Consider the following 576716-nt stretch of genomic DNA (forward strand, 5'->3'; position numbering starts at 1 on the left):
ATAAGTGAAAAATATTGTAACCCATGTCCCTTTAAATATTTTTCTATTTATGTATTTCACCCTCCAATATGTAAATGCCCCACAATACACTAAATGTAAGCAAAACCTTCCATTTGAGCCACTTAATTGTTGTTCAAAATATTTACTATTTTTATATTTGTTGTTTACTAGTCTGGAACAATTAACGTATTCTTTTCGGATCCGTAAAATGGCTCACATGGAAGTGGGAGGGAATTTTGCTTGGTGAGCAGTAGGAATGAGAGAGTGAAAGATAAATTTCTTCAAAAATGTAATTGATGGTATATGTTCAATTCTCTGTCACGTCCCAGCCATGCTTCTTTGTCACGGCGTGATGTGAGCCGGGTCTGACAAAGCACTGGATGCTGTAGTCACACAATCTACCCAAGTACTTGTGGACAACTTCCCATGCATAGTAATGCTGAGTGATGTCCGCTTACTATAATGCTACCAACCTGCCAATGGGAGGACTGGATGCATGTCATGGGGTACATCAGGGGGGTCGGCAAGGAACTGCTGGTATGGATAGCTCGCTCTTGTCTGCTAGCTCCGCTACCCTCCAGATGTTTCTTCCAGCTCCTGATGTCTCTCACTTTTGCTGTGTCAGCCTCCAGTTGCTGTAGAAGTGATCGCAAGATTTTTGGCCTGAAGTAGGTGATGGGAAATAAACCTCCCTGGTTCTTAATTTATGTGTTTATGTTCAAGTAGAAACTTGAGGATCCATCCTGGATGACCAAATACCACTCCCAAATCCATCCTGATTCCACACATACACAGGAATGGTAAGTGCACCCCGGAACTGTAAAATGAATGGTGATGATGCAACCCAGTTATCTGTCTCCACACATAAAAATGTTGCATTTAGGTTGAAAGTCTGCTGCCTGTTAGTGTTTCATGTGTGTTGTTAAACAAGAAAAATAATCACGTGCTTACGATGATATTTCCCGTAACACTCTCCAAAACTGTTACAAAGGCCCACAATACTACATAGACACTGTGATACTGCCCCAAATACTGTCGGCACATGTAACTCTACCTTCTATCAATGAAATTCACAAGTATGTGTTTCTGAGTTGTCATTGCAGTGACCTTGCAGAACAGCAGAAGACTTGGTGAAGTTGTAACTTCAGAATGTACATTGGTGTAGAAAACACATTATAAAGACAGCAGATGGATTTTATTTTTAAGTTTTGCATTTATTTCATTGTTTCAGTTTACCAAGAATAGCCACTGTTTTTACAGAGTGTATACGCCCCAGGACAACCGGGAAAAACCCGATAATTTTTTCATACGAGAGAAAACCGGGGAAAACATGGGAATTTTTTAGAATTCCGGTAATTTTTCAGTTTTAAGTTAAATTTTTGGAAGTCTGACTGCACAGAACTGATAGTCTAAGAAAGAATATTACTATATGCCACTACTGCAGAATTATACTGCGGCAATAAAACACAAATGACAGGAAAAAAAATAGAGCAAAACTTAGGTTGCAAAGGAAATGCGCCATATACAATAAAATACACAACACACGCAAGCGCCTGCCAACAGCAAAATGTGTTAAAGGCACTAGGATGAAAGACTACGCAATACTTCAACAACAAACTGCTTGCGATCATCGTGACGTCACATTTCTTTACTTGCAAATATGTTCTCTTGACCTGTCCAATATCATATGTACAACCGTACAATTCTATGATTTGTATTAACTGTTTTGTTTGAGATAGATAATTTCCTTGCTACAAAATAATGTAAAAATCAATTGTAAATAGCTTTCTTGACCTGTCCAATATCATATGTACAGCTGTACAATACTATGATTGCCTGGATCAATAAAAATACAATACATTAGCTTCGTTAGATCAGCTGCCAGCGGGCTCATTTGTTTGTGCAGTTAAGTCTCATATGAACAGTACATTCTTGCACTTCTGGCCACTTGAAATGTGGCTGTTGGCTGTAGCAAGCAGCCAGATGCTACCCGAAGAAAATTTACCAGGCATGCAGTGTTTACGTTTGGTGAATTTGCTCCTTCCTCCTTATTTACAGCTGTCACGTCAAATGAAAACAAAACGGATTTCTATGGCAGAGAGCCTTCAATTGAATTAAAATACGTTATTAGTTTCAGCTTTTTGTTTTATTTACAGATTTTTGACAGTAAAGCATTAATAGCCTGCACAACGATTAAGTTATTTGACTGTTATTAATCTATCCGACTGAGGCAGTCAATCTATTTTAAATGAAGTGTCTCATTCCAGAGTATTGGCAAGTTTCAACTGTTTGCTGGATTTCAAGCGCACGTTTTCATCTTCTGAGATAATGCAATACTGGTACTCCAGGAAAATCTAAATCCCGAAAACCACACTGAAAAACTTAATATCAGGTTGGGGCCTATTTCATTGTGAATCTGGACATACGAATGTGCACTTTAAGCTGAACTATGTATTTTAGTAGGGTTTACGAAATTCTGATGCTCTTGTATTATCATCTGATTTTCTGTTAATTCAATGACGTAATGTAAGATCTCTTAATGCATTAAACGCAAGGTTTGCAGGAGAGCTTCTGTAAAGTTTGGAAGGTAGGAGACGAGATACTGGCAGAAGTAAAGCTGTGAGGACCAGGCGTGAGTTGTGCTTCGGTAGCTCAGATGGTAGAGCACTTGCCCGCGAAAGGCAAAGGTCCCGAGCTCGAGTCTCGGTCGGGCACACAGTTTTAATCTGCCAGGAAGTTTCAGGTCATATAGGTTTCCTATTGGTCACCGTAGCTGCGCACGCTTGGTAACGACTGTTTTCTGGTGATCAAAGCAACTGCTGAAACGAACCCGTTACTAATAGTTAGCGGGAAAATGGTGGTTTGAAAAGAATCACTTTCAATGTAAATTTCCTTTTACGCAAGATGAATTATGTTACGTTTGAGAATGTGCGATGAATTTCTTAAATCACAGTGTGTTTGACTCTCATTTAAAACTTAAGACTTTGAGGACCATCCGCTCAGAAGAATTTCTAGACCAGGCATTTATGTGATCATTTAAAATTTTACTGGCACATGTGTTTGCTGTATCTTTAAGAGTAACACACGTAAAAAAAAAGACCAATTTAGACGTGAAAGCTTAGCTTTTCTGGTGGCTTAATGATCTTCGAGACCAGTACTTTTCCTACTTGTTTGTTCGTGCCACCTAACAATGATGTTGCTGCTTAGTGCGCTTAGCTTTTCTTGTGGCTTAATGATCTTCGAGACCAGTACTTTTCCTGCTTGTTTGTTCGTGCCACTTAACAATGATGTTGCTGCTTAGTGCTTACTGACTACATCACGAGTTCTGTGCTCTGAATATCTGCTTTCATTGGCTGGCGAGATTTATGAAAAAATGAATGAGCTGTTACGTTTTAAACTTTATGTTAAAAAAAAAAAAAATTTTGTAGTTAATTATCTCAATTTTTACGATAGTTTTTAATAGATTTGGAAAATTCTAGAGTTTCATACACCTGTAAGTATGGTTTGTATGCTGTGCAAAATTCATCAAAGAATCTCTCTTACTTTTGAAGAAAAATGTACCTATAGCAACAAATGCAGCCAACACTAAGTGAAAAAATGATGAAATTTCATATCTAAAAAAAATTTATTTTGTTATGTTTTAGCACTTCCACAGCTATGAGTGTGAATCCTGAATCGTTCCTGGTCATGCTGACAAAGTTTTATGAGTTTATTTGTAAAAGTATAGACAGTAGAAAATAAAATGTCCTGTGGTGCCTCTCCTGCTCCAAGTCGGCCCGTTTGACGTCCTACCCCCCTTAAAGAGTTATACACTACTGGTCATTAAAATTGCTACACCACAAAGATGACGTGCTACAGACGCAAAATTTAACCTACAGGAAGAAGATGCTGTGATATGCAAATGATTAGCTTTTCAGATCATTCACACGAGGTTGGCGCTGGTGGCGACACCTACAACATGCTGACATGAGGAAAGTTTCTAACCGATTTCTCATAGATAAACAGCAGTTGACCGGCATTGCCTGGTGAAATGTTGTTGTGATGCCTCATGTAAGGAGGAGAAATGTGTACCATCACGTTTCTGACTTTGATTGTAGCCTACCGCGATTGCGGTTTATCGAATCGCGACATTGCTGCTCGCGTTGGTCAAGATGCAATGACTGTCAAAGAATATGGAATCAGTGGGTTCAGGAGGGTAATACGGAACGCCGTGCTGGATCCCAATAGCCTCATATCACTAGCAGTCAAGATGACAGGCACCTTATCCGCATGGCTGTAACGGATTGTTCAGCCACGTCTCGATCCCTGAGTCAACAGATGGGGACGTTTACAAGACAACAACCATCTGCACGAACAGTTCGATGACATTTGCAGCAGCATGGACTATCAGCTCGGAGACCATGGCTGCGCTTACCCTTGACGCTGGATCACAGACAGGAGTGCCTGCGATGGTGTACTCAACAATGAACCTGGGTGCATGAATGACAAAAAGTCATTTTTTTGGATGAATCCAGGTTCTGTTTACAGCATCATGATGGTCGCATCCATGTTTGGCGACATCACAGTGAACGCACATTGGAAGCGTGTATTCATCATCGCCATACTGGCGTATCACCCGGCTTGATGGTATGGGGTGCCATTGGTTACACGTCTCGGTCACCTCTTGTTCGCACTGATGACACTTTGAACAGTGGACATTACATTTCAGATGTGTTACGACCCGTGGCTCTACCCTTCATTTTGATCCCTGCAAAACCCTACATTTCAGCAGGATAATGCACAACCGCATGTTGCAGGTCCTGTACGGGCCTTTCTGGATACAAAAAATGTTTGACTGCTGCCCTGGCCAGCACATTCTCCAGATCTCTCACCAACTGAAAAGGTCTGGTCAATGGTGGCCGAGCAACTGGCTCATCACAATACGCCAGTCACTACTCTTGATGAACTGTGGTATTTTGTTGAAGCTGAATGGGCAGCTGTACCTGTACATGCCATCCAAGCTGTGTTTGACTCAATGCCCAGGCATATCAAGGCTGTTATTACGGCCAGAGGTGGTTGTTCTGGGTACTGATTTCTCAGGATCTATGCACCCAAACTGAGTGAAAATGTAATCACATGTCAGTTCTAGTATAATATATTTGTCCAATGAATACCCGTTTATCATCTGCATTTCTTCTTGGAGTAGCAATTTTAATGGCCAGTAGTGTAGTAATGAGATAGTAATGAGTCTGAAACCATATAGCTTCATTTGATTATAATAATGATTGAAAACTTCAAGAAAGGGGAAAAGCGGTACTGGTATCCATTGTGTTGGCTGTATAACACGTTGTAACAATACGAGTCCAACTCAAGAGGGCTGTTGCCACATGCTGCCACTTGCTGTAATATGTTGGCTCAACACTGTGTATGGGCAACTGCTTAGGTGCTGCAGTTCTCCTGTCGTTCAGAGACCAAATGGTTACTGAAACCAAGGACACTTCAGCAAGTGGGACTTGTGACGTTTCAAGCAGCCACACCACAACAAACCCACTTTGGAGCATACAAATACTGGCTGTCCATTGTGGTTGGTCACTGAACTGGCGAGTCATCGAGTTAGCCTATGCCCCAGTGTGGAAAACTTTGGAAATTTGTGTTAAGGTCATCAGTCCCTAAGCTTATGCTCTACTTAATCTAACTTGAACTATCTTACGATAAGGACAACACAAACACCCATGCCCGAGGGAGGACTCGAACCTCCGATGAGGGCATCCACCCCCAGTGTATATATTTCATCTGTGAAGCAATTACCACTCCATCATCATGCTGACAGGGCCATCTCCTAGGGGGTCCAGTTGATGGGCCAAGGGTCAAACTGAGGTCCTTCCCACCATCGAGCCACTGGGCACTTGCCAGTGCCAGATACTAGTGGAGGTTTACACGTTGAATGCCTCCACTTCCATCACTTCTTATGGTTGGGCAGATCCTGGCCACCTCACTAACAGTATAACTGTTCGACACTATCATGCCAGCACCTGGCACAGTTTCACAAAGATATGTCGATAATACAAGGCCACTACACTACTCAGCCGCAATGGTCTTAGCAGCTACTGGGTCTTTGCGACACCATTTGCCAATCCAGTGCTCATCTGATGTGGGCAAGAGACTCCTCTAAACACCATTGTGACAAATAAAGGGTACTACTGACAACAAACTACTTATAATTAACTCTGATCCACCAACCTTCACCAGACAACACCCTTGACACCCTTTACATTTGGTGTCAGAAATGGGATTGATGGAGGTGCTGCTGTGAAACAGCTGAGAGTAAGTAGCAGCATATTTATTCTGCAAAGCCCCCTTTAAACCAAAGTGAACACAATTGAACACAAGCAAAGGCGCATTAGAAAATCAACGCACAGGGGATTTATTTGTGTGCACCATCATATGCTAGAGCGAATGGAAGAGAGAGCATAAAATGTGCATATATTCTGAACAGCAAGATGGAGCAAACAAATATACAACTTGCTTTATTTTGTATGGCAAGTACATTGTTGGTCATGAAAGTAAAATGGCACAGACAGAGAAAAATGTGGGTGTCTGAATTTCTGCACAGTTGTTAAAGAAGCGATGGTTTGGTTCTGATTACTGATTTGCAGCTGCAACCATCGATTGCTTTATTCCAAAACTTCACCTACGTGTCAATGGACACCTTTTAGCTGCAACCAAAACGTGAACCGAAGATTTCAAAGCAAGACACAAATTTTTAATGATCCATATCAGCAGAAGAATCACTGTGATTCTTGGCAACAGGTGACTGATTCTAGCAACAAATATTTATTTCTTATATCAACCACGTCTGTTTCCCAAATAATTCCTCAAGTACGTGGTGTCATGCATTTTATAAAGGTAAATGGGAAGTCAAATACAGTCATTAAAGTGGGTAATGTAATTTAAAAATACAAAATACCAGCCACATCTTTAAGTTTCATAAAATAGTAGCTAAACTGTTACGTTCAGACAGATACCCTGAATATAAGTTATAGTAATGGTCAGGTCTTTCACTTATTTTTATTTTACGTTAATGTACATCATCTGTTTATTTTGAGGAATTTATTTCTCTTACAGCAGCTACATGAAACAACTTAGCTTCCGCTGTTGGCACTGCCAGCATTTCTGGATATTTAGGATCCCACAAGCACCTGTAGGATCTGTACTCTTCTATCAACAGAAGTACACTTTCATCCAACCATTCCATCACCAGAAAAACACTTACAATAAACAACACCAATGCCAGTTCATGTGCAAAAAAAGCATACTGCAGCAAAGCGGGCACGCTGTATTCATCACTGAGGCTAGTGCAGAAGTGGAGAGGAGGTGAACTTCATCACAAGCAAACACTTGCGAATGCGACCCATGCACAACAGAACACCATATGTTTATGCCAGAGAAAATTCTCATTCTCTGTTGTGTGTTCACTTGTATTTCCTTCACTATAAAGGAGGCTTAGTAGCTCATGGGTTTCTCGTGTCTGTTGTTCCCGTCTTTGTGTCTATCCTCTGCCCAATGTCCTATTGATATGTCTGGATTATGTAAGGAATAATTTTGGCTGTATGCGGAAAGGATCTAAGGGACAAATCAATGAAACTAATTATCTGCATGCAGTGTAATCTACCAGGTCATGTAGCTACATGTACCAAGTTATTTGAGGTGACGTGTTGGACATGTCAGTAGAGAGGGCATTATTTCAGGCAATGTAAAGAGAGTGTGGATACGGAAAGGAGATGCTTTTACTGACTGAGCAGTCCCAGCACAACTCACCCCTCTAACATTGTGAGAGAGTTGCAGGCAAAGTGAAGAGCTACAAGGGTGAGCCATGAGCTGTGTTTGGGTTGTGTTTGGGTAGCTGTTAGTAACATCACTGCCAGCAAAAGGAAGGGTTTTGTGTTGAAGTCTCACTCTAGCACACAGTTGTAATTTGTCAGGAAGTTTCATCAGTCAACCTGATGTCAGTGCAATGTTAGGGTTGTGAAAAATGAAAAAGGCACACACAGCAATCAAAAGATAGAGAGACAATATAGTGACAGCTTCAAAGATCAAGAACTCGTGGGGAAAAATCAGGAACTGGCAGGAAATAATGAAATTTGATTGTAAACATCACATCACATGCTGATGCCAAATGTCTGGTATGAATGTAATAACTGTAAGTATGAAGAAAAAGTATAATGAAAATTTTTTGTGTTTAAAACATTCAAAATTTTCATATAACAATAACTGTATTATATACTATATTACAAAAATAACCAAAGGCATCAGTGTAGAAATGGGACAACACCTAACAACTTTCTTGTGATCTTCCTTTCCTGTGCTGCAGTCTTATTCTCTGACTATATCTTTTCTCAGACTCTGTCTGTAGGACAGACTGCTTGTTGACAACTTGGCTTTTCCACAGGACACTGATTATGCCTTTTTCACTGTAAGTTATTCTACAATACTTATTTTGGTTAAATCGTCTTTTATCCCTACATCCAGTGCTGACCTCACATTTTCAAAAAAAGTGTGGGGAAGGTCACATGATAATTAGAATGGTAGCCAACCTACTGAGGGCTCATCAGATACCTGCTTGATGGCAACCTCCTGGCTATGGAGAGGTCACAGTATTTATTGATGCCTGAGCTATTACCCCTACAGATGCCGAGGAGTTGTTGCCCATCTGTTTCAGGACACTAGGACTCCAAGTAAATGACATCACATCAGGTGGCTACTACTCTGACTGGGTAGTACCACGAGGAGAGTCTTCAACTGGAGTAGACAGCGTCATGGCAGATAGATCGTACAGTGAATAGACTCAAGTTATTAAGTAATGCCCATGAGGCTGTGACAAACTCTCCGGACATATCCGAATGTTTCAATGCAGATGACCCAAAGAACTTATCCTCCATGGCCACCATGTGGTAGCAAAGCAAAACCCAGGAAACTGCAGAAACTTACCATCCTCAGTTCCTGGTTTACACCCTGACTAACAGAGCGGTCCTTTCTGACTGTTAATCCTGTTGTTTGTAATCAATATCAAACATGTACCTGGAGAAATCTCTACCATCAGTAAACTAAAAAGTGGTCCTGTCTTAATTAAAACAGTCACTCCCACAATGTCCCAAGCACTGCTTTCTTGCAAGAAACTTTGTGACATAGTTATCCTATAACATACCATAAGAGCTTGTATGTGGCACAGAGTTTAATTTTTCAGTGAGGATAAACACTGCAGATGGATGAGAGATTGTGTGGAAAACTGAGGTGAGGGGCCCACTTTGTACGTGGTGTATTGTTGAGACATGCCAGACAAAAAGTTTGACACCAGAGCATTCATCCTCTCTTTTTGAGGGGAATTTGTTTCATGAGAAAATTAAACTCATGTTCTACCATTGTGATGTGAATACCGAAGGAACATTTTAAATGCCTATGCTTTGACCATAAGTCTTCCTGTTGTATGAACAACTGTGGTCGTCTGATTCGGGGAGATTCTTGGTGTGAGCAATGACAATTGTATGTCAGTTGCAGAGAGAATCCTACTTCCCCCTTCTCCTTTCCACCCCTGATCCCTGAAGTGTGCTACTTTGATTGAGGAACATAAAACCTAGGAACCTAAGGTCTCTGATCACCTCTCACATTTTGAAACTTAGGAAAAGTATGATCACTTATATGTTGTCCCAGTAGTATCAAATTTTACCATTACCACAGCAGGTCATCAGCAGTACCTCGAGTACTTATTCCTTCCATTTCCTTGACATTGACCTCTCATAGTCACGCAAGTAATTAGCCCATGGGAGAGTGAGCCCCACTTGTGCCTTGTCTCCCCCCCCCCTCCCTCCCTCCTGCTTGTGGTTACTGCAGCACCATCTTTTGAGACTTCTTCCTGCACCCAGCCAGAGAAGCAGCATCCTCTTGCACCACCTAGCAGTGACAGGGCTCTCTACAGGAAGCCATCTCTCCGGAAATCTATAGACGAGTGACTTGACACCAACCAGTGTCTTCAGGAGCCACAGACTGCGCATCTCAGAGCAGCCCTCTCCTCTCCAGTTCCTACCTGCAGTCAATAAGCCATCACAGGTGTCCTGATCCTTCAAAACAGGTAAAGAGAAAAAGAAGATACCTTGGCAGCTGTCTACTCTCCTGATCCTGGAGGTGCCAGGTCCTCCATGCCATGAGAATCATAACCTATGTTTGTCAATGTTGTTCCAACTCCACCAGTGACAGACAGTGATCTGAAATTACCTAACATCTTTGTTTCTTCACAGCTCACCAGGAAGCCCTTAATGTGCAAATTCAATGGTGCTTCAATGGATATTACTGTCACCTGCCAACCCTGCATCAACTTATGTCCTCTTGTTATACAGACTGTGCTGCTCCCTTAGAAAAGCATGCCACTGATGACATTCTCCAACCCTTCAAGGTTACCACGCATTCCATCAGAACCATACTGGCCCCAGGATAGCATCTGAAAGGGTCTGTATGTTGGTTCGACCAATTGTAGTCAGTGAGTGGATTTCCCTTGTACCACTTAGGAAGCAATAGCCATGCAAGAGTGAATTGTAAAGCTCCTCTCTAACATATGTAGTTTATTAATTGTGTGGCTTTTGGGCTCAAATATGGGAGATTTACAGAGAGAACATGCTTTATTACTAAATAAACTTGACCATGTGCCTGATACGAATGTGTCTCTTATACTTGCAGAGATTCTCAGCTACAAATGGAAAGAATGCCATGTAGAAATAATAACAGTGCAAATCAATATCACTTCATTTTATTATCTGTTTGACATGTAATACAAACCCTAAGCTTATTGCACATGCATGCTGAAATAGCAACTGCTGCATCACATTTCCACATTAATTTAACAGTTTATCACTGTTCACAGAAGCCATTTTGTATCTGTTTCAATAGCAACATTTCCAGTAATGCAGCTATTAATCAACAACCACAATGCTGTTTTAACCACAATTTTTGTTGATAATTCCACATGCCTTTCTACAAATAAACTGAATCACTACACTACCTTTATGATCCAATGAAATACTTTCACCTTATATTCATATTTTCCAGCAAATTCTTCAGATCATTTATGCACAACATGGCTGCTCCATAGGTAACTCCAATGACAGCTCTTCTGTTCACAAGCTTGCACATTATTGACATTAATAGCAAAACAACGTTCTCACCAATGAAAATGCGTGCTCAGCTTTGAAAATTCCAGAAGCCAGGGAGGAATAAGGTGTAAGATATTACTAAATTGTAACACCAAAGATAGCAACATTTCTTACATCCCTGCCACCCTTCCCCAGTAGAATTTTTTTCAAGAAACACTGGTGAAAAAATTTTTGGAAACTCAAAAAGAAAATGCAAGAGGAAAATTTTGGTCCAACAATAAAAGCCCCAGAGACACAGATAGCCAAACCTACAGACAAAAAAACCCATAATGGCTTCCTTCTCCTGAGTTGTCGAACTGGTTATATAACAGAAATATCGGGCACACTTGACACTTTCTCAGCTCTACACCAGAAATTACAATCTGGTTACATTTTGTTCATACATTGGTAAGTAGAAAAAGAATATACATGGAAATGAAATTGGTCATATGATTAGTTTAAACTAGGATGACCAGATGCCCCTTTTTAATGGGACTGTCCTTTTTTTCTGAGTCTCGTTGTCCAGCATAATATTCAACAAGACACCAAATGTTGCATTTTTTTGTGACCAGCAATAACCTTATCCTTTCTTGCTCCTTTTGTGTTTTTATTCATTTTTATGTCAATTTAGTGTGACAGACATTTTCTTGACTCTTGACTTGCGTTGTCTTGAATGTAAATATGGAATAAACAAGCATTATTTTGGTCACGGGATGAGGAGAGGTGTGAACAGAAGATTTTTCCATCCACATGCTCAGTGCCAGTGAACTATGGCGCTTTGCGATTCATATCAATCATTTGATACTGTAGAAATGATGGCTGGGTGTAACAAATTTTCATTAAAGAATGTTATACAGGGTTATCAATGTTCAATTGCATTTGTAAGTACGAATTAGCTGTTCACTGTTAGATGACATAAATTTGTAGTAAATATAACCAACAAGATGTCTTTGGACTGTTACAGACAACAATGAGAAGTAGGCAGCAGTTTCAACACGGGGTTCAGCAGGCTTGAGTTAGTGCGCTTCACTGTCTGTTGTTTGCTGTGTGTGAAACTAATTCATACCCATTAATAAGGTGAAAAGAAAGTGTTCTTTCTCTAAAATCATGAAAGAAGAATTCCCTTTTGTTGAAGGAAACCACATATATGAAGGTAGAATGTACGTTGTATCATTCAGTTTTTTCCACTGAATATGGAAGACATGCCAATAAAATGCCTCACATACAGAAAAAGAAGCACCCGCTGGCAGTTTGTGCATGAACTTTTAGCAGCATAACTTCCTACTGTGAACAGAAGAAGAAAAATGCATCAATGCAGAAGGAGGGCTGTTTGTGTTCCATACTGTAAAATGAAATCATTCTTTCCTTTCAATGGACTGCATGGCTCTTCTCATCAGAGACCTATTTGAGAAGAAATTCACTAGGACAAAGTCAATGTTAGAGAACGTTTTGACGCCGTACACAATGCATCAAGTTCAGTCAGAACTTAATGATACTAAGTATGTGCCAGTGATGGTTGATGCACCAAATCACAAAAGCTTAAAACTATCATTGATTGTAGCTAGGTATTTTGTTCCTAGTTTCTTGAGTTTCTGCATGTCAATTTGATATCTAATAGCTGCAGTTCTTGTATTTTCATTTGTGTCATAAAGTAAACCAATTTTCCAACATATTGCAAGTTTCTAGTCAGGGGCAAATTATTTAGTTTCACCTGAGTGCTTTGGTAGTTAGGTTTTGGAATCTATGCATATTAATCTAATTTATTAGACACAGTTCCTGCATTTTCATCAGAGTCTACAGTAGAGGTCCACAGCACGTGCCAATAGTACTTTTATCTGGATAGTTTAGTTTTCCACAGTCTTTAGTATGGACAGAGACTGTAGTTGTGTTATTTATTTAAATAAATAAAATCTTGCTACTGCAGAATGATACTTCAACACTGAAACGTAAACGAGAGAAAAAAAATGAAAATAACTTAAATTGCAAAGGAAATGCGCCATACACAACAACACACAGTGCTTATGCAAGCGTCTGCCAACAGCAAAATGTGTCAAAGGCTTTAGGAAGACTATGCAATGCTTCATAACAACAAATTGCCTCCGATGAGTGGCAATATCCTTTGTTAGAGTAATGGTTCTTACCAGTCAAAATTACAAAAATTTAACTGAAAACTAAAACAAGGAAACATTCCCGGAATTCTAAAAAAATCCTGGGCTTTTCCCAGTTTTCTCCCGGATGAAAAAATTCCAAGAGTTTTCCCGGTTGTCCTGGGTCGTATGCACCCTGATAAACATTGTTCAGGCTATGCAAAAAGAATCTGTACTCTGTTGACAATTATACACTATGTGATCAAAAGTATCCGGACACGCCAAAAACATGTGTTTTTCATATTAGGTGCATTGTGCTGCCACCTACTGCCAGGTACTCCACATCAGTGACCTCAGTAGTCATTAGACATTGTGAGAGAGTGGAATGGGGTGCTCCGCAGAACTCACTGACTTCGAACGTGGTCAGGTAATTGGGCGTCACTTGTGTCATGCGTCTGTATGTGAGGTTTCCACACTCCTAAACATCCCTAGGTCCACTGTTTCTGATGTGATAGTGAAGTGGAAACATGAAAGGACACGTACAGCACAAGAGTGTACAGGCCGGTCTCGTCTGTTGACTGACAGAGAGCACTGACAGTTGAAGAGAGTCATAATGTGTAATAGGCACACTTCTATTCAGACCATCACACAGGAATTCCAGACTGCATCAGGATCCACTGCAAGTACTATGACAGTTAAGTGGCAGGTGAGAAAACTTGGATTTCATGGTTGAGCAGCTGTCCATAAGCCACACATCATGCTGGTAAATGCCAAACGAAGCTTCGCTTGGTATAAGGAACATAAACATTGGACGATTGAACAGTGGAAAAACATTGTGTCGAGTGACAGACCACGGTACACAATATGGCGATCCGATGGCAGGATGTGGGTAGGGCGAATGCTCACTGAATGTCATCTGCCAGCCTGTGTAGTGCCAACAGGAAAATTCAGAGGCAATGGTGTTATGGTGTGTTCTTGTTTTTCATGGAGAGGACTTGCACCCCTTGTTGTTTTGGGCGGCACTATCACAGCACAGGCCTACATTGATGTTTTAAGCACCTTCTTGCTTCCCACTGTTGAAGAGCAATTCAAGGATGGCGATTGTATCTTTCAACATGATCGAGCACCTCTTCACAATGCACGGCCTGTGGCAGAGGGGTTACATGACAATAAACATACCTGCAATGGACTGGACTACACAGAGTCCTGACCCAGTCCTATATAACACCTTTGGGATGTTTTGAATGCTGACTTTGTGCCAGGCCTCACCGACCAACATCGATACCTCTCCTCAGTGCAGCAGTCTGTGAAGACTGGGCTGCCATTACCCAAGAAACCTTCCAGCCCCTGATTGAAGGTATGCCTGTGAGAGTGGAAGCTGTCATCAAACTAAGGGTGGGCCAACACCATACTGAATTCCAACATTACCAATGGATGGCACCACGAACTTGTAAGTCATTTTCAGCCAGGTGTCCAGATACTTTTGATCACATAGTGTACATATAACTGTAGCTTAGTACATAGAATATGACTGTACATAAAATATAGCCACTATTCAAATGGAAATTGAATGAATTGAATGAATTTACTCAGATTAAGTCATTTGGATAAACTAGAAAAGCAAAGCACAGTAATAATTACTATATACTTCGGCACTTTTAAACACAGGGAAAAAAGTTTTACTGCACATTGCCACAGCTACAGGCACAGAAGCAAAACTGAAAATATTTACACCTCAAGCGGAAACAACATAAGCACATATGGCATAAATACACTAAGGTGACAAAAGTAATGCGACAGCGGTATGCATGTATGCAGATGGCAGTAGTATCGCATACACATGGCATGAAAGGGCAGTGAATTTGCAGAGCTGTCATTTGTACTCAGGTGACTCATGTGAAAAGGTTTCTGACATGATTATGGCCACACAATGTAAATTAACAGACTTTGAATGTGGAATGGTAGTTTGAGCTAGATCTTGGGACATTCCATTTCATAATTCATTAGAAAATTCAATATTCCAAGATTTTCAGTGTCAAGAGTGTGCCAAGAATACAAAATTTCAGGCATAACCTCTCACCACAGAGAATGCAGTGACCAATGGCCTTCACCTAACAACCGGGAGCAGCTGTGTTTGCTCATGTTGTGTGCTAACAGGCAAGCAAAACTGTGTGAAATAACCACAGAAATCAGTGTGTGACATAAAATGAAGATATCTGTTAGGAAAGTGCAGTGAAATTTGGTGTTAATGGACTGTGGCAGCAGATTACTGACGCGAGTGCCTTTGTTCACAGCTTGAATTTCCTGCAGTACTTCTCCTGTGTTCCTGACCATATCCATTAGCCCCTAGATGACTGGAAAACCATGGCTAAGTCAGATGAGTCCCCATTTCAGTTGGTAGGGGCTGGTTATAGTGTTCAAGCGTGGCACAGATCCGACAAAGACATGGCCACAAGCTGTCAACAAGATACTGTTCAAGCTGGTGGTGGCTCCAAAACGGTGTGGGCTGTGTTTACATGGAGTGGACTGGGTTCTCTGGTCCAAATGAACCTATTATTTACTAGAAACAGTTATGTTCAGTTACTTGGAGCCCATTTTCAGCCAAACAGCTATGGAGTTTTTATGGATGACAACGTGCCATCACCAGGCCAGAATTGTTTGCAGTTGGTTTGAAAAACATACTGGACAATTTGAGCGGGTATTTGGCCACCCAGATCACTCAGTATGAATCCCATCAAACATTTATGGGACTTCATTGAGAAGATAGTCCGCGCAAAAAATCAAGCACTGGCAACAATGTCGCAGTTGTGGATGGCTATAGATAGAGCACGGCTCTGTATTTCTGCAGCAGCTTCCAACGACTTGTTGAGTCCATGCCATAGTGAGTTCCTGCACTATGTCAGGCAAAATGACATCTGAGACGATGTTTGGAGGTATCCAATGACTTTTGTCACCTCAGTGTAATAATTCAAACATATTAATTATCATAAAAAAGAAACAGATAAAAGTTTATTTTTTTATGTAAGTAATGTAGGACAGGCAGAAAATGTGGTCTTTGTAATAACATCTCAACATAAAGAAATACAACTTGAGGTAAGTCTGTTGAAACAGAACACTCACAAACATGCACATAATTGATGTTTTACTTTGTCACTTAACACTTAGTGAACATTCACACTCACTGATGAATGTTTGTAGCAACTGATTTTGGCATTTTTTTTCTACTGAAGAGAATTCCGTGGCTATCATGTTGGGGCACTGATTATTACAAGTAGGCTATGTGTGCTGCCAGTGGCTGGCTTCACAGGTAAAGGTTGGCAACCTTCCCACTGCTCAGAAGAGACAAAGAGTAACAGGGCATATTGCTGACCTCAGTCACTCAGTGTACTGTCATTCCACCTCTTTCTGCATTGCTTTTCATAATTAGGTGAGCCATAATTGTCTCATGCATAGTCATAGTGGTAATCGTGTCTTCTCTCATTTCCTTCACTTGCATTTCCTCTTGACCCCTGTTGCTCCTCCTTTCTTTTACTTTTTGCTAATATTAATGGCACTTGCTCCACAGTTTCAGTTATTGTGCTAGTCAAATATCTATGAACTTCACATGGTAGGCATTGCACTTCCCTGCATACAATGTGGGTTTCTTCACACCATATTTCAAAATACTGATTTCTGTCTAGTTCTGTTTCCAAAAATTCGGAGTACAATTCATCATACGTCTGGGTGTACAGACGGTTACAAATCAATTTTTCAACTCTCATTTTTCATGCTTTTGTACCAACAGTTTGCCAGGAACATTGTCTCGGACTCTACTTATGACAAGATTTCTTTTCTTTGTTTCAAAGAAAACATATCTTTGAGTTTCTCCTCATGCTCTACACAACTCTAAATCTTGTTTTCATTTTGTGGTAGCCTACTTCAGCTTCTTTGTTACAATCATATTTGCATCCTCTGCTTGAATCTTTTGCTTCGAAGTATGTTCTTTGTAGAGTGACAATACATCTCAATCTGTTCCAAGAATGCAATTCAGTACTATCACCATCTTTTCATATACTATTCATTCTGTCATCTGAGGTTGCCAAGTGGGCTACACAAAGGATGCATTGAATCTTCATCTTGAGAATACTGTTCAATTTGGAATAAACATTGTTTGTTCCTGCCCTCTTATACCCATGAAAGTTGGTATTACAGTTACATGCACAAAATGCGACAATCTTGTCAATTATTTTGCTTTTTTAAAGTATCCAGAATATGAGGATTTATTTTCTTTCTGATGTGTGCAAAATTAATGTCAAAGCATTTCTTTAATAAATTTTACATCTCAGGATAGTTATTTTTCATTTGTTGTAATTAAAAGTCCTTAGTTGTGATTTTTAAGGTACAGTCTAAAACGAGTTTTACCAGCCATAAAAAACTGTAAATATAATGTAAATGGTACTGTTTGAAGAAGCCAAAACGTTTTTTTGTACGTGTTTGCAGTAGATCATAATACACTGCCTGATCAAAAATATGAAACACACAGAATTGGAGGAGGAAATTAAACAAAAAATCATGGATATGATGTTACTGTGTATATGATGTTACTTCAGAGAGTATAAAATCAGGCCAAATTTATAAAGATCTTGGCAGTACGACCCTGCATATCAGTATGATGCTTCATCCCTTGTTGCCTGAATTTTGTACTTCGGTTGAGTTGGGAAGGATGTCATCATGTCATTGTATCCTCTTGTGAGACAAGCTGGCCCACAACTGTCCTAGCTTGACCTTGATGTCCTGATTACTCACACTGAGAACGAGTTGATATTTGAGCTGGTCCAAAACAGGTTCTATTGGGGATGGATCCAGAGGTCTTTCTGGCCACAGGAGTTCTTCAGCAGCACACAGACACTTCATGGAGACCCATGCCATGTGTGGAAAATCACTGTTCTGTTGCAGGATGGCTACTCAAACTTAAATGGGGGGAAAACCCAACTCCCTGAGAATTCTAGGTTTATCCAGGTAATGAACTTAACAGGGTGTTACAAAAAGGTACGGCCAAATTTTCAGGAAACATTCCTCACACACAAGGAAAGAAAATATGTTATGTGGACATGTGTCCGGAAACGCTTACTTTCCATGTTAGAGCTCATTTTATTACATCTCTTCAAATCACATTAGTCATGGAATGGAAACACACAGCAACAGAACGTACCAGCATGACTTCAAACACTTTGTTACAGGAAATGTTCAAAATGTCCTCCGTTAGCGAGGATACATGCATCCACCCTCCGTCGCATGGAATCACTGATGCAGCCCTGGAGAATGATGTATTATATCACAGCCGTCCACAATACGAGCACGAAGAGTCTCTACATTTGGTACCGGGGTTGCGTAGACAAGAGCTTTCAAATGCCCCCATAAATGAAAGTCAAGAGGGTTGAGGTCAGGAGAGCGTGGAGGCCATGGAATTGGTCCGCCTCTACCAATCCATCGGTCACCGAATCTGTTGTTGAGAAGCGTACGAACACTTCGACTGAAATGTGCAGGAGCTCCATCATGCATGAACCACATGTTGTGTCATACTTGTAAAGGCACATGTTCTAGCAGCACAGGTAGAGTATCCCGTATGAAATCATGGCAGTGAATCGAGGAAGTACAGTACATACTGACGAAACTAAAATGAGCTCTAACATGGAAATTAAGCGTTTCTGGACATGTGTCCACATAACATCTTTTCTCTATTAGTGTGTGAGGAATGTTTCCTGAAAGCTTGGCCACACCTTTTTGTAACACCCTGTATTCATTTATATCTCATATGTCATAAATAAAGAAAGTTGTAGCAACCCCTTCTGGTCCTTGCCTACAAGAGGATGGAACTTTATAACATAGTTTTGGAAAAAACGGTACTAACGTAAGAGGTTTATAATAGAGTGGTCAAAAATAGCTGATAAAGGTCACTCAAAACAAAACCAAGATTATAAAATTGATAGAAATTTGAAATTAACCAGGTCTATAAACCATATTACAATTTTCTGCCAAAAAGTCACACACTTCTTTACTATTTTCAATTACAAGTAATGTGTACATGTACAATACTTGTATTAATGACTGTTTCATTTAAGTATCTCCCAATGATTTCTTGAAAAAATATGAGTCTCAACTGACACAACACAAAATGTCTAATCAGAAATTTGGCAAAGACACAAACTTTCGAGGTTTTCAGATAATTTCACTGCTTATGAAACAGAACATTGACACAATGTAGTTAACTGTTTTTTTTTTTTTTTTTTTTTTTTTTTTTTTAAAAAAACCTTTATTTGTTCTTCAAATGCCAACACTTCTCTGTGACACTTTCTAAAATTTTCAAATGCTTTGCTTCCCATTCTTTCACTCCCATGTCTTTTCCCATTTTTTAAAATAAGCTGGTCCTCTGCATACTGTTCTTCATTGATTTGATTACAATATTCTATATACTGTGAGTGTGCATTCCTTACGCTGTGAATCAGGTACTGTGGAATATCCAAACTGTCAGTGCCTCCAATATCAGATACACTATGTAACTTGTAACAACAGATTCCTCATATTTTCAAAAAGGTATTCAGGTATTAAACGAAAACCCCCTTTCAATGTCAGCATTCCCATGGGAAAGACTGTAAACTTCATCACTAAGCACACTCCATCTGAAATGATTAACTCTCTCTCTCTCTCTCTCTCTCTCTCTCTCTCTCTCTCTCTCCCTCCCTCCTTTCTTCCAACTGACTGTATTCTTTACAAGAATTGATAACTTATGGTAGAGAAGTCAGGTCCTTGAATTCACATATTACATCATTTGCCACAGTTTCACTTACGAGATTACGTTCTGTGAGAATACAAAGCGTCTTATTAAGATGTGAGTTTGTCAAACTGATGTTTTACAAAACTGAACCTCGGTCAAAACATGTAATGACGAGTGCCGGCGGGTAGGTTAAGGGTGACCTGTTTTTAAACTTGATGACAAATATTTAAAGACTCATCCTACATTCTTGTCAAAATTTAATAATATTGGTAGTTTTTACATCTGAACTGGTTTTATGTATTTCATTAAGAGTATCAAAACCCACAATTATGTTTTTTGCAGTCAGCAGATTTTTGCTTCCTTGGTATTGATGTGCTTTTCTCTAATATCTATTGCTTCATAAAATGTTCTAATACTGTCTTTACCATAGATACCAGAGCTGTTTGAAGAAAAGGGGTTAATGGAGCATTTGTCTGGAACACAATTTGGGAGGCTCCGATATTGCAGACTGACGATTTGAAAAAAAGCATGTTTCAGACACAGCAACGGATCACTATAAACTTACTCACCAATACAAAACTTTCACTATTCAGTTCATTCTTATCTTTCTTCGCACCCTCAACGAATTTCTTCATGCTTGGTGTTATATCGATTGCTCTTTGAGCAACTGAGAAATTCTGTAGCTACCTGACACAACAAATTTCTTTTGGAAATGTGGTGGAGCCTGAATACTGAGTATCATTACTGAACTGTCCAGATAACAGTACATTTCCATTTTTATTACAGATACATATATTTATATTTGATTTTATTTTATTTTTACTGGGATTGTTATTTACCATGTAATTTGGGACAAATGTCCATGTTCGGTTTGTCTAACCGGAATGTTGCTCATAAGAGCATTTTATATGACTTCGTAATGAAACTGTGTACGTAAATCAGTACACATTCAGATTTTGCTTCACTAGTGGTGAAAGCAGTTTTTTTTAAAACTTTATTTTATTTTTATTTCTCTCTCCATTTTTTTTTTCCAGTCACACAGCTCACACACAACCAACACCTGCTACGTGCGTGGGACTGCATGACTCAATCTTATGAAAATATTTTTGTTATATCCATTCTTACACATGAACAAATATATTATTTAAGCATTTTAATCATTTGTACGCTACATATAGAAAGGTAAAATTCCTCACATTTAATGCAATAACACTCAAGTGAACTTTTGTCAAGTTATTGATCCCTTTTAGAGTAAAATACATTTATTATGGAGATTCTCTACTCCTTATTCAAATAATTCACAAATATTACAGTGTAATACTTGACATAAAAGCTTATAAACTAATACATACATAATTTTATCACATTATTACTGCTGATTGTTTTACCATAAACATTATATTTACAGTTATGGTATAGTGAACTTGCACTTCTGATTGGTCTTTTGTATATTCACTTCGTTTTTCTTAGTCCAGGGGACCGAGTAAGATGCTCTGCAATAGGTCTTGTGCGGATATACTTTCATATTATGTTGGTAATCTTTTATGATTCCAGGGCGTTCAATGAATACTTCGAGGTATCCGGATAATAATTCTGTTAATTGTCTAGTCTCTGAAGCATTAATGCAAGTTGCCTCCTGTACTTTCTCTTCTATTGTTGTGACGATGTCACTCACGTTGCTGGGTGCATCATTATTTTGATTTTTGTGACACATCTATGGGTGCTTATGATCCAACACTAACAACTTCTGTTTGCTGACAGAAAGATTCATTTTTCTCTTCAGTGGAAGGTTGGCACCGAACTCCCGATTCAGCATTAATGTTATTGGTCGCTGTTGGTACTTAAGTGCACATGTCCCACGGGCAAGATCAATTACAATTCCCTTTCCCGAAGGAACTCAAGACACAGAAGCACCGGTACTGACAAGTTATCCATTAGTAGGAAGGTGCATAATAAGCCATCATTTCCCATGGACACTTCCACCTGTGTCTGGTATTTTATACTCTGTGCCTTTTTTCCCAATGCCCCTATAACCTTACAATTTGCAACAGGCAAAATCGGCAATCTTCTTATCTCTGATACCTTCTTGAAAAACTGCGTGTTCATAACTGATACATTCGCACCTGTGTCAAGCAGAAAAGTAGTTGTTACACCATTTACAGCTCCAGTGACACTTGCTTGGATATTTTCCCTTTGTGGCTTATCAGAGACAGCAGGTTCCTGATATAGCTCATCTTCGAGCCAGTTGCCATCCTGATACCGCATCATGTTTATTTTTTGTTTCGTTCACCTATTGCCTTCATTGTTGTCCTAGGTCACCTGGCGAAGGCCTACAGGGACTGAAATTAGTTTGTTGGCTTCTGAGTGTTTTGTTTTGCTTCTGAAGGTACCTCCACTATTCTAACATTTTGTGAGTTTTCAGTCGGACGTGGCCTGCTTGGATCCCACCACGGTGGATGTTGATTGCTTGGTATAGGTATAGCCTGTACATAATTTATTGGCTGACCTGAATTGATAAAATTTTGCTGCGGCTGCCTATGACTTGGCCCTGGCTGTCGCCAATATTCACTGTCACCCCGCATATTTTTAGGCTTGTCTTTATATGGATTGTCTGACCTGTTGTCATTTCGTCTCTTTCGGTTGTATTGTTATTGTTTGGATTTTCATTGTGGTACTACCTCTGATTACCATTCGGTTGTTCGTGTTCTTCAGCCTTTTGATAATTACTGTTATTATTATTAGGATAATCAAAATTTTGGTTGTATGGATTCTTACTACTATTATTATTATTGTATTTTCCGTTACTATATGCTTTACTTTTATTTTTCTTTGGACTACCTTCACCCCTATTTCCATTATTTCCATCCCATGAATTTTTTCTATTAGGACTATCGGTATTGCCGATCACGTCAGAATTTTTTCTGGCGTCTTCTTGCACTAGATCCAGAGAATCAATTACAGACAGAAATTCTTTCAGATCAGTGTCTGTAACATTAAATATTTTTTCTCTAATATGTATGGGTAATCTAGCTTTTAACACTCGCAATAAGTCTCTGGTGGTTACTGGCTCATCCCAGTACCGGGTCATGTTAATATATTTTTCAAAGTACTTCCTTAAGGAACCTGACTTCGGATTGTACATTTCAGCATTGTAAACAATTTTACGGAGTCACTCTTGAGTAGACGCTGACCAGAATTGATCAAGGAACGCCTTCTCAAAGCCGTGGAAAGTTTTGTAAGTTTCTGCTGCATTTAATGCCCAGAGCGATGCATCACCAGAAATATGTGAAACCACAAATTGTATTTTCTGTTCTTCCAACCATGATTTTGGAAGAACACTTTTGAAGTTTCGAATGAAAACTACTGGATGTATGTTTTTCTTGCTTTCTTCGTTGAATATTTGAAACTGTCTATGCTTAATCAGGCTTTCTTCATGCATCAAAGTAGTTAAAGTGCATGGAATTGCTATCATTCGCAGGTGGTGTGGTTACTTTATTACAAGTACATTCTATTTCACTATTATTGTTCCTTGGTGTCACATATTGCTGTGGTAATATCGATTGATTACCAAAAATTGGTCTTCCTTGTGGTGCATTAAAATTCGCCATTAGATTATTTGTGATCTTTTGCCTGTCAGTACCAGTGTTGTCATTACTACATACTGTCAGATTTTCAAAGTTTTGATTTTCAGAGCTCAGCACCCTGGCTACTTCTGTTCAGACTTGCTTTAGGATTTCCGAGGGAATGTCCTCCTGCATTGATTCCACAGCGGTAGCCACAGCTATGAATTGGTTCTCTGTCTATCTACTTCAGTTTGAAGGCTATTGACCTGAACTGGAATGTTTGTTAATGGTTCAACAGTGGTTTTTACTGCATCGATCTCCTGCTTAAAATGGGTAGTAATAGCATTATCACGATCGACCAACACTTGATTTATCCTATGGAAAATTTCTTCATCTCTTTCCAGAAAAATATTGTTTATATTTTCCATAAATTTCTTTTTCTTTTCTTGGTCCCTGAGCTCCTGTTGCTGTTCTTCTACAAGCTTTTCCTGTCTATGTTTTTGCTTTTCCTGGTGACGTTGTCTTTCACGCTCCTGCTCTTTAATAGTAAACTTTTCAAATAATGCTGTTAGCATATCCTGTATCGACATGGCTTGAGCATTGCTAACTTCTGCCCCTTGCCCAAAAGAAATATTGTCATTAATTCCTGACTGGTTGAATGCAGGAGTGTCAGTTTGTTTTGGCAACTCCTCAGTTTTACTATCAATCGGGACATCAGTTACTAAATTATCATTCATAATTAAATTTTCTAATAATTCGACAGAAATATGGGTAGATTGTTCTACCTGAGACTCTGAAGTCATTTCTGCATCAGTATGCTCATTTGGTTTAATCTGTTTCTTTTGCTTAACCATTGTATCACCAATATAGCACAACAAATATATAAATCACTGACAAGCACCAATTGACACAAAATAATCTTATAACTAACACATATACACAAATAACACTTAAAAATATTATTCTCACAGCCAGAATATTCAATTATTACTACTTATGGCTCCAGGTACTGATTTCAGATTTAAATGTCACACATAGCAGTTGTTGATCGTGTGCTGCTGTTTAATTACTGAACATGATCATCTGTTTCTACCAGTGTTGATCGAGAGTGGTGGACTGCACTGCTTATATGAAGTTACTCGTGTCTCTTGCACCAGCACAGATACAGATTCGTACAGTAGTTTGGTAGGAAGATGTCAATGCTCTTGAAACAAGTAAATATACAATGATTAATAGTTTGTTTTGGTACCCCGTACCTGTAATAGATCACAATTTCAATTATTAAAATGAATAAATGTGCATTGATGGCCCCATTTTGGGCGCTAGTGTGGCGTTCGCTGTGTTATTCAGTGGTTTGGTATTTAACTAATTTGTAAATGAAAATGATAATCTTATTCCATTACATTGAGTAATTACTAAATAATTTTTTCTCCCGGCTAAAGATTTGGTCAAGTTGCTAAAGAAATCCAAGTTAACATTGTGTTAAAGTGTTATCTGTAGTCTGTGTAAGTGTCACTAAATCACAGTTCATACAACAGATTCTACACAACTATTGATTATGATGGAAGCAGTTATCTTCAACAAAATGATCATTAAAACCACTGAATATCAGCCGCGTACAACACTGACATTTGTTAGCTGAAACAATATTCTTCGTAACTCGTGCATAATTAATTTTGGCTCCATACATCAGCAAGAAAAAGTTTGTTATATGGACCGTGCTATGAGCACCGTTTTTAAAGAATCGATCTGATTCGAACTATTTTCATTAAAATGAGTTCGAGACCACCGGTGCACATTTATTTTTACACATTTTTATTACCTTCGGCATTTATGTCTGCAGAGTTGCGTAATTTGAATTTGCCGCTGAGATAATTGTTAAGATGGCGGCAGACAACTGATAGAGGCTTTCTATTGTTAGAGCAAATAGGATAAGTATTTGAAATGCTTATTAAACTTTACTTTCATATTGTGCACTGTTTAGACTAATTTTCATCAAGCAAACCTATGATTTTTTCCTAAGAAAAACAGATAAAAACGCGATACAAATCGCTATCATCAATGGCTGCGCTCCTTGCAGCAGAAAGAAATAATTAACAAAGATAATGCTTATTGAGAGAGGAATTAAAGTTACAAATAATTATTTACTCATATTTATAATAATAATGAACTCTATTCTCAAGTAATAAGTAACAAATAATTAGTATTTCTTAACAGACCTCAGTTTGATATGTGTCTTGCGTCCGCAACCTACAAAAGCCAACCAACAAAAACGTAAAAACAAAGGAAGACAAACGCAGATCATAAAAGGAATTTACAATTATCATTGTCTTTGTATGATACACATTGATATGTCCAATTACATCATAAAATATTATATAAATAATTAATATTTATCATCGTCTTCAATGTTTTTTCATATGTCGGATAGATAATGTTTATAACTGTCAGAGGCACTGCGCTGTAGCTAAAATTTATCTTGTGGATGTTACAGTGGCCAAGAAAGGAGGAAGTAAGGTATATTGTCGTAACACATTTGTGTGTGTCCCACAGCTTTATTCCATGATTCATCAAAACCAAGAAAAATATAACTGGCTTTCATAAGCAACCCAAGCAACCGTTGATTAAAATAAGATACAACTCAAAGTTGCATCTTGTTAGCTACAGCACTATCTTTGTACATTCGTGAGATCACGGCAACATACTTTTCAGTCTCCCAAAGTGAACTGCATGTTAATACTGTTTAAACACACCAGAAAACTTCTCATATCATTATCTCTTCTTTTAATACAAATTCTTCAACTCTGAAAGGAAACTCATTGTTCAGGGAACTAAAGATATCTTCCATTCTGAAGCAGATGATATTGCAGTGTGTGGCTCAGGTGACAGGACAGCAGCTGACTTATTTGGCTGAAAAAAATACTTCAAGTTGAGATGAAATTCTCTTATTTGTTTAAAGCACGCTGCATATAATGTTCCTGCTTCATGTAGCAAAAACTGCCAGACATCCCATATTACTCAAAAATATTTGGGCAGTGCAGTAAGCTAAAGCAGGTTCACCAGGAACAGTTTCAATCCAGTCTTTTAAATTTTGGTGACTCTTTCAAATATCTTGAAAAAACTTATCAAAATTGGACATTGCAGCACTATTAATCTGTAATTGAGGAACAAAATACTTACATCACATTAACTCTCTCTCTCTCTCTCTCTCTCTCTCCCCCTCTCTCTCTCTCTCTCTCATGTGAGTGCCAGCTGAAATACAGTGCTTCTATTCATTACTGTGTTTACAACTCATGACCTTGAACCCCACCATTAACACAGAACAATAATGATCTTTTAACATCAACAATTTAAGCAAACTTTTCCAAAAACATAAATATTTAATTTGAAGCAGACAACACACTAGGGGATAAGGAACTCCAGGTTGACAAACAAAAAAAAAAAAAAAAATGTAAAATAAGTCCAAATAAGAGACTCAACTGCGCATGTCATGAATGCGGATACAGCTAGTTTCACGTTTGTATACAGTACCCTGCTTCATCAGTTTCACATTACATGAAATGCGTTATGTATTTTCATACTGATTTCAGATCTGATGTTGAAAACACGTTTGCAAAAGTTGTCTGTGAGAATGCCTTGTAAACACGTAGTAAATGCCACATTAAAAATGCTATATATTTTAACTCACCTTTGTTATAACAATCCAAATGTGAAAACATTTCATCACTTGAGCATATTAACTCTAAGAAACCCCAATATTTACTTGTTACACTTTAAACAATATTGCAGTGCAAGTCTCCATTAAACATAGTATCAATCGACACCAGTCAAGAACTTACTTTTTCTCAGAAGGTGGGCACTTACGTGAAAGGGTTTGATACGCTTGATGCACAATATGTTGATCTCCCCGTGTGGTGGTCAGGTGTGGTTGATTGAAACCTTGATGACAAGTATGCCTGCGCTCACGTTCCTATGTAGTCCAGCATTTGATTGCTGTTATATCTGAATGTACCGCAAAACTGGTTACCGCACAATTCGACCAGCCAGCCAGCCACACAGAGACCCACAATGAGGCCCCTTTCAAACTGTCAGGTGCTAGTAACACTGTCTGACATGAGCGTGTGGTATGTCGGTGTCCTTCACAGTGATCACCCAACATCTGACACTGTCACGCCCCTTATATACACTACCAGGACTGGTAACAACACTAAACATAACTTTATTTTACTTTTGGTTGCTGTTTTTATTTTAATATTTTTCTGTAGAAGTCCTCTCACTGCACTTCTAATGCTACTGCTAAATTTAGTTTTATTCTTTCTCACTGATTATTTTCCCTCAGTATCAGATGTGTATGGCTTGAATACTTAGGTACTTAGGCATAGCCTAATGCTTGTAAGAAAATGATGTGAAAATGTAGGATGTGACAGGATTGCTCTCTTTAAACAGCTTCCCAATGCTGCAGTTGTCCAGAAAATAGTCATGTCCAATCATCAGGCTGGAAAAGATATGGAATGCACTCATGCTATGATTACTGATTTTGTTCATAATTTACATTTTGTTTTATAAGAAAATTTGGTTTCAAAATATTGACCTCTCCCTCTCCCCTAGCTATGTTGCAATCCCTGAGTAGCTGAATTGGTGGTAACATAGGGCTAGAAACATGTTTCAGCATGTTTTTTTGATCTAAAAGAAGGAATTTGTCTGGAAGCTAAACAATTTATTATACTTTTTATACGCCTGTTTGCTATTCAGTGCTTCTTCTATTCGGTGAGAAGTTGACCTATCTTCGTACACACATTATGAAACAGAAGGCTACTGGAAGACAGTAACAGGTGGCACTACTTTCTTATTAAATATTCTTTAGGCAGAAACTAAAATCATTTAACCATGATAATGGAAAGTTCAGAAAATAAAGCTATGTGGTTTTTAAACCCTCAGTATGAAGTCTTAATTTCTCTTGTTATCTTATTTTGACAAACTTAAAATCCTGAGTATACTCAGGCAATTTAGAACAAGTCTTTAAAAAAATAAAAACCTCACTTACATCTGTTTCAGCACTGATAGTTAAGAGATCAGCCATTAGAGAGCTTTCAGTACAACATTTGGAGGCTGGCTATTGTGTTTTGTTTGAAGTGGTTACCACTAGATACGGCCTTTACTTTGTGCAACTTTGGATACTAGACAACAAAATATGTGCTTTCAGCCTCTGTCCTATATTGTTGTTTAAGGGAGTGCTTCTGAAAATGGATAGCTATAGTGAAACGGAGTTTGAAACTGAATTTAGCAGCTCAGAAAGTGAAGAAGAATGTGATGTTACTTCACTGGAGACTGAAAGTGAGGACAGCTTGTCAGATTCAAAAATTCCTGCCATTAGGACACATAAATATGACTACTGTGCTCCAGTCAGCTCCTCCACCATTCCTGTTCACAGGAAACCATTGTGAAATACATAGTTTACTTCATATTTACAGAGAGACTAAAAAATTACTAAGTTTCAGGATACTTTAATGTTTACTTCACAAGTATCCTTGGGATTTTATTAATGGTGATCTTCAACAATTTGAAAAAAAATAAATAAATAATAAATTTTATAATAAAATGTATATATTTTCAAATTCTTAGGGCACATCATAAGAGACCAGATCACCTGTTATCTCACATTTTAAACTGTCTCTCAAAATTAATGGGTATACTATTTTTTATAAGAGATAATATTCATAATGGTATTATACAATGACAAATCTCCACACATTTTCTAGACAAGAGACAACGACTACCGTTACAAGTACTAGTGATGACAAGCAGTCTCATGTAAATGGTAGGATATACATTTTAAATTAGACATGAAGATACACCTACTCACAAGAGTGAGTGTTATATCTAAAAAAAATCCAACAGTGTTGCTGTAGTCATTGCAAATATTATACATCACAACCTTCAGACAAAAACAATAATTTTAACAGGAAAAGTTATTATGCAATAATATTCATGACATAAATTAAGATTGCATTTAAAAATATAATTACAGAGAGTTGATATGGTTGTCTTCTATCATCTACATACAGATTATCCCAGTTTCCTCATGTTATATGTACAAGTATATGTTTTTGGAGGAGCAAGTTCTTTTTAACATCTATGAATTAATAAAAATGAGGCAGTAAATCAGGTGCAACCATACCACAGCAAGCAGTTATTATGAAAATAAAAGTTACATATTGAATACGACATCTTTCATTATGTCTCATTCAAATCTAAAATTACTCTGGAAGACATTTACATAAATTATGAACAATAATGAACACTAGTAATAATTTAACCAAACATTTTGAATTGGTACTACTTAAAACTGATGTTGAAATTTATACATCTGCCTAGTTTCAATCTGATATTTTGTATGGCCTGCAGAAAATAATATGACCATATCATGAATGTCTGGCCCGAAAGGATTTCATTTTACTGTTGTACTGGCTCTGTTTATAAATATTAGCAGTTTGTTATTACCACATTCAGTTATGAATACATGTGGATTTATTATTTGTCTGGAAACACGAAATGGATAACTGACAACAAGTGGCTTTGTAGTGATACATGCACTCTTTAACCATTCGAGTATGTTGAACATTTAATACCTGATCCTTTACTTATGTTTCTTTAATGCTAACTGCCTTTAAGTATTCTACAGCCCAATAAAGAGTAGCAAGTTTGTACTTATGCTCAGTTTCATTATATAAGACAGTTAAATATGTACATATCATCTCAAATAATCATTTGTCATTTGAGAAAATTTTAAATGACTAGAACAACATTAGAGAGCAACATGTTGACTTTGTTTTAACCTCTATGCACCTGAATTCAATGTATATACAAAAAACGGTTTATTTACATAAAAAATGACCTCTAAAATACTACTGTTAATCCTAAGAACCACTAAAGAGAAAAACACAATATAATGATAGATAACAATAGTAACTGTAATTTGTATCTCAAAACTGATAAAACATTCTGTGACTAGGATAAATATTCTGAAAGACTTGAAACTCTTTCTTAATACACTTGTGCAAAAACTTCACATGAACATGTGAAACTGAACATGTAGGTAGGGCTTCTGACACTATGTAGTACAAATGATGACCTATAACACTAACACATTTCATTGAACTCAGGTTCAGTTAAATACTGTATTTCTGGTATGTTTTTAAGACACACATCAAGACTTTAAGCTGAATTCAGGGAATACACAAATTATGACTTAGTACATTCCTGTTTAATATGAAAGACAAAAGTTTTCCTAGAAAGAAGGGAAAGAAATTTACACATGTTGCCACAAGCCCACTCCAATAGATATACTTTTCCTCTACCTAGCTTTCTTTTGTAATACATACCACTTACAGTAAGCATGTAACATAATATTCAGAATAAAACAATATCTGGAATTTATTAACAATTAATACACTTTCATAAACTGCAAAAAGCTAAAGAATTGATATTTGTTGTAGACATGTAATGTTTGCAATTCAAGAGAAGTTTAATCTTTCTATTTAAGATTACAATAATGAGTGTTTTCTTTCCCAGCCATCAAACTGAAGATTATTGGAAATGAATTCCAAAAATGCTGTCACACACTTTAACATTATTTTAAAAGCTGCCTCCTGGCACCTGTACCTGTATGTTGAATTTCACTTGCGTGACTGGAGATGAAAAATGCCAAAGAATCAAGGATTTTTCATGAATCAGTTCACTGAAAAGAAGTGCTACCCAGCTGACTCATGGTTTTGGCTGCATTACATTGAACGCAAAACTTTCTACAATATGCAACATGATAACAAGGGAAATGAATCACTGAGATTACAGCCTGACTATAACTCCAATGACTAGTGTGGATGCTCCATCCAGGTAGAGCTAACACAGTTTCTTTGTAGGTAAACATCATACACGTATGATAACTTACATGTTATGACAGTGGTCATCATGCGCAACCAAGAAACAAGTTCCTATATCAAAAGTTAACAAGTTTTTATACATGCTGTGATTACACACAAAATTATTTATAAAGGCTTCTGAAATTTTGAGAGTCCTCTCCTCTTCAAAAATTATTTGAACCCAGGTCTCTTTTTCAAGAAATTAGATAACTTTCCCAAATCAGTAGAGAATAGACATGCTCTATACTTCTTCATTTTGCTACCAGTGAACACTTATATGCACTATTTTCCAATCTCCTTCTGCTTGTAGACAAAAAATTTGTCAGTCACTATCCATATTTGGATTTAGCCTTCTCTCCTACCACAAATCAGTGCCACCTTATTCACAGTATCCACACCACACACTCAAAGCTCTCAGAGTAATTCTAAAGTTATCTGCATATCCACAAGTAGGCAACATTAAAATGTTTCATTGTCACAATTGACTATGAAACTCTATAAGTCAAGGATTACATTGTCTTTACAAATCTTAAATGTTTAATTTTCAGTGATGCATTTATAAAAAGGACATGGACCAATAAGCGTACTTTTTATCACAATAAAATAGATTTTCTTCAATGCTTATGATTGTATAAACCACAGAGTCCGATCAACATTGTAGACTGGCTGCCAACCTGATTGTTTCAGACTTCAGTTGCCTTTCTGTCTTGTAAATATCCCATTACACAATGGGGACATGCAAGAGGTGGTGTTGTGCTCTCATAAAGTTCCTGTAAAACACGTGATGTAGCTGGACATTCTGGAACATGTGTTACTGTTTGAGGACATTGATGCCCACAGGTGAAAGCAAGCAACTGTTCTCCGTTCACTACCGACTGAAAAAGAAAACTGTTTATTAGACTGTAATTGATTTTCTGTTCAGTATGAACTAGAATGACACATACTGTGAAGAGGGATAGAGATAGAGATAGAGATAGAGAGAGAGAGATAGAGAGAGAGAGAGAGAGAGAGAGAGAGAGAGAGAGGGGGGGGGGGGGGGGATTTTCTCATACAAGACTACAATACATGAGAGAGGGGGTGGAAGGGAGGGGGGGGGGGGATTTTCTCATACAAGACTACAACACATGAGAAAGTGTTAAAGATGAGTGCCCTATCAATGGGGAAAACATTATCATGAAGTTTAGTGGTTGTGCAATAACGCAGAAAATAGCTACTTGAGATCTTATTCAAAAAATCATTTCAGTGTTCACTCATGGCTACTGTAAGGTAGGCTTGTGGCTAGTTTCACATACAAAACTAATTAACATCACAAAAGGAGTTAAACTGCAAGGTGATCGTAGGCTTCGTAGCACAACTTGAGCTCCCGTTTCACCTGCTGGGTAACTTCAACAAACACACAACATGCTACGGACTTAATTGTTGAACTGCCCCAGGAGTACAATTTTTGATAGTCTAATGATGTCTCAACTGTTATAACTTCGCAACAGTGGTGAGAACATCCATTCCAGCAGTGCTTCAGGGTCTCCCTCGTCCCTAGATCTCTTACTCTGCTCTCCGGCCCTCACAGATTCTGCTCACTGAAAATTGCTGATGATTTTCATTCTAGTGACCACTTTCCAGTCTGGGTTAATTCACCAGACATTGCAGGACATATCACAAGCATAATTCACAAGCCACTGACTAATTCACCCCATAACCCTTAGGGAGCGCATCCCATGGTAAAGCCAATTCAAGTGCGCAGCAGTGTATTGGTTAAAATGTCAAACAGCTATAGAGAACCTCATGGACTTTGTTGGTCATGAGGCCACAGTTTGACAAATGAATAAAGCAAGCAACAAGTGATAAGTCTTGGACTCAACTGACTATTTCACTAACTCTACACAAATTTGGGAGACTACGAGGATTTCTAAAAAATACAGTACGCAGAGCATTTCCACTAAAACAGTAGCTACTGCCTTCTTGGATTCAGTGCTCCACTACTACCTTAAAACCAAGAGGAGGGTAGTTTGGACTTAAGATACAACACTGAATTACACACCTGCAGCTAGGAAAGTCACTCTATCCTTTTACATACTAGCAAATTTCTCCTTCAGTCTATTAGCTGATATCACACAGATCTACTTCCATAGTTTGGTAGTAATTACGTTTCATCATATTTGAAGTGAACACTTCAACTAAACAGCATTATTCACAAACTGATCTAACAAGGGGACCACCAGACCTGTCAATCATGAATTTTGATGAGTCTTAGGAATGTTGTAGTGGGACTTCTCCTGAGTACATAGTAAGTGCTTTTTCATGCGATGGCCCCTAATTTCCGAGAAAATCAGTGTTGAAGTTTCATGTGTACCTGCTAAGTTTTGAGCACACAAATGCAGTGCAGGGGCTACTATTTAATAACAATCTGTATGATGGAAGAAAAATCACATGTGAACAGTAGATGTGGAGAGTTTGAACCTGCATGTTAGTGTGATAGCTGTGAACCTTGGCCCCTGTACTATGTTCTCTCGGCTGAAACATTTTATTTAATGTTACAGATATAGGAGGTATGGATAAAACTTCAAGATCAATTTTCTCAGAAACTAGGGGCTGTTTCACGAAAAGCCACTAGTCATGTAATCACGAAAGGAACCTCTACAACATAGCTAGAACTGATCAGAATATGTGATTAATAGGTCTGATGGTCCCCTTGTAAGTATTAGGAGACTCTGGCTGCCCAAGGTTTTCCCTGAAGACTTCATAAACTACAGTCTGCCAAATGAATTTCAGGTATTTGATGCAAACTTTGTTGATTTTTGTTGTGTGGGAAAAAGGCTGTGGTTCAGAGACTTTAAAGAAATGGCTGCTCTGGACAACAAGTTAATAAAGCTACACAGTCTCTTCAGTAATAAGTTGTGTCATGATATCAGGAACAAGACTGATAGTTTAACTACCGAACTATGGAAGTAGATCTGTGATATCAGCTAACAGACAGAAAGAGAAATTTGCTAGTATTTAAAAGAAGAGAGTGACTTTCCTATCTGAAGATGTGTGTAACACTGTCATTAAAAGGTCTGACGGAGTTCTATCAATGAATGAAACAGCTATGCTTGCCAAAGGAGAAAATTATGTGACTGCTCTACTAAGAACAGAATATATTGTTGCTAATAACAAAACAAATCCATTTTTTATCTAAAACAGCTGAAGATGAAATACTCATGACATCAGCCAGGATACTGCTTAGGAGCACACCACCTAACAGTAATTCAATGAAAGGTGAGATGAGAGCTCTCTGAGATTTAAAAGCCGATAAAGACATTATTCTTCTTCCAGCAAATGACAATGCTGCAGTGGCAATGAGGAAAGCAGACTACCATAGTAAAATTCAGGTCTTCTTATAACCAGGAGAACTCAACAGATATCCCACACATTTTGTTATTAGCAAGTTATTAAAGCCTCTTCAGTTTCATTAGTTGTGTTTCATCAAATCAAAAGTGTTGCCATCAAAACTGTATGCTTTACAAAAGACCCACAAATATGGCATTCCAGTAACTTTATTGTTTGCTCTATTGAGTTGAGGGAACGGACAAACCCTTGGCAACCTTCCTACTGGATAAAACTGACACTTAAATTGTATATTCTGGTCATAGTGCCAATTAGTCCACTCTACAATGTGCTGGTGCAGCTCTGTGGTCTTAGGAAGCAGTCTGATGATGTCACGAGCTGACTGTTGTTTGGATACAGATTGTTGTGCTGAACTTGTTCAACTTTGGAACTACTGAGTCGTTAAAGGTTCAGATGATGTCTCCAACATCAGGCGAAGAAACATTAGGCATGGAAACATGCATTGGATCACAGCCTGATGCCCATATAACAAAAATAAGCAAGGATGCAAATGCTAGCCCTGAGCCTACATTTTATGTTTTGATGTGGAGTTACACATGATCTTGCGGGCACTGGAGCTGGGGTAATGTGCTTGTGCTGAGAAATGCCTCATCTACTCCATCTCCTCAAGTACTTTTTCAATCTATATGTACCCTCAGATAAAATAATCAAGAGAAATTACACACGAAAAAAGTGACAAATCATACAAGAGGAAGGAAGAGATAAACAAAGGTAGAACTTTAATGGGAAAAAGGACAAAAAACTTAGCAAGAGCAGGTATTTTTCACTGATAAAAACACATACAATATTTTGCAATCGAGTAACTCTGATAAGGACTATGTAAAAGACAGAACTTCCAAAAATCAATATCGAATGGTCATTTTGGGAAAAGAAAGACAACAAACAGAGTTCATTGAGTGTGCTCTTCTTAATAACAGTAGCAGCAGAAAACTATCTAGCATATTTCAAGAGATAGAGCAAGACACATCACTGGCTAACGTGGTGAAACCTAGAGTGTAACAACATGTTTCAGAAGCTAACATTCAAACAATAATAATGCAAGAAAGTTACTTTATCATTTGTAAAATGGGCTTAAAAAGTTGCAAAAAATGAAATACCACAGCACTACTGAATTTTCTTGAAGTTAATAAATCAAGAAATACTCTCGTATTGTTACACTCCATCCTGGATTTTCCATTGTTTGATTACTACAATATGTTCTAAACAGAATCAATAGCAAAATGGTGGCCAAGTTGAAAGTGTATAACGTGCCTTCACGAAAAAACGTAAATTTCGGTAGTAAAAGGAAAACGTGTGCAAGTTGTAAGAATGAAATACTGAAGCTGAACAAATGGATATCCAGTCTACAGTTTACAATCAACACTCAAAAGGTGGAAATAAGTAAACTACAATCTGAAAAACGTGAGACGCTAATGAAGAAAGAAGACTTGGTCTCGGGAAAATGGAAGAGAATAACTGAAGGAAGTTGTACTCAAAAGGTAAAATATCTGAAACACAGTGAAAATTTAGTGCAAAAAAACTCTTTTGAAGTGATTTCTGCCGTGGATTCAGTGAACATGTCGGAAAGGGTTGAAAAGTTGGAAAACAAAGTAGGCAAACCGTTGCTCATTGTAAGTAGGTCAAACAGTGAAAATACTGCATCAGGAGATATTCTAAAAACTCCGGAAATAAGTGCGCACACCTACACTACCATAGACTTCAATGCAACATCGGAAACCAAGTTAAAAAACGTATCTCCAGTGAAACTGCAAACTGAAGAACATTTAGAATGCATGCGGCAAAAAAAACAACACTAGTCAGGTGACAAGCAAAAGTTTCACCACTGCTAAAAAAAATTCTTCTGAAAAAATATCAAACTACCGACCCGTATCACAGTAAAGTTCCTTCTCAAAAATTCTAGAAAAACTCTTCTATGACAGGCTTTTAAGTTTCATAAATAAATATGCACCTCTTACAGTACAACAACATGGTTTTAGAAAGTCTAAATCTACACAGACAGCAATATTCGAATTCTTAGACTGCATTTTAAAATCCCCTGATCAACATAAATTAGCTGCAGGTATTTTTCTAGAGCTATCAAAAGCCTTCGACGTCCTGGACCATAACATTCTGCTCGAAAAATTAGAAAGACGAGGAGTAAGAGGTGTAGCACATAGCTGGTTGTGTTCATACCTAAAAAACTGCAGGCAGAAAGTATCACTTCAGTATGAATTCAACAAAATGAATAAAACAAGAAACAACTCCTTTCTTTCTAGGGAATTACCAATAAAATATGATGTACCACAGGGATCAATCTTAGGTCCACTACACTTCTTGATTTATGTGGATGACTTAGTTGAATATATGAGTCCCACAAAAACTAGCCTGTTTGGCGATGACACCAGCATATTGCTCACTGGATCCAGTCTAGAAACTTTGCGATCCACAGCAGAAAGTTCTATGAAAAGACTTTCTGAGTGGCACACAAAAAACAAACTCATTATAAATACTGAAAAAACTGTGAGTGTCGATTTTTATTTAATTCCTCCAACTAATCAAATGTCTATTCAAGCCCAATTAAAAAATGATCCCCTAGAAAATGTAAGTGTCACAAAATTCTTGGGTCTTTGGTTTCAGCAAGACTTAAAGTAGGACACACATATAAATAACTTGTGTAGAAAACTATCATCTGTGTGCTATGGCCTAAGAATTTTAAAGGCTGCAACAAGCAAAACAACAGTATTGCAGGCATACTATGCACAGTTCCACTCACTAATCCGATTTGGGATCATTTTCTGGGGATACTCAACTCACAGTGTAAAGGTTTTTAGAATGCAAAAAAGATCTTTAAGAATAATGTGTGGCCTTAAAAAGACTGAGTCCTGTAAATCCCATTTTTATGAGCTTCGTGTTCTAAATGTTCTAAGTTTATCCATTTATGAAACTATCTTGTTCACTAGGGACTACCTCCTGAAAACGGGCAAACTGTGACAGAACAAAAATGTACACAACTATAGTACCAGAGGGGAATCAAATATACATCAAAAATGTCACAGAACAACCACCTATCAGAGGAGTATAATTAACATTGGTGTAATACTACACAATAAGATAACAGAGGAAATAAAAAATACTACTCATCCAATATGTAAAGCTAAACTAAAGGCATTTCTAATAAAGCACTATTTCTATTCTGTCAGAGAATTAATTGTAATAGGTACCTAATTTTAATTTGCCTACTATTTTGCAAATACTATGTATTATTGTAACTTATCTTTGACCTGCCCAATATCAATTGTACAATTTGTGCTATATGATAAAACTGGACCAATAAAAAATCAGATCAAATCAAATCAAGTTGATACTGTGGCCCATAGGCACAACATAATTTATAGTTCATGCATAAATGAAGAACTTTGAAAAACAAATATTCAAGTAAATGAACTGTGCTTGTAATATTAAAACAGTGCTGTACTGGACATAAGTAATTCACACTGTAACTACACACTAAACACATCATGGATTTAAACTATGAAGGAAAATAATTACAGAAAGACCTGAATATGCAACAAATGGTTTGAATACTGCACTGATAAAATCACACAAGAAATCAGAGTAAATCTCCTTTGGTCACTTTGATGAATATAAGATATGGGCTATAGTGAGGAAAGTAAAATGAACAAGAACACTACTGGTGATCTGAATTTCATCTAAATATACATGAAGCTGTAAATATGACACACAACTACCAAGATGTGAATGAATCTGATCTAAAAATTTATGACCATAATGTAAAGTCCCTGCATAGTAAGATCAATGTAATTAACATCCATCAAACAGATCTCAGTAATATGCATTTATGAGCACTGTCTTAGCCCAGAATTAATTAAATACACAAAAATAACTGAATCCATTTTGTATTTCTGTGATTATGGAATAATCAGGGTTGGGTAGCAATTTACATAAAAGAAAATGTAGATTTTACTATCCTATCTGGTTTAACTTGAATGAATGTTGAAAAGGACTGTGAGGATGCAGCTATAAAAATTACTAGGTTCAGTTTCATAATTGCTGCAGTTTACTGTTCACAATCTGGTATTTTTGCGATTTTCTTACATAAATTGGATTATTACTAAAGGAAGTATGAAATAGGAGATAATTTTTGGAGACTTCTAATTGATTTTCTTACAAAAAGTAGAAACACAGAGGTCTTTTTGAACCATGCTACATACTACAATGTAGAGGCTGAAGTAATTGCCGCTACCCAAATAACAAACACTTGCAAAACAGCTTTAGATTAGTTTCTGGTCAAGATGAGTTTACACTGAACCTCACCAAAAAAATTTTATTGCTTGTTTTGGTGACTAACTAGTTCAAATAGTGATCTTGAAAGGAAAAGGCATTATTGGGAACAACATGCCTTTATGAAACACATATACATAGACGCTGTAGTCAGGATAGCCTGAATTACTTCAACAGGTTACTAATGAAAGAAAACTGACTATATATTTATGGAATCAATGACATAAATGAAAAATTAAACACCTTCAATGATATATTAAAAAATTACCTTCAAATTGCAGTTCCAAGAGAACTGTAACCTTAAGACACAATTCTAGAATAAACAGTTGCATCACAAGTGAAATAGGGTTGTCACTGATGAGAATACTAGATAAAATTTGTATTCCAAAATATTAAGAAAAGTATGAAGGGTGCCAAAAATAATGCATAATAATAAATAATTCATTTATGGTTCAACAAAGTGAAGGCCATGTGGAGCGTTATAAAAAAAGAAACTGGTGAAAACAAAGCATCATGTGAAAATATAACACTAAAAGGTGACAAGCCCCCTAGAAGTAGCCATCACATTTAACTACTTTTTTATAGATGTTGCACAGAATATGATAAAATAAAATGTGAATAAGGACACTCTATCTAATAAATATAAAATAAACACATGTAGTAATGTGTCAGTGCACATCAGCACCATCACACAAGGTGAAGAGCAAAGGCAATGAAAGATCTAAAACAAGAATGCTATAGGCATTGCTGGTGTCCCTGCAACAATCTTAAAAAAGAGTAATCTAAACATAGTTGAACTATGTACACATTCATGTGACCGCTCACATCAAGCAGGCAGTGTCCTCAATGTACTGACAATATCTAAATAAAATCAATACATAAAAAAGGTGGGAGGGATTATGAAAATAACTACAGGCCCATCACAATTTCCTCCTGCACTTCAAAAATCTTAGAAAAAGTTGTGTGTGACAATGATATGGAATCTCAATAATAACTGCTACTTATGCATTCATTAATTGCATACTAATCTAGACAGACAAGAAAAAGATTGAACATGAGCATTTACTGATTTATTGAAAGGTTTTGACATGATGGATCACAATATTCTCTTATCAAAGCTTGAAACATATAATATTCAAGGTCTACCCAACTGTTGCATCAGTACCTTCTTGAGCAGATATAAGCAAGAAGTATAAGGCACACTAATTTGAAGCTTAAAACAGTTTCTAAACACTTGTCAGGTTATAATCTAATTAAATTTGGTGTATCCCAAGGATCAGCAATGGGCCGACTTCTGTTTCTTTGTACGCTGATGATCTATGCTTAAATGTGGATGCTCATAAGCAATTTGCAGATGACGCCACAATTATATTATGAGGGGAAAATAAGGAAGATTTACAACAATCAATAAACACTATCACAAAACTAACAAAACTATTTATCAACTGAGCACAGAATAACCACTTTTTAATAAATGGTAAAAAAACTATAACACTGAATTTTCACAATGCTCTGAATTAAGGTAGGTGTGTGTGTGTGTGTGTGTGTGTGTGTGTGTGTGTGTGTGTGTAATAAGCATATAGAATACATGAACATGAAATTGAACAAGATGTGCTACCTTCTTTGCTCACTACATTCTTGTTCCCGAATCCCTGTTCTGTACCAAAGTAAGCAATTTTAGATTTCATTTCTAGTACTTATTTCACGAACAAAAAAGTTGGTTTGAAAGAGAGATATAGTTCTAATAAAAAATTTCATTAAGGCATAAATACTTTGGGAAGCAGTGGTTAGCATCCCTGGTGCCATAAACAGACCTCTGCAGAATGGTCCTGAGTTCATACCCCAAATGATTTTTATCAAACACTTTTGGAATCAGAAAACTTAAGCTTGATTTGATGAGTTATACCAAAACAGTAATTCCATATGATCTTATGTAATGAAAGTAAGCATTAATGTTGACTAATAGGTGTCCAGATACTTTTGGCCTGATTGTGTATACAACAATCAGAATAAGTTTATTTAGCAGATAACACTAGTATTGTAATCAGTTCAAACATACATACAGCAACAAAAGAAATGGTAAATAATGTCCTAAATATATTAATGTGAGGTTTTCTGGAAATATTCTCAATTTCAAAAAGACACAACATTTTCAGTTCTGCACATACAGATGTCCTGCACTGATGATAAATGCAGCACATGGTAAGGAAATAATAACTAGGATGGAAACATCAAAATTTTTAGGAATGCACATTGATGAGAAACTGAAAAAAGACGACCTTTTTGAACTCTTGAAACAACTTATCTCAGCCACGTTTGCTTTCTGAATCATTGCATATCTTGGGGAGAGACAAATCAGTTAGCTAACATATTTTGCATGTTTTCATTCAATAATGACATACTGAATAATGTTCTCAGGAAAAATCTTTAAAAATGGAAGTTTTTATGGCTGAAAAATGTGGGGTAAGAATAATGTGATGCTCACCCACAATCACCTTGTAGATCTCTGTTTAAGGAGCTAAGCATTTACACTACTGATTCACAGCATATTTATTCCCTAATGAAGTTTGTTGTAAATAGCACACAACATTTCAAAAGGAACAATGATGCACACAATTACAATACCAAAAGAAATAAAGAATGACACCCATTATTCCACATTATGGGTGTCTTTACCGCAAACAGGGGTCCACAATGCTGGCACAAAAAAGTTTTGATCACCTACCCAACAATACTAAATGCCTAACACAAAGTGAAGTTAAATTTGAAAACAAACTGAAATAGTTTCTCCTTAACAACACTTTCTACTTCATAGAAGAATTTCAGAATTTCTACTAACCTTATTTCTAAAAGGTGCTGAGTAATAACTGATAATTCATTTCTGTATTTTGTTTTTAAGGAATGCCACTTGTAAAACATCAGCAGATAGCAATACTTACATAAGAATGTAAAATATTACGTCTACATCATTACAATTAACTGTACAATTGATCCATGGACCATAAAACTGACTAACCAACTAACTACAGTAATTAATGATATCAATATAATGGAAGGAAACATTCCACGTGGGAAAAATTATATATAAAAACAAAGATGAGGTGACTTACCGAACAAAAGCGCTGGCAGGTCGATAGACACACAAACAAACACAAACATACACACAAAATTCAAGCTTTCGCAACAAACTGTTGCCTCATCAGGAAAGAGGGAAGGAGAGGGGAAGACGAAAGGAAGTGGGTATTAAGGGAGAGGGTAAGGAGTCATTCCAATCCCGGGAGCGGAAAGACTTACCTTAGGGGGAAAAAAGGACAGGTATACACTCGCACACACGCACATATCCATCCACACATACAGACACAAGCAGACATATTTAAATATGTCTGCTTGTGTCTGTATGTGTGGATGGATATGTGCGTGTGTGCGAGTGTATACCTGTCCTTTTTCCCCCCTAAGGTAAGTCTTTCCGCTCCCGGGATTGGAATGACTCCTTACCCTCTCCCTTAATACCCACTTCCTTTCGTCTTCCCCTCTCCTTCCCTCTTTCCTGATGAGGCAACAGTTTGTTGCGAAAGCTTGAATTTTGTGTGTATGTTTGTGTTTATTTGTGTGTCTATCGACCTGCCAGCGCTTTTGTTCGGTAAGTCACCTCATCTTTGTTTTTATATATAACTACAGTAATTAATTAACTAAGTAACAAAGAGACAGTTACTCAGCCATGAGGACCCTCCTACCTGTCCCTGATGACACAAAATCCATCTCTTTTATTTACAGACAGGATACAGCCTGACTACGAAGAACTTCCTGTTTAGGTGTGGGGACTTTCCAATGTACTGTGCTGTGCTTGTGGTGTACAGATTAATGTACACCATATTATGGTATATTAATAATTTTTACTTATGGACCATCTGACAGCAATTGAATAAAACACAATTTTAGTGCTATACGCGTTTCGCCTTTATTTTCTGCAAGGCATCATCAGTGGCAGGTTGCGTGGACAATTTCCAACATATTACGCTCCTGTTGCAATTTTGGTGTTGTTGTTCTTCTTATGAACGCCAATTTGCGGTTTTTTTCCTCATTCCACAACACAATGGACTGAACGCTTATTTTAAAGCAATGTTTTTTCATTGCTTTAAAACAAGCGTTCAGTGCATAGTGTTGTGGAATGAGGAAAAAAACTGCAAATTGGCGTTCATAAGATGAAGAACAACACCAAAAATGCAACAGGAGTGTAATATGTTGGAAATTGTCCACGCAACCTGCCACTGATGATGCCTTGCAGAAAATAAAGGCAAAACGCGTATACCACTAAAATTGTGTTTTATTCAGTTGCTGTCAGACGGTCCATAAGTAAAAATTATTAATATACCGTAATATTACAAGCAACTGAGGAAGACAGGACTATAAAAGTTGAAGATGTTATGTACACCATATTTGAATGGGCCATGTTTTAAATAAGATAAGATGACAAATGGTCTGACCTCTAATTTAACAGAGAGGTAGGAGGAGGAGACTGCAATATGACTTAAGATTTAGTGGACTGTCCTGTTACTTCCTTACATTAATAGTGAGTTGATTTTCATGTGCTAATAGGATGGTTGTCTCACCTAAACATTTTCTACATATGAAGCAGCCACAGCTTCTTGAACCATTATTTTAGCCTTCACTTTATTACCACTCTATTCAGATTTTCAGCAGGTTTTAGACAGGATGCTGTTTACAGTTTGGTTCAAAAATGGTTCAAATGGCTCTGAGCACTATGGGACTTAACTTCTGAGATCATCAGTCCCCTAGAACTTAGAACTACTTAAACCTAACTAACCTAAGGTCATCACACACATCCATGCCCGAGGCAGGAATCGAACCTGCGACCATAGCGGTCACGTGGTTCCAGACTGTAGCGCCTAGAACCGCTCGGCCACCCCGGCCGGTACAGTTTGCTGTTGGAGTGTGATTCTGTGGATTAAAGTGAGCAGAAACGGTAGAGAGAGTGTAGTTTTAAATGAGTTTGTATGTTATGCCATTTTCAGTTTCATATAAAGTGTACCTCATAAAGAACGCAACTTTTGAAATGTCCACCTTTTCTGTTCTAGTAAGTCAGCAACACTGAATGCTGCACGATTTTCATCTGTTTTCTTTGTGGAGCACCTGATGATGGAATGTAGTATTGTGACAGGGGAAACTTATTACAAATATTTTGAATATTGTGGAGAGACTGTTTGTAAACACTGTCGAATGTTTCATCAACAAAATGCATCCAATAAGTTGACTGTGATGAGACAGATCACTAAATTAAAAAAAACCTCTGGACATCCTTGTGATAGTTGTTCTGTAGTAAACATCACAAATTGGATATTCCCAGATCCAGTATGCAACAGATTCTGCAAGGAAATCTGACCCTTTGGTCCTATAAAATCTGACTGTCACAAGAACTGAAGAAAAAGAAACATGAAGCGTGCCGAGCATTTGCCTGTTTGGTGCTTGTAAAACAAAGAGCAGCCAATAATTTCATGAAGAAAATAATGTTAACTGATGAGGTGCACTTCCTGTTGAATGTATTTGTTAACAAGTATAATTGTAGGATCTGTAGCACAGAAAGCCATTGAGTGATTATAGAGAATCCACTACATTCATTATGAGTGACTGTGTGGTGTGGCATTTGAGCTGAGGGCTTATTTGGGTTGTACTTCTTTGAAAATGGCACCAGAAATGCATTAAGAGTGGACAGCAGATGATACCACAATATATTAAGTGAGTTTTTGTGGTCTGAATTGGATTGTGTGAATGCTGAACCAATTTGGTTTCAATAAGATGGCACAAACTGTCACACATCATTTGTGGGAATGGACTTGTTACGAGAGGGGTTCCCTGGTTGGGTGGTTTCTTGCAATGATGATATGAACTAGATACTGTGAACTTGCAATTTGACACTATGAGATTTTTTTCTGTGGGCGTGTTTGAAGCTGCATGTGTATGTCAACAAACTACTATCACTTCCAAGCTCAAGGCCATGATTCAGCTAATAGTTTCAGAGTAGTGCTGCAAGTATGCCAAAAAGTTATTATGCTCCTAAAAGTTGTGTTCTTAGTGGGACTCTCTTCATTTGAGCCACCCTTGAAAAGTTTTAGCAAGGACTCCCTTAAACCTCGACAGCGGCCGCCCTAATATCAACAACCCCCCCCCCCCCCCCTCATGATATGAAACTATGAAACTACTAAGAAAAACTGGTAATTTTGTACTTTTCTTCCACTGAATACTACTAGCACATATTTTGAAATATAACACATATTTCCCAATTCATAAATGGATCTCCCAAGAGAAAAGATAGGAAAAGTGCTACAGCCCAGTGTCAGCAGACACACAAATGAAAAAGGGAAGAAAAAAGTTGGCTGTGGGAAGGGTGAAGGAAGGAAACACATTCAGTAGTCCATGTCAAGAACAGATGGCAGGGGGGTACGAGATGGTGAGCAACAATGAAATGCTAACAGCAGATGATATTTGAAAACCTGAGAACATAGAAGTGCAACAGAAGCAGTCAGTATGATTGTGATAAGGAGACTGGGTGAAGAAGAAATGAGGCATTTGACAGTGTGAATCACAGTATTCTCCCAGATAAATAAGTTTTATGGGATTGATGGTATAGCCGACCAATGGATGTCATATCTAACCACAAGAATGAAGAAAGTTGCATGTTATTATGCACCTGAAAGTAATTCAATGAATGGAGTCCGGTGACATTACTCTGACTGGGGAGAAATCACATATGGGGTTCCCCAAAGCTCAATCTTAGGTCCACTACTGTTCCTCATACCGCACCGTGGCAAGAACAGTGATGCAGCTCAAAACTGCAATACTTGAGAAAACTTGACTTAAAGAATTAATTCTATAAAACGTATACTGAAATAGTATGATGAGCTTCATTTGAATTTCAAGTAAGTATTGTTGGCAGTGAATTCCATTATATTTTTCATACATGTTGGGACGCTCCACTTGTATGTATTTTTCCAGTGACATAAACTAAATATGCCATTTTTTGACCTGTGTCACTTTTCTTGCTGGGGTGCGCTACATGTAAACAATCTTCTGTCTAATATACAACAAGCAGAATTAGTTCTTTCTGCAGATGACACTCCTGCTGTAATCAACCTAAGCATACATACAGAAACTGAAGAAATGGCACAGAAGAAGTGGCAAATTATGTTCTTAAAAGTGTCACTGATTGATTTTCTGCAAATAGTATCATTCTCAATTTTAAAAAGACACAACATATTCGATTCTGCACATCTAGGGGCACTTCACCAATGATAAGTGTAACACATAGTTGGGAAACAATAAAGAGGGTGGAAACTTCAAAATTTTTAGGTGTCACATCAATGAGAACGGAAACTGGAAAAAGCACATTTTGGAACTCCTAAAACAACTTCGTTCTGCTACCTTTGCACTTAGAGTCACTGCAAATCTTGGGGTGAAACAAATCAGTATGTTGACATATTTTGCATATTTTTATTCAATAATGTCATATGGAATAGTGTTCTGGGATAATTCATCTATAAGAAATAAAGTCGTCGCGACTCAGGAATGTACTGTAAGATTACTATGTGGTTCACACTCACAATCATTTCGTACACATCTGTTTCAAGAGTTGGGCATTCTGACTACTGCTTCACAGTATGTTAACTCCTTCATACAGTGCATTGTAATGAATCAATTGCAGTTCAAAAACAACAATGATGAACATAATTGCAGTGCCAGAAGAAAAAATGACATTCATTACTCCATGTTAAGGTTGTCTTTAGCACAAAAATGAGTGCACAATGCTGCAACAAAAATTCCTGATAGCTTACCCAGTGATATAAAATGTATGACAGAGAGCGAAGTAAAATTTGAAAACAAACTGAAAAAAAGTTCCTTGATAACTCCTATTCTAAACAAGCATTTCTATTACTGTAATGTATAAAAGGTGGTGGGTAGGAAGTACTAATTCCCATCTGTATATTTAATAATAATAAACAACAAAAAACTTATAATGGTCAGCATATAGCAATATTTACAAATTAATTTGTAATTTGAATGTAAAATGACTCATTCCACATCATTACCATCAATTATGCAAGAGAGCCATATAACACGAAACCAACTAAATACCTAACAGTTCCTGTGTGTTCAATAACATCATCTTGTGCAGACTAATACTACTTTTATGAATGCATCTACACCTATACACCTTAAGGTGTGGATTTTGGTATCACTATCTTCCTGCCCTTCCCTGTTACATTTACGAATGGTGCACTGCCAGTAAACTTCTGATATCAGCTCTGATTTTTCTGATTTTCTTGTCATGGTCATATTTTGAGAACATGTGAAGAAGCAGTACGTTGAAGACTCTTCTCAGAACATAAGTACTCAGAATTTCGGCAATAAACCTCTCTGTAATGCACAACATCTATATTGTGGCATCTGCCATTGGAGTTGGTTGAACATCTCTGTAGCACTCCTACAGCAACTAAATAGTCCCATGACAAAATGTGCAGCTCTTTGTTGGATCTTCTCTGTCTCTTAATTAATCCAACTTCATAAGGATGCCAAACTGATGGGCAGTACGCAAGAATTGGTCAAGAAGTATTTTCTGAGCCACTTCTTTTGTGGATGAATTACATTACCTTACTGTTCCCCCAATCACCATTAACTTGCCGTTTGCCTTTCCTACAAATTGTTGTATGTGGTCATTCCACATTGTTCACTAAACAACAGTGTGGAACTATATGGAATATCTTCTGGAAGTCAAGAAATCTGGCATTAGCCTGGGCAGTGTTGTCTATAGTGCTTTTGATTCCGTAGACAAACAACACAAGATGAGTTTCACAAGACCTCTACAAGTAGAATTCATACTGATCTACGTGGAGGACGTTTTTGTTCTTCCAAATGTATATACACAAAACATGTCCCACAATTCTACAATAGATTTACATTGGCAATGTGGAGGTATGATTATGTGCATCCATCGGACTTCAGTTCTTGAAATAGGAATGACCTGCAGTTTTTCCAGTTGTTAGATGTACCCTTTGTTGCTCGACCAACCTATGATAAACTACATCTGTCAGGGAAGGAGGTTCTTTTGATAATATCTGTAGTTCCTCACAGGCATATCTACAATGTGGAGCAGTTTCAGTTGATTCACTGTTCTGGGATCACTTATCTCAATATCTGCCATTTCAGTGTTTCAACTGAAAGAAAGAATGACATTACAATCTTCTGCAGTGAAACATTTTCAGAAGGCTGAGTTAAGTAATTTTGTCCTTTGTCTGTCATCTTCTGTTTCAGTGGCCATACAGTCATTGAAGGACTGAATACAAATTTCAGTGCAAACCCTGTCTTTATGTTAGACTAATCCTTCTTAGGAGACTACAAGTGGGTATTATAGACCATGAGCAGGGAAGAAGCAACAGAGAAGGTGAACAAACGGGTACATGAATATTTTCTCTCCATTTAGCATAACGTGTTCAGCTTGAGGGTATCCCGATTTTTATACCCAATAAGTTAATTACATTTTAAATGACAGGCATTGAATTTCATTGTATACTTTGAATGTCACAATCATTTAATAAACTAGGTTTATTTTTTTATTTTCACAGCTAGACTGCAAGTACAACACTAAAAAAATTTCAGTAACTGTTTCTTACCTCCGTGGAAGGATTAACACTGAGGCTTAACAGGCTTGAATCTGTAATACTGGACAGTACTGTTTCCATTAACTGATCCGTACCAACACATTTACTATCCTTATCACTTACAGTTCCTTGAGATGGTGCCACAACTTCAGCAAGAACTTCAGCAAATTCATGTGGAATTCTCTTGGCTGGAAAGAAAAATAGTAGCAATGATTATTAAATAGCTTATCAGCTGAAAAAAGTGAATAAGAAATTAGATACTACAATTTTTTGAAACAAAATTTGTCAACCAACAAGTAGAATATGTATCTCAGATGCAAACAGTAAGAACTATGACTGTAAAAACAATGAAAAGGAGGAGAATGGAACAAAAATATAATAAGTCAACATAAAAAGCAAAGAATGAGAACATCAAATAATATAAAATCCACAATGCTAATTCTATCTTGTCACCCAAAATCAAAACATATGTCTGTAGATTAGATTAGATTAGATTAGATTAATACTAGTTCCATGGATCATGAATACGATATTTCGTAATGATGTGGAACGAGTCGAATTTTCCAATACATGACATAATTAGGTTAATTTAACAACATACTTAAGTTAATATAACAACTTTATTTTTTTGTGTTTTTTTTGTTTTTCTTTATTTTTTTTTAATATTTTTTTTCCCTTTTTTTCTTAATTTATATCTAAAAATTCCTCTATGGAGTAGAAGGAGTTGTCATTCAGAAATTCTTTTAATTTCTTCTTAAATACTTGTTGGTTATCTGTCAGACTTTTGATACTATTTGGTAAGTGACCAAAGACTTTAGTGCCAGTATAATTCACCCCTTTCTGTGCCAAAGTTAGATTTAATCTTGAATAGTGAAGATCGTCCTTTCTCCTAGTATTGTAGTTATGCACACTGCTATTACTTTTGAATTGGGTTTGGTTGTTAATAACAAATTTCATAAGAGAGTATATATACTGAGAAGCTACTGTGAATATCCCTAGATCCTTAAATAAATGTCTGCAGGATGATCTTGGGTGGACTCCAGCTATTATTCTGATTACACGCTTTTGTGCAATAAATACTTTATTCCTCAGTGATGAATTACCCCAAAATATGATGCCATATGCAAGCAATGAGTGAAAATTGGCGTAATAAGCTAATTTACTAAGATGTTTATCACCAAAATTTGCAATGACCCTTATTGCATAAGTAGCTGAACTCAAACGTTTCAGCAGATCATCAATGTGTTTCTTCCAATTTAATCTCTCATCTATGGACATACCTAAAAATTTGGAATATTCTACCTTAGCTATATGCTTCTGATTAAGGTCTATATTTATTAATGGCGTCATACCATTCACTGTACGGAACTGTATGTACTGTGTCTTATCAAAATTCAGTGAGAGTCCGTTTACAAGGAACCACTTAGTAATTTTCTGAAAGACAGTATTGACAATTTCACCAGTTAATTCTTGTTTCTCAGGTGTGATTACTATACTTGTATCATCAGCGAAGAGAACTAACTTTGCCTCTTCATGAATATAGAATGGCAAGTCATTAATATATAATAAGAACAACAAAGGACCCAAGACTGACCCTTGTGGAACCCCATTCTTGATAGTTCCCCAGTTTGAGGAATGTGCTGATCTTTGCATGTTACGAGAACTACTTATTTCAACTTTCTGCACTCTTCCGGTTAGGTACGAATTAAACCATTTGTGCACTGTCCCACTCATGCCACAATACTTGAGCTTCTCTAGCAGAATTTCATGATTTACGCAATCAAAAGCCTTTGAGAGATCACAAAAACTCCCAATGGGTGGTGTTCGGTTATTCAGATCATTCAAAATTTGACTGGTGAAAGCATATATGGCATTTTCTGTTGAAAAACCTTTCTGGAAACCAAACTGACATTTTGTTAGTACTTCATTTTTACAGATATGTGAAGCTACTCTTGAATACATTACTTTCTCAAAAATTTTGGATAAAGCTGTTAGAAGGGAGATTGGACGGTAATTGTTGACATCAGATCTATCTCCCTTTTTATGCAAAGGTATAACAATAGCATATTTCAGTCTATCAGGGAAAATGCCCTGTTCCAGAGAGCTATTACACAGGTGGCTGAGAATCTTACTTATCTGTTGAGAACAAGCTTTTAGTATTTTGCTGGAAATGCCATCAATTCCATGTGAGTTTTTGCTTTTAAGCAAGTTTATTATTTTCCTAATTTCAGAGGAAGAAGTGGGTGAGATTTCAATTGTATCAAATTGCATAGGTATGGCCTCTTCCATTAACAGCCTAGCATCTTCTAATGAACACCTGGATCCTACTATATCCACAACATTTAGAAAATGATTATTAAAAATATTTTCAACTTGTGACTTTTTGTTCGTTAAGTTTTCATTCAATTTGATGGTAATACTGTCTTCCTCTGCTCTTGGTTGACCTGTTTCTCTTTTAATAATATTCCAAATTGTTTTAATTTTATTATCAGAGTTGCTGATTTCAGACATAATACACATACTCCTGGATTTTTTAATAACTTTTCTTAATATAACACAGTAGTTTTTATAATTTTTGATAGTTTCTGGGTCACTACTCTTTCTTGCTGTCAGATACATTTCCCTTTTCCGGTTACAAGATATTTTTATACCCTTAGTAAGCCATGGTTTGTTACAAGGTTTCTTACGAGTATATTTAACTATTTTCTTGGGGAAGCAGTTTTCAAATGCATTTACAAAAATGTCATGAAATAAATTATATTTTAAATTGGCATCAGGTTCACGGTACACCTCATCCCAGTCTAACTGCTGTAGGCTTTCCCTGAAATTTGCAATTGTTAAATTGTTGACTGAACGTACTACTTTGGAGGACTGTTTAGTATTGCGGAATGGAGCTATGTCATATATTGTAACTAGCTGTGCACCATGATCAGAAAGACCATTCTCAACAGGCTGAGCATTTATCTGGTTAAACTTATCTTGGTCTATAAAGAAGTTATCTTTACCACCCAAGTAGGAAAATCAATAACGGGTGTCAAATTGAAAGAACCGAGTAATACTTCAAGGTCATTTTTCCTATTACCCTCTTTCAGAGAATCTACATTGAAGTCCCCACAAATAATAATTTGCTTCCCCCTGTCTGACAGATAGCACAACAAGGAGTCCAAATTTTTCAGAAATAGATGAAAATTTCCTGATGGGGACCTATATACAGTTACAATTATAAATGTGCCTTTATTTAATTTAAGCTCACAGGCACATGCTTCTATATGTTTCTCTACACAAAACTTTTTTGTTTCTATACTTTTTGCACAATGACAACTTTTGACATATATGGCAACTCCTCCTTTCTCCATATTTTCTCTCATTACATGTGCAGAGAGCTTATAACCACTTACATTTACCTTATCCATATCAGTAACAATGTGATGCTCAGACAGGCATAGTATATCTATTTCATTCTCAGCTTCTAAATCTTCCAAACAAACCAGAAGCTCATCTACTTTATTCTTTAAACTCCCAATATTTTGATGAAATATACTTACATTATTTTTAATTATACTTTTATGAGAACCTTTCCTTATTCTAACATTTGCAGTACTCTCCTGTCTGAGTTTCTCATTGTGCTTAGGCCTAGTTCCTATACCAGTGGTCACATGGTGTTCAGAGAGGCAGATTATGTCAATTGGGTTGGGTGACTTTAGTTCATCAATGCAATTACCTAGGACTGAGATACAACTTGGTGGAGATAAAATTTCTGGTGATTGGTGAAAATTTATAATTGATAGCTGTGATTGGTGATCCAATGTGCTAGAATTGTGCTGTTGAATTTCTTTCCTAAACTGAAGATTTGTTTCAATCCTGACCTCTCGTAGAACTTGACATCTTTCTGTCTTACCTATCCTAAAAAAGGTGCTGCTCCAACACCTGTAACCACTGGCATTTTACCATTCATGGCAGTGCCTCCCCCCCTTAAATTTCCTGCTATTACCCCAGCCAGTTTCCCCTTCCCTTTCCTGTCAACCAACAAGTAGAATATGCATCTCAGATGCAAACAGTAAAAACTATGACTGTAAAAACAATGAAAAGGAGGAGAATGGAACAAAAATATAATAAGCCAAGCACTAAGCTCCTTAGTTGAGATACAAAGAAACCAACATTTGCAGAATATGAAGATAAAGGACAACCTGAATGTGGAATACTAAGAATACAAGTGGAGTATTATACATAAGAAATGATCAAAAGGCAATTCAAAACTATAGCACTTGACTTTTAATGTACAATTTCGGCACAATGATGACAGTGTACCTTGACAAACTCAGATTTAATGTCAAGTCCATTCTACATTATTAAAATGTAATGTTAATATACCTACATTTGCATGTAAAAAGCATAAAATACAGAGATATCTAAAAAAAAAAAACATACAATCCAACAAACAGCACCCCAGAAAAACAAGTTTTGCAGGAAAACTGGATTTTGCAAACTACAGACACCACAGAAGTGAGAGAGATGAATACATTCTCATAAAAATACCAAATTAAAAGTTGCTATCATTTATTACTGAAATTGCTCTGAATTTGATAATGAAAACATGACATATCTAAAACTGATAAATAATTATCAAACAACAGCGTTTTAAAGAAATGAACACACTTAATGCTGAAACCATGAAAATTGAGAAAATTAAAAATTATTTTTGCATTTTGAATTACAAGTGCCAAACAGGAAAGAACTTTGCATTCAGTGGTGAAGTTAGTTGAATAATGTGTTAAAGCATGCAGACTTATAAACCAGACTAAAAAGGATACAGAGATTTATTATTTAAATATAAATATTTCAGAGAGACTTGTCCATCTTGCTGTAAGTCTGGTAATTTGTTTGCAGAGGAGTGATTGGGTGTAGTGGGAGAACCACCTGCACAGCAGATGCACAATACGGCCAAAGGTACAGCAGGAAAAACATGTTACAAACACAACACTTTTCACCAGCTATTTTTGAAACATTTATTAGGGCTAATAACACATGGTTTGTTTAACATTGTGAGACCTGAAGTTTCTCCTGGGGATGCAGTGAGGTGACACTGTCGACAACCGCCAATAGGTGTACACGCTGTAATTTTCAAGGCAGTTTTGCATTGAAAAATACAAGGCGTGCATCTGTCGAAATATCAGCGATTGTCAATTATGTCAACCCAGATGTATTCATTTTTACGTGTACAGATTTGACGGTCCAACAGTATGTTTAAGGTATATCCATTTGGTAGTCCATGCTTTCACTTAAAACACACAACCTCTGCTTATGGGTTTTTAAGTATACTGTCAATGCCCTACCTCTCGCATCACAGGGATGCTATCTAAACCTTATCACAAACTTCCTCCCAGTTTGTCTGATATAAATTTCATCATAGTCATTATAGTTTAGTTTGTACACTCCTGAGCCATTGTATTTGTTCCATTTCTCCTGTTATCTACTTCTTAAGTTAGCTCTGATTTGAAAACCTCTACTGATGTTGACTTTCCTGAAGATATAAACAATTCAGAGTTCTAACCATTAAATATTACTGCTGCATATTTCCCATTGTCCTTATGTACTATATGATAAAAAGTATCTGGATGCCCTATGTAATGCAGAATTGACCACTAGATATCAAGCGAGGTGGATACCCCAGTACAAAAAGAGGTGGGGTGTATTGTATTGTCACTACAGAAGCAGTAACAGCAGAATGGATCTGTCAGAAGACCTCAGTGACTTTGAACATGGACTGGTCATTGGATATCACCTGAGTAACAAATCCATCATGGAATTCTAAAGCTGCCCAGGTTGTTTGTTAGTGATGGATTATGAAGTGGAACTGAGAAGGAACAATCACAGCTAAAGCAAGACCAGGCAGACCTCATGTACTGATGGACAGGGGATGTCAAACACTGCAGAGGGTGGTCGGAAAAACACACACACACACACACACACACACACACACACACACACACGAAATCAATAGAAGGAATCACTCGTAAGTTCCAAAGTGCTCCCAGCAGTTCCACTAGGACCATGACTGTATGATGGGAGTTAAAAAGAAAGGTATACAATGGTGAAGCAGCTCCTCATGAGCCACACATTCCTGTAATCAGTGCTACTTGATACTTGAGATGGTGTAAAGAATGATGCCACTGGACAGTGAATAACTGAAAATAAGTGTTTTGGAGTGATGAAATGCTATATCTTGTGGCAAACCAATGGAAGGGTTTGGGTTTGGCAAATGCCTGGAGAAAATTGTATGGCATCGGGTGCAGTGCCAATGGTGAAGTATGGAGGAGGTGAAGTTATAATACAGGGGTGTTCTTCATGGTTAGGGTCTGATCCTCTGATTATGCCAAAGAAAACATTAAATGTCGAAGGTTATGAACACATTTTACAGCATTCGGTTCTGCGTAGAGTAGAGGACTAGTCTGGAATTGTTGATTGTTTCTATCAGAACAACAATTCACTCTGTTATAAAGCAACATCTATGAAGTAATGGTTTGTGGATGATGACATTCCCAAAATGGACTAGCCTGCACAACATCCATCATCACTACTTTCTCTGGTTTTGATGCTTAAGGGGCTCCGGAACGCCCTATACTTGCAATGTTAAAATAACGCTCATAAATTACATCTTTCCTCACAAAGTATTTGAGGTAGGAAGTTGAACTTTTTACAGATTATTTATTGGAATATGGGCTACAACTTAACACAGGGATTTTACAAAATTTTAGTTCACTTATTAAAGATGATTTTTTTTCAATTGTAATGAAAATTCACATTTTTTTGCAATTTTTTATTTATATATTCAAAAATATACAGTTTTTTGGAAAAAGGCTGTGTTAAATTATGCAGAAGGTACTGTGTAACATTTACTGAAAGTTTGAAACAAATATGTTTGGAAGATCCTTAGAAAACATGTAATTAGTATGAGAAAATAAAAGTTTTGGGAATCGATCGACAAAGATTGGATTAACTTTTTAGTGCATTCCAGGTCCATAGGATGGATTATCTTCATCCTCTGCAAACTCCTCCTCCAGCTTCCTCTTGTTCCTCCTCCTGTTTACTCTTGCTTGTATTTCTAGACTCTTTACAGCCCTGTCTGCAGCCCGAAGGCGTTCCTTGTCTAAAGCAAGCATCGCTCGTACCATGTTAGAACCTATCTTCATTCCCATATTTCTAAATACCTTGCACCTTACAATGTTGCCATCATTGAAAGTCGCAACAGCATCATACACACCAAAGTGAAGTGTTTCTATTCCAACAAATACAGTCTTGGGGATTCTCGACCATATAACACTATTTACACTTTCATTGGGGTTTTGAGTTTTTCCGTGAATACACTTTTTCAACAGTTCAGGTGCTGCTAAGTCTCTGAAAATAGGTTTTATCACGTCCATTATTGCATGAGGCAGACTATGCTTATGAGTGTACACTTCACCAGTTAGCAATCCTTTGTTATATTTACACCAGCTGTCTTCTTCTTTGGGACACAAGCTATGTTGGGGATTTTCATCGGTTGAAGAAGTATGAAAAAAAAGAGCCCAAACAACCTTCTTCATTTCGTCGACACTTTGTGACTTTGTGTATTTTGCCTAATACCCATTCCATAATAGTTCTGTATTTTGTCAATTACACTGTCAGTTAACCTTCCCTTCCCATCCAACCCTTTACCATCACTGAGTTTTTGTTTTTTGTACGAAGCTTTCAGTTGCCGAAGTCTTGTTACCATTCGCTTCTGTACGTGTCCAATACACTCAAATTTCTGCACAACAACATCATCACCATAGGGCTTCAGTCCTTGAACATGTTTGAAACTTTTAGAATCACCGTCACCAAGGTAATTAACATATCGCACTTTATCACACGCCTCAGAACGCTGGAATATACTGGCAACACCAGCCACTTCCATTCCTCCACTACTGCCACTATAGTTAGCTTTGCAATTATTTTCATGTGTACCTTTATATTTTTGTGGACATCTACAATACTTTGATATTACTGCTACATCTAAAACTTCCCCTGTATACATACTGGTGGCAGATACTACACCATGAAGAGATGTGTGTCCCCGTTTATGCCAGGTACCATCGAACGCTGCAGTCAAATCTCTGTTACCATTATTTTCCATTACTGCCTCTTCCACAGCGTTCTTCATAGATTCTATACAGACATCTTCTACTTTAGACTCTATTAATTTATTATAGGTTGTAAACTTGGTTGGGGGATTTGGAAGATTCATGATGTCACAGAAAATTGCACCTGCAGTAGCACCCTTACCAACTGAACGCAAGGAATAAACAAATCTAATGTTGTGTTCGTAGATTTTGCTACCAGTTTCTTCAGTTGCAGTTACTACAACACTGTTCCAAAAGGTGGTCATGTATGAACACTTCTCACATTTCAGTTGTATTTCACTAGCAAGTCCTACGTGCTTTATTATGGAGAGTTCCAGACCAACTTCACTACAATGAATACATCTTACACAGTTTGAAAAAATTCCTTTGAGAACCGACATATCCAATATTTCATTCACATCCGATTCGCCCATAAAACATTCATAGTTTTCACTCATTGAACCAAGCTTCTTCTGTGAAGTATTTTCTTTCCCACTTTGACTGCTATGGGCAGGTGTACTTGAGAGGTTAGGTTCACTCTCTTGGTTATCGTCTTTATTGTTTACAGTAATAACACATACCTTTGGCTTTCCAACATTTCTCCTTTTCTTAAAAGCCTTCAGAGGATTTCTAATAACTTTACTTTTACTCATTATTATACTTCAACAAAACAGAGACTCAAGAAACAGAATTAATTACGAATATTTTCGAGATAACGACAGAGTAAATAAACATGAAACAATCGACAATCACACCATCGATACATATTGAACCATCACAGGTTAGCCACAACACATACTTTATCTCACATCACTAAAATGTACCTGATGAACACGGACGTTAATAATAACACCATTTGACAGCAGTTTAACAGCGCCACAGTGGGCCACGTCCATGTAGAACACATTTCAAAAAAAATTTAAAAATAGTTGTAGTCTTCGGAATTGAATAAATTATATATCTATTAAAAGGTAATAGTCTGCAGATTCAGAAAACGCAAAAAAGTAAAAATTGAACTTTTCATGATTTTGAGCCTTTCCGGAGCCCCTTAAAGAAGAATTGGCTTCCATTGCTCCAAATATTCAGATAGCTCAGAGAAAGTGTCCCAGCAGAGTTCAAACTGTCATAAAGGTGAAGGGTGGACATAATACATTATTAATGTCCACTAACAGGTGTCCGGATATTTTCAATCAGATAGTGTACACCAGTGGTCAAGTACCTTTTCTAAACTAAATTTCCTGATACATATTATCGATTTCACTACTTCCGTATCCATCTGCAGTCATTATCTGCATAATTATCTGAATTTCTTTCTGAATCCCATCCTCACCCAACAGTAATTCCCAGATTTTGTTTAGTGTGAATCTGAAGAAGGTGTACCTACATCTTCTGGGATGACATGAGTTTGCATTTATGATCACATCAGTGTAAACTGTTTTTGTGTGTACATTTACTTTATGCTTCCCATTATTACTGGTAATTACAATGATCAAAAGGTTTATTCTTTCTCTTTTTCAAGCTCTACCTTAAAGTTAATTTAGGGAACATGGACTCATATATTTAGCCACTTTCCATGTTTCACTGTCATTACCTCCGTTAACAACATAATAATGTTCACATATGTTCCATAATAAACAACTTTCTTTTCTATGTCATAGTTTGCTTCCTTTTTTTCAGTTTCCTATACCAGTATGTCTTTTATTTATTATGATGGGTTCGCCTCTCTCAAATGCATTTTACAGCTACTGCCAGCTGTCTCCCCCCCCCTCCCCCCCCCCCCCCCCCCTCCCCACTAGGCATAGGCCTAGGGGCGGCACCTTAAAGGCGAGGGGGACAGCATTTTTTGCTCTGTACTCATTTTAACCTTTTACGTTTTAAAATAATTGCGCTTAAATGTGACAAAAATTTTTGATAATGTTAAACAACTTGCTAGTTTAAATAAGCCTTAATAACACAATTCGACAATACAAGCTTGGAAATATACATAGTTTACTTGGTGACTGCATGGCAATTTAACATTGGGTTTCTATCTGGTATCATCTTCATGATTGTTCAAAATATTTTGAAGTAAGCTGTCAGGACGGAAATCTACAATACAATGTTTGAAACGTTATTATTCTGAGAATGTTGTCAGCTTCTACTTAACCCTACTATATTTTCCCCGGAAAATACTGGGCCCCCTGAAAATCTGTGAGATAAATTAACCAGCAGTTTCTTAAATACTGTAATGTGCGGCCTCAGTATGTAAAACCTGACTCTACTTAAATTTCTTGTAGAAATTACAGGGAAGTATCAAGTCAACGCTCCATTACTGTAATTAATGTGAAAGCTCTGTTGTCTTCAATATCTGAGCTTTGATTTAATGACACCTATTTAACAAAACATGTTGATACTGGGAATGTTGTACATTTTTAAACACATGTTTATATGAAAAAAAAACATAAGCAGAATATCTAATAATGTGTGGAATACACTTCACAACAGTTTAAAAATTTAATTTAATTTATTTACTTAGTTACTTTTTTGGCAAAAAAGAAGAAGAAACCAACTTTTGTTTGTCTCATTTATTGTGCTGCAGCCTGCACAATATCAAAGTTCCCGCTCTGTGCAATCAAATAGTACATGGCATTGCAAATTTTATATTAAACTTCCTAACTAAGTTTTTTTTTTTTTTTTTTTTTTTTTTTTCTTTTTTTTTTTCAAGGAAAGGTTTTTTTACTTTATGTTGGAAAAAAAGGTGCATTTGCGTGTAGACATAGCAGCAGTGTTCACACAAATGACAACACACCACATCAACTGCCAACAAGACTACTTAAATTTTGTAGTCTGTCTTCTCTGCCCACAGAAATGGCTAAAATGTTATAAGAATAAGTGGGATAAAAGTCAATCCAGCACACCTCACTGCAAGAAATTGCAAAAATTATTTGCTTTTTAAATTAGAAAGACAGTGTCAAGGATATTCAGAACATATTTGCGTCCCAGCTTAAAGTTCGGTGACGCAGGAAACAAAAGCCAAAAACAGGACTGTGCAGTTTTCTTTACGAGATGAATTCCAGCTGACAGGTGTGCTTCTACTGTTCACTGACAACAGAGAAATAGGTGACAATAAAATTAAATTATTCTGCATTGTCGTTCTTTCATAGCATAGTTATGTCGAGTAATTCGAGTTGGTCAGTTCATCGTTCCATGTTTACAGGAAAAATCTTTGTGCTCATGAACCATGTTTAAAGTAAAAAGCTTTGTGCCCTTGTGCGGTGTAATACGACGAACTGGATACAGTCTTTCTTTCTTTCTTTCCTTTTACAATTTTTTTTCTTTTGTTTTGACTGTTGATGGACAATTTTGTAAGTTCCATAACATGAATAACAGTGAAAAAAGCAAACGTGAAAAATTAAGGGGGGGCGGCATTTTGGAAATCATTGAAGGAAAGGCAAGAACGAGACGCCAATGTTCTAAAAATGCTTGGAACAGTACATAAATTTTTCGCAAAAAATTTGCTGGTTCGACTTCAAGTTCAAGTAGTAATGGTATGGATGATATTTCTGGCACTGCAGCTTTTGTAAAAGAAGTAAATGCAGATGAAACAAAAGTTAAAAATGAAGAAAAGCAAATTGTTCCTGATTTAGAGTTTTACGAAAAACTAAATGTCGAGTCAGATGTTACAAAAAGAAATAACCTCGCTAGTGATGATCCTGCAGAATGGTGTGTCAATGAATCGACAATCAACATTCTCTTACAACGTGGCATTAATCAAAAATGTAATAGTGATTTTTTTAATCCAAGAATATCAATAGGCAATAAAACCAGATATTTGAACAAAAATGTATTTTACCGTAAACTTTTAAATGATGAATCAACTTCGCATGATTTTCTAGTATACTTCTGTAGCACCAGTGCTGTTTTTTGTGCACCATGTAAATTGTTTGGAGATAAGGCCACGATTGCTACTAATGGTCTTGCAGATTGGAAAAATATTTCTAATGTTTTATCTCATCATGAGAACTCACTTGAACACAAAAATTCTGAGTTATCACTCTTAACAAGAAAAAAGTCACTTGGAACAATAGATAACCATTTTGAGTCATATGTTGTGACAGAAAAAAATGTACTGGTGCAGTGTGTTGAAAAGAACAAGTCATGGACTTCCCCTACATGGACACGTTGAAAGATTCCGTTCATTACATAATGGTCCATTTATGATGTCTCTTGAACTTATAGCTGAGTTTGATCCTTTTCTCGCAAAGTACACTGTATGATATGGAAATCCAGGCCAAGAACACACAAGTTATCTTTCTTCAACAATCTGTGATAAAATAATAGAGCTTCTTTCTGAACGAATAAAAAGAATTATCATAGGTGAAATAAAACAAGCCAAATATTTCCCTGAGATAGTAGATTCTACTGTGGACATTTCACATATTGATCAATTATCTTTCATATTAAGATATGTGAATGAGAATGGTGAACATTTTGAACGTTTCCTTCTGTTTTTACCAAGCCCAGGAAACAAGTCCAAAAACTTAGCTGAGGTCGTACTAAAAGTCCTGTCTACAAATTCCATTGATATTACTGACTGTAGAGGCCAGTCATATGACAATGTAAGCAATATGTCAGGAACCTACACTGGTTTGCAGGCACACATTAATGAACGAAATCCGAAAGCGCATCATGTGCCTTGTGCAGCACACTCTTTGAATCTAGTTGGCACTAGTGCGGTCTGAGGTGTCTGCTTCAACACAGCATTGGGATAAACTACTTTCTTTCATGAAACCAGGAAGCAAAACGGCAAAAAGTTTATCAAAAACACTTTGGTCAGAAAGAGAGGAAGTGTGGGTACATCTATATGAAAACTGGGAGGGTGTTATCAATGCCCTCACACATATTGCCAATAATATGTTTGAAAAACCACTTGCATGAAATGAGGCTTTAGCTTTATTGAGTCAACTCAGCAGACTAGAAACAGTATTCATGATGACAGTTTGCAAGGACATACTCCACAGATTTAATAGTGTAAATCAGAAATTGCAAAGTATAAATATTGATACTAAAATAGTGCATGAATTATATGAATCACTTGTAGGATTTATTGCATCTATTCGTGGCATATTCGACTATTATGAAAATAAATCCATGGAGATTGTGACTGATATAGATTATGAATGCACCTATAAAAGATTACAAAAATGCAAACTTCATGATGACAAAGAAGCAGGCTCTGAAGAAGTTTTTCTGACTAGAAGGGAAAAATTTAGAGTTGAAACATTTCTCCCAGTACTCAACAAGTTGTATGCCGAATTAGTGAGGAGGAAGGAAAGCTATAGAACACTGTTTGACTCCTTCACGGTTTTCAGTAACCTTAAGAACAGTTCACCAGACAATACTGCTGAATATGCAGCAAAACTCCAAGCGTCATATGACACAGATTTAGATCCTCTTTTCCCTAGTGAATGTGAACATTTTGCGGAACTTTTGAAATCTTCTGAATTAGTGATATACCAGTGGAAATGAGTAAATTTTTACGAAAAGAGAGGTTAAAGTCTGTGTTTCCAAATGTTGAAATTGCTCTTAGAATATTTCTATGTATGACACTTACAAATTGTTCAGCAGATCACACGTTAAAGGCTCTTAAAAGAGTGAAATCATACCTACGTTCTACGTTGTTTCAGGAGAGATTGAACGCCTTGTCCATTCTTCACACCGAAGCCGACCTCCTACCCGATAACCATCTGAACTACGAAGATATGATCAATGAGTTTTCTGCCGTCAAACCAGATGCTAATTTTGCTGACTGGTGAGTTTGTTTATTTATTCACATTAGTTTTAAAAATTTAAGATTATAATGTGATTTTTATTATAACTTAGAGCAGTTTCATTGGATTTACAAACTATGTACTACCTGTTTATTTTACAATTGCTGATGGCAGAACGCAGAATTAAACCTCGTTTACTTGCAGTCATGACCAAAGGTGCGCGACAATACTAAACAATACTCGAATGACCCAGGCCGCTCATTACTGAACAGTAACATCATACTGATACTGTAGTATATTTCAACTGATGCGTATTCTTGGCGTCTGCTGAAATGTATAGTTATCGCAGAAATATACATTATCCGAGAGCACGCTGAGATGAAAAAATGTTAATAAATAATGTAGTTCAGTTCTGTTGATAAATACTTAAAAGCTTTGATAATAACGTTAGAAAGAGCTATGCTGAGTGCAGTACCTGCAGTACAAAACTGTTCAGCCCTCACATGGATTAAAGGTATTGTGTACACTTATTATGCAGCATCTAGCTCCTCAGACCCTAATGCTTTACAAGTTAGATTATAAAACAAATTTGATTTTTCCACACTAGTCTGTAAAACTATGTAATAGCAAATTCAGTTCTATGTTTTTTCGTCTGTGTTTAGTTATTAGTTTGTGCACCAAAATCTCTATTTCATTTTCAGTTCTTATGCTTTCCTATAGATTCACACACTAATACCAAACGTGTTTTTTTTATCTGCTACACATTCAAGTTATTAGATCATAAAACGACAGTTTAATTTTAATTTTGGACGCATCTCTATAAAAGTACGTATTAATTTCTAATGTATGACATGTTTGCATCAATTTTTATATCATAACCCAACTATTTTATTTTCATTTTCAATGATTTCATGTAAAAGAACATATTAAAATTGAATGTAAACAAAAATACATTGTCTCCTACGTGCTCTGCTGAATTTTTAGGCCATAAAAGAAAAGATATTTTCCTTGTGTTCATTTCTGTTGTCTTTTGACAGAAGAATGTGTTAACACATTGCAGTTTTGAGTTTGTTTTATCCACCGCCATACACCAAGTACAGTTGGGGAACCATATTACATTTTGATTGAGTGTGACTAGACTGCTGACATGTCCTTCAGAACAACAAACAGCAGAGTAATTAATGAAGAATTTAAGAAAAGGAGTGTGAGTGGTTGTACCAGAATGACATACAAAAACTTTGACAGTCATGGAATAATTTAGACAAGGTATCTATATCTGCATCAACAGCCATACTCTGTAAACCACCGTGAAGTGCATGGCAGAGGGTACGTCCCACCGTGTAAGCTGTTAGGGCTCTTTCCCATTTCATTCACATGTGGAGCATGGGAGGAATGATTGTTTGAATGTCTGTGCGTGCTGTAATTATTCTGATCTTGTCCTCATGAGTCCTATGTGAGTGATACATAGGGAGTTGTAGGGTGTTCCTAGATTCATCATTTAAAGCTGGTTCTTGAAACTTTGTTAGAAGCCTTTCTCAGGATGCTTCAAGCCTGCCTTCAAGAGTCAGCCAGTTCAGTTTCTTCACCATCACTGTAACACACTCCCATGGATCAAACAAACCAGTGACCATTCATGCTGCTCTTTTCTGTATATGTTCAATATCTCCTGTTAGTCCTGTTTTGTACAGGTCGCACACACTTGAGCAGTATTCTAGAATGGGTTGCACAGTGATATGTAAGCAGTCTCCTCTCCTTTGTAGACTGACGGCACTTCACCAACATTCTACCAATAATACGAAGTCTACCACCTGCTTTACACACAACTGAGCCTATGTGATCATTCCATTTCGTATCCCTACAAAGTGTTACTCCCAGATATTTGTATGAGTTGGCTGATTCCAACTACGACTTACTGATATTATAGTCACAGGATACCATGGCTTTTGGTTTTGTAAAGGGCACAGTTTCACATTTCTGAACATTTAAAGCAGGTTGCCAATGTGTGCACCACTTTGAAACTTCATCAAGATTTGACTAAATAGTTATGCAGCTTCTTTCAGACAGTACTTCATTATAAATAACTGCATCATTTGTGAAAATATGAGGTTATTATTAATATTGTCCACAAGGTCATTAATATACAACATGAACAGCAAGGGTCCCAATACACTTCTCTGGGACGTACTCGAAGTTACTTCTGCATCCATGATGGCTCTCTCATCAAAGATACCATTCTTTGTACTCCCTCCCAAAAGTCCTCAATACAGAAACAAATTTTACTTGAAACCCCCTTATGATTGAACTTTAGACAATAAGCATATATTTGATACTGAGTCAAACGCTTTTCAAAAATTTAGAAGTACTGAGTAAGAGTCGAGGGGCATGAAAGGGAAGCAGTGGTTGGTAAGGGAGTGAGACAGGGTTGTAGCCTCTCCCCGATGTTATTCAATCTGTATATTGAGCAAGCAGTAAAGGAAACAAAAGAAAAATTTGGAGTAGGTATTAAAATCCATGGAGAAGAAATAAAAACTTTGAGGTTTGCCGATGACATTGTAATTCTGTCAGAGACAGCAAAGGACTTGGAAGAACAGTTGAACGGAATGGACAGTGTCTTGAAAAGAGGATATAAGATGAACATCAACAAAAGCAAAACAAGGATAATGGAATGTAGTCGAATTAAGTCGGGTGATGCTGAGGGAATTAGATTAGGAAATGAGACACTTAAAATAGTAAAGGATTTTTGCTATTTACGGAGCAAAATAACTGATGATGGTCGAAGTAGAGAGGATGTAAAATGTAGACTGGCAATGGCAAGGAAAGCGTTTCTGAAGAAGAGAAACATCGAGTATAGATTTAAGTGTCAGGAAGTCGTTTCTGAAAGTATTTATATGGAGTGTAGCCATGTATGGAAGTGAAACATGGACGATAAATAGTTTGGACAAGAAGAGAATAGAAGCTTTTGAAATGTGGTGCTACAGAAGAATGCTGAAGATTAGATGGGTAGATCACATAACTAATGATGAAGTATTGAATAGAATTGGGGAGAAGAGGAGTTTGTGGCACAACTTGACAAAAAGAAGGGACCGGTTAGTAGGACATGTTCTGAGGCATCAAGGGACCACAAATTTAACATTGGAGGGCAGCATGGAAGGTAAAAAACGTAGAGGGAGACCAAGAGATGAATACACTAAGCAGATTCAGAAGGATGTAGGTTGCAGTAAGTACTGGGAGATGAAGAAGCTTGCACAGGATAGGGTAGCATGGAGAGCTGCATCAAACCAGTCTCAGGACTGAAGACCACAACAACAACACTGCATTCAGCTGGCTACCCCAATCCAAAGCTTTCAGTATGTCGTACAAGATAAATGCGAGTTGAATTTCACACAGTTGGTGTTTTTGGAATACATTCTGTGCAAGATACTTATTATGTTTTACCTCAGAATATGTTACGAGACTCTGCAACAAGTTGATGTCAAAGATACTGGATGGTAGTTTTGTGTATCACTTCTACTACCCTTCGTGTAGACAAGTGTGACCTGTGCTTTCTTCCAATTACCGGGCATGGCTCTTTGTTTGAGGAATCTACAACAGATTACTGTTAGAAGAGGCACTAACTCTGTTATAAATTCAATATAGAACCGGATAGAGAGTCCATTGGGCTCTGGAGCTTTGTTCACTTTTCATGATTTCTGCAGTTTCTCAACACCACTGACACTAATACTGATTTCACTCATCTCTTCAGTGGTATGAGGATTAAATTGGGGGAATTCTCCTGGATTTTCCTCTGTAAAGGAACATTTGGAAACAGAGTTAAGTATTTCAACTTTTCCTTTGCTACCCTCAGTTTCAGTTTCCGCCTCATTCACTAGGGACTGAACACTAACATTGGTGCCAGTAACAGCCTTGGGATTTGTGAAATATCATTTGACAATATTCTGCTACGGTAGTCACTGAAGGCATCACGCATTGCTCTCTTGACAGTCAAACACGTTTCATCATCACCTCTATATCTGTAGTCTTATGCTTTGTTTTACACCTATTATGCATTAGCCGCTGTTCCTTTAGAAGTTTCTTTAGAGTGACTGTATACTATGGAAGTTCTGTCCCATTATGAACTGGGTGCATACCTATCTAGTACATGGTCAACTATTATTTTAAACTTGAGCCATAGTTCCTCTGCATACTCCTGACCCATGCTGAAAGTTCAAGCTCCTCACTGAGATATGACACAACTGATTTATTATCTAGTTTAGTGAACATATCTCTCTCTCCCTGCTTGTTTTAGTTGTCCTTTGTACTTTGGCAATCATTATTACCACAAACGCATCATGGTCACTGATATCAGTTTCGATGCAGACACCCTCAAAGACTATTTGTTGCCATTAGATGCAACATATTTTCATCATGAGTGGGATTATTAAATATCTGTTCTAGATAGTTTTCAGAGAAGGCATTTACTGAAGTTTCACTGTGACAAATACATCACCTCCCTTCCCATTAGCCTATTTTTTAATATACATTCAAATTGTCCCCAAATGTCTCCTCTATAAATTACAGGTTTCAACCAGCTTTCTGTAACTAGTAATTAGTTACACATCACTGATTAACATACTTTTACAGCATATATTGTGAGATCAAGTACCACATTTTGTTGTTGTTCGGTTTAACCATTCTGTATACATTAGCATTTAGTTGCCATTTCTAGGACTAGTCTTGCTTACACATGATTCAGTTTGTTGTGCATAAGAAACACATGTTGATTTTAAGACTCTGTTTCAATACTTCATGGAAATCATTAGTGTTCTCTACTGTGAAGAACAAACTTTTATACATGTACAATGATAAATGAGGGAATGTTTTTGAAAGTTAATGTCTAATGTGTAAAATAATGACCATACCAATCAATTATTTTATTCCACCAGGATTGCACTTCTACAAAAATGTTAGCAATTTCTGTAGTAATTATATTCTGTTCAAGCACTACATTGAGAATTCTCATGTATTGTAATTTTTCTGGGTGCACAATAACGTTGAACATGGGCAAAACTGAGATGTCGTGCAATGATATAGAACACATAAAAAACTTTTAAAGAATACTGCATTGCCTGGAAATATTGTGTCATCTATGGGCATTATTGACAATATCCTTGCCAGTCTCTAACATTCTGGTCTCTGGATACCTTTTTGTTCACTGTTCACTGTTGATTTTGTGTTCAAAATGAGTTCAAAACAAGATGAAAGATTATTCTTATTAGAGAGCATCAAAAGGTATAAATCTTTGCTGGCACTGTGGGATGCTACAGTAAATGGGTACAAAAAACAGAAATATTACCCTACAGCCACAAAGGATGATGTTTAACAAATTATTTTATGATGCAAAGTTATGAATAGAAGTAAATACAGTTATTCATTTGTGTACATATGAGGGTTGGACCTTAAATAGTGGCAACTATTTATTCACAACCAATACAAAAAGAGTTACACGTCTGCACATGTTTGCAACTGTTACAGTCCTTCAAAGCAGTCACCAGCGTTATGTAGAACTCGTTGCCAGCAAAGTGGAAAGTGTAGTATACCATTAGCGGAGCCTGTTCTGTTGCTGGTGTGAATGGAGTGGTCTAAATTTATGGTGATCCTCGTGTACGACTGTGATGGTGTTATCCTAATGCATTATGTTCCTCCACAGCAGACCGTCAATGCACAGTATTACTGTTCATTTTTGGAGCATCACCTGCAACCAGCTTTGTGAAAGAAGCGGTGACACTTTCTGAGCAACCCACCCATCATTTTGCACGACAATGCACAGGCGCATACAGCGCAAGCTGTGGCTGCTCTGTTCGGTCGATGGGACTGGGAAGTACTGTACCATCCACCATACTCTCTGGACTTAAGTCCTTGTGACTTCGATTTGATTCCGAAGATGAAGGAACAACTTCGTGGCATTCGCTTCACAACTGTTTCAGAGATTCGACAGGCAGTAGACTGCTCCATTTGTGCCATCAACAGAACAGGCTTTGCTAATGGTATACTATACTTTCCACATTGCTGGCAAGAGGTTCTACACAATCCTGGTGACTACTTTGAAGGACAGTAACAGGTGCAAACAAGTAACTCTTTTGGATGGGTTGTGAATAGATAATTGCACTATTTAACATTACTTACACCAACGTAATCCTTTACTGCACATATTATTGTATAGGTGACAGACTCCTCATCAATATTATGAAGAGGATAGATTCCTTATCACCATGGAGAGGAAATGTTGGGTTCCAGACAGGCACAACAAAGACTTCTACGCATTTAAGTTTTCCGCCAAAAGGCTATCTTTCTAAAGACACACACATTCATGCAAGCATAACTCACACACAAATGACCACTGTTTCTTGCCACTTATGCTGGTCTAAGTGGTCAGACACAATGGTCAAGTGTGTATGGGTTGTGAATATGTGTGTGTGTGTGTTTTTTTTATTGGCGCATTACTGGTGCGAAGAGTGCTCGCTGTGTATTTTGGTTTCATGAAATGATCTCTGCAACAACTGCTCAGCATAAATTTTGTATTGAATATGCTAAAGAGCCTCCAAGCAGGCTTACAATTTATTCTTGGCACAAGAACATTGTTGAGACTGGTAGTTCACTGTGACACAATAAATCACCAGGTTGCCCACATGTTGATGATTACATCAAACAGGTTAGGGAGAGCTTTGCCTGCAGTCCACCAAAATCAACACAACATGCACCTTGCGAGACTGGCATTCCACAAAAAATTGTTTCGCAAGTACTGTGAAGACATTTACACTTGAAACCCTACAGTTTCACAATGGAAAAGCACATTAGTGATGCAGATAAGGCTGCTCATGGGGATTCTGTGCAGAAATGTTGCATCAGATAGAGGGTGACGATAGATTCTTGAATGCCATAATCTTCTGCGATGAGTCAATATTTCATAACAGTAGCATGGTGAACACCACAACTGCAGAATATGGGACAGATAAAATCCACACACAACCCTGGAACATGTTTGCAACAGCCTCAAAGTTAACGTGTTTCATGACCTTAGCAAATTGAAAGTGTATGGCCCTTTCTTCTTTTTGGAGAAAACTGTCACTTGTATTGTGTATCTGGATATGCTTGAAAACTTTTAAATTCCACAGATCAATGAAGCTGAGATGGGGTAGTTTACTAGCAGCAAGACAATGCACCACCTCACTTCCTCATGGAAGTTTGAGGTTTCCTTGATAATCGCTTCCCAGCTTTGGTGGATTGATTGTGAAAGGCCTATCTCATGACCGCCTCACTCCCCAGACATGACGCCACTGGATTTCTTTCTGTGAAGTTTCATCTATGACCTTGTGTATGTTCCTCCCCTACCAAACAATTTAGCTGACCTGAAACATTGAATCTACATTGCCTTTGCACAAGTTACGTCCGATTTGCTTCAACGAGAGTGGGAAGAAATCAATTACTGGTGGCGTGTTTTCCCTATCAACGAAGGCAGTCACATCAAACCAAAATGACACTTGATACTTTTATGTGAAACTTGAGGTTGTCAGCTACAAAATTGGACATCTACTGATTCTAAAAATGATCTCAATAAATTTCTATATCATTCCAAATTTGTAAAGTCCTTTTTGACTCAAATGTTATATTTGTGGTAAAAAGTGGTGCAAATGAGAGTCATAACTCTAGTTCATGGTATGTACATAGTGATATTAACACTATATTGTTGTTGGGGTCTTCAGTCCGAATACCAGTTTGATGCAGTTCTCCAAGATAGGCAATACTGTGCAACACGCTTTATTTCCGCATACCTAGTGCAACTTACATCCTTTGTAATCTGTTTATTGTTATCCCTCTACAATTTTTACTCACCACACTTCCCCCCATGAACAAACTCTCTATTCCTTGATGCCTCAGGATGCATCCTATCAACTGAACCATACTTTAAGCAACTTTGGCATAAGTTTATTTTCTCCCCAATTTGGTTCAGTACATTTTCCTTAGTTATGTACCCATCTAATCATCAGTAGTCTTTGTAGCCATATATTTCAGCAGCTTCTATTCTCTTCTTGTCTATATTGTTTAGCATTCACATTTCACTTCTGTGCAAGGCTGCACTTCAGACAATTACTTTCAGAATGTATTTCCTAACCCTTACATCTACATCTACATGGATACTCTGCAAATCACACTTAGGTGCCTGGCAGAGGGTTCATCGAACCACCTTCACAATAATTCTCTATTATTCCAGTCTTGAAAAACGCCAGAAAAAACGAAAACCTATATCTTTTCGTGCGAGCTCTGATTTCCCTTATTTTATTATGATGATTGTTTCTCCCTATGTAGGTTGGCATCAACAGAATATTTTCACCTTCGGAGGAGAAAATTGGTAATTAAAATTTAGTGAGAAGATTCCTCTCCAATGAAAAATGCCTTTGTTTTAATGGTGTCCACCCCAAATCCTGTATTATGTCAATGACATTCTCTCCCCTACTTTGCGACAATACAAAAAGTGCTGCTCTTCTTTGAACTTTCTTGTTCTTTGAACAAATGTAGAACTCATGTGGATGACCTCACACTTTTCATTATTTAGAGTCAATTGCCAATTTTCACATCATACAGATATCTTTTCTAAACCATGTTAAATTTGTTTTGACCTTCTGATGACTTCAGTACATGATAAATGACAGCATCATCTGCAAACAAACTAAGATGGCTGCTCAGATTGTATCCTACATCATTTATGTAGATAAGGAACAGCAGAGGGCCTGTAACACTACCGCGAGGAATGCCAGAAATCACTTCCATTATACTCAATGACTTCCCATCAGTTACTACGAACTGTGACCTCTCTGATAGGAAATCATGAATCCAGTCATATAACTGAGACAATATTCCGTAAGCACTCAGTTTCAGTAAAAGCTGCTTGGATGTTACAGTGTCAAAAGTCTTATGGATATCTAGAAATACGGAATCAATTTGAAATCCCTTGTCAATGGCATGTGTTAGTAAAGAGCTAATTGTGTTTCACAAGAACAGTGCTTTCTAAATCGGTATTGATTGTGTGTCAATACACCAGTCTCTTTCCATAATTCATAGTGTTTCAACACAATAAACGATCCAAAATCTTGCTGCATATTGACGTTAATGATATGAGCCTGTAATTTAGTGGATTACTCTTCTCGTGCAACTTTCCAGTCTTTGGATATGGAATTAGTGTAGAGGGAGTTGTTGTACAAGATTGTTAAATATGGAACTATTGCATCAGCATACTCTGAAAAGAAGCTAATTGTTATACAGTCTGGCCTGGAAGACTTGCTTTTATTAACAGACTTAATTTGTTTCACTACTGTGAAGATATCTACTTCTAAGTTACTCATATTGACACCTTGAGGATTTATTGGTTATTTTTCTTTGAATGCTGTTAAACATGTGGATGAGGTAATCTGAAATACACATTATTAAATCAACCACGCTGTGCTACATATTTCTCCTCTAGGCTCAGTGAAGTTTGGCATAATGTTCACGCGCACATTCAAAGATGGTGTCGTTTTGGCCCTTATGGCTCTCATGGCCTCATTTGTATTCTACTCAAGTTACCTCATTGGTACATAGTACTAGTAGAATTTAATCATTTCTGCAAATGGCAGTTTGTGTTTGGAGTTGGTTGTCTACTGTGCATGAATCAGCTTTCCTGTGGAGTGTCAAGATGACCTCTGTTGAATCTGTATTAAGTGCTAACAGAAAAGGAAATTACCAGGAAAAGTTAGCCGCAAAGAAACTAGGGCATTCCAGACCAGATCCGTTGTCTGAGGAAGTGACAGAATCACTTAGAGTGACTACTAGCAAATATTTAACAAAGAAGCGTATATTGATCTTTGGATACGACTTAAGAATGCCTGTCCTCGCGAGGGCAAAATGCATATGACGATGGGCTGGTTCAGTTGGGTTGTTTTGTGAGAAGAGACCAAACAGCGAGGTCATCGGTCTCATCTGATTAGGGAAGAACGGGGAAGGAAGTCGGCCGTGCCCTTTCAAAGGAACCATCCCGGCATTTGCCTGGAGTGATTTAGGGATATCACGAAAAACCTAAATCAGGATGGCCGGACGCGGGATTGAACCGTCATCCTCCCGAATGCTAGTCCAGTGTGCTAACCACTGCACCACCTCGCTCGGTTTGATGGGCTGGTTCAGCCTTGGTACAGGAACACATACATGTTACCAGAATGGAACTCGACAAGAACGCCAAGACTTTGCTCACTCACCACCTGTACCTGGCTTTCACTCTCCCAGCACACACCTGGGAGTGGCTGGATGGCAACACGTACACCAGCAGTGAGCTCCACAAGAAGAAAGTCACCAACAAACAGTGCCAGAAGTCGGCAATATTAAGACCATCATCAACCTGACAGAGAGAGAACTGGATGAGTCAACAATATCCGTGCTGTCGAAAGGCCTGAATATTGCTGCGACTCCAAGAATGTTACCAAAACGTGACATCATCAGCAACGCTGAGCAAGCCATACATGGACTCCTGCTGAGAGCAGCTGAGGGATTGAGGAGGGAGACCAGCAGGGTACTCGAGAAAGCAAGAATGCCAAAGAACAACATTACGGCAGAAGAGTGCAAGGCACTGTTGAACCTTCGTGATGACAACGGTATAAGGTCTTAGCAGCAGACAAAGGGAATGCGACAGTCCTACTTAAGCCAGAAGATTACTGGCAGAAGATCGGCACCTTACTATAAGATCCAGCATACAAAAAAGTGGGGAAAGACGCAACTGCTTCTGTTATGCGCAAGACCAACGATCTTCTCAAAAGCTCAGGACTTGACAGAAACACCATCGGGAAGCTTTACCCTCAGGCAACGGCTCCATCGTGACTGTATGGCCTCCCAAAGATCCATAATGAGAATGTCCCACTACATCCTATATTGAACACCATATATTCTTCGACGTATGGTGTAGCCAAGCATCTAGCACAGCTGTTAAAACCACTCGTGGTTCACTGCCCTCACCATGTCAAGAACTCGACCAAATTTGTTAAGGTACTCCAAGGGTTACGCCTGGATGAGAAGGATCTACTAGGCAGCTTTGATGTCACTTCTCTTTTCACCCCAGTGCCGCTGGATGATTCCTTAGCTCTACTCAAAGATCACTTAGATGAGGACCACACTCAGGCTCTTTTGTCTTGTGTTAACCACAACGTACTTCAAATGTGGTGGGAAATTCTATGAACAAACAGATGGTGTTGTAATGGGTTTTCCCCCTGGCCCCAGGTCTTGTCAACTTGTACATGGAGCACTTTGAAGATATGGCACTGAACACCGCCTGCCTACAGATACATAGATGACACTTTTGTGGTGTGGCCCCTTGGCAAGGAAAAACTACAGGAGTTCCTACGCCATCTCAATGGCATACATGACAGCATCAAATTCACCATGGAGGTAGAAGAGAATGGTTGCCTTCCCCTCTTGAATATTTTGATCAAGAAAAATCCAGACAGTACGTGGGACACTCGGTCCACAGGAATAAGATGCACATGGACTTATATCTCAATGCTTGGAGCTGCCACCATCCAGCACAACGTAACTCAGTACTGCATCCCTTAGCACAAAGAGCCAGGTCAATCTGTGACAGTGAGAGTTTGCCACGTAAGTTAGCACATCTGCAGGAAACCTTCCGAAAGAACGGCTACACTGAGACACATATAAGACATGCCTTGCGTGCAGACAAGAGGCGGGAGGAAAAACCAGAAGATGATGAAGCAAAATGTGTGGTGTTTCTGCCATTTGCTGGACCGCCAACAGCCAAGATTGCAAGAATATTAAAGAAGCACGAAATAATGACCATCTTTCGAACACCGAAAAAAGTCAAAGATATACTTGGTTCAACCAAAGACCAGCTGGGGTTGCAGATGCTGGGCATTTACAGTATTGGGCAGACACAATGATGTATCTCCCAGCACTGTACTGAACACATCAGGAACGTACAACTAGGACAGACAAACAAGTCTGTGGTAGCAGAACATAGCATTATCGAGGGACACACCTTCGAATTCGAAAAAACGAAGAAGCTGTGCAGCACCAACAGTTTCTGGGACTTGATCTTCGAAGAGGCAGTGGAGATATGTCTGCACAACGATTTAGTAAACAGGGATAGCGGTTTTCGGCTCAGTGCAGCGTGGAATCCCACAATTGACAAAATACATCAGGACTGCTCCGATCTGAAGGCAGCGGTGTCCACAGACAGATTGGATAGGCAACGGGTCTCGACGCTGAGCTTTGTCTGTCCATAGGATGGTCCAAGGGCAGCCCTCGTCAACTTCAATCCTTGAGAGAAAGTGGAGAGTGAAGTCAACGTGTCATTGTGCATTCTGTGGTGCAAGCTGCTGTATGATATGTATCTTGTAGAGATACCATTTGAGAATGGTTTAAAGATGTCAACAAGTGTACTCCAACTGGTCAGATGTGTGAGGCTATGAATCACGATGACTGATCATGGCAACTGGTGGCCATAGTTGGAACCTGACAGTGGCGCTGTGATGCATGGAAACCATGCACCCCATACTTTGGACATAAATGCTACCACAAGTTTGGTACTCGTATGGTAATTAGTTCCTGTGTAGTAACATGTTAAATGGGGGAAGTTTAATTATAACCACCAGGGCAATGTCCTTCCTGTCCCCAGAACACTATGCACATCACTTTTTTACTCACTACAACAGTTTGTTTGAAAATTGTCTTAACTGGAGATACAATGCGACAGTAATGCTTGCTTTCTGGGGTAAATTGAGCAATCAACATTTCTCTGCCTATAACTATCCCATCAAGCAACTCATCATTGTCATCATTGACTGCTATAGAAATGTCAATGCTGCTTTTAAGAAATTCATTTTGTTTTTGTGTGTCAGGTTTCTCAGCACCTAAAGGCACATGCTCCAGTGAACACCAATGCTTAGTGGCTTTTTCATGGAACAAGGATTGAGGTATCTGTGGAAATTGGCTACTAATATCCATAATCATGAAGTTATAGTCCTCCGTCACCAGCACCACAACATTGCCACTGAAGAGGAATGGTTTCCCATGACACTCTTCAATATGAACACTGTGACAACTTTTGGAAAATTGGCTACAGAAGCAAAGCACCATCTGACTGTTCATGATCCTTGACTCATATATGTGACATAGCTGACAATGAATTTCAGTTGGCACTATGTATTATACTTTTTTTTAATGCATGACACGCAACTGTATTAATAATGTTTTATTACTATCAGTTCAATATTTTACTATGATCTAGGTGTGAAAAGATCAATTATTAATCAAATGTCACATTTCTTGTGATATTCATTTATTGTTGCCATTATTGAACACTGGTCCCCAAACGTACTACATTCTCATCCACAATTACTTTTCCTTTGAAGGCATCACATACAATCAAATCCACAGTACAACATTAGGCACTCACATGGCCCATCCCATGTCAACCTATTCATGGGCCATCTAGAGGAATCCTTCCTAACCACCCAGAATCCCAACTCCCTCACCTGGTTCAGACTCACTGGTGATAAATTGGTGATCTGGACCAAAGGTGAGACACCCTATCCACATTCCTCCAGAACCTCAACATCTTCTCCCCCATTCAGTTCAGCTGGTCCTCCTCAACCTAACAAGCCTTCCTCAATGTGGACCTCCACGTCAATGTTAGGTACATTGGTAACTATGTCCATATCAAATTTACCAACCACCGGCAATACCTCCACTTTGACAGCTGCCACCCATTCTGTATCAAGAAGATTCTTCCATATAGCCTAGCCACACATAGCCATTGCATCTGTAATGACAAGCAGTTCCTCTCCAATTTACCAAGGATATCACTGACACCATCAAAGACTAATATTATCCTCCCAACCTCGTACAGAAAAGATCTCCCATGCCTTGCCTCTTGTCACCTACTACCTCCCACATACCCACTTCCAGCCTCAAATGACCACTCCCCTCCCTTCATGATTCAGTACCACCCAGGACTGGAGCAACTGAATCATGTTCTCTGCCAGTGTTTCAACTGCCTCTTATTATGCCCTGAAATGAAGAATATCCTACCACTACCTTTCCCACCCACTATCTTTCCCACCACAACCACACTAGTATTCTGCTGCCCACTGAACCTACACAATATCATTGTCCATTCTTACTCCAACTGACCATAACCCCTCGCCTTATGACTCATTTCCCTGCAACAGATCTAGATGCAATAACTGTTCCATACATCTTCCAAACACCACCTATTCCAGTCTAGTCACAGACATCTCCTATCCCTTCAAAGGCAGGACTACCAGTGAAATCAGTCATATGATCCACAAACTAAACTGCAGCCTGCTTTCTATGTGGACATGACAACTAACAAATTGTCTGTCTATGGGAATGGCCACTGGTAACTTGTGACCAAGAGACAGTTGGACTGTCCAGTTGCTGAACATGCCGCCGAATGCCATGTACTACATTTCAATGACTGCTTCACCACCTGTACTGTCTGGATCCTTCCCATCAACAGCAGCTTTTCTGAACTGCACAGATGGGAACTCGCCTAGCAATGTATCTTATGTTCCCATATCCCTCCCCTTCTTTTCCACCAAAACATCCAGTAGTCTTTTTCCCCCTTCTCTATTTCTCTCATCCCCTCCACACCCCTCCCGTCCCCCCCTCATCCTCCTCCTCCTCAAACCTCCCAACTACACCTAGCAGCCCTACCCTATCCCCACCACGTCCGTGCAAGCTCCCATAAGCCGCTCTACTCCTTCCCCCTCCCATATCCTGCCATCCCCCCCCCCCCCCCCTTCCTCACTTCAGCCTCCTCCTTACCTCCACTATCCACAGATTGCTTCTCCCATTAGACACAGTTGTGATCTGCAGCCTAGACTCAGCAGCCAATGACATTGGTCATGTGTGCGAGCTATGCTTGTATGAATGTGTGTCTGTTTTCTGCTTCAGAAGGAGGCCTTTTGGCTGAAAACTTAAAAGCACAACAGTCTTTGCTTTGTTGCTGTCTGCAACTCAATGTCCCCTCTGTATGGTGAGTAGGAATTTATGCTTTTCACAATATTGTCTTCTGTTCTTGTTTCTCTGAGATGGCCTACACTGGGGGGATATATTCACTATGTATCTGTGGAAGAAAAGTACATCAAATCTAATGACATCATTTAACAATTGGAAATCTATATAATACATGTCTCATCTACACTTTCACACTTACACAGAAAGCCAAATTGTTTCCTAGCACAAAAGATGTGATGCACTAGAATTCACAATTACAAGTGATTGTTATGTAAGTATCACAAAAACAATATAAATAGCTATGAGCACATTGTGACCAATTAATACTCATGGGTCACAAGTGATTGTCACCTATCTACAATCTACATAATGATCAGTTATAACTTTTCTAATGGTTCACACTATCTTTTGTGGTAAGATACCTGTTGGCTTTCTGCACATGTGTAAGAGTGTAGAAAGGACACATATTATATGGATGTTCATATCATTAAATGATAAGACATGTGATCAATAATTGATTTTTTCATACCTGGATGATGGTATAATAGCAAACGGATAGCAATTAAAAAAAAAGAAGGGGGGGGGGGGGGGGGGGGGGGGGAACAGCTATTAATACAGTTGTGCATCATGATCATGCATTTCAAAAGATATGTTTTGCTGTTGGAAATCATATGCAAAAAATGTTATATTTTTTTGTACATTAAGAATCTTTATTACAGACTGAATGTTACAGGCTGTGGGAGAATGAACAAGAGCCATCATTTTCAGCCACTGCAGCAGAAGCTGATGACAGATGAGATTGCCTGGCTGTCATATAATTGTTATATCATAGCTCTGTCACAGATACACTGTATTCCTGACTAAATGATGGCACTTCTAGAAAAATTACTTACTCTGTTCAATATTGTTCAGCAGAGCAGCACTCAGCTGGAGGCAGAAGTCAGGAGACAAGTGACTGAGAGATACTGCAGCATCTTCCTTGCTGAAATAACAGTGCATTACTTTATACAAAATGACTTTAAAGGAATTCCTTACTGCTATGTCATAGTTACAAAGGCAATCAGTTAATAAACTATAGAATGCAAATCGCAACAGTAGGTGTTCACATGAAACTGGAAGTATGTGTCTAAAATGAATGTGTGGAAGCAGGCGAATGTAGCATCAGAACACTGTGTACTGAGTGACCACTGTCATGTGTAAAATGAAGTCAACTGCAGCTTCTAAATCTTCTTTTTGATTTTGTACACACTGAAAGCCTATAAAATGATGGATCTGTTTATGATGAAGTTGTTTCAGTCACTAGGAGAGCTGAATTCAACTTAGAAACACAGTGGTTCAAGTACCATTGACACTAAAGTGAAGAAGATAATGATTAACATGGTTAACAATATTCTAAAAACATACTGATGATTTGCCATGGCAACATGTTCACAATTTTGCATGGCTGCCTGCATGCAGGCTGCATCTCTTCAAGACTGATGTTAAGATTACTGATGTCTGGACAAAAATTGGCGTGCACAGATATTTGTCAGTGTTTCAGCCAAGGAGTTTGATGATCATCTCAAGCTCTTTCAACATTTGTGATGAAAGCAGGCTTCATAATGAAGACTCTCAAAGTCAAATGTGGAGGTATAGCTGAGAAATTATCTGGTTCACTAACACCAAGAAAGGCCAAGGCTAACGAGGGGCCTACACATGGAAGGCAAAGGTGATTTCTCACTCAGTGTGACATGGATATGTTTACCGATGTTAATTTATATTCTTTTTCCCTCTGTTTTTAACATGTATATCACCAGCTCGCTGCAAGGAGTACCCTAGAAAATGGAACTGTGTCATTAGTTCAGTGTGAAAATTAAAAATGTGTGTAAAGAATTAGGAGGATGGCTGAGCACTGACTATACAGATGATGGAATGAGGAATGAGCGGTGTAACACACACACACACACACACACACACACACACACACACACACACACGCGTGCGAAACTACAACTGCAACTCTGTCTAAAAGATATGATTTAATGAAAGAGAGTTCATTGGTATTGCCATCACAGTGTTCAAATTTATATATAATGGTATCATGTGATACACAATCAAATTCATTGCTCATATCAAAGAGCATAGCACAGCCAAAACAATGTCTTTCAAAACTTTTGAGAACATTCTAACAAGAGACTTTACAGCTGCAGTGATGGACAGCATTGGCCTAAATCAACTTAATCGACAAGAAATTATTAGTTTAAATCCTTTATTGTACTTTTGTCAAAGTTGCGTTTAATTATGCTGGTGACTAGTTTCGAACTATAAAGTTCCTTTCCAAACCAGGTCTATTAAAGCTGCAGTAACAGCACTTGGTTGCACAACAGTCAATTTATATATAAGTAATATACATATAATACAGTCACATGAAGTGTCAAAACAGTTTCATAGTGTAGATATGTTTACAAGATGCAGTTGAACTAGACTCTAGAGGGTTGGGGGGGTTGGGTTGTTTGGGGAAGGAGACCAGACAGCGAGGTCATCGGTCTCATTGGATTAGGGAAGGATGGGGAAGAAAGTCGGCCGTGCCCTTTGAAAGGAACCATCCCGGAATTTGCCTGGAGCGATTTAGGGAAATCACGGAATACCTGAATCAGGATGGCCGGACGCGGGATTGAACCGTCGTCCTCCCGAATGCGAGTCCAGTGTCTAACTGAACTAGACTCTAGAGCTGCCTATTTCTAAGCCCAACATATGGGAGTCTGTGTGGCAGTCAAATGATGGTATGTCTGTATGATCCTCCTGCAGACACAAAATTTAAAACTTCAGCTTTCCTTTTGCTCTCTTCTATTATAAACCCAGGCTGGTCAACGAGAGGCTGGATAGAAGCAATCGACCCACCTACTGATTTTACACAGCACCTGAATTATCTCGGATTCTCGGCAATATCTTACACACACGTATGATGGTGGAAGTTGTTGTAAACCATAAATCTAAATGATCTGATAACAGTGGGTTTATCACACGACAGTTTAGTTCATTTATATCTATTTAATTTCATCCATATTTTGCAGCTTCAAATGTGACTGTATTCAGTACAGTGGAAGTATGAATTAAAAAAAAGCCTTCAGTCACAACTTTTCATGTTGTATTAAGTACACAATGCATTTTGGAGCTGTAAGGCATATTCCTGTTGTGAAAAGGTTTGATGATAGATTATGAGTTTTGTGTCAAACTCGGAAAATATCTGCAAAATAGTGGGAAAGATGAACAGCGTAAAATTATCGTGTAACCAAAGCATTTATAACGTTTTAGCAACATCATATATTCTTTTCTCAATGCTGCTCGTACATATCACTTCACTTAAGAGGCACATTTGCATACACATGTTTGTAAACACTTCACAGATGGTTTTGTACGTGGTGTGATCAAAGATGAAGTTATTTGTAGATTCTGGTTTTTTGATTTTGTGGAGGTATCTTTTCAGATGTTCTAACAGATTTATGGTCTTACCATTGGCTTCATTATGTAGTACTGCCAAATTGTTTTGTAGACTGTTGATGACGTGTTTCATTTCCAAGATATATTGCACAATAACTGATTTTTCAAAGTGGTTGAGCCTGAAAGCATTTAAGTATTCTTGAAGTTTCTGCCTGTTTTCCCTACATACGTAGCAGTCAAGATAACTGGATCACGATACTTTGTACACTCCACTGTTATTGTATGTTTGTGTATTTGATTTTGTGTTTTGGATGAGTAAGTTACCCAACTTCTTATTACTTGAGAATGCAACTTTACATTTGTTTTTTTGAAAAGGTTAGCGAATTTTTGTGATATGGGCTCCGGGTATGGGATACTGGCAAATATTTTCTCTTCTTTCACAATGTGGCCATTTGTTGTCTTACTTTTTTGTATTTGTCTAAATTGTCAATTGTTTTTGCTGTGTAGCCATTGCTTATGGCAATGCCCTTTATTGCATCTATCTCTATCTTGAGGGTGTTTTCTTCTAAATCAAGAGAGTGTACTCTGTGTAGCATGGACCTACATGCAGCATGTTTCTGTGTGGTGGGATGGCATGATAAGTTGTCCAATGTTACGTCTGTGTATGTGTGCTTTCTGTGTATGCTGAACTTATGTTTTTGTAGGCGGTTTTTAGATCCAGGAAATTTATTCTTTTGTTTTTCTGATGTTGTAATATGAATTTTATGTTTTTGTGGAAAGAACTGAATACTGCTAGTAGTTCTTCAATCTCCTCATTTGTTCCATCAAATAGCAGCAAGGTATCATCAACATATCACCAGTAATACATAATTTTGCTTTTGAGTCTATTTTTTCCATCAAAGAACTTACTTTCCAGATGACTGAGAAATATATCTGCTGGAAAACTTGATAAGCTACTGCCCTGGGGATGACTCTCTTTCTGTTGGTAAACTTGCCCATTAAATGTAAAGTAGTTGGGGGACAACACTGGCTGCAACAAGTCCTTGACTTCTGATGTTTCTGTAACTGGCGATTTTTTATGTTTTACTAAGTTTTCAAAGATTATGTCTGCTCTCTCTTATATTTGCAAATACGTTAGTTACATCAAAAGAGACAAACGTGGCACCTACAGGAATATTTGTATCTATAATTTTAGTTGCTAATTCATTTATGTTCTTAACTGAGTATGATTTATCAAACGTATAGTACTGCTTCAGAATTTCATTCAGTAATTGGGAAACCTTGGACACAGGCGTATTTTCAGAATTAACAATAGGCCTCAACGGATCATGTGGTTTATGGGTCTTAGGTTGAGCTCTCTGTCTCAGGACTGTGGGAGTCATTAATGTGCATGTTTTTGCTTGTTTTTCTGTGAAAAGGACGTTGCATTTATTAACCATTTTTCTAATTTTGTTTTTGAATTTTACAGTTGGAACTTGTTTGAGCTCTGTTATGTTGTTTTCAGAAAAGAAAGTAAGTGTTTTAGTGATGTATTCATCTTTGTTCATAATTACTACAGTATTGCTTTTGTCAGCTTTCAGAATCTTGACATTTTATTATTGAGTTTCATGTTTATGCTGTTTACTAGCTTTCTCTGTTGATAAACTGCCGATATGGTTGCTCTATTGGTTGGAGGATGGAATTCACTTATTGTACAGCCATGGCGCCTTCCATGACCACTAGCGGCGTACATCGGCCCCACATAATGCCACCCCAAAACAGAAGGTAACCTCCACCTTGCTGCCCTCGCTGGACAGTGTGTCTAAGGCATTCAGCCTGACCGGGTTGCCTCCAAAACCGACTCCGACGATTGTCTGGTTGAAGGCATATGCGACACTCATCGGTGAAGAGAACGTGATGCCAATCCTGAGTGGTCCATTCAGCCTGGTTGTTGGGCCCATCTGTACTGCACTGTGTGGTGTTGTGGTTGCAAAGATCGACCTCACCATAGACGTCAGGAGTGAAGTTGCACATCATGCATTCTATTGCGCACAGTTTTTGTCATAAATCGATGTCCTGTGGCTGCACGAAAAGCACTATTCAACATGGTGGTGTTGCTGTCAGGGTTCCTCCAAGCCATAATCCGTAGGTAGTGGTCATCCACTGCAGTAGTAGCCCTTGGGTGGTCTGAGCAAGGCATGCCATCGAAAGTTCCTGTCTTTCTGTATTTCCTCTATGTCCGAACCACATCACTTTGGTTCACTCCAAGACGCCTAAACACTTCCCTTGTTGAGAGCCCTTCCTGGCACAAAGTAACAATGCGGACATGATCAAACCGCAGTATTGACCGTCTAGGCATGGTTGTACAACAGACAACACAAGCTGTGTACCTTCTTCTTGGTGGAATGACTGGACTTTAATGGCTGTTGGACCCCTCTGTCTAATAGGTGCTGCTCATGCATGGTTGTTTACATCTTTGGGCAGTTTTAGTAACATCTCTGAACAGTCAAAGGGACTGTGTCTGTGATACAATATCCACAGTCTATGTCTATCTTCAGGAGTTCTGGGACCGGGGTGACGCAAAAAAATTTTTTTGGATGTGTGTAGAACACGAGGACACCAAAAGCATTAATTTCCTGGATCTAAAAACCTCCAACAGAAACCTGAGTCCAGCATACACAGAAAGCACACATACATAGACATAACACTGGACAACTCATCATGTCATCCCACCACACAGGAACATGCTGATTTAGGTCCATGCTACACAGAGTACACTCTATTGATTAAGAAGAAAACACTATCAAGATAGAGATAGATACAATAAAGAGCACTGCCATAAGCAATGACTATACAATGAAAAAAATTGACAATTTAGACACACAAAGACACAAAAGTAAGACAACAAATGGCCACACTGTGAAAGAAGAGAATATACTTGCCAGTATCCCATACCTGGGGCCCATATCACAAAAATTTGCTAATCTTTTCAAAAAAACAAATATAAAGTTGCATTCTCCGCTAATAAGAAGTTAGGTAACTTACGCATCCATAACACAAAATCAAATACACAAACATACAACAAAAGTGGAGTGTACAAAGTATCATGCTCCAGTATGTAGGAAAAATAAGCAGAAACTTCAAGAATACTTATAATGCTTTCAGGCTCAACCACTCTGAAAAGTCAGTTATTGCAAACATATCTTGGAAATAAAACATGTCATCAACAGTCTACAAAACAATTTGGTAGTACAACATAATGAAGCCAGTAGGTAAGACCCTAAATCTGTTAGAACGTCTGGAAATATACCTCCACAAAATAAGAAAAACGAGAATCTATGTTAAATGAACAAACAGATTTCGCAAGCCACAGTTATTTCAGTTATTTTAAAGACCTATTCTTAAGTTATTCCCTATTGAAATATGCTCACTACTTTTATATACTTGAATTTAGCATATTTCGTGACAGTACCCACTTTTTCGTGGATGTTTATAAGATGATATTTGCCTTTTTGGTGTTGGCTTCAGTCGTTTAGTGAAAGTGATTTCATAATGCTGTTTTGTCGGCTGCGGAAATGTCCTGGTTCAATGCGTTTGCCTCATTTTTGGTGCTTCAAATACCATTTTGCCGAATGTGCTTCCTTCTTGATGTTTATATAAAAAAGTAGTAGAATAACTCATTTTTGCTGGTCACTTGGAAATTATTATAACGGGGACCTGTACATTGTTCCACCGTCACACACCGAGTGTTCACTGCTGACTGACTACGGTCAAAGACGACTCCAGTGTCAAAGACATTTCACACAACACACAAGCTTCCACTTGTAACCAGTCTCTTTGATATTATTCGTCACATCTACTAATATTAATCAATATGCTGTCACTCTTGAACATATAAGCAAATTAGCATAAAATAAGGCAAATTACAATTCACAAAAAATATTCTGACAAAAGTATAAGAAAACATTTACAACCTCCCTCACTAGATTTGGTATCGACAAATCCGGTAGAAAATAACACATCTCCCAGATCCATTACACTCTATATATCAATTGTTTAATAATTAGGTCTTTAGTACTACGAAGAAGTTCATCTTTGATCACACTATGTACAAAAACTTTTGTGAAGTGTTAACAAACATGTGTATGCAAATGTGCCTCTTGAGTGAAGTGATATATAAGAGCATCATGGAGAAAAGACTGTATGATGGTTCTAAAATGTTAAAAATGGTTTTCTTGGATTACTTGGTAAGTTTCCACTTTTCCATCTTTTCCACTAATTTGCAAATCTTTTCCGTGTTTGACTTATGAAATTCATAACCTAACATCAAATATTTTTATGACAGGAATATGCATTTCACCTCATTCAAGAGCAAAAATAAAGCATGTATTAAGAAAAATTACATCTGATGATGGACCTGCAGAGACAGAAATGCATTGTGCACTGAATAAAACATGAAAAATAGTGTGACTGAAGGTTTTTTTCCTTCTTTTTTTTTTTCATACTTCCACTACATTTATATCTAGGTTGGTTCAAATGGTTCAAATGGCTCTGAGCACTATGGGACTTAACTTCTGAGGTCATCAGTCCCCTAGAACTTAGAACTACTTAAACCTAACTAACCTAAGGACATCACACACATCCATGCCCGAGGCAGGATTCGAACCTGCGACCGTTGCGGTCACGCGGTTCCAGACTGTAGCGCCTAGAACCGCTCGGCCACTCCGGTCGGCATCTAGGTTGGTAATTGTATTGTTAAAGTACGTGTCTCATCTTGATGAAAGTTCATTAGTACAATACATTTTGATAGCTCTTAAAAAATTCAAAAAGCAGGTCAGGTCAAAGTTTGCATTTTACAGCCTATGTTAAGATTGGTCATGTTTCACTGTCAGATAATTAGTGAGATTCTTAACATGGTCAGATATCACAGTAACATCAGAATGTGAATTACTGTGGGCAGAGACAAGTATTGGCTTAGTGACAGAAAGTGGTACAGCTCTAATTTCAAGAACTTTGATTTAAGAAAACATATCAATATACACTGTGTCACAGTTAATGTTAACAGCTTTATTTACAAAAATAACACCTTCTTCAAAGCTAATTTTAATCCAACAAAAACTAGTTGCTAACACATATCCTTCTGGAATGTATAAGGCAGATTCAGTTTGTGTGAACCATTGTTCATTTCCACGAAAGATATTATCAGTAGCTTATGCTTAAGATGATATCAACTTCATTTAAGTAATTTAGAAGTGAGGGAAACAGCTCACCAAACAGTGGAAGCATTGAATCATTGAAAGGTGTACATAATGGAATAAAACTCCTCTAGCTTTTGGACAAATTTGTTCATGAGGATCAATTACATGCACCCACACACGTTTGCACGGGTTCACGCATATTGACGCGCATGCCTTAATGACTCAACGCTTCCATTATTAGGTGAGTTCTTTCCTTTACTCCTAAGTTATTGATGTTCTGCCAGGACTGTCTGTACCATGTCTGTTTCATTTAATTTGTTTCCAGCTGACTGAATATTTGCTATTGGAAGTGGGGTTTAGGTATACACTTCAATCCAATGTTCTGATTTTCTCAAAACAGTAGGGCTACCACTGACCTGATTATTTGTACTTAACTCTTGTATGTGTTCATCATTCTGAAGCCTATATGTTTCCACATGTTGAGACTACCTACTAGGTAACTGTGCTCTTTGTCCTCAATTATCGCTATCTTCCCCTGCAGTTTTCGTCCTCCACAGCTCCATTTAATAACATGGAAATTATTTCATGATGCCTTACCACCTATAATTCTGCCCTTCTTCTCACAGTTTTTCAAATGTTCCTTTCTTTGCCAGTTCTGTGGAAAACTGCCTCATTCTATATCTTAGCAGTCCACATCCTGCTACAGCACCACATCTCAAAGACTTTGATTCTCTTCTTTTCTAGTGTTTGCACCCACAAATGCTCTCTCTGCCTGTGTTCTTCTGCTTTTTGTGTCCTCTTTGCCTCATCTGTCATGTCTTATTATGGTTCCAAGATAGCAGAATTCCTTCACTTCATCTCCTTCGTAACCACTAACTTCAATGTTTATTGCTAACCTCATTTATGCTACTTAACATAAGTTTCATCTTTGTTTGGTTTACTCTCAATCCACACTCTGTACACAGCAAATCATTCAGTGCACTCAAAAGGTCCTGTGATTCTTCTTCAATTTAACAGGAAAGTAATGTCCTCAGTGAATCTTATCATTGATATCTTGTCATTCTGAATTTTAACACCACCAGTGAACCTCTCTTATCTCTGTTAATGCTTTTTCGAAGTCTAGATTGAACAGAAGGAGTGAAAGACTGCATACCTATCTTATACTCTTACCAATCTACGGACTTCATTTTTGGCCTTCCATCCTTATCGTTCCACCTTCGTGCTTGTAAGTACTGTACATTATACATCTTTCTCTATAGCTTACTCCTATTTTTCTCAGAATTTTGAACATCTTGCACCATTCTACAATGTCAATTTATTTTTATTTTTTATTTTTTTTATATATATAAATTAATATACCCACTGAATGTGTCCTGAGTTTTCTTAAATCTTGCTTCCATTATCAAACATATTATCAAGATTACCTGCCTGGGGCATTTACCTTTCCAAAAGCCAAACTGGTTGTCATTTAGCAGCTCCTCAATTTTACTTGCCATTCTTCTGGATATTATTCTTGACAGCAACTTCAAAGCATGAGCTGTTAAGCTGAATGTATGTAATTGTTACAATTAACTGCCCTGGAATGTGTGGATTACATTTTCCAGAAACTATGATGGTATGTTTCTAGTCCCATAGATCCTACACACCAACTTGAATAGTCATGTGGTTCCACTTTCTCCCAGTGATTTTAGAAATTCAGAAGGAATTTTGTCTGCCTTATTTATTGCAAATCTTTCATAGTACTGTTAAACTTGGACTTTAATACTGAATACCCTATGTCTTCCATCTCAGCTGCCATTCCTGCTTCTATCATGTCATCAGACATGTCCTCCCGTCAGAGAGCTTCAGTGTAATCTTTCCACCTATCCACTCTCACTGCACTTAACAGTGGAATTCCCGATGCACCACTGATGTTGTTGCCTTTGTTTTTGATTTCACGGAACGTTATTTCTTAACAACTTTGCTGCAAATATTTTGCCTTGGTGTCCCTGTATTTCTTATTTATTTCACACCAAGTGACATACACTGGTGCATGCTGTGTGTTTAGCTGTTCCAAAAAAAATAAACATCACGAAAGACATCATGTTTCAGACATCAATTTGAAAGCTTGATTTCTCTAGAGCCTCTTTATTTGTGATCTTGTTTGTTTAGTTTAATAAAATATAATTAAAACAAAAATAAATAATGAACTTACCAGAAAAGTTGAAGGCCAAGAGGAAAAAATAGTTTGGACATGTATTTCAGCAGCAGATCTTCTAAATGATTCACTGGTAGAGCATTCTGCAACCAAAATTCTATACCCTGCCAAAATTACAAGAAAGTTTCAGCAGTTTATTGCAAGCTAAGTTAAATTATTTGTACAATCACACAATATAAAAGGAATACTTGGAGGGGGAATAAAGATTAAACTCAATGCGCAATGAATCCACAATCTTCAGTGCAGATGGACAGTATCATTTGACCTCCAAGCAGGAATCTACAATTAGTGAGCATGGGGGACATGGACGGGGATTGTGGATAGGAGGCAACTGGTGGGAATGAGTCTTGGCCGGGGAGTGTGCCGAGGTAGTCTGTTCATTTGCGATAAACACTGTGTCCAGATGGTGCAGTGTCCAATGTAACTGCCGAGTCAGCAGGAGATCCTGGTTTGGGTCTCAGTCTGGCACACACCGATCCCAATGCAGCTGATATCATCAGTTTCTTCCCTTTCCTGCTCCCGCTCCCCACCCTTCTACTGCCAATCTGCGTCAGAGAGGGTGAACATGATGTGAAAGTCTTTGACATGTTGTCGTTAATGCTCCTTAATGTTTGTGTGCATTCCAAGTTCATACTTGCCTTGTGATTTCAGACAGTATTTGTGACTGTGAAGTAATTAATGTTAAATGGAGATAAAACATTATAATCTGGAAACAAGTTATTAAGCTTCTGTCATGTCATTTCAGCAACTCAGGACCTAATGAGTTGTATTAAGACTACACAGTTGTAGCTGCCTCTGAACACTATGCCATTTGCATGCTAAGCAAATAGTTAACAAAATGTGTGAAGATTCATCTCTTGAACTTTATCTACGAACATTGCATATGAAGTGGTTTACAATGAAAAGCAATGCCACAATGCCATTTAAAATTAATATTTGCAATGTTGAAAACTAACGAGGGATCTTTACACAATCCAGATTTTTTTTTAATACTTCGCAGTTTTAAGTGGATTTTTTTCCACTCTCAGAATGCAGAAACTATCTGTCCATCTGCTTTGCCTAAATAGGCTGTTGACTATATCATTTATTTTTAATATGAAGTGGAGTTCCTTGCAAAACTGGAATGTGATGTCTGCTCAATGATTCAACTGCCTTACAAAAAGTTTCTAACACTTCATGGCCTACATTATCTCCCATTCTAGACATTGCACTGCATCACCTATATATTTTGTTCTGCCTTACGACTTTCCACCAATTTTGTTTCATGAGTTTGTTGCTTGCAACTGCACTCTGGTTATACCATTAATCATCATTTAACAGAATACTTCCTTCAGTGAAATCTTTATCATCATTTTCTTAAAACAACAGGCATCCTCCTGACAAAATTTTTTTATCTCCTAAGGGGCTGCCTCATAAACCTTGTCCAAACAATCCTGCTCTTTAATACAGACAAGAGTGTGTATTTCACATACGCATCATCATCCCCACCCCTCCTCCTCCACATCACTCCAGATGTTTACAAGATGGAAGTTCCATTCTGAGCTGAAAGTATGCTGTTATGAAATTTTAAGTATTTGAGAACAAAACCTGCATTGTCTGATCTCATGATCTTCCTTCTTTACTTTAATGTGAAAGTTTTATCTATCTGAGAATGGACTGGAACTAGGCCAGTACTCTACAGATGTACTGTGCAAGTTTGATGCCCACAAGGTAATGGTGCACAACCTGTAGTAGTGGGACTTCTTGAGACAGCAGCTGGTTGACACACTCTTCCTCAACAATTCAGTGAAGAACTACTGGGGAGGCATCTTTCAGCCCATCAACTTGTACGCATATTAATATTAAGATTGTTAGCAAGGGTTTAGCAAAGTGAGATGCACATGCACACATGATGGATAAACAAATCATTATGTTTCTGCCATCTGAGGTACCTGGGCCATTGCACTGCATGCAGCTTGGACCTACATGCTGGAGATGGCTGCAGAGGCAATCATACCCTTTTGGGTTTAGAAAACTTGCAACAGCTTCTATCACATCTTATTCAAGGACTGCAGATGGTAGGGCATCTTTCCAATATTTATCCTTCAATTATAGTTCCCGATCAGGTAGGAATAATTCCCTCACCCAATAGTAAATGTTAATAGTTACTCTGGTGTTTGAGATTGTATTGGCCTTAGATAGGATGATGTGCATATGTGTGTTTCTAAACTATCAGATTTCTCTGTTCATAACCTACAATTTCATGATGGGGTGGTATCACACTGGAAAGTGTAAGAGTCTCAAAAATTTACAAGTAGATTAATTTTCTGAGTGCAAAATTGTTCAGCACTGCTCTCTGAGAAAATAATGAGGTTTAGAAATGCAGTTTTAAATAAGTAATTGTATACAACATTGTGCATATTCATTTGACTGTAAGCCATTTAATCACTGAAAGAACAATAAAAACACAAATGTTAAAAGAAGTATTCTACTAGTTGTTATATAATGTTCATATTATTCATGCTGGAAACATCTTCAATTAATCTGTGTCACTGTTTAACCTGACACTCATTTTCAAAACTTCTGAATTGACTTGAAGTTAGATTAACATTGTTTTATTATGAGAAACGATTCTCAAGCTTTTTCTGGATGGTACACGAGAGTCTAAATTTTGTTATAGACACAGCTACATGAAAAATGTACTAAGAAAGTAACTAATAACTATTATGCAAACATAAAGGGAAGTTACCTCCTGGAGAAGATGACTCATTGCTGTATGGCTGTCCTCTTCCATAACAGATATATAATATTCCATAATTACTGTCACTTGTTTTACAATGTCATTTCTAGTCAAAAGACCAGAACTACTTGAATCTGCTTCTGTAATTGTAGGAGCTTTTTCTGGAAGACTGTCAGGTTTACTACTTTCCTTTTCCTTTGTGATATTTTCTCGCAAAGCCTGTTCAACATGGCTTTCCTGGACAGTCAGTTGCTTGGAGGACAATAATTCTGTATTACCATTTACTCTTACTTCTGGCATTATTTTAGAATCTTCAGCTTGATTACAATGTGAAGAGTTTGCATTACTCTCATCAGGAATGCCTGCAAGAGCACTGTTAAACAGCACATCAGGTGCTACTGAAGGACACCTTTCATCACTACCAAGGGAGCTTGTTAGATCAGGAGTCTGCAACCCTGGGGGAAGTGATGATGGAGAATCTGGACTCATAAGGTACCGAGTCTCCTCAGACATCTGCTCCTTCCCTCCCTGAATAGCAAATGGGTGAATTTCCAAAGAGAGAAGATTCTCTGGTGTAGAACTCACACTAATATCCTGACTTGATTCGGCATCTGTTCTACAATGTTCAGAAACAGAATATTCACTGTCCCCTTCTGTAAATTCTGACGACTGTTGGAGTTGTGATGTCTCTTCTACATGGTTTTCACTAAATTCCATTCCTGATTTTTCTTTGTCTTTGTTAATAGAATGTTCACTGGTGCAGATGTCTTTATCAGCTACAGTTTCATGATGCTTGTTGGTAGAAGAGAAAACATTCATCTTTCCAGACGGTTGGCATTCTTCAAAACTCGAATGAGTGCTTGCTTCAGGAATAGTAATTTCCTCTGAGGAAATCTTACAGGTATCTGAAGCAACAGCTAGAGTCAAAGCCTTTAACTGGAAAGATAGTGCCTGGTGATACATCCTACCCAACAATGCAAGTTTTGCAGCTGCCTGGTAGTTCTCCAGCTCAACACACTGAAAACACAATTAAGAAATAAAGTATCACATTATGAATTTACTTTAGATTCAATTAAAGAAATCTAATAGAAGTTAAATATCTTTAATTAATATACAGACAATGGAAAAGACAAATGAACATGGGAAATTGTCATTTCTTTAGTTGATATGTACACACACACACACACACACACACACACACACACACAGACAGAGAGAGAGAGAGAGAGAGAGAGAGAGAGCACCAACATGATAACAACTTAAGTAACCCAGAAAATGGTCTGTCTCTTGCAAAATTTAGACCTCTAGCAGAGAGCATTCAGAGCAGTATTACTAAGCTAATTTATTTCTGCACTGATGATACAAATTCATAAGCAGATGTTGGGTAGCTGTTGGGATAAGAATGTGATGGGTGGATGTCTTATTAATGTTTGATCAACAGCCCTCAATTCTCTGAGATTGGTGGTGCCCCAGGTATCCTCAATGTGAGGCCAGGTCATCTAGGGAGCTACATAACGACTCTCATGTTCTTTGACCTTCCTTCAAACCATTCACAAAAGACGCTATCAGTCAAAAAAGTTTCAACACCAGATTAATAATAAATGAGAAAGTTAAGATGGTGGTTTTAATGCTTCAGATTTTCTACATAGACCCCCTCCCCCTTTCCCCCAAAACTGATTGCAATGCACAGAACATACATTCATACAAACAGGTGACATTGTCAGAAAAGTTCTCCTTTGGGATGTTGTTCACATTCACATCTTCTTCGGTCTTGGTGAACTGTCACATATTCATTCTGAACTTTGTCATTTTGTGGTAGGTTCGTATTAATAACACTCTGGAGAATATCTTGAACACTTGATTTAGAGATGTTCAATTCACTGCTCAGTTGTGAATGCTCAATGTTGACACACAACAGTTGCATGTTCACTGCTTGAAACTACCTGCCCACAGCTGACTGGTCAAATGCACATCTTACAGTTGTTAGTTCAAGCTGCCCTTATAGTTACTGCACTGATGTCACTTACAGGTGGGAATAAAATCAGAACATTTTGGATGGATGGTGTATGGGTATGGTAGATGTATCTTTTGTCTTGTTGAAGGGGTAGATCCAAGGCTTGAGGCTGTAGATGAACTACCAAATGCACATGATGGGTCAGTAAGTTTATGTATCATTTGTCAATGAAAGATAAATGTACAAGTGTCAAGGATGCCATTTCATTCCATGTAAATACACTTCCACTACTGTGCCCTGCAGGTAGGTGTGATGGATCACTTCACATGGTTCTCAACAGATTCGCCTCGTTCCTTCAATGTACACCAATGAATATGACCAACACATTAGGCCTGTCAATTTTTTCTCCACTTTTGGTCCTAACTGTGAGATTCTTGCATCCATGCTAACCTCACAGTCAAATAACATCTAGGGATCAGAGGCAAACATGTGGTGGTAGCTTCTGTACCTCATAGTGAAGTATACTTAGATTAAAATAATTTCTAAAAGCATAGGAATAAAAAGTCCTAGGTCAAGATTTTTAAAATTTATTTATTTGATAGCTAGTTTTAGCTCACTGATGAGCCATCTCCAGATCCTTAGCAGCTTTCTGCAATCTCCCTTAGCCTGATCTGGCATATTTACATTGTTTCGTCAAATGGGGAGATATGTGATCACTTGTGTTAAAATATGTGGGTAAAGAATCCTAGGTCAAGATTGTTAAAATTCCTGTATACAATAACTAGTTTCAGCTCACTGACAAGGCATCTTCACGTCTTTACTAGCTTTTTGTGATCTCCCTTAACCTGACTTGGCATTTTTACATAGTTATTTGACATTGTCAAATGTGAAGATACATGATATGTTGTGTTAAAATAGGTGGTTAAAAAATTCTAGTTTAAGATAACTAAAATTCCTTGATTTAATAAGTAGTTTCAGCTCACTGATGAACCATCTTCAGATCATGACCTACGATTTTTTATCCACGTATTTTAACGCAACAGACTGGGTATCATCCCATTTGACAATGTCACATAACAATGTAAATATGCCATGTTAGGCTAATGGAGACTGCATAAAACTGGTTAAGATATAGAGATGGCTTGTCGATGACCTGAAACTAATTGTCATGTAAAGGAATTTTAGTGATTCTGACCTAGGATTTTTATACACATATTATGACACAACAGACATTCCATTTGACAATGCCAAATAAATATGTGAAATAACTTTGTGATTGAGGTTTCAGAGTCAAGTGGTGGGGCTGGATGTAAGACAGTCAAAACTTTTTATTGGGCTCCATATGCTTGCTATGTTGCCTGTTTTGCAGGCACAAGCAGCAGTGCCCTTTCAGGTGCTGTTGGCTCCAAGGGTCAGGAGCGGTCCAGGGGAGATAGGCTGCATGGGGTACTTGTGTAAGAGTATGATGTATTGAGTAACAGCTGGCAACTCTGCTTGAAAAAGTCCTAGGTCAAGATTGTTAAAATTTCTGTAACAGCTGGCAACTCTGCTTGACAAAGTCCTAGGTCAAGATTGTTAAAATTTCTTTATTACTAAGTTATTTTAACTGAAATATAATGAGTCAGTAACGAATTTGTGATTGATTTACTGTACGGTGGTCTAGCTGCAATTACATCCTTGATAGTTGATGCCAACGTGTCAAAAACATGTTGTTACCCATGCTGATCGATTCTAACAACAGTGTTTTCTCCAAAATCTAGGTACTCATTGTACACTGTTGATATGGTGACATGTGGAAATCTCTGTCCTTCCATGAACTCTGGAGTGTCCCCATGCACCATGGACTCAGTTTCTTTGCAATCAAATATATTTATACTGAATGTCTTGGTCACCCCTATTCGATTTTCAGACAGCTGTTATCTGGTAAGGTGACATCCCAGTCATATTCCATGCTGAACTGTTTCATTCACGATAGCAACATAAGTTCTCTCTCTGAAGTATTGTGACTCTTTCCAATTTGACTGTTCATGTGCATGTTATTTCTGAATAATAAAGCTAAACACAGAGCACACAATGAGAGATGAATACAAGAGACTCAATATTTGCTTGTTTCAAACAAGATAAAATAAGAAACAAATGTAAAACAATGAATATCTAACCATTTGGCTACACAAGTATTATTTCTTGGGACACATATACAAATATTATTTCTTGGGACACACATTATTGTTTAGGGCAACGTAAGAGTAAATAGTAATAGTAAAAGCAGTAATAATAATAAAAATAACAGCAAAATGAAACAAAGATCCAAATATTTATTCTTAGAAGATAAACAAACCACACCTTGCTTAACAGTGCTGCAGAATCATAATGCCCATGGAAGTGTTGCAAAGCAAAATGCAGTGTCCTTGGACCATATGGTGGATCTTCAATATTCAGTGATGGACACGGCTGCCAAAAAACTGGTCCTTGAGGCTAAGAGAATGAAATACAAAAACACATTAGAATACAGGAACCAACAAACAAATATAGAAAAACACATCAGAATGCCATTAGGTAAAATGTAAGTGATGTTGCAAAAGGAGTCATAAAAGTTTATATGTAATTAATTTGACAATGGAAACTCTCCCTCTCCCTCACCAACTACACACAGAGTGGGAGGAGTGGGGGTGGGGACCAGCATAAAACATGAGGAAGTTATCGTCTTATTAATGCAATGCCTACTCCTATAGTTCTATTTCTATTCAAAATGAGCTACTAATCCAAATCTGATTCATCACACCCTAATTAGCAGTAGTATTATGCACACCAGAATTTTAAGAATATATTTAGATTAAAGTTCAGTCTTGATCACGTTATGTCTGTTTTAATGAGTAACCGGTTTCGGTTTTTTCTATAAAACCATCATCAGACCCATTGGCTCCCTTGGGTTGGTAGGTGGAGCTCTCCTTGCAGAAACCGGTTACTCATTAAAACAGACATAACGTGATCAAGACTGAACTTTAATCTAAATATAACAATTAATTGATCACTGTATTCCAAAAATGTTTACCAAAATTTTAAGAATACATTAGAGGCCTCACTGAGATCAGGCATACCGTAGTTAGTTGATGTGCCTCTGAAATATTGCACATTATATTTTCAAACAATGGAAACTCCAGGTATGAATATCAACAATCAGGAAAAGATAGACTGCTACTTACCATTAAGAAGACATGTTCTGTTGCAGACCGGCACAGTTAAAAGACACTTACATAAAGATTTTGGCCACAGCCTGAGCTCAGCGAAAGAGAAACACACACCATTCATACATACAAGCAAGCACACCCGAACACACGTTACGGCCAACTCCAGCAGCCCGGGCTGGAATGCATTCTGGCATGAGCTGCTGCAGCTGGCAGTCGTGTGTATGAGGTGTGCTTGCTTGTGTATACGAGGTTTGTCCGGAAAATACGTATAAAAGTTGAATAATGTCTTTATGTTACAAGTTGCAGTCACCGCCAGGTGGGACTACTGCTGTAATCAATCCCATCAATGCTCAGTTCGAGTCAGAGCAGTCTGTGTGAAGGTGGGAGTGTGAGGCAGCTTGTTGACAGTTACCCTTTTTCACCTGCTGTTGGCATGGAGCTCTCTCTGATTGAGGAACAGTGTGTCAACATCAAGTTTCCTGCAAAGCCAGACAAGAACGGTCGTGAGATTTTTGAGTGTTTGAAACAGGTTTACGGAGACAATTCTCTGAAGGAACCAACCATGAACAAGTGGTTAAAAAGCTTCCGGGATGGCCGAGAAGAAGTGAACGATGACCCTCGTCCAGGACACCCATCGACATCGAGTTCCGATGCAAATGTTGAACGAATTCGGGCTTGTGTTCTTAAAGACCGTAGATTGACAGTCAGAATGATTGCTGACGAGCTGTCAAGCCCCAAAACGATCGTTCACGAAATCCTGACACAAAAACTTGAAATGAAGAAACTGTGTGCAAAAAATCATACCGAACCTCTTGACGCCAGAATAGAAAGCAAAGAGGGTTGAGTGCTGTGAGGATTGGTTGGAAGCAGAGGAACGAGGGGACTTCCTCAACCGAGTCTTCACTGGAGATGAGTCCTGGTTTTACGAATTCGATGTGGAGCTCAAATCTCAAAGCAAGGAATGGAAACTAGCAGGAGAACCGAGAACAAAAAAAGTCGCGAAAATCAAGGTCCAATGTGAAGACAATGTTGATTGTTTTCTTTGATTCTAGGGGCATTGTTCACAAGGAATTTGTCCCTCCCGGCCAGAGAGTGAATGGAAATTTTTACGTTGAAGTTCTGACACGTCTCAGAGCTCATGTGACCCGAGTTCGACCGGAGTTGGCAAAAGGGGGCAGGTGGATCCTTCATCACGACAAAGCGCCCGCTCACACGTTGCTCGTTGTGCGCGAGTATTTGGCCCGAAGCTCAATCAACGTGATAGACCACCCACCTTATTCACCCGACTTAGCCCCGTGTGACTTCTTCATGTTCCCGAAATGTAAAATGGTGCTTCGGGGGCGGCACTTGGGAGATGTGGAAGCCATCAAGGTGGAAACGACACGGCAACTGAACAACATCACAACTGGAGACTTTCAGCAATGTTATCAACAGTGGAAACGGTGTTGGCAGAAGTGTATCGCATCTCAGGGCGAGTACTTTGAAGGAGACCATATTGTAATACCTGAATAATTGTAAAATAAAGTTATTATTCAACTTTTATATGTATTTTCCAGACAAACCTCGTATGACTGGTCTGTGTTTCACTTTTGCTGATGAAGGCTGTGGCTGAAAGCTTTATGTAAATGTCTTTTCACTGAGCCTGTCTGCATTTTAACATGTGTTCTTTATGGTAAGTAGCAATCTATCTGTTCCTACATTACATTTTCAGACAGATCTATTGCTGTGGACCTTGCCATTGGTGGGGAGGCTTGCATGCCTCAGCGATACAGATAGCCGTACCATAGGTGCAACTACAACGGAGGGGTATCTGTTGAGAGGCCAGACAAACGTGTGGTTCCTGAAGAGGGGCAGCAGCCTTTTCAGTAGTTGCAGGGGCTACAGTCTGGATGATTGGCTGGTCTGGCCTTGTAACAATAACCAAAACGGCCTTGCTGTACTGGTACTGCAAACGGTTGAAAGCAAGGGGAAACTACAGCCATCATTTTTGCTGAGGGCATGCAGCTTTACTGTATGGTTAAATGATGATGGCGTCCTCTTGGGTAAAATATTCCGGAGGTAAAATAATCCCCCATTTGGATCTCCGGGCGGGGACTACTCAAGTGGACGTCGTTATCAGGAGAAAGAAAACTGGCATTCTACGGATTGGAGTGTGGAATGTCAGATCCCTTAATCGGGCAGGTAGGTTAGAAAATTTAAAAAGGGAAATGGATAGGTTAAAGTTAGATATAGTGGGAATTAGCAAAGCTTGGTGGTAGGAAGAACAACTTTTGGTCAGGTGAATACAGGATTACAAATACAAAATCAAATAGGGGTAACGCAGGAGTAGGTTTAATAATGAATAAAAAAATAGGAGTGCGGGTAAGCTACTACAAACAGCATAGTGAATGCATTATTGTGGCCAAGACAGATACGAAGCCCACACTTACTACAGTAGTACAATTTTATATGCCAACTAGCTCTGCAGATGACGAAGAAATTGAAGAAATGTATGATGACATATAAGAAATTATTCAGATAGTGAAGGGAGACAAAAATTTAATAGTCATGGGTGACTGGAATTTGATAGTAGGAAAAGGAAGAGAAGGAAACGTAATAGGTGAATATGGATTGGGGGGAAGAAATGAAAGAGGAAGCCGCCTGATAGAATTTTGCACAGAGCATAGCTTAATCATAGCTAACACTTGGTTCAAGAATCATAAAAGAAGGTTACATACATGGAAGAAGCCTGGAGATACTGACAGGTTTCAGATAGATTATATAATGGTAAGACAGAGATTTAGGAAAAAGTTTTTAAATTGTAAAACATTTCCAGGGGCAGATGTGGACTCTGGCCACAATCTATTGGTTATGAACTGTAGATTAAAACAGAAGAAACTGCAAAAAGGTGGGGTTTTAAGGAGATGGGACCTGGATAAACTGACTAAACCAGAGGTTGTACAGAGTTTCAGGGAGAGCATAAGGGAACAATTGACAGGAATGAGGGAAAGAAATACAGTAGAAGAAGAATGAGTAGCTTTGAGGAATGAAATAGTGAAGGCAGCAGAGCATCAAGTAGGTAAAAAGACGAGGGCTAGTAGAAATCCTTGGGTAACAGAAGAGATACTGAATTTAATTGATGAAAGGAGAAAATACAAAAATGCAGTAAATGAAGCAGGCAAAAAGGAATACAAAAGTCTCAAAAATGAGATCGACAGAAAGTGCAAAATGGCTAAGCAGGGATGGCTAGAGGACAAATGTATGGATGTAGAGGCTTATCTCACGAGGGGTAAGATAGATACTGCCTACAGGAAAATTAAAGAGACCTTTGGAGATAAGAGAACGACTTGTATGAATATCAAGAGCTCAGATGGAAACCCAGTTCTAAGCAAAGAAGGGAAAGCAGAAAGGTGGAAGGAGTATATAGAGGGTCTATACAAGGGCGATGTTCTTGAGGAAAATATTATGGAAATGGAAGAGGATGTAGATGAAGATGAAATGGGAGATATGATACTGCATGAAGAGTTTGACAGAGCACTGAAAGACCTAAGTCGAAACAAGACTCCGGGAGTAGACAACATTGGATTAGAAATACTGACAGCCTTGGGAGAGCCAGTCCTTACAAAACTCTACCATCTGGTGAGCAAAATGTACGAGACAGGCGAAATACCCTCAGACTTAGAGAAGAATATAATAATTCCAATCCCAAAGAAAGCAGGTGTTGACAGATGTGAAAATTACTGAACTATCAGTTTAATAAGTCAGGACTGCAAAATACTAACGTGAATTCTTTACAGATGAATGGAAAAACTGGTAGAACCCGACCTCAGGGAAGATCAGTTTTAATTCTGTAGAAATGTTGGAACACGTGAGGCAATACTGACCATACGACTTATCTTAGAAGAAAGATTAAAGAAAGGCAAACCTACATTTCTAGCATTTGTAGACTTAGAGAAAGCTTTTGACAATGTTGACTGGAATACTCTCTTTCAAATTTTGAAGGTGGCGGGGGTAAAATACAGGGAGCGAAAGGCTATTTACAATTTGTACTGGAACCAGATGGCAGTTATAAGAGTCGAGGGGGATGAAAGGGAAGCAGTGGTTGGGAAGGGAGTGAGACAAGGTTGTAGCCTCTCCCCGATGTTATTCAATTTGTATATTGAGCAAGCAATAAAGGAAACTAAAGAAAAATTCGGAGTAGGTATTAAAATCCATGGAGAAGAAATAAAAACATTGAGGTGCGCTGATGACATTGTTATTCTGTCAGAGGCAGCAAAGGACTTGGAAGAGCAGTTGAACGGAATGGACAGTGTCTTGAATGGAGGATATAAGATGAACATCAACAAAAGCAAAACGAGGGTAATGGAATGTAGTCAAGTTAACTCGTGTGATGCTGAGGGAGTTAGATTAGGGAATGAGACACTTAAAGTAGTAAAGGAGTTTTGCTATTTGGGGAGCAAAACAACTGACTGGCAATGGCAAGGAAAGCGTTTCTGAAGAAGAGAAATTTGTTAACATCAAGTATAGATTTAAGTGTCAGGAAGTCATTTCTGAAAGTATTTGTATGAAGTGTAGCCATGTATGGAAGTGAAACATGGACGATAAATAGTTTGGACAAAAAGGGAATAGAAGCTTACAAAATGTGGTGCTACAGAAGAATGCTGAAGATTAGATGGGTAGATCACATAAATAATGATGAAGTATTGAATAGGATTGGGGAGAAGAGAAGTTTGTGGCACAACTTGATTAGAAGAAGGGTTCGGTTGGTAGGGCAGGTTCTGAGGCATCAAGGGATCACCAATTTAGTATTGGAAGGCAGCATAGAGTGTAAAAATCATAGAGGGAGACCAAGAGATGAATACACTAAGCAGATTCAGAAGGATGTAGGCTGCAGTATGTACTGGGAGATGAAGCAGCTTGCACAGGATAGAGTAGCATGGAGAGCTGCATCAAACCAGTCTCACGACTGAAGGCCACAACAACAACATATTGCTGTGAGATGTAGTGTGTAGTGTGGCATATGGGTTAGCGTTACTGGCTGGCATACCGCAGTTCTTTGTTATTTATCATTTCTGTAAGGCTCTTGGAATATCTTATGTTTGTATATTCCAGAACATTAAGAATTATTATGAATAGCAGCATCCTGGAATATTCGATGTTTGCATACATAACAAAACCTTTACATCGGCGTGTTCCAATTATGCAACATAAAAGCCATTGCCTACATGCACAGGAACTGGAATACAACAAGTACATTGTTCCCATGGTCTGTATATTTAGGAGACCTATGGATTCCAAGCCAGAATTAGTTAGCTGCAAATCAGGCATCCATAAGTAGTTTCTGGAGATGCTGGTCATGCCCCAAAGAAATGGCTGAAAGAATGTGACAGAGTCATAGAATACAACAGGTAGGATGACATGAAGTGTTTGCCAAATTTGTACTTTCACTTAGACACTTACTGCAATTGTGCTTCAAGAGCACTGAAAAGAAGCTCAATAGAAGGGACAAATTCCAGGCCAAAATGAAGAAAATATGTGGTACAATCAGTGGCAAGTCTGCTTAGTAAAAATGCAACTGACGAACAGGGTGCAATGTCAAGGGAAAATGACACATTCCTACATAAAGAATGTCTTGGTCCTATGCCATAATGTGAATGAAAATAAGACAGAAGGTGTCTAAATCTCACATTTCATTACAGGAATCAAACAACAGAAAATCTAGGATGGAATATGAAAATATTAGAGAAGGAATGTTGCTGCTCACCATATAGCAGAGATGCTGAGACGGAGATAGGCACAACAAAAAAAACTCTCACAATTATAGCTTTTGCCCATTAAGGCCTTTGTCAACAATAGACAGACATAGGTGCAACATGTGTGTACACACACACACACACACACACACACACACACACACACACACACACACAAACAACTGCAGTCTCAGGCAACTGAAACCACACTGTGAGCAGCAGCACCAGTGCATGATGGGCGTGGTGACTGGGTGGGGGTAAGGAGGAGGCTGGAGCATGGAGGGGGAGGGATAGTATGGTGGGGGTGGTGGTCATTGAAGTTCTGAGGATTAGACTGAGGGCAGGGGAGAAGTGTGGGGGGTGGGGGAGTGCAGAAAAGGAGAGAAATAAAAAGACTGGTTGTGGTGGTGGAATGATGGCTGTGTAGTACTGGAATGGGAACACAGAGGGGCTGGACAGGTGAGGACACTGACTAACCAAGGTTAAGGACAGAAGGGTTATGGGAACATAGGATGTAGTGCAGGGAAAGTTCCCACCTGTGCAATTCAGAATAGCTGGTGTTGGTGGGAAGGATCCATAGGGCTCAGACTGTGAAGCAGTCATTGAAATGGAGGATATCATTTTTGCTAGCATGTTCAGCAACAGGGTGGTCCACTTGTTTCTTGGCCACAGTTTGTCGGTGGCCATTCATGTGGACCCTTCTCATCTCAACCTTCGTTAGTCACTGTCCTCACCCATCCAGCCCCTCCCTGTTCCCATGCCAGCACTACACAGCCTCCACCATCACATCCAGTCTTCTTATTTCTCTCCTTTTGCGCACTCTGCCCACCCTCCTCCTCACCTCTCCCCTGCCCTCAGTCTAACCTCCAGCACTTCGCTGTCTACCACCCGCACAACTTTATCCCTCCTCTTCCTCGCTCCAGCCTCCTCCTTACCCCTACCCAGTTGCCGCCACTCACATCATGGACTGGTGCAGCTGCTCACAGTGTGGTTTCAGTTGCCCTTAGACTGCAGTCGTGTGTGTAAGTTGCGTGTGTGTGTGTGTGTGTGTGTGTGTGTGTGTGTGTGTGTGTGTGTGTGGGTGGGTGGGTGGGTGGGGGCACGAGCATATGTCTGTCTATGGAGGCCTTAATGGCCAAAAGCTATAACTGTGAGAGTCTTTTTGTTGTCCAATTATGATAAGCCACTTGGTCTGTCATGAGATGAATCTCATCTGCAATATAAAAACCAAACAGAGTTACAGTATTCACTTTGTTAACCACAAAGTAGGTAACGGAATGGGCATATGAACTGTGTCAGCCACGAATTGGTCGAGAACAGGAATCTGTTGTTTGTTATAGCTTGCCAAGTGATGTTTGATGCATGGCAATGGTGGGGGTCTTAATCTGGCACACATCTATGAGTTGACTAGGGACACGGGGAACACCATCATGTCAAATTGTAGGATTAATGGCTTATCCATTACTCACACTACAATAAAAAAAGTTTGTTCTGGCCTGCAGATCTCTGAGTTGACCACTGGGAACCCCACAAAATGTTGGCGAAGCTGTTTCTCATAAGCAACTCAGTCTTCCACAGATTCATCATTGGGGGAGGAGGGGTAAACAGCGAGTGGCTGAGCCTGGGTCAACATAGCCAACAAACATTCTATTGATGCTGTATGACATGCCATTATGACTGGAGTAAAGCCTCCATGGAAGGACCAAATGGCAGAAAAAAAACACAGAATCCAAAACACATCCAAATTTGACCCTTAACATAACCACTTGTGTTCTAGCTAGGAACCCAAGGAAACACATGCTTGCTGTAATGGCTGGTAGGTGTAGTAATCGGTGGGTTACCACTACCAGCTAGAGTGCTTATTATTGTCTCTGCCGTGTAAGTTTCTTTTGTGAGGCTGAGTAGCTTTTTGCAATTGATGAAAGCTTCACAGTTTAACTGAGCAAGTTGACTGATGAGTGGAACTTGTCTCTCTGATGATGACACAGTAATAATGTCTACACAGTAAACAGCTTACCAAAGCAATTTTTGTTATTAGTATTTGTTGGAATAGCTTTGTCACTCTGGAGCTCTGTTCTTTCAGTCTATGATGCCTGCAAAAAGTCTCATCCAAGAATAACATTATAACTACATTCTGTCAAAAATTAGAAGAACTGTGTGCAACATATGTTACTGTGGCTGGACTTCTTTCCCATTTGCGACTTTCAGCATAATTCCATTCATATCAAGGACCATCGTTTCTTTAACTGATCGTAATAAGCCCCTGAGACACCTAGCACCTGGACACGTTGGCCCTATGTGATTACATGAACAAGATTTCCTGGTATCTCGCTGACTGTTATCCATGGAAGATTTGCGTTTGTGACGGCTTGACCTCTGTAGATTGTCATCTCACTTATTTTTCTTGAAGTCAGCAGCTAAGTGACCAACTGGAACCTCTGAACAGTGATAGGGAATAACTGCAGCATGTTGGGTGCTACCTCGTCCAGGGTATGGGGATGGGCTTTGTTACACAGATCGACAGTTATCAACTGCAGCTGACTGGAATGATTAGAACTGTTAAGATGCTTGACATCTGGTGTCAGTAGCTTGCCTTCTTTCACTGGAGTAGCATATAATGTGTCACGGTTGACCACCGTGGAAACATACTGACATATTGTCTTCTGCTCTCCAAATGCTTGTGCTGAGTCGCAGATAGGCACAACACAAAGACTCACACAATTATAGCTTTCACCTGTTAAGAACTTTGTCAGCAATAGACAGATTGGCTGACATAGTTTATATGCCCATTCCATTACCTACTTTGTGGTTAACAATGTGAGTACTGAAAATGTGTTTCAAACGTTGTCCCTCATTGCATTAACTATCTTGATGATACCATCAAGATAGGTGCTAGCACAGAGCATCATCTAAGAAACCTCCATTCTTTGTTTACTGTTCTAAAGACCGTTGGCTTCAAATGTAATCTCACTTTTTCCAGCTCCCATTGTTTATTTGGGCCATGAAATTTCCTGGCAAGGCATGAGCCCCATGAAATAACATGTCACCACCATTATGGCTTTGCCCCATTTGTCTTACCTATGAGAACATCAGGTATTCCTTGGCAAACTGACATAGTATCAGAAGTTTATCCCCAGAGCAGCTGCTGTCTCCCACCCCTTGCATCTGTTACTTCAGAAAAGTGCTCCTTTTGTTTGGTCTACAGACTGTAAGCAAGGTTTTGTGCAGTTTAAGAACAGTGTTTGCCATGTCTTGCAACATCTCCATCCATCAAGCATCTGGTCCTGGCCACAGACATGTCTCATCATGGGAAGGGGTGGTCCTGGCCCCATCACCATTCAGGTGTCTGCAAACAGCCTGTTGCCTCTGTGTCAGAAACACTCAACTCAGCTCAGCAACATTATTCTCAGGTGAAAAAAGGAGCTCTTTTTATTGTCTAAGCCTTAAAAAAAATCATATGTTCTTGTATGGTGCAAAATTTCATTTAAGTACTGACCGCAAGCCCTTTCTTTCCCTATTAAGCCTGCAGGTGTTCATAGCAGAGAAAACTGCTCATTGTGTTCAGAAATAGACTTCATTCTTCTCCCAGTAAAATAATGAGATCTATTTTTGTTGCATACCACAACATGGAAAACGGCTGCTCTGTCCTGGTTCCCCATGGCCCTGACCCCTCGTTTGACCAGGAGGGACTGCTTTGTTTTCAATTGGATATGGAGGCGACACAGATGGTAGATGGTTTCTCCATCACCAGTTCAAGCACTGTCTCTGCTGTGGTATTGTAGTTCTAGAAGCTCTGCTTATTACATCTGGATCACTGGAGTATCTCTCACACAAAATAGTTTGCATGCTGCCATGTGTTTGGGCTAAGCATTGATTGGGAGGTGGAACATCTGATCGCTGCTTGCCATAAGTGTTCCAATCAAAAGACAGCAGCGCACACTGTTCTTTTGTCATGACCAGCCTTTGAAAGGAGTCCACACTGATTTTGCCAGTCCTTTTTAGACACTTCCACATTATCAGCGATTGCTGCTTTTTCTCGTTTTCCCTATGTCATTTTTTGTCCATGACAGAACATGCTATTGCTAAGGCCTGTTGAAGATATTCTCCATAGAAGGCTCACCTTGCACCCTGGTTTCGGACAATCGACCACAGTTCGTGGTGTACCCTTCCAAGAACTTAGGTGCACACAATGGCATTCGCCAATTCAAGGCACCTCCCATCAATCTGCAGTTGAACAGTGAAGCAGTACACCTTGTCCAAATGTTTAAGAGGAAGATGTGAAAGTACACAGAAAAATTTAAACAAGCAGGCTCTCACTTTTTTTTTTTTTTTTTTTTTTTTTTTTTTTTTTTTTTTTTTTTTTTTTTTTTTTGGCTGTTACAGAACGATGCCAACTGGAGCCAAGAGTCCTTCCGAGCTTCTGCTCAGCAATCAGCCATGGACACTGCTCAATCTCCTGCTGTGAAGCAGGTGTTCCGCAGCAGTGCCGGTTTTGTCAATGCTCATGCCTGTGTCTTCATGGTTCACACCAAAGAGTGACTCGAGACACTTCACTGGAACCAGTTGCGTCCTTGGATGGGCACAGGGGCCCCTCCATGAGCCATGGGCCTGTCACCTCATTCTGGCCACTCCGAGGGTGACCAGTCTGGTTGTACCCACCTACTCCAGCAGTTGTAGTGCGTGCCACTGCCACTAGAGGCAGCCTGGTCACCAACTGTTATCACCAGGTATGCCATGCATGAGCAGCTGTACACCAACACCATCTGAGAAGGATAATGTCTTTTTAAGGGCAGGTATGGGTCTCTGGGCCTGCAGTTGTTAAATGTGTTTGAGATGAGTAAACTACTTTCATTGCGTTCCTTTTGATGTCGCCCCATGAACCAGTAAATTGTATCCCATTAATGGCCATATGTTTCCTTGTGTTCCTATTTAGACAAGTGGCGAAGGGTAACTTCGGCTCACAGGTTGTCATGAGTAGCCACAACTCATTCAAACAGGCGTGCACAGCAACAGCCGAAACAGTTCAAAAAGAGCATATTAATGTCATTGATGCTACCACTACAATGAAGGAGAGAAAGCTAATATTGCACTGCCCCGGGATTTGGTCTGAATGTTGGTAACTGATAGCAGCTTTTCTGCATCAATTTCTTTATGTTTTCAGATCCAGAGAGGAGAAAACACAGACCAAATGACCTATGATAAAACACCATGTCAACCAACAATTAGCCAGAACTCATAAAGTGTATCACAGCTGAACAACAAATAATTCAGGAGAAAGTGAAGAGGATGCTATGAGGTAAGGTCACTGAACTTACAGACAGTTTTAGGTCCTTTCCTGTGGTGCTTGTGAAGCAGAAGAGTGGTCCCTGGCTTTTCTCTGTTGATTATCAACAACTGAACAAAATCTTACAGAATGATGTCTATGTAAATCCACACACTGATGACACACTAAGACTGTTTGAAAGCAACAAAGTATTTCTAAGCTATGGATGTATAGATAGCCCACTGGCAAATCGAGGCTGATAGGCTGACCCAGAAAAGATTGCCTTCATAAGCCCTGATGGCCCCTGTAAGCCTAATGTTATGCAATTTGCACTTTGTAACACTCCAACTATCTTTGACAATATGACAACTTGCCTCAACGACCTTAAATACACAACATGTCTTAGGTATCTGGATGATACTGTTGTTTTCTTAAAGGCTTTTGAAAAACATCGAGGCCACCACACAACTGACTTCAGACTGTAGGCCTTTATCTGAATCAGAAAAAGTGCCTTTTTACTGCCCAAGAAATAAAGATATTGGCACCTCAAGTGAAGTGTAGTCCATTCCAATCCAGAGAAAGGAAGAGCAGTCACAGATTTTCTGATTCTCACCACACTCACGATGTGAGAAGTTTTTCTCATACTGTGCTCATACTACTGGCAGTTCTAAAGGACTTTAAAGAACTTCTGTACCATGGCAAATCCATTGCAAGAACTTCCAGTCCAAGCACTGTATGACAAGAATGCTAAAACAGAACATCACACCAACACAAGCAACTGTGAGGTAGGTTCTAGTGTAATTGCAGAAAGATGCTAAAAAGATCATGTTCCAGGATACTGTCCAAATCCAAGATGAGCTACTCCACAACTGAGAAGAGAGCCTTGCAGTTGTTTGGGTCATCAATAAGTTCTGGCCACATTTATTTGGCAAACTGTTCACTGTTAAGACAGACCACCATTCTCTGTGCTGGCTGACTAGCATGAAGGGTTTGTTGGGTCATCTGCCAAGATGGACACTGGGGGGTTTGGAGTACATCATCACAGTGGTTTACATTACAAAAGAGGATGCAAACACATGGAGGTCAACTGAAGTTCAAGGAATCCTTTCACAGAGCACAGCAGCGTGGACGAAACCTCAGTCACTACTGCATTACATCCAGCTATCCTAAAGTTTTTCCATGATGCTCCAACATTTGGTCACCGGGGATTTGTGAAGACCATTGACAGAATCAGATGCAGGTATCAATTGCCAGGTCTCCACTGATCATTCAGACACTGTGTGAGCTACAGTAAGGTACACCAGCAACAGACACGTGTGTCGCAACCACCTTTGGGGCAACGGATACTAATGCTGTCTGCTGCAGTGCTAGTCCAATGAATCCGAATCAAGGTTCACGAAGTCAACAAATGGGAGTCAATGGATAATAAATTGTACTGACTATCTTGCCCACTATGCTGTCACTGTGTCGACTGCTAAAGCTCCAGAAATTGTGAGGTTTCTTGTAGATGACCATTTTGGAGCACGGAACACCATTTGTGTTAATCTCGGATAGTGAGAAAGTTCTCCAGTTGAGACTAGTATTAGAGGTAATTTCGCATTGCAACATCTGACAACTGTCTACCATCCACAGATGAATAACTTCACAGAATGCTTTATTAAGGTGTTGGATAATATGTTCTTGATGCACACATAAGTCAAACAGAGAGACAGTGACACAACACTGCCTATCATGACTTTCATGTACAACACAGTGAAGCACAGCACAACACTACATGCTTCACAGGGGAGGGGATACTGTTGTCTGGTGGCTGATTGTCGTCCACACGGAATACCACAGCCGCATTCCTCCATGTTGATGAAGTTTCTTCCTAATACGAAAGCTTCTTGAGGGTGTGTAACGTGTTCTGGGCAGTCACTGAGTCATGGCAATAGGTCAGTGAGAAAGCAGGTGTGTGGCAAAGGGTACTTCTGTCAGCACAATTTGTTGAACTGTTTCAGTCAGTGCCCTTAACTTGGTGCTCAGCTACCAGCACTGCTTGATTCATTACAGGTCTGTTTAAGATCTTCAGCCTTCCTCCTTTACTGCATATCCACATTATGAAATCCCTTATTTCTTTAAATAAATGTAATAGGTTAGGTTAGTGTTGTTTAATGTCCCGTCGACAACAAGGTCATTAGAGACAGAGCACAAGCTCGTGTTAGGAAAGGATGGGGAAGGAAATCGGCCGTGCCCTTTCAAAGGAACCATCCCGGCATTTGCCTGAAGCGATTTAGGGAAATCACGGAAAACCTAAATCAGAATGGCTGGAGACGGGATTGTAAATGTAATAGATAAGAACTGCAGATTGCAAATAAAAACTGTGATGTTCATAATCACTTAACCAGACGAAACAAAAACTTATATATGACACAAATAATCACAGCCCTGTGCTAAAACAGGGCTTGAACTTTGTAACAAACTTAACCAAGAACATAAAAGCAATTACTGACGACAAAACCTTTGGAAAATCTTTAAAGTCATACTTGCAGCATCACTACCTTTACTCCGCTGAAGAATATTTAAATGTATTAAGTGTGTTTTATATATAAATATTTATACATATGAAGTGTGTTATATGTAACTTTAAATGTGTGTGCATATGAATCCATTTGATATATACAGGATTAATAAAATTACAGTGCAATACTTTACAGATACATCATTTGTTGCATATTGAAAGAAACTGTAACTTGACACATCTGCTATTAAATGATAGTTGACCGTTCCTCTCAGTTCATACATTCTTCGTTGGAATGCCTCTTCATCCAACTGTGGTCAGCCAACTGAGAGGGAGGAAAAAACTTATTCACAGAAAAATAGAACCTCGCGATAGGTCTCACCCCTTAAATTGTCACTTTGATTTTTTAAGTTTTTCAAACAAACACATTACTATCACATTGTGACCATGCTTGAGTCCGAATCTGAAAGCAGTGTCATCAGGAAAAACACCAACGTTTTGCCAGCACTGAACTGATCTCCTGGATGGAGAGAGCTGACCCCCCCCCCCTTTCCCCCCCCCCCCTCTCCATCAAATGTTCCAGAGTACACAAACATAAGGTATTTTGATAACCTTCCAGAAATGATAAATACTAAGTAGCAATAATTATTAGTGGTTGTGTTTCAGCTTACAACCCACAGCATGCCACACCAGTGACACTAACCACTACACCACACTGCATGCACCACAACTTGTGGCATTGCTCTCTCTCCTGGAAACCATGTTATAGTTCTGGGTGGAGATTTTAATTTGCCGGATATAGACTGGGAGACTCAAACGTTCATAACGGGTGGCTGGGACAAAGAATCCAGTGATATTTTTTTAAGGGCTTTATATGAAAACTACCTTGAGCAGTTAAACAGAGAACTGACTCATGGCAATAACATATTAGACCTTCTGCTGACAAACAGACCCGAACTATTTGAAACAGTTAACGCAGAACAGGGAATCAGCGATCATAAAGCGGTTACTGCATCGATGATTTCAGCCATAAATAGAAATATTAAAAAAGGTAGGAAGATTTTTCTGTTTAGCAAAAGTGACAAAAAGCAGATTACAGAGTACCTGACGGCTCAACACAAAAGTTTTGTCTCAAGTACAGATAGTGTTGAGGATCAGTGGACAAAGTTCAAAACCATCGTACAATACCGTATTTACTCGAATCTAAGCCGCACTCGAATCTAAGCCGCACCTGAAAAATGAGACTCGAAATCAAGGAAAAAACAATTTCCCGAATCTAAGCTGCACCTGAAATTTGAGACTCGAAATTCAAGGGGAGAGAAAAGTTTTAGGCCACACCTCCAGATCGAAACAAAGTTGGTCCATTGTAATATGAGACACAATTTAGGTCGAATGAATGACGATACAACTACAGTAGTTTGGTTCGAGTCGTAAGCTTAGCAGTTAAGCTTTACCAGGTAGCCATTGCAATGCGTCAGGCGCTACGTCCGTATTTATATGGGTACCCTTCCTTTTTCACGTGCTTCGTTTGGTTTGAATTGATTGCTTATTTTTCTTTGATCTGATAAGTGCCGTTCTCTTTGTTATAGATCTTTACGTGTCACTCTAAGCTGAAAATGCATTACTGCACTGTGTCATGCATTGTTTGTCGCATTCTGATAATGAGTGTTTACGACCAGTCGCCGCTAGTGGCATGCCTTGCTTTTGTGCGCGCTACTGCTGCTTACAATAAAAAAAGAGAGGAATCATCTCATTAGTGAAACAATGGCAAGCGACTGCTATTTGTTGCTACTTACACTAATGCTTTCTTTGATAATGATCAACAAGAACCAAATAATAGACTGCGTATGATAGAAGATGTTCTGGAGGAGAGTTCAGCGAAAATTTTTCTCTGAAAATCTTTGTAGACGCCTCTGTAGTACATTACATTCTGCACAGAAATTAGAGTCATCTTAGATTTAAAAATCTAGTCAATTGCCGTGCTTCATTTCTGACTGTATCACTATTAGGCATAAGAATAATACGAATATAAACACGACATGATATGTATATTCTTCCGTGTTTGCTGTTGTCTCACTCTAGTTTCGTAGTTTATTAGGCAGCAAACACGAAAGAATACAAGGCAAAATGTTTATATTAGTATTATTCTTATGGTGAAGAGAATACTGCATGTGATTCACAATTCATAAAAATTCCTATTAGCAACCATCTCTTCTCACAGGTAGGAAAAATTCAGAAGGTAGAGTTGGCCAGATTCACAAACATCCCAAACAGTCTTGCCAGTCGGATTTTCGTAGTACATTGAAATGCTGCTACTTTTGAAGATGAATAATACGGAATTTGTATCTACTTCGTTGGGTAATGTATGAAATGTAGTGGTCGAAACTCGGGGCGGATAAAAAATCTCGTCTTCCACTTTTTTTTTTAAATTTATTTACTGGCGCAGAGGTTTTGGAGCCAGTATTTATCTTTGTGCCTGCAAAGCATGCCTGTGTAGCGCTACACATATTCGACAGTAGAAGTTAGTTGTGGCGGCACCTACAAACATTTTTCAGAACTTCCGCTTACTTTGCACTCGATTCTAAGCCGCAGGCGGTTTTTTGGATTACAAAAATCGGAAAAAAAGTGCGGCTTAGATTCGAGTAAATATGGTATGCGTTGGATGAGTATGTGCCAAGCAAGATCGTAAGAGATGGAAAAGAGCCACCATGGTACAACAACCGAGTTAGAAAAATGCTGCGGAAGCAAAGGGAACTTCACAGCAAACATAAACATAGCCAAAGCCTTGCAGACAAACAAAAACTATGCGAAGCGAAATGTAGTGTGAGGAGGGCTATGCGAGAGACATTCAATGAATTTGAAAGTAAAGTTCTATGTACTGACTTGGCAGAAAATCCTAAGAAATTTTGGTCTTATGTCAAAGCGGTAGGTGGATCAAAACAAAATGTCCAGACACTCTGTGACGAAAATGGTACTGAAACAGAGGATGACAGACTAAAGGCCGAAATACTAAATGTCTTTTTCCAAAGCTGTTTCACGGAGGAAGACTGCACTGTAGTTCCTTCTCTAGATTGTCGCACAGATGACAAAATGGTAGATATCGAAATAGACGACAGAGGGATAGAGAAACAATTAAAATCGCTCAAAAGAGGAAAGGCCGCGGAACCTGATGGGATACCAGTTCGATTTTATAAAGAGTACGCGACGGAACTTGCCCCCCTTCTTGCAGCGGTGTACCGTAGGTCTCTAGGAGAGCGTAGAGCTCCAAAGGATTGGAAAAGGGCACAGGTCATCCCCGTTTTCAAGAAGGGACGTCGAACAGATGTGCAGAACTATAGACCTATATCTCTAACGTCGATCAGTTGTAGAATTTTGGAACACGTATTATGTTCAAGTATAATGACTTTTCTGGAGACTAGAAATCTACTCTGTAGGAATCAGCATCAGTTTCGAAAAAGATGCTCGTGTGAAACCCAGCTCGCGCTATTCGTCCACAAGACTCAGAGGGCCGTAGACACGGGTTCACAGGTAGATGCCGTGTTTCTTGACTTCCGCAAGGCGTTCAATACAGTTCCCCACAGTCTTCTAATGAACAAAGTAAGAGCATATGGACTACCAGACCAATTGTGTGATTGGATTGAAGAGTTCCTAGATAACAGAACACAGCATGTCATTCTCAATGGAGAGAAGTCTTCCGAAGTAAGAGTGATTTCAGGTGTGCCACAGGGGAGTGTCATAGGACCGCTGCTATTCACAATATACATAAATGACCTTGCAGATGACATAGGAAGTTCACTGAGGCTTTTTGCAGATGATGCTGTGGAGTATTGAGAGGTTGTGACAATGGAAAATTGTACTGAAATGCAGGAGGATCTGCAGCGAATTGACGCATGGTGCAGGGAATGGCAATTCAATCTCAACGTAGACAAGTGTAATGTGCTGGGAATACATAGAAAGATAGATCCCTTATCATTTAGCTACAATATAGCAGGTCAGCAACTGGAAGCAGTTAATTCCATAAATTATCTGGGAGTACGCATTAGAGGTGATTTAAAATGAAATGATCATATACAGTTGATCGTTGGTAAAGCAGATGCCACACTGAGATTCATTGGAAGAATCCTAAGGAAATGCAATCCAAAACAAAGGAAGTAGATTACAGTATGCTTGTTCACCCACTGCTTGAATACTGCTCAGCAGTGTGGGATCCGTACCAGATAGGGTTGATAGAAGAGATAGAGAAGATCCAACGGAGAGCAGCGCGCTTCGTTACAGGCTCATTTAGTAATCGCAAAAGCGTTACGGAGATGATAGATAAACCCCGGTGGAAGACTCTGCAGGAGAGATGCTCAGTAGCTCGGTACGGGCTTTTGTTAAAGTTTTGAGAACATACCTTCACAGAAGAGTCAAGCAGTATATTGCTCCCTCCTACGTATATCTCGCGAAGAGACCATGAGGATAAAATCAGAGAGATTAGAGCCCACACAGAAGCATACCGACAATCCTTCTTTCCACAAACAATACGAGACTGGAATAGAAGGGAGAACCGATAGAGGTACTTAAGGTACCCTCCACCACACACCGTCAGGAGTTTTGCGGAGTATGGATGTAGATGTAGATGTAGACAGTGACCAGCTGTTTCAGAAGATCTCATTGCAGCCAACTATAGCACCCTGGATCTAGATCTTGTCAGCAGTCTTTTGTATTGTTGTAATGGCAGATCCACACTGATTATATTTTTCACATCCTCTTCACTGTGATGAGCATTGAAGATAGCCCCTCCTGTTGATGCAATGCTATTGTTGAGTGGGTCTTCAGTTTCCTCCAGCCTCCCATCATTGATCTGCTACATACAGAGGACATGGACAATGTCTCTGTGCTTTTGTCTTCTTGATGTAGTTTCTAATACCCAACTCTGTATTGGATGTCCAACAAGTGACAGAGGATACAGCTCAAAGTAGTATTCTGGTAAAATTTCTGATAGTCCCACTTTTGTTCAGGTGTAAAAATCTATAACAAATCTCCCAGGCTGTACCTTGCTGGTTGGTGCTTGGCATTGCTTTTGGTCTTTCTCCAGGACCTGTATGTGAGCCAGGTGCCTTGCTTCATCAGCCGTGGTGTTTTAGTTGTCATCGTATCATCCATTTGAAACAGTAGCAGTGTATCCACTGTTGTTTTGGTCTCATGACATGAACCAGAAAGTATGCTGTGAAGCCTGCAGTGGCACGCTTTCCTGTATTGTACATGAATGCAATGATGGGCAGTGCTGTGTCACAGTCTCTCTGTTCAGTTTCAGCGTACATCAAGAGCATATTTTCCGATGCCTTAATAAAGCATCCTGTGAGGCTATTCATCTGTGGGTGGTAGGCAGTTGTCAGATGTTGCAATGCAAAATTACCAACAAACCTCACAATTTCTGGGGCTTTGGCAGTCGACAGATTTAGTGGCAGGATAGTGAGTGAGGTAGCCAGCGCAATTTCTTAATCATTGATTCCCATTTGTTGACTTTGGGAAGCTCGATTCGGATTCAGTGTACTGGTACCGCAGCAGGCAGTGTTTGTACAAGTTGCCCTGAACGTGGTTGCGACACATGCCTCTGTTGCTGGTGTACCTTACTGTAGCTAACACAGTGTGTAAAGTTTAGTGGGGACCTGGCTATTGATATCTGCATCTGATTCTGTCAAGAGTCTCCACAAATCTCAGGTGACCATCATGAAAAAACTTCAGGATAGCTGGTTGTAAATGAGCTGGAATGAGATGGAGCTCTTTCCAACCCTTTAGATCATAGTCCCTCTTATACAGCGATCCACATATTAATTGGAATTATTTGTTGGTTGGTTCCTCCTCCTTAAGGCTCCTGTGGTTTCCAGCAATGCTACATCATCTTCTGTTCGGATGCACTGATTTGTAATGCTGCAGTGACTGTGATTTCATTCCCTCTGCTGTGCTCTGCCAAAGGTTTCCTGAACTGCAGTCGGCATCCATGTGTTTGTGTTTGCTTTTGTTGCCAAATGACCCAACAGACCCATCAGTCTAGTCAGTCAGCACAGAGAATGGTGGTCTGTCATAATAGCGAACGGTTTGCCAAATAAATGTGGCCAGAACTTATTGATGACCCAAACAACTGCAAGGCTCTCTTCTCAGTTGTGGAGTAGCTCATCTTGGATTTGGAGAGTACCCTGGAACATGGCCCACCATCTTTTCAGCATCTTCCTGAATTGCACTAGAACCTACCCCACAATTGCTAGTGTTGGTGTGAAGTTCTGTTTTAGCATTCTTGTCATACAATGTTAGGACTGGAGATAATGTTAGTCCTTGCAATGGATATGCCTTGATGCAGAAGTCCTTTAAAGTCCTTTAGATCTGCCAGTAGCATGAGCACCGTCGGAGGAAAACTTCTCACATCATGAATGTGCCAGGAATCAGAAAATCTGTGACTGCTCTTATTTTCTCTGAATTGGAATGGACTACGCTTCACTTGATGTGCCAATATCTTTATTTCTTGGGCAGTAAAAAGGCACTTTTTCTGATTCAGATAGAGGTCTACAGTCTGAAGTCAGTTGTCTGGTGGCCTGAATGTTTAGTTACTTAGTTACGTGTTCCACTGGTCAATCTCACGGTAACTGTTATGATGTTTCAAGTGCATAAGAAATGCACACATGAATGAAGTTTTTTTAAACCTTTAATTTTTTTTTAACTACCCCATTCCCTTAAATGGCACAAAATGCATATATTATAATTACAGATTTATTTATCCCTATTCAATAAATCATCTATGGTATGGAAGTAGTTGTCAAGGAGATATTATTTCAATTTATTTTTAAAACTGTTACTGCTGTCTGTCAAACATTTTAATTCACCTAGTACTTTATCAGAAAGTTTTTCAGCAGCATATTTTACCCCTTTCTGTGCCAAAGATAGGTTAAGTAGAGGATAGCGTAAGTATATCTTTCTTCTGCTGTTATAACAATGAATGTCACTGTTGTTTTTAAACTGGTCCATGTTGTTGAGAACAAATTTCATTACTGAGTAAACATATTGTGAGGCCATTGTTAGAATTCCTAACCTTTTAAACAGATGTCTACAAGATGTGCGACAATGAGCCGCACACATTATTCTAACCACTGTCTTTTGAGCAGTGAATACTTTTTGCCTAATTGTTGAGTTACCCCTAAATATTATTCCATATGACATCAGAGGATAATAGAATGTAGTCGAATTAAGTTGGGTGATGCTGAGGGAATTAGATTAGGAAATGAGACACTTAAAGTAGTAATGGAGTTTTGCTATTTGGGGAGCAAAATAACTGATGATGATCGAAATAGAGAGGATATAAAATGTAGACTGGCAATGGCAAGGAAAGCGTTTCTGAAGAAGAGAAATTTGTTAACACTGAGTATCGATTTAACTGTCAGGAAACACCTGTGAAACACCTAATGTAATTTCACCCCAGTTAGATGAATTGGAAAACTTCCTTAAATCAACTAAACCACATAAAGAAACTTTTTGTTCCTTTTCCATAGACATGACTTAAACCACTTATATGCTGTTTCCATTTGTACCATAGAATTGTAATTTCTGTAACATAATGTAATGGTTCACACAATGAAACACTATGGACAAGTCAGAGAAAATTCCTATTGGTGACATTTTACTATTTAAAGACTCTATTATGTGGCCAGTGAAATTGTGTATTGCTGTCTCAGTGGAACAGCATTTTTGAAATCCAAACTAATTTACTAAGTAACCCATTACTGCTGAGATGGCTAACCACTCTTGAGTGTCTGAGACATAAGGTAGCAGTTGGAGGCCCGAGGCCCTTTTGAAACAGAAGCAATGTATCCACTGTTGTTTTGGCCTCATGACATATCAGCTAGTCATCATCTGGACAGTTGAGCTATGTTGTGGTTTGAACCCCATGCCAGTCACTGCCTTGAAGAAAATGCTACAACAGAGTAGCAGCTGCCACTAATGCCACCATGCCTCGGACCTCCAACTGCTACCTCATGACTCAAGCACTTAGCAGCACTAACCTCGACTGCTACTGCTAGTCTGTAACACTAGAATCCAGTCATCTTCATATGTTGGGTGGCTCACACTGAGGAACCCGCATCCCTGAGCTGTTGGGCCTGACGCAGTTGCCCACCAATTGGTGTAACACATTGCTAAGCAGAACATGCTAGAAAATTTAGTTTCTCCTGCCCTATAAAATGTTGAAATTTACACAAGTGCACAACACACCATTTTTGAGGCACAAATGCAGGAGAGGGGGTTGTTCAAGAAAATTTAAAACATCCACATATCGGACATATGCAAAAAGGCAGCACACACTGTAAACAACTAATGCCACCACACATCCAAAGGAGGACCAATCTTAGAATTATCAATAGTGAATCTTAATTGCCATTGGTTAAGCAAGTAGCATTAATTGTTGAGTGAGCAAGCGGGGGAGGGGTGTTGTTGTGGCAGGTGCCAGGAGAGGGCGGTGGGGGGCTGGGGGGGGGGGGGGGGGGGGAGGAGAACTCCAAGTAGAATCCATCTCAATTTTTAAGGTCACTTGCTAATTGGCTGCTTTCTTAATAATAATATCCCAGTAGCTGGAAGTGCATGCCAGAATCTCTGTATTGTTATGATCTATAGGATGACCAATGTCAAAGCAATGATACGCAATAGCAGATTTCTTTTTGACTGAACTTAGCAAAAAACTGATTTTATAAATATAAAAGGCAAGCTAAATATACATAAAACAACAGTGGTCTGGACAGGAAGGTAAACACAGATAAAACTAGGTTAATAGGCCAGCAGTGCATGACAATAAGAAAGAGTATAGCTTTACTGAAAGATTTTATACTTTCAATATTCTTGGAGCCTGTAATTCCAGCATGTCCTTGTTTGATTCCTGACAAGTCCTAGGAGTTTTATCCAGTCCCTTACAAATACTTTCACCTCTAGAAATGATCAATATTTAAGGAAAACTGCAATGATATAGCATGCCTCACAGTCAGCTTTAAACTATAGGAACACATAACTGACTGAATATGTTAACTCATAGGTTGGAAAATGGAAAGGCTATACCCCCTGAAACAGTACCACACTTGCTAAAGCACTGTGGCATTCACACTAACATTTGAGCTGGTAACAGCTTTAATGTTAGAGAATCTAAACATTTTTGTAACTGAACAATTGAGTTGCAATGAAGAACTTCCACAATGAATAGGCTGATGGTGACATCTGAGCAGGAACGAAGAAGATTTTCATGTACATAAGGAAAAACCAAATTGTGAAACTTATAATCTTAAAGGTAGTGTGTTCTGAAAATGAAAAAAAAAGTGCATTTGCAAAGAATATAACTGCTGATTGACTGTCGAAAAATGTTATGTCAGTATGATACGTACCTGGGCCTGAAAAGAGATGCTGTTACTTGGAACTCCTGTCACTTCCTGTGGCATATCACAAGCATTATGAGCACCTTGTGGCAATTTAATGACACGTTTTGATGTCTTCAGCATGATGAGGCGACCCTCGAGTGCCTTGCCCTCTTCTAAAGGTGGCCTGCCCAGCTATTAACAATAAAGAATTGCTTTAAGACCTCTGTAGCCCCACACTAGAACTAAATTACTATTTGTAGTGTGCAGTTTTATGGCAAAAAAAAAAAAAGGATGGAAGATTAGGGTTTACATTCTGTAAATTATGTTGTCATTAGACATGGAGAACAAACTCGAACCGGGTAAGGATGGGAAAGAATAAGTCACATCCTTTTCAGAAAGATCTTACCAGGATATACTTTAAGAAATTTAGGAAAACCAAAGAAAAAGTATATCTGGACTGCCAGAGGGAGATCAGAACTTCCATCCTCACAAATGTGAGTTCAACGTCTTACCACTGTGCCAAGTCACTATATAGTTTTGTGATGGAGTAATGTTTGCTGTTTCCTCATTCTTTTTCATGTTTAATCTAAAATCGTAATAAATTCTCATATGACAGCTTTGTGATGGCATTGCAAGGAATATGAGACCACACAATGACACTTCATTAAATTAAGCAGATATCATACAATGCTTTAAGTTACATTTAAACACTGTGCAGTGCACACAGTTTATGATGAGGCAAAGAAGGGAGAAATATGCAAGCCAAGAAGTGTACAGTCATAATGAATCTTGGGGCAGGTCAGATATGCTTCATTTGTGCATACATCAGAGAAGATTTTAGACTCAAAAGATATGGAAACACATGAAGTGAGAGATGTATTTGGTTTCTCAGAGGAAAACCTAATTTAGTGTCTTGCGCACAGACCAAGATTTTCTTCCTTTTCTGACTTAACATGGGCACTTCCTGTTTTGCATACAGTAGCTAAATATAAATAAATCAATGAAACTAAAATAATGGATTCAGCAATTAACATCAAATTCATCATTTGAATATGAGATACTGATGACGTGCCAGAGAGTACAACTGAGTTGAGATTTGTATTCATGCCAACAAATTTTAACTTCTGAAATTGCAAGTGACTTGAAATTCATATGCTACTTTCTTGTCGAGATACTTTTCGTATGTAGATATTCTGAGATTACCAAAAGGCTGAACAATAGCATCACCAATGAATGTGTGGTGGTGGTGGTGGTGGTGATGGTTCTGTTAGAAACGATATGGTGATTAGCTATAAAAATCATTTTAATTTAAGCTTAACACAATAAATCCCAAATTCACAACCCCAACATAACATTTGAGCAAAAGTATGTGATGGAGTTCATGTGTTCAAATCATCTCATGGCTGGGGAGTGGTTCTCCATCAAAATATAATAGCCACTGTGTGTTAGTTACTTTGTTAGTCACCAGCAAGTATAACTTACTTCCTATACTGAAATGATAGTACTTTTTACGGATGTTGTTAGTTGCGGGAAAGCAGTGGAGATAATTGTATCACACAAGCGTGCATCTCTCTCAAAATGTTATACTACAAAATTTAAGTTTATAGTTTTCTTGGGAGTATTTTCCTTTCCTGACTATGAAGTTCTGAGGACCAGTTTAGGTTTATGTTGGATATACATACAATTGAATGAGGAAACAAAGGGAAACATTTTGTATAATGTTCTTCATAAAGTTTCAATAATTTTACAGTACCTGGCCATGAGCATTGCTGCCCCATGCCCACAGACGCCCACTTGCTGCTTCTAATGCTGTAGTGAATTCACAGCCACAGCTAACTTGCTGTAACTGACTGTCTTCAGGAATGCCTCCACAGATAATTGTTGATGCAGGGGACTGCTGAAGGAAGGTGAAATTATCCAAAATATCACTACGAAAATATGCCAATAATACGAAACGTCTAAAAATATACAGTGTGATTCCATGATTATGTTACAAACTTTCAGGGATGATGGAGAAGGATAAATGTATTAATTTGAGGTAAGGGACTGGTCTGGAAATGACCAAATCCAAATTTACAAGCGAAAATTCTTATAATACCTCTGACAGTGTACTAGTGTACAACTTGTACCGTGAGTTCTACGCTTTCCATAGTATGGATCAAGATAACAAAAAAAAATGTGTAAACATGGGGTCTAAAGTTCATATCTTGAGAGCAGCGAACACTTTTTCATCTTTCCTACTGTAAAATACTTATCTCTTCTGCTGAACAAGGGTTCATAGTTCTATATTCAAGGCATCTTGCAGCCTTCACACAGTTGATGGAAGACATTTTTGTTTGTAAATATAACAGTAAGACTGCTTGGTTTTTACATTTTTTAATTTACTGAAAAGCTGCTGAGCACATGCTCATCATCAGCAGTCCTTTATAAGTAAGTACTGAACCGTCAAACTCAAAGCACAAGTAATTATAAACACATTCCAACTCCCATAACACACATTCTATAGCATTTATTATATATTATTTTCATGTATCTTCCATAGGAGCACTGCCAATGAGCATGTGCACAATATCGGGTTAGTAAATTAAAACAGCTTTGCTCTTAAGATATGCAGTTTAGAGCCATGTTTACTAGACAATTTTTTCTTGTTTTGGCCCAGGCTACCTCCTCATAAAATATGGAAAGCAAAGAGCTAACCATAGAAGAAGTCCACTAGTCCACAGTCAGAGGTATCAGAACTATTTTTGCTAACAACTTTCGGCTTGGCCATTTCCAGACCAGGGTCCCTTACCTCAAATTGATACAGAATCCCCCTGTATGTAATGTGTTTATGCAGTGAGATTGACCACAAGCAAATACAATATGTGGGGAGGGAGCAGTGATGGAAGGGGATGTGATGGGGAAGAGGGGGGAGGAGAGGGAGGGAGAGGGAGATAACACAATATTATTTGAGGATTTTTACATCTGACATATATAGCACGTACAAATGTTGTGTGATTTAGTCTTAGCTCTTTAGACATAAAACAGTGGATAGTGGTAGTATAATGAACAGAATACCTATACCACATTCACATGGGATAGCCAAATATATTAACAGTTACTGGAAACTGTAAGTAATATGTAAATTCTGTGAATTCTGAAGCAAAAGTTTCAAAGTTAAGAAAGAATGTGTGTAGCAGAAGAGAAAGGCAGAAACCAAATGAGAGGCAACTTCAATGGAAGTTAAAGAGATAACAGGGGCTTAGCAATTTGTATACATGGTTTATAATTTAAAAAATTATAAAATGAATGAGAATTATGATTGTTACACATTTAATAAACACAACACTTACATTCTTCTATTATTTGTTGAAGTCTATCTCCATTAAAAGCTTCTTGAAGGTAGCTTACATATGATCCTTTAACACATTTCCCCCCCCCCCCCCCCCCCCCCCCCCCCGATTAAGGATAAGAAAACACCATCTAGGATTGCTGAAAAAAGTTCAGTTATATGGAATTTCCCTATCTGAAGCCTTTTTCAATTCTAAATGTATCACTATTCAGATGAATTCATGTACTATTTGTTAAGCCTCAAGTCTTACAATTTGTCCTTGCAGTTAATTTTAGTATATGTGATATTTAATGATGATTAACTGAGCTTCTGTGTGGCCAAACATGGACAAAGATTGTAAGCAAGATGTATGTCAATGTGTGGCCTGCCAACGGAGCAAAGTTAGCTGGCATGTCAGGGACCTGTTGGCATGTTTGTTTCACTGATACAAAGATTCGACCGTGTGTATCCGGACACTGTCAGGCCACTCCCACCACCGGAGAGGTACACCTACTGTCTTACAGCCACTGACCATACCACACACTGGCCAGAGATGTTCCCTATGGTTGATATTACTGCCGAAACAATCACGACCATGTTCTTCTGAGCATGCATCGTCCATTTCGGTGTACCACTGGGAGGTACAACAGACCAAGGAAGGCAATTCGAGTGAATGCATCGGCAATTGAAAGTGTACTGACCGAGGTGGCGCAGCAGTTAGCACACTGGACTGTGATTGGTGAGGACGATGGTTCAATCCTGTGTTGCGTCCGGCAATCCTGATTTAGGTTTTCCGTGATTTCCCTGAATCACTTCAGGCAAATATGGATGGTTCTTTTGAAAGGGCATGGCCGACTTCCTTCTCCATCCTTCCATAATCCAATGAGACCGATGACTTCACTGTTTGATTCCTTCCCCCAAATTAATTGAAAGTGTATCTATGTTGCACAAATCACAGCAGTCAAGCAGTCAACAGAGACATTGCTCATCATCCTCCTGGGTCTTTGCATGTTGGTGAAAGAAGACTGGAAAGTCGTGACCACAGACTTTGTACGCAGTCTACAAGCACAAATCTGGCAGCTACATCATGTTGCTCTGAGGGAACTGTAAATCCATTTGTTTTCAACGAGCAACAGAGATGCGATTAAGTTTTTGTACAGCATGACACAGTGTGCAAAGGCACAGCAACCAACTTACGATGAACATTTTCATGTTATCAGTAGAGCAGAAAAGATGTTCAATGTCAATGAGGGGTACATCATCCACCACTACCATCGACAGACTCAAACTTGTTTTGAACACTGCCTGTACTGGTATGGACTCATCCACAAATACAGGCACCACTGACACGACAAACACACCAGCCGATCTGCCACACGTCACAGATAAGCCGCGATGGACATCAGAGGCAACCTCTGACACAGAAGCAGCCTACACAAGACCTGTTGTGATCTGGGCTGGACATTACATCCAATTCAACAACAACTATCACTGACATTATAACAGGGAGTGGTGAAGTGCAGCAGTAACCAAAGTGCAGTGATTATCTCTGACACAATCTCTATTTGATTTATGTTTGCTCCCTGTGTTTTAATTATTCTGTTGTTTAGATTTCCCGTCTAGAGAACGTATGAATTATGGGAAAGTTTTAAGTGTCGCAATAAAGTGAATTTATCAAACCCGTAACAGACCAGTCCAGAAAGTAAGTGTGATAATCAACTAGACTAAATTACTGTATAACCAATGTACTGAATAGAAAATAGTTAAAATTAATAATAAAGTTACAAGACCAGTTGATGAGTTTTTTTGTTTAGGATAGTTGGAGTTGACACCTGAATGGATAGGTAAACAAATAAATAAAAAAGTAAAAATAATTTGGAGTGCTTCCAGTAATATTCGTTTACAATCAGTGTACGTATTATCAGCTCTGGCACATGGATTTTTGTTGAGAAATCCCTTCAAAAACTGAGTACTGATCAACAAGCAACAGAGAGACGTGTGTTAGGAATTATTGTTTAAAGACCCAGACAGATCATGGAAAGGACTGGAATAGAAGATGTAATCATAAAGCAATGAAAATGACATGGAAATAGAAGAACATGTAGACAGGAAAATGGATGGTTGCATACAAACAAAGATCATTATGCATGGAAAATTCTCCAGGATATTGGATGTCATACAGCTGATTGTGATGATGATGATGATGATGACACAGACAACAGGAACAGAGAAAAATAATGAGTGACATGGTGGCAAACTTTCTGACTGGAATGAAGCCCAAACAAGATTTAAACATCACATGGTAAGTGAAGAGATGTTAATACTTTTATAAAACGATTTCTCAATAATTTCCTCACTTCAAGTGAACTGCCAAGTCCTTATATTGTTCCACTGTTGTGTTGCTGTTGTTGTTGTTGTGGTCCTCAGTCCTGAGACTGGTTTGATGCAGCTCTCCAAGCTACTCTATCCTGTGCAAGCTTCATCATCTCCCAGTACCTACTGCAACCTACATCCTTCTGAATCTGCTTAGTGTATTCATATCTTGGTCTCCCTCTACGATTTTTACCCTCCACGCTGCCCTCCAATACTAAATTGGTGATCCCTTGATGCCTCAGAACATGTCCTACCAACTGATCCCTTCTTCTGGTCAAGTTGTGCCACAAACTTCTCTTCTCCCCAATCCTATTCAATACTTCCTCATTAGTTATGTGATCTAGCCATCTAATCTTCAGCATTCTTCTGTAGCACCACATTTCGAAAGCTTCTATTCTCTTCTTATCTAAACTATTTATCGTCCATGTTTCACTTCCATACATGGCTACACTCCATACAAATACTTTCAAAAACGACTTCCTGACCCTCTCTACTTCGACCATCATCAGTTATTTTGCTCCCCAAATAGCAAAACTCCTTTACTACTTTAAGTGTCTCATTTCCTAATCTAATTCCCTCAGCATCACCCGACTTAATTCGGCTACATTCCATTATCCTCGTTTTGCTTTTGTTGATGTTCATCTTATATACTCCTTTCAAGACACTGTCCATTCCATTCAACTGCTCTTCCAAGTCCTTTGCTGTCTCTGACAGAATTACAATGTCATCGGCAAACCTCAAAGTTTTTATTTCTTCTCCATGGATTTTAATACCTACTCCGAATTTTTCTTTTGTTTCCTTTACTGCTTGCTCAATATACAGATTGAATAACATCGGGGAGAGGCTACAACCCTGTCTTACTCCCTTCCCAACCACTGCTTCCCTTTCACGTCCCTCGACTCTTATAACTGCCATCTGGTTTCTGTACAAATTGTAAATAGCCTTTCGCTCCCTTTATTTTACCCCTGCCACCTTTAGAATTTGAAAGAGAGTATTCCAGTCAACATTGTCAAAAGCTTTCTCTAAGTCTATAAATGCTAGAAATGTAGGTTTGCCTTTCCTTAATCTTTCTTCTAAGACAAGTCGTACGGTCAGTATTGCCTCACGTGTTTCAGTATTTCTACGGAATCCAAACTGATCTTCCCCGAGGTCGGCTTCTACTAGTTTTTCCATTCGTCTATAAAGAATTCGTGTTACTATTTTGCAGCTGTGGCTTATTAAACTGACTGTTCGGTAATTTTCACATCTGTCAACAGCTGCTTTCTTTGGGATTGGAATTATTGTTGCACGATACATAAAATTATTAATGGGAACCATACAACATCAATTTTTTTCAGACTTCATCCATGGAAGCAAAGTTACAAGTGAAATGATAACTGTTGAAAGAATCAAATTACTGAATGATGTCCGAGCAGGTGATTCTTTGTCTCACAAAACAAAAACAGGACAGTCATAATAAAAGAAGTGCCAATTTGAACAAATTAGAGGTACAACACTATGAATGTGTGTTAATTTATGATTCAGTCAAACAGCTAAAAGAAAGAATGATGACAGCAGAATTTCACAAATTAGTTCAAATAAGGTACTGTACTGCCAACCAAGTTGTAGGAGAAAAGTGCAAGTACTGTATGACAGCATATATTGAAATTTGGCAGCATTTTCATGACTGTTCTTATGCACCTAAAAGGTGGGTATTTGATGTTGCAACACTCATAAAACAGAAGAGTTCACCTTCACATTCAATTCACATATATCATATCATGAAAATCAAAAGCAACTATCTTATAGACAAAAATAACATTTTTCTTTTGGTGAATTTTACCTTTTTCTGGGATGCAACAGGTGTTGGTATTAACACTTCTTTCCGTGAACCAGTGCCCAGCTGACCATCCAGATTTCTGCCCCAGACATACAGGGTACCATTAGATGTTAACAGTGCTGAATGATGGCAGCCACAGGACAACTGAAACAATTTTTTCCCTATCAATATCAAAGCTGAAAGGACAATATTGGTATTTTTTACTGCCTAGATCACGAAGCAAATGAAGCGTGAAACTTGTTGTCCTTAAACATAGATAAAAAAATCTACTCACCAAGCGGTGGCAGGAGAAACACATACAAAATGTTTTGCAGTTTGTTAGCTTTTGGAGCCAGTGGCTCCTCCTCCTGGCATAAGGGTTGAATGGGAAGAAAGAAGGATGAAGGAAAAGGACTGGTATGGTTTAGGAAAAGGGTTAGAATTCTGAAAAGTCACCCAGAATCCTGGGTCAGGGGTACTTACCAGAAGGGATGAGAAGGAAAGACTGATTGTTTGTCATTGATATTTTCAAAGATAAGTGATTTGCAATTCAAGTCCATACAAATATTCTCTATCCTCATTCCATTTTCTCTTACTATTTTTATTATCTTTTTTTCCCTCTACTATACTATTTCAATCTCTCAACAAAAACATTCACCTACCTTAACCATATGTACACTTCCTTTTATGTCACCATACAGTCTTTCATCTCTTCATTATCTGCACAGCAAGTAAATATATAAACTTGTTGTATTGTGGATGGTGGTGGCTTTGTCTCTCTCCTCAATATGACAATATTATGAAAAGGATAGTTGCTACTCGCCATATAGTGGAGATGCTAAGTTATAGACAGGCACAACAAAAAGGTTGTCAGAAAGTGAGCTTTTGGCCAACAAAGCCTTCCTTGAAAATAGACAAGACACACACACACACACAAACACACACACACACACACACACACACACACACACAGTGACAGTCCCTGGCTCTGTGTGTGTGTGGGGGGGGAGGGGGCCAAAGTTAATGTGTGTGCGCATGCACATGCGCATGTGTGTTGTCTAATTTGACAAAGGCCTTATTAGGCGAAAGCTCACTTTCTGACAGTCTTTCTGTTGTGCCTCTCTGCAACTCAGCATCTCCGCTACATGGTGAGTAGCAACTATCCTTTTCATAATATTCTCACTATGACAATGTTTCACTATATTGTTAATAGTAGCTTATCCACATTTCTATGTTCTTATTTTCAAAACTGGTCTTGTATCCCCCCCCCCTCCCCCCCAAATTTGATTTTGAATTTACAGCCCAACACTCACCTTCTCACCTGAACAGAAATCCTGTTCTTTCTGCCACCGTATTTCACTAGCTGCCACAATATCTAAATTTATACCCACCGACTTCCCTTTTAGAATTTCCTAATATACATATCCAATTAAGAGCTCTAACATTCCACAATCTGACCCGAAGAATGCTAGTTTTGTTTTTAAGAATGAAAAATATATATATATATATATATATATATATATATATATATATATATATATATATATATATATATATATATATTCTACAATAATTGTTATTTCATAAACTGATTTTTGGCTGTTATGCCACCATCAGGTACAAAGATAAATATATGTGGCTGCAAAATTTTTGCGGGGTTAAAGATTTGCACTAGTGCTCCTACAAAGTATCTCAGTTGGTTTCCACAGATGATAATTTTCACCAACGGATTTAAGACTAAAATGAGAGGAATTATTTCAGTAAAAATGCAATGTAAAACTATTTAACTTTGATAAAATATGCCCACATTACATATGACCCCCCATGAACCATGGACCTGGCCATTGGTGGGGAGGCTTGCGTGCCTCAGCGATACACATAGCGGTACCGTAGGTGCAACCACAACGGAGGGGTATCTGTTGAGAGGCCAGACAAACGTGTGGTTCCTGAAGAGGGTCAGCAGCCTTTTCAGTAGTTGCAAGGGCAACAGTCTGGATGATTGACTGATCTGGTCTTGTAACAATAACCAAAACGGCCTTGCTGTGCTGGTACTGCGAATGGCTGTAAGCAAGGGGAAAGTACAGCCGTAATTTTCACCGAGGGCATGCAGCTTTACTGTATGATTGAACGATGATGGCGTCCTCTTGGGTAAAATATTCTGGAGGTAAAATAGTCCCCCATTCGGATCTCCGGGCAGGGACTACTCAAGAGGATGTCGTTATCAGGAGAAAGAAAACTGGCGTTCTATGGATCGGAGCGTGGAATGTCAGATCCCTTAATCGGGCATGTAGGTTAGAAAATTTAAAAAGGGAAATGGATAGGTTAAAGTTGGATATAGTGGGAATTACTGAAGTCCGGTGGCAGGAGGAACAAGACTTTTGGTCAGGTGAATACAGGGTTATAAATACAAAATCAAATAGGGGTAATGCAGGAGTGGATTTAATAATGAATAAAACAATATGAATGCGGGTAAGCTACTACAAACAGCACAGCGAACGAATTGTTGTGGCCAAGATAGATATGAAGCCCTCGCCCATGACAGGCTATATGACAACTAGCTCTGCAGATGACGAAGAAATTGAAGAAATGTATGATGAAATAAAAGAAATTATTCAGATAGTGAAGGGAGATGAAAATTTAATAGTCATGGGTGACTGGAATTCGGTAGTAGGAAAAAGGAGAGAAGGAAACGTAGTAGGTGAATATGGATTGGGGCTAAGAAATGAAAGAGAAAGCCGCCTGGTAGAATTTTGCACAGATCACAACATAATCATAGCTAACACTTGGTTTAAGAATCATGAAAGAAGGTTGTATACATGGAAGAACCCTGGAGATACTAAAAGGTATCAGATAGATTATATAATGGTCAGACAGAGATTTAGGAACCAGGTTTTAAATTGTAAGACATTTCCAGGGGCAGATGTGGACTCTGACCACAATCTATTGGTTATGACCTGTAGATTAGAACTGAAGAAATTGCAAAAAGGTGGGAATTTAAGGAGATGGGACCTGGATAAACTGAAAGAACCAAAGGTTGTACAGAGTTTCAGGGAGAGCATAAGGGAACAATTGATAGGAATGGGGGAAAGAAATACAGTAGAAGAAGAATGGGTAGCTTTGAGGGATGAAGTAGTGAAGGCAGCAGAGGATCAAGTAGGTAAAAAGATAAGGGCTAGTAGAAATCCTTGGGTAAGAGAAGAAATATTGAATTTAATTGATGAAAGGAGAAAATATAAAAATGCAGCAGGCAAAAAGGAATACAAACGTCTCAAAAATGAGATCGACAGGAAGTGCAAAATGACTAAGCAGGGATGGCTAGAGGACAAACGTAAGGATGTGGAGGCTTATCTCACTAGGGGTAAGATAGATACCGCCTACAGGAAAATTAAAGAGACCTCTGGAGATAAGAGAACGACTGGTATGAATATCAAGAGCTCAGATGGAAACCCAGTTCTAAGCAAAGAAGGGAAAGCAGAAAGGTGGAAGGAGTATATAGAGGGTCTATACAAGGGCGATGTACTTGAGGACAATATTATGGAAATGGAAGAGGATGTGGATGAAGATGAAATAGGAGATACAATACTGCGTGAAGAGTTTGACAGAGCACTGAAAGACCTGAGTCGAAACAAGGCCCCCGGAGTAGACAACATTCCATTAGAACTACTGACGGCATTGGGAGAGCCAGTGCTGACAAAACTCTACCATCTGGTGAGCAAGATGTATGAAACAGGTGAAATACCCTCAGACTTCAAGAAGAATATAATAATTCCAATCCCAAAGAAAGCAAGTGTTGACAGATGTGAAAATTACCGAACAGTCAGTTTAATAAGTCACGGCTGCAAAATACTAACGCAAATTCTTTACAGATGGATGGAAAACTGGTAGAAGCCGGCCTCGGGGAAGATCAGTTTGGATTCCGTAGAAACACTAACACGTGAGGCAATACTGACCGTACGACTTATCTTAGAAGAAAGATTAAGGAAAGGCAAACCTACGCTTCTAGCATTTGTAGACTTAGAGAAAGCTTTTGACAATGTTGACTGGAATACTTTCTTTCAAATTCTAAAGGTGGCAGGGGTAAAATAAAGGGAGCGAAAGGCTATTTACAATTTGTACAGAAACCAGATGGCAGTTATTAGAGTCGAGGGACATGAAAGGGAAGCAGTGGTTGGGAAGGGAGTAAGACAGGGTTGTAGCCTCTCCCCGATGTTATTCAATCTGTATATTGAGCAAGCAGTAAAGGAAACAAAAGAAAAATTTGGAGTAGGTATTAAAATCCATGGGGAAGAAATAAAAACTTTGAGGTTTGCCGATGACATTGTAATTCTGTCAGAGACAGCAAAGGACTTGGAAGAGCAGTTGAATGGAATGGACAATGTCTTGAAAGGACGATATAAGATGAACATCAACAAAAGCAAAACAAGGATAATGGAATGTAGTCGAATTAAGTCGGTTGATGATGAGGGAATTAGATTAGGAAATGAGACACTTCAAGTAGTAAAGGAGTTTTGCTATTTGGGGAGCAAAATAACTGATGATGGTCGAAGTAGAGAGGATATAAAATGTAGATTGGCAATGGCAAGGAAAGCGTTTCTGAAAAAGAGAAATTTGTTAACATCGAGTATTGATTTAAGTGTCAGGAAGTCATTTCTGAAAGTATTTGTATGGAGTGTAGCCATGTATGGAAGTGAAACATGAACGATAAATAGTTTGGACAAGAAGAGAATAGAAGCTTTCGAAATGTGGTGCTACAGAAGAATGCTGAAGATTAGATGGGTAGATCACATAACTAATGAGGAAGTATTGAATAGGATTGGGGAGAAGAGAAGTTTGTGGCACAACTTGACCAGAAGAAGGGATCGGTTGGTAGGACATGTTCTGAGGCATCAAGGGATCACCAATTTAGTATTGGAGGGCAGCATGGAGGGTAAAAATCGTAGAGGGAGACCAAGAGATGAATACACTAAGCAGATTCAGAAGGATGTAGGTTGCAGTAGGTACTGGGAGATGAAGAGGCTTGCACACGATAGCGTAGCATGGAGAGCTGCATCAAACCAGTCTCAGGACTGAAGACCACAACAACAACAATTACATATGAACTACATGACAAATTACAGTAATTATTGTGTTGAGAAAAATAACTTTAAAAATGAGTAACAAACTTCGGTGGCATGTTCTAAGAGGTTGATTGAAAGATAATCTTGTACTTAACAGGCCCAATATCATATACAGGTAAAATATTAAAAGTGAGACTAAACCAGTTAAGTGAGACAACTGTAATTAAATGAAGTAAACATTTTTAACAGGGCAAGTGAAACTACAATAACTGAAATAAAGACAAAATGGGGTATGTGAATAGAAGGGGTATTTTACAAAGTGGCCTGGATGGGATTAAAAGGAGGATCTGCAGTTCCATGAACCTTCAGCTCAAGACATTAATAAATGGTGCATGGTTCCAAAGTTAGGAAGTCTCTCTGAATGTAGGCAAGAAACTTAAATCCAAAAATATATTTATATTATAATTGTTAACTTGCCATTTGCATTTAAGTATGATGGTCAGTATTACTGTAACTATGACTATGTGGGTGTCATGTGTCACACATTATCTTTACTGTTTCGACAAGTTACCCACTGTGACAATTCTGCATATATATTTCACATTTTACTTTTGACTTCAAGTACAACCTGCATGGTATGTTTGACTACAAATACTTTACTAATTTGAATAATGACATTAATTTCATATGCTGTTAACTAAAAGCAAATATTTGTGACCTGCTTCTTCCTTTTCATAGGCAAAGCTTTACTTGCCATTATTGATTGTAAAGACAGCAAGTATATGGGCATTTCATTGTACAAACAGTTACAATGCTTTACAGGCTTTTTGTTCAGTTGCTGCAACAGATAATGCGGTATGTTCAGTGCACTAGCCTTTCCTCTAAATAACTATTTCTGAATCTTATTTGTTTGCCAGTACATAATGTATTTGCCCTTGCGCTCATTTTGGGCTTTCCATAGCACATTTTACCTGAAGATTTAAAATAAGAAGGTTCTGGACAATGCAGTGGTTTTACACACTGTGAGTGCAATTACAATACTAAATGTAGTATATTAATTCCCTGTACTTTTTTTACTTGAACCAATAGCAGTTTTACATAACTTTGTTATTAAGGCAATTTTTCTTTTGGTTTGTCTGTTCTCAGATCTGATGATGGTAGTGAAGCTACCAAACTAGTCATTGCTTTGTATAAAAATTTTACTGCTAAATGTGATTGAGACAAAATATAGATAGTGTTTAAAAGTTTTATAGAAAGTTTAAATATATTTTTTGGTTTTACATTTGATTAAATCCAGGAACCTTAAATCAACAATACGAGAGATATAAAGTTGCTACTCAACATATAGCGGAGATGCAAAGCCCCACATTTACAGTCTCTTGAGACTGAAGATATGTGTACAAGTTATGCATCTCCACTATATGGTGAGTAGCAACTTTCCTTCTCTCGTATTGTTACATTCCATCCTGGATTTTCCATTGTTTGGAACTTTAAATCATCTTTTTATGTGCACAGCACAAACAGACCAATGGTAAAGATGGCAATTTAGTTATGGAAAGGAGTGGAATATATGAAGTCACGAATAACTGTGGCAAATTCTATGTAGTCTAGTCTGGCAAGTCAATATCCACCCACTTCAAGGAACACTGCAGAAGTTGAGAAATTAGATGTTGGGGACTTTTTCAGACCACCTGATTAAAGAAGGGCACAGTTACAACATGATGATGCTTTATTTGGTATGTGAAACATACCTTGTAAAAGACATATCATTTTTCATTTTTCTTTTAATGTCATTATGGCATAATTACTGTGTAAGAGAACTAAGTAATAGAAAAGGAATAGACTTCATGTATAAGAAACCTAATACTGGGGGTAACCCACAGATAATGTACTGGAGAAATATCAAGAATCATTTACAAATCTTTTCAATCTTATTTTTTGAAAACAAAAGTTTCAGAAAGAAGGACTTGCTCTTCTTATAATACACTTCAGTTGTTATGTGTCTTGGGTGCTCCATGTATTTCTAATTATTATTTAATAATAACTGTCACTTTTTTGTTAAGGGTCTTGCCCTTATTTGTAGAATACCTTAGGAAGAATACCATAATCTTGTTGTACGAGTCTCACATTACAGGTCAGTATACGACGACTGTGCATATATTGTCTGACAGAAAAATGACCAGTAGCTTATCGTATCATGTCATTTAAGTATTATGTATATATAAAGTTGAACCTTTGATTTTTTACTATGAAGTCTGTTTCTATACTTATTACCATTTTGTGTGTGGTAGTCAATATACTATTTTCCAAGGTCAATGCTTTCAAACAATGATGATGTACAGTAGACACTGGGGCCTGATACACCAAGAGGAAAAGAAATGAGCGAGTTGCATGTGTGCATATGTAAAACATTAAGAATGATGAAATATAATGGTATAGCTGGAAATTTTTGACATATGTTATAGCAATAACTAATCGTGCCATTGCATTTGTGACATGTCTTCCTGAGGTAAACTTTCCTTAATACATTTCATTCTTTTTACCATATTTAAATATTTCTTTCACTTTTCACTCTGCAGTAAGGAAGGATATGTTGCATATGCTAAGTAATGTAGACTTTAAATTCAATTAATCATGATGGATCTTGCCAAGGTGTGGTGGCGTGTGTGCCTCAACGATAAACGTAGTCATAGTATGAGTGAAACCACGATGGATGGGTATTTGTAATGTCTACTAAGTAATTGCAAGTGCAGCAGTCTAGGTTATTACTATGACCTTCATCTTCATCTACATACATACTCCGCAATCCACCATACGGTGCGTGGCAGAGGGCGTACCACAACTTCTCTCCCTGTTCCACTCTCAAACAGAACGAGGGAAAAACAACTGCCTATATGCCTCTGTACGAGACCTAATCTCTCTTATATTATCTTTGTGGTCTTTACGCGAAATGTAAGTTGGTGGCAGTAAAATTGTACTGCAGTCAGCCTCAAATGCTGGTTCTCTAAATTTCCTCACTAGTGATTCACGAAAAGAACGCCTCCTTTCCTCTAGAGACTCCCACCTGAGTTCCTGAAGCATTTCCGTAACACTCGCTTGATGATCAAACCTACCAGTAACAAATCTAGCAGCCCACCTCTGAATTGCTTCTATGTCCTCCCTCAATCTGACCTGATAGAGATGCCAAACACTCGAGCAGTACTCAAGAATAGGTCGTATTAGTGTTTTATAAGCGGTCTCCTTTACAGATGAACCACATCTTCCCAAAATTCTACCAATGAACCAAAGACGACTATCTGCCTTCCCCACAACTGCCATTACATGCTTGTCCCACTTCATATCGCTCTGCAATGTTATGCCCAAATATTTAATCAACTTGACTGTGTCAAGCGCTACACTACTAATGGAGTATTCAAACATTACAGGATTATTTTTCCTATTCATCTGCATTAATTTACATTTATCTATATTTAGAGTTAGCTGCCATTCTTTACACCAATCACAAATCCTGTCCAAGTCATCTTGTATCCTCCTACAGTCAGTAAGGGTACATGACCCCCACATACTCATAGTTACAGCAATACTGATCATTGTGTTTACAGGCAAATGACAGTTAATATTTAGATGTATTCCACATTAACAGTTAGATATATTCCTGGATTTAAATTTTCTGGTTGCATCCAGAGACTTTTCCTAAATATGGAACCATGCATCATTTATTAACGTCCTGAGATGGTGTATTCTTCTAACTGCAAATACTCCTTTTAATCCTATCCAGACCACTTTGTAAATTGCCCCTCTATTCACATGCCCCATTTTTCCTTTATTTCAGTTATTGTAGTTTGCTGAACTTGTCAAAATTATTTAATTGGATACACAAAAAATCTACTCACCAAGCGGCGGCAGAACACACACATAAAAGACTGTTGTCATTGGCAAGCTATCGGAACCAGCGGCTCCTTTTTCAGGCAGAAGGGTTGAAGGGGAAGGAAGAAGGGTGAAGGAAAAGGACTGGAGAGGTCTAGGAAAAGGGATAGATTTTGGGAAAGTCACCCAGAACCACAGTCAAGGGACTTGGCTCTGTTAAAAAAATATATAAAAAGAGTGTAGAAAAACAAAGTCTTGATAGTTGAAGTAAGAAATATATTAATCGAAATGCAAAGATTTCTTAATGAAAGAATGAGTGGTTTCCAGAACTCCTAAAGATAGATGTTGACTGTGGATATTGTATCACAGACATGTCCCTTTGACTGTTCAGAGATGTCACTAAACCCACCCAAAGATGTAAACAGCCATGCACGAGCAGCGCCTATTAGATGGATGGGGTCCAATGACCGATCAGTTCCAGTCATTCCACCAGAATGGAGGTACACAGCTCATGTTGTCTGTAGAGTTCAACCATGCCTAGACAGTCAATACCGCAGTTTGATCATGTCCACATTGTTACTTTGTGCCAGGAAGGGCTCTAAACAAGGGAAATGTCCAGGCATTCTCAGAGTGAACCAAAGTGATGTTGTTCGGACATGGAGGAGATACTGAGAGACAGGAACTGTCGATGACATGCCTCGCTCAGGCTGTTCAAGGGCTACTACTGCAGTGAATGACCGCTACCTATGGATTATGACTTGGAGGACCCCTGACAGCAACACCACCATGTTGAATAATGCTTTTTGTGCAGCCACAGGATGTTGTGTTATGACTCAAACTGTGTGCAATAGGCTGCATGATGCTCAGCTTCACTCCCGACATCCATGGCAAGGTCCATCTTTGCAACCATGACACCATGCAGTGCGGTACGGATGGGCCCAACAACATGCCAAATGGACCGCTCAGGATTGGCATCAGGTTCTCTTCACCGAAGAGTGTCGAATATGCCTTCAACCACACAATCGTCGGAGACATGTTTGGAGACAACCCGGTCAGGCTGCATGCCTTAGACACACTGTCCAGTGACTGCAGCAAGGTGGAGGTTCCCAGCTGTTTTGGGGTGGAATTACGTGGGGCCAATGTGTACTGCTGGTGGTCATGGGAGGCGCCGTAATGGCTGTACGATATGTGAATGCCATCCTCCAACAGATAGTGCAACCACATTGGCAGCATATTGGTGAGGCATTCGTTTTCATGGGCGACAATTCGCGCCCCCATTGTTCACATCTTGTGAATGACTTCCTTCAGGATAACGATATCGCTCAACTAGAGTGGCCAGCATGTTCTCCAAACATGCACCCTATCGAACATGCCTGGGATAGATTAAAAAGGGCTGTTTATGGATGATTTGACCCACCAATCACTCTGAAAGAACAACGCCAAATCGCCGTTGAGGAGTGGGACAATCTGGACCAACAGTGCCTTGATGACCTTGTGGACAGTATGCCATGATGAATACAGGCATGCATCAATGCAAGAGGACATGCTAGTGGGTATTAGAGGTAACGGTGTGTACAGCGATGTGGACCACCACCTCAAAAGGTCTTGCTGTATTGTGGTTCAACATGCAATGTGTGGTTTTCATGAGCAATAGAGAGAGAGAGCAGAAATGATGTTTATGTTGATCTGTATTCCAATTTTCTGTACAGGTTCCGGAACCGAGGTGATGCAAAACTTTTTTTGATGTATGTAATTTCCTTTACTACATTACCCCAATCCCCACACAGATAGTCCCAATGAGGTCCCAGCTAGATAAGGCAACCCTACTCTGGTCAGAATTATTGCATGACAAGGGAAATGCCTTTCATAACAAGAATAGACAGCAACAGAAATATCAGAGAAACCAAGTGAAGAAAGACAAACATATTTTTAAAAAAAATATTAGATTCAGGTACTTACAATAAAAGGTGCTTTTGATTATTTCTGGTAAGCAACTGAAGGGAAGACATGGAGCAAAAAGGTAATACAAAAATAAATTAGAATATATTTCTCCACAGATATGTTGCAGCTAACATCATGTTCTTCATGAATTTGGCTCTCTTTGCATTAATTTTATTATTATTCATGTCTCTTTATATTTCCCTAACACCTGGAATGTAAAAATAGAATAATATGAGGAAAGCTTCAAAAACACCTACTGCCAATCACTGGTTTTTGTGTCTGGTGATATGCTTGGTTCCCCCTGTTGTGTCACAGCTTCAATGGGGTGATGAACTGTTCCTCATCTATCAGAAGAATGACTTCATGGAAAGGGGAGCCATTGTCAGCCTGAAGTCTGAGCACTGTTGAGCAATAGGCATATTCAGAGTGCAACAGCACTCATTCAGAACACAGACAAAGTGAGATGCCAGCCTGCACTTCTGAAAGTCGAAGTTGTGAAATCTTACAGCTCAAACTAGGCTTCTGGAGGAGCTGACTAAACGAGAAAACTGAGGCAATTTAACTCATTGCTGTCCAATGGCAAATGCCTGGCTGCCCCAGCCCATTACAAGTTCTGGGGTGGGAGTGCAACTATTGGGGAAATACTAACCAGCCAGATAGTATACACAACTCTCCCTCCCTTTTTTTAAAAAAAAAAAAACCATGGTGTGTGTGCTCTGCTGAGTCACCTGCTGCTGTTGGCCACTTCCCTGGTGGGCCATGAGTTCACGCCTGAGCTAGCTTGCTGCCCAGCTACACTGTCACTGTCATCCAGCTTGTGCAGGCATACACTGTTGCAGACTGTCACCTGTGGTTGGTGCATGTTACCATCTCCAGTCATGCTGTGCATCACAATTTAAACACAAGTCTATCCTGGAGTGTTGTTGCTGCGACTACAAATTGGCTCAGCCACGAGGAGCTGCCTCTATTATCCACTGCCAACAGAATGACACTGGTGTCAGAACTCTACAGCCATGTTGGCACCAGCAGCTGTGGCTTCCCACATGTGTTGCCCTCCAAGTGGTCAAAACACTGATGCCAGCATGCCATGTGCCTGTGGCCAGATACGCCACTGAGGCCAACAACCTTCCCTCAAGTAGCAGTTCTACCCCTGTAATTGACATGTAAGGAGCACTATTATAGCCAGTGATATTTTCCTGATGGTTCACTATATGATCACAGTCACCACCACTTCCACAGTTCTCATCCAGGTGGGGAGACAGTGCTCCAGCCTGATGGGCTATCAACCAATCCACTCACTACTGGATGGGAAATGTCTAGATCCCTAAATTTTGCTGTCAGAAGTGTTTTGATGGCAATGGCTGCCATATGTTGAGAGGCCACTCAAACCGCAACATCATTTCCAGCTCCAGTTTGCTGCTATGATGGTACAAGTGTGGTGAGTGAAATTATTTTTGTGGCCTCTTCTGTTCCTGTGTAAGAACACAAAAGCGAGAACTGACTGCCATAGGAAAGTGCAAATGTCAGGGTCACACATGAAGTGATTAATTATTTTGTAAAACAGATATCTTAAGTGAATGTGGATAATGATGTTCACAAAAGCAAATAGATACTAACAGAATCTTCTGTCGGTTCTTGGTAGAACAACATTATAATAATAAATGAAAAGCACCAGTTTGCTTTTGTTCTACAATACTGTAGAACAAAAGCAAACTGGTGCTTTTCATTTATTATCAAATAGATACTTTGACAACAAATAACATCCATATGCAACATAAGTTAGAGGAAGAAAAGGAAACAAAACTTCAACCAGTGTGGTGGCGCCTGGTACACAGTGTAACGACACATCCCTCTGCCACAAAAAGGAAAAAAAACTATCAGTTCTTTGTGTAAACATGCAACAAGCATGTAATGAAAGATATCTTGTGCGTAAAGTGCAATTTCTGGCTGCACAAAAAGTGCGCAAAAGTAAGTCTAAAACTCATAAACGACGATTCTCCAGGCACGTGCCCAGTATGTTTACAAAGTGAAACAACCTACCTAGAAAATACGATCAAATCAAAGGACGAAATAATCAGACTGCTGCAAAGTGATATCAAATTGCTTATAAGTGAAACTGTGTCTCTTAAGGAAGTAAATGCGAAGTTACAAAGTGATTTGGCACCCTGTATTTGTGGGAATCCAGTACCAAACACGGAAAAAAACTGTGAAAATTCTAGTGTGCAATCTACGAATCCTGTGCCTAGTGTGGAAAGGAACAGTGAAAATTATCATGGGCAAAATACAATTGAAAAAGACGCAGGGTTTTTAAACTGTGGAAAATCTGTAAGTAAATACAGCTGGAAAACAGTGACATATAATAAAAGGGTGAAACGTGAAATTGCCTCACGAAAGCAGAGTAACGAAAAGGAGGTCTTTGTTATTGACGATTCTATATTAAAAAACGTAGTTTCACCAAACTGTGAAATAGATGCTCGCCCTGGTATCCGACCTCATCAGCTCAATAAACATTTTAAAAATCTCTTAAGTGCAAAACAGTCTACAACTAAAAATGGAAACGATCCAAAGACCAATTACGAAGGTGTTTTTATTCATTCTGGGACGAATTCAATGTGAAGCAGCAGTCAGGGAGAAACTGTAAGTGAGACGAGAAATATCATTCTTTCAGCCAAAGCATTGTAAACAAAATCAAGACCGGTTATAAGTGGAATTCTGCACAGAAGGTCAGTAAGTAGTTCTTATACAAGCAACATAAACAGTGCTATCAGGGAACAGTGCAATAAACTCGGGACAATATTCGTTGACCCCAACAAATTTTTAAGTGACAAATGCTTGGGAAAGGATGGCATGCATTTAAACAGACTAGGCTCAATGAATTTCAGTAAAATGGTTACAGACATCTGTGAAATCATCAAGAACAAGGGAAACTGATACTGTGTGTGTGTGTGTGTGTGTATGTGTGTGTGTGTGTGTGTGTGTGTGTGTGTGGGGGGGGGGGGGGGGGGGGTGAAAATTCAAAAGTGAAAATTGAAAATAAAAATATTTTCCAGCCAGAAATTCCAATATAAATATAAGTACTAAGGATAGTAAGTTTCAGAACTCGTGTTTAACTCCAAACCTGAAGGTATTTCATCAAAATGTACAATCCCTATCCAACAAAGTAAACGAATTTCAAATTTTGTTTGAAAGTGACATGAAAAACACCTCTGCATTATGTTTTACTGAACATTGGCTTGACAAAGAGAAACTTCATATGCTATGCATTCCAAATTTTGTATTGGGTAGTTATTTTTGTTGTAAATTGTATAAACATGGTGATAGTTGCATTTATGTTAAAAACAGCATAAATTTTAAATGTATGCCATATGTAGAAAAATTATCCATAGAGAAAGATATTGAGGTAAATGGAATTGAAATCACAGACGAAAAAATTGCTATAATTTGTCTATACAGGGTGCCAACTGGCAATATTAACATTATGTTAAAGAACCTTGAAAATATCTTACACAAGACTACACAAAAAAATAGAAAACTAATTATATGTGAGGATTTCAACATTGACTTTGCAAGTGAGTCTAATCAAAAAACTGCTTTACTGAACCTCTTCCCAACTTTCAATTTAAAGGCATTCCCTTAACTATCTGCGTAAAGAAACTTGGGAAGGCATCTATGAATGTGAAAGTACAAATGATAAGTTCAATAAATTCCTAAATAGTTTTACCTATTATTTTGAACTTTGCTTTCCACTCCATAAAAAAAACAGTCACAAAAAAGGATCCGAAAATAAAATGGGTCACAGCAGGGATACAAATATCCGTGAAGAAAAAGAGACTACTTCATGAAATATCTAGACAGCACACCACATCCCCAGAATTTGATTCCTATTTTAAGAATTACAAAAGATTTTAACTAAAGTCATAAAAGAAGCAAAAAAAAAAAAAAAAAAATGCCAAGTAGTTCCTTGATAGCAAATGCACAAGATAAAATGAAAGCCATATGGGAGATTGTAAGGCATGAAACAGGAGTAAAACGGAGAGAATACCATTATATCAAACTGAATGAAAACACTTCTGTAATATCTGATCCCCAGCAGATAGCAAATAATTTTAACTCATATTTCTCTGAGGCAGCTGAGATTCGGGTGAAGCAAACCTTTCAAAATGCTGTCACTGCAAATCAGATTAAAACTATCCCTAGTAACAAGTCTCTCTTCCTACACCCAACAGATGAGCAGGAAATGCTAAAAACAATAGGGGAGCTAAAATCAAAATTTTCCTGTGGTACTGACAACATACCAGACCATGTCATTAAAAAATGTGCACCCTTAGTAGTTCAGCCCATGGTAGACATATGCAATAGTTCACTTTCTCAGGGAATCTTCCCAGAAAGGCTAAAAATAGCTAAAGTGAAGCCATTGTTCAAAAAGGGCGAAAAACAGATATAACAAATTATAGGCCAGTCTCTCTACTATGTGTTTTTTCTAAAATAATTGAAAAAATCTTTTATAAAAGACTCGTAGATTTCATTGAAAAAAATAAACTTTTCTCAGCTACACAGCATGGTTTCCGAAAATGTAAATCCACTGAGACAGCTATTATCGATTTCTTAAATGAAGCTTTAAATGCATTAGATAAAAAAGAACACATAGCAGCAATATTCCTAGATCTTTCAAAAGCATTTGACATCATTAACCATGGTCTTTTGCTTAGAAAGCTAGAAAATGTTGGTGTCAGAGGCCCAAACTATGAATGGGTAAAGTCATATCTACAAAACAGACACCAAATAGTTGAAGTCTTGTACAAAGAAGGAAAAAATTTAACTTCCTATCAATCAGAAAAACAGTGTGTTAAATACGGTGTGCTGCAGGGTTCCGTACTGGGACCAATCCTGTTCTTGCTGTTTGTAAATGACCTGGAACCATCAAGTCCTAACTATAAGTACATTAAATATGCCGATGATACAAATATACTTATCAAAGGAAAGACCCCAGAAGCTCCAAAATGAAATAAAAAAGAGCACTACATATGTATCAAAATGGTTCGCAATGAACAACTTAATAATAAACACACATAAAACAAACACTATGCATCTACACACAGTGCAGAATAAACAGCTTTTAACTGCAACCATAGAACTGTTAGGCAAAAGACTTGAAATTGTAAATAGCACCAAATTTTTGGGAGTTTGGATCCAAGATGACCTAAGATGGCAGAAACATGCACAACACCTATGTAGTAAATTAAATACCATTTGTTATAGTATAAAAATTCTTGCTGGATGCACATCTATGCATGCCATAAAAAATGTGTACTATGCCCAAGCAGAATCACTACTAAGATATGGTTTAATTTGCTGGGGGAATTCACCACCCAGCAAAAACTGTTTTATTGCGCAAAAAAAGATTATAAGAGCCATGGAGGAAGGCTTAGCACCTCAATCTTCATGCAAACCGTCATTTAAAAAGCTTCATATTCTTCCATTACCATGCCTGTATATCCTAGAAACAATAATGTTTATAAGTAAAATCGTAGATGAAAATAACAAGGTTGCTCCAAAATAACAAAATATCCATTCATACAACACAAGAAATAATCAAGATTTACATATGCAGTTTTCACATACAACACTAAAACAAAAAGGACCCTTGCAAGCAGAAAAAAAACTCTATAACAAACTACCTAAAGAAATTAAGGCAATAACTGGCATGCATAAATTCAAAACTGCAGTGAGTGACTACTTGCTACAGAATTGTTACTATAGTGTTGATGAATTTTTATCTACAATGTAAATATGTGAGAGATTTAAATAGTTTATACAGTTAAGGCCAAAATAAGAAATGTGTACATGTCAATTTATCTGTGTATTATATGTGGTCTATTACATATATATGTGTGTCTGTATAATCAAGGCCAAAAGTATGAAATGTGTGCGTGTAAAATTTATTTGTGAAATGTTATTTCCATATGTTAGAGTTATATTGCTATATACTGAAAACCATACAACAGCTTTTTCTGTTAAACTTTATTGCAAATTATTTGACTTGTCCTATATCATTATGTACCCCTGTACAGTGTAGGATTCACAGGACCAATAAATATACAACACAATACAATACAATACATTTATTGGATTCAACTGTGGCTGGTTTGCAGCAACTTTTTGGCAAGATGACAGAGGATGTGTCAACATTCAAAGATACTTTGGTGTGTCATCATATGTGATGGACTGCTGTTCAAATTGATCGCCAATATTTTATAAAGTTTTAGACTTCCGATACTTATTTTAAAGATTATTTGTGTTAAATTTTGCTGTTAAAGTAACTTATTAGTGGATTTTCATATCAATCTTTCTTTTTGTGTTATTGACATGAGTTGACTGTTATTTGTGACTGTACTTACGTTGTTCATCGAGGTCACAGCAATGTGTTTTCATTTCGCGGGATGCTGTTGCAGCTGTGGTGGTTCTAAAGCTAAGTGCTAACAAAGTTGTTTTGTGCACTCCACTCGAATATTAAATTTAGTAGCTTTCAATCATTCATCCAAATATTAGTAGTATGTTTACATTTCACAGAGTGCAGTTGCAGCTATAGTTGTTCTTAAGTTCTGACAAAGTTGTTTGTATTCTGTTATTTGGTTATTAAATTTAGTAGTTTTCAACAGTTTCTTGTGCTGTTTCTGGCACCATAGCAGTTTAATAAACTTTTGCCCACTGTGTTTTATAAAAATTAGAAATTCTTCCAATCCATATCCACATGTGGCATACAGCAAACCAGTGCTTAACAGTATAGGTTAAAAACAGTCTTTGTTGCAATTTTAGTTTTTTTATTTTTCAACTACGCGTTTCGCCTTATTTAGGCATCTTCGGGTTATCTTAATATGGTATTTCTTAGAAGGATCCTTTGGACAGTGTAGCCAAAGGGCATCGTCGAATATATCAGGCCAACATCGCCTTCGTTAAACTCAGTAAAAACCTTTCTAGATGGACATGAGTGACTCCCAGACCTGCATAATGCGTTCCCTTTCACAGGAGCGAGCCATAGACAATATTTTTATTTATTCTTCACTCACTCCTGTGAACGGGCACGCGTTCTGCAGGTCTTGGAGTCACTCGCATCCATCTAGAAAAGTTTTTACTGAGTTTAATGAAAGCGATGTTGGCCTGATATATTTGATGATGACCTTTGGCTAAACTGTGGTTCAAATGGCTCTGAGCACTATGGGACTTAATATCTGAGGTCATCAGTCCCCTAGAACTTAGAACTCTTAAACCTAACTAACCTAAGGACATCACACACATCCATGCCCGAGGCAGGATTCGAACCTGCGACTGTAGCGGTCGCCCGGTTCCAGACCGTAGCGCCTAGAACCGCTCGGCTACTCCTGCCAGCCAGCTACACTGTCCAAAGGATCCTTCTAAGAAATATCAAATTAAGATAACCTGAAGATGCCTAAATAAGGTGAAACGCGTAGTTGAAAAACAAAAAAACTAAAATTGCAACCAAGACTGTTTTTAACCAATACTGTGTTTTATAAAGCTGTTTGTGTGTTGAAGTCATTTATTAAATTTAGTAGGCTAGTTTTCAGCTGATGTTTCTTACTGTTGGTAGTGTAATATTTCAGTAGAGCTTTCATTTACTGTGCTTAATTTTGTTGAGTGTTCTAGTGATAACTTGGAGTTTTGGTTTTAGATAAGAAATTGTGTGAAGTTTTTGTAGTATTGGTATTAGCTGGAATTTAGTAGTATCAATAAAAGTAGTTGCTTTCTTATAGTTCTACTATTGTAACTGAACTTAAGTAATGTAGACGTTTAGTTTTTTCAGTAACTGTTCACATTTTACCATGAGTGAGAAGTGTGGGCTTTGTCATAGGTTTTTGAGTAGTGGCTTACAGTGTGAGATTTGTTCAAAAGTGGGGAACCCAGTGGGCATTCTGGTGAGATCCTCTCCTGGAAATGCAGAATTTGTAGCATAAATAAGTTGATAGAGGAGCAGAGTGTAGGATCTGTGCTCTTCAGGTGTAGTTACAAAAAGCGGAGGAGGAACTAGATGGGCTGAGGAGAGTGAAGGGCACTGGGGAATGGGAACTGGCAGTTGGTAAGAAGGTAGCTAGGATGAGGAGATATTCCGACAATTGTACTTTGTGTATAGCCAATACATCTGACCAACTGTCACAGTTGAGTGGAGAGGAGCCTCTTGTAGGTGTAGGTGTAGGAAACATGCAGCTGTCCTCAACAGTTAGGGAGCCCAAGTCAGTTGCAAAATGTAACAGAAAGAAGAAGGTTCTGCAACTAGGTAGTTTGCATGGCAGAGGTGTGGGCCAGCAGTTGCAGGAAGTGTTGGAAAGTGAGTACCGTGTCATGAGCTTTGGGAAGCCTAGCGCAGGGTTGACTCAGGTGACTGACAATGTAGGAGAGCTATGTAGGAATTTTATGGAAGAGGATCAGGTAGTGATTGTGGGTGGAGCTGGGAATAGCTTGATAGGGACAGGGTGTACGATGTAGGTGGTGACCTGGTAAAGATAGCTACTCAAACTGGTGGCACTAATGTGCACTTCATGCAACTGTTTCAGCATCATGACCGGCCTCATCTTGACGTTGCTGTCAGGTGTGTTAACATGGAGCTGGAGAAGGTGCTGATGTCAGAGGGCATGGCTCAAATCGCAGTGGTGCCAGTTCAGTCTATTAATAGACCGTGTTTCACTAGGCATGGCCTGCACTTCAATAGGAATAGGAAGGGGAGGCTGGCAAAGCTTATAGGTGACAGTGTAGTGAGCAGTGGTTAGATCACTCATGGGAAAATTCCTGTAGTAGCTGGAGTTAGAGCTGCACCTTTTTTTTAGATTGAAATCAGCTGACAGGTATCCCTGCTTAAAGGAAATCCCTCTAACAAAGGAATCACCTTCAAAGGAGGTCAGGTACGAAAGTAGTGAAGGAATGAGCATATTTCATCAAAATATAAGAGGTGTTAGAGATAAAGTTAGTGAACTACTTATAAATGTTGACTCTGACATTATTCGTTTATCAGAGTATTACTCAAATAATTTGACAATTCAAAGGCTTCCTTTACCAGGATACAGATTAGCTGGCTGTTTTTCAAGGAGTTCTTTGTGGTCATGGGGGAGTGGCAATGCACATAAGAAACAGTATTCCATTTGAGTCTGTAGATGAATCTCGGCACTGAAGTACCAAAAATAAGTTATATGTGGTGACTTCAATATTAATTTTGTATGTGACTATGCAAGGAAAAAGATGTTGGGAGGTCTCCTAAATTCATATGATCTCATGCAAACTGTGTTTTTTCCAACCAGGGTGCAGGGTAACCGTAGCACAGTCATAGACAATATTTTTATTTATTCTTCAATACTAGATGGGCAGTCTGTCAGTAAAAGAGTAAATGGCCTTTCAGAACATGACGCACAAATTTTAACATTAACATGTTTTTGTGCTCAAACAAATATTATATATAATTACAAAATACGTGGGAAAACGAATCCAATGGCAATAGAGAGTTTTTTAAACCATGTTAAGGAATGAGAGTGGCAGTAGTCCCATTAAAATTAAATGCTACAAAGGTGTATGCAAACGTGGAGTGTTGCTTAGATAGCATAATAATGGGACATAATCTAAGTTTCTACTGGATAGAGGGCTTTATGTGTTGATGGCAAGTCTGAACCTACTGGATAAGAAGCAACTGAACTCTCCACATTAAAAGTTACATGGAGTAGGAAACAATGGTATCGCATCACTAGTTTCAACACTGCTCAGCTTCACTTTGGAGGAAGGCATCTTTGAGCAAATACGAAAGTGTTGCCCCATTTAGGTGTGAGTTACTGTGCAATCCTGGGGTTGGATTTCTTAAACAATAATAATAAAAAAATAAAATAAAATAAAGATCTTTTGCAGCACTGAACTCAGTGAGACATTGTTCCATCTGGGAGGTACCGCTGCAAATGATACACTCCTCTCCTGTCATGAGGTAGAACCGAATAAGCTGGATACACAATCATTAAGGTTCAGTTTGTACAATAAGTCTGTAGAAAGCCATAGGTGAACTATTACCAATTAATATTTTGTATGTAGTAGACCCATTGGAAGACAATGATGCATTGGATACTCCGCACTGTTTTGTATGTAGGAGTGTGTACAAGTGTACGAAATGAATGGAGAATATGTGGTTCTGCGAGGTGGTTTTGGCAGAAGAGTTATTAGTAGCCTATTTGGGCTTTCTGGGTGTGAATGATTTTGGCAGGTCAAATGTGTAACTCTGTCATAAGCAAACTATCAATACCTCTGCATTATACGAGAAAGTACAATATTTGAAGGGAGAAGAGTTATTAGTAGCCTATTTGGGCTTTCTGGATGTGAATGATTTTGGCAGGTCAAATGTGTAACTCTGTCATAAGCGAACTATCAATACCTCTGCATTATACGAGAAAGTACAATATTTGAAGGGAGAAGACACAGCAGATATGGAGACACTGTTGGTAAAGTTCGTAGATTTGTTCCATCCTTCTGAATCTTTACACAACACAGATTCTGAATGGAGAACAAATCTCCAGTTTATAGGAAATCATACAGAATATCTCACCATTTGCGACCACTAATGGAGGAGCTTACCAACCAACAACTGAAAGAAGGTGCATTAGGGAAAGTAACTGTCCCTATGGAATCACCTAAGAAATCATTGAACAGGATTAAGAAATACAGGTTCTGTTGTGACTATCATTATTTAAATGATAGACCAGTTACAGATGCGTAACATATACCAAATACAGCAGAAACATTAGATAATTTGGGACAATGCAAGTATTTTTCAAAACTGGATCTAAAAAGTCATTATCAGCAGTTGCAAGTAGTGCTGAAGGACTGACCAAAGACACCATTTACCATCCCCTGGTGGCATTAACAATATCAATTGATGCCTTTTGGGATTAAAAATGCACCAGCCACATTTCAGTGATTCTTAGATAGGATGTTTAGAAATCTGAAGCCACGTCGCTGATAACAACCACCTTCCATCCAGCAGTGGTTCTAGCCTTGTAATTGACATGAATAAAGGAGTATTATAACCAGGGACATTTTACTGATGGTTCACAATATGATTCGAGTCACCACCACCTCCACAGCCCATGTCTAAGTGGAGAGGCGCAGATCCATCCCGGTTCGCCATCAGCCAATCCACCCACCACTGTAGGGCTCATGTCCTGGCTCTTATACCCATTGTGCATTACAGTGGTTGTGCAGTTACAGATGATGTGTTTATGGAGATACGAATGTTTGAAGTAGTTGCAAGAGTTCAACATGACATCATCTGTTCCTTTCATGTCAGTTTCAAGGGAAAAATTGAAGATTGTCATGTAATGTTCTTGAGCTTTTACAAATCTTCTTCTTTCTGCATGTATTATGCATATGCCAGTGATGTCCTCTCAGATACTCTCTGCATGTATTATGCATTTGTCTGTGATGTCCTCTCGGTTACAAATATTCTTGAATGTTAACACAACAATAATGGAAATTCCTGAATATAACAATACATAAAGTAAGGGAAAGGCAACTACTCACCTATAATAGACTGATGTGTGGAACACAGAAACATGTAAGAGCAAATATTGTACCTTTTGAACTCTTGCTCTTTTTCTAGTAAAAGTATGCACATTCAACACTCAACCACACAAACAACCAAATGCACAATCCCATGGCCGTGGAAGACCAATTATGGATTCTTGATTATTGAAAGCATTTGCTTGCACTGAAGGAGGTGGAGAGTACAGCACTGCATCTGCATGGCAAAACTGCACAAGTAGTACTCGCAGCCCATCACCTGCTTCATGTAAGCATGTGGGTGCATGCACTAACTAATTTCCTCACTCGGTATCACGTTGTTCCACTCGGTATTGCATGGTGCTCACTCACTGAATGCAAGGCAACAGTGCATGGGCCTGTCATGTGGCTGGAAAACCATGGACTCTACTTGTTCATCACAATGTAGTGGCACTAATGGGCCTGGCAAGCATTGGAATGCATTTAGAAATATAATTCCTTTTTAGGTGTTGATTTCCCATCTTTCCTAAGGAGACAGTGAATGCTGTATACCTGAGATTCATCAATTATTACCACAGCACCTGAGTATGATTATGTATAATGAAACATATGATATCAATATAATGGAAGGAAACATTCCACGTGGGAAAAATTATATATAAAAACAAAGATGAGGTGACTTACCGAACAAAAGCGCTGGCAGGTCGATAGACACACAAACAAACACAAACATACACACAAAATTCAAGCTTTCGCAACAAACTGTTGCCTCATCAGGAAAGAGGGAAGGAGAGGGGAAGACGAAAGGAAGTGGGTTTTAAGGGAGAGTGTGGAGTCATTCCAATCCCGGGAGCGGAAAGACTTACCTTAGGGGGAAAAAAGGACAGGTATACACTCGCACACACGCACATATCCATCCACACATACAGACACAAGCAGACATATTTAAAGAGATGGGCATTATCTCTCCCTTAAAACCCACTTCCTTTCGTCTTCCCCTCTCCTTCCCTCTTTCCTGATGAGGCAACAGTTTGTTGCGAAAGCTTGAATTTTGTGTGTATGTTTGTGTTTGTTTGTGTGTCTATCGACCTGCCAGCGCTTTTGTTCGGTAAGTCACCTCATCTTTGTTTTTATATAATGAAACATAAAATGATAGTTGAATACTGAATGTTACCGAAGGTCATTGATTTAGTTGTGGAGCTCTATGAATTTGTGAGAGTGAAAGCTGATGAAATAATGCTGGAATTTAATCTCCAGCTAAAATCACACTGACATTCAGGCGTATTTTGGAAAGAACAAATGAAACACATTCAAGTTGATGAGCATGATAAGTGATTATAATTACCTAATTTACTTATTATTACCAGGAAAACTTAAGTCCAGCTACATTGTAGGTTCTCATGAGTAAATCGAACAAATGAACTAATAGGAATCATTACAGCTGATAACATTAAATGCAGTGACCACACAGAGGTGCGCAAAGTGCAGAGATGGGCATTATCTGAATAAATTTCCATCTGGATAATTATTCGAATAAGTACATAATCCAGACAAACATATTCACAAATAAATTATTTGTAACTTAAAGAATGAATAATGTAGAATGCCACTGTCTTTTCTTCATCTACTTCTTGTACCGAATTCTATGACTAGTGTTTATCCCTTGAACAGTTACAACTTGACAAAACAGTTTATTAATGGTTTGTATAGAAACATGCCTCTGCAGCTTCCAGGCTATGAAACTAAAGGTTTGGTGGTTGATCCCCCACTGGTCCTACAATTTTCCCTGTCTCTTACTGCTTCTTTCACCTCTCACAACAACAAAAATGTGTGGTCAAGTTGAGACATGTTTTGGAGTACTCTACTTGTTGAAATGTAGGTCTCCTACTAATTGTTTTTGTGAGTCAGTTCTGAGGTAGGAGGAAGTCAAGGGCACAACACCACTCCTAATAAAGCACTGCCATGTTTAAACAAACCTTTCAATTGAGTAGAGTTTTACTTGCTTTACAACATAACAAATGCAACATAAAAATATTTATAGGAAGATGGCCTTAGGGGTTACACTACCTATGCGGCTGCATTCAACTTTCTCTGCACCTGTCAGTACTTCCCCCTCCCCCTATTAATATCCACAAGTACTCTACGTAAGTAGTCAAAGATGAGAATGCAACTGACAAAAACTTTTAATCTTCAACACCTTTCCTAGATTGCTTACACTATCAGATGTGGCGTTTCTTCGATATAATTACGCAGTTTATACTTGTATTATGCTACAAAATGAGTCAACCAAGCAAGAATTCGGTGGCTGATGACAACTTACATCAACCAAATTTTAATCTAAGTTCCAATGTTTGAGGAATGCTGCTGAATGTCCAAAGTAATTCAAAAATGTTTTAAGTGACCCTGAGTAAGTTTCCCAGTAGAAGATGGAATAGTTCTTCAATGTAACATCCGTCTACAAAGTTACATAGGGATTTGAGAGTGAAGAATTCCAGACAAGGCACTGAGTTTATGTTATATAAATGTTCATGATGTAGTAGCTTGTCCATGACCAAGGGAGGCTTACAAAAAACTACAGACATATAACAGCCAAAGAAAGGACGAAGAAACTGGGTCACAAATTCAAATGATGTCATGTCATAAAAAGATGACTTTCTTTTGAACATGACTTTTATTTTGGTGGGGAGGGTGGGAGAGGGTGTGGGGATGAAAGGAAATATGGAACTGCAATGAAATACTTGCAAAAAAACTGACTGCAGCAGAAGAGATGATCTCTCATATTCTGCCGACAACGATTGTGATTCAGAAGTCATACATCGCTATCCTCAAATAATGACGATAGACAACGATTGTGATTCAGAAGTCGTACATCGCTATCCTCAAATAATGACGATTTTAGGAGATATAATACACCAACATCCCCCTTTACACTTGTAGAACCTAGTTTGTTTGGTGTGTCACAACGGCAAATCTTAAAAAGTCAAATACCTTTCTGATGAGACGTTTGAAAAAAGAGCTTTTCTCACAACTGATTTAAAAGCAACAAAAAATACACTTGTTTAATAAATGCCAAAGAAATGGGGCAATAAATATCATTGGATTTCAAGTTATCTATTATTTGTACAGTTTTTTATTCATGCATGACAAAAAAAACGATTTTATTAATTTAAATGAAAAATATGTCGATTGCATATTTTTATTTGTTATTCGCAAATAATGAATAGTAATTTTTTAAAACTATTCATCATTAATAAATGGGAAAGAAGGAGGGAAGTGAAGTGCAACGGGCAAGCACACGCTATGCAGCTCATGCGCGAATGAGTGTGAGCATGTGATATTCACATGGCTGTGAACAAGTATTTAGCATCCAAGTGGCCACTACCAAGCACTCACTCGTGTTATTGGGCAAAGACCCACTAGTCATCTTTGGTAATTTCTGCCAACATTCGCAATGTGCATTCATGCTCTCTCTAACACACAGCAGATGCATGGAGACCAAACATATAGGCCATGTGCTTGCTGTGCTTTAGTGAGGAAGACACAATGAAGGGGTAGCAGAAAAGAGGCAGGTCTTTCAACATACACTATGTGATCAAAACTATCCGGATGACTGTCTAAAAAATGACTCACAAGTTTGTGGTGCCCTCCATCAGCATTGCGGGAATTCAGTATCATGTTGGCCCACCCTTAGCCTTGATGACAGCTTCCACTCTCGCAGGCATATATTCAGTCAGATTCTGGAATGTTTCTTGAGGAATGGCAGCCCATTTTTCACAGAGTGCTGCACTGAGGAGAGGTGTCAATGTCAGTCGGTGAGGCCTGGCACGAAATCGACGTTATAAAACATCCCAAAAGTGTTCTGTAGGATTTGGGTCAGGACTCTGTGCAGGCTAGTCCATTACAGGGATGTTATTGTCGTGTAAACACCCCCCCCCCCCCCCCGCTCCCCACAGGCCATGTATTATGAACAGGTGCTCGATTGTGTTGAAAGATGCAATCGCCATCCCTGAATAACTCTTCGACAGTAGGAAGCAAGAAGGTGCTTCATACATCAATGTAGGCCTGTGATGTGATAGTGCCATGCAAAACAAGGAGTGCAAGTCCCCTCCAACAAAAACACGACCACACCATAACACCATCGCTTCCGAATTTTGCAGTTGGCACTACACACGCTGGCAGATGTCATTCACCGGGCGTTCGCCATACCCACACCCTGCCATCGGATCACCACATTGTGTACCATGATTCGTCACTCCACACAACATTTTTCCACTGATCAATCGTCCAATGTTTACGCGCCTTACACCAAGTGAAGCATTGTTTAGCATTTGCTGGCATGATGGGTGGCTTATAAGCAGCTGCTCGACCATGAAATCCAAGTTTTCTCACCTCCCACCAAACTGCCATAGTACTTTCAGTGGATTCTGTGATGTGTGATGGTCTGGACAGATGTCTGCCTATTACACATTATGACTCTCTTCAACTGTCGGCGGTCTCTGTCAGTCAACAGACAAGGTCGGCCTGTACGTTTTTGTGCTGTATGTGTTCCTTCAGCATATCACAAATAGTTGATCTGGGGATGTTTAGAAGTGTGGAAATCACATGTACAGATGTATGACACAAGTGACACCCTATCACCTGACCACGTTCAAAGTCCGTGAGTTTCACGGGGCACCCCATTCCGCTCTCTCATGATGTCTAATGACTAATGAGGTCGCTGACATGGAGTATCTGGCAGTAAGTGGCAGCACAATGTGCCTAATATGAAAAACGTATGGTTTTGGGGGTGTCTGGATACTTTTGATCACATAGGGTATGACTCAGCAACTGCACAACCAGACAAAAGGAGTACAGAGGGTTCAGCATAAAACAGATACAGAAAGAGGGAAAGGTTGGGGGAAAAGGAGACGAAGGTGAAGATAAAGACAGTGACAAGGAAAGGAGAGTGAGAAAGAGAGAATAGTGGAAAGGCGGGGAGGGGGGGAAAGAATGTTAATAAATGTTTTCGAATATTCTAGGATATTCTTGAATGCAACTTGGAAATGTCACACATTCCATTGACCTGCACTTCATGAAAATTGCCATAACTGATGAGTTACGCAACATGGTAAAGAGAGAAAACAACTCATAGAAAAAGGGTAGTCGCTTATAATGATAAACCACATAAACAAGAATGGCTGTGTGACTGAACAATTTTAGCAATAAAAAATTACGTAGTTCAACAAACAAATCAGTGAATACAGAATACAATACCAGGGGAAGAAAAAATATTTAGATCTATTTATATGACAATGAATCAAAACAGAAGTGTAAACTTCTCAACATAATTCCTAAATTCACATTATGTTCCTGATAAGTAGTCACAAAAAATCTTTTAACCACCACAGAAGCAGAAATGTTAACCAGAAAAGAAAATAACAAATAGGTGTTCATACCACAAATTCCACTTGTTACAGTTTATGTAACATTCAGTTTTCTAAGGCTCTAGTTTCTAGTGACTCTAGCATATGGTACGAATATCAGTAAAGCACAAGGGCAAATAGTCTAACAGTGTGGAGGGAATTTAAAAGAATAGTGTTTCTCATACCAGCAACTATACATAACATGTTGGCTTCTAGGATAACGACAAAACTTATTCATCTTTGCACCTGAAAGCAAATTACCAAATTTATTTTATGGGAATATACTTTGAATAAGTTAGATGCTACATAAATTAAATGATTACCTGCAATATCGAAACTGAACTCCCTTTAGTGGACTACAAAAATCAGATTAAAAACTAAACTTAATAAAGCTGTTATTGAGCCAATTACTGTCTTAGGTACAGAATGCTGGACAGTTATTGAGAAGAACCACAAGAAGATCAGAGCTACAAAAACTGACTTTCTAATACACGCATTAAGGCTCTCCTGTTTGGAACAAAGAACAAATGAGGTTGTACGCAACAAAGATACCCTAATGGATGAAATAGAATGCAGACAACTATTTCGGTTTGGGCTCTTAATGACAATGGGACAAGAAGGAATACTTGAAAGATATTTGAATACAGACCGACAAACAAACTGTACAGAGGAAGACCATGACTTAAATGGATTTGTTGTTGTTGTTGTTGTTGTGGTCTTCAGTCCTGAGACTGGTTTGATGCAGCTCTCCATGCTACTCTATCCTGTGCAAGCTTTTTCATCTCCCAGTACCTACTGCAACCTACATCCTTCTGAATCTGCTTAGTGTATTCATCTCTTGGTCTCCCTCTACGATTTTTACCCTCCACGCTGCCCTCCAATACTAAATTGGTGATCCCTTGATGCCTCAGAACATGTCCTACCAACCGATCCCTTCTTCTGGTCAAGTTGTGCCACAAACTTCTCTTCTCCCCAATCCTATTCAATACTTCCTCATTAGTTATGTGATCTACCCATCTAATCTTCAGCATTCTTCTGTAGCACCACATTTCGAAAGCTTCTATTCTCTTCTTGTCCAAACTATTTATCGTCCATGTTTCACTTCCATACATGGCTACACTCCATACGAATACTTTCAGAAATGACTTCCTGACACTTAAATCAATACTGGATGTTAACAAATTTCTCTTCTTCAGAAACGCTTTCCTTGCCATTGCCAGCCTACATTTTATATCCTCTCTACTTCGACCATCATCAGTTATTTTGCTCCCCAAATAGCAAAACTCCTTTACTACTTTAAGTGCCTCATTTCCTAATCTAATTCCCTCAGCATCACCCGACTTAATTAGACTACATTCCATTATCCTTGTTTTGCTTTTGTTGATGTTCATCTTATATCCTCCTTTCAAGACACTGTCCATTCCATTCAACTGCTCTTCCAAGTCCTTTGCTGTCTCTGACAGAATTACAATGTCATCGGCGAACCTCAAAGTTTTTATTTCTTCTCCATGAATTTTAATACCTACTCCTAATTTTTCTTTTGTTTCCTTTACTGCTTGCTCAATATACAGATTGAACAACATCGGGGAGAGGCTACAACACTGTCTTACTCCCTTCCCAACCACTGCTTCCCTTTCATGTCCCTCGACTCTTATAACTGCCATCTGGTTTCTGTACAAATTGTAAATAGCCTTTCGCTCCCTGTATTTTACCCCTGCCACCTTTAGAATTTGAAAGAGAGTATTCCAGTCAACATTGTCAAAACCTTTCTCTAAGTCTACAAATGCTAGAAACGTAGGTTTGCCTTTCCTTAATCTTTCTTCTAAGATAAGTCGTAAGGTCAGTATTGCCTCACGTGTTCCAGTGTTTCTATGGAATCCAAATTGATCTTCCCCGAGGTTGGCTTCTACTAGTTTTTCCATTCGTCTGTAAAGAATTTGTGTTAGTATTTTGCTGCTGTGACTTATTAAGCTGATAGTTCGGTAATTTTCACATCTGTCAACACCTGCTTTCTTTGGGATTGGAATTATTATATTCTTCTTGAAGTCTGAGGATATTTCGCCTGTTTCATACATCTTGCTCACCAGATGGTAGAGTTTTGTCAGGACTGGCTCTCCCACGGTCGTCAGTAGTTCCAATGGAATATTGTCTACTCCGGGGGCCTTGTTTCGACTCAGGTCTTTCAGTGCTCTGTCAAACTCTTCACGCAGTATCATATCTCCCATTTCATCTTCATCTACATCCTCTTCCATTTCCATAATATTGTCCTCAAGTACATCGCCCTTGTATAGACCCTCTATATACTCCTTCCACCTTTCTGCTTTCCCTTCTTTGCTTAGAACTGGGTTTCCATCTGAGCTCTTGATATTCATACAAGTGGTTCTCTTTTCTCCAAAGGTCTCTTTAATTTTCCTGTAGGCGGTATCTATCTTACCCCTAGTGAGATAGGCCTCTACATCCTTACATTTGTCCTCTAGCCATCCCTGCTTAGCCATTTTGCACTTCCTGTCGATCTCATTTTTGAGACGTTTGTATTCCTTTTTGCCTGTTTCACTTACTGCATTTTTATATTTTCTCCTTTCATCAATTAAATTCAATATTTCTTCTGTTACCCATGGATTTCTACTAGCCCTCGTCTTTTTACCTACTATATCCTCTGCTGCCTTCGCTACTTCATCCCTCAAAGCTACCCATTCTTCTTCTACTGTATTTCTTTCCCTCATTCCTGTCAATTGCTCCCTTATGCTCTCCCTGAATCTCTGTACAACCTCTGGTTTTTTTAGTTTATCCAGGTCCCATCTCCTTAAATTCCCACCTTTTTGCAGTTTCTTCAGTTTTAATCTACAGGTCATAACCAATAGATTGTGGTCAGAGTCCACATCTGCCCCTGGAAATGTCTTACAATTTAAAACCTGGTTCCTAAATCTCTGTCTGACCATTATATAATCTATCTGATACCTTTTAGTATCTCCAGGGTTCTTCCATGTATACAACCTTCTTTCATGATTCTTAAACCAAGTGTTAGTTATGATTATGTTGTGCTCTGTGCAAAATTCTACAAGGCGGCTTCCTCTTTCATTTCTGTCCCCCAATCCATATTCACCTACTATGTTTCCTTCTCTCCCTTTTCCTACACTCGAATTCCAGTCACCCATGACTATTAAATTTTCATCTCCCTTCACTATCTGAATAATTTCTTTTATTTCATCATACATTTCTTCAATTTCTTCGTCATCTGCAGAGCTAGTTGGCATATAAACTTGTACTACTGTAGTAGGTGTGGGCTTCGTATCTATCTTGGCCACAATAATGCGTTCACTATGCTGTTTGTAGCAGCTTACCCGCATTCCTATTTTCCTATTCATTATTAAACCTACTCCTGCATTACCCCTATTTGATTTTGTGTTTATAACCCTATAGTCACCTGACCAGAAGTCTTGTTCCTCCTGCCACCGAACTTCACTAATTCCCACTATATCTAACTTCAACCTATCCATTTCCCTTTTTAAATTTTCTAACCTACCTGCCCGATTAAGGGATCTGACATTCCACGCTCCGATCCGTAGAACACCAGTTTTCTTTCTCCTGATAATGACATCCTCTTGAGTAGTCCCCGCCCGGAGATCCGAATGGGGGACTATTTTACCTCCGGAATATTTTACCCAAGAGGACGCCATCATCATTTAATCATACAGTAAAGCTGCATGCCCTCGGGAAAAATTACGGCTGTACTTTCCCCTTGCTTTCAGCCGTTCGCAGTACCAGCACAGCAAGGCCGTTTTGGTTATTGTTACAAGGCCAGATCAGTCAATCATCCAGACTGTTGCCCTTGCAACTACTGAAAAGGCTGCTGCCCCTCTTCAGGAACCACACGTTTGTCTGGCCTCTCAACAGATACCCCTCCGTTGTGGTTGCACCTACGGTACGGCTATCTGTATCGCTGAGGCACGCAAGCCTCCCCACCAATGGCAAGGTCCATGGTTCATGGGGGGGGGGGTAAATGGATTTAAGGGATGAAAATGAAATGTCATGTGACGAGGGCCTCCCATCGGGTAGACCGTTCGCCTGGTGCAAGTCTTTCGATTTGATGCCACTTCGGCGACTTGCGCATAGATGGGGATGAAATGATGATGATTAGGACAACACAACATACAGTCCCTGAGCGGAGAAAATCTCTGACCCAACCGGGAATCGAACCCGGGCCCTTTGGATTGACAGTCTGTCGCACTGACCACTCAGCTACCGGGGGCGGACATTTAAGGGATAGAAACTAGTATGACCGGTTCAAATCTGACCACTGAAGGCATCCAATATAAGTTATTATGGAGGTTGAGATGTGGCAGGAGCTGTAGGACCCCAGTGTAAATAGAAATTTGTTTCCAGTTCAGAATACAAGTGAAGCAGGTCCTATTCTCTTAGTTACTTTATAAATTATGTAGAAAAAGAATTAAAAGGAAACATTATCCTTAAGAAGGATATGGCATTAAGAAAACGAAACTGTCAAATGATAACAGTATTCATGGGAGGGAGTGTCACAACAGTATGTTATATCTGTAGAAAATATGTTTCTTCTATACAGTACCATCACACAACAATATTAGTAAACATATCATTTAATTTTTCGTCTGTTGGCCCAGCTTCAGTGGCCTGTATAATGATACTGGAATCATCAGAAAAAGTGTTATTTTTACTTTATCAGTGTTAAATGGGATGTCATTTATTCAGAGAAAGAATACAAGTGGACAAAGTATCGAACCTTGTGACATGCTGGTTAGGATCTGCTCCCAGTTAGAACATTGAACATTGTTCTGCATACAAATTAAAAAGAATTGCCTAACACTGCTCACAATTAGTAAAATATGAACTAAATTAGTTAGCAACTGTACCTTCACTAATATAAAATTTGAGTTTATAGAGGATAATGTTTAGATTTACACACTTGAATGTCTCAGCAGACATCACAACAAATTATGATGGTTGTTATTTTGCATAAATTTTATTGTGTGGTTGGTAAACTGATCGATAGCATCTACAGTGGAGAGGCTCTTTGGAATCTTAATTTCACCCATTCAGAAACTTATTTTTGCAGATATGGTTCTAGAACACAATACAGTTATGTGACTATATAAGTGATTCTATTTGTGAATGTGGATACAATGTGTATGCAGGTGCTGAAGTAACAGTTAATTGTATTGAAAATTGGCTTAAGTAATTTAACACAAATATCATTTTCTCACAATCAGTTTTCTGTTTGTTTCCAAGTTCTGGGTGTATACGGGGACAAGGAAAAAAAATTTCCGGATACCCCGTTTAAAAAATACGCGTTTTCCCTGGCGAAAATACACTTTTTCCGTGCTAAGTGACAGTAGGTTTTCCGTAGATTTTCCCTCGGAACTGTAAAACTGATCAATCCTTTGAATGGTTAACGTTTTATACAATCGCGTAGAACTTCCCGGAAAAAAAAAGAAAAGACGGGGCAGAGAAGGTTTTTCGAGAGACTTAATGAAAAAAAAAGGAGAGAAGTTTTGGAAAGACCTTTGATTTGCAGCAACATATATATACGCTGCATATTTTCGTATTACGAAAGTATAAATTCGAATTGCACCAAGCACAGCGCGTTAGTTTCCGGAGCGTCGAAACCGAGGTTGCGATGTCCTTTTGTAAGCGAGTCATATCTCAAGCCATGAGATCTCGCCAGTCGATGACAGCAACTATTCAGAGCATAGGACATGTGTTATAGTGATGGGGAGCTCGTGAATGAGTCGTTCAAATGAACGCTTCACTCCAGTGAAGTGTGAACTAACCACTCAATTTCAAAGAACTGGTACTTCAAACTCTTCACAGATAGCACACTCCACACTTTTTTCTAGTTCACTCACTCTCTTCCCCTCTCCCTCCACCAGTACATCGGCGCTACGTCACTCATTCCCCCTTCACTTCAGTCCTCCCTCTACTGCCAGTCGACGAATCGCGCGGTGTTTGTGGAGAACGATAGGGTTAGTAGGGGTATTGCTGCTGAGGGGCGAGGGGAAGGTAGCGTCAGCTAGTGATGGGGAGCTCGCGAATGAGTCGTTCAAATGAACGCTTCACTCCAGTGAAGTGTGAACTAACCACTCAATTTCAATGAACTGGTACTTCAAACTCTTCACAGATAACACACTCCACACTTTTTTCTAGTTCACTCACTCTCTTCCCCTCTCCCTCATCCCATTACATCGGCGCTACGTCACTCATTCTCCCCTCTACTGCCTGTCGACGAATCGCGCGGCGTTTGTGGGAAACGATACATTTGCGATGGGTTGTGGATGTGAGGGGCGAGGGGAAGGCAGCGTCAGCTGCTTCCTGCAGTGCTGACATCATTACCCGTGACTATTTGTGCAGTTCAGTTATACTTTGCGTCTACCGGTAGCCTACCGTTGGCAGCGCTTGCTGACAAATGAATATTACAGATACAAATGAAGAGGCTGGCTGTGTGAGCATGCACAGCCAACATGAAAATAAAAGGTTTGTTAATAACACTCAAAGAGGGATTTTACCTGAAATCGTGCTAATGACTACTGGTGACAGTTTACGTTTTGAATCTGGAGGGTTATTATTCTCAACAAAAATAAAATCTACAGGAAAACTTCTGAATCATTACTTAACGTAGATAGATAGACTTTGTGACAGTGGTAAACATACTCATTCTATTTTGGATTAAATTTTAAAAGGAACATAAAATTGGACTGCATTTCGTTGGTAGCCCTAGTTTTCAGTCCATGAATACAACAAATAATGTTTCACTTGGCAGATAAAGATTTTTTTGGGCGCTTCATGAGAAAATGTCGAGCAAAATTAAATGTAATACCTTATTTATATGTGACAGGCTTCTCTGTTTATCTTTCCTTTGTCCCCTTCGACCACGCTCTATTTAAGTTAGCTCAGACTCTGTAAGAGTGTAAAACGTTGCGTGCACGTTACTGCATAGTTCGGCCATCTGTTGGTAAAATTATGAAGTATTACGAAGCTTTATTGTACGAGCGAGGCGAAGCGAGCGTAGCCGCGGCGAACTGGGCAACTTTGCCAGGCTTCCGTACTTCATGAATGAACTACTTCATTTGAACGCTTCACGGCAAAGACTGAAATGAATGAAGTAGTTCACGGGAATGAACGAGTTCGACCCATCTCTAGCGTCAGCTGCTTCCTGCAGTGCTGACATCATTACCAGCGACTATTTGTGCAGTTATACTTCGCGTCTACGGGTAAGCTACCGTTGGCAGCGCTTGCAGACAAATGAATATTAAAATACAAACGAAGAGGGTGGCTGTGTGAGCACGCACAGCCAACATGAAAATAAAATGCTTACCTTGTGAGTCTGGGACTGAAGCATGCGTGGAATCCACGCTTGAAAGATAATCGTTCATGTAGGAATGTTTATCTCGTACACATAATTGAAATAGTTACACTAAATGTGAATTTGAGGATTGTCCTAATTAAATTTTAAAAAATACACAAATATATTTATGAATAAACATCAACGGATTTGGTGAATCTTCAGAGATTTCCGTTTAAAAACATGATTTGTTCCACTTTTTTCCCTGTCAGGCTATTTCTTCTGTCAGTTATAAGGTGTCCTGCCTTCGAGAACACTCTTTCACACGGCGTGGACGTTGCGACAATACACAGTCGTATTTTTGCAAGTTCAAAGAGCGAGGGGTATACTGACAGCCGTTCAGACCACCACTGAAGTGGATTGTCTTGTCTCTGTAGCAGGGGCTCTTGTAAGTATTTGTCCACTTCCACTATTGCAGCAGCTCTCGGGTGTGGATTACTCTGCAGCCTGGAAAACACTTCATCAAATTCGAGCCAGAGACTGGAAGTTGATTCAGTGGTTGGAACTGAGATTGTTGCAGTAGCAGTGGATGTGTTCGTCACAAATTTCTCACAGTGCCTGATCAGATTTAATTTCACCTTCTCAGCTGAATTTTTATCAGAAAAACCATGTAATTTGAACCGAGGATCCAATGCAGTTGCTTCCGCGAAAATGGAATTTTCCTCTTATATTTCTAAATCGTCGTTTTAGGTCTTCAGCTAACTTTTCAGCCATCTGTTGCACGTCTACATGAATTTCAGTGTTATTAACAAACCTGCAACACCATTTTTTCAACGAGCGACTAAGGAGTATAACTTTAGAAGCAGTGACAACATTTTCACTTGACATTTCCTCAGTGCAGTCTTTGAAAACTTTCAACAGGTCAAAGGCTTGTGTTACACTTCCAATGTCCTCTGCAGTCAGATTTGGAAGATCCGGATAATTCAGAGTGATAACTGTCATTAGGGAATTCTTAACCTCGATTATTCTTCGCAGCATATCATAGGTTGAATTTCATCTTGTAACAGTGTCCTATTTTAGTGTCAGAACTGGCTCTTTTAACTGTTCCTGCATCTTTTTCAGTTTCGTGCGGCCTGCGAACTTCTTTTAAAAAACTCAACAATTTTTTTTACTTTATTCAGAATGGGTTGAATGTGCGGAAGCCCATTCTGAACAATTAAATTGAGTGTGTGCGCAAAGCAGGGGATGTGTTTCCTGGCTGTGAGTCTTATAGCTGCCACAATATTAGCAGCATTGTCGCTGACAACACACACGACTTTTTCTTGTATGCCCCATTCCCTTGTGACACGTAGCAGTTCTTCCGAGAGCTTTTCTGACGTGTGCCTTTCGTCGTATTTAAATCACTCTAGGAGGGAAGACGCCAGCTCCAGGTCTTTAACGTAGTGTTCTGTCACCGACAAATAACTCTCATTTGTAGTTGAGGTCCACCCATCCATTGTCAGCACAACCGCTTCCGCAGAATTAATTTTGGCTCTCACCATTTCTTTCATCATGGCGTACTGTTGTTGTAGCAGCGTATTGGAAATGGTCTTCCGAGATGGCATTCTGTAAGCACCTTTCAGTTTGCCTACAAAACTTTGGAAATGTTTGCTTTCCACTATGTTGAAGGGCAAATAATCCTTTACAACAGTCTGCAGAAGTGCGAAATCTATCTCCTGATTTCTTTTGTTAGAAAGAGGTTTCGGAAAATACATGGGTAATGTTCCGTGATATTGAGGTTTGCTTTCTGATACTGAAGTGATACTGTTATTTTCTGGCACCAACTGCTGTTCGCTTCTGGCATTTGCTGATGTTGGATCCGGATTGTCCGGGTTTTTTATCCAAGAAATTTTGGAAGATGCAGGAGCAGGGGGCGCTAAGCGCCTGACTGACAATGACACTGTTGGATGCAGCACTCGAACATGACGCGCTAGATTAAATGTATTTCCTCCTTTATACCAAATACACTTAGAACAATAATTGCACTTTGCTTCCCATCACCTAAATCGGCGAAGAAACCCCAAAGCTCACTACTTTTACGCGACCGCGAGTTGCTAGCCATTGTATAAGAGCGAACAGACACAAAAACTGCTTTCCAAAGAAAATAAAGAGGGATTTTACCTGAAATCGTACCAATGACTACAGGTGACAGTTTACGTTTTGAATTTGGAGGGTTATTATTCTCAACAAAAATAAAATCTACAGGAAAACGTCTGAATAATTACTTAATGTAGGTATATAGACTTTGTAACAGTGGTAAACATACTCACATTCTATTTTGGATTAAATTTTAAAAGGAACAATATTGGCCTGCATTTCGTTGGTAGCCCTAGTTTTCAGTCCATGGATACAACAAATAAGGTTTCACTTGGCAGATAAAGACTTTTTTGGGCGCATCATGAGAAAATGTCGAGCAAGATTAAATGTAATACCTTCTTTATATGTGACAGGTTTCTCTGTTTATCTTTCCTTTGTCCCCTTCGACCACGCTCTATTTAACTCTCAGACACTGTAAGAACGTAGAACGTTGCGATCACGTTACTGCATAGTTCGGCCATCTGTTGGTAAAATTATGAAGTATTACGAAGCTTTACTGTACGAGCGAGGCGAAGCGAGCGTAGCCGCGGCTGAGCGGCGAACTGGGCAACTTCGCCAGCCTTCCGTACTTCATGAATGAACTACTTCATTTGAACGCTTCACGGCAAAGAGTGAAATGAATGAAGTAGTTCACGGGAATGAACGAGCTCGACCCATCTCTAATGTGTTATAGTCAGCCAATAGCAAGATCACTGGTTATGTAGCGCGAACACACAGGAGGAAAATTAACGGTTTACATTAATGTACACAGTACCATATATCTACAAGAAAAGCTAAGCTTTCACATATAACATTGGTCTCTAAGATTAACACGCTACAACAGAAGCTAAGCTTTCACATGTAATATTGATCTTTTTTTGCGAAGAATTACAGTCTGCGCCCTACTGCCTTTGACATATTTTTGCTATTTGCAGACGCTTGTGTGTGCACGGTGTTTTGTTGTTGTTAACTGCGCATTTCCTTTGCCACTAAAGTTTTATTTTTTTCCCCTCTCGTTTATATTTTATTGCTGCAGTATTTCTCCAGTAGCAGAATACAATAACATCTTTTGCTAGAGAATCAATTCTGCAGTCAAAATTACAAAAATGTAACTGAAAGCTAAAACAACGAAAAATTCCCGGAATTCCGAAAAATTCCCAGGTTTTTCCCGGTTTTCTCCCGGATGAAAAAATTCCCGGGTTTTTCCCGGTTGTCCCGGGTCGTATACACCCTGCAAGTTACGGTAAACATGCAAGACAGCTGGCATCCAGCAGGCAAGTGGGCATGCACTTTGTTGGAGTACTATTTATTTATATGTCAGCTTTTGTTCCCCTTCCTCTCCTCTTTTTCTGGTTTGGAATACTTCACCCAAATCTTCCTTTGCTCAATAAGCTACTTCCCTAAAACTCTGTCCATATTAAACCCTGTAAGCACTAACAATTGGCAGTTTTCACACTTTCCACATAAAAAATCTTTATCCACGGATGCCACATGGGAATTATAGATACTTAAAAATACTGATAACATTGTCAAAGAAAGTACTCTGACCATATAGTCCATAGGAAGAAAGGCACATCATTTTGGCCTATTCCCAAGAAGACACTGATCAATACTCCCTTGGAGCCCAACACCACACATATTGTGAGAACTTTAATCCATACTTTGCTAGAGCTGCCACAACACCCTCTCTATGTCATATTGGGATTTTAAGCTCTGTTCCTGACCACGTAGAAAAATAATATTCAATTAAATAAAGTCCAGCTTTCAGTAAGTACACAGACCACTCTGAGTACTAAATATGAGCAAGTGCGATTTTTTTTTTAGAAAAATGAATGTTCAGAAGTTTGTTTATATTATGTTCATAAATGTGCCTCACTGCCATACAAATTTCACTGTCATTTCCATACAATGCAAGCTGCTGGTAGATATTTAGCAGATAAACTTTTCATTGTAGCAGTAGTATCAGGTGACACCCCCTTCCCTCAAATCTCCCTTCTGTAATAGAACTACAAGAAGCTGGCTCTTCCTTCTGCAATACAGCAGAAGACTTTGAAGGAATGTAGCCACTGCATATGATTGCTGGCAGCAGTGGTCATAAGAATGTACAGTTGCAAGAAGACCGGGCTCCAGATGGTCACGTGGCACTACCGAGAGGGAAGACCATCATGTTCGGTGTATTGCTCTGGTGCACCATACAGCATCTGCAGCAGCAATTTGAGCAACAGTTAGTACCACAGTGACACTAATAGCTGTTACAAATCAGTTTCTTCAAGAACAGCCCTGAGCCAGATGCCCACCGCATGCATTCCACTGACCCCAAACCACCACCATTTGCGACTTCAGTGGTGTCGAGAAAGAGTTCATTGGGGACAGAGTGGGGATCTGTTGTGTTTTCTGATGGAAGATGATTCTGCTTCAGTGTCAGTTAATGCAGTGTGTTGGTTAGGATGCCAGTTAAGGGCTTGCAACACTACACACTGGACCTGCACCTGGAGTTATCGTCTGGGCTGCGATTTCGTATGACAGCAGGAGCACTCTCATGGTTATCTCACACAGCATGACTACAAAATTGTATGTCAGTCTGGTGATGCAGCCTGTTGTGCTGCCATTAATGAACAGCATTCCAAAGGTGTTTTCCAACAGGATAACACGTGCCTACATACCACTATTGTAATCCAACATGCTCTACAGTGCGTTGACATATTGCCTGGGCCTGATCAATCACCAGATATATCTCCTCTTGAGCACATATGGGCCATCATCAGACAAAAATTCCAGCATCATCAAAAAATGACTTATCTCAAGCTTACATTAACCTGTGATCTTGCAATGATAATCACTTAAATATGTTTCTTAGACAAATGCATTCCTAAAATTTCATTACGCTACGGTAATTATTTTTTGGTGTTGCCGTTATTTCTGTCAATGTATATGGATAGTCTATGTTGGAAACCAATAGCTAATATTTATATTTAATCAATTTTCTGACAGATTGCTGACACCTTTTATTTCATAATTTTATGAGTAACTGTCATACTCTCATCTGTACTCACTGACATGCACAGTTATCGCTAGGGATTTCAAATCTAAAGTATTACAGTGTTAATGCATCTATTAGCTTATTAGTTGATGTAGAAATGATTGTATAATACAACAACATTACTTTTATTTGATTTATAGGAGTCTGGAGTAAGCAAAACAGTGGGTGGCTCCCAACTATCAGATCTACTACTCTCTTGTAAAGCAGTAGTTAACAGTATATTAAAGTGAGGCAAGAAACAAACTGATAGCAGTGCAAGTTTAAAGTGCGGGAAAACATGCTCTAGCCCCTTTATTTTTTGTCTTTATTTACATATTTTTCATTGTTATAGCTATTATCTTTTACTCATCTTCTTTCTCTTACTTCTGTATTTATCTTTGTAGGCAGTCTACATACTAAGGGCAAACAGGACTTGTGTGCAACTCTGTATTGTTCATTTGCAGTGTGGTAGGTGTGTGTCAGGTACAAAATGGAATCTCAATACAGTATAATAAAATCCCTCTTAAGACAAAAAACAAAATTTTCCAAATTTTGTTATTAAACAAAGGCGGGTCTTTCTCATCGCTGACCCACTTTCTTGGCATGTACAGGGTGTCCATAATTAAAATTCAAGCTTCAAAATGCTGTAGAAAGAGACCAACTGCTCCGAATGACGTCAAATTTGAACAGCATATTACTGATCCGGAGGAAAAGTCATGGCACAAAAACAAAATTTTTTCATAAAAATCTGACCAATAGATGGCGCAGGAGAAAGAAATGCCATAGTAGAAAGAGAAATGGACATACATGGCCTGGATATTCTAGGGGTTAGTGAGACTCACTGGAGAGGGCACGAGACCAAGAGGAAGAGCAGCAAGCAGATGGATAGATCAAATCAAGAAGATCTCTGGTCTACCTCTTCAGCATGCACTAAGAGAAGCTGGTAACCATCCGGGATGGAGACGCTTGGTTCATGGGGTCATAACGCTCAGCAATGAGCACAACGATTTATGAGATGAGATGGTGCAGTAAGCAGCAGAATATGCACACCAACAGATGTGCAGCACATGGCTGTTCCCTAGTTTGTGTCCGAGACACCTAACATGACAGTTTCCAAGAAGGACTGTGCGCTACTGGTAAAGCTCTTTTACAATAATGACGACTCTGCAGTAGCCCTGCAGGAGTTCCGGGCACTCAAGGGTATGGTTAAAGGTACTGATCTGATGTCTGCTTAGCATCTAAAGAAAATGATTAAAAAACTCAAAAGAACACATTCTTTTTAAGTGCACTGTGGCAGAGGGAGGAAAGCAGCTGATCCAATGTCTGCGAAGATGTGGCCACAGAACTGCAGCAGGGGTTGAGCAGTGGGTGCAAACACGTAGTGTACAGGGAATTGCCCAAACACTGGACCTGCCTGCAAGCATTGTGCATATAATCCTATGGAATATCCTGTATTGCTGTCCATACAAAATCACCCATTCTCAGAAGTTGCTTCCTGCTGACCTGCCAGTGAGACTAATCTTCAAAGGAAAGCAGAGTATGGATGGGGGACGGTAAAGTCCTGTTTGTGGGAGCATACAGGGATGAGGTGGAAAGAGGGTAGGGCAGCTGGTGCAGTCAGAAGGTTAAACCGGGTTTGGGGGGAAGGGGTGATAAAGAGACCGTAGGTGTACTTGTGGAGTAGAGGGCTGTGGAGTGAGAACAGGTTCCCACATGGGCAATTCAGAAAATCTGGTGTTGATAGGAAGGATCCATATGGCACTGGCTGTGAAGCAGTCAATAACATGAAGAATGTTGCGATGGGCAGTGTGCTCAGCAACTGGATGTTCCAGCTGTTTCTTGGCCACAGTTTGTTGGTGGTCATTCATATGAACAGACAACTTGTTGGTTGTCATGCCCATGTAGAATGCAGCACAGTAGTTGCAACTTAGCTTGTAGAACACATGACTGGTTTCACAGGTAGCCCTGCCTTTGATGACTTAGGTGATGATTGTGACTGGACTGGAGTAGGTGGTGGGAGGATGCACAGAACAGGTCTTGCATATAGGTCTATTGTAGGTATATGAGCTATGAGGCAAGGAGTTGGGAGCAGGAGTTTTGTAGGGATGGACAAGGATATTGTGGAGGTGCAGTGGATTTCTCATTTCAGGGCATGATGAGTGGAAGTCAAAACCATGGTGGAGAATGTGATTCAGTAGCTCCAGTCCTGGGTGGTACCGAGTAACGAGGGGTATACTCCTCTGTGGGCGGATGCTGTGACTTTGGGAGGTGGTGGGTGCCTGGAGAGATAAGACATGGGAGTACTGTTTCTGTACAAGATTAGGAGAGTAATTAAGGTATCTGAAGGCCTCAGTGAGACCCCCGGTATGTTTTGAGAGGGACTGCTCATCACTATAGATGCGACAGCCATGGGTGGATGGGCTGTATCGAAGGGACTTCTTGATGTGGAATGGATGACAGCTGTCAAAGTGGAGGTATTGCTGTTGCTTCATAGGTTTGATATGGATGGGGGTTCTGATGTAGCTATCTACAAGGTGGAGGTCAACATTGAGGAAGGTGGCTTGTTGAGATGAGGAGGACCAGGTGAAGTGAATGGGGGAGAAGGTGTTGAGGTGCTGGAGGAATGTGGACAGGGGGTTCTCAGACACAATACAGATCACAAAGGTGACATCAGTGAATCTGAACCATGTGTGGGGTTTGGGATTCTGGGTATTCAGGAAGGATTCCTCTAGACTGCCACAGGGTGGTGTTAAGGGTGCCCACTGCCATGCCTCAGATTTGTTTATAGATGGTGCCTTCAAAGGAGAAGTAATTGTGGGTGAGGACACAGTTCTTCATGGTGACCATGAAAAATGATGAGACATAACATATTGTGGCAGTAAAATGGTTGGTTGTCGATCAAACCTGGCTAACAGTATTTATAAGAGACTTTTGTGTAGACAGTCACACTGGGCAAATGTGATTGATGGAAAATTGAATGCAAGTGTTTATCAAAACACATTAAAAAATACCATGTTTCCCACAGTGTGGCAAGAGTTTAGAATCAAATATTTTTGTATTATAATGACATTATTCCAGTGGATCTCAGTGATTTCATCAGATGATGCCAATAAAAATTTATAAAATTTTGATGAAGCAAATCTTGGGATGGTGACAATTGTTAGTGGAAGATGCTAGTATAGGGGTTTATATTTGTAGCAAAATGTATGGCACATAGCAGATGAGCTTGAATCTTTATCATATCAACAATAATGGCTCAGATTGAAGGCTATCAAAATGGGCCACATTAATTAGGTTCCTAATTGAAAAAAAAAAGAAAAAACCCACTTCCCCTTTCAAAGTGCCTTTTTCCTATGTAGTTGAAACTATTTTAATGTGATCAGTGTCGAATTTCATGTTTTGCTGTAGTTATATCCAAATGTCTTGGTAAATTAAATTATCAGTTAAGATGTGTATAACATTTCTGATAACCTATTGCAGAAAGAAGAAATAGTAGCAATAATCTTGGTGTTTTTATGATACTCTCAGTGTTCTTTGCTCAGACAATTCTTTGCATGTACAGATTTTCCAGTTGTCAAAACTAAATTTCTGTTGATTGTTGCCTTTATAATTAATAAGAAAACACATTTACATGTCTGACATGTATACGATTTCCTTCTTTGATATAGAATGTCACCTGTAGTTTGTTTGAACCCTATTCTCATGATATGGCTTGAAAGTGGGTGTAGTGCAACAATTGAAATAATGAATACATTTTCTCTTAGCATGCGTGCAACTACATTGCCGTCACCCCCCCCCCCCCCCCCCCCCCACACACACACACAGAGAGAGAGAGAGAGAGAGAATGTTTTCATCAGAGGAAGAAGATAAGTTGGTAACAAGTAAAATATAATACTCCAGATTTACAAAATTAACCACAAAATGAGACTGAATACTCACCTGAACTATTGTTCCAGTAACTAATGATGTGTCCACTTCCTGGGGGAGCAGATGATGTTGCCCTTCTTTATCACTCAATACATCAGATGATGTTCGTTGAGGTGAACTTGACTGGAAGTTATGTGAAATTAATACCATACTACAATACATTGAAAATAGAGTATGTAGGCTAACAACCAAGAAATAAGAGAAGTAGAAGTATTTGAAAAAAATAAGTATTAAGCATAAGCATGTTATAAAAGCTCATTACATTCCCTTCTTACTCAAAATTAATTATGTATCAATTTCACATTCTAACACATCAACTACAGTAACTTTTACAACACTGGTTTTCTCTAGTCATTTGCAATCTTCAGACACATGTTCACACTTGGAAGGGTAACATATCAAAAACATCTCTGCTAATCTGCACCATCATAGCCAGAAGAATTGGAGATCCAACCCAGAGACTGGCTTAATGCAGCTCTCAACATAGGTATAGCCTGCGTGGGTCTCTTCATCTTAACATAACTGCTGCAACTAAATCCACTTGAACCTATTTACTGTAGTCAAACTTTGGTCTCCCTCTGTATTATTACCCCCCACCCTTCCCCTCCTTACTGAATTAACGATTCCTTCATGCTTCAGGATATGTGATCTCAACCATCCTGTTCTTTTAATCATGTTGCGCCATAAAGTCCCTAATCTTCAATCTTATTTGGCACCTTTTTATTAGCTGTATTCAATCTACCCATCTAATCTTTAGCATCTTTAAGCAACACCACATTTCAAAACCTTCTGTCCTCTTTTGCTTAACATTTATCATACGTTTTTAATTATTAGTTTCTCCATATTTAGAGAGTGCTAGTGTTTACTTGTTTCACCTTCATATAAAAGTACACTCAATATAAACACATTCAAAGACTTCCCAACACTCAAAAAAATTAGGTTTTTCTGTTTTTGGAAAAGCTTTTATTGCTACTGTCAGTTTGCATTATATAAACTCTTTACTTCTACCTTTGTCAGTTATTTTAGTACTTAAATAGCAAAAATCGTCAACTGCTTTTAGTACCATCATATGGGGTGAACTTGTGTAATTCTGGACTTTAAACTTCGGCATTTTTGAAACTAATAAAATTAATATATTGGTTTTTCTTTCAGAGCATGGGTACTGAGTGCTAGTAATAAAAGTTTTGGTTTTTGTTACCATTTGCTCTAATAGATAGGAAAATTAAAAAAGAACTGCATCATTCAAACTCACCCCACCTGGGGGTGCATTTGACTGATTATCTGTTACATGACAACTGTGGATTGTTAATGACTCTAGGGTGACCAACTGTTCTAGAATTTTATCAATGCTTGTAAATTAAATCTGGCATTGTAATTAAATTTTTATGCTAACATCAGAGTCACATACAAAAAAACGTGTACGGACAAAAAATGTGATCATAAAATTGGTTTTTGAAATCCCACAGAAACGCGCGCAAATTTGTGTCCACTGTTCACTGAGCCCTGACATGGCAACTTCAAAAGAAACATGCCCCTTCTTCCAATTGTTGGGTTTGAAAAATTTTCTGCAACATCTGAAACCTCAACCGGTCATTATCATCAATTAAAGGCTGCACAAACAAAATAACATCTAGCAGTTCTTGGCATTTTGTAAGAAGTTTACCTCCTTGATGTTCACTGTTTCCTTGGAGCAGTATTGAACTAACGCCATTTATCTGTCAAGGATTGCCTTTGCTATATGTATTGAACATCTAGGGCTGAAGGCAGAAAACCTCCCATTCTCGCAATCTATTGGACTGGTCAGGAGAGCCCCTTCTTCTTTACCACTAAAAATTGGCTGGTAACCTTGTGTTTTACCATAATTATAAATCCTGTTTATCAGTGGGCCTTTTGGAATTTTATACGCTTGGCTACCATTGCTAATGTTTAGTTTTCAATTTAAAATTTATCTGACAGACAGTCGTGAAACTATTGATTGGCGACTCCATGGAATGTTCTGTGCACCACAACCAGATAATGGATATAATTGGAAGGAGAAACAGCATTGGTCATATTTTTTTGTTTTATTATCCACAAAATCGATTTTCGGTCACTTAGTGACCATCCTCAGTGCTATAATATACAATTAAAATTGGTAGGCACTGGTAACAATTTTAATTGTATATTACAGCACTGAGGATGGTCACTACGCGAGCGAAAATCGATTTTGCGGATAATAAAACAAAAAAATACTACCAATGCTGTTTCTCCTTCCAATTATAGTCGTGAAACTTCTTGCTATATTTTTTCAAGTCACCCAATTTACATACGCAACCATACAGCATTTTCACACTAACAATTGTTATGGGCCTAATTGTATGTGAAACAAACAGAACTGTGGCCTACAAGACAAATACCTACCTCTGCATCTATACTCTGCAAACCATTGTGAGGTGCATGGCAGAGGGTACGTCACATTGTAGCAGTTATTAGGGTTTCTTCCTGTTCCATTCAAGTATGGAGTGCGGGAAGAATGATTGTTTGAATGCCTCTGTGTGTGCAGTAACTATTCTAATCTTACCCTCTCGAGCCTATGTGAGTGATACATAGGAGTTGTAGTATATCCCATGAGTAACCATTTAAAACCAGTTCAGAGACTTTGTTAAGAGACTTTCCTAGGACAGTTTTAAGTCTCCCAGTTCGGTTCCTTCAGTACGTCTATGACACTATCCGACAGATGAAATTGACCATTCACACTGCCCTTCTCTGTATACATTCAATATCAAATGTTAATTCTATTTGGTATGGGTCCCACATATTTGAGCAATATTGTAGAACCAGTCACACAAGTGATTTTTAAGTAATCTCCCTTGTAGACTGAATGCACTTCCCCAGTATTCTACCAATAAACCAAAGTCTACCACTGCTTTGCCCACGACTGAACCTATGTAATCATTCCATTTTTATCTCCACAGAGTGTTACATTCAGGTATTTGTATGGGTTGGCCAATTACAACAGAGACTCAATGATATTATAGTCATAGGGTACTATGTTATGTGAGTTGTTTTATGCGAGTCCATGAATAAAAGCTTTGGTTTATCTTTTGATCAGTAAATTGACCTTTTCGGTCGACTGCACCACAGCAGGCAGCTTAACTCCACTTGACAGTATCTCATTTCCTATCATCATCATACGATTTAATTCAGCTACACTCCATTACGATTATTTTACTTTTGCTGATTATCAGCTTATAGCTTACTTTCAATTCACTATCAGTTTTATTCAACTGATCTTCCACGTCCTTTGCTCTTTCTAGCAGAAATAAACATTGTCAGTAAACCTTAAAAGTTTTTATTTCTTCTCTGTGAACATTCATATTTTTTCCAAATTTCTCCTTAGTTTCTTTCACTACTTCTTCATGTACAGACTGAATAACATGGAAGCTAGGATACCACACCATCTCACTCTGCTCTTCACTACTGTGTACCTTTCATGTTCTTTAGAGTCTTATAATGGCACTCTGGTTACTGTACAAGGCATACTTCTAGGTAACGTTTTACATTCAGTACATTATCCCTGATAACTGCAGAATTTCAAAGAGAGTATTCCACAGGACGATGTCAAAAGCTTTTTCAGGAGAAAAAAAATGATACTATAAATGTATGCTGGTCTTTCTTCAACCTACCTTCTAAGGTAAGTCATATGGTCAGTATTGCTTTATGTGTTATTACAATTCTCTGGAACCAAAAATAATCTTCCCCTACATCAACTTCTACCAGTCAGTCCATCCTTTGGCAAATATTTTGTGTTAGTATTGCCAACTGTGACTTGCTAAACTGATGATTCAACAATGTAGGAAAAGAGATTGGTATTTACAATAATAAGGACATGTTAAGTTGCCGAGAAGTACAGGAAAAGACACCACTATAAAAAGTGTCTATTAATTGTGTCTGTCTGCAACTTAACATGTCTTTTTTATAGTACTAGCAATCTATCTTTTCCTACATTATTGATATTCCTACATGGTGTTTCCATTGTTTAAATGGATAATTCCATAATACTTACATCAACCAGCACCTACCTTCTTTGGAGTTGTGATCATTGAATTCTTCTTGAAGTCTGATGTATTTTTCCTGTCTCATACATCCTGAGCATACATAGTTATTCTGGAGAAATGCTACCTACTCCAGGTCCTTTGTTTAGACTTCGGTCTTTCAGTGTTCTGTCAGATATCTTTGCAGTACTCTACTCCCCATCTCACCCTCAGACATTTCTAATTGTATTTAGGTAACATTGGCTTCAAATTTATTTACTTTATGCTGTCCTTTTACTTATTCCTTCCACTTTTCAGAACTCATGTCCTCACCCCCTTCCCCTCTTTGCTTAATAATTACACTGCCAACAACCCATAACCTGGCTCATTATTAACGTACATGTATGGAAGCTGTTTAGACTGCCTCCAATTCATGGTTGTAACTGATCAAACCCACACTTCTACCACAGTCACCAAGCAGGATGAGTTGTGACTTCATCGTTCCACTCATCTGCCTCAACATACAGGGCAGTGCCAGGCTAGGTGGCCAGGACCACCACAAGCAAAATACCTTAAGTTACCTTGGGCTGCATATATGATATTCTCACATGGTTTAGCTCCCCTTATTTCTTTCTCTTTCCTTCACTGATTGACATAAGCAATCTCCTGTAGGTTACTAGCTGTATCAGTCAGGGTAACAAAATCTTAAGGCTTTTCGTAAAACACCACTCTCTGTCAGTCCTGAGGCTGCATTCTCTCAGAAATATGTACAACTTCTATTTGATTAAATTATACGCACAAGGCTCTCACATTCAGTTTAACTCTATCTACAAAGGAAAAGTCTTTGGCCCTACATTTTTTAGCCAAATTACGGGTGTAAATGCGAAGTCAACATATCCATTCCCAGTGTTAGACCTTTCTTGGTTCGTGCTGGGATTATTGGCCAGTAGCTCCGCCACATGACACTGCTGTCAGTTGTTAAAGATGGCACTTGTGCTTCACATGTCAATGGTGTTAGAGCAATGAAGTGTGATACATTTTCTATGGAGCAAGGGATGCACACCAATCGAGATCTACAGGGAAATGCAGCCCACACATGGGGAAAACTGTCTCGCTTTGAGAACTGTGAGGTGGTGGTGTTGTGAGTCTGACATAGTCCATGAAGTCTTGTATGACAGTGAGCGGTTGGGGAGGCCGCATTCATAACAGACTGACAACAACAATACCACGTATACGTAAAGGTCAAAGAGCAGATCCGGTGTGTGCACATCACAGCCATTTCCCAGGTGCTTGGCATGTCGAATGGAACATCGTTCATGCGTCCTTAGGGTACTGGAAGGTTCCATGTCAGTGGCTGCCTAAGTAACTGATGAAAGTCAAGCAAATGATGCCTTCGCTGAATCATGTGGAATGGTACTCCAAGGATGGTGGAGGTTTCCTGAACCGCATTGTCACTAGTGATGAAACATGGATACTTCATTTCATGCTGGAATCCAAGCACCAGTGCATGGTGTGGAAACATCCAGGTTCACCTGTGACAAAAAATTCCATTCAGCACCATCTGTTGGGAAAATGATGTTAACAGCCTTCTGGTATAGCTGTGGACAAATCCTGCTGGATTTCATGCCAGAGGTGCAACCATCAATGCCGACAGTTATTGTTCCACATTATTTGGTCTGAGGGCTCCTATCAGGTGAAGGAACCCAGGGATTCTTGATGTGGACAACGTGATTCTGCTCCACGACAATGCGAGACCATATGTGGCAATCAGAACTGCCAAAAAGCTCATCCACCATACAGTCCAGACCTCGCCCCAAGTGATTTCCACATTTTTGGACCACTGAAGAAGTTCCTGTCAGGTAAGTGATTCACAAGTAATGATGAAGACAAGACAGCAGTCCAACGGTGGTTCCATAGTCAGCTGAAAGAATTCTACTCCAAAAACATCTCAAACTAAGTGCTGCGATGGGACAAATGTCTGAACTGGTGTGGGGACGAAAAGGAAAAATAACGTAAGGTACATAGAATAGGATGTATATTTGTCATTACCTGCATATACTTTACTTTTGGCTGATAAAAAATGGGAGCAAAGACTACAAAATCTTCCTGTCTAATGTTTAAAGTTCCTGCTTGTGGAATGGAACTTACTGAAAACTCATCTGCTTCCTTTAAAAAAACGTGAAGTGGATTCGACAATTTACTGAGGTGACCAATCCCAGTACTCCCTACTATTTTATCTAGTGAAGCCACCTCTTCTCTAGGCTCCGATTTAAAACTAGCCAACTACAAGGACAATGTAAAACACCTCTCTTACAATTCCACCAAGAGTGATCTATTAGATGTAGTGCTGGTAAATAACAACAAATTCTTATCTCAGTTCCTGTAATGTTCCAGTTTAGCACCCAACTTACAAACTTGATCTGTACATAGAACATTATTAACCAAAAGATTCAGACAAATATCAAGTTCTTCCAATGCCTTATAAATGATAGAAAGTGCAGATTCTCTCTCCTGTTCCTCCTGGGGCTACACTACCAGTGGCTTTGATTTGATCTCCTCCACCTGCTCCAGCATCTCCATAACAGTTCCCTGATGTTTAGCCCTCTAGTTGTAATGTCATACATCAGCTCCTTCTTATCAAGATAACTAGGATCTTGAATCAATCTCAGTTCCACCTTGTAAATTTGACTAATTCAACAAACCACAAAATCCAAATCAGCTAGACAAATAACCCTACCAATTTCAATTATAACATCAGGGCACAACCCTGATAACCTAGTAACCACACTCTGCAGCTTAACATTTGAAACTCCTGCTCGGTCCCATGAACAATACTTGAGTGGAGGGCTGGAGTTTATCCCTTTCACAATACTTAAACGCCCTCTATTTACAAGATCCCAGTGAGGGAGCAGAACCAACAACCAACTAGGGCAATCCAAACCATAATTACTGCTCTATAAGGCTTAAGATTATATGTGTTTAACAACATACTTAGAAATGTGACACTGGTCACTTCAAATACATTGAAGTATAACTTCATATGGAGACCAACAACTAAATATAGCAAGTGACCTGTTTTAACCGACATAATATGTATTGGGCATTAGCTACAATACAATTAAGAATTGTCTTAATTTCCCTAAATATGAACTGCACATGACAACCAATGACAGTTAAAAAGAGAAAAACAAGCAAAACAGACTTTATCTTCAGCTGAACACTCCAGTGATTCCCCTACTTAGCAATTTCAAAAGTCAGTGACCACCAGATAAACCTAAACTGGAAACCCAATGAAACACAATCAATTATTCAAACTTAGTAATAAAACAATAAATATGAGCACAAACGCCTAGCAAAGTATTAGAAGAATTTGGTGAACAAAGCACACTGAATTCTGGATGCGCTGCCCCGTAAATATGTGCAATGTCACCCTAATACTATCTGCTACCATGAAAATTAAGGAAATATTTGTAACCCAAGGCAAGCCCCTTCAATAGATATATTTATACAAGAATGAAACCCCTCCTCATGAATATTACTAACACTGATGAACTTGTACGTGGTCAAATGAAAACAACATATCGGCAGCACACCAGACTTAATAGGTCCCAGGCTAATTGGTGCAGCACTTAAAATCATAAAAATATTTAATAAATATTTAAAGAACAATAGAGTAACACTAACCCTCACTCAACAAACGTTAAATGAATTCAACTCAAGGAAAAGTATGGAAGGCATAACAATGTATCACCAAGAGTGATAAATTCCTAGTCCCCGCTTATATTCCTTTAACAATAGCTAATACCAGTAGAAAAACACATCATCACTTAACTTCCAAACACTGACCACCTGAAGTTAACTGAGGTAATCAACGATCTCTAAATACAGAATTCTTCAAAGGACATCAATCCAAAATAAAACATCAAAAAACAAAACTACTCTCAGTAACTCAAAAAACAAAACTACTCTCAGTAACTCTGAAGGATAACCATGTGTCCATGGCCCACCACACAGACCGTGACAAAGACTCTGACTCACTGACTGCTTTGCCTGGCCACCATCAGCATTCCCCTAACTAACTCTAAAGGGCGTTGCCTGCTTACCCAGTATGCAACCATTTGAAGCAGTAGATCTTTTAAATTAACATTGTACCCCATCACAGCTGAAGGTGAAAGACAAACTTGGAGGAAGCACTTATGGCACATCCTGTCCCTGGCAATGTTTTGCATTTTGAACTATGCTTTCAGGATCTCTATCTTACCATTATAAAAACTATTTGAAATGTTCTGGTGTCTCCACATCTCTTCCACATACACAATCGTAGTAGCGCAACCCAATGTCACTACAGAAACCTAACAGCTGGTGCGACATTGTTGTTGAACATTATGACACCACTATTCACAATTCACTTCTTATCAGGAGTGCCCTCTGACAAGACTACACCAGAATCCAGAATATAAGCCAGCCCAGTGCCAGGCTGAGTCAGCTGTGATGTGACCTGTGGAGTGTGTGGCAAATGTGATATCGTATTTGCTCAGGTGTTTATATTGTGGACTCGATTTGCTATAGATGGGATTTTATTTTGGACTTAAGGTAGCTTACACTGTTTCCAAGGAGCATCCTGCATATATCTCTTGTTACAAATAAACAGGGGCAAGCTCCTCTTGTTTGTATATGTAAATTGCCTTTTACAAATATGGCAATAAGGATGGGATGGTGACACACATAAATCAGGCCTAGAACATTTTTTTAATTGGGCAAAAGTGTGGGTTTTCAATCATTGGGGCACTAATAACTAGGTGAAAGTGTGGTTTTTCAATCATTGGGGCACTAACATCATCTCCTAACACAAACTGTGAAACTGTGCTGGGTTTCAGGGGCTAAAGACAGCTATGTTACACACAGTGAAATTGTTAAGGAACGTAGCAGTTATATTTTTTGACTTGTCAAATTTCCTGCTTGTAAAGCCAAATGCCAATGTTCTGGTCAGTATATACCAAACTAGATCACTTGACTGAAATACTGACCTACATGAATTAAATAGGAATTGCAATTTCAAATGTTTGTGTAGGCAGAACACATGGGCTCTGTAGTCAGAGACATTACAGTCCAGTTTACACCTGACTTGGAAGGGAGAAACCACATACTGAGAAAATCAGATCTTTCTCTGATAGAAATAATGCTTATAGTTCAGGTCCCAAAAACTGCCTGTGCAGCTGAAAATTTGCTTACAATATAAAATGATGTGGTAGTCAGTTCTGTGGCAGTGGTTGTGTGGGGTGCCACGTAACCTCTTGTTGGGCGCTCACCGGCTCCGTAGTTCGAACTTCTTTGTAAAAAACTATGCCAGTGGTGATGGCTATATCAGCAGCCCAGCTATAAATATTGTTTCCTCTACCATGCGTGCAGCACATGCCACTATTGGCATGCAGCATACCATGGATGTGGCAAAAAGGGACAATTGCAAGAGGTATGTTTTAGCAAGTCTGCCACACATGTCACACAGCCCATAAAATGTACTTAGATATATTCACTGGTACATACCCTGTGAGGTTACTCTTCTACAGGGCACTGTTGCTTCTGCGTCCTTGCTAAAACAATCTACTTACTCAAGTTTAGGATCACCAGCTTTGCAGACAGTGAGAAGACTATTTGCGCCTATGTCATTATGTAACTTTGCTAGGAAAGTGTCCAGTTTTACTTAATTGCAACGATGTCACTCGTTCAGTGAATATTCTGGTGGCAGCTGACCCAAAAGTGGACAATGTTTTTGGGGTAGGCTCTTTCCATGCTTTTGGATTACACTTCATGAAACAGTGCATGCCATGCTATCCAAAGGGCACTATGCTTTCTTAAAAGCCCCTTTCATAATTCTATCAGTCCTTGCCATATTTCAACAATTTTAACCCAACTGTACCCACTGACTACAACTGTGTACATTAAATTTTATTGTGCCTTAGCTGCAATGGAAAATCTAGGATGGAATGAAACAATATTATGAGAAGGAAAGCTGCTACTCACCATATAGCGGATATGCTTACTCACAGATAGGCACAACAAAAAGACTTGTGCCTATCTGCGACTCAGCATCTCCAATACGGTGAGTAACTTTCCTTCTCATAATATTGTTAGCTGCTATAGAAATATTTTTCCATAATGGAAATCTCATTTACACACTTGTGAATGTTCAATCTGATCATTCACAAGCGCTGCCAAACGTTGGGCATCACTATAAAAAATATCAGCAAGGCAGTGTAGCATTGTGGAGCAACTAGTTACTGCCAGAATACCCAGACATGATTGGTTAGTTACAGTCCACTTTATAACTAAATATTATTATTGTTTGATAATTATTGAATGATCAATTTATTTATTACAATAGTTATTATTTCAAAATTAGTTATTTTGGCCCATAAAAAGAAACCAAGGGTAACATGTATGATTTTGAAAGTGGGTATGTATCTTTTTATAAATCTTGCATCTGAAATCATTAAAATAAATCACCTAAGAGCATCACAGCATAAATAAAAATTTTCGTTCATACAGGAAAAATTCAGGTCTGAAAGAGTTAAGGATCAACTACTACAAGATATTCTCAACTGTGCCACATGTCTTGACAATATTTTGGCCACAGATGCCAACTCCAGAGGACCACCTTCAAAACCTTGAGTTTTTGTTTTGAAGAGTGGCAGTCAAAGGAGTTAAATGCAGCCTGCACATATGTTGTCTCATGCAACCTTCCTTCACATACTTAGTGTTTTAACTCTTGGAAAATGGACAGGGACCAATAAGGAATTACCTTATGGTGATTGACAAAAATGCAGATTTCCCATGAATATATGTGACTTAAAAGAGTTTCCGGATAAATTCCATTGTTGTGATAAATTCACTGCAGACCTAGCAGAACTCTCTTGCCCACTGAACCAGCAAAGTCTTTAAGGACCACGTTTTAAGTTTCAAACTGTCATCTTGCTGTCAACAAGCTTTCCAAGGTGGGAGGATCCTATTCTTCTTCTCAAATAGAACAGGAGGCCCTTGCTATTATTTATGCAGTTCAGAAATTTAAATTATTCCTTTATGAACAGAAATTTCATCTTGTCATCGATCGTCACCTGTCAAATGGCTCTGAGCTCTATGGGACTTAACATCTATGGTCATCAGTCCCCTAGAACTTAGAACTACTCAAACCTAACTAACCTAAGGACAGCACACAACACCCAGCCGTCACGAGGCAGAGAAAATCCCTGACCCCGCCGGGAATCGAACCCGGGAACCCGGGCGTGGGAAGCGAGAACGCTATCGCACGACCACGAGATGCGGGCTATCGTCACCTGTCGCTCACCACTTTTAGCCCTACATGTCACTTACTAGACCAGACAGCCCACTGCCTGCAGCAGTGGGCACAATACTTATCTAATATTCATTATTCTATCCACTGTCAAATAGCAACATTATACACAAACATAAACACGATGTCCTGATTCTCCAGGGTCCTCGAAGCACATTTCTAAGAACGTTAATTGGTGTGTTTCACTATCTTGCTCACTTTTTAAAACAAGGATAGCTGGATATTCCTCTTGCAGCTGAATTTTGTCCCCAATTTTGTTCCCGCTGGCCATGGCGACATAAAATACAACTAAACCACTGCAAGTATCAGATTCCTCCCTCTCTTAGTCTGCAAGTGCTGCACCTTCCCTGTGGTTCTCTCCCTGGCCTGATGCTGCAGAGTTGTAGGAACATATTCACCTAGATTTTGCTGGCTCAGCTTGGGGCTCCATGTGGTTGGGCACAATTGATTCCTTTTCTCAGTTCCCTCTTGTTTTCCACATCTCAGTATTGATACTACTACGCGGCCTTGGATAATATCTTTACTCTTGAACGTAACCCCCCCCCCCCCCCCCCCTGCCCCACCAAATCACAAGGATTTCTCATAACGGGACAACATTTACCTCCTATGACTTCAAGCAGTTCTGCAACATTAACAGGATTCAACATCTTTGCACCAATTGTTTTCATCCAGCTTTCAACAGTCACACAGAGCACTTTATCCACTGTTTCAAAACTCAGCTCTGTAAGGAAAATATTCTAACACTGCATCTAACGCCCTGTTTAGTTTTCTAGCAACCTACAAGGTCACTCTGATCAAAGGGCTGCAGCCCAGGCACCCTCTTGGATATGCTGTGCCCATGCCGATGTAGTGGTGCTATCTGACGATGGGAACAAAATAGATATGCAACATTACTGTTGGACATGATGGCACCACTACCTACAGGACACTTGTCACCATGAGCACCCTTTGATGGGACCAGATCAGAATCCAGCTTATAAGCCAGCCCAGGGCCAGTCAGAGTCAATTATAATGATATATGTGGAGTGCATGGTGAGTGTGTTATCAGTTTTCCTGAGGTGTTTATATTGTGGACTCTACTTGTTATATGTGGAACTTAGATATGGACTGGACTGGACTTTGCTTTGCTTTGGATTTGGGGTTTAATATCCTGGACTTTACTTTGGAGTATGGTCTCAAAATAGCTTGCACTGTTGCTGAGGAGCACATTGCATATATCACTTCTTGTGAGTAAACTGGGGCAAGCCCCTATTGGTTGTGAGTATAGATTTCTTTTTACAAAAACAACCTTCTTACATTCTTCTTAAACCAAGTGATTAAACTATGCTCTGTAAAAAGCCCTATCAGGTAGCTACCCCTTTCAATCCTTTTCTCCCAATCCATACTCTCCCACTAGTTTCTATCCTGTTCCTTTTCCTATTACAGAATTCCAGTGCCCCATTACAATTAAATTATTCCAATCTAACATATTGAATTTCTTTCATTTCGTGATACCTTTTTCCCAATTTCTCAATTGTACTGCTGTGGTTCGTTCTGGATTTTCATTTACCTTGGCTACAATAATGTGTTAGATTTCTACTAATTGCTGAATATTAGTTCCACGGCCAAGTTACAGAGCACATAAATAATGTGAATAGATTTTTATAATCTAAATGTTTTATAAAAATATTTACAAAAGTTAAAAACTTTTATTTATGTTGCCTCAACAGATTTCTGTACAAGGTATTAAATAGTGTTAAAATTTGGACCAACCTAACCAATTTATGACGAGTTAATAGTACTACATCATCATCATCATCATCATCATCATCATCATCACCATCACCATCACCGGTAGGACGGCCCTTTGTGACCTTTACCTTCTCTAGAAGATTATTCCATTCTTCGCTGTTCTGGGCACAACTCCTCTGATTCTGAATTCCAGTTTTCCTAAGGTCTTCACTGACACTTTTCTCCTATCTTAGCTTTACACTTCCAAGTCTCCTGTTTCCTACAGACACTGCACTAAATATCTTCTGAATCCTTCTGTCATTTGCTGTCAGTACATGTGCTGCCCTTCCAGCTTCTTATTCTTAAAGAAGCAGACAATATGTTACTCACTATATCCACACATATTATACAGGTGGATGTATGTATGTTCCACGGCTCCCCCTAAACCACTGGACTGATTTCAATCAAACTTGGTACACATGTCATTCACCATCTGCAAACCATCACTGTCAAGGTAAGAACCACCTACCAATCAAAGGGGCAGGGATGAAAGTGAAAAAGCAGTGCACCTCAATACATACAAATAGACATACTATAGTGATCCACTATTTGAGAAATGAGAGCACTTAGTCACTTGGAAAAACTTCACACGCAATTACAAACCTTTATGAAAATTTTTTCTCACTGGCATCATCCACAAAATGATGAAAGGAAAAAGGTTTATTGTTCAGTATATTTTCTCCGTTTGTACAGTAAAACAGCCACATGAAGCATGACGTTTTGATTTGTTACCTCTTTACTACTGCTGACTGTATTTGCGACATATTTTACGAACACTATTCACATATACCACTGAATGGATCAGCAAAATTATATTACTATATGGCAAACAGTTCAGGAGATATGACATTATAAACACTGACATGCACTAAAAACTGCTGCATTATGCAAGGCATTTAAATTTATTATTTCGTTGCTGCTAATTCTATTCACAACACCTTTCACAGACAGTATCCACATATGCTGATGAATGTGCCAACAAAAATACATCATTTTACAACATTCAGTTCAGGGAGATAAGATGTCACACCAAACATGATGTTTTAATTTATTACACCTTTACTACTAACACTATTCACAACACATTTCGCAGACAGTAACCACATATACCACTTGATGTACCAGCAAAATCATATCATTGTGCAGCACATAGTTCAAGATATATGAAATCAGAAACATAAAGCTGCATGAAAATGAAACTCCAATGTGAAATCGCTAGAGATACAGTTGAAATACATGTACAAATACATATGAAATACACTCTAAGACAAAAAAGGAAAGACAACACACCATGAAGGAATTATCTGAATGGGACGAAAATCGGCAGATGTGATGTACATGTATAGACAAACGGAAGATTACAGTTTTATAAAAACTGGGTAATTTACTCAGGAGAAAGAACTTCACAAACTACGGAAGTCCATAATGCTTTGACCCACCTCTGGCCCACATGCAAGCAGTTATTTGGCTTGGCACTGAGTGAAAGAGTTGTCGGGTGTTGTCAGGAGGGATACTGCGCCAAATTGTGTCCAGTTTTCACAGTAGATTGTCAAAATCCTAAGCCAGTTGGTGGGTCCTGCCTGCGATGCTCCAAATGTTCTCAATTGCAGAGATACACGGTGATCTTGCAGGCCAAGGTACAATGCGCAAGCATGAAGAGAAATAGTGAAAACTTTCATCATGTTCAGGTGGGCATTATCTTGATTAAATGTAAGCCTAGGATGGCATACCATGGAGGGCAAAAAAATGGGATGTAGCACACTGTCAGCATACCATTGCGCTGTAAGGGTGCCATGGATGACAACCAAATGGGTACCACTACGAAAAGAAATGGCACCCCACACCATCACCCCTGGATGTCAATCAGTGTGGAAAGTGACTGTCAGGTTGGTATCCCACCGCTGTACAAATAGTTTCAGACAAATCTTTGGCTTGTAATCTAATTGACTGGAATAGAATTGTCTTCAGTGATGAATTCCTCATTGAATTGACCCCAATGACTGGTGAAGACATGTCAGGAGATGCCCCAGATAGTGGTGGGATACCAACATGACTGTTGCCCACCATAAGGCCTGACAACCAGGAGTGATGGTCTAGGATGCTATTTCTTTTCATAGCAGGACACTTTTGGTTGTCTTCCAAAGCACCATTATTACAAGAAAACAGTATGTCCCTAATGATATTCTGTACCTCATGGAAAGCCATCTCAGGCTTACATTTCAGCAAGATAATGGAGACACACACACACACACACACACACACAGAAAGAGTTTTTACTGTGTGTCTTCATGCTTTCCAAAACCTATCTCAGCCAGAAGAGTCAACAAATATCTCCCCAACTGTGACCATTTGGAGTATTATGGGCAGGGCTCTCCAATCAGCTTGGGATTTTGACAATCCAGTACATCAATCAGATAGAATTTGGCACAATATCCCTCAGAACATCCACCAACTCTATCAAACAATGCCTAGTCGAATAACTACTTGATAAGGGCCAGAGAAGGATCAATGCACTACTGACTTGTTTAGTTTATGAAGCTCTTTCTGATTCATAAATCATCTAACTCTTCAGAAACTGTTATCATTTGTTTGTCTGCTCACATCTACTGATTTCTGGGCCATTTGGATAATTCCTTTATGGTTTCTCTTTTCTTTTTAGTCAGAGAGAATAGTTGACATATGCATACATTGGCGACGCCATGCGAAAAAGGCTCATCCTAAACACCTGGAACAATTTTACTCAAATTTGGTGCACACATTAGTTAAGAACTGGATAAGAAATACTATTGCATAACACGGACAGAGACCGGGGGGAGAGGAGAAGGTGATGGACAGACAGTGTGGGGTGTGCGGCAGATGGACACAGACAAGAGGAGGAGGAGATGGGCAGAGAGACGGGAGGAGGAGATGGGCAGTGAGTGGGGAGGAGGAGATGGGCAGAGAGAGGGGAGGAGGAGATGGGCAGAGAGAGGGGAGGAGGAGATGGGCAGAGAGAGGGGAGGAGGAGATGGGCAGAGAGAGGGGAGGAGGAGATGGGCAGAGAGAGGGGAGGAGGAGATGGGCAGAGAGAGGGGAGGAGGAGATGGGCAGAGAGAGGGGAGGAGGAGATGGGCAGAGAGAGGGGAGGAGGAGATGGGCAGAGAGAGGGGAGGAGGAGATGGGCAGTGAGTGGGGAGGAGGAGATGGGCAGTGAGTGGGGAGGAGGAGATGGGCAGAGAGAGGGGAGGAGGAGATGGACAGTGAGTGGGGAGGGGTAATGGACACAGAGAAGGGAAGTAGGAAACAGACAGAGAAAAAGAAGAAGAGGAGATGGACAGATCAAGGAAGATGGAGGAGATGGACAGGGAAATGGACCGAGGGAGGATGGAGGAGGAGATGGACTAAGAGAAGATTGGATTAAGTACATACCTGGGCAATACTGAGAATTCAACAAATACATTACATAATTCACAGTTGAATCTCGTCCTCCCCACATCAATTTCTTCCACTGGCTCAACAATTTGTCTAAAGATCTTTTTGCAAATGTTTCTTTTTCATCATGTCCATGTTTCAGCACTGTATGTAAGCACCAGACTCACTGAAGCTTCATACATCATAACATTAGTTCACCTGAATAGGAGCTTAGGTTTCAAATGTTTTCGGAGGCCATGGTAGCACTTGCTGGTGGACAATATTCGTTTTTGCATTTCAGAGCTGACATTGTTCTTACACTTCACTTCCAATCCAAGGTAAGTGAAACTACACAACACGAAACTTATATGAACCAGTATCTGTGAAAGGGGGCTCATTTGGATAATCTTTCTTAGTTACTGGCATATACTTAGTTTTCCATTCATTTATCTTTTGTGCAGCTTTCTAGCAGTTCTTTCAAAGCTTGTAAAATCTTCTTTCATTGCTCTTGGCATTTTTGCAATTATATCAATATCATCTGCATATGCCAGTACCTGAACTGATTAGTACATCATACTCCCCCTTAAACTGATACCTGCACTTTCCAAGGCCCTATTAGTCAGAAGGCAGGATAATACATCCCTGCTTTACTCCATGCTTTGTGGTCACAGCACTTGATAACATTTTCTATGTTTTAACTGGACTCTGGCTGTTTCCCATAGTAGCTTTCACCAAGGTGATCAGTTTATTAGGAATCTCTAACTCTTCACTGCTGTATACAGTTCACTTCTGTCAGTACTGTCATAAGCTAATTTGAAGTCTATAAAGAGGTGATGTGTATCAATCCCAAATTCTTTACATTTTTCTAGTATTTGCCATATTGTAAAGTTCTGATCAACAATATCCTCCTTGACAAAATCTATGTTGACAATTACCAACAGCATTTTCAACATAGGGTGTACTCTAACTACAGGGAAATTTGCCTATTACCTACCACATATAAAATATTCTTCAATATCCTCTTTAATAGGCTTGTACCTTATGTTGAAAATGCTGTTGGTGACTGTTAATAGTACTACTGTGACATATGTTTAAGACAGTATATTAATTTAAAGAAATAAATATTCAGTCAAGGAACAATGTAGGATGATGTGACTTTCTTTGCTAGTGTCAGAGATTAAAAAAGAAATGTTCTGAAATTGGTAGTTCATGCCAATAGTTACCACTCAAAGCCAGAGACTCAAAAACATAATAAAATTAATTATCAACAGGGGAATGTTATTACAACATGACCTTCCCATAAAGAGAAGAACACAAATTCTGAAATACACAAAACTTTTTGCCCTGATTGCAACAAATAATACAGAAGTACTGCTGGATATGTTTTCTTCTTATTATTCATAGAACATATTGTTCCAAATAATAACACAGCCTTAACTTTCCATAAGCAGAAAGAAGGGTTTCATGTAGACAGAATGCAATAGATAAAGGGCAACAATTTGAGATTCTGGAATAATTGGGAAATTGTGCAATGAAGAGCAAAAACCTGATAAATTATTCACTTATCACACTGAATACTGCAGGGATGCTAATTTTAAAATTTATTATGAATGAAGCTGTCATCTGAAAACCTACAATCACAGCAAAGTGAGAGAGCTGTCTGGCACCACTTGCCCATGTTGCCTGCACAAATAATCTGACTGAATGAAACAAGTCACCAGCCCAGAAGAGAGGTGCTCTATGCTGGAGACGCAAAATTATTTACATTCTCCTTTCATCTGTTTCTCGTCTACTTTGTATCAAATTTCGATGAAAGTTTTTAAGTTGTGAATAGTTCAGGAATTAATTAAGAATCTGGTGCAATCTCTATGTGTCATGAAAATCTTGTATGTTGCAGTATATTTTATTTTAAGAGCCTGTGGTACGCGCTTAATTTTTGTTTTGTTTGCTTCAGTTCTGATGACGTTAAAAAGTGGCCAGTTGTAAACAAATGAAATTGTACCTGCAAGGCAATATTTGTTTTTTAAATGCATAGTAAACAGGTGTAGATTCACACCATATTAACCAAAATATTACTCCATACAACTGTAACAATCATCAACCATGTACAAGCATCAACTGCTCAGTGCAGGAAATTTAAGGTAATGCATATGCTTTGTGTGTGTGAGTGTGTGTGTGTGTGTGTGTGTGTGTGTGTGTGGGCAGTGGGGTGGGGGGGAAGAGTTTTGGTTTGCTTGTTGTCTTGCCACTATGCAGATGATCGCCATGAGGCTGCTTTCACACTAGTAATTCAGATGCAGTGATTCAGCTGCATAGTTTCATAACCACAATGTGTGACTTTCCCAACAGTTACCTGATGGAATTTCTGCTGTACATGCAACTGTACCATTTGACTGAGACTCTGTGGGAAGAGCTGCATTTTTATGTGAGCCAGTTACAAAATGGACACTTTTTAATCACAAAAATGTGAAAGAAGATTTCTGTGCAGTATTAATTGAGCTTTTTGCAATCTGTACAACTTTGTTCACAAAAGAGAGAGATTCAAACTGTATGAATCTTTAGAAGTTATTGGTTTAGAAGACATACAGAGCATCACGCCTATAAAAAGCTTCTAGGCGATGTGCCTATAGGACAAATTCACAATTAATTTACTCTGTTGGCACTGAAGGCACTGTTCCTTTGCAAATAAACACAATGTAAAATGTATTTTAATAAGTAATAAACAAAATAATATATACAACATTTGTTTTTTATACAGTTTCATTTACGAAGCAAGAAACAAACTTTTTCTTCTCCCAAGCATTATGCTTTTGATCTTATTGCTGTAATACTTATTTCCTGTATCCCAAATTACAGGATGGTATTCTGCTTCAATTGTGAAAGGCTCCACGCCAAAAGTAACTTTTGTGGCTCAAAAGAAGAATAGAAATCTTTAGAACGATACAAGAAACGCATGTTATTCAACAATCATGAAGCACTAACAAGCAACAAATGCAGCACAACCTGGCAGTTCGGCAATGGTTTACCCCTGCCATTTGCAGCCATGCTGCCAGATTACCACTTGTGAATGGATCAAACATGGCCGCATCACCACACCCGGTTGTGCAGACTGGCGGGTGCACAGCAGGTCACACAGGAAAATCGCCAAAGTGTAAGGCCTTTTGTGAACTGCAAGTTAAATGAAGAATGCAACTCAGTGATGTGGCCAAGTTGCATGACCCCAGATCACCTGTGTGTGAGCGGTCTTAAAGGAGTTGCTTTCCACCTCTTACTTATTGCCATGTTCTGTTCCCAAGCATTATCAATCCAATTCCTTCCAAAGTCACAGGACATACAAGTTTAATTGCTAAGAAATGTATAATTTGATAAAAGAAATGTAACTGAGGTGAGGTGAGGTGGAGGGGAAGAGGGGGGGGGGGGGGGGGGAAGAGAGAGAGAGAGAGAGAGAGAGAGAAGGGGCACCTCAATTGTAGCATCTGGTAGTTCATAGCAACTAAATTTCTATACTTTATGCAGTTATATATTACCAAAGTTCTTAAACAGAATCAATCATCTATAAAAGTTTTAATATAATACAGAAATAGATACTCAGATTACTGGAGAGCCCATGTTCTTGAAGGGATACTGCAGCTAGTCCAAGAGCAAATGCATAGTATTTATCTGTTAATGTTTCAAATAACATCGACCATGCCTCAATTTCTGCAGCTGCCTAGCATGACAGCAGCTCTGACAACTTTAAGTACCGGTACAGTTTTAAATGTTTTTGTTGTATTTTACACTCCTGGAAATGGAAAAAAGAACACATTGACACCGATGTGTCAGACCCACCACACTTGCTCCGGACACTGCGAGAGGGCTGTACAAGCAATGATCACACGCACGGCACAGCAGACACAACAGGAACCGCGGTGTTGGCCGTCGAATGGCAGCATTTGTGCACCGCCGCCGTCAGTGTCAGCCAGTTTGCCGTGGCATACAGAGCTCCATCGCAGTCTTTAACACTGGTAGCATGCCGCGACAGCGTGGACGTGAACCGTATGTGCAGTTGACGGACTTTGAGCGAGGGCGTATAGTGGGCATGCGGGAGGCCGGGTGGACGTACCGCCGAATTGCTCAACACGTGGGGCGTGAGGTCTCCACAGTACATCGATGTTGTCGCCAGTGGTCGGTGGAAGGTGCACGTGCCCGTCGACCTGGGACCGGACCGCAGCGACGCACGGATGCACGCCAAGACCGTAGGATCCTACGCAGTGCCATAGGGGACCGCACCGCCACTTCCCAGCAAATTAGGGACACTGTTGCTCCTGGGGTATCGGCGAGGACCATTCGCAACCGTCTCCATGAAGCTGGGCTACGGTCCCGCACACCGTTAGGCCGTCTTCCGCTCACGCCCCAACATCGTGCAGCCCGCCTCCAGTGGTGTCGCGACAGGCGTGAATGGAGGGACGAATGGAGACGTGTCGTCTTCAGCGATGAGAGTCGCTTCTGCCTTGGTGCCAATGATGGTCGTATGCGTGTTTGGCGCCGTGCAGGTGAGCGCCACAATCAGGACTGCATACGACCGAGGCACACAGAGCCAACACCCGGCATCATTGTGTGGGGAGCGATCTCCTACACTGGCCGTACACCACTGGTGATCGTCGAGGGGACACTGAATAGTGCACGGTACATCCAAACCGTCATCGAACCCATTCCTAGACCGGCAAGGGAACTTGCTGTTCCAACAGGACAATGCACGTCCGCATGTATCCTGTGCCACCCAACGTGCTCTAGAAGGTGTAAGTCAACTACCCTGGCCAGCAAGATCTCCGGATCTGTCCCCCATTGAGCATGTTTGGGACTGGATGAAGCGTCGTCTCACGCGGTCTGCACGTCCATCACGAACGCTGGTCCCACTGAGGTGCCAGGTGGAAATGGCATGGCAAGCCGTTCCACAGACTATATCCAGCATCTCTACGATCGTTTCCATGGGAGAGTAGCAGCCTGCATTGCTGCGAAAGGTGGATATACACTGTACTAGTGCCGACATTGTACATGCTCTGTTGCCTGTGTCTATGTGCCTGTGGTTCTGTCAGTGTGATCATGTGATGTATCTGACCCCAGGAATGTGTCAATAAAGTTTCCCCTTCCTGGGACAATGAATTCACGGTGTTCTTATTTCAATTTCCAGGAGTGTATTTACAAAAATATGACAGTGGAAAGTTCTGCTGCAATGCAAATAATTTAAGAATAAAAGTAAACACTCACCAAACAGCAGAGGCATTGCAGGCGCATAAACAAGTGTCCTCGAGTCTTTTGTAGTGGTATGCTTCAATAAAATCTTCTTAGTTTGCAAGCCATGTCACTTTGAGGCTTGACATGTTTGGAGCTGGGAGTAGCAGTTTCAAACATGATTCCAGCCCCTTGCCTGATGTCACTCAGTCTTGTGGTGGGACAGAGATGTCATGTGCTGCCCACTTGCCTTCCACACATGTATAATTTTAGCCCTCTCTGGAAGGTCACAGACACTGCTATTGCATCTATATAAGTAAAACACTGTGTCAGCCCCACCCTTCAGTGATTTTAACTCCTGATGACAATGGTGGAGACAGCTACTGTTTTGTTCAAAGTGACGCAGCTTGTAAACTGAGAAGATTTTATTAAGGCACACATTGCACAAAAATTTTGATAGCCTTCAGACAAATACTTTTTTGAGCTAGAGTACTCCAAGGATATGACTTTTATGACAGATCTAAATATAAATTATTTAATTAAAAAATAAATTGTGTTGTTGACTCACATGATCAGCTACTAATTCAGTTCCCATTGCTGCCAAGCCCTTGAATTCCATAGTTGGACTGACAACAACTGCCGCATGTGGTGATGCTGGTGGAGAAGGAGCTTTGTCAGCTGCTGGGGCAGTATGCTTTTGCATTAATCGTGCTTTTTTGTGAGCCTGGGCTTGAAGACGAAGTACTTGAGGACTAGAGCCCCAGCAGTATAGTTTGTTAGATGTACTTAAAGCCAACTGTCAGTAAACAAAACAATTAAATTTTAAAAATTTGTTCAAATCTCATCAGTATGATACTAGGAACACCAGAGTGAAACACAAGAAATGGAATTAGTTGCTCTCTACACGGTGGAAATATGGACAGGATACAGGTACATTAACAACAAATGGAAAGTGTTAGCTCAGCTTACAAAATTATACAAACACACAAACATAAACGTAATAACATCATCATCAAAATTTGCCCCCTACCCTTACACACACACACACACACACACACACACACACACACACACACACACCTCTTGGTCTGAAATTTCTAAAGTTACTCTTTTTTTCCCTTTAGTTTGCAATACTACTTCCTTATCTGTTTTGAAGTGGCAGGATCACTGACACACCAAAACTGAGAAACATTTCTAATTTAGTTCTTTTGAAATGCTGTTATTTATATTTGTTTAACATTTCCCTTTATGGATTGCAGCATATATTTGTGCAAATATGACATCTGAAGGGCTAACCAAAAAAGAACTGATCATGAACCTGAAAAAGACAATGTATGGATCTAGAAGTGGGTCATACATAGCTAGAAGTAGTACTGTCCATTAGATTCTTAGGTATTAGTGTGGATAAAGCAGGCGTCACAACTGCACAAACTGCTTTTGTGCACAGTATACCAGGGGAAATTCAAATATTCAAGAAAGAAAAAGATTATTCACATTAGAAATAAAAAGCAATACGGGTTATTTTATGGAGGACTTCTGAAACAGACAAAAATTGCTTCAGCAAACCTAGGCATATTACTTTTCACATCTTTATGCATATACAAAACAGAAATAAACATGATAAAAGATGGGATGGATTACAGACACTAGTGTACATGCCCACAACACACAAAGGAAGAATGATATATGAAGAAATGCCCCATCAACTGAAAATGCATCAAAAGGAACATCAGTAACTAGGCACCAAGCTGATAACAAGACTGCCTAGAAACTTGTATGGTAGTATACATGACACTAATTTGCCATAGCAGCTCAAAGACTATCTGGTGGAAAAGGAATTTTGCAGTGTCAAAGAGTATCAATTAAATTATATTTACACAATTATGTTGTTCTTTGTAATCAATGATGGGGAGTATAACCAAAATGACTGCACCTTAGGAAATAAGTGATAATGAATATTTTTTTTTTTGTACATGCCCAATATTGCACTAACATGTACTGTACACAACATAATTCACTGAAAGTCACAGTATTTCATCTTAGTCTACAAGGAAAAAATAAGTTAATTATTGCCTTGAACCAACTGCTTTACAACAAAAGAAAACAAGTGAATTGCACACACTCACATTATGAAAGTATCCTGTTGATACAAGAACACAGGTTTCTGGGAGAGATGACACTAGTACTGGTGTGGAACTCTTTATATTTCCTCCATTTCCTAATTGCCCAAAGACACTTGAACCACAAGTAAATACTTCGCCTGTTTCAGTGAGGAAAAGAGAATGGCCATGGCCACCACTAATCTGCTTCACAACCTAGTAGGAAACAGTTTAAATGCTGTTATAAAATACAGTTTAAGTATTCTTATCTACATTATTGTAATAATCTAGTGCAAACAAATTTAAAAATTACTATTTTTTTCATTACTTTTAAGAGAAAATAAGTGGAACATATAAACCAAAATTACTAACATTGTCTACAGAAAAGTTGCACATTACACATATTACTTTAGTAAAACACCCTGAACTTAATGCCACTGGTCAATTTTGATTACCTTCTCATTATTAAAGACCTATAAAAAGAACATACTAACATTAACAAATTTCTTGTCTATAGTCTAGAGAACTTAAAAGCATAATAGCGACAGAGTCTTTAAATTCAGCATAAGTTATCATCTATTACTTACACATAAATTAATGATGCACTATTTCACATGAGATGTGGCATACAAATCAAATTATCAATCTACAAGTGAAGCCCACATGAATAAAAGTATGCTCTGTACCAAATACAAATGAAAGAGCAGTAAAATATGCAACAGATCCTTATCCAGTATAATGTGAGGACAAAGATTCCATCTTTACACTACACCAAAATAAGTCATCATTTAGCAGCTATTTATGCAGTAGTGACCATACTGCTACTAATCTGATACACTGGAAGTTCTACATCAGCTCCACAAAGGCTGGCTAATGGTATTTACAAATAACTTGAAATTTATGTTGTCTTCAGTAAACTGACAGTGTGCGTTATTAATAAACACACTGCTTTAAAAAATAAAAACTGCTTAGAGAATTTCAAACTAATATTATCTTGAAGACTGAAACATAATTAACACTCATGAGTTATGTATTCGCCATGACAGATGTGTAGTACTTGCCCTCCTTTGCTCCTCTTTTTCCTGACTGGAATTATGAGTGTGAGTGATCTACTTTACCTTATTCAGATACTTCGCTTATATAGCAAGTAGAATGGAATATGAATAGAATTCTTGGCTTTTACATTACAAATCAGGGCCATAGCCTTACTCTACTGTTATTAACAGGTTTATCTTATTTTATGTCCATAACTGAAATATTTTTCAATGTAGTATTCATATCTTATTCCAAACTTTGTAGCCCTTAACACCACACTTATGTGTGTTTGCACATTTTACTTGTGATGTAATCACGCTTATTCCAATTTTCAAACAATAATATACACTCAACAAGGAAGTAGAAGTTGCCCTTTGTATCTGTTATAATGTCACTTGTTTCTGTTCAATTAATTTTCCTCAGTCAGCTGATTGCATTGTTATGTTTTACATCATAGATATATAAGTAATGATATTTACAGATGTATACACTACATGAGAGTGTAGACTATCGATGTAGAAAATGATGTTTTTACCTAAAATGAGATAGATGAAAAAGAAAGTAAACTGTTTATTATTTCAAAAGTAATTGCCATAACTGTTAACACATTTATCTCCCTATGCATAGAGGACGTGTAAGGGCTTGCCAGCGGGACCCACATGTTACACCGACTACATTGCACAACTTTTGCTGGAAGCTTTTGCACATCCTCCACACACAGTGTAATAAATGTATTAATAGTAGCACAATTACTTCTGAAATAATAAACAGTTTACTTACATTTTCCCCACCATTATGAATGAAAATACACACAATACTGATGTCAAACAAAGGAAAATCCAGGATGGAATGTAACAATATTATGAAAAGGGAAGATGCTACTCACTATATAGCAGAGATGCTGAGTCGCAGGTAGGCACAACAAAAAGACTCACACAATTAAAGCTTTTGGTCATTGGCCTCCATCAACAATAGATGACACACACACACACACACACACACACACACACACACACACACACACACTAACGCAAATCGCACACACAACTGCAGTCTCAAGCAACTGAGCAGCAGCACCAGTGCATGATGGGAGTGATGACTGGGTGGGGGTAAGGAGGAGGCTGGGGGGGGGGGAGATAGTATGGTGGGCTGGCAAACAGTGAAGTGCTGCAGGTTAGAAAGAGGGTGGGGGAGAGGTGGGGGGGGGGGGGGGGGAGAAATTAAAAGACCGGGTGTAATGGTGGAATGACGACTGTGTAGTGCTGGAATGGGAACAGGGAATGGGTTGGATGGGTGAGGACAGCGACTAATGAAGGTTGAGGCCATGAGAGTTGTGGGAACGTAGGATGTATTGCAAGGAAAGTTCCCACTTGCACAATTCAGAAAAACCATGTGGCACAGTCTGTGAAGTAGTCATTGAAGTGAAGGATATCCTGTTTGGCAGCATGTTCAGCAACAGGGTGGTCCACTTGTTTCTTTGTCAGTGGCCATTCATGTGGACAGGCAGATTGTTGGTTGTCATGTCTACATAGAATGCAGCACACAGATTGCAGCTTAGCTTGTAGATTACATGATTGGCTTCACAGTAGCCCTGCCTTTGATGGGATAAATCTACAAGCTAAGCTGCAGCCACTGTGCTGCATTCTATATAGGCATGACATCCAATAAGCTGTCTGTCTGCATGTATGGCTACGAATAAACTGTAGCCAAGAAACAAGTGGACCACCCTGTTGCTGAACATGCTGCCAAACAAGATATCCTTCATTTCAATGACTGCTTCACATATGGTGACATATGGATCCTTTCCACCAATACCAGCTTTTTTGCACTGCACAGGTGGGAACTTTCCCTGCAACACATCCTACATTCCCGTAACCCTCCTGGCCTCAACCTTCATTAGTCACTGTCCTCACCCATCGAGACCCTCCCCTGTTCCCATTCCAGCACTACACAACCGTCATTCCACTATCATACCCAGTATTTTTATTTTTCTCCTTTTCTGCTACTTGGCTACCCTCCCGCCCCACCTCTCCCCTGTCCTCTGTCTAAACTGCAGCACTTCACTTCACTGTTCGCCACCCCCACCATACTATCCCTCCACCTCCCCCCCCCCCCCCCCAGCTTCCTCCTTACCCCCATCCAGTCACCATTCCCATCATGCACTGGTGCTGCTGCTCACAGTATGGTTGCAGTTGCGTGAGACTGCAGTTGTGTGTGTGTGTGTGTGTGTGTGTGTGTGTGTGTGTGTGTGTGTGTGTGTGTGTGTGTCTGTCTGTCTGTCTGTCATCTATTGATGACTAAGGCCAACGGCCAAAAGCTTTCATTGTGAGAGTCTTTTTGTTGTGCCTATCTGCAACTCAGCGTCTTCACTATATGGTAAGTAGCAACATGCCTTTTCATAATATTGTTACAATACAGATGTAATATTCTACAACGTAGAAGAATATTACATTAATGTTGTTTGGGTTTTCAATTCATAATGTGTAAAATATTGTACCAAGAACCAATGGAATGGTCAATCATAGCAGATTTTCCAACTGTCTTGTTTTAATTTGGCTGCCCCTTGTGCAAAAATATTATTTGTCATTTGTGTCTGAAATTCTTTTTCCCACCTCTACCTATGACATTCTTTGTAACCTTTGGGACATAGATTATAATACTGTCAGTTGTAGGTTGCTCTGACAATTGCCCTTCATACATAAGAAACTGAGATATGGAAGTGATTGTCACAGACACAACTAACATTCAGTTTATTTGGACTATGGTGATAGTCTCTGCCCCATTGTTACGTGCACTACATCCTAGACAAACAAGCTTATAATATCCAATCCCTTCTTTTCCCACCTCATCCTTGGCTAAACTAATATTTATATTATTGATGTGCTGTGCCATTCATGGAACAGACCAGAAGTAAGACTGCTTAATAGAAAAGTTCATGGACCACAGTTACCTCACTATTTATAGATATTGTTCACACTCATGTTATTAGGTTTGTACCATTTTGACATTGTAACAAATGTTACTATCTAATGTATTTTAAAATGTAATTTTAATTTGCTTCCACTTACAGGAACATACATACACACTGAAGGACACTGTAAGAAAACCAAGCAAATGGAATCATTGATTACATTAATGTACAGTCTAACAATGAAGTGTTCCTTACTCGCAAAAACATTAGAGAGGCAGATGACCCAGCATGCCAGCTTATATACAGCTGTTTGCACACAGCGTAGCATTTGCTGCGCCATCTGTGATGAGTAAGGTGGTCTTTTTAGGCCTTGCCGTGTATGTGCACAGTTTTTAATTATGCACACTCACTGTATAGGGTTACAACACTCCTCATCCCTTCCTCGACAGGTTACAAGCACACTTACAGGTGGGTGAGCAGTGAAAAGTAACACCTTTACTTAACAGAGCATTGAAGAGGCTCAGCCACCATGACCACAACAGGAGGAAATTTGTGATAGTACACTATCTTACTGAGAAAGGCCTCCGACTCTTTGACACTGTCCAAGTTCTGAATGACTGTTGCCTTCGTTTTTGACAATGGTAGAACTTAACACAAACAGCAATAACATGAGTATGTTTGCAATGATACTTAGAAAGCAACTGGCATATTTCATCAAAAGAGAGACTAGCAGTTTCCTGCAGAGGAGCTAGCTGACACAAAAAATGAAAAGAAATGCTGCTGAAGGCATTTTTCATGTGTCCCAATCCTCCACAGTATCATCATATGGGGGAAACTTTGGAGGTTGTATCAACAGCTGTGAACGCTGGCACGTCAACAACGCTGTCAAATTGTTTAGTGCCATGGAGAGTGAATGTTGCTGGTTGGTGAGAGCTTGCTGCTGTTCAACAAGATATTGACGAATTTCCTCCACTGACATAATGGCCACAATGAACAAAGAAACAAAATATGCAGAGTGGTATAGCGCACTTGTCATGAAAAATATACGCTTCCACATACTGGAAAATACACACACATTGAAAGACACTGTAAGAAGAACAAGCACCCAGAATCATGGATTACAATTATGCACATTCTAACTGTGACATGTTCCACAGCCACAAAAACATAAGAGTGGCCGAAGGCCCAGCACACTGGCTTATATACAGCTGTTTGCACATGGCGCAGCACCTGCTGCACTATCTGTGGTGAATGAGGAGGCCTCTTTAGGCCAACCATGGAGATGCATGCTGTTTAATTATGCGATCCCACTATATAGGGTTACAACAGTAAGTTTTAACTATCACTTATCGGCATGCCAGCAACCTATGCGTGGGCATTCATTACCCATAGATTTGTATATTGTGTTTGAACGTATCTTTGGCAAAAGTTAGAGTGGCCAATTACAACTTCAATCTGTATGTAGTTGTTGCTAGTAGATTAGTTGTGGTTTGCACATGATACAATGACATTCTGTAGTGTAAAGATGGAATCTTAGATAACACATTATACTACATATGCATCTGTTTCATATTTTAGTGCTCTTACTTTGTATTTGATACAGACCATACTGTTATTCATGTATAGCTTCACATGTAAATTGATAATTTGAATTGTATGCCACATCTCGTGCAACATAGCACATATTTTTAATTTATATGTAAGTAACACACAATAACTTACGCCAAATTCAAGATTCTGTTATCATTACATTTTTGAGTTCTCTAGACTGCATATAAGAAAGGTATTACTCTTATATGTTTGTGCGCTCTTTTTTATAGGTGCTTGATAGTGAGGTGGTAGTCAAAAATGGCCAATAGCACAGCAGATAAATGATATAAAGATATAGCCCAAAAGAACAATGTTTTCTTTTATGAAAGTTTCTATGATCTTAGTTTACAAAGTCAACAGTGATCTGGTGGATGATGTAGATTCAATACAACATGCATATAGATGCTAATTAAATCAATTTTATGGTCAATGTCATGCACTGTCTCTGTTTGCCAAGTGAAGGCAAATGGCTTCATTGAAATTTGCATATTACAGTTTTAACATTTCTGTAAACAAAAAAAAACTAATTGCTTTTTACAGTACATGGAATTAAAGTACTTAATGATCACGAAATTAATGGATGAGAGCTCATAACTACTGTAAACTTGAGTTTCTCCCCAGCTGTGATGAGAGTTGATAACTATGGTAAACTTGAGTTCCTCCCCAGCTGTATTCCTGTACGTTGTTTGAATGTAACTACTGAATGATGGTACACTAGTAAGCGACTGCCTATACCATGAATGGGAGGAGGGTAACACAAAGAAATATGACACATATGAAATTGAAAGGGGGGAGGGGGCATGGGCGTGGACACGAACATGGAAATGACAGAATCAATTAATAAAGAAATTCACATTATGATATGTTTATAATCTTAAAGACCTCATTTCATTCTCAGATGCAACTACATTGTAGAATTGTACCTGGATTCCTCCTAACATTGCCATGGTTTTTCAGTTTCTTTTTTCACTCCTATGAGATAAGCATGGTCAACACAATGATTCACTGCAATAAAATCAGTGGCATAAAACTATAATGTCTTCGTCATTAAAACAAACTTACACACATTATCAGGAGGTATATATTCAAAAGGAAGTTATTTGCCTCAAAAAATTTAGGAAAACCAAAGAAAACATAAATCTGACTAGCCATGTAGGGATTTGAATGGTCTAATTAAATCTAATGAATTGGCTCCCCATCTTCCATTTTTTTCTCCCTGCACTTTCAGCACCTGTTACACAGAATTGATTGAGTTTATCATCATGTTTCCTTGTTACTGTCATCAGGGAGTTCAGTATTATCTGCTGTAATATAGCACACTTCTTCCGGGTGCAACATATGAGTAAGATCACATTTAATATTTAGTCTTGTGTATCGTTTTCATCATTTTTCTGATCAATTATTGTTATTAATAAGGCACTCACATGAGCATGAGCTCATTTTCAGTTGTCCTGAAATAATGAAAAGAGTGAGAGGCAGGTGTTATTGGTTTTCTCCTGGGTGTTGTGAAGATGGGTGGATACTAAGAGAGGTGTGCTCATGTTTTTGTAACACATTAGCTAAAATAAATGGTGAATTTTAAATTCGTTAGTAAGGACTGCCATAATAACTTTTTCTATTAACTCATTTTAAATTTCTGTTGAAGAATGAAACAGTGAACGGAGAACACTATTGGAAAGCACTCACAAGATTTCTTCAGCCAGCATCAGGCTCAGTCACAGCAGAGAAAAAGTTATATGAGACTACCTCACCGAGCCCAACTGTTTCATGGCCAATAATATTCGTAATTCCTTTGCTTTTGGAATTTTGAATTTTTTAATGGCACAGTGGAGCATTCTGCAATATTGTAAAATCTTGAATGGCATTAGTCCTTTGCATTAAATAAAGCTCTTTTCCCTGTACAAGATACGTTGATCCCTTCTCTTTGCTTCCACTGCAATTGTCCCAGATCTGTTGTAAAGGTCAAATAAACAGTTCTACTGCGTACAGGTGGAGTGGAATTTCTTGCAAAACTGTTTACTCTCATGTCTTTCTTAATAGTTTCCAACATCAAAACCAGTGGCTACTCATCGGAAACCTTTCAGTAATGGCTCCTTCATTCAACTTACACACAAATGAGACTTTCATAAAAGTATTACCCATTATTTTGATACTGTTTCCTGAGTTCTTTTGCGGAAGTTACAGTGGGTCGGCAAAGAACACTCTCTGTATTCACCCCTAGCCACTTGCTTCAGTTCCATGTGTGCAGCAAAGAACTGAAGCACTATCAATAGAAGGGTATGGACAAAAATATGGAAACACACCACAACCACAAAAAATTACTATGTCTCAAACAGCGTAGGAAAACTGTTGGCATTCAAAACAACTTCAGTTCATCTCAGAATGGATAAATATAGTTCCCTTGTGGTTTCCAACAGAATTCTATACCATTCTTCCTGAAAAATAGTGGCAAGTCCAGGTAATAATTATGGAGGCAGAGAGTAGCCACACTCCCTTCTCTCCAAAGTAAACCAAAAAGACTCAATAATACTGAGATCTGGTGACTGTAGTGGACAGGGGAGATGCTACAACACATCCTCATGCTTAAAGAGCCAGTCCTGGACAACACGAGCTGTGTGAAAAGGGCCTCTGCTGTCTTGGAACACAGCATCACCATTGAGGAACAAACACTGTACCATGGGTTTGGCACAATCAGCCAAAATGGTCATACAACCCTCGGCAGTAATTGCAGAGTAAGCATGGGGCCTATGGAATAGCATGATACGGCTGCCCGAATCATCACTGAACCCTGCCCTGTTTCACTCTTGGGACATAAACTTGGTCAAAGCTGCAAACAGTGTGAACAGCACTCATCCGACCAAATGACATTCTTACGTTGCATCATATTCCAGGTTTTTATAGCTTCAGCACCACATTTTCTTTCAATGGTCATTTGCATCACTAATGGGTGGTATTTTGGATTTCAGCTCATCCTGTAATTCCCTATTTATTGAGCTCTCCCAATGTTGTTTTGATGCTGATGGGATTTGTGAGTTCAACGTTCAGTTCTTCAGTGATGTTTGCAATTTTATCTCCTTTTTTTTTTCATCACCATCCTCTTTAGTGATCATCCATCACATATACTCACTTCATACTTTCCCATGTTGTGATTTAGCAGAAGATGTTTTTCCATTTTCCATGCAAGTGATAGGAATCTTGGATATGGTGCCTCTTAAACACCAAATACATCAACTACTCTGATTATGGAAGAGCCCAACACATGAGCATCCATACAGGCACCAATATGTTGCCCACATTTGAATTTACTTAGTTCCAACATAACACATTCACAACAACAAAGAACACTTTTCTGACCACTACTGTCATTTGCTACATATTGAGGACATTGTACAAGTGTTGTTTATGTTCATATACAATAGCACAACCAGCAGGCTTGGCTAGCATTTGCATTTATGTTCAAGCATGCACTACTCACAGTATTTCCACATTTTTGTTCAACCCATGTGTGTTGCCTTACTCATTAGAAGTGCTCAATAAAAAGACTGACAACTATAGCTTTAAACTAAATCTACACTAAACTCCGCCTGAACAGGCCACGAAGGCCCAATGGTACCAACTGGCCACCATGTCATCCTCAGACAACAGGAATCATTGTATGAGGATGGAGGGGCATGTGGTCAGCACATCACTCTCCAAGCCGTATGTCATAGCTTTAAACTGAGTTATTTATATTCTTATGAGAGGACTGGCCCGGAAAATTCATCACAAACATGCAATATTTTGACAGTGAGTATAGCTATTAACTTCATGTGGATTCTTAAGAATGATAGTTACTATAAGAGCACATGTGGGTTACGATTTACTCCTCTCAACTGTATATACCACTCAATGTTTTGACTTTAAGAGGCTAGAGGGAATCAGTAATACACAGAATCCACAAACCACTAACATCAGAGGGTCATTAATTTTACAGTATATTTGGGCCAATCTGCCATTCTAAATTATCAATGCACGAGGATGAGTACTGACATTTACTAGAATGAGGTAGAATAAACATAACCAAGTGATCAACTTATCATTCTCCAGTTGTGCTCAATTTAGTTCGATAAGGCAATGTAAAACTGTCAAAATGAATTGAAACTACTGCCACATGTCAACTCCTCTATGTGTTTGTAGCCCACTGGGCAGGTATAATAATAATATTCCATTTCATAGAAAATATTAACCATCATATTGTTTCACAACAGTAGGTCAACACCTGATGCAGAAGTTGCTCAATGTAGAGTAATCAAGTCTTGACATGTGCTGGATGTGCTGAATGTTTAATTGTTTAAGTGATTCATGCATGGTACATTTACTCACTGAATTTTATGCTCAAAATTGCTGGTCAGCCATAAAAGAGAGTTCTACATAATTATAACAGTAACAATGCAATGTATTAAGTATGTCATTGTACCTGTCCATTTAGACGCTTCACTGGTTTTGGATGGAGAGCATCTTCGATTGAACCAATACCAAGTTGTCCATGTACACCCCAACCCCAAGAATAAACCCTGAAATGAACAATTGAAAAAGTTACACATTTCAAAGAGCAAACAATTTGTATTCATTTAGAAACATAAGGTAATGATCTAGCAAACATTAAATAACTGGATATTAAATTCAGACATGAAGTAAACTATCAATTTTTTTTGTTTCTAAAATTCAGTTAAAGGGACTGAGGATGATTTCTCATTATAGGGACTGACAAATTTAAAAATGTATACTAACATGGTCTATAAAAGGAAGTTAACACAAACAACTTTTAGTATCCCTACCAGCAGAGATTGCAATGGAGTCACATAACCTGGCATGGTTTGTGCAGCGGAATAGTGAGGAAACCTGCCATGGAGGGCTCATGTGACATGCAGTATGGACAGAACTGATGATGAAGTGCTAACCTGTGGGCAGAAGTAAGCCAAGCAGGACATTGCTTACACTGAGTTCAATCGCAACGGACCTTGCCTTGCGCATCGTACAGAATGTTGTTGCCGAGTGTTCAGACATCAGACGCCTAAGCCAGCCGCATGAGTTTATTCCTGTGCCAATCTCTATTTGAACCTTTCTTGTTCCCATGGATTGATTCATATAGCAAGTTTTATTTCCCCTCATGGGATTCTGTTCCCTGGTTATTATCGAGCCACCATTGGCCTCTGAAGTACCTACACCAACAGTGTAGTGTAACGGCATTGTCACACTTGGGCAGATACTTAACTGCTCACGATGGACATTGTCCCACGTGTGATGCCCCATTTTTTTGTTTCCCTTTACCTATAGTTAATTTTGGGGCTGTTTTGAACTAGTGTTTCAGCAATGCTGGCATGAATAATTCTGCTTAGAGAAGGAACAGCAGCAGAGTGGGAGCCGATGAATCAAAATACATATTTGCTCACCCTTGCCCCGCCAATAGCTAGCCAGGCCCCAACTGAGCAGATCTTTTACTTGCCCATGTCGCCCCCAACACCATTTACTGATTTCAATGAGTCAACGGATAGGTGATAACCTGAGCCAGTTCTTACTGCATTGTCAGGTAATACGTATCATTGATCCAGTTGATAAGTCCATTTTCTTGTCGTCCAGCAGTGTGAATTTATACAAAGTTGTCCAAAATTTCAAGCCTTCCACTGAGTCTCAGAAGCTCCCCTTTGATGATCTTTGTCAGTTGCTATTGCAGTATTCCGGACTTCAAAACCACGTGGTGGTGGCACATGCAGTTTCACCAGCACCACAAGCACCCTAGGCAGGCATATGCGGCCTGGATCGCCAATCTGCAGGGCCTCTCACACAAGTGTCACTTTCAGTGCCCCAAACGTGCTTCCTCTTGTGAAGACTTGCTAATTTTGGACATGTCTGCCCAGTTAGCACCTGATCCTGTGGTTCAGGCTAAGTTGTTGGACTTGGCTGATCCTTCCTTAGCTAACATTGCCCAGATTGCAGAATAGCATGAGCTGACAGTGGCTGCAAGGGTCATCCTTTCTGATAAATACTGGGGCTCAATTAGGACTTCACGGCAAACAGCCGCCAGTGCTCTACGTGGTATCCCAGGCAGCCTCGCCTTCTGCTGAATCACCGCATGTTGATGCTGTTGACAATTCTGATGCAGAGGCATCACAGCATCGAGTTACATGGGTTTGCATTAGTCACAGTGTTATAATTTCTACCTGTGGTGGATTTTGGGTCCTCCATGTCATTTTCGTTCTGCTCATTGGGTGAACCAGCAGTCTTCCCCTAAATGTCATTTGTTGCATCTTTGACGAGACTGGCTGCAAGTGGAAACTGCATGTGGGGCACATCATCAGGTACGTCATTTGGCAACTGCTTGTGGCAAGTCAGTTGTCAGATATTCCTGCATTTTCGCTTGATTCTGGGGCACTCTCCAATTTTCTGTAGGTGTTGCCCCGACATGTTTTGAGATATTGGCAGTAGATGGACAACTGGTCAAATTTCAAGCAGACTTGGGAGTGACAGCCAGTCTCATTAAATTAGTTAAGAACAGGCTCTTGGTGTGACCAGTGTAGCAATGGCTGCTATGTCAGGTTGTGTCTGATAGTAAAGAATGTACTTCCTTGTGGGGGCAATTCTCCATCTCTTACACTTTATAAGAATGTGGAATGGCAACTTCCATTGTTACTCATCAATTCACCATAGATACAAAATATTTTTGGCCTTCTTGCTGTTTTTGGCTTTCAGATAGTTGAAGTGCATTTAGTGTCTCAGTCTACTCCTTTGCACAATTTGGACAACTTAACATGGTCCTACATCCCACTGTTTGAGAATGAGAATACCTTGGGCTGGGCAAAAAATTGAGGCACCTGCTTCTCTTAAGCCATCAGTGGTACCAAAATTTTGTCAACCGCCCCCCCCCCCCCCCGCCTCCCTTCTTGATGCACAAGGTAAAGGTTGAGTTCATTGGCAGGATAGAGGCATTGTTTCTCCAATTTCATCGAGTTAGTGGGTCACCCCTTTGGTGATGATTCAGAAGCCCAACAGTGCTGTGCACCTTTGCATTGGTTTTAAACACATGGTTAACATGCAACATGTCACAGATTCGGTTGTTGATGAATTAGTTGAGGGGGGAAAGGGGGGGGCATTGGCAGTATTTTTACCCCATCAACTTATGTGATGCCTACTACTTGCATTCGCAGTTGGACACAGTTACTCAGTCTTCCTTGATCCTCAACACCCTTTTTGGTCTTTACCACTTTAAAACTTGTCTGTTGTAATCACATATGGGCCAGGAATTTATTGACAGTATTTGGAGCAACTGACTGAAGACATTCCCTGTTGCATCAATACCCAGATGACATTTGGATAATGGGCCCTATACAGGATGAGCACCTATAAAACTTTCAGTAGGTTTTCCAATGCCTCCTGAAGAACGTCCGTTGCAAGCTACAAAAGTGTAGTTTTTTCTCCGCAGAGGTACGTTTTTTGGGACATGTGCTTAGCAAAGATGGTCTCTCAAAGTCATCATAAACCTGCTGATGCCCAAGAACCTAAGGGAACTCCAGCCTTTTTCTGTTATGATTTGCTCTTACGCTCACCTGATTCCCCAGGCCACACAAACCTGCCTACCTCTTTAACTAACTTTGGCAATAGAGCATTAAGTTTGCTTGGTCTGTGTATTTTCAGTTTCTCAGTTTGAGCTCTGCTCCCTGCCTGGCTTTTTTTATGCTGGGGAAGCCCTTAATCCTGGCTTGTGATGTGTCCCAGTATGGCACAGATGTGGTCCTATAACATCAGAACATGGGTGCCACTAAACAACCCACTGGTTACACACTGAAGACACTTTCTGCTGCTCAGTGTTATCATTCACAGGTGGAAAACAAGGTACTTGCTATCATTTTCAGAGTTAAAAAGTTTCAGGTTTTCCTGTATGGAACAGATTTCTCCTCATCACCGACCGCAAGCCGTTGGTTTCCTTATTTGCCCTTCATTCGAAATGGCTGTATAGGACTGTCTACTAGCTGCAGAGGTGGGGCCTCTTCCTCAGTAACTATTGCTACATTCGTTACCCCTCCATCACCCAGCATACCAATGGTGCTGCACTTTCTTGACTAGGGTCTGATATGGAGTTTGATCAGTAGAAACCTCTCATGTTCACATTTGATGATACCTTGCAGCAAACCCTGTTGTATTTGGACACAATTACTCTGTCTTTCTTCATCCTCAACACCCTTTTGGGTCTTTACCAGTTTAAAACTTGCCTGTTGTAATCTTATATGGGCCAGGAATTTATTGACAGTATTTGGAGCAACTGATTGAAGACACTATCTGTTGCAACAATAGGGGCTTGTGCAGTCCATTTTTGAGCAGCATGTGGTTGTTGGTGGTCAATGAATTGTCCAGTCTCCTGTACATAGCCAAGGTGTCGACTGCCACTGTTCACGTGTTGTCAGTTCTTTTTGCCATTAAGGGACCCCCAGGACTCCCTTGTCCCATAATGGTAGGCAGTTTGGTTTGAAGAAATTTAAAAACTTTTGTGTTTACAATGGTATACATAATTTGTACACTGCACCATTTCATCCAGCCTATGACCCTGAGATATAACACTTTGTGCATACATTCAGGGCCCAAATGAAGAAGTCCATGTCTGCCTCATCCCATGATGATCGTGTTGAATTTTCTGGCAATGTACCAGGCGATGCTAGTTAATGGGTGCAATCCAGCAGAACACCCACATGGGCACCAGCTATGGAATCTCCTGGATCTGTAGCACTCCAAGTTGCTTGCCATGGACCACCATTGCCTGCCGTTTTTTCTTGTCGGGGCAACCATTTGGATCAGGTTCTTTGGCTGGCCACAGGAGTAGCTGCCAGGTGTCACGGTGGGCCATAAAAGTTGGCACTTGTGTGTGGTGGATGTTGGTAGGAAGCAGCTGACCCGCCATGTAAATCAATAGAGCCTGTGCCCTGTTGGGGCACTGCTAATGCAGCTATCTGGTCAGCTGAGTGACAGGGTTGGTGATGACAGTGTTTCAGGGATGGGCTCCCACTTACAGCAGTGTGCCTCCCCACTGCCGCCTCCTCTGTGCCATAGTCTGGTCTCCTGCAGCCTCAGGCCTCAGTGAGGCTTCCATCTGCTGATGTGGAGCCCAGTATTCTGATTCACACTCCTCCCCCCTTAGCCAATTGATGTGGCATCGTACTCCTCTCCGTCCCTGTCCTTCAGCTCTACCAGCGGAGCCCGCAGCATCGATGTTGCCTCCTTTGGTGGTGTGGGTTCTCTGACACCCACTACAGTTCTGTGCCAGAGGTCAGATCCCACGTCTGACCATTTTCTGCCCTACATGGCCTTTTCAGATGCACAGATTTAGTATCCCTGCCAGCGGACATCACATTGGAGTCATATGAGTTGCAGTGGGTAGCACAGCAGAATAGTGCAGAAACCTGCCTGAAAGGCAAACATGATGTGTAGTATGGGTAGCCCCACTGAGAGAAGATTTTGCCTGCAGGCAGCAGAAAGCTGGGCAGGCCAGTGCTTACACTGAGTTCAACCACTGCAGACCTTGCCTTGCACTTCGTGCCAAGTGGTTTTTTGAGTGCTCAGTCATCAGTTGCTTGTACCAGCTGCGTACTGAGTTTATGGCTGCACACATTTCTATGTAGGTTCGTTCTTTCTGCTACCCATAGATTGAGTTTTGCTTCTTGGACATGAGAGCATTTTAATACAAATGGTTAAGGTTGGAGGAAAAGCAATGCAAAAGGATCCTGCTCACACATTTACAGAACATCATTAAAATAAAGAAAAAAAATCAAGGTAAATTTTCAAATATGTAAACTGAGAAAATGTACGCATACAATTGTAGCATATCTGAAAGAACTTCATGCTGCTGATAACACTGTAATGTTTCCATTAGTATTAGATTAACTTCTACAACAAATGGAAGAATATAACAGAGTAATACTGAAAATCGACCAAGAACTGTGTTACAATGAGACTAAAATAATGTATGATGGACATTTCACACAGGAAATATTGCAAAATAACGAAGAAGACACAGACTAATGTGACAAAGGAAAATCAGTGTAACATCCTGCTGATCAGGAAATTGGTCATACTCTTTCAAAGGAACATCTTGGCATTCACCTAAAGTGATATAGGGAAATCAAGGAAAGCCTAAATCTGAGTGGCTGGAAGAGAATTTGAAATGCTGTCCTGAGTATGGCTCTATTGTCTTACCACCTTGCTCATTATGGGTGGTAAGTTACTGTATTTAGGTCAATTGTATGCAATGTTTGGATGGTCATGAAAATAAATAAACAGAAGAGTAAAACTTATTGGAGTGCTAAATTAAAATGGTTTTCAAAACTAAGCCTCTATTTGTTTGAAAATGGGACATCACTAGCAATGCATGTTACTATGTTTGATTCATTGCAGTGACACATGAAAGAGAAGTAGAGAAGGGGAAAGGGCTACACAAATGCATCGGTGGGACTGAATGTGTGTGCAGTACTGGAGTGGGAGCTGGGAAGGAGATAGGTAGGTGAAGGACAAGGACTAGCAAAGGTGGCTAGGGGGGTTACAGGAACAGAGAATATGTTGCAGGGAGAGTTCCAACCTGTGCTTTCCAGAAAAGCTGGTGTTGTCGGGAAGAATTCAGATGGCACAGTCGTGAAGCAGTTGTTAATTGTCGTTCCCATGTAGAATTTAGCACAGTGGTTGCAGCTAAGTTCAAAGATCGCATGACTGCTTTTACCGGTGGCCCTTCCCTTTATGGTATAAGAGATGCCTATGATAAGACTGAAGTAGGTGTTGTTGGGGATGTTTGGGACAGGTCTTACATACAGGTCTATTGCAGGGATATGGATCATGAAGCAAGTGGTTGGGACCAGAGCTGTAGTAGGTATAGACATAGCTATTGCATATGTTTAGTGGGTGTTAAATACCACTGTGAGCGGGGCCAGAGGATGATAGTGGAAGAGGGGAGGGGAGAGGGGAGGGGGAGTATTGCACAGTTCAGAATATGACAAGAGGTAGTCAAAACCCTGGTGGAGAACATGATTCAGTTGTTCTAATCCTGGGGGATTCTGAGCCGCAAGAGGGGTTGCTCCTTCATGGCTAGACTGTGGGTATGTGTAGCATGATACACAAATGGGGAAACAAGGCACAGTTCCTGGACAGTGTTGGGATTTCATATGTGAAGGCCTCAGTGAGACTTTGTCTTGGTGTGGGATGGATGGCAGCTTTCAAAGAGGAGATCCTGTGGTTGGTTGGTTTGATGTGGACAAAGGTATTGATGTTGCCATCCTAAAGCACATTAACCCTACCACTCACGACACACAATTATGGTTGCTTACTGCAACCCTACAGAGAATATCTCTGCCCTTGTGGACCAACAGCCTCAGCTTGTTACCTGTAGCCTACCCTCCTACATAAAACACACCAACTACTTCCTCTACCAACTCTACACATTTCCTGAACCTTTACCACCCAATGCTCTGCTTACCACTGTTGATGCCACCTCCCTCTTCACTAAAATAGCCATTGCCTATGGCCTTGCTGCTGCTAAACATTAACTTTTCTGATGCCAGACTGGCTCCAAACCTAACTTCTAGTTACTATGACCTACTATATACCCACACACAGTTTCTTCTCCTCTGAAAGCATCCTCTACAAACAAATGTGTGGTACAGCAATGGGCACCCACATGGCACAATCCCATGCCAACCTATTCATGGGCCATCTAGAGGAAACATTCCAACAACCCACAATCCCAAATCCCTCACCTGGTTCAGTTTCATTGAGGGAATCTTCATGATCTGGACTGAGGGTGTGGACAGCCTATCCACACTGTTCCAGAACCTTGACACTTTCTCCTCCATTCGCTACCCTACCAGGCTGCCTTCCTTGATGTTGGCCTTCACTTCAAGGAAGGCCACATTAGTACCTCTGTGCACATCAAACCCACCAACCACCAACAACAGCTCCACTTCTACAGCTGCCACACATTCCACACCAAGAAGTCCCTTCTATACAGCTTAGCCATCTGTGATATTTGCATCTTTAGTAATGAGCAGCCTCCCTTCCAGCATTTAATGGTCTCCACGATGCCTTCATAGGCTGAAATTACACTCCCAACCTTGTCCAGAAACAGATCTCCCATGCCTTGTCTCCCAAGTCGTCTACTATCCCCCTTCATTCCAACTGGACAGCCATAAAGGAGCATGACTCTTACAACTCAAGACCACACAGGACTGGAGCTACCAAATCAAATTCTCTGCCAGGGTTCTGACTACCTCTCATCATGCTCCGGAAAGAGAAATATCCTCACTACTCTTCCCAAAGTGGTATTCCGTTGGTCAACCAACTTACGCAAAATCCATCTCTCTACCTACTCCATCCTCATTCCCAATCCCTTTCCTCATGAATAATATCCCTGCAATAGACCTAGATGCAAGACCTGTCCCACAAATCGTTCCACTGGCACCTACTCGAGTCTGGACACAGGCATGTCCAACCCCGTCAAAAGCAGGGCCACCTGTGAAAACAGCCATATGATCTACCAACTTAGCAGCAACCACTGTGCCGCGTTCTACGTGGACATGAGAACCAGCAAGCTGTAAGCATGAATGGTAACCACCTAACTGTGGCCAAGAAATGGCTCGATGGCCCAAAATGATGTGGTTCAATTTGACAACTGATTAACAGCCTGTGCCATCAGGTTTCTTCCCATTAACAACAGATTTTCTCATCTTCCTTCTATCACCAACACAGTCTCCTGATGTTGTACCTAGTAACCCTATCTCGTCCCCACCACATTCCTTAATGCTCCTGCAGGCAGTAGTAACAACATCCCTCACCCCTGCTATCCCCACCCTGGGCCTCTTCTGTAAGCACACTACACATCCCAGCAAAGATCGCCATTTATCTCAGACACCATATGCAATCATATTTGAGCCTTAGAACTCGGAGATGACAATTTTTGGGAGTTGTGCTGTGTGTGTGTGTGTGGGGGGGGGGGGGGGGGGGGCGATGGTTTTATCTTCTGATTAAGGAAATGGTCTGACAGTTGAATATATCCAGCATTCCTTTTCACTGTGCCTCTCAGCAAGTCAACACTTCCTCTATGTGGTGGCCCAATTGCTGTTATTTCAAGCTAGATTTTTCATTTCTTGATTATATCTACATATGTATTACGAAACAAAAGACACAAGAATTGTAAAATGTACAACTTCTTGTAGAGTTCCATGGGTCTAGAATTTATGTCAGCAAAACACACACACACACACACACACACACACACACACACACACACACACAGATATACACTCTCACTCACACTTCTGACACACATGTAATAGTCGAGTCTGCAGCTAGTGGAACTGTGGGAAAGATGAGGATAGGGAAGATGGCAGAAGTTGTAATACAGGGTGGGAATAGGATCAGATTCTTGAATCGATCATTCTGCACACAGGAAGGTGAAGGGGTGAATCAAATAGACAGCAACAAGTTCAAAGTTCAATAAATAGAGAGCAAGGAAAAAGTGATGGGTTATAAATGAAGGAATAGCAAGAAAGGACCGATGGAAGGTGGAGAAAGTAACTCCAGAAACATAATGTAAAATCAACAATGCTGACAATAATTCAAGCAAATAAGACTGTTCTGTGTACTATAGTTTTTGCCCCTTATTTCATCAATGGTAGTCTAAACGGCACAGTGTATGCCAACCTCCTCAGATGAATTCTTCCTCTTATTGTGGATGAAGTGCTGCTTATGTGGTATCAACATGATGGATGTCCAGCACATAATGCCTTCCGTGCACGTCATGTTCTGAACTGAAGGTATCCTGCCAGATGGATTGGTAGAGGAGGAACAGTTACTTGGCCTGCTAGGTCTCCTGATTTAAATCGTCTGGACTTTTTTCTTTGAGGATGCATTAAAGACATTGTATATCGCAATATTCCAGCAACTCCAGAGGACATGCAGGAATGTATTGTGCTTGCTTGTAATTCTCTTCAGCAGCCAACACTGGAAGCAGTAAATAATTCTTTCATCCAATGAGTGCACCAGTGTATCAGTGTCCAAGGTCACCACTTTGAGCCCCTTTGAATGTTCTACTCTTGGTCAATGGTACGGGAGAGTCAAAGTCAATTTTGTGTTATGTTTTTACTGGGTTTTCATTTGTTTTCTGACAACTCCAGCAAGTGGACGAGCCCGGGCTCAAAGTCAGTGTTGTGTTATGTAATTAATGACATTGTGTTTTCAGTGAATGGTACACTGTGATACATTTTTGAAGAGATCTTTAGAAGAGGAAATGAATTACTGAATAAAAAATACAGGGTGCCATTTAAAAAAGTCATACCACTGTCCATATCTTTGTAAAAAGCAAAGCTACAACAAAGGCAATCATGCTGATTGATGTCCCCTTAATGGCTAAAGAACATTTGCTTGAAACATTTTGTAATTTGCATCTGGAGAAACAGTTATTTAGGGTGGTCAAGACAAATGGGACACCCTGTCTATGACATATATTACTAACAAAAACTACACTGGATAATGGCCTTTGAATGACACTAGTTGTACAATTAAAAATAAATTATTCAGCCATTTCACATGGTACAATGTACCATTTCTGTGATAAAACACTGAGTTAGGACAATGATAATCAATAAAAATTTCATCAATGTAAGTAGCACGTGTTGGCCTAAAAGTTGGAAAAAATTGTGAATGGCATTTAATTCAGTGGCTGTAGTACGTGAAGGAATTTCATTCTTGAAATCAAATTGCTTGCTTATGGAATATTGTCTCAATTATGTGACTGGATTCATGATTTCCTGTCAGAGAGGTCACAGTTTGTACAAATTAATGGAAAGTCATCGAGTAAAACACAAGAGACGTTAACTCTCCACTGATGCTGATGTTCCAGCTGTCTAAGCTATCATGAATTGTCGCTGGACCAATACTGCATGTTCCTTTTATTTACCTGTCCTTTGTTTGAGTAGGAACATTCATCGGTAAATAGAACATTGGAGAAGTAGATCGGGTTGGTGAGGATTTGCTGCTGTGCCCACAGACAGAAATGTACACGATTCTGGAAATCATTCCCATGAAATCTTTGACATAGGTGTACACGGTACAGATGGAACCGGTGACATATAAGAATACAATGTACACTGGTTTTAGGAATGCCAATCCCATGTTCAAGCTGTCATGTGCTCACATGTAGATTCATAGCAACGGAAGCGAGAACAGTAACTTCGGCAGCTTCGTCTGTGCGAGTGCTATGACGATTGCATTGTAATGGGTTGAAACTTCCCGTTTCCTGAAGTGTCGCAACAAGACGAGAAAACATCTGTCAGGAAGTTGGGTTCTTGTCAGGATATTGCTCTCTGTACAGTTCCGCTGCCTTCGTAGCATTTCACCAACCTTCAACCACAACAATAAAAGAAATGTTACGTTGATGCAGTTCGTATGAAGGACAGCTTTTGCTGTGTGCCTACTGTACATAATAGTATTTAAAAGGACTACACTACTGTACTAAAAGTACTCATAGATAAGAAAACAGCACTGCAATTACTGTTCTGCTAATGTACATTCCCCATAGATGAGTAGCATTTCTACCTTCTTTTCGTTGGTGTACATTCTACTCACACAACTCTTCAACTGATGATGGTTGACGGAATGACAGGTATGCATTCTACTTATGTTTTTATTTGTCAGCACGTGGATGTGCTCCATTATCCTGAGTACCTGCACTAAGCGCTGGGAGTGTCAACATCAATGTTGTGTTATGTAATTAATAACGTTGTGTTTCAGTGAATGGTACACTGTGATACATTTTTGAATAGGGCTTTAGGAGAGGAAATGAATTACCGAATAAAAAGTGCAGGGTGCCATTTAAAAAAGTCATATCTTTGTAAAAAACAAAGCTGCAACGAAGCCAATATGCTGATTGATATCCCCCTCATAGCTAAAGAACATTTTCTTGAAACATTTTGTAATTTGCATCTGGACAAACAGTTATTTAGGGTGGCCAAGATAAATGGGACATCCTGTATACACCATAAAATAGTGGCCAAAATATAACATTTATGCAAAGGTATATGCATGGAATGTTTTGTTATCAGGTGAACTGCTGGAACCTTTGCACATACCATCTCTTTAAAAATATGGACTGCACTCCTCCTCTCCCAAGAGCATCATGCAGACCAATTGCCAGCATCTGGAAGTTATTTTACTAGCATTGGGGGCAGTGCATGTGCATCAACATCAACATCAACATCAACATCTACATCTACATACATACTACAGAAGCCACCAACGGTGCGTGGTGGAGGGCATCTTGTGCCACTAATTGTCGTTTCCTTTCCAGCTCCACTGGCAAATAGAGCGAGGGAAAAATCACTGTCTGTTGGCAGCAGTAGAATTGTTCTGCAGTCAGCTTCAAATGCCGCTTTTCTAAATTTCCTCAATAGTGTTTCTCAAAAAGAATGTTGTTTTTCCTCCAGGGATTCCAATTTGAGTTCTCACAGTATCTCCATAACACTTATGTGTTGTTTGAACCTACCAGTAAGAAATCTAGTCCCCTGCCTTGACTTGTTTCGATGTCTTCCTACAATGTCAATATATACTGTAGAACAAAAGCAAACTGGTGCTTTTCATTTATTATAATACTGTTCCACCAAGAACCATGGAAGATTCTGTTAACACAAACCGCTCTTTCCTAAAATTCTCCCAATAAACCAAAGTCCACCATTTGCTTTTCCTACCACGGTTTTCCCATGCTCGTTCCACCTCATATCACTTTGCAATGTTATGCCCAGATATTTAAGCAATTTGGCTGTGTCAAGCAGCAGACTTGTAATACTGTATCCAAACATTACAGGTTTGTTCTTCCTACTTATCTGCATTAACTTATATTTTTCCACATTTAGGGCTACCTGCCATTCATCACACCAACTGGAAATTTTGCCTAAGTCATCTTGTATCTTCCTACAGTCACTCAACTTCAACACCTTATCATACACCACGACAGCACCAGCAAACAACCGCAGATTGCTCACCACCCTGTCCAACATATTATTTGTGTATATAGAGAGCAACAGCAGTCCCGTAACACTTCCCTGGGGCACTCCTGATGATACCCTTGTCTGATGAACACTTGCTGTCAAGGACAACATACTGGGTTCTTCCAGAATGAGATTTTCACTCTGCAGCGGAGTGTGCGCTGATATGAAACTTCCTGGCAGATTAAAACTGTGTGCCCGACCGAGACTCGAACTCGGGACCTTTGCCTTTCGCGGGCAAGTGCTCTACCAACTGAGCTACCGAAGCACGACTCACGCCCGGCACTCACAGCTTTACTTCTGCCAGTACCTCGTCTCCTACCTTCCAAACTTTACAGAAGCTCTCCTGCGAAACTTGCAGAACTAGCACTCCTGAAAGAAAGGATATTGCGGGGACATGGCTTAGCCACAGCCTGGGCTTTTAATCTGCCAGGAAGTTTCATACTGGGTTCTATTATTCAAGGAGTCTTTGAGCCACTCAGATATCAGTAAACCTATTCCATATGCTTATACTTTTGTTAATAGCTTGCAATGTGTCAAATGCTTTCTGGAAATTTAGAGAGATGGAATCTGCCTGTTGCCCTTCATCCATAGTTCACAGTATATCATGTGAGAAAAGGGCAAGCTAAGTTTCACACAAGCAATGCTGTCTAACACCACTCATAAACTGTTGAGCCTCAAGAAAGTTTATTATATTTGAACTGAGAATGTGTTCAAGAAATCTCAGCAAACAGAAGTTAGGGATATTGGTCTGTAATATGTGGATCCGTTCTTTTACCTTTCTTATGTACTGGAGTCACCTGCGATTTTTTGCAGTCACTTTGGACTTTGTGCTGGATGAGAGATTCATGATAAATGCAAGCCAGGTAAGGGGCCAATCCCACAGAGTATTCTCTGTAAAACCGAACTGGGATTCCACCCGAACCTGGTAATTTATTTGCTTTCAAATTTTTCAGTTGCTTCTCTACACCAGGTATGCTTATTATTATGTTGTCCATACATGAATCTATAGAATGGTCAAATGACAGTACGTTTGTAGAATTTTCCTGTGTGAACAACTTCTTCAACATGAAATTTAAAACTTCAGCTTTTGTTACAGGTGTGTGTGGGGGGGGGGGGGGGGGGGGGGGGGGCATGTAGTACGGAGACTGGTCATGGTGCCTTGATGTTGCCAGTCCATACTGCCATTGCGTACACTGCTTCGGAGCTGGAGTGTTAATGCTAAATATGTGTTGACGTAGCATCTCATGTTGAACTCAGATGGAAACTGCTGTCCTGGTTGTCAACATTGATTCTTACCCTTGTTTCTACCACAACCCAGAAACCATTGGCATGATGCAGCACCTCTGTGTATCTAAGTCAAATAAGTGCCCTCCATTAAAACTATGTTTTGTCATTGCAGGTTTGCCTGTCTGGGCAAACCAACTGCTTGTTTTGTGGTGTATGGTAGAGCTGTGAAATACATCATTGCGTTTGGCAGGTGAAGTTTCAGCCATACTCACACTTGGCACACCTGGCATACTTGGCCCTAATGTATACTTGATGGAGTCCACTGTGACATTAAATTTGCAAGAAATTTGCAATGCTGATTTCATGTTGTGCCTGTTGATACTCTTACAGTTCTTTGGAGTGGATGGCTCTGTATATTGTAAGAACACCAAACAGACAATTTCTTCTTCTGGTTTGTTCCTGTTTATCTGGAAATCATGCTTTGTTTGCATCTCAAAAGAAGTTGTTCTACTAACAGACTTCGCTGAGGTGCTGTAGCATATCAGGTGGGCTCTTCTTATAGGAAGTCATTTCTGAAAGTATTTGTATGGAGTGTAGCAACGTATGAAAGTGAAACATGTACGATAAATAGTTTGGACAAGAAGAGAATAGAAGATTTCGAAATGTGGTACTACAGAAGAATGCTGAAGATTAGATGGGTAGATCACATAACTAATGAGGAGGTATTGAATAGAATTGGGGAGAAGAGGAGTTTGTGGCACAAAGTGACTAGAAGAAGGGATCGGTTGGTAGGACATGTTCTGAGGCATCAAGGGAGACCAAGAGATGAATACACTAAGCAGATTCAGAAGGATGTAGGCTGCAGTAGGTACTGGGAGATGAAGAAGCTTGCACAGGATAGAGTAGCATGGAGAGCTGCATCAAACCAGTCTCAGGACTGAAGACCACAACAACAACAACTTCTTATAGATGGCTTCTGTACACCAAGGTTATGAGTACAATACTACATTGCATCATGTGACGTGTGATGGCAACTCCTAGTATTTAGGTACAGATCCTTATATATTTTCTTCATATAAATGGAAAACCTCAATGAATCATCTTTATTCTGCTTTATCAGAATGTCCGGTAATTGTACACGTCAATTTTCTTCTACCTCCACAGTGAATTTCATATTCTCACGGATACCGTTGAGATGACATGTAGCTGACCCAAAAGTGCAGTGAAGTCAATAAAAGTTGACTTCACACAGGATCCCAGCACTTCACCTCATTGACATGTTGCTTCAACACATTTTTATTACTCAGCGGATAAACACAGATGAACCCACGAGTGAATTTTTTTTGTGAAGGCTTGTACCCATGTATGTGTACTTCACATTGCCTAACTTTTTGTTGGTCTTCGTACTTAGAATTAATGAGGGTTAATGGAAATTGCCACACAAGGTTTTGATAATGCTAGCTAATGACCCCACATATCAGCCGAAAACTGTAAATTTATAATGTGAATAAGAGCTCCTTAAAACTATTTTACTACAGGTTTCTTAAAATTACTGCAGCCAGTTGCCTTTTACTTTGTTCTTCAATTCTTTTACTATCCCATTACAGGTTTTGAACCACTCAGCAATTCATCATCAGATGGTACATGTTTATTGACTGTCTGTAGCAGTATGGGAATCGTGCAGCTGTGGCAAAATGTATAAACGAAACATGTAAGCACTGAGTGTGGTGAGAATTACTCTGCTACACTCATGTTTTATTTATACATCTTGCCACAGCTACATGACTCCAATACTGCTGCATACAATCAATAAATATGTACCATCTGAGGCTGAATAGCTAGGCAGTTCGAAACAGGTAATGGGATAGTGAAAGAATTGAAGAACAAAGCAAAAGGTGACTGGTTGCAGTAATTTCAGAAAACCTTTATTCATCACAGTCGCAGCTTTCCTCATCCATAATAGATAAAAGTTTTATTTTACAACAGTTTATGATTTTTAAGGACCTACTGTAACATACTAGTATGTGTATAATTCGATACAATTTCGTGAATCTATTATAGGTTAATGGCTGGAAGAATTCTAAATCCTGATGATCTTCTTAACACAATGCAAACTGTTAATAATAAGAACAGACAAAACTCACAAGAATTAATAACTTAATCTGCCAAGCATTTAGAAACAACAGTGAAAGTTACCTGCCATCAGCTGTAAGGGCAAGTGAATGGTATTGTCCTGCAGAGATGGAAGTAATTAATTCTGATGCAAGTCCACTGATGAGGATTGGAGTTGAAGACTGCCCTGTACTTCCAATGCCAAGCTGTCCAAACTGTGATGATCCCCATGCATAAACCTACAGGAGATTGTACACACATCTATTAGCTACAAATACTTTGATTTTAAACATAATTTTTTATCAAGCATATCATTTTTACAGTATATGCTACACTACAATACAATACAATAAAATAAAATGGTACTAGAAAGTATAATACAAACTCTAGGAGGATAAGCCACAATCTCTTATTGTGGAAGTATACACTGACTGATATGTGCATTGTAGCCTATGAGATGGGGGCCCGTCAGTTTGGCATGCCGGTACTGTCAATCCATTTTCACCAACATATTATTTTGAACGAAATGTTATTAGCAAGTAGACTCTTTTTCACACAAATTGATGGCATTAGTGCTTAAGACAATATATATGAGGGGACTTCAAAAAGTATGTTACACATTATTATGGCCGGCCAAGTAATTTTTATTGAATAGAGCACCGACTTCAAAGTCACACAGAAACACAATACTATTTTCTAACATAGTCACCAAGTCCTTTTACACAATAGTGTGAACTGTTCCAGTGTAATGACAAGTGCCGGCATGAAGATGATGAACATAACTGTAGGGATGGCTGAGAGATGACGTAAGCCAATAGTATGCTGACTAGGACCGCACCATGACAGGAGCAGCCTCTATCTGAACAGAATAGAAGTGCCATTCCTGCCAGCCTCGGCCACACAACAGAAGACGGACGCTAGTAGACCCGGACTAAAAGAGAGCACTAGAAGAGCTATTACTTGTGATCCATATTCATTATTTGCATGGACACTCTATATGGTGAAAGACATAGTTTATTTGCATGTCGCCAATAGCTTGCGACATGATATTGTAAACCAAAGTTAAGTATTTCCAATTTACTGTATTGTAATAAAAAACCATTAATGTGATTTGTTTGAATTGTTGTATAGTTACCCGGGAAAGCAGCATCCTTTCGACACCCTATAAGAGATAAGTGTGCAGGACTCCACATTGACAATGAGTTATAAGACAAACACAGTGCCTGGCGGCCATGGAATTTTCTGTTTTGAGTTGCTGGTGCCTTAATTCTCTCTTGTCTTTTCTTTGCAGGGGCGTTTACTTGCTTTAACAGCCTCTTTCGCTAATCAGTGTTTTCAGGTGGGTGTTACAGAATTTTTCTTTGCTTTTGTACTTATTTTGCTTGCTTGCCTTGTCTGTTTATTGCATTTATCTCTTCCAACATTCCCACCCCACCTTTCCCACCCCCTACTCAGACGCCACAGCTACAAGCATTAGATGCCACACAGCTAATGCAGATGTTTCAGTTCCAGACGCAGCATATATCTACGCTACTCAACACGGTGCAGCAGCTACTGCCCAATGCTGCATGCCATACAGAACAGGCATCATCTACAGCAACACCTACTGCTATACCAGCTTTTCACCCATTTTGTGAACAAGACAAGGTGTGGCTTGAGTGGCTACAACAGTATGAAGCACACATCCTCGCTAACAACATACCAGGTACTGAGAAACTTCCACATCTATTATCAATGACAGGAAGTGCAGTGTTCCATTTAACTCAGAAGTTATTTCCTAATGCCACTCCGAGTGAACTTACTTACGAACAGCTGGTACAGTCTCTAACTAATTATTATGAGAAACAAGTGAATGTGGTAGCAGCTCATTTTCAATTCTGCAACTGCAAAAAATGGTCAGAACAAACTTATTGTGCGTGGGTAACAGATTTGCAAGATACGACAAGGAAATGCAAATCCAAATGTGCTTGCGATGATTTATGTTCAGATGTTATGTTGTGTGATGCAATCATGTACAATGTACCTGATGTCAAACTCAGAGAACAGATTTTGACCCAAACTGATCCACATTTCAGCAGGTAGTGCAAATCTTAGATCAGTACTATTCCGGTGCCCTGTCGGCAGATAAAATTGAGCAGTCAGCTATTTGTTGGGTTCAGTCCCTTGTTTGCGATCGGCCCATTCAGCGGCAGCTTGCGCTAGTCACGCTGAGTAAACAACACTCCACGCCATATAAGCAGTTTGCTAAACAGGTGGCTACACAGGTAAACAGAATTAAGTCTTGCCCTTGGTGTTATTCATGGCACAAACGCCAAGACTGCCCCTCACAACAAGCTCAGTGTTACACTTGTGGTAGGACATGTACAATCCATATGTTTGCAATGGAACAATCATAGAATTCGGCCCACTCACAAAAATTTTGTCACAAGGCCCATGTCATTAATGCTGCGTATTCAAAGTCGGCAACAGGCATTCGCAAAACTGGCACACAAACAGTTTCTTCAGTGATACGCCAGACAAACAAACTTTTTGTTCAATTCCTTCTTTGTCGGAAACATGGGAAATTTCAGTTGGACACAGGTGCCTCTGTCAAATTGCTCAATCATCACACATATGAACTGTTAGGCTCCCCACATCTGTCTAAAACTAGGATGCAACAAGAACATTCTACCAATCATTCAATTCCTCAATGATGCAAGTCTGCTTCTTGGCTATGGAGCCATTCGAGAATCACTGTGTGAACATTATCAATGGAAAATCTCTTTCTTCCCATATATTCTTTCTTCCGGATCAGTGTCACCCACATCTGTTCAGCCTTGGTCAATTGATGACATGACTGCTTTGTACTTGTGCTTTTCTTTCCAACTGCTGTGATTGTCCGTTTTAGAGATGTCCATCCTTCTTAAACTGAACTGCCTACTGAGCTATTCCTTATTGCACTATCTATAGCCTTGGAGAACTTGAAGCTTATCTCTTCATTCCTTAGTACTTCCGTATCATACTTCTTTGTGCACTGATTCTTTCTGATTAGTCTCTTAAACTTCATTATCAATAGCAAATTGTGATCTGAGTCTATATCTGCTCCTGGTGAAATGTGACAGTCAGAACCTTTCCATCTCTTTAAAGTGTGTTACCAGCAGATTCTCACTCACATTACCGAGCGAGGTGGCACAGTGGTTAGCACACTGGACTCGCATTCGGGAGGACGACGGTTCAATCCCGTCTCCGGCCATCCTGATTTAGGTTTTCCGTGATTTCCCTAAATCGCTTCAGGCAAATGCCGGGATGGTTCCTTTGAAAGGGCACGGCCGATTTCCTTCCCCATCCTTCCCTCACCCGAGCTTGCGCTCCGTCTCTAATGACCTCATTGTCGACGGGACGTTAAACACTAATATCCTCCTCCTCCTCCTCCTCACTCACATTAAAGCTACTAACATGTTAACAACAATTCTAAGCACAGCAAGATATACTATACTCTGGGAATACTATACTTTGGGAACTGTTAAGATGAAATAAACCTGTAGAATGTATTCCTTATGCCTCAATTAGACACTGTAATTGATACAAATTTTTGAAACCATACTATTTTCTTATAATGACTGAAATATAGTTATACAACCATTGTCTGTGACACATATTTTAAATCCAATGTTATCTGAAAGTAAAGAACAGAATCAAACAAGACTGTGAGTTTACTATGTAAGTGCAAAGCATTATCCTGTCAGCCAGGCTCATTTTCGAAAGACTGTTATTACTGAAATGAAGTACATTTTTATTGAAGCTATGAAACATGTTGTGTAGAAATTATATTTGATATTTTAAAAATAATCCATTAAAATGTAGTACGTGTTGTTATATTTACACATCTATTTTCATTGTGAACGAGACTGAGCTGTAACAAGATTCATATAAAGCATACTGTCATTCTACTTTACGATCCATACAATGTTGTTAATTGTTCAGATACCTGTCAAAATTCATTGTATTTCATTAATTTTCTGTTTTTAACGATCATTTCATTGTAGCAAAATGTGTATAAGGCCCATTTGGAACCATGTCGTGCCCCAGTTCTGTTCACGGTTTCGAGGTGGCCTGAGTGCCAATCTGATTTGTAAGCATGTACCCGATTCTTAAAGGCACACACTGTGCCTACTTTGTACAGTGCTACCACGGCTGTTCTTATTGCTGGAATGCCCTCAACACAGAAATAAACTAGGCTGAAACTCAAAATCATATCTGGCATGAATTAAAGTGGGCATTACTACTCACTTGGTCAGTCTTTGTTATACCAGGATTTCAGTTATTCCTTTTCTACAGCAACAGCGACAGCAACAAATCAACTCTATGAAGCAAATAACTCAAGCTCAGCATTTGATCCCAGCCAAAAGAGGGACCATTTCACTGATTGCACTTTATAATCCAGTATCTTATTTTGGAGTCTCTGCCTGACCATGATGTAATCTAACTAAAACGTTCCCATAACTCACAGCCTTTTCCAAGCGTACCTCCTCTTCTTGTGATTCTTGAACACAAGTATTCACTAGTACTAGCTGAAATTTATTGCAGAACTCAATTAGTCTTTCTCCTCTCTCATTTCTATGACCAATCGCATCTTCTCCCATAACCCTTTCTTTCACTCCTACCCCTACAACTGCATTCCAGTTCCACAAGACTATTAGATTTTCATCTCCATTTATGTACTGAATTACCTCTTCAATATCCTCAAACACTTCTCTTCATCTTCACCTTCCGAAGTTGGTTTATATACCTGAACTATCACGTTAGTGCTGGTTCGCTGTTGATTTGGTTTAGAACAACCCTATCACTGAATTGATTACAGTAACTCAAGCTTGCCCTACCTTTCCGTTCATAACAAATCCTACTTCCATTGTAACATTTTCTGCTGCTGTTGATACTACACCATACTCATTTGAACAGAAATCCTTGTCTTCTTTCCGCTTCACTTCATTGTCCACTACTATACCTAGATTGAGCCTTAGTACTTCCCTTTTCAGATTTTCTAGCTTCCATACATGTTTAAACTCCTGACATTCCACACCCTAACCCATAGAACGTGGTCCATATACTACAGCAATTTCACAGCGAATATGTCCGCAGTTTATACATTTTACCCACAAGAATCATACTGTCCTATGTACTTCACTTCTGAAATATGTTTCCAGCCACCACGCCATTTCACTCGTGCCCCATGCTGCACTTGTTATCCTCACTGCAGCACAACAGTCCCTGCAGGAAATCTGGAACATGTAGTCTCTTCTGACAATGCACCACTCTTGTTGCAAAAAGTTCTTAGTGTAAGACACATGTACAAGCAAAAGTGCCATGTAGGATTATCTTCGATTTTTGTTTTATACTTTTTGAGTATGAAGCATACGATGGAACTGTCAGAAAATTATTGGGATTAGCGGATTCTTTTTGACTCAACACCATGACAACCACTGCCCAAGTTTTGATGATTAAATATTAATCTGTGGTTGTGAATACCATGTTCTGTGTTTGTAACTAAGAAAAGTGATCATGAAAACCACCAATGCCATTTCAGTATCAAAACAGTTGTTCTAATCTGGCAGAGACTCAAAGAACACACAAGCCAAGCAACATTATTGAATATCAAAGGCCATATTATAAAGGAGTTCATAACATAAATTTAAGCTATCATAATTTTTTTGATGAAATAATGCAACTGCCTCTCTGCAATAACACTAAGGCAAGGATAGTACTCTGGCAGCTAGCTGCATATTAAAAATTATCATCATTAAAACTCTGATTAGACTTCTTTGAAGTGAAAAATTGCCACTGAATATTGAATTCAGAGCTGGTGATAGTTTCAAAGAGAACACATTGCGTTCAGTATACCTCATCAGACCTACGGAAAATTCAAGTGACTAATATCATAAATCAATTAAGATTTCAGGGTTCTTTTGAAACATAATGTCTATCTGGCTATGATTCTAATAGTTCAGTCATATCAGATACCACTATTTTCAAATAATGCAGGGCGAAAACTGTTAATAGCTAGTGAGACATAGTGACATGTATTGCCACTACCACTTTATGTAGGTGGCAGTAAGTAAAGAAAACTATCTGATTCACAACATTCTACATCTACATCTACATCTACATCCATACTCAGCAGGACACCTGATGGTGTGTGGTGGAGGGTACCTTGAGTACCTCTATCGGTTCTCCCTTCTATTCCAGTCTCGTATTGTTCATGGAAAGAAGGATTGTCAGTATGCTTCTGTGTGGGCTCTAATCTCTCTGATTTTATCCTCATGGTCTCTTCGCGAAATATACAAAGGAGGGAGCAATATACTGCTTGACTCTTCTGTGAAGGTATGTTCTCAAAACTTTAACAAAAGCCTGTACCGAGCTACTGAGCGTCTCTCCTGCAGAGTCTTCCACTGGAGTTTATCTACCATCTCCGTAACGCTTTTGCGATTACTAAATGATCCTGTAACGAAGTGTGCTGCTCTCCATTGGATCTTCTCTATCTCTTCTATCAACCCTATCTGGTACGGATCCCACACTGCTGAGCAGTATTCAAGCAGTGGGCGAACAAGTGTACTGTAACCTACTTCCTTTGTTTTTGGATTGCATTTCCTTAGGATTCTTCCAATGAATCTCAGTCTGGCATCTGCTTTACCAACGATCAACTGTATATGATCATTCCATTTTAAATCACTCCTAATGCGTATTCCCAGATAATTTATGGAATTAACTGCTTCCATTTGCTGACCTGCTATTTTGTAGCTAAATGATAAGGGATCTATCTTTCTATGTATTCACAGCACATTACACTTGTCTACATTGAGATTCAATTGCCATTCCCTGCACCATGCGTCAATTCGCTGCAGATCCTCCTGCATTTCAGTACAATTTTCCATTGTTACAACCTCTCGATACACCACAGTATCATCTGCAAAAAGCCTCAGTGAACTTCCGATGTCATCCACAAGGTCATTTATGTACATTGTGAACAGCAACGGTCCTATGACACTCCCCTGCGGTACACCTGAAATCACTCTTACTTCGGAAGACTTCTCTCCATTGAGAATGACATGCTGTGTTCTGTTATCTAGGAACTCTTCAATCCAATCACACAATTGGTCTGATAGTCCATATGCTCTTACTTTGTTCATTAAACGACTGTGGGGAACTGTATCGAATGCCTTGCAGAAGTCAAGAAACACGGCATCTATCTGTGAACCCGTGTCTATGGCCCTCTGAGTCTCGTGGACGAATAGCACGAGCTGGGTTTCACACGACCGTCTTTTTCTAAACCCATGCTGATTCCTACAGAGTAGATTTCTAGTCTCCAGAAAAGTCATTATACTCTAACATAATACATGTTCCAAAATTCTACAACTGATCGACGTTAGAGATATAGGTCTATAGTTCTGCACATCTGTTCGACCTCCCTTCTTGAAAACAGGGATGACCTGTGCCCTTTTCCAATCCTTTGGAACGCTACGCTCTTCTAGAGACCTACGGTACACCGCTGCAAGAAGGGGGGCAAGTTCCTCCGCGTACTCTGTGTAAAATCGAACTGGTTTCCTATCAGGTCCAGTGGCCTTTCCTCTTTTGATCGATTTTAATTGTTTCTCTATCCCTCTGTCATCTATTTCGATATCTACCATTTTGTCATCTGTGCGACAATCTAGAGAAGGAAAAAGACATTTAGTATTTCGGCCTTTAGTCTGTCATCCTCTGTTTCAGTACCATTTTCATCACAGGGGTGTCAGGACATTTTGTTTTGATCCACCTACCGCTTTGACATAAGACCAAAATTTCTTAGGATTTTCTGCCCAGTCAGTACATAGAACTTTACTTTCGAATTCATTGAACGTGTCTCGCATAGCCCTCCTCACACCACATTTCGCTTTGCGTAATTTTTGTTTGTCTGCAAGGCTTTGGCTATGTTTATGTTTGCTGTGAAGTTCCCTTTGCTTCTGCAGCAGTTTTCTAACTCGGTTGTTGTACCACGGTGGCTCTTTTCCATCTCTTAAGATCTTGCTTGGCACATACTCATTTAACGCATATTGTACGATGGTTTTGAACTTTGTCCATTGATACTCAACACTATCTGTACTTGAGACAAAACTTTTGTGTTGAGCTGTCAGGTACTCTGTAATCTGCTTTTAGTCACTTTTGCTAAACAGAAAAATCTTCCTACCTTTTTTAATATTTCTATTTACGGCTGAAATCATCGATGCAGTAACCACTTTATGATTGCTGATTTCCTGTTCTGCGTTAACTGTTTCAAATAGTTCGGGTCTGTTTGTCACCAGAAGGTCTAATATGTTATTGCCACGAGTCGGTTCTCTGTTTAACTGCTCAAGGTAGTTTTCAGATAAAGCACTTAAAAAAATTTCACTGGATTCTTTGTCCCTGCCACCCGTTATGAACGTTTGAGTCTCCCAGTCTATATCCCGAATATTAAAATCTCCACCCAGAACTATAACATGGTGGGGAAATCTACTCGAAATATTTTCCAAATTATCCTTCAGGTGCTCAGCCACAACAGCTGCTGAGCCAGGGAGCCTATAGAGACATCCAATTACCATGTCTGAGCCTGCTTTAACCATGACCTTTACCCAAATTATTTCACATTTCGGATCTCCGTCAATTTCCTTCGATACTATTGCACTTCTTATTGCTATAAACACGCCTCCCCCTTCACTGTCCAGCCTGTCTCTGCAGTATACATTCCAATCTGAGTTTAGGGTTTCATTACTGTTTACATCTGGTTTCAGCCAACTTTCTGTCCCTAGTACTATATGGGCATTGTGACCGTTTATTAATGAGAGCAGTTCTGGGACCTTTCTATAGACGCTCCTGCAGTTTAGTATTAGCACATTAATATTGCTATTCCCTGTTGCATTTTGCCTACTCCTACCTTGCCGCGTCTCGGGAGGCGTCTTGCCGGGCCTAGGGAAGGAATTCTCTAACCTAAAAAACCCACACGTGCACTCCACACGTACTGCGCTACCCTTGTAGCCGCTTCCGGTGTGTAGTGCACGCCTGACCTATTCAGGGGGACCCTACATTTTTCCACCCGATAGCGGAGGTCGAGAAATTTGCACCCCAGATCTCCGCAGAATCGTCTGAGCCTCTGGTTTAAGCCTTCTACTCGGCTCCAAACCAGAGGACCACGATCGGTTCTGGGAACGATACTACAAATAGTTAGCTCAGATTCCACCCCGCGAGCGAGGCTTTCCGCCTTCACCAATTACGCCAACTGCCTGTACGAACTGAGGATGACCTCTGAACACAGACGGCAGGAGTCATTGGTGCCGACATGAGCAACAATTTGCAGTCGGGTGCACCCAGTGCTCTCTATCGCCGCTGGCAGGGCCTCCTCCACATCTCGGATGAGACCCCCCCCCCAGCAAGCAGACAGAGTGAACACTGGCCTTCTTCCCCAACCTTTCCGCTATTTCCCTAAGGGGCTCCATCACCCGCCTAACGTTGGAGCTCCCAATAACTAATAAACCCCTCCCCTCATGTGCCTGCTCGGACCTTGCTGAAGGAGCGGCCACATGTCCATTCACAGGCAGAGCGGGCGATGCCACACGGCCAGCCTCCACATTGACCCTCCGCCTTGTGCGCCGCAAAACGCTGCTGAACCTGCCACTCCCCTTGGGGAGAGGGTGGCCCAACCAACATTTAAGTGAAAAGTTTTGTTTTTGTTTATGGTAATCTTCTTTTTGGAAAAGCGGGTAATACAGAGCAAGTCAGGGGTCAAATAAATATTCCATGAATGATCAAGAGTATGTAACATTAAGTGAATAATATTATTATTGAGAGTAAAATTTCATTTCATTGTGATGTTCAAATCAAGCCACAAAACAAGGAGTGAGTGTGTGAATATGAGAGTGTACCTGCAACAGTCTACAAATCCCTTTCTATCAAAAAGTAAGTATTGTATGTTTCCTATGTGGTAAAGGGATGTTTGATGGTTGGTTGGACAGTTGACTCGGGGTAGGGGAACAAACAGCAAGGTCATCGGTCCCATAGGATTAGGGAAGAATGCAGAAAAAGTCAGCCATGCCCTTTCAAAGAAACCATCCCAGCATTTGCCTGAAGCGATTTAGGGAAATTATGGAAAACCTAAATCAGGATGGCCAGATGTGGGTTTAAACTGTCGTCCTAACAAAATTGAGTCCAGTGTGCTAACCACTGCACCACCTCACTCAGTGATGTTCGAAAAGTCCAGTAAATAACTCAGTAAATATTCACTGAACAGTGGTATACAGACAATGTCTGCCTTTAACAGAGCATTTCAAACGACCAAATGAAAATCAAAATGCAATAACTGATTCTGTTTACATTAATTATCTAAGTTCATTAGGTTTAAGGTTTCTGAGTGCCAGCCACATGGCTCTAAATTTGCTTCATGTGACCATATTATTTGCACAAATGGAGACACACATGAAAGGGTAATAATTTTCTATGATGTATGTGGCCAGCACCAACAGACATGTAATGATACTGGCTTCATTCTCAGGGTAATTCCATGATGTTGTTACAAACATTTAGAGATAATGGAGAAGAGTAAATGTATCAATCTGAGGTAAAGGACATTGGTCCAGAAATGTCAGAGCAGAAAGTTATAAAGGAAAATTGTTCTGATTCCTCTGACGATGTTATACATGCACTGATACTGTTGTTGCTAAGATTGTAGGGTAGGCAACTTTCAGAAGTGATAGTAAGGACCAACACAAGAAAAATGAGTATAGTGAACATGGACTGTAAATTGCATACCTTAAGAGCTAGGAGCACTTGTTCGGGGGTAGTATGAGCCACAACACGAAAAGAAGTCCAGCAAGTATGGGCTCAGAACAAAATCGTTCTCCATCATCTCTGAAAGTTTATACGATCATCATGGAATCATCCTGTATAGTTTTGGCAGACAATACAATACGCTGAATTTTGTGTGAATAACTTTGAGTAAAAAAATTATTCTGTATTGCAAAAGTTGTTTACTAACTTTTGTTAAAAAAGGAAAACTTCTACAATCAACATGGCAGCAGACACAAGCTCAATAGGAAAGTGACACAAACACAAGTTTTCAGAATGAGAGGTTCCATTAAATAAGTACAGAGAGTGAAAGCTGGAGGATACTAGATACTAGGTATGAATTTCAACCAGTATCCCAAGTCAAGAGAGACTAAACAAGACAAGTGAGAGTAAAATCAACAACAAAATTATGCCTGAAAAGTAGGTTTGGAAATCTGAGGACAGGTGCATGGGAACTGAAAGGAAGGATACGAACGCTGTATGTACACTATGCTAGACAAAAAGTGGACAAAAACAGAAAAGCAAAGGAACCGACTGCTGTAGAACAAGTAAGAATCACAGAATAAAAATACAAAAATAAAAAGTAATGGAAAACAATGACAGTGAAAGAAAGGACAGAGTGAGGATCTGATGCACAATGACTGGCAACACTGTCATTGTTGAGTTTTGCAGAACTTATTCATTGGTTGCATATTGCACCAACAAATTAGTACCCATCACAACTACGAAATAAAACTTGAACAGTCAGTGCATATCATCTGATACATTACACAAATTATCTATATATTACTGCACTGATCTTAAGAGCGATAAGTAGAAATAAGTAAGAGAGTATCTCGCAGAAGTCTCATAACAGAGACAGTCTTAAGGATACAAACCATATGGCTAGAGAATGGGCAAAAGGACATTGCAGATTTGGAAATGCAAACCTCCTGTCAACATCAAACGTGTCCTCAACTTATGTATTTCATCTGGCTCTATCCACAGGGGTAATTTCTGTTTCTACATAAAATATGCAACTGACTGCTCCTTGTGTTTTACAAGATAGTACCATTTGGTGTCAACTGTGGACTGTAACAGTATGCAAAAACTTCATGTCTACAACTTATCATATCTTCTTCTTCCTTACTTTTTACAATAACAACAATATGGAAAGGGTAAATTGCTACTCACCACATAGAGGAGGTGATGAGTCGCAGACAGGCACATGTTCACTTTGCCTGTCTGTGACTCAAAACCTCCTCTATGTGACGAGTGGCAGTCTAACCTTTCCAAATCATAGTTATTCAATCCTAGACTTTCCACCATTTGATTATACCTTTTACAGTGCTGTTCTTATCCATCTCCATCTCTAGTCCAACTCTCATCAGCATCACCAATGTCTTTCTACATCTATAACCACAGTCTACAAACTACTGTGAAATGCATGGCAGAGGGTATTTTGCACAGCACCCCAAGTATTACAGTTTCTTCTAATTCCATTTGTATATGGCGCACAGAAAGAATGAGTGCCTAAAGACCTCAGTGAACATCATAATGAGTTAAATATTGTATCTGTGGTCCCTATGAGAATGATATGCAGGGGCTCATAGTAAGTTCCAAGTTTCCTCACTTAATTGTGGTCCTTTGAATTTTGTTAAAAAGTTTTCACAAGTTGGCATCTATCACTCATGAAAAATCCAGTCACACCAATCTCTTAAAGATAAAATGTTTAACCCATCTAAGGCAACAAAAATTTGCTGCAGCCAATAACAACAAAGTGTCACAAACCTTTCTTTTAAAAAAGCTTCCCCCACTGAATCGCCATTGCCTATCAAAGATGTAATTTTTACTCAAAACTCAAATTCAATAAAAGTACTCTAGTTAATGACTTTTTCCCTACAGTCTGATAATAATCATTAACTGCACTATGAAAACCTATCATGGATGAAACCTGGTCTTGAAAATGGTCTAGAAAAGTTTTAACGAAGATGACCAATTTGTTCACTGGCAAGCCCTTAGGGCGACAACATTCACTAAATCCTTGCATGCAGCAAAGCTTCATCATCTTTCCCTTGTTGCCTCCAACATTGTACTGAACAACACATTGCTAAATCACATGCTCTATGTCCCCAAAAATCTGATCACAGTTGTTACCATCCATTCTGACATTGTGCTTACTATTGTGGTATCTGAATGACAGGGGCAGCCTATGAGAAGGAGGGTCTTTACCAGATCTGCCACAACATCTCTTACAAAACCTGTCAATATTCATTTCAGAGAGAGAGAGAGAGAGAGAGAGAGAGAGAGAGAGAGAGAGAGAGAGAGAAAGTTGTGTTTGTGTATTTTCTATTTTGTGAGAAGGTCTTTCAGCCAAAATCTTCAATGTATAGCAGCCTTTTTGTTGTGTCTGTCTGCAACTCAACATCTCCTCTATATGGTGAGTAACAATCTATCCTTTTCATAATACTGTTCTTATTCCATCCTTGACTTTCCACTTTTTGATTTCACATAACGGCTTTTCTTCTGTACCACAACCCAGTCCCCCTTTCCTTTATTACTATTTTCTAACTCATTATTTTACTCAGTGTCTGTCCTTTTCTTTCTCTTCTTTCCCTTGTTTTATCTGTCACCTTCCAAACCACAAACACTCTGACTAATGAGCTACACTGTATCAGTGGTCTTGACAACACACAGCACATTGCAATGTGGCAATGCAGACTGATGGTGCAACAACTCATGTCCCACATTCTTTCTGCCAAAATAATTATCCACAGACCTTCAAACTGATCACACTTCCTCTCTCACGCTCAAGTATTTTTTTCCATACCTTCTTGTGCCACACAAACATGTTGAATCTCGACCTCACCAACCCTTGCCTTCCTCTCCCTTTCTCTTCCCTTGTTCCAGCATGTTCACTTACTCCATTTACACCTGCTGTTCCTTCCCTTCACAAACATCCACCCAATGACCTGCATCTCACTATTATTGTCTTTTTATTCATTTTTCTCTTTGATCCCATTGTGCTTTCACTTCGATTTTAGTTCATTTTCCCCTTCACTATTGGCTCTACTCCCTTAAGTTTCACCTTTTCTCCCATACTTCACACATTCCGTCTTTCTTGTTAGTTTTTCTACATATTTTAACACATTTTTTATCCTCCTCTGTGAATCCCCACTCCTTCCATCTGCACCAATACGGAAATGTTTTCCTATCCCTAGCAAGAACCTAGTCCCACATACTGTTTTGGACTGTTGCCTAGCTAATGGAATACCCCCAAATGGCCTGAACATCAAATTACCCCTCTTTCTACAATGATGCCTATTTCTTCAAATTATGTCAGTCCATAGCCCTCAGATACCTGTTTCTGCAAAACCATGCAAATTAGGCCCAAAAATGCTTCCAATATCTCCTCTAAATTCTAAAAATTCTCCTGCTCTGCAATCCCAAATTCCTGCTGCAATCCAAAATTCTTACGCTGAAACTGTTGGCCTTCAGGAACTACAACAGCACAAACATCATCATCTCAAGCAATTCTCCAAACTGTTCACCTCCTACTCCTGTTTTGGCTTGAACTACCACTATCCAACACACCAACAAGAGCCTCCTAACCCCACCTCCCCCTCCATCCCTTCATAGCTGACAACCCCATCTTGCAGACCTACTACATTTGTCACATCCTCAGAAACTCACTCCCACCACCTTAAAGAATCCAGCTCCTAAATAGACCAAAAACATGCTCATGAACGTTTCCTCTAAAAGCCTTAGTCCCATAGAAGTATCAGTCCTTTCCAAAGGGCTTACCTCTTGCCCCACTCCCAAATTCAATTATGCTGGACTTGTTAAAGACCTCCTCTCCTTTTCCCAGCCCCTACAGTGGAAATATTTTTTTGCCATCAACCCTTCCAATCAGACTCAACTCAAAATCAATACTGAATCCTGCATGATTCAGTTCAATCATCCATCCAACTTTGATTCATGCCCATTGCCCTCAATCATCCCCTTTTGACATTCCAGAATTTCTTAACTTTAAACCTTGCCTCAACCTAATTCCCCTAATCCCTCAACATGGAAACCAATCTTTTATCTGCATAAAGAACCACAATCCACCATCTGAAAGCTGAGGCTGGCCTTATAATATTACCTGCTGACAAAGAGCCCACCACTGTGGTTTTGAACTGCAGGGATTACCTAGCAGAGGGACACTGCCAGCTGTCAGATTCATCCACCTACAACCTCTGGCACAGTGACCCAATTCAAAAAATCCAGCAGAATCTCCAGTTCCTCCTCAAATCCTTAGGACCATCCCAGAACCCCCCCTCCCCCCCCCCCCCACTCTCTCTCTCTCTCTCTCTCTCTCTCTCTCTCTCTCTCTCTCTCCCCCATCCCCCACCCCACCCCTACCACTCACCGACTTCTACCTTCTACATGCTTCCAACAGTCTGTAAACCCAACCACAGAGGATGCCCTATTTCAATGGTTACTGTGCCCTCATAGAGAGAATCTCTGTTCTCATGGACCAACACTTACAGCCTATCGACCACCATCTACAACCTTATATAGAAAACAAACCAACCCCTTCCTCCACCAACTCTTCACATTTCCTGTTCCATTTACCACATGGCACCCTGCTTGTCACTGTTGATGCCACCTACCTTTACACTAACATCCCCAATGTTCATGGCCTTGCCACTACCGAACACTACCTTTCCCAATGCCCAACTAACACCAAACCTTCAACCTCCCTACTGGCCACCATGACCAACTATATCCTTTCCCATAATTACTTCTCCTTTGAAGGTGTCATCTAGAAACAAATCCATTGCACAGCAATGGGCACACGCATGACACCAACCTATTAATGAGTCATATACAGGAATCCTTCCTAGCCACCCTGAATTCTAAACCCCTCATATGGCTCAAATTCACGAATGACATCTTCGTCATCTGGATTGAGGGTGAGGTAAGCCAATCACCTTCCGCCAGAACCTCAACACCTTCTCCCTCATTAGCTTCAGCTAGTGCTCCCCAACCCACCAAGCCGTCTTCCTTGTTGCTGACCTCCATCCATATTAAACCTACCAACTGCCACCAGTACCTCCACTTCAACAGCTGCCTACTATTCCATGACAAGTCCCTTCCATACAGCCTAGCCACACAAGATCACCCCATCTTTAGTGACAAGCAGTTCCTCTCCAAACATAACAAGGGTCTCACTGAAGCCTTCGCACATCAAAATTACCCTCCAAACCTGGTGCACAAACAGATCTTCTGTCCATTCTCTCTTCAATCACCTGCCATTTCCACATACCAAAACGCTCAGCCACAAAGGCAAAGGAGCACTCCCCTATTGACTCGGTACCCCCCCAGGACTGGAGTAATTTAATTACATTCTCCACCAGGGTTTCAACTACCACTCATCATATTCTGATACAAGGAATATCTTACCCCCCCCCCCCCCCCGTTCTTTCCACCCCTCCCACAACTGTATTCCACCACTCACTGAACCTATGCAATATTACTGTCCAATCCTAATCCACTCCTGCTCCAAACCTGCTGCCTCATGGCTCATATCCCTGCAATAGACTAGATGCAAGGACCTGTCCTGTACATTCTCCTGCCACCACCTACTCCAGTCCTGTCACAGGCATCTCCTACGCCATCAAAGACGGAGCTACCTGTGTAAGCAGGCATGTTATCTACAAATTAAGCTGCAACAATTGTGCTGCTTTCTACATTGTCATGACATCTAAAAGGCAATCTATCTGCATGAGTGGCTACAAATAAAATTTGGCCAACAAACAGCTGAACCACCCAGTTGCTGAACATGGTGCCCAGCAATAAGTGCTTCATTTCAATGACAGTTTCACAGCTTGTGCCATCTGGATCCTTTCTACCAACACCAGCTTTTCTGAATTGGCAGGTGAGAACTCTCCCTGCACTATATCTTATGGTCTCACAACACCCTAGCCAAAACCTTCACTAGTCCCTTGTCCTCCACCTACCTGTCCCTTCCCTGCTTCCAATCCAGCACTACACAGCCTTCTATTCCATCAATGTGCCCATTAGTCTTTTTTCCCCTTCTCTGCTATGAGGAGATATTGAATAGAATTGGAGAGAAGAGAAATTTGTGGCACAACTTGACTAGAAGAAGGGATCGGTTGGTAGGGCATATTCTGAGGCATCAAGGGATCACCAATTTAGTATTGGAAGGCAGCGTGGAGGGTAAAAATCGTAGGGGGAGACCAAGAGATGAATACACTAAGCATATTCAGAAGGATGTAGGTTGCAGTAGGTACTGGGAGATGAAGAAGCTTGCACAGGATAGAGTAGCATGTAGAGCTGCATCAAACCAGTCTCTGGACTGAAGACCACACACACACACACACACACACACACACACACACACACACACACACACACTTTCAAACAATGGAAAATCCAAGATGACTTTGTTGGCCAAAAGCTTATATTGTAACAGCCTTTTTGTTGTGCCTATTTGTGGCTCAGCATCTCTGCTATATGGATAGGCATACTTTGATATATGAGAGGATTATATTCGTAGTTTTTGAATTAACTGAGGAATCATTTCTCAAAGAATTATCTTGCTGAGTATCTTTCTGTGTTCCAATGGGATACATACATCACCCAAAGAAAGGTAAGGGTGAGAGAAGAGATAGGGGTGGGAGGGAGGGAGGGGGGGAGAGAGAGGGGGGGAGAGGGAGGAGGAGAGAGGGAGGGGGAGAGGGAGGGGGGAGAGGGAGAGGGGGAGGGGAGAGAGAGAGAGAGAGAGAGAGAGAGAGAGAGAGAGAGAGAGAGAGAGTTATCAATAGTGATCTCCCTGGTGAGGCTTCACAAAAACTGAAAAATAATTTAATAATTTATGGTTCCTGTCCCTTGCTTTGTCACTTAAATCTTCTGAATGAAATTGAAAACAGTTACTACAGCAAACTGTGATGCATAGTTAACAGTTAAAAATATATAAGGACGCAAGTAGGAATCGATCAAATCCCAAAAATTATGAATGATGGAATTGAACAGTTTATTTCTAATAAAATAAGAGTACCTTTAAATGAATTTCATACATATTTCTTAAAGACAGATTCTTCATAGTGGCATGAAAATGAAGATGTCGTCAATGTTCTACACCTAGTTACTAAACTACGGCTTGTAAATGATCCAGTTCAGACAGGCTTCACATTCATGGAACACTTTAATAGAAAAAACAAGGATCAGTAGCTATATTTGATTCTCAGCTTGTGTCTCAGCAGTTCATAAAGTTCCAAGATGAAACAGAGACTGTACTGATAAATGAGTACTTTTCAAAGAAAATTTGATTTTGTCACCATGTCTGCATGACACACTTAGTTAACTATAGGTTTATAGGTGAAGAGATTGAAGAAATATAGATGAGATAGAACAAATAATTCAGATAGCTAAAGGAGATGAGAATTTAATTGTGATGGGGGATTGATATTCGCCAGTAGCAAAAGGACGTTAAGGAAAAATAGTAGGTGGATATGGACTGAGGGAAATGAATGAAAGAGGAAGAAACTTAGAAGAATTTTGCATTGAATGTAATTTAGAAGAATTTTGCATTGAATGTAATTTAATCATAACCAACACTTAGTTTAAGAACCACTAAACAAGGCTGCATATGTGGTAGAGGCCTGGAGACACTGGAAGGTTTCAGATTGATTATGTGATGGCTAGACAGAGGTTGAGGTGGTTGTTGTTGTATTCCTTCCAAAGACTGGTTTGATGTGGCTCTCCATGCTACTCTATCCTGTGCAAGCTTCTTCATCTCTGAGTAACTACTCCAACCTAAATCCATCTGAATCTGCTTAGTGTATTCATCTGTTGATCTCCCTCTATGATTTTCACCCTCCACACTTCCCTCCAATGCTTAATTGGTGATCCCTTGATGCCTCAGAATGTGTCCTACCAACCAATCCCTTCTTCTAGTCAAGTTGTGCCACCAATTCCTCATCTCCCCAATTCTGTTCAGTACCTCCTCATTAGTCATGTGATCTACCCATTCTTCTGAAGCACCCCATTTCGAAAGCTTCTATTCTCTTCTTGTCTAAACTATTAATTGTCCATGTTTCACTTCCATACATGGCAACAGTCCATACAAATACTTTCAAAAGAGACTCATCTACTACTTTAATTGTCGTATTTCCTAATCCAATTCCCTCAGCATCCCCTGATTTAATTCGACTGCATTCCATTATCCTCATTCTGTTTTTGTTGATGTTCATCTTATATCCTCCTTTCAAGACACTGTCCATTCCGTTCAACTGATCTTCCAGGTCGTGTGCCATCTCTGACAGAATTACAATGTCATCGACAAACATCAAAGTTTTTATTTCTTCTCCATGGATTTTAATTCCTACTCCAAATTTTTCTTTTGTTTCTATCACTGCGTGCTCAGTATACAGATTGAATAACCCCGTCTCACTCGCTTCCCAACCACTGCCTCCCTTTCACGCCCCTTGACTCTTATAACTGCCATCTGGTTTCTGTACAAATTGCAAATAGCTTTTTCCCTCCCTATATTTGACTCGTCACCTTCAGAATTTGAAATAGAGTATTCCAGTTAACATTGTCAAAAGCTTTCTCCAAGTCTACAAATGCTAGAAAAGTACATCTGCCTTTCCGTAATCTATCTTCTAAGATAAGTCATAGGGTCAGTATTGCTTCCAGTGTTCCAACATTTCTACAGAATCCAAACTGATCCTCTCCAAAGTCGGCTTCTATCAGTTGTTCCATTTGTCTGTCCAGAATTTGTGCCAGTATTTTGCAGCTGTGACTTATTAAACTGATAGTTCAGTAATTTTCACTCCTGTCAACACCTGCTTTATTTGAGATTGGAATTATTTTATTTTTCTTGAAGTCTGAGGGTATTTTGCCTGTCTCATACATCTTGCTCACCAGATGGTAGAGTTTTGTCATGGCTGGCCCTCCCAAAGCTATCAGTAGTTCTGATGGAATGTTGTCTACTGCTGCGGACTTGTTTCGACTTAGATCTTTCAGTGCTCTGTCAAATTATTCATGCAATATCACATCTCCCATTTCATCTTCATCTGCGTCCTCTTCCATTTCCAAAATACTACCCTCAAAGTACATTGCCCTTGTATAGACCCTGTACATACTCCTTCTACCTTTCTGCTTTCCCTTCTTTACTTACAACTGGTTTTCCATCTGAGTTTTTGATATTCATACAGGTGGTTCTCTTTTCTCCAAAGGTCTCTTTAATTTTCCTATAGGCTGTATCTATGCTACCGCTAGTGATATATGCCTTTACATCCTTATATTTGTCCTCTAGCCATTCCTGCTTAGCCATTTTGCACTTACTATCGATCTCATTTTTGAGACATTTGTATTCCGGGTGTATACAGGGACAAGGAAAAAAAATTCCCGGATTTCCCGGTTGAAAACACACTTTCTCCCGGGTGAACATACACTTTTCCTGTGTTAAGTTATAGTATAGTTTCCCTCGGCACTGTGAAACTTATCAGTCCTTTGAATGTTGAATATTTATGGTTTTATATGCCGACATAGACTTTCCCGACACTTTAGAAAACGAAACTATGGGGAGGGGGGGAGGGGGGGAGGGGAGGGGGGGGGTAACACGTTTTGGAAAGATCTTTGACGTGCAGGAACATGTATGGTGTGTTATGAAGGTATAAATTCGACGCGCTTTTGTAAGCCAGTCATAGCTCATGTCACGTGATCTCGCCAGCCGAAGACAGCAGAGGACACTTGAGGTAGTCAGCCAATAGCAAGATCACTCTCAAGTAGCGCGAAAACACAAACAGGAAAAGTTAATGGTTTAAATTAATATACATAGTGTTGCTACAAGAAAAACAAAGCTTTCATATATTATCGTGGTCTCGAAGATTAATAAGCTGCAAGAGACGCTAAGCTTCCACATATAATGTTGATCTTTTTTGCGCGTGTTACACTTTCAGATATATCACACAAATGTGCCAATAAAATTTTTAATAACGACGTAAATTTCTGATCTTCTGGGGTCGAAACTCTTCTAGATGGTCGTCCTCAAAGAGTTGATTTTTAATTGAGAGTCAAATGCTCTGTGATTTAAGAAATTCATCATACATTCTCGCACATTGTTCATCTTGTGTAAAAGTAAATTTACTTTTCAAACCACCATCCGCAATGTTTTCCCGTGACCTGTTAGAAATTGATTTGTTACAGCAGTTACCAGAGAACGCCAGATAACAGGCGCCACTGCTCAAGCGCAGCTACGATGATGCAGGAAGCTCGTGTGTTCGTATGTGTAAAACGTTAAAAGATCTTGCACTATGTAACAAAAGAAACAAGACATCAGAGGATACTTCAAGAATATCGGAATTTCGTGAACCATACTAAAATGCATAATTTGGCTTAAAGTGCACATTCATATGTCCAGATTCGGATGTAAATTTTCTGGAGTACCAGTACTGTCAGTCACGTCACGCTCATCGGAGGCAATTTGTTGTTAGGAAGCATTGCATAGTCTTCCTAAAGCATTTGACACACTTTGCTGTTGGCAGACGCTTGTATGAGCACTATGTTTTGCTGTTGTTTATGGCGCATTTCCTTTGTGACTTAAGTTTTATTTTCGTTTTTTTCCCCTCTCGTTCATGTTTTGTTGCTACAGTATTATTCCGCAGAAGTGGGATACAGTAATATCCTTTGTTGGAGTACTGATTCTTATCACTCAAAATCAGAAAAAATTAACTGACAACTAATAGACTCCCGGAACTCTAAAAAATTCCTGGGTTTTTCCTGGTTTTCTCCCGGATGAAAAAATTCCCTGGTTTTTCCCGGATCTCCCGGTTGTCCCGGGTCGTAGACACCCTGCTATTCCTTTGTGCCTGCTTCATTTATTGCATTTTTATATTTTCTATTTTCATCAATTAAATTCAATATCTCTTCTGCTACCAAAGGATTTCTAATAGCCCTCGTCTTTTGCCTACTTGATCTGCTGCTGCCTTCACTATTTCAATCGTTCCATAATGATCTGTCTGAAACTCTCTACAACCTCTGGTTCCTTCAGTTTATCCACATCCCATCTATTTAAAATGCCACCTTTTTGCAGTTTCTTCAGTTTTAATCTACAGTTCATAACCAATACATTGTGGTCAGAGTCCACATCTGCCCCTGGATACGTATTACAATTTAAAACCTAGTTCCTAAATCTCTGTCTAACCATTATGTGTTCTATCTGAAATCTTCCAGTGTCTCCAGGCCTCTTCCATGTATATAACCGTCTGTCACGATTTTTAAATCAAGTGTTAGCTATGATTAAGTTATGCTCTGTGCAAAATTCTACCAGGCGGCTTTCTCTTTCATTCCTTACCCTCATTCCATATTCACCTACTACTTTTTCTTCTCTTCCTTTTCCTACTATCGAATTCCAGTCCCCCATGACTATTAAATTTTTGTCTCCCTTCACTATTTGAAAAATTTCTTTTATCACATCATAGATTTCTTCAATCTCTTCATCACCTTCAGAGCTAGTTGGCATATAAACTTGTACTACTGTGGTAGGCATGGGCTTCGTATCTAGCTTGGCTAAAATAATGCATTCACTATGCTGTTCATAGTAGCTTACCCGTGCTCCCATTTTTTTCTTTTTCTTTTTTTGTTCTGAAACCTACTCCTGCATAACCCCTAGTCAATTTTGTATTTATAACCCTGTATTCAACTGACCAGAAGTCTTGTTCCTCCTGCCACTGACCTGCATTAATTCCCACTATATCCAACTTTAACCTATCTATTTCCCTTTTAAAATTTTCTAACCCGCCTGCCCGATTAAGGGATCTGGCATTCCACACTCCGATCCCTATAATATGTTTTCTTTTTCCTGATGACGATGTTCTCCTGAGTAGTTCCCACCCAGAGATCTGAATGGGGGACTATTTTACCTCTGGTATATTTTACCCAAGAAGATGCCATCATCATTTAACCATACAGTAAAGCTGCATGCCCTCAGGAAAAATTACGGCTGTACTTTCCCCTTGCTTTCAGCTGTTCACAGTACCAGCACAGCAAGGTCATTTTGGCTGATGTTACAAGGCCAGATCAGTCAATCACCCAGACTGTTGCCCCTGCAGCTACTGAAAAGGCTGCTGCCCCTCTTCAGGAAGCAAATGTTTGTCTGGCCTCTCAACAGATACCCTTCCATTGTGGTTGCACCTATTGTATGGCTATCTGTTTCACTGAGGCAAGCAAGCCTCCCCGCCAATGGCAAGGTCCATGGTTCGTGTGTGTGTGTGTGTCTGTGTGTGTGTGTGGGGGGGGGGGGGGGGGGAGGGGGGGAGGTACTACATTTGAAATTGTAAGACATTTCCAGATGTGGAACCTGACCTCAATTTATTGGTATGAAGTGTAGATTAAAACTGAATAAATTGGACAAAAGGTTGGAAATTAAGGAGATGGGACCTGGATAAGTTGAAAGAACCAGAGGTTGTTGAGAGCTTCAGAGGGAGCATTAGGGAATGATTGACAAGAAGAGGGGAAAGGAATACAGTAGAAGATGAATGGGTAACTTAAAGAGATGAAATATTGAAGGCAGCAGAGGATTAAATAGGTAAAAAGACAAGGCCTAGTAGAAATCCTTGGAAAAAACAAGCAATATTAAATTTAATTGATGGAAGAAGAAAACTTTAAAAGTCGCAAATAAAGCATGTGAAATGGATAAGAAAAATTTTTAAATTACATTGCCAGGAGGAGGATATAAGATGAACATTAATAAATGCAAAACAAGGATAATGGAATGTAGTCAAATTAAATTAGGTGATGCTAAGGAAATCAGATTAGGAAATGAGACACTTAAATTAGCAAATGACTTTTGCTATCTGGGCAGCAAAATAACTAATGATGGCTAAAGTAGAGAGGATATAAAATGTAGACTGGCAATGGCACAAAAAGAATTTCTAAAGAAGACAAATTCGTTGACACTGAATATAGATTCACGTGATAGGAAGTTTTTTCTGAAGATATTTGTCTGGTGTGTAGCCACGTACCGAAATGAAACATGGGCGATAAACAGTTTACATAGAAACAGAATACAAGCTTTCAAAATGTGGTGCTACACAAGAATGTTGAAGATTAGCGAGGAAGTACTGAACAGAACTGGGGAAGCAAGAAATTTGTGGCACAACTTGACCAAAAAAGGGATCGGTAGATAGGACACATTCTGAGATATCAGGGGCTCATCAATTTACACACATCAAAAAAAGTTTAGCATCACACCGGTTCCCAGAACTCCTGAAGATAGACGTTGACTGTGGATATTGTATCACAGACACAGTCCCTTTGGCTGTTCAGAGATGTCACTAAACCCGCCCAAAGATGTAAACAACTATGCATGAGCAGCGCCTATTACACGAAGGGGGTCTGGCAGCCGGTCAGTTCCAGTCATTCCACCAGGAAGGAGGTACATGGCTCATGTTCTCTGTAGTTCAACCATGCCTAGACGGTCAATACCATGGTTTGATCATGTCCGCATTGTTACTTTGTGCCAGGAAGGGCTCTCAACAATGGAAGTGTCCAGGTGTCTCAGAATGAACCAAAGTGATGTTGTTCACACATGGAGGAGATACAGAGAGACAGGAACTGCCGATGACATACCTCGCTCACACTGCCCAAGGGCTACTAATGCAGTGGATGACCACTACCTACACATTATGGCTTGGAGGAAACCTGACAACAATGCCAGCATATTGAATAATGCTTTTCGTGCAACCACAGGAAGTTGTGTTACGACTCCCAACTGTGCACAATAGGCTGTCTGATGCACAACTTCACTCCCAACGTCCATGGCGAGGTCCATCTTTGCAACCACAACACATGCAGCGTGGTACAGGTGGGCCCAACAACATACCAAATGGACTGCTCAGGATTGGCGTCACGTTCTCTTCACCGATGAGTTTCGCATATGCCTTCAATCAGACAATCATCGAAGACGTGTTTGGAGGCAACTCCATCAGGCTGAACACCTTAGACACACTATCCAGTGAGTGCAGCAAGGTGGAGATTCCCTGCTGTTTTGGGGTGGTATTATGTGCGAGTGATGTATGCCGCTGGTGGTCATGGAAGGCGCCATGGCTGTACAATAAGTGAATTCCATCCTCCGACCGATAGAGCAACCATATCAGCAGCATATTTGGGAGGTATTCGTCTGCATGGATGACAATTTGCACCCCCATCAAGCACATCTTGTGAATGATTCCCTTCAGGATAACGACATTGCTCAACTAGAGTGGCTAGCATGTTCTCCGGACATGAACTGTATCGAACATGTCTGGGATAGATTGAAAATGACTGTTTATGGAGAACGTGACCCACCAACCACTATGAGGGATCTATGCCGAATCGCCATTGAGGAGTGGGACAATGTGGACCAACAGTGTCTTGATGACCTTGTGGACAGTATGCCATGACGAATGCAGGCATGCATCAATGCAAGACGACATGCTCCTGGGTACCAGAGGTACCAGTGTGTACAGCAATCTGGAGCAGCACCTCTGAAGATCTCACTGTATGGTGGTACAACATGCAATGTATGCTTTTCATGAGAAATAAAGAGGGCAGAAATGATATTTATGTTGATCTCTATTCCAATTTTCTGTACAGGTTCCGGAACTATCGGAACTGAGGTGATGCAAAACTTTTTTTGATGTGTGTAGTACTGGACGTAAGCACAGGAGGTAAAAATTGTAGAGGGAGACCAAGAGATGAATACAGCAAGCAGAGTCAGAAAGATGTAAGTTGCAGTAATTATTTGGAGATGAAGAGGCTCACGCAGGATAGAGTAGCATAAAGAGCTACATCAAAACAGTCTTGGGACTGAAGACCACAACAACAAAAGATTGTACAAAGTTTTTTGTTGAGAAGCTCCTTTTGCATAAATATTTTTGAGATAGAAAGTAGATGCAACTTTATACCATTCTATAATTTTTCAAATGCAGAGACACCCCTTCCCCTTTTCCTACAGAGCCAAAATCATGCACAGCTCATTCTTTTGTGCAAAGAAAGTGAATTAGGGAGTAGTGTGAAGAAAAAACCAAACCTGAAAAATAAGAGCCTCCCTAAGCATCAAGTTTAATTTTTCAAAGAAATAAGAAAACGGCAAGTTCTGTATAAAGTTTCTGACAGTATGATTTAAATAAATAAATAAATAAAAATGATTAAAAGTTATCTTGAAAACTAGTTGTTAAACCAAGTAAATAAAAAAAAACTTGCCATATGATAAGCATGCATTTTACATTTTATCAAAATAACAAAGAGATAATCATATTTCTCTTTTTGTTGTCCAAAAAATGTATGTATTACATACAACTTAGTTTTTATATATGTTATATAATTATAAAAAGGTTAAACTGGAATGGGGAATGAGTGACTACCCAAAAAGAATGAGGAACGAAGGAACTAGAATTAGAACAAGAAAGAAGCCTGGCCAAACTAGACCAAGGTGAAAATGAGACCAGCCAAAGTGAATGGTTAGTGACCATTCCAGGAAGAAGAGCGGCTGAAGTGAATGCTGAATGACCATTTAGGGAACAAAGCTGACCACAACCAAAGTAAATGGTGAACAACAGTTCTTCAGAAGTCATTCCTCAGTCCTTTTGTTCACTTCAGTGAACCATTACTTTGAACCCGTATATTTGTGCACGACCTACCTTTACTTCACATCATATCTTCTCCATTGCATCCCATGGAAGAGCATGAACAACCTGTTCCATCACACTCATAAATCAGTCATTGATGGTGTTGTTGGTGTCCTTACGAAATTTAGTTCCTGAACTGACAGACTATATACCACAAGTGGAGCTCACACGTATCAATATGACCAATTTTCCAGTGTATTTCATGTCAAAATGCTGCCATGATATCTTTTACTGCACTATATACCACCAGTGGAGCTCACACATATCAATATGACCAGTTTTCCAGTATATTTTATGTCAGAATTATGTGATATCTTTTACTGCACATATTATTGATTTACCTGATTGAGTTCCAAATAATGTGAAGATATTTCAGCTTGAGGCTATGAGTGTTTGCAATATAAATATGACAGAAAGGACAACAGAGAAGAAACAACTTATGGAAAGCTAAGACAAGAACAGAAAACAAGAAATTGAAATAAATGCATCTGGCTGTTACTTGTAACTGTACAATGGTGCAAACTGACAATAAGAGGAAAAACTTTCCGTCAATGATTTTTCTTTCTCTGGGACAATGCAGATGTAAACCTGTTTCAAAATATAAGTGTCTGAAAATATACATCACATGTCGTGGGCAATACTCACCCCATTGCTTGTAAGAGCAAGAGTGTGTTGGCGCCCACAAGCCACAGCGCTCACCTCCACCTTCAGATTTGGGAACAGTGAGAGGCCATGAGGAGTGCCAAAGCGAGACATTGTTGGACCAGTACCTGTAAATAAAAAGAGGAAAACTTTCAACACTACTTGAACATAAAAATAAATATTAATACAACAAAACTAGTTGTTCAGGGAGGCTAGCCTGTCATTCTCCACAGAAAAAATCTTCACAAATGTCTAAATGAATAAAAATGTTCTAAATTACCTTGTGTTTCATCCCAGTTTTAATAAAGGGATGAATAAAGGACTGTTGCCTTGACTGTCAGATGACTCCATGTAATACAAAATTCTGGTGGAAAAAAGGGGGCAAGGGAAGCAATGACTAGATAAAAACAGGACAAAGTATGAAAAAAAAACCATTAAAAGAATTAATTAAGTGCAAGAAAATGGAAACAATACATAAGAGAGGAGTAGCAGAGACAGAGATGTACTGTATGGTCACAAAGAATAGAAGAAATAGGGTAGGGAAAAGAAACATTCACTGTGTTCTCACCACCTTCCAACTTGTACATCTAGGTGAGTCACTTGCCTGTCATCATCAAACTTCGCTCACTTTTCTTTTCCTGAGTTCTCATGAAATACAAGTGAATCAACCGAAAGTCTCTGTCCATCATTTATTATTTCATGGTACATTTACAGGTTTCTAGCCAAATTTGCCATTAAATGAAGTCACTAACTCAGCTAGACACCTGAAATATTACATCAATCACACCAAGAAAACCCTTCAAATCACTCATCATTTTATCAACCGTACAAGACAGTCCCCAACAAAGACTTAACATTATACATACATGGTGCCACCCTGAGTTACATAATCCATGATTCAGGCCTTGAGGTGAAAAGCCATTAGCTACTCCCCTATTTGATACAACAAAAAATTGCTAACTGGTAAACATTAAACAACGGAAATGAAGGAATAGGAAGAGTATTTAGAGTTTGATTTAAATCCTCAGACATCTATCACCTTTGATGCAGAGCTTTCTTGAATGAAACTATACCTATCACAGTATCAATATAATTCTTTGCATTGTAGTGATGATACTTTACGACTTTACAACAAATATTAATACTAAACTCACCCAGGCATCCTTGACCTGCATTTCCCCAAGTATACACAGTAGAATTACGAACAACAGCGACATGAGCAAAACCAGCACTCAACATGTTTGCTGCCACATTCCCAGCATTTTTTTTTAATGGAACATCCTGAAAGTGTTAAAATTATGATACACAACTGGTAATCATGCAAATTTTTTTTTTAAAAAGACAATTTCATATATAACACATTAGACACATAATTTATCTATCTTCCTTGTTATATCAATGAGTCACAGTTGGAATCTGTGTAACACTTTGCAGGGATATGAAACAGAATGAGCACACAGGCTCAGTTATGGGTAAAGCAGGTGGTAGACTTCAGTTTAATACTAGAAAACCAGGGAAATACAGTCAGTCTACAAAGAAGATTGCTTACAAATCACTCCTGTGACCCATCCTATAATACTGATCAAGTGTATGAAACCCATATCAAATAGGACTAACAGGGGATACTGAATGTATACAGAGAAGGGCAGCACAAATGATCAGAGGTTTGTTTGATCCAAGGGAGAGCGGCACAAAGACACTGAGGAAACTGCCAGACTCTTGAAGATAGACATAAACTACCTCATGAACGCGTACTTACAAACTTTCAAGGACCATCTCTAAATGATGACTCTAGGAATATACTACAATCCCCTATATATCGTTCCAATATGGATCATGAGGGCAAGATTAGATGAATTACAACACGAACAGAGGTTTGTATACCAATGTTTGGTTTGTTTGTATATATCGACTAGAGACTAGTTTTGTTAAAACCTGACAATGGTGCCATCTAGCACCTGTTATTGTACATTATGTAGATCCTGCATTATTGCTTGTGTTTCTATACAACATTCATGCCCTCTAGTGACAGAATGGGTTACCAGGCAAATGGAGCAAGGTTGTGTTAGCAAGTTAGTAGCGTGTCAGTCCTACACGAGAGTACAGCATGTTTTGAGATTCTTTTTTTGGAACATAGTACAATTATGTGGTGCATTCCATATGGGAGCTTGCTGTGCTTGGTACACTTATGGTGAGGTTATTATATGCATTTATCTCATGAGAGTTTGCACCATGATAATGAGTAAATATACACGTATGTGCTTAATTTTCAGACTTGTGAATTTATATCAGCTATATGATCATTGTGTCTCAACAGGACACAATGCAAGAATCTATGGCAATTTTTACCCTGGTGTAGTTTTTATCTATCCTACAACAGGACATGGAATGAATGGTTGGGCAAGCATGGGCATAACTTGCAGTGACTTGGTTGTGCCACTATTGCCTCGGTTGCCTGGTCTAATTATTTTTCGTAATAATTGTTGTCAGATGTTTGGTCATGATTCCCATTATATATTCTCCAGCTGATGTTTTGCATATGAAAATGACAATGTAGTTCATTGAAACTGATAATAGAACCCTTTTTTTTTTAAAGAACAGTTTTAAGTACTGTGACTATGGCTACACTACTGTAGTGCCAAATAAACATTTAGTTCACTAGCAATTAAAATGCATGTTTGGAAAGTAAGGTTACCACCTGCAGTGGACATTTGTCAATGTAAAGTTGGTGTTCTTGTATTATGTGGAAATTCTACTGCAAAAAACAAGTGGTGGCAAAGATAATTCAATTGAATACTTGTTGGAGAATTGTGTGTATACACAAACCCAGCAAATCTCTCTTCCTCTCAGCGACTAGTGCATATCCTTATACGGTTTCAGAGAAATTGCATATATTGAATGCGATGTCATATCTTACAGTGGAAAAGTGGTGTAGGGAACTTAAAGTTAGCTGAAGAAAGAGTTATGATAAACAGAGGAGCTACTGAAAACCGACTGTGCTATTGGCACTACATGCACTTCAGAACTTGTAAGGGGTGTCCTGCGAGTATATGCCTAATAAATGATGACAAATAGAAGAAGTGGACAGTGTTAAATTCTTGGGATTATGGCATGATAGTAAATTCAGCTGAGAGGAGCACACCACAGAACTGCTGAAGTGTCGAAACAAATCTCTATTTGAAATGTGAATTCTTTCAAACATAGGGGATATAAAAATGAAAAAGCTGGCATACTATGCTTACTTTCACTCTACAATGTCATATGGGATTATTTTTTGGAGTAATTCACCAAGCCAAGCTAAAGTTTTCCGGGCACAAAAACGTGCAATAAGAGTTATATGTGGTGTGAACTCAAGAACACCCTGCAGAGGCCAGTTTAGGGAACTAGGGATACAAACTACTGCTTCCCAATATACTTATTCCTTAATGAAATTTATCACTAAAAATATATCACTTTTTCAAACCATGAGCGCAGTTCATGGAATCAATAACAGAAATAAAAATAATCTTCATAAGGATTTGAAGTCACCTACTCTTGTACAAAAAGGTGTGCCTTTTTCAGGAACAGACATTTTCAATAACTTGCCAGCAGAAATAAAAAGCTTAACAATAAATGAAATTCAATTTAAGAGAAGCCTAAAGGATTTATTGGTGGCCAACTCCTCCTACTCCACTGATGAATAAACTTCTTCACCATTTCAGTTCAGTAATGTGTTCATTGTAAATAAGTATTGTAGTAGTTCTATTATATGTTTATTACCTTATAAATATTTTTTTAAAATTTTAAATTCAGTGCATTAATGTGATCTTAGTAAATGAGTTTTGTAAAATGATCCTTTCATATAGTGTTCATTAAAAAAATGACGTTAGCTTAGTTGCTTTAGTTGTAAATATTTGTTATTTATTATTGTTTTTCTGAGATGTTCTACATCATGGATGACCTCCTCACTACGGATCAAGTAAATCTAATATAATATAATATAATATAATCATAGGTACTGTCATCTTTTTCAGTACTCATTTTGGTATGTTCAGTGAAAGCCCTCTGTCTTCCCCTCTCCCACCTCCCAAAACCTCACTACTTGTCCTGGAGACCTTACTCTGCCAATTGCCACAGTCTTTTCTGCTCCCCAATCACTCCTATCTGAATCAGTCATCTGTCTTACAGTCAAAAACACTGCCACAATGGTTGGCTGCTTTTTGGCATCTATGTGGGACAATCTGTACTTTGCCTATGTGGGGATGGATTGAGTGTCTCAACAGTACAGATAGCTGTACCACAGGTGCAACCACTATGGAGGGGTACCTGTGGAAAGGTCAGAAAAACGTGTGGTTTCTGAAAAGTGGCGGCAATCTTTTGAGTAGTTGCAGGGCCAGCAGTGTGGATGACTGATTATCTGGCCCTTTAACATTAGCCAACATGGCCTTGCTGTGCTCGTACTGCAAACAACTGACAGCAAGAGAACCTACAGCAATTATTTTTGCTAAGGACATATATGATTTAATAATGAAGGCATCCTCTTGAGTAAAATATTCCAGTGGTAAAATAGTCCCTACATTTGGAATTCCAGGTGACGCCTACTCAGGAGAATATCTACATCTACATCATGGAATGATAGATCCCTTAGTTGAGTAGAGGGGTCAGAGAACAGGAAAAGGAAACTAGATAGGTTGAAGTTGGATATATTGAGAATTAGTGAAGAGCAGGACTTCTGGTCAGACAGATACAGGGTTATTAATATGAAATTAATTACGGGCAACACATGAGTACGTCTAATAATGAATGCGAAAATAAGAGTGCAGATAAGCTACTATGAACAGCACAGTGAATGTAGTATTGTAACCAATATAGACACAAAGCCAACACCCACCACCATAATACATGTTTATACGCCAATTACCTCCACAGATCATGATATGGACAGAATGTATGATGAGATAAAAGAAATAACTCAGATATTTAGGGTGGAGGAAAATTTAATTGTGATGGGAGACTGGAATCCAATAGCAGGGAAAGGAAGAGAAAGAAAAATAATAGGAGAATACAGACCACTGGAAGGAATGAAGAAGGAATCTGACTGGTAGAATTTTCCACAGAGAATGATTTAATCACTGTCTGAGGATCATGTAAAAAGGCTGTATATGTGGTAGGGACCTGCAGACACTGGAATATTTCAGACTAATTATATAATGGTAAGACAGAGATTTTGAAATCAGATTTTAAAGTGCAAGACATTTTCATGAGCAACCCCACCAGGGTAGCCAAGAGTACTAATGCACTGGTTCCTGGACTTGGGTAGGTGTGCCAGACCCCGGATCAGTCTGCCCAGCAGATTAATGACGAGGGCCGGTAGGCCGGCCAGACTGGATGTGGTTTTTAGGCAGTTTTCCACATCCCACTAGGTGAATACCGGGCTGGTCCCTATGCACTGCCTCAGTTACACGATTCACAGACATTTGAAAACGTTTGCACTACTCCATGGCTTACACTAGATGCAGACAGCTGGGATGCACTAATTCCGGCCTGGGGGCTTTCAGGTGGTGGCAGAGAGGGCATCTAGACACATTCTCTACCTAACACTGCCACATCAATAGTAACAAGGCTGACGCCGCATTGCAGCGGGACTAAGGCCTCAAGTACGTGATGGTGTTGACTATGCTCACAATTCATTGGTTACTAGTGAACCCAGCAATGCTCCGCAATTGCTAAATATGCAAGGGAATTGGATATACGTCCTAATCGCATCCCCCCCCCCCCCCACCACCACCACCACAACTTTCTATCTTTCTCCTACTCCCATCCCTCTCTTTCTCCACCTTCTCCTTCTGACCCCTATCTCTGGCATCACCTTCCCTCCACACCTTGTACATCTCTTATCCCACACTCACTCTATCCATCTCCCCCTCCCCCCTTCTCTGCCCATCTCTTCCTCCCCCCTCTCTCCAACCTTATTTGTTTGTACAAACAGAACTTTGATTGGGAACAGAAGTCAAAATGAGAGGGTAAATTGGTTGGAATTATTAGTCCAAGGGGTATGAGAGAGACCTTTCCAGCTGCTAGATCCGTCAGGATAATCGCTTTAATGACAGTATTTCGCATGGTTTTAATCTATGAGCAGGTAGGATTATAAAAGTTAATCATAAACACAATGTTTCTATTTTCTGTTAAAAATGGCTATGAACAGGAAAACAAATCACCCATTTTCACACCAAAGCTTAGCATGTTCTTTTCATAGCTAGTTTAGCAGAAAATGTTTATTGTATAACATGTCTATTCCTCTAGTTGTTTAGGCTGTGCATTGCCTGTCAGTCAGTCTGTCAGTCTTCTTTGATTTGCCTTCAGACACTGTCTACACTCTATGGCAGCTTAATTGACTCCATGATCATGAAGTTTGCCTGTGCTGCACAGACGTCAGCCAATGTTTCGACATCTCACTGGTGGCATTTTTTCCAAAGAAATAAACCCAATCTCTCGTCCTCCATTTCCATTTAAAACAGTAAAAAAGTCACGACCCAGGCAAAGTTATGTTCCTACAATGCCACATGAGGAACCTGTTTGAACACCAAGGAAGACTGATATCTGGAGGACCCAAGATAACCAACCAGTATGTTTGCACTGTGGACGACTGGGACATGTGGTGTGCTATTGTTGAGAAAGACAGTGGATATTTGATGACGCCCACGCCAGAACACAGCAGACCAACGCCAACTCCACGACGACAAAGATGAACAAGAAGATGTGGGTGCAGGACGACGTAGGTCACCATCGCCGCAAGCTAGCCACTGGAGAGGATGCTTCCCAACATGTCAATCAAGGTCTCCATTGCTGTTTAGAAGCTCCAGACGATCACCTAATTGCCACAACCTGGAAAACTAAAGGGTGCGACCTTCCTTGGAGGTGAGGCTGCCGAAGAGAAAAGTCCTCCACCATTAATCACTACAAAAATTATAGGAAACTATGTCAATATCCTCACAGATGGCCGACCAGCCCAAGCTCTTGTGGGCTCTGGAGCATCAATTCAGTCATTTTGCAGAAGTACTGTCACTGTCACAAGTTGCAGAAAACCGTATTCGTCGACAGCAAAACATCTCTGCTGAAGGTGGCTAATGGGAAATATGTAAAAATGTACAGGAAGATGTGTCTTTCGTGTGGGTATAAGTGGCCATACACAGCCCTTAGAATTCATCGTTTTACAAGACTGTAGTCATGACGTCATTCTCGGATGGGATTTTTTGAAAGCTTCTCATGCAGTTACAGATTGTGGTCGCTCGAAGATTGTGCTAGATGAGATGAGATACTGTGGACAGGAAAATGGGCGTCCGCTTGTGTGGAGACTATGTGTGCTGGATGAAGTGATCATTCCTGCAGTCAGCGCTAGAAAGGTAGCTGTCTTGTGTCATGCCATGCATCAACCCATGGATCTTGTAGTGGAATGTAAGAGAAGCATACTACTGAAGAATAACTTGGTCACCCCAGCCTGTGTTGTCTCGTTTAAGAACGGATTCGGTGAATTGTGGATAGTTAACTGTCACCGGGAATTGCAGATCCTTCCACAATACATGTGCATAGCAAATGCTGAGCTGTTAATTGCAGAACAGCTGAGCGTTATAGAAAATTCCCATGCCGAGTCTGTGGGCGAAATTAGCACTACCACTATGAGACAAGATCTTCTAGCTCAACTATCACCAGATCTCACTAAGGAACAACAGAAGAAGCTACTTGGCATTCTTCAAGAGTTCTCTGAATGATTCAATCCACAGGTGAAGAGCAAATTACACAAATCAACAGTGAAGCACCGGATTAGCTCTGGAGACCAGCAACCAATAAGTCAGAGAGCATACCGTGTGTCAGCAATGGAACGTTGAATAATTCGCGATTAGAGAGAGAAAATGATGAAGAATGACATCATTCAGCCTTCGCAGAGCCCATGATCACCACCAGTGGTTTTCGTCAGGAAGAAGGATGGCAGTTGGTGCTCTTGTGCTGATTACAGGAAGCTTAATAAGGTAACTAAAAAGGACGTTTACCATCCTCCACGAATTGATGATACACTAGATTGTTTGAAGGGGGATAAGTTTTTCTCAACCATGTACATGTACTCGGGATACTGGCAAATCAAAGTAGATGAGGCTGATTGTGAGAAAACTGCATTCATCACCCCTGAGGGCCTGTACAAGTTTAAGGTAATGCCATTTGGTTTGTGTAATGCACCAGCAACTTTTGAACGAATGATGGATAATCAAGGCACCTGAAGTGGATGATGTATCTTTGTTATTTACATGACATTATAGTGTTCTCAGAGACATCTGATGAACACATAAAAAGACTGAGGGGGCTCCAACAAGCTGGACTGAAACTTAATCCAAGAAAGTGTCTCTTTGGAGCAAAAGAAATCAAAATACTTGGGGACCTTGTGTTAAACGAAGGCATGTGACCAGACCCAGAAAAGGTGAGATCTATAACGGAATTTCCTATTCCTGAAAGTATTAGAGATGTGAGAAGCTTCCTCGGATTATGTTCTTATTACCATCGTTTTATCAAAGACTTTTGTATCAAAGCCAGGCCACTCCAAGAGTTGTTAAAAGCTGATGCTAAATTTATCTGAGGTGGCGCTCAACAAGATTCTTTCGATGTGCTGCGAAAGCTCTGATGACTGACCCTGTACTTGGTCTGTATGATGAGAGAGCACCTACAGAACTATATACAGATGCCAGGGGATATGAGATCTGTTCTGGTGCAGATTTTGGATGGAAAAGAGAACGTTATGGCCTATGAGAAACTACTCAACTACAGAAAGAGAATGTCTTGCTGTGATCTGGGCTACGTGCAGATTACGACAGTATCTCTATGGATGGCCATTCACAGTTGCTACAGATCATCACTCACTTTGTTGGTTGACAGGTCTTATGGATCCAATACGACGACTCACCAGGTGGGCACTAAGTCTTCAAGAGTTTGACATTACCATAGTGTACAAAATTGGAAGAAAACACCAAGATGCTGATTGTCTCTCAAGAAACTCTGTTCAAGACCATCAAGACTTTGATGAAGATAGTGGCTGTCTCGCTGCACTCCAGGGTCTCTCTGCTGAGTGGAAGAAGGACGCCAAGATATCTCAAATTCTGCTTGCCTTAAATCGGTCAGAGGATGTGAAAGGACAATTTAAGGTAGTTTATGGATTACTTTGTACGAAAAACTCTGATCCATTTGGAAAGAGGTGGCTACCAGTGATTCCTAAACACATGCGCTTAGATGTTCTACAGAAATTCCATGACACACCTAAGGCCAGACATTTAGGATTTATTAAGACATACAATAGGATCTGCAAGAGATTTTTCTGGTCAGGTTTATTTAGGAGTGTCCGTCACTATGTGTCACACTGTCGAGATTGCCCGAGGAGAATGGCAGTTCCTCAGTAACCACCTGGCTGACTCATACCAATTCCACCAGCCGAAACGCCTTTCCAGCCCTTTGGGATTGACCTCCTCGGACAATTACTAATATCTGCTAGGGGCAAAAGATGGATTATTGTTTGCACTAATTATCTGACACACTATGCCATTACAAAAGCCGTGAAAACAGCCGAAGCATTTGAGGTAGCCAAATTCATCCTGGAAGACATTGTATTAAAACACGGCGCCCCAAGATTGTTAATTATGGATCGAGGGAAAGTTTTTCAATCTTGTGACAGAGATAAACTGTCGGTGCAACATTACTCATCACATGATGACTGCCTATCATCTGCAAACTAACGAGCTTACTGAACACCTTAATAAGACCTTGGCCGACATGCTATCAATGTTTGTCAATGTTGAGCAGAACAACTGGGATGAGGTGCTACCTTTCGTGATGTTTACCTACAACACTGCCAAACAAGACACCACAAGATTTACGCCATTTTTCCTGGTGCATGGGCATGAGGCAACGATGATGATGGACACTGTGTTTCTGTTACATCCTGATGATGTGGACGACGACTACATCGGGCAGGTGTTAACCAGAGCTGAGGAAGCTCGGCAGTTAGCTCAACTCCACACGCTGCAGCCTAAAGAAAACGACTGCCAAAGGTACGACGCGAGCCACCACCCTGTTGTCTACCAGCCTGGTGACCTCGTCTGGAACTTCACTCCTGTTCGGAAGGTTGGTTTCTCTGAGAAGCTCCTCAGGCGCTACTTTGGACCTTGTAAGGTTGTAAGACAGTTGTCTGATGTTACTTATGAAGTTGAAGATTTCGACCCCGACACAAGATGGGAGATACGGTCCATGTCCTTCGAATGAAGCCCTAGAAGAATCCTGCAGCCCAGGGTAAATTTGAAGTTCCAGCAACAGGCAACAAGTGGAAAGGCAACGAAGGATGTAGTGGCAAGGGAAGTTCTAAGGAGATCACTGCCAGGATGAACATCAGGCATCGGGAGTCGGAGTATGCAGGACTGGTGACTTGTTCCCGGACAAGGAGGATGTAACACTGAGACGCTGTACCCTTAAGGACAGAGCAATGTCACAGAAGAAGCTGAGTAGTGCAGTCGCCGAAGTCTAGTGGTTATGATACTAGATTGTTGCATGGAGGGTCTTGAATTCAAAACTCAACTGAACTGAAAAAAATTTTAATTTCTGTATTTGGTTCGAGTACATTCTAGAAGTATCCACAAATGGCAAGAAGCACTGTACTGGAATGTTCTGTAGCTGTATATATACCATATGTGTCCTGGCCAGAGGTAGTTTGCTCTGCACTCTTGTATGTGCAAGTGCTGAATAAACCTTTGTTAAGTGAAGTTAGTGTTCGTCATTCATCTACTTACACCTTCCTCTACGTGACATTATTATCACCACTAATAACACACAGAAATGTTGCTTTCCACTATATTCTTTTTCACAAAATATCAATACTCATTGTGGAATTTGTTATTATTTTGAAAACTTGTGATGACAGAACTGTTAAATTGACCATCACATTTCTTTCATTGAGATTTGCATAAAAAAACCATCCAGATTTTCAACTTTTCCGGTGGATTTCCCAAAAATTTTATTTCATACAAACCTTGCCCTAGTAATTAAAGGAAAAAAAACCAAATCGGTCAAGCTGTTCTCAATTGATGATCTTTCATACATGTGGCAACTGATTTTTATTTGTATAGACAGACTGTACATTAAAACCTAAGAAATGGTAAAACAGTAGCAAATTAAGGAGATGGAACTCGGTTAAGTTGAAAGAATCAGAAATTATTGTGAGTTACAGAGGGAGCACTTGGTAACATTTGACAGGTAGCTTTCTGAGATCAAATAGTGAAGGCAGCAGAGGATCAAATACGTAAAAAGGCATGGCCTAGTAGAAATCCTTGGATAACATAGAAGATATTTAATTTAATTTATTAAAGGAGAAAATATCTACATCTACATCTACATGATTACTCTGCAATTCACATTTAAGTGCTTGGCAGAGGGTTCATCGAACCACAATCATACTATCTCTCTACCATTCCACTCCCGAACAGCGCGTGGGAAAAACGAACACCTAAACCTTTCTGTTCGAGCTCTGATTTCTCTTATTTTATTTTGATGATCACTCCTACCTATGTAGGTTGGGCTCAACAAAATATTTTTGCATTCGGAAGAGAAAGTTGGTGACTGAAATTTCGTAAAACGATCTCGCTGCGACGAAAAACGTCTTTGCTTCAATGACTTCCATCCCAACTCGCGTATCATATCTGCCATACTCTCTCCCCTATTACGTGATAATAGAAAATGAGCTGCCCTTTTTTGCACCCTTTTGATGTCCTCCGTCAATCCCACCTGGTAAGGATCCCACACCGTGTAGTAATACTCTAACAGATGACGAACGAGTGTAGTGTAAACTGTCTCTTTAGTGGACTTGTTGCATCTTCTAAGTGTCCTGCCAATGAAACGTAACCTTTGGCTCGCCTTCCCCACAATATTATCTATGTGGTCCTTCCAACTGAAGTCGTTCGTAACTTTAACACCCAGGTACTTAGTTGAATTGACAGCCTTCAGAATTGTACTATTTATCGAGTAATCGAATTCCAATGGATTTCTTTTGGAACTCATGTGGATCACCTCACACTTTTTGTTATTTAGCGTCAACTGCCACCTGCCACACCATACAGCAATCTTTACTAAATAGCTTTGCTACTGATACTGGTCTTCGGATGACCTTACTAGACGGTAAATTACAGCATCATCTGCGAACAACCTAAGAGAACTGCTCAGATTGTCACCCAGGTCATTTATACAGATCAGGAACAGCAGAGGTCCTAGGACGCTTCCCTGGCGAACACCTGATATCACTTCAGTTTTACTCGATGATTTGCTGTCTATTACTACGAACTGCGACCTTTCTGACAGGAAATCATGAATCCAGTTGCACAACTGAGATGATACCCCATAGGCCCGCAGCTTGATTAGAAGTCGCTTGTGAGGAACGGTGTCAAAAGCTTTCTGGAAATCTAGAAATACGGAATCAACTTGAGATCCCCTGTCGATAGCGGCCATTAATTCGTGCGAATAAAGAGCTAGCTGCATTGCACAAGAACGATGTTTTATGAAACCATGCTGATTACATATCAATAGATCGTTCCCTTCAAGGTGATTCATAATGTTTGAATACAGTATATGCTCCAAAACCCTACTGCAAACTGATGTCAATGATATAGGTCTGTAGTTCAATGGATTACTCCTACTACCCTTCTTAGACACTGGTGCGACCTGCGCAATTTTCCAACCTGTAGGTACAGATCTATCGGTGAGCGAGCGGTTGTATATGATTGCTACGTAGGGAGCTATTGTATCAGCGCAATCTGAAAGGAACCTAATCGGTATACAATCTGGACCTGAAGACTTGCCCGTATCAAGCAATTTGAGTTGCTTCGCAATCCCTAAGGTATCTACTTCTAAGAAATTCATGCTAGCAGCTGTTCGTGTTTCAAATTCTGGAATATTCCATTTGTCTTCCCTGGTGAAGGAATTTCGGAAAACTGCGTTCAATAACTCCGCTTTAGCGGCACAGTCGTCGGTAACAGTACCATCGACACTGCGCAGTGAAGGTATTGACTGCGTCTTGCCGTTTGTGTACTTTACATACGACCAGAATTTCTTCAGATTTTCTACCAAATTTCGAGACAATGTTTCCTTGTGGAACCTCTTAAAGGCATCTTGCATTGAAGTCTGTGCCAAATTTCGAGCGTCTGTAAATTTGAGCCAATCTTCAGGATTTCGCATTCTTCTGAACTTCGCATGCTTTTTCCGTTGCCTCTGCAACAGCGTTCGGACCTGTTTTGTGTACCATGGGGGATCAGTTCCATCTCTTACCAATTTATGAGGTATGAATCTCTCAATTGCTGTTGCTACTATATCTTTGAATTTGAGCCACATCTCGTCTACATTTGCATAGTCAGTTTGGAAGGAATGGAGATTGTCTCTTAGGAAGGCTTCTAGTGACACTTTATTCGCTTTTTTAAATAAAATTATTTTGCGTTTGTTTCTGGTGGATTTGGAAGAAACGGTATTGAGCCTAGCTACAATGACCTTGTGATCACTAATCCCTGTATCAGTCATGATGCTCTCTATCAGCTCTGGATTGTTTGTGGCTAACAGGTCAAGTGTGTTTTCGCAACCATTTATAATTCGCATGGGTTCGTGGACTAACTGCTCGAAATAATTTTCGGAGAAAGCATTTAGGACAATATCGGAAGATGTTTTCTGCCTACCACAGGTTTTGAACAAGTATTTTTGCCAACACATCGAGGGAAGGTTGAAGTCCCCACCAACTATAACTGTATGAGTGGTGTATTTATTTGTTACGAGACTCAAATTTTCTCTGAACTGTTCAGCAACTATATCATCGGAGTCTGGGGGTCGGTAGAAGGAGCCAATTATTAACTTAGTTCGGCTGTTAAGTATAACCTCCACCCATACCAATTCGCACGGAGTATCTACTTCGACTTCACTACAAGATAAACCACTACTGACAGACACAAACACTCCACCACCAATTCTGCCTAATCTATCTTTCCTGAACACCGTCTGAAATTTCGTAAAAATTTCTGCAGAACTTATTTCAGGCTTTAGCCAGCTTTCTGTACCTATAACAATTTCAGCTTCTGTGCTTTCTATTAGCACTTGAAGCTCAGGGACTTTCCCAGCACAACTACAACAATTTACAACTACAATTCCGACTGTTCCTTGATCCAAGCCCATCCTATATTTGCCATGCACCCTTTGAGATTGCAGCCCATCCCATACTTTCCCGAGGCCTTCTAACCTAAAAAACTGCCCAGTCCACGCCACACAGCCTCCGCTACCCGTGTAGCCGCCAGCTGAGTGTAGCGAACTCCTGACCTATTCAGCGGAACCCGAAACCCCACCACCCTAAGGCGCAAGTCAAGGAATCTGCAGCCAACACGGTTGCAAAACTGTCTGAGCCTCTGATTCAGACCCTCCACTCGGCTCTGCACCAAAGGTCCGCAGTCGGTTCTGTCAACGATGCTGCAGATGGTGAGCTCTGCCTTCATCTCGTAAGCAAGACTGGCAGCCTTCACCAAATCAGACAGCCGCTGGAATCCAGAGAGAATTTCCTCAGATCCAAAGCGACACATGTTATTAGTGCCAACATGTGCCACCACCTGCAGCTGGCTGCACCCTGTGCTCTTCATGGCATCCGGAAGGACCCTTTCCACATCAGGAACGACTCCACCCAGAATGCACACGGAGTGCACGCTGGATTTCTTCCCCTCCTTGGCCGCCATATCCCTAAGGGGCCCCATTACGCGCCTAACATTGGAGCTCCCAACTACCAATAAGCCCACCCTCTGTGATTGCCCGGATCTTGAAGGCTGAGAATCATCCTCTGAAACAGGGCAGGCAGCTGCATCTGGCTCAGCCGGAGACAGTACCTGAAACTTGTTTGTCAGACACACCGGGAAGGCTTTCTGATCAGCCTCCGGGGACATCTTTCGCTGCCTGCCACGCCTTGGAACGACCTCCCAATCAACCACAGGTGAGGGCTCAGCCCCACTGCGGGCAACAACGGGGGCAACCACAGCGGCAGACCGATCTGGGGACAGACGGGACGAGGTTGACATCCCCGTGATACCCAAGTCCGGCTCCCCACAGTGGTGCCCATTGGCAACAACCTCAAGCTGCGCGACCGAAGTCAGCGCCGTTTGCAGCTGTGAGCAAAGGGATGCCAACTCAGCCCTCATCCGAACACAACAATCACAGTCTCTGTCCATTCTAGTCGATGTTGAACAACAGTTACTGAAACTCGAGTCCGTGCCTAGATAACGCAAGGGAAACATGCAAAGAATGTATGAACTAACCTGTACAAATGCCTAGCGACTGCACTACAATCTGCCTGAATTTACGATTACAGTAACTAAAACTCGAAATTACGCCTCCTATACGAAACTCACACACAATTTAAGTAAGAATCTACGAAGTAAACACAGAGAAGAAGCTATATACGTCACTTTCTGCACTGTCGATGTGCACCAACTGGGAGCTCAGGCCATATAAAATGCAGCAAACTAGGCAGGTGAAGGAAAATACAGAAGTCTAAAAAATGAGATTGGCAGGAAGTACAAAATTGTTAAGTAGGACTGTCTAAAGCACAACAGCAAGGCTGGAGAAGCATGTATAACTTGCCGAAAGATACAAAGAGACCTTTGGAGAAACAGAGATGCAATTTGGATAATATCAGGTGCTCAGATGGCTAATCAGTTCTAAATGAAGAAGCGAAGATGAAAGATGGTAGAAGTATATAAAGAGGTTTCGTAAATGAAAAGAGCTTGAAGGCAATAGTGTAACAGCACAATGAGAATGCAAGGACCTGTCAGTGGCATATTGCAGAGGACCATTGAGAAGATTAGATCCAGGATGCTGTCGATGGCTTCAAATGAGAATTTGTAAAATACCACGTCACTACTTCTCCAAGAGAAGGCGTAATGGCACAATCTGTGAATATGCAGTATGGTGTCAGTGGCATATCACAGAGGACCATTGAGAAGATTAGATCCAGGATGCTGTCGATGGCTTCAAATGAGAATTTGTAAAATACCACGTCACTACTTCTCCAAGAGAAGGCGTAATCCCACAATCTGTGAGTATGCAGTATGGTGTACAGATTAGCAGTGTTAGCTGGCGTGCTGCATGTTATCAGTTCAAGCCCAACCACCAACAATTATTTCTTATTTCATATTTATCATTTCTGGAATGTTCTTGACATATGTTATGTTTGTAATGTTTTGATATTCTGGAATATTCAGTGTTTGTATAAATAGCTCCACTCTCCATACAGGAGTTCAGTTCTTTTCTGTTGCAGCTGTATGTTGGTGTCAGTCACAAATGTGTCTTCAGTGTTCTTGCTGTACTTCACTGATGACACAGCCTTTGGTTTGTAGTTGACTGTGGTGTCAATGTGAACAATATTACAGAAAGGAAGAGGGAGCAGACGAAGATAAGAGAAAAGGTATGGTACTGTGAGAAGAATGTGACAGAGCACAGAAAAACCTAAGTCCCCTGGAGCAGACAGCATTCCCTCACAATTGTTGAGATCCTCGAAAGAGCCAGACAAGAAAAAATTATTCCACCTAGTGTGCAAAAAATATGAGACTTGTGAAATAGTCTCACACTTTACAAACAATTCCAATTCCAAAGAAAGCAGATGCTGACAAGTGCAAAAATTAGTGAACCACCAATTTAATAAGTAATGACTGCAAAATACTGCTACAAATTATTTACAGAAGAATGGAGAAACTGGTAGAAGCCAGCGACAGGGAAGATCAGTTTGGGTTCCAGAGAAATGTAGGAAATACTGGCCCTATGATTTATTTTAGAAGTTAGGTTACAGAGGTGCAAACCTACATTTATAAAATTTGTAGACTTAGAGATAGCTTTAGGCAATGTTGACTGAAATGCACTATTTGAAATTCTGAAGGAAGCAGCAGTAAAATACAGGGAACAAACGGATATAAACAATTTGCACAGAAGCTGTACAGCAGTTATAAGACTCAATGGGCATGAAAGGGAAGCAGTGGTTGAGAAGGAAGTGAAACAGAGCTGTAGCCTATCCCCAACATTGTTCAGCCTGTACGCTGAGTGAGCAGTAAACAGCCTGTACGCTGAGTAAGCAGTAAAGCAAACCAAACAAAAATTTGGAAGAGGAATTAAAATTCAGGGAGCAGAAATAAAATCTTTGAGGTTTGCCAATGAGATTGTAATTCTGTAAGACAGCAACGGACTTGGAAGAGTAGCTGAGTGGAAGGGATTGTGTCTTGAAAAGAGATTATAAGGTGAGCATCAACAAAATTAAAACAATGGTAATGGAATGGTGATGAATTAAATCTGGCATTTCTGTAGGGGTTAAATTAAGAAATGAGATAATAAAAGTAGTATGCCAGTTTTGCAATTTGCACAGAAAACTAACTCTACTTAGTAGAGACATTATAAAATGCAGTCTGGAAAGAATTACTGAAGACAAGGAATTTATTAACATCAAATGTAAATTTAAGTGTTAGGAAGTATTTTCTGAAGGTATATATCTGATGTGTGGCTTTGTACAGAAGTGACAGGTGTACAATAAGCATTTCACACAAGAAGAGAATAAAAGATCTTGAAATGCGGTACTAAAGAAGAATGTTGAAGATTAGAGGGACAGATCACAAACTAATGAGAAGATACTGAATTGAATTGTAGAGAAAAGAAATGTATGGATTGAACTGACCAAATAAAATTTCAGCTGATAGGACACATTCTGAGGTATCAAAGAACTGTCAATATGGTGTTGGTGGGAAGTGGGGAGGGGGGAAGGGGGGGGGGGAGATTCTAGGAGGAGACCAAGAATGAACACACTAATCATTTTCAAATGGACATAAGTTGCAGAAGATAGACTACCATGGAGAGCTGCATAAAACCAATCTTTGGACTTAGGACCATAACAACATGCACAATGTGTCAATCAACTACAGGTGAGTGGCTGCCTTACAGATTATTTGTTTATTATTTCAATTCTGGAATGCATGTTATGGTAATTTTTTATGATTTGTTTCCCTTCAGTCCCAATACCTCGTTTTGTTCTGCCGCTAATGCTGTATTTCTTTTCTAATGAAAAACATATTCTTCTAATCTATGTTCACTTTTATTTTCATACTTTCTCCTTTTCTAACATAATTATGTGCTTTCACCATATCTACCAGTAATCCAGTATTGCACAATTTGACACTGCACTCCAATAGCCAGTTATACCACCAGCTGCTATACTGTTGTCACGTCCTCACTTGATTATGATACATATTTCTTCTTTTTCTTCTTCTTCTTCTTAACAGTGCCTCCTCATTGGAGGATAGTATTACTGAAATACGAGCTCCATAATTTAAATCATTTATCACATTATAAGTACGATAACTGTAAATGCTCGCTGCAAATCATGTCACTGTTTTGATAGTTAGGCAATCACGTCACACTTTATTTTTTTTATCCACCTTCACACATATTTCACATAAAAAACATTAAAATAAAATTCTCGTACATCTTTATTACAATACATATACTACTATGCAGGTTGTAACAAAAATGCATGACACAAATTGCAGGACACATTCCTCAGATGTAGACGAAGAAATTATGTTATATGAACATGGGTCTGGAAATGCTTTATTTCCATGTTGGAAGTAATTTTCTGCAACTCATAAATAATGGGAAACACACACAAACAGAACACACCAGCTTACCACATGCAACTCTTCCTCACAGGAAATGTTCAATCTGCCCTCTGTGGGCACTGATACAAGCATCAACATGCCGTTATAGTGAATCTTGGATGCGCTGATGTATCCCTGGAATAATGCGTATGATTTCACAGGCTTCCATAATAAGAGCACAGAGACTCTGAACATCTTTTACTGGGGTTTCATACACAGGAGCTTTCAAGCTGTTTTGTCACTGCCTCATGTTTTCTACTTACAAAGTGACATGATTCACATCATTATCATTTCATTGTTCCTCATGTATATGCAGAAATATTTATTATTATTTCTTTATACTGATGCATGTGAATATTTGTCTTACGTCCTTTTTACCTTAACTATTACTACAAATATTACAGAGTTAAGGGGGTATGTAATGGATTTTGGTCCAAAAAACCGATTTTTCGAAAATGTTTTTTTCTTGATCTATATAGTTTAATATATGTTGTTTGTGAATTTTATCATGATAGCAGCTTTAGAAATGCCTTTACATTATTAAACTCATTAACGCTGCACAGGTGGCCACTCCCACCTTTTCCGACATTTGGAAAACTACTTGCTTCAGAGGAATTTTTGTCAGTGTGTTAGGCTATTTTCTTTTGATATCTTTGGCTGACATCTATATCTCTGGCTGACATCTATATCTCTGGCTGACGTCTATATCTCTGGCTGACATCTATATCTCTGGCTGACATCTACATCTTTGCCTGAAAACTTTCTTGCATGTGGTTTATTTACAGTTTGACAATACTAACACATATTAATGGGTGGAAGGTTGAATTCACAAACCTTTATGTGGAAGTCAAGAGTTATGCATAATGGGTGGTGGAAAAACTGTGTTTAGGAAATGGAAGTTTCATGGAAATTGGTTTACCAACATAAAAGAGGAAGCAGCTTGAAATGAAGAACATAAGCTCTCAACATCAGCATCGAAACTTGGGACAGGAGTATTGTACAGGTGCATGAATGATGTTAAGAGATGGAGTCTACTGGATTCAGACTTATTGATTTAGAGCTTCTCTGTCAGGCTTTAAAGTTTTCATGTTCATGTGTTAGCTCTAAAAATGCGGAATGCATTATTGTTGTTGAAGAAACAAGAGTGGGAATAGCTTGTGATTTTAAATTAATTTGTAATTCTACATCTACATCTACAAGGATACTCTGCAAATCACATTTAAGTGCCTGGCAGAGGGTTCATCGAACCACCTTCACAATTCTCTATTATTCCAATCTGGTATAGCACATGGAAAGAATGAACACCTATATCTTTCTGTGCGAGCTCTGATTTCCCTTATTTTACCGTGGTGATCATTCCTCCCTTTGCAGGTTGGTGTCAACAAAATATTTTAGCATTTGGAGGTGAAAGTTGGTGATTGGAATTTCGTGAGAAGATTCCATCGCAACAAAAAACGCCTTTCTTTTAACAATTTCCAGCCCAAATTCTGTATCATTTCTGTGACACTCTCTCTCATATTTCGCAATAATACAAAACATGGTGCCTTTCTTTGAACTTTTCCGATGTACTCCATCAGTCCTACCTGGTAAGGATCCCACACCGTGCAGCAGTATTCTAAAAGAGGACGAACAAGCGTAGTGTAGGCAGTCTCCTTAGCAGGTCTGTTACATTTTCTAAGTGTCCTGCCAATAAAACGCAGTCTTTGGTTAGCCTTCTCCACAACATTTTCTATGTGTTCCTTCCAATTTAAGTTGTCCGTAATTGTAATACCTAGGTATTTAGTTGAATTTACGGACTTATATTAGACTGATTTATCATGTAACCGAAGTTTAATGAGTTCTTTTTAGCATTCGTGTGGATGACCTCACACTTTTCGTTATTCAGGGTCAACTGCTACTTTTCGCACCGTTCAGATATTTTTTCTAAATCGTTTTGCAGTTTGTTTTGATCTTCTGATGACTTTATTAGTCAATAAACCACAGCGTCATCTGCAAACAACTGAAGACGGCTGTTCAGATTGGCTTCCAAATCGTTTTTATAGATAAGGACAGCAAAGGGCCTATAACAATACCTTGGGGAATGCCAGAAATCACTTCTGTTTTACTCAATGACTTTCCGTCAATTACTACGAACAATTCATGTGGCTATGAATTTCATTTTCCTCCTCCAAAAAAACTGACACTGGTACCTATGAAAGCAATCTTAGGTTAGCATATGCTCTGAGATGTCTTGGATAGGGCAGGGAAGGAAGTAATTTATTGTGTGGTTTTCTGAACATGTGTTTTGTGCAAGGTTTGAAAAAATACATGAAGAAATGTCTGATGCTGTATGCGATACTGCCAAAGTTTCTATGACGAAAGCAGTACAGGAGTTGGTGGAAATAAACCAAAAAGGAAATAGATCCTGGGGTACACGTTCATGACAGTGAATCTCCCACAAATGTTACTGAACTGTGCGAGTCTGAAGATGGGATCTGGATGAAAAGGGGTCACACATCTCTGAGTGGAGTTGCATCTGTTATTGGAATTGACTCAGTAAAGTTTTAGATCTAGAAATAATGTCTAAATACTGCCACCAGTGTGCAACAAAGAAAATGTCCAACAATGAAGATAGTGAGAAACTGTGGCAAGAAAGGATGCAGAAGCATGCTCTAAAAATTAAAGCAGCTCAAGTGGGGGCATGGAGGCTGCTGCAGTTGTGAGGATGTTCTACAGATCTGAGGACCAGTATGGTGTTTGATATACTAAATATCTTTGTGATGGGGACTCCTCCTCATTCAAAACTGCAACAGATAAAAATTCATACAATGCAACAATAGAAAAGTTGGAATGTGCTGGTCACATCCAAAAGAGGCTTGGTGGCAGGCTTCATCACTTCCTGAAAGAGAAGAAAGGTGAAGTACTTGAGGATGGAAAACCACTAGGAGGAAAAGACAGGCTTACTCTGAAAGAAAATGATTCTCTTCAGTTATTTTATGGGAGAGCTATCAGGAAAAACACGCATAATTTAGAGGCAATGAGGCGTGCTGTGTGGGCAATTTTTTCCCACAAACTATCCACTGACCAGCCCGGTCGATTAGCTGTGCAGTCTAATGCACAGCTTTCTGGGTGGGAAGGCATGGTGGTCCTTGGCATGAATCTGCCCAGCGGATTAGTACCGAGGTCCGCTGTGCCGGCCAGTCTGTGAATGGTTTTTAAGGCGGTTTTCCATCTGCCTCGGCGATTGTGAGCTGGTTCCCCTTATTCTGCTTCAGTTACACCATGTCGGCGATTGCTGCGCAAACACTATCTCCACGTATGCGTACACCGTAACTACTCTACCACGCAAACACTGGGTTTACACATCTGGTGTGAGATGTTCCCGGGGTGGAGGGGGGGTCCTCTGGGGGCCGAACCACACAACAACCTTGGGTTCGGTGTAGGGCTGCAGTTGGTTGAGTGGACTGCTGTAGCAAGTTGTGGGGTTGTGAACCACTGAGCACTGAGGGCTATGGCGGGGACGAAGCCTCTCCATCATTTCTAGGTCACCAGTTCCATACAATACAATACAATACAATACAATACAATCCACTGACCAAACACCAATGCCCAACCTGCGTCTGAAAGACGATTGGTGTAAGTTCATCAACATAAATGAGACGTATTCACATAGACTTCACAGAAAGATACAAAATGCAAATGAAAGCTTCAATAATTTAATTTGGATTACATGCTTAAGAAGGACATTCTGTGGACTTGAAGTACTCACAATACGTGTATATGATGCAGTTTTATGTTACAATAACATAAATAATGGCAGAATTGAAGTACTGAAGAGAGTTGATATAGATCCTGGTGTGTTTATAACAAAAGCATTTTACACCATCAATGAGAGTAGGATCAGGAAAGCTAACAGATCAGTGTCTTACCTGCAAATACAGGCCAGGCATATTTGAAGAGGAGAGAAGAGAAACCTGGAGGATGAGGAGTATCAGTATGGAAGATTTTAAAATTGAGGTACACTTATTAGATGTAGAAGTATGAGAAGAAAATCTTTGAACCTCATTTTTCCTGTTTTACATTTTTCACATTCTTAGAAGCTTTTTTTGCAAAAAGTACATGCACTAATTCAATGAATATTTCAGGAACTGTTTGCAATGTGTTGCTGTCTCCCTGTAACTAAAAACTACAGGATTGTGCAATTATATTCTGATTATTAGATGATTGTATGTAGAAAAAAAAAGTTAATTTTGGATGTGCAAAATTGAAAACTCTGTTAATGATACAATTTGTTCCATAAATTAATAACTGTAGTTCTATGGTGTTATAATCTTCTCAGGACACTACAATAATATTTTCAGATTAATTGCATAATTAGAATTTGAGTTATGCTTTTTACAAAAAAGACAATAAAAAATTAAGAATTCAAATTTATGCCAATATGTTAATCCTGCCTATTTTATTATATTTTTCCGTTAAAACACAGCTCTTTTGCTTTACACATGCAAAATTTTAGATTTGTGCATTAATAAATTTGGCTGTAATGATTTTTTAAATAAACGTTTACATTTTCTGTTACATCCCCCTTTAACACCATCACTTATATGGAAAGTTGTCTTAAAGCAAATCTGTAATTCATTTTTGTAGTGAATCTATGTGTGACAATACTGTCACCACAATAATTTCATACAATGACTTTTCACAATATTTGAACTCGCATAATGTAACAAAACAGTGCAAGAAAAGAATGTATTTCACGTAATTCCTTCAATGTTCATAGGTGATTTTTGTAGTGCATTATATAAATATGCACATGATCATATCTGTGAGGGGGGAGAGAACTGGCATTGCTCTGAGTAGTGAAATATTTTCTACTCTGACCTGTGAAATGAATGTTACCAAGTGATTAACAGCTCAATGTTTATGTGACCTACTGTGTGTATCATTTCTTATATCACCAAGTTCTCACTCTCTCATTATAATTATCCCTCTACATCTACGTGATTACTCTGCTATTCACAATAAAGTGCCTGGCAGAGGGTTCAATGAACCATCTTCAAGCTGTCTCTCTACCGTTCCACTCTCGAACAGCGCGCAGGAAAAACAAGCGCTTAAATTATTCTGTGCGAGCCCTGATTTCATTTATTTTATTGTGATGTTTTCGCAAAAGGAGGAGAAAACTGGTGATTGAAATTTCATGAGAAGATCTCATCACAACGAAAAACACCTTTGTTTTAACGATTGCCACTCCAATTCACGTATCACGTCTGTGACACTATCTCCCTTATTTCGCGATAATACAAAATGAGCTGCCCTTCTGTGTACTTTATTGATGTCATCCGTTAGTCCCACCTGATGCGGATCCCACACCACACAGCAATACTTCAGAATAGGGTGCACAAGCGTGGTGTAAGCAGTCTCTTTAGTAGACCTGTTGCACCTTCTAAGTGTTCTGCCGATGAATTGCAGTCTTCGGCTTGCTCTACCCACAATATTATATATGTGATCATTCCAATTTAGGTTATTTGTAATTGTAATTCCTAAGTATTTAGTTGAATTTACAGCCTTCAGATTTGTGTGACATATCGCGTAATCGAAATTTACCTGGTTTCTTTTAGTGCTCATGTGAGTAACTTCACACTTTTCCTTATACAAGGTCAACTGCCACTTTTTGCATGATACAGATATCTTATCTAAATCATTTTGCAAGTCATGTTAATCATCTGATGACTTTACAAGATGGTATATGACAGCATCATCTGCAAACAATCTCAGATGGCTACTTATAATTATTGTTACTGTATCATACTCGGTAATTAGTATTCATAAATACTTCACTGTTCCACTCTGCATTCATTCCCACACACATTCATACGTAACTACATTTCTTGTCAGTGAGGTCCTCCTGGTACCTACCATCACACTTATATTTATTTTCCTCTATTAATTGAGGTGTGGATTTGAATCATTCACTTAAACCCCTTATCTTTATATAAAACAACTACTAAGTTCTTAACTAACCATAGGTCAGCCAGCACAACAAGCATACTTCGAACATTTTTGAGCAGAGTAGCTTACAAAGTGTTCCTTCTCATACTCCTGAAATATCACAAGTGTCTCGCAGAGTCCCCACCAGTACTAAAACTCTACTTACTCCTTCGAAACTGATATTAGTGAGCTCTTGCGTTGGTCTTCATGTTGTAGGCTTATACTGTCCAACATGTCATATTCTTCATTACTATACTTACATTCTGATGATTTTATTCAGTAAATTAAATTGCTTCTACAGTATTACACATGCTGTATTCATAGTGGTCTTTATACTAGTCATGTTTTGGCGTGGTACTTCTTGTTGCTTATAAAGATTTTGTAACTATTTATACGTTATACAGATTTGGGCGTCTTGTAATCTAGCATAGTTCAGATTTCATGTAGAATAGTTCTCTTCTAAGCCATTATGATAAGAATTTAGTATACCTTGGGTTACTGTATAACAGTTCTTTTGTAAACAGTCACACTCTGCACTTAGTAAACGTAGTTAGTTAGTTATATCCTTATCATTTTTTCTGTTCCTATCTTTTTTATTCCTAATCTTAAAACCAATATTTACATCTGTACATTGTCTGTGTATTGCGTCCCTCATGTCTTCGTCTTTATTGTGACATAAAAAATACTTGTTTCAGTGTTGCATGACCACTGTCTCCTTCATTGATAGTCAAGGGAACAAATGCAGCTGATTGCTGTTTTCTGGTGGTGATGTTGGAATAGCAACATTAATTCTACCACGACAACTATACGCACTGCGTGCTCTCTGCTATATCAGTTTGGGTCCTAGTTATTATGTAAATTCTGCTCCCCTTGGCTAGTTTCTCTTCCTTGTATTGGACAAGCAGTTACTAGCCTGTACTCATTACAGTTACATTACTTGGTTCCTATGGTATGTAGGACCTGGCCAGTCATTATATCAGTCTCTTTTGTTTGAATTTTGTGGGTCCCATTGGCTTGGCTTGTACGAACAGTTATCTCTCGTTTGATCACCACTTTTCCGACTATTACCGAATATGTACGCCTGTTATCTGGTGATGACATGCACACTTGCAGCTGTCGTGGTTGTTGTTGTTATTACTAGGTTGGCTGTTCCCATTGCTCTGAATTTTCAGTGCCCACTCGAACTGTCTCCTTGACCTTGGTCACCTTCATTTGTGTAATCTATAGAGTCCAACACTGAGAGAAAATACTCTAGGTCTGTCTCAGATATAGCGACCAATTTCTCTCATAAATTCAAATGCAATCTAGTTTTCAAGATCTTTTAGCATTTATGAATGTGAGACAGGGGATACATGAAGAGTCTCTCATGCCAATACTAATGTAAGACAGGGTCCTGTCCTCTACGATTGTGGTACTGGTTTGTGTGGCAAGGTATCTCATTGTTTTGCCATTGGCATTGTGATTATACATGCTGAAATCTCTCTCAGCGGCATCATGAATTTGCAGAGGTGAAAAGGTATTTTGTCTTTCATTTGCTGAGCACTCTTGCACGTTTCCTGTGTTAACAGTAGCTGTTTTGTTCAAATGAACTCTGCCAGTGGCCAGTTCAGAATGAATTTATTGTACGGCAGCTCTGACATCTGCCTCTACATTGGTAACGATTTTACTTTCCTTTTTGAACATCCATTTTTTTATTTCATCTCTGCACATTCGATGCTGCAGTACAAATTTTTCCATGAGTATGGTGTCATTGTTAAATGCCCCACTTCTGCACTGTCATTCAACTTCTTTATGTCAATGTCATAACATTTTTGTTATAGTTTCATAAACCCAATGTCTTCTGACAGTTTTTCAATTCGTCGAGGAGTTCATTGCAAATTGAATGTCGCAACAAAACATCTGCCTGAATTGTAGATCTATCTGCGCTAACATGTCACATGCAGTTTGCTAATTGTTTTGCTTTTTTTTCAGCTCATTTAATCTACCAGTAGTTTTATTTTGTTCTTTGAGTAGCTGTGAAAATTATTGTTTGTTGACATTTGTCATGCCCTTTCACTGTAAACATTTTTTGTTCTCGCAACATCGAACTATTGAACAATTCAGTTAGCCACACAGCCTCTTTCCAAGCTATTAGGTGAAAAAGCACTCTGTGTGAACAACTGTGTCAGCATTTCATCTAATGCCTGCAATGAAATGTTTCCTAATAAAAATTTTCCATCTATAGTTTCTGTTACATTTAAATCATGGCTGTTGCACACATAGCTGCCATCTTGTTGCTTAGCTGTGTTAGTCATTTCAGTTTGTTCATTCATATTATTTCCCGTTTCTGGTTACTAAAAATATTTCTATTCATTTCATTGCTTTCTTCTGGTTCCATTTTGCTGAATACATATTTTTCACTTACATTAATTATTATTTATGCTATAACAATGAAAATAATCAGTTATTGAAAATATAGTGTAAATGTATAGATAAATAATCTACTCGCCAAGAGGCAGCAGGGGAACACACTCACAAAAGAATTTAACATTTACAAGACTTCCCTCTTATATTAAAGTTACCAACCATTTCCTAGATTGTCTCAAATTTGTTCCCGTTCCACTCCCACCACACACCTTGCTTGACACTATTGATGCCATATCCCTCTATACCAACATCCCCAATGTACACAGTCAGTCTGCTGCTGAACATTTCCTCAGTAACGCCCACCTGATTCCAAACCTATGACATCCTTCTTGCTCACATTAATCAACTTTATACTTACCAACAATTACTTCACCTTTGAGGGGCACACATACAAATAGATCAGGGGTATGGCCAAGGAAACCAGGATGGCTCCTTATATGCCAGTGAGCTTTCCTGGAATCCATAAATCTTCAGCCCCTGGTTTGGTTTAGATATATTGATGACATCTTTGCCGTATGGACTCATGGTGAGGCAGACCTGTTAAAATTCCTGGAATACCTTATCCCAATTAAATTTCAGATGGTCCTATTCTGAATCCTACGTCACTTTCCTTGATGTTAATCTCATCCTCAATGAAGGCCAGCTACACACTTTCATCCACATCGGACCCACTAACAAACAACAGTACTTACATTTTGACAGAAGTCATCCCCCCCCCACGTCAAACGTTCCCTCCCATACAGCCTTGTCATTCGAGGCAAATGTATTTGTTCAGATGCAGGTCCCTTACAGCAATACTCCACCAACAACCTAGTTCAAAAGCAGATTTTCTGGGCCATCACATCCACTCTAGAACCGCTGATACCTCCAAAAAAAATTTTGGAACATATCACTTGTCACCCAGTGTTACTCTGGTCTTGAATGTATCAATCAGCTACTTCGACAAGACGATGGCTTCCTAAAATCATGCCCTGAAATGAGATCCATTCTGTCTGAGACTTGGCCCATCACACCTGGAATACCTTTTCGTCACCCTCCCAATCTCCGCAATATCCTTGTCATACCCTAAACTCCTTCCGCACCCATCTCCCTACCCTATGGCTCCTACCCCTGTGACCGTCCCAACTGCAAGACTTACCCTATGCACCCTCCTACCACCACCCATTCCATCCCTGTAACTGGCAAAACATATACTATTAAAGGCAGAGCCATCTGCGAACAATACATCATACACCAGTTGTTAAGTAAACACTGTTCAGCCTTTTACATCAGCATGACTAAAGTCAGGATGAAGGGGTACAGGAAGAGTGTGTATAAAGGCAAAACATAATATTCTGTTGCAGAACATGCTGTACAACATGACAGTCATGACCGCGGTGCCTGTTTCACCACAGTGCCAACTGGATTTTCCCCCCAGACACCAGCTTCTCAGAACTCCGCAGATGGGAACTAGCACTACAACATTTCCTTGGTTCTAGCCACCCACCTGGCCTTAATTTACATTAATTCTTTCCATCTCAGCATTTATTCACAGTAACTACTCATTTGTTCACTCCACTTTCGTTTTCTACATCTTTCATTTTCTGACTTTATTTTTCGATGTCCAGCTCCCGCCTCTATTACATACAATGCACTTACCTTTTCACTCTTATTAACTCATGCACGATATTTTAGTAGTAGTCTCTGTCTATCATATTACTCTGTCTTCCACCTTTAAGCTCTCAGGTTTTCAAATCTCTTTCTGTGCAGTCCCCAACTATCAGTCTTTCTGAACTACACCCCTTTCCCTAAACCTCTTGAGTCCTTTTTCCTTCACCCCTCTTCCTTTCCCTTCAACTCTTCTACCAGAAGAAGGAGCCACTAGCTCTGAAGGCTTGTGAAAGTTAAATCCTTTTGTGTGCGTGTTCCCCTGCCACTGCTTGGTAAGATTATTTAAGCTATGCTTGCTATATTCATTTTCATCAAAATTAATTTTCTGTTGCTGTTTTGTATCACTGTTTTTCATTTTCTTTCGAGTTTCCTTCTGGGCTTTTGTTTTCCTTCTTTATTTTGTTATTGTCATTTTCTTGATGATCTTGCATCACACAACGAAGGTAATTTACATCATTATTAAGTGAACAATCAAATGTTTTACAATAGTTTAAGCAAATTGTATTTACAAAATTCAATAAGCAAATTCCATGTAAGGTTACCACTTCTAATGTTGAAGTTGCACTATTTACCAATTAAGTTAAGTATTGTGGCATCCCTTACAGAAACTGAAAGAAGTATGGAAAATATTCTACAAAGATTTTTATACAGTATTAATATTTGTATGTATTGTTCTTTCTGAGCAATATTAGGTGCTGATTTTTCTGGAAAAATTTAAGATTGTCATTTTAGTTCTTTACTGTGCAGTCTTCCAGTCTCTGCAAATTAATTGTGGTCTGGCAAAAACAAATCTTGCATTTTTCCTACACAGATTTAGTGATTGCCTTTTTCACCTCGTTGTGTTGCGAATTCTGTATACTATCAATCCTTTTCTCATTTTGGGTTGATAAAGAAATTATCCGAACAACTTTTGTGCTCATAAACTCTTATATTTTCATTTTAAAAGTGGAGTTTTTATTACAGAGCATTAACATGGTGGATTCATTCAACATGCTCCAGCAATAGCTTATACAGAAGAAAGTAATTTAAAAAATTGAATTAGCCCAATCTTCAACATTCATTTATGACCTAATAGGTATTATGATTTCCCAGTTCCTATTGCTATGTACAGTTTACCGTAAGTCGTTGCAAAATTATAAAGTTTATTATCAAAAAAGAAAAAAAAACATCTTTCCTTACTCCTCCATCCTAAATACATTACAGATTTGAGGGCCCTGTTGACAACTCTACAAACATTCTCAACTGTGGAGAGATCCAGTGGTCTTGCTAGCCAAGGTGGGATCTGGCAAGCATGAAGACATGCAGCACAAACTCTCACCATGTGCAGAAAGGCATTATCATGCTGAAGTGTAAGCCCATAATGACTTGCCTTGAATGGAACAAAACGAGGCATAGGATATTGCCAATACACTACTGTGCCCTAAGGGTGCTGCAAATGACAACTGAAGGGGCTTTGCTATGAATAGAAATGGCGCTCCTGATCGTCAGGCTCTAGAGCAGGCAACAGTCAGGTTGGTATCCCAGCCCTATCCAGGGTGTCTGCAGACACTTCTTCAGCCTGGAATCTCATTTACTGGAGTAGAATTGTCTTCGTGGTGAGTCCCCTTTCAAAATGAACCCTTATGACCAGCAAAGATGTGTCTGAAGATGCCCCGGACAGTGGTGCGATTCTAACCTGACCGCCGTCTGTCATACAGCACAACTACGAGTGATAGTCTGGGTTCCCATTTCATTTCATAGCATGACTCCTTTGGTTATCACCTGTGGCACCCTTCCAGCACAGTGGTATATCAATGATATCCTATTCTCATTTTCTTGTCCTTCACGGCAAGACATCAATGGCATACATTTCAGCAAGACAATGCCTGCTGGCAGACAGCGAGAGTTTCTACTGCATGTCTTCATGTTTGCCAAACCCTACCTTGGTCAGCAATGTTACCAGTTTGTCACCAATAGAGAGTGTTTTGAGCATTACAAGCATGGGCTTCCAACCTGCTTGTGATTTTGATAATCTAATGTGCCAACTGACTGAATTCGGCATGATATCGCTCAGGAAGACATCCAACAACCCAATCAATCAATGACAAACTGAATAACTGTTTGCATAATGGCCAGAGGTTGACCAACTCATTTTCACTTGCCCAATTTCTGAAGCTCTTCCCTTAAATATATCAACCAATTTTTCTGAAACTGTAATCACTTGTCTGTCTGTACATGTAATTTATATCTATTGATTTTTGTCCTCTTCGGATAATTCCTTCATGGTGTTTGTTTGTTTTTGTCTTAGGGTGTATTATGTCATATATAAACAGGAACACAATTTTGAGACGTAACTGTTCTGAAACACATTGTAGTTTATTGTCATTTTGGTCAGTCTGTAATTTGCATTTGAAGTTCTCAGATCATAACTGGTAGTCTAAGTTGTTTGCAAGCAGTTACTAATTTAGTTGTTTTGTACGAATATCTTTTGTTTTGGAAATACACCAGAGCAGTTCTTCTTTCAGCTTCAACCAGTAGAATTTGTACCTGGCACTTCATACAGCGGGTCATATGTAGTCATTCTCAGAGTCAGTCATCCATAGCTGTGCAGTAAAACACAAGCTTTTTTTTCATGAATTTTGATATCTGAAAACCTGAAGCTGTATTTACACAACACTATAATAAAACAGACTAAAATTAAATTGCTATGTAGTGAAACAATGAGAAGATATTATTATTATGGCTGTCTATTGTGAAAAAGTAGAAAATTTCAAGTTATTGTGAAAATATGAAATCCATGGTATGTGAGTCAAGAAGGAAAGAAATAGAATGAGGCATATGAGTCAACTAACAGTGTCCTTTTCAAATTATAAATCTTGGGCCATACTTCTCAGACACCATTATTTCTAAAAGCTTTCTTTCAACAAGCCATGATTACCATTGTGGGATTTGTCCAGGATTCTTTGAAAAAGAACTGAATACTAGTGTTGAGCTGTATGTTTCAGATGAAAGAGGAGAAATAGTATGCAGATGTAAAGAAAGACAGTATCAACACCATTTTGTGTGGAACAGAAAGACTCAGTGGATAGCAGTGCTCCCACGCTACATATCTACTTTCTTCTCATGTACTTTATGCTTTTCTATTCACCACCTCCCCCCCTCCTCCCCCCCCCCCCCCCCCCCCATTTCCAGGCTTTTTTTCATCCTGTAGTTCCCTTCTCTATCTGCACATCATCTGAGCACTTTCCCTCCCCATCACCTAACTTCCTCATCACTCTTGTTACCATCACCCCTTTCATTTATCTCAATCTCCATCCACACATGGACAAAGGATCAGATGCAAAACTTTCAACAATGACCACCTGCAATACAAGAAATTGCAAAGACAACCAATAGAAATACACAAAAATATGTATAATATTAATCTTCACTGACGGCCAAGGGAATAGTTCATACTTTGTAAAAGATGTTTACAAATCTCATACCTCTGTTTGCTGATCCTTATGCAGAGATATTCTCTCCATCAGCTCTGGCAAATACACATGATGTTTGTTTCGTTGCTTCGCAAGGTATAATAATATGATCAAAAATACAGTTATCATCTTCTGTATTGGTATGCTGTGATCTTCCTGTAATGAATCATGAAATAGTAGTATCTGTCCTTCACAATAAAACAAACAAACACACACACACACACACACACACACACACACACACAAACACACAAACACACACTACGAATCTTGCTGATGTATCTCATAATCAAGATGCGAGCCTATGAGCCTGGTACACAAACTTTAAATTGTATTACCATAACACAAAAAAATCAAATCAAATTATTATTTCATACTAAACATGATCAATCCTATTTGTTATTACGGTAGGCAAAATATATTATTACGTCTCATGTTAATAAGCTGGTTATGTATATATGAATGGATGGATGCTAGTTACTGAATACGTCTCATGCATAGGAAACATACTGTACAACAGTTATTAAAGGCTGTTAGGCTGATGGCTAATATGTATATCTCCAGTCCATAAAATAAATTAGGTGTCTGTTAGTGTCTGAAAATGTTACATTGAGTATTAACTTATAAATAAATAAAGGTAGGAGTTAAGGGTAACAGCACACCACGTAGTTGAGTTGCTGAGTGGTCTAGAGGCACACAAACTGAAGACACTGCTAAGATTTTGGACAATGTCCACGTTCAGAGCTAATTAGCCACTGGGATCATGAGGATAAGATTAGAATAATTACAGCACACACAGAGACATTCAAACAATCATTCTTCCCACACCCCATACATAAATGGAATAAGTAGAAACCTGCCCTAGTAACTCGTACAATGGGACATACCCTCTGTCACACACTTCACAGTGGTTTGCAGAGTATAGATGTAGATGTAGAAGAAGGTCAGCATTCAAAAGCCCAGCAATGTTTTCAGTCTTGTTTATGTGCCTATCAACCACTAAATACCTCAACTATACAGCAAGCTGTTACCTTTACTTCTTCCATTCTTTATATTCCACTAAAGAATTTCCAATAATATAGTACCATATACATCATCTGATCAAAAGTATCTGGACACATAATAGCCAACACTGATAATGGTGTGTCTCCATCCTTCACTTTTACAATAGCTTGAACTCTGCTGTGGGCAGAGGTGTCTGAATGTCTGGGCAAGATAGGCAGTCCATTTTTCTTCAAGAGCTGAAACTAGAGAAGGAAGTGATGTTGGACATTAGGGTCTGAGGTGAGGCTGGTGTTCTAACTCGTTCCAAAGGTGCTCCACTAGGTTCAGGTTACAATTCTGGGCAGACCAGGGCATTTCAGGAATGTTATTGTCTGCACACCATTGCCTCACAGTGTAATGCAACTGGTAAGTGCACCTCTTTTTTGACGACTTTTGGAGAATCCAGTACAAATGAGTCCACAATACAATACAATGAGACAAACTGTAGCTCTACATTTACCATACTCTTTATGCTGTAATCAGAATCATCTTAAATTTGATAAACAGAAATAAAGCATGAAGCTAAATCAGATTTATTTTTAGAAAATGATTATTTTTCATATTTCCAATTTAATTCAAAATTGTAGTCACATTTGAAATTACATTGTCGTTCTGTAATTTATTCTGAGTAATAACTTGACAATATTTGTAAAAGAACTTACTGTGTATTAACATCTCTTTATGTAAAACCAAAATTGTGTAAACTCAATACGCTGCTATTTCTCGCAACATCTTTCTTCTTGTTGAGCTGTGTAAGTGGTTGTTGGAGGAAGTTGGTGTGAGTTGAGGAACTGTCAAGTTGGGTATTGGTAATGGCCGAAATATTTTGTTAGCAATGAGCATATGTGGAAATAAAAAAGTACTGTACACGATGTGAAGAAAATAAAACATCAGACGAAACAAACAGAAACCAGTAGTGTTCAGATTTAACGTCTAAACCTGATCTTACAGCCTCGGCATAACAATGGATATTTCTACGTGCCATGACCTTCAATGAGCCACAAATTCAACAAGCAGCAACAAGGAGGAGGAATTGAGCGACTTTCCTTCTGACTTATTTATTAGATGCACCTACTTAACGATACAAGCTAGAAAAGTGTACTTGCTCTGAATTTTTGTTTCCGATTGTTTTATACAATAGTACAGGGGAGGGTTGGCTCTGCAGATGTTCCCTTAAAACAGAGTGCATTGTCGTGCTGTTACAAACAATCACTGTCTCCAAACTCTGCCTCTCTGCATGCAGTACACTATGCTGTAAAACGTGTTCATGCCCTCCTGCATTTAGCATTTTCTTAAGTGAAGTAAGGTGGGCACAGTGCAATAAGAGGTCACATCCTAACCATAAAAAGCACCCCCATACTGTAACTCAACTTCCTCTGTACTTCACTGTTGGCATTAAAGGTAATGACACAATGTTCTCAAGGCATTCACCGAATGCCACAATATATAGCGCAGATTGTAACTCTAAATCCATGATTTCCAGTCATCCACTGTCCAGTACCACTGCTCTTTATACCATCTCATCTCATGAGTCTATTAGCACCGACTATCATGGCTTATAAGGAGCCGCTCGACCATTGTACCCCCTTTTTTTCAACTGCCTACTTGCAGTCATTGCTACTAGGACTGCTTGTAGCACTTTGTAACTCATGAGTGATTCTTTTTGCTAAATTCATGTAATATCTTACAACCACCCTCTGCAAAGCTCAACACCTCCAGTCTGTCAATACATGAGGCCTCCGTGGCCTTGGTTTAGCTGTAGTTGTTCTTCCGCATTTCCACTTCACACAGTCACATCGCCAACAGTCAACTTCGGCAGCTCTATGAGGGTTCAAATCACCTTGATGGATTTGTTACTCAGGTGACTTCCAACGACTAGTCCACATTTAAAGTCACTGAGCTCTCCTGACCAATCCATTATGATGTTACTGCTTCTCTACGGACAACACACTCATTTCTTACTGGTGGGGCTACCTCTCATGACATTTAGTGGTTAATTTCACATTACACAGGGAAGCCCAGATACTTTTGATTAGGTAGTGTATTAGAAGATGTTTTGTATAAAACAGGAAACAGCATACTTTCCTACAAAACAAAAAATGTTTTCACTTATTTCATTCTACACTACATAGTCATTTCTGATGGCAAAATTAAGGTCCTTTGTGGGCAATCTTCATAGTGGTTTACTAAAAGTACACAAAAAAATAAAGTTCTTCACAGCATTACTATGTCAACATGATATTTTTTTATGTCACTGGTCTCATGCCAAAATATATGACTTGTCTCCTGAGCACCTAACACAAGTATAGTTTCAATAAACAGTATAATTAAATAAGTGCTACTGCATACAGCCTGTTCGTGTTCCAGTAGGGAAAAAAAAAAGTTTGCAAACACATTCATAGTACTACAAATTACGAAGTACTGTACACAAACAGTGTTGAATTGACGGGAAACATCAGGAATGTAATATAATGTCAACGGATTCTCCCATTACTTTAAAGGAAAAATGTTACACTCAATAAAGAAAACATTCTTGTATCTGCATTTTACTGCACTTTATTCATGAGGAATGCATACAAAATAATCTGTAGTACAGGGCTTGAACAGTGTGAAAAATAAAATTAAGCTTTTAATTCCAGATATAGAAACCTGACGAATGATCAATCACAGTACATACACAGTGCAGATACACTGAGGAAATACTGAGTAACATTTAGACCAACAGGTATTCACTATTAATTTTTACTTGATTGTAGAAATAAATAGGAGCTGTTACTCACATTACTGTCTGTGATGTCAAACGATTCCTGAGCTGAGTAGGAACTGCTGCAAGAATTTTTATGTTGTCTGGATAATAGTAGTCGAGTCACAGCAGGCCAAAGTACGGGTGATGACGGATCATATAATGCAGCCAATCTCTATAAAATAACAATACTCCATCACAATTTGTCATAGCATAATAAAAGAAACATTTGAGAGTTTATTTTCCATTCTCTGTCTTCCTCTATTACCTCCCCCTTTCCTAAACCCACTCACTCTCTCTCTCTCTCTCTCTCTCTCTCTCTCACGCACGCACACACATGCGCGGGTGTGTGGACACACACACACACACACACACACACACACACACACACACACACACACTTATTTTCATTTCAGCCCTCGATTATGTCCTATGTTTTCTTGCATTTGAATTTTATTCTGTTTATATCTTACTTAGAATTTCTGTTTAAAGCTCATGCACTTCATTAATGCCTCAATAAAGCCAAGACCACTCATTTGGAGCTTTAGAGGAATATTTAATTAATGTTAAATCTTAATTCTGTGCCTTCTCTTTGCATTAAATAATTCAAAAGCTTAAAATATTTTTGATATTCAAATATTGTGAAATATTTCTGACCTTCAAAAATGGCATACATGATAAAAGAGATAATATTTGCAGTATTTTTGTTCAATCTGAAAGATCAACACTATTTGGAAAGAGCTATAGTTTGCTGGTGCATAATGGCCAGTAGGATTTTCTTTTATTTTTACCTCCAACACTTCTTCTCCCAGGTATGGCAAATGTGTATTAACAAATTGCAGATGGTGGCCCGCTTGTATTGGTCGACATATAAGGGCTTGAAGTAGTGAAGGTTCACTCAAGCAGCGCCATAATGCAGCTGAAACAATGAAAGTAAACATTTTGCTGTAGCAGCCATTTCTCAATTTTCGTTGAGACTCTTAATTTTCTTTGGTTTTTGATTGACTTCCTCTTCAACAGTGAAACAAGCAGATGAGAGAGGGAAGTATACTTTTAAAATCATAATTTAATATCTAATTCACACCACTACATGGGTTTGTAGAGGAGAGCAGTAGACTGTTCCTGGGATACAAATGACATGAAATGGGTCATATCTCTCTGGAAGCCACAGGTGGAAAACATATCTCTCACATCCACTCAACACCATGCATCTAATCATGCATCCCAAAGTGGTATTCTGCCAAGCACCCTATCTACATAATATCCTGCTCAGGGTTCATTTCGCCATGAAAGCCACAAGTGTATTTACAACTGGTCTACCTAGCTGCACAGTATGCTTCTCAGCATTATGTAGTTGACTTTAGAGGCTAGTTCACAGGCAGTGTCACTCAAATTTTCTCCTCTAATGTAAGCTTTTCTTATTTTTATAAATGACAACTATCCCTCCAATAAACTCTTCATTACCACAACTCCCTTGCTGCAATCTCTGCTAGATTTTTCTTTACTTTGTGTGTCACTTTTCTCATTCTGATTCCTCTGCCTTCCCATTGTACTAGTATACTAACATTTCTCTTAGTGTGATGATGATTATGGTGGTGGTGATGAAGATGAAGTTCTGAGGGCCCATAACAGCAACATCTTTAGCCCCCACAATAAAATACAATGGGACAAGTGTGGAGGAATACCATAAACTGAATAAATCAAACAATGGAAACTCCAGATTGGAATATCAACAATGTAGGAACAGACAGATTGCTACTTACCATAAAGATGACATGTTAAGTTGCAGACAGGCACAATTATAAAGATACTTACACATAAGCTTTCAGCCACAGACCACAGTGTCTTTTAACTGTGCCTGGCTGCAACTTAACATGTCATCTTCATAATCTATCTTTTCCTACATTGTTGATAGAATGACTAAAATCAGGAGTGCAAATAAAAACATACAGGAAGTCTTGAAAAACTGGATACACTCACACACACAAAGCAACAAAAATCACAAGATAAAAAAGGGAAAATGCAGTGGAAAGTATTAAAAGAAGACAGTAGACACCTGCAGCTGGCTGACTGCTGGAAATAAGGGTGTAATCCGGCCACTTTGTAACACAGTAAAATCTCCAGTCTAAAAGCTTAGGCCAGAGTCCAGACACATCACAAAATTTTAAAAGTTTCACCCTACTCATCTCGTCACCAGATAAAATAGAGGGCAAGTCCCAACCTAAATTTGCTTCTACCTGCTCGTCACAAAACAAAATACATTATTCAATTAAGATATAGCGTACACTGATTTGCACACCACAGGCATCACAGACAGGGGGGGAGACACCCCTCTCGCTTCAATAAAAAGCCATGTGTGAGGGGACAGTTTTCTCAATGCAGAGGGAGGTCAAGGCCACCTCATCATGCTGGAATGACTGGCATGAGGCTCCCAATGGCCAAGAAGTTGACTTCGTAACCATAGCTTATTGTCTATCACTGCCCCTCCCATAACTGCATGGCTCTGTGATCCACCAGCAAAATGACAGCCTGTGAAGAAATGGCATATTCCGTAATGGTATGTTCCCAGAAGGCTTCCTTCATGGCTTTGTTGGCCTGTTCATTTCCCCAAATTCCCATGAGTCCTGGTACCCAGCAGAATGACACCTTCTTCTCCCGCAGCTGCAGGAAGTACAGTTAGTTATGTATGAGCTGCAACAGTTTCTCTGCTGGGTACATGTGGCGTAACAATTGTAGTACAACAAGGGAATTGGAGCAGATGAGAAACTGTCTGCCCTGGAGACACCTCATCTGCTCCAGTGCCTTCAGGATCGCATGGAGTTCTACAGAAAATACTATATGCCTATGGGGAAGGCAAGTCCTGAAGATATTCAGGGAAGGCAACGGAACAGCCAAGGGACTTGTCTTCTCAGGCGCCACAATTGTTAAACTGTGATGCCTATCTAAAATGTTAAAAAAAAACAGAGATTGAAACATGAAACTGGGAGTCCAGATGCAGATGTGCATAGTGTGGACAGCATTTTATATGCATATCACACAATGAGCAGCTATCATTTGATGTGAAGTGGCGGCTCAGCAGCCTCAGCACAGAGGCTCAACATGTGGCTCATTCGGAAAGCCACTATAGCTAGGCAAATCCCTTCATGTTGCACCATGTCCAATATCTTTAAATAAGTTGGTCTTGCAGACCCATACACTGTGCCCCTGGAATCAGGCCAAGATCACGCGAAAACCCTGTAAAATCTGAGCAAACAAGTCCTGCCTGCCCTCCATGAATTCTGGCTAACACATTTTAAAGTACTCAGTGCTACTAAGGTGTGGCAACCATGTAAATTTCAAGTCAAACGTGCAGCCCACAAACCTCACTGCATCTTTAAACTTAAGAACAGCATCCCTCCTCTTCAAATGAGGGAGGCTTAAAACAGAACGTGAACAGTTACAAGGAATGCACAAAGATGTCTTGGTTGAAAACTTAAAGCCCATCTTCTCTGCCCATTCCTCAAACTGTTGAAAGTTAGATGCAATTGGTGTGTTGTCATTGCAAGGCTGGAAAAGAAACAAAAGACACTTAGAAATCAAGGAATACTGGATAGGATATTTAACTACTGATGTAATACTATTAATAGCTATGGCAAAGACAGTCATGTTTAAAACACTACCATGAGGGACACCATTCTCCTGCCCAAAACAAACACTGTGGCAAGAGGAAGGGCCAAATAAAAATGGGAAGACATCCATGAAAACTCCATTTGTGGAGCTGTTTGAGGATAAGATGCCTCCAAGTATTATCACAAGCCTTCTTGATGTCAAAAAACATAGCCAGAAGGTGATGCCAGTGACAGGAAAGTTTGTTGTACAGCCACCTCCAGGAAGCCCAGGTTATCAAAGGTGGAGCAATACCTCCAGAACCCACAATGAAAGTGACTAAGGAGCTGCCTGTATTTTAAGATCCAGCCAAGGTGGCAGTTGACCATCCACCGCATCGTCTTCCCCACAAAGCTATCAAGGGCAACACTACGATAACTATTCGGGCATGTGTGGTCTTTCCCGGGTTGCCTCTTGCCAATCGCTAAAGTGACCTGACACCCAAATGACACTACAAAGCACAAAGAGAAATTCTGTGCTGCACTCTGTAAGGTGCTGTAACACACGATAATGGATTGTTATGATTTCCTTTTGCTCTCCCTAATAATTCGGCGACATTTTACCCTCACTACCCAAAAGGCTGCAAGGTTATCTTCAGTTGGCCATCACTTGAACTGACAGAGCTGCCCGCCTGGACCAGATTGCAATGTGGCATTGTTTGCTCCACCAAGGCACAACTTGCCTTTCCAGCTGGTCTAAAGACTGCAGAATGGAAGCTTCAGCAGAGTGGTGGATCATTTGGGTAATATGATCCATCCATTCTTGACACTGTCATATTCAAACACAACGAGTTGGCTGTAAAGTGTCCAGTCTGCTCTATGAAGCATTCACTGTGGGGGATATCTTTCAGGCACCACTCTTTCCAGCAGGTGAATCCACATGGGAAGAGGTCACTTGCATATAAGTCATCAACCGCTCCCCACTGAGCATTGTGTGCGAGGGCTAGAGAATACAGCAAGAGACTGACGGCACTGAATGACCCTGAAGCAGTTGTAATGTAATTAACTGTTGGATATAAAGTATATCTCACGCGAAAAGTACGATGCCCACAGTAAAGAGCTAACGTAACCTCATTATGTTGCCAAAAAGTGTGTTTAATTTATTTAATTATGAATATTTTCTTTTATGATAAATAATGGATTCGTTTGAGATGTTAAATGTTGTATATTTATATTTATTTATTTATATGTATCTTTGGAGTTTATTAAGGTCAGTAGACCAAAGAATCTGGAATGCAGGAATGTCTGCAACTTCCGGGCACATTTTGGCTTGCCTGCCAGTCGCCACTTCTTCGTCGGTATTAGAGGGAGATGGACGTGTTTATGTGACCAGTACAGTATAATGCATTTAGAGTATCAATGTTCATAGTGAAAATGTTGTAGTTACTAAACAAAAAGTACGAATAAATATAATTTTAGCTGAAAGTATTTCGGATCCGGTAGTGTTTATTTCAAACAAGAAGAAAACCCAGGCCATGCTTGTTGGAGTAATTATTTTTGCAGACAAAACTTCGAAAACCCCTAGACAAACATGATCTGCAGTGTGTAATCTTTCAGCAGCTACTAATAAATAAGTCTTGCTGAAATTGTATTGGAACTACTCGTACTATTCTCAATTACAAACACGTGGTGCGAATGTGGTCCTACCACAATATACTGCGTAAGATTCCACAATCATTCAGTTATCAAGAAACGAGATAGGTAACAACCAGTACAATATGGGGGCTCGTCCGGGATTATTGAAAATGTTACCGAAATAAACTACCACCGAGATTGCGAAGAAAACGACAGAATTCGTACATCCTGGATGAAAATGTTCAAGGAAGTCGTATGCTGATACCTTCAAGACAAAGGAAGTCGTATGCTGATACCTTCAAGACATCGGAATGCAGTTACTGGAGCAAGAATAACGGCACAATAAGTCAAGAAAGAAGAAAAAAGTGTAAAGTGTTGTGCAACAAAAAAAGCAATATTCATATAAGTGTAGTGTTTGAGTGTTGTGTATTCCATCATGCACCAATCAACAAAGAAGACGTTATAAGATAAGAAAATCAGTAACCTGTGAGTAAGATAGTTTAGTATCCTTTAGAAAAGATAAATTTGTTGTGTTTTGTTTATTCCTGTGTAAAAAGATGACTATTGTGAAAGAGGAAAGTATTGACGACGGTGTCGCCAACGCTAGTACAGATGTAAATTTATCATACAAAAGTGAATGCAACAGTAATAGTCCGAATCCTGTAGACAAAGTTGAAACTCGTACGGAAAGACAGAATGAAGTTAAAGACATGTTATCAAAAATAATGAATTATATGGAGGGAAAATTTAAGGCAATAGATGACACTAACAGACAAAAGGGACAGTGGTTAGGAAATATTAAAGACAGACTCGATGCTAATGAGATTCATTTGGATCAAATGGAGCAAAAAAACACTGCTCAGTTAGACCCGACTCTTAAGCTCATGAGTGATAAATTTGAAAAACAGTTCAAAGAATATGAAAAGAAAAATGACGATCACTTTCAAAAAGTAGAAGCAAAAATTTCCAGTTTGAGTCATAATATGGTTAAGATCACGGGTAAGGTCAATTACGTCGGGAGAAAAGTCAAAAATGTAGATGCAAAAGTAAAAAATCTGAAAACTGAAGTTAATACAGGTAGAGAGAAAATCCATAATGCGTTTAAAGTTGCGCATTCAGATATCAAACATGTAGAAGAAACAGTATCTGATCGTATTTCTCTTGTAGACGATAAAATTGTTAAAGTAGAAAGCAAATTTGAACAAGAGATAGGAATTATTACTGAAAAAATAGATGTAAATAATCAGATAAACAAAAATGAAGTCAAGAGTTTAGAAAGTAGTATTAATGACATCACTAAGAAACTTGAAAATGTTAGTAGCAATATGGTCACCAATAGTTTGCCGAACAATATTGGCACTTTGTGGTGCAACATTCCAGTAAAAAACTTTTCAGATGAGAGCAGTATGCATCCGGTAGATTTCCTGCAGCATTGCAAAGATAACTTTTTTCCAAATATGAATGATAATTAGAAAATTAAATTTGTGAAACGATTTCTAGAAGGTGAAGCATTGTCATGGACTAATCATTATTGTACGGAGGGAATGGCTTTTGCAGAGTTTGAGGAGAGGTTCTTAAGTAAATTCTGGTCAGAGACAGAACAAGCAAGAATAAAAAGCGAATTTTTGAATGGACCTGTTTATAAACATGAATATGGTAGCATGAAGCAATTTTGCAGAAATAAGTTAAGGAAACTCACTCACCTAAGCAAACCTTTTGATGAACTCACTCAAATTGATGCACTTAAAAGGAGGCTACCGTGTAAACTACAGTGGGAGTTAGCTTATGGTCCAGATGACACAATTGATCAGTTTTTGAAATATGTTGACAAACTAGATAGAATTATTGAGAAAATGGGTAAATCACCACACCATAGTCAAAACCATTTTCAAAAGACAGGGCATACAAATTGGGGCACTTACGGGTTAACAGTAGTGCCATTAAGGATGATGAAAATTTCAGAAAGGTAACACTTGATATATGTGATAAACAGGAACCCCGCAGTTTTGGAAGTAGTGATTCTCATCAGAGAAATCACCAGTACAACTTCAAGGGATCACAAGGACATAATTTCCCTTACAAGGGTCAATACGGAAATAGTCATAATCAATTTGGTAACAGGCACTTTGGAAATAACCCAAAGGAATGGAATAGTCATAATGGTATGGGGAGAACTGAACAGGAGTTAAAAAACTGAATAGGGCTCCATTGGCAGTCCGCAAGGTAGGAGCTACTTATACACAAATGGAAAGGGCCAACCCAAACTGTCAAACTAAACAGAAAGATACCAGTGACATAATGAGTATTTATTTTAAAGAGAAGTGTTATCCCATTAATGTAGTATCTGTTACAAATAATATATGTCATACAAATAAACCAGATTGCTTAGAAAACTGCGAAGAATTAAACTTAGATTCATTCTATGAGTGCGCTGAGAGGGGCACCTTGCTGGAAAATAGTTGTTCAAATGATCCAAGTGTATCAGGAATTAGAGAACTTATGGAAGAGTCTGGTGGGCTAGGAATGAAAAGAGCACCTAGTAAGGATGATTTAAATGTGCATCTGCATACTGAAGGTAAGGGCGCAGAGGATCAAGAGGATAATTTTTGTGATGTTGATTGGGAAGGAAAGGAGATTGAGGATAGTAGTGAAGAAAGATGTTTTATTGGTGTAAGTGAGGAGTTGGAAGCTTTAGGGATTACTAATATAAAAGAGGATAGTAATGAAGTTAGTGAGGTACACGTGAAAGCAGTTGACAATTTGAATGATAAGGATGCCAGAATTTTAGTCAATGAGTTATTTGATCTTGATACATGTAAGAAAAATGAGAAGGAACTGACAGCAGGTAATCTTAACAGCATCAGGGGAGCAGATGATGAAATGTCAGATAGTGAGCAATTTTTGTTTAACTTACGGGTTAACAGTAGTGCCATTAAGGATGATGAAAATTTCAGAAAGGTAACACTTGATATATGTGAAACTTTGTATCCAGAATGGTGGCATAGAATTATGTATCACATTGCACAAGTGTTAAGAGATAAATATAAAGGAGAGACACACAATAGCACAAATGAATGTAGTTGGATTGATGAAATATTCAGGAATAGTAATCAGGCCAAGGAAAATGCAATTAGGGTAATAACAGCATATAACTCTGGTGGTAATAATACAGGTAAGGACACTGGAAAGGGATATGGATTTAGTGAAATTGAAGATGACTTATTACATGAGAATACTAACAAAAAATTTGACTTTGATGTAAGCAGTCCATTTATTGATGTGCAGATAGGATCATGGAAAGGAAAGTGTTTAGTGGACACAGGAAGTCAAGTATCTGGGATATCAGAAACATTAAGTAAAAAACTGAAAACTAATAAGGATTATGTTGAGTTACCTGTAGTAGGAATTAAAATAAGAGGTGCTACCGGGAAGCAGAGTAAATCAATAAGGAGTCAGGCTTTTATTACTTTTGAAATTGAAGGAGTATCATGGTCACATGGGTGTCTCGTCATTCCTGATCTCACAGAGGATTTTATCCTAGGCATGTCTTGGATAACAAAAGTAAGTGCAGCATTTGATTGGGCAGGGCAGAAATTAATGATGACTCTACCAAGTGGTGAAGTCATCACTACGAAACTTCTTCAATCAAATGTGTTTTGTATGAATAAGACTGTGAACAGTATTGAAGTTACAAAAGAAGGTAAGTACATTGAAAGCCATGTCACAGATTTTGATACAGACGAGATAGAGTTTGAAAAGTTGGTAAATGAAAAAGTAGCCGAAGCTAGAGAACTAACTGAGAACCTAAAACAAGATTTGAAATTATTTTTGTAGGAATATAGTGATGTATTTAGCAATATACCAGGTAAAGTAATTGGATACCAATGTACTTTACAGTTGAAGCCACATGAACCATTCTTTACAAAACCGTACAGTATTCCAATCTCGAAAAGAGTAGCAGTGGAGAAAGAATTGCAAAAGATGGAAGTGTGTGAAATCATTGAGAGGAGTATAAGCCCTTATAATAAGCCCTTAGTCACTGTAAATAAACCTAATGGACAAGTCAGATTAGTACTAGATTCAAGACAGTTAAACAAATATTTATACAGAGAAACTGACCACCCAGAGAACATCGATGAGTTGTTATATAAATTTAAAAATATCCAAATTATGTCAAGCCTTGACCTAACTTCAGGTTTTCATCAAGTACCTCTTGCAATTAGTTCTAGAAAGTACACTGCTTTCTTATACAATGGGAGATGTTACCAGTATTGTGTAGTGCCTTTCGGATTAAACTCATCAGTCGCCGAATTTATAAGGGCACTAGACTATGTACTTGGCCAAGAAGTTTTGTCAGAATTAACAATTTATGTAGACAATATATTAGTTTCAAATCAAAGTTGGGAGGATCATTTGAAGTTATTGAAAAAGGTGTGTGAGAAACTCAGAAGAGGTGGTATGACATTAAAACTGGAAAAATGTAAATTTGGTGTGTCAGAACTCAAATTTTTAGGTCATGTCATTACTAAGGAAGGGATAAGTACAGATCCTGAGAAAATAAAATCTAGCGTAAACTTTCCATCTCCTAGAAACCGAAAACAATTAAAGTCTTTTTATGGACTCTGTGGATTCTATCGAAAATATGTAAATGGACAATGCCTTAATGTAACATGTTTAAGCAACTTACTTAGAAAAAATGCTACATGGAATTGGTCTGAAGAGTGCCAGAAAGCATTTGATAAAATGAAGAATGAACTTTGTCAGAACAGTCTTTTACACAGACCAGATTTTAGTTTGCCATTTTGTCTCCACACTGACAGTAGTGATTATGGACTAGGAGCAGAACTATTTCAGGAGAAAGTTGTGAATGGAAAAAATCTTCATTGTACCATTGCATTTGCCAGCAGAATGTTACTTAAACATGAGAGAAAGTACACTGTCACAGAAAAAGAATTACTCGCAGTACACTGGGCGTTTACAAAATTTAAAACATACCTGTTAGGACACAAGATAAAAGTCTATTCAGACCACAAAGCTTTAAGTTACTTGCAGGAGTGTAGACTATATCACAGTAGATTAACCAGGTGGGCCATGTTCATGCAACAGTTTGATTACGAAATTGTGTATATTAAGGAATCAGAAAATGTAGTAGCTGATGCTTTATCCAGGTTACCAGTAGGAGGAGATCAGGAAATGTTTGATCAAGAGGAAGAAAAGGAATTTAAAATAAGATACATGAAGGGAATCCAAGATGAAAAGCTCATAAGGACACTTTGCCATAACATCAGGAGGGAACAGAATAATGATCCTAATTGGAAATTGGTTAAGGACTGTTTAGGCAAAAGAGGGTATGATAAACTTGACAAGTACTATAAGGTCTTTAAGGGAACACTCTTTAGAAGAACAGATGTGGACTCTGACAGTTGGAAGCTATGTTGGCCAGAGTGTGAGGCAGAAAAGTTAATAAAGTACACGCATGAGAGTTATGGTCACTGTGGAATACAGAAATGTGTAAAGAAGTTGCAAGAAAATATCTACTTTTATAACATGGTAAAGAAGGTGAGGAACGAAATATCAACATGCGACAAATGTCAAAGAGTAAAAGTAAGCAACAGAACATGTCAGGGAGAAATGCAGAACATCATTCCAGATAAGCCACTAGATTTAGTAGCTGTAGACTTTTATGGACCTTTACCTAAAAGCAAAGGTGGCCATTGTTTTATATTCGTCATGGTTGATGTATTTTCCAAACTAATTAAACTTTAATCTGTTCGAAAAGCTACAAGTAAAGAGATCATTACAAAGATTGAGAGAGATTACTTCAAGAGTGTAGGGAAACCTAAAGCTATACTATCTGATAATGGTTCACAATTTGTTTCAAAAAACTGGAAAGCATTCATGGAAAAAACTAACACAAAACACATCTTGATACCCGTGTACAACCCATCTTCAAACCCAGCAGAAAGGTACATGAGAGAAATAGGGAGACTTTGTAGGACGCATTGTAGTCACAAACACCCTAGTTGGTCCGACCATGTAAACAACTTCGAGGATATCATGAACAGCTTGCAGCATAGCTCTACTGGGTTTTCACCATATGAAATTATGTTTCATCTCAGACCAGCAAATCTTATTTCTGAATTAATAGACTTTCCACAATGTACCTTAATATCAATGAAAGAACATGAAGAGATAGTAAAGAAAACCATGAAGAAACTAGGTGAAGCTAGGAAAAACGGACATGATAGGAAAATAAAGGCTACCACATTCAGAGTAGGTGACCATGTCTTAGTGAAATTCCACAAATGATCAAAGCTACTAACAGCAGAACTCAAGAAGTTCTTTGACATTTACATTGGGCCATTTGAGATTATTGAGAACCCCCACCAAAATGCGTACCGATTAGTATATCCCAAGTCTAGAAAGCTGTTTGGTCTTAGGAATGTTGTTTCTTTGAAGCCGTATATTGAGAAAAGAGCAAACTGAGCCTACAAACATGCCTTTATCTGGAAAGAATTTTACTGGAGGAAGGAAAAAAAAAATGCAGTCACCATACTATGCCATGGAACATAGCTCATGCAAAACGATGTTGTATCTAGACTGATTGTCACATAATTCTATTATAAGATTAGATTTCATGATTCCTATGTGCTTGTTTAAGTAATTGTACAGTATTTAATGAATTGCAAAATATGTAAACTTGATAAATAAAGGATTTTATTTTACTGATGATGCTAGGAGACAAGCCATGTCACTCACCCCCACAGTTTGAGAATAGCAAATCTCATAAATTTTGAAATCTTGTTCATTCACTTAAATAGACCATAATGCTTTAAAAAATTGTATAGTTAATAGACTGTATTTTCTTGTATATGCAAGTGTGCTTTTGTTTTACATCATGCTCACCATAACTGTTTTTATTCAGCTCTGTTTATAACACAACACAGATACTTTGTTGGCTTATTTTGCCTCTTAATTTTGATATCACATAATTTACAAGGCTCATGAGAGAATAGAGTTGTTGAATTGAAATACTTTTGCAACCTCACTGATGATATAGGAGTTAGTACTATGTTTGTTCTAATATGAGAAAATGTTTTAACTTTAGTATTATTTTATGGTAAATTTCTGGGCAACAAATCGACATATGTATTTATGTAATTTATGTTGTGAGACAAAGGAGGAAGTCAATGGTTGATGAAAGAATAAACAGTTTACTACAGTTGTGATAAAAAGTTGTATACAAGCCAAGACAATGATGCAATTTCTGTATCGGACTGACAAGTGGACCACGGTACACTTGTAAGTCCTGGTGGGCTATTGTAATGTAATTAACTGTCGGAGATAAAGTTTATCTCATGCGAAAAGTACGATGCCCACAGTAAAGAGCTAACGTAACCTCATTATGTTGCCAGAAAGTGTGTTTAATTTATTTAATTATGAATATTTTCTTTTATGATAAATAATGGATTCGTTTGAGATGTTAAATGTTGTATATTTATATGTATTTATTTATATGTATCTTTGGAGTTTATTAAGGTCAGTAGACCAAAGAATCTGGAATGCAGGAATGTCTGCAACTTCCGGGCACATTTTGTCTTGCCCGCCAGTCGCCACTTCTTTGTCGGTATTAGAGGGAGATGGACGTGTTTATGTGACCAGTACAGTATAATGCATTTAGAGGATCATGCTCATAGTGAAAATGTTGTAGTTACTAAACGAAAAGTACGAATAAATATAATTTTAGCTGAAAGTATTTCGGATCCGGTAGTGTTTATTTCAAACAAGAAGAAAACCCAGGCCATGTTTGTTGGAGTAATTATTTTTGCAGACAAAACTTCGAAAACCCCTAGACAAACGTGATCTGCAGTGTGTAATCTTTCAGCAGCTACTAATAAATAAGTCTTGCTGAAATTGTGCTGGAACTACTCGTACTATTCTCAATTACAAACACGTGGTGCGAATGTGGTCCTACCACAATATACTGCGTAAGATTCCACAATCACTCAGTTATCAAGAAACGAGATAGGTAACAACCAGTACACAGTGCTTAAGTGTATGTTTTGCCCCATGTTCAACAAGCATGCATTTGAGGACAAGAGAAGACTACCAAGTTCTCTACACCAAGGGCAGGAGATTGGAGAGCTCCGAAGCAATTTGTGTGCATTTAGATCATCACACAGGATGAAGGGTTGGGGGAGCTGAGTAAGGTGGTCACAGAGAGCCTCTTCGTAGACCACCTCATGCGAGAGAAGGTATAGTGAACATATTGTCAACTGATGATATTCATTTACTGATACTGCAACTGGTTGTAGGTTGGTTGTGAGGGGGAGAAGCGAGGAGTTGTATGCACTGTTGTCAAAAATAGCCACTCCTCTTTTAGCTCTCTCTACTGAGGTCATCTTTCTTGTGGATAATGTAGCAGCATAGCTGAGGGGCGAGGGAGAATTTAAAATATGTCTCTTGAGTACAGAGAGACATTGCTCTACCCTGAGTTAATAGGCACAGTTCCTCCACATGTGCCCAGGAATCATTCAAATTCCACTGCAGTATGGAAGCCATTTAAACAGTGGTGTTTTCCTCTATCTTTCCCCTTGTAGCTTTGCAATGATGGGGTGACTCGTGGTAGGGAGGGGGAGGGGGGGTCCATACCAGCGATGGCATGATCACCGTCCAATCCGTCAGACAGAACCAAGGTCGGATGGTCCAAAGATCACTTTGGCCAGTTGGCCTTCAACCCCAGCTTGGATTTAGGGGATGGTGGCAAGGCCAATATAACAGGAACACTCTGCTGTGTCACTTCTGATGTCTTCCATGGGGGTTTGCTATCTAAGCCAACATTATATTCAGCATCTTTCAGTGTTTCAGCGATAGGAAGGCTGGGCTGTGGGACCAGTGACCCAGACTGGCTGCTGCATTTACATGTGGTGGTAGATGTGCCTTGCTCAACCATCATAGTCTGAGTGCTGACACTGACCCTGTGGATAGGCTGCTTCAATACCAAGACAAAAAGTACCGGATGATCAAAAAGTCAGTATAAATTTGAAAGCTTAATAAACCACGGAATAACGTAGACAGAGACGTAGAAATTGACAGACATGCTTGGAATGACATGGCGTTTTATTAGAACCAAAAAAATACAAAAGTTCAAAAAATATCTGACAGATGGCGCTTCATCTGATCAGAATAGCAATAATTAGCATAACAAAGTAAGACAAAGCAAAGATGATGTTCTCAATATGTCCACCATCATTCCTCAACAATAGCTGTAGTCAAGGAATAATGTTGTGAACAGCACTGTAAAGCATGTCCGGAGTTATGGTGAGGCATTGGCATCGGATGTTGTCTTTCAGCATCCCTACAGATGTCGGTCGATCACGATACACTTGTGACTTCAGGTAACCCCAAAGCCAATAATCGCACGGACTGAGGTCTGAGGATCTGGGAGGCCTAGCATGACCAAAGTGGCGGCTGAGCACACGATCATCACCAAACGATGCGCGCAAGAGATCTTTCATGCGTATAGCAATATGGGATGGAGCGCCATCCTGCATAAACATCGTACGTTCCAGCAGGTGTTTATCAGCCAGGCTGGGGATGATGCGATTCTGTAACATATCGGCGTACCTCTCACCCGTCATGGTAGCAGTTACAAAACCAGAATCACGCACTTTCTCAGAGAAAAAAGACCCGATAACGGTAGATATGGTAAATCCAACCCATACCGTGACTTTCTTGTCATGCAATGGAGTTTCCACGACACTTCTAGGATTTTTGGTAGCCCAAATTCTGCAGTTGTGGGCGTTGACAGACCCTCAGAGTGTGAAATGAGTTTCGTCGGTCCACAACACATTACTCAACCAATCGTCATCTTCCGCCATCTTCTGAAACGCCCACACCGCAAATGCCCTCTGCTTCACTAAATCACCAGGTAACAGTTCATGATGCCGATGGATTTTGCACGGATAGCATCGGAGGGTACGCCTCAGTGCCAACCAAACAGTAGTGTATGCAATGCCGGTGCGACGTGTGACTGCACGAGCCCAGACTTCCCCGTGCATAGACAAACCCGCTACAGTCTCCATTTCTTCCTGAACTGTCTCAGCAGCATTACACCTTGTGCTCGGTCGGCCACTAGGGGGTCTATCGTCTAAACAACCCATTCAAGTCCCCTTCCTATGGTGATAGGATCATAACACTGAACTAGCACATTCCCCATTCTGATAATACAGCTTCACTAAAAGTGCCTTTTCAGGTAATGTCAACATGCTGCGACTGCTGGCGCATCTGATTCTCTCTCTCATTACAGCTCCTTTAATACACGATTATCATGCGCAGTCACTGATGTTTTGCTGTCCAGCGCCGTCTGTCACACTTCTTTTTTTTTACCTCTCTGTCTACATTATTCCGTGGTTTATTAAGTTTTCAAATTTATACTGACTTTTTGATCACCCGGTACATAAAACATGGTGGCTGAGTGGCCTTAAATTCCTTCTTCGCTCATAGTATGAGACATGTTTGGTGACTTATTTCCTGAGTCTTCTTTTCTTCAGCAAAGACACAACAGTCCCTGCTCCAAAGTGGATGAGCCTGGGAGCAATTAATATACATGGGCTGTGGTGCCACATCTTCCACACATAACCCAACCATTACAACTCATAGCGTTCTGAGGCATAAGGTCTAACCTTAAGGCTGAGAAAGCCTGCTGCCATATACTCAGACAACTTCGGCACACTGAATGTCAGGATAAAATATACTCACTTCTGAAGCTTACCGTCAACCCTTTTAAAACATAACATCTCAGACTTCAGTCATCTTTGCTCTTTCTCATTCCTGTTGCAGTTCTTTTGGATCCACATCCATAATGTCCCAGCATTTTACAACTCTTAAAACACTTGACCAAAGTAACTTGGCATTCAGCAGCTTCTGCACTTGGGGAGCCTACGTGGTATCGAGCATGAGAGTACTGTTTCACAGCCTCTTGGTGGATTTGAGTTACCCTACAAGCCCCTCCAGAGCTTTAAGGATACAGAAATGCAACTATTTTCCAAAAGAACTGTCTATCCTTTTAATCACAATAAAGACATTGTCTATCACAGAATGTGGTCTGTTACTGTGAATACAATCACTGAATTTCAGAGATGGTCCACATGGACTAGCATACAAAGTTTCTTAGGATTTTGGGTTTTTATACTATCAAACAGCTCACCCAAACCACTGGGAGTAGAAACATGAGTGTTACGTTTCACAATGTTCTCACTAGCAGCTAAGGAAGGAAGTCCAACCAGACAGAGCTATGCTTGTGCAAAACCTTATTCAACTGGGGTGCAACAGGCTCCCCAGAGATTACCCTCTAGTGACTGTTTCTCTTCAACAGCCATACATCTCATCAGTGCGCAACGCATGTTGAGATTGAGGTTATTTTTTTAAAGTGATTTTACCACCTTGCGATACAAGTGGTTAAGCCGAAATCCCCGTTCCCTGCGACACACGATGTTTCACCGCTGCACCACACAATGGTCGCTGAAGTGTTCCCAGAGCTTATGATAACAGAGGACTGGCAGCACTCACCATCCCCCAGCTCAGAAACCCCGGAGTTGCTTAGCCTGTACATAGCAAACGAATGCTGAGTCCCTGAGGCACTTCTCTTAGTGGCCCCATTTCCAGCTCCTCACCTTATCTGCATAGATGTCAGTTGTTTCCCCTGTCAACCTTGTATAATATTTCGTAACCAATTTCACTGCTGCTCTTCTATCTCCCAAACCCACATCATTTTTATGTCCTCACCACCCGCTCCCATCAAGATCATTACTTGTCGCAGATGGGTTACAGCATTGGGATGGTGGTGGTGGCTGTGTGTGTGTGTGTGTGTGTGTGTGTGTGTGTGTGTGTGTGTGTGGAGGCAGGGGGGAGCGGGAAAAAATGTACAACCATTTTATCTCTCCAAAGCCACACTATATCCAAAATTATCCGTTCCTCTCCTGTAGTGCAATAAACAAAACTCAAGACTGCAAATATACAGGGTGACAATTACTGAACTATATGAAAAAAGAGTAAATTTGTTACAAACTATGGTGTTCACAAACTTTATTCAACATCATTACACATATTGGATTTAGGTTATGACTAGTCAACCAAATGCGCCAATTTTGTTTATTGGCCATCCTATCCAAATGAAAATGGGCTTCGTTGCTAAACCAAACCCTACTGTGTATACTGATTCCAATCATGCCCTGCGGCCAACTGTGTAGTTTGAATGTTCTAATGCAAACCATTCAGAAGTTATGACAATTTTATTTCATATAGTTCAATAACTGTCACCCTGTATCTTATATCTTCATGTACTATGTCTTTTATCCCTTTCTCTCTTTAGATACAGGAAAATTTCTCTTCGAAGATTTTCTTTTCTCTTTAACACTTGCTTCTATGGCAAATACAAAAAGATCAACACTTGAAAGTGTAGCTAAAGTAACAAACCTTGGAAATTAGGGTAGACAGTGGTAAAAATCGTGTGGGGGTAAAAACCTAGGTGGGGTAAAAAATTTATTGTTCCAGTAACTCTGTTTTTTACTGCTTACCTGTAACTTTTATGATGTTTCACTAGAACATTGTATAATGTAGTGTTTGAAAAGAAGAATCAATGAATTACTTATTGGCATTATTGCTTTTAAGCGTCATTTTCACTTTGAAACAACAGTTCCAGTTACTACCCAAAATCAACACGGTGCACTTGTCAAAAAATGGCGAACTGGGGCAAACCACCAAAGGTGTTTTTAGGGTAAATTTCTGCAGCTCCAACAATGTGATGATGATTGTTCACCACCACCACCACCAACAACAACAACAACAACAACAACAACCACTCGCCACACAGGGTTTAGGATTCTGGGTTTTTAAGAAGGATTCCTCTAGATGGCCCACGAATAGGTTAGCATAGGATGGTGCCGTGTGGGTGCCCATAGCCGTACTGCAGATTTGTTTGTAGGTAATGCCTTCAAAGGAGAAGTAATTGTGGGTGAGGATATAGTTGGTCATGGCCATCCTCACCCACAATTACTTCTCCTTTGAAGGCATTACCTACAAACAAATCTGCAGTACGGCTATGGGCACCCGCACGGCACCATCCTATGCTAACCTATTCGTGGGCCATCTAGAGGAATCCTTCTTAAAAACCCAGAATCCTAAACCCCACACCTGGTTCAGAATCACTGATGACATCTTTGTTATCTGGACTGAAGGTGAGGACACCTTATTTACATTCCTCCAGAACCTCAACAACTTCTCCCCCATTTGCTTCACCTGGTCCTACTCAACCCAACAAGCCACCTTCCTAGATGTTGACCTCCACCTCAGAGATGTCTGCATCAGTACCTCGGTCCATATCAAACCTACTAACCACCAGCAATACCTCCACTTCGACAGCTGCCACCCATTCCATACCAAGAAGTCACTTCCGTACAGCCTAGCCACCCGTGGTCTTCGCATCTGCAGTGACAAGCAGTCCCTCTCAAAATATACCAAGGGTCTCACTGAAGCCTTCACTGACCGTAATTATCCTCCCATCCTTGTACAAAAACAAATCTCCCTTGCCTTATCTTTCCAATCTCCCACCACCTCCCAAAGTCCCACAGTCCAGCCACAGAAGAGCATTCCCCTCGTAACTCAGTACCATCTGGGACTGGAGCAACTGAATTAGATTCTCCACCAGGGTTTCGATTACCTTTCATTGTGCCCTGAAATGAGAAATGTCCTACCCACTATCCTTCCCACCCCTCCTACCGCAGTATTCCGCTGTCCACCGAATCTATACAATATACTCATCCATCCTTACACAACCCCTGCTCCCCATCCTTTACCTCATGGCTCATACTTCTGTAATAGACCTAGATGCAAGACCTGTCCCATACATCCTCCAATCACCACCTACTCCAGTCCGGTCACTAACATCACCTATCCCATCAAAGGCAGGGCTACCTGTGAAACCAGTCATGTGATTTACAAGCTAAGCTGCAACCACTGTGCTGCATTCTATGTAGGCATGACAGCCAACAAGCTGTCTGTCTGCATGAATGGGCACTGACACACTGTGGCCAAAAAACAAGTGGACCACCCTGTTGTTGAACACACTGTCGAACATGATATCCCTCATCTCAATGACTGCTTCGCAGCCTGGGGTTCTTCCACCAACACCAGCTTTTTGGGATTGTGAAGGTGGGAACTTTCCCTGCAATACATTCCTTGTTCCTGTAACTCTCCTTGCCTCAACCTTCATTTGTGAATGTCCTCACCCATCCAGCCCCATCCCTGTTCCCATTCCAGCACTACACAGCCATCATTTCACCGCCACACCCAGTCTTTTAATTTCTTTTTATTTATTTCTCTCCTTTCTGATACTTACCCCCTCCCCACCTTCTCTCCTGCCCTCCATCTAAACTGCAACACTTCACTGTCTGCCACTCCCACCGTACTATCCCTCCCCCCTCCCCGCCCCAGCCTCCTCCTTACCCCTACTCAGTCACCACTCCCATCATGCACTGGTGCCGATGCTCGCAGTGTGCTTTCAGTTCTCTGAGACTGCAGATGTGTGTGCAAGTTGCATTTCCGTGAGTGTGTGTGTGTGTGTGTGTGTGTGTGTGTGTGTGTGTGTGCATGTGTGTATGTGTGTCTACTGCTGACAAAGGCCTTAAGGGCCGAAAGCTATAATTGTGTGAATCTTTCTGTTGTGCCTATCGCGACTCAGGATCTCCGCTATATGGTGACAAGCAACTTTCCTTCTCTGGTATTGTTACATTCCATCCTGGATTTTCCGTTGTTTGATTTATGCCCATCGAATCACGTATTAGCATTTGGCAGTTTCATATACACTTGATACTGGCCTAATATAAAGGCCAAACCAGTCATGTGAACTAAATAAAATCCTAAAAAATGTTACGGAGATGTTTAATAAACTCAAGTGGCAGACTCTGCAAGAGAGGCGCTCTGCATCGCGGTGTAGCTTGCTCGCCAGGTTTCGAGTGGGTGCGTTTCTGGATGAGGTATCGAATATATTGCTTCCCCCTACTTATACCTCCCGAGGAGATCACGAATGTAAAATTAGAGAGATTAGAGCACGCACGGAGGCTTTCAGACAGTCGTTCTTCCCGCGAACCATACACAACTGGAACAGGAAAGGGAGGTAATGACAGTGGCACGTAAAGTGCCCTCCGCCACACACCGTTGGGTGGCTTGCGGAGTATAAATGTAGATGTAGATGTAGATGTAGATGTAGAACTAGAGCAGCTTTTCAGAATTGAAAAACAGTTACGGAATCAGCATTATCATCCACACATGGAGAAATAAAGAGTATAGTTCAAGTAGTTCAAGCATCGAGTACACACACACACACATACACACAGAGAGAGAGAGAGAGAGGGAGAGAGAGAGAGAGAGAGAGAGAGAAAGAATTCTGTTGTCCCAGCACTGAAGCTGGTAGCTGCAAGGAAAGACATAGTCCAAAATTTTAGGTATCTTGTTTATGTTCTTGTCTACTAAATGACACTTGAACTACAGGGAGAGTGGTTATCTTTACTCCTTCCCCTGTTGTTTGTGTTCACCTAGGACTTTCCAATATTGTGCAGTTCTCACACTGAGTACATACAAGGAGGCTCTAAGACATAATACCCCTCAAGTTTTGTGAATAGTTCAAAGTACTGAATCAGGTTTCAGCAAATGACAGTATGCCGAGTACTAAGTAATTTACTTGCATGGTATATATTCTTAACACTTATATCAACCAACATATTGAAGGAAGCATGTTTTTTTTTCTTTTAAATGGAACAGTATACTTTCTAACAATACTCTAAGTCCCTTGAATAGACATGCAGAGTGATATAACACACACTGTATCGGCACTGGAATATCTCACAAAAAGGATCTGAAAAATGTGCTGAAGTCAAGAATTGAGGCAGCTGGAACCCTCTTTTGCAGAGTAACTATCATTACCCTAGGCTCTCATACCAGGCTCTGTCATATGCAGCAAGAAGAAAAAGTGCTTACACCACAATATAGGACGTCAGAATCATTTCTTTGAGTGAGTCAGTTTCTCCATGTTTAACTTATAGCAAGTCTTATTTTCTCTACTTTGGTTAACTTCCTTCACAAATCACACATACAATTTCATGTTATTGTATTTTTTTCTTGATATGTGGGAACCAGTGTATTTGAAGTTTCATCTGTAAAACACATTACCGCTACAAGACACATTATGTATGACAGACACAACATTAAAAATCGATCAATGAAAACTGCAAAAAAGAAAAGAATGTTCTGAGTTCTGTCGACGCAATCGTATGTTTCTCTCTACGAAAAACAATAATTTTTACTTCCACATTATGGTTGATGCAAGCAACTCTACTATTAAGAAAGAAAACACATCAGGAAAATTGTAACTATAACAAAGTTAGTAGAAGTACCTGTAACATAAGTGTCATGAGAAATTTCCCATAGTGTTACGAGAAATTTCCCACAGTGTCACAGTGTGGTAATCTAGATTTTGGTACTAAATTTTTCACAATCTTGCAAGAAGATTTAATAATGTTTTTCAGATCAGTTAATATATTCATATTAATACTCACAGGTAAAAGGAGCCATTACAGTATTGTGTTGAGAAAATTCAGAAGATTGGACTGCCTTAGCCAGGACCTCTAACACCTCAAACTGAAGTCCCCTTTGACCACAAAGATAATGTAGAACATCCCATAAACCAGTTTGTCCAGCAACATTGACAGCAAGTACCTCATCATAATGAGGATTCTCACATAAGAACTTCCTGTCACAAACAAATGTATTTCACAGTCACTATAAAAGGAATACACAGGATCTGATTACCTATGAAAACATTTAAATAAAACAGAGAAACGAGATAAATTACAAAGGCTATCACAAACAATTGTTGTTGTACACCATTAGTCACACAATGCAATTATTCAACAAGAGAGGGAAATCACAAACAATAGAGATGTTCTCTGGAACAGCGACTTAACTGAAATCCAAAGCAGTTAGTAATCCAGGAAATGTATTCACAAACTGTGAACAAGGGCCACCACAGCTATACAATTTACTGGAGAAAAAAAAAAAAAAATTGTGCCGGACCGAGACTCAAACTCACCTTAAGCACTTCAGCTATCTGCGCATACTTCACTTTTCACTTAGAGATACAAACTTCCATTTGTCCCACTATCTGCTTCCCACAATGCTTGCACAAGGATATGATTCCCACATAGGAAGAGACTTCTTTAGTTTTCTGGTCAGGTTGCCAAGGTTTGGGCATGAAGTACAGTATGCAGTTTCTGTATTTTACAAGTTCTGTAAAGTTTGTTGCAATGTTCCAGCAAACATGCATGCTGCTGATTTATAATTATATTAAATCAGAAAATGTATTCACATACTGTGATTATGTGGCCACCACAACTATATAATTTACTGGAAACAAATGAAAATTTGTGCCGCACCATGATAATATATCTGTGGTGGTTCTAAATTCACAGTTTGCAAATACATCACTTGATTTAATATGGCTACAAATCATTAGCAGTGTCTGTTCCTTCGGACATGCATTCATGTATGTCCAAAGGAACATTGTATTGTACCTTATAGACACTGTCAAATACAGACACTGCACTATTGCATTTAATAATTATTACATATTACACTATCACAGCATATATTCTGAAAGGACAGTATTTTGTTCATATTTGACTGAAATTTAGTCCATGTACAAGAGTTTGGGGGGTAAAAAAAAACACCTGCTTAACATGTTTGATGCTCCGTATCTCGATCTCAGTACATTTCAGTTAAGTCGCAGTTTGAGAGAATATCTCAATTGCTGTTTTGCGACATTATTCATAAAATTATTCATAACCTTTAACTCACACTATTCCAACTCGAATCCCCATGCCAGGGGAAGTCAGGCATCCCTGGAGACAGGCAGGTGTGAGCAAACACATTACTCATGAGCAGTCAGGCAGCCAGACTAAATACCCCAAGTACACCACAGAACAGTTTGTGAATGCGTAGCTTTTACCAGCACCACTGCCCAGTGGTAACTGACAAATGAGCACTCTAAAGCAACTGTCCCACACGAATGAGGCTTTATTCGCTACATAGACAGTGTACTGTTCCTTACCATAATAAATGTTTAGTGTAAGACAGGTCAGGTGCCTGTGCTAGCCCTGGAAATTGTCCTACATTTTGGAGGGATTCTAGTGTAAGAAGTGTGTACCTGGGCACAGTCCTGCAGGAAATGCGCACTTGTCTGACATTGTAGGAACAGCAACGTAATGGGCTAGTTAACATTCTGGATGTGCCTTGCACTGTTCATTGTTTTTTTTAACAAACAACAAAGTTGTAAAATTGTAGGCTATGTCTTCCCACTCCATAATACCCAGAGCTGATTACATACATCATCATTTTCCAATAATTATTGCTCTCATAAGCAATGCCACAAGTGTGTCAGAAGAAACATAATATGTGGCATCCCTGCTCATAGAATTGCTTTCAGCAACTGGTTCGTGACAATAGTACCTGACACACTGGCTGCAGTGTAGGTCTCCCAGTATGTCTGTGGTGTGGTCACCAGACTGTTTGACAATGGCAGCCCAGTTGTGAATCAGTATTCAGCTGGTATTTGGAACAAGGATTGCAAGCATGTCTATCTTCCAGGGATCAATGCTTCATCCAATAACCTTACAATAAGAGCTCACTGTAGCTCAGTCAACTGCATGAATTGCAGTCATTAACTTCATCTCAGGACATCTCTCATGCTCAATGAAACTTTAAGACACTTGAATCAATAGAGTATTCCTGCAGTAAGTCAAATACAATTGTACTTTCATGTTCGTGTGACAGTTCTCACCCAGTCCTCCATATAAAACTTTCAATCATTAGCATTACTTCCTGCTATCAGTGTCTCATGGAAATATCTTTTTTCTGCACCATTACATTTACATATTTTCAGTTTTCACTTATCACTAGTGCATCAGCAAACTTTGGTGTAAACTATTTCACTGCCACTACTATGATAGTTTTGACAGATATGTCTCACTGGCACCCTTCTGCACATGGCACTTCCGTTCAACAAACTCCAGTTCCACTGTCGCTTGGGGCTGCAAGTCACTCTCAGGAATTAACAGGAAACTTTCAAAATGGCACAGCCAGTCTAAAGTTAGCTGTGTTACTGTTCTAGTGGCATTAGCATCTCTAGCTCATTCTGATTGACTGGTAATCAGCGAACTATGCTAAATTTTTGGACCACACTTTGGAATAATCTTGTGGACCTTCCTTGCTGCACTAGTGTGTATAAAATTGTCTAACATTGATCAGGTGACCTACTTCTCTTTTGTTGCAGTAACTGCAGAACAAAAGTGCCTAGGCCTTACTGTCTCTACTAATACTGAACAGCACTTTTGTCTTTTTAAATAAATTATTTTTTACAACTGAAATGACTGTTGTTGTTGTTGTTGTTGTTGTTGTTGTTGTTCTCCATGCTGCTGTATCCTCTGTAAGCTGCTTCATCTCCTAGCAACTACTGCAACGTACCTCTATGATTTTTACCCTCCACGCTGCCCTCCAATACTAATCTGTGGTCTAGGCACCACCCAGGGGAGTGTGAGAGAGGAAATCATGGGGCACATTTCAGTGAATAGAGATGGAGATCCTGACAGAGGGAAGTGAGATGCATTCCAACTGGCAATCCCATCCATGGGCAGAGATCAGGATGGAGATGTCCCTTGGTTGCAAAGAGGTCAGAGTACTCAAGATGGTCAGGGAATCTGTGAATGGTAAATGCATAAGAAACCAGGAGTTGGCCTCATCATATTTGTAGAGGGGGAATCCCCGCTTCTGTGAGGAGACTGTCAATGGGACTAGTGCGAAAGGCACCAATAGCCGGATGCACCCCACAAAGTGAACAGGATCAAGTATTTTCACAGTGTACGGAGCCACTGGCCCATTAACCTGACTTCCATAATCTAGTCTGGACAAGGCCAGAGCACTGTAAGATGGAGAAGTGTAGCATGGTCACCACCCCAAGATGTGTGGGCCAGGAGGTGGAGAGCATGAAGCTTCCGCATGCCTATAGCCTTCAGGCAGCAAATAGGGGGCAACCACATCAGCTTTCCATTTAAAAAAAGGCCCAAGAAACAGGATTGTGCTGCAACATCTAGGAGCTGGTCGTCTTATTTAGGTCAGGGTGTAATATGAATTGACGACAAAAATGCATAACCTGTGTTTTGGAGGGACAAGATTGGAATCCATGGGAGACAGCCCACACAGAGGTCCATCTGATGGCACCTTGGAGTTGGCACTCAGCAAATGCTACTGAGTGGCAGCTGCACCAGATGCAAAAATCGTCGACATACAATGCCAGGGTAAACTGAAGGACAAAAAGAGGTTACAAGCCCACTGACAGCTATGAGGAAGAGTTGACACTTAAAACAGAACCCTGCGGAATACCATTCTCCTGAATCTGAGCGGTCCTGAGTGAAGTGCCAACTGGAATCCAGAAGAGCTGGTTGGATAAAAACTCGTGAATAAAAATTGGAAGGAAACTGTGAAAGCTCCAGTCATGGAAGGTAACTAAAATGTGATGGCACCAAGCTGTGTCATATACCTTATGTAGGTCAAAGAAGACCATGACAAGGTGCCAACAGTTAGTAAAATCCTGTCGGACTACAGTTTCAAATATCTGAGTAAATGATCAGTTGGAGATCATCCTTCCCAGAAGCCATACTGATATGGGGACAAATGGCCCTGAGATTTGAGTACACAACATAATCAGAAGCTAACCATCCTCTCAAGCAGTTTACAAAGTACATATGTCACAGTAATTGTGTGGCAGCTGTCTAGAGACATTGGGTTCTTCCCAGGCTTAAGGACAGGGATAACTTACTATACTGTCTCACCATTGTGAGGTGAAGGCACCTGTGTGCCAAATGAGGTTGAAGACCCTGAGTAGATATTGTCTCTGTGTAATGTCAAAATGTTGGATCATCTGGTTGTAGAAGGAATCTGGGCCTGGTGCCATGTTATGTGAAGGGGTAAGAGCCTGAAAGAATTCCCATTCAGTGAAAGGTTCATTATGGGGTTCAGCTTAGTGAGGGTTGAAACAGAAGGGGGGTTTGTTCAGTTCTGTGTTTCTGTCGGAGAAAGGTGGCAGCATAGGAAGAGGACAGCAATGTTGTAGCAAAGTGTGTCCAGAGGTGTTCTGTAAGGACCAATGGATCAGTAGACGGGGCACCTTGGAGGATAAGCCCCTGGACAGTTGACTGTCACTGGCAGCCCAGAAGGCTGCGATGAAGAGCCATACATTCCCATGGAGGAAAAACAGCACTCCCAGCATTCATTTTTACTCCGCTTAATAAAGTAATGAGCCTTAGCATGGAGACACTTAAAAGCGAGGAGGTTGGCCTGTGTCATTTAAATTGCTGCAGTGCCCATCGGCAGTCCTGGACAGTGACTGCTACATCCATGGTCCACCACAATACTGGTCAATGATGAAAGAGACTTGTGGATAGGGGCACAGCAGTGCCACAAGCATGAAGAATAGTGGCAGAGATGCCCTGCACAAGCACATCAATGCAATACGAGAGAGAGAGGTGTCGAAGTGCACAGCAGACATATATAAAGGCCAACTGGCCCTGTGGAATGCCCAACAGGAGAATGGCAGAATCACCTGAAACTGGTCACTGTCAAAAAGATCATCACGGGGTGACCAATGTATGCAAGCCACAAGAGCAGGGGAGGAGATTGTGAGATTGATAGCAATAAAGGTAGCATGATTGGCACTGATGTGGGTAGGGGAACTGTCACTGAGGAAAGACAAATCAAAGACTGCAGTAAGTTGGGCAAGTAGAAGACCCCCTACCCGACACCCCCCACAGGGGGTGGTGTGCACTGAAGTCCCCATGGAGGAGATATGAGGGTGGGAGTTGCTGCATTAGGGTAGACAGTTCAACATAAGGAAGTGGCCTACCTGGAGGAAGGTAGACATTGCAAATGGTGATTGCCGGAGTTGTCTGCACACTAACCACTATTGCTTCCAGGTTGGTATGAAGGGGGATCCAGTCACTAATGACATCGGTGCAAACCAAAGTGCAGAACCCTCCAGACGCTATTCTGGGGCCAGCACAGTTCCGAAGGAACGCCAAATAACATGAAACGTTTAAAAAGGGGTCATCATGAAAGTGAGTTTCTTGAAGAGCAAGACAGAACGAAGAGTAAGAGGAAATAAGGTGTTATATATTAGGGAGGTGGCGATAATATCCATAGCAATTCCATTGGATTATCATGTGATGAGAGTACAGATGAGATATAAAGAAGCCAAGGGGAGGTCAGATCACTTGGTTGGTGGTCGTCTCCGACAAGGATGGGGTGACAGCCATAAAAACTGGGTCTGATTCGGAATGAGGTGGAGGGGGAGGGGTATTCTGAGACGCAGCCCCTTACCTAGCATGAGCCAGAGAAGAGGACGTTCTCCATTGAGGAGTAGAAGGAGGAGGAGAAGCAGCAGCAGTTCCTGGAGGGGAAGGGAAGAACCCATCGAGGGTGAGGAAAAGGACGGGGGGCAGGATGGGGATAAGGGGGACGGGTGAGGAGGTGAAGGCATAACTGAGGCAAAGGTAGAGGAGAGATTTACAGGGTGAAGTCTATCAAATTTCTTTCAGGCCTCAAAGTAGCTGAGACGGTCAAGGGTCTTTGTTTCTTGAATTCTTTTTTCCTTCATGTACACTGGACACTCCGGTGAATGGGGAGAATGGAGAGCACAGCAGTTTACACAGTTAGGTGGTGGGGTGCAAGGGATCTCCACATGAAGAGGACGGCCACAGTCACCACAGAGGGGTTGGCATCGCATCGCTAGGACATGTAGCCAAACTTGAGGCAATGGAAGAAACGTATGGGAGGTGGAATGTACGGTTTTAATTGCATCTGTACACTATTACCTTGACCTTCTCGGGCAGGTTATCCCCTCAAATGCCACGATGAAAGTGCCAGTGTCCACACCAGCCTTTCTGGACATGCCGTATGAAATGAACACCACGTTGTTCCAGATTATCCATAAGTTCATCATCAAATTTAAGGAGAAAGTCCTTATGGAAAATTACATCCTGTGTCACACTGAGTGACTTGTGAGGAGTGACAGCCATGGGGTTGTCTCCTAAATGGTTGCAGGCGCAGAAGGAGGCTGGCTGACTGGCAGAAGTTGTCTTTATAAGGAGAGAACCAGATCTCATCTTGCTTAATAATTCAACTTCACCAAACTTGTCCTCAGTATGTTTTGCAAAGAAAAGGGGTTTGGTGCCAGCAAACGTTTCCCTGTCAGTCCTGGTACAGACCAAGAACCATGGATATGGTTTTGTCCCAAGCTGGCACGTCTGCCACTCCTCCCAAGGTGTATCCAAGGAGGGTAAGTCTGGAAAGGCAGAAACAGGAACTGAGATAGGCCTAGATTAAAGAAGAGATGTGGCCGCAATAGAGTGACCAGAGAATTCCACACATTTCAGGTGCCAAACATCTGCCCAGGTACCACCCACTCTGAACAGGGGTTCACCTTGTGGGCACCACCCAGCCACAGCAATGGCCATCCGGTAAGACGGTTGTCGCTGGGAGTTCCGATATCCCAAAAAGATGGGCAACCACTTGTAGGCTTGCACAAGGCGTTCACAGCACAGGTATCAGCAGTGTGATCCCTGTGGTATCAGGGGGCTCAGCCAGATGGGTACATAACACCCCCACCACACAGACTGGCTACCAAACTGGTGACATAGCAAAAGGGCTTTGGCGGGGAGGGAGAGAAGGGGGAAAAGAGAGAGGAAGAGGAGAAGGAGGTGGAGAGGAACTCACGCCAAAGACGCTAGGGAGGGAGCTCTTCCACCATCTGGCTCATGCTCTACAGATTTAAAATTTGGAGATGGATGTCAAACCCCTGAGGGGCATCAAACAACAAAAATCAAAAAGGAGGAGGAAAAGCAACCAAACAAAACTGTAAGATGAAGCACAGTTATGAGGATAGCCAGGCCGACATAAAGATGAACACCAAGAGAAGGAAAGGGACAAAGGGAAAGGAAGGAGGACAGGGAAGGAGAAGGAACAGGAAGAAAAAGCAGCCCAGAAAAGAATAAAGGCTGTAATAGCTCAGGGACCTATGCGTGTCACACACGCACCCACAAAAGAGCTGTTTGCCCCCTGTGGGGACAAATTTTCAGATCTCAAGGGTAAGTAAAGACATAAGCTGACCAAAAAAAAAAAAAAGTAAGGGCGTCAGTATTTCTAAACATTTGAGCAAAAATCTTAAATACTAATATCAACATGTTTTGCAATAAACTATTTTTAGATGGAGAAATCAAGCCAAATGGTATATAATTTCATGAAGACCACTGATGTTATTTTATTTCAATAAAATGAAACACATTTGGTGACAAAAATATGTACTTCATTGGAGCCACAAGACAGATTTAAATTATCTTCACTGATTTCAGAAATAACCTCCTCAGAAAAAAGTAGGCCTCTTGAAAGAAGTGTATAAGGCAGGGATGAGTTGTGTAAACCAACACTATAGATGACTGCCAATAAAATCTTGGTTCTACTACGTTTGTTATTGTCAGTTATTGCTGTCTGTGCTACATCTATTATTTTACAGGTATTGTGTGGTTTTTCTTCCACAAAATACTTGAGTACATAGCATACAAACTTCCAGTGACTGCCACAATTTTCTTCCTCTTGTCATTCATACTTTCCAATATATACACTACTTTCAAAGAGCAAAAATGTACTAGAATACATAAAATGTCTATAAAATGCCGCATTGTGCAATGTTCTTGTGGTGAAACAGTTGCAAATCCTGAAAGCCATTTGATATGGCCTCTGGCCTGCTGAGGAGCACCGCAGTCCTGATTCCATGTATAAACAATGAAAATTTGCTGCATTACGCCACACACAAACAGACCTGGCCTGCAGGCAGATCAGTGAAACTAGATCCAACAGGCAGGGCCTGCGCAGTATGGGAGATGATGAGTTTCAGATTGGCAGGCCTAATCTGTTGTAGATACTTCCAGAAATGGCCTGCAGTTTTGGCCCATCATGGAAGTCCACTAGTGTGGCCACTTATTTACATATCACACACATCATGTTAATGAAATGAGGCCACATGATCAATCCACACAACAGATAACTTGTGTGAATACTCTGAAAATCAATACTAATGAGGATAGGTAGCAACTCACCATAAAGATGACCACTGAGCTGCAGCAGGCACATAGAAAAGACAATCACACTCTCACAACTAAATTTTTGGCCATAGCCTTCATCAGAAAACATGAGCACACACACATTCACACTATCATTAAGACACAACTCATATTAAGACACAACTCATGCATACATGACTGCTGTCTCCAGCCACTGCATCAACAGTCTCTGAGAATGAGATCCAAACAAACCACTCCTCACACCTACCTGCCTTTCATTGGCAGCTGCTAGGCTAGCAGCAATAAGTGGTGGCAGTACTGATTGCAAGCTAATGGGAATGGTAGAAAGAGAAGAAGCAGTTAGAAAGAGGGAATAGGGAAGTGGCTCATGGACTCAGCTGCACCCAGCCAGCGATGATGCATGACATCTCAGTAAACAGTTTCATCTACTCAGACAAAAACGAGACTTTTCCAGAATTTTCTTCAAATTTTCCTGATATTTCCCTGATTCATTTGAAATTCCCTGATTTCCAGAACTTGTGGCAAACCCAATGGTGCCCCATGTGGCTAGGCTGGACTAATGAACATTCTCACCTCTTGGATGTATGTTTTGGTAATCGAGAACATAGTTGTCAACAAACTGACCAGAAACAAATGCTGTACATGCTGGAATCACCTTGTTCAATATAAAGCATTTTTAGCTTAGTTGAAATGGGAGAGAATGCTCATAGCTGTCATATTCAACTATTCAACATTAGTTTTACACAATACATTAGAATCAAGAACTTCTCAGTTCTTGGTTCTTGGGTTACCCAACACTATTGTATGTGCAACTTATGTTGTAATGTACTTACTGATCATATCCATTAATGTTCTTCACATATTGTAAGCTTTATTGACCATTCATTTTGTTATTCGAAGCTGGAGACTAAATGCATCAAAAGAAGAAAAAAAAAGGTCACACACAACATTACATATTTAGGTGTTGTTGAAGGTCTCCCTGAAAGCTTGTGCACCAACAGCAGAATCAGGTATGCTTAAATAGTACGTTCTTCACTGAATATTTTCAAACAGTCTATGTATTATTCACGTAGATCATGTAGGTATTTCTGTTAATTCTCTTAGTTTGAAGAAGACAGTCAACATGTTGAACTAATTTTTGTTGTCAAATCTACAAAGTAAGTGTTTATCAGCATAGGTAAATGCACTAAAAATGAAATACGACCCATAAGCCCCCCCCCCTCCCCCATCCTCCTCCACCAAGTTGTTCCTCACACCGATACAGTTGATGGCAGGAAAAATTTACAGGAGCGCTGCTGCAGTGGCACCAGGGCAGCAGCAGTGCAGTTTCACTAAGTGGCCCCACACTACAGCTGAATGTGCTGTGGCAGCACTGGCACTTGAAGACTTGTGCATTCTGTAGGAAATTATCCATTGTAGTCTGTCATAATTTCATGTTACCTGACAAAGAGCAGACCTTTCTATTACACTGGTAAACAGCATTTTCATCACAAAGGATGTGAATTATGTTTCTCATCATAGTTGAAGGTCACACATTAGAAAAAGAAATTAGTTTCTGCTGGTCAGGGTCTGCTTCCTTGTGACATGTTATCCTCTTTGAAACCTGAGTTTCTCCTAGCATATACAATTTTAAAACAACTTACGGGAATTCAGCCAGGTAGTATTAACAGCGACTGCTGATATTTCAGCAGGAGCATATTCCGCCATTTTTAAGGCAAACTGCAATGGACAGGCGATGTACAGGAAAATTTAAAACCCTGGTTCTCGGACTATTGCAGGAAAGATAACACACTCACACAGGAGGCTGTTGGTCTTCCTCTCAACACTTTTTGTGGGGTCAGCATCAATTCTGCAATACGATGAGTCACATAATAAACGTTGCATCTTTTGTATATAATTAGCATGTGTTGACATCCACCTACTTTTTATTCAATGGCCAGTATTACGAACAGACAGATGGAGTTGCGATGGGTAGTCCATTGTCTCCTGTGATCACAAATTTGTTTATGGAAGGCTTTGAGGAACGTGCATTGGAATCAGCGCCTTTGAAACCCACCTGTTTCATCAGATATGTTGATGATACCTTTGTTGTCTGGCCTCATGGTAGGGAGAATTTGAATGCCTTTCTAGAACATCTGAACTCGATCCACCTGAACATTTGTTTTACAATGGAGGTGGAAGAGTATGGTTGCCTTCCCTTTCTTGGCGTTTTTGTTAAGAGGAAGGATGATGCATCATTTGGACATGCAGTTTTCAGGAAACATACTCACACTGACTTGTATTTACAGGCTAATATAGTTGTCACCATCCAGACCAGCGTGAAGGGGTACTTCGTGCCTTTGGTACTCAGGGTACATGTCATTTCCGACACTGAGACTTTGCCAGCTGAGCTGTCCCATTTGAAGCTACATTTCGTCAAAATGGTTATAGTGACAGACAGATTGAACATACGTTGCACTATCGACCAACTGTGGATCGGGTGACTGATGATAATCTGAGTCAACACCTATGTCTACTGCCTTTTTACCTTACGTAGGAAGCACTTCCAACAAGATCGGCCATATTTTATGGAAGTATGATGTGAAATGTGTTTTCCAACCTCCATCTAAAATAAGAGTGCTTTTGGGTTCCGTTAAGGATGATCTTGGTTTGCATAAGGCAGATGTGTATCACATTCTTTGTAGCTGTGGCATAACATATATTGGTCAAACTTATCAGGACTGTGGAGGACCGATGTACTGAGCATAAACGGCAGACACGAGTACAGCAGCCCAGTAGATCGGCCATTGCCGAACATTGCTTGGATACTGGTCACCCTATGTTATACAACAACACCGAGATATTGGCATGCATGTCCAGCTATTGTGACAGTGTTATTAAGGAGGCAGTTGAGATTAAATTAGGGAGCAACCTTGTAAACAAGAATGGAGGTCTTTGTTTAAACTTGTTTGGACTCCTGCTCTCTTCCTTGTCAAAAAACAGAGGGACAGAGTCAATGTTACCTTACCTGCTAGTTCATAGTCTCACTATTGATATTTCTGACTTTTGTCACCTTTGGTGGCACTAGTGTTCAGTGTGTGTGTTATCTTTCCTGCAATAATCCAAGAACCAAGGTTTTAAATTTGCCTGTACATCACCTGTCCGTTGCAGTTTGCCTTGAAAATGGTGGGGTGTGCTCCCGCCGAAATATCGCCAGTCACTGTTAATACTACCTGGCTGAATTCCCATAAGTTGTTTGAAAAATGTTATCCTCTATATACCAACATCCTGCAAAACACTATACTTCATTTATTGTGCTGGAACTTTAATTATTCAGTAGATGCTGCTGTTGAGAAACAGTAGCAGTCCTGAGAAGTCTCATACGTGATTGCAGGTCGAAAATCCTTCCCCCAAAAATGATGGAAGTTTAGGAGCATTACTGACAAGCCATGCTCAGATCTCTTGTACTTGTGTAAATAGCACAAATTCTATTTTATATCAGTCAGAGCAGACTCTTAAATGAGACTCTTCATTGAAAAACAATCATCTTCCTGAATATGCTATTTGACATTTTACTCTGATTCACTGGCTAAAATGATCATGTCACAACAGAAGGTGCAACATCCTAATTTCAGATCAACTTTAAAGGCCTGTGACAATGAGTGACTGCTGGTAACAGTTATGCCTGAAAACATGACGAAGAGTGAAGATAAATACAGCTATTAAGATTCTGAAGGCAAAGAGGGACATATGCATGATGACCAAACATTTCAATACCTTTGCTGACAGTAGAGACATGTAAGACCACAATTATGGAAAATGGTTTATATAAACTGTATGGGCACTAGAATTAAAAGAATTAACTATAATAAAATATGGCTAAACCAAGAGAATGAATTTATTTATACAGAAGATGTTTCGGCCTCAGACTAGAAATGGTACTGGCAAACTTAAAACATTATCAATTAATACTGAAGATTTTTTAGAGGAAGAAGTTGGTGGGTGCACCATAAAAATTTAGAAAGAAACCTGTGCCAAAAATGTTTGTTCACACCACAGGTTTACCTAGATTAGAAATGGCTTCATATTTTTTAAAGGTCGGTTTGCAATATTTTTAACGTAGAATCTCAGAAACTGCATTCAAAACAATCATGAATTATTATGAATCAACAATCTCCAAGAGCTCTTACAATCCTTAAATTTCTATTCCATTGCTTAGTCATGAGCTGAACTGATCCCATATAAATGGTCTCAATAAAAGGAACATATATTCCAAATTTTTAATATCACTAAGAGAAAAAGAAACCAATTTCTCTTTTCATATTAGATAACGCATGTATTTAACATTATAAAACACATATGTAGTTACCATTTCTTCAAACTGATGTTAATATATTACTATCAGGGACCAGTTACTACATGTTGTTTTGTAGCTAAAGCTTTTACACTGCGAGCAACAAGATGAAATATCTATAATATATATTTATAACTTTCCATGATACATGATGGACGCTCTCTGGAGCCTCGAGCACATTGCTGCTGTACTGTATTTAGTCTAGACTAGAAATACGTATGATTTTGCTTTCAGCTTCAAAATTAATTTTGATGTGTTTGCCACATTTCTCGCACAACAATGTAAGGTAGCTGCGACTACATTTTTCAATGTGAATTCCACAAATAAGTTCCTTAAATTCAAAACATCACAATAACTATATAATACTCCCAAGTGCCAACATGAAACTATAAGATATGAAATTATTAATTTTTTTAACTGACAGTTTCTTAAAATCACTTGAACTTGAGGAGTGTTAAGCTGCACATATGCTTCATGAAAACACATACTGTGCTGTGGCACAGCTGAAAAGATGGTCTGCAGCAATTAGGTGGCAGTACATCAGAGAAAGCTATATTGCTGTGGTACAGCATTGTGTGCACAAATGCACCATTGTTAGCATCTGTGTGAGGAACAAGTTGGAGAAAGGGGGGGGGGGGGGGGGGGGGGATAGTATGAGAGTATGAGATTTATTTCTCTTTTAGTGCATGTACCTATACCAATAACCACTTACTTTGAAGATGTGATATCAAAAATAAGTCTTACATGTTGACTGTCCTCTTCAAAGTTACAGAATTAATGGTAATATCCACATGAATAGTACGGACTATTAGGTGCATTGTGTGAAAAGATTCAGGTGTGATTCTAAATACTGTGTTGGTCACAGCACATTCTCTGCCATTTCAGAGACGGAATACTTCCTGACTCAGCGTTCCACCCCAAAAAGTAATGTTTACAACAAACATTATTTACATATTTGCACGAGTATGGTCAATTATTTCTCACTGCAACAAACTAACCTTTGCCCTATATATGAATTTACTTTGCCTTGTATTTATTTCAGCTATATACATATTGTAACACAATACTAATGAAAATGTCCAATATGTGATAGATCCTAATAAGTTTCTGTGCTGGAAATTAAAAGCACACATGATCTACAAAAGTTGTTATCATGCAGATGGGGCATTTCTTAGTGGCTATATTTCTTTTCAAAAAGTAAAATGAAAGAAACTTTTTGCATGACTCACAAATATTTTCTCAAAAGCGATGGTTTTCCTGCAGTAGCACGTAAGACTTGCTCTGAATGTGCCATTACAGCCAAGTTAGCGAGATGGATACGCTCTGGCGTGGTGAGATCAAGTCCAGTTGTCTCTAACAGTAGATTTATATAGCCAAGCAGTTCTGCAGAATGTCCTGCCACAGCAAACTTTAATACACTCTTCAGATGTCGACACTGAAAATCAGAATAAAGATGTTAGGAGCAAATCTGTGTAACTTAATGACCAATTTCTATATACTGATTAAGGAGCTGAAAATGTTTTTTCACATGACTGGCAGGGCACTAAACAAAATAGTATGAACCAGGTTACTTCTATTCAAATAACATTCTTAGAGAATAGCTGTAGCAGAAATGATGATACATTTCACCACCAACAAACAGGCATATTTCCTGACAAACTTAAACAAGCTGTAGTACGAGACAAATATAAGAAAAACAACCTCCAATTACAGGCACATGTCACTCCTTTTGATATTTCTGGAAGTGTTTGAGGAAGATGCCTATGACAGAAAACAGAATCATTGTCCTAGGCAGAGCCTGTTAACTGTCTCTCGATTTTGCTTTCACGAAGTCTCCTCACAGATAAATTCATACAGCACCTAACAAGAAAAATTATCTGTTTGTATATTCTGTGACGCAGTCAAAGCCTTTGATTATGTGGTACACAAAATTCCACTACGCAAACTAAAAAGTTACGGTATTAATGACATCTCTCTTGCACAGATGGAGCTTTAACTTCACATCAAATAAATGGGAGTCTCATCAACTGATTGTATCACAGGAATAGACACAAAGAAAGGCTGATATTGTTTCTAACAAAGGTAAAATTGTGCTAGTAGATGCTGACAAAATTTCAAGTATAGTATACACATTAACAAGAGTGGGGCAAGATTAGAAAATTTGCCAGCTAAAAATAGTTTGAGGCATAGAGGAGAGGGGGCGGATAGGGGACATTGCCTCAAATGAGAAGGAAAACATTTCTAATTGAAGGTACCTGGAGACACCACTTTGAAGTTAGATTCTTCATTAAGTCAGACAGTTTGAATATGCATTAAGTTGAATTAACTTTTTCATATTAAACTGAGAGGCAAATGTGAGTTAATGCACCAAAATAAAAAAAATATGAAGTGTGTGGTTATCTTGTGTGCTTAGATGAACATTGTACCACTCAAAAGCATACTTATTGTTTGGTAACTTTCCAGAATGAATTAAGTGGCATAGCTATTAGCCTATAAGAACATCTCTTCCATAATTTCAATGAACATGAAAGCCAAAAGCAAGTCTAAAGAAGTAAAGGACTTAAAATAATTTTCGAATAAGACATTACCTAGAGAATTAATATTTTATGATTTCCCCAAGTACCTTTTACATAATGTTACCTGTAATTTCGTCTACTTACTGTTGTTTCATTATTATTATTATTATTATTATTATTATTTCTTTCCTTTCTCAGATGTTATGTCTGGTTAAAAATGGAAAGTGATGCGGACTTTATATATATATATTTAAAAATAAAGATGATGTGACTTACCATATGAAAGCGCTGGCAGGTCGATAGAAACTCAAACTGACACATACATACACACAAAATTCAAGCTTTCGCAACAAACTGTTGCCTCATCAGGAAAGAGGGAAGGAGAGGGAAAGACGAAAGGAAGTGGGTTTTAAGGGAGAGGGTAAGGAGTCATTCCAATCCCGGGAGCAGAAAGACTTACCTTAGGGTGAAAAAAGCACAGGTATACACTCGCACACACACACACACACACACACACACACACACACACACACACACACACACACACACATATCCAGACACAATCAGACATATTTAAAGACCCTCTCCCTTAAAACCCACTTCCTTTCGTCTTTCCCTCTCCTTTCCTCTTTCCTGATGAGGCAACAGTTTGTTGCGAAAGCTTGAATTTTGTGTGTATGTATGTGTCTGTTTGTGTTTCTATCGACCTGCCAGCGCTTTCATATGGTAAGTCACATCATCTTTGTTTTTAAATACATTTTTCCCGCGTGGAATGTTTCCCTCTATTATACTGGACCACAAACGAACACAAACATACACACAAAATTCAAGCTTTCGCAACAAACTGTTGCCTCATCAGGAAAGAGGGAAGGAGGGGAAAGACGAAAGGATGTGGGTTTTAAGGGAGAGGGTAAGGAGTCATTCCAATCCCGGAAGCGGAAAGACTTACCTTAGGGGGAAAAAAGGACGGGTATACACTCGCACACACACATATATCCATCCACACATATACAGACACAAGCAGACATATTTAAGGACAAAGAGTTTGGGCAGAGATGTCAGTCGAGGCAGAAGTGCAGAGGCAAAGATGTTGTTGAATGACAGGTGAGGTATGAGTGGCGGCAACTTGAAATTAGCGGAGATTGAGGCCTGGTGGATCACGGGAAGAGAGGATATATTGGAGAGCAAGTTCTCATCTCCGGAGTTCGGATAGGTTGGTGTTAGTGGGAAGTATCCAGATAACCCGGACGGTGTAACACTGCGCCAAGATGTGCTGGCCGTGCACCAAGGCATGTTTAGCCACAGGGTGATCCTCATTACCAACAAACACTGTCTGCCTGTGTCCATTCATGCGAATGGACAGTTTGTTGCTGGTCATTCCCACATAGAATGCGTCACAGTGTAGGCAGGTCAGTTGGTAAATCAAGTGGGTGCTTTCACACGTGGCTCTGCCTTTGATCGTGTACACCTTCCGGGTTACAGGACTTGAGTAGGTGGTTGGTTCCATCAGATTCACCTGGTCCTACTCCAAATCCCATGCCACTTTCCTTGACGTTGACCTCCACCTGTCCAATGGCCAGCTTCACACGTCCGTCCACATCCAACCCACCAACAAGCAACAGTACCTCTATTATGACAGCTGCCACCCACGCCACATCAAACGGTCCCTTCCCTACAGCCTAGGTCTTCGTGGCAAACGAATCTGCTCCAGTCCGGAATCCCTGAACCATTACACCAACAACCTGACAGCTTTCGCGTCCCGCAACTACCCTCCCGACCTGGTACAGAAGCAAATAACCAGAGCCACTTCCTCATCCTCTCAAACCCAGAACCTCCCACAGAAGAACCACTAAAGTGCCCCACTTGTGACAGGATACTTTCCGGGACTGGATCAGACTCTGCATGTGGCTCTCCAGCAGGGATATGACTTCCTCAAATCTTGCCCTGAAATGAGATCCATCCTTCATGAAACCCTCCCCACTCCACCAAGAGTGTCTTTCCGCCGTCCACCTAACCTTCGTAACCTCTTAGTTCATCCCTATGAAATCCTCAAACCACCTTCCCTACCCTCTCGCTCCTACCCTTGTAACCGCCCCCGGTGTTAAACTTGTCCCATGCACCCTCCCACCACCACCTACTCCAGTCCTGTAACCCGGAAGGTTTACACGATCAAAGGCAGAGCCACGTGTGAAAGCACCCATATGATTTACCAACTGACCTGCCTACACTGTGACGCATTCTATGTGGGAATGACCAGCAACAAACTGTCCATTCGCATGAATGGACACAGGCAGACAGTGTTTGTTGGTAATGAGGATCACCCTGTGGCTAAACATGCCTTGGTGCACGGCCAGCACATCTTGGCGCAGTGTTACACCGTCCGGGTTATATGGATACTTTCCACTAACACCAACCTAACTGAACTCCGGAGATGGGAACTTGCTCTTCAATACATCCTCTCTTCCCGTTATCCACCAGGCCTCAGTCTCCACTAATTTCAAGTTGCCGCCACTCATACCTCACCTGTCATTCAACAACATCTTTGCCTCTGCACTTCCACCTCAACTGACACCTCTGCCCAAACTCTTTGCCTTTGAATATGTCTGCTTGTGTCTGTATATGTGTGGATGGATATGTGTGTGTGTGCGAGTGTATACCCGTCCTTTTTTCCCCCTAAGGTAAGTCTTTCCGCTCCCGGGATTGGAATGACTCCTTACCCTCTCCCTTAAAACCCACATCCTTTCGTCTTTCCCTACATCTACATCTACATCTACATCTACATCTACATGACTACTCTGCAATTTACATTTAAGTGCTTGGCAGAGGGTTCATCGAACCACAATCATACTATCTCTCTACCATTCCATTCCCGAAAAACGCGTGGGAAAAATGAACACCTAAACCTTTCTGTTCGAGCTCTGATTTCTCTTATTTTATTTTGATGATCATTCCTACCTATGTAGGTTGGGCTCAACAAAATATTTTCGCATTCGGAAGAGAAAGTTGGTGACTGAAATTTCGTAAATAGATCTCGCTGAGACAAAAAACGTCTTTGCATTAATGACTTCTATCCCAATTCGCGTATCATATCTGCCACACTCTCTCCCCTATTACGTGACAATACAAAACGAGCTGCCCTTTTTTGCACCCTTTCGATGTCCTCCGTCAATCCCACCTGGTAAGGATCCCACACTGCGTAGCAATATTCTAACAGAGGACGAAGGAGTGTAGTGTAAGCTGTCTCTTCAGTGGACTTGTTGCATCTTCTAAGTGTCCTGCCAATGAAATGCAACCTTTAGCTCACCTTCCCCACAATATTATCTATGTGGTCTTTCCAACTGAGGTTGTTCGTAATTTTTACACCCAGGTACTTAGTTGCATTGACAGCCTTGAGAATTGTACTATTTATCGAGTAATCGAATTCCAATGGATTTCTTTTGGAACTCATGTGGATCACCTCACACTTTTCGTTATTTAGCGTCAACTGCCACCTGCCACACCATACAGCAATCTTTTCTAAATCGCTTTGCAACTGATACTGATCTTCGGATGACCTTACTAGACGGTAAATTACAGCATCAACTGCGAACAACCTAAGAGAACTGCTGAGATTGTCACCCAGGTCATTTATATAGATCAGGAACAGCAGAGGTCCCAGGACACTTCCCTGGGGAACACCTGATATCACTTCAGTTTTACTCCATGATTTGCCATCTATTACTACGAACTGCGACCTTCCTGACAGGAAATCACGAATCCAGTCGCACAACTGAGACGATACCCCATAGGCCTGCAGCTTGATTAGAAGTCGCTTGTGAGGAACGGTGTCAAAAGCTTTCTGGAAATCTAGAAATACGGAATCAACTTGAGATCCCCTGCCAATAGCGGCCATTACTTCGTGCGAATAAAGAGCTAGCTGTGTTGCACAAGAACGATGTTTTCTGAAACCATGCTGATTACGTATCAATAGATTGTTCCCTTCGAGGTGATTCATAATGTTTGAATACAGTATATGCTCCAAAACCCTACTGCAAACCAACGTCAATGATATAGGTCTGTAGTTCGATGTATTACACCTACTACCCTTCTTAAACACTGGTGGGACCTGCGCAATTTTCCAATCTGTAGGTACAGATCTACCGGTGAGCGAGCGGTTGTATATGATTGCTACGTAGGAAGCTATTGTATCAGCGTAATCTGAAAGGAACCTAATCGGTATACAATCTGGACCTGAAGACTTGCCCGTATCAAGCGATTTGAGTTGCTTCGCAACCCCTAAGGTATCTACTTCTAAGAAACTCATGGAGGCAGCTGTTCGTGTTTCAAATTCTGGAATATTCCATTCGTCTTCCCTGGTGAAGGAATTTCGGAAAACTGCGTTCAATAACTCCGCTTTAGCGGCACAGTCGTCGGTAACAGTACCATCGACACTGCGCAGTGAAGGTATTGACTTCGTCTTGCCGCTTGTGTACTTTACATACGACCAGAATTTCTTCGGATTTTCTACCAAATTTCGAGACAATGTTTCGTTGTGGAACCTATTAAAGGCATCTCGCATTGAAGTCCGTGCCAAATTTCGCGCGTCTGTCAATTTTAGCCAATCTTTGGGATTTCGCGTTCTTCTGAACTTCGCATGCTTTCTCTGTTGCCTCTGCAACAGCGTTCAGACCTGTTTTGTGTACCACGGGGGATCAGTTCCATCTCTTACCAATTTATGAGGTATGAATCTCTCAATTGCTGTTGCTACTATATCTTTGAATTTGAGCCACATCTCGTCTACATTTGCATAGTCAGTTTGGAAGTAATGGAGATTGTCTCTTAGGAAGACTTCTAGTGACACTTTATCCGCTTTTTTAAATAAAATTATTTTGCGTTTGTTTCCGGTGGATTTGGAAGAAACGGTATTGAGCCTAGCTACAACGACCTTGTGATCACTAATCCCTGTATCAGTCATGATGCTCTCTATCAGCTCTGGATTGTTTGTGGCTAACAGGTCAAGTGTGTTTTCGCAACCATTTACGATTCGCGTGGGTTCGTGGACTAACTGCTCGAAATAATTTTTGGAGAAAGCATTTAGGACAATCTCTGAAGATGTTTGCTGCCTACCACCGGTTTTGAACAAGTATTTTTGCCAACATATCGAGGGAAGGTTGAAGTCCCCACCAACTATAACTGTATGAGTGGTGTATTTATTTGTTACGAGACTCAAATTTTCTCTGAACTGTTCAGCAACTATATCATCGGAGTCTGGGGGTCGGTAGAAGGAGCCAATTATTAACTTAGTTCGGCTGTTAAGTATAACCTCCACCCATACCAATTCGCACGGAGTATCTACTTCGACTTCACTACAAGATAAACCACTACTGACAGACACAAACACTCCACCACCAATTCTGCCTAATCTATCTTTCCTGAACACCGTCTGAAATTTCATAAAAATTTCTGCAGAACTTATTTCAGGCTTTAGCCAGCTTTCTGTACCTATAACGATTTCAGCTTCTGTGCTTTATATTAGCGCTTGAAGCTCAGGGACTTTCCCAGCACAACTACAACAATTTACAACTACAATTCCGACTGTTCCTTGATCCAAGCACGTCCTGTATTTGCCATGCACCCTTTGAGATTGCAGCCCACCCCATACTTTCCCGAGGCCTTCTAACCTAAAAAACCGCCCAGTCCACGCCACACAGCCTCCGCTACCCGTGTAGCCGCCAGCTGAGTGTAGTGAACTCCTGACCTATTCAGCGGAGCCCGAAACCCCACCACCCTATGGTGCAAGTCAAGGAATCTGCAGCCAACACGGTCGCAAAACTGTCTGAGCCTCTGATTCAGACCCTCCACCCGGCTCTGCACCAAAGGTCCGCAGTCGGTTCTGTCAACGATGCTGCAGATGGTGAGCTCTGCCTTCATCTCATAAGCAAGACCGGCAGCCTTCACCAAATCAGATAGCCACTGGAATCCAGAGAGAATTTCCTCAGATCCAAAGCGACACAAGTCATTAGTGCCGACATGTGCCACCACCTGCAGCTGGCTGCACCGTGTGCTCTTCATGGCATCCGGAAGGACCCTTTCCACATCAGGAATGACTCCACCCGGAATGCACACAGAGTGCACACTGGATTTCTTCCCCTCCTTAGCCGCCATATCCCTAAGGGCCCCCATTACGCACCTAACATTGGAGCTCCCAACTACCAATAAGCCCACCCTCTGTGATTGCCCGGACCTTGAAGGCTGAGAATCATCCTCTGAAACAGGGCAGGCAGCTGCATCTGGCTCAGCCAGAGACAGTGCCTGAAACCTGTTTGTCAGACGCACCGGGAAGGCTTTCTGATCAGCCTCCGGGGACGTCTTTCACTGCCTGCCACGCCTTGGAACGACCTCCCAATCAACCATAGGCGAGGGCTCAGCCCCACTGCGGGCAGCAACCGGGGCAACCACAGCGGCAGACCGATCTGGGGACAGACGGGAAGAGGTTGACATCCCCGTGATGCCCAAGTCCGGCTACCCACAGTGGTGCCCATTGGCATCCTTCCCTTTTTCCTGACGAAGCAACCGTTGGTTGCGAAAGCTAGAATTTTGTGTGTATGTTTGTGTGTCTATCGACGTGCCAGCGCTTTCGTTTGGTAAGTCACATCATCTTTGTTTTTTTTATATATAAAAAAATGACTGCCACACCAACTCGTATATCATATCCAGGGCATTCTCTCCCTTATTTCAAAATACAAAAAGAGCTGCCCTTCTTTGAACTTAGAGGTGGCACACAAGTGTAGTATAGGTGGTCTCTTCAGAGGACCTCCTGAAGGCTTCTAAGCGATCTGGCAATAAAACGTATGATTCAGTTCACCTTCCCCACAAAATTATTTATGTGATTATTCCAATTTAAGCTGTTTTTAACTGTAATCCCTAGGTATTTAGGTGAGCAGAAGGCCTTTAGATTTGTGTGATTTCTCATGCAACCAGTAACGAAAAAGACAGAGAGGGGTATTTATATCTTGATAATCAACACAACATTCAGTTACAAATTATGAGTATACTCAGCCTTTACATCTAAGAGTTTATCCTTTTTAATTTCAAATGAATATTTTTCAAACACACCAGTGCAACTACAATAACATAAACTTTTCATAACTACAACACAAACAGCATCTGCAACATCCAAGTGACTTGGTATTTTATCAAAAACATGTCCATACATAACAACTGAATTATTCAATTGCCTAGCTACTCAAACACCACATAAACTGTATGTAAAAATAAACTCAATTTTTGAAAATAAACTTAATTTTCTCTCAGTAAAAAATCTTAAACAATGAAACATAACATTGGTAGATAATACCACAAATATACAGCAGCACACATAACACTTGTCATTTTAAGAAAGAACAACGAACATCAATTCCACTACAAATTCTCCGATGATAGAAATGTGAGATTTCCAAATAATCCCAAGAGTCAACTGACTAAGTGCAGACTTGACTTTTATTCTGAGAGGTACAATTGGTGACTTATTTACTTCATTCTTAAACAATAGACATCTTTCAAACAATGGAAAATCAAGGATGCAATGTAACAATATTAAAAAAAAAAAAAAAAAAAAAAAAGTTGCAGAGATGCTGAGTCACAGATAGGCACAACAAAAAAAACTGTCAGAAAGTGAAATTTCGGCCAATAAGGCCTGTGTAGAAAACACACACACACACACACACACACACACACACACACACACACACACACACACACCACCACAGTCTCTGGCAATAAATTTTATTAGCTTGCAAATTATGAGTTTAGTGTAAATCATTTCCCTCCTCCTCTTATAACACATAAAGGACCTCTCAGCTTATACTGATGAAGTTAAAGCAGATCTATAGATGCAGATGAACACAGTTATCATCTTTACCAGAAACCCTCCACAGGAAGAGGAGGTAAACAAGAAATCCTGAAAATTATTTTCAAACAATGGAAAATCCATGATGGAATTTAATGGCCAAAAGCTTTATTTGAGACAGTCTCTTTGTTGCGCCTATCTGTGACTTAGCCATCTCCTCTACATATTGAAAATTATTTTCTTGAGATCTGAAACCAGGCTGTCATTTGAAAAAATTAATAATAGATGTATTGCCATATTTAGGTGTCCAGCAGGGACAGCAACCAACAATACTGCCATTAACTGGTGCAATTAGCAAATGATCACTTCAGGACTGGCAGCCATTAACCCTGTGGAGCACATGTCCACTGTAATGGACAGCTGTTAATGGCGCTATGGCATTTTACATCAGTCCTGAGATTGCAAATTCACACAGTCCACTCCAGTGGACACTCCCTGCTGATGCTGTGATTTCATGCACTTGCAGCCTCGGAACTGATTGAGAATGCCACAGAAGTGACCATTAACATCTGTCCACTGCAGTGTGATGCATACTGCTGAGTTCTTTGGCTACTGATTCACATCATCAATAGTAGCAGCATTAGCTTCATGACTAGAGGGCAGGCGAGGTCGCAAGGAGATGGTTTTAAGGAGGAATATGGTGCATGATAAGGAGAGGAGAGAGAAAAGGGAGTAGTGGATGAGTCAGTACACAACATGACATGCCTTAGTGGCGCCGCATGTGGACCCCCGGAGGGCACGTGTGAACCAGAGTTGAATGCAGCAGGGCCTGGCACAATGCTGTTCAGTGAGAACAGAAAAAGCTACTGCAGCTGGCATCCTGAAAGTCCAGCAGTGCAGAGTGGGAACTACTACTCCTAGATTTATGGTAACATCATCAAGGATCATTCCTGAAGAATATGTCGCTATTTTTTGATAAAACTAACATTGTCATATGCTGAATGGCTCAGATTGTGTGAAATCTTGCTTGGGTTTTGCTAAAAATGTGGCAGTCTCAGGGTAAGATCCTGAGCCTTCTCTTAGTGGGCAGAAGTAAAACATTGTGACTAAAATTAACAGGCATTCTACATATGGGCTAGTGCTGTTTTGTACTGATTAGCCATTTCCTATTACTTAAACTTATTGTGCGCTTAAAAACATCCAAAATGGCGGGTGGTTAAATGCTGTTAAAACTGTCTGTTGTGTGGCTGTTGTGGTGATAGTGGCTGTTATTTCTAAAATTTTTTGAGTTAAATGTTTGGGAGCAACATAGGCTGGTGAACTATTTTAGCAACGGAAATTTTGCATATGAGCTATTGGTAGATATGTGAGTGGCTAGAGCTGCCTAGTTGAAATATTCTATGTTATTATACTTACGGCCATCTTTAACATGTTCTGGAAGTACTACCATATGTGTTGTTTTAGAGTAATTTGTGGCATTAAAGTGGTTTATGTCTAGCCTTCAATCACACCTCTATGTTTAGATTGTTATCACTGAATACTTTTAAAACCTTCCACCTGTTATGTTTCAGGATTTGAGGGCTTATCCATTGACAAGACGTAACCTTATGTCTGATTAAGTGTCATTTAGCTAATGCCCATATCATTTTATGTCAGTGGCTGGACTTATGTGTAATGGGCTGTGTCATCAGCGCTGAAGGCTCCGATTAATGCAAGTGTTGTTTCCATGTGCTGTTTCGATCTATGTTTGAGGATCTCCTGTTAAAAGTTTAGCTTCACTAGTGATTTAAATTGAAAGACCCAAGCACCTGTCATTCCTCAGGAAAATTGTTAATGTGCTTAGTTTAGTGGTGGCTAGAGCCTTAAAGTTGTTTAAAAAAAAAATTTGGGTGTTATGTGTGGTGAAGGGCAAGATTAAAAATAATAAAAAATAAAAAATAAAAAAAAGGTGTATTCCTGAAGTTAAAACAGCTAGTGCCAATTCAAATTGGTAAAGTCACTGGAGAATTTGAAGACAGCTAAGTGCTGATTTAAACTTAAAATGTAATCTGTTTGTGTAAGCTGCTTGTGTAGTTTGAAAATTTAAATGGCTAGTGGAAATTCAAATTGATAAATTCACATTAGAATTTAAAGATGGCTGAGCACTGAGTCAGACTTAAAATTTAATCTGTTTCTGTAAGCTGCTTGTGCAGTTTGAAAATCTGAACAGCTAGTGCTGATTCAAATTGATTCAAAGGCGGCTAAGTGCCAAGTTAAACTTCATGTTTTGATTGTGCAATCTTCAGAACAATGGTAAATTCACCTTATATTATACTGTTTGTTGTTGAAAATTTAAGGGGCTACTACCACTTCAAGTAGGGAAGTCGAGTTAAGTTTTTTAAGGTAGCTACATACCAATTCAAATTTCATTATTTTGAGTGTTATGTATGGTTTATGTGGTTACTCTTATAGAGTAGCTAGTGCCAATTGGAAGTGAGAATTATAAATGATCCTTTTAGGTGACACAGCTGAGAACTGTGGGGAATATTAAAGTCATTGTCTTTTAATTATTTAGTAACAGAAGGCCATCTGAACCTGGATTACTTGTTAGCTTGTATTACTTGTTTAAGCTGGTTGAAACTGAAGAACTCTGATTGGTAAGGTCTTGCTGAATTAAATTGAAAACTGGAAAGTGTTATTATGTAATGTGGGTAATGCCAACTGTATGCAGTTTTTCTTAACAACTGTGCACATTGCTCAAGTGCCGAAGTACTATTTTGTCAATAAAGTAAATTTAATTTTTGGTGCTTAATACATTTCACTCCAGGACCCTTGTGTCCTAGCTACCCCTGCTCCAAAGGATATCCCCTTTCCTTGTTTCCATGGTAGGACCAGTGGGGAGATTCATAGTGGACACATGCGCCAAAGGGTTCATATCTCTTCATCCCACTCCTATAACTCATATCTGGAAACACACACTGCAGACACATCATCTGGTGCTCCATCTCCAACATAAGTTTGTTGTGGTTGCAGACAGTCTCCTTCTTCTTCCTCTTCTTCTTCTTAATCAAATAAAGTGCAAGTTCCCATGCCTTACTGAGATTGTAGCCTCTTCACAATTGATCACCTAGTCCCTTACTTTAATCTTGGTGGATCCTTTAACAACATGGTTCTAGTATTTTGACATCTATGTCAGAACTTTAGTGCAATCGTACATCATTTCTTGTAGTTCTGTTACAGAGTGTAATGTGACTGTTGCCTTTTTGGGTTACAGTACTCAGGTATGCCACTGGCTTTTGCTGCAGTTATCCACAATATGAATCACCAGCACTGTGTTTATCATGCCACATTGGCAGAATTATTTTTCAAGAGAATGGGCTTTCATTGTGTAAGACTGTCCTTGACAATATCAAGTAGAGCTCATGTATTACCTGGTGCATAGAAAATAGTCTTTACATAGTGTTTTCTGATAATTCCCCTACTTTCACGAAAATCCACTGCATGTGAAACCTCAAAATTCAAGCATATCTCTGAACATCTACCATTAGATGCTTCCTGCAAGGTAGTCATCATTCTCACAGACAGACCAAAGGGACATTATGATTTCATTTCTTATAAGACGACTCAATTTTACACCCTCTACTAAACCTGCACCTATTACAAACTTTTTTAATGCTGTACAACAGGTATTTATTTGACTTTCACCTAATTCAGATGAAGTATGAAGTCTGTTCAAAAAATTCTGGAAAATTTATAATTTTGTGCCAATGGTGTATTGGAACGAAATGCAGTTGGCACTCCTGCACATGCCTGTGTTTAATGTGTAACATCTGGAAATTTCACTGTAGTATGTCTGTTAGCTATTGTTCAGTGCTGTATTGAGTAGTGTTGTGTTGCACAGTTTGTGAATTTTGAGATTATAGAGTTAGAGGAGCAACACTTCTGCATTAAAGTTTGCAGGAAACTTTTGAAAAACTTTACAGAGACACACTGAATGATGCAGAAAGTCTACGGTGATGAGTGCTTAACCCATATTCATTGTTACAAATGGTTCACATGTATAAAAATGGCTGGATGGAAGTTAAAGATGATCTTTATTTAGGACACCCTTCAACGTCTACCAGACACCCTTCAATGTCTACCAGAGGTGCTCATGGCAGGAACATCAACAAAATTGTGCATGCCAATTGAAGACTGACTGTCCGAGAGATTGCAGAAGAATGTAACATTTCAGTTGGATCTGGATCATGTCATGAAATCCTGACACAGCATCTTGGAACGCATCATACTGCTGCCAAGTTTGTCCCACGACTCATGAGTGAAGACTAGAAAGGTCTTTGCCCTCCCAATCTGTTAAGAGATTTTGGGTCGCGCAAATGAGAATGAGATGTTCCTCAACAGAATCATAATTGGTGATGAGATGAGGATCTACGGTTATGATGCTGGGGCCAAGGTTCAGTATTCACAATGGGTCAGGAAAGGTTCTCCAAGACCAAAAAAGGCTTGTCAGGTCAGGTAAAATGTCACAGCCATGCTGAAAATTTTCTTTGACTTTGAAGGATTAGTTCATCATGAATTTGTGCCACAGGGACAAACTGTTAATCAATGGTACTATAGGACATATTGCGATGACTGAGAAAAGAACAGCCTGAAATGTGGTGAGACAATTTGTGGCTCTTGCATCATGAAGAAGCACTTACACATGCATCCCTGTCGGTGTGCGACTACTGCACAAAAAACAAAATCACTGTGCTCCCTCATCCTCTGTACTCTACAGACCTCGTCACTGCAGACATTTTTTTTTATTTCTGAAGTTGAAAACCCCTTTGAAAGGATGAAGATTTGTAACGATAGACAAGATGAAAGAAAATTCATAGATGACACGTTGTGCAATCCAGCAAGAGACGTACGAAGACTGCTTACGGAAGTGGAAAAGTCATTGAGAGCAATGTATCAGTTGTTGAGGAGAGTATTTCAAAGGAGACCATTGATAATAAGTAAAAGATAAGCATAGAAAAATTTTGTGGACAAAGTTCCAGAATTTTTTGAACAGACCTCTTACATCAAATAACATGATGTGCAGCTAATTCAGCTGCAGAAGTACATCAAGTACGATGACATGCTCTAACATGTATCTCTAAGAGGTAAAGGGCTGTCATCCTTGAGGACTAGACATAGTGCAATAACCTGCCAACAAAGGCAATGAAACCGTCTTACCCCACAAGAATTACATTGGGAAAATAGCAGTATCTGCTAGAAAACAGTGAGCATTGAAAGACTGACATGCATTGTACCAAGAAAGTGGAGAGGATAACCACGGTGCTTCCCAAAGATTCAGACTTACCAGATGAAGTGGTTAAGAAGCTAAAAACACGAACACCAATTCTGCAAAGACTTTAGCATCCTCATGTTCAAAATGCAGAGGTATCATTACATCACTGTTAGCAACATTGTAGCCCAAACATACTTCCTTGCTAAGTATCTGATGAACACACTTAGCCCAGGTTTGGAAATATCACATCATATTAGTAATTCTGGATTTTGTGCAATACTTCAAAATGTTAGGTTAAAGAGCTCCGACATTATTGCTAGCTTTGGTTTCATAACTTCCTCAGTAAGTTTCTTTACAACAAGCCTTGGAACATCTTTGGAACCTATTAAACAGAAATTCAACTTGGAGACCTCTAACATCTTTACAGACGGCTGAAAGCGACTTGTTCTTTCTGTTACTCTGACAACACATTCATAATATGGCCACATGGAAGAGAGAAGCTGAGTGAATTTCATAATCTGAACATCAACCTTATCGGGGAACTTAAAGTCAATGGTGTGAGCCCCTTTCTGGATGTCCTGGCAAAACAGGGAGCATATGGTACACTGAGTGACAAGCGGGTACCAGAAGAAGGTGCACAATGACTTGTACTTATACGGTCCTACTGCCACTATGCAGCACAGAGGAAAAGCATGTAATGACACAAAATTATTTTTATTGGATATTTGTAATATCCGGACAAATAAGTTTGCTCTCTCAAAAAAATCAATTATAACTGAGTGAGGTCTGCATAATGAAATGAAAATGAAAGCTATATTTCTTGTTTACTGTAACAAAAAATATTAGATACTGTTTTTGTTTCTCGATTATGTTCCAGAATTTAAGAGCAAGGAGATGCAGCAATGCAATGTGACAGTGTGTCTCACAAGTTTGTACAGCATGCAGCTGTTGCAGAGTTTCTAGCACTACGTCCAATACATATTTGAGATCCACATGCTTCACAACAATGATTACATTTATTAAAATTTGAGAAAGGATTACTCTGCACAAAAAAGATTGTTTTTTTTATATGATTTCTGCTCAGGACTTCAGTCTGATCAGACAAGTTAAAACTACCAATTAATGAATAAATGAGTCTAGTTTTCATGAAAGATATCAAGTAATTTGAAATACATCCAAATATTTTCTTCACAAAGACAAAAGAAATAGAAAATAAAAATAATTAACAATGGACAGAGGACCGTTGCAAGTAGTTTACACAACTTGATGAACATTTGGCAATCTTTGGTTTGGGAATAAGTGTGCTTTATGGAGAATTTTCTTGAGATTAGGCAAGAGAAAAGCCAGTTGGTTGAACTGAGACCAACTGAGCACTAATTGAAATAAGAATAAATAAATGATAATCTACGTTTTGATGATCTAGTGTCTGAGTGCACACTAAGAGGCAGACAGTTTCTTAATCAATGGCAGTTTGGCAATAAAGCTGGTGTGGTCAGATGTTTTTGTCCACAGCAGTTGACATAAAGTGAGTTGCAGCTGCACAGCCGAATGATGGGCTGTAATATTTTTCGTAAGTGTAAAATTTGGAACACACCTGAAAAACATGGATGGCCCTTGCTTAATCACTTGCAATCTAAATTTATTACTCATGGTAACTTCTGTATCAATGGCCTTACATACTGTTGGCCGAGAATGCTAAATCTCCTCCCTATACCATGGCACCTCTCTTTGTCACACAATGCTGTTGCACATGCAGCTGCACGATGACTGACGCCGTCTTTCCAGATTCGTTACACACATAGCCTTGTCGCAGCCTTCAGCCTTATCAACTTCCAGCTGCATTAAAATCACTAACAGTATCTGTTAATGTTGAAGGGAAGCCAGATATGGATATCACCCATCGTGGTCTTGTTATATTTGTCTCAAATGAGTTGGCAATTGGCGATGAAGCTCTACTGAGCAGGTTGCAAATTCTATGTGCTGATTTTCATATTCGTCATTGCCAGGTCGATGGTCTGATCAACGCTGAAGCCTTGTCTGAGGAGTGCTTGCCTGATACTTTGGCTACATAGGTTGAAGACTTGGACCAAATATGTCGTATGATCATGTGATATGGACCTCCATTAAGGAAGATAAGCAAAGGACGACTCGTTCATTGTTGTGTGAGGCATCTCATGGGACAAATACCTACGACAGTAACGCCAATGCATCGATTATTGATGGAGTTCCATCATAATGTTTGGCAACTTTTAAATATACATATGGGAACAATGAACATCAACTAATTAAAATACCAACAATTAATGCTACTGTCATAGTTGAAGCTGGACTTCTGCTAGTCATGAACAGGTCAACAAATATATCGAGGTGTGATACTGCTGTTATAGCAACAGAGTAGGTGGGTGAACTGTTTTGATGCAGTAATAAAACCACTAGAACTGACAACTGTAGAGCTGATGTGTGTGAAGTGTGTTGTGAGTAGAGGAATTTATTCACTGGGGTGATCATTTGTACTGTGAATGACAATGATGACAGTTACTACTGACAATAATATGATTACTACATGGGTACAATTAATTCAGCAAATTAAATGAAAGGGTCGAGGAAATGGAAAATGTAATGGATGAAAAATTGAACAAAAGGATGTCAGGCTGAGACATTTAGTGCACAAATACGTGGAAGGATGTTCCAGTTAGATAGTAGAGCAGACTAGAGGTATATGAATGTGCGCAAATTATCAGGGACACTGAGAAAAACGGGAAATGGCTCTGAGCACTATGGGACTTAACATCCATGGTCATCAGTCCCCTAGAAATTAGAACTACTTAAACCTAACTAACCTGAAGACATCACACAACACCTAGTCATCACGAGGCAGAGAAAATCCCTGACCCCGCCGGGAATCGAACCCGGGAACCCAGGCACGGGAAGCGAGAACGCTACCGCACGACCACGAGCTGCGGACAGGGACACTGAGAAAATGGTAGCAAATGGATTAGAAATGGTAGAGGACTTAGAGCCAAAGATAGCTCAAAAGAAATTTGGGATGGCTAGGCAACTAACAAGGTGAGTGATCAGGTAGATCACATTCAGCAGAAGACGAATGACATTGAGGGGAATGTTGCTAAGTGTATGAATGAGATTGTTAAACTGAAAGAATATTTTTTATATAAATTGTGGTCACTCAAGGGAATGATGGAGGAACTAGATGCCAATGAAGAAAGACTACATAAGAAGAATTAAAGAATTTAATAGTAGGTTAAACAGTAAAAGTCAGCCAGTCTGCACTTGGGACTAAACTGTCAGAAAAGGCGGAATCTTATAACAATTATTTACGGAGTATAAAATAGGACTTACAAAAAATTATTCCATATTAGAAGTTACCAATGCTAACTACCGTGGGGAACTGGGATACAGAGCACAAGAGCGTCAACATACTATTAAGTGTAGGGAGAACGTTATTTTGAGAATAGGAGAAATCTGTGCCATCGCTTTATGGTGTTCAAACATAAATGTGATGCATACCCAGTCGTATTTTTGAAAGCATTTAAGTGTTATTACCTGAAACATGGGTGGATAAACAACAAATAAGATTTGTGTCGAGTCGCTCGTAATGAGAAGCAGGCCATTGGGCAATGTAACACACGTGTGATTATTGGAACTTGATTTGACTTAACTTTTAAGAGTAAATACTGGTCAGATGGAGCTCAAAAGAAACTGACATTGGAATTGTTGAGCCCTACTTCTGATGGTACTTCTTGGAGAGGATAAAAGATTTTGTTGAGTAGTATTCTAATAAAGCAGTGTTTAGGTGAACTGATAGCATAAGACTATTTAGCAAAAATGTTAATTGCCGTATCATCCTCACAAACAGAAGAAAACTTAGTGTGGCACGATTGGACAAAAATTAATTGATTTTTCTGGAACAAATGGATGTTCTAGTGAGAATGGGAAGGAGTAGTGCACCAATCATAGGAGGCTGGACCCTCACAGAAATGAGAACAACTTAAGAAAACACTGTAGGGAACCATGAGGCGAATCAATGAAAGGAGGAATGTTAATGGCAGATGGAAGAGTAGGAACCAGTCAAGTGGACAGAGGTTGGAAAACCAGAACGGCAATAGGAGAGCAATGGAGAAAAACTAGCGTGCCTCAGGTCTGGGATCCAACTATCAGAGGACTCAGAACCAGGGCCCACAACATTTGATATGAGATAATATGACTTCAAAATTTTTAGCAAGAGAGGGCAGGCATATCTTCCATTGGAATAGAGGCAGAAAGAAAGATGGGATTCATAATAGTAAGATGATTGGAGAAATCGCCATTAATGCCCAAAATAAAGAGATGGAAAAAATCTGTGAAACTGGAATAGTATCTGGTGAATGGAAAAAAGCACTGATTCACCTTCAATTCAAAAAGGGTAATAGAGCTGACATTAAGAAATTTGTGGCATTTCCATCATACCTCAAGCATCTAAGGTACTCTCCAAACCACTGCGACTTATGCTGGATGAGCAAGTCCATCATCAACTTGGTGAATATGAAATGAATTCAGGAAAGAGAGATCGTGGTTGAGCAGATTTGGAGCCTGAAAAGAGTTTTGGAAAATTACATCTCTCAGAACCTGATAGTGGTCTTTATTAATTTATGTTTTGGTCAACTGGAAGATATCGTATAGTGATAAAATCTGGAGTGGATGCTAAAACAGCGGAAACTGTCAACCAAAAATAAAATTCATAAGAGAACTCACCAAAAAAGTTTTAGTTAAAACTGGAGTTCAACAGCATGATGGACTTTCCGAATTTATCTTCAATTGTGTGTTAGATAAGTTCATTCAAGATTGGGAAAAAATTTGCAAGGGAATAGCTACTAACAAAGTTCAAACTGGAAAATCAAAGCATGGTGTTGGAGTCAATTGCCTTGCATTTACCAGTGACCTTGTAATCCTGTCAAGAAAACACTGCAAACACAAGTGGAACAAATAAACATGTTAATAGAACAGGCAGAAAAAACTGGCCTCCAAATTACTTTCGATAAAACAAAGCGCATAATCAATATCAGAGCAGCACCCCATCACCTAACAAAGGAGTATGTTAAAACAGAAAAAATCGACGGTTTCAAATACCTTGGTAAGACAGTTAAAATAAAAACTACTCAAAAGGATGTCAACAGCAGTAGGCAAGAGAAGATGGGTCACTCCTTTTCATAGGATGCTTATCATACACAAGAAAAAGGCAATCTCATGAAAAGCTAAACTCAGGCATAATAACACAGTGATCAAATCCGAAAGTCTGCATACGAGAGAATGGCTCAGAATGATATGAAAGACAGAACTGAAAGAAGCTATGAAGTTTCGGTGCAAGACTCTTCACAAAATACAGTCCTACGATAACAGATGGGCAGTAAAGACTTCGAGAAAGAGCACAGTTATACAGGGATAATGAATGGCTGATGGAATCAATAAGGAAAGGACAGCTGAAGTTTACTAGTGGCTTACAAAGAGTATGGTGGAGTTTAAAAAATAAAGACAAAGATTTTAAAAGGGAATCTGTTAAGAGTGTTAAGGAAATAGAGCAACAAAGAATGTTGTTGTTGTTGTGGTCTTCAGTCCTGAGACTGGTTTGATGCATCTCTCCATGCTACTCTATCCTGTGCAAGCTGCTTCATCTCCCAGTACATACTGCAGCCTACATCCTTCTGAATCTGCTTAGTGTATTCATCTCTTGGTCTCCCTCTACGATTTTTACCCTCCACACTGCCCTCCAATACTAAATTGGTGATCCCTTGATGCCTCAGAACATGTCCTACCAACCGGTAATTTCTTTTTGTCAAGTTGTGCCACAAACTCCTCTTCTCCCCAATTCTATTCAATACCTCCTCATTAGTTATGTGATCTACCCATCTAATCTTCAGCATTCTTCTGTAGCACCACATTTTGTAAGCTTCTATTCCCTTTTTGTCTAAACTATTTATCATCCATGTTTCACTTCCATACATGGCTACACTCCATACAAATACTCTCAGAAACGACTTCCTGACACTTAAATCTATATCCGATGTTAACAAATTTCTCTTCTTCAGAAACGCTTTCCTTGCCATTGCCAGTCTACATTTTATATCCTCTCTACTTCGACCATCATCAGCTATTTTGCTCCCCAAATAGCAAAACTCCTTTACTGCTTTAAGTGTCTCATTCCCTAATCTAATTCCCTCAGCATCACCCAAATTAACTAGACTACATTCCATTACCTCGTTTTACTTTTGTTGATGTTCATCTTATATCCTCCCTTCAAGTCACTGTCCATTCCGTTCAACTGCTCTTCCAAGTCCTTTGCTGTCTCTGACAGAATTACAATGTTATCGGCGAACCTCAAAGTTTTTATTTCTTCTCCATGGATTTTAATACCTACTCTGAATTTTTCTTTTGTTTCCTTTACTGCTTGCTCAATACACAGTTGAATAGCATCGGGGAGGGGCTACAACCCTGTCTCACTCCCTTCCCAACCACTGCTTCCCTTTCATGTCCCTCGACTCTTATAACTGCCATCTGGTTTCTGTACAAATTGTAAATAGCCTTTCGCTCCCTATATTTTACCCCTGCCACCTTCAGAATTTGAAAGAGAGTATTCCAGTCAACATTGTCAAAAGCTTTCTCCAAGTCTACAAATGCTAGAAACGTAGGTTTGCCTTTTCTTAATCTAGCTTCTAAGATAAGTCATAGGGTCAGTATTGCCTCACAAGTTCCAATATTTCTACAGAATCCAAACAGATCTTCCCCGAGGTCGGCTTCTACCAGTTTTCCATTCGTCTGTAAAGAATTTGCGTTAGTATTTTGCAGCCGTGACTTATTAAACTGATAGTTCGGTAATTTTCACATCTGTCAACACTTGCTTTCTTTGGGATTGGAATTATTACATTCTTCTTGAAGTCTGAGGGTATTTCACCTGTTTCATACATCTTGCTCACCAGATGGTAGAGTTTTGTCAGGACTGGTTCTCCCAAGGCCGTCAGTAGTTCCAATGGAATGTTGTCTACTCCAGGGGCCTTGTTTCGACTCAGGTCTTTCAGTGCTCTGTCAAACTCTTCACACAGTATCGTATCTCCCATTTCATCTTCATCTACATCCTCTTCCATTTCCATAATATAGTCTTCAAGTACATCGTCCTTGTATAGACCTTCTATATACTCCTTCCACCTTTCTGCTTTCCCTTCTTTGCTTAGAACTGGGTTTCCATCTGAGCTCTTGATATTCATACAAGTGGCTCTCTTTTCTCCAAAGGTCTCTTTAATTTTCCTGTAGGCAGTATCTATCTTACCCCTAGTGAGATAAGCCTCTACATCCTTACATTTGTCCTGTAGTCATGCCTGCTTAGCCATTTTTCACTTCCTGTCGATCTCATTTTTGAGACGTTTGTATTTCTTTTTGCCTGCTTCATTTACTGCATTTTTATATTTTCTCCTTTCATCAATTAAATTCAATATATCTTCTGTCACCCAAGGATTTCTATTAGCCCTCGTCTTTTTACCTACTTGATCCTCTGCTGCCTTCACTACTTCATCCCTCAAAGCTACCCATTCTTCTTCTATTGTATTTCTTTCCCCCATTCTTGTCAATTGTTCCCTTATGCTCTCCCTGAAACTCTGTACAACCTCTGGTTCAGTCAGCTTATCCAGGTCCCATCTCCTTAAATTCCCACCTTTTTGCAGTTTCTTTCGTTTTAATCTACAGTTCATAACCAACAGATTGTTGTCAGAGTCTACATCTGCCCCTGGAAATGTCTTTCAATTTAAAACCTGGTTCCTAAATCTCTGTCTTACCATTATATAATCTATCTGAAACCTGTCAGTATCCCCAGGTTTCTTCCATGTATACAACCTTCTTTTATGATTCTTGAACCAAGTGTTAGCTATGATTAAGTTGTGCTATGTGCAAAATTCTACCAGGCGGCTTCTTTCATTTCTTACCCCCAATCCATATTCACCTACTATGTTTTCTTCTCTTCCTTTTCCTACTATTGAATTCCAGTCACCCATGACTATTAAATTTTCATCTCCCTTCAGTATCTGCATAATTTCTTTTATCTCATCATATATTTCTTCAATTCTTCGTCATCTGCAGAGCTAATTGCCATATAAACTAGTACTACTGTAGTAGGCATGGGCTTCGTGTCTATCTTGGTCACAGTAATGCGTTCGCTATGCTGTTTGTAGTAGCTTACCCACACTCCTATTTTTTTATTCATTATTAAACCTACTCCTGCATTACCCCTATTTGATTTTGTATTTATAACCCTGTATTCACCTGACCAAAAGTCTTGCTCCTCCTGCCACCGAACTTCGCTAATTCCCACTACATCTAACTTTAACCTATCCATTTGCCTTTTTAAATTTTCTAACGTACCTGCATGATTAAGGGATCTGACATTCCACGCTCCAATCCGTAGAATGCCAGTTTTCTTTCTTCTGATAACGACGTCCTCTTGAGTAGTCCCCACCCGGAGATCCGAATGGGGGACTATTTTACCTCCGGAATATTTTACCTCCGGAATATTTTACCCAAGAGGACGCCATCAGCATTTAACCATACAGTAAAGCTGCATGCCCTTGGAAAAAATTATGGCTGCAGTTTCCCCTTGCTTTCAGTCGTTCACAGTACCAGCACAGGAAGGCCGTTTTGGTTAGTGTTACAAGGCCAGATCAGTCAATCATCCAGACTGTTGCCCCTGCAACTACTGAAAAGGCTGCTGCCTCTCTTCAGGAACCATACATTTGTCTGGCCTCTCAACAGACACCCCTCTGTTTATGGTTCATGGGGGAAGTAACAAAGAAGAAGGTCAACTAAAACTTGGGGTGAATTCCACTACTAAAAATCAAATTGAACTTGTGCATGACAGAGAAATCCTGGATTGGAACATGAGAAGTGTCTGTGATAAATCGTAGCTAGATAGCATGGGAGCAGCTGAATATGAATTTGAAAGTGGACATGAAATTGTCTTGTATGACAGCTCTATCATTACAAGAACTCCCTTGACCAGTGCACTGAGTGTCTAATAACAACTCACACAGGTAGCACTACTCCCAAACCTAGTTTGCAAACAGATTTTCTGTGCCTTATGGTCACACTGAAATGGAAAAACAGAACCATATACTTTGCCAGAGCTTTAATTATCATCGTGTCTGGAAATGAGGGACGTCCTACCCAAAAACCTTTCCATACCCACCCAATTTACATAACAACCTAGTCCATCCCTATGCCACTCCCACTCGAAACCCCTTTCCATACAGATCATATGTTTGTGGATGACCGAGGTGTAAGAGCTGCCCAATCCACCTACCCAACATATCCTCTTGTCACAGGCTTATCCTGTCCAATCAGAGGCAGAGCCATCTGAGAAAGCAGCCATGTCATAAAGCAGCCCTGTTGCAATCACTGCACAGCTCTTTATGTCGGTATGACAACCAACCAGCTGTTCTTCAGAATGAATGGCCACTGCAACATACAGCTGAGCACAACATCCTCGAGTTCAATGGCTGCTACACAACTCGGGCCAACTGATACCATCCCTCCACCACCAGCTTTTTGAACTACACAGATGAGAGTTATCCCTGCAACACTTTCCTTTGCTCCCAAAATCCTCCTGGCCTCAACTCTTAACAGTTTCATCTTCCTCTGTCCTGTTACCCCACCCTAGTCCACGTCTCTGTTTCACTTTCATCATGCACTGCACCCTACCAGCTCCAGTACCCATGTATAACATGCCTAACCCTTGCAACTGCCACCTCTCCCTTCCCCCATTCCTAGCCAGCATCACTGCTGCCTCTCTCCAATCTTCTAGCCACCCACTTCGGACCCTCTAACTGCCTCCCACCTCACTTACCCTAAATAATCGACCAAACACGTCCCCTGACCCTACCCACATCTACCTATTGAAATGGAGTCGCAACATTGTGAGTCCAGCAGCTCATTTTTGAGGCACATGGGTGCATGGTCTCCTTTACTCCTAAATTATTTACATTCTGCCAGAACTTTCCTTATACTATTTATTATGACAGCTAATGGTTTCTGAGATAGCTCATTAAAATGAGCTATAGATATCAAAACATATAATGATACCTTCAATAAAGACAGTGGTCTGCAGCTGAGTACAATGAGGAACGTCGCCACTGCAAGGTTGAAAGGGGCATGGCACACACCGGATGAAAACAAAGAACACTGCCTTATACTGCAATGGTATGAGCTTCAGTGACATTACAGGCATACCATGGCTATATAAGGAGGAGGCCAGCAATCAACAGTAGTCAAATATCTCTTGACCATGACTGAGGAGCACAGATGTGATGTGTCTGAAAGATCACTAAGATTTTGTTCAATAACAATCCTATTTCTAAAAATCAAATAGTACTTTGTCTTGTTTGTGCTAGATAAGACCATTCCTGCCAAACAGAAAAATATAAAAGTGAGAATACTGTGTATTAACATTATAGTGATGTCAACAATAAATGTCGAGTTTGTGACAGAATAAGGTATTAATGACCATGACACAAAAAATGATAAATCAACATTTATATTATAAGAACCATAAAGCAGTTACTACAGCAAATTAGTGACTCAAATATTTACAACTTACTCTAGAGAGTTTGTAGAGAGCAATGGCCTGAGGAAAGTCCTTTGCTGATAGCTTGAGATCTCCAGCCATTTCCAGTAGCTGTTGCAGATTGAGGCCAAAAATGAGTGCCAAACGTTCAGCTCGTTCTATTTCAGAATGTTCTAATATCAGTTCCATAAATATCTCAACAGGAGGATGGCTGCAGAAAGTGACAATAATACAAGTTCTGTTATAAAATACAATATTTGGCAATGCATGTCAAAGTGACCACAAAAATAATTTAACATAAATCAAAAGTTTCAACCAAACAGAGCTGTAGAGATAAGTGCTGCTATGTGGAAGTTGCTTTATTTTGTATGTTTCACACTGCTCATCTTAAGCCAATGACTAATAGAACTAGAAATAAAACTAGCATCTGCAAACAGTAACACTTTTCTTTTCACCACAAAGAATTCTGATGATCACACTGTCAACTTTGACAGAACACTGTGTTTTATTCATTTATTGGTAGGAAGATAAAATGCTAAGATTACCTTCACTAGTTTTTCCTAAACATACAAAATTGTGTACGTGCCTCAACAATCGAAATTCCAGAGATTTCAGACACTCCCATACATACATTAAAAGAGAAATTATAGCTAACATAAACTATTTCTGAAAATTACATTAATAAGCAACAACTATTAATAGTTATGTGAAATAATTTGTGTGTGTTAAAAAAGAACCTGTAGGTGGAACAAGAAACTATAGCTTCGTAATAATGCTTTTTTTTTTTTTTTTAATTATACTTCTCAGCATGAGTTTATCTGTTACAGATTGCTCAAGATTATCACAAATACACTGAGAAAGCTACATCTGAACTCTGTAAAACACTATTAAGCACATGGCAAAGGCTAACTTCTACTGTGTAATAATTAAGGCTTCTTGTCACTCCATTCACGGATGGAGCATTTGACAAATGATTCATTTTATTTCTTACATGGTTTTGTGCATCTTGTTTATCTCAGCAGCAGTGATACACAGACATTCAAGAATATTTGTAGATTACTCCCTGAAAACTTGTTCTTCAAGTATGTTAGGGTGTAATCCATTGATATAGTTCTTATGGAAGTGTGACAGAGATGCTGAAATAACATGAATGGGAATCTTAGGAAGAAAGTTGTCATGGATGACTGTGGGTAACTTACAAGAATTGGAATTACAAAGATGACTATGTGATACTTCTGGTACCTCCTCATAAGTCTTGTACAGGGATCCCCATAACAAAGTAAGAGTTTACGGTATGTACACAGGTATACACAATCATTTCCCCTTGGTTCATACGTGAATGAAATTGGACAGAAACTAGCTAATATTAGTTCGAACTACTTTCCACTCTGAATTGTATAATTGTTTGCTTAGTATAAAAGCAGATGGAGATGGTTTCAAGGTAACCAACAAAATGATATTGTTGTGAATCTTGCACAAATCTCAAACAGTTTCAATTAATTCTATATAAATGTAGTAAAATCTGACGTAGACTTGACAGCATTTCAGTACAATGTTAATTTCAGCAACATACTTGACAGACAAACTATATATCTCGAACATTTTCATTAAATCAATGAAAAAGACACAGAAGACACACTATCATCCCTAAAAAAAAAAAAAAAAAAATAAAATAAATAAATAAATAAAAAATAAAATTTAAAAAAATTCAGCTGGCTAGTGCAGAATATCATCCACTGTAATCTAGGCAGCATATTATATTATTTCACACCTCTTAACTATCATCATCAATAAATCCTTAGAAATTTGTTTCCCTACTGTATCACAATAGGCTGAGAGAAAACCAATGTTCCAAAAGGGGTAGACAGAAGATACAGGAAATTACTGCCCTATTGCTCATTTCCCTGTTTTCTTCAAAGTAATCAAAAAGACTGTGATAAAAAAATTAGAAAAGATGGTGACAAAAGAAAATCGAGAAGATGGTGGGGGAAAAACTCAACCAAACCGGGAGGAAAAAAAGAAGATTGTGACAAAAGATTGAAATTATTCTTATGGAAAAGGCCATATACTGAAACTGTTACATTGTTGCTTGGATTGCCCACATGAGACTAAGTTGTTCCGTATTAATTATTCTTATTATTCCAAGAAGATATATTGTGTGATTGAAGCATGGTTCAACTTTATTTAGGCCTTAAAGACTCTTTTGTTTATAATAGTGATTTCTATCTTGGTCTTTGTATGCTAAATACAATGGTCTTAAAAATATTGAGCCCTATGCCTGCACAACACCCAGTCCAAACCCATTGTACCTAAATCTCACATTATGTTTGGGTGTTAAAATTGCATCTGACAATACCTCTATCATCATGAGGACTAAGATTTTCTGGTACAGCTTCATAAAAAAAAAGCTATATGCATCACAATACCTAATCATACCCACAATAAAGATGGAAGCTTCCAGCTCAGAATAACGTGTAACTAGGCCATTGCAATATTGAAGTAGGCATGCCGGAGATGGGTCAAAAACATAGCACTGGACTAACTAAACATAAGTGATATTGCAGCCGGTAACACAATTATACACGGATGTGGACATCATGCACACAGCAGTCAGTTACTGCTTTCCAATGGCTGAGGAACACTCAGTCAAAAGCTCAAAAAAGTGGAAAACTGCAAGCTGCATCTGGAACCCTGAGAAGATTTTATGAAGACTAGTGCAAAAATCAAACTTCATCACTTCACAATCAAAGCCTAATATTCAGTGTCACAATCAAATTCAATCACACTACTCCAGTCAACCATCTCCTTTCACTTATTTGAAAATGCCACTTTACTATGCAGTTCCAACCTACAACCAAGAGAGGAAACTCAAACCCTGCCTACAACATTTGTAATGCCAATTCCAAAGAGACCCTCATCCCCTTGCCTAAGGTATTTTCCTCCAGGCACTTCAGGAATACCTCAGTTCCAGTATACCTCCGTGAAAAACATCACCAAGAACCCAAACAGTTCTCAAGCTGAGTCCACAGCAGTCCTCGACCTCTGCGTGGAAAGAAGCTCCACTACAGTGATATTTGACCATGGGAGTATGTGGCAGAGGGTCTTTTGTCAGCTGTCAGACAACTCAACATAGAAAACTGTTCCTAATGACCTCAGTCCTGCAGAAATTCCCAAAATCTCTAGACTACAAGGACTTACAACTACCTCCAGAGGACTCCTCACTTCTCCTGATTCCTCCCCCCCCCCCCCCCCCCCCCCCCCCCCCGTTTTCCACAAACTCTAGAGAGAAGAGAGGTACTTGCTCTCGAACAAAATCTCGCATTCAATTACACTTGTAGACTTAACATACATTATCAAATCCTTGTTTTATTCACACACACACACACACAGACCATATTTCCTTATTTACTTGTAGTCTGTTATTCTAGCCTCCTCCTCTGCTCTCCTCTTGTTCTTAACTGCGCCAATCATTTCACTTCTCATTTTCTCTTACTCTCAACCCAGTTTTACCTCCTCTTATTCTGTTCTTCTCTCGTCTCTGGACTGAAGCTGTCACAATCCTTATTTTTTATGTACTGTAATATCCTTCTATTGTCTGCGACTTCTACCCTTTCATCTTTTTCTTCTCTCTTCCCAGCCTTAGACTGGTCCCTCTCAATCTGGGATCTAAGTAATCTGTCCCTCCCTTTAAACCTTCCAATACCTATCCTTTTTTCTCTCTCAGGGAAGAAACGAACAGTCCTAAAAGCTATAAATAGTTACTCTATTTTGAAACATCGACTGGAATTTCAGCTACTGCAGGTATCTCTTGGACAGCACTTTCATCTCTACATAATTTTACAACCTGAACAAATTAGCCTTTGCAATATGCATATCAGCAAGTGTCACCCATATGGACATCAAAAAGAGATTATTTCACAGTTATTTTGAGTCAGTTATTCCACTTGGTACAATTTTCTGAAGAATGGCATCAAACATCACAATGTTATAAGTACCACAGGAAAAAACTGTCAGAAATGTTTGCTGTCCCATAAAGAGACTCATGATTATTTAAAAATTTAAAACACTTGATACTGATATTTCAAACACAACTACACCACTTCTCACAGAAACAGATTCAAAGATATAGAATGACATATTTATCTGTGGACTGCTGTTCTTTTTATTTTCCATGCAGTTGGCCAATAAAAAGAATACAGCCTACTTGGAACATGTTATCGTTCTCAATGAACTACCTCTACTTTTATATGCATCTTTCAGCAGTATTTGGAATTTTGCCACTTCAGAGTGGCCAACCTTGTAATCTAACAATTAACTCAAATTATTTTAAAATTGTATGTTATAGGATCAATAAATTACATTTCAAATAGTGGCAGATGACAGTGCTGTAGAAAAACTGAGAGAGATGCTTTTCTTTTCTACATGTTTTACAAAGTTGGCAACCAGTTCTTACATATACAAAGCAAACTATTCACGAAAATGCTATCACCTGGAGGTATCTTCCAAATGTGGGTTGTGTGTAACATGTTCACTCACTTATCCAAAAGTTACACGAATTACCCAGTTATAAGGTTTTCGTTACAGGGAAAATTTACTAAAGTTCAAATCAAATAACACTCATCACACTTAACGCAGTAATCCCTATGTTTGATCCACTGATGGAAACAGTTTTTAATGTCATCCAGAGTTATAGTGGTAGTAGCTTCAGTAAGTTGCTTCACCGCTTTCATGTCCTGAATACACTTTTACTTCAGGCTGATTTCCATTCTAGAGAACAGTAATAAGTGTCAATGGGCGACATCTGTTGCGGTAAAGGTGAGTGTGAAACTACTGTGTGATTGCTGTTGGCCAAAAATTGTCTGACACTTTGTTCCATGTGAGCAATAACGTTGTTATGGTGAAGGATCTAGTCCTTTGATCAGCAAAATGCAGCCTATTTTTTCCGTAGTGTTTCAACCTTTAGTTTTGGTGCCTGAAAAAAGTGATGCTAGTTAACTGTAATACCTCTGTAAACAAAATCATTGTGAACCATCCTTTTTATGAAATAAAAAAGGAACTGCCATCATGTGGGTTTTCTCTTTTATTTTTTTCCAGTCATGATGCTGAGGTAGCTTCCGCTGGCTCAACTCTTGCCCAGTTTCTGGATCATATGCATACAGTTTCTGCTGCAGATTTCAAGAAACAAAACTTGTTGCTAGCACATTGCTCTGTCATGTTCATGAGTGAAAAATCAACATCTACAAAAGCAAGCATCTACATCTACATGGATACTCTGCAAATCACATTTAAGTGCCTGGCAGAGGGTTCATCGAACCACCTTCACAATTCTCTATTATTCCAATCTCGTATAGCATGCGGAAAGAATTAACACCTACATCTTTCTGTATGAGCTCCGATTTCCCTTATTTTATCGTGGTGATCGTTCCGCCCTATATAGGTCAGTGTCAACAAAATATTTTCGCATTCGGAGGAGAAAGTTGGTGATCGAAATTTCGTGAGAAGATTCCGTCGCAACAAAAAACGCCCTTCTTTTAACAATTTCCAGTCCAAATCCCGTATCGTTTCTGTGACACTCTCTCCCATATTTCGCGATAATACAAAACGTGCTGCCTTTCTTTGAACTTTTCCGATGTACTCCGTCAGTCCTACCTGGTAAGGATCCCACACCGCGCAGCAGTATTCTAAAAGAGGACGGACAAGCGTAGTGTAGGCAGTCTCCTTAGTAGGTCTGTTACATTTTCTAACTGTCCTGCCAAAAAAACGCAGCCTTTGGTTAGCCTTCCCCACAACATTTTCTATGTGTTATTTCCAATTTAAGTTGATCTTAATTGTAATATCTAAGTATTTAGTTGGATTTACGGCTTTTACAGCACACTGACCTAACTGACACTTCTCCATGGACAACAATTATTCACACAATTTAAGTTGATCTTAATTGTAATATCTAAGTATTTAGTTGGATTTACAGCTTTTACAGCACACTGACCTAACTGACACTTCTCCATGGACAACAATTATTCACACAATTCAAAACAAAGACTGGTAGAGGAACCTGTCACTATGACCTCTCCATCTTTACACAAAAAGTCTTATTACTTTTGGGTCCCCTAATTCTAGGAAAAGAACTAGAATAGCAAAATGTGAGTAAATAAGAATCTATTACTATTTTTGATTTCCTGTTTTACCTGAGATATGGGAATGACACACAGACATGGCAATAATTTCATACCACTACTGAAACCATCTCAATAAGAGAAGATAGAAAAATCCAGAATGGAATAACCAAAAGAACTTGAAGTGAACAGATTGATGCTGACCACTTAGAGGAAGCAATGAATGGCAGACAGGCACATTAAAAGAACGCTGTTCAATATTATTCAGTTTCTGGACAAAGTCTTATCAGCAGAAGAAACACACAGACTAATACATGCACACCTCATAAACACATACACATAAACATGGCCACTGTCATCTCTGGATGTTGTGGCCCCACTCAGAGAGAGAGAGTGTAGTCCATTAGTAGTCCATTAGTACATCCTGCTGCTCCTAAATATGACCATAATAATTAGATATCTGACAAGTTAATCTGCTGCAAACAATGTATGTCTGAATTTTACGTATGCCAATATGTTAGATAGAGTAAAAATGCTCACTTGCTGTGTAGAAATTGCTGAGCAGCAGATGGAGACACAAATTAGAAGTTGAAAGCCGCAACTTTACAACTGGTTTTTCAAGAGCACACACACCAGCCCCCGCCCCCCCTCCCCCCCAACTTTACAACTGGTTCTTCAGAGCATGTTCTCACACACACACGCACACACACACACACACACACACACACACACACACACACACAGAGAGAGAGAGAGAGAGAGAGAGAGAGAGAGAGAGAGAGAGACCTAAAATGTTTTTATTTTGAAATAACATACCTCAATTTTACTTCATACAGTCCATGATTGGTAACAATAATAATGGTGTCAATAGATGGAGCATCAATTTTCAAGTCACTAACTTTTTGTGGTAATACAAACTGACCCCCTTGTTTGTCCAAGTCTTTTGCATACTTCCTGTATCTGTCATCCTTCCTACTTTCACTCTGTTCTGTATCCCCTTGTCTGTTTGTTTCTTCTTTTCTTTGGTAGGATGCAGAGTGTTTAAACACACTTAAAATTCTTTCATCATCTTTAAACCCAAATGAATTTATCACCGAGTCAGGATTGTAATCCTGTAAAAAAGAAAATATTGCCACTATAGTACTGTAAATACATGTGAAAATTCCATTATTAAAGAGACATGAAGAACAATCAAAATGAACTGAGACCAAAGATATGGGGACATAAACAGGAGTGTACTGGCATTATTTATGCAGATTTCAACACTGCATAAATGACAAATTAGAGCTCATCATTACTGTTGCATATGGATAAAATCAGAAGCACAGCTCTGAAGTCTACTACTGGACCACATTTTCTAAATTCCACAATATTTCATCAAGGTAGCTGCTTGATATTGTTTGCTGGTTGCTGCTGGCAAGTAGCAACTGCAATGGTCTTCTTGCAGAGTCTGCACATGAGTGAGATAGTTGCTTCCACACTAACGAAGGTAGCACGGCACACCTTGATTCCCAGTACCACAGAACCAAGTCCCTGTCAGCACACTCTCAAATACCTACCATGGATAGACTTATCTTATTTTTGGCGTTTAGTAAAGTGTTGCATGTAAATGGTTTCACAGGATGCCTGAGGTGTTTTTAAAGGTTCCTATAACAAACAAAAACTTCACATCATAATTGTTTATTATTATTATTATTATTATTATTAGCTTCCAGTATATGATAAATAAATGTACCTGCTACTCTTCGATATTGCCACCATCACAGTTGCTTCCATACCACCACTCAGAAACAAATATATACACAGTCACCTAAAGTTTTCAAACAGTTACATCACCTACTGCGCCATCTCTCTGCTAGTAATTAACTGCCGATAACTGCTAAGGCAGTTACTTTTTTAATGGTGGCTTGTGATGTCTCTCTTATGGTATCATCCAAGCCATACATCAGAATTACACAGATTTCTTTTGAATCAAATATATTTTAGCCGATTTCAAATGATGCTGCAGGCCAATTTTAAGCAAGATTAAGTGGGTCAAAATTGAATTTTGGGACCCTCAGAGATTACCAGTCCTTTCACGTACATATCATATTTATAATAGGGGTAAATAAGGAAGTCTTTGCCCCAGTATTTTATTATATGAAACAAGGTATACACAGGTAATTACAAATATACATACTATTCTATGTACCTTACACTACTTTTCCACACAGACCCCACATTGGTTCTGCACTAAATTTGAGCTGCCCATGTGGCAGAATTTCTGATTGACTGTAGAACCTATGGCAGACTACTGGCTTTGCTTCATAGTTGCACGTGAATTGCTATCCTGCCAGGATTCTGCTTCAACAGAATAAAAAATGTGGAAATCACTAGGGGAGGGGTATAGACTGTATGGTGTTTGGTCCAGACTTAACCAGTGAAATGATTGGAGCTTGTCAGCAGTTCTGATTGCACATGTGGACTCACATTGTCGTGGAAGATACTACATTGTTCATATCGAGAATCCCTTGGCATTTTTTCCTGGTGACAGCCCATAGACATGACAGTGTGGAACAATAATTGTTGGCATTGATTGCTATACGTAGTGACATGAAATCTGGAAGGGGTGGTCCATGGCGATCCCAGACGACTTTTAACATCACTTTCCCAACAGATGATGCAGAACAGAATTTGTTGCCATAGGTGAACCCAGATGTTTCCACACCAAGCTCTGCTTCTGGCATGAAATAAAATATCTACATTTCATCACCAGTAAAAATGCAGTCGATGAACTGTCACCCTCCTCAGCATACTATTGCAGATGAATCAGTGAAGCAATCATTCACCTGCCTTTCATCAAGTCACCCAACTGCTTAGGCACCCACTGATGTGAAATCTTCTGGCACCCTAAGAACCTGTGTACAATGTCATAAATGCTTCCATATGAAATGCCGAGTTCCGGGGAAATGTCCTTGAGGTGCACACACTGATCCGCTTTTGTGATTGCATCCATGTGGGAAATGTTGTCATCAGTCAGTGGGGAATGTGGCCTCCCCAAAAGCTCATTGTTACGCAAGCCTTCACAGCCTTTTATGAATTTACATCACCACCACCACCACTACCACCTCACAGTTGTGAAAGTGAGACACTTTTCCCCATACATGTCCATGATGTATCACTTGCTGAGAGGTGATGGGCATCGCTTGCTGAGGCCTTACGGAGAAAAAGACAGACTGTAGGGAGACAGTTGTGGCACAGATAGGTGAATGTGCCAGTTTACGTTCCAAGCAACTTGCTGTGCTTTGCATGAATATTTGAGTTCATGGCAGGTAATAGGTGGTGGCGTGCCAAGGCGTACATTAATAGTTGTAGTAGACAGCAGTGGTTATGGAATAACATCGTGAAGTGTTATTAACCCACTGTGTATGGATTTGGCATGAAGAAAGCTCCAAAGTCAAACACAGTAACCACATGGAGGGGAGATTGGGGGGGGGGGGGGGGGGGGGGGGGAAGGTGAAGAGATGGCATTGCATAGTTTGCAAAAGTGAAATAAGGTGGATGCTAAGGACCTTTAATTGGTGTCACACCTTAAAGGCACTGTGACTGGTGGGAAGTTATGCTATGTGGCTGAACAAAGATGAACTCAACTTCGGCATGATCTGGTTGAGCATCTGCAAGTTTGAAAAACTTTGTTCATTGCCACTGCTTTAATTGTTTTAGTAGGGTTCACCCTCTTCCTAACAACGCTGATTTTGAATAGTTTTGTGTGAATTTTGTATATTATCCTCATCAGTGCTGGCTGCACTTGAAAGATGGGTATTACTATTATGTGTTCTGTTTAAAGCTGTTGTGTGATTTAGATTTTATTAAGCTATCTTAAGCAGTGCTGCACTTATTGAAACATATTCTAGTTTAATTACTTCAATTTGCAATCACTGGCCCATTAGCTTAACAAATTAGCTGTTCACAAATTTTTTTACTGTTGACTGGCTAATGCTAGAATTTAATTCTCGCAAGAAAATTAACTGATGAGTAATTTTAGTGATGCCATTGCCTGATGCTGTTATTTATTTAAAGTTGAGTTTTAAAGTCTCTCTTACCCAGTGAAAATATTCTTTAATAATAATCGCAGTAATTGTATATTACAGTCTTGAGCTCAGGGCGGATTAAGGGCTCATAAAATAATTGTATTTGTTGTTATATGTACGCTTGTTTTTTGTTTTAGAAGGTACCTGTACCAAACTGTAACCAGACTGTTCATAACACTACCAGTGGCCGTTGTTGGTGTAATATGGGGTCAGGGAATGTGTTGTGCCCATTATGTTAACAGCTTTGTAATTAATAATGTTTTTTGTTGCAGCTATTTAATTAATATGAAGTATTGTGATAAAGTGTTTAGAATTTAAAATTTTGTTGCCTCTGGATTATTATATTCCTAGCACTCCCAAGTTTGAATGTAATTTTGTCCTTTCTCTTGTGTTTATGATTGTTCTTGGGCTTTATTTTACTTGCTTGAAGCAGACTGCAACAACATGCCAGATTTCACTTCAAATAGCTATCCCACCTTCACCTAAACTACTTCAACAGTGGTCTTTCCCTTCCTGTCCCTCTGCAGCTCCCCAAACAGCCACACCATCAACCACCACACCTCTCCTGCAAACTAAGCTTGGCCAACCACCTTAATATCCCACAGCCTTCACCACTGCCTCCCAGACCTGTAATAACTCATAATCAGAAGAACCGGTCATAACAGTACAGTGTTCTCAACCTCTCACCCAAAGCACCCCCCCCCCCCCCCCCCAAATTATCTGTATTATCTAAGAGTCTCACTTTCAGCCCTAAACCTGCATTTAACCATGCTGCTTTGGTGAAGGACCTACTTTCCTTTACACATAATGTCAATTGGAAATATCACTTTGCAACCCAATCACAAAAGGTTTCCAACAGCAAACCTGACATTGAACCCTACCTTGAACAGTTCTGACCATGTTCCCAACTTGATCCACCATCAATACCTCGGAATCACCCCTTATAAGCCTTACAAGAATTCCTCACATCCAACATTGCTTCACAACCTTTCCTCAGGTCCCCACAACATGACCCTAATCTGTCCTCTGCAGAACTATAGGCTCCACATTTCCTAAAAATGGTGGCTCCATCATTATCCTCCCAGCAGAAAAAGGATCTACCATTGTGTTACTTGACCAACAGGAGTATGTTAGTGAAGGTCTATGCCAGCTGTCTGACACCTCTACATACAGCACCTGCCACCAAGACCCCAAGATTCAAACTGACCTGCAGTCCCTCCTAGAAACCTCAAGACCCCTCACAAGTGATTGCACCTCAATCCATAGAACTTCTTACCTCATCCAAACCAAGCATCCCCACGTTTTACATTCTTCATAAGATTCACAAACCCAATCATCCTGGTCATCCTGTAGCTACTGGCTTCAAAGCACCCACTAATGTATATCTGCCTTAGTTGATCAACACCTGCAACCCATAGTACAAAGACTTCCCTCCTATATTAAAGATACCAACCATTTCCTAGATTGTCTGAAATCTGTGTCCGTCCCACTCTCACCACACACCTTGCATCATTGATGCCATTCCATTAATTCCTTCCATCTCATCATTTATTCACAGTAACTACTCCTTTCTTCACTCCATTTTACTTTGCTACATCTTTCATTTTCTGACATGTCTATTTTTCACTGTTCCCTCTCCCACCTCTGTAACATACAATGCACTTACTTTTTCACTCTTATTAACTCATGCACAATGTTTTAGTAGTAATCTCTGTCTTGAATATTACCCAGTCTTCCACCTTCATGCTCTCAGGTTTTCAAATCTCATCCAGTGCGCTCCCCAACAATCAATCTTTCCTTCTCATCCCATCCATAAGTCTTCCCTGATCTGTGGTTCTGGGTGAATTTTACAAACTGTACCCCTTTCCCTAAGCTACTCCAGTGCTTTTCCTTCACCCTTCTTCCTTCTGCTTCAACTCTTCCACCAGAAGAAGTATCACTGGCTCCGTAAGCTTGTGAAAATTAGATCCTTTTGTGTGTGTGTTCCCCTGCTGCCACTTGGTGAGTAGATTTTTTTATTCGTCCAATTAGATTACATTTTACTTTTCATGGTTTACTGGCCTTGTCCATATGTATCAAAGAAATAAATGTCACACTGGACTAATTTCAGGCTTGTATATTGATTGGGAATGCAAAATTACACTTAAAAAATCATTTTGTTTGCAATGGGAGACAAAATGATGCTTACCCTGACATCGTGAGAACTGTTTCTTAGAGCTCACGAGAACTACAAACTGCAAAAGTGAAACTGCAAATATTTGCATTAACACCAGTGACAACACACCTGATGACTCCTACAACGGACACCATCTACTCACTGGTGTGCAAAACATAAGGACTAAAGTAACTTTCATTTGTCATGTCACTGTTAAGTAACATCTTTTTATGAAATTTAGTCCATACATAACTGCTACAGTATAGTACAGAAGGTAACTGAATGAAATACAGAATGAGACAAACAGAAATGACACTTCTGTTCAAAGACAATAATTAGACTCCCTGATTTATGGTACCCCCTGGACATTACAAATGGCAGGTCATACTTCTTAATAGGGTATGTGATCACCACAGATGGCAATGCATGCTCTGCAATGAGCTACCACTCTGGCCACTAGATTGTTAAGGAGTTTTTGTGGTAGGGCATTCCACTCCTCCACCAACATGGTTGGTAACTGCTGGATGGTTGTTGACGCATGAGGACACGCTGCAGTACATATCCCCACTGCACCCCCATGTGCTCCAACTGCCAAATATCCTCTCATTCCAATACAGTGTCACAATAACATCAATGGGTGCATTTCCCGTGTTCAAAGGATTGGATGTCAGTGTACACACGCAACATTGTGCCTCCCCAAACCATAACACATAGACTACCGAAACGATCATTTTTGACAAAGTTCTTGTGTGCACTATACTTTTCGATATCTAGCCATATGAGGGTACATCCAGCATTATCGAACACGATCATTTCGTTGGTCCAGGTGTTATGGTGTGGGGAGGCATAATGTTGCATGTGCATACTGACCTGCAAATTTCTGAAGGCAATACATTCATCCATCAATGTTATTGAGACACTTCACTCCTTTCTCATGTGCATCTTTTCAGGGGTACATTTGGCTCCGACTTCATTTTTATGGATGAAAACGCATGACTGCATTGAACTACACAGATGGAGCAGCTCCTAGAATGAAAGGATATTCAACGAACAGACTGGCCTGCCCATTCCCCAAATTTAAATCCCATCAAGCACAAGTGATATGCATTGGGGAGATGTACTGGAGTACTTTCACATGCACCAACGACCAGCCATAAGTTATCAACCACACTGGTAGAGGAACTGAATGCTCTACCACAAGAACTCCTAACCATCTTTGTGGACAGGATGGAAGAGCATGCATTGCTGTCTGTGGCGATCACATACCATATTGATAATCATTCCTGCCTTTTGAACTGTCCATAATGTCCAGGGTACCATCATGTATTGCAGTGACTTCAGTGTAATTTTTGTTTTCAAATAAAAGTGTCATTTCTGTTCATCTCATTGTGTGTTTCTTTTATTTACCTCCTGTAATAGACTGTAGCAGTTCTTTCTATGTATGGTCCAAGTTTCAATGAGTTATGTTACTTGTTGGTGATACATAATGCAAAAGTTACTTTCATTTTAAATTTTGCACACGTGTGTGTGTGTGTGTGTGTGTGTGTGTGTGTGTGTGTGTGAACTTGAGCCAATCACAGCTTCATTCCCTTTTCCTCATTAATTCACTGTCATTTTTCTTCCTTTTATCATTTTTTACCCTGTTGTTTCTTTTCTTGAGCCTTTGCAATTTTTTTTTTATCCTGATTTTATTTCTGAATTCTTTTTTGTCTCAATTTCTTCTGAATTTTTCAACCATTTCGGTCTTCCTCTGTTTCCTTCATCCAACTGGTCTTTAATTTACTTGCATTAAGATGGTTAAAAATTCTCTTAATGAGTCTTTTTTCATCTGTCCTACATAGGTGTCCATAGAAATGTAGGCATATTTTCCTAAATTTAGTTGTGATGATGTCTGTATTTTCACAGAGATCCTTTGTAGGTCGCCTGACCCAAGTTCTGTCTCAGAGAACAGTGCTGTGGATTTTTCTAAGAATTTTCCATTCTTGTTTCTCAATGTTGTTAATTTTTATCATCCCTCTAATTACTGTGGTTTCCACCACATACTAGACTTCTTGTACAACAACTATGTTGCAGTGTCACATTTTTGCATAACAAGATACTGCTCTTCTGTTGTAGTGATTCCATGACAGTTTGTAAGTATTTTGCAATTTGAATATTCTTTCTCTGTTGAAGACTGTATGCATGTGGACTGGATGGTTTCTATTAAGTACCTGAGGTGAGAGAGCTGTGAGATTTTACTATATAGTGTTTTCTGGAGGAGATTCTCTGTTGATTCAGTGTCCATATATTAAGCTTTTGTTGGGACATTTTCAATCCAGTTTTACAGGAGATCACCTGTTGTTTATACAAGGGTTGGAACTTAAATAGTGGCAACTATTCATTCACAACCGATACAAAAGAGCCACATGTCTGCGCCTGTTACTGTCCTTCAAAGTAGTCACCAGTGATGTGGAAGGTGTAGTATACCATTAGCAGAGCCTGTTCTGTTGATGGTGTGAATGTCGCGGTTTACTGACTGTAGAATCTCTGGAACAGTTCTGAAGCGAATGCCACGAAGTGGTTCCTTCATCTTCGAAATCAAATTAAAGTCAGAATGACTTAAGCCTGGGGAGTATGGTGGATGGTACAGTACTTCACAATCCCATCAACCGAACAGAGCAGCCACACCTTATCTGCATGCACCCATGCATAGTCGTGCAAAATAATGGGTGGGTTGCGCAAGAGGTGTCGCCACTTCTTTCACAAAGCTGGTCGCAGGATTTGCTCCAAAAATGAACAGTAATACTGTGCATTGACGGTCTGCCGTGGAGGGAACATAATGCGTTAGGATAACACCATCACAGTCGTACATGAGAATCACCATAACTTTCACCACACTGGGGTTCTGACACACTTTTGACTTTCGCGGCAACCCATAATGATGTCATCTGTTGGACCGGCGTTTCAGTTTTGGCTAGTACGATGTGGCCCAGGTCTCATCCAGTGTAATGGAAATGGAAATATCGTGTGGCTAGGGCCTCCTGTCGGGTAGACCGTTCGCCTGGGGCAAGTCTTTCACGTTGACGCCACTTCGGCGACTTGCGTGTCGATGGGGATGAAATGATGATGATAAGGACAACACAACATCCAGTCCCTGAGCGGAGAAAATCTCCGACCCATCCGGGAATCGAACCCGGGCCGTTAGGTATGACATTCTGTCGCGCTGACCACTCAGCTACCAGGGGCGGACTCATCCAGTGTTACAATACAGCATAAGAAAGCCTCTCCTTTGCACTCATAACGCTCCAAGTGCGTCTGAGCAGCATCATAACGTATCCATTTCTGCGATTCTGTCAAGTCATGCGGAACCCATTGTGATGCAATTTTTCTTATGCCCAGACATTCCTTCAGGATGCGAAGCACAGTCGTATGCTCTAATACGGTTTTGTGGGCAACCTCATGAATCGTATGCCATCGATCATTGTCCACTAACGCGGCAACAGCATGCACGTCTTCTTCAGAGACGCTAGGACGACCTGCCCGATGCATGTCTGCCAAAGTTTGCTGAACTTCGTTGAAGGCTTTTATCCAACGTGCCACTGTTCTCTATGGCAATGCCAATTCCCCGAATGCCTCCTGAAGACTCTGTCGTGCTGTATGACCTCTGGCACATTTAATCTTGAGCCAACTCCGTTGTTCCTGTTTTGAAAACATAGTGACACAGTTATGTTAGACTGCTCGCTCACAAGTGACTGTGATTCCCTCAATTGTGCACATGCTGGTGACGTGGAACGGGCAAGTCCATGTGCTCGGAGGTAAGGTAGGTATGTCAACAGCATGTGCTATCAGCAACAATAGTAGATTCGATTACATAGAGCCTCCTCAGCAGTGTTGCCACTATTTAAGTTCCAACCTAAGTATTTGTGCAATAACATTTAAATGGAGTATGAAAAACATAGAAAACTGACAATCACTTATGGCAGCAACAACATATAATTAATTATTAATTAATCAAGTAAAAGGAAAGGCTCACAAAGTGTCCACAGCAGTGTTGCCACTATTTAAGTTCCAACCTACGTATAGTGTTAGTCTGACTTCATACTAGTTGTTTGTTAATACAGCCAAGTCATACATAGAGGTCAAATATTTCATAGTGAGTATCTTCTTTCTCCTTTCCAATCTGGAAGCTATCCCCACAAAATCTATTACATAACTGCAAATATGAGATGGTTCTGATGTTCAAAAAATGTTAGTAATGTCAGGGATAATATCTTAAATGGAAACCAAAGACAAAAACTTGAATCCACAATGAGAGCTGATAAAGTAAATATGTATAAGTAGAAATATCAATATAATGGAAGGAAACATTCCACGTGGGAAAAATTATATATAAAAACAAAGATGAGGTGACTTACTGAACAAAAGCGCTGGCAGGTCGATAGACACACAAACAAACACAAACATACACAGAAAATTCAAGCTTTCGCAACAAACTGTTGCCTCATCAGGAAAGAGGGAAGGAGAGGGGAAGACGAAAGGAAGTGGGTTTTAAGGGAGAGGGTAAGGAGTCACTCCAATCCCGGGAGCGGAAAGACTTACCTTAGGGAGAAAAAAGGACAGGTATACACTCGCACACACGCACATATCCATCCACACATACAGACACAAGCAGACATGATCTAGTGACAGGAGGCATAGGTTTGCAGGTTGTACTTAGCTGGACTGCCTATTAATAACGTTATCTGCTTTGGGAATATGTAAAACTTCCTTTACCATAAGAAGGCATCATTAGCTGCTATCTGCCAGTAACAAACAGCAACCATCACCTGACAATTTCAAGCAGTTACTTTAAGAAAACATAGGAATTTATACAACCTTATCTGACGGCAGATATGTCTGCTTGTGTCTGTATGTGTGGATGGATATGTGCGTGTGTGCGAGTGTATACCTGTCCTTTTTTCTCCCTAAGGTAAGTCTTTCCGCTCCCGGGATTGGAGTGACTCCTTACCCTCTCCCTTAAAACCCACTTCCTTTCGTCTTCCCCTCTCCTTCCCTCTTTCCTGATGAGGCAACAGTTTGTTGGGAAAGCTTGAATTTTCTGTGTATGTTTGTGTTTGTTTGTGTGTCTATCAACCTGCCAGCGTTTTTGTTCAGTAAGTCACCTCATCTTTGTTTTTATATGTATAAGTAGAAAGACATATAAAAAAAGATAATTTCTACAAATTTTATATTTTAATGAAAAGTTTTATTATGTTACACCAGACTCAACTCTCACTAAATGAAGAATAAAGTTATGATTTATGAAGAGTCTTCCATCTGAGGTAACTGATTACATATGGTTGCAAGCACTTGATCTAATCTCAGAATAACAAAAAATATGTAGAATTAACCAGAATTATGTCACAGGCTTCTACCAGCTCATCTGTCAGGTGAACCTGTGGCCAGGAACCAAATCAACATTCGTAACTATGTGAGTATTCCAAATACTGGGATGATGTTATCATCTTAAAATCTTGGTTTTCCTCATTATGATCTAGTGACAGGAGGCATAGGTTTGCAGGTTGTACTTAGCTGGACTGCCTATTAATAACGTTATCTGCTTTGGGAATATGTAAAACTTCCTTTACCATAAGAAGGCATCATTAGCTGCTATCTGCCAGTAACAAACAGCAACCATCACCTGACAATTTCAAGCAGTTACTTTAAGAAAACATAGGAATTTATACAACCTTATCTGACGGCAGACATGTGAATCATATACTCAACAGATCTGTCAGAAAAGCCTGAAAAGTCACACATATAGATCAGTATGATATCTCCTGAATATTCCATTGACTATTTGCAACAACTACATTTGCCATAAATATTTGGAAATTCACTATAATTGCTGTTAGTGGTTCTTTAAATTAGTGCATTTAAAATGTTGACAGAACACCTGACACTTGTTTTTTCTGAAAAACAAAAAGCAATGAATCCATTAATTTTGGTGCACAGCTCCATAACTGTTCTCAAAATGTTACAGAAACAAAAAGTCATTTCACATGAAGTAAATTATGTATGGAAATTAGAACCATATTTTAATTTTTTTTTGTCCCACTAAGTAGTATCTTACTATGAACTGCAAAATAGGATTTAACAAATTCACTTAAGAATTGCTTCTTACCGTGTCACCATCAAGTCTGCTTTCTGACAACTGTGTTGAAATAACAGACAGTTTTTCATTTTTGCTGTCGGTGACAAACAGAAATCTGTCAGTGACCAGAATATATCCACACTCAGGAGGTAATTTGTGGACAAACAGTGGGACAACTTCAAGATCCATTCCATGAATCTGGAAGATCAAAAAGCATTTTTATCACACAGTTTTTAAATATTTTATATTCCTTTACTAACAGTTACTAACAGTTCTTTAATATGGAAAACATTCCAGAAAAAGGTACAGAGCGCAGTTGAACGACATCATCATCATCATCATCATCATCCCATCCTCATTCTCCCCTCCCCCTCTCCCCCCATCATCATCATCATCATCATCATCATCATCATCATAATCAACAATAATAACACCAAAAAAGTGGTATATTTCCTGCTTGTGTGTCCAAAAGAGTTTTTGTATTCCTTTCTCAATATTGCAAGTAATATGACAAGGGTAGTTTACTACTTACAACAGAGAGGAGATGTTGAGTCATTGTCAAACACAACAAGAAGACTGGTAGTTGGGGTAAGGAGGAGGCTTGGGCGGGGAGAGGGGGATAGCAGGGTGGGCAGGTCAAGATGGCGCCCACTGAAAAGTGCAGTGACACAACGCTTGTAAATAGCAAAAGTTAAATAGTGCATCGTGAAAAAGTGTCAAAAACGGGTAGTAAAAGGAATTGTATGTGTGAAGTACAATATGTGTCTGCGTGAAAAGTGTGTGATAATATGCCTAAAATTTATTAGCAACAATATTCACTGTCATGCCTTCACTGTTTGCAGGATGAAAACACAAAACTAGCTTCCACAGTGAGTTTGCAGGAAGAAATTATTAAAGTGCTTCGAAGCAACACTGACACTTTAAAAGCAGAATTATCAGTGCAGAAGCAAACAAATTGTGACCTGAAATGTGGGAAAAACTGTTTTTGCAAAACAAAAGAGTCAATACATGAAAATGACCTCAAAAGCAAATGTAATGATACAGTTATTAGCTCAAACAATGAGGCTGCTACACCTAAGAAAGAAATTCATGTGAAAGTCTCAAGAATCAAAAACAAATACAAGTGGACAAGTGTAACTTACAGTAAAAAGAATTCAGAACATTTCAGTAACGAAAAACGGAGTGAAAAAAATGGATTCCTTGTTATAGGTGATTCTCTGCTGAAAAATGTGGTAGTGCTGAACTCTGCAATACACATTTATCCAGAAATCAAAACCCACCAGTAGACGAAACACTTGAGCAACATACATAGCTCGCAGGATGATTCAGCAGAGGCATCTCGGAGAAGAATTACAAAGGCGTCTTCATCCACATAGGTGTGGATTCCCTTAGAAGCAGCACTGAAGAGGAAATTGTAAGTGAAACAAGAAATTTAATTCAGCCTGGTAGTACACTCTACAGAACATCTAGGATCAAGGTGAGTGGTATTATCTACAGGAGATCAGTCAGTGATCAATATATTGAGAGAATAAACTGTGATTTAAATGAAAACTGCAACAATCTATGAGTTGTGTTCATAATCCAAATAAATTCTTAAGCATAAATATTTGGCTAAAGACGGTCTTCATTTAAATAGGTTAGGATCCAAAATTTTTAGTACAATGTTGGCTGATACATGTAAAATTCTGCAAAATAGGGGAAACTTATAAGAAATAATGGGGATGAGAAACAGTATTTGGTAATGAAAGCAGCAAGACTGAAACAATACTCAAGAGAGAGTATGCTTGAGAGCATAAATAGAAAACAATGTCCCTACATAATGCACTTGAATATAAATTGTCTAAGTGCTGGCTTTTCAAACAGAAGTCCTAATTATTCTATCTAAATGTAGAATTATCAAAATTATTTGCCTCAATGAACATTGGCTTACATCTCACAATATTAAAATTCTTAATGAAACGGAAAATTTCAAATTAGCCAACAGCCTCTGTAGATGAGAGAAATCACATGGAAGCTCTTGCATACTTACTCATTCTGATATGAAATATTTAATAATAAATAATTTTAATCATTTGAATGAAGAGTGTATATTTGAAAGCTGCTGTTTCGAGATGGGGGACTAAATGTCATAGTAGTTTCTATTTATAGAGTACCAGAGAAAGATACACGTGAAACTTTTCCGGTGAAATTTCATGGCCTGCTCGAAAAATTCAGTAAAGAAAAAAAGAAAAAGGCAGTAATAGCTGCTGACTTTGACATTAATATCATAGTTGAAAGCACTGACATGTTCAAATTCACTGACTCAATAAAAAACTTTGGCTTCAAAATAAACTCCAAGCAACCCACTAGAGTAAATGCACAGTCAGCTACCTGTATTGATAACATTCTAACAAATTATGTATTTGACAATGTTTGTAAATTTTGCATAGATTTAGGAATCTCTGACCACTCTGCATTATTCATTGTACTATCAAAAATTAAGAAAGAAATTTCATTTAACAAAAGCCATATGAAAAGGAACTTCAGTGAAAATATTCAATTACATTTAGAAACAGCTGTATTTCAAGTAATAGTAACTTTAACAATTTTTAAGTGGCTTTCTTGAAATATTTAATGAAACTTTTCCACTTAGAACCACATGCAACAAAATGACTAATCAACTTAAATGGATAACCCAGGGTATAAAAATTTCTAGTGTTATGAAGAGGAAACTCTATAATGGACTGCTCTGTGTATGTACGGCAACTGCAGTATCCTGCGTACCTATATGAGTTGTTGGACACGCGGTGTCCTCCCGTAGCTTTGCCAGGACGCCAGAAGCCTGTATCCATTCTCTCTATTTATGTTGGTGGTCACTTGGCTACTTGTATCACCTCTCAAATAGTCCTCCTAAATGCAAATGGCTGTTTCACCAGTATGCGGGCTTCACAGCTTTATCGCTCTCATCTTCGTGTTCCACCACCTCTGACCTAGTTCGTTGTCCCAGATAGACATATCGTTCATGTTCTGCACTTTGTGTGCTGATCAGCCACCCCATCTTGCCAAGATACACCAGTCCACATTTACCACTGATTTCTTAAACTCCTGCAGTGTTTAGCTTGTCTACTACATCTTTTGTTGAGCCTAGAACATCTCTTTGTTCTTGCTCCAAAAGATTGGCTTGAAGTTGACTTGGCGGAGAATTTTGCCCAAATGTTCAGTGACCCCTTGTACATATAGTAACAGGGTTATGTTCTGTGCTTCCTTGTGTTCTTCCCTATTGCCTTCATACTCTTTTGTCACAGTTTTATCTATTATATTCTTCCCATAATCATTGGCTCCAAAAATGGATCTGAGGTTTTGTAGTTCCACCTTCAGTTGTTCATTATCGCTGATCCTGCAGGCCCTCCTGGTTAAAGTGTGAAGAGCGGACTTCTTCTGCATGGGGGTACCTGCCCCTGCTGGTGGCTTTTCTGCATACTCTGTAGCCAAGTTTACCATCAGGCTTATAGTAAACTTTCACATCGAGAAAAGACAGCTCACCATTCTTTTCAATCTTCATAGTAAACTGTATTTTACTATGCTCTTGATCGAGAGGTTGGTGAACTTCTGTATTTCTTCCTCTCCACGTGGTCAGATGATAAATGTATCATCAACAATCAGAGCCAGTAATCAAGGCATAAAGGTGCGGAGTGGAGAGCTGTTTCTTTAAATACCTCCATGAAGATGTCTGCTGCAACTGGTGAGAGAGGAACACATAGCTACACCATCCATCCGTTTGTAATTCGCATATTTCCACCAGTGGCAAGAAATAATGTAAACACCAATTCAAGCATGTCTTTATTCACCAATGGCAAAGAATAATGTAAAGACCTATAAAGAATGCATAACACCCATCCTCATATCCTCAAGTACCCTATTAAATTATGTAAAAAGCTTCCTCCACTATTATATAAGATCCAGAGTCTCTCTCAGTCAGCAGTTAGCTCCACATAAAACTCTGAGAAAGGCTATTTGCAATACTGGCCGAAATTTCAGCAATTTTATATATTGACAATTCAGTCAACAGCCCAGAAGAATTTAACTGAAAGTAATGAAAATGTTTGTACTGAAAAATATTTGTAAACACAGCTTAGACTGCAAGCTGTCAATATGCTATCGTAGCCCTTTTGAAATAACTGTGTGTTGCATGAGAAACATGCACAGTAGGAATGTGTATAGTGAAGAAGATGAGCAGATATGTGACGAAGTGCTGAGTTTTTGTATATGGACAATACCAAGAGGATTATACCTGTGGAGAAAATGTTCACACCATTTATCGAGCAAAAAAATTAAACAAGTATAAAATTGCTCACTAATGAAGCTGATGGTGTTAGTAACATCTTTCTGTGTGTCAACAGATATGGTAACATGCTGAGGAATGGCTGTACCTTATTTAGGGTCCATTCGGTTTTATACACCAGCCATTCAGAAACCTCATACACATACAGTACTTCAAATCTACTTTAGCTCTGTTTCTATCCATGAGGAATATTTTATCCCAAACTAAAATCTGCTCCTTTGTTCTGAATTATAATCAGGATTATGAGCCACTATTATTTCAGTATTTAATCACCTGAACAATCAGTAAAAAAATCCATTTACATACTTATTGGCTCAAAATTATATACCAGGTGTACCGGTATGAAATGAGTGCTTTTTTTTGTGAAAATTAAACACTAATTTTGAATTGAATAGTAAAAACATTTCATTCAAAGTACTGACCATAGCTTTCTATACATTTTGACCACCTTTCTGGCAATTTTTGGACACCACGCCAATAGAAATGTTCGTCTTTTGAAGCTAACCAATCAGACACTCAATTTTCGACTTCTTCGTAGGAATCGAAGTGTTCCTCAGCCAATGCGTGTCCCATTGATGAAAACAAATGTTAATCGGAAGGGGCCAAATCTGGTGAATACAGCGGGTGGGGTAGCAGCTCCCAGTCAAGTGTTTTGATTGTCCCCTGAACCAGTTTTGCTTTGTGTGCAGGAACATTGTCGGTTAAAAAAATTACTTTGCCACGTCTTCTGGCCCAGTCTGGTCTTTTTCCAATCAATTCATAGTTCAAATTGATCATTTGTTGTCTGTAGCGATTAGTATTCACAGTTTCACCGGGTTTTAGAAGCTCATGATACACCACACCTTTCTGATCCCACCAAACACAGAGCATTGTCTTCTCGCCAAATCGATCTGGTTTTGCAGTTGATGTTGATGGTTGTCCCGGATTAACCCATGACTTTTCCCGTTTAGGATTCTTAAAATAAATCCATTTTCCATCGCCAGTACTAATTCGATGCAAAACTGATTTTCTTTCATGTCTCTGAAGCAAAATTTGACAAATGGTTTTTCGGTTTTCCATCTGTCTTTCATTCAATTCATGTGGCACTCATTTTCCACACTTTTGGATCTTTCCCATAGCTTTCAAACAGTCAGAAATTGTTTGTTGTGCAACGTTTAGCATTGCTGCCATTTGCTTCTGACTCAAAGTATCATTTTCATCAAATATTGCTTGCAATTTGGCGTCTTCGAACTTTTTTGGCGGTCTTCCACGTTCTTCATTTCTTACATCAAAATCATTATTTCTGAGCCATTGAAACCATCTTTTGCATGTTGCTTCTGATAGAGCATGATCACCATATGCCTCGACAAGCATTCGATGTGACTCTGCAGCACTTTTTTTTCAAACGAAAACAAAAAATTAATGCTTTCTGCAAATCATCACTTTCTGGTACAAAATTCGACATTGTTAACACATGAAAACATATGATGTTATTTGTTCCATGACTTTATGTATACTAAATATCTTTGACAGATGTCATACCAACCACACAAAAAAAAAATTAAGGCTTGTTCACAACAAATGTTCCCTATCGACACATTTGTATCTTAACGCTCATTTCACACTGGTACACCTGGTATAGCAATACATTTTCTCCCACTACATTGCACTTACATCGATGGCATCGTACAGATTATGTATAACTATGATTGCACTTGCCCAGGTAGCCACATGTGTTACATGCTACTTCTGGGATTCGGAAAAGCATGCCGGCTTTGGATCGAATCGATCAGGTGGATTAACAACGAAAGCTGGCCTGCCTGCCAGCCTGGATGTGGTTTTTTGGTGGCTACTTAATTTCAGCTAAGTGAAAATTGTGCTGGTTCCCAAGTCTGACCTCAATTACATGATTCATGAACATTTAGAAAGAATGGTAAAGGTGTGGTGACAGGTAGGGCATCTGACCACCCTCTACCGTTAACAATGTCTGAAACTACCCTCCTCACCTTGTCCAGAAACAGATCTCCCATATCTTATCTATTCAGTCACCTAACATCCACCAATTAACCACTATCCGGCTCAAAAGGAGCATCAGTACCACCCATGATGAGCAACTGAATCACATTATCTGCCTTTGTTTTGTCTACCTTTAATTGTGGCCTGAGATAAGAAATATCCTCCTAACAATCCTCCTCACCCTTCCCACAATGAACTCCTGCCACCCAATCAACCTACGCAAAATTCATGTCTGCTCCTACCCCACACCTTCTCCCTACCCCTTGCTCATGACGCATATCCCAGCAATAAATCTAAATGCAAAACTTGTCCCACACACCCTCGAACTACCACCTACTCCAGTTCTCTCACAGGCATCTCCTACCCCATCAAAGGCAGAGCAATTTGTGAAAGCAGCAACGTAATCTAAAAACTTAGCTATAACCACTGTGCCACATTGTATGTGGGTAATGCAACTAACAAACTGTCTGGCTGCATGAATTACCACAAACAAACTGTGGTCATTCATGTCCTTTCTTGTTTGTCCTTCAGCACCACTCCTCACAGCCTTCTCTTTTCTTTCCCACATGTGCATTCTGGTATCCCATTACCATGATCTTCTGTTCACTTGTATCTGCATTTAAATTCAAAGTCCTCCTCTTCTTTAATAGAATATCCAACTTGTAGTGCATACACTTCAGAATTCCCAAATTCTTTCCTTTCACTTTCATCCTGACCATCACCATATTGTCACTTATTCCCTTAACCTGCTTTCCTAACTAGTGACACTCCATGTCTTCCTTCTTCCTCATACCCACCTCCAGTACAGCCTACATTCACTCTTCAATTCCCTACTTCCTTTACTCTTCCACCTGGTTTCTGACAACCCTAGAATATACAGTCTCTTCCTGTTCATCAAGTCCACTACTTCTTCCACCTTTTCTGACAGTGTCTGTATGTTCAATGTAACAAACTTAGTCCTTGGAAATTGCAGAATCGTCTCCCATTATTTCTGTTCTTTCCGAGGCTTGTTCCATGTTCCGAAGTACATATTTTACCCACTACTGTCTTGCTGGGCCTATTATAGCTGGATTTGTTAACTGAGTTTTACCCTAGCTATGTAAACTGTAAATGAGAAATCAAATCTGTTCATAATTCTTGTAATATTTTTAGGTGAGTAGCGGTGTGTCCTTTCTTTCTATTGAATATCAATAATATGAAAAGCATCTGTTGCTACTCACCACACTGATGATGATGGCCATCATACCATCATCATCATGTTTTGTTATCAGTCCCTCAATTTACTGGAAAATGACATAAAAAGGTATGAAATGAGAAAATCAGCTCCTGGGTCTGTAACCATGTTATTGTGGATGGAAATGTACCTGATAGTAGCTTCAGCCAAATAGTTAAAACTGAAGTAAAACCCAGGTGATTAAAAACTGTCGATAGTTGCTGAAAGATACACCAAGGAGGCTTATCACAGTCAGTACAAATAAAGTGGGGTGAGAAACTAAAATTGGGCGAGAAAAGCATACTGTACAGATTAGAACTAATTAGCTTAAACAGTTAGATTAATAAAATGCATACATAAAAGTTTTAAAATGCATGAAAAGTGTGAAGGGAGAAAGTAGCCTGGGGCCATTCAGGACACACGCCACAGTGAAACGTATTCCCCCCACAACTAACCCTGACAACGAACTTGGAGAAGCATTTAAGTTTGTTACAAATACCACTTTACCTCAAAAATGTAGGATTTCGGTGGCTGCTAACCTTTCGTCTACAAATATCGGAGGTAATGAAGTAGACACATTGATTTTTTGTATCAGATAAGCCAGCATGGCACACACTTTGAGAACATGAGCAATCATGAGATGACTACCACAGCTGAAATGGGTAGGGGAGGAGGCGGGGGGGGGGGGGGGGGGGGCGTGTTCTCATGACACAAAAGGAGCATGTGGCTAAGTCTGATGTAGCTAATATGCAGTCAGCACAGTATAATGGCTTCTTTACGAGAGTTCTGGAGAGAAGTATTCCATGTTCAAGTTTGTCTCCTGAGGATGCTTCTTTAGCTAATTTCTCACTGAGTTCATTTCCTGGAACATCCATGTGGCTGCATCTAGACGAATGTTACTATTACTCCAAAACTACTGAGACCAACTAACAGGTCTTGGATGTTGGCAACCAAAAGGTTTTTGGGTAAGCAGTGAGGTACGCCTTGTAAGTAGCTGATGGAGTCACTACGAACCAGGAAGTCCTTTAATGGCAAGAGTTTTAATGTACTGCAGAGCTGGTGATGTGGTCACTACCTGGAAGAGAATACTTCTCATGCCTCCAACTGTGTGCAAAAGCAAAACCAACCCTGTCATTGTCTTTTGATCCATTCGTGAAGATGTATGTCAAATTTGAGCAGTCATGGGGGAAGTGAACAGAACAGGAATCACAGAATGTTAGGATCACCATTTTTCTGGTGGCCACAAAAGAGGTCCATCCAAATCACAGGACTGTGTACATATCATGGGGGACGTCAAGAGGGACACAGACAAGACGAGGCAGTCAGATGTCCTCAAATAGAGCCTCCACTTATATTCCAGCCGGTCCACCTATTTTTGGATGATTGATAAACAGCCTCATATGTTGGTTTTGAAATAGGGTCAAGTATCATGGATGGATAGCCATCTGACAGATTACGATCACATAGCTCAGCAATATTTCCTGGTGTCTAATCCTCAGTGATGGAACACCAACTTCCACCAAAAGACTGTCTATGGGACTTATACGGAAGACTTCACAGCTGACAACCACACACCACTGTGATGGACCGGGACTAAAAAGCTCATTACAGAGGGTGTGCCAACTTGTAGACAACATATCCAGAGTCCGGTCACAGTAAAGGCAGGCTTTACAAAATCGCAGAAAAAATTTGCAGTCTGTGCTCCAGGAGATGCTGTTGAGAAATCTGAGGGTATTAAGCTTTCTCAGGCAATTTGCCTTGAACTGGCATACATGTGGTAACCATGTTAACTTTTTTTTTTTTTTTTTTGGTCATCAGTCTACTGACTGGTTTGATGCAGCCCGCCACGAATTCCTTTCCTGGGCTAACCTCTTCATCTCAGAGTAGCACTTGCAACCTGCGTCCTCAACTATTTACTTGACGTATTCCAATCTCTGTCTTCCTCTACAGGTTTTGCCCTCTACAGCTCCCTCTAGTACCATGGAAGTCATTCCCTCATGTCTTAGCAGATGTCCTATCATCCTGTCCCTTCTCCTTATCAGTGTTTTCCACATATTCCTTTCCTCTCCGATTCTGCGTAGAACCTCCTCATTCCTTACCTTATCAGTCCACCTAATTTTCAACATTCGTCTATAGCACCACATCTCAAATGCTTCAATTCTCTTCTGTTCCGGTTTTCCCACAGTCCATGTTTCACTACCATACAATGCTGTACTCCAGACGTACATCCTCAGAAATTTCTTCCTCAAATTAAGGCCGGTATTTGATATTAGTAGACTTCTCTTGGCCAGATGATGATGATGATGATGTTGGGTTTGTGGGGCGCTCAACTGCGTGGTTATCAGCGCCCGTACAATGATCCAATCTGTGCTCAGTCCAATTTCGCCACTTTCCTGGATGATGATGAAATGATGAGGACAACACAAACACCCAGTCATCTCGAGGCAGGTGAAAATCCCTGACCCCGCCGGGAATCGAACCCGCTCTTGGCCAGAAATGCCTTTTTTGCCATAGCGAGTCTGCTTTTGATGTCCTCCTTGCTCCGTCCGTCATTGGTTATTTTACTGCCTAGGTAGCAGAATTCCTTAACTTCACTGACTTCGTGACCATCAATCCTGATGTTAAGTTTCTCGCTGTTCTCATTTCTACTACTTCTCATTACCTTCGTCTTTCTCCGATTTACTCCCAAACCATACTGTGTACTCATTAGACTGTTCATTCCGTTCAGCAGATCATTTAATTCTCCTTCACTTGCACTCAGGATAGCAATGTCATCAGTGAATCGTATCATTGATATCCTTTCACCTTGTGTTTTAATTCCACTCCTGAACCTTTCTTTTATTTTCATCATTGCTTCCTCGATGTACAGATTGAAGAGTAGGGGCGAAAGGCTACAGCCTTGTCTTACACCCTTCTTAATATGAGCACTTCATTCTTGATCGTCCACTCTTATTATTCCCTCTTGGTTGTTGTACATATTGTATATGACCCGTCTCTCCCTATAGCTTGTTAACTAACTGTTAAATAAAAGACCTAAAATTTTGAAACTTTCAACAACTTCAAGTAACCGGTTACTGAGGTAAAGTTCATGGAATGGGCACACAGTTCTGAGTCGAAAAAAGTGCATGATGCAAGTTTTTGTGGGAGAAAATTGATATTCATGATTCAGGGTCCAATTATGTATTTTCTGTATGGGCACCCGAAATTGGCACTCTGTGGTGTGCAATGGTGGAGAGTTGTACACAAACACAAGACATCTACATATAGTAACCATAAAATCATCCCCCCCCCCCCCTGCAGTCACTATACCATTAACTGTGATGGCAAAGTGGTTTATGCTCAAAAGCAAATCTTGAGGGAACCCTGTAAGTACTGGTTACTGAGGGTTGATTCTATACAGACCCACATTCGTCAGAGGGACAGGGGATTCCAGAAAAAATAGGTATAGGAAGGAAACCTTGGAGAAAATGGGTACAGAGCACCAGAAGCCCCACTCAGTGTAGACAGGATGTGACACTGCCAGGTGGTATATCTTTTGTAGGTCAAAGAACACCAATTGGGTGTTGGTGAGTGTTGGGCTCTGTAGTTTCCAGATGAATCAATTGGACTTTGTTTCATCAGAATCTCTGAAAGTCACTTTGAAATTGTGATATACGTTCTCTGGCTTCCAGGCACCAACAATCATCAATTGACCAGTCTTTCGAATAATTTCTACAACCCATTAGTTAGAGAGACTGGTTGATACGTACTCAAAATTTGAGAATCTTTCCCCATTTCAGGATAGGAATAAGGTAACTTCCATCTGTCAAATACAACTGAAAAACTTGAGAATGTATTTTATCCTCTCGTTGTCTAGGTGTTAACTGTCTGATTATACATTTTACCATGTCCAGGGGCTGTCTCAACACTCTACAATCACACTGTGGAACTCCCATTCACAAAATAGTACACTGTATGATGCAAAGCCTTGTGCATGACAGGAGAGTGAGTTTCACTCCACTAGGTGTACCTGGTTCAGAAAATTAGGATGGCCACATATGAAGTGAAGTTCATACTTGAGACGAAGGGGTGTGCGTCCCCATAGATGGTACACATTGTTTCCAAAACTCCTGCTTTCTCTTCTTCATTTTAAAACTATGCCTTTGATCAAAGTCTCTTGAATGCTATTAAATGTTCCATAGAGGAATGGCACTTGTGTTATTTGAAATGCCCTGTGATGTTCTCCAATAGCTGCAGCTACTTCTTCAGACCACCATGGCACCAGCATCCATCAAGAATTTGAAAAACAAGGTGTATTGTTGCTTCCTCAGTATGTATAATCATGTCACTAGCACCTTATACCACTCCTCCGATATCCTTCTTTTGGCTGGTTTCCACAGTTGCTTTGTAGCTGAAAACTTGTCAGTTGGCATTGCAAAATGACCAACATGGTGTGTGTTCCATTGGTTGATGGGTCAAGAAAGAGTGATAGGAAAGTTATCGTTGTCTCAGAGGTCACCACGGATGGATCACTGGATTAAGGTGAGATGCTTGGGCTGCAAACTGCAATATCTATGGCTGAATATGTTCCACAGGCCGTACTGAAATGTTTTGCGCAGCCAGTGTTAAAAAAGCGGACTGCCAATTCTGAAATTAACGGCTCTATTTTTTGGCTGCCCCTCAGAGGCCTGTGGGCACTGAAATCCCCAATAGGGGGAGGGGTGGAGGCAGGTGATCCACTAGCTCCAGGAGCTCATGATACGGTATAGATCTGTTCGGGGGTAGATTGACGTTATGCACTGTTAGCCTAACTGACAGACACAAACAGCCACAGCCCCTAACAAAATGGCCACTGCCACCTGCTCACTGAAAGTGTCAGATCCAATGAGCAAGCAGACCTCCCATCATTAATATGATTTATACAATACAATTTGTAAATTTTACTAGCTGGGAGTTGGTTTTCTGAGAACTGTGCCTCATGAAGTGCCGTGTCACCTGTAGAATAATTAATCATTAATTGATGGACTGCAGCCAAGTGGCAATGGTAGCCATTACAGTTCCATAAAGAAATAAGATTGGGATGAGAAAGCAGCAAAGAGGAATAGATGTACAGATTATGGATATTTTGCTGCTGAGTCATGCTCCACCTGAATGTGCGGTTCTTCACTGATATTCATATGCTCGACCTCAGGGGAGATGGGAGCCGGGTCAAGAGGAGCAGTAAAATTTGATTTAACTTTCAATTTATCCTTCTTGTCCCTGTAAGGTTTTGGGTCCTGTGAGGATTTTCCTGTCTTGACTTTTGCGATGGGGAAGGACCATTTTTCTTCTAGGACTCACAGCCTGTAGCTCTGTCATCTGGGTGGTGGTAGAGTGTTGTTCTGTTTTGTCCTGGGAGTGGGGGTATCTTGGCAGGTGTCCTCTTCCCTGATGATGCCAGAGGGAGACGAGACCAATGGTGTTGTGGGTGTGGGGATCGAGGGAGCTGGTGTTTCCTCTTCCTGACTGAAAAACAGAAACTGACATGTGACTAGGGCAAGAGTGGCTGTTTGAGACCTTGTCATCATGGTAAGTGTGAATTTTGACACAATGTTCACAAAGTTGGACATTACATCAATCGAGTGAAGTTCTTTAAACTTTTTTCTTAGCATCTTGATATGATAGGCTGTCAAGTGTTTCATATTCCTGAATTTTTTCTCCTCCTTGAAAACTGAGCATGTCACCAAACAGGATGATTGTTGTGTTCTGGACAGTTTACACAAGTAGGGGATTGTTCACAAGGGCTGCCCCCATGAGTAGTCCTGCCACACTCCTCGCAAGCAGCCTCATTAGTACAGCAGGAGTACATGTGTCCAAACATCTGGCACCAAAAAAACATTTCATAGGAGGAGGAAAACAGGACTTGTCATCACACCTATAAACTATGACCTTAACTTTCTCAGATAAAACATTTCTGATGAAGGCTCTAGAGTCCACCCTATTATCCTAAGGTCCTCTCAGGATGCAATGAACAAAACAGACTCCATGGTGCTCTAGGTTAGCATACTGTTCTTCATTATCTTGTAGCATTAGATCCCAATGGAATATGACACCTTGAATGTTGTTGAGTTTGTTATGAGGAGAGATGGTAACTGGCAGATCTCCAAGCTTGTCACAGGCCTGAAGGGCCTGCAGTTGGTTAGCAATCAGTGTTTTGATCAACAAAGATCATTTCCCATCTTTACTATTGTAGCAACATCTCCAAACTGATCCTCAATATTTTCAATGGAAAACAGTGAAAACAGCGACTTTTTTGTTGCAAAAGATTCTTTGTTGGTTCTGGAGCATAGCAAGAACCCTGCAAACTGTACATGCCCTGAACTAAAATCGTGGTTTCTGTTTGCTGAGATGGCCACGTTGGCATGGCCACCGGTATGAGTGAGTTTGATCTGTTAATAGTGGGTTGTCCACCCTAATACCACTCACTCCAATCAAAGGTCACCACAGTCTTCACCCCATCACAACAAACGCTACATGGCATAGTAGCTGTTGTCCAGAGTCCCGGAGCCACAGATTGGACAAGCACCTATTTACAACTCGGGCATCAGTAGGGTGATCCCTGCATTTTCAGGTGGCTACAACCATGTGGTTACATGACACCTCCCTCACCCCCACCCACCCCCTCCCGCCCGCTCCCACACCCCAAGACAGACAGTCTACCATACTGGATTTCCAGTGTGAACAAAAATCCACTCTAAGAGTAGTGCAGGAGATCACAGTGCATAGTGGATAGATTGTGCACCTTGTGAGGTGCCCTGCCCCAGACAGCCCACAATTCTGTGAAATTAAAAAAAATGGAGGTCAATCCCTAAAATGGGACTATAAGTAATCATGCCAAAAAGGTTGACAGAAAAATTACGAAATGAGCTAAAACTGATGAGTGTCCAATAATGGCCAAGTCATCACTGTAAAAGCTTCACTAAGTATAAGACTCCTTTTAATCACCTCTTATGACAGGCAAGAAATACCTGTGGGACTATTCTAGTTCCTGATAACGTAAGTGGGCTCACCACATAAAGGAAGTGTTGACTGGCAGACAGACACAACGATAAAGAGTGCTAGATATTTTTCGACTCCTGGACTAAGTCCTTGGTTAGATATAGAATAAAATGAAACACACACAAATTTACAGAAGCACAACTCACACACACATGGCAACTATCTTCTCTGGGCACTAAAGCCTGGCAGCAAATGCATCTGAAGTGTGCAGCAGTCTTAGCTGGGGTTGGTAGGGGTTGATTAGGGGATGGGGGAGTAGAGCAGAGGCATTTGACCATTGACAACACAACATTATGTGAGCCTTGGCAAAGAGTATGGAAGGAAATGGGTTTAACTATGTGTGTGTGTGTGTGTGTGTGTGTGTGTGTGTGTGTGTAAAAGAGAGAAATATTCTCTTCCACTCTTTTCCCTACAACACATTCTAACGAGGCATTTTCTTGTAGATCTGACTTTCCCTATCTATTGAAGTTCTGCAAGGTCCTCCACACTGTTTTTGCTAAATCGCAACAGATTAATAGTGTACATAAATATTAACATTAGTGCATAAATCTAATAATTTTAGGCAGAGGAGAGGGAGAGGGGGTGGGGGTGGGGGTGGGGGTGGGAGTGGGAGTAGGGGAGGGAGAGTGAGTGGGGTAGTGGGTAGGGGGAAGGGAAGAGGGGGAGGAGAGGGAGTGGGGGAGGAAGAGGGACTGGGGGAGGGAGAGGGACTGGGGGAGGGAGAGGGAGTGGGGGAGGGAGAGGGACTGGGGGAGGGAGAGGTAGTGGGGGAGAGAGCGGGAGTGGGGGAGAGAGCGGGAGTGGGGGAGAGAGCGGGAGTGGGGGAGAGAGCGGGAGTGGGGGAGAGAGCGGGAGTGGGGGAGAGAGAGGGGGGGAGAGAGGGGGAGAGAGAGGGGGAGAGAGAGCGGGAGAGAGAGGGGGGAGAGAGGGGGAGGGAGAGGGGGAGGGGAGGGGGAGGGAGAGGGGGAGGGGAGGGGGAGGGGAGGGAGGGGGAGGAGGAGGGGAGGGTGGGGAGGGGGAGGAGGAGGGGAGGGAGAGGAGGAGGGGAGGGGGTGGGGAGGGGAGGGGGAGCGGGAAGGAGAGGGGGAGGGAGTGGGAATGGGGGAAGGAGAGGGAGAGGGGGAATGGGGGAAGGAGAGGGAGATGGGGAAGGGGGTAGTGGGGCAGGGGGAGGGGGAATGGGGGAAGGAGAGGGAGAGGAGGATGGGGGTAGTGGGGCAGGGAGGGGGAGGGGGTAGTGGGGCAGGGGGAGGGGGTAGTGGGGCAGGGGGAGGGGTAGTGGGGCAGGGGGAGGGGGTAGTGGGGCAGGGGGACGGGGTGGAGGGAGGGTAAATTGGGGAGGGAGTGGAAGAGGGTGGAGGGAGGGTAAATTGGGGAGAGAGGTGGAGGTGGAGGGGGAGGGGGAGGGGGAGGGGGTGGGGGAGGAGGAGGAGAAAGGAGGAGACAGAGAGGAGGGGGGAAGGAGAGAGAGAAACAAATTTTTCTTTAATAATACTCACAGTAAGGATGCTGGAAGGTGTGTAATAACCAGAAAGAAGGTATCGTCCCCTTGCATATTGTGGGCTCAAAAATGTTTCGCCAACATGGGCACTCAGAGATTCAGGTAATGGTCCAGTCGTTACAAATGATGATGAAACTTCACTAAATGTAGAAGACGTCATAGAAGACTTTCTCTGTTGTGATGATGCTGCATCATCACTGCTGCTACTGCTGCTTTCTGCACAAATGAGAATTTATCAGTTAGAGAACAAAAAATTCCAAAATAAATAGCCAACTTTAATTTGTAGACATAAATGTATTTATGCTTCAATAGAAAATTAAAGTTAGTGAAAACACACACAACAATCTGAAGCTCATTAAGAAAAATGAGAAAACTGATGTTGCTATTTCACACTTTTATAAATTAGTGTTGTAAACAGTCACAAGAAGCTACAATATAGAGCTCAATAGTACATCGGCTATCATATAATATCTATTTGGAAATTTGATTTAATAAATAAATATAACTCATCACAGTTCAAGATAGTATGTTATTGCAGAACTACACTGATGTGTGTGTGTAAGAGGGCGAGTGGCAGAGTGAAGCTCAGTAGCAAGTAGTTGTGCACCCTGTCAGGCACCTGACAAAAGCATTATTCAGCTGCATTTGCTTGTAGCATGTGTACTGATGTGCACACACAATGGGTAGCATTGTTTTTAATGTTAATGTAAGTAGGTACAGTTATTTAGCCAGTGTAGTGTTCACCAGAATGGCACCACAAAAGCTTTTAGTATCCTCCTTTCCCCATGTGACTAAATCAGTCCTCAGTTCCAAAAAACATAGACGCTGGTCTCTGACACCCAATACCATTCAGGACTTGACTGGTACAACACTTTATCCCATCCAGGCAATGACTTTTTCAAGTCAAGCCCTGAAATGAATCCTCTCTCCCTCAAATGCTCTCCAAATCATCCACTGTCGCCCTCCATTGCTCTCCTAACCTCCTTAAATATTCTAGTCAAACAATATGACATTTCCAAAACATTATCCCTACCCTCAGGTTTCTACTCCTGCAATCACCCCTCTACAAAAGTTGCCCTTGCACCCAGCCATTACCACCTACCCCATGTATAAATCATACAGAATCAAAAGCAGAGCAACTTGTGAAATCACATATGTTGTATATCAACTAATTTGCATCCAATGCAAACCATTTTACACAGAGCTGACCACAAGTGGCTGGGCACGTAAATGGGCATAGAGGAACTGTCCTTGGGCACACCCCCTACATGCTCTACAGAATGACTCAATGGACCTCAATGCCTGCTACACCACACAGCTTATCTGGATCCTCCCATCCAATACTAGTTTCCTTGAACTCTGGAGATGGAATCGTACCCTCCAATACATCCTCGCCCCCCTCCCCCCCCCCCCCCCCTTCAGCCACCACACTCTTTTTTTTCCCTACACCTTGTTTTAACATCTTCATTCTCCTACAACCCCCAACCCCTCTTTCTGCACCCCCCACCCCCATCCCCGTCTTCTCCTGCAGTCCCAGTTCTTAGCACTATTCATTTGTCTTCCCCATAATTCGTCTTTGCTCCTCACTCTGCCCTTATCTCTGCACTGAAACTGCACCAGTTCTTACCAAGGTAACATCTCTCACCTCCTGTGGTCTCTGATGCCTCTCCCTCCATCTTTGTCTACACTCATCCAAACTACTGGTGTGTCACTCTCATCCTGAGGTTTCAGTGACCTGCTGTTACTTTTCAACTTTCCACTCCATCCTTTTTTTCCTGACTGAGGAAAGAACTAATAGCTCCAAAAGATACTATCATGTCATCATTTTTATGTTTATGTAACACCAGTACTAAAAATTTCACTTCCCGAAGATAAGTTCTGTCTCATATTTATTAGTCTACAACCAATTCCACTTTGAAATCGTAGTGCCAGTATTTATTTGAAAAGAGGCTTCAACTCCACTCAACTTATTTGGAGAACCATACACTGAGGTGGCAAAAGTTATAGGATAGTGATACGCACATGTACAGATAATGGTAGTATTGCGTACACAAGGTACAAAAGGACAGTGCGTTGGTGAAGCTGTCATTTGTACTCTGATGATTCATGTGAAAACTGATGAGATTATGGTCACATGACAGGAATTAACAGACTTCGAACACAGAAAGGCAATTGGAGCTGGACACATGGGACATTCCATTTCAGTAATCGTTACGGAATTCAATATTCCAAGAATCACAGTGTCAAGAATACCAAATTTCAGGCATTACCTCTCACTATGGACAACATAGTGGCTGATGGCCTTCACTTAATGATCAAGAGCAACAAAGTTTGCATGGAGTTGTCAGTGTTAACAGACAAGCAACACTGTGAAAATACACACACAAATCAGTGTGGGACATATGACGAATATATCCAGTAAGGAGATGTGCTGAAATTTGGCATTAATGGGCTGTGACAGCAGACAACCAATGCAAGTGCCTTTTTTAACAGTATGACATCTCCTGCAGCACCACTCCTGGGCTCGTGACTTTATCGGGTGGACCCCAGTTGAGTGGAAAACTGTAGTCACATTAGATGAATCCCAATTTCAGTTGGTAAGAGCTGATGGTAGGGTTCAAGTGTGGTGCGCACCTCACAAAGCCATGGGCCCAAGTTGTCAACAAGGCACTGTGCAAGTTGGTGGTAGCTCCATAATGGTGTGGGCTTTGTTTACATGGAATGGACTGGGACCTCTGGTCCAACTGAACTGATCATTGGCTGGAAAGGGTACATTCAGCAACTTGGAGACCACTTGCAGTCATTTATGGACTTCATAACAATGCGCCATGTCACCAGGCCAAAACTGCTCGCCGTTGGTTTGAAGAACATTCTGGACAATTTGAGCGAATGATTTGGCCATTCATGTCACCCAACATGAATCTCATCAAACATTTAAGGAACATAATTGAGAGGTCTTGCACTGGCAGTACTTTCGAAATTACGGATGGCTATAGGGGCAGGGTGGCTCAATATTTTTCCAGGGGACTCCCAATGGTTTGTGGAGTCCATGCCACAACAAGTTGCTGCATGATGCTGAGCAAAAGGAGGTCCAACACAATATTAGGACATATACAGTGACTTTTGTCACCTCTGTGTAATCTAAATAAAATTATCTGTTTTGCAGAGGAACTTTTTTAAGTTCTAGTTGAATGCACTATGTCAGAAAGTTGTGTGTTCCCTCTGCCATCTGCAACTGTGAGCATTGTTTGATATGATCTGGAGCACTAGAAGCAGCCTACCATGGAATTACAAGCAGCCTGTTGGTGTAGGATTTCAGTCAGTCTGTGCGAGGTTACAAATCATTTCAGTTGTTTGAGATAGGAAGTAAAACAGTTTGCCACAGATGGCTGTGTTTGAGAGATGCAGTATACCAGATGAGACATTGTTCACATTTTGCGGAAATTCGTGAAATTGGCTGTATGAATGAGGTTTAAATGTGATATAAAAAGCCTGGTATTTTAACATATCTTACATATGAGTATAACTGTACTAACCAGCTAATAATTAATATAATTCATAAATACACTGATGGAAAACAAATTGCAACACCAAAAAATGATTACTGTAGAGTAATGAAATACATTTGTCGAGGTGACATATTTAAGTGATTAACACTGCAAGATCACAGGTTAATGTAAGCATGAGATAAGCCACTGCAAATGTGAAATGGCAGTAGATTAACAACCAGTCCATGTAACCAACAGGCTGTTGGATGTAAACATGCAAATGTGCATGCACTGTGTTGTACAGGTGCTGGATGTCAGTTTGTGGGATGGAGCTCTATGCTTTTTGCACTTGGTCAGTCAATACAGGGTCAGTTAGGTTAAGGCTGTTTGTGGTTGACACTGGAGTTGTCATTCGATGATGTCCGATGTCCCATATATGCTCAACTGGAGACAGATCTGGTGATCAAGCAGGCCAAGGCAACATGTCCACACACTGTACAGCATATTGGATTACAACAATGGAATGTGTGTTAACCTGTTGGGAAACACCCCTGGAACGCTCTTCATGAATGCAGCACAACAGGTTGAATCACCAGACTGATTTACAAATCTGGATCAGGGTGTGTGGGATAACCATTGGAGTGCTCCTGCTGCCATATAAAACTGCACCCCAGACCATAACTCCAGGTATAGGTGCAATGTGTGTAGCATGCAGAAAGGTTGGTTGCAACTCCTCCACTGCCCTCCTCCTAACCAACACACAGCCATCACTGGCACCGAGGCCTGAACCAGCTTTCAACTGAAAACACAACAGACCTACACCCTGCCTTCCAATGATCTCTCACTTGATACCACTGAAGTCGTAAGTGGCAGTGGTTTGGGGTCACTGGATGCACACAACAGGGCATCTGGCTTGGAGCTGTCATTGAAGCAATGATTTTGTAACAGTTTGTTGTGTCACTGTGGTGCCAAATGGCTGCTAAAATTGGTGCTGCAGATGCAGTACGATGCACCAAAGCCTTACAGTGAACACAGTCTCCCCTCTCACTATTGTCACATGGCCATATGGAGTCCAATCCTCCTGCAACCGTACATTCTCGTGACCATCACTGTCAGCAATCACACACAGTGGTTATATTCCTGCAAAGCATTACTGCAATATTGCAGAATGGCCATCCAGCTTCTCATTGCCCTATTGCATGGCCTCATTCAAACTCAGTGAGGTGTTGATAATGTTGCCTTTGTCACCTTAAAGGCATTCTTGACTAACATCAACTCACCACATCCAATCTCAAAGGTAACTAATACTCATGACCATTACAGTATATATTTAAAGCAAACCTAATTTGCGTGCTCACAGTGCCACTCTTATGTGACGTGTGTGAAATTTTAATGGACATCATCTTTCAGATGTAAAAACATCCCTACCAACTTCCATTTATGTACACAACTCCTTCTTGGTGTTGCAATTTGTTTCTGTCAGTGTATGAACATGGACAAATTGTAGACTTTCTGAAGTGTGTCAGGTAGTGTCTGTTATTCTGATGCAAAAGGTTTTGCTTTCGATAAGGAATTATAATATAAACTCTTTTAGAAGAACTGATTTTACATTGTTTACCACAGAGCATATGTTACTGTCACAGTATTGTTTTTAAGCACGTGGAGCTCGAATGTCAATGAGCAGACTGAAGATGACAGGCAATGCTTTGTGACTATTTTCTGATTATCTACTTGAGTAGTCGGCAGGCTCTTGAACTATGAGTGAAAGATGAACCAGGCTAATAAAAACCTTAGCAAACTGTTACTGAATACTGAATTAAATCTAACTATGTGACTAATACTGACAGTGGTTAGGTTCATTTCCAAAGAATATAAGCAACTTCACTACACTGACACCACTCCATAGTCACTATTATCTTGATTATTTTTACATTTCTTTGAAACCCAAAATGATCATGCCCCAGACTGGCTTCTATCAGTCATTCCCTTCTCCTTTAGCAAATTCATGTCATAATCATGTTTAAGAACACTGGTAAATCAGTAATACTCTAACCTTTCAGTACAAATCTTGTTCGGCAGCAAAAGAAAAATACTATACAATAAAATCATAACTCAGGATTTGATTACATTTAAAGAGAAGCTAAAGGAAGAATAATTCAAAGGTATTTACAAATTAGACATTGTACAAGAAAAGTTAAGACTTTTCTAAATATACTTCTACAGAATTTTTAATTCTTGCTTTTTCTAACACAGGGTATATATGTGGACAAGAAAAAAAAATCCAGACTTTTCCCACATTTCCTGGTTAAAAATACACCTTTTCCCAGGTGAAAATACACTTTTTCCTGGGTGAAAATACACTATACCCTGAGTGACAGCACATTTATAGTGTTACATGACAATATACTTCACTTTGTAGTTGTAAAACTTACATATCCTTTGACTGATAAAGATTTTATACACTGGTGTGGAACTTACCGGCACTTATGATAATGAAACCCAGCAAAAAATAATGCATTTTGGAAAGATCTTTGATGATGATGATGATGATGATGATGATGATGATTGGTTTAGTTGGACACTCAACTGCGTGGTCATCAGCGCCCATACAAAGTCCCAATTTTTCACAAAGTCCAATTTCTTTACACAGTCCAATTTCTTTACACAGTCCAATTTCTTTACACAGTCCAATTTCTTTACACAGTCCAATTTCTTTACACAGTCCAATTTCTTTACACAGTCCAATTTCTTTACACAGTCCAATTTCTTTACACAGTCCAATTTCTTTACACAGTCCAATTTCTTTACACAGTCCAATTTCTTTACTCAGTCCAATTTGTCCACTGTCATGAATGACGACGATAATGATGATGATGATGATGGGGAAAACACAAACATCCAGTTCCCGAGCAGAGAAAATTCCCAACCCGGCTGGGAATCAAACCCATGACCCTGTGATCCAGAGGCAGCAATGCCAGCCACTAGACCACGAGCTGCAAACAATGACCTTTGACGGGCAACAACATGTACACTGCATATTTTTGTACTATGAAAGTACAAATATGAATTCCACCAAATACAGCACAGTAGCTTTCAAACACTGAAATCGAGATTGTGATGCACTTTTGTTAGCCAACCGTAGCTCATGTCACATGACTTGCCAGCCAATGACAGAAGATACGCAGAGCATAGGATGCGATGTAGCCAGCCAATACCAACATAACTATTAAATAGCACGAACACATGACTAGGAAAAGTTACAGTTTAAATTAATTTACATACGTAAAGCTATAGGAAAGCTACGCTTTCACATATAATATTGGTCATAAAAAATTTTTTACTGGTCTTTCAGAGGATGTGATTAGGAAGGATCCTAAGAGGACAGCTCAAATTAAAAGCAGCTGAATATTTCTGAGAAACATGACTGTAAATTTCACTGCTGTCCACCAGACATTTCATGGTTTACCTGGCTGAGTAAATGTCTTGGTGAGCTCTTCGACTTTTCCATAGAAAAGCCAGTTATGTGTGAAATTGCTCAAGAAATCACGTCTTACAGTTTTTAAGGTTAATTATACTTTTTTCCATCATTATTGCATAATTTGTAATGTATGAAAAAACAAAAATAAATATTAAAAATTAATCTTGAAGCTTGGTCTTTTTTAATGTGTGTTATCCTTTAAAATATATCAAGCACAAGTGTGCTGGTAACTTTCAAATAATCGCATTAATGGGCGGTCTTCTGGCTTCAAATTTTTTTTAAGTGGTTGGTTCTCAGAGTGTTAAGTTTTGAATGAGATTCAAATGCTCCATGATTTAAGAAATTCATCACACATTCTCACACATAACATAATTCATCTTGCATAAAATGAAAGTCTGGAAGGTAGGAGACAAGATACTGGCAGAAGTAAAGCTGTAAGACCGGGCATGAGTCGTGCTTCGGTAGCTCAGATGGTAGAGCACTTGCAAGCGAAAGGCAAAGGTCCCGAGTTCGAGTCTCAGTCGGGCACACAGTTTTAATCTGCCAGGAAGTTTCAAAATGAAATTTACTTTGAAAGTAACAAATCTAAAACCACCATTCACATTATTTTACGGTGAAGTAAGATTCTTTGTTACAATATCAGTTCGTATCAATGAAATTACACAAATTCAACTGAAAACTAAAACGATGAAAAATACCCAGAATTCTAAAAAAAAGTCTGGTTTTTTCCCCTAATTTTTCCTGGATGAAAAAATTCCTGTGTTTCTTCCCCTATTTCCTGTTGTCCTGGGGCACATATACCCTGTAATACTGACAAGAGCAAAACTGTAGCACATAGCAATCAAAATTTGAATTTGGGACTGAAGAACGTTGTGCCAAGAAACAAGAGCTCCACATAATTCAGGAGTATTTTCCACTCCATTATCAATAAAGTAAATAGTGTAAAAAAGTTGTCACGAATAAAGCTAACACATGACATGGAATATCATTAAATAAAAAAATTAATAACAACCATCAGACAAATGAGATCAGCTTCAGAAATAATGACACACAAAAATTGCTTGCTAAATGCAATAATTAGTTCCTCATAGTGGCTGCATCCGAGGGAATTAACAAAAAGACTGCTGTACATCTGAGCTTTCAGCGGAAGGCCTTCTTCTAAAGTACAATACACACACACACAGAAGAACAACTCACACACACATGATCAGTGTCTTTGGCTACTGAGGGCAGCCTCAATGACCAGAGACAGTGGTTATGTGCATGTGAGTAGTGCTTGTGTGTGTGTGTGTGTGTGTGTGTGTGTGTGTGTGTGAGAGAGAGAGAGAGAGAGAGAGAGAGAGAGAGAGAGAGAGAGAGAGAGTGAGTGAGTGAGTGAGTGACAACCCATCCTCACGGCTTCACTTTCACCAGTAACTCATATCCTACTTTCCAAATTTTACAGAAGTTTAGCTGCATTCCCTGCAGGACCAATACTCGTGGAAGGATATTGTTGAGACATAGCTTAACCACAGTCTAGGGGACTGTTTTCAGAATGAATTTTCACTCTGCAGAGGACTGTGCACCAACCTGAAACTTTCTGGAAGATTAAAACTGTGTGCAAGACCAGGACTCAAACTTGAGCATCTTGTCACAGATCTATTGAAGAATTCTTTTATCAAAATGGTGAGGAATGAGTCAGATTACAGGTATGTACACATGATTCATGTTAACTGATTTAAACATATTATTTTTTTAATTTTACTCATGAAACTACACTTTTTTTTTTTAAATAGGCTAGTATTTAATAGAAATTCATCCATGGAACAGGGGTCTAGAAGAAACAAATGTAGCTTAGATCTCAAATTTGCTTTACTGGTCTTTTATGTTGGCCAAATGATTAAAAATTTTTGTTGCTGAGCCACTGAAACTTTAATAATGGGTTATATAGGTCATGTTTCACTCTACTGAATTAGGTTTGGAAGTCGCTATTCTTTGTGATGGATTATTTATGATGAATTTCATTAGTGACTACCTGTATTGTGACAGTCCACTAAAGTGCCTAACTCCTTGGAAAGGCACCAACATGACGAATGCAGGTGACCATAACATATTATCCTTACTGTTTAATTTTGTGCAATAAATATTTTCTTTCTAAGTGGTAAGTTATTCCACAAAACACTATTGAGTGGAAATATGCAAAATATGTCAGGATTTGATTCACTTGTTTCCAAGGCTAGCAATTATATGAACAGAAAATGTAGCTGAACTTAACTGTTTGAGACAATCAGTAATATGCTTCTTCCAGCTCAAGTTTTCGTTAATACACACAGCCAAAAATTTGAAGCATTCTACTCTATTTTCTACTGATTCCTGTCATGTGCTACTTCAGTTGTTGATATTACTCTATTTGCTGTATAGAACTGAATTTTTTCTCTTCTTTTTCAAAATTTAGGAAAAACTCATTTTCAGAGAACCACTTAATAATTCTTTGAAAAACATCATTAACAATCTCTTCTGTTGTTTTGAGATTTTTTATAACACTAGTACAGTCTGCAGCATCTGGTTGTTGAAAGTTAAGTAGAAGGTTATTCACATACGTTAAGGTATAGGAGCCAACCGAAAATTGAACACTGTCGGCCTCCCTTTGTGGTTTCTCCCCAGTCGCTAAAATTTTCTGCCCTTTCAGCATTGTTTGAATTATTCAGCAAAACTTTTTGCATTCTGTTTGTTAAGTATGATTCAAACCAGTGTGAGTAAAGCCATCAGTTCCATAAAACTTACATTTTTCTATGACAGTAATATGACCTACACAATCAATTGTCTTGGAAAGATCACAAAAAATACAAACTGGCACTATTTTATTATTTAAGGTTTGTAATATTTGGTGATTGAATGAAAAATAACATTCTCAGTGGTGTAACCCTTCTGGAATGTAAACAGTGATTTGATAAGTAAATTGTTCCTGCTTAAATGTGAGACTAGTCTTGAAAACATTACTTTTTGGAATATTTTAGAAAAAGATGTGAGCCAAAAACCAGGATGACAATTATTTCTGTCTTTGTTGTCATATTTCCGTAAAGAGGTTTCACAATTCTTATTTTAATCAGTCTGGAAACATTCCCTGCACCAATGATGCATTACATTTTTCACTAAGACATTAAGTTAGAATAACTTTTTCAGAATTCTGTTTGAAATTCCATCAAGATGATACAAGCTTTTGTTATTCTTTCTTTTTTACTGTTATGTTTATAATTCTATTAACAACAGTGAATGATGTTAGTACTACTTCTAGCTCTTTAAAGTTTTGTGGAATGATATTTTTAAGATATTCTCTTGCTTCTTCAACTGAACCACTTAATCCTATTTTTTCTGCTACATTTAGACACTGTATGTTAAAAATACTTGCAACTTGTGAATTATTAGACACAACATTGTCATTTAGTTTAATTGTTACAATAGCTGGTACACTGACTTGATGTCCTGTCTCCCATCTGCCAATACCCCAAATGATTTTAATCTTATTATGTGCATTATTATTTTATGTCAAGATGTACATACTTTTCGACATTTTAAGGACTTTCCCTAAAATATTATAGTTTTTTTTTTTTGCAAGTAATGTCAGATCTCGAATTATTCTGGCCTTTATAAAAATATTCTTCTTCCTCTTCCAAAATATTTTAATTCCCTTTTCTATCCATAGCTTACTTGGTATTTTTTTAAATGGATATTCTGGATAACTTTTTAGGACAGCAACTTTCAAATACTGACACAAATTTACTATCAAATAAATTGAATCTCTTATTTACATTATAATAACATTAGCATCTCTTTCTATATATACCTCATCCAATACCACCTCTTTTTAACTTACTCTAAAATGTTGTGTACTGTTTTCATTAATAAGCTTCACTTCTTTGTGTGAACCTGTAAGGTGTTGTATCATTTACTCCAATCAATTAGTCCATTAACAATTGGGAGCACATTGTTTAAGTGTCAGCACAGTAAAAAAATTATCCATCAGGGCACTACTATCTTGCTGCATGCGAGTTGAAAAACTGACTATTGAAATTATATTGGAATACCCAAATAATATTTCCAGTCCATATTTATTGTCTGTATCTTTTCAAAAAATTTACATTTAACTCTCCAAAAACTACTAACTGTTTCTTCTTATCTGACTGGTGCCTGAACAATGCATCTAGATTTCTCATGGACAAGTGCTCTACCGACTGAGCTATCCAGGCATGATACACAAGCTGCCATCACAGCTTTACTTCTGCCAGTGCCTCATCTCCCATCCTCCAAATTTCATGAAGTTCTCCTGCATATCATGGGGAACTAATATTCCTGGAAGAAAGGATATTGTGGAGACATGGCTTAGCTACAGCCTAGCAGTTTGTTTCCAGAATTAAATTTCACTCTGTGCTGGAGTGTGCACTTGCTGGCATATGAGGTACCGATGGAAGTACAGCTGCGAGGGTGGGTCACAAGCCGTGCTTGGACAGCTCAGTCGGTAGAGCTGTAGCCTATGAAAGGCAATAGATCCCAGGTCTGAGCCTCGTACAGCACACAGTTTTAATCTGGAAAGAAGTTTCAACTATAGCAATATTTTTAGTACTTACAATCTTTTGCTACTTTCATAATAATAACCCATCCCTCCCTCCTCCCGCCTCTTCCCCCAAATCTCTGTTCATTTTCTTTTTACTTCCAATCAATGATGCAAGACAGATTTCCTTGGAGACTGCACTATGCAGTACTAACACCAATTTACGATAATGGTAACAAGGAAACAATCTACAATTATATATCCACCCCACTTCTTGCAGTCTTTCCAAAGAGAGCAGCATATAATAAAAATAGTATCCACTATTCTCAGCATAATTTGTCAACTTCCTCTGAGTCTTGCTTCTGCAAAGTATTCTACACAGAGAAAGCAAATTATGATTTCTCAAAAGTCCTGCAAAGGCTAAAACAAGAAAAATTATCCTGTTGCCTTTTCTGTGACTTTGTTAAGTCCTCTGATTGTGTAGACCTTATAACTGAGGCATGAAAATATTATGGCATTACTGGCATGTCTGCCTTCGGGGTCTGGAGGTTAGTATCATGGTTCCTGACATGGAAGTTCGAGGTTCAGTTATCAGTGTTCACTTCACAGTGTTCTGAGATGAAAAGATCTGGAAAGGGTCCATTAAGGACAAATGAGATTCTGTTTGCAAAAATATGCAGAAAACTTGACACACAAAACCCCCAAAGAGACACTGAATAAAGAAACCGTGTATCGGACCTTAGGCACACAACAGTGTTTGTTTAGCGATACCAACATTTCTGCATGAATGGCGTCTCACCTCCAACAGAGTCTCACCTTCTTTACAGAAACCAGAACTTAACATTAGAAAATGAGCATCTTGGGGTAAGTAATTCTAAAATAATGGCTAAACAATGAAATAGTTTTTAAAACATCCACACAGATAAAAAAAAAACTGATTTTCAAAATGAAATTATGATGAAATAATTTTACTAATTACACTATGCACTGAGTGGTAGCAGATACAGACATACATAAAAGAGTGCCATAAATTTTTGAAAAGAGGATCCCTTAATCATTTCTTATGCTGAATGAAAGAATACTCTGTTCAGACGGCACCAGTGTCATCTTTCCTACAAATGTCTGTATCTGTTGCTGCGGCACAGCTTTGTACACAAGAAATGACAAAGCTTAAAATCAATAACTCTTCCTTCTTTCAGCAATGAAGTATTACATTCTACCAGGGAACACTGAACAACACAAACCATGAGAATAACAAAGTGTTGTCACCTCTCCGTACATGCTGCACTACAGCTATCCCTCGTGATCGTGTCTCAACCAATTTGTTACGAATGCTGGTCAATTTCTCAACTGATAACTGTTTCAGTCCCTGGAGACGTGATCTGGGAAGACTTTTTCCATTTGCATCAGACTCGACTATTGTAGCTGCAAAATAAATAACAAATAGAGTGTTATATTCAATATTCTACCAGTACCATATTTTATGAAATATAAGACACAATTTTTTCTTCAAAACATTGCCTCCAAAATTCATGTGCTCTTATACTCAAAATTAGTATAAAAATGTCCAGTGCTTGATTCCATATTCTCACCAGTCTTAAAAAAGGCCAATGTATCTCTACCCTGGCAACAATGGATTCAACTGGCAGTAGCAGCACACCAATGCAACAAAGATGCATTGCGGTGATTCACAAGCTTACTACCACTGTTTCCTTCCTGTACTGCCATCACGAATCCACAACACTGTCTAACGTATGATGCGTTATTGCAGTCTACAGTACCAGTGAACTTGAACTGAAAGTGATTTGTGTTATCGGTAACAGTACAATATTTTGTTAGTAGCTAAATTCATAATGGTAAAAAGTAAAAAGTATTCATGTGATGTTAATTATAAATTGAAAGTATTAGCATATGCAGAAGAACATGGAAACAGAGCAGCCCTCCATCAACAGAAATAACCATTCACGATTGGCAGGCTAGTAAAGAAGAAATGAGGAAGACTACATGTGAAAATAGAGGACTGAATGCAATGTGGCCAAAATTAAAAGATGATGATTTTCAGGGATTTTAAAAGTCAGTTCAGTTTTATAAACTAAGCTTTTTTTAGTCTAGCTTAGCAATCTAATAACAAAAATAGTAAAAATGTTATTCTTTAAAAAAAAAACTTGCTTGAAAATTAAGATGTGTCTTACAGTCTGCAGCATCTTATAGTCCATAAAATACAATAATTTAGCTGACATAAAACACTTCTTAAACAGAATAAAATTTATTTCACTTGGCACCGCTATTCTGAGTATGTCTTTATTGTCAGTGATAACAGACAAAATATTATTAACTAATTTTAGCAGGCTGTATGCGTTAATGCACTGGTTCACAAACTCAAACACAAACCCCTGCTCACCCACACACACACAGACACACACACAAACACACACACACACACACACACACACACACACACACACACACACACGTGCTCGCACGCACGTGCATAAACAAGTAAACCACTTAGAAAGATTGGATGATGACCAGATACTAACTGTAAACTGTAAGAAAACTCTTGGGGCAGTGACTGGTTTCAATAGAAGTTGAAAAATAGTGTGTGAGTGTGTGTGTGTGTGTGTGTGTGTGTGTGTGTGTGTGTGTGTCTGTCTAAAACATTGGACTTATATTCTTTTTTTCCACTTGCTACTAACCTCAGCTTTCAATACTGTTTTGCTAGTATGCTGAGATAAGTTATAGACATATTGCTTTCCTGTTAACTTGGCTCTGTGACCATTATCATAAATAAAGGTCATCACTTTCCATTATTAATTGTAACAGTACAGTTTAAACAATGCAAAATAAATATGGAAAGGACAGACTGCTACTCACCACGTTGATGAGGCAATGAATGGCACACTGACACAATGGAAAAGACTGTTACTTATTATTCAGCCATCAGACTTTGTCATTCATCAAACATAAACAAAACAAAACACACATATATGCACGCATGCACAGTTCACACACACATCACTGTCATCTCCGGGCACTACGGCCTAACTCAATAATGTTGCTGTTCTTAATAATATAGTTTTGTTTATGTGTACACTGACAAACTGAACACAGTGTTGTCTGCTAGCTAAGGTAGATTATGTTGGCAGCACTGAGAAAGCTGTCACTGTCAATTGAGGCTATTCGGTTTCAATCATTACAGCTACTCCCATTAACTATTGCACTAAGCATCTTCTTAGAATATGCAACTGATATTGTTTTGGGAAGCCATATAAAAGATGGATCAAAGTGTGAAGCTAGAATGTGTTGGTGACTTACCTTGGAGATGTAGAAAAAGATGTGTGTGCCCAGTAATGGAAATTATGGAATTTCAGTTTTATATATTAAAAAATATGACAGTATACAAACAAATTCAACATACACTGAGACTGACTGCTGGTGCTGTATGGCTTGGCATGACTGGCACTGTCAACAGGCCAAGTGTATCCCGTGGTGCGCTGTTCCAGAAGCAGCTTCCATTGACTGTGATTAATACAAGTGATCTGGAAAAACAACAATGGCTCTTCACCAACATGGCCTGAGGCTCCAATCTTCTAATGAAACTATTATTTGGAAATGCAAACAAACTGTTTTAAAGCAAAGAATGGTTCATAAGAATATGCTTGGACCGCATACAGAGAAATAAAATTTTAGTGTAAAGAACTGTCAAAAACTGTAGAGTAAACTTGAGTACATGTATTCACCAACCACGACAGATCCTACATCATTATAAGAAATCAAAAGCACACAAGTAACTAATCACTAATAATGTTATGGATAAATGCTTAAAATTTCAAACTAACCCACTACACCAAGAAGAGCATTTTTCCAAAGCTAATAGCGGTTCTGAAGTACACAGATGACAGGCCAGTTTCCAGACTTTTCATTTCTGTTTTCTATTAGCTTGAGTCTATAATTTACTTCTAACTGAATTCTTGAAGATGTTCATGTATATCTGACAACTGATCATCACATATATATTATGTTGGCAATAAGCTCGATAGATGGGCGTGCAATACTGCAATACCACACACAGTTTGCTTGTGTGATGAAAAAGGCTTAAAATTGTGTGGATATGTTGCTGCATTAATATTGACAAAAAAGTTATGAACTTGGGTGAAAGGAGGGTTATGACTTTGGTTAAGCAAAACTATCATGTGGAAGATATTGTCATTTAGAATGTTAAATCAGTCATCGTAGTCAAGACTGCATACATTCTCTGTCAGTTACTGCTCATCATGTACAATCGTCCAAACTGATGCTAGAAGGTCGCAATCAACACAATATCTTCCACTACTGTGTGACATCACTGTAAATTAGGACGTGCCTATATGCCTAAATAACATCATTCATTACATATACTACTAGTGCTACATGCCAATGTACCACATATGATCAAACGTTTAACAGCATATTCATGTTTTCTGTATGGTAAAGTAGTTGTTGATTTTGTCACTGGAAGCTCATTTGTTAGATATTTTACCAACTGATAATGTATGAAATCACATGATCCATCAGCATTTTGCTGTGATCACTTTCCAGATTGAAGGAGTGAACTACGAAAATACCACAAAAATGCATAGATTGCTCCCTTAATTTGGGTGTAATTTGTGAATGTGTTTACTACATCTATTAGTTTTGGAAAATAATTATTACAGGCCCATAACATAAAAAATGTACACTAATTATTTATTTATTGTTGCTGTTAATGGCAGGAGAATAGGAATTCTTAATGGTGTAACATTTTTTGTGGTCAATAGTGTTTTCATAAGTAGACCAATATTAGAGAGGTGCAGATGACAATAAAATTGCTGGTTATTGAAAACCCAAGAAGGGTAAAAGAATTATATCAGTAGTGTGACTACTCAACATTACAGGGTAAATCCACAAAACAATCACACTTGAAAAATTACAATAAAACCACTTCATTAAATATCTACATTTAAACAGATACTCCACAAGCCACCATATGGTACATGGTGGAGAGTACCCTGTACCACTACTTGTCATTTCCCCTGCAGTTCCACTCGCAAATAGAGTGAGAGAAAAATGTCTGTCTGAACACCTCCACATGAGCCCTAATTTCTCATATGTTAACTTTGCGGTCCTTACGCATGATGTACGTGGGCAGCAGTAGAATCTTTCAGCAGTCAGCTTCAAATGGCAGTTCTCTAAATTTTCTCAATAGTTACTTTTGAATGCATTATGGGAACAGCAGTGATCAATGTCTTATAAATAATTACTAATAAAAACAGTCTTGATCACGATTTATTTAACAAGGTGACCGGTTTCGACCACTACTGTCGTCATCTTCAGACCACTGAGTAGGAACCTCTTTCTGTTGAAGAATCACTACACTAGTGATTCTTCAACAGAAAGAGGTTCCTACTCAATGGTCTGAAGATGACCACAGTAGTGGTCGAAACCGGTCACCTTGTTAAATAAATCGTGATCAAGACTGTTTTTAATAGTAATTATTTCTCAATAGTGTTTCTCGAAAAGAACGTCACCTTCCCTTCAGGGATTCCCATTTGAATTACCGATGCATCTCCACGACGCTTGTGTGTTGCTTGAACCTACCATTAACAGATCTAACCACTCACCTCTGAATTGCTTCAATGTCTTCCTTCAATCCGACTTGGTACGGATCCCAAAACTCGAGCAGTACTCAACAATAGGTCGCACCAGTGTCTTGTATGCGGTCTCCTTTACAAGTGAACCACACTTTCCTAAAATTCTCCCAATAAACCGAAGTCAACCATTTGCTTTGCCTGTCGTAGTTTTCACAAGCCCATATCAACTCATATCGCTTTGCAACGTTACGCCCAGCTATTTAAATGACTTGATTGTGTCAAGCAAGACACTAGTAATACTCTATCTGATCATTACAGGTTTGTTCTTCCTACTCATCCGCATTAACTTACATTTTTCGACATTTAGGGCTAGCTGCCATTCGTCACACCAACTGGAAATTTTGTCTACGTCATCTTGTATCTTTTTACAGGCACTCAACTGTAACACTTTACCATACACCATGGCATCATCAGCAAACAACTGCAGATTACTGCCCACCCTGTCCACCAAATCATTGATGTACATAGAGAACAGCAGCAGTCCTGTCACACTTCCCTGCATGTTTATAATCTACGCATATGGAAGCATATAAGAAATACCCACTTACCAGTAAGAAGATCACATCGAGACTGTTGTCTTGGCACATGTGTAGTTCAGTTATAGCATCTCTCACATAGGTTGTGCCCACTTGGACACCTGTCGAGAGATTCACAAAAAATATGGTTCCAGTTTCTGTTCCTACAATAGCTGTATGATGGCAACCCAGAATGCTCTGCCACCACACAACTGCTGTGGGTCGAGCTGCTGAACTATGGCGAGTAGTGAGTGGACTTCCATTGACAGAGCTAGCCAAGCTGCTAGCAGACAATGAAGCAGCAGGGGGAGAGGTGACTGAAGGAAAAACTGTCACTTCTGTCGTAGACCACTGGTGATCTTTGGCTTTAGCACTGTCCACCAAAGCCAGTGCTGGTACAATGACAAGTGTTCCATCACAGCCTGCACATAAAAAGTAATGATTCTATATGCATCATTGTAGAAAGATATGCTATAAAAACTTTTAATTTTTTATACTCTGCAGTCATTACTATTGCAGTGCTCAGTTGTTTCTTTCCGCAGCACTAAGGACAAGGATAAAGCAAGTTCAATAATGGCTAAGCGTATAAGAATTAAAATCCAGTACAGTTCATTCTTAAAATTGTATAATAACAAATTGGGAAAAAAACAATTTTATTTTTCAAAAATGAGAACATTTCTCCACACTCGATGATAGTTAGCAGCATACAATCAAGATGACAGTATCACCTGACCAATGATTGTGTCTGTCTCTTTCAGAAAAACAATTACACGTAAATATTTATAATCCATGTATCCATTCTTACCATAAAGATATAAAAAAACAACTTGGTTAACAGGCCTACGGAAGTACTTAGTGTCTCATTTCTGACAGCATAAAATCAAGAGCATAACCAGGGTCCGAACTAGGCAACTCAATATTCATGATGAATAGGTCTGGATACACTCACTTGTACTAAATATCTATTACATGTTCTGGGTTTCTTCAAATTTATATGTACTTGAAAAACCAGTATGATGCAAGTTAGGTTTGTAAAAAATCTTTGTGGTCCTTATGCGTGATGTACGTGGGCAGCCATAGAATTTGTCTCAAACTTCATTTTCCTATCTTACCTGTCCAGATATTTTCCAGCTGAAAAAAGTAACAACAATAACAGTTTCCAATAAGGGCACTTAACAGATGATCATCAAAAATGTGCTTGTGTTAGGGATGTAATTTGCAAACTGTGAAAAATCAATAACACAAGACATGGAAAGAATAATGCCACATATACAGCACTTGAATATAAATTATATAACTCCTGTCTGGGCTAAGAAATTCATGGATGGATGGATGGATGGATGGATGGACGGATGGATGGATTGAAATTGTTGGGCGTTAAACCACGTGGTCATCAGTGCCCTTTGGTTTCAGTAGTTATCCTGTTAAAACAAAAAGTACAGGACACATAACTACAGCAACAGTAATAAAAAATCTCACATCCAATACCCAGAAGATCTATTCATACCATTGTCACACATTAATACCATAAACAAAACAGTGGATGGCATTAAGATGGCTGGTAGATTGCAAAATTAATAGGACGAGCCAGCAACATTAAAAACTTTGTCTAATTAAATTGGGCAGAAGTCCTAATGTAATACAAAATGTCAACAATTTACTTGCTATTGTTTCATCACCGCCTAAAATTGCAGGAAGTCCCTTGGTAAATCAAAGGTTTTCCCCCCATCAGCATGCAAAAACACAATTTCAAAACATGGTGCACTGTGAGTGAGACACCACAATCACTGCAATCCTGTGGATCTTCATGCCTTAAGCATGTGTCATTGGGCAGTGTCTGATATGAAGGTGAGTGAAGACCACTTTGTCTCTGCTTGGAGACTGAAAGGAAGTACACCGTGGTCAAATAGTTGGTTTAAGTGACTGCAGATTCCTGTCCTTTCAAAACTTAACAAATAATGTGAAATATAAAAGTCACCACATTTCAGTAATCAGGGCAAGAAATTTACCCTCCGTGCAGCTTGGCAATCAATAATGAAAGCAGTAAGAAAGATTAACCATAATGCTGTACTGCTGTGGGCAGTAGCTGATATTAGACATAACTGGTAGTAGGCCAAGCACGAAAACAGTGAAGCAATGTGGAGCACCCATTACGAGATTTAAATGCCTACTGTCACAAGTAAGTCTATTTAATGACATGGACTTTGACATGCTGGCACTGTGGCAGAGGATGGAAGGTGAGAATAAGCTTCCTGAAACATCATGGACAATCAATGAATTGATGATGTTAATAATCCCAAAAGATTTTGTTGAACCATTTTATCTGTCAGCATTTCTTTTCCATCCACTCAGCTCGTGATCTATTTTCATGAACAGCTTAACAAAAAAAACATAAACCTTTCAGTAACTTGTTAACATGTGAGGAGTGAACCTATATCACATCACAGATAATAGTTAAGAAGATGAAATTGGTTCCTTTTTACTCTAAACTTTTTGTGGGCCACTTTGAGACTTTTTCACTAGCTGCCTGGCTGAAGCTTCAATTTCCTCAACACCTTAATAACATTTATTAGGTCATGTTTATCTGCTGAAATTTACGCCATTTCCCTGGACATTGATCACTACCTCACTGAATATTATCTTCTTGATTCAGTTCACAGTGCATCCACCAACAAATTGCTGTACTCAGATTTTCTCATTTACCATTTTCTCTACTTTAAATGTTCTCTTTTCTACAGTCTAGTGAAAATTACATGTTTTTATAAGACTCTATAAACATACCATGATACAAATGCTTTCAAACGACAACTGTTCCAGCACCTGACCCAGCAAACTTTATAATGGAAGGGGTCTAGCCATGGTATACAGTGACTGTAAACAAACTTCTAAAAAAACAGTGACTGTTGCACAATAGATGTGAAATGAAGCACAGGGCTATAGGCAGAGAGGTGCTAAATGAAATGTGTTTGGCTGTCGAATTAGCAATGTGTGAAGCCTTCAGTGGCTACCATAATTGAATTTATTGAAAGATCTTCCACAAAACCCAAAGAAATCCTGGTCATAAGCAAAAACTGTCAGTGGTACCGAGGTCAGTGTCCAGACACTCATGCAGGACACAGAAACTTTAACTGAGGGTAGTAAAGTGAAGGTAGAACCACTTAACTCCATTTTCAAATATTTCTTTTCAGAGGAACTTTCTGGTGTATTCCCACAGTTCATTTCTTGCATTACTACAAATATGTGTGATATAAATATTTATCTCAGTAGGAATGATAAACATCATAAATCACCAAAACAGAACAAGGTCCCAGAGCCTCAATGGAACCCCTTTCAGATTCTATACAAAATTTGTGACTGAGTTAGCCTTTCTTTAAAATACATTAAACCTTAGATCAACCCCTACCATGAAAAAACCTAAACTTAGAAGTTGGAAGAAAGCAGATCACACTCATCTACAAGATGATACATGAAAATATCATCCATCAACCTTAATATCTTGAACAGTATTATCCCAACCACACAAACCAGCATGGATTCCAAAAACATCAGTCATGTGAAATCTAACTCTTACTTTTCTTACACAACACCTCAAACCACCAATCGAGGTGATAAGATGGATTCAATATTTCTTAACTGCTGAAAATCATTTAATTCAGTATCACATCAATGCTCAGTAATATTAGTTTCATCACTTGAAACATCAAACAAAATTTTTTGACTGAAATGGGGATTTATTGGCAGTGAGGACAGCATACTATTTCAGATGGAAGGTCATTGACACATGTAGGAGTAAGTTCAGATGTGCTCCAAAAAACTGTGCTCAGAATCTTTTCATGTTCTATATTGATTATATTAATGACCTAGTAGACAATATTAGTAGTAACCCCAGATTTTTTGCAGATATTACAGTTCCCTATAATAGAGTTTTGTGTGTGTGTGTGTGTGTGTGTGTGTGTGTGTGTGTGTGCGCGCGCGTGTGTGAATTCAAAGTGGTGTAAAGATTGGCTACATTCTTTTAAATGTTCATAAATGCAAACCTGTGCCCTCCACAAAATATTGCTCAAGGAGTAACAAGACATAAAGCAGTTATAGCAGAAAGGGTAGCGCCATGGACACACTGAAAAAACTTAAAGAAGAGACATCAACTGTTCTGTGAAAGCCTGCTTACAAAGGTTCACAAAGCAGTATTAAGTAAGGAATCTAGGAATATACTACAGCCCCCTACGTATCACTCCCATAGGGACTGCAAAATGCACAGAGGCATTTAAGCAGTCATTCTTCCTGTGTTCCATATGAGAGTGGAATGGGAGGAAATCTTAATACTTACAAGGGAAACTCCGCATTGCACCCCCCTCAGATTTAGTGGTAAGTTGGCCCACTGGACAGCCCATCAAATACAGAACACAGACCAAACATGAAAACAGGAAGAAGGTGTACTGAACTGTGGAAAAAAGAAAGAAAAAGAAACAGTAAACATTACAAATTTAATATGTGCAATATCGAGTGACATTAACGAGACTCGGGTCATGGTCATGTGGTCATGGTGTTAAACTGCAAAGAGGGAGACCTGGGTTCAAATCTGCCTCGTGCCCAACACTTTTTTCACAAAATTATGAACTGTCTGTCCAGTCATTGATGTGCCTGTTCACTGTATTCAATTTTGTGTGTGTTTCATGGCATAATGTCCATTTGCAATAGAGATGTGTAATGAAGGGACCTCCAGACGTACTTACCTCCTATTTCTTCTACACGGGTACCACATGTTACGCCTCTTGCATTCCATTTTAGACATTTTGAATTCCATCATTGTAACATAGTTCACACCCGTTTATTTGATGTTTTCATTTCTGTGAGAGGTCTATGCGGCATCTCGCCAGCCCTCACTACTTATGACATTTACTTGTGACGGTAATATATTCTTACCATTCTTACCATATTCTTACCACATGGCTCATATTCTGTGATGGATAGTGACAGCAGGTGGGATGCTGCAAAGACCTACCACAGAATTGAAAATAACAAATAAACGAGTGTGAATTATGTTACAATAGTGGAATTCAAGAGTCAAAACTTCTAAAATGGAACACAAAAGACATAACATATGGTACCTACGCAGAAGAAATAGAGGTATGTATGTATGTATGCCTTTGCTGTTGCAAACAGACATTACTCCATGATACACACAGAAATTTGAATACAGGAAACCAAAATGTCAATAATCAGTTCACAATTTTGTGAAAAAAAATGTTGAGCATAAGCTAGATTTGAAACTGGATCTCCTCGTTTGCAGTCTAACACCATAACCATATAACCACACCCCGAGTCTTGTTAATGATGCTCAATATTACACATATTAAATTTGTAATTTTCACTGTTTCTATTTTTCTTCTTTTTTTCACAGTTTAGTACACGTTCTTCCTGTTTTCATGTTTAATGTGCGTTTATTTTTTGACAGACTATCCAACGGGCCAACTGGGCACTAAATCTAAGGGGGGTGCTATGGGGTGTTGCCCCTGTTAGTACAATTGAAGTACCCTCTGCTATGCACTTCACAGTGATTTGTAAAATATGGGTGTAGATTTAGAATATTTTTCAATGAGATATTTCTTTTCTTTTTTTTTGGGGCGCAAAACTGCTACGGTCATTAGCGCCCGGTCTGTGACTTAGGAAAAGGTAGAAAACGAAACTGGAAACCAGCAGCAATGGGAACGAAACTCAAAAAATTGGAGAAACTAAAAACAGAAGGAAAGCTTAAAAATCTATATAGAAGAGGGTTGGTTGTCCCCAAAAAGAGCTTCAAAAGACTGACGTCATCTCACTGGCTCTAATAAACTCGAGAATGCGATCGGCTGAGCGCATGTCATCTGCTAAAATGGAAGATATATCAGGCGACAGCTGTAGACAGGCACGTAACGGAGTAAAATAGGGGCACTCAATTAAAAGGTGTCTTACTGTCCACAGCTGAGAGCAGTGGGGATAGAGTGGGGGAGGATCGCCACTTAAAAGATGTCGATGGCTAAAAAGACAGTGCCCTATCCGGAGTCTAGTTAAAATTACCTCCTCCTGACGACGCGTTCGGGAGGAAGAGGTACAAGCACAGGGAAGAGCTTTCACGTCCCGCAATTTATTATTGGGAGTGGTCGACCAATGTGCGTGCCATAAAAGAACAACACAATGACATAAAACACTCCGTAGATCTGCGAAGGGAATCGTGCGAATAGCTGGCCAAAGAAGAGAGACTGTAGCCTTGGCCGCTATATCGGCCACCTCATTTCCACAGATACCAACGTGTCCTGGGATCCAGAGGAGCACCACAGAGACGCCCCCCAAGTGGAGCAAGCGTAGCTAGTCCTGAATCCGGTGGACCAGAGGGTGGTCAGGGTATAGAGCTTGGAGACTGAGGAGAGAGCTGAGAGAATCTGAACAGATAACATACTGTATCCGCTGATGGCGACGGATGTATTGGACAGCCTGAAGAACAGCGTAAAGCTCCGTAGTATAAACCGAACACTGGTCGGGAAGCCGAAATCGATTTGGGGTGTCGCCAACAATATAGGCACTCCCTACACCAAACGATGTTTTTGAGCCATCAGTGTAAATAAATGTGGCTTCCTTCATTTGTGCACATAGAGCAGAAAATGCCTGATGATAAACAAGTGAAGGGGTACCATCCTTGGGAAACTGACAAAGGTCATGGAGCAGGCAGGTCCGGGGACGGAGCCAAAGCGGTGCTGTACCCCAAGTTGTCAAGAAAGTTTTAGGAAAGCGGAAGCAAAGAGAATGGAGCAGTTGACGGAAGCGGACTCCCGGTGGTAGTAGGGAGGAAGGGCGGTCTGCATACCCTAAATCCAAATCCAAGGAAGAGTGAAAAAAATGTCATGGGCCGGATTAGCAGGCATGGAAGACAGATGGCTAGCATAACGACTCAGAAGGACAGCTCGCCGATTGGACAGCGGAGGTTCAGCAGTCCTAGCATAAAGACTTTCCACAGGGCTGGTGTAAAAAGCTCCAGACACTAAACGTAATCCACGGTGCTGGATAGAGTCGAGACGCCGAAGAATAGACGGCCAAGCAGAGGAGCAAACTATGCTTCCATAGTCCAATTTCAAGCGCACTAAGGCGCGATAGAGGCAGAGAAGGACCACTTGGTCCGCTCCCCAGGAGGTACCATTCAGGACACGGAGGGTGTTGAGGGATCGCAGATAGCGAGCCGAAAGATAGGAAACGTGGGAGGACCAGCACAGTTTTCTGTCAAACATAAGACCCAAGAATTTAGCAACATCCGAAAATGGAAGGTTGACAGGTCCTAAATGTAAGGAAGGTGGAAGACACTCCGTAGGACCCCAAAAATTAACACAAATGGTCTTACTGGGAGAAAAGCGGAAGCCTGTTTCGATGCTCCAAGAGTGGAGGCGATCGAGACAGCCTGGAAGACATCGTTCAAGAAGGCTGGTCCATTGAGAGCTGTACTAGATCGCAAAATCGTCCACAAAGAGGGAGCCCGAGACATCAGGAAGGAGACAATCCATAATTGGATTTATGGCAATGGCAAACAGAACAACACTTAGCATGGAGCCCTGGGGTACCCCGTTTTCTTGGGAGAAAGTATGGGAGAGAGTAGTGTGCACCCGCACTCTAAATGTGCGTTCTGCCATAAATTTGCGAAGAAAAAGGGGCAACCGACTGCGAAAGCCCCAAGAGAACAGTGTGCGGAGGATGCCTGTCCTCCAACAGGTATCGTATGCTCTCTCCAGATCAAAAAATATTGCTACTGTTTGGCGTTTCCGGAGAAAATTGTTCATGACATAAGTGGAGAGAGCAACAAGATGGTCAACTGCAGAACGATGCTTTCGGAAACCGCATTGGGCAGGTGTTAAAAGACTGTGGGACTCCAGCCACCAAGCTAAACGGCAATTCACCATACGCTCCACAACCTTACACACACTACTCGTGAGGGAAATGGGGCAATAGCTAGAGGGGAGATGTTTGTCCTTTCCAGGTTTCGAAACAGGAACGACGACAGCTTCCCGCCATCATCTGGGAAAAGTACTGTCAGTCCAAATTCGATTATAAAGGCAAAGGAGGTAACGCAGACTATGGTATGATAAATGCAGCAGCATTTGGATGTGGATACCATCCGATCCTGGGGCGGAGGAGCGAGAAGAAGAGAGTGCATGTTGGAGTTCCCGCATGGAGAAAACAGTATTATAGCTTTCGAGATTTTGAGAGGACAAAGCAAGAGGTTGCACTTCCACTGCACGTTTCTTCGGGAGAAACGCTGGCGGGTAATTTGAAGAGCTCAAAATCTCAGCAAAGCGTTGACCCAATGAGTTAGAAATTGTGACGGGGTCCACTAATGTATCATGCGCGACAGTGAGCCCAGAGACCGGGGAGAAACTAGGCGCACCAGATAATCGTCGAATCTGACTCCAAACTTCCGAGGAGGGAGTGAAGGTGTTAAATGAGCTACTAAAGAAGTCCCACTTGCCTTCTTGCTATCGCGGATGATGCGATGGCATCGCGCAAGCAACTGCTTATAGCGAATACAGTTGGCCAAAGTAGAATGGTGTCTGAAAATGCGAAGAGCACGTCGCCGCTCACATATTGCGGCCCGGCATGCCTCATACCACCAAGGAACTGGGGGGCGCCGGGGCAATTCGGAGATGCGAGGTATTGAACGTTCCGCAGCTGTAAGAATAACGTCTGTAGTATGAGTGACCTCATCGTCGACGCTAGGAAAGTGACGGTCATCGAATGTTGCTAGACACGAAAAAAGTGTCCAATCGGCTTGGGCAAAACTTCCAGTGTCGCGGGCGCATATACGGCAGTTGTGGCTGCAATCGAAGGACACATTCAAAATTGTCACTCGAGTGTGTATCAGCAAGGGCGAACCATTCAAAGCGCCGAGCTGACGGAACAGTACCGACCGAAAGGTCCAAATGAGAGAAATTTGTCGTGGAGGCAGACAAAAATGTAGGGACCCAGTGTTGAGGCAAACAAGATCCGCTTGGTGGAAGACGTCTATCAATAGTGAGCCACGCGGACAAGGATGTGGAGATCCCCAAAGCGTGTGGTGGGCATTGAAGTCCCCAACCAGCAAATAGGGGGGGTGGAAGCTGACCAACAAGATGAAGGAGATCAGCTCGTGCCATTGGTGTGGACGATGGAATGTATACAGTACAAAGAGAGAAGGTGTATCCAGAAAGGGAAAGACGGACAGCGACAGCTTGGAAGGAAGTGTTTAAGGGGATTGGGTGATAATGGAGAGTATCATGGAGAAGAATCATGAGTCCTCCATACGCTGGAGTGCCAACAGAGGGGAGATCAAATCGGACTGACTGAAAATGGGGGAAAACAAAGCGGTCGTGGGGATGCAGCTTTGTTTCCTGAAGACAGAAGATGACCGGCGAGTAGGATCGTAAGAGGATCGTCAATTCATCCCGATTGGGTCGAATGCCGTGGATATTCCAAAGGATAATGGACATAGCACTCTGTCTTCAGGACACAAATGGCCTACCAGGACCATCCGACCGCCATATCATCCTCAGTGGAGGATGCGGATAGGAGGGGCGTGGGGTCAGCACACCGCTCTCCCAGTCGTCGGTGTATCCGCTACGGCAAGGCCGTTGCCCATAATGGACATAGGGTGGACAGAAAATGGAAGAATGTGACCAAGGTTGCCGTCAACTCAACGACTGCTCAGAGTGTGCGACCGACAGTGTGGAACAGCATTCAGCCGAAGGCAGAAGATCCTGATCCATAGGTTGTTCAGGAGCAGCTCCTGCCACCAGCGATCGGCTGGTTGATCGGCCGCCAGCAGTGCACCTCGGCGACACACAAGATGGCCAAGGGCGGTTACCACCATGTGGTGCTGTAGATGAGACACGCCGTGGTGGAAAAGGAGAGGAACTGGGTTTCTTATTAGCCTTCTTGGAAACAGGATGTTTAGATGGAGGAGGAACCGATGGTTGTGAAGTTGGGGTACGTAAAAAATCTTCATGAGTAGGCTCTTTTTTGGAAGTCCGGGTGTCTGACTTTTGGGCTCGAGATTTAGCAGAACCCGATGAAGGGTGAGCCATAGAGTGAGCAGGCGAAAGTGGGGAGGCTGAACGGGCGATCTTTGCGCTGGCTGATCTGACAACCGTGGCACTAAAGGTGAGATCACAAGTCTGCGTGGCTGCCTCCTTTGTTGGCCGAGGAGAGGCAAGGACAGTGCTGTATTTTCCTGTCTGAGGAACAGTGGGCTTTCGACTGGCGAATAATTTTCGAGCAGCAAAGGTCGACACCTTTTCCTTCACTCTGATTTCCTGAATGAGCTTGTTGTCTTTAAAAATGGGGCAATCTTTAGAGGAAGCTGCGTGGTCACGGACAAGCACCCTCATGGGCATCCTTGCGACACGTAACACATTTGGCTGGGTTGGAACAGGACTGACTGGTATGATTGAACCGCTGACACCGATAGCAACGCGTAGGGTTTGGGACGTAAGGGTGAACGGAAATTATCTCATAGCCTGTTTTTACGTTCGATGGGAGTTGAACTCTGTCAAATTTCAAGAAGACAGCACGGGTTGAAACGATGTTCGTGTCAACCCTTTTCATGACTCTATGAACAGCAGTTATGCCCTGGTCAGACTGGTAGTGTTGAATTTCCTCGTCGGACAATCCGTCGAGGGAGCGTGTATAAACGACTCTACGTGAGGAATTTAAAGTGCGGTGCGCTTCCACCCAGACAGGGAAGGTGTGTAGCAATGAAGTACGCAGCAATTTTTGTGCCTGGAGGGCACTGACTGTTTCTAACAACAAGGTGCCATTTCGTAATCTGGAACAAGACTTTACAGGACCTGCAATTGCGTCGACACCTTTCTGAATAATGAAAGGGTTGACTGTGGAGAAGCCTTGACCTTCGTCAGACCGAGAAACAACAAGGAACTGTGGCAACAATGGAAGAACTGTCTGTAGCTGAGACTCAGTGAACTTATGCTTGTGAGCAGACATAGTGGAAGATGAGGAAACCATTGTGGAAGTATCCCCCATGATTACTGGCGTCTCCGATGGCGCGTTCCTCCCTTGTGGGGGTCTTCTCTGTGGGCACTCCCGCCTTAGGTGATTGTTCACACCTCAGGTCACACCTCCCGAGAAATGGACGGAGGGACCAATCGGCACTTTCGGAAGGTACCAGCTCGGGTAATCACCCCTCTCTGGACCTGGCCACTACCAGGGGGTACGTACGTGTCCTACCTGTCTACCCGGGGCGGGGAATTACGCGTTACCCCGTCACCGGCTACACATGGAAATGCGTGGGTCGGCCTTCAGACACGCACAAGGAGGAAAAAAGAGAAAGGGAAAAACAAAGAAAGGGAAAAGGAAGAAGAGAGGTCTCAAACGCCGCAGCGGAGAAAAGGATAGAGGGAAGAGGTAAGGAAAAGAGAAGGACAAAGGAAGGCTGAAGACTTGCAAGCAGAGAAAACGAAGAATGTGTTACATTCTCGAGCGTCCGTCTCCGGACGTAGGCACAAAACATACTCCCAGAGAGGGAGAAAGGGAAGGAAAGAGGCGGAGATGGGGGGGGGGGGGGGGGGGCAAAGATGGGGGATGGGGAAGGATGCGGAAAAGGAAGGTATGCAGCCCGGAAAGGGAGGAGAGCAACATTAGCTCGGGGTCCCGTGCTCGCTACGCACGTATCCACAAAAGTGTTGTGGACCTCCTGGGGGGATTTCAATGAGATGTTAGCCACCTCAGGCCTTGATAGATACTGTTAGTTAAACAAGCTCATACCACTTGTAATGCAGTACATTACTCATTAAGTATGTGTCAGTCAGCAGCACCATCAGGATTTAATTTTCCAATCCTCCTCAGTATCATTCCCACACTACCCACAGTAGTGAACGACAACAATGATGCCGTTACCCACAACTGACTGCAGTGACAAAATTGTACATGATCTACCTTTAATATCAGTTCTCTAAATTTGTTGAAAATGGTTTTACCAGAATAAGAATGTCCTTCTTCCAAGGACTACCACATAAATTCCCTAAGCAAATCTGTTACACTTTTATATGAGCTATACTGACTAATTATGATCCTAACAGCATATCTCTAAACACCTCCAATGTCCGTTTTCAGCCCTGCTTGATAAGAACTCTAAAGACTGCAGCAACAATCTGTAATGACTTACAATTGTGTCTTTTATGTACTTTTCTTAACAGATATTAAACAATGTAAAATTACAAAAACAAATCATTTAATGTTCTTAGGTCTAAAATTTGACAGAGATTTAATTGGAAGGTACACATATACTACTAAGCAAATAAATTGAATAGCTTAGCATTTGCAATGTGTATCTTGTCAGCTGCCACAAACATGGACACCAGAAAGATGGTTTATGACTGTTGCTTTGAGTTGGTTATTCATTATGACAATCTTCTGGGGGAAATCAATAAATATCACAAGGTGTCATAAGCATCCACTGCAATGCACTTCACAGTGGTTACATGTAGGTAGGAACAAGTCTCCCACTGTGGCAAAAGAAAATAACTGAGAATACGTCTCTCACCAAACAAAGGTTGTCTTGTCATTCACTGTAAAAACAATTTAAAAACACTATCCGTCCCGCCCCCGTGCATATTTAAGATCTCCATTTTCTTATATAAAAATCTACAAGAAGTTGAAAATTACTGTTGTTTGTTCAATTAACGGCACTCATCATAGACAGAATATTAAACATCCAACACACAGTTTAAAACTCTATGGCCAAACACCAAAGTACGTGGGATTAAAAATTTACAATAAACTGAATGGCAGTAATATATTGAACATAAAGCTAGGTCCCTGAAAAGATTGATCTTTATTCTTCAAATGGAAAAGTATTATTGTTCTACTGAAGAATTCATAGGGGGTGATTTCACAGTTTAAACGAGGGTTTTTTTTTTATTTTTTTAATACTGAAAACTATTTTACTGTGTAGCTGTATCACAGTAACATACACTATGTGATCAAAAGTATCTGTACACCCCAAAACATACATTTTCATATTAAGTGCATTGTGCTGCCACCTACTGCCAGATACTCCATATCAGTGACCTCAGTAGTCATTAGACATTGTGAGAAAGCAGAATAGGGTACTCTGCAGAACTCACAGACTTTGAACGTGGTCAAGTGATTGGGTGTCGCTTGTGTCATACGCCTGTACACGAGATTTCCACACTCCTCAACATCCCTATATCCACTGTTTCTGATGCGATAGTGAAGTTAAAACATGAAGGGACAAGTACAGCACAAAAGCGTACAGGCTGACCTCATCTGTTGACTGACAGAGACCGCCGACAGTTGAAGAGGGTCGTAATGTGTAATAGGCAGACCCCTATCCAGACCATCACACAGGAATTCCAATCTTCATCATGATCCACTGCAAGTACTATGACAGTTATTTGGGATGTGAGAAAACTTGGATTTCATAGTCGAGCAGTTGCTCATAAGCCACACATCACGCTGGTAAATGTCAAATGACGCTCCGCTTGCTGTAGGGAGCATAAACACTGGATGATTGAACAGTGGAAAAATGTTGTGTGGAGTGACAAATCATGGTACACAATGTGGCAATCCAGTGGCATGGTGTGGGTATGGTGAATGCTCCGTGAACATCATCTGCCAGCGTGTGTAGTGTCAACAGTAAAATTCGGAAGCGGATGTGTTATGGTGTGGTCGTGTTTTTCATTGAGAAGGCTTGCACCCCTTGTTATTTTGTGTGGCACTATCACAGCACAGGCCTATATTGGTGTTTCAAGCCCCTTCTTGCTTCCCATAGTTGAAGAGCAATTTGGGGACGGCAACTGCATCTTTCAACATGATCGAGCACCTGTTCATAATGCATGGCCTGTGGTGGAGTGGTTACACGACAACAACTTCTCTGTAATAGACTGGCCTACACAGAGCCCTGACCTGAATCCTATAGAACACCTTTGGGATGTTTTGGGACGCCAACTTCATGCCGGGCCTCACTGACCAACATCGATACCTCTGTTCAGTGCAGCACTCCCTCATGAATGAGCCACCATTCCCCAAGAAACCTTCCAGCAGCTCATCGAAAGTATGCCTGCGAGAGTGGGAGATGTCATCAAGGCTAAGGGTGGGACACCACCATACTGAATTCCAGCATTACTGAAGGAGGGCGCCACAAACTTGTAAGTCATTTTCAGCCAGATGTCTGGATACTTTTGATCACATAGTATATGTAAAATATATACTGCCTGAGACTATGAGGGGTGTTATTCCCACAGCATATTAAAATTAAAATGAAATAAGAAGAATTTTGGATTTGTTCTGTCATTACAAATTGATCACAATGTCAGGTAGAAAAAGAGTGAGGAAAGAATCTGAGCACACCCTTTTCAAAGAAACCATTCAGAAGAATCTTAATATATTTAGGAAAATTAAGGAATTCAAATTAGAATAATCAGGTAAGTATTTGAATCACTGCTCTCCCAAAATGGATATCCACTATCTTAACTATAGCAAGGAATTCCATAAGTGTTTTATGTCTTTTTCACACCAAGTAGTTGTAATTATGTTTCAATACTCTGTGTGCTTATTACAAGTTGCTATTTCATTATCACTCATTTGTGAATTTGTGCAGCATCCATATGGTGATATGGTAATAAGTTGCAAATACTTTCTGAAATACCACACAGAGTTAAAGGTCCAAACTTTCTGCCTGTTTCAGTTTCAAAATTAGACTGATCTATGGGATACTGTATGCAAAGTTTAGGCCCATACATTGATTTTAGGCAGGACCAAAACTTTCCTGGACTTTATGAAAAATGCAATGTTTCACCAGGATATGACTGTGGAAATTACTGTAGCCTTCATACACAGCCTTCCTGAGGAATGTGTGATTTGCTACTAAATTTGTCTATCACTTGGAGCAAGAGTGTAACAACTCTTGTTTTCACAACATGCTCCAAATAGTGAGATTAAACCAAAGTGAGTCCTCATTGTTTTTTATTAGATTCTATGTAGAATTTATGGCTGAATTAGCCTCTCTTTTAAACATAATATACCGGGTGTTTGTAAAGTAGTTACGCAAAAGTAACCTTTAATTGTGAACAACTTATAGAAATGTTTGATACAGTATTCAATGCAGTATATATTCAAGTTCTATTCCCACCTAAGACTGTTAGTTCCTGACATTCCCACTAGGCAGCAAGCGCGAATGAGTTATTCCAACAGTCACCATAGAATCGTATAATGGTGCAGAGCATGTGAAATGTTGTTTATGGTTTCATGAATCCAAATCCACTACCACAGTTCAGAGACAATTAAGGACTGTATACTGCAAGCTACCAGCACACAGACTAACTGTTGTTAATTGGTATAATCATTTCACCGAAACTGGCTGCATATCAGCACGCCAGATCAGGGTCAACAAGCAGTCTCTGATGCAGAATCGAACAAGTTCAGTAATCTTCTGTTAGTAGCCTGGGTAAATCGATGAGATGTGGCAGCTTAGAATTAAGTATGCCTCGTGTTACAGTGTGGAGGGTATTACACAAACACCTGTCATTCAAATCCTACAAATTGGAACTGTTGCAAGCTTTAAGTGAAAGTGTCAAAGAATTTGTAGCTGAGCTCTGAGCAGAAATGTTTGACAAAATGCAGACTGAAGACTATTTTTTTAATAAATTTGCATTCAGTGAAGAAGCCACCTTCCATAGCTGTGGTAATTGGTGTCCTTGAACATTATCTAATGTCTCAATTACAACAGGTTACGGACACAGAATTTATTTTCCAGCAAGATTGCATGCCACTACATTGTCACCGGGAAGTTGTTGCATATCTCCATAGGAATGTGTCAACTTGGATTGGACATGGTGAAACAACATCCTGGCCACTATGAGCACCTGATTTAACCCTGATGGACTTCTTCGTGTGAGGTTACATTAAAGACAGAGGTCTGCTTCCAGGAAACTTGATGACCTGTGACAACAGATAGCACTTGCAGCTGTCACTATACATGAAGACTTGCTTCATAGGATTAGGCTGGAAACTGATTACAGATAGGATATTCATTGTGTTACAAAAGGTAGCTACACTGAACATCTGTAAAATAAAACTAGAAGATATCCTGCATCCAGTGCTGTCTCAAACATTTCTGTAAGTTAAACAAGGGAATATCAACAATACAAGGAAAAGATAGATTGCTGCTCACCATAACGATGCCATGTTGAGGCACAATGAAAACACACTTACACATTAGCTATCAGCCAAAGCCTTCTGCAGAAAAGGAAATGCACACACATTCATTCACACAAGCAAGCACACCTCATACAACCATGACCAGCATCTCTGGCAGCTCTAAACAGAGTGCAACTGTCATGTAGAGCAGAAGCAGCAACCTGGAGGGGGCGGCAAATGGGAAGGGATAGCAGAGTATGGATGAGAGGAAAGAAGAGCATTGTCTGCTGGAGTGTGCAGAACCTAGATTGCCAATAGATGAAGCATCAGGAAAGGCAGATGGCCGCGATTGCAGAGGTGCACTAACATGGCGCCCTCCTACGCCAACTTGTTTATGGGCGATCTAGAAGAGACCTGCCTAGCCTCCCAAAATGCCAAACCCCAATGTTTTCCATCCCCTCTGTCCTATCACCCCCTTCCTGTTCTCATTGCCTCACCTGCTTTGTACGCCACCCTCAGCCAATGCACCCAGCCACCTTTCCCCTTCCTTGCTCCAGTCCTTTCTCACTTACCGTCCCTCCCTCTCCCCTTGCCCTGCCCCTACAGCCTTCCAGTGCTGCGCCTGTTTGTAATCTAGTCCCTGCACCCTCCACCAGACAGCACTCTTCTCTCTCCCCATCTGTACACCACTATCCCTTCCCCCCCCCCCCCCCCTCCCGTTGCCCGCTCCAGATTGCTGCTTCATTTCTACATGAGAGCCGCATTCTGGTCAGAGTTGCCGGAGATGGCGGTCATGTGTGCATGAGGTGTCCTTGCTAGTGTGAAAGAATGTGTGTGTCTTTCCTTTTTTGAAGAAGGTATTGGCCAAAAACTAATGCACGAGTGTTTTTCATCGCACCCATCTGCAACTCAACGTGTCATCTATGTGGTGAGTAGCAATCCATCTTTTCCTTCTATTTCTGTAAGTTATTTACCTTTTTCACAATTAAAGTTTACTTTTATATAACTAATTTATAAACATCCTGTATATTGGTAGATACTCATCCAGGGCATGATTTATTGTGTGTTTGAACACTAACCATAACTCTTGTACATTTCCAAGACGTGAAATGAACATTCTTAATTTGTCATTTAATTGTGTGAATCTTTTTATTGTGTCTATCATGACTCAGCATCTCCTCTATATGGTGAGTAGCAACTTTCCTTCTCTGGTATTATTAAAACATTGAAAGATCTTACAGTATGTCATAAAAGAAACAAGACATCAGAAGATACTCCAAGAGCATTGGAATTTTGTGTATCATACTAAAAAGCATAATTTGGCTTAAAGTGCACATTCATATGCCCAGATTTGGATGTAAATTTTCTTGGAGTGTCTGTACCGTATTGTCTCATGTCTGGTTCTTTATTATGGAATAATGCCATATGTGCTAGAGGATGGAAACAGGCAATTCAAATGCAGCAAACAGTTGAAACTAGTCAATAGTGTAGTATGAAACATTTCGTTTCAAATAAATGGACTGCCTCAGCAGAAAATATTAATAAAAGCCAAATTTCTTTAGCAAACCGACAAAATAACTTCATTGTTCTGCAAGGCGATTAATGCTTGACTGTCAGAAAGGTGGAAATAAAATAAAATCTGAAACTAATAACTTATTTTAGCCTTTCGTAACTATGTGAATGTGTTTTAATTCACTTGATAGCTCCCAGCCACAGAGATCCGTTTTTTTTTCATTTGACGTGAGAGCAATAAACGAAGCGGAAGCAGCAAAATCACTAAACGCAAGATAGGGTAACGTGGAGGCTATCCACCTCCCCACTACTACTCAGACAGCTCCGTGTATCAGTCCCGGATCTACGATATTTCTGAACCGGGGCAATACTAAATAGTAGCATCCTCCGCCCCTCCCACGTTTGAGGTAGGACCCCAAAAATTACACAGACTTTTCAAAAAATGTTCATTTTGTAGCACACATCTTTCTGAAGAGTCTGATACATAAAATATGTGCCTTCGAGGAAATGTAAGACATATTATTTGGTCTTAAATGTGCCAAAGTGCAGTGCCACGCCTCTTCACACAGCACTCTTCTATCGCACATCAATGCATTTCCCTATGTCCAATTCAAACATGTATATTTTGTAATGGATGCCATCAAACCACAGTGGAAATTAAAATGTCCTTTGGTGCTCCCCTGCTCCCAGTCGGCCGGTTTGTATCCTGCCCCTATTTTCTTTTCTTTTTTTTCTTTTTCTTTTCTTTTTTTTTCAAAACACACAATTAGCACTGAATGAGCTCATTTGTAACCAGGAGTGCAAGAACCCTCAGAAAATTTGCACTCTTTATTGCTATTAGCTATTAATTTGCTATTTTGTGTGACATAAAATTAGATATAGGAGACATAAAACCAGTAAAGACAAGAGACAAGCAAGACAGTGCACATTTCTTCAATCCTTAAGGCCTAACATTTTTCTCTCTCTAATCTTGCAATGGCTTTACATGGCATGCTCTCCTTTCTGCGAAATAATCTACTACCTCATCACAGTTCGTCAAAAGTTTTGCTACACGAAAAAACGAAATCTCGCTGTCTAATACTGAAAAAGCTGTTAATACAAATTGTACCCAAGACTGGTGTGGTGTCTCAAGGTCATTATGTCTATTTTGTCACTGTCTCCTAGGTAAAACGAAATAGGTCTGTCTAATATTGCAGAAATTGTAATATACACCAAATAAACTAGACTGTTTTCTAACAAATGGTCATTACACGACAGAACATAATTCACGAAGTACCAATATTAAGTGCCTATTTGGCCTACTACAAGCAAAAACCTTTATGTCAGGAAATAGTTTCACTTTTCATTCATACACACCAGCTTCTCAAGCATGAGATCTAAACGTAGTAGCACGAAATTTTTGTATAAATTTGGAATTGTCGTATTCTTCCATAATTTGTATGATGTCCCTGTTTCTTCTCCTTCCTCTTTCTAACAAACAATCTTGTCATCACTAATTCTGTAACTGTTCCTGCCAGTGTCAAAAATTATTCTCTGGTTAACTTCATTAACACTGCCACAATCACCAGTTTAGTTATACCCCTGTTTATTCTGTGGTTAGGCATTATTACGTGTTTGTACAATGCGTTTTCCGTGCTACTCCTAGAATAGAACTTAAGTGCCTGCTAGCCGGGGACTGTATAACTGGCCCTTACTTGTGTAGCACTCTGGCCAAAACTTTTCTGTCAAAATTTCATTTTCTGGCATACACCGAGAAGATAACATGTAATCTTTCTTACCTGTTAGTCATTTATTTCCACTCTGGTAGTCTAAATCTATGGTTTTCGCTAATAATTATAACAATGCTGATCATTCGCAAACCCAGTCAACCACATTAACAAAAAGCGATTGCCATTCACCCGTTCGGCTTTATTCCGCTCAGCTCGTATAGCCCAGTCCCCTTTTGATTGCAGGATAGTTTATTTCCAGATGCGACAGGGATTACCTGGGCAGAGACATGCATGCATTCAAAAATCAACTTATGATTAATTCAGAAAGCAGCTTAGAATGTGTTGAAAAATGTTTAAAAACCCATAGGGATGTGTTTCAAAATCATATGAATAATCGATAGACCAAAGTGCACTGGATGCTAGACGCTTTGTGAAACAACATTTATTTCCCTCAAGAATATGAATTTGCTGTCCCCCCCCACCCACTGAAATTGCCGCCTGGGAGCTGATGCCCCCATTTCCCCCGCCTCATAGATCCGGGCCTGTTGCGAAAGTGTGAATCTGGCAGCCTGGGTGCACCAGTAAAATTTTTCCGGGTAACATCTGGCTACTCGCTGTTAATGCTTGTACAGCTAGCGGTCACACTTATGTAGCCAGCAGCAGGAGAAGGTACTAATCATACACGACTCAACTGTGCATGCGTATGGGCCCACTTGCAACTGCTCAAATGAATCTAATGTAAAGAGTTACGATGTCACGCTCATCGGAAGCAATTTGTTGTTCTGAAGCATTGCACAGTCTTCCTAAAGCCTTTGACACATTTTGCTCCTGACAGACGCTTGTATGAGCACTGTGGTTTGTTGTTTTATATAGCCCATTTCCTTTGCAACTGTGGTTTTATTTTCATTTTCTTATCTCATTCATGTTTTATTGCTGCAGTACTATTCTGCAGTATGGGGGTACAGTAATATCCTTTGTTAAAATATTGGTTCTTACCAGTTAAAACAACAAAATTCCAACTGAAAAGTAAAACAATAAAAAATTCCCAGAATTCTAAAAAATTCCTGGGTTTTTCCCAGTTTTATACCAGATGAAAAAATTGCTGGGTTATTCCCGGATCTCCCAGCTGTCCCAGGTCGTATACACAATGTTCAATATCAAACCTCCCCATGCCGTACAACACCTCTCTTGCAGTGCCTATGTAATTTGCTGAGCATCTCCACAATATTTTAAACTGCGTAAACCATACTGTGACGAAACACACCGCTCTACACTGGATCTTCTCCATCTCTTCTATTAACCCAATCTGGTAAGGTTCCCAAATTGATGAGCAACGCTCAAGAACTGGTCTTAATAGTGCTCTGAATGGTACTGTTTTCATGGCTGAATTACATTTCCTTAAGATTCTCCAAATGAAACTCAGCATGGCACATGCTTTTCTACAGTTTGGTTTACGTAGTAATTGCAATGCTCATATTTTATATGGTTTCCAGTGATTTGTCGCCAGCAGTGTAAACAAACACTTTGTAAGACCGGATATCATCCATCAGGTGAAGGAGACACAGTGAACTACATTAATTGTTGAAATTTTTAAAAGTCTCAATTGCAATTAAAAATTTATAATTTGCTAATTGCCATTTTTTTAAAGTTACTAAAATTCACATAAACCAAAAGGCAATTTTCTGCTTATTTCCACATATCTGAAGATAGTTGTTACTCAAATGAAGCAGTTACTCTGCAGATCACAATTTCTTTTAATTGTGATCAAGACTATTAACAAATGAACAGTATTTATAAGCAAGCCATTATTGTTATTTATCTTCAGATTCAACTGCCAACCCCAGCACCAATAATTGATCCTCTGCAGGTCTCACTGCATTTTGCTGGAGACGTTCGACATTGCAACGTCCCTACAGACAACAGAATCATGCATGAACAGCCATTTATTACGTCCAATTAACAATTAACATGGCTTGGAGTTCTAAGTGAATTTGTCAACTAGTATTACTTTTACGAAAGTTTTCGCAGCACTTCTTGTCTCATCTTTTCCCCAGATAATGAGATGGATTACCCGATATATATAAATTCTATATTCTCTTGTTTATATAACATTACTTTCACATTTTGTGATCTTTAGTATTTTACATTTTAACATATCATAATTCTTTCCCAATTGGTGAAATGTAACTTAAGATAATTTCTAAGGCTTCCACGAGTCTACCCAGCAGAAAGTATTCTGTAATTATAATCACAGAAGTGTGTGAAAAACATAATTTACAACAGCCCAAAATGATTGTATAATTATGTAGTGAATATGGAAAATAAATACAAACTTGCAACAAGCAGCCATGAGCCTGAAGGATCAAAACACATGGCTGAGATCATACGGCTATTATCTTGGTACCATGGGATGTGTCGCATAACGGGCTTCTCATTATCTTCATTGCAAAGGTAGTACAAACAGAGATCACCTGACCTGTAATACGAAAGAAAACAAAATCTCATAAATGTTACGAGGTTAAAGAATTCGTAAAAGTAGTGTGGCAGACATTATATGCATGTAAAACCAGTCTTTAAAAAAGGAAAAACGAACAATTTGTAAAACACCAGCTCCCCCAAGCCCCAAGAGTTGATGCAAGTTTCATTCTGCCCACATTCTGAATAGCACCTTTCAGGCAGCAAATGTAAGCACGCATCAATTTAATAGCAGTTTACACACACACACACACACACACACACACGCACGCACACACACACGCACACACCCACTGAGGCTCACGTGTGTTATATCATATTTTACATTGTCATTTTGTTGTAAACTTCAGTCACATTACAAGAGTTTAATTCTTTTAAAATACACATAACACAAAATATGGTTCATCATATGTTAGTTCCATTGTTAGTTAAACAATTATAAATTCACTGGACAAAATAATAGATACCCCTTAATAGGATACAGTGGTTGCTTTGGAATGCTGCAGATTGTGTACCATGTTGTCATGTGGCCTTTCATCACCGAGGTAAGTAACTGCAGTGAAGTGGTTTGTATGTGCCAGTCAGTTGTATGGAATCTGCGCAATAAGATAAGTCAAAGTGGAGATATGACAGAATGGCAAAAATGCACTATCATGTCTGGACACACTCATGACCACATCGCAAATGATGTGATCTGATTTGTTTGTGTATCAAGATGGACCGTTCAACAGATCTACAGAGAATCGTATACCACTCTCAGCCATGTAATCTGGTATGAAAACAATTGTCATACCAAGATATTAAAAGATTGAGACCAGAGAAGAGTCATGTCTCGTGAATGACAACTGATTTCAAACCTGCCTGGAACTCATGCTGTCAGCGAATGTAGGTCCATCTTAACCAGTTTGTGACCAATGCTGCCAAGGAACTGCATGCAAGTGATGTTTCCAGCTCATAACACAGATTCTGTAAAATATTAGGTTGTAGCAGCAGTTCACAGCATTTTTGTTTTGCATGTTAAAATTCCAGTTGATATAGGTTTATTTATCAATTTTCAGTTTATATTTGTAGTTTACTATTGCTATTTGAGTTTACATATTGCGATTTAGTCATCTGGAGACAGTGAGGGGAGCTGTGATCCAGCAAATGGAGTGCCCAATGGAGAAATCAGAATATTTCCAACAAATTCTTCTGTTTGAGTTCAACAGAGTGGTAGCTGCAGATGAGGCAGTCTGAAACATTTGCTCTGTGTATGGGGATCATGCCAAAGGAGAGCGCACGGCAATAAAATGGTTTTATCATTTTAAGGAGGATCATTTTGACATTAGTGGCTCTCCATATTCGGAAAGACATTCGCTGTTTGATGAATATCGTATAAACATATTAATCCACCATGATCCACACCAGTGTACTCGAGAACTGGCAAACATGTCGAACTGTGATCGTTCCACCATCGCATGACATTTGCATGCAAGGGGGAAGGTTCAAAAATCGGCGGGTACCACATGCTCTAACCCAAAATCACAAAAATCAGCATGTGGCCATATGCTTGCTCATCACCAATTGGCTTATGACCAAGCCAACCATTCCTATCCTGCATTGTTACTAGTGATGAGAAATGGTGTCTTTATGCTAACATAAGGAAAAGAAAGGAATGGCTGAGCTCAAATAAAGCAACAGTTTCCCATACGAAGACCTGTTCACATCAGCAAAAAAAAGTTATGCATCTGGCGGAACAGCGACGGTATGGTGTACTATGTATTGCTTCCTTATTATCAAGAACTGAGACGTCTTGCAGATGCAGTCGAAGAATAACACCCAGGAAGACTACATGAAGTGATGTTACTGCATGGTAACATCAGTCTGCATTCTGCTAGACTAACAAAAAAGAAATACCGAACAGGAGTTGGTTTGGGAAGTCATTCCGCACCCACCTTATTCACCTAATCTTCCTCCCTCAGTTTTTCACCTTTTCTGTTGTCTATCAATAAACCTCCAAGCAACAATATTTCTGGATGAAAATGCTTTTCAAACATGGGTCCAAGAGTTCTTCACCTGAAAACCAAGATTTCTACTGTCACGGAATCAGCATTTGCAGACTGTTGTTATAGTGAAGAATATGTGATAGATGACTAAAGCCCGCGTTATGTGTATCTGTTGCAGTTATTAAACTTATGGAAAAATGCTAAGAACTTAGACACCAATCTAATAGTTGAACAGAGGCATGTAGTGTGGTCTGAAAATTCACAATTTTGCCTTGTTTCAAATGATGCAAGGTGTTGAGTGTACCACTCGTCCAATGAGGGGTATAATCCACTATGTATGTAGGGTGTACATGCCAGACACAGTTCTGCATTTTTGGAGAGTTTCTCGTATCATTCACATTACTATGAACATGAACTAGGATTTTTATTTACACCTTATTGGTGGCTAAATGCTGCCCTTTCTTCTAGGTCTTCATGACAAATATACTACGAACACAGTTTCCCAAAATGACAACAGCAATGTTCACAGATACATACCTGGGTTGATGAACAACCAGGTGCCCTACTATGCCTTGACTGGGTTGCTAAATCAGCTAATCTTGCATGCAAAGGAAATGTCTGGTGCTATTTGGAAGTGGATGAAATGTAGCAATCAACACCTGAGCAATTAGGGAGTTCCTCAGCGCGTAATATTCAATTAGGGCCTTCAGCTATATATGGCATGCCTGAAGAAACGTGGATTCTCTTGCTCACGAACTGATGACGTTATCACAGTTAGAGGCAGTGTTACAAGGTATTAGCATGGTATCCTGCAAGTGGCTAATTTTTTGTCTGTTGTGCTTGTATTAACTGTAAAGTTGTACATGTCCTGGAAGTGTGGCAGAGCAAACATGAGAGCTTAGCTTGAGGTAAATACATGGTTTTTATTACATATTATGAAAAGGATAGTTGCTACTCACCATGTAGCAGAGATGCTGAGTCGCAGATAGGCACAACAAAAAGACTGTCACAAAATACGTTTTCAGCCGACAAGGCCTTTGTCAAAAACAGATGACAGACGCAAACATACAAACGCAACTCTCACGCACATGATCACAGTCTCTGAAGCCACACTATTAGTAGTGTCTGTGAGTTGCATTTGTGTTTGTGTGAGCGTGTGTCTGTCATTTATTTTTGGCAAAGGCCTTGTTGGCCGAAAGCTTATTTTGAGACAGTCTTTTTGTAGTGACTATCTGCGACTCAGCATCTCCACTATAAGCTGTGTAGCAACTATTCTTTTCATATTATTATTATTATTATTATTGCAGTTGTGAAGCAAGAAAGAGTACAAAAAAATCCCAAAAATTAAAACAGAAAGCATTTTTATTTTGTAAACATGATGTAAGAGGCACAAAAAGCAGATCTCTCTCCTGACTGGAGAGTGATAAAGTTTAAACAAAACCTATGTTTTCTAAACTTTACAAAGCGAGCAGATATTGGAAACTTCTAGAACATTTAAACATGTTACCAATTTCGACACATAGTTGAAGGTCAACAGTTCACTTTTTACATGGCCTCAACCTGCTACAATTCTTGAGTACTGCTCCAGTGTTTGGTATCCACACCAGGTCGAATTAAAGGAAGACATTGAAGCAATTCAGAGATGGGTTGCTAGATTCATTACCAGTAGCTTCAAACAACATGCAAGTGTTACAGAGATGCTTCAGAACCCAAATGGGAATCCCTGGAGGGAAGGCAACATTCTTTTCACGGAACACTATTGGGAAAATTGAGAGAACTGGCATTTGAAGCTGACTGCAGAACGATCACACAGTCGCCATCATACATTTCACACAAGGATCATTAAGATAAAATATGGGAAATTGGGGCTTGTACAGAGGCACATTTTTCCTTCACTTTGTCTGTTAGTGGAATAGGAAAGGAAATGACTAATAGTTGTACATGATATCATCTGCCACACACCATACAGTGGCTCACAGAGTATATATGTAGATGTAGATGAACATATCCCCACAGAAGTAGGGTCAGACCGCTCCAGCACTGCTGATGAAAGAAGTTTGTGGTACTGACATCTCCGCAGTGTCGTGCACAGATGGTGTATTGTATCTGTCCTTAGTTCGTGGGTATAGCCTTCACTGCAGTAAAAGCTATTTTTAAACCTCATATCAAGATACAGGTAGGATAATCGTGCATGTTGATGTGCATCTGAGGGATTTAAAGGAGCTGTCATATGGTGGCTACAATGATGTGTGGCTTGCATCATAATACTGTTAGACACACTGACTTATAAATAAGTCTTGAAAAATGAGTGGATATTTGGCACCATTTTCCTTTAGTACTGAAGGCTGGAACATGCAGAGTTGTGTACTGGACTAAGTCAGATACTTAAATATTGGAAACGTATCAAAAATTCTCCTGGTAGACATAATATTTGTTTATAGCTTGAATAAACAGTTTTTGCATTCAGGGAACCTTTGACAATACCTCACATGGCAATCAAGACTACTGGTAGAGTATCTGTCCACTCTTCAGAAGTTTAATATCTGAGGATGTCCTTTAACTGATGGTGTGAGCACTATACTAGAACTTTTGCTGAGGGACAGTAGGCATTTGTCCAAATCCCGGGCATTTCTATGAATGTTCCTAGTTCTTTGAATATATGAGATTTGAATTGTTGGCCTTGATCTACGGTTACAAATGTTGGTATACCTGATCACATGATACATCCATTAAAGAGTGTCTCCATTAGGAGAGCTTCTGGCCATTGCGAAACGCTGTCTACTACCATCAGCCAGTCCTTACTGCCTTCTGATGGTGGTACTGGTCCAACAATATCCATGAGGGCGTGATGGTTTGGTGGAGCAAAAGTGCCAAGTGAAGAGGCGACTCATTCCATTCCACTTACAACATTCCATTGCTGGATGAAACTTCAGCAACCCTTTTATCTTAGGCCAAAGAAGTGCTCTCTCGACTAGGTGTATTGTTGCTTTAACTCCTTAATTGGATCAACTCTGAAATGAGGAGATGGCCTGCTGTGAGATCTCAGACAACATACATACACACCCACACTCATGCAAATGCAACTCACACACACATCGGTCATGTGTGTGAGAGGTGTGTTCATATGAGAGAGAGAGAGAGAGAGAGAGAGAGAGAGAGAGAGAAGAGGTAGGTGTGTGTGTGTGTGTGTGTGTGTGTGTGTGTGTGTGTTTTGTCTATTCGGACGAAGGCCTGTTTGGCCAAAAGCTCTGTTTGACAATCTTTTTGTTGTGCCTATCTGCAACTCAGCATCTCACTATGTGGTGAGTAGTAACAACATTTTTCATAATATTGTCATTATTCCATCCTGGATTTTACACCATGCTGAATCACACATAATCTGTGGTATTGCTCTCACAATGAGAAAACAGTGATACACTGCATCCCGCCACCGAATGCTTTATGTCCTATCAACAGCTAGTGTTCCCACCTGCTACGTGTGATGGTTATTGCATGTTGACGTCAAACGTAGGCAGTCGTCACATTAATGTGACTGGACCATGGATCTGTTGTAGGTAGTCTTCAGATAAGGCATTCAGTAATATTTCACAGGATACCTTGTCATACCTACCAGTATTGAAGCTGTAATTACCCCATTAGTTGTTGGATGATGAATGTCTCTTCTGATGATTACAGTATGATCAGGGAATTTACACAAATGCAAATTGAGGTTTCGTTTAAAGTTTTCAGATAAATCAGGAGATGAATCTGGTAACTGACTGAATGATCCTATTACAATGCCCACTCTTGATATTTGGTCTTGACCAAACAATCTCACATGCAGCTTAAATTTCTATCTCAGTGGATTTGATTTTCTTGTCTACTGCGACAACTACTTACCTTCATTTTGCATTAGCCTATCCTTTCAATATATGCTCTTAAATTTTCTCCAAAAATCTCCCTGCTGTCAACCTCATGTTTTAACCAGCTTTCTATATTTAGTATTATGTGAGCTTCACAGTGTTTTAGGAGCGCTTCAAACTTCAGCAACCTGTGTGAGTGCTTCAGCAATTAACAACTAGGATTTTAATGCTCTTGCCTGTGGGGGGCGGGGGATTTCTTTGGATCTTACACTAATACTTTCAGGTCTCCTTTAGCTACCATTATTTGGACTGGATGGAGAGTCACCTAAATTAAAAAATCACTGTGTGCACCCCATACACAGTCAACTACTGGGATAGCAACCCCTGATGTGTAGTGCTCACCTGCTTCACATAGGGGGACCTTACAGTTCACAATCCTATGTTGGAAGTCAGAGCCCAGTTTATTGCAGAACCTTCACAGTCTCTGGTTCAAGCTTTCCACTTGACTCAGAACCACAGAGCCGCAATCTGTTTTCAGGACAATCATGTAGATTGTGAGCTTCACTGAAACTCCACAAGCACCCCTGGTGTTATCAGCCTTCTCTGCCAGTTGCTGAAATGATCCCAGTATGATCTCAGAACCAAATAACAGGCATTGTTCTTTCTCAATGTGTGCCACATTCTGCAGTTGGTAACACCCTGTTTCCCCATTGGCTGCCAGAATAGACTCTTCACCATACTGAATGTGCTCCCAAGCATATAAACTGGATGTACATGGTGTTCCTTCTCATCCCCTTGGTACCATTTCCCTAAGGGTACCATTATTTGGTTTACATTTGGACTGCCAAAGATTTGTGTCTGCCTCCTCAACACAGGAAACAATGCTTTTTCCAGCAGATGTAGTGAGTCTCACTGGCTCAGCTTCAGTTTCAGTGGAAGACAGCAACTGGAACTTGTTGGGATTGGTGTAGCACCCTAAGTTCTCCCTGTCTCCCCTGATCTGCTGTGTAGGATGTCCAGATCTATCACTGACTTGCCACTCACAGTCCAATGGACAAATAGTGATAGACCTTGTATTTCCTGCAGAAGAGACAGTATCCATAGGAGTGGGTAGTATTTGGGGTACTTTTGACACACAATTCTCAGTAGGCCTCCAAACACACCCATTTACAGTTACCTTCTAATCACTTGACAGTCGTCAAGGCACTTTCTAGTTGACGAACAACAACTAACTTGTCCCGTGCCCGAGAACAGCATACAGAGTGGCGCTGCATTGTGTCTGATGCAATATTTTACAGAGCAGTAAACAAATAGCATTAAACTATGTTTTTAATTTATAGGTCTGATTTGTTACAAACATCATCAGTAGCCTTTTAGAACTGAAGTGATTTACAGCCAAAATGAGATATCTGTGCTGTTACATCAGAAAGTAATCACTGAACTTCATTTTATTTATTTATTTATTTATTTATTTATGCATTTATTTTACCTGGCAAGATTAGGGCCTTCAGGCCCTCTCTTACACCTAACCAGGCATACTCAGATTCAACAAATTTCAGTTTCTACAGAACGTTAAGGACATATAACATGTTATACAGTATTTATGTTAAAGAAAAAAATAGAGATTATAAACGTAGTACAATGATAATTATAACAATAAAAAAATAATTATAACAATCAAGAATAATAATAATAGTAGTGACTATGTATATGAAAGTAAACATATTTTTCTTTTATGAATGTCAGTCCTATTGCTAGTTGGGGATTTTCTCGTTATATTCTTGCAGCTTGTGAGTTATTCTCATCAAGCAGAGTCGTAAGACGATAGAATGGGGTGAAAGAGATATAGAAGAGGTAGATAGGTTAGAGGAAGAGAAATAGAGTGGTAAAATTCGAAGCTATGATGGAGAGGAGAAAGAAAGAGATGAGAGGGGCACAACAATGGTGGCTATACCGTCCCTAATATGTAAGTCTTGAGTTCCCTCTTGAATGTTGAGTGGTTCTGGATAAGACGCAGATCACAGGGGAGCTCGTTCCATAGTCTTATGGCTGAGATGGAGAATGACACGGAGAAAGATTTTGTGTTATGTAAAGGTACAGCCAAGATGCTACACGTATCCGATCTGGTATTGCGGTTGTGGAATGATGATAGGTATTTAATGTGAGAAGATAAGTATTGAGGGCACCAGTGGCTACAGTGTTTCAGATTTACGTCTTCCACAAGGAACAATACCTTCTGGAGGTTTTAGTGAAAATGTAGCAGGTAAGATAGTCAATCCGTAACTCATCAAATTCAGTTTGTTGACCTTTGCAGCTTCCCTGAGAGGCCAATTTAAGTCATGTGGAATGGAGCTATTTGATATGGAGTTTAGTATCAATTGAACTATGAGAAAGTAAGGTACATTCTTCCATCATTGTCATTTCTTACCATGGCATACATAGTTTCACACAAATTAGTTGCGATTTTGTTAATGATACCCATGTCTAATTCTGTTAATACGATATAGCCATGCCTGTGTTGTTCTGATTACGATGCAAAGTTCCTTTGGACATGCATGCATGTTCAAAGTAACAGGCACTGCAGTGACCACAGCCATTACAAAACACATCAAATGAATTCAAAATTGCAAATAAGGACAACCATCAGCTGTAGAATGGAATGACGACATTGAAAATTTGTGCCGGACCAGAACTCAAACACAGATTTCCCACTTATCGCATGCAAGTCCAAAAGAACAGGCACTGCGGCGACCACAGCTGTTACAAAACATATCAAATGAATTCGGAACTGCAAATAAGGACTACCATTAGCTGTAGAGTGGAATGACGACAATGAAAATTTGTGCCAGACACTCAAAGACAGATTTCCTGCTTATCGTATCTATCTACCAATACCGGGCAAGCAACATTCAAGTACAACGTTTGACCTGTATGCGAATATACATAGTGGATGTACGAGTACAGGTCGTAGATGCTTGGTTGACAACATATGAATGTTTTGTCTGGCCGTGACTCATCATTGGATAGTCAAATGGTAAGGTGAATACATGCGATAAATAGGAAATCCCCCCCATGAACCATAGACCTTGCCGTTGGTGGGGAGGCTTGCGTGCCTCAGCGATACAGATAGCCGTACCGTAGGTGCAACCACGACGGAGGGGTATCTGTAGAGAGGCCAGACAAACGTGTGGTTCCTGAAGAGGGGCAGCAGCCTTTTCAGTAGTTGCAGGGCCAACAGTCTGGATGATGGACTGATCTGGCCTTGTAACACTAACCAAAACGGCCTTGCTGTGCTGGTACTGCGAACGGCTGAAAGCAAGGGGAAACTACGGCCGTAATTTTTCCTGAGGGCATGCAGCTTTACTGTATGAATAAATGATGATGTCGTCCTCTTGGGTAAAATATTCCGGAGGTAAAATAGTCCCCCATTCGGATCTCTGGGCAGGGACTACTCAGGAGGACATCGTTATCAGGAGAAAGAAAACTGGCGTTCTACAGATCGGAGCGTGGAATGTCAGATCCCTTAATCAGGCAGGTAGGTTAGAAAATTTAAAAAGGGAAATGGATAGGTTAAAGTTGGATATAGTGGGAATTAGTGAAGTTTGGTGGCAGGAGGAACAAGACTATTGGTCAGGTGAATACAGGGTTATAAATACAAAATCAAATAGGGGTAATGCAGGAGTAGGTTTAATAATGAATAAAACAAAAGGAATGCGGGTAAGCTACTACAAACAGCACAGCGAACGCATTGTTGTGGCCTAGATAGACATGAAGCCCATGCCTACGACAGTAGTACAAGTCTATATGCCAACTAGCTCTGCAGATGACGAAGAAATTGAAGAAATGTATGATGAAATAAAAGAAATTATTCAGATAGTGAAGGGAGATGAAAATTTAATAGTCATGGGTGACTGGAATTCGGTAGTATGAAAAGGGAGAGAAGGAAACGTACTAGGCGAATATGGATTGGGGGCAAGAAATGAAAGAGGAAGCCGCCTGGTAGAATTTTGCACAGAGCATAATTTAATCATAGCTAACACTTGGTTCAAGAATCATCAAAGAAGGTTGTATACATGGAAGAACCCTGGAGATACTAAAAGGTATCAGATAGATTATATAATGGTAAGACAGAGATTTAGGAACCAGGTTTTAAATTGTAAGACATTTCCAGGGGCAGATGTGGACTCTGACCACAATCTATTGGTTATGAACTGTAGATTAAAACTGAAGAAACTGCAAAAAGGTGGGAATTTAAGCAGATGGGACCTGGATAAACTGACTAAACCAGAGGCTGTAAAGAGTTTCAGGGAGAGCAAAGGGGACAATTGACAAGAATGGGGGAAAGAAATACAGTAGAAGAAGAATGGGTAGCTTTGAGGGATGAAGTAGTGAAGGTGGCAGAGGATCAAGTAGGTAAAAAGACGAGGGCTAGTAGAAATCCTTGGGTGACAGAAGAAATATTGAATTTAATTGACGAAAGGAGAAAATATAAAAATGCAGTAAATGAAGCAGGCAAAAATGAAACAAACGTCTCAAAAATGAGATCGACAGGAAGTGCAAAATGACTAAGCAGGGATGGCTAGAGGACAAATTTAAGGATATAGAGGCTTATCTCATTAGGAGTAAGATAGATTCTGCCTACAGGAAAATTAAAGAGACCTTTGGAGAAAAGAGAGCCACTTGTATGAATATCAAGAGCTCAGATGGAAACCCAGTTCTAAGCAAAGAAGGGAAAGCAGAAAGGTGGAAGGAGTATATAGAGGGTCTATACAAGGGCGATGTACTTGAGGACAATATTATGGAAATGGAAGAGGATGTAGATGAAGATGAAATGGGAGATACGATACTGTGTGAAGAGTTTGACAGAGCACTGAAAGACCTGAGTCGAAACAAGGCCCTGGGAGTAGACAAAATTCCATTAGAACTACTGACAGCCTTGGGAGAGCCAGTCCTGACAAAACTCTACCATCTGGTGAGCAAAATGTATGAGACAGGTGAAATACCCTCAGACTTCAAGAAGAATATAATAATTCCAATCCCAAAGAAAGCAGGGGTTGACAGATGTGAAAATTACCGAACTATCAGTTTAATAAGTCATGGCTGCAAAATACTAACGCGATTTCTTTACAGACGAATGGAAAAACTGGTAGAAGCCGACCTTGGGGAAGATCAGCTAGGATTCCGTAGAAATATGGGGACACGTGAGGCAATACTGACCCTACGACTTATCTTAGAAGCTAGATTAAGAAAAGGCAAACCTACGTTTCTAGCATTTGTAGACTTGGAGAAAGCTTTTGACAATGTTGACTGGAATACTCTCTTTCAAATTCCGAAGGTGGCAGGAGTAAAATACAGGGAGCAAAAGGCTATTTACAATTTGTACAGAAACCAGATGGCAGTTATAAGAGTCAAAGGGCATGAAAGGGAAGCAGCAGTTGGGAAGGGAGTGAGGCAGATTTGTAGCCTCTCCCCGATGTTATTCAAGCTGTATATTGAGCAAGCAGTAAAGGAAACAAAAGAATAATTCGGAGTAGGTATTAAAATCCATGGAGAAGAAATAAAAACTTTAAGGTTCGCTGATGACATTGTAATTCTGTCAGAGGCAGCAAAGGACTTGGAAGAGCAGTTGAACGAAATGGACAGTGTCTTAAAAGGAGGATATAAGATGAACATCAACAAAGCAAAATGGGGATAATGGAATGTAGTCGAATTAAGTCGGGTGATGATGAGGGAATTAGATTAGGAAATGAGATACTTAAAGCAGTAAAGGAGTTTTGCTATTTGGGGAGCAAAATAACTGATGATGGTCGAAGTAGAGAGGATATAAAATGTAGACTGGCAATGGCAAGGAAAGCGTTTCTGAAGAAGAGAAATTTGTTAACATCGGGTATAGATTTAATTGTCAGGAAGTCGTTTCTGAGAGTATTTGTATGGAGTGTAGCCATGTATGGAAGTGAAACATGGATGATAAATAGTTTGGACAAGAAGAGAATAGAAGCTTTTGAAATGTGGTGCTACAGAAGAATGCTGAAGATTAGATGGGAAGATCACATAACGAATGAGGAGGTACTGAATAGGATTGGGGAGGTGTTTGTGGCACAACTAGACTAGAAGAAGGGATCGGTTAGTAGGACATGTTCTGAGGCATCAAGGGATCACAAATTTAGTACTGGAGGGCAGCGTGGAGGGTAAAAATCGTAGAGGGAGACCAAGAGATGAATACACTAAGCAGATTCAGAAGGATGTAGGTTGCAGTAGGTACCACAGTGGCTGTTTCTTTGGACTTGCATGCATGCCCAAAGGAACTTTGCATTGTAATCAGAATAACACAGGCACTACAATATCATATTTATCTTCCGATACCGGGCAAGCAACTTTCAAGTACAACATCTGACCTGTACGAGAATATATTGAGGTTTGGGTCTGGCCATGACTCGTGCAATGATAGCCAAATGGTAAGGCGACCACACGTGATAAATTGGAAATCAGGGTTCGAGTCTCGAACCGGCACACATTTTCATTGTCATCATTCCATTCTACAGCTGATGGTAGTCCTTATTCGCAATTGCAAATTCATTTGATGTGCATTCTGCCAATGGCTTGCAAAAATCCCAAGTGATCAGATGTCAGAGATGGATGAAAATACTTCTGGACTGCTTGTCACAAACAAACTGAAATGAATTACTTTAAAAAGCCTAGATGATCAGATGTCAGAGAGGCTTAACTGAAATTTTGCTTTGATGTGTTTTTCCCCCTCTAATTGTTTAAAGGTTTTCAGCTGAGGAGTAAGCTACCCACACTTAGTTCCATAGCAAAATTTGTTAATATGAAGATGAATGGAATATGATGTGTTAGAATGTTTCTCCAATAAATACTTTATAACACAGTCTGTGTAATTGTGTTTACTTTTCTATGCTGCTGTGACATCATATTTCTGTATTCTGAGTTCAATTTCAGCAAGGCATCATAACAGAACCTTCACACTTGTCAGTCCTCCTTAACCCTGTGATGCTGTTGTCCACCACAGTGGACAGCTGTTAAAGTCACTTCTTCGGTGTTTTTGGTATCCTGAGGCTGCAAATTCACACAGGGCACAGCAGCAATAGGGAGTAACTACTGGAGTGGACAGCATGCATTTGCAGATATTTAGGATTGATTAAAAATGTCAAAGTAGTGACATTAACAGCTGTCCACTGCAGTGGACAACTGCGCCATAGGGTTACGAAATGATGGTCCATCACAACAGTGAATGGTCTGCTAAACAAATATAATAGGATTTTAATGATCCCCAAACAACTGCACAGAACTCTTTCTCACCTACAGCGTAATGCTTCTCTAAGTTCAAGAGTAGTCTTCAGGCTAAAATACTCACTTTTCAGTGTCTCAATTTTTCACTAAAACTGCATCTACCCCATAACCACCAGTCAGTTGCAGTTCAGTCATGGCACTGATGTCCTACTGTGCCAGAACTGGGGAAAATGTCAGTGTCTTTAAGGTTATATAAAGATGTTTCTTATTCCTCATTCCATGAAAATTTGCTATCCCCGCACAGTTGTTCCTGTAGTATTCATGTCTTAGTTCTGGGGTTATTCATGTCTTAATTCTGAAGTTCTTCACTGAACACATACAGTAGGAATGTATTTCAGGGAAACTTATTGCATCAAAAATATATTGAACAACTGTGAAATCAGTTGTTGTCATTGTTGAAGTTCTTAGTCCAGTTTGATACAGTTTTCTACACTAGTCGATTCTCCTCAGCTCTGCATAACCACTGCACCCTACATGCATCTGACCCTGGTTGATGTATTCAAGCCTCAGTCTCCCTCTCCAATTTTTATGCCCTCACTTCCGTCTATTACCAAACTGATGATTTCTTTATGTCTCAGGATGTGTCCGCCAACCAATCCCTTCTTTCAGTTAAGTTGCACCACATATTTCTTTTTCTCCCAATTGAATTCAGATCTTCCTCTACCTAACACTACCCATCTTCAGTATTCTTCTGTTACACCACATTTCAAAAACGTCAGTTCTCTTATTGTCTGAACTGCTTATTGCTCAGATTTCACTCCTATAGAAGGTGGTATTCAATACAAATACCTTTAGAAATGACTTCCTAACACTTAAATTTATATTAAGCGTTAACAAATTTCTCTTTTTCGCAAATCTGTACTTTAAATTCTCTCTACTTTGGCCATCGTCAGTTATTTAATTTCCCAAAGAGTAAAACTCATCTAATACTTTTAGCCTCGCAGTTCCTAATCTATTCTATAAAACCTAATTTAATTCCACTATATTCCATTCCCCTTGTTTTACTCCTTGATATCCATCTCACAAGCTCTTTTCAAGACACTATTCATTCCATTCAACTGCCCTTCTGAGTTATTTGCCATCTCTAACATAATTACAATATCAAATAGCAAATATTTTATTTCTTCCCCTTGAAATTTAATTTCCTTTCCAGATTTCTGCTTGGTTTCATTTATTCATTGCTCAATGTACAGACTGAATATCACCGGGGACAGACTACAAGCCTGTCTCTCTCCTTTCTTAAATACTGCTCCCCCTTCGTGTCTTTCAACTCATTACTGCAGCCTGAATTGTGTACAAATTGTAGATAACTTTTTGTTCCTTTTATTTTACCATCTTCAGAAAATAGCCTTTTGCTCCCTGCATTTTATCCCCGTTACCTTCAAAATTTCAAGGGCCCAAACTGATCTTCCCAAGGTCACCATCTACCAATTTTCTGTCAATATTTTGCAATCATGACTTCATGTCTTATTAAACTAATTGTTACATATTATTCACACCTTTCAGCACCATCTTCTTTAAAAAAGGAATTATTACATTATTTTGAAATCTGATGTTCATTTTGCATACTAGTTGGAATAGTTTACTTATATTCGTCTTTCCCAAGGACCTCAATAAATCTGAGAGGTGGGCATCTACTCCAAGAGCCTTGTTTCAACTTCTTTTATAGCTCTATCAAATTCTTCTTGCAGTATTGTATCATTCATCTCAACTTGATCTGCTTCTTCTCTTCCTATAATGTTGTTTTCTAGTTTGTTTCCCTTATACAGACCCACAAGTATTTCTTCCGCCTCTCAGCCTTCCCTGCTTTGCTTAGTATGGACATGCCATCTGAGCTCTTAATATTCATGCATGTGCTTGCCTTATTTCCAAAGGTATATTCAATTTTTCCATATACTGTGTCTGTCTTTCCCATAGTCAAGCATACTTCTACAGCCGTGCATTTCTCCTGCTTTGCCAGTTTTCACTTCCTGTCAATCTCATTTTTTAGATGTCTGTAATCTCTTTTGTCTATTTCATTTGCTACATTTATATATTTTCTCCTTTCATAAATTACATTCAATACCTCATGCATTACCCATGGATTTCTGCTGGGCCTTGTCTTTTTGGCTATTTGATCCTCTGTTGTCTTCACTATTTTGTCTCTATAGCTACCCATTGTTTCCTCATATATTAATTACCCCTGTTCCAGTCAGTCATTGCATAGCACTTCCACTGAAACTCTCAACAACCCCTGGTTCTTTCAACTTATTCAGATCCCATCTCCTGTAAGGTATTACCTTTCTGAAATTTCTTCAGTTCTGCAGTTCATAATCAATAAATTATGGTCAGCATCCAGATCTGCCACCGGAAATATTTTGCAGCTAAAAATCAGGTTTTGTAAGCTCTGTCTTACCACTAAATAATATTCTGAAACTTTCAAGTGTCTCCAATTCTATTTTATACTTCTTACAATTTTGTGTATCTGTAAGGACAGTACTTGTGCTAACTAGATGCCCCAAAAATTTATTGGGTGACAAACATAAATTTTCTGTATTTTGCAATGACTGTTAAGCAACTTAGGCTTTCATCAAGTGGCTTCAGAGAGACACTATGTCAACCAAAGACAAATTACAGAAAGTGGTGAAAGTTGTCTGCCAACCCATTATTGAAACTGAGTGCACGGTTCCTCTGAACCACAGGTCCTCTTAACCACAAGACTGCTGCCTGAAAGAGAGAAAATGGGTGACCATGCCCAACTATATCAGCAGATGACTACTGCATTGTGCTACAGGCGAGAGGGACTCACATCAAATAGCAAGCGCAATTTTAATTACATTTAACAGGACTGCAAGGCATGCAAAATCTAGTTCTGCAGTGGCACTGAGATTGAACAGGGGTGGTCTCTCTGCCCGGCAACTAGTATGTTGCATTCTGCTGACACCCATACATTGGCAGCACCATTTGTGATGGTGCTAAGAGGATGGAGATGGAACCAATGAGAAGTGGGGCTGCATGCTCCTTTTGGATGACAGCAGATTCAGTAGTGATTTTTGAAGTACCCACATATGGCTAAGAAGATGTAATGCAACCAGGAACACTGTTGAACATGATCATTTTGGTGGTCTAGGTGTTATAGTGTGGGGAGGCAAAATGTTGCTTGGGTGTACTGATCTCTAAATATTTGAACAAATAAAAAGATTCACACAAACAAAGCTTTCGGCCATTAAGGCCTTTGTCAGCAGTACACACACACACACACACACACACACACACACACACACACACACACACACACACGTAGCAACTTTCCTTCTCTCGTATTGTTACATTCCATCCTGGGTTTTCCATTGTTTGATATCTGAACAAATTACACACACCAGTCATCATTACTGTGAACCAGTACTCCTTCCCCATGTCCAACATTTCAGGAGTGCATTTGGCTCTGACTTAATTTTTATGGATGAAAGTGCATGAGCACATCAGACAGCACAGGTGGAGCAGCTCTTGGAATGAGAGGATAGTCAGCAAATGGACCGAGCTGCTCATTTCTCGACTTGAATCCTATGCAGCACATGTGAGATGCGGTGGGGAGACATACTGCAGCACGCCCACATGCATCAAAGATTGCTCAGCAGTTGTCAACTGGACTGGTGGATGAATGGAATGTCCTGCCACAAGAACTCCTTACCAACCTAGTGGCCAGCATGGGAGCACATTGCAGAGCATGCATTGCTGCCCATGATGATCATCCACCCTATTAAAAAACAAGTTTTGCCTTTTTAATGTCCATGAAAAAGATTGTCACTTCTGTTCATTTCATTGCATATTTCTTTCAGTTACCTTCTGTACTACACTCTAGCAGTTCTTTCTATGTATGGTTCAAGTTCCATCGAGCCATGCAAGTTGGCAGTGACACATAATGATAAAGTTATTTTTGTCCTTTCATTTTTCACACCAGTGTACCTAATACAACAAGATGGAAAAGTTCGACAGGCCACAACCCGGCTCTTCAAGATAATGCATTTTGTGTGGTAGTTTTCTGTGAATACCATGCTGAACTAAGTGTATTAATTGGTTTCACCACACGTCAATTCCAGTTAAGCTTTTTAGGTAGCTGGAACAAATAATTTCATGTAGTGTACAAACAGTAAAATTTACTTCCATTACCAGCAGGCAAATAGTTTTCTCTGAAGAGAATATGTTACGAAAGTTAACAAGTTAAGCTGTAAATAATGAATTGGTATTAAATAGTAAGCCATTCTTCCAAAGATTATTGAAAAGACAAGACAGAGTGAAGTGGATAAGTAATTAAAAGTGATTTTCTTATCTCAGTTCTCATAGGTGGATGCTACTATTGCATATTTCAGTGTGTCAGGGAACATGCCTTGAGTCACTGACTAATTACAAAGATAGCTTATTAGTGCTCCAATCATGACAGCAGATGATATCAGCAACTTGCAAAAAACACAAAAAAGGATATTAAATAGTGATCACAGCAATCTTCTGAGCAGTTGTAGTTTTGAAACTAATACCCATTGATGGTGGAAGCTGTGTATACCAGAGTAAATCTAATGCCTCTGTAAATAGTTGTTTATATTCGCAATCACGTAAGAAAGTAATCACTGAAACTACTGGTGAATAATCACCGTGTGCCACCATTTCTGACAGAGATATTACCTGGTGACAATATTTCATTCACTTGTTTTATTTGTGTCTTGTTTAATAATTCTCCACACTGTGTTTTGCTTATCCTTAGTTCTTTTAATTATTTTTTGTGTATAGTAGCGTTTCACTTTTCTGATAATACACTTCGGGATTTTACAGTACTGATGTGAATTGAATTTTAACTGTTGACTACAAGCTGTCCTCTGGAGTAGGTACAGCTCTATCATCCTGACCCAAGACGCTTTAAACCCATGTGTTACCCATCCCCTGCACTGCTTTCATTTAATCTTACATTTGTTTGCTCTAAGAAAAATCGAGATTCAAAGTGCTGTAGGGACATGCTTAAAAATTTGAATTAAATTAATTCATCTGCAGTGTTTGTTTTGTGTATCTGTTCCCACTTCCCTTAACATGACTTCTGTGTGAGGTTAAGACTGACATTGATTATAATTCTGCTGCATAGTATTCTTCTTTGATTATCTATGATTAATGATTTGTTTGTTTTACTGTAACATCTGACAATCATAGCACGATACAAACTTAACTTGATAAAGAAGGTTGTGTCTAAAACCAAGTTATCACAGGGTGCTTCACATGACTTTAAATTCTTTTTGGGAATCAGTCAGAAAATCAATATCAGTCTCCATAAACAATGAGTCTTCAGTTACATATCCCTCTAACTCCTTGAGTTACTTAGTACAGTTCCTATTGGTAGACTCTACCTCTCAGGAGCTAAAAGCTTGTTTTCTCCAGATCAATTGTGAAACAGTACTGAAGGAGCCGTTCAATACAATAACCTACAATGCATAAGGTCTCAGGTTTAAAACTCAGTTTCATAAAGTTTCTTTCTTTCTTTCTTTTACACACACACACACACACACACACACACACACACATACACACACAGTGCTTGTGAAGCTCTGCAGCTGATTACTATTTCAGGAGAATAGTAAATGTTATATCCATGGCTACTATCAGTTACATTACATATTCAGTGTCTTACATTTGTGACATCTCACTGTGGTGTGGAATGTGTCAGTAGGTTTACAAACAAGATACAGTTTCTCTGTGAAAGTGTGGCTGTATGCTGGTCATTTACATAACTGAAACTTCACTTTAATCTTAATCTACAACAAACTTCATAACCTGCAGATGGTAAATCATCTGTTATACAGGGTGAGGCAGTGAAACGGCACGATTTTGTAAAACCACCAAAGATTTATTTACAAGTAAAATCATAATAGTTGAACATGGATCTCAAGTACAAGAGTGGAAATTAAAGATTTAACTTAAAAACAATCATTTTTTTAAATATGGTGTCAGTGAGGTGTCGTCCTTGGTTTTGCACACATTGTCTAAGCCTGAGATGAAATTGTCCCATGACGTTTCGTAGCATCTGTACTGGAATGTTGTTAATTTCCTGTCGAATTCGCTCCTTCAGGTCTTCTTTTGTTCTTAGTGGATTTTCCTGGAAGACTTTGCACTTGAGGTAGCCCCAAAGAAAAAAGTCTGGTGCCGTCAGATCTGGTGAACGGGCAGGCCAGGGGAAATCGCCATTCCCGCTGATTAGACGTCGTGGAAATGCAAGTCTGAGCAATTCCATTGAGACATTAGCAGTATGGCTTGTTGCACCATCTTGCTGGAAGAGTGTTTCAGCATCTGGATCATGTCGATCAATTCCAGGCAGACCAAAAATGGTCAACATGTCAGCATAACGTCCAGAGTTTACCGTCACTGTGTTGCCATCTTCATCTTCAAAAAAATAGGGCCCCACGATTCCACGAGATGACATTGCGCACCAGACTGTTACTTTTTCAGAATGGAGAGGTTTTTCATGAAGTTCGTGCGGGTTATCTGAGGACCAATATCTGAAGTTTCGCTTATTTACGTACCCACTAAGATGAAAGTGGGCTTCATCACTCATCCATAAGTTATGCACTCTTTCTTCATTTCGTTCAATAACGTTAAGCATTGACTGGCAAAAGCGTATACGGTTATTGTAGTCATTAGGTTTAAGGGCTTGCACTACCTGAATTTTGTATGGATGATAGTGAAGGTCACTCTTCAAAATCCGTCTTACTGATCGATTGCTGAGACCAAGTTCTGGGCTGTGCCGTCTCGCGGATTTTCGCGGACTTCATCCCAACGCTTCGCGCACACGATTAATGTTCTCGGGTGTCCGGATTGTTTTTGTGCTGCCGCCTCTTTTCTTTGTTGTGCTAGCAGTAGCTTCAAAGGTTTTAACCCAAAGGAGAATGGCTTTCCTTGATGGCACGGGAGCCCGTGGCGGCAGGTTGAATTCACGACGAAAGGCGCGTTGAGCACCAACCACACTATCCGCGTTTTTGTAATATGCCTTTACGGCATATGCACGCTGCGCACTCGACCAACGCTCCATGGCTACTAAAACTTCCACCACTCTAGACGCCCAAGGTCACTTCCCCCACTCTCGCAACCCCCCTCCGCGCCCGACAACCACTATCGAAATCGTGCCGTTTCACTGCCTCACCCCGTATTTCATGTGCAGTGTAGATTCTTTGATTATTCACGTTTCCCTGAACTTTGAACAAATGAATAATATATAGATATCGTTTGCAGTTTGATGGTTCTGCATTGTAACTAACAATTGTATGTTGTGTCGAAATAAATAGTATTTTTACATGACATATGGTGCCCCCAAGACACTGAAACACCTGCTGGAAAATTGCATTACACTTATGAAAAATTAAATTGCATGCCTGAACAATTCTGGTTCGACAATCCAGTATTGTGGTTCATGCAGTTTGAAACCCAATTTGACTTTACCCACACTGACAAGACCTGAGAAAAATGCCATCATCAAGTGACTTGAAAAATTGTTTCATACCAAAGAACTTGGCAACCACACACCAACCCAACTACATTGATGTCTTTGCACACTGGTACACAATGCAACAAACAAATATACCCTGAGGGATATCTGGCTCTTAAGTCAAATTATATCCATTCACAGGTGTCACAACCACTTCTGCCAGGATGTAGAGTCCTCTGTAAGTACTGAAAATGAAAGTAATTGACCTATCTAAGCAAGTCACAGCCCTACAAATCTGGCACTCCAGCAATGTGTTGCAATTGTGATGATCTTCCATCAGAAACCAGTGCTCATCCACCATAAATAATATCTTCCAGTATCACAAAAAATTAGGAGCTGCAGCCCAGCAGTGTTAACCTCTCTCTGACAGGGAAAATGCTGCCAGAAATCAGTAGTGACAGCAGCTGATTCCAGGGCAACCACCATTACCAGTTTATAACAAACCACTCTTCATTGATATGGGAGTTGATGTCTCAGTTTACCCTTCTTTTCATCTTTCAAGATGAAATCCCAATGGCAGTCACCTGTACACTGTTCCAGGATCTTCCATCAAGGCCTACAGACATATCTATTTGCATCTCAACTCCAATCTTCAATGTGAATTCAAATGTAGATTCTATTTCACTGACGTGCTCTGACTGACTGATGGAGCAGACTTATTATTTTATGGCCACCTTCTAGATAACTGCCATTGATGCATGCCTGACTTTACCACACAGTTGTCTATCATGGACACTGACACCATGGTAACCAAGGTGGTATCAAAGTTATCAATGGCGATTCACCACACAACGACCTGCTTCACCTGTTACCTGAAGTCGCCCATCCATTACCTCTCCAGTATTGGCAAAACACTCATCGGTGCACCAAACTGACGTCCCAGCAGGCCGACCAGTTTCCATAATGCCTCATTAGCTACCACCAGATAAATTCAAGATACAAACCACAAGGTATCTGTCACCCATTAGATAGTAGCTGGTCATCACCACTTCACATTGAACCTAATGTGAGAAATGTGAGCTACCCTCAAGATGGTTTTCATTAGCTTAGTGCCAGAACAATGTCTGACATCTACCTTCTGTCACATATTGAAGAATTCGTTATGCACATTCATGGAAAGACAGCTTTCTTCAACAAAGACCTCAGCTATGGTTCTCAGCATATACCAACTGTACCAGAAGGTATAACCAAAACCACTATTTCTATTTTATTTTGACTATACATATTTGTGCTAATGCCTTTTGAACCGTGCGATGTCACCACCTTTCCAGCACTTCATGGGCAAGACAACTAGAGACTTACACAGTTATGTCCATCTTGATGAACAGCTTGTAATGTTGTCCACATTACAGTAACACAGCTTCTTCGTGTACCTTGTCAATGCAAAAGGAATCCTGTCACTTCAAGACTGACTGGAAGCTATTTAGCAATTTGCACAGCACACAACAATACATGAATTTTGCTGTTTCTGGAGCTGTTTAGTTTATATCAAGGTTTTGTGTACAATCAAGCTTTGCTGGTACTCCAAGTTTCTAAAAGATTCACAAAAGCCTCAAGGCATAGAGCAAAAGACTGATTAAAATGAAAGCATCCTTTGCCAGAATAAAAGTTGCTATTTCAGACACAGCATTATTAGCTCATACTCTGACACAGCTCTCATATATACAGTGGATGTATCATAAACTACCAATGGAGCTAAATTACAACAATTTGTAAAACTTGACTGGTAACATGACTACCACAAGCAAATTGGTCCACATATGACTGTGAACTGCATGTGACTTATGTCTCAATCAAAAACTTTTGGCACATACTTGAAAGTAGTCACTTCATCCTTATCAAAGAGCATAGTCACCTCACTTTTACTATGTGCCAGAAGCCAGACAAGGCATCATTGCACCTGGTGCAGCATTTAGATTTCATTCGAAAGTTCAGTACAGATATACCACATGTTGATGGTCATCAGACTGGACCTGCAGATGCCATCTCGCATTGACGCCCTCATGGATGAACTTGATTTCATAGCACTTGCTGACGCTCTGAATGGAGACAACAAGTTGAATACATTTCTCATAGCATCATCAGGCTTATAGCTCCGGCATATTCAAATACTATGCTTGAAGTAGCATTAAACCGTGATGTATCAATGTCGTAAGTGCAATCAGTCGTAACTCCACATTTCTGCCAGCAAGCAATTTTCTCTCTTCGCAGCCTCCCTCATCCAGGAGTAAAAGCTAGTACACGATTAGTGAAAAAGGCAATTCTTTGGCCAAATACCAAGCAGGATTGCAAATCATTTGTCTGCCAGGGTATTGTTGCAGTTGCAAAAAAATAACTCAGCACATTCTGGCTTTGCTTGGTATTTTCACCCCAGCAAGTCAACCATTTAAACGTGTCCATACTGACACTGTGGGACTTTTAGGACTGTCTGAAGGAGCCCATACTGCCTGACAGCGATAAACCGTTTTTCTCATCGGTATGAAACATATTCAATGAAGGATGCAACAGCAATAACTATAGGCATGCCCTTCCTTTCTCAGTGGATTGCCCATTTTTTGTGTACCCCTATGCAACTCTATTGATGAGGGCAAGTAGTTCAAGTCATGTCTCTGTGAAATACTTCCACTTTTGCCTGGTATCAATCAAAGTGGAATCTATGCCTATCAGCCCACCGCTGATGGTTCTCTGGAACAGCTCCTTTGACATTAAAGATCTCACTTAAGACTCCATGCCACAGAACATTTGACTCATAGTGTTCTTATTGTCTTATTAAATTTCCAGATTGCTTTTAAAAATGACCCAGAAGTGACAAGTGGAGGAAGAGATTAGTGTTTAACGTCCCATCAACATGGTCATTAGAGAGAGAGCACAAGGTCAGATTAGGGGAGGATGGAGAAGGAAATCAGCCATGCACTTTCAAAAGAACCATCCCGACATTTGCCTGAAGCGAATTAGGGAAATCATGGAAAACTTAAATCAGGATGGTCCGACGCAAAAGTGACATCAGCTGAATTAGTGTATGGGTAAACACTGCAACTATCTAAAAAATTCTTCTCTGATATATCAAAGAATGTCACTGAAGAAAAAGATTTAGCTGAATACCTACAATTGAAGACCCACCCTGCTGTTTCAACGAAGCACCCTATCCAACAACCATTCTTTCTCTATATCTTGCATTCCTGCAAGCAGATTTTCATCTGACATGATGCCATTTGAAAACATCTACAACTACTGTATGATGGCCCCTATACACGCTGGCATGCCACGACAGAATATTCGATCAATGGCACTTCCATCACAATATCCATTGACAGATCTAAGCCAGCATTTACATCGGTGAGGCAAACACCAGTTCAGAGAGAGCATCTAACATTGAACACTACCAATTACGATTCCACGATGACACTCGATGTTCCCAGCTTTCTACTAACATTGCCTGTGTTTCTGAGTAAACCTTCAGTCATTACTCTTTCTAGTCATCATGTATGCTTCAACTCCAAATATCACTGTCACTCATATGGAGAGTGGTGTGTACCGCAAATTGTCTGCTGTATTATATGTACCATGTAGATTCTTTGATCACAGATGTTGTCTCTGGACATCGGAAGTTCACTGAGGCTTTTTGCAGATGATGCTGTGGTGTATCGAGAGGTTGTAACAATGGAAAATTGTACTGAAATGCAGGAGGATCTGCAGCGAATTGACGCATGGTGCAGGGAATGGCAATTGAATCTCAATGTAGACAAGTGTAATGTGCTGCGAATACACAGAAAGATAGATCCTTTATCATTTAGCTACAAAATAGCAGGTCAGCAACTGGAAGCAATTAATACCATAAATTATCTGGGAGTACGCATTAGGAGTGATTTAAAATGGAATGATCATATAATGTTAATCGTCGGTAAAGCAGATGCCAGACTGAGATTCATTGGAAGAATCCTAAGGAAATGCAATCCGAAAACAAAGGAAGTAGGTTACAGTACACTTATTCGCCCACTGCTTGAATACTGCTCAGCAGTGTGGGATCCGTACCAGATAGGGTTGATAGAAGATATAGAGAAGATCCAATGGAGAGCAGCACACTTCGTTACAGGATCATTTAGTAATCGCAAAAGCGTTACGGAGATGATAGATAAACTCCAGTAGAAGACTCTGCAGGAGAGACGCTCATTAGCTCGGTACGGGCTTTTGTCAAAGTTTCGAGAACATACCTTCACCGAAGAGTCAAGCAGTATATTGCTCCCTCCTACGTATATCTCGCGAAGAGACCATGAGGATAAAATCAGAGAGATTAGAGCCCACACAGAGGCATACCGACAATCCTTCTTTCCACGAACAATATGAGACTGGAATAGAAGGGAGAACCGATAGAGGTACTCAAGGTACCCTCCGCCACATACCGTCAGGTGGCTTGCGGAGTATGGATGTGGATGTAGATGTAGATGTAGATGTAGAACAAAAGAATGACAGATGGATATTCTTTGCAGTTTGATTGTTACACAATTTAATTCATTTTATGATTGTGTTGAATAAACAGTATTTTCAATGATAAACCCAAACACATATAAATTCCAAACGTTCAGAAATTAATCTATGAAGTAGAAGGATTTGTCAAGAATAAATTATTTCCATGTGTTTTTAAAACTCTCACTCCACAGCAGCACTGTTACTGCAAAGGGACTTGGCTGAATATTTTTACGAATACATACTTTGCTCCTTCCTGTGGAAGAGTAAGGTTAGTAGAGCCTTTTTTTCATTCCTAGTGTTATATTTATGAATACTGGTATTTTTCTAAAATTTCGACTAGTTGCTCACAATTAACTTCATAAGAGTGTACATTTATTGTGAGGATGTTGTTTGTACTCCTAGTTTCTTTTATAGGTAGTTGTGTATGTGACTTCGATGGTGGAAACCAGGTATCCTTACACACTATTGTGCAATAGGTATTTTGTGCCTGTGTATAGAAAGGTCTGAGGACATTATTCCTTAAAACATTAGCAAAATCAGTAACTTTCTGAGACCTTCACCATCATAATCAACAAACACACATAGAAAAAAATATTCCTTATCTCAGGCACTTGGGAAGGTCAGTAATAGTTGAGTTCCAGTTTTGATCAGTATGCACAACCTACAATTTGGTACATTCAGTGTTAAATATTTCCTTTCAACCAAGCACTATTGTTATTCATGACGATATATCCCACTTTGTACAGAATTGAATCAACCTTGTTTTTTCTAAGTTAAGTGGTAGCATTTACTGAGAAACAAACAATAATTTTTCTGAATACTTTGTTCCTTGCTCCTTCTATTGTTGCTCTTCTATTGGGCTTAAATAGAGGGATTGCTTTATTAGCAAAGTACACTATTTCTGTTATACCAGATAAAGATGGAAGGCTATTTATATACAGTACTAACATAATTGGTCCCAAAATTGAAACCAGTGGGACATCAGCAACAACTTGTCCCCATTCATCCATTGTGAAAACTTCATGAACTATCTGACGTGATCCTTTACTTACTATTAGCTAAATATGATGTGAACTCCTTTTGTTTTACAAATTGTTAAAGATATCAAAACAAAGTTTGTGGTAAATGACAGACCAAGTAAACAGTCAAAAAAATGCTTGATGCAACAAGAGAGCCTGGCACAAGAGCTGCGCTTGGTGGTGTCTACACTGCAAAAGCCAATTCCAGCCACCTTGCCTTTCAATTTAAGGATATTTCTTGAACTATTCTGCCAAAACACTAACATTAACAAGTGCTGCACTAGTGCTTATCAGCATGTTGGTCCATCTTTTGAACTCTTATCATCAGATCTGCCACTGATCGCCGCCTATCCCAATTTACTGTGTGGGTAAGCCACTGGCCATTATGTTCTGTGATGAGATGTGACATCCAACACCATGTCACCTGCTTGCAGTTTCACCACTCTTCAATCACTTTCCATGGAAGCTAATGACAGTGGAAAGTGGACAGTTGATCAGCTTCACCATTACTGAGATGCCAATTCCCAGGTACCTGGCCATAACAATCTGTCATTTGTCAAAGTTGTTTATGTCATATTTCCTCATTTGCACTTCAAATCATCACTAGAACAATTCCCCATTTGTCTATGCTGTGCTTGTATACTTTCCTTTTGCTGCATCACATGCCTCAAACACTACCAGGTGCCATTCAATGTCGCAGTGGGCAGTGATCATAATGTTCTGGCTCACCAGTGTATTTCTGCTATGAGTGCACTTCCAAAATTTCGGTTCTAGGTGGTTTCCAGAGTAAGCATTTAGTACTGTTTTGCAGGATGTCTTATCACACTTTCCACTTGCAAATGTGTACATTTCTGAGCTGACCATTGGATGATTAAAGTCTCCTCCACTAATGATAGTACAGTTGCATAACATAGACAGTATCATGGAAAGGATAGATTGCTAATCACCTTAGAGCAGAGATGGTCTCAGCATCCAGAGACAGTGGTCACATGTGTGTGATTTGTGTTTGCATGAATGAGTTGGTGTGTGTGTGTGTGTGTGTGTGTGTGTGTGTGTGTGTGTGTGTGTGTGTGTGTGTGATGTCTAATTTGAAAGAAGGCCTTTTTGGCCCAAAGCTTACTTGTTTGACACTCTTTGAGTTGTGCCTATCTGTGACTTAACACCTCCACTATATGGTAAGTAGCAATCTATCCTTTTCATAATATTGTCATTATTCCATTCTGGACCTTCCATTGTTTGTTTACAGAACATACGTATTTAGTGAGCAGATATTTCTCTAAAGTTTGCTGTTCGATCTGGGATGAGTCTGAAGGTCAATAGCAGGACCTAATTACAAGTTAATGCCCACCCTCGATACTGAGTCTTTAGTCTTGATCAAACAATCTCAAAGGCAGCCTCAATTTATATCTTGGTAGATATGAGTTACTTTCACACTGCAACTAATACACCACACCATTTCCCATTAGCCTCTCTTTTCAATATAAACTAAGATTTACCTTAAAATAATTACTGCTCTCAATTTCCAGTTTTCGAAACCTTTCTGTAACTAGTCTTATGTTAACTTCATTTCTTTTTAGGAGTAAATCAAATTTGGGCACTTTGCTGTGAATGCTTAAGTAGATGATGACAAAGATTTTAATAGCCTCATTGTAATTCCCTGAACAGGTTGTAGAGTCACCTAATCTAAGACACTCTTGTGTCCACCCCACACAAAGCTAACTTGGTAACAACATCTTATCAGTAGTGCATCCATGAGCCATTTAGGAGGGATTATACATTTCTGAACCCTGTGGCACTAGTGAAGGAAGTAGCAGGCTAGAATGACGCAGAAACTTCAGTCTCCAATTCAGGTTCTCCACTGGTCTCCGAACCAGTGGGCCATGATCAGTTCTGAGGAAATGTTGCAGATTGTGCAATTCCTTGAAATTCCATGAGTAAGGCCGGTCTTCTCACACTTCTCGGCCAGTCACTGGAATTATCAAAGTATAACTCAAAGTTGAGACGATAAACAATGTTCATTCATGTGTGTGCCACAATCTGCAGCTGATAGCACCCTGTTCACCCAATGGCTACCAGATCAGCCTCTTCAAAACAATGAGTGAGTCCTTCAGGCATACACACAGATTGCACAAGGTGATCCTTCCTAATCCTGAAACCACTTCCCAAATGAGTACCATTACTTGCCGTAAGTTCAAATCGCTGACTATTAAAAGATTTCAATCCTTTTCTATTTGCTTCACCCTGACACTGGACACAGCAAGCTTCCCATCTATATCTACACTCCACAAGCCGACAGACAGTGTGTGCCAAAGGGTACTTCTGATGCCACTATCTAAACCCCCGCCTAGTTCCAATCGCGAGTGGTGCATGGAAAAATGTTTGTCGGTAAATCTCTGAATTTGTTCTGTTTTCTTGAATTTTCTCACTGTGGTAATTTTTGTGAGACATATGTGGTAGGAAGTAATATGCTGTCCAACTCTTCCCGTAGTGTACTCCCTTGGAATTGCAACAGCAAGCCTCTCCGTGATGCATGCCATTTCTCTTGTAGCATCTGAAACCAGAGATTATTGAGCATCTCCATACCCTTCTCATGCCAACTAGATGATCCTGCGACAAAACGTGTCATTCTCCATTGAATCTTGTCTGCCTCTTCTATTAATTCAACCTGGTATGGGTCCCATAATGATGATCAATACACAAGAATTGGTTGAATGTGTATCTTGTAAGTGTTTTCTTTCATGGATGAATTATATTCCCTTAAAATTCTTTCTATTAATTACAGTCTAGCACTTGCTGTTCTACCATTTATTTATGTGGTCATTTCACTTAAGGTCACTGCTAGGTATCCCTGCAGCAATTACTGCTTCAGTAATTTATCACCAACAGCATAAATATGCAACAGTGCATATCTTCCCCTATGTATGTGCAATAAGTTAAATTTATTTACAAGCAGGATCACATGCCAGTCCCTTGATCATTCATCACTCAGTTCAATAATCTCTTGACATTGCCACTTTCTTACGGGCAATCACGTCTCTGCAAACATCATGGAGCTAACGACATTATCCACTATATCATTTATAAATATGTAATTTGCATCACACTGGCTGAGTTTTAGTGCTTAAAACTTGATAGTAAGGGGCACGAGTTTAGTTACTCGGGTTTCCACTGATCTCTGCCTCCCTCATTCAGAACCCAAGACCTACCACTAACTGCCCATTCACAGTCAAGCCAGCATCTAATGATAGGACCTTTCATTCCAGGACAGGACACAATACCCGTGGAAATGATTATTGCTTGAGGTACATAATTTTTCTTATTTAATTTAAACATGTATCACTAGTAAAGTGAATAATTTCAAAGACAAAATTGTTCATTTTCATTAAATCTAAGCTACTTCACAGGCTGAGTTAGACTGCACAGTCAAAAGCAGTTGGAAAAAAAAGGGTGTCTTGAATGAAAAATTAGAAGGGCACAAAATGCTGTCTCTCAAAATGACATCCATCTTGTCCGAAAACTTTCTGGGGCCCACAGTTTGCCCTGTAAAGGATAAAAATAGCAAACTTCTGATCACAAAAGATGAACAAGCTGTCTGATGTGCTGGTACTTACACCAGCCCAATCACTTAAAACCTACAACTTCAAAAATGACCCAAAAAGGCAAGAGCTAATGGTAAGAATAGGTTATATCAGAGAAGTAGAGGTATTCACAGCAAGCAGAACACTTACAAACAATAAAGAAGCTGGTTTGGAGGTGATGTCAGCTGAAATTTTGAAATATAGAGATCCAAATTCAATTCATCACCTTACTAAACTGTGCAGTACCTGTTGGCAAACAAGGCAAATTCCACAAAACTGGAGGCATTGCATCATCGTTAAACTACTTAAGAAAGGAAATGTAACCAAACTGTCTTGGTACCAGACAAAGTCTTTTGCCTCGTTCTTCTACAATGGATACAAGACACTGGCAAGGATGCACTTTGAAACCATTCCTTTTCACATTAGTCTTAGACTTCATAATATGAAAAACTATGCACAACTCCCACATGTGGCTATGACTGAATGAGAAATCTTGGCTTACACATCTGGATTTTGCTGACAACTTCATTCTTCTGGTAGGAACACCACGAACTTTACAACTAATGGCTACCAAACCAGACGTAATGACTATGGGACAAAAAATAAACAATGATAAAACAAAAACCATGAGTATAAAAACTGGAAATGTATCTCCTCAAATTATAGCGCAACAGAAGGTACTACAAGATGCTGACCAATTTCTGTATCTCGACAGCTGTATCTATAACAACGGGGACATAGATGCAGACATCATAAGCAGAACTAGAAAAACTTCTGCTGTTTTCCAATGAATTCAGATCATATATGGCATCCTGCCAATGGATATATATACATCCGATACCTGGAAAAAGTCGGCAAAATTAGCACACAAGTTCAATAATTTTCACCAACAATTCTTGAGGCAAATTTTTTGATCAGCCATTATGACCACAATTCAAATGATGAAGTGCTGACAAGAAGTGTTCTATGCAGCGTGCATAAAGTCACTGCTGAAAGAAGACATGCTTGCAGATCATGTTCTACTCCTGAAAGGTGGAAGAATTGCCAAATCAGAATTGATGTGGAACACAATGGATGGATACAGAAGTAAAAGACCTTATAATGTCTGGAAATGAACTTTTGCAAAGGATTTTCAATGTATGGACATGGACTGGGAAGAAGCTGAAAACCTGGCAGCTGATGGAGTTCATTGGACGAAACTTGTTGCCAACATTGGAGGAACTAACAGAGACTGTGCTACTTACCAATCATTAAATGAACTGCATATAATCATACACAAAAATAATCCATTTTAAATGTAGCATTATAACCCTACACCAATTTTATTCAAATCATGCAATTAACTTAACACATGCAACATCAAGTTAATAAAATGATGTTCATGAATGAAAATTTGTTATGCTCTTACAGATGTTAATTGTATTTGCTTTTAGAACACACTGAGGATTAAAGATACTTGGATGACAACCATTACTATTGAACTTTTCGTTCTCTTATGTCAAATGATCTGTTCTTTATTGTAGCATATATACTACTAGATTATGAAACAGATACGCGAGCCTAAATCACCCTTTGGATTACCACCTAACCACTATCAGTCTGTGGCTTTCGAGCCGTTTACCCATACCTGTTCAGTAGAATGTTAGAATGGTTCTCAATCTTCAAAGTAAATAAACACAATGATCACTGTTTACTTTAGAAGTTGTAACCAGCCTCATTAACTGAGTCATCAAACTGGCTTATTCTGTACAGATGATAGAAACCTGGATGATGCCAAGGAGACGAAGCAGAACGTTGCAGTTATGTAATAAACAAATGTCGTTCCCAGCGATTGTTTTCAAATTATGGAACATATTATTGGGATATAATGGGAGAGCGAGAAAAGATTTGGTAAGTACGTGCAGAAGGCACTAAAATGGCTTCACATCAAGCATAGCCTACTCACTGTTGACTGATGAAACACTGTCAACGTTAAATATGTTTGTTAAGCACCATCATAGTAAGCAACAGAATCCGTCTCACGGAACAGAATAACATTTAATGTGTTAATCAATGAACCGAGAACCATTCCTTCGTATTAGCACAAGCTACATCACACATTCGGAAAAAAAAAAATCCGTTGCCAAATTTCAACTGTCCAAGCTTTGCTATCTATTAAGAAATTTAATAATAAACAACCACGTACCCCATGACAAATGCGAGAAGCTGTCTCCTTCCAACCTCGTAACGGGTAGCAAGCCGTATGCTGCCCACAGAAACCAGTCGTTTCAGTTCGAAAAATTTGCGATCTGGACCACCAAGCTCGAATCTCTTCTCCATTGTGTCGTCTTGAGCTCTCATTTATTACTGTGTACAGGTTTTACACCATTCGACACCCCGCACGTACACAGCAGTAATAGTACACATAAATGCAAAATTATCGTGTTTTATTATTCTCATTCTAAGGGCACCATTCCGATTCAGTAACTAAGTAAGCGAAACTGGGACTCGAAACGTAAGTCTTACCCCCCCATTCGAAGTACTTATGTAATTTGAACGCCTTACGTCGCTCTTTCCGTGTTTGTTTACGATCTTAAATCATTGACCTTAATGAATAGTTGTACCACTCTTGCACCAAATTCATTTACTTTCCGTCAGTTTTTAGTTGAGATTCGACTACTAAAACCGTACTGTAATTCATGAAGTGAAGTACACTTATTGGACTGTTTTCGGTGACATTAAATTGTTTGTGTTCGGCAATTACGGTGTAAACACATTACAACAATACAAACACGCAACATGATAGTCCCAGTCAGCTGACACCACGGATAATCTCTTTGGCTGGCTGCAGTGTTCAGACACTACAAGTACAGCAGGCTGTACTTGTAGTTTGTGTGACGACTGACGAAGGAACTACCGGAAGCGCGAAGATGCTTAAATTCAATTTAAGAAGTTTGGAAGTGATTGCGATAACACTTGATGAAGAAGAAGAAATGCAGCGGAGGAGGATGTGGGTTAGAAATATGTTGAAACGCAGAGACGACGACGGAGAGTTCCATACACTATACAAGGAGCTGGAAGACGAGGAACAGTCCTTCTTCAAATATTTTAGAATGTCGAAACAGCAGTTTTTTTCTTGCTAAATAAGATCCAGTCCATGATTATAAAAGAGGACTCGAGGTTCAGACAGCCAATATCACCACGGCAGAAGGTGATGGTGCGTTTAAGGTAAAATCAGTTGGACATTTCCATGAATGTGTTTTTGCTGTCACTTCTGTTACATGCAGTTTGTTGTAAACTACCTGTATTAAACATATTTTGAAATTTTGTCACCACATAGACTTAAGTTACTGTACAGTTTTAGTTAATGCTATTCCACATGTGAAACTGTGAGCAAAATACAAGTAACTGCGTCTGTTTCTTTTTTTTCTCCACTCTGTGTATTAATACAGTTTTAGTTCTCAAGAAGTACTTTGCGAAAAACAAGTGGTGCACAATACCTCTTGTTGTCAGTTCATAAATTTTTGCCATTTGAACCAATATGGGATAGTTTCATGGATAAGGCCCACACTATACTTGATGTAACACTTGTTAACTCTGTGAAGGCCACTGTTACACTCGCTGAAGCTCCACCATCTGTCGTAGAAATTTGTCTGAGTTTGTAAATGAATGCTTTGGTTGGCCAAATGTAAAGAAACAGATACTTCTTCATACTTGTTACAAAAAGTTTTGCTATTGAAACAACTTTCTAGCTATAGGCCTTTCCATTGTGTATATATACAGGGTGGTCCATTGATAGTGACCGGGTCAAATATCTCACGAAATAAGCATCAAACGAAAAAACTACAAAGAACGAAACTCGTCTAGCTTGAACGGGGAAACCAGATGGCGCTGTGGTTGGCCCGCTTCATGGCGCTGCCATGGGTCAAACGGATATCAACTGCGTTTTTTAAATAGGAACCCCCATTTTTATTACATATTCGCGTAGTACGGAAATAAATATGAATGTTTTAGTTGGACCACTTTTTTCGCTTTGTGATAGATGGTGCTGTAATAGTCACAAACGTATAAGTACGTGGTATCACGTAACATTCCGCCAGTACGGACGGTATTTCCTTCGTGATACATTACCCGTGTTAAAATGGACTGTTTGCCAATTGCGGAAAAGGTCGATATCGTTTGATGTATGGCTATTGTAATCAAAGTGCCCACCGTACGTGTGCTATGTATGCTGCTCGGTATCCTGAACGATACCATCCAAGTATCCAGACCGTTCGCCAGATAGTTACGAAATTTAAGGAAACAGGAAGTGTTCAGCCACATGTGAAACGTCAACCACGACCTGCAACAAATGATGATGCCCAAGTAGGTGTTTTAGCTGCTGTCGCGGCTAATCCGCACATCAGTAGCAGACAAATTGCGCCAGAATCGTAAATCTCAAAAACGTCGGTGTCGAGAATGCTACATCAACATCGATTGCACCCGTACCATATTTATATGCACCAGGAATTGCATGGCGACGACTCTGAACGTCGTGTACAATTCTGCCACTGGGCACGAAAGAAATTACGGGACAATGGCAGATTTTTTGCATGCGTTCTATTTAGCGACGAAGCGTCATTCACCAACAGCGGTAACGTATACCGCCATAAAATGCACTATTGGACAAGTGGAACATCAGCGACCTTGGCGGGTTAATGTGTGGTGCGCCATTATGGGAGGAACGGTAACTGGTCCTCGTTTTATCGATGGCAATCTAAATGGTGCAATGTATGCTGATTTCCTTCGTAATGTTCTACCGATGTACCTACAAGATGTTTCACTGCATGACAGAATGGCGATATACTTCCAACATGATGGCTGTCTGGCACATAGCTCATGTGTGGTTGAAGAGCTATTGAATAGCATATTTCATGACAGATGGATTGGTCGTCGAAGTACCATACCATGGCCCGCACGTTCACCGGCTCTGACGTCCCTGGATTTCCTTCTGTGGGGAAAGTTGAAGAATATTTGCTATCGTGATCCACCGACAACGCCTGAGAAGATGCGTTAGAACATTGTCAATGCATGTGCGAACATTACAGAAGGTGGACTAATCCCTGTTGAGAGGAATGTCGTTACACGTTTTGCCAAATGCATTGAGGTAGACAGACATCATTTTGAGCATTTATTGCATTAATGTGGTATTACAGGTAGTCACACTGTAACAGTATGCGTTCTCAGAAATGATAAGTTCACAAAGGTACATGTATCACACTGGAACAACCGAAATAAAATGTTCAAACGTACTTACATTCTGTATTTTAATTTAAAAAACCTACTTGTTACCAACTCTTCATCTAAAATTGTGAGCCATATATTTGTGACTATTACACCGCAAGCTATGTTCCGAACATCCATCATGTTGGAAGTACATCGCCATTCTGTTATGCAGTGAAACATCTTGTAGTTACATCGGTAGAACATTACAAAGGAAATCAGCATACATTGCACCATTTAGATTGCCATTGATAAAACGGAGGCCAGTTACTCTTCCTCCCATAATGCCCGCACCACACATGAACCCGCCAAAGTCGCTGATGTTCCACTTGTCGCAGCCATCGTGGATTTTCCGTTGTCCAATAGTGAATTTTATTCCGATATACGTTACCACTGCTGGTGAATGACTCTTCGTCGCTAAATAGAATGCATGCAAAAAATCTGTCATCGTCCCGTAATTTCTCTTGTGCCCAGGGGCAGAACTGTCCACGACGTTTAAAGTCGTCGCCATGCAATTCCTGGTGCGTAGGAATATGGTACGGGTCCAATCGATGTTGATGTCGCATTCTCAACACCGACGTTTTTGAGATTCCCGATTATGGCGCAATTTGTCTGCTACTGATGTGCGAATTAGCCGCGACAGCAACTAAAACATCTACTTGGGCGTTATCATTTGTTGCAGGTCGTGGTTGACGTATCACATGTGGCTGAACACTTCCTGTTTCCTTAAATAACGTAACTATCTGGCGAACGGTACGGACACTTGGATGATGTCGTCCAGGATACCTAGCAGCATACATAGCACACGCCCATTGAGTATTTTGATTACAGTAGCCATATATCAACACGATATCGACCTTTTCCACAATTGATAAACGGTCCATTTTAACACAGGTAATGTATCACGAAGGAAATACCGTCCGCACTGGCGGAATGTTACGTGATACCACGTACTTATACGTTTGTGACTATTACAGCGCCATCTATCACAAAGCGAAAAAAGTGGTCCACCTAAAACATTCATATTTCTTTACGTACTACACGAATATGTAATAAAAATGGGGGTCCCTATTTAAAAAACGCAGTTGATATCCGTTTGACCTATGGCGGCGCCATGAAGCGGGCCGACCATAGCGCTATTTGGTTTCCCCCTTCAAGCTAGACGCGAGTTTCGTTCTTTGTAGTTTTTTCGTTTGATGCTTATTTCGTGGATTCTTGGATGTAATGTATTTGTCATACAGTGCAAGTGCACTATAGATAAACTGTGACAACAGATGGGAAGCATGGAACTTCAAAACTTTTGAAAGTTCAATTTGTATAGTAATGTACATGCATGTTATGTCATATATAGCAAATTATGAAAAGTTGTGTACATTGTAAGTTGTGCTAGATAAGTTTTCTATATGGCTGTTTATTCATGACTAATGTTTTTCAGGTACTTGGCAACTGGTGACTCCTTCCTGACAATGGCGTTCAGCTTCTGACTTGGACATTCAACTGTCCATTATATAGTGAAAGACGTCTGTCAGGTTATAATTGATACAATGCTGCCTGAAGCAATTCAACTCTGACAGGAGACTGGCAACACATAGCACAACAGTTTTGTGATGTCTGGAATTTTCCCAATCGTATAGGTCCAATTGATGGGAAACATATTGCTACTGTGGCTCCTCCAAAAAGTGGTTTCCAGCTTTTTAATTACAAACAAACATATTCTATAGTACTTCTTGCACTAGTTGATGCGAACTATAAGTTCGTAATCGTAGACATTGGGTCTTATGGTAATAATAGTGATGGGGGCAAATTTGCCCATTCTATGTTGGGGAAAGCCTTGGAACTTGGCAAATTGCAAGTGCCAGAAGATAAGAGACTTCCTGATACAGATGTTGCAGTGCCACATGTGATTGTTGGTGATAAAGCATCCCCATTAAAATATGATTTATTAAGACTGTATCCGAAAAATGCACAGAGCATAACTTAATCATAGCTAACACTTGGTTCAAGAATCATAAAAGAAGGTTGTATACATAGAACAATCCTGGAGATACTAGAAAGTATCAGATAGATTATATAATGGTAAGACAGAGATTTAGGAACCAGGTTTTAAATTGTAAGACATTTCCAGGGGCAGATGTGGACTCTGACTACGATCTGTTGGTTATGAACTGTAGATTAAAACTGAAGAAATTGCAAAAAGGTGGGAATTTAAGGAGATGGGACCTGGATAAACTGACTAGACCAGAGGTTGTACAGAGTTTCAGGGAGAGCATAAGGGAACAATTGACAAGCATGGGGGAAAGAAATACAGTAGAAGAAGAATGGGTAGCTTTGAGGGATGAAGTAGTGAAGGCAGCAGAGGATCAAGTAGGTAAAAAGACGAGGGCTAGTAGAAATCCTTGGGTGACAGAAGAAATATTGAATTTAATTGACGAAAGGAGAAAATATAAAAATGCAGTAAATGAAGTAGGCAAAAAGGAATACAAACGTCTCAAAAATGAGATCGACAGGAAGTGCAAAACGGCTAAGCAGGCATGGCTAGAGGACAAATGTAAGGATGTAGAGGCTTATCTCACTAGGAGTAAGATAGATACTGCCTACAGGAAAATTAAAGAGACCTTTGGAGAAAAGAGAACCACTTGTATGAATATCAAGAGCTCAGATGGAAACCCAGTTCTAAGCAAAGAAGGGAAAGCAGAAAGGTGGAAGGAGTATATAGAGGGTCTATACAAGGGCGATGTACTTGAGGACAATATTATGGAAAAGGAAGAGGATGTAGATGAAGATGAAATGGGAGATACGATACTGCGTGAAGAGTTTGACAGAGCACTGAAAGACCTGAGTCGAAACAAGGCCCTGTGGAGTAGACAACATTCCATTAGAACTACTGACAGCCTTGGGAGAGCCAGTCCTGACAAAACTCTACCATCTAGTGAGCAAAATGTATGAGACAGGCGAAATACCCTCAGACTTCAAGAAGAATATAATTCCAATACCAAAGAAAGCAAGTGTTGACAGATGTGAAAATTACCAAACAATCAGTTTAATAAGTCACAGCTGCAAAATACTAACACGAATTCTTTACGGACGAATGGAAAAACTGGTAGAAGCCGACCTCAGGGGAGATCAGTTTGGATTCCGTAGAAATGTTGGAACACATGAGGCAATACTGACCTTACGACTTATCTTAGAAGAAAGATTAAGGAAAGGCAAACCTACGTTTCTAGCATTTGTAGACTTCGAGAAAGCTTTTGACAATGTTGACTGGAATACTCTCTTTCAAATTCTGAAGGTAGCAGGGGTAAAATACAGGGAGCGAAAAGCTATTTACAATTTGTACAGAAACCAGATGACAGTTATAATAGTCGAGGGGCATGAAAGGGAAGCAGTGGTTGGGAGGGGAGTGAGACAGGGTTGTAGCCTCTCCCCAATCTTATTCAATCTGTATATTGAGCAGACAGTAAAGGAAACAAAAGAAAAATTCAGAGTAGGTATTAAAATCCATGGAGAAGAAATAAAAAGTTTGAGATTCACTGATGACATTGTAATTCTGTCAGAGGCAGCAAAGGATTTGGAAGAGCAATCGAACGGAATGGACAGTGTCTTGAAAGGAGGATATAAGATGAACATCAACAAAAGCAAAACGAGGATAATGGAATGTAGTCGAATTATGTCGGGTGACGCTGTGGAAATTAGATTAAGAAATGAGACACTTAAAGTAGTAAAGGAGTTTTGCTATTTGGGGAGCAAAATTACTGATGATGGTCGAAGTAGAGAAGATATAAAATGTAGACTGGCAATGGCAAGGAAAGCGTTTCTGAAGAAGAGAAATTTGTTAATATTGAGTATAGATTTAAGTGTCAGGATGTCGTTTCTGAAAGTATTTGTATGGAGTGTAGCCATGTATGGAAGTGAAACATGGACGATAAATAGTTTGGACAAGAAGAGAATAGAAGCTTTCGAAATGTGGTGCTAAAGAAGAATGCTGGAGATTAGATGGGTAGATCACATAATTAATGAGGAGGTATTGAATAGAATTGGGTTGAAGAGAAGTTTGTGGCACAACTTGACAAGAAGAAGGGACCGGTTGGTAGGACATGTTCTGAGGCATCAAGGGATCACAAATTTAGCATTGGAGAGCAGTGTGGAGGGTAAAATTTGTAGAGGGAGACCAAGAGATGAATACACTAAGCAGATTCAGAAGGATGTAGGTTGCAGTAAGTACTGGGAGATGAAGAAGCTTGCACAGGATAGAGTAGCATGGAGAGCTGCATGGAACCAGTCTCAGGACTGAAGACCACAACAACAACAACAACATCCGAAAAATCAAGCAAGTGGAGATATTATCATGACTGCTTGTAATGCCAGGCTATCCAGAGCTCGTGGAGTGTCTGAAAATGCGTTTGGGCAATTAGCTCAGAAATTTAGAATTATTTTAGGAGAATTAACACAGTGCCAGAGAATGTGGACAGGATAGTTATGACGACATGTATATTACATAACTATACAATTTGAAGCAGCAAATGGGACCCTCATGCTGCAGGAACTACGTGGAGAAGGTTGTTCCGCTACATCATCTGCTTTTATTGTGAGGGAACAGTTCAAAGATTTTTTAATTCCCCTACTGGTGGACTCCCATGGCAGTAATTTAAATTTGTGTTCAAAAAGTTTCCAAACAACTTCCTCTCTTTGTTTTTAAAAAAGTCTGTAATCCCACTGTATGTTACAGTGAGTGACTGCCTATGTTTCTGTGTAAATTATTTTTTACCTTTTTCCTAGGACCAGATCACTTTAAGTGCTCAGCTGTGAATAATTAAAGATAAAGTTTGGAGAAAAGGTCAGTCATGTTTTCAACCATTTAACACCCTGGTAGCTTCCTACTTCATTGGGACAGTGATAAATGAACAATAAAGAAATTGAAATAGTACAGTTTTGTGTTATAAGAGAAGCAGCTGTATGAATATCTAGAGCTCAGATGATAAACCAGTCCTAAGCAAAGAAGGGAATGCTGAAAGGGGGGAGGAATATATATAGTGTCTGTACAAGGGAGATGAACTTGGTTGGTTGGTTGAGTTGGGGGACAGGACAAAACAGCGAGGTCATTGGTCCCATTGCCTTAACGAAGGATAGGGAAGGAAGTCGGCCATGCCCTTTCAAAGGATCCATCCTGGCATTCGTCTGATGTGATTTAGGGAAATCGCAGAAAGCCTAAATCAGGAAGGCTGGACGCAGGTATGAACCATCGTCCTCCGAATGCTAGGGAGATGAACTTGAAAGTAATATTATAGAAAGGTATGTGGGTATTCATGAAGATGGCATGGGAAATACGATACTGCAAGAAGAATTTGACAAAACTCTGAAAGATGTAAGTCGAAACAAGGCCCTGGGAGTAGACGATATTCCTTCAGAACTACTGATAGTCTTGCGAGAGCCAGCCATGACAAAACTTTTCCATCCTGTGAGCAAGATAGATGAGACAGGCGAAATGCCCTCAGACGTCAGGAATAATGTAGTAATTCCAATTCCAAAGAAAGTAGGTGTTGACATTCGTGAAAATCACCAAACTATCTGTTCAGTAAGTCATGGCTGTAACTTACTAACACGAATCCCTTACAGAAGAATGGAGAAACTGGTAGAAGAAGACCACGGGGAAGATCAGTTTGGATTTGGAGAAACGCCGGAACATGTGAGCCAATACTGTCTCTACGATTTACCTCAGATGATAGGTTAAGGAAAGACATAGCTACATTTACAGTATTTGTAGCCTTAGAGAAAGCTTTTGACAATGCAGACTGGAATATTCTCTTTGAAATTCTGAAGGTAGCAGGGGTAAATACCGGAAGTGAAAGGTTATTTACAACCTGCACAGAAACCAGATGGCATTTAGAAGACTCGAGAGCATGAACGGGGAGGCAGTGGTTGAAAGGGGAGAGAGACAGGGCTGTGGCCTATCCCCGACGTTATTCAATCTGAACATTGAACAAGCAGTAAAGGAAACAAAAGAAAAATTTGGAATAGGAATTAAAATTCAGGGAAATGAAATAAAAACTTTGAGATTTGGCGATGACATTATAATTCTGTCAAAGACCGCAAAGGACTTGGAAGATCAGTTGAATGGAATGGACAGGGTTTTGACAAGCGGATATAAGATGAACGTCAACAAAAGCAAAACAAGTATAATGAAATGTTGTTGAATTAAATCAGGTGATGCTATGGCAATCAGATTAGGAAACGAGACGCTTAAAGTAGTAGATGAGTTTTGCTATTTGCGCAACAAAATAGTTGGTGCTGGCAGAAGTAGAGAGGATATAAAATGTAGACATGCATTGGCAAGAAAAGCATTTCTGAAGAAGAGAAGTCCGTTAATATCGAATATAGATTTAAGTGCTAGGAAATCTTTTCTGAAGCTATTCATGATACCAGTTTCTTTGGAATAAGGCTGGGCATCTCGGACATATTCCGAGTCGTGGCCACCTTTGTGCTCAGACTGCAAAGACTACCAAATCCACCGGTTAGTCCCTCAACTGTTAGGGGTAAAACTCAATGGGACCTGGGGCAAGTAAGGCCAGCAACCTGCTTCCCTGGTACTATAAATATGATGCTGGCAACAATCAGAGCAAAATGCCTCGGACCTTTGGAGGTGACGGAGTCCCACCTCTAATTGACAAACCAGGGGCTCCAAAGATATGACTCGGCAAACGAATGGTAACGAGATGGGGAGCTATTAATATCAATGGGGGCTACTCTGGGAAGAAGGTAGAGCTGGCAGAGGCTGCAAGTAAGATGGGGTTGGACGTTTTAGCTGTTAGTGACATTCGGGTAAGGGGTGAGAAAGAAGAGGAAGTGGGAGAATACAAGGTCTACCTGTCAGGAGTCAAAGCAGGAGTAGCACAATGGGGTGTAGGGCTTTTCATCAGGAAATAAATGGAACCCAGTGTAGTTGCAATAAGGTATGTAAACGAACGACTGATGTGGATAGATTTGACAGCGTCTAGCAAGAAAATTAGGATTGTGTCAGTATATTCGCATTGTGAGGGGACAGATCAAGATAAGATGGATAGTTTTTATGATGCACTCAGTGATATGGTTGTTAGAGTAAAGGACAAGGACAGTGTTCTGCTCATGGGTGAATTTAATGCCATGATTGGAAATCGAACAGAAGGGTATGGAAAGGTTATGGGTAAATTTGGAGAGGATATGGAGGCCAACAGGAACGGGAAACAGCTCTTGGTTTTCTGTGCCAGTATGGGCTTAGTAATCACAAACTCCATTTTTAAACATAAGAACATTCACCAGTATACTTGGGAAGGCAGGGGAACCAGATCTATCATTGACTATATAATAACAGATCAGCAATTCAGGAAGGCTGTGAGGGACATACGTGTATTCAGGGGATTCTTTGATGACACTGATCACTGTTTAATCTGCAGTGAAATTGGTATTGTGAGGCCGAAAGTGCAGGAGGTCAGGTCCATGTGTATGAGGATAAGAGTGGAGAAACTTCAGGATAAGGAAATCAGACACAAGTACATAACAGTGATCTCAGAAAGGTACCAGTTAGTTGAATGTAGTCAATTGCAGTCACTGGAAAAGGAATGGACAAGATACAGGGACACAGTACTAGAAGTGGCCAAAGAATGTCTTGGAACAGTAGTGTGTAAAGGTAGGATGAAGCAAACAGCTTGGTGGAATGACACAGTCAAGGCAGCCTGTAAAAGGAAAAAGAAGGCATATCAAAAATGGCTACATACTAGAACTCAGGTAGACAGAGAAAGTTATGTTGAAGAAAGAAACAAAGCCAAACAGATAATTGCAGCATCCAAGAAGAAATCTTGGGAAGACTTTGGAAACAGGTTGGAGACCTTGGGTCGAGCTGCTGGAAAACCATTCTGGAGTGTAATTAGCAGTCTTCGAACGGGAGGTAAGAAGGAAATGACAAATATTTTGGACAGGTCAGGAAAACTGCTGGTGAATCCTGTTGATGCCTTGGGCAGATGGAGGGAATATTTTGAAGAGTTGCTCAATGTAGGAGAAAATACGATCAGTAATGTTTCAGATTTCGATGTACAATGGGACAGGAATGCTGATGAAAATAGTAAATCATTTGAGGAAGTGGAGAAAATGGTCAGTAGATCGCAGTGCAATAAAGCGACTGGGGTGGATGAAATTAAGTCGTAACTCATCAAATACAGTGGAATGTCAGGTCTTAAATGGCTACACAGGATAATTGAAATGGCCTGGGAGTCGGGACAGGTTCCATCAGACTGGACGAAAGCAGTAACCACACCAATCTTTAAACATGGAAACAGAAAAGATTGTAACAACTACAGAGGTATCTCTTTGGTCAGCGTTGTGGGTAAAATCTTCTCAGGCATTGTTGAAAGGAAAGTGCGAGTATTAGTTGAGGACAAATTGGATGAAAATCAGTGTGGGTTTAGGCCTCTTAGAGGTTGTCAGGACCAGATCTTTAGCTTACGGCAAATAATGGAGAAGTGTTACGAGTGGAACAGGGAATTGTATTTATGTTTTATAGATCTAGAAAATGCATATGACCGGGTTCCTAGGAGGAAGTTATTTTCTGTTCTACGTGATTATGGAATAGGAGGCAAACTTTTGCAGGCAATTAAAGGTCTTTACATAGATAGTCAGGCAGCAGTTAGAGTTGATGGTAAATTGAGTTCATGGTTCACAGTAGTTTCAGGGGTAAGACAAGGCTGCAACCTGTCTCCACTGTTGTTCACATTATTTATGGATCATATGTTGAAAACAATAGACTGGCTGGGTGAGATTAAGATAGGTGAACACAAAATAAGCAGTCTCGCATATGCGGATGACTTAGTTGTGATGGCATATTCTACTGAAAGTTTGCAAAGTAATATTTCAGAGCTAGATCAGAAATGTAAGGACTATGGTATGAAGATTAGCATCTCCAAAACAAAAGTAATGTCAGTGGGAAAGAGATATAAACGGATTGAGTGCCAAATAGGAGGAACAAAGTTAGAACAGGTGGACGATTTCAAGTACTTAGGATGCATATTCTCCCAGGATGGCAACATAGTGAAAGAACTGGAAGCGAGGTGTAGCAAAGCTAATGCAGTGAGCGCTCAGCTACGATCTACTCTCTTCTGCAAGAAGGAAGTCAATACTAAGACTAAGTTATCTGTGCACCGTTCAATCTTTCGACCAACTTTGTTGTATGGGAGCGAAAGTTGGGTGGATTCAGGTTACCTTATCAATAAGGTTGAGGTTATGGATATGAAAGTAGCTAGGATGATTGCAGGTATTAGTAGATGGGAACAATGGCAGGAGGGTGTGCACAATGAGGAAATCAAAGAAAAACTGGGAATGAACTCTATAGATGTAGCAGTCAGGGCGAACAGGGTTAGATGGTGGGGTCATGTTACACGCATGGGAGAAGCAAGGTTACCCAAGAGACTCATGGGTTCAGCAGTAGAGGGTAGGAGGAGCCGGGGTAGACCAAGGAGAAGGTACCTGGATTCTGTTAAGAACGATTTTGAAGTAATAGGCTTAACATCAGAAGAGGCACCAATGTTAGCACTGAATAGGGGATCATGGAGGAATGTTATAAGGGGGACTATGCTCAAGACTGAACGCTGAAAGGCATAATCAGTCTCAAATGATGATGATGATGATGATTCATGTGGAGTGTGGCCATGTATGGAAGTGAAACTTGGACGATAAACAGTTTAGGTAAAAAGACAACAGAAGCTTTCGAAATGTGGTGCAAAAGAAGAATGCTGAAGATTAGATGGGTGGATCACATAACCAGTGAGGAAGTACCGAATAGAATTTGTAGCACAGCTTGACCAAACGAAGGGATCGGTTGATAAGACACATTCAGAGACGTCAAGGAATTAACAATTTAGTGTTTGAGGGAAGTGTGAGGGGTAAAAATCGTAGAGGGAGACCAATAGATGAATATAGCAAGCAGATTCAGAAAGATATAGGTTACATTACTTATTTGGAGATGAAGAGGCTCTCACAGGATAGAGTGGTATGATGAGCTGCATCAAACCAGTCTTCGGAATGAAGATCACAACAACAACTCGTTTGGTTCGATTACACTATGCAATCATTTCTGGGAGGATATTTGTCCATTTGTATGAGCCTGAAAGATTAAAACATATCCGCATTTGACCTTTTATTATTCTGTTCAGACGTCCTACGATACTCGCCTTTAGGTGGGTGAATGTTGAGAAGTTATGTATTGTGTGCTGCTGCATCACGGTCTTGAAATACCTGTTCTAATACTCTCCACCATGATCGGTTTGGAGGTTTCACAGGCATTGATTTACCCCTGTCTGCTACAAACGTTCAAACACCTCCACAACACATCTTCCCATTTTTGTTTCAACTGGTAATGCCCAGGTAAATTTGGAGTACGTATTAGTAACCATTAAAATATATTTGAACCCATTATTCTCATGTGAATATTCCATCATATCTACAAGATGAGCCTGTCACAAGTCATCCAAGTTTCTAATCATAACACGTCTATGAGGTTATGTTTTGTGTGCTGGTTTGTGCAGTTCTCGAACGCCTATCTCCATACTTATTCGATTAAACCTCTCTCTCTCTAAGCTCTGAAATCATTTAGACAAGCTCTTTCGATTGATCAGTATTGCCAGCACCACCTGATGTCATGAGCAGTCGTAGTTAATTTATTATCTCATTTGGGTCCTCATGGTACATACACTGGTGTCCAAAATTAAGGCAACAAACGGAAATTTTGCAAGTTTGCGTTTATTTTGCCACAAACCATAATAAACAGGTGATAGCAAAGTAGAAACAATCTAAAGAATACAGAACATAACATGCATAATGGTTCTTTTTTTTCCAACTTGACAGATATGCACACACATTCTGATAACTGGTTAATGTGTCCAATATGGGGTGTGACCACCTCTGGCGCCAGTATAGGCTTGACAACGATGGAACATGCTGTGAATGATGTCATAAACCTCACGTTGACGCAATAACCTTCATTCTTCCTGCTGAGCTGCTCACAAGTCTTGGAGATAAGTTGGTGGGCGCTGACTTGATGCAACCCATCTCCCTAGTGCATCCCAAATGTGCTCTATGGGATTCAAATCGAGAGAGCGAGCAGCCTACGCCATGGGTGCAATAACTTCCATTTCTAGAAAAATGTCAACCACCCAAGCTCTAAGAGATCGAGCATTATCGTCCATCAGTATGAAGTCCAGGACCATAGCACCTCACAACAACCGCATGAGATCCCAAGATCTCCTCACAGTACCTGACAGCAGTCACATCTTGCTGATTCACCCATACAATTTCATGAGGAGGTGTTCGAGTGGTCAGTATTAGCCCTGCCCACACCATTAGGGATCCTCCTCGATATCGGTCTCTTTCCACAATGTTGGGTCCCCAAATCGTGTTCCACATGCCCTCCAAATACGAATCCATCGATAAACACTCACCAGACCAAATCAGGACTCATCTGTGAAAAGACCATTGGCCCACTGTTCGACCATCCAGGTGACACGTTGATGGTTTCACTCTAGACGTTCCCTTCATAAGTAGACAGCAGGTCTCCAACAATAAAGACCACTTTGCTGATACCTTCTGTACACCTTTTGCCTCGATACAATACGTCCAGGGGATGCTGTGAGGTCAGATGCCAGTTGCAGTGCAGTAGTAAGGCGATACCATCGTGCACTTACAGCCAAATAACTGTCCACTCTTTCTGATGTCACACGTGGTCACCCTTGTCCTGGTCTCCAGGATACAGTTTTGGTCTATATTAACTGTAGCTTCAATCGAGAAACAACAGAACGATTCACATTAAGTCATCGGGTCACATCAGTTTGCGAGTCTCCTGCTTCCATTCTTCCTACGGCCCTCCACAGCACAGAGTCCCTAGTCGTCTTCTCTATGCCATAATGCACCGTCTGTGGCTTGTACACAGCGATTGTGGATGTGGGACTATACTGCAATCACTACCCCCTCGATATGTACCCTGATGTCATTGCTGGCGTGGTTGTCCGTTGATCGGATTGCCATCTTTCGTGCAACCACGATCGTAACGAAATCTGTTGACAGTCTGTATGTTTATATCGTGAATTAGACACAGGACGAGGAAATAGCAGTTTGTTGATTTAATTTTGGACACCAGTGTAAATAAAAAAGTACGTAGTAATGTGATTTTATCCTGTTACCTCCTTAAGCTGTCTTCTCTGACAAAGGTTCCCTACCTCAAATAGTTCAGTGGAGTATCCTCTATGTCCTATAAATTAGTTACAGTTAACTGCAAATACCATTTTGTACTGTATTTTACAAAATGTGCTGAAACTGATGGCCATCATCCTCAATGCAAGCATGACATTGGCGAAATAGCCGGCTGCTATGGCAGAGCGGTTCTAGGCGCTTCAGTTTGGAACCGCGCGACCGCTACGGTCGCAGTTTCGAATCCTGCCTCGGGCATATGTGTTTGATGTCCTTAGGTTAGTTAGGTTTAAGTAGTTCTAAGTTCTAGGGGACTAATGACCTCAGATGTTAAGTCCCATAGTGCTCAGAGCCATTTGAACCAAACAAGATTCTGACGCACCCCGACAAACATCCCTGGTCTGTTTTGAATCACATCACAATTCTGACAACTAATTCCATCTCCGTATCCAGTGGGGTCACACATACTAGTGACTTCACATATCCTCATAGGAAATATTCAAGGTGATTCAGGCCAGGTGACCTCACAGACCATGGAACAGCACCTCCGCTTTCAATCCAGCGACCAGGAAATATGGCAGTGAGATGGTTGTGGACATCCACACTGAAGTGATGTGGTGCACAGTCATGTTGTATCCATGTCCTCTCATGAACAGCCAAAGGTACATTCTCCAACAACTCAGGTAGACCTCTGTAGCAATTGTAATATATTTATTGACCAACTCTCTATTTTAACATGGCATAATCATATAGTTGTTCTTTCAGTCACTTTTTGCTACTTTTCCACTGTAATTGTTTTCCTGTATACCACTGATTTGAGCAGTAAAGTAATGTTTTTTCCAAAATTTAACAAGTTCTTACAAATCTTCTGATTTAATGCAATAATTTAAACAATATAAAGCCTTTTCTCTTTTTATTTTATGGTTATCTATGTTTTAATTTTAAATTCAAACAAAATAGAGCTTCTCTATAAATGTTTACTACTCATAATTTTTAAATTTGAGACAGGTTTCTCTGACATCAAGACTTATGTTATTGTATGCTGAACCTTAAGTTACAGAAATGGCGCATCTTCTTCTTCCAATGAATTCAAACATTCGTTCGTTCTTCATTTAACATGTCCGCCTCCATTCTGGTGTGGTGGACATCCGTCATACCTCCTTATGCTGCTCTAAACAGTTTGCGACAGATGTGCTAAGTACCTAGCACTTTGGCAAAACTGTGGTTAAGAAGATCGCATGTGACTTTCACATCAATAAAGATTGCGTACTGGTACATGTTGACCATATCCAAGATTCGTTGTAGATCCCCAAACTTTTCCACAGAGGTGTTATCCTTTTGAACTGTTGCTTCCACCAAGGCACTGTCTTTCGTCATCTCAAAAGCTGATGTACCAGGCACCCACACTCGGTGTCCCTTCCTCTCACGCCTAACCGCTCTACTCAGTTCTGCTGTCGATCTGGCCGCAATGATGCTGCATCGTTCTTGATGACTTCATGCATAATACAGTATTGTGCACACTTTTTGCCTATCTTACTTTTCTTATATCTTCAAATTTCTCTAATTTACATGATATAATTATGTAGCTTATCACAACCCTTACTCCCTTAAGATACATTACAAGCTTCACAAACACTAAACTATTAAGAGACTTTACAAAATATCTTATTTAAACTATTCATAAGATTTTCCTTATTGCACTCTCCATAACTTTACATCTTTTTCACTAGATCAACATCCAGCCCCATTCTGTATGTAAATTTTTCTTTACTATTAGTATAAATGTTATGGTTTCCTCATCTTCGTCACGATGGGTAGTAAGAGGGAAATTGATGGTGATGAAGCTTAGTGTGTTAGTAAGTCTGTTTTTGTTCTAACTACAGGTACTTCATATTGTCATGAAAACTTCGCACCTTGACTCCGACTGCAGCGTCTTTTTCTCTGCAAGCTGTAACAGAACTTCAAAATACAATACATCTCCCCCTTTTTTTTCAAAAACTTTCTCTGCTGTCCTATTTCATTGTTCTAGAGATTATTCTTCTCAGTTGTGATTCGCCATATCTCCTTCTTCTAAACAGTCAACTTGTATATTATTTTCTCCCCCTATCATGCCCTTCCTTATTGAAATCATCCTATCATAAACTCACATCCTACCATGAAATAACATGTTTCTCGTTTACCTTAATAATTCACTTCTCTCTCTTAAGTCTTACCTCCTAACAATCTTTTATATCTATTTTCCTTATATCCCATTTTACTATCAACTTGTGATACCGCCCACAAATCATAAATGCTTCTCATTTCTCCCCAAAATATCTTCTCCACTAAATGTTCACCGTCCATGATAGAAAAAACCACAAATGAATATCTCCTTCTTACCTAATTCTTTACTCCCTAATTTTTGGTTTTCTTTCGTCCACAAAAATCAACTTCTTTCTGCTTTACACTACATTTTAAGAGAGAATCTACTACTATTTTGTCAAACAATCCACATGCTGATCTCTATCTTTCTCCTTGCTTTCTTTTCAGTCATTCCGCATAACACATTTCGTTTGCAGAAGAATTACTTAAGTTCTTAGTTCATTGTTCTTCCTTCACAACTATCCTTTTGATCTACTGGGAAGGTTGATGTATTTATTTTAATGAGATAAATAGAAACAAAAATTGTTTTTTCGTATGCATTTTCTTAGCCTCCCTCCTCTTTGACTTCTAGATTTTGCTCTTATTGGAATCTGGATATTTCAGAAAACTAATTTTTCTCGTGAAGTTAATATTTGTTGTTTTACCCTTTATACAGTTTTTAGTGACACATGGTGCAAGCCCAACGATTTTCCTGTTTTTGGATTAATCATTTCGACTGCATTATCATGGACCACACTTACTTCCATAGGACCTTTGTATACCGAAAAGAACTTGTGGCTTTGACGTTTTTTCTTGCTAGAGAGGTGGTGGGTTTTTACAAGTTCCTTTTGTCCTAGTAAAAATACTCGTGAGGTTGTCGTTTTGTCTGCTCAGTTCTTTCTATATAACACCGTGGTCTTCAAATTGCTCAGTGCCATTTGCCTAGATGTTGATGTTGTACTCTGGCTACTGGTGGGAATTTAATTATTTCTCGGATAAGTCCCTGTCCGATACATATTATCTGACTTGGGTATCTACATCTACATTTATACTCCGCAAGCCACCCAACGGTGTGTGGCGGAGGGCACTTTACGTGCCACTGTCATTACCTCCCCGGCCATCCTGATTTAGGTTTTCCGTGATTTCCCTAAATCGCTCCAGGCAAATGCCGGGATGGTTCCTTTCAAAGGGCACGGCCGACTTCCTTCCCCGTCCTTCCATAATCCGATGAGACCGATGACCTCGCTGTCTGGTCTCCTTCCACGAAACAACAACAACATTACCTCCCTTTTCTGTTCCAGTCGCGTATGGTTCGCTGGAAGAACGACTGTCTGAAAGCCTCCGTGCGCGCTCTAATCTCTCTAATTTTACATTCGTGATCTCCTTGGGAGGTATAAATAGGGGGAAGCAATATATTCGATACCTCATCCAGAAACGCACCCTCTCGAAACCTGGCAAGCAAGCTACACCGCGATGCAGCGCGCCTCTCTTGCAGAGTCTGCCACTTGAGTTTGTTAAACATCTCCGTAACGCTATCACGGTTACCAAATAACCCTGTGACGAAACGCGCCGCTCTTCTTTGGATCTTCTCTATCTCCCCTGTCAACCCGATCTGGTACGGATCCCACACTGATGAGCAATACTCAAGTATAGGTCGAATGAGTGTTTTGTAAGCCACCTCCTTTGTTGATGGACTACATTTTCTAAGAACTCTCCCAATGAATCTCAACCTGGTACCCGCCTTACCAACAATTAATTTTATATGATCATTCCACTTCAAATCGTTCCGCACGCATACTCCCACATATTTTACAGAAGTAGCTGCTACCAGTGTTTGTTCCGCTATCATATAATCATACAATAAAGGATCCTTCTTTCTATGTATTCGCAATACATTACATTTGTCTATGTTAAGGGTCAGTTGCCACTTCCTGCACCAAGTGCCTATCCGCTGCAGATCTTCCTGCATTTCGCTACAATTTTCTAATGCTGCAAATTCTCTGTATACTACAGCATCATCCGCGAAAAGCCCCATGGGACTTCCGACACTATCTACTAGGTCATTTATATATATTGTGAAAAGCAATGGTCCTATAACACTCCCCTGTGGCACGCCAGAGGTTACTTTAACGTCTGTAGACGTCTCTCCATTGGTAACAACTTGCTGTGTTCTGTTTGCTAAAAACTCTTCAATCCAGCCACACAGCTGGTCTGATATTCCGTAGGCTCTTACTTTGTTTATCAGGCGACAGTGCGGAACTGTATCGAACGCCTTCCGGAAGTCAAGAAAAATAGCATCTACCTGGGAGCCTGTATCTAATATTTTCTGGGTCTCATGAACAAATAAAGCGAGTTGGGTCTCACACGATCGCTGTTTCCGGAATCCATGTTGATTCCTACATAGTAGATTCTGGGTTTCCAAAAACGACATGATACTCGAGCAAAAAACATGTTCTAAAATTCTACAACAGATCGACGTCAGAGATATAGGTCTATAGTTTTGCGCATCTGCTCGACGACCCTTCTTGAAGACTGGGACTATCTGTGCTCTTTTCCAATCATTTGGAACCCTCCGTTCCTCTAGAGACTTGTGGTACACGGCTGTTAGAAGGGGGGCAAGTTGTTTCGCGTACTCTGTGTAGAATCGAATTGGTATCCCGTCAGGTCCAGTGGACTTTCCTCTATTGAGTGATTTGAGTTGCTTTTCTATTCCTTGGACACTTATTTCGATGTCAGCCATTTTTTCGTTTGTGCGAGGATTTAGAGAAGGAACTGCAGTGCGGTCTTCCTCTGTGAAACAGCTTTGGAAAAAGGTGTTTAGTATTTCAGCTTTACGCGTGTCATCCTCTGTTTCAATGCCATCATCATCCCGTAGTGTCTGGATATGCTGTTTCGAGCCACTTACTGATTTAACGTAAGACCAGAACTTCCTAGGATTTTCTGTCAAGTCGGTACATAGAATTTTACTTTCGAATTCACTGAACGCTTCACGCATAGCCCTCCTTACGCTAACTTTGACATCGTTTAGCTTCTGTTTGTCTGAGAGGTTTTGGCTGCGTTTAAACTTGGAGTGGAGCTCTCTTTGCTTTCGCAGTAGTTTCCTAACTTTGTTGTTGTACCACGGTGGGTTTTTCCCGTCCCTCACAGTTTTACTCGGCACGTACCTGTCTAAAACGCATTTTACGATTGCCTTGAACTTTTTCCATAAACACTCAACATTGTCAGTGTCGGAACAGAAATTTTCGTTTTGATCTGTTAGGTAGTCTGAAATCTGCCTTCTATTACTCTTGCTAAACAGATAAACCTTCCTCCCTTTTTTTATATTCCTATTAACTTCCATATTCAGGGATGCTGCAACGGCCTTATGATCACTGATTCCCTGTTCTGTACATACAGAGTCGAAAAGTTCGGGTCTGTTTGTTATCAGTAGGTCCAAGATGTTATCTCCACGAGTCGGTTCTCTGTTTAATTGCTCGAGGTAATTTTTGGATAGTGCACTCAGTATAATGTCACTCGATGCTCTGTCCCTACCACCCGTCCTAAACATCTGGGTGTCCCAGTCTATATCTGGTAAATTGAAATCTCCACCTAAGACTATAACATGCTGAGAAAATTTATGTGAAATGTATTCCAAATTTTCTCTCAGTTGTTCTGCCACTAATGCTGCTGAGTCGGGAGGTCGGTAAAAGGAGCCAATTATTAACCTAGTTCGGTTGTTGAGTGTAACCTCCACCCATAATAATTCACAGGAACTATCCACTTCTACTTCACTACAGGATAAACTACTACTAACAGCGACGAACACTCCACCACCGGTTGCATGCAATCTATCCTTTCTAAACACCGTCTGTACCTCTGTAAAAATTTCGGCAGAATTTATCTCTGGCTTAAGCCAGCTTTCTGTACCTATAACGATTTCAGATTCTCCAAAGCGAGCATGCAGCACTGGCCTGATGCCTCGTCTCCCATTGTGTTTGTTGTCCCTGTCGCCATGGGTCGTCTTAAAAGCATTCTGTTGTACTCGGGCCGTGATGGTGCAACTCGCGTCTGCTCCCAAACTAAAACATTTCCTCCAGCAGCATTTTTCACCTTTTGCTCATTGACATGCGGGATTTGGGTTCGGTACGTTAATGCCGTGGAACTGAGTGTCATCCCTTTGCTTTGCATACTGCACATTTTAATAGGCAAATCTGCTCATTTTCGCTGAAGTACGTTAGGTGACAAATTCACCTTCTTGTTATGATGTATTAAATCTCTCATGTGAGGTGTGAAATTGACATTCATTCAATCTGCCACCTTACAACTATTTGCATGAACCTCAACTACAGATGGCCATTCAGTCGCCCAGGCGATCCATATGGCCCAATGAGACTGTAGCCTACAATGCTGGCCCAGATATTCACAGCAAAACGTACTTGATGCAGTGACTCTATTACAGCATGAGGATTTTCCTCATCTCACACTGGGCTCTTCTTGCTGTTCAAAATATCATCACAATCAAATGAGATTACGTCAGTAAACAGCATGATCTGGAGAAAATACGGTCTGTCAATCCATTCTTGGAGCAACCACTGAGAATGCGAGCCTTGGTGTAAAGCATTGATGCAATTGTTGTTTATGGAGTATTCACCACATGCTAGTATGTGCAGCATCCATTTCACATACAATACGATGAGTACTTGTAGTGGGGTCCACTGCAACATGTTCTAACACTTCCTCTTCACAATTGGGTGTGTGAGTGGTTCTCATGTTGCCAGGTCCTCATTTATTTTTTCCAATGAACCAGTCTCCCACATTCGATGATCGAGAGATATAAAGACTCGTCGTGACAGATGACGCTTATTAGGAAATCGTTTCCTGTACAGGCTTTCAGTAGGGAGAGCATTGCAGCATGCTTCCCCATACACAAGGTGCATGGCAGTGAGCTGTGCGAAACTGTATCGGCACTGCTCCACTGTATTGTACTGTACACCTCTGAATAGTATTGAGTAATGAATAGGTCTGTCGTTGATTCATAGCATGTTCTCTCATAGGACAGAGCCAACTCATGGACAAGTAAAGTAAACAAAACTGCATCATGACTTCCTACTAATCAGGCTCCTCCTTGTTTCCTTGGAGGAAATAAGCATGTACATGTAAAACAATAGCACAGTACATGTAAACTTGTATGCATGTTAGTTGTTAATAAGCTAGAAAATAGTAATGCCAGACAAAGCGATAGACATGTTTACTTCCATATCTCAATCTGGCTTCTCCGACCCCAGGTTACCTACCTCAAATTGTTGAGTGGAGCATTCTCTATGTCCTGTTACATTTTTGCACACCCTTACAGAAACACCCAGTATACATTTCGCTCAACCTTTACAGTTAAGTCACGTACTTTCGTCTAAATTCCATCAACCTTCACAGCTAAGTCGTTTACTTTCTTTCTCAGAGAAGGGCGTGTGTGTGTGTCCCTAGTTACTTAATCCTGGCATCTAATTCGTTATCAGCCTCAGAAAGGTCTGAGCACACATCTTTAGCTCCATAACTTTACGTTCAAGAGACTGAGATTTTCCATCTATGTATGGACATATTCACTGTCTATGCACACCTTTACTCTCGAACAGGGTGCCTGTCATACATGCGAACTCATCCATGGTGCAATGTATACTAACACACTCACCACCACTTTTCACAGCCATATATAAAGAAACTCCTGAAAGCTCCATCTATACCTACTGTCTTTTAGTTTGGTTTTACTTTTTCTGGCAGGGGGATTAGACTGCTTTGACTGAATGTCATGTAGATTATACCATCTACACCTGCAGCATCTTTTGCGGCAGCAGGTACTTGAGTTGAAACAGTGTTTTTGAAAATACACATAAATGCTCAATGCAGACTTCATCTGGGTGTGTTAGTAATGTCATGAGAACATTTGTCTTGCCACAGTTGGATGGACCTTCAATTATCACTTGTATATTACCAGGCATAAGTATCCCATTCTCCTTCTTCTCCCAGTCTCCTTCACACCATCACAGATCCAGTCACTTACAGCAAAGTCCTGATGCTTCACCCATCCTCCCCGATACCAACTACAGCAGGTTTTGGTGTGAAGCGGATTTTTAAAGAAAAATGAACATTTGTAATAATAATAATAATAGTAACATTTGTAGCCACTACAGTGACTGAACTACAATGGCTACACCTTATATTATATAATAATGGGCCGATTAAATAAGAAAAATGACAAAAATGTCCGATGATATGTCTTTTATTTACACATCAGCAAGGGTACACATCAGGAAGGACGTTCCAGCGTAAAGTCAAGCACCTGCACGACAGGCAACAACGTTAGAGCAGGGAGGGTTGTGAGACGATGTCTGCCAATAGTACGTTGACCGACCCCTCTCTAAGACACCAAAGAGAGAGTAGCGCCATCTACATGAAGAGAACATAAGCGCTGCGCCGCCTGGCTCCGGCCGAGTGGAAGACGAGCCATTCTATTTCACTTATATCAGCTTATGTACTGAAGAGACTTCTTATTTGTCTGTCGCCCATTGCTTGCAAGACTTCTGTATTTCACAATGTTGAGTATTGTCATGAATCCTACTGTAATAAAAATTCATTAATACGATTTGCTTGAACTGTTGTAAAATTATCCGAGAAAGCAGGTTTCCTAGGCACCTTATATTAGACGAGTGGGCAGGACACAACAAAGAGTTCAGTGGTTCAGTCTTCACAGCAACAGCGCATTTTGCAAATAAACGTTTTTAGTATACACGGAATTCAGCGTGTATTTCTCTCAAACTGATAGGTGTTTCTTTAGCTTCTTCTTTTGACACCATAGTGACGATTTTTCTAAATCACCTGCATCCACACTATACACTGCCTGAACTCATGGCAGCCCACAGTTCAGTCTTCCCAGCACAAGGAATAGCACCATCCGTAGGCCAAACAAATTTGTAATGATCGAATGTTGCAGATAAATGGCTTGAACTCCAGACCTCACCATGAGTGTCACGTCATCAGACAATGATGTTACAGATAGCCTCAGACCAGCACAGAAAATGTCTGGAGATGGAAAATATTCGGAGATCATCTGTTGATTGATGTGCTGTTCTACAAGATACAGTTCATCCTATTACAGCTTCATAAACCACAACTTAACAATTCTCAGTTCATTTTCAATCTCTAACACAACATGCGAGTCACCATCCACTGATGCTTCTGTACCAATATTTAAGCTCTTTGAACCTGTAGCAGTTAAATCATAAGTTGAAGTGAAAAGCATTAGAGCACTGGGAGGATCTGGCAGCTTGTCATACACCACATCAACACTACATCCTTGTAGTAACACCATAGTGTTGGGGCGGGGAGTAGGGGAGTATGTTACAGACCAGTACTGACCTGCACCATATGGTGTAGGGCCCCCAGCACAGTTCTTCTGAGAGTCACAGACTGTTTGTGTGTCTTCATTACAAAAATCAATGAGTGGGATGGATGACAGCAACTTATGGGAATCTGGATACGGATCGTAATATATGCAATAAACAGTTCCCAAGTTTCCTATATACACATACACTCCTGGAAATTGAAATAAGAACACCGTGAATTCATTGTCCCAGGAAGGGGAAACTTTATTGACACATTCCTGGGGTCAGATACATCACATGATCACACTGACAGAACCACAGGCACATAGACACAGGCAACAGAGCATGCACAATGTCGGCACTAGTACAGTGTATATCCACCTTTCGCAGCAATGCAGGCTGCTATTCTCCCATGGAGACGATCGTAGAGATGCTGGATGTAGTCCTGTGGAACGGCTTGCCATGCCATTTCCACCTGGCGCCTCAGTTGGACCAGCGTTCGTGCTGGACGTGCAGACCGCGTGAGACGACGCTTCATCCAGTCCCAAACATGCTCGATGGGGGACAGATCCGGAGATCTTGCTGGCCAGGGTAGTTGACTTACACCTTCTAGAGCACGTTGGGTGGCACGGGATACATGCGGACGTGCATTGTCCTGTTGGAACAGCAAGTTCCCTTGCCGGTCTAGGAATGGTAGAACGATGGGTTCGATGACGGTTTGGATGTACCGTGCACTATTCAGTGTCCCCTCGACGATCACCAGTGGTGTACGGCCAGTGTAGGAGATCGCTCCCCACACCATGATGCCGGGTGTTGGCCCTGTGTGCCTCGGTCGTATGCAGTCCTGATTGTGGCGCTCACCTGCACGGCGCCAAACACGCATACGACCATCATTGGCACCAAGGCAGAAGCGACTCTCATCGCTGAAGACGACACATCTCCATTCGTCCCTCCATTCACGCCTGTCGCGACACCACTGGAGGCGGGCTGCACGATGTTGGGGCGTGAGCGGAAGACTGCCTAACGGTGTGCGGGACCGTAGCCCATCTTCATGGAGACGGTTGCGAATGGTCCTCGCCGATACCCCAGGAGCAACAGTGTCCCTAATTTGCTGGGAAGTGGCGGTGCGGTCCCCTACGGCACTGCGTAGGATCCTACGGTCTTGGCGTGCATCCGTGCGTCACTGCGGTCCGGTCCCAGGTCGACGGGCACGTGCACCTTCCGCCGACCACTGGCGACAACATCGATGTACTGTGGAGACCTCACGCCCCACGTGTTGAGCAATTCGGCGGTACGTCCACCCGGCCTCCCGCATGCCCACTATACGCCCTCGCTCAAAGTCCGTCAACTGCACATACGGTTCACGTCCACGCTGTCGCGGCATGCTACCAGTGTTAAAGACTGCGATGGAGCTCCATATGCCACGGCAAACTGGCTGACACTGACGGCGGCGGTGCACAAATGCTGCGCAGCTAGCGCCATTCGACGGCCAACACCGCGGTTCCTGGTGTGTCCGCTGTGCCGTGCGTGTGATCATTGCTTGTACAGCCCTCTCGCAGTGTCCGGAGCAAGTATGGTGGGTCTGACACACCGGTGTCAATGTGTTCTTTTTTCCATTTCCAGGAGTGTATATTTTACCATAAAGACTGATACACATGAACACTGCATGAAGTACAGAGGAAGACTGAATTAAACATGGCGGATCGTCAGAGCAGTTAATGTTCCAATTGTAATTTGTGTGGTCGATGTGACCTATCGATGCCACACAGACCCCCCCCCCCCCTCCCCCCGCATTACGGAGTACGGCCTATGAGCCCTGAGGGGGGGGGGTTGTGTGGGTGTCAGCATCGGCGTGAGTGGTGCGAGGCTGCAGGCGCACGACCAGAAACTCCATCTCCGTCGGGTCGGCGTGTGAAGGTGCAGCGGGCGGCCGCCGGTCAACTCGTAATCCGAAAACGAGTGAGGGAGGAATGATTCTAACATTCTGCGCGGTGTCTGTTTGTTCTATATCGTGTCTCCCTACCACTTTCGCACAACAACGCTCTGAGCGTGTTTTTTTAGGGAATTGACTAGTTTGAACCTGGGACTTGTTGCTGGTAAGGAGACGTCAGACCACACATGACATGTAGAATTCAGAAGAGTTCAGTGAGACTAGCGATGATATAACCAAATACTTAATGATTTCAGCGTCAGCTCCACTGCACTCCCTGTAAAAGAATCTTAATACTAACTAAATTTAGTGGAAGGGGTTCAAGGCTTTCCTATTTTTAGTTAGCTGGTAAAATAACGTCGAAAAAGCAGTTAAGTTTACCATTGGAAATTTTATTCTACTCACAAAACATCGTTTATAAATTGCACTAGTGATAAAAGGAGATGTTTTAATACAGGATGGTAAAAACCAACTGCGTTCAACAAAAATGTGAACGAATATTCCCTGAATGGGTTTCCAAGTTCTACAATGGATCGAAGGATGACCTATGCCATATCACATCTATAATCTAGGTTTAAATTAAGTTTCACAAAAGAGAAAACTATCAAAATGGTCTACAGTGACCCTCAATTATCTTTAATTACTTATCTGACTTGTCGTAAATTACAGTGGCTTCTCAATAACTATATAACAGAAAAATCATCGCGTTTCAGATTTTTACTTCAAGTGGCAAATGTGAACACCATGAGCTTTAATTGAAGATCGACACTAGTGTTAAGCAGAAAGGGGGTGTAACAGATGAGACTTCTGCAATCCTGATCGAAGCTTTATGTGCTGTGGTCCTAGCGGTTAGCTGGCGACGTGGGTGTCCGTCCCTTATCGTAGGGCCTTCCAGCTTAACACGGTTCTGCTCTCGGCTTCTGTTCTCGTTTCTCCCCTCGGAACTGCATCTGTCTCACTGTGGGAAGGTATGACATGCATTTAGGCATTCTTGTTGTTGTGTCTAGACAAGACAGCCTTGACACAATGAGAGGAAGCCGAAAGGCACGCGCTAAGCCAAAGCAGGGTGCGTGAGGTCTGAAACAGGATACGTAATGAATGCTATAAAGAAAAGTACGTAGCTTCTGGAATACTTAACTTTAATCCATCCTTTTGGTACATCTGGAGATTGTGGCGATACAAGTGAGACTCTTTACATACATGCAATGTTACTAATGGCGCCTTGCTAGGTCGTAGCCATTGACTTAGCTGAAGGCTATTCTAACTATTTGCTCGGCTAATGAGCAATGCTTCGTCCATGTAGTCGCTAGCGAAGTCGTCCGTACAACTGGGGCGAGTGCTAGTCCGTATCTCGAGACCTGCCTTGTGGTGGCGCTCGGTCTGCGACCACACAGTGGCGACACGCGGGTCCGACATGTACTAATGGACCGCGGCCGATTTAAAGCTACCACCTAGCAAGTGTGGTGTCTGGTGGTGACACCACACTTGTGTTAGTCTGTGGTATTCCATTTGCTCACCCGTTACTCGTATTACTTTGGTTAATTTAATGTCACGATTTATTCGGAGCTATGTGACATACTACTGGAGTTGCTTATCATGTCAGGGTTTTCATGGAAGGTGTTGGATTTGCCTGACACCTTACATGAAGCATCAGCCAACTCAGGAGTAGCGGTATGGGAGAGGAGGCAGCGTGTGAGCGGGCCTTCCCTGAATGCATACTGAGCCGTCCGAAGAAATGAAAGCTTGAACACATGACGGGTCGCACTCTTGTGGGAGGGACAAGCTGTGCACTATCTTGACGTTGAGTTCCTCAGTGAGGGTCGGGTCTGTGCTGTCGGTGAGCAGTACGAGCACACCACTATCTAACACCATAATCGACACGTCATCGATGCGGTCAGGTGGTATGTTGCAGTGCAAAATGAAGGATGGGGCATCCGTGTCTCTAGTACCTGAAATGTCTTCAAACCCTGTGAATGGGGATGATGATGACATGTCTGAGGAACGTGCAAACTGCGGTAGTGACTCGTTGGATGAAGAAAACCCAACCGTAGGTTGAACGGACTCGTTAGCAGGTTCGTCAAAAGAACATGTGCTTGGGCAGTCCGACTGGGATGGCAGAGGGGTGTCAGAGTCTACAAAGGCAGGCTTGAGCCTGTGTAGAGTAATGGTTTGCTGGCGATCTTTTATCTTAATGTCGAACGTCGTCCCGCCCCTCCAGAGTACTTCGAAGGGTCTGAGGTAAGGGGGTTGTAAGGGTTGTCTGACAGAGTCGCCCCTGAGTATGACATGTGAGCAAGTGCTGAGTGTGGACGGCACATAAGTGTCAGATGGGGAATGGCTGACTGGTGGGTGTAGCCACGTGTTTCTGAAGTGTGCACACGTCCTTCCAATAAAGTCTGGGAAGGAGGGGGAATCTCCGGGATCTTGGGGGAGAATTAGTTCCCCAAGTAAAACCGGGTTTCCACCGAAAACGAATTCGGAAATTGTCCCATGTAAATCTGGTTTAAATGTAGAACATAGGCCCAGCAACACCCAAGGAAGTGCCTCGGAGCAGACACAGTCGTGGCACCTGAGTGCAGTTTTAAGGGTGAAGTGCCATCGTTCCACCAACCTGTTGCTTTGCGGGTGGTAGGCTGTTGCATGGATCTTTTTAATACCAAAAAGATTACAGAGAACCGTAAAAAGTGCAGATTCGAACTGTTGACCCTGGTTGGTTGTGATGGTGGATGGGCACCTGAACCTAGTGATCCAAGGAGAAACGAATCATTTGGCCACAGTTTCTGCTGTGATGTTGGGTAAGGGGACGGCTTCCACCCAACGAGACATTCGGTCTATTGTGGACAGGATATACCTGTGGCACTCCGACGGAGGCAGGGGACTATAAGGTCGATATGTACGTGACGGAAACGTCCCTCAGGGATGTCAAACTTACCGAGTGGTGGAGAGGTGTGACGACCTATTTTGTTTCGTTGACAAGAAGTGCAGCTGCGTGCCCATGTTTGACAGTCCCGTTTCACATCTTTCCACACAAAACGCTTGGTGACGAGGCGAGTGGTGGCTCGGACGCCAGGGTGGGCGAGATTATGCAAGGCGTCGAAAACCTGTTGGCGCAGCGTGGGCAGGAGCAAAGGCCACAGAATGCCGGTAGAAGAGTCCCACCACACTTCGTCTGAAATGCCAGGGAACTTAGCCTTGGTAAACATGAGTGAAGACTGTGGGTCCGTGAGAGCGGCGAGGTCGGATAAATCGAAGATACTTGAAACGGCATTGGTCCACGAGAGGAAATCAGTGGGGATGTTGTCCATGCCTTTGATGTAGCATACGTCTGCAGTAAATTGAGAGACCAGGTCGAAGTGGCGGAAGCGTCAGGGGGGAAGGATCCTCTGGCGGGTTGAGAAGGCATCTGCCAGCGGTTTGTGATCAGTAAGAATGAAGAAAGGACGGCCCTTGATGTCAGTGCGGAAATGTTTGACGGACTCGTATACCGCCAGAAGCTCTCTATCAAAAGCGGAATATTTCTTCTGTGCTGTAGACAGTTTTTTGTAGAAGAAATGAAGTGGTGAAACTGTGTCGCCTTTGCTCTGTTGTAATGCTCCCCTGACCATGATGTCGCCGGCGTCCATAGAGATGAACAATTCGGCAGACGGATCAGGGTGGGCGAGTATGACCACATGACCTAATGCTTTTTTAAGAGCCCTGAAAGCCTCTAGCATGGGTTCAGTCCAACGGACTGGTTTAACGCCTGAAGTTTGTTTGTCGGAGAGTGAGTCCGTCAGCGGAGCCTGCACGGCGGCGGCAGGATGTAGATGACGGCGGTATTAATTTATACTACCTAGGAAGTATCTGAGTACTTTGTACGTAGCTGGGAGAGGCAATGACGTGATAGCCTGCACACGGGATTTGGGAGGCTGTATTCCATCTGCAGAGACAGTGTAACCCAGAAATGTCACAGAAGACTGGGGCAATTGGAATTTTTCTTTGTTGACCTCGACACCTTTGGATGCCAAAGTCTGGTAGACCTGGGATAAATGATCTTCATGGTCTTCAGTCGATTTGCTGAAAATGAGTATGTCATCCAGGTATACGAAGCAGAACTCGAATCGTCATAAGATTGAGTCAATGAAACATTGCCACGTTTGTGTGGCAGTCTTTAAACCGAATGGCATGAAGTTGTACTGGAACAAACTGAGTGGCGTGATGATCACAGTCTTTGGAATGTCTTCCCGCACTATGGGAATCTGGCGATAAGCACGTTTGCTGTCACTCACACTGAAGATTGTGGCGCCCGATAACATATGAGTGAAATTGTTTATGATTGGCATGGGGTAATTGTCCACGACAGTGCGAGCATTTAAATGTCTGTAATCACCACACATTCTAAAAGAACCCTCGTGTTTGGTGATGAGGTGAATTGGTGAAGACCAATTGCTGTCCGATGGCTGTAGGATGCCTGCCTCCAGAAGTTCGTTAATCTGTTGCCGGACTGTGCGCAACTTAATGGGGTTGAGGCGTAAATCCTTGTGTCTAATAGGAAGGCTGGCAGTGGTAATTATCTTGTGTGTCGTTCCGTCGGTGACAGAAGAGACAGAGAACTGCACATGAGGCTGAGTAACATTCTGACATGGAGTTTTAGGATGAGTGGGGCGAGATGAGGCGTAGCTGTTGGCGCGAGTGGGAAAAGGCAGCACGAAAGTCACATGCCTATTACGTGAGCGCGGTGTGCGCTTGGTTGTAGAGGTCGGATGTGCATGCAGCACGGAGCGGAGTGGGGCGCACAGCAACTGTCTGTTGTTAACTTTGCCTTGGCCAACCAGTGCAGGTGAGAGAGGCGCTGGCGTCGTGCGAGGGACAGCGATGGCTGCCGAGTTGCTTCGCTGGCGTGTGGGAGAGGGGGAATGTTTATCAATAAGCGGGGCAGCTGCCTGGATAGTGGGCGTAGTTGTGCTGTGCGAGCAACTGTTACTAGAGACACTATTTGAAACACGAGGCACTGCATGTAGTGGGTGCTTGGGCGGTGTGGAGGTCACTGAACGCGAATCGTCACATGCAATGAATGTTTTTGAACTAAGCTGATGGGTATTGAAACTGATGCTTGGCGATGAAGTTTGATCCGGTGAAGGAACTGCAGATTGCAGTTTCAACAGTGAGGTGCAGGCCACAGCGAGCTTGTTGTAAGTGTGAGCAATGAGTTGTTTCAGCTAGTCGTTCTCCCGGCAGAGGTGCACTGCTGAGCAGTATTCTGAAAGTAGGTTAGTCACACAGGTCACGATGTTGCCCACGAGAGTGGAATGCTCGCGAACTAAATCCCATGTTGCAGCGGTAACGGAACGAGGACAATGGGTGCTGGAGGACGGTATCTGAGCGTTAGATGGGTGGTGTAACGCTGAACACTGGACTACATTCGGGGAGAGCTTGTAATGGGACAAAAAATCCATACCGAGAATTGTTTCGTCGATGTTGGCGATGTAGAAGGTCCACGGGAAACGCAGAGAAGGGGATAGGTGCACCATCACTTTCACAGAACCGACAGTTTGTAACGTTCATGTGTTGACAGCTCGTAAGAGAGACTTTGTCAGTGCAAAGTCAGTAGGAGCCAACAATCGAGGTATGATAGACACATCAGCGCCAATATCAATTAGGTAGACAAACTGCGATGAAATGTCTGTCATGTATAAACGACCCTTCAGCTAAGGGGACGAGTGGATGGAGTGCAATGTTAGGGGACTCCTGTGAAGTTCCCCGGAGGACACGGCGTCACTTAGTTCCTGTGGTCAGCGTTTGGGTGTTGGCAAGGTACCTGCACTTCTTGGCCTCAGCCCCAAAAATCTTGTGGTATCAACAGTACAGATGAGCCAGATGTGGTGATGGCGGTGACTGTGATAGCAGGGGAGGCTTGTCCTCGTTGATCTGTTCTGGGATGTAAGCCGGGACATGTGGAGCGTGGGCAATTCTTGAGTGCTCAGGAAGAGGAGAGAGTAGACAAGTACTGCCTGGTGGCGTAGAAGGCATGGAAGCGGAATGGGCCCTATCCCTGCCTGCAGACGGCCGCTAAACAGGCAGTGTAGTGTCACACAGCGATGGTGGATGAGCTGGGTGTTTCTGGTGCAGGAGCGCATACAGCTGATCTGTGATGCGTAGGCGAGAACCGGTAGACTCGAAGGGGTGCGGCAGTAGGTGTATCTGTAGGTCGGTAGGTAACTTGGCAGACCATATCACCCACAGGGTGACGTCTGGCATCATGTGTTCACTCACGAGTAACCTGAGGCGGCGCCAAAGTTGTGATGGAGTGCAGTCCCCCAGGTGCTCCTCGTACAGAATCTTGATTATCAATTCCTGTGGTGAGCTGGCAAGTCGGTCCAATATCGTTTTCTTGGCGAACTCGTACTTTGGTGGTGGTCGTGAAGGTGTGTGACCAGACATAGGAATTTGGAGTTGTCCTCAGTCACTTGATGCAGCTCGAAGAGGAGCTCCACCAGTGCGAACCATGAAACTGGATTGTCCTCGTATAGGGAAGGTAGCTTGGGTAGGCGGCGTGGAGGTGGAGACGACGGTGGCTTCGGCATGTCTTGGAAGGCCTGCAGTCCCACTGCGCAAGAGTTCATGCTAGAATCCGGCATCACCAGAGCGGAAATGTTACTAGCACACACGTTCGGAACAATGGCTTTTTGTAATGTCCCTGAAGATGCCTGAAAACAGGATGCGGCAGGCACTATTGGTACTGTGGAAGCAAACGGGCGAGCAGCGTGTAATGAGTGCCCGTAAACTGGACCAGAAATTTCAGGAATAGCACTGACATTGTCCGACTCGGAAATGACGCGTAAGGCCAGCGCGGCAGACGCAGACGGTACTGCAGAAGGAACGAGGGGCTGTATGGTCGGAATCGAGGCCCCCGTGGGTGGGGAGGGGGGTTAGGGGGGGTGGCCTGGAGCTTAAAGTGGCAACAACGAGAGTTTTCCGTACACACTGGCCACGCACCCTTCTTGGTAGTACCATAAAACACTGGTGAAACCTGTTGGCGGTCACACTGTCGTAGTAAAACGTTGCTGGGTGAATAGGTTATGTTGAGTGCACTGGTACCCATGTGGTCGCGTAACTGGGCCGTCGATACGGTGGTTTGTTCTGGCAAACTGGAGGCATAAAAATGTCTGTTACTGATTTGTGAGGAATGCGAGGCTGGCGTAGCTTGGTAATAGTTGACTGCATGTGCGTTTTGCACAAATGGCGGTGTTGCACACGGCACTACTGTAACCGACTTCGTGGCGTGTAGAGGATCAAAGCACGTTTGCGAATTTCGGTACCTGTGAACTTCGTACGAGCGATCGATCGTCACACTATTTAGTTCTCTGACGTGCCAGACATCGCTGGAGGTTCCGACAAGTCGATGGTGGCTGCTGCAGTTCCAGACATGCTAGAGATCGCTGCCAGTATGGACATGCTGGAGGCTGCTGAACACAGACAAAGACATGGAGTTGAACAAAGAAATGGAGCTCCATAGAGAATTGTTTACTTTTACACTCCTTCTGTGATGCAAAGTGAGGTGAGGATCTCGACTGCTGTTGACACTTCATGGTTCTTCCCCTGACTGACTATGACTGAGAGCACATCTGTCTTATATCTCCCCCAGCATCATGATGATGTGATTGTATATAGTGTTCCCCATCCTATGGGCTCCTGCCAGTTTTCACGTGGGCTATGGTGTGAATGTTGTGTTCCTATTGGTTCCCAAGTGAAGTGGTGGGAAAAAAACCGTTTACGCGCCATTTGTGGCAGTTTTGTGAACTAGCTCAGTCGACGCCTATACACCATGATAGGTGTCATTTGAGTTTTAATCGATTGCACAATAATGTCATTTCTTTGCTCTTGAGATGTTACATGTCAGCGAGCAGTGATGTTGTAAGCTGTATCACAGGGTTAGGTTATCATCTTTGGTGTGCACATAGGTGTGGGAGAAGATAGTGGTTAGTTGTGTTAAACTGAGGAAACAGATATAATGTAATGATTCAAATGTAAAGTCTCAACTTATCGATGTGTTTAATTAAGATGATAACATAATAGTAACCGATATGAGAAGGAGGAAGTGTAATAGAAACTTTTATTGACATGAAGAGAATTATAAGGCAATTTTTTGAAGTCACTTTCTTATTATTGCAGCGGCATTTTTCACCTACCTTTTCCTTACAATTTTTAATTGATCATGTTTTTTTTCAGAAGTAGAAAATGAACCAAGTATGTTCCAAAAATACTTCGATTTGCAACTAACAGAGAACTCATTGCACCTCACGATGTCTCTATGTAGATATAGTAATTTGCAGCTTTAGCATAGCAACGCCCAAGACACTGCAGTACTGCATGCGTTATCCAGTTTTGCATAGAATGGAGGTAAGAACTAAATATTTTGATGTTTCAGTCAGAACCACCTTATGTCATTCAGAGACAGATAGATATTTCTGTGTTGTGCATCAGTTTTAGTTCTGGGGTCTGTGATCAGTTTTGCAAAACTAATTATTGTAGGTTTTATGTCAAAGTTCATTATTCAGGCAGTTTATACTGTTCAAAATTCTTGCAGTCAGGTTATTCATTTTACCAGTATTAAAGGCTTATGACAGTTTTATTTTCTATTACAATTCATTATTACTTCTCCACAGCTCTTATTATTCAAAACAGAGTGTATCAGCTATATTTTTATTGTTTAAAGAGAACTTTCAACCAAGGTGAATATTTCTGGTTCATTCTGTCTGGGTAGTGTGGGGTAGTGTTAGAGGATGAAGTTGTCTCTTGCGCTGTGGGCCAGCCCTGTGTGTGGGCCTCTCTCCTGACCTGCGTAAATGGGAATGTGCAAGGTGGGTGGTGCAGCTGCAGCTCATGTTACATCTGCTCAGCAGTCAGTGCAAGGTGTGATCAGAAATATTTATTTGTGGATCTGTAACAGTGTAATTCCATGCAGTGAGTTATGTTGACATCATTTTCATGATGGTATTTCTTACACAATCAAAAAAAGCGATACATTTAGGTACTTAATTAATTTTTTCAATCTATTTTACAAGGCTTGTAGCTTTCAAAATTAAGCAAACAGCACGAAATGGTGAGCTTTTCCCACTAAATAAAGAGATCCAACCCCCGCAAATTGGTTTTGCAAATTGAATTTTATAAATAAACTATGTATTATTATACCCTCTGCTATGTAATTCACACTGATTTCAGTTTCCTCTCCAGTACAGATTGAGTCTTCCTCCTGCTTATTACCATATGGGGAAGGGAGAGGGCAGTGGTGGAGGGGAGGGCTGAGGGATTTCCCAGGATTGGGGTGATTAATTACTCAATTTATTTAATTACCCAACTAATTTGATATCAAAAGTGTGCTTGTAAGAATGAGATGGAGGTGGAGAGGGGTTAGGGATTTCCCAGAAGTGGGGGGAGGAAGAGCAGGAGGGGGATGGGGTGGAGGGTTTCACAGAAGGATGGATTATCCCCAAGGGGTCATAAATCAACCGCCACAGGGTCATAAACCAACTGGCATATCAATAGGATTGATCCTGAATGTATGCAGCCCGCAGTGACAAATGCGCCAGAACCCACTTTACCCTACTACTGCTGCGAGCATTGCAAGTTATTTATTTAATGAGTGCGCCTATCCTTCTTAAGTGTAACTTGTCACTCATGGCCCCACTTCCTACAAAATTATTCCAGGAATTGCTTCTTGATTACTGCCACATTAACATTAGCAGCAATGGCAGCCCTCCCCCACGCCCCCAAGACCTGTGAAACAGTGCAGTTTGCATGCCCATATACGCGTGTTTGCAAGTCCTCACATACTTCAAGAAACCACCTACCCATGTGTTTGTGTGATATACGAGCATATGAAATAATGTCTTGTATTAACTCTTTTGCATGAACTTGTAGTTAGATTCTTTCACTGTCCAGTGTATTTATAGTTGGTTATTGTACCCTTTCCCTTTGTGCATATATAAATTCATGTTGATATGATTCACCTAAAACGCTGGGAGCTAAATTGCTCCATTGTGCACACATGGATTACTGTTAGCCAGTGCAGGCAATGTTTCTGCTCCTGTTCAGCACCCCAGCCCAAGCTACATGCTGCTGTCATCCATCATCCCTCCCTTCTCCTCCTGCATCCCCACTCACCTCCATCACACCGCTGCTCATGTCATGCATGTTCCCCTACCAAGTCAGTGCTGTGCCGCACTGACCTGAGGGCATAGCATGGCCCATGCTTCCGTACCTGAAGCGCTAATTATGGGCATTAAGATGGGGGGAAACACAAACACTGACATGTGCCATTCTTTGGGGGTCCCCAAAGTGGCTCCCACATCTGCAAACTGCAATATGCATAGCCCTAGCCATGCACAATCAAGTGAACATTGATGTGGCAGCCGTTTTAGTGGACAGAATCTTTGACACACTCAATCTTCATCGACTGCTGCCACCACCGCCACAGTCTTCATGTGCACTCATATTCACTGCTTGACACCCAGCACTGCGATAGTCTTTCACACGGCCAGACAAATATGCAGCAAAGTCTGGCACTTCCACCCACAAGCCCCACAACTAGCAGTGCCAGTTACCGATGAACATAACTGGTCAGGTGGAAAAACTCACTGCTGTGCTAGAACGCTCAGGCCCATCTGCCCCTGTGCTGGATCCAATTCAGCCACACACACCCACATACACCCTTAACCACTGTGTGCACAGTGCACACGATCTTAGTAACACCTTCACCGCTACGGTCGCAGGTTCGAATCCTGCCTCGGGCATGGGGGATGTGTGTGATATCCTTAGGTTAGTTACGTTTAAGTAGTTCTAAGTTCTAGGTGATTGATGAGCTCAGATGTTAAGTCCCACAGTGCTCAGAGCTATTTGAACCTGCCCACCCAATAGCTGACAGTGTGCATGTCTGTGCTGGCGCAGCCCTCCTTCCTGGCCAGCTGACGACTACGGAGACGTTCAAGGATGGTGGGCTCACTGCTGATACCATGAACGTTTCGGCAGAAATGCCACAAATTGTTGAGCACCATGCTCGTGGGCCCCAAACATCGGCACTGTCTGCAGTAGGCATGGCAGACTGCTCCGTGATCTCACAGCACTTGTTGGTACACGATCGTTATGATCTTCCCTTCTCTATGGCATATATAAACAATACCAGATCTGACCTATCCATTTTTCCCTGCAACCTGTTGTGCTCTTCTGCCTACTGTCCACCATCTTCCTTACTCCTCATTGCAACTAAATTACTCAGTAATCACCACCTACTTACTGCTCCCCCAATCATTTGTTGACCTAGACCTTGATCGAGATTTCCCTCAGACGTTCACCACTGTGGATGTCATGGACCCTTGGCGCCAATTTTATTTCCCACTATGGCCTGTTCCTCGACCTGGCGAGTCGCCACATCGTTGTTAGCAGCACATCCTACTTTCACAGCCTCAGCTAACATTACGTAGCCACTCACTTTGTGATCAAGCAACTGTCTTATTCTGATCCTTTTTCTGATCATCTCGCGGAAAAATTCCTCTGCTCACCCATCCTTTCAGCGGTATCCACAAGCTGTCCCATGACATAGTACATTACATAGCGACAATGCCAGACCCTCTGGTTTTCTGCCATAGCCGCTGAAAAGTCGTTCAGGCTGAGATTGAGGCAGCAAACTACGCCGGTGTGCTCCCCCCCTCCCCCCCCTCCCCCAAAAGCCTTTGGACCTCTGCCCTGCTTCTGATATCGAAAATGAAATTGAATTCTCCGTTTCAACAGGTTTCAGCACGATTGATAACGCGAAAGCATTCACGCAGATCCTGATCACCCTGGAGGACATAGAGGAAACAGCAGTTATCACACTTTTCAGTCTATTTGAGAGTGTTTTTAGGCATTTTGAGCTGTGCAACGTAGCCCAAAGCTGGCAGGGATTTCTAGACAATGTTCTCTGTCCTTCCATACCTGGATGATATTCTCATCTACCCCTGTGACCTTACTGAGTACCGTCAATGCCTCCAGGAGTTACCCTTCCACCTCCAGAAGGCAGAGGTTATAATCAATCTGGAAAAGTGTACTTTAGGTGCACCATAGGTCCAATTTTTGGGACACAGTGCATCTGCTGCAGGCTCCCTACCACTTACTGAGAAGGTCTGGGCAATAACTGACATCCCACGTCCCACGGCCTTCAAGAAACGCCAATGGTTGCTTGGAAAGGCGAATTTTTTCTGGCGCCACCTTAGTAACGTTGCAAGCATGTAGAAGCAGCTCACCACTGCATCCACACAAAAGGAAAGAATTCCATACCGTTTTTAGATAATGGACACTTTCGAGCACATGAAGTAGGACCTAGGTGACACTGCCCTTCTGGTCCACCTCTAGCCTACCACCCTGCTTGCAATAGTCACTGATGCCAGCCAGTCTGCCTTAGGTGATGTCGTCTAGCAATGCACTGGGGACACCTAGCAGCTGCTGGTCTTCTTTTCAGCGAAGTTGTGTAAGCCACAGTGAAAACGGGCGCCATATAACCGCGAGTTCCTCGCATTTTAAAAGTTGGTCAAATGCTTCTGACCTTCAGTTGAAGGATGCCCCTTCACTGCCTTCGCCAAACAGCGACCTCTTACAACAGGGTTTTGTCGGAAACAAGGCTCCCAATGATCCCCCAGGCATTTGCGCCACCAAAAGTATGTGGCACCATTCATGACATATATCTGTCTTGTATCAGTCATCAAAAATATTGTGGCTAACAGCCTCAGGTACTCTTGCATCCTTATGTCTCCTCTAGACTACATGGCCCTATCCTTCAGCCAATCCTCCAATACTGAGTAGCACAAGTTGTGAAACGACTCAAACACTGACCTTGTCCTCCAACTGTAACGGTGCTTCCAGCACCGACCTCCACGTCTGGTGTGACATCCTTACATACCATGACTACCCAGACAGTTTGGCAGACTGCATCCTTCCTACCTCCTCTCTGACTTTTGTTAATTCGCCTTTGACCACATCCATGGCCTGTTACACTGCCCTGTCCATGCATGTGTAACCCTCATGTGATAGCATTTCTTCTGACCCAGGATTCAGTGATGTAGTAGTAATTGGGTCTGTTCCTGCATACCATACCAATGAACAAAGATGGGCTGTCAAGTGCCTTTTCAGATTTCTGCTGTCCCCCAGTGGAACATTGTTTCTCACATGTACTCATTGACAATGTGGGCCCCCTCCATTTTCTGATGACTGCTGATACATACTCACTGTGATCGACAGGTTCACTCACTGTCCAGAGGCCGTGCCAATCCCGGACATCTCAGGGACACCTTCATTAGGGCTCTCGTCGACACATGGTATCGTGCATCAGTTGCCCCATCACATAACTTCGGACCACAGGTGACAATTGACAAGCTACCTTTTCAATCTGCTTGCTGAGGCATGCAGTGCTTCAGCTCACTTCACTATGAGCTACCACTATGTCGCAAATGGTATTGTGAAGCAGGTTCACAGGACATTAAAATCTGTCCTCACCTGCCAAACTGTCACATAGCTGCCTCCCTGCCAGAGATTTTCTTAGATTTGCGAATGGCTCACAACACCAACTTGGGGGCGGTTACCACTGAGATCATATATGGGCAGCCACTCGCTGTACCAGGCGATTTCATCGAACTGCAGCTCCTGCCTGCCACTGCGTGCACTGCTGATTTAGTGCACAGCGCCATGCTGAGTGCAGACCATTTGTTCACCAGGTTCTGTAGATGTGTGTGTATGTGTTGCTCTGCATAGACACATGCCAGCCATCACTCCAGTCACAGTAGTTGGACTCTCACCTCATTCTCAAGCGCCAAGAAAAGAGATTTTCTATATACCTCCATGGTACACGTTTCTTTGAGAAAATATAAATTCAGGTAAATATTACCAAACTAAAACGCAAGAGTGAACCTGAAACTATGCCTTCGATTCGATTCATTAAAGGTGTATTTTTTGGGGTTGGAACATGGTAGTTCAGCCACTGTACATGAGACTTTACCTACATTTTGTATAGCTCTTGCTGACATGGTTGGTGACATCTCTCTATGTTAATTCGTGATATATGCTCTGTGGTAGATATAGCTTGTTCAATAAACACCAACTGCACGTTAGTGCATTAAATTTGTTTCTCCACCTTCCTAGCACACACTCCCCCTTCAATAATCTGTCTGTAGGATATTTCTAGCTGTGCTAGCGAGTAGGAAACCAATTCCTACAATATATAAGTATCTGTAGAATGAAGTTTTTATGTATATATGTTAATTAATACTTTTCCTACAGTGGAGGGAATTCGGTATGATTTAAGATGATTTGTAATTAACATAGATATTCACACATTTTGATTCTCTGTACGTATTGATGAAAATTAGTAAATAATAAACATTTTTCATCATGGAAAGCCATTTGAAGCCATAAGATATTTGTGTGTAAAAATGTATAATAATAATAATAATAATAATAATAATAGTAATAGTAATAATAATAATTTCAATTACAGGCCGAGGAAGAAACGTTAGTATGTGCTAGTAGCTAAAGGGTTATCTAATTTCAGTGTTATCTACAAGTGAGTTATTTAAATTGCTTTTGTGATTAGGAAAGCAAAGTTACTTTTTGCAACTAACTGATTGCAAAAATCATGTAATAGGCGTTGCTCGTCAACTAATGATGTAAAAATATGTTAGAATTCTTGCTGGGTTTGAACAAGTTGTCAGTTTAGCAGTTTAATATAAGACAGGTGCAATCTTCAATGCAGAGCTAATCAGATCTGTTTGAACAGATATTTAAGATTTCACTCACTCACTTGATCTAGACTCTAGAGGTTATCTGCAAGTTTTACCCAGCCTTGGTTCAAGTGCTGATGGTATAGAATGGAATGAGCAACTAGACAAGGAGCACTCTGTATTCCCTATGCTCTTTACACAAGAACAGCACATGTATAAAATTCCCAAGCAAGGCTGTGTGTATGAAACTCTTATGTTATAAACAGAGATGCAAATCTTTATTCATATCTGAGAACCAGATAATTCAAAAACTCTAGTGCATTGCTGGCCGGGGTGGCCGAACAGATCTAGGCGCTACAGTCTGGAACCCCGCGACCACTACGGTCGCAGGTTCGAATCCCGCCTCGGGCATGGGTGTGTGTGATGTCCTTAGGTTATTTAGGTTTAAGTACGAGTTGCATTCAAGTTCCAAGGCCTCCGATTTTTTTTCTAATTAACGACTCACCCGAAATCGATGAAACTGGCGTTACTTCTCGACGTAATCGCCCTGCAGACGTACACATTTTTCACAACGCTGACGCCATGATTCCATGGCAGCGGCGTTCTTTAGGAGTCCGTTTTGACCACTGGAAAATCGCTGAGGCAATAGCAGCACGGCTGGTGAATGTGCGGCCACGGAGAGTGTCTTTCATTGTTGGAAAAAGCCAAAAGTCACTAGGAGCCAGGACAGGTGAGCAGCGAGCATGAGGAATCACTTCAAAGTTGTTATCACGAAGAAACTGTTGCGTAACGTTAGCTCAATGTGGGGGTGCGTTGTCTTGATGAAACAGCACACGCACAGCCCTTCCTGGACGTTTTTGTTGCAGTGCAGGAAGGAATTTGTTCTTCAAAACATTTTCGTAGGATGCACCTGTTACCGTAGTGCCCTTTGGAACGCAATGGGTAAGGATTACGCCCTCGCTGTCCCAGAACATGGACACCATCATTTTTTCAGCACTGGCGGTTACCCGAAATTTTTTTGGTGGCGGTGAATCTGTGTGCTTCCATTGAGCTGACTGGCGCTTTGTTTCTGGATTGAAAAATGGCATCCACGTCTCATCTATTGTCACAACCGACGAAAAGAAAGTCCCATTCATGCTGTCATTGCGCGTCAACATTGCTTGGCAACATGCCAGACGGGCAGCCATGTGGTCGTCCATCAGCATTCGTCGCACCCACCTGGATGACACTTTTCGCATTTTCAGGTCGTCATGCAGGATTGTGTGCACAGAACCCACAGAAATGCCAACTCTGGAGGCGATCTGTTCAACAGTCATTCGGCGATCCCCCAAAACAATTCTCTCCACTTTCTCGATCATGTCGTCAGACCGGCTTGTGCGAGCCCGAGGTTGTTTTGGTTTGTTGTCACATGATGTTCTGCCTTCATTAAACTGTCGCACCCATGAACGCGCTTTCGACACATCCATAACTCCATCACCACATGTCTCCTTCAACTGTCGATGAATTTCAATTGGTTTCACACCACGCAAATTCAGAAAACGAATGATTGCATGCTGTTCAAGTAAGGAAAACGTCGCCATTTTAAGTATTTGGCTCTGAGCACTATGGGACTCAACAGCTATGGACGTCAGTCCTCTAGAACTTAGAACTAATTAAGCCTAACTAACCTAAGGACAGCACACAACACCCAGTCATCACGAGGCAGAGAAAATCCATGACGCCACCGGGAATCGAACCCGGGAACCCGGGCATGGGAAGCGAGAACGCTACCGCACGGCCACGAGCTGCGGTCTTTTAAGTATTTAAAACAGTTCTCATTCTCGCCGCTGGCGGTAAAATTCCATCTGCCGTACGGTGCTGCCATCTCTGGGACGTATTGACAATGAACGCGGCCACATTTTAAAACAATGCGCATGTTTATATCTCTTTCCAGTCCGGAGAAAAACAATCGGAGGCCTTAGAACTTGAATGCACCTCATAGTTCTAAGTTCTAGGGGACTGATGACCTCAGAAGTTAAGTCCCATAGTTCTCAGAGCCACTAGTGCATAAAGTTTATTTAATGGTACATATACACTGAACAAAAATGTAATTTGGGTTGGCAGTCTGAAATGTTATGATGTGAGGAGGTGATATAAGTCTGATCGATTTGATTCATAGCTTCACAAAATGAACTCAACAAGCATTAACTCTTTAAGGGGTAGTTAAACACCATAAAAACTTACCCTAGAGGTGCATGAACAATAATTTACATATTTCAGATTTAATGTACTCTAGTTTTATTACTGTGATATGTTTTTGTGCTGGTGTAAGCTGGAGCCAGAATACCATGCAGCATACAGGTTGCGAGAAGATTGATTGAAGCCAATGACAGACTGGCAGGAAAAGCACCACTAAAGCCCTCTCGGCCTCCAGTATTTAGACAGCCACCGCTGACTAGATGACGGGTCTGTTGCAGTCTGTCACACCCATTGAGTTCCATTCTGTCATCAAATGCAGCCCAGTGGGAGTCGCAGCAGCAGTTAGCTCTCTGCTAGCTCAGAGACAGGCAGCACAAAGCGACAAAAATAGGACTTGTATTTCATCAGCAGCGAGGCTAGCGTGGACTAGAGTGGAAGAGCTTGTACCACAACGCCTATCTGGAGTTAAGTAATTTTCTATTCTTGGAATAAAGAACCCAGTTAATATATGCATGCAGTTTGTTTTATAGAAAGAGGATACTGGCCACCAATCAACATCCTCACCTTGCTTCCCATGGTACATCTCTACAGAGACAATGAGACAACATAAAAGATGGAGATGAGTATAGTTCAGAAGAAGATTTTGCTTGCTTTTCTTGTGTTTCAGATTGCAGGGGTGATCATTTTCAAGTGTTTGTTAATTTCTTGTTGTGTTCTTCCATGTATTCAAGGAGGGGAGCTGCAGAACTAATCAAATTTCTCTTTTCAGAGGCTTCGCTTCCTGTTTTTGCTATAATGTATTTGTGTAAACTACGGCTGCTCCGCCCCCTCCACCCCTTGCCCCCGTGCCTCAGCCGTAGACGGCCAGTGTTATGGATATAACACAAGCTTTTCAGTTTCAGTAACAACAAATTGCTGCTTTGCTGACGACGGTACAACAACTTCTGGCTGCACGAGCAGCGTCAGCCACACAACAACATTAGCCAACCGACCAACAAGCCCAACCAGTGCCGCCGACCAGCATACCACCGTACCGGCAATTTAACGACACCGAAAAGAAATGACCAAAATACCTGACACAGTTCCGAGCTCATTGTGCAGTTCATCGAGTTCAAGGTACTGTAAAGCTACAATACTTTCTTTCGATTGCAGGGGCCCCGGTATTCATGTTAATACAAAAACTATTCCCAACTGCATCTCCCGACGAACTCAGTTACGATGAAGTAACCACTGCATTAACTCAATATTATCATCAGCAAGTTCAAGCAGCTGCAGCCAGATATCAGTTTTATCGGTTGCAGAAAAAGCCGGAACAGACGTATCGTCAGTGGTACACAGAATTAATGGGCTTGACTAGGAAGTGTAAATTTAAGCGCAATTGTGGCAACGTTTACAGTGACTTAATGATTAGGGATGCTATAACATTCAGTGTCCCAGATAATAAAATATGGGAACAGATCTTAAAGTACTTTGATCCATCACTTCTTCAAGTATTGCAAATGTTAGAATAACATGATTCTGGTGCCTTAGCGGCCGATAAGTTTGACCAGGCCCCTATTTGTCGGGTCGAGTCGCTCCTTGCTCGCGACACCCCAAAGCAGTCATAACAACGAGCGCGTACACAGCCATGCGGAGAGCCACGTAGACATAGTAAACAGGCCTGCAAACTTAGTGAAGTCTTACGCTAAATGTTTTGCTCGCCATAAAAGAGAGGAGTGCCCATTACGTAACGCAATGTATTACACGTGTGGAAAAAAAAGGGCATGCCCAAGCGGTATATTTTCAACGGCACAGAAACGCCAATTTTGCCCGCTCCCAGAAAAAAAACAGGCTCGTGCACGTTCAAATTAATGTTGTGTTTCCAAACGTACAACAGTTTCTGACAAAAGTAAGATTAAGGTTGTGCCTCCTTCTCGCCCTAGTGCTGTGCAACAACGTTCTATCAACTATTTGCCTCATTACGCATTGCTGGCCGTTGTGTGAATTTTCAGTTGGGCACGGGTGCCACCTATGAACGACTAAGCTCACCACGCCTTTAAAAATCTAGCAAGCACCTCACTGTTTACAACGGATACGAAATTCCAGTTCTTGGACAGTGCAGTATGCCTGCCACTTACACATCTCACACTGGGGCAGTGAATTTTACTTTGTTGAAATCAAGAGACACTAAGAACATATTCGGTTTAGATGCCTTTGATTTCTTGGCCTTCGCATTAAAAATTTCCATATCGGCTTGTGATCCAAAAGTTAGTGTCGTTAGCTTGCTCAAAGAATTTCTTTAACTATTTTCAGAAGGCATGGGAAAAGCCAATAACTTTATAGCGCATGTTACATTGAAAAATAATGCACAGCCTAAGTTTCTTCATGCCTGCCCAACTCCATTTGCCTTAAGAGACAAAGTAACCAGTGAACTGAAAGAATTGCAAGATAATGGTGTAATTCCTCCCATTCAAGCTATTCAGTGTGCAAATCCTCTCGCTTTGTTGCCTAAGCCCTCTGGTCGCATTCACATTTGTGTTGACTTCAAGTCTACAGTCAACCCACAGACAGTAGTTTGACACTTATCCTTTACCTCGCCCTGAAGAACTCTTGGACAGGTTTGGTGTAGGACGTTACTTTTCTAAGATAGATTTGTGTGGTGCCTACTTGCAAATTCCATTGGATGAAGAGTCGCAGAAAGTGTTTGTTGTCAATACACACTTAGGACTGTTTAAGTATTTGCGTTGGCCCTTTGGCAGTGCTTTCGTACCCGCCATTTGTCAACGTTGCTTGGAACAGCTGACAGCAAAAATGCCATTTTGTTCAAACTAACTTCACAGTATTGTCGTCCCAGGTCGTACACTGAAGGAACACGTTGCCAATTTTTGTACTCTTTTTCGAGTGTAGTCAGAAGCAGGATTCAAGTGTCATCTTGAAAAGTGTGACTTTTTCCAAACTGAACTACAGTGCTTACGACTTGTGATAAACAGTCAGGGTGTGCACCCCACTTGCTTGCAATCCGTGACCTACCTGTTCCTCACAGAATGTCTGAACTGCAGTCACTACTAGGCAGGATGACATACTACATTCGGTTCACACCGAATGCCGCTCAGATTGCGGCTCCAATGCATCGCTTGTGTTGCAAAGATGTAGCTTTTCTTTAAAGACTATCAGGACGCATATCAGAAACTCAAAACTGCCTTGCTGAGTGACGGATGTTTTGTGCATTTTGATCCTGCCAAGTCAGCAGTTTGGCAAGTCGACACTTCTTCTCACGGAATAGGCGCTGTGCTTTCGCACAGAATTGGTGCATAAGACAGACCTATTGCTTTTGCCTCAAAGTTCCCCACTCAAACGCAATGCAGTTATTCTCAACTAGAAAAAGAGTCTTTCGCTATTTTGTATGGTGTGACCAAATTCCATCACTATTTGTATGGTCGCAAGTTCTTTTTAGTAACAAATCACAAGCCTGTGCAGTCCTTGTTTCATCCATCAAAGCCGATTCCTACGCGCACTGCTCAAAAATTGCAACGGTGGGCTTTGTTGCTTCGCAATAGTAGTATGAAGTTGTGTACAGACTTAACGGAAAAAGATACTGCACGAACGGGATCAACAACAGCTGAAGAGAATCATTCAATGTGGTAGACGGCAACCCTTCCACAAACTGCTGCAGATTTCAATGCTGGGCCATGAACAAGTGTATCATTCAGCGAAACATCATCAATATGGGTTTTCGGAGCTGAGAGCACACTCGTGTACCCTTGATGACTGGGCTTGCCTGGGCCCGTCAGCACCAAAATTGGACTGTTGATGACGGGAAACATGTTGCCTGGTCAGACGAGTCTCGTTTCAAATCTACATCTACATGATTACTCTGCAATTCACATTTAAGTGCTTGGCAGAGGGTTCATCGAACCACAATCATACTATCTCCCTACCATTCCACTCCCGAACAGCGCGCGGGAAAAACGAACACCTAAACCTTTCTGTTCGAGCTCTGATTTCTCATATTTTATTTTGATGATCATTCCTACCTATGTAGGTTGGGCTCAACAAAATATTTTCGCATTCGGAAGAGAAAGTTGGTGACTGAAAATTCGTAAATAGATCTCGCCGCGACGAAAAACGACTTTGCTTTAATGCCTTCCATTCCAACTCGCGTATCATATCTGCCACACTCTCTCCCCTATTATGTGATAATACAAAACGAGCTGCCCTTTTTTGCACCCTTTCGATGTCCTCCGTCAATCCCACCTGGTAAGGATCCCACACTGCGCAGCAATATTCTAACAGAGGACGAACGAGTGTAGTGTAAGCTGTCTCTTTAGTGGACTTGTTGCATCTTCTAAGTGTCCTGCCAATGAAACGCAACCTTTGGCTCGCCTTCCCCACAATATTATCTATGTGATCTTTCCAACTGAAGTTGTTCGTAATTTTAACACCCAGGTACTTAGTTGAATTGACAGCCTTGAGAATTGTACTACTTATCGAGTAATCGAATTCCAACGGATTTCTTTTGGAACTCATGTGGATCACCTCACACTTTTCGTTATTGAGCGTCAACTGCCACCTGCCACACCATACAGAAATGTTTTCTAAATCGCTTTGCAACTGATACTGGTCTTCGGATGACTTTACTAGACGGTAAATTACAGCATCATCTGCGAACAACCTAAGAGAACTGCTCAGATTGTCACCCAGGTCATTTATATAGATCAGGAACAGCAGAGGTCCCAGGACGCTTCCCTGGGGAACACCTGATATCACTTCAGTTTTACTCGAAGATTTGCCGTCTATTACTACGAACTGCGACCTCCCTGACAGGAAATCACGAATCCAGTCGCACAACTGAGACGATACCCCATAGGCCCGCAGCTTGATTAGTAGTCGCTTGTGAGGAACGGTGTCAAAAGCTTTCTGGAAATCTAGAAATACGGAATCAACTTTAGATCCCCTGTTGATAGCGGCCATTACTTCGTGCGAAGAAAGAGCTAGCTGCGTTGCACAAGAACGATGTTTTCTGAAAGCATGCTGATTACGTATCAATAGATCGCTCCCTTCGAGGTGATTCATAACGTTTGAATACAGTATATGCTCCAAAACCCTACTGCAAGCCGACGTCAATAATATAGGTCTGATATTGGGGAATTATTCGCACTAAACAGCTAGTGCGCCAGCACTGTACTTGGCAGGGCACGGACGCCTGCATTCAACAGACGACGGCACAGTGTCGGACATGCGCGGAGAACCAATTCGTTCTACCACAGACATTCTCAGCTTGGCCTAAGGCTCAATCGCCATGGCAACGTGTGCACATTGGCTTTGGAGGACCAATTTGGAACACTCATTGGCTCATAGTGATACACTCTTTCAGCAAGTTCTCATTTGCGGTGCCTATGAGGTGTTGACCTCAATATTTTGCATAGAAGCTTTGCGAGAAGTACTTATGTCGGACAATGGACCACAGTACACTTCACGTGATTTTGGACAGTTTTGTGAATGCAATGGCATTCATCATTTCCTTGCTCTATTTCACCCACAGTCCAACGGAGAAGCAGAACGATTCGTTCGCACTTTCAAGCAACAGATGGCCAAGCTTCGCCCCACCCACACACGGGAACAGGTGCTGCAACTCTTTCTGGCCTCCCATAGCTCCCACCTACGAGACGGACCATAACTGGCGGGACTTCTGCATTGCCGTCGCCATCAGATGCTGCTGCACTTGTTACAACACCCACCGCAGCATCTAGCGCCGCCAGCGGTCCGCAAGTATCGCTTTGCGCCGCGCTATCTTATTCTTTTCAGGGTTTATGGCAACTGTGGGGGCAGAGAAAGAGGCGTGATCCAGGAACGCATTGGCTCTTACGTGTATTTGATTGAATGTCCCGATGGTTTGCAATCCGGCTACCAGAACCATATTCGCGCATGTCATTTGCCCCGTGATTCTGCTGCTTTTCCTCCCCCATATTCACGGCTTCACGGGACCGTGCAACATTCGCAGCCGCCCGCTGGTGCCACCAGGGCACCCCAGGAGGAGCGGATAGACGATGCGCCCTCACCTGCGCCGTGTCCGCTCGCCAACCTGATGGACCTGGACCCGCCATCGACGTCGCCGTCGTCGTCGCCGTCTTCGCCTCAGCTCATGCCCTCAGGCCTGGACATGTTCCCTGGCGGCAGTTTTATGGAGATTGTTCCTGTTACCTCGCAAGCCAGATGCTGGGAAGTACCCCGTCCTCCACAGTCACGACTCCCGGCCCATCACTGCTTCCAGTGCCCTGCCCCCTGCCTCTTGTGGTTCACAGCCTCAATACACGACAATGGTGCAGCATTTCGAGGGGGAGGGGGGGGGGGAGGAAGGAATATGCTGGCGCCAGCACATCATGCAGCATACAGGTTGCGGGAAGATCGATAGAGACCAATGACAGACTTGCAGGAAACGTAGCACCAACACCCTGTCGGCCGCCAGTGTCTAATTAGCCGCTGCAGACCGGAGGGCCGTCTGTCGCATCCAGTGAGTTCCAGTCTGTCAACCGTCGCAGCCCAATGGGAGTCACAGTAGCAGTCAGCTCGGCCGCTAGCTCAGAGACAGGCAGCACATAGCGATCAGAATAATACACATAATGGACTTGTATTTCTCCAGCAGTGAGGCTAACGTGGACTAGAACAGAAGAGCTTGTAACGCAACGACTATCTAGAGTTAAGTAATTTTCTATTCTTAGGAATAAAGAACCCAGTTAATATATGCAAGTAGTTTGTGTTATAGAAAGAGGATACTGGCCACCAATCAACATCCTCTCCGTGATTCCCAGGCTACAGTTCTACAGAGACAACGAGACTACATAAAAGTTTTCTACAGTAGGTTTGTAAAAATTCACCTTAATATCAACAGAATCTTAGAATTAAATGTGGTCACTGCTCCATCACCCCCTTAGAGTATAGAAGTTTTTGATAGTTGGTGGCTCATCTTTGGTATAACCTTCTTTTAATTTTTGTGGTAACTCTTAAAACGGTTGTCTCTGAGGCACAAAGGTACTTGGCACAGTGAACACATGCACACAGTTTGATTTGGGATTTTTCTTGAACAGCAAATTGCACATCTTCTAAATGATGAGTGAATTGACTGGCGTTTACTGCATTCGTGGCGAATACTTTCGACTATGTATCGCTTGCGTGCCTTGATCTGAGATGTTAAATTATTTTGATATACAGAGGATGAAGCAGCAGCCACTGAAACTATTTTTGGAGCCAATAAATTTTTATGTCACTTCTCAATGAAAGTCTTTATTGGAGAACTGCTCCATTTCAGTCTCCTTGTGCATGGTGAATGTATTTGGTACACAACAGCCTACAAAGTGAAAGAACAATGTCATCCACCATTTCTTGCTTTTTCTGTCTGTTGGATAGTCTGACTTTAGCCGATAAAAATTATCCATTTACTTCATACCGGAATTGTAGTCTTTCAACACAAGAGGGCAAGTTATCTTGGTTATTGTTCTGTCTTTCATGCTGCAACTTACTAAGGACAAATGTGATGGTGCATGACATGTAGAAATCATGTTGACTGCCCTGTTATCCTTCCATCTATAGATAACTACTCCATCATTGCTTATTCCTCGCTCTGAAGCTCCTTTTCCTCCTTGTGTTTTGGCGTGTTTTTCCTTCTGGAATTTGTTGTTCCATAAACATAAATACCATTGGACTTTAGATTTTTGAACGGATCATTTGATGTAAAATAATTGTCCATAAACATAATGTGAGTCTTTCCATGAAGGTCACTGGTTAAATTTAGAACCACTTTCGATCCTAACCCTAGTACCAGAGACTGTGAAACTTTTCCTATATAAATATCAAATTCAGGTTGTATAACAGTTCATCACGTAACCTCCACTCTTTGTATCCTATTTTAATGAATTTATTTCTCATGAGAGATGATCTGCTTTTGAATTTAACGATTGGTTCATCAATAGCGAGATTCTGATGCGGTGTACAGCGATCTTGGAATTGCCTGTTCAAATGATCTAGCTATAAACCAAGTTTGTATAGTTTGCGATAATTCTATTTCTTTCAAGAGTCGCAGCATTATCATTGAGGGGCAAGTTATTCAGTAATCGACTAAATCTTTTTACTGGCATTAGATTCGATTTTTAACCTTCACCAAGCTCTGGACCAGTGCTCCAGTAATCTCTGTCAATGTCATCCACCATTTCTTGCTTTTTCTGTCTGTTGGATAGTCTGACTATAGCCGATAAAAATTATCCACTTACTTCATACCGGAATTCTAGTCTTTCAACACAAGAGGGCAAGTTATCTTGGTAGCTCAAGATGCTATTACAGAATGTCACAGGCTGTGATGTCACTTTTGTTGCCTGTGGAATTTGGCTTAACTGTGACGTCAATGAGGCACAGTGCGTTTGACACTGATTATGGCATGTGCGAGTATGCGATGGTGCACTCTAGTGTGGGATGTTTATGTTTCTAAAAAGTTTCTGATAAAAGTTTTTATATCATGTTCATTGGTGGGAACAAAAGATTTGCTACCTGTGTAGTGTACAAATTGGTTTGAAACACTACATGGTTTATAAGAGTTTCATCAAAATACTCGCAAAATAAATCAACTAGCTTTAGGTTCATTTTGTTCTTTACTTCTGCAGCCACACCATCTTGTCCAATAAATAACAGCACTTGGTAAACCCCTGTTTCTTAGCTCCAGTTTATCATGACTGTTGATGGAACAGTGAGCAGCACTGCATTGTTTTGATTTGTCTGATTGCTTTCACTGTTATCCTCAGAAACACTACTGCTCGATACATGACTGTAAACAAGACTAGAACTAGCACAGACTGTAGGGAATGTTGGGTCATTGTCATCACTTTCAATTCTTGTCACACCAAGGAATTTCATCAAATAACATTCGGTAACATTCTTCCTCTTTTTTTATGAGATATATTGTATGGAGAAGAAAATATACTAGATGGAGAACAACGGCAGTGGTCAGAGCCACTAACCCCACAGAAATCCGTCTGTGAATCTTGTTCGCCCACTGCTTGAATACTGCTCAGCAGTGTGGGATCCATACCAGATAGGGTTGATAGAAGAGATAGAGAAGATCCAACAGCGAGCAGCGCGCTTCGTTACAGGATCATTTAGTAATCGCGAAAGCGTTACGGAGATGATAGATAAACTCCAGTGGAAGACTCTGCAGGAGAGACGCTCAGTAGCTCGGTACGGGCTTTTGTTAAAGTTTCGAGAACATACCTTCACCCAAGAGTCAAGCAGTATATTGCTCCCTCCTACGTATATCTCGCGAAGAGACCATGAGGATAAAATCAGAGAGATTACAGCCCACGCAGAAGCATACCGACAATCCTTTCCACGAACAATACGAGACTGGAATAGAAGGGAGAACCGATAGATGTACTCAGGGTACCCTCCGCCACACACCGTCAGGTGGCTTGCGGAGTATGGATGTAGATGTAGAAATATATAAAATTCTATTCGATTAAAAAGTAATATTAGTTGTGAATTTATGGAAAGTCAGCTGAGTGGTCAGCATGACAGAATACTATGCAATGGGCCCGGGATCAAATCCCAGCTGGGTCAGAGATTTTCTCCATGCAGAAACTGGTTGTTGTGTTGTCTTCATCATCATTTCATCCTCATGGACACGCAAGTAGCTGAAGTGGCATCAATTAAAAGGACTTGCATCAGGTGACTGGTCTACCTGGCAGGAGTTTCTTGCCGCCAGCACATTTCATTTCATTTATGAATGTTTCTGTTGTTTCTGTTTTATTCCTGCGTGAAATCTATTTTCGGATCCAACATTTGTGTTTTGTTTCTTTGTTTTAACTTTTGTCACAGCTCTAATGCTATAACCTGTTCTATGACATTAACATCTGCCTGTATGATTTCAGTTGACACCATACTGAAAACTGTGTATGTACATAGAATTTGTTGTTTCCTGTGTGAACGGTAGCTCAAGATGGTATTACAGAATGTCACAGGCTGTGATGTCACTTTTGTTGCCTGTGGAATTTGGCTTAACTGTGACGTCAATGAGGCACAGTGCGTTTGACACTGATTATGGCATGTGCGAGTATGCGATGGTGCACTCTAGTGTGGGATGTTTATGTTTCTAAATTGTTTTTGAGTGATGTTTAGTGTGGCATTGTATTTAGTGCTGTGTGTTTGTCAATGTTTTGGGAGTTTGCATTTGTTGCCTTAACAGTGAGTTGTTTTAATGTCATCAGTCATTGGTTACTGACTTGATTTCGTTTTTTAAATTGTTAGTTCGTCGTGTTGTTAATAGTTTGAAAGTAATTTTTTTGGTATGTTTTTTTTTTGGTACTACAATGAAGCGCCAAAGAAACTGGTAAACTGGTATAGGCATGCTTGTTCAAATACAGAGATATGTAAACAGGCAGAATAAGGCGCTGAGGTCGGCAACGCCTAAATAAGACAAGTAAAAAAATGGAAATGTTTTGTGCTAGGGCCTCCCGTCGGGTAGACCGTTCGCCTGGTGCAGGTCTTTCGATTCGACGCCACTTCGGCGACCTGCGTGTCGATGGGGATGAAATGATGATGATTAGGACAACACAACACCCAGTCCCTGAGCGGAGAAAATTTCCGACCCAGCCGGGAATCGAACCCGGGCCCTTAGGATTGACAGTCTGTCACGCTGACCACTCAGCTACCGGGGCGGACATAAGACAAGTGTCTAGTGCAGTTGCTATATTGGTTACTGATGCTACAATGGCAGGTTATCAAGATTTAAGTGACTCTGAACATGGTGTTATAGTCGGCACACGAGCGATAGGACACAGTATATCCGACTTAGCAGTGAAGTGAGGATTTTCCCGTACAACCATTCCACAAGTGTACTGTGAATATCAGGGATCTGGTAAAACATCAGATATCTGATATGGCTGCGGCCGAAACAGATACTGCTAGAATGGGACCAGCGATGTTTGAAGAGAATCGTTCAGTGTGACAGAAGTGCAACCCTTCCGCAAATTGCTGCGGATTTCAATCCTGGGCGATCAACAAGTGTCAGCATGCAAACCATTCAACAAAACATCATCGATACGGGCTTTCGGAGCCGTAGGGCCGCTCATGTACCCTTGATGATTGTGTAATTGTGGGTTTTGCCACCGAATGTATCAGGATGACCAAATGTAGCGGGAAGACACCAAACGCAGTGGGTGGGTGCCAGGAGTTGCCGTACTAAAACTCGGCTGGAATTTTCCAAATGATTTATTTGCTTCCACTACAGTGCTCCGTTCACCTCGATCTGCGTCCACAGTCGGCTGCAAATACCTCGGCATTCTGTATGGTTTACGGTAAACAGGTGCTTCATTTCCTGTTGGTATCCTATGTTGAACTAATGGAGTTGCTGGTAATGGCCCTTGTGGAAAAAACAAAAATCTTTAAATTCCCACAATAATTCTTCCATATGCGCTCTTTTTCCTCCTTTCAAAGGGTTAATTTTGTCACGCAATGCAGTTCTATCAGCAGTTAGTGGTTGATCGCTTCGCCTACCTCTTGAACACCAGTCTTCGTCATCTGGCACATCCAAATTTGCTACTAAAACTCCTTTTCTCAAATTCGCGTCTATAGCGCTAAAATTATCCACGTTCACGGGAACTACTCGCCCGTCATTCCCCTCCTGTACCGTGTACAACACTACGTTTCACAAAACAACCCAATGAATCCAAATCTTCATTATCCTCCAATGGTTCAATAATAAATACTGTACCCACAGGTAGACTCGACTCCACACTTACCCAAAGCGACTTCCCGGTGCCACTAGACACACACTCTTGCGAATTAAGCCTTAATGCTAATATAAGCTGTTCAATTGGTTTGTTCATTACGTTGAACGCCCCTCGAGACAGCTTTGCGTTGACAACAGTTTCCCCTAGCGGAAATAATTTTCAACCAAGTTCCATAGTTCGTTGTCCAAGGTCAATTTTGGCATGATGTTGATGCAAGAAATCTACTCCTAGGATCATGTCGTAGCCCTCACTTACCCATGGTACTACCTCCATGCATGCATTAAATCGGACTTTCCCTATGCGAAAGTCAACTGTCGCCGACCCCAAAGGCGTGACCTCCTTATCCCCCACTCCACGCAACCTATAACGTGGTGGGTCAAAATTCCTTCATCCCATTATATTCTTAGCAGCCACTGACACTTGCGCCCCTGTGTCCAACAATATCTTAAACTTTTTAAGTCCTACAGATCCTACCACTGACCATTCCACCTCTGCATACGTATTAATAGCACTGAAATTAAACGGGAGCTCCCATAGGTGGGTCTTGGGCCACCTCCGCCGTTTAACGCTTGTCCACTTCTCCTATCTCCACTTCTCCATCCTCCACACTACTGATTGCCACCCCTCCCTCTATTCTTCGGTGACTGGACACATTGCCTCTGCACATGTCCCATACGACCACACTTAAAACATTTTATACCCGCTGCAAATATTGTTTGCCTCTCGCGTACCCCTGTTGCCACGTCTATTTCCTCACATTGAATTGCCAGCTGAATGGCCGAATGCAAATCTTTCGGAGTCCCTTCACACACTTTCCGTGACATATGCGCTGGTAACCCTCTCAAAAATACATCAAGTGCCCTTTGCTCGGCCTCCTGCAACAGAACACTATTCGCTTCATCGCTCTGACCCAACTCGTAAGTATACTCATTAATTTCCCTTATATTGTCCGCAAATTTCTCCACCGTCTCCCCCTGTCTCTATGCAATTGTACTTAACCTCTCCCCAAAGTACTGAGCTCTATTCTGTTTCTTGTACCCTTGTAAAAGCCCTTCCTTTAACTGCTTAAACTGTCCTGCCTTCCCTAAGGCCTCAGAACACCTTACATATGTTTTCGCTTCATCCGTTAATCTAATCTTGGCTATATGTAACAACTGCACATCAGACCAACCATTCATCACCGCTGAAGTCTCCAAGTCTTCCACAAACGAACACACATCCTCAGATGCCTTGCCAGAAAATGGAATAATCAGACTCATGGCGGCTGGATCAATCTCCTGCTCCCTAGGCAACAAGGACTGATCAGATGTGGTTTCCTCCTCACTTCTAGATGTTATTCACTCCTCAACTGCATACTGTCCGCTATCAGTTGTACTACCTTTTCCATCAAAATCCGTACCGCTACTGGTTCCGACACACCTTGCGTCCTTGACTTTGCCATTGTGTTGCTTTCGTTCCCAGTTAGTCCCAAAACAAAACAATTAAGTACAAGAATAATCTGACTTCCTACAGCTCCATATCGTCACACTCAGGATCATCATAAACCAATACAAAAGTAATCAAATGCCACGAAAAAAAGCTTACTGTCCCAAATACACTAACACTTACTCTGACAATAAAAAATACAGAAAGAAAATGTCCAACACTCAATTTTGACAGTACTCACCACATCTTGTAACTGTACTGCAGGCAGTGGGCTCGAACGTCGTACTGGACAGATGACGTCCACTATTCTGACACCAAATGTAATGGCAGCTTCTGCCACCGAATGTTCAGGATGACAAAAAGTAGTGGGAAGACACCAAATATAGTGGGTGGGTGTCAGGAGATGATGTATTCAAACTTGGTGAGAACTTTCCAAATGATTTATTTGCTTCCACTACAGTGCTCCTTTCACCTCAGTCTGCGTCACAAGCCCCCACAATGCTGAGGAAGCACCCCAGCGGCCTGTGCAATGCAACTCTGAGTCGTGCCGGCCTTGGCTGGGCCACTGAGTTCCAATGACGTCAGGATGGCTGCACCAGCAGCCAGCTCAGTGCTGCTCAGTGTGAGCCATGGGCAGCCAGCTGCGTCCTTCTCCTCGCCAGCGTGGCTGAGATTGTGACGACGAACAAGCGCCTGCTATCCGGCATCCGAATCTACGGGCCTCACCTTGGGAAGTCTCTGGAGTATGTCGAGAGCCGAGATGACTGCCCGCGGTAGCAAACCAAAGAGTGGCCCACCGCTGGCTGGCTGCGGCCCTGCATCAGCCTCAGAGGGTCGAACCAACGACCCACCGTGGACTGGGATGCTTGCTCCCCATCTGCTGCTGTGTGTAGCCCGGTGGTGTGATGAGCCCCACTGTCCAGGAGAGCTGCCACACTTGAATGAATCTCGTTAGAAAACGGCACCTATTTAAACTCGGCTGTGCGCCTCTGTTTTGCCAAGCGCACTGCTTCGTGTCACATATGTATAACACTTAGGTTGGCCAGTGGCCCTCTTCTGCCGGTGACTTGCGCTATGGAAACCGGCAGTTCTACGCCCCTTTGGCCTCTATTTGCCTTTGCAACTGCTGGTATGCGTAACTTACTGCAATCTGGCCCACACCTGGCTGTAACTTGTGCTCAGAATATTGCACATAACTAACTTTCACTATCCTAAACGGTGGTGCCGCTACAACTGCATGACACACAGCTTTATGCCTCGTCTGGGCCTGTCAAAACTGACATAGGACTGTTGATGACTGAAAACATGTTGCCTGGTCGGATGAGTCTCGTTTCAAATTGTATCAAGTGCATAGATGTGTATAGGTATGAAACCAATGACATGAATCCATGGACTGTGCATGTTAGTAGGGGACCGTTCAAGCTGGTGGCTCTGAAATGTTGTGGGCCGTGTGCAATTGGTGTGATATGGGACCCCTACTACACCTAGATATGACTCAGACAGGTGAAACATACGTGAGCATCCTGTCTGATCTCCTGCATCCATTGATGACCACCATGCATTCCGACTGACTTGGGCAATTCCAGCAGACAATACAACACTCCCCACGTACAGAATTGATACAGAGTGATTCCAGGAACACTCTTCTGAGTTTAAACACTTCCGCTGGCCATCAAACTTCCCAAATGTTAACATTATTGAGTATATCTTGGATGCCTTGCAACGTGCTGTTCAGAAGTGATCTCCACACCATCGTACTCTTACGGATTTGTGGATAGCCCTGCAGGATTCATGGTGTCGATTCCTTCCAGCACAATTTCAGACATTGCCGAGTCCATGCCACGTTGTGTTGCAGCACTTTTGCATGCTCGCTGGGCCTGTACACGATATCAGGCAGGTGTACCAGTTTCTTTGGCTCTTCAGTGTATGTCTGCATCTTACAACGAAATTTACTAGTCGTTCGTTGATTGCTGCTATGATCGAGAATATGGTGTCTACAGTTAAATTTGTCCAATTATATGGCTTCTTTGTGGAATGTGTGAAGTGTCAGCAGTGCGCAAAATCTATGAAATTGAGCAAAGCCTCTTTTGTCAAACCAGGGACGAGTGTATGTGGCGGAGTTCTCAGAGGGTTTCAGTAATGGTTATTTTCGTTTTTTGGTGTGTGTGTGTGTGTGTGTGTGTGTGTGTGTGTGTGCGCGCACGCGCGCGAGCGCTTGCGTGTTTGTGTGACAGCCTAGATTTATCAGCTGACTATGGGTAGCTAAGAGCATTTTTATCTGTTTTTGACCTTTATGTTATGATGTGCGATGTGTTTCTTAATGTTTGTAATTTTTTTTGAGATGCAGGTACGAACTTTATGTTGGAGTAGACTTTTTATTATTTTGTGGTTTGTGTTAGTAAATGAAGTTCACATTTAGTAGTTTACAGTGGTAAGTATTGTGGAAAGCGTTGTAGCTGTTTTGGTCACCTTAGGTTTTGATAATAGTTCTGGTAGTTGTAGGTACTTGATATCACTGTCTTCGTTTGTGCTATAGAGGTCAAGTGAAATCTGCGATAATGGTTTGTATTGTTTTGTGTGTGTGGTGGAGGGGAAGGAGGAGAAAGAAGGGTGGTGTCAGGAATCGCTGTTTCCGTTTTCAAATGTAATCTTCGATTCCAGTACTATGCTTTTAGCAATTTTTTCTTCGGTTTATTATCGAGGATATTGTGTGCGTTTTTTTCGGTTTTGTCTGTTTTGCAATAGTGAATTTATTCTTATTGTTGTTTATTTAACTCGTCCCCACCCTAAACCCCCTACTTTCCTCAGTTGACTCGTTACTTCAATTTTATTGCTTATGCGTCGTTTATATCCTTTTTTGCGAATGTTTTTAGACTGTGGTCACAGTGGCAGCGATATTTGTGGATTCCGCTGACGACCGACATCGTCCAAAAACGTCCCATCTTTTGAAATCAGTTCGCCACTATGTGCATCGTCAAAATGCAGCCGATCTCATCGCCCAAACGTACAGATTTCGGACGACAATCGGTGAAATTCAAATCAGTTTGTTTGTCATAATGACCGACACGACATGAAACATGGCCTGTGGGAAACTGATAAGTTTAGTCAAAGAAGTAGTTTGTATCATCCTTAGGATGGAAAATATCATAAGCAGGATGTAGCTCGGAATCTATGGACTGAAATTGCAGGTTTATTGGAAACCATAAGCAAGCAAAATTTTCATAGGAAATTTTAGGTGTAGATTATAACCTCGATAAATAATTTGTTCAAGTGGCAAGGATGGTGTGCATCTTATGATTAAAGGTACTGTAGTGGATCTTTTTGGGTTGTGGTAGGTGGTCATTAGCTGTGTACAAACTATTTTTACTGTTTACTGGCGTTTGTATGCCAGTAAGCTGATCATTCTGTTCCATGAAGAAGTTTGCAAACGTGGTGCATATTTTCTTTTCCACTTTACAGTGCTTTAGGTATTCAGAGTGTCTTATTCCAGACTTCATGTTTGTCTTTCACACATATGCTGAATGACAGTCTTTGAAGGTTAACTGACATATGTCTGCACAACTTGAAATAAATTCAGCAAAACAGATTTCTAGTGCCTGGCTAGAGGTGTGATTTGAGCTCTATTAAACAATCTGACACTCACATTCAAGATGCAGTTCTAGCTAAAGAAATACTAGAAGTGACACTTTGACATTTTACATCCAACGATTGTACCTATACCTCACTCTGAAAAGTACAGTTTCAAAGTTTTCATGTGATATGTAGGATGTTACTTACCATGCGTTAAGTACTAATTTAAAAACTAATTTTTTCACTCTTGCACCCAAAATACTACGACATTTTTAATTTATTCAATATCAAATTTTGGAGCTATGCTTCGTGCAAGTGCGCAAAAAGACACTGTGATACAGTTGATTTTCTTTATTTATTCATTAAAAGCTACAGTGCATCTGAAATAATACTGCCACCAGGATACCTGTTACATCGTTTCTCAAATCCAGCAGCTGAAGTGTGAAGTTTCCAATACCAGAACCTGATGATTTGAATACATCTCCTGCCAGTATTGCAGTAACATACACGTTTTTAGAATAAACTGAGCTGCAGAGAAACAGCAAATCTACTTTTCATCAGTTAAATAATATTTGCTCACTCACACACAGATTTTATCCATTCATCATACAATAGAAACATCTACTTTCACCACGTAAATTGGCCATTATGTGCTCATAACCTCATGGGGAAAACCTTTATACACTGTAGCGTAATAAACCACACAATGTGTTTTTGAGAGATCCTCAGTGTGGCATGTCACTGAAATCATATATTGTTATAAGATAGGTATTTCATAAAACTTGTCTTGTAATTCCAGTAACTGAACACAGAGGGTACAGTATTGGAAACGTTCGTTTTGACACAGATATAGCTCATTCGGCATCATTTTAATAGCAAATTCAGCATTACAGCACTTGTCTCCAAGTACAGATGCGTCATGGTATTCAGCCCACCCATGGAGGTTAAAATCTAACCTCCTTCATACATAGACTCATCATAGACTAGATTCTAACCTAATCTAGCCTGCTGTGAAGAAAACGGTTCCTGGAAATTTTCTGTGACCGTGAATTTGTAATCAGACAGTGTTTAAAGAAAAACTGCATAAAGAAAATTAATATTGTTTTACTTACCTCTGTATGAGGAGTTTCCGAATCCTGTTAAACTCCTGATAATAAAATCCTTTGATAGCGGAAAACAGTAAAACAATCTGAAGCTAATTTGATAAATAGTGACACAGTGTACCACAATTTTGCTTACCAGTAACAGTTAAACCCAGATAAATTTGCACCCAAACATGAATGAATGGGAATACGACATTAAGTGGCATGTAAACAAAGATCGCATACTTTAACAACTGTCAGATTCAAAGTTCCCTCCAAATGCTAACTTGAACCAATGGTGAATAAGCTAGTTCATTGTAATTGGTTGGTGTAAAAAACGTCAATGGCAGATGTCTCAACTTACACATATAGCCACGTTTTGCAGAGCAACACATAAATTCTCCTGTCTATATTACTGCAGATACACATTGAAGCAGGCCCTTCCAAAAGATACATACAATGCGTGCAATGACTAATGCAAATACTCGGAATAACACAAACAAATAAATGATAGCGATAACATCTGTTGGGGTGGGGTCAGCAATCACTGAAGGTGAACAGTCTTTACAATACACTACTTTTATTTATAGAGAGAAATGTTAAGAGACAGCCTATTACAAAGCATAAAGGAATCAAATTGGTTACAATTGTGTTTCTCGAAGAGAGGAATATTTTTAGGTCTTAGCTGTTCTGGGTCGGCTTGAGGTGGCGATGACGGTAGAAGCAGTTTGAAATTGCTGATATGAACCCTATAAGTTCCTCCAGTCGTGTCCTTGGCGTTAAAATATCCTCTTTCCTTACTTCCTCTTTCGGCTCTCGGTGGTAATAAGTGGCGTAGCATCCATTTGTCGTAAGCCAGAACAAAGTGACTGCTTATGCAGCACCCGAGGTCATATTAGTTCAACTGCAACTTTCACACACGTTAGTTTGTCACAGTCCACATCGTGTTTAACTTTCCATTCCACTTGCTATAATTGGCCAATTGCGAAGCTAAACAGTCAAGCTACTGTTAATATTCATGATTCATAATAACACTGTTCCTGCAAAACAGTCACTTACGTAGCAACACAGCTCACAGTTTCCACATTGGCATTTAGTGTTCTAGCGCATATCATATATCGTAGTCAAGAAAATGAGCAATATGAAATTCACAGTTTATGTAATGCAGCTCAATTCTAAAACCGACGACTATACTGTCTGTTCACGAGTGCACTTTCAACGCCACAGGCATCGTTTTGCAAAAACGAAGAGTATTTGTGTAGTACAAAGTCCATTTAGAATATCCGTTACAAAGTCATATTCCAAACTGGTCTAACAGAGAAAAGTCCGCTACTAATATCGCGTTAAACGCACACCATTGTTACACACAGTAGTCAGTACTTGCTCCCATACCGCCATGCTTTCGCACAACTCCTATGGTCTGCTGCACACTGTTCGACCCGACAACTATCGATACATCTCTCGCTCCACAGCTCTTACAACAGTTCTGTCTATAACATTCTGTTTCACATAATACACTTAATAAAACTATTTGAAAGATCACGAGAAACAAAATCCAAGTCTTTACATAAAGTACTCGTATAGAAAATAGCATAGTAATGGTATTCAACACACTTCATGTTCTATACTATGTAACCTAAAGAAAAATACTCTACGTCATTGGAAACAAGTCTATGGAGTAAAAGGTAGTAAAAGAAAGGAAACAAATTATATCTCGTTATTAGCCATGGCATCACATTGCCCAACCCCACCAAAAACTGATGTATGACATCAGACGCATCTGACCGAGCTGTCGTCTGACATCATCGGGCGACTTCTGATGACAGCATCTGACGACCGTTCTTGATGCCACTGTGAATGCAGTCTTTGTGATGTTATGGCCACTGTATTGTATATTCTGGAAAAAGTGGTGTCCGCTGTCTTGATGGCGTGATAGATCAAAGCAGATGGGCTGACTAAAATTTTCGGTAATTACCTATTTTATGCTCCAATTTTGGTGTTTTGGGAATCAGAATGGCACAATACCAGATACTAGAAATATATTCTTATTGACCAAAACAATAGCAAAGTCAGATTGTGCAATGTGCCACAAATTTCTTCTTCAAAGATAAGACACACAAGTCTTTCAGTAGTTTAGGTGGAGGGAGTAACTTCTCTGTAACGTCAGGTTCGAGTTATTGCTGTCAAAACAGAACTGAGAGCTAATTTCTTCAAAGGGGTTTTTAGAGTTAAATTCGACATTTATCTAAATACTTTCTCACCCATTTTTCACAGATAAACGTCACTGGATGCAACAGACAAGCCACCTCTGTTTCTTCTGTTCAAAATACTCGAACTTGAAACATTAGAACACAGTGCCAACCGGAAAAACTTCATCTTCACTTTCTTCTTCAAAATGAAATGAAATGATCATATGGCCTTGGTGGCCAGGAGTAGTATCCAAATGCCAATTTTGGCGTAATGACAATATTGATATCAAATTCGAGGATGTAAACCAAGATGTTAACTTCATCGTATCTCTCCTCTAAAAATTTATCTATAACCATAAAACGAAATTCTCATTTAAAATTTAAAAATCTAATAAATTTTGTTCTGTAAAAATAAGAGCTACCAAACATCATCTGTATAAACCCACAAAACGAAATTCTCATTTAAAATTTGAAATCTAATAAATTTTATTCTTCGTAAATAAGAGCCACTGAACCTCAAAATTCTCTTTTAAAATTTAAAAATTTAATAATTTTATTCTTTATAAATAAGAACCACTGAACCTTATCTATCTATGTCCACAAAACGAAATTCTGATTCATTTAAAAAATAACAATCTAATAAACTTTTCTTTATAAATAAGATCTGTCACACCTTGCCTATTTATATCACCAATTGAAATTTAAAATAAAAAACTCTGAGATACATTTCTGTTTTAAAGATTTCATTTTTTGAAAAACTAATTTTTTTCTATATGAATAAAAGCAAAACAAAATGAATACCAAATCTGAACTTTTTCAAAACTTGGAAAATTATAGTAAAGGAAAATATGGAATTAAATTATAATGATTTGGAAAAACATTGCAAATAAAATGGTTGTTCAAATCTGACTAGTCAAGATCTGATGCAATTTATGGAGTATTTTAATAAGAAGGAATTGAAGAAGAGAGAACTAAATAATAAAAATACAGGGTGATTCAAAAAGAATACCACAACTTTAGGAATTTAAAACTCTGCAACGACAAAAGGCAGAGCTAAGCACTATCTGTCGGCGAATTAAGGGAGCTATAAAGTTTCATTTAGTTGTACATTTGTTCGCTTGAGGCGCTGTTGACTAGGCGTCAGCGTCAGTTGATGCTAAGATGGCGACCGCTCAACAGAAAGCATTTTGTGTTATTGAGTATGGCAGAAGTGAATCGACGACAGTTGTTCAGCGTGCATTTCGAACGAAGTATGGCGTTAAACCTCCTGATAGGTGGTGTATTAAACGTTGATATAAACAGTTTACAGAGAATGGGTGTTTGTGCAAAGGGAAAAGTTCTGGACGGCCGAGAATGAGTGATGAAAATGTAGCACGCATCCAGCAAGCATTTGTTCGCAGCCCAGGAAAATCCACTCGCAGAGCTAGCAGAGAGCTGCAAATTCCACAATCAACTGTATGGAGAGTCCTACGAAAAAGGTTAGTTATGAAACCTTATCGTCTGAAATAAAGTTTTTGGTCCCTTTTTCTTCGAAGGTGCTACTGTAACTGGACTACAGTATCTGGAGATGTTAGAGAATTGGCTGTTCCCTCAGCTCGAACAAGAAGCACAACAACTCATATTTCAGCAGGATGGAGCGCCACCACATTGACACTTATCTGTCCGTAACTATCTGAACGTCAACCACCCGAGGCGATGGATCGGCCGCCAGGCAGCCCGTGACAGAGCACTTCATCACTGGCCTCCAAGAAGCCCTGATCTTACCCCCTGCGATTTTTTCTTATGGGGGTATGTTAAGGATATGGTGTTTCGGCCACCTCTCCCAGCCACCATTGATGATTTGAAACGAGAAATAACAGCAGCTATCCAAACTGTTACGCCTGATATGCTACAGAGAGTGTGGAACGAGTTGGAGTATCGGGTTGATATTGCTCGAGTGTGTGGAGGGGGCCATATTGAACATCTCTGAACTTGTTTTTGAGTGAAAAAAAAACCTTTTTAAATACTCTTTGTAATGATGTATAACAGAGGGTTATATTATGTTTCTTTCATTAAATACACATTTTTAAAGTTGTGGTATTCTTTTTGAATCACCCTGTACAAAAGAATTTTGAGTAATTTGTAAAACTAAAATTTGATGAATTATTCCAAGCTTAATAAAGAAAACTTAATCCATCTTATTGCAAATCCTACTGAAAATATTAATAACAACGATAATGAACTGAATAAAAACTTTAAAAGATCTTCATAAAATCTGTAAAATGAACAAATTAAAAAATTGGATTCAACCTAATTGTATGCAAATTTATATGATCTTTTATATTATTCATACAGATGGAACAGATTTTTCAACATACATTCGTAAATCAAATATTAAACTAATTGATTATTATGTACTAAAATTGTTTGATGTTATACAATTAAAAAAGGAAACAATATTTTGTACAGAATAGAACATCCATTTATTTCTTCATCAATTCTTATTCAATTAACTTAATCCCTGTCAACTGAATTAAATATGAAAGGACGTGTTCTTAACAATGGTAAAATTAAAATGAAACAAAATGAAGAACTTTATCCATTAGAATTATTATGTGGATTTTGTAAAGATTATAAAGAAATTCAATGGGAGGGTGATTTAACTGTAATTTTTACTTGGAGTTCAGGAAAACTTAAAGAAGATTCAATTTTTCGTTGGACTAATCACAATGATACTAGTATACTTGCAACAGAAGGTAAAATTGCTTTGTAAAACATATGGAAGTTCCGGTTCCTGTTGTTAAATATGAACCAGAATATGCGCTTGAGCTAGAACAAGAAAGACTGAAAATTCGAAAAATTCTAATTTCCTCCTTTGAACTACAAACAACTGAATTTGATGGATTAAATGGAACAAGAAATTATGGACCAGATATTACTAATCATTATAATTCATTATAATTCTGCCAAATTTGGTATCCCCAGTTTATTTTCGTTGTTTTTCAAATTAATTGAAGAAATAATTAGTTAAATGATTCTTCTTTAATCTACCATGTTAAATTACAAAATGTCTATGTAAAAAATAGAAGAAACGAACTTTTTCCTCAAGAATTATGGACTCTTGTAACCCCCAAATTACTTTTTAAAAGCTTATGATGCTTTTAGAGATTTTAAAAGAATAACCCAATTAAATAATGGTGTAAATGTAAGTCTATTCAATTTTATTCAAAATTATCCTATATATGTAATAAATATGTCTAGGAGAATTAATGTTGTAATTGCTCAAAGAAACAACAACGAAATTGTATATGTTTTTTAATGAAAATATACTTAATGATACAGTTGCATACGTAATTATAGATGGTAAAAAGAGTTTGACATATGATTCACAACATAGAATGCTTACTGAAAACTTGTAATAACACAAATGAATTAAAAATTATAAAAAATTAAAGAAGTTTTAACTTCATGTTTTAATTTCCTTTTCAAATATTTTCAGAAAATAGAGAAGAAATAACTGAAAACTTTAGATTTTCAAAAATTAAAACATTTTTGAAAATTAAATATTTTTGTATACAAATAAAACTAAAACAAGATGAACAAAATTTATAGCATTGAAAACCTAGTAACTGAACTTAACACTTATAGTAACAGTTGTGCAGATGTTAACTAAATTAATAGAACTGAAAAAACAGAAAGCATACAATGTTTCAAAAGCTGAAATTTTGTTAACTGAGTATGTTGAAAAAGTTTTATTACTTTTAGGTGATAAATTTAAAATTACTCTTCAAGATCATTATATTAAAATCTTTTCAAAAGATGAAAAATTAGGGAAAATTATTAGATTTAATTTTATATATCGAAGTAAAAAATAGAGAAAATTCGATTCTTGTTAGTGAATTGGAATAAATTTTGGGTTTTTTGCTTACTTATTTTTTAATTTAGTTCTTAGAGTATTAAATTTTGAATGAATAATTTATTTTTTACTTAAATGAAAATTATGGTTTCTGGGAATAGATAAATTTTTGGTTGGGGCATATGGCGAAATTAAAAATCTTGATTTACATCTTGGAATTTTTAATCCAATATGCATTTTGCACCTGAATCAGCATTGGGATACTACTGCTGGGAGTCCTTACCTGGGGAAGTTTGGCAGCCAAGATGCAAGGCTGTTCAGTTGACGCCACATTTCGCAATTTATGTGTCGATGACAATGAAATGATGTGAGGACAACACAACAACCAGTTCCTGAGTGGAGAAATTGCCCGACCCAGCCAGGAATCGAACCTTGTCCTGCCAAATGGCAATGAAATACACCAGCCACTCAGCTAAGAGGATTGACACTATTTTTTTCTTCAGTTTCCTATCCAGGAATTCATGTGTTTATTCAACTACATCGTTCACATACAAAGTGAGAGACACTGGATGAGGAATATAACCAAGGTAAAGAATTATTAATGTAGCCCTTTGAACAGATGGCAAATCATTGCAATCAAGGTCCTAATCTTCTTGATTACTTGATGTCATACTAAGAAATGTGCTTGACTCGATGACAGAGCAGTTAGCATTATAAGTGTGCCAATCTGAATTTTCACCAAACGTCTCTTGAAAGCAGCTTCAAATTGCCAACCTGTGGGATTATTATCCTGCCCCCTGTATGTCTCAAGCACTGAAAAACATTTCAAGTTGGTCTTGACTCAGTTAATATGTTAGTATGGTGCAAATCTCTTTGTAACAGCCCCATACACAGCTAAGGATAATTATAAACTATTAATCGTACCTATAAAACCAATTCTTCTTGTTGAGTGCACCAGTAATATTCCTTTAATGTAAACAGCCTGTCTTTTGCTGACTTTATATACTGGCCTAAATAACTGTACACAGCAAAAGTAACTAATTCTTATTCTTGTTTAAAACCGGACTCTATGTATGGAAATGGATTTAATTTCTTATAAAAGCATAATAAAGAATTTCACACATATTGTTGATGAATTGTTGGAAAACTAATTTTGTCTTCTACCCCTGTAGAATTAGGGAACTAATAGAACGCACAGTCCCGTAAAAACAGGTGTTCACTGAAGAACTCTAATTCTTTCACTTGGAAAAGAACTATCATTAGGGTTCACCTGGCCACGTTTAAAACCGATAACCTTGTCATTAATATTAGAAATTTAGAAGAAATTAATTAACTATAGCATTACATGTGTAATAGTAATAGAACAGTTCGTTTATTTGTTAAAATCAATGCTTGATTTCAGCTATAAATGCGAAAAAACTGTAACTATAAGCTCCACCTCACATAGTGCATCATGACAGAAACTCAACTTCCTGCTCTTCATCATGTGACTTTGTTGTTCGTTTCAGTATAATGAAATCACGTGCAGTCTATGTTATATATGGCCTGTGATATACATTGTACAAAAAGTTGTTATAGTATCAGGATTAAGGAACTAGCAATTATAAGGTTTATTATTGGCCAAAGCAAATTTTATAATGGATGTTCTTTTAAATTTTGTATGTCCAACTGCTGCGAAGTGGAACATCGGGGAAAGTGTCACCAAACTTATCGAAATGTCGACATTTATTTGCAAGGGAACATATATTCATACAAGTGTATCAAACAATATTTATAAAGAAATATATTGAGCCTGTTTACATTGTTCAATTTCATCGTCTGAATCAGGAAATAACGTCAAAAACAACTGTCTTTTTCTATTTCATCAGAGTTGACTTTTACACTGTTGAAATAAAGATATTTGACGAAAAATTCTTCAAGAATTTCATGTCGTTATTTATACACAGTGAAGGTTTCTTTCTGCCCAGATATTGTAAAATAAAAATCATTTTTCACTTTCAAATATCTGACCTCTCTTTTGGGAGAACAAAAAAAAGAAAAAATATCCAGGACCTCTCGAAACATTTATATTTTGTCATAAAAACAAAGGAAAATAGTAAAATAAAGACTGAGAAGATGCTAAAGCACAAAATACACTATTAAAAATGAATGAACACTGCGAAAATACAGGGTCTCCTACTCAAACCTCCCTGATTTCAAAGAACCACGAAAAAAACACAGTAGATACGACACTGAATAATGCATCACATTGTAGAGCATCTCAATGAATGTATTTATTTATCATCAATACACCTCTACATGTGAACCATCTGTAGCATGAAGAATACCGAGTCTATATTCAGTAGCTTGCCAAGTTCTTTATAACATTTCCTCTGTTATTGTTGCAATCGCAATAGTGATACGATGTCGCAACGTAGGAATATCGTCCACTTTGGTCGCATACACGCCTTCCTTCACGAATCTCCTCATGAAGAAATCAAGCGGCGTAATGTCAGTTGAACGTGGCGGCCAGCCAATGGGTCCTCTGCATCCGATCCAACGATTGGGAAATTTCCTATCCAGGAACTTGTGAACAGCCGTTGACCAATGCGGCGGAGCTCTATATTGCTGAAAAATGATGTTGGGTTGCAAGTCTCATATCTAAGGGTACACAAACTGCTCCAACATGTCCAGGTACGCTGACCCACTCACTGTTTGTTCCTCAAAGAAGAACGGTCCAACAATTCTGTCGTACATTCACCCACACCAGACGTTTAGTTTAGGCTATCACGAACATGTTCAATGACAACATGTGGATTTTGCGAACCCCAAATCCGAACATTATGCCTATTAACCCTTCCTGATAGATAAACAGTTGTCTCATCTGAGAATAAACATCTTCCCAGGAGGCTGGCCTCCACATCAATACGCTGTTGTCAGTGTGGTTTGTTGTTCGGCGTCAGATGTTGCAGAATTTGCACTTTGTAAGCACACATAAGAAGTCGATTATGAACTACACAATGCAATGCTCATCTAGTTACATCAAGATGCCTAGATGCTTCGACGAACTGACTTACGTGAGCTTCTGAGAAACGTTTGTCTGATGTCCTCCACCATCTCTTCTGAATCTCCATAACGTACACTGCCAGAATGTTGCAGAACACTTCCTGTTGCCAGAAACTTCCTATACCATCCCTTAATTATTTTCTCATCAGGTGGATCACATTAATACACACGACGACAATTTCTTTTCACAGAATTGGCGCTTTTGTTTCCGCAACCCATAAAACTGCTTGTGTGCACTGCTGTGGAGTCGCCATTTTCACTTCATGCGACCATGCTGCACTCTGGCGACGATACTTGGCACTTGTGACACTGGAATATAAATTCTTTAAGATGCTCTCCTGGGTCCTTGAAATCAGGGAGGTTTGAGTGGGACATCCTGTAAATTGACTTCCGATGGTAGCAGACTTCGACACCATTATTTCCAGAGAATCGTTAACTTTCACGTCCTGTTCCATTCTCTTGACGTCCTGTGCGACTGACACCATTTGAAATATCTGAACATTTTGTTCCATTCTGTCAATTATGAATCGATGTTTATACCAATTTAGAACTAGGCAACTGATTGCTCAACTTAAGCTGGGTTTCCATAGGCATGAATTACTTACCCGTTTCCCCTCATCACTATCTTTACATGCAGGTTGGAAATCCTATTAGGGGACTTTCAAGATTGTGGGAAATGAAGTTACTTGTATGGGAGCTAAGACGATTGCACAGCTTTTAGCTGAAGAGTTTATATTGATGTAGCTCAAGATAAAACAATTTTTGGGTTCAGAAATGGGTATCTCGTATAAATAGCTGGGAGACATCCACTATGGTAATAAGGAACTTATCTGTTGAGGACAAAACTCATTTTCAGATGAGTACATTCAATTTCGCATACCTTCTGAGCCACATTACTGACTCTCTACAAAAATCCGATACATATATGCCAGAAGATGGGCAGCTCGCATCAAATCAGAAGAACATTGTGTTAACTGGCAATTGGAGGCTCTTTATCACTAAAACGCATGTATCACATTATAAAGAGGTCCGTATATAAATATTAATGTCAGATATTTGAATGCTATCTTTGATACACTGAAGATACATCAGAAAAAAGATTTCGTCTCAACAATTCTGCTTTGTTTTTATTTTTAGAGTTAGTCAAATTCTAAGACATCGTAAGTGCTGTATTATAATGATTCTTTTACTGGTGTGGTGCTTAAATTGGCATCAGACTTTATGCAACTGCACTGAACAGTCGTTACTCATGACTGCACCAACACAAAAATTGTTGTATTTAAATAGGATTTTAATTATGGTCTGGAGTAGCTTTAAATCACTGAAGGCAAATTTTGTATTTCCACTTCACCATAACATTTACATTCAATGACTAAATCAAAATATTTCTACCATTATAATGAAATAACAAATACCTTTACAGTACTGGCTGTTATGCAGTAATATAAACATCTATAAGTCCACACTCTCAGTAAAAATATTTTTGGAGTCCATATATCACTTCAAACGATGCTTTGTTTATATGATTATAAGGAATAAGACTCCCAGATGGCCATGCATGTTAAAGCACTGGATCCAGGATGGGGATGTGAAGCAGCCTCGGATCAAACCCATTTAGGTAATTAAAGATACTGGTCGGCATGCTGGCCAGCCTGGATGTGATTTCTAGGTAATTTCCCACACCACCCTAGGTGAATACTCAGCTGGTACCCAAGTCCTGTCTGAGTTACACGATTTGCAACATTTAGAAAACTTACGCCTACTTTCACATGAATAACACTACATGCAGACAGCTCGGATACACATATTCCATCCTGAGGGTAATGAAAGTGGCCAAAGGAAACCCTGTAATGGATGTTCTTGATAAATTTTGCGAGGTAATGTGCTAAGAGGGGAAACAACATTCCTGATCATTGCCACTTACTATCTAGTGGAAACATATACATACAAACAAATCAAACAATATTTATAAGAGAACAAATAGAGCCTGTTTACCTTATCCATGGTGTTTTTTCCTCAGATAACGAACAACGTCGCAAGTAACAGTAACTTTATCTCTATTAGAGCCAACTTTTCCATTAAAAACAACTTTTTGATGAAATTTGCTTCATCAAAACATGTTCTTGTTTATATACAGTGTATAAGCTGAAATGATTTTTCCATTTTAGTTATCTGTTCTTATTTACGGAGAGACACACAACGAAAAAAATATCTAAGTCTGCGAGAAACATTTGCAATTTTTCACAGAAACAAAGAAAAATAAAAAAAAGATTAAGAAGAAATGAAAACAAGAAATTCACTACTGTAAGATGACTGAACTCGGCGAAAATAGGTTAACTTCCAATGTTAGCAGATGACAACAATGTCAAAACTATTTTCCTGATAAACCTTAATGTTGACATGACTTGACGGTCCATTGATGGGCTGTGTGAATGCCTCCATTTGAAAAACATTGCGGACAGCTTTGATATGATGTGACAGCAAGTATGAATTACCCTTAAGTCAGTATGACAGTGTGCAAGTAGAGTGCTTCCACATATAAGCTGATTTACACAAGTGATGGTTAGAGCACGTACTTGCCAGTAATTCATGCCTGTGATGCCCTTCTTTACTGTTAATAAACTGTACTGAAGTTATAAGACAGTCACTTCAGAGTGGTTTTGTACTGAGCTAAGAATATCTGCAAAAAGTTTCCAAATGCAGAAAGGGATCTTCATTATCACTAGATGTGTTACTATTTGTTAAAGAATTTATTTTGGTCAGTAAAACATGAATTATGTGATATACTTAGAGGCCTGTCCACACACAGCAATCTGTCTGTGCAAATGTCTGTTCATGCAATAAATCGCTGCAAATGTGGTTTTCTCACACGACACAAGATCCAATCTCATCCTCCTCCACCAGCTCTCGGTCTATAAAAAAGAAATTTGAGCAGGAACATGGAAGTTTATTTCATTTACTAAGAAATTCCCCATAGACAATCATATTATGGTCTGTATTCGCAGCTTGTGTTGCAAAAAACAAAAAAAAGTAAACAAAATGCAAGAAGCAGAAACCATACATGCACTTTAAAGTGGAAAGAGTGGACAAATTTTTGCTAGTCCAAAAATTCTTCAAAAGAAATATAAGCAATACTTGAGCACTGTTAGAGTCGTTCTATGGCAGGAATGATAAGTTTCTTAATTAATTTTTTTCTAAGAATAACTGTAAAACATGAACAACTATATTTCTGTTCATTTTATCAAGTTAATTAACTTCAAACCACCACCTTCAACTTGTTAAACCATTTATGCACATCAAATACACGGCTCTGATTAAATTTCCACTAAATATATGTGAAATATGTGCTTATACATATCTCCATTGTCAATGGAGATAAGAATTATTCATATTATTTCCAAGCATTAAAGTAATGTGTGGAGAACAAAGCTATTTTCTTTTCAGTAATGGTCTACAAATATCCAGTTATTGAGTGCGCCTTATTAGTATTTAAAAAACTGAAATGGATTTATTTACTGTGTACCATTGGAGAAGTCCCATCTTCTCTCTTCTTATTCGATTTAACCTGTTCGATTTAACTTCAATTTAATTTATCTATTTATTCATTTGAGGACCATATATGTAACGTAATTTTCTGTAGTTATGTATTCAAAATTATAAATACTTTGCGCACCAGAATAATAAATGTAGTGTTACCATAACACTCTTCTGAAACTGTAAAAGAATTGTAAATACAGAGTGTCGTTATGACTGTTATAGCCATCCCTGACCACAAATTAAAGCAGCAACTCATAAGTTCAATTGGTGCATTCATTGCAATTGTGGAAACTAATCTTGCCTTTTCTTGCTTCAAAAGTGAGAACTTGCCAACTTCATTTTCATAATTTACGTTCTATGGTTATGTATTAAAGAATGCTTAACAATAAGTTTCCGCTACAGTAAAAGCATAGTGGTTGTGTAAAGTATTACAGCGTATCATTCAAGTGTATGGTGCCTGCTTATGTCTAAAATTACAAAATTGGTCCTAAAGAACTCAAAAACATCTGTGAAATGAGAACAAAAACCGGATAAGAATATTTAAAATTTTACTTTCATAAAATATATAATTTCCTATATGTGCCTTGAGCATAAACATTCCGTGTCGAGCAAAAATTATTGTGAGATAATATGTTACATTTAAAACTGTTCCACAATAAATATCAGTTATCACTTGAAATCTTATGAAATCTGTATTGCATTGTTTGAGCTGTTTTCCATGAGTACTACTGATTTTGTTACACTAATTTCTGAATAGTAAACAAGAGTTATTGTGCCTTGGTGGTGACAAATATCTCAACTGTAATCCATCACAGCTGTACTTACAGAAAGAATATAGTTGCAAATGGAAGAAAGTTAAGGTTGGGCCTTCTCGTTAAGCAATTCTGAGAAGAAAGGTTCATTATTGTAAAATCTAGGCAACATGGTCAAGAAAGAAGAGGTACAACACTGTGACTATAAAAATACATCAGAAGACTCTTCCTCATATGTGAAAATAAAATCACTGCACAAGGGTTTGCACATTTCTTAGCAAGACATATTACAGGCCTTTAACAAAATATGCAGATTCAAAAACTGAAACACAAATGCTGGATCCGAAAATAGCTTTTTCACAGAGATAAATCAGGGGAAGCAAACACATTTATAAAAGAAATAACACTCAGAGACGAAAATGCTGTCTGCAGTGGCAAACTAAGCAACAGTTGGCATATAAATATCATCTGCAGACACGCCACTCTACTAGGAATCTTATTGTGTTCGTTGACATAGGTATTTCGAATAATTAACTTTTAGATTAAAACTGTGTGCCCGACCGAGACTCGAACTCGGGACCTTTGCCTTTCGCGGGCAAGTGCTCTACCAACTGAGCTACCGAAGCACGACTCACGCCTGGCACTCACAGCTTTACTTCTGCCAGTATCTCGTCTCCTACCTTCGATACTTTACAGAAGCTCTCCTGCGAAAGGCAAAGGTCCCGAGTTCGAGTCTCGGTCGGGCACACAGTTTTAATCAGCCAGGAAGTTTCATATCAGCGCACACTCCGCTGCAGAGTGAAAATCTCATTCTGGGAACTAACTTTTAGTTTAACAGCTGCCGCATCTCACTCTGGAGATATTTCTTGCGCATAATGCACAATTTGTACAATGCTTTGTCTCATAAATTACGAAGTTTATACAACTCCCTTTTTTCGTTTCATATAATAACTTTATTTATTTATTCCTTTATGGGATATGTCATTGGCTAGCAAATATTATACACATACACAAACACGCACACACACAAACACACACACGCATGCAGACACGCAAGCACATAAGCGTGCGCTCGCACACACACACACACACACACACACACACACACACACACACACACACACACACACACATTGCTGCAAAATATCCAACATAGTTTACTGCTCATGTAGCTCTAGAAGCTGCGGAAGTATACCTGTCGACCATTGTTTTCACTTTTATCAGAAATAAAATAAAAATACACTGAAATCGAACTACTGTACAACTGCAACAGAAAGCTCACATTTCAAAATACTGCTGCCAGGGAGCAGTGGTGGTAGCACAGTGGTGCAACAAAGTACAACCAAGCTGAACTTTTTGTGGTCTGACAAACGTTGCATCACTTATATTGCGCCACTAAAACCTAGGAGTTCACACATGTACTGCTGTATACTACTTGCTGTGGCGACAGCTTTGTTATGTGTGTGTGAACCTGGCTTAAGTATTACAGACAGTGATATTTACATAAGTACTCATCTCTGGAATATGTGAGTAAAAATTTCGTTAATAATATCAACAGAATCTTACTAAAAGCATTTGCAAACAGTTTATACAACTCTTTTGAAAGTCTATGTTCAATTTTTCTTTCTTTCATATAGATAATTTCATTAATTAGAATAGCATATTACATGTAGAGGTGGATGGCATCCCAAGTATTTGTACTGTTGTTACACTCCAGGTGTAAATAGAAACCATCCTGTTCAATAGAAAGCTCATATCTACAGCAATGAGATTAGATTAGATACGATTTCCTTTCATTCCAATTGATCCGTAGTGAGGAGGTCCTCCAGGATGTAGAACATGTCAGAAAAACAATAATACATGACAAATATTTACAACTCAAACAAATAAGCTAATGTAGCATTCCACAGGTCCCAACTGGAATGATCGATTTTATAATGAACACTATATGAACATTTTACAAATACTAATGCACTGAATTTAAAATAAAAAAAGTTTTTTTAAATTTATTTATAAGGTAATAAATGTGGAATACAACTACTATAGTACTTATTTAATGAACACGTTACTGCACTGAAATGGTGCAGAAATTAGGTTGAGCTTACACACATACATACACACACACACACACACACACACACACACACACACACACACACACGCACACACACACACACACACACACACACACACACACACACACACACACACACACACACACACATACACACACACACACACACACACACACACACACACACACACACACACACACACACACACTCACAAACATGTGTAAACACTAATTTACAATGAACACATTACTGCACTGTAATTGTGCAGAAGTTATATTGTACTTATATATACACACACAATAATCAATTGGTTCTACTGAGAAATTCATAAATGGAGTAGAGGGAGTTGGCCACCAATAAATCCTTTAGGCTTCTCTTAAACTGAATTTTATTGGTTGTTAAGCTTTTTATGGCTGCTGGCAAGTTATTGAAAATATGTGTTCCTGAATAGTGCACACCTTTTTGTACAAGATTAAGTGACTTTAAATCCTTGTGAAGATTATTCTTATTTCTAGTATTGATTCCATGAATTGAGCTGTTGGTTTGAAAAAGTGATATGTTTTTAATGACAAATTTCATTAAAGAGTAAATATATTGGGAAGCAGTAGTTAATATCCCTAGTTCCCTAAACAGGCTTCTGCATGACGTTCTTGAGTTCACACCACATACAACTCTAACTGCACGTTTTTGTGCCCAGAAAACTTAAGCTTGGCTTGATGAATTACCCCAAAAAATAATCCCATATGACAATATGGAATGAAAGTAAGCATAGTATGCCAGCTTTTTCATTTTCTATCCCCTATGTCTGACACAATTCGCATTGAAAATGGAGATTTGTTAAGACACTTCAGCAGTTCTGTGGTGTGGTTTTCCCAGTTGAATTTATTATCAAGCTGTAATCCCAAGAATTTAACACTGTCCACTTCTTCTATCTGCTTGTCATCGTGTGTTAGGCATATACTCGTGGGAGACCCCTTACAAGTTATGAACTGCATGTAGTGTGTTTTTTCAAAGTTTAGCGACAAGGAATTGGCTAGGAACCAGTGATTAATGTCCACAAATATTTTATTAGCTGATCTTTCTAAGACCACACATGATTTGCTATTCATTGCAATGTTTGTATCGTTGGCGAACAAAACGAACTTGGCATCTGGTAATGTTAGTAATGAAAGGTCAGTGATATACACAAGAAAAAGTAAGAGACATAAAATGGAACCTTGTGGGACCCCACATGTAATTAGTTCCCAGTTGGATGATGCCTGATAGCTTGATACATGTCTCTTTCCTAATAACACCCTTTGTTTCCTGCTAGAGATATAAGATTTAAACCATTTTGCAGCAATTCCTGTTACACTATAATATTTTAATTTACTTAAAAGGATATTGTGATTTACAGATCACAGAGTATACCAGTTGCCTGCAATTTTTTATCTAATGAATTAAGCATATTTTCACTGTAAGTGTTGATAGCCTTCTCAATATCAGAACCCTTTAGAAATCCGAACTATGACTTTGACAGTATGTTATCTAAGAGAAGATGGTTATAAAGCCGATTGTACATTACTTTTTCTAAAATTTTTCAGAATGCTCGAAAAAGTGAAACTGGATGGAAGTTTGATGCTATTTCTTTATCTCCCTTCTTAAACAGTGGCTTCACTTCAGCACTGATAAACGACTGGTTACACAGATAGCTTAATGTTACTTAACACAGAATCAGATTCTTTAAATAACTTTGTTGATGTTTCATCATACCCACTAGATGTTTTTGATTTTAAAGATTTTATGATGGACATTATTTCTGCTGGGGTAGTGAGGGTCAAATTCATATTATGGAAGTTACTTGAAATGTCTGGTCTGAGGTATACCATAGCAGCTTATATAGAACTTGACAACTCCATCTTTTCAGTAACAGTTATGAAATGTTTGTTAAAAAGTTCTGCAACACTATACATATCTGTCACCAATGTATCATTCACTCTTAATGTCTGGTTCCACCGGTCTCCTCCTTCACTATATCCCATATTCTCTTTATTTTGTTATCTGATATGACTATCCTTTCCTTGTAATATACACTCCTGGAAATGGAAAAAAGAACACATTGACACCGGTGTGTCAGACCCACCATACTTGCTCCGGACACTGCGAGAGGGCTGTACAAGCAATGATCACACGCACGGCACAGCGGACACACCAGGAACCGCGGTGTTGGCCGTCGAATGGCGCTAGCTGCGCAGCATTTGTGCACCGCCGCCGTCAGTGTCAGCCAGTTTGCCGTAGCATACGGAGCTCCATCGCAGTCTTTAACACTGGTAGCATGCCGCGACAGCGTGGACGTGAACCGTATGTGCAGTTGACGGACTTTGAGCGAGGGCGTATAGTGGGCATGCGGGAGGCCGGGTGGACGTACCGCCGAATTGCTCAACACGTGGGGCGTGAGGTCTCCACAGTACATCGATGTTGTCGCCAGTGGTCGGCGGAAGGTGCACGTGCCCGTCGACCTGGGACCGGACCGCAGCGACGCACGGTTGCACGCCAAGACCGTAGGATCCTACGCAGTGCCGTAGGGGACCGCACCGCCACTTCCCAGCAAATTAGGGACACTGTTGCTCCTGGGGTATCGGCGAGGACCATTCGCAACCGTCTCCATGTAGCTGGGCTACGGTCCCGCACACCGTTAGGCCGTCTTCCGCTCACGCCCCAACATCGTGCAGCCCGCCTCCAGTGGTGTCGCGACAGGCGTGAATGGAGGGACGAATGGAGACGTGTCGTCTTCAGCGATGAGAGTCGCTTCTGCCTTGGTGCCAATGATGGTCGTATGCGTGTTTGGCGCCGTGCAGGTGAGCGCCACAATCAGGATTGCATACGACCGAGGCACACAGGGCCAACACCCGGCATCATGGTGTGGGGAGCGATCTCCTACACTGGCCGTACACCACTGGTGATCGTCGAGGGGACACTGAATAGTGCACGGTACATCCAAACCGTCATCGAACCCATCGTTCTACCATTCCTAGACCGGCAAGGGAACTTGCTGTTCCAACAGGACAATGCACGTCCGCATGTATCCCGTGCCACCCAACGTGCTCTAGAAGGTGTTAGTCAACTACCCTGGCCAGCAAGATCTCCGGACCTGTCCCCCATTGAGCATGTTTGGGACTGGATGAAGCGTCGTCTCACGCGGTCTGCACGTCCAGCACGAACGCTGGTCCAACTGAGGCGCCAGGTGGAAATGGCATGGCAAGCCGTTCCACAGGACTACATCCAGCATCTCTACGATCATCTCCATGGGAGAATAGCAGCCTGCATTGCTGCGAAAGGTGGATATACACTGTACTAGTGCCGACATTGTGCATGCTCTGTTGCCTGTGTCTATGTGCCTGTGGTTCTGTCAGTGTGATCATGTGATGTATCTGACCCCAGGAATGTGTCAATAAAGTTTCCCCTTCCTGGGACAATGAATTCACGGTGTTCTTATTTCAATTTCCAGGAGTGTATTTGCTTTGATGTTCGTATTACAGTCTTTAATATTTTGCAGTATTTCTTATAATGTGCTACAGCATCAACATCACAACTGTTTCGGATTGACAGATACGGTTTTCTTTTTGTTTTACAAGATACCACTATTCCTTGAGTAATCCATGGCTTCTTTGTAGACTTAGCTCTAACCTTGATAAGTTATTAGGGAAAATAGTGCTCGAATAAGGTAAGCACTTCATTAGCAAAAGTGTTATTTGTTTCATTCATGCTGTGAGCACTGTAAACACCACTCCAGTGAATGTCTCTGAGAAGTGTCCTAAAATAAACAATTTTTGGCTTATTGATCACCCTCTTGAGCTCAGATCTAACAGATTTTATATCCTGTTCAGTGTTAACATTTAACAGAAGGAACTGCATGTCATGATCGCTTGGTTTTGTAATATAATTTTGTTCATTGGACTTTTCTATAAAGATATTATCAATGGCTGTTTGTGATCAATTGGCTACCCTAGTGTGGAACTTTACAGTGGGAATTAAGTTGAATGATAGTGTTACTAACTCATATAAGTTCTTATTGGGAGAGTCTTTAAGGAAATCTACATCGAAATCACCAATAACCACTATTATTTTGTTTTTGGTTGTGAAATGGACCAGTACAGCTTCGAGGTGGTTTACAAACAGATTAAAGTTACCTGCAGGTGCTCAATATACACTCAATATTATGAAGGATTTTTTGTGAAATTCTATTTCTGTTGCACATGCTTCCATATGCTGTTCTAGGCCAAATTTATCAATGACTATGTTCTTAAATTTGTGAGAGTTCCTGATGAATGTGGCAACTCCTCCTTTCTCCGTTTCTGGTCTACAAAAGTGAGATGATAACCTAAACTCTATAACATTTAAAAGTTCTATACCAGTGGTCACATGATGTTCAGAGAGGCAGGTTATGGCAGGTGGGTTTGAAGATTCTAATTCATCTATCAGATAATTAATTCATTAATTTTATTTCTCAGTCCTAGAAAATATTGATGCAATGGAGATAGCTGACATTTCACATTGACTGAGTTAAAATTGGGTAGAGTTAAAGTATCTGCTGACTGTTGAAAATTCTTAACCAATGGCTGTTTATGCTGATGTAATAAGCTAGAATTATGTTTTTTGGTCTCTTTCTCAAACTGAAGGTTTGTCTCAGTCCTAACCTCTCTTAAAATTTGGTTTCTTTCTGTCCTCACTACCCTAAAAAAGGATCTGAACCCTATAACCACTGGTATTTTATCACTCATGACAGTGCCTCCGCCCTTTTACTTTCCTGCTATTTTCCCAACCAGTTTACCCTTCCCCTTGCTGTTGAGGTGAAGGCCATACCTAGTATAATGCCACCTATTGAGAGAATCAACAAGAACCACACCAATGTGTGACCCTGCACCTGACATAAGCAACCGTTCCAACTCCAAGTTAACTCTCTTGACAGAAGAGTTCAAATGAAGTTGGTCATGGTGCCCAAGAACAGATACAAGCTCAACACTAGTATGCTTCGATGTTGATGCAATCTTTGCCAGGTCACAGTCTATACTGTATCCACGATCTCTATCAATACTATTACCTGCCCCTCCCAGTTTAACCACAGTGTCTTCCTTAGTGAAATCTTTGCAAAGTGATCCTAAATCCTCTGTCACCTGCTCCAGACCAGCACTAGGTTTAAAAAAATTGGTGACCTGGTATTCTGATCCTAGTTCATCCTGCAAAAGTTGGCCCACACCTCTTCCATAGGAACTACCTAACAACAACACTTTCTTTCTCTTTACTGATTTCCCCATATTCTTACTTTTCAATTTGCTGCTGAAAGTTTGTTGTGCCCTGTCTACTCCTGCAACTGCTTGAGGCTCACCAGTTTCTAACTAAAGCAACATGTCAAATCTATTTTGCACATTCACCACGAAGCTGTCAGATAGAGTTCTAGACCTGTTCCTCCTGTTGCCAGTTGCCACTTCCCACCTCTCTTTACCCTTCTCCCTCCTTAACCTGTCAAGATTTCCCCTGGCCTTGTCTAACTCAGCCTGAAGGGCGGCAATTTTCCCCTCCTGTTCTAGTATCTTCCTATCTCTACTACAAATCCTGCAAAATTACTGATGAGTCTCATTTACTTCCCCTATTCCCACGCCACTACAGTCACCCACATGGAAAAAAACTACAGCACCTTTCACACCAAAGCCCCAACCTAACAATTCTATGGCAAGTCAAGCACTTTCCACTCATGATAAACGTAATAGTTAATTAGGAATAAGTCAGTTAAATTACAGATAAACACGAAAATATGGTTCCACAAATTTGGCCTATATGCAGCTGTGTGTAAACAAAAACAACAACTTAAACTTTACGCTACTTTCCGGAAATTCTAGTTTAAATAATGAAGAGGTATGCTACAGTTAAATTGCTGGAGAGAGCAAAGAGCGAACACCAAAGACCAAAAGTTGGTCAGATGATAACCATAGTTCAAACTCAAGACAAATAAATAAAACAATGATAACTTCCAATAAGTGGCCATCTGGATTGATGCTCACAAGTGAATTCTCATGTGATGATTTTTACCATAACGATTTACATGAATCACATATCTTTCCTAGTCCACAAATAGGAAATACTCACTGAAAAGAAACAACAACAGAGTGAAGAAAATCCTGTCTTGCCAGCAGCTGAATAAGAATGTAACAGTCTAAGAATATGTGAGTGTTATCCTAAAATATCTTGAGCAGATGTCTAAGCAGTTTGAACAAATATCATCTAACCAGTTGGAACAAATATCAAGTAAACTTGACCAGAAATTTTAGAGTTGTGATCAAAAGTTAGAACTCAAGTTTGATGAAAAATTTTCCAAACTTGTACGTGAACAGCAGAAAACCTCTACATCTACATCTACATCTATACTCCGCGAGCCACCTTACGGTGTGTGGCGGAGGGTACTTATTGTACCACTATCTGATCCCCCCTTCCCTGTTCCATTCACGAATTGTGCGTGGGAAGAACGACTGCTTGTAAGTCTCCGTATTTGCTCTAATTTCTCGGATCTTTTCGTTGTGATCATTACGCGAGATATATGTGGGCGGTAGTAATATGTTGCCCATCTCTTCCCGGAATGTGTTCTCTCGTAATTTCGATAATAAACCTCTCCGTATTGCGTAACGCCTTTCTTGAAGTGTCCGCCACTGGAGCTTGTTCAGCATCTCCGTAACGCTCTCACGCTGACTAAATGTCCCCATGACGAATCGCGCTGCTTTTCGCTGGATCATGTCTATCTCTTCTATTAATCCAACCTGGTAAGGGTCCCATACTGATGAGCAATACTCAAGAATCGGACGAACAAGTGTTTTGTAAGCTACTTCTTTCGTCGATGAGTCACATTTTCTTAGAATTCTTCCTATGAATCTCAACCTGGCGCCTGCTTTTCCCACTATTTGTTTTATGTGATCATTCCACTTCAGATCGCTCCGGATAGTAACTCCTAAGTATTTTACGGTCGTTACCGCTTCCAATGATTTACCACCTATGGCATAATCGTACTGGAATGGATTTCTGCCCCTATGTATGCGCATTATATTACATTTATCTACGTTTAGGGAAAGCTGCCAGCTGTCGCACCATGCATTAATCCTCTGCAGGTCCTCCTGGAGTACGTACGAGTCTTCTGATGTTGCTACTTTCTTGTAGACAACCGTGTCATCTGCAAATAGCCTCACGGAGCTACCGATGTTGTCAACTAAATCATTTATGTATATTGTAAACAATAAAGGTCCTATCACGCTTCCCTGCGGTACTCCCGAAATTACCTCTACATCTGCAGATTTTGAACCGTTAAGAATGACATGTTGTGTTCTTTCTTCTAGGAAATCCTGAATCCAATCACAAACCTGGTCCGATATTCCGTAAGCTCGTATTTTTTTCACTAAACGTAAGTGCGGAACCGTATCAAATGCCTTCCTGAAGTCCAGGAATACGGCATCAATCTGCTCGCCAGTGTCTACGGCACTGTGAATTTCTTGGGCAAATAGGGCGAGCTGAGTTTCACATGATCTCTGTTTGCGGAATCCATGTTGGTTATGATGAAGGAGATTTGTATTATCTAAGAACGTCATAATACGAGAACACAAAACATGTTCCATTATTCTACAACAGATTGACGTAAGCGAAATAGGCCTATAATTATTCGCATCTGATTTATGACCCTTCTTGAAAATGGGAACGACCTGCGCTTTCTTCCAGTCGCTAGGTACTTTACGTTCTTCCAGCGATCTACGATAAATTGCTGATAGAAAGGGGGCAAGTTCTTTAGCATAATCACTGTAGAATCTTAAGGGTATCTCGTCTGGTCCGGATGCTTTTCCGCTACTAAGTGATAGCAGTTGTTTTTCAATTCCGATATCGTTTATTTCAATATTTTCCATTTTGGCGTCCGTGCGACGGCTGAAGTCAGGGACCGTGTTACGATTTTCCGCAGTGAAACAGTTTCGGAACACTGAATTCAGTATTTCTGCCTTTCTTCGGTCGTCCTCTGTTTCGGTGCCATCGTGGTCAACGAGTGACTGAATAGGGGATTTAGATCCGCTTACCGATTTTACATATGACCAAAACTTTTTAGGGTTCTTGTTTAGATTGTTTGCCAATGTTTTATGTTCGAATTCGTTGAATGCTTCTCTCATTGCTCTCTTTACGCTCTTTTTCGCTTCGTTCAGCTTTTCCTTATCAGCTATGATTCGACTACTCTTAAACCTATGATGAAGCTTTCTTTGTTTCCGTAGTACCTTTCGTACATGATTGTTATACCACGGTGGATCTTTCCCCTCGCTTTGGACCTTAGTCGGTACGAACTTATCTAAGGCGTACTGGACGATGTTTCTGAATTTTTTCCATTTTTGTTCCACATCCTCTTCCTCAGAAATGAACGTTTGATGGTGGTCACTCAGATATTCTGCGATTTGTGCCCTATCACTCTTGTTAAGCAAATATATTTTCCTTCCTTTCTTGGCATTTCTTATTACACTTGTAGTCATTGATGCAACCACTGACTTATGATCACTGATACCCTCTTCTACATTCACGGAGTCGAAAAGTTCCGGTCTATTTGTTGCTATGAGGTCTAAAACGTTAGCTTCACGAGTTGGTTCTCTAACTATCTGCTCGAAGTAATTCTCGGACAAGGCAGTCAGGATAATGTCACAAGAGTCTCTGTCCCTGGCTCCAGTTCTGATTGTGTGGCTATCCCATTCTATACCTGGTAGATTGAAGTCTCCCCCTATTACAATAGTATGATCACGAAACTTCTTCACGACGTTCTGCAGGTTCTCTCTGAGGCGCTCAACTACTACGGTTGCTGATGCAGGTGGTCTATAGAAGCATCCGACTATCATATCTGACCCACCTTTGATACTTAACTTAACCCAGATTATTTCACATTCGCATTCGCTAATAACTTCACTGGATATTATTGAATTCTTTACTGCTATAAATACTCCTCCACCATTGGCGTTTATCCTATCCTTGCGGTATATATTCCATTCTGTGTCTAGGATTTCGTTACTGTTCACTTCCGGTTTTAACCAACTTTCCGTTCCTAATACTATATGCGCACTATTTCCTTCAATAAGAGATACTAATTCAGGAACCTTGCCCTGGATACTCCTGCAGTTTACCAATATTACGTTAACTTTTCCTGTTTTTGGTCTCTGAGGACGGACGTTCTTTATCAACGATGATAATGTCCTCTCTGGTAAGCCGTCAGGTATTTTATCGTTTCGCCCAAGGGGGGGTCCCTCTAACCTAAAAAACCCCCGTGTGCACGCCACACGTACTCTGCTACCCTAGTAGCTGCTTCCGGTGTGTAGTGCACGCCTGACCTGTCTAGGGGGGCCCTACAGTTCTCCACCCAATAACGGAGGTCGATGAATTTGCAACCATTATAGTCGCAGAGTCGTCTGAGCCTCTGGTTTAGACCCTCCACACGTCTCCAAACCAGAGGACCGCGATCGACTCTGGGCACTATGCTGCAGATATTAAGCTCAGCTTGCACTCCGCGTGCGATGCTGGTTGTCTTCACTAAATCAGCCAGCCGCCGGAAGGAACCAAGGATGGCCTCAGAACCCAAGCGGCAGGCGTCATTCGTTCCGACATGTGCTACTATCTGCAGCCGGTCACACCCAGTGCGTTCAATAGCTGCCGGAAGGGCCTCCTCCACATTACGGACGAGACCCCCCGGCAAGCACACCGAGTGCACACTGGCATTCTTCCCCGACCTACCCGCTATTTTCCTGAGGGGCTCCATAACCCGCCTAACGTTGGAGCTCCCTATAACTAATAGGCCCGCCCTCTGTGACTGTCGGGACCTTGCCGGAGAATCGGCCACTGGCCCAACAGGCGAGGCATCCTGTGGTGGCTCGGAAACGATGTCATCACCACTAGGAAGCACCCCGTACCTGTTGGAAAGGGGTAAGGCAGCTGCCACGCGGCCAGATCCCACCTTCGCCTTTCGGCCAGGCACGCGCGAGCCCACCACTGTCCGCCATTCACCCTGGAGTGATGGCTGACCGGTAAGATGCTCACTGCCGAAAGACGCAGCGACATCAGGGGTTCCATGTGATTCCAAGGCCACCGAAGTAGGCATAGGTCTCACCACAGTTGCCCCAACGGCACTACGAGCCGACGCCTGCGCCTCGAGCTCGATGAGCCTAACAGACAAAGCCTCCACCTGCCCCCGAAGAGTGGCCAATTCTCCTTGCGTCCGCTCACAACAACCACAGTCCCTACACATGACTATGTTTACCCTACTCTATACGGTGACAAATTCCCAAGATAATCTTCTGATGAGCTACTCTGATAATCAAGAAACACTCACTGAAATACGAGACGCGAAAACTACGCTAGGTTTTCCCAGAAAAACTATTTAAAAGCTAAGCGCAGCAAATAAGTACAAAAACGCTTTATACAAACAGTACTCGCTGCTGCTGGTGCTCTCGCTCTGGCTGTCACAAGACAACTGCTGATTCAAGTGACTAGTGGCTAACGGCCGCGAAACAAACAAAAGACGGTTTTAGGGCGCTTTCTGTTCTAAACGATCAAGAAAACACTAAGAAATCTAACACGAAAACTACGTAAAGTTTTATCAGGAACTGTCAGTTACTATGCAGAGCAGATAAACACAAATAGAATCCCTTCCTTAGTGGAAGGTCGTAAACAAAATGCAAAATAAACGCTTTATACAAACAGTACTCGCTGCTGCTGGTGCTCTCGCTCTGGCTGTCACAAGACAACTGCTGATTCAAGTGACTAGTGGCTAACGGCCGCGAAACAAACAAAAGACGGTTTTAGGGCGCTTTCTGTTCTAAACGATCAAGAAAACACTAAGAAATCTAACACGAAAACTACGTAAAGTTTTATCAAGAACTGTTAGTTACTATGCAGAACAGATAAACACAAATAGAATCCCTTCCTTAGTGGAAGGTCGTAAACAAAATGCAAAATAAACGCTTTATACAAACAGTACTCGCTGCTGCTGGTGCTCTCGCTCTGGCTGTCACAAGACAACTCATCAGTTATATGAGCTTAGCAGAGGACAAAATAGTTTACAGACAGAACATTAGAGCTTAGTGCAGGAGGTATCTGTGGTGCAAGATAGCATGTCATATTTACACAATACATATGGTGATTTGCTAGTTCAACTGCGAAAGATGTCAGAGGATAAGAGATTTCTTAAATTAGAGCAGAAATGCATCAGCAATGACATGCAGAAATTAAATGATATTGCTGATGTTGGGTTATTTGACAGGATACTACACTTGCAGAAATGGTGGTAGAGTAATACGACACCCACCTTGAGGAAGTGGAAAGAAGTTTGTTAACAAATTCGATACTGATTTGAAATGCTATTCAACAAATATGTAATGAATAGACCTTGGACTTTAGGTAAAAACCTACTTTGTTTCTTATTAAATAAGGACAATAAAAGTTGTACATACACGAATCACCCCTATTTATGAACGGAAACGCTAGTTGTATAGCACCTAAAAATACCTAATTTCACGGAAGTACCTGACTGTACCCAAATTTTAAAAATCCAATGAAATACATTTTATATGATTAACAGTCTCTTGTGGTTTTCCCAGCTAAGAATTACGCAAATATTTTATGGAAATTTGTAATTTTATAGTACCTAAAATAACTCATTTCATGTTAGAACCCTGACTGAACTTCATTTTTAAAAAACCTAGAAATACCTAATTTCATGTTAGAACCTTACTGTATCTAATTTTTAAAAATCCTGTCAAAAAAACTTTGTATGACTAAAACTACTCTGTTGGTCTTCCGCGCTATTTAGGAAACAGTAATTGAATGATAACTGTTGTGTTTGCATGTTCGAACGCCAATCATGAGTCAGACGATGACAGCATATGCCAGGCTCTTCCAGCTCGCCCTGCTCAACAGACTGTTGTCGCTCGCCGTCAACTGTCAAACGGGTCAGCAGGACATGGAGGAGCCTTGTGATATGCCTCTGGCTCCTTCCTGCCCTGTCTGAACAGCCTGTTTAAAGCACTTGCACTTTCTTCATTCAGCTGGTCAGTGTGCTGCTTGGATGTGGTGAAATATTTCACAGCGTATTTGTGGAAAGTCAAGCATACCGAAGTAGCCAGCTCCAAATCATCTCTGATTCGTCACTGGTTACTCTCTGCAACGTGTGCAACAAAGACTTAAGAACAATGTTAACCTTTTATCTGCTATGCCCACTCAGAGAACAGTGATACCACTGTTTTTCCCGAGTTCACTTGGACCAGAGACATGGGAATACAAAAATATTGTTTCTAAACCGTTAAAATAGCTTAATTTTGATAAGTACATCTCGTACATCAATTCTTCCACAAACTATTTCTCATTTCTTTTTGTTTTTAGGTACGTTCTGAACAGAGGTCGCATTTAAGATAGTTTACTGAAGGGATTAAACACCAAGCCAATTTAAAAAATAAATCAAACTTGAAAGAAACATTTCTAAGTAAACCAAATGCAACAAACAAAAACGAATTTCATCTTGGCCTGTGTCGAGCCATTGTTGCAACAAACATTCCATTCACTGCAGTTCGAAACAGCCAGTTCGAAAGTTTTGTAGGGAAATACTGTCACCGCAGCGTTCCATCAGAATTCACACTGAGAAAGAACGATTTATATACTTAATATCAAAATACATTGAGCAGGACAAGGGAAGATAAGCGATTCATACATGTAGATCTCTGCCGATGAGACAACTGACAGACAAGATCGATATGTGGCTGATTTGATTGTTCGAAAGTTAGTTCCTGACACTCTCTCTGTACCTCATCTGATCTGTAGCAAAGAGGTAAAAATAACCAGGAAACAGTTTCTCACTTTGTTAACAAAGCCCACAAATTACTTTTCCCCGACAGTCTAGATGAAAATAAAGTACTTGTAATCTACACTGATGCAACTGCATACATGATTGCTGTTGTTAAATTGTTGAAAGTATTTTACCCGGCTTTGCTCCATATCGCATTTTGCCCATGCCATGAATCGAGTAGCTGAGACGATACATCTCGAATTTATACATGTAAATAAGCTAGTTTCAAACATCAAAAAGGTTTTTATTTTAAGCACCTACAAGAATCCAGTTATTTCGAGAGGAACGTCCCAATGTACGACTTCTATCAGGACCCATAATTACTCATTGCAGAACATGGCCACAGGCCGTGGAATATTACAGTGAGCATTTGGAAGACACTAAGAACATTATTCTTAAATTGTGGGAGGAGGCAGTGAGCATTACTTCAAGTAAAGATTTTCTAAAGGACCCAACAATTTCCAACAACATTTCCTACATAAAATCTCATTACGCATTTTTGGTCATTATTATAAAAGCTCAAAAGTGTTCGGGAAAACCAGTCTACAAGCAACTGTGATTGGTAGAAGAGGTGGCAGAATAAATTAACTTGGTCCCAGGTTCTATTGGTATGAAACTTAGTGAGAAACTAAAGACCGAGCTACAACAAGCCAGGACTGACCACCCTCTTCACAATGACTGACATCTCATCAGGTAAATCAACATAACATTAATGTGCAGTCCATTGTGCCTAATACTGTCATTTCAATATGCTCCGGTGACATCTCGTGGAGTGCTATAAGATGGTATTAACAGACAAGAGATTCAGTTTCTCAACGGAAAATCTAGAGAAAGTGTTACTTTAATTGTGGACATGGACATTAATTTTTGTCAATCTATTTGTATTTCTAACCCATCAGATTTTGGTCACCTATTTTCTTATTTTTTAACCTGTTTTTGTAGGTGATAAAACCTATTTTAGGTACCTAATTTAAGATTTTTAGAACCTAAAAGTCCAAGGTAAGTAATAAAGTAAGCATCAGAAACTTGGTTTCAAGTGAAGCGTTTATTGTCAATAAAAAAACAAATGGTAAAACAGTAGATAAGAGAACAATAGATTTTCACCCAGTATTCATAATGTAACTGAAGGAGACTATGGGGCAAGAGGACAGTTGTCAGTACCTTATGTACTGTGTATGACACTAGTACCTACATTTGATTTTATGTACTTGTTGTTTATTTGTCCATTGAATCATTTTTGTACAAGACATGGTAATAGTGATACACAAGCTTACAACTGATACTGGACAATTCGTAGCAGGTTTGATGACATGATGTGATGGGAATGTACAAACATAGTTTTACATACAAGCTGCGTCTGAAAATTTCGATGAATAGTCTCAGAAAACAAAGAAAACAAGAGTTAAAACAAAATACCTTTATTGTCCTTCAAAGTAATCACCATTAACTGTAACACACTTCAGGCATCGTTTATAAAGCTGTTGGAAACTGTCAGCAAATGCTTCTTGTGGAATCGTTCAAAGCATAGTGATCACGCGCAAAATCTGTGATGCGTGATGTAAGCCAATCTATGGTGGGGAAACAAAATGAAGTCTGCTGGTGACAAATCTGAAGAGTAAGGAGGCATAGGCGCCGACTCCATGGGGCCTGAGGGGGCCCAATCCCCCTCAAAATTTCTTTTGGGGGGGGGGGGGGCGGAGCACCCCAATAATTTAAGAAAATTATTAGTTATATTATGCTTTGTAAAATCACAAAATGATGTTGGAATTTTTTATTTTCTTTGTCTGACGAAAGTTACTTTTAAAATAATTCAGTAATGAGTTAAAACAAATAACTATTACAGTAGTAAGCGGGTTAACTGAAAACGAGTGGCGTGAATCATGATAGTGTTATGGTACTGCGGGCACACTTAGAATTTGTTCTGGTGCGCGAACCTTCAGGTAAAGTCTGGCGCAGGGAGGCCAGCGCTGCGGTCGCGCTGACATCAAAAGGACTGAAGCAGAAGCGCCTGGAACCCTCCGTCTCGCGTCGCCTTGATGCTCCGAGACATTACAATGCTGAGATTATATAAAGTCCACTCTGCTGTTGCAGTCATTCAGTGTGGATAGTTTCGTTCAGTGCATTCTGCAGACGTGTTTAGTGTTCTGACTTTAGTATCTAGTGGACTATTTATATTACTATATTTTATTTGTTTACATTACTCTCTTAGTGTATAGTGAATTAAGTTTGCAATGGACAAATTTGTTACCAAAAAGGCACGCTTGGAAGTTGGTGATACTGCAAGCCAACCTCCAACAATTATTGTGTCGTCAATTGCTTCGTTGTCTTCAATCGAGAACCGTTCACAGCCAAAAGCTGTACAGTCCGTTAAGGGAAGATCATTTCAGAAGTCTTGGTTGTTCAGATATACCTGGCTCGTATATGAAGCAGGTGCCGAAAACGTTTTTTGCAAAATCTGCAAAGAGGAAGATGCTAAAAATATATTACAATTTTCTTCAAAAAAAGAAGATGCATTTAGTTCTGTTTTTTTTCCTAACTCGAAAAAGGCTTTGGAAAAATTCCGTCTTCATGAAAATATGTTCACGCATGAAAAAGGTTTTCTGAAACTAATTTCGATCACTAACTGAAGTGTGGCCTCCCAACTGAATGAACAGTTAGATAGTGATACGAAGAATGGCCATTTAGCTTTTGAGGCAATTTTTAGTACCATGCCATTTCTATGCCAACAAGGACTAACGGTTATAAGGCATGAAGATGTAAACTCAAATTTTTTTAAATTGTTGGGACTTTGAAAGAATGACATATCTGAGTTTAAAGATTGGTTAGAGCATTTGGGGTATAAGTGGACGTCCCACGATATTCAAAACGAGATCATTGATCTACTAGGAAAGTCTGTGTTGAGAAAAGTATTGGCTTCAATCAAGAAGATTGACATTTTTGTATTCAACAAATGACAAAACAAGTGATTCTTCGATTCACGAACAAGTGTCATTTTGTATTCGTTCTGTCAATGATTCCTTAATCGTCAATGAAGAGTTTATTGGCTTATATGAGACCCCCAACACTGAATCACAAACTCTGTTTAGTATTTTAAAAGACTTTTTGCTCATGTTGATTTGTCAATGGTAACTTAAGAGGACAGTACTAAGATGGTGCCTTAAATATGAAAAGTAAGTTCAAAGGACTAAAAAAGTTAGTTTTGGATATACAACCAAAAGCACGTTATGTGCATTGCACTGCTCAAAGTTTAGAGTTGGCAGTTGCAGACAGTTTCTTCCATCTTACTTCTATGAGGGACACCATGGATTTAGTCAAGGACTTAAGGGTATCCAACAAAAGAATAGGACTTTTCAGAAACATGCACTGAGAGAGCGCCAACAACCAAGTTGGTCTATGACCCCTTTGTGCGACTCGATGGACAATGCGAGCTTCTAGTATCTTGAGAATATTGATAAACTTTGAAGAACTTCTAGAGTTTTTCTGAAACATGTTCTGCAGAGGATAAAATAGAGGTAGATTACAAATATGCAGGCTACCTTGAGTCAATGTTACAATTCAAGACTTATTTCTGTTTACGTCTTCATTGCCATGCAATGAAACCAGTAGAGGATGTCAATGAAAAAATTCAATGCCCTCATCTAAGTGTTGCTGATCTGGAAAAATATATGGGGGCTTGATTTATATATTGAATGGAAAACTTTATAGGTTTGAACACTTTGGGGAATTGTGTTTAAAAGAAAAACCTTCCCAAGAAGTACGAAAACACTTTCTAAACCCCAAAGGAATACTACACAGCTATTTACATTTAAGTTTGTGAAATGGTGCAATCTTGCATTACCCAGCGTTTTGCTTGAATTGGACTCCCAAAGGTCATTGCTGCTGAACAAGAGTGCTTGCTTTTAGTAAACAGAGGTGAAACAAATTTGGAAAAATCAACTGAGTTTTTCAAAAATGACCTAGGCACTGAGAGACAGCACTTACACTTGAATATGTTAGCCGATATCGCTAATAAAAAAAACTGGTCTTAAAAAACATGCGTGATGTAAGAAAGTACATTACATAAGAGTCTGCAGTTGGAGAAATGTCTTGTGAAGTAGTGAAATTTATTAAACTTCTCCAAGTAGTTCCAATCATGACAGCAACAACAGAACGGTCATTTAGCACCCTTAGACTTCTGAAGTCATACCTCTGATCAACAATGGGACAGAAGCAATTGAACAACTTGGCTGTTCTTCACGCCCACTGAGATGTTTTGGAAGAATTGCATATCTGACCAGTCATCTATGACTTCGTATTCAGTAATCCAGTCAGATGATCGACATTTGCACCTTTCTAAAAGACACTCTAGCCCTAATAATGGCATTTAGAGCAATATCAAAAATTTTTGTAAATAGTGAATTAAATACATACATAATGTTAAATTTTCAGTCTCTAGTTTAGTACTGTATTACTATATTACTATAGTGTGTATTACTTATTTTCAAATACTTAAATATTTTAGGGTGTAAGACCTTATTAAAGCCCACTATTTAAATACTTTTGACTGAAAGTATTAGACATACTGTATTAACTTTATTAACTGCATTAAAGCAGTAACTTTGAGATATTGTTTTTATTTAATGAACCCTGAGCCTTATTCAAAGTATGCTTGAATTAGTTATTTCACTTATTAATCAAAGTGCTATTACTGTGTGACAGCAATATTTTATGTTTTATTCTTTTAATGATAGTTCAGGATATATTTAAATATAATTTCAGCCCTTTCAGAGCTATATATTCACTGCTCTGTAGTAGTCTATAAGCATGATTATTACTGTAAATTTAATTAGCTTTTTACAAAAATACCATGCATGTTTATGTTTTGTTTCTTTTTTCAAAGCCAGTTTGTCGAGTTTTCAAGAATGTCAAGTTATCAAGAGTCCAGTTCTCGGGGTTCTGATGTTGATCACATGACTCTAAAATGCTTTAAAAAACTTTGAAACTCACTATTTTTCATCTAAAATTTAAAAAATTTGCTGCAGCAAGACCCCCAGTATACCCCCCCCCCCCCAACAATATTTTTCATAAGTCGGCGTCCCTGTAAGGAGGCCACTGAATTGTCATCTTGCATTGATCGAGAAAAGCGTGAACACAGACATTGCATATCTCCAACAACACTTGACAAAGGTGATTCGAGTGATTTCACAAGAAGCATTTGACAATACTTTCCTCCCATTTTTCAACCACGGAAGTGTGTTGTAGCTAAAGTCATTTTTTTTGTTTCCTTTACTTTCTAATTGTGAGGCCATTCAGCGGACTTTTCAGGCACACCTTATAGTTGTTAATTATTTTAGTTCCATTTCTTTCTCACATATATACAAAACACATGCCTGGTTGCCCTAATTAAAGTAGGGCACGCAATTTGCATATTTTTAGATGGTATAAACAGAAAACTGTTTTATGTATATTTTACATTAATGTTTACTTCTTGCACAAGATTCATTCCTGCAATTGCTTTCATATTTTTCACACTTATGGGCGAGAAACTTAGATACTGTATAAAAGGAATTATCAAGCAGGAAGGTTTTCAGAGGCTTATTTAACAAAGGCACAGACTTCCTGTTCCTTATTTCTGGTGGCAGACTCTTGCATAATTGGATACCTTGGTTAAATAGTGGGTTTTTTAAGGTGCAGGTACGCATATTTTGAATATGAATTTTCGTTTTTTGTCTTTTACCATGATCATAAACATTCACTTTTTATTGAATTTAGTAATATTACTTTTTACAAACTTCACGTTTCTAATATGTATAAACTGCCAAGAGGAAGAATGAGTCAGTTTTGGAGAAAAGGTCTGCAGCTGTCACTTCACTTTGCCCTGTTCATTATTCTCACAGTTCTCTTGTAGGTGAGGAAAACGTCTTTGCTATGTTTCGAGTCTCTCTAGACTATGATACCATACTGCATTACACTATGAAACAGTGCTGTGCAGACAGTCTCTGTAGTTCTGGGTTATGTGAGGATACATAAGGTGTAGCACACTTGGTTCAGCTTACTACTTGTTTACTGATGTATGTTTCACACTTTAAGCTGCCCTGAATCCACAGGTCTAGAAATCATGTTTCTGATGTGAGGGGTATTACAGAGCCACAGAGTTCCATATCACGATTAAATTTCGTAGTTCTCTGGTGGAAGTTTAATCAAACCAATCACCCAGTTCATCTGCACTTTTAGTTATAGCCTCTTGCACCTCATGGTCATTTCTACTGGTAAGGAGGAAACTAGTGTAATCTGCAAAGAGTGTCCTAGTAGTGGCACTGATGTTCAATAGTAAATCGTTAAAGTAAAGATGGAACAGAATTGGGTCCTAGTATTGAACCTTGGGGCACACCTTTTCCGATATTGCCATAGTCAGAGTAGTCAATTTCAACATGTCTGCAATCATTGTGTGTTACTGCTACTTTACGTTTCCTGTTTGAGATATATGATCTGAACCAGTTCAGAGGGATGCCACTGATGCCACATGACTGCAGTTTGTTAAGTAGAATACTGTGGTCTATGATGTCAAATGCCTTTGACAGATCTAGGAAGTTCATAACTACTTTTTTTGTCTAGAGCATCTAGGGTTGAGTGTATGTACTGATGTATACTGTTGTTGTGGATTTATTTTCCCTATGCCATTCTGGGCATCTGAAAGATTCTTGTTCTTTTCCAGAAAGTTTATTAATCTTTGACAGATTTGGCTCTTCAGAGGTAACAATTGTATATGTCTGTAGTTTTCCACATTATTTTTCTCGCCTTTCTTAAAGATTGGGATAACTTTTACTACTTTCACACAATCAGGCAATGTACCCGTCATCAGCAATGAGTTGTAAACTTTAGAGAGGGGCCAGCTATTTTATTTATGAAACTCTTTAAGATGAAATCTGGAATATAATCGATTGTGGATGATAGTTTGTTTTTGAGGTTACTCATGCTTAATATACTTTCTTCAGCAGTAGTTTCCAGAAGAATATAGAGTCTACAGAAATCTTTATTTTATTTTGTCTATTGGGTGTTAGTGTGGGCCTGTTCATACTTCATAGTAGTTGCTTTACAATATTTCCACAGTAATTGTTGAAAATATTTGCAACTTCTTGTCGATTAGTAACATTGGAATTATTGTGGGCCCATGTTGTATTTTTATGTTCATGAGGCAGTTGACTTCTTTCATTTCTTATGATGCTCCACACTCTTGACTTCGTTTGAGGATATTACCACATAGTTGTCAATTGCCATTTGTTTGGCTTGGGATATGGTTTTTTGAAGGATTTTAACATATTACTTACTATATCTCTCTTGGGAAGAAGTGGGGTTGTCATTCTTGAAGTACTTTAACAGGTCTCTCTTCCTTCTGCAGGAAATCCTTATGCCAGTTATTTCCCATGGCTCCTTCTGGGTTCTTTTGATTTAATATGTTTCAGTTGTAGAGGGATAGCAAAACTGAAGTGATACAGGAACATATTTTTTGTGTGTGTCATTTGCTAGCTACACTCCATTCCATTTTTCTGCTGCTACAGAATTGTTGAATGATTTCATATGTTCACTACTGTAACTTCTTACTTTTGTGCATTTTTTGTTGCAGCTTGGAGGGAGGACATCCATAAGGAGGAGGACTTGGGCGCTGTAATCGCTACAGCATGTATCCAGAGTTTCTACAGCCTGCTAGTGATAGTTTATTAATATCTGGCCTAGAGTTATTTTTTCATCTTATTGGGAAAGTTGCTGTAGATTTCAAATTGAATGAGATTATGAGGTTCAATAGGGATTCTCTTACATCCCCTGGAGACAGAAAATCAAAATGAAAGTCACCACAGAAAATCAGTTCTTTTTTGTTTTGGTGGAGTTTAAAATTATTTCAAGATTTTAGAAGAATATATATATATATATATATATATATATATATATATATATATATATATATATATTGCCTGTTATGGTGCAGCAAAAGCATGCTATGATTATATTTGTTTCTAGAATTTCAATAGCAGCTGGTTCTAAATCCTTGTCTTTATTTAAATAAGCAAACTGGTCCAAACTTTTATATTTTGTGGTATTTTTTGTAAATATGGCAGTACCTCCATCTATCTGACTTTTTCTTCAATCGTGAGATGCTGATTTGTAGCCAGATATGCTAACTGAGCAAATTTGTTCTGGCTTTGGCTGTTGTTCTGTAATGCATATGGTATTTACAAATTTTAAGTTTGGTTAAGAGTTCAGTTCCTGAAAGCTTCTTTATTATTGGTTGCACATTGTGGTGCCTTACAGAAAAGGTATTTCTCTTACACTTCTGGTAGATGTGGCATACTATATTATTGCCAACGGTTCATCTGGCATTGGTTGCCTCGCCATAAAAATTTTTTGATATTAAATATGCCACACTCATTTGCATCTTCAGTATGTTTTACACTGCATTTATCTTTGGGTGCAATGTTTTCCTTACTGATGTTTGGTTCTCCGCAACTGAGTGGTATTTTGGGGCCACATAGTTCTTGTTTCTTTCTTTACAGTCTCTAATACGAAATTTGCGATTTCTCTTCTAACAAGATTGTTTAAGTGAAACGTGTTCTGTCTGTATAATTCTCTGTGAAATTAGCTTATTTAATTATTGTAATATTTGCAAATTTTGAACACAGTTTGTAGATCTGCGAATTTATGGTGGTTACTTCTTTGTTTACACACTACCAGTTTTGAATATCATGTGTGAAAGGCACGCCCAATAAAAACACTTTCTTCGAAACAATGCACAGTAATTTGGTTTTTAAAGTTTGAATTAGATTTTGCCTGTTTTTGCAAGCAACATTATATGTTTATTCTGGATCGTTTGTTCCTGTTGAAATTACCACAATGTCAGAGGTGCATGTGTTGGCAGTGTTTTTGTTAACATTCCTTAGTACAAAACGTGCACTGCCTTGGGATAAACATAGCCTAACATTTAATCTCTGTGTCTTCATTTAAAAATCTAGATAAATTACAGCCTTAGTTGCCACCCAAGATGGCAGCCTTAAGATTTTGGCAACACGATTTTTGTTTCTCATGAAACTTCGTGTTTATTGCCACGTTGTTTTGGGATGTAGTAATAGGTAACTTTGGGTTTGCGAGCAGTGCTGGCATCGCTTTTGGATGAATATTAGGTTTAGTTGATAATGGCACAGTTGCACTTTACCTTTTGAGCTGCTGGTGATACAAGCATTTTCTCTGGCGTTCTTGTTTGAAGCACTACAATCGTGGTCCTGGTTCACAGTAACAAGCTTGTTATTATTGGCATTCCTAGCCATACGTGGATCACGCGAACACAAACACAATACAAAGACTACATGCTGATCACACTATCCAGACATTATACAAGATTTTTGCTTCAGCACAGATGCATCGTTTCACGTTCTCAGTGTTTGTCTGTTTCAAATTAGAGAGATGGATGGAAAGTGCATGAGTTGTATAATCAATTTTGTCAGTCAAACACTCGCTAGATGTGAAAGGTTGTACTCAGCTACCAAACTTGAAGTACTAGGCGTAGTGTAGGAGATTTGGAAGTTTTAACACTATTTGTGGGAAAACACATAAAGTTCATTGTGACCACTAAGCTTCTGTTGATTTGCAAGTTGTTGCACAAGTGAATTTTTTGATGGTCTTATTCTTGCAAGGATTCTGTTTTGAAATATTTTATATACAAGGGGAACAAAACATTATAGCCAATTCACATTCTAGACTCCCACAAAGATTAAATGAATTTACAGAACTAAATGAACAGACCTCAGATTTTAAAATCTTAGCAATACAAGAAGAAAACTATAGACCCTATTACTTAAAACTATGTCAGGAATGGACAATTTACGAGAAAGGTTCGTCTTTGGAGTATGTTAAAAGAGAATTGAATAACAAGTGATATGGAAATCTAGGTAAGTATTACACAATATACAAAGGTATGCTATTTCAACAGTGAGCACCAGAATTGAAATGTTGCTGCATCTGTATACCTGAAGATTATGTAACTGATTTTATTGTCTTTACACACCACACATAGGATAATTATGGAGTAAAGAGGTGCAATGAGAAAACTATGTCATATTGAGGCTCTCCAGACTTATGTTGCAAGGTGCAAAGAGTAATTAAAATGTGTATCATTTGTCAGAAGGTCAAACACTAAAATCAGTGTCAGTTGAGGCACCTGGACCATTTCCTTGAGGGAGAGGATCTCCCAAATATCAGATTTCAATATGTGTTATTTTCATGAAATACGTAGGTATGTAAGCTATAGAAAAGACCAGTGTTCTACATCCACATGCATTGAATATATACAATAATTTAATGGGAGGCGTCGATCTTCACGACTGGCGATTAGAGAAACACACCATTGCAGAGCATGGTAAAAAGTGATATTGATGCCTTTTTACAATGATGGTAAATATGACTGTTTTGGATGCATACTTGGGTTTCAAGAGATGCAATGAAGAAACTCGTCTTTCCGTGAAAGAATTCAGAAGAGAGATTGCGAGAACATACCTGAAGAAAGGTCATGAAATGGGGTCATCTAAGGGAAGACCAACAAAACAGAACTTATCTTCCAGGAGTAATGTACCAGATATATGGTATGATCAAAGGCTGCACGTCATCCAGAAGCATGAAAAGCAAAGACGATGCCACTATGAGAACTGCAAAGGAAAGCTGAGAATATATTGTGCGAAATGTAATGTTACACACTGTATGGAAAGCTTTCCCAAATACCATAGCAGGTCTTAAGAAAATTTCAGTTTTGGAGAATTTTAAATTAAAATTTTTGTATATGCTACTTATTGTAAAGTAAATAATACTTTTGAAATGTTATTTTGAGTTTGTTATTACTAATTTCTTTATCCCTTGTCTTTTTTCCTAGTGAGTAGTGCAATGACAAAACAATGCCAAGTTCCTGGCATGCTCAGATGAGGACGACCAAAAATGTCACATTTGGGCAACAAGAGAACAAAATTGCTTCATATTTCCGTAAATTGGGTTGCCAGGACCCAGTTTTCTAAAAATACAATATGTATGGTAACTAAAAGCAAATTGGCCACTAATGAGTGAAGTAAACGTTTATATAATTGTGTTGAAAATATTATTTTGATTGCATTTATTATACTGTATATGATATATTGTAATGTTCTCATGGGAAATTAATGTTCAAGAATCAAGAAAAGTGTGTGATCAAAAGCTATAAGTATACAACATGAAAAGGCACATGTGTAAATCCCATAGTGCTATGTAAAGTGAAAAGTGAGGTGTTAAAAAAAATCTGCGTATCAACAATGAAGGAATGACAGTCTATAGAACTTCCTGAGCACAAAAGACAATGATTAAAAAGAGAAGAGGATGAATTGACTACTTACTAGACAAAATTCCGCCTCTGGTATGCTGTGCATTGGGTACTCTTCTGCTCTGTAGCTCCACACAAGGTGTTGTATGTATGAGGACACAATATTTCCATCCAATGCTGACAAGGCACCAAGTCATATAACCTGTTCACATCATTGAAGCAGCCAACACTGTGAGTGGAGAGATTACACTCAATAATGAGAGTTGGGAAAGCAGAGTGAAAACAACAATCCAAAAAGCGCTTTCAGTTATTAAAATAAAGAACTTTTAGGAGATAAACACTGCATTAGACAGACTGTGGTAACTATATGATATAAGTGTATAGGTTGGAAATGCCCGACAATATCAACGAACAACAACATATGTTCAGACTTACCATTTTTAATATCTATATTTTCTATATTTGTCTTTTACTTTGTTTTTAGTATGTAAGACAGTTCTAAAAAACTGTTGAATAGACATATACCTTAAAAAAAAGCTCCCTAATAAAGGTTTTCCCTATTCCTGGACAAAGTGATAAAAGAAAATTTTACATTACCTAACATTGTAGACTGTTGCACATTAAACAGGTGTTATTACTTGAAGTCTTACGAGTGCTTGCCCACGAAAGGGAAAGGTCCCGAGTTCGAGTCTCGGTCCGGCACACAGTTTTAATCTGCCAGGAAGTTTCATATAAGCGCACACTCCGCTGCAGAGTGAAAATCTCATTCTGGAAACATCCCCCAGGCTGTGGCTAAGCCATGTCTCCGCAATATCCTTTCCTTCAGGAGTGCTAGTTCTGCAAGGTTCGCAGGAGAGCTTCTGTAAGGTTTGGAAGGTAGGAGGCGAGGTACTGGCGGAAGTAAAGCTGTGAGGACGGGGCGTGAATCGTGATTGGGTAGCTCAGTTGGTAGAGCACTTGCCCTCGAAAGGCAAAGGTCCCAAGTTCGAGTCTCGGTCTGGCACACAGTTTTAAACTGCCAGGAAGTTTCATACAAGTGCACACTCTGCAGCAGAGTGAAAATCTCATTCTGGTATCAGAAGAATTTTTCTCATGTGCGAAATTAAAATTACTGTGCAAGAGTTTGCTAAGGAAATACAAGAAACTCCACAGACTTTTAATTAAATACGTGGATTCCAAAACTCACTTAGGGATACATTGTAACGATTTTTCTAGCATCCGTCTAACTTTCCATGATCAGTAATACTATTGTCTCATTACCTACACTGATACTACAGTATGGGATGTTCTAATTTTTGAGAAAAATTATAATTCCCTAGGAGAAAAATGAACTTTTTCCGTTGCACTTTTGAAACTAACTGAAACAATGGAAAAAACAGCTACAGGTACATTCCTGCACAAGTATCAGAAGATGTCCTTCTATGGAAAAGAGGTCTTCTAAAATAAATAGCTTGTTCATTTTCTTTTATACTTCACAGACTGTGAGTTAACGAACATTGAGCTCTCATTTAAATGTATGGCCAAAAGAGTCAGCCTACAGGAATTGTGAAACGAACCTTGTCGCCCAGGACAGTGTGCCACAAAGGGCGCAGATTCACCACAAGATGGGGAAACCCACAGGCAACTATTGCCTATTGCGGTGTAAGCGCTGTAGTGTGCGAGTGAGACAGACATGAACCTACGTCATAGAGAAACCCAGTAGAAGGCGTCTGTGGCCAGGGAAACGTAGCAGTGTTAAATATGGCGGACCTAAGATCTTCCATAAAGGGAAACATTTATGGAAACTATTTAATCCTGTGGTGATGCATGGAATGAAGCCACAGTAATTTTAATCTACCATCCTTCATAAATTTTCATGGGGATCCCAATAAAACTTGAATATTGATCATATCATTAATAGTTTAGGATTTACTGTTAAAGTGAAACTCACAAGTTTCGTAACAAAGACCTGAATCCTAAAATCTGAACGTTTTAATCGATCTTAACGATCGACATTTCATACAGAAGCGGATCATTAAAATGACAAATGTTGTAAATATCAACTATGTAACTTAATTTGTTTTAAAGATATAGTAAATTTAAATTATCAGTATTTTCAGTTAAGCATCAAATCATCATATCCACACAAAACGATGACAGCATGACACCTTATTGAATAATTAGGTAACAGAATGTTTGTTGCAAAGTTTAGTGCATAGTACTTACTTTTTTATTTATTTATCCGAAAGCACACTGGTGCAAGGTTACTGACCTTGACATTCAAAGTTAAGAAGGAAATTGTATTGGTTTTATGTAAAAGAATTTAACATGTGCTATGTAATGGATGTTATTGTTACTTTATTTAGAATGTGAAAGTGGTCAAGCTTTGATTATTTAAATATGTTAAAATTTAAAATAATATAGAATAAGCTGTAGCCAAGCAGATGACGGCTTCAGGAAAGGGAACCGCCCTAGTCAGTTGAGCAAGGATATTCAGTGCACGGAAAACGCGGCTGGGGATGGGCAGAGGGAGTGCTGGTGCAGACGCAAAAGCGGACATTTCTGATCTAGAAACCAAAGGACACACTTCGGATTGAGACGCGAAAGCGGACAGTCGGACTTTGGCAGCTAGGAAGTGAAACGACTTCGAAAATTTCAGGTTGTGCGGTATCGTGGCGAGCAGACGCGCGCCTGGTGTGAACTCTTAACTTTACGTGTACATATCAAGGTGGAGTATTGGACTTGTTTTTCGCGATGAGATTGTGAGTGATCGAACTGTGTCAAACGGATATACGCTCGCCATTAGTTTGCTTTCTGAATAAACTTTATTCTAACCAAATTGCAACTGTGTGGGTACATCATTTATGTGTCGTTAATTTAGTGCCCAATATTATTATTACTGTTATCATATGTTATATTAACTTTGCATTTCGCAAACTTGCCATCAGCCAGACAATTTAATCATAGGGTCACATGTGCCTAATTTAGGGTGTGTAATGCGACACGTGCGGTGCAACCCCTAGACGAGTTTGAGCCAAGACATTTCACAGAAGAGGAACCATATGTGAGTAACATCTTGAGGATGTTAGCTCGCAAGATGACTGGGACTAAGTTACATTTTAATTCTTTTGCCGATGTATCAGTCTTTTCTATTTTTTTATTTTGAGTGGTACTTGGTTTTTTTTACTAGGCGATCAATAGACTTCACATTTTGCTGGAACTTCCATGTTTCATGCTTAATTTGTAAATTGTTGTCTATCACCATTCACTCCTTGGAGAGAACACTGTTATGTGAAGTTAACATCAAATATTATGGAATGTACTCTCCTTAAATTAAGAAGAGACCAGAATCTTTTACAAAATGAAGGGCAAAAAAATGGAGTTTTAGATGTAGCAGGATGTGCAGCAATGTACCAGATGGATTCCATTTCAAAACCTAACACTCTAACCACTATGCCACTGAAAAGCCTTCCAAGTAGCAGCTCTGTTTCAAATTTACACTCCACAGAGACTTCAACTGCCATTATATTTTTAATTTATATTTAACTATGGCAAATTGTACCAACAGTGAGGCCTTTTTGAGAGATCCTCAATATTTGAAGCACCCTATTTTCGTAGGACATATGGAATGTGATGAGAAATACCACAGTGTAATAATGTTAGACAGTGGAGGTACCCCTGTGGCTGTGCTCCTTTTGAAGATATATTTTGGTGGAAGCACCCGGATGAAGGCATATTGAATTTTGTCGAGCTTGTATTTGGTGTGTTTTATGTTGTAACCACATTATAACTGATGCCCTATAAATAAATGCTGTTCCAAAGCACTAGCACATTGAATACCTCTAGGAAAGGTACAATCCACTGACATTAAATGTCAGATAATGAGTTATTGACGATCTAATGTTTCAGGGACTGTACAACATAGGACAAAGCTATACTATAACTTATTTCAGTACACACAGTTGTGATCGCTATTATGTTGTTTATTTTTACTTTCAAGTGACCAGTTTCTATCTTCTAACAGATTGTCTTCAAATCTTACATTCTGTGAAAAATAATGAAACATAATAGGAAAGTTACAATGGAAGGGGCACTAATATAAAATAATGCTAGTGAACAAAGTTTACTGAATTTGATTTTTGTATTCAGTTTCAGGATTTTTGTTCTTATTCCTTTCAACTTTTTGCAATTTTCCAGTAGCTGACTAGGTAATGCATTAAAAAAAATTTCCTTTAATAATGTTACAAAAAATTTTACAAAGCTATACGTTGTACACCATCGATGTAGTGTAGTGGAGGATGTCCTCAGTTGTGAATGAAGTGGTGGAATTGCGAATATGAAAGATCTGGTTTGTCCCCTATCATTGGCAAAAATTTTATTGTTCACCTTCATTTTTTGGAGATATTCTGGGACAGTCGCCAGTAACTATTAACAAAAATAACTAAGTCTGGACCTTCTGTCCATTGTCAATAATTTACAAATCAAGCTTGAAACATGGAAATGCCAGTGAATATTCAAAGCTCATTGATTATCTGATAAAAACAAACCACCACTCAGAACAAAAAATACAATAAAGCCTGACACATGTGAGAAAGAATTAAATGGTGTGTTAGTACCACTGTCACCTTCCCCTAAAATATAAAAGAAAAATACAATCTAGCTATTTTGGGAGACTTCTTTTCCAAATAAGAACGTCTTCAAATAAAGCCCATATGCAGATGAAATATATTCTGACACTGGTACAGGCATAGTCCAGCTGGTATTTTTTCTCATTGTTTCAGTTCCTTTCAAGAGCAAAGGAAGAAGTTAACTTTTCTGGCAGAGAACTGTATCTTTTACATAAATTAGAATGTACTTTGCACAACCAGCACATTTATTTAGCTGTTTTTTTTCTAATACATACCACTATGTATGAACAGATGTATCTGACAGGTTCTCACTTTTGTTGAAAGAAAACACGGTAATAATTTCCAAATTTGCAATGAATGAACCTGTTGAACATATAATAGCTGTTACTTTAATTCGTCTGCTAGAATGGTTGCTACAGTGATGATGATACAATGACAACAGAGACATCTTTCGATACTTCAGTGCATTAGAAATAATAGCCAACCAATTGCAATATACAGGTTTATTAGGCCTTGACCACAGTTCAACGGTTTTAAAACTGTATTCTTCAGAAGATGTATGACCTATTAATAAGATTACGACATTGTGTATGGAACAAAGATAGTAAAATTACAATAGGCAAAATCACAGAAAATATTATAATTTTTTTTAAAGAAGCATACTCACATAAAATCACGTTATCTATAGTCAAAGTGGGAGTCGTTGACATGTCTATACATGCCATCCACTTAATACCATTCAAATACATCATATAAAAGTTTTGCCTTCTGCTGTATGGCTTTGTCTTAAGACTTCTCAAATTTAAAAAAAAATCGCATATTTGATGCAGGATACAACAATATATAGTACGCTAATTGAAAGATTCGTATAAAACTGACTTTTAGATATAAAACATGGCATTAGACCCTATAGAGCATCGATATATGAGGATGTAAGAGGCCAAGGGGTATAAGTGACATTTACAGAAAAAAATGAGTTAAATGCAGAAATGGGTTCCTAATATATGTAAAATTATGATGGCCAAGAGATACAAATGTATCTCTGTCTGCTGTTGCAATCTGGCGGCAGAAAATTCAACTACTTGCAGAAATGGGTGTATTGTTTGGCGGCCAAGGGGTATATGTGAAGCAGCAATAATGGTGCTGCGTGTGTGTGAATGCAGTGCTACTGTTACAAAGTGAAGTTCGTTGTTTCATTGCATATAAGTGATAAAATAAACTTCATTTACTGACTTTCATCAATAAATACGAATATTACTATTATTTTTATTGTAAATTGCACATAAAATACGAGAGAGAACAGTAACTATGACATCTCCAGAAGGTGACTTTTCTGACACCTCCGAAGATGAGTAATTAAGTACACCATTAATATTATTGTCTCATGTTTAAATACAACACTTCAAAAAATACGTATACTTTATATTTAACGTGAAAAGCTTTTGATATTATTCAGTAGAATGGTTTTTTTTTCTACAGACATGACAGATGATGAAATTTCGTATGAACCAGTGGTAGATAGTGTAGATACTGACTCCAGGGAGAAGTCTAGTGATGAAGGTAATTTTATATATTTGATGCAATATGAGCAGTAAACTAAGTTACAGTTTGTAAAAATTTTCCTGGCAGAGTAGCTTCTTTCTTCAGATCGATATTTCTCGGTGGAAGTCAGAGTGCGTTGTGCTGTTTTCTGCTTGCATACACTGCCAAACGTAGTAAGCAACTGATTATAAGTGCTACAAAAGATTTATTCATTAATTCCACATTCATTAACACTACTCAGAACTACATTACTTTGACAGTGAATATCTGTATAATATTATGCTTTCATGAAGCACTGCTACTGCCGTGCATCGTTAATTTCTACCATAGTGAATTATTAATGTGAAGTTAACAGTACTACACAGAATTGTCTCCCCTCATCTTTCCTCACTCCACAGCCATGTTGTGCATTTTCTTGTTCACATTTTCGCCTTGCTGCACAGAAAAGTTTTACAAGCTGTGTATTTACTATTAATTAACAAATAATAAGAAATCAAAACAACTTTCATTACATGAAAAAGTAAAACTAACCAGGTTAACGTACTGCTCTATGCTTCTTCATTTCAGACGAAAATGAGGGGTCTGATGAAAGTGAGGTAATCAGTGTAGGGTACAAAGTTCCTAAGAGAGTAAAGCATGTGGGGAGACAAAAAACAGGAAGGACTCATTTATGGAAAAGAGTAGTATCATCTACAAAACGTAATGAAGCAAAGAATATGTGGATCGCAAAGGAAAGTTGCACAAAGAAAGAAAGGTAAGAGTATACAATCACAACTGCCGATTCAATTGCAATCAAAACATCAGTCAACAAACAAGACAGAAGTCTTGGTAATTGGGACTTTCAGACCTCCATCGTATACTCTTCTGTTACTGTCAGTGAGCCAAATACAAGAAAAGGAACTGCTGCAAAAAGAAAATCTATTAGTTGACAATATTCTCTCCAGGGCAAAAGAGTTTGCAAAGAGTTCTTTTTGAGGACCCTAGATGTGCCTAACAAGAGAGTAACAAACGTGGTACAAAAGAAAACCACTTCAACTACAAATATTTCACCTAAGAACAAGTGAGGCCATAAAACCTGTGGAAATAAGAGTGATGAAGCTAAAGTAGGTGTTATAAAGGAACACATCAAAAGTATTCCAAATTACAGTAGCCACTATTCACGCCAAAAAGCACCTAATAAGAAGTATATGGCAGGAAACCTCAACCTCAAGAAAATGTATCAGCTTTATAAGGAGTTCAGTGAAGAAAAGGAAACAGAGCCAGTACACAAAAGCATTTACCGCCATGTTTTTAACACATGCTGTAATCTTAGCTTCCACAGGCCATATACAGACACATGTGCTATGTGTGACAAGCTGCAAAATTCCATTGATCATGGATTGCTTGACGAAAAACATGGTGCTCTTGTTGAAAAGGAACTCCATCTACGTAAAGCAGAAAGTGCTCGGAAACAAGTGGTGGATGCAAAAAATCTGGTTGCTGAAAATGCTAGGCATGTGGCTGCATGTTTTGACTTACAGAAAATGCTCCCAACACCAGTTCTGACATGTTCGGAAGCTTATTACTCTCGACAAGTGTGGACTTATAATTTGCGTGTACATGATTTGGGTGCAGGAAGAGGCTTCATGTGTATGTGGCACAGGGATCATGCTTGACGAGGATGTCAAGAGGTAGTGTCTTGCCTACTGAAATTTATTAACAGTTTGCCACCAACCATCACACATCTCACTGCATTTAGTGACAATGCAGGAGGACAAAACAAAAGTCAACATGTAGTGAAATTTTGGTTATATATAGTCAACAACACTCACATTCAGACCGTTGACCATACGTTTCTACTTTCTGGCCATTCATTCAATGATTGTGACAGAAACTTTGGAATTACTGAGCGCAGTAGAAAAATTTCACAAAGGGGTATTTATGTTCCTCGAGACTCGATTGATGTAATCACCAAGGCTTCAAGACGTTTTGAGGTAGTGAAAATGGATGACAAGGATTTTGTCACACTAGACATGATTGAACCATTTTTTCTAAAATCTGTAAAGGGAATTCAAAAAATGCAGTCGTTGCACTTCAAAAAAGATGAACCACGGGCATTTTTTACAAATGTACCTTCAATGAAGATTTTGGATCGTACACCTACAATATAAAAGCAAAAAGCATTGGAAGACATGTTCAGATACTCCCAAGACTAACTTAGAGAACAACTCTGCCAAACATTAAGGGAAAAAAGTACAAAGACCTACTGAACCTTCTACCATCTGTGCCTCCTGTGCATCACAGTTTTTACACAGAACTCAGTTCTGCAGTTCATCCACAAGAGGAAAGAAATCGATTAATCCTGCAGAGGGAAACCACAAGAGAAACTAATAAGTGTCAGCCCTTGTCAGCAGCATGTGCAGCACACCATCAAGAACTGTCGATAACAGAGAGTGATAACTCGGAAGGTGAAAGTGACAATATTTTTGACAGTGATTCAGATTAAGAATGCAATAACAGAAGGAAATTTTTATATGTGTTTCCATTACTTTTCTTAATTTATTCTTTTTAAATCAAAAGGAAAGATTAGGCATTTTCAGTTTTTATATAGTTTGCAAAGAAACTTTTTTCTTAATTTTTCAGCATTAATTATTCCTGTATTTAATGTGCATTATGTATTATGATTCATAATATAATAAATAATTTGAAAATTCTTTTAATATTTCTTTGAGATCATGCCTTTCTAACTCTCACTTGAAAGCCAAGAGGTACAAGTGACAAATGTCATCAAATTATCAATAACAATTGTTAAATGACTAATTTTTTTGCTGTAGAAATATGAGGGAGATAAACATAAAACTATATCTTCAAATGATATGCAATAATGTTTTCAATATTTATGTCCTAGAATTAACTATTCAACTTTAACTTTAAACTTAATTATCTCAAAACTAACTTTTAGTCACTTGTACCCCTTGGCCTCTCACCTCCTCATATCATCTTCAGAGCTAGTGGCATGCATCGACCAGCTGAAGAATGGAGGCACTAGCCTTAACTTATTTCTGATAGGTGGCACTCCTGCACAAATTATATGTGCACAACTGCATTGAGCAGTATGTGTGATTTCATTAGTACACACTATTAACAGAATTAAAATATTAAACAAATAATTGAAAAGAGAAAGAGGGTTGTTGAAAGAGCATCATTAAAGTCAAAAGGCTTTCAAAAAGCCCACAGGCTAAAGTAGACATAGCAGACTCAATATAAAATGTACAAACTGCATGAGAAGCACTTGTGTGTCAATACGCAACCATAAAATTATCAAGCTAAGGGGAGCAATCACACTTATAAAGCATGCTGTATGAATAAATATACTGGGAAGGGGGGGGGGTTTATAAAATAACCAGTAAAATAGTAAACAAAGCCTCACTAATCATTGTATATGCCTATAATTCACGATGTTACAGGTAGAATAAAAACGCACCACATATAAAAGGGGGGGAATAGGTTTAAGATGGTATATTACTAAAATGCTGAAGAGCAACCAACTGTGGATGACAAAGTACACTGTAGAATAACAAGAGAAGTGTCCTCAGTGAACAAAGAATTTTGAGGAAAACAAACACCACACTGAGGCCAGCATCGAAAGGTCACCTTGGCTACTGGCCAGAATTAGAGGCTTAAAGCCTTTCAGGAAATGTCTACTTGCAAATTAATGCTGATTGTTTAAAATGTAGCCATCGTTTTTCTCTAAGTGTTTGAAAATTTCAATCTCTTCCCATATATCTACTCTACGCACTTGTCTGCCACCAGTAGCTGAGTGGTCAGTACGACAGTATGTCAATCCTAAGGGACCAGGTTCGATTCCCGGCTGGGTCAGAGATTTTCTCCGCTCAGGGACTGGGTGTTGTGTGGTCCTCATCATCATCATTTCATCCCCATCGACGCGCAAGTCGCCGAAATGGCGTCAAATCGAAAGACTTGCACCCAGTGAACGGTCTACCCAATGTGGGGCCCTTGTCACATGACATTTACATTTTTTACTTCTTTGTGTAAGATTACTATATCCTCTAAATCCTTCGGAGTATGACCAGCAATAGATAAACGTTCTGTGAAGATGGAATTGTGTACATTCCTACCTTTCTTTCCCAATGGATGTTTTTTATATCTCACCTTGGGTGGTCTTCCAACTTGTCCAATATAGTAACTGGAACAATTATTGCAGATCATATTGAAAATGGCAAAATTTGAGAACAGGCCCTCAAAATCATGGTCAAAGTTTAATAAACCTGTGTTTCGCAACTGGTTGGCTGTCATTTCTAATGCACTGGAGCTCGTGCATGCACAATCTCTAAAGTACAGTCATGTTCAAGACCTATCCATGACTTTGAGAAAGTCAAAGTACGTCTTTCAAAGGAGCACAGCCACAGTACCCCTCGTGATATATATATATATATATATATATATATATATATATATATATATATATATATATATATATATATATATATATATATATATATTTGCTGAAACCTTCAACTTCAAGGCTTATGGACACTTCATATCTGTTACAAAAATTGGCACACACTTCTCATCCACTGATCACAAAGTGTACACTGCTTTCTCACATGGTAAATAATAGGCATTCACAGAAAAGGCGGTTTCTTCTCTATTAACGGTATAAACACTGGAAGCACCTGCAGTCTAAAATTTATGGAAGTGAAGTCCTTCCAAAGCTCCAATATATCACGGATCTTCATAGTCCATTCCAGTAACATATGTTGATTATTCTGGCAATGCAAATGGATATGGGTAGTTTTCACCAGCGTCATACCTCAAGACGAAGTGGGTACGCTATACTCACATATATATCGGTGGTTCAAAAATGGATTTGGAACATTACACTGGATGAGCTTGTTTCTGCCCACGAACTAAGTGGGCAGGCAGTACTCACATTTATATCGATGGCTCAAAAATGGATTTGGAACGTCACACTGGATGAGCTTATTTCTGCCACAAACTGCTGGAGAAAGGAAGTATCAACTTCGAGACGATTCTTTCACATTTCTCGCTGAAACGTTCGCTGTTCTGCACGCGGTGAAATATGTAAGCTCTCTACCAATATCTAAAGCTGCAATAATCACCGACTCGCAATGAGTACAAAAATCCAATGGCTACTGGAACGGGAACGAAGAAACTTGCAGACATGGACGAGATATAGTAGATCACTACTATCAAGAAAAAAGACTGGTCACATTATAGAATTTGCTTGGATCAAATCACATTCTGGCGTCGTATATAATGACAAAGCAGATCAACAAGCAAGAGTTGCAATTAGCAACCAGACACCTACGAACATCTGTCTCCCATACTGAGAATACCTTTTGCAACACAAACAACAAGCGTTTCTTTCATGACAGGATTAATTGACTGATAGTCAACAAATACAGGATAAAAGTTATTTTGATATATAGACACACATACCAAGAAGGCTGTGGTTTATTAAACCCAAACGCTCAGTACTATCACCTGTTGTACAGATGTGCCTCAATCATGGATCCATCCCCACTCGCTTACATTGGATCTCACAAATTGTGAGATCCGATGTGGCCCTTCACCTTCTTATTCAGCGACTCAACGAAGTGCTTTTTAGGAGGAGCTCTTGGAACTTGGTCTTCTCAATCACTCTATATCATCCCCATCAAGAAGAACACATATGCCTAAGCCAAGTTTATAACTCAGGCAGATATAAAAATCTAAAAGGATCTTCTTGCAGGAACTGAATTACTAGCTTTCATACAACAACGTGGCTTACTGTCACTTGTATCCGCGGGACTGCTACGGTCGCAGGTTCGAATCCTGCCTCGGGCATGGGTGTGTGTGATGTCCTTAGGTTAGTTAGATTTAAGTAGTTCTAAGTTCTAGGGGACTTATGACCTAAGATGTTGAGTCCCATAGTGCTCAGAGCCATTTTTTTCACTTGTATCCAGTACACTGACTGCATATATGTCACCATTACAATCGGAATGTCTCCTTTCCATAGTGTGTTAAAAAATACTCATATCTGCATACTTCTCCTGTCTTGTCTGTGCAGATGTGATGTGCACAGACATACTGTTGTGTGTGGATGGGCTACTAAGGTATACGCATCTGCAGAAACGCCCTAACCAAACATGTTTGGAACTGTAAGTTTCGCCAGGTTACATGTTACATGAGGGATATTCATGGGGTGAATATGTGCATTTTTTTGTAAAATCGTTCATTTCTGAGAGTTCAACGTTCCTATGTGTTAAGTAATTGTCGTTCTCTTATGCAGCTATGGGAACAACAGTATCACTGATGGCGAGAGCAGTGAGGTAGGCTCTCTCTGACTGAGGAGTTAAGTCTGTGTATCGTCGTGTATGAATCTATGTATTGCATCGTGACTAATTAAGAGCCTTTTGAACTCCGTTCCTACGATATGCTTTCTTATCTGACACTACTATGTACCAGAGCTCCATAATTTGTGACCCCAACTACTAATGCTGTTCATTCATGTGAATTTGCTTATTTCATTTCGACACTGTGGTTTTCCTGCACAAACCTTGTGAATTATGTCACATTCGAAGTTCTTCGCTAGCAACAAACACGAGCAGTGTATCTTGTGCTTCATGAGTGGTAAAAAGTGACAGTGATACTCCACATACCAGTCTTTCACTGATGAACTTGATTGCACAACAGTGGTGTACAGTGGACAACCCTCTTATTGACCTTGCTACAGAACCCGACCGTGGTGTGACTTTTGCAGCCTTATATGAACATTTGCATTGGCCGATTAATCTTCCAATCACATCATGTTTTCATTTGCGTGCACCGGACTCATGCTCACTTGCCATACATCATCTTCTGACTATGCTACATGATACCTCGTTTGGTCCATGTTTCATGCAGCCAGCTGCATTAGCAGTCACCACACCGAATATGTCAAGTTTCACGACATACACACGTAGGCTACAGAACCTTGAAGCCACTACTCCATCCCGGAAAAAAAGTTAAATAACATCTTAAGCTTCCACCATTCCACACTGATAACCATCATCTTTGGTTCACTATCATGCAAAGCATCTTCGCTGTGAACAGTATAATTACTGACAGTAAGAAATATATCGCCTAACTCAGCCATCTGGGCAGCCAAGCAGACATCTTCAATGACATCATTCTCACACCCCCTATCAGTGACAGTGAAAACTACATCCTGCAGTGCTCGTCAAGCCCCCCCCCCCCCTCCCCCCAATTGTGTCAGTGCTCTGCATAAAGATGACTCATATCTCAAATTGATGAGGCCTTATCGATGCCTTGGGTGATTAAATTCCACACACAAGTTCAAATGGCGATAGTAGCAAGTGAATATCAACTGCTGGAGCCTGTCCTTCCTAGGTTGATTAAATTTGGCACTTATTCAACATTGACATCGAATCAACATTGCCAACAATAATGGTGCCAGATGAGACACAGTTCCACCACAGATCCGTACATCTCCTGCCTTTGACCATTGGCGAGCACACCGCCAAATGCTGACATCACTCCAGGCAGCATGGTCAATGTCCCAAGTGTTGATAAAACAAACACTTCCAACACAATAGTCAATACTGCACCAGACACCACGCATACACAGCTGCACTTCTGCTGGTACCATGTGTGCCTCAGGACACTGCGAGTAGCTGTCGACAGCCCTGTCAATATCCAAACTTGCTGAATGGCCCACAATGCTCCCCAGACCGTGGTAGACAAATAAGTCGCCCCAATCATCATTAGAACAGCACATGTTCCTCAAAACATGATGCTTCTTTAAATAACAGACCATAAATTCTCGACTGGAACAGTGGCTTCCACTATCTCCCTACCAGTTCTCAGATCAGTGCTTTGCCGCCTTCGCCTTTCCTATTCACGGCAGTCGTACAGCAGCTTTAGCTGAAGGCTGCCAATAACTCTATCATTATAGTTTGTGGTTCACAATCTTGCACTCTCGACCCGGGTTTCTCCTCGCCATTCATTTGGATGTTCATTATTGTTGATGTGAATAAAATGGTCACAACGCCAATTTTCTTTGGGTCTTCCACCTTGTTCCCTCACTGCACAAGAGTCAGTTAACACATTCGCTTCCAGATGTACTGTTAAGGGAATCTGCTATCCTGCCACCTCAACAACATATCACGAGGGTACTGACAGCAGATCATGCAACTCAAACGTCTTTTGTAAAGCAATGCCTGTGACAATGTATTGATTACACCGAACCCATTCTGGACATCCAATAGCTCCACATGGACACTCATGCGACATGGACTGAACTCCAGAATAACATGGAAACGCTTCGCCACCACATCTGTGCGGCCGACTACAAGCTTTCTGGCATGCTGTCCCTTCAATTTTATCTGTTCGTCATCTTCTGCCGCTAGCCACTGACCTGAGCCGACCACATGCCAACATGAGTCGCCAGACAAATCCTTCTGCGGCCACAGAGGTACTACAGCTTAGGGACACGCCTCTGCTTATGCCTACCTACTAGTTTGTTATGTCTGAGATTAACAATGAAACAGTGCATCAAATCAATGCAACCTCCAGGCCCCCAATGAGTCAACACCTTCTCAGGCTAAACCCTGATCATATCTCTACAGCAATGTCCACAGTGGATGAACTACTTCAGGCAGGCAATGTACATCCTTCCAAACGTTGCTGGAAATCACTGATACACTTTGTCTCCAAAAAAGAAAGTTCAGTCAGACTGTGTGGTAATCATCGTGCCCTCAATATTTGCAAAATCATAGACAGTTACTCTCTACCTAACAGTCAAAATTTCATGCACTGCTTCGCCAGTGCTACTATGTTTGGCGCTGCCATCTGCAGAAAAGCTTAGGTACATATCCCTATGTGTCCAGGGGCATCCACAAGACGGCTACAATCGTGCCTTTCGGCTGGTATGAGTTGCCTGTATGCCATGTGGTCTCGAAAACGCCGCAAAACGTCGCAGTAGTTCATTGACAATGTACTCTTCAAGTTCTCATTTTGCTATGTATGCCTCAATGGCATATTAATATTCTCACCCAACTTCGACACTCATTCGTTTCACCTCAAGCAAAAGTTTTCAGTGTGCCAGCTGATAACAAGGTCATGATAAATAATGACAAGTGTCAACTTTGGCACACACAAGTTACATTCATAGGCTATGTTGTGAATAAATTGCGAATGAGGCCCACCCTCAAGGGTACAAAGCTTGTTCGCCACTAACCTCCACCTTCCAACTACCATTAATCTTGTCGTTTCCTGAGAATGTTAATTTCCACCACCATCATCTACCCCATGTGGCCTCTCTCCAGGCTCCCCTCGCCCAAGCACTAAAGGGCAAGAACATCTCTGGCCAATGCAATCTTATATGGACACCAGATATAAAATGGGCCCTTTGAGACCATCAAGGATGCCATTTGTGCAAGCCATCACCCTGGCAGATCCACTTCCTGATACTCAACTATTATGGCAGATGCTAGTGACCTGGCCAATGACACTTACTGTAACAGGAAATAAACAGCCCCTCTGACTCTTTTCCAACAAGCTTACACAATCGCAATGCAAATGGTCTGCTTTCGACAGACAACTATTAGAAGTTCATGAAACTGTGTGCTAGTTTCAAGAGGATGTTGAAGAATGCCCACTTATCGTGTACACTGATTGTTGGCCACCAGCGGACGCTGTCCGTAACTCTCCCAAAAACAATTGCCATAGATGGTACAGACATTTCGAGTACATCACACAATACACAATCTATGTACGACATGTATAAAGTGCAGACAACATACTGGCACAATATACATGCACACTGATTATGAGGAATTTGCACAGGCACAGCATAATGACTGGCAGCTCCAACATCAGCTAAATGGTCTCATGACAAACCTTCACATCAAATCCAGGATCATAGCGGGTGTGACTCATCCAGTTCTCTGTGACACATCACAACTCTTTCTGTCAGTTGATTTTCAAACACTATCACAATCATGCACATCCTGCAGTGAGACCAACCAAGTACCTTACCACTGAGCACTCTGTTTGGTCGAAAATCAGGAAAAAATTGAAGTTGTGGAGAAGAACGTGTGCTCCCTGTCAACAAAGCAAAATCTCACGTCACACATAGCCACCTCTAGGCCATTTTGAAATACCAAAGGGTCAGTTCCAGCATATACATGTCGACCTCATAAGCCTCCTGCCTCTATCAGGTGGCCACTATTATATCTTACCAGTCATTGACTACATGACATGATGGGTAGGGGCGACTCACCCTTCCAGAAATTATGGCAAAGCCTCTGTGTGTACTTAGCTTACTTGTTTTGGATGCCCCTCATCCATCACCAAAGACCAGGTCAGACAGTTTGAATCTTCCTTACTCCTCTAACTTGGCAACTTGTGTGGCATCACTCATTACAGCACCACTACATATCATCTGCACAGCGATGGGCTTGTTGGGAGGTGGCATTGTATTCTCTAAGTGGCCGTAATGTGCTATGGAGGTGATGGACTGACGCCCTCTCCTTGGTACTTCTCAGTGTACATATTGCTCATAAAGGTGACCTCAAACCTCACTTGACGAGCTGCTTCATGGTGAGACATTGTCAACCCCTGGCAGTTTCGTTTTGCTTCAACTTCCCTTTGTGACAATTCCTCTGCCCATCCTCACTGAACAAGTGAAAAGACATATCCCCTGACTCCACATATCTCCTATGTCCCGACACTCTACTCCGGAGATATTCCTCTTCAAGGAGCTTGCGGACTGCCAATTCATCATGCTTCACGATGACACAATACTTGTGGCCCTTCACCTCCTTATTCAGCGACTCAACGAAGTGCTTTGTTGGGGTACTCATACATTTGATATCTTGCTGCATGGCAAGCCTATCACTGCCTCCCTCAGCAGACTCAAACCAGCCTAGACACTCAACTATGAACTAACAGCTACTGACACCTTACCACCTACTGTGTCCTTCTTGCCTAATGAATCCTCCTTCAGATGCATGCTCCCCTCCCATGCCATCAGTTGGACACTGTGCTCCACACTACTTGTGTGGAAAGGGGGGGGGGGGCGTCGTTTTATGGAAGCAATAACATCACTGACCAGCGAGAGTGACGAGGCAGACTCACTCTGACAAAGAGGTTTGGTCTGTGAGTTTGTAGCTTACAGTTGTGCTTAATAAAGAGGATTTTTACTCAGTACCTATGGTGTGCTTTATTATCCACCACTACTACGAATCAGAGCCCAACACAGCTATAATGGAATTATGTTGTCATTCTGAATTTTGGCTTAGCTGTTCATTTTATACATATTATGAAACATGTTTGTACAGCCATATATTTATCTAAATTTACATTTATACAGTATTTTGAACATGGAAGACGCAGTGATTTTTCAAGTTGTTGCACTGGCAGTGTCGGTAATCCTTAGAATTAGGTAAGAAAGAAGGCAATGACAAAAATTCAGTCATTTTGGGTTCGACCGTGACTGGAAGAAGAGACGAAGGTTGGGCGATATATTCCCTATTGACGAACGAATTTCGATCCAAAGATAGGCAGGAATTTCGGAACTTCATGAAAATGGAGGTAGCTTCTTTTAATAAGCTGCTCTCAACGCCACAAGAAGATATTACAAGGGCACAAAAATGTAGGTGGTTATTTTACCTGATCAGAAGTAAGAATTAAACCATTTGTTTATCCATTTTGTGATCAGGCTCTCTCATCGACTATTGCGTTTCCCCATCACGCCATATTCAAATAAAGCAAAAGAAGCGTTAAATCAAATGGGCAATTCCGTCAGTTAATGTGCTATGCATACAAATCAGAAATCACATGTGTAGGATTTTTAGCTTGTACTGTAAGGTAAGCAGACATTGACTCTAACTGAATAAAACGCTGGTTGGAATAGCCCACGTTTATTTCACAATAATTTAACATCTACTAAAGCATGTCACAATACAGAAGCATGTATCAAGCAGCTAGAACACAATAAAGCAATTTTAAAAATATCTCACATTAATTATGTTTTCTTGTCCATGACTAACAGGTATATCACTGAAGTCGCTACACCAGCTTCCCTTTTTTTGAATCCGAGAGCACTGGCGATGACTGGGGACATTTCTTCCAGCACTTATGACCTTCGCTGGTCACGGGGGTTTCATGTCTGTATCCATCAGTCGGTCAGAGTAGAGGCCAAAGCGTCCTCCAGAACTGCTGTGGCTGCCAACTTGTTAGGTGGAAAGGAAATACTGTGTTTTGTTCCTGTGGGTGCAGACACCATGACCAATGGCCAGTACCAGGTATTCAATGGGAACTATCTCATCCTTGCCATTCCACTCTATTCCGAAGATGTTGATGCCTTTTTGAGAACTTTGCAAGGTCCCAAGTAGAGAGGTCATGTAAGTACCCATATACTGTCATCCATCATCCAGAAATATGTCGTTTTCCGTAGGTCCTTGAGGTCGAAGACTGATTTATCTCCACATATTTTTTGTGCCGATGGCTGAATTTCTTCCATTCTTCATTGTAGGTGTTGGCTGAAGTCCAATGTGTGTTCTTCATTTGGAAGACGTCTTGGTTTGCTGGAAACGAGTTCGGCCTGAAGTCGTAGTTGTCTCTGTATACCAGTTGTGCTGTGAAGCAGTCCAGATCCTCTCTAACACCTGTTTGCATCCCTGACAGAACCAGTGGTAATGAATCTGGCCACTGCACTTCCCTGCACATTATAGTTGCCTTCAAAGTTGTGTGGAACCTTTCTACCATCTCGTTGCTATCAGAATGGTAGCTGGTGGGTTTCATATGTGAGTAGCCACATAGGTGCAGAATCTCATAGAATAGCAGTGACTTGAATTTCCTTCTACAAACTCCTGTTACTGTCGGAGGTACCCCAAATCTTATGATCCACCCACTGAAAAAAAGCTCTGTTTCTGCTGCCATATCCGTAATGAGGATGGCTTCCACCTAGCGAGTAAATCTGTCACTGACAACAATTAATTATACTGTCCAGAACTCACAAGGTCCAAATGTACATGCAAGAAACGTGCCATTAGTGTGTTGATGATGGCTAATAGCGCAAGTGTGTGCTGACCAGTCTTGCACCTTTCGGCATCTCTTGCATGATTGAGGTCAGTTTCGGCAACGTTTTTTGATACCCAGCCAAATCATCATCTTTGACAGCAACATTGCAGCAGTTCTCACTCCCAGATGCACCAAGTTATGAAAAACTTACAACATGTGGTACCAGAGTTTTTTGGGTATATACATGTGCTGCAAGTTATGTAAGTTATGTATCGTGACAGGCTGAGGTTAGAAGTTTGCTGTGCAAGCAGTAGACGTAAGCTGCTGTCATCCTGTTGTTGCTCTGCTCTGTGTTTCCAAGTAGCAGCCTTCACACTTCCACAGCAGTATGAGAAGACGTCAGTCACAATTTTTTTATTGACATATCAATGTCTCACTTCAGCGGTAAACTGAGAGATAAACTCTGCCTGCCAACATTGTCTGGGCAAGCGTATACTATGACATTTGAAAAGAAGGCTGTAAAGAAGCATGGTCTATGTAGACAGTGAAGTGCTTGCTTTCTATGGAATCTCTGAAGTGTTGTATTACAGTGTAAATCGCGTACAGTTCTCTATTGGACCCCAATTTTGTTGCACTGGTGTGAGCATTTGTGAAAAAAATGCCAGAGGCTGACAAGCTCTGTTTACCAATTTTCCCTTCTCTTTCTGTCCACACCACTCATTCCTTATCCAGACTGTGCACTGCCTCCACAGACCACTACACATTCTCCTTCTCTCTATCTTTCTCTCTCCCTCTGTACATCCCCTTTCTCCCTCATGTTCATCTACCTCTCCTTTTCCCCCTCTCCCTCTATCTCTTTTTGCTCTGGCCTCTGTACTTTCAGCTTGTTCGGCTGTGGAGTAATTTTTTCAGAGACCTGTTTCTTTCAAACTACCCCATCCCCAGTTCCATCAGCTCAGGCCTTGCTCCAACCTTTCTTCCTGATGATGTATGATCTTGGCATGACACATGTGCTTGTGGCTGGCACTTCAGACTATGCACTCGAGGTGATGCTGTCCCACATCGTCAGTGGCATAGAGAGAATCATAGCTCTTGTACCAAAGACCTTGATGACAGTCCAATGCAGTTATAGTCAAACTGAGATGGAGGCATTTCTAATAATCTTCGACACCAAGATGCTCCATGACTATGCCTATGGTCGACATTTCACACTGCTGATGGACCATAAACCTCTGCTGTCTCTGTACAAAATATTGACCACCACCTCAACAACACGGCACACCACTTTCAGCATTGGGCTCTGTTTCTTTCTAGCTACTCATATGATTTACTGTACTGCTCGAACACGCATCATGCAAATGCATATCTACTTCCTCATCTTCCTGCAGGTCAGGATCCAGACTTTGACAACAATCTCAATGTTAGTTTTTGTATCACCTGTGATGATGTGGATCCTGTGGTCAACTTGCCATTGGATACACAGATTGATGGCCAGCACACCACTGAAGTCTTGTCCAGAATGATGACCACAGGACAAGGAAAAGGTCACACACCCTGACAGTCAGGCGTATTGGTAATGCTGCCACAAGCTGTTGACCCTCCAGGATGTCCTGCATCTACAAGGAGACAACAGGCATGCCTGCATGGTGATACCCAGCTCCCTCCACTGCCACAACATGGACTTCCTCCATGAGGGCCATTGGAGGGTCATCTTCACCAAATGTTTGAGTGACAGCACACCTATGGACGTGCAATGGACACTGCCATCTTGAAGATAGTTTGCCTTCTGCACCCCATGTCAAAGCAAACAGGTATCACCATCCTGCCAATTTTTTCCTTGACCTACCACTTCTTCCCCTAGGTCCTGATTTCACCTCAGTCTTGCTGGCCCTTTCCTTGGCTCTACCTAGCTGATCATGGTCAATGCTGGCAGCAGTTTTCCTTTTGTCTTTTGCATGCCATCTACAACAGCTTCCCAAACCATCCTAGTCTTAACACGACTGTTTGCCCTTGAGGGCCTTCCAGAGATAATAATGACTGACAATGGCTTCCAATTTACTTCCTTTTGCAACTCCAATGGTATTATGCTCATCCACAAAACTTCCTTTTATCTGGCCCCCAATGGTCTCACCAAATGCTTCATTCAGACTTTCCAAACCCAAATGATCAAGTTGATCCATCACCATTCAGTGGATGATGCCCTCGCCTTATTTCTATCATTTTACCAGACCTCTCCTCAAAATCGATCATCTCCAGCCAAAAGATTGCATGGTCACCCTCTTTGGTCCTATTGTTGCTCTCCATAAAATCCCATCTGGGCCCTCATGTTCATCACAGGATATCCACAGTGGCAGCCCACCACAATCCTAAACCTGATGGTTGCACCATGCTGGTAATGCAGTTATTGAGAAGTGACAGCTGTCATAAGCACATCAATCAGGCCTGACCATGCCATGGATCCGTGCCACCATGAGAGCCAGTAACACCATTCTCTGTACCAGATTTACAGTGGTCTGTGTTTCCTCCAGCAGCCCCTGACATCCTAGGGCATTCCTCCATGGGTAGCTGCCCTCCCATGGCCGAACACTAGGAGTCACATATGACATGATGGGTGAGAACCCCAGCACAGTCCCTGCACCACTCTGATGTGAAGGACAATGGCTTTGCAAGGATTCTGACAGCTGCCTCACCTTGCATCTTTTTTCAGGGGCAGAGGACTGCTGTGCTGCCCAGGAATGCTAGCACTATCAGCTACCATCACGACCACTGCACAGCCTGAGTTATGGTTCGTCTTCTGCTGGGACAACTTTGGACAGCAAAGTCCTGCAGAAAATCATCTCCATCACTAGGTGGTGGTCAAGGCACCAGTGTCATGCCAGCAGGCAGCAATGGCAGTGCCCAGAGTGATTGCTAGCCATGCAGAACTATTTCCTTCTACCAGATCACATCACAAATAGTTTGGCATTTATCCTGCCGCCCAACAACTATTCATGCACTACCCGCAGTGAGCTACTTCTGTCAGAGCGAACAATGGGCAAGGCATAAGTGCATTAGTACTTCTTTAATTGGGTCTCACTCTCAACATATCGTCAGCCAATACAAGAGAATCATCACGCCACTTGCCAAGACTTTGACTTTGTTTGGCAATGTGATGCTTAGGACACTGTCATTCTTTTACTAATTATTTTCATGTTAGACTCTCAGGTGACTGTGATTCAACAACTTTAGTCAAGCGCCCTGAGGCATTGTTTTAACATTCCAAAATTGTTTCTTCTGAACTAGTTTGGTGCTCCAGAATTGAGACCATACACGTAAAGTTTTGTTATAATATTTCTGTTGTTAATGTTGATGATTCTGTTTAGGTGGTACTTCACATAAAACATGAGAAGTGTGAACTTTTGTTAACATTGTTATTTGTTCTGGAACTTTGCAAACTGAATTACTTCACAAGTTTTGTTAAACGCTACTTGGCTTTCCTTTTTGGGAGTATTCTCAGTCAATGAAAGTTTCACACATCGTTTTGCAGTGATATCTGTCAATAACATATTCTCAGGTTTCAAGATGCATGAGTCATTAACTGCCCATGAGCTTTCGCCAGAAATCTCCTCTGCCATTGTCAAGTGGTTGACTGTCGTGTGAATGCTGCTGCCGTACTTATATAGCCATCTGCCGCCAGTGACATCACTGCTGCCCAGTTCCGCACCATATATGACAATGTTTTGGTGACATGACTGCAGTGCCTGCTTCAACTATCCAATCACAAGACCCCAGGGCATACTCAGCAGCAATTCATTGTCTTCATTGAGGGTATTGTCTGATATTTTGATCTCTATTGCTTCATTTATTACGCTATCCCAGAAGCTGTTGGTCCTTCTAATAATAGAAGTACCATTGAATGCAGTTTGGTGTCCATTTTCCAGTGCATGCTCTACTACAGCTGGTTTTTCAGGATAGTATAGGCAGAAACATTTTTCAAGTTCTATGCATAACTGTGCAATATCATGGACAATCTGGCTGACATTAAATTGCCCACACCCACATGGTATTTTGTATATTCCAGGTGTTCTGAGGCCTACATCTTCATTCAGCAGGCTTGATTAGTCGCCATATCTTTGCTGGGCTCCTGAAGACTATATCGATTTTATGCTTCTTCAGGAGATGGCTAATCTTCCCTGTTATTCAACAGCAAAACAGCAAAAACACCATCTTCTTCATGTCTTCTTTGAAGGCCCTCTGGTTTCGCAGCTATGACGAAACTGCTTGCAAAATTTTTCTGTTGTAACCATTTACTCAGAAAACTTTATTAGTAAGTGGCTCAGTTCCCACAGCAGGTTTTTGGTGATGGAGACAGTTTCAGGTCAATGTAAGAAGGTCTTCAGTACATACCGTTCCTGTGCTAAGTGGTGGTAGCTGGTGGCATGCCGATACTGATCCCTGTGGGCAGGCTTGCAGTAAATACTGTGGATGAGACACCCATTAGGTTTACGGCGGACAATGATGTCCATGAATGGCAAGTAACCATAGTTCTCTGCTTCCATCATGAACATTATGTGGTTGTGGATGCTACTGATTTGTTCCAAGAACTGTTCCAGCTTTTCATGTCCGTGAGGCCACATGACGAAGGTACTGTTGATGCAGGGATAAAAACAACTATGTCTTTAGATACTCCACAAAGCGGTTGGCTACAACTGGAGCTAATGAGCTCTCCATCACGATGCCATCGTCTGACTGAAATATTCTCCACCATGTAAAAAATATGATGACATCAGCATCAAACAGCTGGGGAAGCTGCGCATCGAGAAGACCAATTTATTAAGTTCGCTAACCTTCCTACTATGCTGTGATGAGAAGACAACTGTGACTGATGTGAAGTCACCTGCTGCTGACATGGCCACTTTTCCCTTAAACAGGGACAGGATCGATGCAGCAATGGTGGCACAACTAACATCATCAAGGCAGGGAGCCACAGGAGAGGAGAAAAGGAAATTCAGTCATCTTTCTCTGCAACAACATGGGGCAGAACGAAAAGCTGCTGTATGTACCGTGATCAACATGACAGCAAAAGACTTTGATATGGGTGCCATCTATAAGCTTTGCTCCTTCACTACGAAGTGACATATTAAGTGGTGCTGAGCAAGTAGTTCGTAAGTTCCCCATTGAATCTGCAGAAAAAATTCAAAGAGAAACGAGCAGCATTGTTTTAAAATTCAAGCCACCAGCACCAAACATGATTAGAGCTGAACACAATGGCCTCCATGCTCCTCGCAATGATTCTCTCACCATCAGCCTGACAGTTGACAAGTGCAATGCTGCCATCCTAATGGAATGAGTGAACTATGATGCGAAAATTCAATAGATGCTGGAGGTAGATATGTACCAAAAACTTCGGCTGGACTCAACATCCAGCATAATGAGGGAAACTTCAGGGATTCACAAACAGTCATCACTGGCAAAGACACCCTGTCCACCCATGTTCTACAGTCTGCCAAAGGTGCATAAGAATGATGCACCTTTAACGCCTATAGAGAGCAGCATCAGATCACCAACCTGTAGACCTGCAAGGCATTTGGCTAGCCTCCTCTTGATGCGCATTGGACACTGTGCTTACCACACTCATATAAAGAATACAGCAGACTTCATTGATCAAATTAAATATTTCTGCCTTGGTGAAGACGATATTATAGTTCTGATGTGGTTTCCCTATTCACATAAGTGCCCATCACAGACATAAATTAAACATACCTTGACTTCCACATATTTTTTACGTGGTGTAGTATATTTCAACCAGATGGATGTTGTGATGGTGAACTCATTAGCTCCCAGCTACCACCCAGCG

The 576716-nt window shown here is 40.1% G+C and overlaps 1 protein-coding gene across 2 annotated transcripts; it reads right to left on the reverse strand.

The window, feature by feature from the left end:
- Nucleotides 1-29172: 29172 nt before the first annotated feature.
- Nucleotides 29173-451293, reverse strand: LOC126457939 (uncharacterized). Of its 2 annotated transcripts, XM_050094658.1 has the most exons (30): nucleotides 450697-451293; nucleotides 418673-418815; nucleotides 396982-397370; nucleotides 394183-394303; nucleotides 392034-392189; nucleotides 379269-379486; nucleotides 363254-363421; nucleotides 351703-351998; nucleotides 344807-344984; nucleotides 319814-320019; nucleotides 305624-305817; nucleotides 284583-284710; nucleotides 283829-283966; nucleotides 280017-280160; nucleotides 248974-249100; nucleotides 247823-247947; nucleotides 220776-220930; nucleotides 204758-204854; nucleotides 194793-194981; nucleotides 193235-193462; nucleotides 170947-171057; nucleotides 126781-126921; nucleotides 121029-121172; nucleotides 119303-119467; nucleotides 95568-95699; nucleotides 91280-92287; nucleotides 88549-88655; nucleotides 78651-78739; nucleotides 48831-49006; nucleotides 29173-32357 (listed from the first exon to the last, which is right to left on the reverse strand). In XM_050094658.1, the coding sequence occupies exons 1-30, from the start codon at nucleotides 450849-450851 to the stop codon at nucleotides 32166-32168; spliced, it is 5820 nt and encodes a 1939-aa protein (XP_049950615.1). In that variant the 5' UTR covers nucleotides 450852-451293; the 3' UTR covers nucleotides 29173-32165. The 2 variants fall into 2 exon arrangements, with proteins under 2 accessions (XP_049950615.1, XP_049950616.1); XM_050094659.1 differs by lacking the exons at nucleotides 394183-394303; nucleotides 396982-397370; nucleotides 418673-418815; nucleotides 450697-451293 and having other exon boundaries at nucleotides 392009-392179.
- Between the last annotated feature and the right edge of the window lie 125423 nt (nucleotides 451294-576716).

This window comes from Schistocerca serialis, chromosome 2 (assembly GCF_023864345.2).
Source record: "Schistocerca serialis cubense isolate TAMUIC-IGC-003099 chromosome 2, iqSchSeri2.2, whole genome shotgun sequence".
Lineage (NCBI taxonomy): Eukaryota > Metazoa > Arthropoda > Insecta > Orthoptera > Acrididae > Schistocerca > Schistocerca serialis.

Bases quoted from the DNA above. Each gene is read 5' to 3' on its own strand.
- LOC126457939 (XM_050094658.1), bottom strand. From the start codon at position 450,851: ATGAGAGCTCAAGACGACACAATGGAGAAGAGATTCGAGCTTGGTGGT. The intron at 320,020-344,806 runs GTAAGTTGTAAA...TCTGATTTTCAG, and splicing joins CTCTCTACAAACTCTCTAGA to TGTCGACATCTGAAGAGTGT. The intron at 32,358-48,830 runs GTAAGAAACAGT...TTTCTTTTTCAG, and splicing joins GTGTTAATCCTTCCACGGAG to TCGGTAGTGAACGGAGAACA.